Consider the following 576,716-nt stretch of genomic DNA (forward strand, 5'->3'; position numbering starts at 1 on the left):
TTTGGATTGTCCTTTGATAGTTGTTTAATTATTTTAGTCAAAACCGATTCTTGTCCCTTTTCCCTCTAAATGCGCTAGACATTTGGAAAATTTTAGAATGGTAAAATATTATAGCATTTTCAATCGATCCTATACCCGAAGCGTATGGGACATGATGCATAATGTCTTACATAAAGATTTGATACTTTATCAATCTTCTGCCATAATATTTTATGTGCAATGTTCTCAAAATTCGAACTATGAAGAGGAATGCCGTAATCATAATCAAAATTTGAGAACACACTATGTTTCCTTGACTAAATTATTAACATTCCACAACCTAAGCTTTTAGATTTGAAATGAAGCATAATATTCTCTCCCTTCATTATAGCAAAACAACTATTACATCCTTACGACTTTGCAAAGAATGACTCTTGTTTTCTATAATTAATATTGCGAACTTGCAACACTTTCCATAATAATCATGCAATCATAACATTTATGCTCCCACTATCATGATGATTATTATAAACACACACTTATGCTCCCACTAGCTTTGACATGTATTCAGAAACAGCTTAACTTTTAGAAACACAACACCAATTGAATTCCTTAAGTTCATGTTTCTAATACTTAATGCTTTGATAAGCTTTTATCAAGGCTTCTTAAACTTATACACCATTGCCTTAGATAGCTCATATGTGTGTCCAAACAATTAAGACTAATCGCCAAGTCTCACAATTCGAATCATGGAAAGGGGTACCGTAACCATAATCGAATTCTACAATTTTCACAATCACTATCCTTTTAAAATCTCTTCTTAGTGAAAGCATTTCCTCACAGTCATTTTCATCAAGGAGGAAATCTTATGACACTTAGATTTTAATGGTGTATGTGTTCCTATTCATGTGAATTTTTCAAAACCAAAGTTTACGACAAATTCAAACTCATATGGACCGAACTTTCTTAATCTTGATTTCTTGCCTTATGGTAGCACAACTGCCCACCATGTCTTCCAAGTAGTTAACCAGCTCACTTTTTCCTATCAATGTACTTCTCATTGATCAAGGTCCTTGCCTTTTATGCATTCAAATGAGAACTCATAGGACTCACATGCATAATTAACTCAATTGGAACAGCATAGAAACAAAATAATGTCAACATGATAGGTTGTAAACCTCAACTCGTGTGCTAGTGATGATCGATAAGGTTTATTTGATTTGTTCTTGAACCCTTTCAAAACATTAAGACTACCACTGACTCCTTGACATATGAGATTCTCTTGTCAATAAACATTTCTTTACAAACAAATATTCAAGAGTTAGTGTAGTTTTTATCAAAACACTTCATAAATAGGTTCTAGTTGGTCTTTGTCTTATCCAAGACATCACAACTTTCCTCATTTGATGAATCTTATAAACCTTCTTAATACTTTTCACTCAATGTCACAATCTTAACTCTAAGACTTGTTTTGGAACGAAGTATGATAGACTTCTTGATTTAACCATTTCATCAATTCTTGATTCCTCTTCTTAGACATACAATTGTACTAAGACTCACTCAGAGGATCCATTGAGATATGGTTCTTAATCATTAAGACATATCATAAAGCATAAAGGGTACTCTCCCTTCTTCTTAGAATAGAGAAACTTTTATCTTTCTGCCTACTTGATTCTTCTTATTCGTTCTGCTATTGATCTAAACCTTTTCAATCAATTCAGAATTACACATAATCTTATAAGCATAATCATATTTACTAAACCTTTAGCAAATCATGACGAATATCTTTGTTACTCTTATGGTGGACTTAATCAACACGCAACTTTGTGTACTCGATCTCCTAGTCCTTCACTTGACACCTTGTCAATGAATTAGTCTAATTTCCAAATATGAAATTTCTCATTCATCGTGCAACCAAGTTGCATGATTCCAAGTATCTGTCCAATTGAAACTTGGGCGATGAGAAACTCTCCCTATTTGGTAAATTTTCGACTTTTCCATAAATAACATAATTAAGAATCAAATCCATTATTGCTAATAATAGAAACATTCAAACATCAATTTTTCATATATGCCATTGCAAGGATAAATAAATAATATAATATCAAAATTTATTTTATTGCGGAAAAATTTGTCCTTACAATGCAATTCATTGAAAAACTATGCTAATACATCTTTCTTAGCAATCTAATTCTAACTCTAAGTAGCAGCTCGAGAATCTAATCTTCAAGTAATGCGATCGAAATCCATTTCTTCACGGTTAGATTCTGCTCACTTCTTCCCTTAAGCTTCCTTTCTTTTCTTCGATCCTACAAAACATCATTGGTAATCTTATCACATTATGTATTAAGAATCTAGAATAGGAGATTAAAGGAGTTAGTCAATGGATTTTACCTAAAGCAGAGCCATACGTTTTGACTCTCCCATCTCTTAGATCTCTTAGGTAAATAGGGCAGCTTCGTCTCCAATTCCCCTTCTCTTGGCAATAAAAGCAAATTGACTCTTTTGGAACAGGACATGGAACTACTTCAGACATTGCCTTTCCCTTATGGTCAAACTTTTCGATCATAGCATGTCTTTCGTTGCCATTGTCTATATCCATAGAGGTCTTGAATGAAGATTCAGCAATCAACTTTTCTTTTCTATTGCGCCAAACCATTGCTGATTCAGCAGCAATAAGCATATAGGTGAGATCTATAAGGGTCACGTCGCAGTTCATCATATAGTACTCTCTTACGAACTTACTATATGAGTTAGGAAGTGAGTGAAGAACCAAATCAACAACCATCTCCTCACAGACAACGGATCCCAACATTCTTAACCTATCAATGTGTGACTTCATCCCTAGGACGTGTGCACACACCGACTTTCCTTCTTTATGTTTACTTGCCAAAAGGGCTTGAGTGAGCTTGAACTTCTCAAGCCTTCGAACTTGTGGGTTAGGGAGAATAATTGGAGGAGGTGGAGGAAGAGAAGCATGATCACTTGTTCCTCAATCGAATCATGGAATATCATCTTCATGTGGAAATCTTGTTCCACGGGATTTGGGAAGACCATAGTTGTCGTACTTTGACATCTACAAAACGGGAGAAAACGAATTCAAGTTAGTTGATTGATTGAGTCCTTAGTAAATCACCCAAATGAGATACTAAGGCTAGGACCCAACACAATACGCTACAACCTAGAAAAGGGATGTCGTAATCTAGTTGTAGAATATTTAAAGGTAAGTGAATGACGATTCACTAATTTCCACCACGAAAAACGAAAAAGAAATTTAAGTTTTAAATCTATGAAAACTCCTAGATCCTTTGAGAATCATTGAACATTTCAATGGCATGTTAAAATCTCGATATGCCCCTCTAGTTTGTGACTGGGATGCCAAGGATCACAAAGCGGGTGTGAATAACCATGCAAACTTACATGGTGCCTTCACATGTTATAGTCACCTATTCGATGTGCCGGTAAACCACACACGCTGCACCGAACTATGACAAACATTGAGTCACCCTTTGCTACCTTTGCTTAGAACCATTTAGTGTGCCGGTTAACCACACACGCTCCACTAATGTCTTCGCAAATGCACAAAGTGTAATTTCATGGAATTGCATCAATTCACTTTTGCCTAAGTAACTAAGATTGGGAATTTGTAAAACATTTAGTTACTTTTGTACTTCATTATACTTATAATGGAAGGTTTTGTCTTATTCTACCCGTTCGGCTAACGACCCTCCACTAGTCAAGAGTGCGGTGGGTAAGAGTGGATATCCATTCAATCGCCATTTTATAGACAATTTCCTTAAACACGCCTTATAGACCAGCTTCATGAATAAGGCCTACTAACGGTAAGACTGACTTTTACTCATACATATATATAATGTTAGACTTTTAATGTTATATATAGTATAGGGTGTATTTTACACTTTTAAAATACTAGGAGGTTAAATTTAACAATTATACTTTTAATTCAATTAAATTGTAAACCTAAACTTTTATGGATTTATTAAACCTCTTTTAATTATACACCTTAATTAATTAATAAAACCATAAGGGTGTGATATGAACTTTTCAAAACAATACTAGGGTTTTAGAATTTAACCTTCCTAAATTAAACTTTTAATCAACTTTTAAATTCCAAAACTTAAGGGCAAGTTTTGAAACATTTCAAAACATTTAGGTTTAGAATTTAAATATACATCAAAATTAAACTTTTAATCAAAATTTAAATTCCAAAACTTGAGGGCAAGTTTTGAAACCTTTTCAAAACATTAGGGTTTCAACTATTTAACAACAAATAATTTAAATTAACATTTAATCACATAATTATCCATATTTGATTTATTTAATGATTTCTAGCAAAACAATTTACCAATTTAATCAAAATAATTAATCAATTATCACATAAGGAAATAAATATTTTATTAATTGATAAATATCTTCAATTAGATCAAGAATATACTCATATATATCATAAAATCGGATTTATATTGATCTAATATGATAAAGGCAAGTATCTCAAAGATAAACAACAAGAAATCCCGAAAATAGCTCCATCTGACGCTCGAACTCGCCGAGTACCCCCATGGACTCGCCGAGTAGGGGGCAACTCGCCCAGTCCACAGTAGGACTCGCTGAGTCCATCATGCAGAACCACAAAAATCGAAATTTTTCAACATACAAGGCATCAATACAATAGAAACCAATCAAGGCTCTGATACCACTAATGGGTTTTGGTCATAAGAACATCCTATGTGCTCATACAAACCCTAATGCTTGGATCTAGGTTTCTCTATTGTACATGCAAGTTATCCAAGACTATAAACCCTAATTCTAGCATACAATAATCATATTAACATAAGAATGGGTTTAAGATATTACCTTCATTGTTATATAGCAATAACAATCACAATTCTCCTTGTAATGACTTTAGAAAGCTTAGAGTCACAAATGTCACTCCTCTAATAGTTCACAAACACCAAGAGCAAGAGGATGAAGAGGAAAGAGGAAGGAGGCTGCCCAAAACATGTACTAACCCTAGAAGAGAAGTTCCCCCATGTTTTTGAGCCTTAAGGGTTCTATATATAGTGAGGCTATTAGGGTTATCTAACAAGGAAACCCTAATTTGGATGCTTAAGCCCTAAGCAACCCATGGACTCCTTTCCTTAAGGCCTTGGACGATTTCTCATGGGTTTCCCCATAGAATTCGTCCACTCCTTAATATAAGACAATCCATAGCCCAAATTGCAATTATCCTATAATTACAATTCCTGTCCCTTAAGTTTAACTAGTCTCTTTTAGTCACAAAACTAATTACCAATTAATTCTTGACTAATATGATTTCTCTTTATTATATTATTCTCATAATATATTAATAAATCATATTTAATCCTTTCTCTCCATAATTCATCCTATCAAGTTGCTTTTGTGAAGACAACCCAAAAGGACCATGCACCATCGGGTTAAGTACATACCAAAATAGTTATGGACTTAGACACTAATCCAACAAATATAGTCATAATTTTCACATTTATTGCTATATTCTTCTTGAAGTTTTCGGAAATCCTTGATTGTGGCTTCTAGTTGTGCTTTTAATGGTTTTTGTTCTTTCCTAATAGTGTACCTCTCATATTTTTGGTCCTCGGCTTCCCTTTTTAGCATATCGTTATATTCACGAAGAAACTTAATCGTAGTTTCACAAGATGGAGTACATGAAACTTCATTCACCGGGACGCTTGAAGAACTCATTGTTTACCAAAAATTTCCTTTGACTAAAAACTCAAAAGTTAAATTTAAAAAAGTCCAACTTAAAAAGGCAAACTTAAAAGTCAAACCAAAAAGCTAAATTTGAAAATTTTGAAAGTTAAACGAGAAAGTCAAAGTTTAAAGTCAAAAGTCAAACTTGAAAAGTCAAAATTTTAGGTAAAAAATCAATTTAGAAATTTAAAAATTAAAAGCTAAAATTTTGGAAGAAAATAGAATTTAAAATTAAAAGAAAATTGAATTTTGGGCTAAAAATGTCAAAATTGAGAAATTTGGAACAACACAGGGATGCCTTATGAGTTAAATTCGGAAGGATTGGAACAAAGGACTTGCTAGTCCAACTGGTAAGACACGTGTTTGATATATCAGGGGACCCGGGTTCGATCTTTGGCACCCTCAATTTTTGCTTCCCCTTTTTTTAATAAGACGTCATGCGAACTTCAGACCCTATGTGAGGCTGACCATGAATTCGAGGTGAGGACCGCAAACCACCCAGTCGTACACCGAGGACCGTAGACTCCGAGTCGTACACCTTCAACTAGCCGCACACCTTCAACAGATGTGAAGAAAAACTGACGTTTTTGACCCTTTTTGCTCCAAAACTCAATGAAAAACTCGTTTTTACGAAAACGCGAAGAACAACCCCCCCCCCCTAATTTTCAGAGATCTATCCAAAAGCGCAGAAATCTTTCAAAAGTAAAATCAAATAAGCTCTAGATCTAACAAAATTGATTGGTACAATCTAAGCTCTTATACCACTTATAAGTCCCCAATCTGCTTGTGTATCAATCAGATCCGTTTGATGGTGCGGAATCCCAATCAAACGGAGATGTCAGATCTAATGAAGAAGAAGGAGAAGAAGAATAACTTGAATCTATGATGTATTCAAAGATAAGAGTGATGCTCCATACACATTAGATTCTCTCTCACACACACTATTCTTCTCTCTAACTTTCTCTCTCTACGATATGTTCTCCTTGTCTAGCCTTACACTCCTCACATGCACTCCTCAATTTATAGCACCCCCATTAGTACACATGTGTACAGTCGCACACGCGTGTACGGCCATACACAGGGTGTAGGGTTGTACACACGTGTCCGGCCGTACACATCCACACAACAAGCTACAAACACTATTACACTATAGAAAAATATAGTTGTCTAGAAAAGCGAAGTATAAACCATAATTTTAGACCTAACAGTGTGATATGAATGACTTTCGGAGTCAAATTTGACAAACTTCCGGAGAGTAGAATTTAATACCTTTCCGGGTTTGAATTCTAGGACGACCTTATGAAATAAGTTCTGAGGTGAAGATTTACCAATGTAACTATATGGGCTATGGACTTCATATAATAAGATGAGTTGTACAACTTAAAAATAAAGTGGTGGTTAGATGAAAAGACACATAAAATGATCCTATTTATTTCGAGAGGCAATAGTTCCAAGATGGAAAACAATTTTGAATTCGGAACTAATTTTCTTTCTGATGTTTCAATCAGAGAGTACAAGCTTCTTGAAATAACTGAGGATCAGGCATCATCATACCCATTTTGTTCAGAAAATCATTGAACTTGGTTTCGTCTAATGCCTTAGTAAAGACATCAGCAATTTCATCGTCAGATGGAACAAAAATAAGTTCAATGTTACCATTTAGAACATGATCTTTAATAAAATGGTACCATATGTCGATATGCTTCATCATGGAGTATTGAATTGGATTGTGTGAGATAGCAATTGCACTTTGAGAATCACAATAGATTGGAATTTTTTGAAATCGGTAACCATAATCCAAGAGCTGAGATTTCATCCAGAGAACTTGAGAAGTGCAACTCACATCAACAATGTATTCCGCCTCGGCTATTGAACGTGCAATGCAGTTCTGTTTCTTAGATGACCAGCTGACCAATCGACCACCTAAATATTGACAGCCACCAGATGTGCTTTTTCTATACAATTGAAGACCACCAAAGTTTGAATCGGAATAGGCTTGAAGTAGGAAACTCTCATTTGTTGGGTACCAAATTCTGAGATTCTTTGTACCTTTGAGGTATCGGAATATTTGCTTAACAACCAAATGATGAGACATCTTTTGTTTGACTTGAAATCTGGCACATAAACATGCTGAAAACATGATGTCCAGACGACTTGCTGTGAGATAGAGAAACGATCCAATCATTCCTCTATACTTCTTTTCATGAACTGCTACACCTGAAGGGTCCGAAAAGATCTTGTGTCCAAAACCCATTGTTACCTTGGCTGAGGCGCAGGTGTCCTTTGAGTACTTTTTGATGAGTTCTGAAATGTACTTATCTTGGTGATTGAAAATTCTGTTGGATAAGGTGTCTAAGTCCATAACTATTTTGGGTATGTACTTGACCCGACCCAGCATGGTCCATTTGGGTTGCATGGCACCATGCAATTGGATAGACTAATTGAGAGAAATAACACTTGGAGATTATTAATATATTATAAGTTCTAATATATTAATAATATTATCTGATTGGTTTGATCAAAGAATTAATTTGAAATTAATTAAGTGATCAAAGGATGACTAATTAAATATATGGGTTGATTATGTAAATCATTCATATCTTGTATAGTGGGCTAATGGCTCCATGGATTATCAAGTTGGGTTCTACCCATAGGATGCTCCATGGATGCTCCATGGGAGTTACAAACCCACGGGTCATGGAAATGAAGAGTCATGACACATTAGGGTTTACATGGTGTAACCCTAGATGTGTCAACACTATATAAGAGTCTCATTCTCCACCAAAATCGGTTACACATATATACACATAAGAAACTAGAGGGCTTGGCCGATTTGAAGAAGTGTGTATTATCTCAAGAGTCTTTCCAAGAGCATTTGGTGTTGTGTGAAGCATTTGAGGCATCACACTTGGGGTGCTAGTCTCACAAGGTTTCAAGGAACATAAGCAACAACAAGGTAAGTTATTCTATCTTTCATTCAAGTTAAAATTGTTCCCCATGTATGCTAGATAGGAATATAACCTTGGAAATTCAACTTTGCATGATAATTAGACAAACATAGATCCAAGGTTATTAGGGTTGCATGTATACTTAGGAAGTGTTAGAATGCTCAAAACCCATCAGTGGTATCAAAGCCTAGGCTTGTTTGTTTGTTATTTGTGCTTAAAGGTTGAAAAAAGTCGAAAAACTTGTTGTCTGCCTGATGAACTCGCCGAGTTCATGGGGAGACTCGCCGAGTTCACTTGTATCTTCAACCTACTCGCCGAGTAGGTTCATGCACTCGGCGAGTAGGAGCCACAGAGTGCAGATTTTCGACTTTAGTTGCTGGAAATGGACTAGAAACATTACCCTAAACTGTTTTGGTACTTGAAAACTTGTTTTAGATGGTGTAATGTCTTTGCTAATCCATTTACAACAACTAGTTATCAAAATTACAAAGTTTTAAGTGTAGTTTTGATTCATGAAAGTGCTTATGTTCATGTTCTTGATCTTATGATGTTTAGATGATCATAGGAATTATTTGTAACCTATGTGGTAGTTTAATTTTTGATCATAATGTGTTTTAATGGTATCCATAACTTGTCATCAAGTTATGGAAAACCAAAAGTCACTTGAGTTGAAAACCATTAAAAGAACACAAGAGTTAGAAAAATGAAGAGTCTTCATTTTTATTACTCTAATAAACTCATAAGTTACAAGAAATGAAAAGTTTTGAAAGTTTACAAAACTTGCCCTCAAGTTTTGGAACAAGTAAAGTCAAGTTAAAACTTTAGTTCCAACCCTTAGAATTTTAAAAGTTAAAATTCAACCCTTATACTTATATTATTATGATTTAATAATTATATATATATATATATATATATATATATATATATATATATATGTATAAGAACAAAGTCGTCTTACCGCTAGTACGCCTCATTCACGAAACCGGTCTATAAGGTGGGTATAAGGTTGTTGCCTATAAAATGGCAACTTAATGGGTGTCCACTCTCACCCACCGCTTGCTTGATTGGTGGAGGGTCGTTAGCCGAACGGGTAAGACAAGGACTTATAAATTCTCATTAAAAGTATGATGAATATTATAAAGTAACTAAATGTTTTATTAAATTCCCAATCTTAGTTACTTTAGGAAAAATGTGAATAAGGTGCTAATCCATGAAATTACACTTTACACTTTGTTTAAGTTGTTGGTGGAGCGTGTGTGGTTAACCGACACACTAACTTGCACTTAACAAGGTAGGTAAAGGGTGACTTAAGGTTTATTATAGTATCGATGGAGCGTGTGTGGTTTACCGGCACATCGATTGAGTGATAAACTTTAAGGGTACCAAGTGATTTGCATGGTTACTTCACACCTCGTTTTGTGATCCTCGGTATCCCAGTCACAAAACTTGGAGGGCACACTCGAAATTGAAACATGCCTTTGAAAAGTTCATTGAATCTCAAAGAATCTAGGAACTTCTAAGAACCAATCAAAAACCTAATATTTAATATTTCGTTTTTCGTGGTGGAAATTGGTGAATCGTCATTCACCTACCTTTCAAATATGTTATAGCTTGGATTACGGAATACCTCTTGCAAGTTATAATATATTGTGATTGGATCCTAGCCTTAATATTACATTTGGGTGTTTTATTAAGGACTCTCTTAATATCTAAACTAATCTTGTCCTCTTCTTTCAGATGCTTTCAAACAATGCTGCTTCTGGCTCTAACCCTAATAGCTCCTTTACCTTTATGAACTTGTGTGAGGAAGTCACTTTTGATGGGTCCAACTTCAATGAGTGGATCAGAAACATCAGGATGATTACCCGCTACGAGGACAAAGAATATGTCCTAGACAAGGAGCTTAAGGAGATTGATGAGACCACTGCAACTCCCCAGGAGATCGCTGACTTTCAGGCACATGAAAGGGATGCTACGAAATTGGCATGCATCATGATGGCCACGATGACAACGGAACTCCAAAAGTGTTATGAGGATTTCTACCCTTATGAAATGCACCAAGATTTGATGGAAATATACCATCAAAGTGCACGACAAGAGAGGTATGAAATCATCTGCTCCATGATAACAACCATGATGAAGGACGGGGAATCCGTCACGAACCACATGCAGAAAATGCAAAGGTATGTGGATCGTTTGCTGAAGCTTAATGTGAACTTCCCTGAGGAGCTTGCAATAGATATCATTTTGCACTCCTTACCATCGTGCTATGATCAATTCCGCATGACATATCACATGAATAAGGAAGAGGTCACACTCAGCAAACTTCAGGGACTTCTCAAGACCGCAGAAACAGGTCTTAAGGGGAAGTCGGTTGTTAACACTCCTACTCCAAACTCTACTCCGGTTTTGGCAATCGAGAAAAGTCGAGGGAAGAAGAGAAAGAGCTCTTCTAAGGGTACCAAGGCTCAGACCCTTGATGGCTCTTCTTCAAGTGGAACCAAGAAAGGTTTCGTCACTCCTTCTTCTGACCCAAAAGAGGCTGAATGCTCCTATTGCCATGAAAAATCACATTGGAAGCGGAACTGCCCAAAATACCAACAAGATGTGAAGGATGGGAAAGTTAAACCCAACCATGCAGGTATTTACACTATCATTTCTAATAACTCACCCCATTCTAAATCTTGGGTCCTTGATACCGGTTGTGGTATTCATATTTGTTGTGACTTGCAGGGACTAAGAAGAAGTGAGAATGTGGAGCAAGGAAGAATAAACTTAGTCATGGGGAATAGGAAAGCTTTACGTTTTACCAAGATTGGAGTTTATACTTTATCGCTAACTAGTGGGTTTAATTTAGATTTGAATAAATGTTGTTATTCGCCAGGAATGGCAAGAAATATTATTTCCTTTCATGCTTTGTACAAACAAGGGTTTACCTTTTCGTTTAATAATGAAGTTGGTTCGATTGATGTTTTCTTTAATAATGTTCTTTATTTTAAAGCATTACCTTGTGATGGTGTGTATGAAGCTGTATCTGTTATAGATAACTTAGGAAATAATGTTTTGTGTATTGATTCTATTAATAATAATAACTTGGATAAAGCATCATTATGGCATTGTCGTCTTGGACATATAAGCAAGAAATGCATAGGCCAACTCCAAAAGGATGGAGTCTTGGAGTCATTTGACCTAAATTCAGATGATAGTTGCGAATCATGCTTACTTGGAAAAATGACAAAGTCACTCTTCACAGGTTCATGTGAGAGGGGTGAAGGTTTGTTGGACCTTGTACACACGGATGTGTGTGGACCATTCAAACATGCCACAAGGGATGCTAATCGTTATTATTTGACTTTTACCAATGATTATAGTAGATATGGATATGTCTACTTGATCAAGCATAAGTCAGAGACTTTCGAAAGGTTTAAGGAATTTAAACAAGAAGTCGAGAATCAATTGGGCAGGAACATTAAGATGCTTCGATCCGATCGTGGTGGTGAGTATCTTAGTTCAGAGTTCCTTGACTATCTAAGGGAATGTGGGATAGTCTCACAATTGACACCTCCCAAGACACCACAGTTGAATGGTGTGGCTGAGAGGCGTAATCGAACCTTGTTAGATATGGTTCGTTCCATGATGAGTCGAGCTTCGCTACCAATCTCATTCTGGGGGTATGCCTTAGAGACTGCCACCCATATCCTTAATCTAGTCCCTACAAAGAAAGTTGCCAAAGCTCCTCACGAGATGTGGACTGGTAAAATACCCAAACTAGATCACATCAAGATTTGGGGTTGTGAGGCTTTCGTGAGACGCGAGACTCATGATAAGCTCAAACCCCAAAGAGAGAGGTGTATTTTCATCGGCTACCCACAACAATCCTTTGGTTACCTCTTCTACAGACCTAGTGAAAATGTGGTCTTTGTAGCTAGGAGGGCTTTCTTTAGAGAGAGAGAGAGTTCATAAGCCAAGGAAACAGTGGGAGGCAAGTTGATCCTGAAGAAATTCAAGGGTCAAGCGGTGAAGGAACTTCAAACCCTAGCACTCAACTTGAGGAGGAAACTCCTGTTGAGCCAATTGACAAGTTTGTACCTCTAAGGCGTTCCACAAGGGTTAGGAATGCTCATGAGCATTACTATGGATTCCATATTACTGCAGAAGGAGATACACTTATCAGTGATGAGACACTGATAGGTCTGGATGAACCTAACAGTTACGCGGAAGCCATGGCAGGCCCTGAGTCAGCCAAGTGGAAAGAGGCGCTGGACAGTGAAATAGAGTCCATGTATGACAATCAAGTTTGGAACTTGGTTGAGAATGTACCAGGTCGTAAGACAGTAGGGTCCAAATGGGTTTTCAAGAAGAAGACCGACATGGATGGTAATGTACACACATATAAGGCTAGACTGGTTGCAAAGGGTTTCTCTCTAATTCCTGGAGTAGACTATCATGAGACCTTTTCTCCAGTAGCCAAGATTAAGTCTATTCGGGTTCTGTTGGCCATAGCTGCATTTCATGACTATGAAATATGGCAAATGGATGTTAAAACCGCTTTCCTTAATGGAAAGTTGGCTGAAGATGTTTACATGAGTCAGCCAGAGGGTTTTATCAGCAACGAGTAACCTAATAGAGTGTGTAAGCTTGAGAAATCCATTTATGGATTGAAGCAAGCACCTCGCAGATGGAATCTTTGCTTTGATGAAAAGGTCAAGGAATTTGGCTTTTCTAGGAGTGAAGATGAGTCTAGCGTGTATGTCAAGGCTAGTGGGAGTATAGTTAGCTTTTTGGTGTTGTATGTGGATGACATACTACTCATAGGAAATGACATCCCAACTCTGCATGAAGTTAAATCCTGGCTTGGGAAGTGTTTCTCTATGAAGGACCTAGGAGAAGCTACCTATATTCTAGGGATAAGGATCTTGAGAGATCGGAGTAAAAGACTAATTGGACTTAGTCAGAGTACCTACTTGGATAAGGTGCTGAAGAGATTCAGCATGCAGGATTCCAAGAAAGGAGAGTTACCCATCCAGAGTAACACCAGATTGAGTAAGACACAAAGCCCTAGCACTGAGGCTGAGATAGCAGAAATGAGTCGAATACCTTATGCTTCGGCTGTAGGATCGATCATGTATGCTATGACGTGTACTCGACCTGATGTAGTCTTTGCCCTGAGCATGGTTAGCAGGTATCAGGCGAACCCTGGCAAGGCACACTGAGAGTCCTTACCCTCGGTGGGAGTGATGACTTGAGAGTTGTAGGGTATAGTGATGCTAGCTTCCAGACTGATAGCGATAATTTCCGCTCTCAGTCGGGCTGGGTCTTTACCCTAAATGGAGGAGCAATTTCTTGGAAGAGTTCCAAGCAAGAGACAGTGGCTTATTCAACTTGTGAATCAGAGTATATTGCAGCTAACGAAGCGGCAAAGGAGGCGATATGGCTGAAGAACTTCATTGGAGACCTTGGAGTTGTACCAGCTATTAAAGAGCCAATGGAGATTTTCTGTGATAGTGAAAGTGTTGTTGCCTTAGCCAAGGAACCAAGGGATCACGGGAGATCCAGACACATCGACAGAAAATACCATTTTATCAGACATCGAATAGAAGAAGGACTCCTCGTGGCAAAGAGGGTATCATCAGATGAGAATCCAGTAGATCCCCTCACGAAGGGACTGACTCGGGTTAAGCATCTCCAGCATGCTCGGAGCATAGGGCTGAAGGATGATATTAGATTTAGTAGTTAGATAACCCAGAAATTTGTAAAGTGTAATTGACATTAGATGATGAATAAAATGTGTTTTATTTATGAGTAAAGTGTTGCTATCTCTTGTCGATCGTTTACTATATTTCTTTTTCATGTTTTGACTTCCAGAATAATTTTGTTTGGTATAACATATTATTCAAACCTCCACAGTCGGTCATATGTCGGAAGTAGGTATGAATCAAGACTGTCATGATTGGTTGCAGAGGTCTAAGGTGTTGGACAAGGCTACAACAATCATGAGTGCTCATAAGGTCTGAGCATTGGACTCAACCCACGCTCACTCTAATCACTTCATGGAATTCTATCTCGAGTGATCGTGAGACGGTAATATCATATAAGTCTTCAAACCTAGAGATATGATTTGTTACTTACAAGTTGCTTATGCATTGATTGTACGAAAACGCATTGGTAACTCGATGTTAAAAAACGTGCTTTTGTGTGTAATTCAATGAGTGGTAGAACAAACATATGAGTCGAAGTTTATCTGTTCCTTCTTGGATTAGAAGCTGATATTTGGGCCCCTCGATGATTTTGTTTTGACCTATGTACCGGGCCCGGTCAGAACTAAGTTGATGTGTTCAATTAAGTTCTTTGTCAAACAAATCGGAAATCGAGAAACAAACTGCTGGACAATAAGACATTGTTCCATGTATTTGTCCGGCTGATATCTAGAACGGAGGATCATATGATCCCTTATCTTAAATGGCGTACCATCATCTTCTCAGTTCCGAGAGACCTTCAAAGAGCTACGATTGTCGGTCGGTTCCTGAAGTACTGGAGTTATAGTTATTAGACTTATCCAAGTGGGAGACTGTTGGATAAGGTGTCTAAGTCCATAACTATTTCGGGTGTGTACTTGACCCGACCCGGCATGGTCCATTTGGGTTGCATGGCACCATGCAATTGGATAGACTAATTGAGAGAAATAACACTTGGAGATTATTAATATATTATAAGTTCTAATATATTAATAACATTATTTGATTAGTTTGATCAAAGAATTAATTTGGAATTAATTAAGTGATCAAAGGATAACTAATTAAATATATGGGTTGATTATGTAAATCATTCATATCTTGTATAGTGGGCTAAGAGGCTCCATGGATTATCAAGTTGGGTTCTACCCATAGGATGCTCCATGGGAGTTACAAACCCATGGGTCATGGAAATGAAGAGTCATGACACATTAGGGTTTACATGGTGTAACCCTAGATGTGTCAACACTATATAAGAGTCCCATTCTCCACCAAAATCGGTTACACATATATACACATAAGAAACTAGAGGGCTTGGCCGATTTGAAGAAGTGTGTATTATCTCAAGAGTCTTTCCAAGAGCATTTGGTGTTGTGTGAAGCATTTGAGGCATCACACTTGGGGTGCTAGGCTCACAAGGTTTCAAGGAACATAAGCAACAACAAGGTAAGTTATTCTATCTTTCATTCAAGTTAAAATTGTTCCCCATGTATGCTAGATAGGAATATAACCTTGGAAATTCAACTTTGCATGATAATTAGACAAACATAGATCCAAGGTTATTAGGGTTGTATGTACACTTAGGAAGTGTTAGAATGCTCAAAACCCATCAAATTCCTCTATTGCTTCTTTTGAATTGGAGACGAATGGAGAAATTTAATTCACGATTCATACTCATTTGAAATCTATTAACCATTAACTTAGCAAAGTCAGCAACCATTGATGAATCGGTGGATCCGAAAATGATGTCGTCAACATAAATTTGGACAAGCATGAATTGTTTTCCATTTGATCTTCGGAACATACTAGGATCTAGAATTCCTCTTTGAAAGCTTGAACGCTTGAGAAAGTCAGTGAGGGTCTTGTACCATGCGCGAGGAGCTTGCTCGAGGCCATAAATAGCTTTCTGGAGTTTGTAGCAGTAGTTCAAAGATGATAGATTAAAAAAACCGGGAGGCTGTTAAAGATACACTTCAGTATCAACTTCACCATTTAGAAAAGCACTTTTGACATCCATTTGGTAAACTTAAAAGCCATTATGAGCAGCATAAGCAAGAAAGATTTTGATAGCTTCAAGACGGGCAACAGTGGAAAAGGTCTCATCATAGTCAAGCCCTTCAATTTGTGTAAATCCTTTAGCCACTAATCTTGCGTTATTCCAAATAATGACTCCTGTATCGTCTAGTTTGTTTCAAAACACCCATCTAGTACCAATAATGGGGAGATTCTGAGGAGGAGGGACAAGAGCCCAAACTTCATATCAAATTTTGCCAATTCTTCTTGCTTGGCTGTAATCCAATCAACATGTTCAAGTGCTTCTTTGATGGATTTGGGTTTAACCATTGAGATAAATGCCGATAAATGACATTCATTTTGAGCACTTGTGGCGGAACAAGTTTGTACACCAGCGTTTGGGTTTCCAATAACTTCGTTCGAAGGATCATCCTTTGTCCAAACATGTAATCTCGGAAGTTCTTGTACAGCAGATGATCCAATATCAACAATGGGGTTGTGTTGCTCCCCCTAAATAGTTTGAACTTATGAATGATACTACCCCTGAACTTCTGAACCGGATAGGTTGACATCATCATCAGGTGGGAATTCGATGAAATTTGCATCATCATCGATGTTTATAGGATTGGAGTCGAATTCAGCGTCTACATCTTGAAATCCATTCACATCTAATTCAATGGAAGATTGACCATTCTCCCCCTCAACCTAAAAAGGTTGAAACAGTTCAGAATCAAATTGAGGAAGAGAGGGTGCCAGAACGGAAACATGTTGGGAGACCGGAGCTTCGAATGTGGTTTGTCTTGTTCGAGATTCTGAATCAAGAGCCATTTCTGAGGGTCCGAACAGGGTCTCAAAGTCAACATCATAGATTATTTTCTGGTTCGGACATCCTGGTGTTGGAGCATCGGACTCCATGGTGTGAGTTGTAACATGGGTCGGACCAGAATTCCGAACGAAATTTTCATCAAAGGTAATGTCAAAACTTTCTTCCAGAACACGAGTTTGCCAATTGAGAACTCGATAAGCCTTTGATTTAGTATAGTATCAAAGGAAGATAGCTTAACTAGTTTTGGGTTGGAACTTGGTAAGCTGGTCACGATTATTCTTGATGAAGCATCTACATCCAAAAACGTGAAGAAAGGAGATACTTGGCTTCTGATTGTTCATGGCTTCATACAGTGTTTTGTTGAGGCGCCGATTGATGATAGTTCTATTTTGAGTAAAGCATGCGGTAGAAACAGCTTCAGTCGAAAGATGTGCAAAGTTAAGCATGAATCGAGCAGCTTCAACAAGTGTTCTATTACGTCGTTTGACTACACTATTTTGTTGATGAGTGTATGGAGCAAAAGAATTGTGGCTGATACCCTTCTCGGTGAGGAAGTTTTCAATGGTGGAATTTGTGAATTCTGAACCATTGTCACTCCGAACTCTCCTTACTGGGAGTTTGATGAGAACTTTAATCCCTTTGATCAAGTTGATGATTTCGGAGTTTGTTTCTGATTTGAGCCATAAGAAAAAGACCCAGGTGAACCTAGTAAAGTCATCCACAATCCCAAGAATTTATTTTTTGAGATGCAGACTCTCTACTATTGGTGGTCCACACAGATCAATGTGTAGAAGTTCTAGTGGCTCCGATTTTTCAATGATGACGGGATGACTCGTCTTTAAATGCTTTCCACACTCACATGCAACACATAAATAATCATTTTTGAACTTGAGGAGTGGCAATCCTCACACCATTTCAAGCCTTCGGTGTCGTAACCAATTGATGTCATGAAGGACTTTAGAGAGAAGGCAGAGATGAGGTTTGCCAATAATAATGTTGATGCCGAGAGGTACATGTTCTTGTTGTGATTTAACTTGATTACGTATTCTTTTCGGTCTTCAGTCATGATGTAGCTGTGTTTCGTGCATAATTTAACTTGATGATTTGCATCAGTGAGTTGAGCTACACTTATGAAGTTATGCTTCAAGTCAGCTATATATGCCACATTTGAAATGGAGAAGTTTCCATTTGTAAGGATGCCATATCCTTAGATATGAGAGTTGGAGTTGTTTCCATACGTGACGTAGCCAGCATTTGGTGAAAGTTTGAGATCTTGCAGAAAGTTCTTCTACTCGGTCATGTGCATGAAGCAAGCACCATCAATATACCATATTGTTTCTTGCTCTGAAGCATAGAGTGCCTGCAAAATTAGTGAGCTATTTAATCGAGTAATGAAACGAGATCAGAAAATGAAATGAATTAAGAACACACATAGTAAATATATTCTAGTATCAGCTTAATTATGCTTTCAAGATACAAAGAGTATTTAGACAGAAGAGTCACAAAAGTTCTGTGATTGAAATGATTTTGAAAAACCATCATTGGAAAACCTTGTTTGATTAGTAGAATGAAACTTCTTCAATGATTGTGAATTTAAAAACTTCTTTTCATGAGATGTTTGACGATGATTTTGTGATAAAAAACTTTGTTTCTTTATTTTTTGTTTTCGAAAAATCATTTTTTGAAGTTGATTGAGACAAATGTTTTTTGGATAGAGCGGGATTTTTCTTATTAACTGAACTTGAAGTAGACATTGTCTTAACTTTTTTAGACATTGTCTTTTCAGTCTTTTTCTTTTGCAAATCATCTTGTTTCTTTCGAGACTCAAAAATTTGCCAAAAGGAATATTAAAAGATCGAAGTATAGAACGTACCTTTGTGGTCATTGGTGATTTGTGTCCACTTTTTGTCATCGAGCAACGACTAGTTATATTCTATTCATCTTCTTCCTCAAACTTCACATACATTGCACCATGCGTAGGATTACGCATTTCTTCATCGTCTGATCCTGACGACCAGATTTGATATGTTCTATCTTCATTCCCTTCTCCTCTCGCCACGAATAACAGACCTTTCACTTTTGCTCTCACCTCTTCCAGACGTTCGACATAGTAAGCTTCTTCTTTGATCTTATTCTTCTTTTCCTCTTTCATTTGAAGGATACAATCATTTGCCATGTGATTTGCGCCATGACAATAGTGACAGTTGACACCAGAGTCACCTTTTTGAGCTTCTTTTCGACTTTCGAATCTTTAGAATTTGATTCTTTCTTTTTGAACTTCTTATCCTTATTCAATTTTCCAACAAAACTCACTTTTGCCTTACCAGTCCCTACTTTCAAACCAAATGGCTTTTTTATAAAATCTCTTCACTTTATTGTTTGAGTAAAAAGTCATGGCTTCGTTATCTGAGTTAACAATCAAGCCTTCATCATCAGAACTCTCTTTTTCAGTAGCTTCTTTCTCATATACTTTCGAGACTAAAGCAAGTGGTCCTCCTAAGCTTATATTCGATTCTTCAGCCATTTTAATAACTTTTGGCTCATGAGTTTTCAGCAAATTGTAAAGATCATTCAGAGTTGAGGTATTGAAGCTCTATTGATTCTTCACCATTAGACTAACATTTCGCCATTCTTTTCATAGTCCCATAACAAAAGTGAGATTAAACTCCATGGTTGACCTGGTTATTCCATTGTGATTGTATTTGTAGATGAGTTCATTCAAGCGATTGTAATAAAGTTCGATAAATTCACCATCCTTCACAGAATTGATTTTCATCATTTCACTCCGTTGAAACTTTTCTTTGAGAGTATTCCAGATCTCTTTTGCAGATTTACAACTACGAACGTAGTTATAAACAATCGGAGGAAGAGCACCACGAAGCTCTCTCATACACCTCTTCTCATTCTTCTTCTGTCTTGTAGTTTGATCTGAGACACTTTGAGTTGAAGCAGATGAACCACTATTTTGAACATTTGCTGGAGGAAGAACATTTCCAGTAATACAATCCCAAAGCTCTTCATCCAGTTCATTCAGGTAGTCTTCCATGCGATAAGCCCATTGATCACACTACTCTTGAATAAGCATAGGAATCTTTTTTGAAGATCCTAGCAAATGAGAAAAGGAATTCATTGTGTTGATATTGAAATTTGCCATTGATGTACGGATGAATTCTCAGAAAAGCTTCAGAAATTTGAGAATTAAGGGATGAATTGTTCAAAAAAAGAAAACTGAACACTCGATTAAACAAACTTGTTGCAAAATCGAATCATAAGTGAAGATCAAAGATGATTTTCAGTATCAAAAGAGCGGAAACTTTTGAATCCAAAAAGAGACTCAAAATATGTTTGATACAATATGAAAATCAGATCATTACAGTATGATTCCTGCTCTGATACCAATTGATGTTAATTATGAGCAGTGGTTTGGTGTGCGGAATTAAATAACAAACAGTGAACACGGTGATTTTGGTGTTTAAGAGATGCATTCGATTATGAAAGGTGTTTACAAAAAAGGATCTAGATCTAAATCTACATAGTTAACACACACTGACATTGTCAATGTTACATCTCTCAAGCACACCTCTACAAGTGGTATAAACTCACCTTATATAGAGGTGTTTACATCTCTTTCTCTCTCTCTCTCTCTCTCTCTATATATATATATATATATATATATATATATATATATATATATATATATATATATATATATATATATATATATATATATCATGTCACAAGGCCATTTTACCACATGCAAGTGGTTCTACAAAAGTCAAACCATTTACAAAGTCATACATAGATAACTTTGTACCCAACATTGTGGAGCTTTTAAGCTTCGAGATAGGTTTTGGGACAAAGGCACGAGTCTTAGGCTTTGGTTGTGACTTTTGAGCAACAAATGATTTAGGAGATTTGTTACGAGATTCCTTAGGTAACAAACAAAAGGTCATGGTTCTTTCATCTCTCCAATAGCCATATTCAACAATATGAGGATTCAGAACACCTTTCTTTGGACATTTAACTTCCGGGGTAGTGAGAACTACTGTCTCTTCAGGAGTTGGAGCAAATGATGAAAAAGAGAAAAGTAAAGCCTCTTAATTATGTGTCAAAAATTGTATTGAAGAAGAGGAAAAACAATGAAGACCGCACAAATAGAAGGAAATAGCCGTTTGAGCAAATGGTGAAAAAGTGTACTTTTAGTTTACTCTTTTTGTTCTTGATATTAGTAAATAAAGATGACATAAGGATGCCTTCTTGGTCAAATGTAATTACAAAACTACAAGTGTTTATCTTATTTGATGTTTGAATTTTTTTGAAATGTAACATTGTTCTGATTCATTGTATGTAGCCTCTGCTCTATTGTTATGTATTAGAGATTAAATTCACCAGGACAGTTGACCAAATAGACCTCAATGGTGGAGTTCCTTGTGAAAATCATTGGAAAGGTGTTACCTGTTCAGCTTTAGGCACGGATGTTATGAACTTTATCCACCAATCCATTATTTTCATTCGATGATTCGTAAAAAAAAAAAAAAAAAAAAAAAAAAAAAAAAAAAAAAAAACTTTCGAATTTTCATAAAGTTTAATTTCCATAAATTAATAAAAAAAAACCTTTCTAATACCATTCTACAAATCTTTTATTATGTATAATTAAATTCTAATGTATTATAAAAAATAAAAATAAAAATAAAAATAAAAAACTACATTTTAAAGATTTTTTGTGGAAACAAAAATCACCATGTAAACTTATTTATGTAATTTTCTAAATTTAAAGTTATTGTCTTTTTTTCCATTCTAATATTTGTTTTGTCCTCATTTAGATTTATTTTTTTGTGCTGATCTGGTAGTGGTGCTAAAGCAAGAAGGATTGACACGTATTTTCCTCCTGTGTAAAATCTATTTTTTTTACATTATTTTCAGATATGTAATCGGCTATGACAAAGTATGTAACAAGGTTACTTAAATTTTCAGGTTAACTTAAAGTTCTTAAATTATTTAAGTTAACATTAATTGTTTTGGATTATAGGCTTTGAATAACTTCTATGAGAAGATCTAGCATGTGAGTTGACTCAAATTTGAATCACTTTCCCTTTCATTTATACAAATAAACAAGATATAAAAAAATAGCTTTATTTTTTTTCTAGGCATTTGTCAAGCATATGGACTTAAAGGTTGTTCGATGTGTTGTAAATGGAAATACAGGATCCAATAAGGATCAATTTCATCATCATTTAATCTTTGAAGTTGGTTTTGCTTACATCAACTTTATGTATCAATTTAGAGTTAAAAGTTTAGTATCAAATACAAAGTTTTAAGGAAATTGATAAGCATGTAGTCACATGATGGTTTAGATGTCTTAACTAGAATTTCATTCCCATTCTAATTCCAATTCTCAATCTAATTCAACGTCTATTTGTTGCGTTTATTGAATTTTTTCAGTTTTTTAACCTTTTAATGATAAATAAATCGAATAGTAACCATGTCTTATGTGATGACTTCCATCTAGGTTAACAAAATCACCTATTTATGTAGTTTCGTTACCGTTTCTAACATCGCAACGTGGGGTTTCTTCTCTAGTTTATGTTGAAAGTAACATTAACTAAAAAATAAACTACAACAAAACATAAATTAAATCCTAAAACAACAACTAAAATGAAAACAAATAAATAAAATACTTCAAACGGTATCATAAAAGACAACCTAACAAATTAAATCTAACTACAATTACTAATAAACTCTACACTACTCTTTTTTGTTGCATTTATCTAATAATTGAAAAAATTGTCAACGATCGTTAATCGTTGAAAATGACAATCGTCAAGTATAATAGATTTAATATGTAATATTTATCGATTTATGGTAAAAATAAAAGATTTCGTATTAAAATTTGATAAGGAAAATATGTCTAACCGTCTGTATTCTATAAAAATAGGTACACGACGTCCCGTTCCCAAAAATAAAAATTCCATAAAAATGAAACTTTATACGAAGGAGATGATATTTTTAAAACTTAAAAATCAACCGGGGACAAGGAACATTCGATGTAAAACGTTAAAGGAAAATCGGTAGAGTTTACCCAAAACATTGTAAAGGGGAATTAATATACTCTTCGATACAAGACCAATGAGACAAAGAATGCCGAAAACAGAGTCCGCATGAGAAATATATGATTTTTGCAAAAAATATTTAAGATTATAAAAATAAGGGCTGAAAATAAAATCATAATAGCCAATGCAAACTAAATGAAAGTTGTAGTATTCCTGAGAATGGAGTTTGTATGATAAAGTTACGGATTATATACGTTTTTTCGACGGCGTGCATAGTTGGCACGATGCGCACGCCTTCCAGAAGCAGGGATGTGGTACCACAGACTTTAGACACATGACAGGAGAAGGGGAATTCTAGAGCAACATGGCCACAACGCGGCAAGCAACCCACGAATTCGCCTATAAAACCTGCCCATCCCCACCCCTCCAATCATTTCTTATAACTCAAATCATATTATTTAAATCGTTTTCCTTGAGTCGGAGTAATCCTATTAATTCTCTTTTAATTTTTAATATTTGCACTATTTATTGACCAATAATATTGAAGGCTATTATCAGAGACTTTTACATTCAATCACAATAATAAATTCATCATGCAATATTTAAATATGATCTACGAAATCAAAATTCTTATTTCTAAGAAATATTAAATACATGGCTATAAATAATCGTATAAACCTAATAGTTATTTGAGAGCGTATTTTTCATATTTTTTAATAATGAGATTGTTTGAAATGGTAGATGGTGGACTCCACAAAGCTTGGTTTAGACCCAAAGCATGTAGCCCAATAGAGAAAACCAACTAGCCCATTAGATCCATTATGTCAAGGTCAAACCTCCATAAGCATAGAAAACGATGGTCATATTTAATTCTTACTCGTTTTTTATACCTTTGTCTTTGGGTGGTGATTCGTCCGAGGAAGAATTTGATTAAGCCACTGAAATTACAAATTCAATTACGAGTATATCCTTGTTTAGATATATAGAAGGTTTTAATTTTAATTCTGTTTTTAGTTTGCCGTTTCTTCATAAAACAATTATACCAAAAATAAGAAACTGACATTTTATAACCCCATCTTGTTTTTCCTTTAAGGTATTGACATTTTACAGCCCCCATCTTTTGTTTTTCTTTGTTCTTCCTTTATTGTTAACATTTATTTTACAATAAATCCAGCATACATATATATATATATTCCATTGTTATTTTCACTATCATATTTCTTTTTTTTGACAATGAGTCTCATCTTAATATTTATTTTTTTCTTTGGTAATTCTTCTCATAGCTAACTTTTTTCTAAAGATTTTATAAATTGACTTTATACCCCTTCTCTAATTGTTTCTTTTTCTTTGTTGTTTTCGCTACCATTTTTTTTACAATGAATCTCCATCTTAATATTTTTTTTCTTTGGTAATTTCTTTACATAGCAAACTTTTTATAAAGAGTTTATAAAGGATAAAACTATTACACAATCAACCATTCAACATAAAAAAAAAAATAAAAAAAAAATAATAATAAAAAAAAAAAAAGAAAAGAAGAAGAAGAAGAAGAAAAAAAAAACATAACTTCAAACTAAAGTATATCAAATCACAATAAAATATTGTCCAATAAAGAAATTCAAACTAATGCATATCAAATATTCAAACTACTCATGTGTAGAGGTGTACAGAAAGAACCCGTTTTCCTGAAACCGATACGAAAAAACTAAATCGGTTTTGTTAAAAACATTTTATGAAAAAACTGAACCGACGATTAGGAATAAGATATTTTAAAAACCGAAAACCAATTTCTTTACCTATTTTAAGCCGAAACAGGTTAAGTGAGAAAGTTGGATACACTTTTAAATCAAGTGATTGAAAACCTTGAGATTTTGAACATGAGACTTCTCATTAAATCTTGTGTTCTCATCACTTACATCACTAATATTATCAAATACTTCATTGCTTATTTGGAAGACAAAGATAGAAGTTGACGATTTTAATGTTTGTGACGATTCCATAAACTAAAATTTTAAAGGGTATCATGTATTAGAATTCAATCATTTTTTTTCTATTAAGTGGTTGACCTTGTAATAATTTTATCTAATTAATATGTTTATATCATCTTTAAAAAACATGGTGGTGTAAACAACGAATATATATATATATATATATATATATATATATATATATATATATATATATATATATATATATATATATATATATATATATATATATTAAGATGATGGATTTATTGTAAAAAAAGATATTGATGTAAACAATAAAAGGAAGAGCAAGGAAAAAAAAGATGGGGTTGTAAAATGTCGATACCTCAAAGGAAAAAGATGGGATTATAAAATGTCAATTTCTTATTTTTGGTATAATTGTTGTATGAAGAAATGACGAACTAAATGGAATCAAAATCTCCTACATATCTAAACAAGGGTATACTTGTAACTCGACTTTTATTTGAGTGGCTTAATCAATTTCTTCCTTGGAAGAATCAGCGGCCTTTGTCTTTTGATCCTTTAAATTTTTAGAGTTACGATAAGAATTTCAGAAAGATTAAGTTTATGAAACATTTGAAAAGTCATTGAAAAAAATACATTTTTATGGCACGATTTTATGTGAAAGATGATTTGTTTCACACTATCTCGTTTGCTACAAGTTACCATTAAATACAACAAAATATAAAAAGGATTTACGTCTTGTATATTGCATATAGTGATATAAACAACTGAAAGAACATAAAAGTTTCATTTACAAGAAAGTGTAAATAAACATTTAAGGATTCAAATGTCACTGAAGTCTTATAAAGGGTGGAGGTATCCACAATCCGATTCTTTCCAATCTTTTTCATTTTTTTTCTTTTTACTATCTTCCATCTCTTCCATACTATAATATATGTGAATCTATATTTTTCATTTCTTTGATCAATTTATTTTTAATATTTTAATTTATACTATTACTAATTATATAATATATTAATTTACAACACCCTTATGAACAGTAATTCCTTCCTATTGGACCAACATCAATTTTCTTTTTCTTTTTTCTTTTTCAATCGGTGAGTTTTCTTTCCCGATTGATTGCTATTGATACGTGTTGTTCCACCGTTTTCTTGACCAATCTCTTTCATCCACATTTACTACCTCCACTAATCGATATCTTTTCGATTCTTTTGATTTTTCTTCATCTGATTTCTTCTGCTTCATTGTGTCATCCATACCCTTCACCACCTTTCACTTCTCGCTGCATTGCACCACTTTGGAAATACCCCTCATCCATCTTTTATTCATCTTCTACTTCTACCAAAAAGAGGCACCAACCAACCTACTTAGGTTGGTCGTCCTTTATTGTTGGAGCTGATTCCCAGCAAAAGCCCTAAGCTGGAGAGGGGTAGTTGAGACAAACCTCAACCCGCTGCCCTAAATCCAATCATCGACTAAAATCTTTCTTTAAACGACCGTCAGGTTGCCTCACCCTCACCGCCATTGTTTATGCCCTAAATTGATCCTTGTTTTGGTCCCTGTTTTGTTTTCCATTGTTTTTTATTTGGGTTTTCATATTCTCTTTCTTCCACACAGGTTTCGGGTTCTACGATTTTATTTGGGTTTAATTTTGAATTCCATATAAAGTTCCTACCCACATTTGTTTTCTTCTATTCTTTTCACCTATCTGAATTGTTGGTTGGTCGTATTTGATCTAAGAATCGCCATGGAAGGTGAGTTATGTAAAATCTATACTACCATTCTCAATCTCATTTATTTATGGTATTGTTGAGAACGGTATGCCCTTATTGGTCTCATGTATGTCATTAGACTCATGTATGTTATCTGCCCCAACTCCAAAAGTTGTTGACCCTGCTTTGATATTGCAACATCATTCTCTAAGAAAATGTTTCATTTATCCCCCCACTCCACCCAATTAAGGTTGACATTTAAAAGAAAGTTTGATAATGCACTCCAACTGCTCGATGAATGTCATTGATTTGGTTTTGATATATTTTTGGTACATGGCTTTATTAGATAACATCAACCATCATGGTTGATGAAGAATAAAAAGCCTCTTAATTATGTGTCATAAATTGTATTAAAGAAGAGGAAAAGCAATGAAGACCGGGCAAATAGAAGGAAATAGCATTTGGAGAAAATAGTGACTGTAGCAACTCGTTATTTTTCAACTCAATAAAAGTCAAACTCTATAAATAAAATTCGAAGGTCTGTTCATTTTGTTAAATTCATGAGGGTTAGAATATGATTTAAATCATACAAATTATGTTTTTATATAAGTATTTTGAATAAAATACACTTTAAAATCAAAATTTTGCCCTTTGGAACCGAGAACCCTCGAACCGAAAACCCTTTTTCGGCTGAGAACCCTCAGACCACAAACCCATTGGACTGAAAACGCCTTTCCGGCCGAAAACCCACCCGATATATATATATATATATATATATATATATATATATATATATATATATATATATATATATATATATATATATATATATATATATATATATATATATATATATATTCCCCGAAAAATTAGTCATGTTCTCATTTTTTTCAATCGAAAAAACTCTCATTTTGCTCTCAAGTATCATACAAGAACCTTCAAATCTTCAAGAAAAGTCCTTCAAATCTTCATAGTTTTCACCAACACCAAGAACAATCTTCAAATATTCAAGCTGACCAAAAACACCTAGGACCAAGAACTAGTTCTTGACCGAAAACACCTTGCACTGAAAACTTGGTTCTCGGTTGACGTTTTAAGACCGAAATCAAGGATTTCAATGAAGACTAGACCGAAAACACTCATCAACACTCCAAATAATTCCCGGTAATTATTCCTTACATAAAATAAGTGTTGTCTAACATTTTAATTAATTATTTCGCTAATTTAAATATGATTACATGTTTAAATAATATTAGGATACCGTTATTTCCACGTACGCTAGCCTGAGGATCACCTCTACAGTTCCAGTATCCAGACCCGAACACACACCAGAGGTGAGTTCATACTCCTACATTTTCACTATTTTTAATGTTTTCAAGGGGGATACAAGTAAAACACAAGGACTCTTGTGATAATATTCAAAATCTCAAACCATTTCAAACCATAGCAATTGCTTCAAACTGATTACTGCTACATTTTTAACAAAATATATTCATATATATATATATATATATATATATATATATATATATATATATATATATATATATATATATATATATATATATATATATATATATATATATATATATATATATAGATGGTTCAACAGACTTAAAATTGACAATTCCACCCTAGATCTCGTTCCTTGTTTGGTTGTGGGTTTATTATAGAATTACTTATTCGGCTGTCTTTTCACTCTTGATTATATATTTAGAATATATGTGATTATAAAACTTATTATTTACCCTTTTGTGTCATGTTGAGCAAAAGGGGATTTTATACAAAAATTTTATTATTGCCTCATACATATTGATGAATTGCAATGCTTTTCAGTTCATAACAGAGTATAAATTCAAACTATAATAGGTATAATTTGTGAATCAGTACACTATTTTGCCAAGTTCAATCAATGATACAAGAGCATACAGTTAAACTATAATTGGTATAGTTTGAAAATCACTAAACTCTTTTACAAATTCAAGAACACTATACTGGAACATGTATATAAACAATAATTGGTATAGTGCATGTAACACTACTCTATTTCCTAATTCAAAGATACACTACTAAAATGATTATGTAAGTATAATTATTTTACATCACAAAGTACACTACTAAAAGGTAATACATACAAACTCAAGTACAAGAGAACACTACAACACTACATGTAAATTAGTTAATACAGGGTTGTGAGGCACTACTTCATTTTACCCATCAGGGGTATAGGTCCAAGTGCTATAAAATATAACTAGAGTCTCCTAGAGGGAGAGCGTGAATTTGTGTATAGATCTATACAGGACCGACAATCCCACACCTGAGCTACTTGCAACAGCTAGGCTGGCAGGCCTAGGGTGACAAATGTCATAACATTCTGATGCCTGATGAACGTCGTAGAGGCCACTAGTCATATCAAGCATAGTTATATGAAACTCATAATAGTATCAACTAAAGCATTTGTTTACGGGATTAATGCTACTTCAAAGGTTTTTTTTAATAAATGAAACTACAATACACTAATTTACACTACAGCTAGTGAATTCTAGGCATTCATAAAAACACTATTACGACACACTACTTTTCTAATACACAGTACACTAGTACAACATACAATTCATTCATGATATAGTTTTACCTATTAATAAGACTAAAGATTAGTAATTCAGAGTACAGTAACAAACATACATTTTAGTCATATGGCCCAAGACTATATTGTTGGATTAGTGTCTAAGTCCATAACTATTTTGGTATGTACTTGACCCGACGGTGCATGGTCTTTTTGGGTTGCCTTCACCAAAGCAACTTGATAGGATGAATTATGGAGAGAAAGGATTAAATATGATTTATTAATATATTATGGGAATAATATATTAAAGTAGAAATCATATTGTTTAATTAATATTAGTCAATAATTAATTGGTAATTAGTTTTGTGACTAAAAGAGATTAATTAAACTTAAGGGACTGGAATTGTAATTATGAGATAATTGCAATTTGGGCCATGGATTGCCTTTTATTATAAGGTGGATGAATTCTATGGGGGAAGCCCATATGAAATCATCCAAGGCCTTAAGGAAAGGGCTCCATGGGTTGCTTAGGGCTTAAGCATCCAAATTAGGGTTTCCTTGTTAGATAACCCTAATTGCCTCACTATATATAGATCCCTTAAGGACCAAAAACGTGGACAAGCTTCTAGCTAGGGTTTCACACGAGTTTTGGTAGCCTCCATCCTCTCTCCTCTTCATCCTCTTGCTTATGGTGTTTGTGAACCATTAGAGGAGTGACACTTGTGACTCTAAGCCTTCCAAAGTCAATACAAGGAAATTTGGGATTATTATTGCTACATAACAATCAAGGTAGCATTATAAACCTATTCTCATGTTAATATGATTATTTGAATGCTAGAATTAGGGTTTATAGTCTTGGATAACTTGCATGTACAATAGAGAAACCTAGATCCAAGCATTAGGGTTTGTATGAGCACATAGGATGTTCTTAAGACCAAAACCCATAAGTGGTATCAGAGCCTAGACTGGTTTCAATTGTATTGATGCATTACATGTTCAAAAAATTCGATTTTTGATGTTCTGGAGGCCGGACTCGTCGAGTCCATAGCTGAACTCGCCTAGTCCATGCAGACTCGACGAGTCCAAGCTTGACTTGACGAGTCAACTCGTCAGATGGGGATATCTTCGCGATTTCTTGTTGTTTTTGCTTATGGATAGTTACCTTATCATATTAGATCAATATAAATCCGATTTTATGATATATTTGACTATATTCTTGATCTAATTAAAGATATTTATCAATTAATAAGATAATTGTTTCCTTATGTGATAATTAATTAATTATTTTGACTAAATTGATAAATTGTTTTGCAAGAAATCATTAAATAAATCAAATATGGATAATTATGTGATTAATTGTTAATTTAGATTATTTGTTATTTGATCCTTATGTTATGAAATGTTTCATATTTTCCCCTTTAGGTTTTATAGTTTAAATTTGAACCCAAAAGTTTTGTTGTTTTGAAATTTAAATAGTTAAAACCCTAATGTTTTGAAAAAGGTTTCAAAACTTTCCCTCAAGTTTTGGAATTTAAAAGTTGATTAAAAGTTTAATTAGGAATGTTAAATTCTAAAACCCTAGTATTGTTTTGAAAAGGTTCAAATCACACCCTTATGGTTTTATTAATTAATTAAGGTGTATAATTAAAAGAAGTTTAATAAATCCATAAAAGGTTTAGGTTTACAATTTAATTGAATTAAAGGTATAATTGTTAAATTTAACCACATAGTATTTTAAAAGTATTAAAATACACCCTATACTATATATAACATTAATAGTCTAACATTATATATATGTATGAGTAAAAGTCAGTCTTACCGTTAGTAGGCCTCATTCACGAAGCTGGTCTATAAGGGGTGTTTAAGGAAATTGCCTATAAAATGGCGATTGAATGGGTATCCACTCTTACCCACCGCACTCTTGACTAGTGGAGGGTCGTTAGCCGAACGGGTAGGATAGGACGAAACCTTCCATTATAAGTATAATGAAGTATAAAAGTAACTAAATGTTTTCATAAAATTCCCAATCTTAGTTACTTAGGCGAAAGTGAATTGATGCAATTCCATGAAATTACACTTTGTGCCCTTACAAAGACGTTAGTGGAGCGTGTGTGGTTTACCGGCACACTAAATGGTTCTAAGAAAAGGTAGCAAAGGGTGACTCAATGTTTTTCATATTTTGGTGGAGCGTGTGTGGTTTACCGGCACATCGAATAGATGATTGTAACATGTGAGGGCACCATGTAAGTTTGCATGGTTATTCACACCCGCTTTGTGATCCTCGGCATCCCAGTCACAAACTAGAGGGGCATATCGAGATTTAAACATGCCATTGAAAGTTCAATGAATCTCAAAGGATCTAGGAGTTTTCATAGATTTAAAACTTAAATTTCTTTTTCAATTTCATGGTGGAAATTAGTGAATCGTCATTCACTTACCTTCGAATGTTCTGCAATTAGGGTTACGGCATCCCTCTCCCGAGTTGTAGAATATTGTGTTGGGTCCTAGCCTTAGTATCTCATTTGGGTGATTTACTAAGGACTCAATCTATCAACTAAATTGAATTCGTTTTTCTCCCGTTTTGTAGATGTCAAAGTTCGACAACTATGGTCTTCCCAAATCCCGTGGAACAAGCATTCCACATGAAGATGATATTCCACGATTCGATCGAGGAACAAGAGGTCATGCTTCACTTCCTCCTCCTCCTCCAATTATTCTCCCTAACCCACAAGTTCGAAGGCTTGAAAAGTTCAAGCTCACTCAAGCCCTTTTGGCAAGTAAACATAAAGAAGGAAAGTCGGTGTGTGCACACGTCCTAGGGATGAAGTCACACATTGATAGGTTAAGAATGTTGGGATCCGTTGTCTGTGAGGAGATGGCTGTTGATTGGGTTCTTCAGTCACTTCCTAACTCGTATAGTGAGTTCATAAGAGAGTACTATATGATGAACTGCGACGTGACCCTTATAGATCTCACCTATATGCTTAATTGCTGCTGAATCAGCAATGGTTTGGCACAATAGAAAAGCAAAGTTGATCGATGAATCTGCCTTCAAGACCTCTATGGATATAGACAATGGAAACGAAAGACATGCTATGATCGAAAGGTGTGATCATAAGACAAAGGCAATGTCTGAAGTAGTTCCATGTCCTGTTCCAAAAGAGTCAATTTGCTTTTATTGCCAAGAGAAGGGGCATTGGAGACGAAGCTGCCCTATTTACCTAAGAGATCTAAGAGATAGGAGAGTCGAAATGTATGGCTCTAATATAGGTAAAATCCATTAACTAACTCTTTTAAGCTTCTATTCTAGATTCTTAATACATAATGTGATAAGATTGCAATTGATGTTTTGTAGGATCGAAGAAAAGAAAGGAAGCTTAAGGGAAGAAGTGAGCAGAATCTAACCGTGAAAGAATGGATTTCGATCTCATTTCTAGAAGATTAGATTCTTGAGCTACTACTTAGATTTAGAATTAGATTACTATGAAAGATGTATTAGCATAGTTTTTCAATGAATTGCATTGTAAGGACAAATTTTCCGCAATAAAATAAATTTTGATTTTGAATTTTATTTATTTATCCTTGCAATGGCGTGTATGAAAAATTGACGTTAAAATGTTTCTATAATGGATTTGGTTCTTATTATGTTATTTATGGAAAGTCAAGAATTTACCAAATAGGGAGAGTTTCTCATCGCCCAAGTTTCAATTGGACAGAAACTTGGAATCATGCAACATGGTTGCACGATGAATGAGAAATTTCATATTTGGAAATTAGACTAATTCATTGACAAAGTGTCAAGTGAAGGAGATCGAGCACACAAAGTTGCGTGTTGATCAAGTCCACCATAAGAGTAACAATGATATTCGTCATGATTTACTAAAGTTTTAGTAAATATGATTATACTTACAAGATTAAGTGTAATTATGAATTGATTGAAAAAGTTTAAATCAATAGCAAAATGAATAAGAAGAATCAAGTAGGCAGAAATATAAAAGTTTCTCCATTCTAAGAAGAAGGGAGAGTAGCTTTTATGCTTTATGATAGGTCTTAATGATTAAGAACCATATCTCAATTGATCCTCTAAGTGAGTCTTAGTACAATTGTATGTCTAAGAAGAGGAATCGAGGATTGAAGTAATGGTTAAATCAAGAAGTCAATCATACTTCATTCCAATAACAAGTATTAAAGTTAAGATTGTGACAATGAGTGAAAAGTATTAAAGGTTTATAAAATTCATCAAATGTGGAAAGTTGTGATGTCTTGGATAAGACAAAGACCAACTAGGATCAATTTATAAAGTGTTTTGATAAAAGATACAGTAACTCTTGAATATTTGTTTGTCAAGAAATGGTTATTGACAAGAGAATCTTATATGTCAAGGAGTCAGTGGGAGTCTTAATGGTCTTGAAAAGTTTCAAGAATAAATCAAATAAACCTTATCAATCATCACTAGCACACGAGTTGAGGTTTACAACCTATCGTGTTGACATTATTTTGTTTCTATGCTATTCCAATTGAGTTAATTATGCATGTGAGTTCTATGAGTTCTCATTTTGAACGCATAAAAGGCAAAGCACCTTAATCAATGGAAGGTACATTGATAGGAAAGGGTGAGATGCTTAACTACTTGGAAGACATGGTGGGCAGCTGTGCTACCATAAGGCAAGAAATCAAGATTAAGAAAGTTCGGTCCATATGAGTTTGAATTTGTCGTAAACTTTGGTTTTAGCAAATTCACATGGATAGGAACACATACACCGTTTAAATCTAAGTGTCATAAGATTTCCTCCTTCATGAAAATGATTGTGAGGAAATGCTTTCACTAAGAAAGATTTTAAGAAGATAGTGATTGTAAAATTGCATTCTCAAATTCGATTATGGTTACGGTATCCCTTTCCATAATTTGAATTGTGAGGTTTGGCAATTAGTCTTAATTTTTTAGACACACATATGAACTATCGAAGGCAAAGGTGTATAAGTTCAAGAAGCCTTGATAAAAGATTATCAAAGCACTAAGTATTAGAAACATGAACTTAAGAAATTCAATAAGTATTGTTTTTTCTGAAATTTATGATGTTTATGAATACATGTCGAAGCTAGTGGGAGCATAAGTGTTATGTTTTATAGTAATCATCATGATAGTGGGAGCATAAAAGTTATGATTGTATGATTATTATGTGATAAGTTAAAAACTAACTTGAAGATCGATTAGATCTTTAAAACAGGTAAAGTAATAAACAAGTAAACAGCAAGAACACAAGAATGGATCAAAGATGTCGAATGATTAATCAACAATCCTCAGCAGAGCTCGATAAAGAACTTCTACTGTAGAGGATTTAGGGTTTACAGGAACGATGAAGAAAATCTGTAATCTATCGTAATCGCTATCAATCATTAACCTAATATGCATGCAAGCACATTAATTTATAATAAACCCTAACCGCTCACGGTTGGACAGGCCCAAACCGGAGTAACAAAACATGGACTATTAACCGAGCCCAATAGACGCAATACACAAAAATGCTACGCTACCCAACAATCTCCCCCTTTGTGTCAAATTGGAGCGAGATCACTTTGTCTTCTTACTTGGACCTGCAGCAGGAACCTTCTTCTTTACAGTCTCAAACAGACGAGAGATAAGTGCGAGAATCGTCTGTCTGAACCGAATGTACCAATGTATCATGTCATCAAAATACTTGATATCATCCGCTGTATTTTCCTTGCACCTGTGGATGATCCCCAACACATGCTCAAGACAAGCAGTGGTATAAAGATGTTTATCAGCTAAGGCAAAGAGACATTTCTGTCCTTCACTCCTAGTGAACATGACCGAGTTTCGCCTCGGGTCAGTTTTTCCCATCTTCATCTGGTTTAGATCACTGGCTGAGCCAACATGAGATATCTTCGGTTTCTTCTTGAATACATTTGCAATCTCCTGATCCATCAGGGCGACCTCCATGATATAGCACACCAGCATCCTTTTGAGATGGTCAATGATCGGACCATATTCAGCTTCATTGGTCAGAAGGATGTTTTGCAGGACGATCCAATCATGGGGGTTGAGGTTCGGTAGATCTGCTAAAGAGATGGCATGTTCGGTTTTGCAGATCCCCTGAGCACCTTGAAACGAACATTAATAAACCTCCCTTCAGTGTATGGTTTCAGAACCCGAACGTTGATGATCTTCTGAGCGCTCTAGGTTTGGTACTGGCGTTGAGCGGCCTTCAGATAGAACTCAATCAATTCCCGATCAACCTCCGGATGAGGATGAGGGAACTTGGCAACGTTGGCGAAGGCGTGAAAGATGAACGCCTTTCGGGTTAATGGCATGTCGAACTAAGAGTCGACGGAGTTGTAGCAATCAAAAGAGATTACTGGTTCAAGCCATAAGATGCTCGGGGTGTTGATTGCCTCCTTTATCATCCTCTCAAGAGTCCAGGCAGGAAAAAGAGTTTTCCTACTCTCGAGAAGGTCGTGGGCTTCCTTCTGTTTGCGTTCAGCTTCTTTAGCTTCTCTTGCCACACGAACATTATCATCTTCAACATTGCGATGACTTTTGCGTTTCAGCAAGTCGGCAATAGTTTCTTGATCATCTTCCTCTTCTTCCTCAGCAATTTTCTTGCCTTTATCCTTCACACCCGAACCAGAGGCTTGGCCTACAGGAGGAGGTTCGGTTGTGTGAGTTGCCTTTGAGGAATGAGGTGGTTGCGATCCAGACTCCTTTTCTCCCCCTTGTTTCGGATTGGACACAAAATCGGGTAGCCCTTCAATTTTACTTAACAGATCCAGGGCAGGAGCAAGCTTCTCTGCAAGGGTACGCCTCACAGAATGATTTAGGATCGGATCGTGCGCTTCGAGGATGTTAGAGATGGCTGAGTGGACATCCGAAACACACGTCTTGATAACCTCCCGTTCGGACCGAAGAGCGTCAATTTGTTGTTGAGAATTGGAAATTTGAGCACTCTTGACCTTTAGGGCAGTGGTCTTCCTTGCCAGAACATCCATCAACGAGTTCTCAGCAGCCAGATCCTCTTGGAGTTTAGAGAGGCGCTCGTCAATAGAGGCACGGAGGGCAAAGTTGTCGTCTGTCAAAGACTGACGAAGTGTGGCAAAGGACTTCAACTCCGTAGAGACAAACGTGGCCAACTGCTGAACAATTGGTTCCAACGTAGTCTTGGTAGCATCTGCACTCTCCTGTAAAGATTTTAACAGGGTAGAGGCATCAGAGAATAGTTTATCGACTTTTTCGGTCGTAGCCTCACAGGCTTTCGTCGAGGCATCTATGGCGGCGGTGGCAGAAGCGACCGAATCTTGCTGAGCCCTTGAGAAGGCATCAACAATCTTCTGAAGAGCGGCTTCAGAGAGGGATGATTGAGATGTAGAGGAAGAGGCAATGAGCAAGTCGACCTTGTCATGAAGCTCCTTAAGATGCTTCTTTGTGACCGGAGCGTCCTCATCATCATCACTCTGCACGTGAAACAGACTGTAATAGACCGAATCAAATGTCATGTTTTCCCCGCCAAGGAAAGGCTTATCTCCGTCAGAGGCATGACCGGGAGATGGTCGTGGTGGTGAAGCTGGTGGTGTAGTGGTATGAGTAGGTTCAGGTTGAGTGGTTTCGGGTGTAGGGGTAGGTGTAGGTTCGGTTTGTTTTTGAGTACGGGTAGGTTCGGGTGCGTTTTGGGTTTCGCTTGTGTGTATGGGTTCGGTTGCTGGTGCTGGTTCGGTTGCATCGGTATGAACCCCCGTATCAGATACGTTGGTTGTAACCTTTGCAGTGGATGTTGTTGTAGCATCGGTAAAGATGGGTGGTGGCATTGGGAATGAAGTTTTGGGAATATAGGTAAATGGGTTTATGGTGGGAATGGAAGTAGGAATTGTTTGAGTAGGAGAGGGAATTGGAGAAGTATGGATTTTCATGTCAGGGGTAGGTGATATGGGTGGTGTGTTGCCCCTTGGAGGTGTGTTGCCTCTTGGAGAGTCGTCAGAAGCCGAACTCTCACCCTCCGACTCACTGGAAGAGGAAGCGATAATCAGCTTTCGCTTTGGTTGTTTCTTTCGCCTCTTCTGCTGCTGTGACTGAGCAGCTTTGGTAGCTTTCCTCTTTTTAGGAGAAGGGCCTTTAGCCCCTTTCGCCACCTGTTTCCCTTTATCTGCCTTCTTGCCTCTCGGAGCAGGCCTATTGGCATCGTGAATGGATTTCAGCATCTCCGGCGTGAGATCCCTCGGACCAGATTTCTTGAACTCTTTGTAGGTCCGGATGATCCTGCTGTCAGCTGGAACATCAGCGTACATGGTTTCCGGAATGGAACCATTGAATGGGAATTTTGAAGCATCGGAGACGATTATCTTCGTGGTATGGAATGTACCAATCGAAGACATCGGTGCGCCGGTGACAGTGGGAATGTTGTACTTGTCCATGACCCACTTCGTAATCAGGGTCCAAAACCTCGCATACGACACCTCAGAATGCCGTGAAGAAGAAGATAAACTTTGGATGAGTTGTTGCCAGAGAACAAACCCATAGTCGACATTAATGTCGTTGTAGACACCGTACAAGATGGACAGGAACAGTCGATTGGAGCCATCTGAACCAGAGCTTCTTTTTGAGAGACCCTTGAATAGCACAGTGAACATCCCGTTCCACTGTGGCGGCAAACACGATTTCTTGAACTTCGCGACGGAAGTTAGCGCCTCCGTATACCCCATATTATAGAACATGTTGAAGAGGTGCCCCATCGGAATTGTCTCTGGATGAACTCTTGCAGGATCAGCTTCAAACCCTAGCAGAGAGCAAAAGCGTTGCTTGGAGATGGACGCTTTGTGATGAGAAACTTCGAAGAAGATCCTATCGACCACTTTATCATAATGAGCAGTCGCATAGATCTGCGACAGGAACTCCATTGGCACTGATTCCGCCCTTGAAAGTGCAGGTGCAATTGGTGAATACTTCAAGCACTCGATGATTGGGAACATGTAGGAGTCATATGCGTGAGGGGTTAAGTCGATGATGAGACACTTTTGAGGGCGAATGGGAAGGATGTGAGAAGTAGCGTGAACAGAGGATGAATCTGCCAGTATTGAAGAGAGGGAGGAAGATGATGAACAGTTAGGGTTCAGGGAATTCTTGCTCTCTTGGGAATTTTGATTGCAGTAAAGAGGTAAATGGTAGAGGATGTCGCCTTTTATAGTGGGTTTAAGGAGAGAGAAAGATCTGCCCAAATCTTCTATCGAAATACCAAGAGTTTTCCGGAGGTGACTGATGCGTGACAGTTGGGGAACCGATGACCACGCATGAGAGAGAGTGTCAGATTCCGAAGAACACGCCTCCCATCAAGCGCCATTTCTAATAAACCGTTTCAAATTCACACGCGCCCTTTCTGTGTCAGAGAAGAACCGTTTCAAATTCGCACACGCGTCTGCGACGTCAGTTAGAGATTAGACGTTTCAAATTCGCACGCGTTCCCTTTTCCGCCGGTTGAAATCAAATCAATTAAACTCGCGCCTGAGTCAGCAACTCTTCATCTTATCCCTTTAAAGTGTAACGGCAGTTAAATAATACGCCCACGTGGATTAAAATTGACCTCAACTTTTAATCAACCACCAATCCAATGAAATAACCTGTAATTATTAGAACCAGAATTTTGAAAAATCAAAGATTTTCGTGCTAAGGGTGTAAAAGAAAAGAAATAAAGCAATCCTTTTTAGGAAAAGTTGTGATGTCAATAAAGACACGAAACAAATGATCCCGGGCACGAATCTCTTCCTTCAAAGTCAAGAGAGACCTTAAAGTGTTAGTGTGGTTTCCCGTTGAATAACGATCAAACACTTATTAAGAAGTGATGAAAGGCTTCTTTTAATTAGGCTTCTTAGGGTGGCTTTTGCTTTGATTCAACAGTCCTAATCTTGAAATAAGATAGAAAGTGAACAAAGTACTTGTGAGACCGGTGTAGTCTGTTGAACAAGTAGGGTTGAAATAAATTTTAAAGTGGCTGGGAAATATAAAATCTCAATAAAAAATTTAAAACTGGATCCCAAGGGAAGAAATGTTATGGTGTGTAACAATTTCATAGGAATCACACAAACTAAAATTTGAGATTTCATGAAGATACGTCCGTCAATTTATTAGTGAAAACTTGAGCAAATTAATTGTTCACCGTCAATTCAGATTGGGTATTGAATTTTGGGTTTCACTCAGCTCGTAGTGGCACGAAACTAAGATCATAAACGCAGTTTTTGAGTAACCATAAACCTCAGTGGTAATTTCTGAGAGTCTCAAGGGTTACGTTGGTGAAACGAATTTAATGGAGAAATGTAATAGAGATGGTGTAAGAAATCAAAGTACCTCTGCTGTGAAAAGTAGGACTAAGCAGAAAACTCTTATCTCATGTAAGAAGAGAGTTAGGTAGCTCACGATTAGAATAAATGTGATAGCCTAATTGGGAAGACAAGGTTTGTGTATACCAAGTCATTAAGGCTATTATTCAGAATCTGATGAGGCTTTGGGCACATACAGCAGCATGCTTCTAGGGACACTTAACTAATTCAACAATTTCCCCATAAAGAACGAACACACAAATAAAATTAAAGACAAAAAGCAAACAAAGAACAAAATATTTTTGGAGTTTTTGATATATAAAAAAATAAATGATAAAAAAAATAAAAAAATAATAAAAAAAATAAGACTAAGAAAGAAAATAAAAAGATTCAAAAAAAACTTTGGAACCGAACCCGAGCGTTCGGTTGATTTCGGTTGTGAAAAATTTTGAAAAACCGAACCCGAGCGTTCGGTTGGTTTCGGTTTTGAAAATTTTTGGAAAACCGAACCCGAACCTTCAGTTGGTTTCGGTTTTGAAAAATTTTGAAAAACCGAACCCGAGCGTTCGGTAGGTTTCGGTTTTGAAAAACTTTGGAAAACCGAACCCGAACCTTCGGTTGGTTTCGGTTTTGAAAAATTTTGGAAAACCGAACCCGAGCCTTCGGTTGGTTTCGGTTTTGAAATATTTTGAAAAACCGAACCCGAGCGTTCGGTAGGTTTCGGTTTTGTAAAATTTTGGAAAACCGAACCCGAACCTTCGGTTGGTTTCGGCTTTGAAAAATTTTGAAAAACCAAACCCGAGCGTTCGGTAGGTTTCGGTTTTGAAAAATTTTGGAAAACCGAACCCGAACCTTCGGTTGGTTTCGGTTTTGAAAAATTTTGGAAAACCGAACCCGAGCCTTCGGTTGGTTTCGGTTTTGAAAAATTTTGAAAAACCGAACCCGAGCGTTCGGTAGGTTTTGGTTTTGAAAAATTTTGGAAAACCGAACCCGAACCTTCGGTTTATTTCGGTTACCGAAGAAATTAGATTTTCAAAAAGGAAATACTTTTGATAATGAAAGAAATGTAATAAGAGCAATTATACATGAAATTTACAACCAAGAAAACTACCTTTAGTTGATGAGCGAAGTGCAGATTATCTAACCGAACCAGAGCGTTCGGTTCATTTCGGTACATGAGTACAACAACCGAACCCGAACGTTCGGTCTATTTCGCTTCTTACTTGTGAGTTGGAGAGGTAGTTTGAGGTACTGACTCTGATTCCATCATACCTAGCCCTTGTAGAATTTTGTTGAATGTCGCTTCAGGAAGAGCTTTGGTAAAGACATCAGCCAGTTGATCAGTGGTTCTAACAAAGTGAATTTCAACGTTTCCATCTTCCACATGATCTTTGATGAAGTGATACCTCAGTGCTATGTGCTTAGTCTTGGAGTGTTGCACTGGGTTATGACAGATCCTAATTGCACTTTCAGAGTCACAATATAGTGGGATCTTTTTCATATTGAGTCCATAGTCTCGGAGTTGACTCTGGATCCAAATCACTTGAGAGGTACAGGATGCAGCTGCAATGTATTCTGCTTCAGTTGTAGATAAGGACACATAGGTTTGTTTCTTTGATTGCCAGCTAACCAACTTCCCGTCAAGGAATTGGCAGCCACCAGTGGTGCTTTTCCTGTCGAGTCCACAACCTCCAAGGTCTGCATCTGAGTAGGCTTGAACAAAGAAGCCTGAGTTGGAAGGATACCACAGACCTAAAGAGGTAGTTCGCTTGAGATATCGTAGAATGTTCTTCACTGCAAGCATGTGAGGTTTGCGTGGGTTTGCCTGAAATCTAGCACAATAACAAACAGAAAACATTATGTCAGGCCTGCTAGCAGTAAGATACATCAGTGAACCAATCATCTGGCGATAAAGCGTAATATCAACTGCCGGTTTATCCAAGGATGGAGTGAGCTTGGTGCTGAACGCCATTGGAACTTTGACTTTTGAATCTCCCATCATGCCAAATTTTGCAAGGAGAGTCATCGTGTAAGCTTCCTGATTAATAAAGATGTCTTCGGGTCCCTGTCTAATATTTAAACCAAGGAAAAAGTTAATAGGACCCATTGAGCTCATTTCAAATTTAGTCTCCATCAACTTTTTGAATTCAGCTGTTAAGCTGGGATTCGTTGAGCCAAAGATGATATCATCGACGTAAATTTGAACAATCATAAGGTGGTTACCTTCCTTCTTGCGAAAGAAGGTTGGGTCAACCGAACCTTGTTTAAATTTGGACATCTTTAAAAATTTTGTCAGCGTTTCATACCAGGCTCTCAGAGCTTGTTTCAGTCCATACACGGCTTTGTCCAAAATGTAACAGTGATTAGGATACCTTTCATTTATGAATCCGGGAGGTTGCTCCACGTACACTGTTTCTTCGAGTTCACCATTGAGAAATGCACACTTGACGTCCATTTGGTAAACTTCAAAGTTTTTGTGTGCAGCATAGGCGAGAAAGATTCTAACAGATTCCAGCCTAGCAATAGGAGCAAAAGTCTCTTCATAGTCAGTTCCTTCCTCCTGACAGTATCCTCTCACTACCAGACGTGCTTTGTTTCGAATCACGTTCCCTTCCTTGTCCATTTTATTCCTGAAGACCCATTTGAGACCAACAACCGAGGCATCTGGAGGATTTGGAATAAGTCGCCAAACTTTGTTCCTTTCGAATTCATTCAGTTCGTCTTGCATAGCTTGAACCCAATCGGAGTGATCAAGAGCAGTGTTAACTGTCTCTGGCTCAACTTTTGATACGAAGGAGTTAAACATGCAGAATTCCACTTTTGAAAACAAGGAAGTTTGTTTTGCCTTGAGTTGTGATCGGGTCAGAACTTTTTCAGATTCATCCCCAATGACTTGAGAGACAGGATGATCTCTGGTCCATTTGACGAGAGGAGGGTAGTTAGGATCAAAGGTAGGATCCAATTTAGCGTTTATCATCTCTTCTGGTTCGGATTGACTTTCATAGTCATAGGACATGTCGGCATGCTCCCCCTCGACAGATAAGCTTTCAGGAATGTCTTGAGTATCTTGAGCTACAGAGGTTTCTTGTGGTGTTGAGCATTCAGGTGTTGATGCACCTTCGGGTGTTGAGGCACTTTCGGTTGGTGTGGTACTTTCGGTTGGTGAAGTGCGTTCGGGAGCAGCTTGAGAACGGTTCTCCCCCTCAACATGTGAGCTTGGCTGTGATGACGATGGCGAATCCTCCCCCTCGACTGAAGCATTGTGTTGTGGAGGATCGTCAGAACTTGATTCTCCTTCATTCATTCTCCTTGCAGCATCGTCGACCAGTTGCTTCAGATGATCTACCTTGTTGTCTGCTGTGCTGGCTTCTGAGAGAGTGGCCTTCTATGGTTCATCAAACAACTCCATGAACTTCTCAAATAGATTAGCGATTGAGGCTGTGACCTGGCCAGTTTGAGGAAAGATTTCTCCAGTTGTGTCCTCGTTGGCCTTCAGCTTTTTGACATAGCTGTCATCAAAAGTCACATAATAGGTTTCTTCTATTTTCCTCAAACGCTTGTTTAATACCCTATACGCTTTAGAAGTAAGAGAGTAGCCCAGAAATATCCCTTCGTCAGCTTTGACATCAAACTTGTTGCGGTGTTCTTTAGAATTGAAGATGAAACACCGTGAACCAAACACATGGAAGAATTTGACATTCGGCTTCCTGTTGTTGATGATCTCATAAGGAGTGAGAGTGAAACGCTTATTGAGATAAGACCTGTTCTGTGTAAAACAAGCAGCAGAAATAGCATCAGCCCAAAAATAAAGAGGTAAGGAAGCGAAACTTAGCATGGTTCGGGCTGCTTCACATAAAGATCGGTTTCGTCTTTCGACAATTCCGTTTTGTTGAGGTGTGTAGGGAGCTGAGAAGTTGTGACTGATTCCTTTTTCTGCCAAGAATTATTCGAATTCTTTATTTTTGAATTCCAGTCCATTGTCGCTCCTGATGTTGCGAACGACTTTCTTCAGCTGTACTTCAATTTGCTTGATGAACACCTTTAGCTTGTGAGTCGCTTCAGATTTAAGCTTCAGAAAGAACACCCATGCAAAACGCGAAAAATCATCAATAATAACAAGAATGTACTTGCTACCACCGATACTTTTCATAGATGAAGGACCACACAAATCAATATGAAGTAATTCTAGTGGTTCAACAACTTTAGTGTTTATTATATATGGATGATTTTGACGACTCTGCTTCCCCATTTCACATGCAGCACACAAATGGTCTCTATCGTACTTGAGCAATGGAAGATCTCGAACATGACCTCCAGTGACAAGTTTGTTGATGTCTTTAAAGTTGAGATGAGAGAGCCTTCGGTGCCACAACCAGCTCTCATCAAATTTTGCTTTTGATAACAGGCAGATAGCTGGGTTTCCCTTGATGGGTTTGAGGTTCAGGGGAAACATTTCACCTTTACGCTCCGATTTGAGAATAACTCTTTTCGTTTTCTTCTCAATGATTTCAGAGCCCTCATCGTCGAATGAAACTTTGAGACTGGTACCTCCAACAAGTTGAGATACACTGATGAGGTTGTGTTGTAATCCTTCCACGTATGCAACCTTCCGTATCGTGAAATCACCATTTGTAATCATTTCGTAGCCTTTTATGGTGCCGAAGGAGTTGTTCCCGAACTTGACGTTTCCACCATTTGAAAGAGACCTGTATTCCCTTAGCTCTTCCTTCCTTCCTATCATGTGACGCGAGCAGCCACTGTCTATGTACCATTCTTCGTCAAACTGCTCGTCACTGATAACCTGCAAAAATTAAGAAGATTTAGGAACCCAAAGTTTCTTGGGTCCTCGTGAGCCTTTCACAGGAACAGGAATAGTAAGAGAGATGTCAACAAGGTATGTTCTTTTTATTAGTGTTGTTTCATCTTTCTTTTTGATGGTGAAAACCTTAATGTTATTGGGATTCATGGCTTTTGGTTTGGACTCTGGTTTAACTGCTGAGACCTTTGATTTTCCTTTCGGTTCAGTTGATGATTGAGGTTTTTGAGAGTGACAAGAATGGAATTTAGAACGAGGTGCAGAAGAGTTAGAAGAGTTTGAAGAATTAGAAGAGTTAGAATGATAGAACTTAGATGGAGATGACTTCTTGACTGGAGATTCTAGGTGACCCTTTTGCTTTTGATCATTAGTGGGACCGACCCTAGAATTTTGATCTCTTTTGTTCTCCGAACCGAACCTTTGCTTTCGGTTGATGTAGTTCTCTGAACCGAACTTCTGCTTTCAGTTGGAGTCATTCTCTGAACCGAACCTTTGCTTTTGGTTGATGTTTTTCTCTGAACCGAACCTCTGCTTTCGGTTATTATTGCTCTCTTGTGATTCAACAGGACTTTTCTCTGACTTTAAGTTCCTGTCTTGATGTGAGAAATAGGCATTCTGAGATTGCCAAAACTGTTTTCTTTCAGAGAGATTCTTCCTATATCTCTGATTCCTTTGCTGTTTTTGATTTCTCATCTGCTTCGGTTGATGATGGATATTAGCTTTCGATTTCTGTTTTTCCTTAGTTGGTTCACTCTGAACTGATGATGTTTCGCTTGGTGGAGTGACTTCTTTTGCAGGAATTCCTTTTTCTTGAGGAACATCTTTTGTACCACTAGTGCTTGGCACATCGAAGCTGTCAGGTTTATTCAAAGGTTCTGGCACATATCTGCCTTTGCTTTTCCATGAGGTCCTTTCAAACAAACGTACCGTTTCATCAGCATTATCAATGGGAGCTGAACAGAAGAACTCGTCACAGCCATCAGCATTGTCTTCGTTTACAATGGCAGTGAGTTCAACGGTCTGATGTTCGGTTATGCCTGTGACCTTATACACCTGATTTGGAGTGGTTCTGACCTTTTGATATACTACTGCCTTCTCTGCAAGAATCGGGGACTTTTGTTGGGACATACGAGCGAACTCCACTGAATTTTCTGAAATGAGATTCTTGTGGTTTTCAGGTTCGCTCTTGACAAATTCTGAACAGTCAACTGTATCCTTTACAGAAATTTCACTCATATTATCGTCCTCATTAAGCTCAGATGCATTTTCAACATCAATTTTATTTTCTAAGCTCAAGTTGGCGTTCAATGAGTCAAATTTTTGTATGGTTTCGGTCCTCAGTTTCAGTTTATCATTTTCATCCAAAAGGTTTTTAAGCATGTCCTTATGGTCCTTGGACTTTATGAAAGATTCGATTTTGTCTAGTCCATACATATACGTCGGATTAACATCGTCAGATGAAATAACACTTTCACAGTTATAAGCCTCAGCATCAATTTCATCCTCCTTAAACTCAAGGAAGGGTAAGATCATGCGATGAATCTTTTGTCCTATTTCACAATCCAAATGAAGCTGAGTGATATTAGTGTAAAGACGTTTAGCAATCAAACAAAAAAACATTTCGCTGTTTTAAAAGCTTTAAATTGTCTCTTTGCAAATAAATGTTTTCATCTTTTGTTTTGATCAACTCCGACTCCTTCAGTTCGATCCACATCCGCCGTTCCTCACTCTTTGAAGACACCCTGCTTAATTGGTCAGTTAGGTTAGAATTGGTGACTCGAGTTTGAGTTAAACTACTGTCTAGATGAGAGATTCTTGAATTAACACTTTTTAGTTCCTTTTCGTATGAGCATTGTGGGACTTTGAATGAAACAAAAACGGATTGTACCTTCTTGATCAGTTCATCAAGCTCGTTGAACTGCACGCTTAGCGTTTTAGCTGTAAAGCACAAATTCTGTTGCTCCTTCGTGTCTTCATTCCCACCATCTGTGTTGTATCCCCTCATCTGAGATACGTCGGACACCATTAGGCATTTTCCACCACCGCTCTCTTCTTTCGCCACATAAGCCTTTCCATGAGAAGGCTTCCTCACTTCATCATCTTCAGAGTCCGTTAACCAGACCTCCACGCCACCGAACTCATCATCTGCTACCGAACCCTGCACAATTAAAGCATTCATAGAAGGGTTAGCAGTAGATTTCTTCTTCCTGATCTCATCCAGCTTTTTCTGCAACAAAGCTTCTTCATCCTTTTCCTCGTCCTTTTCTGCCATTTTCTTGAGGACGCAATCTTTTGCATAGTGGTTCTTTCCTCCACAGTAATAGCAGCTCACTCCCGAATCTCCTTCAGCCTTCGGTTCCTTCTTTAATTCTTCTGCCTTCGGATCATCTTTGACCTTTTCAGAACTGTAACTCCCCTGCCAATTTCGGTTTTTGTTGGTGGGGAATCTCTTCTTGATGAACCTCTTGGGGTTTGACACCATCATAGCATAGTCCTCAGAAGTGAGGTCATAGTCCTCCAAGTTGAGGTCTTCTTCTTCCATCACCGCTTTGCTTTTTGACAGGAGGGCCAACGAACCTAGGCTTGAAACCACATTTTTCTCATGTAACACTATCTTTTCTTGAGATTTTAGGATGCCCACCAGTTTCGCCAAAGAGTAGGATTTGAATTGCTCATGCGCTTTAACTGTGGACACAACTACTCTCCACTCAAATCTGAGGCCGTTCAAAAACGTAACCTTCTGCTCAATAAGCTTCCTTTCGATGTCATGTTTAATCATCTTGCTAAGAAGATGATTGAAGCGATCGAATGTTTGAGTCACGGTCTCTTCGGCTCCCTGCTTGAATTCACCAAACTCAGACAAGAGTAAGGTTTGAATGGAGTGTTCAAGATCTTCGTCTGTAGAGTATAATTCTCGTAGCCTGTCCCAAATTTCTTTTGCAGTCGTGCATGAACTCACCAGCCTGAAAGTATCGGATTGAAGAGCGAATCTGATTAATCTCAACGCTTTGATATTGCACTGAAATTTATCTTTTTCGTCTTGAGCAATGTCTTTAACGTCTTTCAAAAGATCATTATACTCCTTTTTAGTTTTAATAATCCTTGAAGTTGCTGAATGAGAAAAGGGTCCAGAAACGATTGCTTCCCAGATGAGGTATCCATTGTCCTCAGATCCTATAACATAATCTTCAAAGTGATGCGCCCAGACTTCATAATCATGGGTGTACAGGATGTGAATCTTCGTTGTTGATCCAATGTTGTTCGAAATATTAATAGGATTGGATTGCGACTCGTCCATACTAGATCGAATAACCTGTTAAAAGATCAGACTTGTAATGTAATAAATTAGGGCAAAACAATAAATATCGAGTTACGTCAATTATGGGATGACGGCTCAATAAATATCAGTAAATGCGGAATAACCCTAATCGAAATCTTTTTCACAGAAAAGAAGTGTATGATTTACACAGCCTCCAGCTCTGATACCAATTGATAAGTTAAAAACTAACTTGAAGATCGATTAGATCTTTAAAACAGGTAAAGTAATAAACAAGTAAACAGCAAGAACACAAGAATGGATCAAAGATGTCGAATGATTAATCAACAATCCTCAGCAGAGCTCGATAAAGAACTTCTACTGTAGAGGATTTAGGGTTTACAGGAACGATGAAGAAAATCTATAATCTATCGTAATCGCTATCAATCGTTAACCTAATATGCATGCAAGCAGATTAATTTATAATAAACCCTAACAGCTCACGGTTGGACAGGCCCAAACCGGAGTAACAAAACATGGACTATTAACCGAGCCCAATAGACGCAATACACAAAAATGCTACGCTACCCAACATTATGGAAAGTATTGCAAGTTGGCAACATTAACTATAGAAAAACAAGAGTCATACCTTGCAAAGTAGTAAGGGTTGTAAAGTTGTTTTGCTATAATTAAGGGAGAGAATATTATGCTTCATTTCAAATCTAAAGGCTTAGGTTGTGGAATGTTAATAAATTTAGTCAAAGGTACATAGTGTGTTCTTGAAATTTCGATTATGATTACGACATTCCTCTTCACAATTCGAATTTTGAGAGCATAGCAAATAAAACATTATGTGTCGTGTCCCATAGGCTTTGCGTATAGGATTGATTGCAAATGCTTCAATGTTTGACCATTCTAAAAATTTTCCAAATGTCTAGCGCATTTAGAGGGAAAAGGGGCTAGAATTGGTTTTGACTAAAATAATTAAACAACTATCAAAGGACAATCCAAAGTTCGACGATGATTGGTTGCTTGTGAGTAGTTGGAAGCATGGTATTGAATGGAGCATATCGACACTATTATGAATAGAAAATATTCTATTAAGAATGAGTTGTCATATGGAAAATATGGAAACGTGTCCATATGGGGAATTGAATATTGAAAATCTATGTCTAGATTAGAAACTTCTATGCAAAAGGATGTTCAAAGGAATGTACTTTGAGTGAGAGACATCATATCTAAGGAATTGTCTTGTAACAATTTCCGATAGAGGACTTTGTAATATCATTGGCAATAGTCTTTGTGACTTTGGTGCAGTGAAATTACGAAAGGATAATTGCATAAAATGTTAGAATCTAGCATATTCTATAAGTAGCAAGAATTTGATATTCTTTCACTTATGGAAAAAGGATTTGGAGTTGTGAAATGAGAATGATTGGAAATGTGTTCAATTTGATCTAATTCACAAAGTAAGAACCATAGGTAAACATTGTGTGCATGCTAGGAGCATGGGACAAGTGTTTTAATTCAAGTAAGAAGTTGATTAACCGAAACAACAAATAATGAGTAATCGATATGGTGATAAATAAAAGGTGTTTTATTTATACTCAAAGGTTTGAGGCCATATGGGATTAGTATTATTCTTGTGTTTCACTTTGCATGTTTTGACTTCCAGAATAATTGAGATTATTAAGAATAATCGAATTAGTCGAACAGGTCACAGTCGTTCATATGTTGGAAGTAGGTATGAATGAAGACTGTCGTGAATTGGTGTGTGGATTGTCTAAAGAGCATTAGACATAAGCAAATGTTTGCTGCAACGTTCATGAGTGCTTATGAATATGATTTGAGCATTGGATTAAACCCAAGCTCACTTGGATCACTCCATGAATTGTATTACGAGTGATTAGTGAGACGATAACATCATATATTCTTGAAACCGAGATGTGTGAGTTGTATCTTGCAAATCGGTTGCACATTGATAATATGTAAACGCACTAGTATCTTGGTGTTATAAAACATATTATTGTGTGTGATTCGGTGAGTGAGTGCAAGCGAGCATTGTATTAAAGTTTATCCGTTCCTTTTATCCAAAGTAGGATAAAAGCGATATCTTTGGGCCCCTTGATGATTTAGTGATGACAAACGTAAATGCTCGGCCGGGTTGGGGCTAATTTGATTTGTTCAATTAGTCAGTCGTCATAAATCGGAATCGAGATATAGTACAAAGAGAATGATTTGAAATCATATCTCATATGATATCTAGAATGGAGGAATATATGATCCCTTATCTAAGGACACGCGTATCTGATAGGATCAGAGTTGACAGCGGCTTTGGAAAGCTACGATTGCAGATCAGGATCTGAAGTCATATGCAGAATAGTTATTAGACTTATCCAAGTGGGAGACTGTTGGATTAGTGTCTAAGTCCATAACTATTTTGGTATGTACTTGACCCGATGGTGCATGGTCCTTTTAGGTTGCCTTCACCAAAGCAACTTGATAGGATGAATTATGGAGAGAAAGGATTAAATATGATTTATTAATATATTATGGGAATAATATATTAAAGGAGAAATCATATCGTTTAATTAATATTTGTAACGTCCCAAAATTTAAGACTAAAAATTTCATTTAATAAAGTATCACTTAAAGTAAAATCATCATTTCAAAACATGAACAGAGTATTAGTTTTCAAAACACATGTTCATTATCAGAGTAAAACATTCTCAGGCTGTCTAATCTATGGTGTGTGCCATGCGATCATCCCGAACTCCATCATCCGCTACCAGAAGTACCTAAAACCAAAACTAAAAGTCGTAAGCACGAAGCTTAGTGAGTTCCCCAGATACCTCATACCATACAAAAGAGCTATACATAATCGACTTATCCATAATCAAATAAGGTGCTATGTGGCAAACATAGTCTTGCCATTATGCCACGGGCCGCGCGTGGTCTTCCTGGTCAAGCCTGGGCCGCTCCCTGGGTCTTACAAAAAAGTCAAGGGCCACCCCCTGGTCTTACAGACATGTGCCAAGGGCCACCCCCTGGTCTTTTATGCAAGTATCACAAAGACAACCGTACATACTACTCTACATAGCTAAACAGCATACAGTGTGCCAAAAGCCACCTCCTGGTCTTTCATATATAATAGCATACAATGCGCCAGGAGCCACCTCCTGGTCTTTCATACATATTGCCTAGGGCTAACCCCCGGGTCTTCCTGTCATACATAATAACATACTGTGCGCCAGGAGCCACCCCCTGGTCTTTCATACATATTGCCTAGGGCTAACCCCCGGGTCTTCCTATCATACATAATAACATACAATATGCCAGGAGCCACCCCCTGGTCTTTCATGCATATTCTAAATGGGCCGACATTGGTGCCTTAGACCCATACAAACAGTGAGGAGACTCACCTCGCGCTGCTGAACTCTGCTGATAATCCTCTGGCTGCTGACCGACAACTCTCTGAACTCCTGCTCCACTCGCTCCCCTAGCTACCAATGTTAAAGCAACACTGAGTCTAACTGACCCCGGAAAGACAACCAAGTCAACTCAGGTCAAAGTCAAAGTCCTGGTCAAAGTCAACCTTCCAGGTCAACCCTACTCGCCGAGTCCACTTACTAACTCGCCGAGTTCTTATGCTCAAAGTCCTTCCAATCGCCACTTGACTCGCCGAGTCAGCCCCTGACTCGCCGAGTCTACAGATTCCCGAATCCTGTCCTGACCAACTCACTGAGTCCTTGCTCGACTCGCTGACCCGAGTCTTAACTCGAAGGGTTTGGGACCACGCGACCTGACTCGCCGAGTCTAAGAATAGACTCGCCGAGCACAAGGAAATCTTCAACCAACTCGCCGAGTTGTTCATCCAACTCGCCAAGTCCATGCCCATCTTCATCCGACTCGACGAGCTGATCATCCCACTCGTCGAGTTCCTCCTCATCTTTAAGCTACTCGCCGAGTCCACTCGAAGGACTCGCCGAGTCCACTCGAAGGACTCGCCGAGTCCATTCAGATCTACATACATGCAGAGGACTTTCGAGTCATGCATGGACTCCAAACTGTAGATCTACCCTTCCCAAGCCTATCCCCCACGTAAAGTTGCAAACTTTACGTGTAGAGAGGTAGATCTAGGCAATAAGCACCATAAACTAGGGTTTAAGGCCAAGGGGCTTCAAAATTGACTCAAGGGTTGATACTTTATGCTTCTCCAGTCCATAACACACTTGGATCTGAAGTAGCAACTCCAGATCCGGCTCCTAACTCAAAGAAATATCATTATGGCTAAAGAGCCCCAACAACCACACATAAATCTAGATGCAAAAAGGGTCCAGGAACTAGTTTATACCTCCAAAAGCTCATAAATGTCTTCCCAATCCTGGATCTACAGCCCCCTTCTTGCACTCTCAAGATTCTTCTTCTTTCTCCAAGCTAAATGCACTCTTGAAGGAAATAAATGGCTCAAATAGAGGATATGGCAGCTAGGGTTCGATATCCAGGGCTTAAGAGGCAGTAAGGAACCCTAGGAAGAAGATTAAGATGTTTATATAGGCTCCAAGTCCCGAATTTAGGGTTTTCCACGCACAGACCAGACTCGCCGAGTCACCTTGGCCTACTCGCCGAGTCGGTCACTTACTCCTCGGCCCGGATCCCGCTCGGACTCGCCGAGTCCCTCCTTGCGCTTGAACTGCACCAAGAATTCTTCCCATGTCAATTGCAGTGGCTTATTAGGGCTTAAGGTCTTCCCTAGAGTGTTCCACCAACGAACGGCTCCACCTCGGAATTGTCGCACGGCATAGATAGTTTGCAACTTACCTCTGCAGCCACACGTCATGAAGGCTAGCTCCATTTCGGAGATCAAATCCATAACCCCAATCGGATCCTCCTTTCCATTGAAGGTCGATGGTTTGCAAGTCAAAAAGTCCTTGTACTTGCATCCCATTCCATCATTCCTTCCATCGCAGTTATCTTGCCTAACTATCGGTGGGTTGGCTGGACCAACAGACCCACTGAAGTTTCCACCTTCTGAGTGTCCTTCATTCAGTTCAGGCTCTTCCACACGAATCGACAGTTCTTCACGATTTTGTTGAAGCAACCGTCTAGTTTCATCCATCTGACGATCCAACATCGTCTGAATCATCAATTGCACACCAGACATGGTTATTGGCTCAGGTGCTGCTGCTACGACAGGTATTGGCTCAATCACTGGTGGTTGATTCCTGTTTTCGTCAGCATTTCCAACTCCACTTCTTGTTCTCACCATTTTGATCTACACACCGAATAAGGTGAAATTAGATCCTCAATCATGATGGATATTCAAATCATCCTTATCACTCCGAAACGTTTACATGCTAGTTCTAATATCGTAGACGAACGCTTAGAATCCTACACACATAAGGTTTCTAGATCCGGTCGGCAACAGACCATAGATCCGAACAAATAATATCATATATGGCAACATATAACATTTAGCACATAAAGCATTTTAGGCAACTTTCCTAAAATAAACCAGTGCTTGTGTCTAAAACACAACAGACACACATCTCAAAATTCCACTTAGCATTCTAAGTTTAAGTCTAGAAATCCTACAAATTCCTAGTTCGCTTAAACTAATGCTCTGATACCAACTGTGACATCCCCAAAATCTCGGCCAGAAAAGACCGATTTTCATTTATGCTTTTAAATATTTTCAGAGTAAATCCTTTTGATTTGAAAGAGTTGCGGAATTTGTTCCCAAAAATAAAACATGATAAAACATTGTTTACCGAAGCATTTCATAAAAGAAATGTATTTTCATTATAATCAAAACTCGGGGTGTCATGTTCCGATAAAGACCAATAAGCATAAACGAATACATTACAAGTCATATGACAAATATAAACATATGCAGACTTGTAAACAAAACAACTTGATGGTTCATCCATCTCATGCCCTTCTGCCACTACCTGTAATACAATTTAAAACTGAGTGGGTCAGGCTTGGGAGCCTGGTGAGCATATACGGTTTTCAACCCACAATAAATATCATATTTAATTTTCACCAACCAACAATAACCCAATTACCCATTCCCGTTATTCTCACTTTAATGTCCCTAAAACAACTAACATAAGGGACCTAGTCTAAGAATATTTCATCGGGGCGACAACACATGCTTCGGGGGTACCTCAGCAATATAAGTCAAATAAGGCAACCATGAGGGGGATGGAGTACAGCGAATGAACACCCAAGTTCATTAACACCTATAGGTGGCGAACCTGCTAATGTTTCCACAAGATTGTCTAGAATAGCCAGTGGTCGTCATCTAAACTCCGCTAGATGACTCAATCAAACAACAACGAGGCCTCTCATCTGTTTATTACACACCAACTGTCTACCCATGTTCTACCCAACATATTAGTAGATAAAAATATACATTTGTATACATAGTTTAAAGAAAACCTGTATAGCATGCTTTAATCAACACCTATATCACATAACAGATGAGGCACACACACACATAACACATATCTCATAATGAAATAAGCAGATCTATAAGATAGAAGAGAGTGAATACTCATTCACACATAACACAACCAAATATATACACATAGCACGTATTTTATATATAATACTTCGTATTATTGTATTTGGAAAGAAAATAACTACACACTCACTTGATCAGAAGATGATCCGACAGCACTACGGCTTATAGAAGTAGTATTCCTCAGCAGATCTGGAAGATCTCCTCGAAAATCGAACTTCTCGCGGGCAGAGCTTCGACTCGGGAACCGCACTTCTCGGGATCTTCGGGGTCTCGGGACTTGCCTCGGGGCTAGAGTATGATACCGGGGCTTCGGGGTGGAATCGGCACGCAAAACGATGCAAAAGACTAGAGAGAAGAGAAGAAATGAACAAGAATTATGGCTGCCTTCGGATCCCCTTTTATAGAGGCTGGAGCCTCGGAGTACGCGGGGCGTACTGCGTTACGCGGGGCGTACTGCCCAAAACGTCATTGCTTACGTATCCGAAGTGCTCGAGTGCGAGTGTCGACATCCCTCGGAGTACGCGGGGCGTACTCGAGTACGCGGGGCGTACCTCGGATCAGATCGGTGACTCCTTCGGATAATGCTTCCGAATTTTGATTTAAATTTAAATACAAAATGATTAATAAACTTCGGAAATTCATAACTTCTTCATACGAACTCCGTTTTCGTCGTTCTTTATATCCACGGAAAGGTGAGACCATGCTCTACGACTTTCGTTTAGACTCCGTCGGCTAATTTTGACTTTATTTTTATTAATTATTTTTAATAGGCCGCGACAGAAACTTTCGTTATAAATTCATAACTTCTTCGTTTAACGTCCGTTCTCGCCTAACTTTTTATCGCTTCGATACCAACAATGAGATCTTCGATTCTCATTTAGATTGCTTCGGCTAACAACCGCTCGATCTCAAATCGAGTAAAACAGGCTGTATACCGCTAAGCCGGAACTTCGATAAATCATAACTTCCTCATACGAAGTCAGATTTGGGCGTTCTATATATATTCGGAAACCTCGTTTCAATTACTACAACATTAATCAAATATATTAAGTTTATTTTACACTTAAATTTTGACGCTTATTTTTATTCTTAATTAATCAAACCACATAATTAAGCAATTAAGCACAAAACACAAAATACTCAAATAATACAATCTTATTACTTCAAAATGGGTTACAAAGGTCAACCTAGACTATTACATTGCTACAAATGGCAAGCCCAAAACACAGGCGTTACAATTCTCTCCACCTTAGAATGATTCCGTCCCCGGAATCACACATCAACAAACAAATGCGGATAGCGACTCAACATGTCACTCTCCGTCTCCCAGGTGAGATTCGGCCCATTCGCGTGTTTCCATCGGACAAGCACTAACCCAACCATTTTGCGTCGCAACTTCTTAGTCTTCCGGTCAACAATTGCCTCTGGTTCTTCAATCAACCTTTTGTTCTCATCAATTCTCAATTCAGAAATTGGAATTATATCGGGAACTTCTCCCGTGAACTTCCTCAAATAACACACATGAAAGGTGTTGTGAATTCCATTCAGTTCTTCCGGTAATTCGAGCTTGTAAGCTTGATTCCCAATCCTCTGAAGGACTTTAAACGGTCCAATAAACCTTGGACTCAACTTTCCCCTTTTTCCAAATCTTATAAGTCCCTTCCACGGCGAGACTTTAAGCAAAACCGAATCTCCAACCTCAAAAGTCATCGGTCTTCGCTTCTTGTCAGCATAGCTCTTTTGACGATCTTGAGCTGCTAACATTCTTTCCCTAATTATTTTCAACTTTTCAGCAGTTTGATGAACCATCTCCGGTCCCATAAACTGCTTTTCCCCAGCCTCAAGCCAACAAGACGGCATACGACACTTCTGTCCATACAAAGCTTGAAAAGGTGCCATCTTAATGCTCGAGTGAAAAGTATTATTATAGGAAAATTCTACCAACGGTAAGTGTTCATCCCAATTACCTTGGAATTCCAAGGTACATGCTCTCAGCATATCTTCAAGTGTTTGTATTGTTCTTTCACTCTGACCATCAGTCTGCGGATGGTAAGCTGTGCTTAAACATAACTTGGTACCCATTTCCTCTTGTAGACTTTTCCAAAACCTTGAGGTGAAACGGCTATCACGATCCGATACAATCGTTAACGGAACACCGTGAAGCCTAACAATTTCCTTCACGTAAGAATTCGCAAGCTTTTCCATAGACCATTTCTCCCTGGCCGCTATGAAATGCGCACTCTTAGTGAATCGATCAACGACCACCCAAATCATGTCGTGACCATTCTTTGTTCTGGGCAGTTTAGTGACAAAATCCATAGCAATGTCTTCCCACTTACCCATAGGCACAGGCAATGGTTCTAAACTCCCGTAAGGTTTATGATGTTGTGTCTTGACTCTCGCACAAGTCACACACTCGGCCACATACTTTGCAACATCAAGCTTTATCGTCGGCCGCCAATAGTAGGGTTTCAGGTCCCTATACATTTTAGTGCTACCCGGATGAATTGAGTACATGGTTTTGTGAGCTTCTTCCATCAAAAGATCCCTAATTCCTCCTGACTTAGGTACCCAAATACGATCTTGGAATACCTTCAGTCCATGACCGTTAGTACCAAACACCAACGTTTTACCCAAACGTTCCTCCTTTCGGTCATTTTTCTCAGAAGCTTCCTCTTGAGCTTTCTTTATACTTTCCACAATGGTCGAGACAACTTCAATTCTCAACGCTCTTGGCCTCTTCCTTTCAAGATTGACCTTCCGACTGAGAGCATCAGCAACAACATTAGCTTTACCGGGGTGGTAAAGTATCTCGCAGTCGTAGTCTTTAAGTAATTCTAGCCAGCGTCGTTGCCTCATATTCAATTCTTTCTGATTAAAGAGGTATTGGAGACTCTTATGATCAGTGAAAAGTTTGCACTTCGTGCCATAGAGGTAATGCCTCCATATTTTTAGAGCGAAAACTACCGCTACCAACTCCAAATCATGAGTCGGGTAATTCTTTTCATGCTCTTTCAGCTGTCGAGACGCATATGCTATCACCTTTTCTCTTTGGGTCAAAACACAACCCAATCCTACACCAGACGCATCGCTATAAACAGCGAAGTCTTCAACTCCATCGGGTAGAGAAAGTATCGGTGCCTCGCATAGCTTCTTCTTTAACTTCTCGAATGCTTCTTTATGCTTCTCACTCCAAGCATAAGTAGCTCCTTTGTGGGTCAAAGCTGTCAATGGAGTAGCAATCGAAGAAAAGCCTTGGATAAACCTGCGGTAATATCCGGCTAATCCCAAAAAGCTTCGAATCTCCGTGGGACTTTTCGGTTGTTCCCACTTCGTCACAGCTTCGATCTTCGCTGGATCAACCATTATCCCTTCTTGGTTGACCACGTGACCCAAGAATTGGACCTCACGAATCCAAAAATCACATTTGGAGAACTTTGCATAAAGCTTCTCCTCCTTCAAAACTTCTAACACTTCTCGCAAGTGTCTGCCATGCTCCTCCTGGCTTTTCGAGTAGATCAGAATGTCGTCTATGAACACTATCACAGATTTATCAAGGAAAGGATTACAAACCCTATTCATCAAATCCATGAACGCTGCTGGAGCATTGGTTAGTCCAAACGACATTACCAAGAACTCGTAGTGTCCATATCTAGTTCTGAATGCAGTCTTCTCGATATCTTGCTCTCTTACTTTCAGCTGATGATATCCTGACCTAAGATCGATCTTCGAGAAATAGCTCGAACTTTGCAATTGATCAAACAGGTCATCAATCCTCGGCAACGGATATCTATTCTTTATTGTTGCCTTGTTCAGCTCTCTGTAATCGATGCACATTCTCATACTTCCATCTTTCTTCTTTACAAATAACACCGGAGCTCCCCAGGGCGATGAACTAGGTCTAATGAAACCTTTGTCCAATAACTCCTGAAGTTGCATCATCAGCTCCTTCATCTCCGTCGGTGCTAATCGATAAGGTGCTTTTGCTATTGGCGTGGTTCCTGGTAACAAGTCTATTCTGAACTCCACTTGTCTATCAGGTGGTAATCCAGGAAGATCTTCGGGAAATACTTCCGGATAATCACACACCACTGGAATGCTCTGCATCACCTTCTTTTCTTTCTTAGCATCAATCATAAATGCTAAATATGATGTACATCCCTTGGTCAAACACTTTCTGGCTTTCATTAGAGAAATGATCCCAGAATTCACTCGCCATTTGTCCCCATACACCATAAACGAATCTTTTCCAAGCGGGTTTACTTTAACTATCTTTTTCTTGCATAAAATTTCGGCATCATTGGCGCTAAGCCAATCTATTCCCAAGACGATGTCGAAACCATTAAGTTCGATAGGCAATAACGCCTCGTGAAACTTATTCCCATTAAGGTTGATCAAGACATTTTTCATACGATGGCTAACAGGTACAAACTTGCCACTAGCTACTTCAACTAATAAAGCATTATCTAGTCTATCAATAGGCAAAGCTAGCTTTCTACCAAACTCATGCGAAATAAAGGAGTAGTTGGCTCCAGAATCAAACAATATTTGAGCAGGTAAATCATTTACGAGAAAGGTACCTGAAGCGACATCAGCTTCATCTTTAGCAACCTCAAGTGTCATCTGGAAGGCTCTCGCCTTCGGCTTTGGTGGAATGTTGGGCCTAGCTGCCTCCTTCTTCTTCGGACAGTCTTTCAAAATATGCCCCTCTTCATTACACCCAAAACACATCCTTTTGTTGTTCGGACATTCATTGGCAAAATGTCCAACCTTTCCACACTTGTAGCAGAGGTCACATTCTCGCTACATTTCCCAAAGTGCCTTTTCTTACACTTATCACACCACTTTGCTTCGCCTCCTTTTCCTCCAAACTTTTTCGAATCAGATTTCGAAAATTTTCCTTTCTTACCGTAACCAGATGTTCCCTCAAACTTTCTTTTCTCACCAACATCAGCCTTGTCGGTGGTTCTCCCCTTGATCATGTTCTCCACAGACTTGGCAGCCCAGATAGCTGCCTCTAGGGTAAGTGCCTGACGTACTGGCACCTCGTACTCCCATGGAAGTCCCTTCGCATACCGATCCACCTTTGTCAGCTCGTCTGGAACGATACGCAAGGCAAACTCCATCTTATCGGTGAAGTTATTGGTGTACTCATCAACTGACATGGTACCTTTCGTCAATGTCAAAAACTTATTCTCCAACTCCAACAGATTTTGAGCCGAACAAAACTTGTGCTTGAACTGCACCAAGAATTCTGCCCATGTCAATTGCAGTGGCTCATTAGGGCTTAAGGTCTTCCCTAGAGTGTTCCACCAACGAACGGCTCCACCTCGGAATTGTCGCACGGCATAGATAGTTTGCAACTTACCTCTGCAGCCACACGTCATGAAGGCTAGCTCCATTTCGGAGATCCAATCCATAACCCCAATCGGATCCTCCTTTCCATTGAAGGTCGATGGTTTGCAAGTCAAAAAGTCCTTGTACTTGCATCCCATTCCATCATTCCTTCCATCGCGGTTATCTTGCCAAACTATCGGTGGGTTGGCTGGACCAACAGACCCACTGAAGTTTCCACCTTCTGAGTGCCCTTCATTCAGTTCAGGCTCTTCCACACGAATCGACAGTTCTTCACGATTTTGTTGAAGCAACCGTCTAGTTTCATCCATCTGACGATCCAACATCGTCTGAATCATCAATTGCACACCAGACATGGTTATTGGCTCAGGTGCTGCTGCTACGACAGGTATTGGCTCAATCACTGGTGGTTGATTCCTGTTTTCGTCAGCATTTCCAACTCCACTTCTTGTTCTCACCATTTTGATCTACACACCGAATAAGGTGAAATTAGATCCTCAATCATGATGGATATTCAAATCATCCTTATCACTCCGAAACGTTTACATGCTAGTTCTAATATCGTAGACGAACGCTTAGAATCCTACACACATAAGGTTTCTAGATCCGGTCGGCAACAGACCATAGATCCGAACAAATAATATCATATATGGCAACATATAACATTTAGCACATAAAGCATTTTAGGCAACTTTCCTAAAATAAACCAGTGCTTGTGTCTAAAACACAACAGACACACATCTCAAAATTCCACTTAGCATTCTAAGTTTAAGTCTAGAAATCCTACAAATTCCTAGTTCGCTTAAACTAATGCTCTGATACCAACTGTGACATCCCCAAAATCTCGGCCAGAAAAGACCGATTTTCATTTATGCTTTTAAATATTTTCAGAGTAAATCCTTTTGATTTGAAAGAGTTGCGGAATTTGTTCCCAAAAACAAAACATGATAAAACATTGTTTACCAAAGCATTTCATAAAAGAAATGTATTTTCATTATAATCAAAACTCGGGGTGTCATGTTCCGATACAGACCAATAAGCATAAACGAATACATTACAAGTCATATGACAAATATAAACATATGTAGACTTGTAAACAAAACAACTTGATGGTTCATCCATCTCATGCCCTTCCGCCACTACCTGTAATACAATTTAAAACTGAGTGGGTCAGGCTTGGGAGCCTGGTGAGCATATAGGGTTTTCAACCCACAATAAATATCATATTTAATTTTCACCAACCAACAATAACCCAATTACCCATTCCCGTTATTCTCACTTTAATGTCCCTAAAACAACTAACATAAGGGACCTAGTCTAAGAATATTTCATCGGGGCGACAACACATGCTTCGGGGGTACCTCAGCAATATAAGTCAAATAAGGCAACCATGAGGGGGATGGAGTACAGCGAATGAACACCCAAGTTCATTAACACCTACAGGTGGCGAACCTGCTAATGTTTCCACAAGACTGTCTAGAATAGCCGGTGGTCGTCATCTAAACTCCGCTAGATGACTCAATCAAACAACAACGAGGCCTCTCATCTGTTTATTACACACCAACTGTCTACCCATGTTCTACCCAACATATTAGTAGATAAAAATATATATTTGTATACATAGTTTAAAGAAAACTTGTATAGCATGCTTTAATCAACACATATATCACATAACAGATGAGACACACACACACATAACACATATCTCATAAAGAAATAAGCAGATCTATAAGATAGAAGAGAGTGAATACTCATTCACACATAACACAACCAAATATATACACATAGCACGTATTTTATATATAATACTTCGTATTATTGTATTTGGAAAGAAAATAACTACACACTCACTTGATCAGAAGATGATCCGACAGCACTACGGCTTATAGAAGTAGTATTCCTCAGCAGATCTGGAAGATCTCCTCGAAAATCGAACTTCTCGCGGGCAGAGCTCCGACTCGGGAACCGCACTTCTCGGGATCTTCGGGGTCTCGGGACTTGCCTCGGGGCTAGAGTATGATACCGTGGCTTTGGGGTGGAATCGGCACGCAAAACAATGCAAAAGACTAGAGAGAAGAGAAGAAATGAACAAGAATTATGGCTGCCTTCGGATCCCCTTTTATAGAGGCTGGATCCTCGGAGTACGCGGGGCGTACTGCGTTACGCGGGGCGTACTGATTAATAAACTTCAGAAATTCATAACTTCTTCATACGAACTCCGTTTTCGACGTTCTTTATATCCACGGAAAGGTGAGACCATGCTCTACGACTTTCGTTTAGACTCCGTCAGCTAATTTTGACTTTATTTTTATTAATTATTTTTAATAGCCCGCGACAGAAACTTTCGTTATAAATTCATAACTTCTTCGTTTAACGTCCGTTCTCGCCTAACTTTTTATCGCTTCGATACCAACAATGAGATCTTCGATTCTCATTTAGATTACTTCGGCTAACAACCGCTCGATCTCAAATCGAGTAAAACAGGCTATATACCGCTAAGCCGGAACTTCGATAAATCATAACTTCCTCATACGAAGTCAGATTTGGGCGTTCTATATATATTTGGAAACCTCGTTTCAATTACTACAACATTAATCAAATATATTAAGTTTATTTTAAACTTAAATTTTGACGCTTATTTTTATTCTTAATTAATCAAACCACATAATTAAGCAATTAAGCACAAAACACAAAATACTCAAATAATACAATCTTATTACTTCAAAATGGGTTACAAAGGTCAACCTAGACTATTACATTGCTACAAATGGCAAGCCCGAAACACAGGCGTTACACTCCTCTTCATCCTCTTGCTTATGGTGTTTGTGAATCATTAGAGGAGTGACACTTGTGACTCTAAGCCTTCCAAAGTCAATACAAGGAAATTTGGGATTGTTATTGCTACATAACAATCAAGGTAACATTATAAACCTATTCTCATGTTAATATGATTATTTGAATGCTAGAATTAGGGTTTATAGTCTTGGATAACTTGCATGTACAATAGAGAAACCTAGATCCAAGCATTAGGGTTTGTATGAGCACATAGGATGTTCTTAAGACCAAAACCCATCATATATTTCATTCACTAAAGAAAATATTGGATTTTCTGGAAGAACACTAAAACATTTTCAAAGAATCAAGTCCAGTTTTCCATCTCATAAACATACTTATGAACTCACTTTCAAAATCACTTTTATTCTTAGGGAATCGGTAGACAGGCACACTCACAGTTTTTGAGAAGACGGAGCTTTATAGAGTCACGTCTTTTATACTTTTGCTATATACTGTTGATGTTATACAAACCATGTACTAAAAAGATGTAAATACTATATTTTATAAATGTAATGGTTGTGTTTGCTATTATTACTATTATACAATTGTTGTGATATTGTACACGACGTCCTCTGCCCCCGAACATTTCCACCGTTCTGGTTTGTGGTGTGACAGAATGGTATCATAGCATTGTTTATAGTGAACTAACTATATATAACCTTACAAGATTTAAAACTGCAAACACTATGGGGCTGAAGCGCTCTGAACTAAAAGTATACTTTTTAAATATAAGTATTTTACAAGAAGTATACGAATATGCATACCTACCACAAACGGTATCACAGTAAGAACTATACAAAAGTATTTAGATGTTGGACATTGCAGTTAAACTTAGACAGTTATGTAATCATATCTTGAATAAATATAGCCTGATCAACTATATTTGTCCAAGATATGACCAACATGTGTTTGGGAGTGACCATGGTGTTGCAACAAGTCTAAAACTTACCAACACTATATACAAGGGAAACTCTAGAACCTAACATCAAGTTAAAATACTATAGGAGTTTTTTAGGGCACTATAACACTACACAAATTCATTACAAGTATTACAAATTCTCACAATTGAAATTTGCGAGTGTCTGATTATTTTAGTAAACCTCTATTGTAGATCGTTGATAGAACACTATAAAAGTCAGGTTATGAAACATTTAGGACTAATATATATCTTGTTCAATATTGCCTGACTCATGACCACTATAGAGGATTTATCGTGATTTCCTCTTGAATCCTTTTATAAAACGATGCCTCCAAAGAAGCCCAATAGGAAGAAAAACAACCCTCCAACGAACCCACCGTGCCACCACCTCCTCAATACGATCATGTTGTCTTCCAAACACCAGTAACCGCCACCGTGGCAGCCGCCATGACGCATATTAATGCTAGTGGCACTAGCGGGGCTGGTAGTGGTGCCAACCCTTCTAACCAAGCAGATTGTCATGGACACCAAAAGGAGTGTTCATACAAAGAATTCAAAAACCCTAAACCCAAATCCTTTGATGGCACCGGAGGTGTCATTGCTTTAACCCATTTATTCGAGAAGACCGAATCAGTATTTGAAATTTGTGCATGCCCCGAGTCTAGCAAAGTGAAATTTGCAGCATGCACTTTCACAGATAGAGCCCTCACTTGGTGGAACAGCCAAGTCAAGTCATTAACTCTCCCAATGGCCAATGCTATGAGTTGGGATAATATAAAAGAACTCATGTTAGCGGAATACTTCCCAAGGGGCAAGATGCAAAAGGTAGAGCAGGACCTCTGGAATCTAAAGATGAAGGACTCTGATATTATTGCTTACACTGCTAGGTTCAATGACCTGGCTCTTTTGTGTCCTGGGATGGTTATCCCGGAGAGTAAAAAGGTGGAAAGGTACATCTAGGGATTAACTCCCCTGACTCAAGGAAATGTTTTAGCTGCCAATCCACTTACTTTAGACAGTGCTAAACGTCTGGCATAGACCCTAGTGGATCACGGAAATCGCCAAGACTCTGTGATAGTTATTCCTGAGTAGCCCAAAGAGAGTGGCAGCAAAAAAGAAGTTTTGGAACAATCGAAAGGGCCAATCTTCACAGGATCCCTCAAATAAACAACAAACAGTAGCGGTCCATGCTACTGCCATTTGTATTGTTACTCCTGCTACTCTAACACCTCCCAACCGATATGCTGGTAACCTACCGAAATGCGACAAATGTAACTTCCACCACCAAGGACCATGCCGGGAATTACAAGGCACAAACTGCAACAAAAATGGGCACACCGCCCATTTCTGCAAGACACCGACACAACCTAATACCCAGACCCCCAGAACTGGAATAGGCCAGACCTGCTATGGGTGTGGTGAAGCATGACACTACAAGAGGGATTGCCTGAAGGCAAGGAATACTTGCAACGTAGGAAGAGTGTTAGTAATGGGCTAGGAAGAGGCAGTAGCGAACCCTACAATAGTCACAGGTATGTTCCTTCTCGATAACTCTTATGCATGCATACTACTTAATAGTGGTGCAGAGAGGAGCTTCGTTAGCCATAAATTTAAGCACTTACTCAAACACAAACCACAATCAGTAAGCAAAACATTCACTATTGATATGGCTAATGGGAAGGAAGAGAGCACCAAAGAAATATTCATAGCCTGTACCCTCACTCTAAACGACTATTCTTTCCCAATTGACCTTATGACGGTCTCCATAAAAAGCTTCGACGTCATCATCAGCATGGATTGGTAAGTCCCCACCGTGTTGATATTCTATGCTATGAAAAAGATATTCGCCTCAATCTGCCAAGTGGCGAAAACCTCTTTATCCACAACGACAAACCCAGTACGAACCTTCGCATCATCTCTTGCGTCAAAGCCCAAAAATACCTACGAAAAGAGTGTCACACATTCTTGGCTCATGTTGTCAATGAAAAACAAGAAGTAAAAGACCTCAAGAGCATTCCTGAAGTATGTAATTTTCCTGATGTCTTTCTCGAAGATCTTCCAGGAGTTCCTCCTAAATGCCAAGTCGAGTTCGGAATCGACTTAATTCCTGGAGCTACCCTCGTAGCCAAATCCCCGTATCGCCTAGCACCAACCGAGATGCAGGAATTATCCAGCCAATTAAAAGAACTGCTCAGTAAGGGATTCATCAAACCAAGCTCTTCTCCGTGGGGAGCACCAGTTCTGTTGGTGAAAAAGAAAGATGGACCGTTCCGCATATGCATAGATTACCGTTAACTAAACAAACTTACCGTTAAGAACTAATACCCTCTCCCACGAATAGACGACCTCTTCGATCAACTCCAAGGATCCAATTACTTTTCAAAGATAGACCTAAGATTGAGGTATCCCCAATTACAAGTCCAAGAGTATGATGTTCCCAAAACAACATTCTGAACTAGTTATGGTCACTACGAGTTTGTAGTAATGCCCTTCGGTCTAACAAATGCACCTGCGGTATTCATCGATTTAATGAATCGAGTATTTTGTCCTTTCCTAGACAAATTTATGATAGTATTCATAGATGTTATACTCGTCTACTCGTGGAGTAAGAAAGATCATAGCCAACACCTGAGACAAGTCTTAGAAACTATAAGGACGGAGAAGCTTTATGCGAAATTCTCAAAGGGCGAGTTTTGGATTAGAAAGGTAAATTTCCTTGGTCACGTGGTCAGTGAAGAAGAAATACATGTGGACCCCTACAAAATAAAGGCAATCGAGAATTGGTCAGCACCTAGAATGCTATCAGAGATCCGCCAATTTTTAGGACTTGCTGGCTACTATCGTGTAACACTCTAAAAATTCCAACCAATTTAAACTTTTCAAAAACAACCTAATTTCATAAAGTTATTATAAAAAGGTTTTCAATACATTTATTATCAGAATATTTCCCAGAAACCACATCGTGAACACATAAAACCCGAGGAGCCGTACGATCATGCCTTTGCCTTGCCACAATCTCCTGAAGTACCTGAAACATTTAAACCACAACTGTAAGCTCGAAAGCTTAGTGAGATACCCCCAAAATACCAACGCCATACAAACATAACAATAACGTATAACCGATACAGAACGACCATGCACTTCAGGTCTACTATGTGACTGGTCCGCCGCACCGGCCTACAGTCCACCTGGTCCACCCTTCGAGTCTATCCATATACATCGAGTCTACAGTGTGATTGGTCCGCTCACACCGGGCCTTCAATCCACCTGGTCCACTCTCTAAGTCTACATTATGACTGGTCCGCCCGCACCGGGCCTTCAGTCGGCCTGGTCCACTCTCCGAGCCTCGGCATGTCTGGTCCGCCCTCTTGGGGCCTACAGCCTATCCGGACCGCTCGTTGGGCCTTCGGGGTAACCGGTCCGCCCTGGGTATGTTGGCCTATAGCACAAAGTAGGACCCGCCTCAACCCAACCCCAATCCAACAACCATGTGCACATAAACATATAATCATATAACAATTCACATCTAATCAAACCGATCTAGCAGATCACATAACATAACCTCATCCTAATAAGGATACCGACCTAACCGGTCACTAGCATAGCATCATTCTATATACCAGGATACCGAACTTAACTAGGTCTCTAACATATACCATCCTAACTACCAGGATGCAAACATGGCAAAGCAACAACATAACAACAATACCCGGATCACAATCCGATAAAGGGCCGGCCTTGGTGCCTTACACCCTGTTGATATAGTCAGGATAACTCACCTCGCAACTACTGAAACTCTGAACTGAAGAAGAAGATTCCCGAACCGCAGCCTCACGAAAAATCTCGTACTACCCGAAGCGACAAAACAAACATTAGACCAAGCACAATATCCTTCCAAGGGTAAATTGACCAATTTACCCTTAACTCAATCTGGTCCACGACTAAAGGCCCAAAAATCAAAATATGAATGGCCCATCACTAGATAAGCTCTCAAGCCCACTAATGGCCTAAATACCAAAAGTTCGAAGCAAAGCCCAATATTGGCCCAATTTACTAAATTGGTCCCACCTCACCAAATAGGCCTAGATCCAAGGTCCATAATAATTAACGAGTCCAAATTTCTCCATCCATAATGTCCAGTCACGGCCCAAGCTCTATTAGCCCAATAATAGCCCAATCTATTAAGGCCCAAAAATGAAAATTCAACAGAGGGCGTACGCTGGGCGTACTCCTCTGGTACGCGGGGCATACTTCGTCTCAGGTTGACTGGAAAACAAGCTGTTGACCCTGTACGCCGGGCGTACTGCTTCCTACGTGGGGCGTACGCGAGTTCCACAAAAATCCTCATAAGATCTTAATGGCTTAAGATCTTAAGCCCAAACTTGAGATCCATAGACCAAATATGCCTAGGATTCATAAAGTCTCAAACTTTATTACTTGGTACGTCCATAAAGCTCTTAATCCAAGGTCTTAATCCATTAAGACCTATCTATAACACATATGAGACAACCAAAGCCCTTGGACCTCATTTTTCTTACTCAAGACCTCTCCTAAGGTCTAAAAGGACAGCTAATCTCAGCCAACTCGAAACATGCATCAAGATGAGGTTTTTGGGACAAGAATGATGTCAAAACATCACAACACTTAGATCTACACAATATGATTGTCAAGCCAGAGACTTTTTACCTCAAAAGAGCCTCAAAAGATAATGTCTTTCCAGATCTACAAGCTCCAGCCACTCAACTCCTTCTTTGACAACTTCCTCTTTCTTCTTCTAAACTCTCCTTTGCCAAAAAAAAGCTTTCCAAGGTCAAACACACCCAACAATGGAGGTGGGACGGCTATCTAGGGTTTCTGAGGACAAGAGAGTGCTTTTGGAGGCTAGGGTAAGAACCATTATGTTCCTTATATAGTGGCTGGCCCTAAATTTAGGGTTTCTGGATGATAGACGTACGTTGGGCGTACATCCAGTACGCTGGGCGTACGTCGAGAGACCACTGCGTTCCTTTCCTCCACTATGCTGGGCATACATCCATCTTATGTTGGGCGTACCCAGCCAAACACATGCATGCATGCTTGGCATGCATGGGACCCCTTTGCTAAACTCCCCCCTTAGGGACCATTGCTGCCAATATCTTTAATTTACAACATCTCCTCCATCATAAGTCGTTCCCGCAAAACTCTATATCCACATTAAGGACCGAAACACCCTTACTCTTGCTCTCGGGAACCCTTAAATAGATACTTCAAGAACGGGGCGTTACATATTGCAGGTTCATACAAAACTTCTATAAAATTGTTAAACCCTTACCACCCTAACTCATAAGGGTGTAACTTTTAATTGGGGAGAGAAACAAGACATTGCATTCCAAACACTGAAACAAGCCTTGTGCAGCGTGCCTATTTTGTCTCTTCTAGAAGGGACGAAAGACTTCATAGTATATTGATGTGTGTAAAACGAACTTGTTTTAAACCTACTTTTTAATTATAAAATGAACACACAAAGGTAGTGGACCTATCAATTGTGGTATAGCTAAATAAGTAGGGTATCGAACACAGGGAATGGTAAATTAAAACTAAAGACTAATTTTTATCTAAATTAAATAATAAATAGGGGTTTTCTCTAGTTTTATAAGACTAGAAACTTACTAATATTACTTAGGCTAAAAACTAGAAAAGCAAAGATTTAACTAAATTCAATAATGAGAGTGACTTCTGTTTAGTTCAACTCAATTGATCCTATGGTTTATATTATGGTAATTGTGCAATGGATTAATTCTTCTATTGGCTACTGATTCAAGTGATTAGCATTGCGTTTGCTGCACTAATCCTTAGAGAACAAAATAACTCAAACAGTGATCAGTTGTCTAATTTAATTTAATTCACTAGATTATTTATTCGGGTTAATTTAGACTTGTAATAGCTAACTATTTTGGTCCTTTAGTTAACCTCTTTTTGATGGTCATCAACAAGCTCACACATGGATTTACCTAATTGTCCATTAATTCTAGTTTCATGTTCATTAATCCTAGACATATGATAAAGTGGTCACATAAACATATGAGGTTGACAATTAAAAGATGTTCATCCTACTTAATTATCTTCCTATTAACAGAAAAATAGTTATCAGTCATACACAAGGTTCTTTAACAAGTTAAAATCAACAAAATCACCAATATTGAATTAATCCTACCAATAATCAAACCATAGTCTCAATTTTGTATCCCCAAACAGAAGTTTAAGAGTTTTAGCTCATGATTGAGGTAATTAACAGCAATAAAACGAATTCTAATTGTCTAACCATAATTGAAAAACAATAGATTAGGTAGAATGATGAGAATTTGCCTCAAATATTCTTCGGAATTGAATTCTAGGTTGTATCTTCGTTCTTCAGATCTCTCCTGGCTCTGATTCGCAGCTTGCTTCTCCCCAAGGGTTCTAGAATACTGAATGGCGATCTGGACAGCTGTTTTTATAGATTCGAACCGACTCGCCGAGTCCACCCCTTAATTCCCGTACATGGTATGTCACGGAGTCTTTATCCTCTCGAATCTTCGATGCTACTCGCCGAGTAGTCGACCATACTCGCCAAGTCCCTTGTATTTTTGGTGTTTTTATTCTTTGTTCAACTCCTGAGCTCCCAACTGCTTCTCCTGCTTCCTTTTGCTTCCGAGCTTCGCTTTTGGACCGAAAACACAATTCAAGCATTATATAAGTACCTTTTGTCCATGATATGCAATAAATTAGCTAATAAATGATAAAAATCTATACTTATTATGAGGTTATTTTTTCCTAAGGACCCCCCATACTCCAAATACTCATAATCCTCATAAACATTCGTCCACTTATCGCGAACAATGCTCATTTTATGCATCCCTCCGAATCCATCCGTAGAAAACCTCCTATCCTCAAGGTATTTTTAGTTGAGCAACCCAAGCATACATAGTCTAGAATTAAAATTTATGATTTGGAGCTCTTTGGAATTCTTCACTTCCTTGATAATTTGATCTTTGATTCTTGTGAATTCACCACCTTTTTGTTTGATTTTCGGTATCTTTAATTTTCTTGGAATTTTGATCTTTTGATCTTCACTTTAATTGCTCCAAAATTCTTCAGACTTTTCTTGCAATTCTCTCCTTTTTTTACATGTAACTCACTTTTTATCACTCAAAACCCTACATGCTTAAGCAGGGGCGCTCAAGTTCAACCTTTATTGGCTAACGATAATAATTTTCCTGGATACATTTCTGGTAAACGATGCTAAACATATTGCATCCTTCGGGCTGAGCGAGGTCGTGTTTTTGTCGCATGATTTCATTGGAATAAGGGAGGCTACAAATGCACTAGAATGATGAGAATAGCGATCTGGATAGCTTTTTTTATAGATTCGAACCGACACGCCGAGTCCACCCCTTAATTCCCGTACATGGTAAGTCACGGAGTCTTTATCCTCTCGAATCTTCGACGCTACTCGTGGAGTAGTCGACCCTACTCGCCGAGTCCCTTGTATTTTTGGTGTTTTTCTTCTTTGTTCAAGTCCCGAGCTCCGAACAGCTTCTCCTGCTTCCTTTTTCTTTTGAGCTTCACTTTTGGACTGAAAACACAATTCAAGCATTATTAAGTACCTTTTGTCCATGATATGCAATAAATTAGCTAATAAATGATAAAAATCTATACTTATTATGAGGCTAAATATGCAAATATCATATATTGTAATGCATCCAATCAGGGGCTAGGATGCATGCTTATGCAGCGAGGAAAAGTTATTGCTTATGCCTCGAGACAGCTAAAGACACAAGAGGTCAACTACACCACTCATGATCTTGAGTTGGGAGCAGTAGTGTTTGCTCTGAAGATCTGGAGACACTACCTCTACAGTACCAAGTGCACTATTTTCACCGACTACAAAAGCCTTCAACTCATCTTTGATCAGAAAGAACTTAACATGAGACAGCGACGATGGGTAGACGTACTTAATGATTAAAATGTGAAATTCGCTATCATCTCGGTAAAGCCGATGTAGTAGTAGATGCCCTTAGTCGAAAAGAGTACCCATGTCGTAGGGTGAAGGCACTAACCATGACAATCCATTCACATCTGTCCACACAGATCAAAGAGGCTCAGCTGGAAGTCTTAAAGCCTGAAAATGTGGCGGATGAAGCCTTAAGAGGAATGGAGAAGAACTTAGAAACCAAGGATGATGGGGTTCGTTATTTCATGAACCGGTTCTGGACACCGAAGTTTGGTGGCTACCGAGAAGTTGTCATGAAGGAAGCCCACAACACACGATACTCCGTTCATCCAGGTTCAGATAAGATGTATACGGATCTTAAGAAACTATATTGGTGGCCAAACATGAAAGCCGATATTGCTACCTATGTGGGCAAGTGCCTAACTTGCACCAAACTCAAGGTATAATACCAAAAACCCTCTGGTTTATTGCAGAAACCAGAGATACCTGAGTGGAAGTAGGAGCATATTACAATGAATTTCATAACCAAGTTACCTCGGACCCCAGGTGGTCATAACACCATTTGGGTAATCGTCGATAGATTAACCAAGTCCGCTCACTTCCTACCAATTAAGGAAATAGACAAAATGGAGAAATTAACCAGAACTTACATCAAAGAAATTGTACGACTACACGGTGTGGCAATCTCTATTATATCTGATAGAGAAAGTAGTTTCACCTCAAGATTTTGGCAGTCGCTATAGAAATCTCTGGGAACTAGGTTGGACAAGAGCACAACCTGTCATCCACAAACCGACGGGCTGAGTGAGAGAACTATACAAACCCTAGAAGACATGCTGAGAGCATGTATGATTGACTTCGGTAAAACATGGGATACCCATTTACTACTTGTTGAATTCTCCTAAAATAATAGCTACCACTCTAGCATAAAAGTTGCTCCGTTCAAAGCTCTATATGGTTATAAGTGCGGATCCCCTATGTGTTGGGCTGAATTAGGTGACGCGTAACTAGCTAGAGTTTAAGTTCCTAAAAGAACTCTCACTGGCCCAGAAATCATTCGAGAAACCATAGAAAAGATTATTCAAATTCGAGAATGACTGAAAGCCTCTAGAGCCATACAAAAGAGCTATGTAGACAAGAGACGAAAAACCTTGGAATTCAAGGTGGGCGACCGTGTTCTATTGAAAGTCTCAACTTGTAAGTGTTGGTTTTTGGTATAATACAACATCCTATGGTGCACATACAACCCTAAATACCTTGGATATATGTTTTCACTAATTATACATGCAAATGGTTTCCAAGGAATTAAACCTATAACTAGCATGCATTTGACATAAACCATATAATATACTAGTTAGGGAAACATACCTTTTATGTGGCTTGAAGTATTGATGTATTTGGCCTTAAGAGCTTAGCACCAATAGTATGAAATGCCTCAAATGGAATCACAACACACCTAGGACAAAGGTGGCTCTTGAGAGAGAATTCCATGCACCAAAACACCTCCATATTTCTCTAAGAAAAGAAGTGGTGATTTTGGCAATGGAGTAACCTATTTATATGTAGGATTCCAAGGGTCATGGGTATAACCCATAATCCATACCCATGGGTTTTATGATCCATGGTTCATGTGGCCCAACTCTTTATGTATCCATACATAAACTTGATCTAACATGGGTCATAAGCCCAACACATATAAATACAACTAATTATCATAATTAGTCCCCATAGATTTAATTAGTTTCTTTTGATCACTAAATTAAATCTTGATCGATACTAATTAAAACATATGATTTCATATTAATATATTATAACTTATAATATATTAATAAACCATAAATAACCTTCTCTAAAAAATCCATCCTAACAAATTGTCCTGATGATATGCAACCCAAATGGACCATGCTACTCTCGGGTCAAGTACATACCAATAATAGTTATAGGCTTAGACATCTAATCCAACAGTCTCCCACTTGGATAAGTCTAAAACTATTATTGCAAGTACGACTTCATAACCCGAATAGCAATCGTAGCTCTTAAAGCCGTTGTTGAACTCTGAACAAATCAATGACGCGTCCATTAGATAAGGGATCATATATTCCTCCATTCTAGATATCATATGGACTGAGACATGGATTATAATCATTCTGTCTGTCCATTTGTTGTTTCCCGATTTTCAATTTATGATGACTGACTAATTGAACAAATCAAATCAGTGCTGGCCCGGCCGAGCACTTCCATTTGTCATCATCAAATCATCGAGGGTCCCACAGATATCGCTTTTATCCCGAAGGCAAAAGGAATGGATAAACTTCGACTCATATGGCTTGTTTTACTACTTGTTCAATCATACACAAAGGTACGTTTTATAACATCGAGTTACCAATGCGTTTTCGAGCAATCAATGTATAACCAACTCATAGTAACAACTCATATCTCTAGGTTTGAAGAATATAAGATATTATCGTCTCATGATCACTCGTGATAAAATCCATGAAGTGATTCCAATGAGCGCGGGTTGAATCCAATACTCAGAACTTATGAGCACTCATGAGTGTTGTAGCACCACCTTGTCCAACATGTTAGACCTCTACATACCCAACCCATGACAGTCTTGATTCATATCTACTTCCAACATATGACCGACTGTGGATGGTTTGAATAACTTAGTCAATCAGAACAATGACCTAGTTATTCTAGAATTCAAAACATGCAAAGTGAAACACAATAATAATCAAATCCAATATGGTCTCAGAACTTATGAATATAAATAAAACACCTTTTATTTATCACCATATGATTACACATTATTCATTGTATACTGTTTTAGCAATAAACTTTATTCTTGAATTAAAACAATAGTTGTCCCATGCTCCAAGCATGTACACTATGTTTTTCTAAACACTAGTCATGCCACACACCAAGTATGCATACTATGTTTGTCTATGATCTTTACTTTGTGAAATAGATCAATTGAACATAACTCCAATGATTCTCATTTCACAGTCCCAAATCTTACTGCAAATGCAAAAATTCTAAATTCATGCCATTTACTGAAATCTGTTAGATTCTAAACTTATATGCATTGATCCTCTTGTAATGATTATGCACAAATTGAATACTTTCTAACTTGAAGCATTTCCATATTCCATTTTGACTATCACTTCTGAACAAGAGTTGCCTCCTTACAGATTATGTCAATATGGTCCTTCCAGAATTAATACTATACTTCCAACTGTCCTTGAGCAACCAATCTTTGGTAAACCTTAGATTGTCCTCAACAATTTCTTAATCATTTTAGTCATATCAATTTCTAGACCTTTTTCCCTTCTTCATGCCCCAAGCATTTGGAAAAACATAGAAAGAGTGAATATAGCACATGTAATCGATCCTATATCCAAAGCATATGGGACACGATTCATGATGTCTTACATAAAGACTAAACCAGTCTTTTGCTATAATATTTCCATTTCTATTTGCCAAGTTCTCATAATTCAGATTATGAAAAGGGATGCCGTAATCATAATCGAATTTTAGAACACAAATAATGAACCCATATATAGAATTTCCTTATGTTGAGCCATCCCAACATGAAATTCTTATATATTCTTGACTAAATACGATTAAGACCTCAATCTAAGCTTTTAGATTTGAGATGAAGTATAATTTCCTCTCCCTTAATTATAGCAAAACAACTTTTTCAACCCCTACAACCTCACAAATTGAAACTTTTGTTTTCTATAATTAACATTGCTAACTTGCAATACTTATCATAATTATCATGCTCCCACTAACATGATGATTATTAGCATAACACTTATGCTCCCACTAGCTTTGACATGTACCCAGAAATCAACTGAACTTCTAGAAATCAATACTTTATTGACTTTCTTACCAAAGTTCAGATTTCTGATACTAGATTGCCTTGATAAGACTTTATCAATATCATACACCTCTCTTAGATAGCTCACATGTGTGTCTAAACAATTATGAAGAGGGATGCCGTAATCATAATGTTTAGACCTTTTGTCATTCCCACAATTGCTATCTAATCAAAATCTACTTAGTGAAAGAGTTTCCTTACCATCATTTTCATGAATCGAAGAGAAACCTTATGACACTTAGATTTAATGGTGTATGTGTTCTTATCCATGTGAATTGTCAAAACCATAGTCACAAGACAAGGATAATGACAAATCCAAACTCATATGGATTGAACTTGTGTAATGTTAACTTCTTGCCACCTGGCAGCTCAAGGGCCTGCCATTACTTCCAAGTAGTTATGCAAACAATTGAGAACATGTAGAACTCAAATGTGTAGCCAACTTAATTGGAATGGGCACAAAAATGTCAGCACGATAGGTTATAAACCTCTACTTGTGTGCTAGCGATGAAATACAGGTTTTATTCTTGATTACTTCTTGAAACCTTTTTCAGGATCTTTTAGACTCCCACTGTCTCCTTGACCTATACGACTTTCTTGCCAAATATTCAAGAGATAGTGTGGATTCTAATCAAGACAGACACTGAACACACTTAGCCTTGGTTGGTCTTTGTTTTATCCAAAACATCACAACTTACCAATTTCAAATGTACAAGAGTAGAAAACTTTTACTCTTATATTTGACAAGTGTTTTAAACCTTCTTTATGACATGTCACTCAAGTTACAATCTTAGAGTATAACTCTATGAATTGTTTTGGAATGAAGTATGAATCATCTTCTTGATTTAACCACTTCAACAATTCATAACTCTTCTTCTTAACTATCAGAATGTACTTAGAGGATGAATTGTGATAAGGTCACAAAATCATTAAGATGACCTTAAAACATGATACTAAAGTACTCTCCCATCTTTTCAGATTTGAGAAACTTTTATCCTTCTGCCTAATTTGATTCTTCTTATTCGTTATGTCATACATTGAAAATTTTCCAATGTTTCAGAATTATCCTTAAGCTTGTAAGTATAATCATATTTACTAGACCTTAGTAAATCATGACGAATAGTCTTATCCATATTTTGTGGTGGACTTTGAAAAGTGCACAAGAAAGTGTACTTGATCCCTTAGTCCTTCTCTTGACTCACACATCCATGTGAACAAGTAGTTAGTCTTAATTTTTCCAATTCTCGAAATTTCTCATTCAACATACTATACAACTTGCATGATTCCAAGTTTCGGTCCAATTGAAACTTGGGTGATGAGAATCTTTCCTTATTTGGTAAATTTAGACACTACCACAAACGAACGAATCAAATTCATATTTACAATATTGCTATAAACATACAAACATCAAGTTTTCATGAATGCCATTGTAAGGAGATAAAAATAAAGTAAAACAAACTTTTATTTATTTTAAAATGTGGAAAAAACTTTTTCCTTACAATGTAACTTGAAATGAAAACTATGATATTACTTGGTTCCTAGCAATCTATCATAACTCCTAAGAGTAGCTCAAGAATCCAATCTTCAATCAAGCGATAGAAATCCATCTTCGCGATCAGATTCAACATACTCTTTCTTTAAGTTTCCTTCACTTTTCCTTTGATTCTTAAACATCAACATGTGACCCAGTCACATCTTATAATAAGAATCTCAGAATAGAAACTTAACCGAGTTAGATAGTGGACCTTACCTGAAATAGAGTCAAACTTATTGACTTTACTAGCCTTATGATCTTTCAGGTAAAATTGACAGCTTCGCAACCAATGCCCTTTCCTTTTGGCAATAGGACCATATGGACCCTTAGGTAATAGTACATGGGACTATCTCAGACTTAGCCTTTCTCTTTACCATTTGGTCAACCGAGTTGACTATGGCCGATCCCTTTCCATTGGGAAGAGAATGCTTTTCTGGATTTCCTGTGTCACTATTGTCCCTGTCCATAAAGTTTTGGGAAGTTGATCTCCTAATCAAATTTGCTTTACTAGTACACTAAATCATTTCTGATTAGCAGCACAAAGCAAATAGATAAGATCATTAAGGGTCTTGTCATAGTTTATTTCATAGGAGTCCCAAGGAACTCACTATGTGACTTAGAAATTGATTGAACCACTAACTTTCTTAAGACTTTGACACCCAACTCTCCCGGCTTGTCAGTATGTGACTTCATCTCCAAGATGTGATCACACCTAGACCTTGCCTTGCCAATAGGGCTTAAGTGACCTTGAACTTGTGGGTTAAGGAGAATAATTAGAGGAGGTGGAGGAAGTGAAGTTCCAAGATATTTGGGAAGATCATAGATGTCTGAACTAGACATCTTTTGGGAGATATTCAAGATAGTTGATTTAAAGTCCTTAATATAACACCCAATATGAAATATTAAGTCTAGGACCCAACAAACTATTTTATAACTTGGAAGAGGGATGCCGTAATCCAAGCTATAGAATATTTGAAGCTAGGTGAATGACGATTCACCAATTTCCACCATGAAAAACGAAATAATTTATTAGGTTTTAATTGGATTTGAAACTCCTAGATCTTTTGAGAGTCATTGAACTTTTCAATGGCATGTTTCAATCTCGAGTGTGCCCTTCAGGTTTTGTGATTGGGATGCCGAGGATCACAAAACAAGGTGTGAAGTAACCATGCAAATTACGTGGCACCCTTAAGTGTTTACCCCTCAATCGATGTGCCGGTTAACCACACATGCTCCATCGATACTATGATAAACATTAAGTTACCCTTTGCCTACCTTGCTAAATACGAGTTAGTGTGCCGGTTAACCACACACGCTCTACTAACCGACTTAAACAAAGTGCAAAGTGTAATTTCATGGATTAGTACTTTATTCACATTTTCCTAAGTAACTAAGATTGGGTATTTATAAAAGGTTTAGTTACATAGTATTTATCATTAATACTTTTAATGAAGGGAGAATTATAGTCCATGTCCTACCCGTTCGGCTAACGACCCCCCACCGGTCAAGGAAGCGGTGGGTGAGAGTGGACACCTATTAAACTGCCATTTTATAGGCAGTAACCTTATACCCCCCTTATAGACCAACTTTGTGAATGAGGCCTACTAACGTTAAGACTGACTTCACTCTTATACATATATATAAATATTATTAACCTATAATATTATAAAGTATAAGGGTTGAATTTTAACTTTTAAAATTCTAAGGTCTAGTTTGGAATTAAAGTATACATGGGGGGGTAACTTTACAAATTCTAAAACTTGAGGACATGTTTTGAAACCTTTCAAAACTTTTGGCTTTTTCATAACTTATGAGTTTAATTAAGGTTTAATGAAAAAAAAAACAAATTCAAGTTCCATAACTTGAGGACAAGTTATGGAAGACATTAAATCATTTAACGATGACATTAAAAATAGAGACTCTTCTATTTTCATAACCTATGAGACTTAATGACACTTTAAAAGAAAAACTCTTCACTTTTCATAACTTGAGGACAAGTTATGGAGTTCATAAAAACCATTAAGATCAAATATTCCAATTAACACAATAATCAAATAATTTTTCTATGATCTAGATTAAACTCATAAGTAAAGATAATTCAATTCAGCAATTTTCAAGAAATTATATAATCATATAAACTAATACAAATCTTGAAACTTTGACAATTATCCTTTGAAGACTCTTGGACTGCATAACCTAAAGAGTTAATAAATGAGACATTTCACATCCATAACTTATGGAAGTTTCAAAACTCTTAAGATCATAACTTTAAAAAAAACTTTTGAGTTCCAAAATTTTATGACAAAATTTGTAACTCCTTAAAACCACTTAGATCAAACTTTTAAAACAAATAAAATAATCATATCATTCTATCTTTTAATAAATTGACCTAATTCAACTCTTGTAGTAAAGTGACTCAAATTTTACAAATAATTATTTTTTCATAAAATCAAGTAATTATCATAAAATTATGAAAAACTTCATGTTTTTTTTCTTTTTTTTTCATCAACTTGAAAAAAAAATACATTTGCATCAAATATAGTAGAAAACAACCCATGGCTCTGATACCACTGTTGGGTTTTGGTATAATACAACATCCTATGGTGCACATACAACCCTAAATACCTTGGATCGATGTTTTCACTAATTATACATGCAAATGGTTTCCAAGGCATTAAACCTATAACTAGCATGCATTTGACATAAACCATATAATATACTAGTTAGGGAAAGATACCTTTTATGTGGCTTGAAGTCTTGATGTGTTTGGCCTTAAGAGCTTAGCACCAATAGTATGAAATGCCTCAAATGGAATCACAACACACCTAGGACAAAGGTGGCTCTTGAGAGAGAATTCAATGCACCAAAACACCTCCATATTTCTCTAAGAAAAGAAGTGGTGATTTTGGCTATGGAGTAACCTATTTATATGTAGGATTCCAAGGGTCATGGGTATAACCCATAATCCATACCCATGGGTTTTATGATCCCTGGTTCATGTGGCCCAACTCTTTATGTATCCATACATAAACTTGATCCAACATGGGTCATACGCCCAACACATATAAATATAATTAATTATCATAGTTAGTCCCCATAGATTTAATTAGTCTCTTTTGATCACTAAATTAATTCCAAATTAATTCTTGATCGATACTAATTAAAACATATGATTTCATATTAATATATTATAACTTATAATATATTAATAAACCATAAATAACCTTCTCTCAAAAATCCATCCTAACAAATTGTCCTGATGATATGCAACCCAAATGGACCATGCTACTCTCGGGTCAAGTACATACCAATAATAGTTATATGCTTAGACATCTAATCCAACAGGAAGGGCATGATACGCTTTGGAAAGCGTGGAAAACTAAATCCAAGGTACATTAGGTCATTCGAGATTCTCGCTAGAATCTGCCTAGTAGCTTACAAACTCCGTCTACCATAAGAACTTAACAACGTACACTTTGTCTTCCATGTGTCAAATCTAAAGAAGTGTCTATCCGATGAAACTCTTGTGATTCCGCTCGATGAGATTGGGATAAACGAAAGTCTTAACTCTGTGGAAGAACCAATAGAAATCATGGATAGGGAAGTGAAACAAACGAAACAGAGTCGCATACCAATAGTTAAAGTTCGTTAGAATGCCAAACGGGGACCTGAATTCACTTGGGAGCGAGAAGATCAAATGAAACAAAAGCATATGCATCATTTCCCTATTCCATGATGTACTCACTATAGAAAAAATTTTGGGACGTAATTCGCTCTAGCGGGGGGATAATGTAGTAGATTGTTATTTTTCAAGTCAATAAAGTCAAACTCTATAAATAAAAATCGAAGTTTTGTTCATTTCCTTAAATTCATGAGGGTTAGAATATGATTTAAATTATATAAATAATGTTTTTATATAAGTATTTGGAATAAAATACACTTAAAAATCAAAATTTTCCCCTTTGGAATCGAGAACCCTCGCACCGAAAATCCCTTTTCGGCCGAGGAACCACGGACTACAAATCCTTTGGATCGAAAACGCCTTTCCGGCTGAAAACCCAACGGATATATATATATATATATATATATATATATATATATATATATATATATATATATATATATATATATATATATATATATATATATATATATATATATATATATATATATATATATATATATATATATATAGGGAAGAGTTATATGGAAAATGAATGATTAGGGCAACACATATTTGAACCAATGAAAACATGACAACACATCACTTCCACAATAACTTCCACAATACATTACTTGTGAAGAAAGAAATGGACACGTGTCATTTGATTATTGGTTCCGGTAGATGTTGCCCTAGTTATTTGTTTTACATAGAACTCATTCCTATATATATATATATATATATATATATATATATATATATATATATATATATATATATATATATATATATATATATATATATATATATATATATTCTCCGAAAAATAAGTCATTTTCTCACTTTTTCAATCGAAAACACTCCCATTTTGCTCTCAAGTATCATACAAGAACCTTCAAATCTTCAAGAAAAGTCCTTCAAATTTCATAGTTTTCACCAAGAACGCTAAGAACAATTTTCAAATCTTCAAGCTGACCGAAAACACCTTGGACCGAGAACTAGTTCCTGACCGAAAACACATTAGACCGACAACCTGGTTCTCGGTTGAGGTTTTAAGACCGAAATCAAGGATTTTGGTGAACGCATGACCGAAAACCCTCATCACCACTCCAAATAATTCTCAGTAACTATTCCTTACATAAAATAAGTGTTGTGTAACACTTTAATTAGCTATTTCTTTAATTTAAATACGATTACGTGTTTAAATAATATTAGGATACCGTTATTTCCACGTACGCTAGCCTGAGGATCATCTCTACAGTTCCAGTATCCAGACCCAAACACACACAAGAGGTGAGTTCATACCCCTACGTTTTCACTATTTTCAGTGTTTTTAGAGGGGGGGGATACTAGTAAAACACATGGACTCTTGTGATAATATTCAATAATTTCAAACCATTGCAATTGATTCAAACTGATTACTGCTACATTTTTAACAAAATATATTCATATATATATATATATATATATATATATATATATATATATATATATATATATATATATATATATATAAAGAAGGTTCAACAGACTTAAAATTGACAATTCCGCCCTAGATCCCGTTCCTTGTTTGGTTGTGAGTTTATGATAGAATTACTTATTCGACTGTCTTTTCACTCTTGATTATATATTAAGAATATATGTGAGTATAAAACATATTATTTACCCTTTTGTGACATGCTGAGCAAAAGGGGATTTTATACAAATATTTTATTATTGCCTTATACATATTGATAAATTGCAATGGTTTTCAGTTCATTATAGAGTATACATTAAAACTATAATAGGTATAGTTTGTAAATCGCTACACTATTTTGCTAAGTTTAATAAATGATACAAGATCATACAGTTAAACTATAATTGGTATAGTTTAAGAATCACTACACAATTTTACAAATTCAAGAACACTATACAGGAACAAGTATATAAACTATAATATGTATAGTTTATGGAACACTACTCTATTTCTCTAATTCAAAGATACAATACTAAAATGATTTTGTAAGTATAATTATTTTACATCATAAAGTACACTACTACAAGGTAATACATACAGACTCAAGTACAAGAGAACACTACTACACTACACGTAAACTAGTTAATATAGGGTTGTGAGGCACTACTTCATTTTACCTATCAGGGTACAGGTCCAAGTCTTATAAAATATAACCAAAGTCTCCTAGAGGGAGAGCGTGAATTTGTATATAGATCTATATGGGACTGACAATCCCGCACCCGAGCTGCTTGCAACAGCTTGGCCAACATGCCTGGCATGACACATGTCATAACATTCCAACGCTTGAAGAACGTCATAGAAGCCACTAGTCATATCAAGCATGGTTATATGAAACTCACAATATTATCAACTAAAACGTTTGTTTACGGGATTAACGCTACCTCAAATGTTTTATTTTAATAAATAAAACAACAATACACTATTTTATACTACTACTGGTGAATTCCAGGCATTCATACAAACACTATTACGACACACTACATTTCTAATACATAGTACACTAGTACAACATACAATTTCAAGAACATTCATGATATAGTTTTATTTATTAATAAGACTAAATTTTACTAATTCAGAGTACAGTAACAAACATACATTTTGGTCTTATGTCCCAAGACTACATTTCATTCACTAAATAAAATATTGGATTTTCTGGAAGAACACTAAAACATTTTCAAAGAATCAAGACAAGTTTTCCATCTCATAAACGTACTTATAAACTCACTAACTTAAATGTTGATACACTTTCAAAATCACTTTTATTCACAGAGAATCGGTAGATAGGTACACTCACAGGTTTTGAGAAGACAGAGCTTTATAGAGTCGCGTCTTTTATACTTTTGCTATATACTTTTGATGTTATACAAACCATGTACTAAACATATGTAAATACTATATTTTATCAATGTAATGGTTGTGTTTGCTTTGATTATTATTATATAGTTGTTGTGATATTGTACATGATGTCCTTTGCCCCCGAACATTTCCACCGTTCTGGTTTGGGGGTGTGATAGCTAAAAAGTCTACTTTTAGTTTACTCATTTTTTTTTCTTGATGTTGGTAAATAAAGATGGCACAGGGATTCCTTCTGGTCAAATGTAATTCCAAAACTACAAGTGTTTATCTTATTTGATGTTTGAAATTTTTTGAAATATAACATTGTTTTGTTTCATTGTATGTAGCCTCTAGTCTGAATGTTATGTATTAGAGATTAAATCCGCCGGGATAGTTGACCAAATAGACCTCAATGGGGGCGTTCCTTGTGAAGATCATTGGAAAGGTGTTACATGTTCAGCTTTAGGCACTGATGTTATGAACTTCATCCAGCGATCCATTATTTTCATTCAATGATTTGTAAAAAAAAGAAAAGAGTTTCTAGTTTTCATAAAGTGTAATTTCCATAAACTAAAAAAAAAACATTTGTTAACTTTCATAAAGTTTGTTATATGGTTTTTACTTTTTTTTTTCTAATACCATTCTACAGATCTTTTATTCTGTATAATTAAAATCTAATGTATTATTAAAAAAAAACTACATTTTAAAGATTTATTATGGAAACACAAATCATCATGTAGACTTATTTATGTAATTTTCTAAAATTAAACCTAATGACTTTTTGTTTTCCATTCTAATGGTTTTTTTTTTTCTCCTAATTTAGATTTTTTCTGGTGCTGATCTGATAGTGGTGCCAATGCAAGAAGGATTGACACATATTTTCCTGGTGTGTAAAACCTATTTTATATTTTTTACATCAGTTTCAAATATGTAATCGACAATGACAAAGTATGTAACAAGGTTACTTAAATTTTCAAGGTTAACTCAAAGTTGTTAAATTATTTACGTTAACATTCCTTGTTTTGGATTAAAGGCTTTGAATAACTTCTATGAGAATATATTGCATGTGAGTCGACTCAAATTTGCATCACTTTCACTTTCATTTATACAAATAAACAGTTAATAAAAAAATAGTTTTTTTTTCCGACATTTGTCAAGCATATGAACTTCAAGGTTGTATAACTTTCACTTTCATTTATACAAATAAACAATTAATAAAAAAATAGTTTTTTTTCCGACATTTGTCAAGCATATAAACTTCAAGGTTGTTCAATGTGCTATAAATAGAAATCTAGGATCCAATAAGGATGAATTTCATCACCATTAGTCATTGAAGTTGATCTTTCCTATATCAACTTTATGTATCAATTTCGAGTTAAAAGTTCAGCATCCAATAAAAAGTTTTAAGGAAATTGATATGCATGTAGTCACATGATGGTTTAGATGTCTTAACTAGAATTCCATTCTCATTCTAATTCCAATTCTCATTCTAATTCAACATTTATTTGTTGCGTTTAGTGAATTTTTTCAGTTTTTTAACCTTTTAACAGTAAATAAATCGAATAGAAACCACATCTTATGTGATGACTTCCATCTACGTTAACAAAATCAACTATTTATGTTGTTTCCTTTACCGTTTCTAACCCGCAATGTGGGGTTTCTTCTCTAGTTTAAATTAAAAGTAACATTTAATTAAAAAATACACTACAATAAAATTTAAATTAAATCCTAAAACAACAATTAAAATGAAAACAAATAAATAAAATACTTCAAACGGTATCTTTAAAAGACAACTTAACAAATTAAATCTAACTACAATCACTTATAAAATCTAAACAAATATGAAGATTTTTTACAATATTACTCACCCTCTTGTAACAAAAATATTTCACATTATGGTGTTCGCACTACTCTTTTTTGTTGCATTTATGTAACAAGTGTGAAAATTGTCACCGATCGTTAATCGTTGAAAATGACAACCGTCAAGTATAATAGATTTAAAATGTAATATTTATCGATCTATGATAAAAATGTACAATTTTGTATTATAAAATTTGATAAGGAAAATCTGCCTAAGCGTCTATATTCTATAAAAATAAGTACATGTCGTCCTGATCTCAAAAATAAAAATTCCATAAAAATCAAACTTTATACGAAGGAGATTATATTTTTAAAACTTAAAAATAAACCAGGACAAGGACTATTTGACGTAAAACGTCAAAGGAAAATAGGTAGAGTTTAGCCAAAACATTGTAAAGGGGAATCAATGTACTCATCGATACAAGACCAATGAGACAAAAAATACTGAAAACGGAGTCCGCAAGAGAAATATTTGATTTTTGCAAAAAAAACATTTAAGATTATAAAAATAAGGGTTGAAAATAAAATCATAACGGTCAATGCAACCTAAACGAAAGTTGTAGTACTCGTGAAAATACCCCCCTCCAATCATTTCTTATAACTCAAATCATATTATTTAAATCTTTTTCCTTGTAGTCCTATTAATTCTCCTGTAATTATATATATATGTGCTATTTATTGACGAATACTATTGAAATACTATTGAAGGCTATTATCAGAGCCTTTTATGTTCAATCACAATACAAAATTCATCATGCAATATTTAATTATGATATAAGAAATCAAAATTCTTATTTCTAAAGAAATACTAAATACATGGCTATAAATAATCGTATAAACCTAACAGTTATTTGAGAGCGTATTTTTCATATTTTTTAATAACGATATTGTTTGAAACGGTAGATGGCCAATTCAACAAAGCATGGTTTAGACCCAAAGCCCGTAACCCAATAGAGAAAACCAACTGGCCCATTGGATCCATTATGTCGAGGTCAAATCTCCATAAGCAGAGAAAATGATGCTCATATTTAATTCTAACTCGTTTTTTATACTTTTGAACCTTTTAAATTTTTAGAGTTAAGATAAGAATTCCAGAAAGATTAAGTTTATGGAACATTTGGAAAGTCATTGAAAAAAATACATTTTTATGACACGATTTTATGTGAAAGATGGTTTTTTTTGCAGTATCTGATATGCTACAAGTTACCGTTAAATACAACAAAATATAAAAAAGGATTTACGCCTTGTGTATTGCATATAGTGATATAAACGACTGAAAGAAACATAAAATTTTCATTTACAAGAAAGTGTAAATACACATTTAAGGAGTCAAATGTCACTGAAGTCCTATAAGGGTGGGGGTATCCACCATCCGATGCTTTTCAATTCATTCCAATCTTTTTCATTTTTTTTCGTTTTACAATCTTCCATCACTTCCATACTATAATATATGTGAATCTATATTTTTTATTTCATTTGATCCATTTATTTTAATATTTTAATTTATACTATTACTAATTATAAAATATACTAATTTACAACTCCCTTATGAACAAAAATTCCTTCCTATCGGACCAACATCAATTTTTTTTTCTTTTTCAATCGGTATATTTTCTTTCCCGATCTATTTCTAGTGATGCGTGTTGTTCCACCGTTTTCGTGACCAATCCCTTCCATCCACATTTACTACCTCCACCGATCGATATCTTCTCGATTCTTCTGATTTTTCTTCATCTGTTTTCTTCTGCTTCATTGTGTCATCCATACCCTTCACCGCCTTTCTCTTCTCGCTGCTTTGCACCACTTTTGGAATACACCTCATCCATCTTTTATTCGTCTTCTACATCTACCGAAAAAGGGCGTCGACCAACCTACTTAGGTTGGTCGTCTTTTACTGTTGGAGTTGATTCCCAACAAAAGCCCTAAGCTGGAGAGGGGTAGTTGAGATAAACCTCAACTTGCTACCCTAATGTCACACCCCCAAACCAGATCGGCGGAAACATTCTGGGCGGAGGACGTCATGTTCAGTATCACAACACATGCATATAGAAATCAAAGTACAACAACCATTGCATTAATAATGTATAAGTCTTTACATAACTGTTCTTACAATAGATAATTAATATCAAAAGTAGATATAGTAAAAGATAAAAGACACAACATGGTACTAAGTTGTCTTCTGAAAAGCTCCGGGAGTGTACCTATCTACTGGATTCATGAGAATACAAGTTATGTTGAAAGAGAGGATCAACATTTCAGCTGGTGAGTTCATCAGTATTTAGTTACGGTTGTTTTTAGTTTTAAGAAAGTGATTGAATACACTCCAGAAAGTCCTATACTTTCTAATTTACAATTGAAAAGTAGTTTTATCTCCATAAAACCGTTAAGTTTGTGAAAATAGTTTAATCCCATAAACCATTCCCTTTGTGAAAAATAGTTTAATCCCATAAACCATTCCATTTGTAAAAGTAGTTTAATCTCATAAACCGTTCCATTTGTAAAAGTAGTTTAATCCCATAAAACCGTTCCATTTGTAAAAGTAGTTTAATCCCATAAACCATTCCATTTGTAAAAGTAGTTTAATCCCATAAAACCATTCCATTTGTAAAAATAGGTTGATATAGTAGTATTTCTTAAAAATACATTACTGGTGTAATAACAACCCTATAATCAGGATTGAAAAGGGTTAAAATATGATAAAGTTGTAAATATCTAGATTTACCATTTATAGTTTTATTTATATAAAACTATATGAAGTTGCTTACTTATTCATACACCAACCGCATTATTCAATACCAAATTTGTGAGTTATCAAAACCATGCTTGATGACCTAAGGCTCGCCTGAAACACGACGTTCTTCAGGCATCGAAATTTGGTACGACAACTGTCACCCCAGGCCTGCCGGCCTAACTGTAGCGAACAGTTAAGATGTAGGATTCTCAGTCCCGTATAGATCTACACACAAGTGTCATGCTCTCCCTCAAAGAGACTTTGGTTATAGTATTTAGGACTTTTGTTTTATACTTAAATAAGTACTTGAAGCGTATCTCACAAATGCTATATTGATAGTTATGTGTAGAATAATGGAAAATATCTTTGAAATAGATATTTTGTAAATATCTTATAAATTATATTTAATACTCCATCTGTCCCAAAATGATAGTCCACTTTTGATTTTTGAAGTCTTTTTTTCTTCAATTTCGACTTTAAATATTTTTATTTGTGTTATATATTACTTGATAAAACTTATAAAAATGAAAAAACATTTAAAATACAATCCATCTATATATTTTGCATCAAGTATTATCTATCAAAATCAGAAATATTAAAGGTCAAAGTTGAATAAAAAAGACTTCAAAAGTCAAAAGTGGATTATAAATTTGGGACAGAGGTAGTATAATTCATATGATTGTTTTCATAAGTTATCCTGAATACGAAAAGAAATATGTAAATTCTATCAACTGTTTTGATAAACATGCATGACTCATAAACTATACCTATTATGGTTTATGTGATTTGGGCAGCACTTCGTTTTTTAGAAAAAGGCTTTGTTGTTGAAAACCGGGCTTTGCAAGGGTCCAGTTTCTAAGCCGAAAGACTCATTTATTACTGGCTTCAGGTGTCTCGGGATGTTTTTCGGGTGTTGAATATACTATCGGGACTTTGGGGGTTGTAAGGAAGTTTAAAGAGGTGAAAGAATTGAAAAATGGTGAAAAAGTGGTGAAGAAACCGGAATATATATATATATATATATATATATATATATATATATATATATATATATATATATATATATATATATATATATAAGGCCGAAGCCTCGGATCCGAAGGGGGAGGGGTGGGACAGGTGTCTCGCATGCGAGGAGGGCACGTGTGAGGCGAAGCACGCGTCGGTCTCAGAAGCTTCAGACGATACACGCGTCATACGCCGGTTGGGCCGCGCTTTAGTCGAATCAGCATCGGATACGAGGTGGACACAGGGCAGCTGCGAGTGCGAGGTGACGTGGTCGGATGCTGTCCATGCGATTTTTCCCGGTTTTCCATTATTTTTCTATTTTTGTGCCGAAAACTTCCGAAATTCATAACTTTCGCATAATAGCTCCGTTTTTAACGTTTTTTTTATGCACGCGTAGACGAGAATATGATCTACAACTCTCGTTTAAACTTCGTCAGCTAGTTTTGCTTTTATTTTTAATATTATTATTTTTAACAGACTGAGACAAGAAAATCCGTTAAAAGTTCATAACTTCTTCATCCGAAGTCCGTTTTAGTATGTCTTTTTACCGTTGTACTACTATTGACCATACCTTCGATTCTCGTTTAGGTTGTGTCGGATAAAAACCACTTGATCTTTATTTTGAGTTTTTATTTGTATACTGATATATTGATTTTTAGAAGAATCATAACTTCTTCATAGAAAGTCAAATTTTGACGCTCTTTTTTTGAAAGTTCTCGGTTTAAATTATTCTATAACATTCATTTAGATTGTTAAGGCTAAAACAAATTTTATTGAAAACTCACTTTTTACGCTGAACAGTGTCTTACCGGTTTTGTCGCGGATCCTCGATTGGTCATAACTTCTTCGTTATAACTCGGATTTCAGTGTTATTTATATTTTTGGAATCCTTGTTACAATATCTACTAATTTATTTAACCCAAACAAGAATATTGAACAATTTATTTTTGACGCTATTTTAAGTTGACTTTTGTTGACTTCAAAGGCTAAAAAAGAATGGGTTGTTATATCCCTCCGTTAGAAGGAATTTCGTCCCGAAATTAAGTCTAAGAGATACACATGGACGAATGTGAAAGGTATGGATTCATATTTGATCCTCCCGCTCTTAAGTGAATTTCAGGTCCTCGGTTTACATTTCAGTGGACCACCACTATCAAGATACAATTTTGTTTTGTCCTCTTGGTTTCATTGGCTAGGTTTTCTAAGGGAAATCACAAGGTTGAGGTTCTCGCTTCCCTTGATCTGATTGAGTGGAATAGCAAGAGTCTTGTCGGAGAAACACTCTTTCAAGTTAAAGACATGGTAGATAAAGTGTACATTATGGAATTTTCGAGGTAGTCGGGCTTGTAAACGATTGGACCAATCCTAGTAAGAATCTCGAAAGGTCCTATGTACCTTGGATTTAGTATTTCACACTTTCTGAAACGTATCATGCCTTTCTAGGGTGAGACCTTCACATGACGTGGTCAACAACCTGGAATTCCAAGGGTTTTCTCCTATTGAAGGCATAGCTTTTCTGACTAACTCTGGAACTTTTACGTCGCTCCTAGATTCATACTTTCTTCTTGGTAGTTTCTTGGATGATTTCCGGAACAGCGAAGATGCTATCTGGAATTTGACTTCTAATTAGTTGTGTGTAACTTACTTTAGTATAGTTCATAGAGGATTTTCACTTATTACCATAGAAGGTTTTGAATGGTGCAACTTTAATGCTAGTGTGGTAAAGAACTCGACTAGTTGGCAAATGGATAACCCACGCTTTAACAAAGTTGATCACAAATGCTCTCAAAATGACTTTTAATGGTTGAATCATTCTTTCCTTCTGTCTGTCATTTTATGGATGGTAGGCTATACTCATGTCTAGCCTAGTTCTCAGAGATTTTTGAAGTGAATACCTAAATCTTAAGGTGATTCTACTATCTCAATCAGAGATAACCGATATTGGAACACCTTGCAGTCTAACTAACTCTATGACACATGTTTTAGTTAGCGTCTATGTCTTGCTTGTTTCCTTCAACTTGCAAGAAGTGCGTGGTCTAGGTTAGTTTGTCGTTGATCACCCAAAATGGTATCAAGTCCACCCGTTGCCTTGGGTAAATTGATTATGAAGCCCTATTGAAATCCGCTACCACTTCCACTCAAGTATCTCCGGTTGTTGTAGTAAGCATGCGGGCTCTCGCTCTGAAGTTCATGATAAGACTCATACTTAGCTCATCCACCATTACCTAGTGTATACAAGTCGTATATAATTTAGATTTACAAGACATTCGGATGGGTGGCAGCCCCAAGTGCACAACCAGACAAGGAATAGGAGATAGGGCGGAATCGCACATCTTAAATCTTGTTGGGTCTAAATTATATACTACTCTTGCGTATACACTTAGCAGTAATAGATTAACCTTATGAGTTTTTAGACTCTATTCTAGAACTTGACTTGCAGCACAAGTAATCTCCCTATGAGATCTATTGGGTTACTTCGGGTGGTTACTGACTTCTGAGACTTCTTTAGTGCTTTTCGCTTTAAGTTTCCTATCTACTAAGTAGACTAGAAGGGTGTGGTACCCTTTGTATGGGTACTTCTGAAGTTCTGAAGCGAGAGACGATATAAGGGTTCGTATTAGGTTTGCCGTTATAGATTGAAAGAATTTCATTTAATGGTTGACTAAGGGGAAAGTTCTTTTTCACAACTTAGGAACCTTTTCATGGTGAGGATCACGCCAAACCATAACGGATGGCGATGTCGGAATTTATGGATGTACTAAATATTAAGTCGATTTGGAAGAGATGGTTATCAGGACGATGTGTTATAATATGCACCTCTACTTTCAGTGTTTTGGGTTTTGTCTTTGATATTATTACCACAAACTTTTTGATCTGAAATTAACAAGCACTGACAATACGAGGGTTCTAATAATTTGAAATAATGAACTTTCATGAAATGATCCCTACTGGGTCTCCCAATAACCACTTGGTGTATACAAGTCATGTATAATTAAGATTGGAAAGACAATTGACTGACTGACCTCGCCCTGAATCCACAACCAAACAAGGAACAGGAAATGAGGCAAAATCACTCACTCTAAGTCTACAAATCTTAATTATAAATGACTCTAATGTATACACTAAGCCATCATATCTTACCTGTTAGGGTTTTGAGTTTTATATGAGTGCTGTGATTTGGTTCGAAAGAGAGAGTAATTATAATTATGATTAATTATTGGGGTTTGGAAGCGTACCAAAATATAGCAGGGTTCTTTGACGTCTCCCCATGCTTTGGGGTCAAACTCCTCCTGTTCCCCTGTCATTATTCTCTGTTGGACAGTCGCTCTTGAAATGTCTTATTTCACCACATAGATGGCAAATTGGACTAACTCCGACATTAGTGGTTGAAGTGATGAACTCGACCGGAGTTCTACAGATGCGTGCGGTGTGCCCCTTCATGTTACATCTATTTCAATGCAACACTCGACAAACTCCATAATGATGGTAATTTCACATGCTGCAGTGTGGGAGGTTTCCAAATACGGTATGGTCGGTGTTGAAACAGGAGGGCTGATAGGGGTATAGGCTGCTCTAGTTTGTTGCCCTTCAGTAAGTCCTTGAGTTGAACCACTCCCTTTCTCATTCTTGAACTTTCGCTTCAAGATATTAGGTTTGAGGTCCAGAGTATCTTTACAAGTAGGCACTCCTTGTTGTACTTGGTTATCACCATGATCGGAATTACATATAGTATTAACACTAACATTTGCATTGTAAACATTAAGATGCGCCATGACAGCTGCTACGGCTGCTGTGACTGCAGCTTGAAACGTAGACGAATCTATCTTAAGAATCGGTGTTTTGCCGGTGGGTTGGTTATATTTCTTCGGAAGCATGATTCTGTTACACGATGAGAAAATGAGCTCGTGAGCAACGATGGTTGTCTCTAAATGTATTCTAATCATTTATATATACGTATAAATTTGTCGTTTTGTTATTCGGTTCTATTTGTTTCGACCTACATCCCTATGATGCAGTCCTGGTAAAAAGCAGATGTATGTTTTTAGAATGGTTATAAATCGAGTGTTGTCCAAACTAAGTTATCTTTGACTAGTGGATATCATGTTCCAACTTTCGAAAAGATTTGAAAACAATTCATAACAGAGTCTACAAGGAATAAACTTATGAATTTTTAGAAATAATCACTCTCAATTGAGATATCATGATCCGATTTACTGTTATTAATGTGATGCAATTAGGCACTCAGACACTTCACATGTTCGTGCATGGCTTCCTCTATTCTCTATTCTATTCCTAGTGGTAAAGATTTTTTTCTCTCCTGATATCTAAATGGTGTCCTTCTCTTCTGTAGGTATATTCAATTCCTATGTCGTCTTACTTCCGATTCTGACATTAATCCTCATTACTTCATAATGGAGAGTTTCGAATCCCGGAAGTTCATGTGAACCTCTCATTGGTGTCCTTAATAAGGTAAAGGCACTTGGTGATTTCTATAATTTCTTCACTCCTCGTTGGTTTCCTTCTAAAAATATTCCTAATGAAACTCTTCTGGATCCTCGTTGACTCCTCTGTTGATTGTTGGAGTGGTTACATCTATCTAAGTGGTTTATACGAGAATGGGAATGTCTAAAGAATTTAAGAGATTAATAAAAATTTAAATCTTTACGAAGATGATCCTTTCCGGTCTTTCTATAATTACATAGTGTGTACAGATAATATATAATTCAGATCATATATACCTTCAAATAAGTGATTCTACTCTAAAACCATAACCAAACAAGGAACAGGAAGTAGAGTGAAAATCACCAATTTTAAGTCTATAAAACATCAATTTTATATAACTTTAACGTATACAATTAGTAATTATAGATCTACCAGAAAAGGTCTTTTAAAATTTCCCAAAAGTTATTTATGGTTCCTAAAATACTACTTTAGTATTAATTATATGTTTGGTTGTAGAACTTCTTGATATATGAAGTTGATAAGTTTTCAGTTTTGTTGCTATAGCATTATAAAATACTCCTATAGTATTTTAAACTTTATGTTTTGTTCTAATTTTCTTCTGGTACTTAGGTAAGTTTAGACTTGTTGCAACACCAATATCACTCCCAAGTACATGTTGGTCGTATCTCAAATAAATATAGTTGATCAGGCTATATTTATCCAAGATATGACTACATAACTGCCCAGGTTTGATGGTAATGTCAAACCTCTAAATACTTTTGTTTTGTTCTTCTTGTGATACTCGTTCTAGTATATATATATATATATATATATATATATATATATATATATATATATATATATATATATATATATATAGATTCTAAATGTACTTATACTTTTATAAAATATTGTTATATTTTAAAGTATAAGTCTTGGTCAGAGTGTTTTTATCCCAATGGGTTTATAGTTGCATATCTTTTATGAATTGATATACTGAGTTCACTATAAATAATGCTATGATACCAATCCGTCGCACCCCCAAACCAGAACGGCGGAAACGTTTAGGGGCGGAGGACGTCATGTTTAGTATCACAACACATGCATATAGAAATCAAAGTACAAAAACCATTGCATTAATAATGTGTAAGTCTTTACATAACTGTTCTTACAACAGATAATTGATATCAAAAGTAGATATCGTAAAAGATAAAAGACGCCGCATGGTACTAAGCTGTCTTCTCAAAAGCTCCATGAGTGTACATGTCTACTGGATTCCAAAGAATACAAGTTATTTTGAAAGAGAGGATCCACATTTAAGCTGGTGAGTTCATCAGTATTTAGTTATGGTTGCTTTTAGTTTTAAGAAAGTGATTGAATACGCTCTAGAAAGTCCTATACTTTCTGATTTACAATTGAAAAGTAGTTTTTGTCTCCATAAAACCGTTAAGTTTGTGAAAATAGTTTAATCCCATAGACCGTTCAATTTTTTAAAATAGTTTAATCCCATAAACCATTCCATTTGTACAAGTAGTTGAATCCCATAAATCGTTCCGTTTATAAAAGTAGTTTAATCCCATAAAACCGTTCCATTTGTAAAAGTAATTTAATCCCATAAACCGTTCCATTTTTAAAAATAGTTTGATACGGTAGTATTTCTTAAAAATACACTACTGGTGTAATAGCAACCCTATAATCAGGATTGAAAAGGTTTAAAATATGATAAAGTTGTAAATATCTAGACTTACCATTTATAGTTTTATTTATATAAAACTATATGAAGTTGCTTACTTATTCATACACTAACCGCATTATGTAATACCAAATTTGTGAGTTATCAAAACCATGCTTGATGACCTAAGGCTCGCCTGAAACACGACGTTCTTCAGGCGTTGAAATATGGTATGACAAGTGTACCCCATGCCTGCCAGTCTAACTGTAGCAAACAGTTAAGGTGCCAGATTGTCAGTCTCATATAGATCTATACACAAGTGTCACGCTCTCCCTCAAAGAGACTTTGGTTATAATGTCACACCCCGAAACCGACGGCGGAAACGTTCCAGGGCGGAGGACGTCATGCGTAGTATCATAGCCATTGTACATAGTAAGCATAGTAAACACAAGCATTACATTACAATAAGAATATTTACAATTGTTTAAAAGCATTGAAAACATAGTTATATACATTAGTATAATCAAAAGTAAAGACGAGACTTCTATATGCTCCGTGTTCTCCAAAAGTGATCGAAGTATCTGTCTAACGTTGACTTGAGAATACAAGCGGTGTTAAAAATATCAGCATAAAGCTGGTGAGTTCATAAGCATGTTTTGTAAGGAAAAACTGGTTACTAAATCTTGTGAAAATACTTCAATTCCGTTGATAAAGAATGTAGTAAATATCGAAAACCATTATTACAGAGTTATGAAATACATATGCATGTTTTCCAAGAAAATCCCATATTTTCTAACATGTTTGTCGATTTCCATATGATAAGAAAACCCTGGTTACCACCACCAGTAAGTATAGTAGTTTTACTACCTAAGATAAAACGATAAGTTGTGTCCCTGGAATACCCTCCAGTAAGTAGGTAGTTAGTTTTATTACATAAATAAACTATAGATGAAAGAAAGAAATCCGTGAACAAAGTTAGTTTATATGTATTGTGAGTCGTATAGCAATACTGATTTGACTCGTGACCTCCTTGACGTTCTTCAGGCGTCGTTCGACTTACAAAATTTGTCACCCTAGGCATGCCCGCCTAACTGTAGCTAGCAGTTCAGGTGTGGGATTGTCAGTCCTTAATAGATCTATCCACAAATTTCACGCTCTCCCTCCAGGAGACTCTGGTTATACTACTGGAGAGGATTTATTGGCACCCCGAAGGGCATAACGAAGATAAGTCTCACACGCTAGTATTACCTAATTCACGAAATATTTAGCTATTATCGAGTTTCGAAGTCGTTTGGAACAAAGTAGAGTATAAATAATTAAACACAAGGTAATTATTTAGTATGATACTCTAGATTAATAATGGATAAACTAAATCAGAAATAGTTTATATATTGACTTTGCATGAAATTAGAATCTGAAAACAAGTAATAAAAATCCAAATTATTCCCATAATAATTTGAATGGTTTGATAAGTTCCCACGTTGTTTTGAAAACTATGTAATTATATATTTAGAAAGCGTCCCTTATGCTCTGGATGTTACAAAAGGGATAAAAGTATCTAAAAGTTTGATAAAAAAATCGTTATAATTACATCAGTTTTTAAATTACGAAATCCTTTATGAGTTGCTCGTATTCCCCCCCCCCCCCCCTGAAAACATGAAAAACTCGGAAAAGTGTAGGGGTATGAACTCACCTACTGTGAGTAGAATGGATGGACGTGCCAGGAAGGATGCTAGGTGTCAATTGAGGACTTGAACACACGCGAGGATCCTATGTAACATGAAGTGATACATATTTGTATGTAATTAGTTATTTAATTACTAATTAAGTAAGTAAATACACTCTAATGCGTGAAAACACTTTATTTCAAGTGTTAGGAATGATGCGGGTTGCATCTAAGGAGTGTATGGCCTCATTATGGAGTTTACTCTTCAAGTGGTGGTCCATAGGGTGTTTACGGTTGAGGGACCATATCCCCCATGAGTTTATGGCCGTAAACTCATGGGAATGATGGGTTTGGGTGCTCAAAGGTCTTAAAATACTCAAGGACTTATGCTAGACTCGAATCAAGGGCTATGGAAGTGATTGGGGCTTGAAATGGCCCTTATTTGGAGTTTACGGTTTTTAAATGCTTCCTTGGTGAGTTTACGGTCGAAAACGCATGATGTGACAATCCGAAATTTATTATGTCACTGTAACCCACTTCCATTAATAAAATTTATTTTTATTATTAAAGTTTACCGTTAACTTTTTTAGTTAAGTAAATCAATTAGGGTTATTGTCGTAATTTCATATGTGTCGGAAAACGATAAATCACGCAAAAAATCCCGTTTGTGGTTGATGTTTGGTGGACCCCCACCCTGGTCATAAACTCAACCCTATATAAGGGTTGAGTGGCCTTCATTTCAACCTTTTTCACACCCTAGAACTTTCTCTCTCTACTCTCTCTCTCTACAAAAGTTGGAATTTGATCAAGAAAACACTCATTCAAGCCTCTCATAAGTAAGTAAACCCTCATAGCTTATTGTTTTGATTAGTATACATGCAAATCTATGGTTTAAACTCTCAAAAACCCCAAGAACATGAGTTTACGGTTTGGGAACATCCCAAAACCGTAAATACCCTAAAAGAGGGTTTTGATGCCCAAAAATCTTTCCAGTGCTTGGCTAATGACCTAGAAAATTGCATGAATGATCCTAGAACCCCAAAACATGAAATGATAAGAGTAAACATGAGTTTACGGTTGGGGAAAATCCCAAAACCGTAAACACATTCTAAGGGTGTTAAAATGCCCTTAACACCTTCTATGACTTGTATGAGTGGCTAGAACCTTGTATGCTTACCCTAGAAGCACCAAAACATGCAAGAAAGTGGCAAAAATGAGTTTACGGCCGTAAACGCATGTGTTTACGACCATAAACTCACCAAGGAAGCATTCAAAAACCGTAAACTCCAAATAAGGGCCATTTCAAGCCCCAATCACTTCCATAGCCCTTGATTCGAGTCTACCATAAGTGCTTGAGTAGTTTAAGACCTTTGAGCACCCAAACCCATCATTCCCATGAGTTTACGACCGTAAAATCATGGGGGACATGGTCCCTCAACCGTAAACACCCCTAACGACCACCAGTTGAAGAGTAAACTCCATAATGAGGCCATACACTCCTTAGATCCAACCCGTATCTTTCCTAACACTTGAAATAAAGTGTTTTCATGCATTAGAGTGTATTTACTTACTTAATTAGTGATTAAATAACTAATTAGATACAATTATGTATCACTTCATGTTACATAGGATCCTCGCGTGTGTTAAAGTCCTCAATTGACACCTAGCATCCTACCCGGCACGTCCATCCGTTCCATTCACAGCAGGTGAGTTCATACCCCTACACTTTTCTGAGTTTGTCATGTTTTCAGGATGGGAATACAAGCAAATCATAAAGGATTTCGTAATTTAAAAACTGATGCAATTATAACGATTTTTCTATCAAACTTTTAGATACCTTTATCCCTTTTGTAATTTGCGGAGCATAAGGGACGCTTTCTAATATATAATTACATAGTTTTCAAAACAACGTGGGAACTTATCAAACCATTCAAATTATTATGGCAATAATTTGGGATCTTCATTACTTGTTTTCAGATTCTAATTTCATGCAAAGTCAATATATAAACTATTTTTGATTTAGTTTGTCCATTATTAATCTAGAGTATTATACTAAATAATTACCTTGTGTTTAATTATTTATACTCTACTTTGTTCCAAATGACTTCGAAACTCGATAATAGCTAAATATTCTGTGAATTAGTTAATACTAGCTTGTGAGACTTATCTTCGTTATGCCCTTCGGGGTACCAATAAATCCTCTCCGGTAGTATAACCAGAGTCTCCTGGAGGGAGAGTGTGAAATTTGTGGATACATCTATACGGGACTGACAATCCCACACCTAAACTGCTAGCTACAGTTAGGCGGGCACGCCTGGGGTGACAAATTTTGTAAATCGAACGACGCCTGAAGAACGTCAAGGAGGTCACGGGTCAAATAAGTATGGTTATACGACTCACAATACCTATAAACTAATTTTGTTCATGGATTTCTTTCTTTCATCGATAGTTTATTTATGTAATAAAAATACCTACCTACTTACTGGAGGGTATTCCAGGGACACAACTTATGGTTTTAGCTTAGGTAGTAAAACTACTATACTTACTGGTGGTAACCAGGGTTTACTTATCATAACTCAGTAATAATGGTTTTTGATATTTACTGCATTCTTTATCAATGGAACTTAAGTATTTTCACAAGATTTAGTAACCAGTTTTTCCTCACAAAACATGCTTATGAACTCACCAGCTTTATGCTGATATTTTTAAAACCGCTTGTATTCTCAGGTCAACGTTAGACAGGTATTTCGGTCACTTTTGGAGAAGACGGAGCATATAGAAGTCTCGTCTTTACTTTTGATTATACTGATGTATATAACTATGTTTTAAATGCTTTTAAACAAATGTAAATATTCTTAGTGTAATGTAATGTTTGTGTTTACTATGCTTACTATGCACAATGGTTGTGATACTACGCATGACGTCCTCCGCCCCGGAACGTTTCCGCCGTCGGTTTCGGGGTGTGACAGATTGGTATCAGAGCTTTTGTTTATAATGAACTAAGTATACCGAACCTTACATGGTATACAACTATAAACACTAAGGGGCCAAAGCGCTCTGAACTAAAAGTATAGTTTAAAATACAAGTATTTTAGAAAAAGTATATAAGAATACCTAAATATCAGAAACAGTAACCACGAGTAGAACAAAACAGAAGTAATTTGGGTGTTGCGCACTGCGGTTAAACCTGGGCAGTTATGTATTTGTGTCTAGGGTCAATATAGCCTGATCAAATATATTCATTAGAGACACGGCCAACATGTGCTTGGGAGTGACTGTGGTGTACAGCAGGCCTAAAACTTACCAAAGTCATCCTACCAAAAGTTATCGACAGAACAAAACCTTCAACATAAAATACTATAGGAGTATTTTAGTCAGAGCCGAATACGTTGTAGAAATTCATTCCAAGTGTTGCTACTCATTCTTTCCTTAGCGATAGTTTACTTCCTTTAGTAACTTTTTCTTGTTCTATTGCTTAGTAGAACACTTTATCTATCATGTAGAGATACATCTTGTTTCGTATCTCCTAATTCAATTCAGTGAACTTACCATCCTCTCCTCCCTGATCATTTTAGAACGAGACGCCTCCAAAGAAAAGACCCAGCTCAAAGAACAACAATCCTCCTCCACCACCTTCTCAGTTTGATCCCGCTCTGTTCCAAGCAGCTGTTACTGCTGATGTGGCTGCCGCGATGTCACAGATGAATCCTGGCAGATCTGGTTGACAGGGAGGTGGTATGCATCCCCAAAATCAGGAAGGTGGTCAGGGACACCAGAAGGAGTGTTCCTATAAAGACTTCATGAATGTGAAACCCACATCTTTCAATGGCACTAGAGGTGTTATTGCCCTGACTGGATGGTTCGAAAAGATCGAGTCTATCTTCGAAATCTGTTGCTGTTCGGAAGTGAACAAGGTGAAATTCGTCGCCTGCACATTCACTAATAAAGCATTGACTTGGTGGAATTGCCGAGTCAAATCCTTAACACTGCCAGTAGCAAATGCTATGGGTTGGGAGAGTTTGAAGGAGCTCATGCTTGTCGAATATTACTCGCGGGGCGAAATGCAGAAACTGGAGCACGAACTCTGGAACCTAAAAATGAAGGGTTCCGATATTGCTGCCTACACTTCTAGGTTTGAAGACCTAGCACTCCTTTGCCCGGGGATGGTCACCCCGGAAAGCAAGAAGATAGAAAGGTACATTTGGGGATTGACACCCCCAACTCAAGGAAATGTCTTGGCTGCTAGGCCACACACTTTCGATAGCGCCAAGTGCCTGGCCCAGACCCTTATAGATCACGGGGTCGATCTGGATAAAGTAACAACCACTTTGGAACCAGCAAAGGAGAGTGGGGAGAATAAAAAGAAATTCTGGAACAAACGGAAGGGTCAGAGTTTGCAAGGATCCTCCAAGAAGCAACAAACTGTGGCAGTCCACACTACTACTACTCCTGTCGCCACTCCTATAGCTCAAGCACCTACCAGTGGATATACTGGTACCCTCCCGTGGTGCAACAAGTGTAGTTACCACCATCGTATCCCCGGCGCATGTCATGATATGCTCTGCAACCACTGTGGCAAGAAGGGTCACCTTATGTGAAACTGCAGAACACCAGCCCAACCAACCAATCAAGCATCCGGAGCCGGTGTTAGTCAAGACTGCTATGGTTGTGGTGAGGTCGGGCATTACAAGAGAAACTGCCCAAAAGCAACAATGACCAACAACACCGGGAGAGTTCTAACGATGGGACAAGAGGAGGCAGTCGTCGATCCCATCGTTGTCACGGGTACGTTCCTTCTCGACAACTCTTATGCATGCATCCTTTTTTATTCTGGTGATGAAAGAAGTTTTGTTAGTCATGCATTCTAGCATCTTCTTAAACATAATCCTTAACCGCTAACCAAAACATTTACTGTCTAAATAGCTAACGGTGAGAAAGAGAACGCTAACGATATATTCATAGGTTGCACCCTTACCCTCAACGACCATTCTTTTCCCATCGACCTCATGCCAGTCTCTATAAAAAGCTTCGATGTTTTCATTGGCATGGATTGGTTGAGCCACAATCATGCAGATATCCTTTGTTACGAAAAGCTATCCGTCTCAATCTTCCCTCTGGCCAGAACCTCATGATCTATGGCGATAAACTTATTTCCAATCTTCGCATCATTTCATGCATCAAAGCCAAAAAGCTTCTGTGAAAGGAGTGCCATGCATTCCTAGACCATGTGATAAACGAGAAATAGGAAGCTAAAGACCTTGAGAGCATCCCCAAAGTCTGCAACTTTCCTGATGTATTTCCCGAAGAGCTCCTGGGAATTCCTCCCGAGCGCCAAGTCGAGTTTCGCATCGACCTAATCCCCGGAGCTAATCCTGTAGCCAAGTCCCTTTATCGATTAGCGCCAGCAGAAATGCAGGAGTTATCCAGTCAACTTAATGAGCTACTTAGCAAAGGGTGCATCAGACCGAGTTCCTCACCATGGGGAGCCTCAGTGTTATTTATGTAGAAGAAAGATGGATCCTTTCGGATGTGTATAGATTACCGGGAATTGAACAAGCTGACCGTCGAAAACTGTTATCCTCTTCCTCGAATAGATGACCTTTTTGATCAACTTCAGGGAGCCAGTTACTTCTCGAAAATAGACCTTAGATCAGGGTACCATCAGCTACGAGTTCATGAGAGTGATGTTTCCAAGACAGCATTCAGGACTCGATATGGACACTACGAGTTTGTAGTGATGCCCTTTGGTCTGACTAACGCACCGGCAGTGTTCATGGACCTGATGAACCGGGTGTGCGTTCTTTTCTGGAAAAGTTCGTTATTGTGTTCATTGACGATATACTTGTCTATTCCAAAAGCGAGGAAGATCACAAACAACACTTAAGATTAGTGCTGGAAACACTTAGATTGGAGAAGCTGTACGCAAAATTCTCCAAGTGTGAATTCTGGATTCGGAAGGTAACTTTTCTAGGTCACGTGGTAAGCGAGGAAGGCATACACGTGGACCCTTCCAAAATCAAGGTGATAAAGATATGGTCGGCACCGAAGACACCCATAGAAATCCGTCAATTCTTGGGTCATGCCGGCTATTATCGTAGATTCTTCCAGAATATTTGTAGAATTGCCAAACCCCTAACTACTATGACACAAAAAGGTGTTCCCTTTTGTTGGAGTGAAAAGCAAGACACTGCATTCCAAACATTGAAGCAAGCCTTGTGCAGCGCACCTATCCTGTCCCTGCCCGAAGGGACGGAGGACTTTATTGTCTACTGCAATGCGTCCAATCAAGGCTTAGGCTGTGTGCTCATGCAGCGAGGAAAAGTTATTGCTTATGCCTCAAGACAGCTGAAAGCACATGAAGTCAACTATACAACTCACGACCTGGAGTTAAGATTAGTGGTCTTCGCACTGAAGATTTGGAGACATTACCTCTACGGGACCAAGTGCAAGATCTTCACAGACCATAAAATCCTACAACACATCTTTGATCAGAAGGACTTAAATATGAGACAATGACGATAGGTAGAGCTGCTTAGTGACTATGAGTGTGAAATCCGCTACCATCCCGGCAAGGACAATGTGGTGGCAGATGCCCTTAGCCGAAAGGAAAGCTCAGGAAACAAGGTGAAGACACTGAAAATGACCATCCATTCCCACTTATCCGCACAATCCTAGAGGCTCAGTTGGAAGCCCTAAAACTAGAGAACGTGTTGACTAAAGCCATGAGGGGAATGGATAAGAATCTTGAGATCAAAGGTGACGAAGTCTGTTGTTTCATGGATCGAATCTGGACCCCAAAGTTTGGAGGTTTCAGGGAGGTTGTCATGAACGAAGCTCACAAGACTAGATACTCCGTGCACCCAGGTTCGGATAAGATGTACCTGGATCTCAAGAAACTATACTGGTGGCCAAACATGAAAGTCGAAATCGCTACCTTCGTGGGCAAGTGTCTGACTTGCGCCAAGGTGAAGGTCGAATATCAGAAACCCTCAGGTCTACTCCAGCAGCCCGAAATACCTGCATGGAAATAGGAGATGATTACTATGGATTTCATTAGCAAATTACCCAAATCTCCGAGTGGGTATGATACCATTTGGGTAATTGTCGATCGATTGACAAAATCCGCTCACTTCCTACCGATCAAAGAAACGTTCAAAATGGAAAGACTCATGTGAATCTACATTCAGGAGATAGTCCGACTACACGGTGTGCCTGTGTCCATTATCTCCGATCGAGATAGTAGGTTTACCTCGAGATTTTGGCAGTCCCTACAGAAGGCTCTTGGAACTAAGTTAGATATGAGGACAACTTATCATCCTCAGACAGATGGGCAGAGTGAGAGAATTATCCAGACTTTGGAAGACACGTTGAGAGCATGTGTCATCGATTTCGGAAAATCATGGGACACTCATTTACCCTTGGTCAAGTTCTCATATAACAACAGTTACCACACCAATATCAAGGCTGCCCCATTTGAAGCCCTCTACGGTTGAAAGTGTAGATCCCCTCTGTGCTGGGCCGAGGTAGGGGACATGCAACTAGCCAAGGGTCGAGTCCCCGACAGTGCTTTCACTGGTCCTGAAATCATCCGTGAAACCACCGAAAAGATCATCCAAATCCGAGATTGATTGAAAGCCTCTAGAGACAGACAAAAGAGCTACGCCGATAAACGACGAAAATCTTTGGAATTCCAGGTTGGAGATCGTGGCCTGTCGAAGGTCTCGCCCTGGAAAGGCATGATACGCTTTGGAAAGCGCGGGAAACTGAACCCAAGGTACATAGGACCTTTCGAGATCATCGCTAGGATCGGTATCGTAGCCTATAAACTCCGATTACCCCAAGAACTTAGCAACATCCATCCTGTATTCCACGTCTCTAATCTTAAGAAGCGCCTATCCGATGAAACCCTTGTGATCTCTCTTGATGAGATCGAAATCAATGAAAACCTGAACTTCATGGAAGAATCAATCGAAATCATGGATCAAGAGATCAAACAAACAAAGCAAAGCTGCATCCCGATAGTGAATGTTCGCTGGAACGCCAAATGAGGACCCGAATTCACTTGGGAGCGCGAAGATTCAAGAAAATAGAAATATCTGCATCTCTTTCCAAATCCATGATTTGTATCTTAATTCCAAATTTTGGGACGAAATTTCCTTTAACGGGGGGATGATGTGACAACCCGAAATTTATTCCATCACTGTAACCCACTTCCGTTAATAAAATTTATTTTTATTATTAAAGTTTTCCGTTAACTTTTTAAGTTAAGTAAATCAATTAGGGTTATTGTCGTAATTTCATATGTGTCGGAAAACGATAAATAACGCGAAAAATCCCGTTTGCGGTTGATGTTTGGTGGACCCCCACCCTGACCATAAACTCAACCCTATATAAGGGTTGAGTGGCCTTCATTTCAACCTTTTTCACACCCTAGAACTTTCTCTATCTACTCTCTCTCTACAAAAGTTGGAATTTGATCAAGAAAACACTCCTTCAAGCCTCTCATAAGTAAGTAAACCCTCCTAGCTTATTGTTTTGCTTAGTATACATGCAAATCTATGGTTTAAAGTCTCAAGAACCCCAAGAACATGAGTTTACGGTTTGGGAACATCCCAAAACCGTAAATACCCTAAAAGGGGGTTTTGATGCCCCAAAATCTTTCCAATGCTTGGATAATGACCTAGAAACTTGCATGAATGATCCTAGAACCCCAAAACATGAAATGATAAGAGTAAACATGATTTTACGGTTGGGGAAAATCCCAAAACCGTAAACACCTTCAAGCCCCAAGGAAGCATTCAAAAACAGTAAACTCCAAATAAGGGCCATTTCAAGCCCCAATCACTTCCATAGCCCTTGATTCGAGTCTAGCATAAGTCCTTGAGTTGTTTAAGACCTTTGAGAACCCAAACCCATCATTCCCATGAGTTTACGGCCGTAAACTCATGGGGGATATGGTCCTTCAACCGTAAACACCCCTAAGGACCACCACTTGAAGAGTAAACTCCATAATGAGGCCATACACTCCTTAGATGCAACCCGTATCATTCCTAACACTTGAAATAAAGTGTTTTCACGCATTAGAGTGTATTTACTTACTTAATTAGTGATTAAATAACTAATTAGATACAATTATGTATCACTTCATGTTACATAGGATCCTCGCGTGTGTTAAAGTCCTCAATTGACACCTAGCATCCTACCCGGCACGTCCATCCATTCCACACACAGCAGGTGAGTTCATACCCCTAAACTTTTCTGAGTTTTTCATGTTTTCAGGGGGAGAATACAAGCAAATCATAAAGGATTTCGTAATTTAAAAAATGATGTAATTATAGCGATTTTCTATCAAACTTTTAGATACCTTTATCCCTTTTGTAATATGCGGAGCATAAGGGACGCTTTCTAAATATATAATTACATAGTTTTCAAAACAGCATGGGAATTTATCAAACCATTCAAATTATTATGGGAATAATTTGGGATCTTCATTACTTGTTTTCAGATTCTAATTTCATGCAAACTCAATATATAAACTATTTCTGATTTAGTTTATCCATTATTAATCTAGAGTATCATACTAAATAATTACCTTGTGTTTAATTATTTATACTCTACTTTGTTCCAAACGACTTCGAAACTCAATAACAGCTAAATATTCCGTGAATTAGTTAATACTAGCTTGTGAGACTTATCTTCGTTATGCCCTTCGGGGTACCAATAAATCCTCTCCGGTAGTATAACCAGAGTCTCCTGGAGGGAGAGTGTGAAATTTGTGGATACATCTATACGGGACTGACAATCCCACACCTAAACGGCTAGCTACAGTTAGGCGGGCACGCCTGGGGTGACAAATTTTGTAAATCGAACGACGCCTGAAGAACGTCAAGGAGGTCACGGGTCAAATAAGTATGGTTATACGACTCACAATACCTATAAACTAATTTTGTTCATGGATTTCTTTCTTTCATCGATAGTTTATTTATGTAATAAAACTACCTACCTACTTACTGGAGGGTATTCCAGGGACACAACTTATGGTTTTATCTAAAGTAGTAAAACTACTATACTTACTGGTGGTAACCAGGGTTTACTTATCATATGGAAATCGACAAACATGTTAGAAAATATGGGATTTTCTTGGAAAACACGCATATGTATTTCATAACTCAGTAATAATGGTTTTCGATATTTACTGCATTCTTTATCAATGGAACTTAAGTATTTTCACAAGATTTAGTAACCAGTTTTTCCTTACAAAACATGCTTATGAACTCACCAGCTTTATGCTGATATTTTTAAAACCGCTTGTATTCTCAGGTCAACGTTAGAGAGGTACTTCTATCACTTTTGGAGAAGACGGAGCATATAGAAGTCTCGTCTTTACTTTTGATTATCCTGATGTATATAACTATGTTTTCAACGCTTTTAAACAAATGTAAATATTCTTATTGTAATGTAATGATTGTGTTTACTATGCATACTATGTACAATGGTTGTGATACTACGCATGACGTCCTCCACCCTGGAACGTTTTCGCCGTCGGTTTCGGGGTGTGACATATAATATTCAGCACTTTTGTTTTATACTTAAACAAGTAGTTGAAGTGTATCTCACAAATGCTATATTGATAGTTACGTGTAGAGTAATGGAAAATATCTTTGAAATAGATATTTTGTAAAAATCTCACAAATTACATTTAATATAATTTATATGGTTGTTTTCATAAGTTATCCTATATACGAAAAGAAATATATAAATTCCATCAACTGTTTTGATAAACATGCATGACTCATAAACTATACCTAATATAGTTTATGTGCTTGTTCTTATATGAAACCCTTCAATGGTAAAATATTATGTTTATTCTAGTAAAATGAACAATCCTAAACTAATTGCATAAATTTTATTATTGATACAAGGTTTCCTTGTATCTTACTTGTGTCCCCCCCTAAAACTTTATAAAATAGTGAAAATATAGGGGTATAAACTCAGTTGATAAGTTGTAATTTGGGTAGCACTTCGTTTTTTAGAAAAAGGCTTTGTTGTTGAAAACCGCGCTTTGCGAGGGTCGGGTTTATAAACCGAAAGAATCATTTATTACGGGCTTCAGGTGTCTCGAGATGCTCTTCGGGTGTTGAATATATTACCGGGAGTTCGGGGGGTTGTATGGAAGTTTAAACAGGTGAAAGAAGTGAAAACTGGTGAAAAAGTGGTGAAGAAACCGGAAAATCTCGCATATATATATATATATATATATATATATATATATATATATATAGGTTTAGGTTCTATGGAAAACAAAAAACCCTAAAAATTATAAAAATGCATAAAAAAAATACTTAAAGATAACAAAGTTTTTTTTGAATTTTTTTATCAAAAAGTTGCAACTTTTAGGTCAAAATCGCTAAAAAAAGATTTGAAATTATTTTTTTTACAAAAAAAAAATTATTTTTTATTTTTTTTCAGCGAAATTGTAAAAAATGCTGCGATTTTTTGATAAAAAAATTCAACAAATAGTTTTGTGATGTGTTGGTATTTTTTTAATGCATTTTTATGATTTTTAGGGTTTTTTGATTCTTATGATATATATATATATATATATATATATATATATATATATATATATATATATATATATATATATATATATATATATATATATATATATATAGAAGGCCGACGCCTCAGATCCGAAGGGGGAGGGGTGGGACAGGTGTCTCGCATGCGAGGAGGGCACGCGTCAGAGGAAGAGGTGAAGCACGCGTCGGTCTCAGAAGCTTCAGACGATACACGCGTCATACGCCGGTTGGGCCGCACTTCGGTCGAATCAGCATTGGATACGTGGTAGAAACGGGGCAACTACGAGTGCGAGGTGACATGGTCGGATGCTGTCCATGTGAATTTTCCCGGTTTTCCATTATTTTTCGGTTTTGTGCCAAAAACTTCCGAAATTCATAATTTTCGCTTACGAGCTCCATTTTTTACGTTCGTTATATGCACGCGTAGGCGAGAATATAATCTACAACTCTCGTTTAGACACTGTCGGCTAGTTTTGAATTTATTTTTAACTGACCGGGACACGAAAATTCGTTAAAAATTCCTAACTTCTTCATCCGAAGTCCGTTTCCGTCTGTCTTTTTACCGTTGTACTACTATTGATGAGACCTTTGATTCTCGTTATGGTTGTGTCAGCTAAAAACTACTCTATCTTTATTTCGAGTTTTTAGCTGTATACTACTATACTTATTTTTAGAAAAATCATAACTTCCTCATACGAAATCAGATTTTGACGTTCTTTTTATAAAAGTTCTCTGTTTAACTTATTCTATAACTTTCATATAGATTGATAAGGCTAAAACACATTTTAATGAAACCTCACTTCTTACGTTGAACATTGTCTTACCAATTTTGTCGCGGATCCTCGATTAGTCATAACTTCTTCGTTATAACTCCGATTTCAGTGTTCTTTATGTTTTTGGAAACCTTGTTACAATATCTATTACTTTATTTAACGCAAACAACAGTATTGAACAATTTATTTTTGATGCTATTTTAAGTTGACTTTTGTTCACTTCAAAGGCTAGAAAATAACGGGTTGTTACACCTAAATCCAATCATTGACTAAAATCTTTCTCTAATCGACCATCAGATTGCCTCACCCTCACCGCCACTGTTTATGCCCTAAATGATGTGATAAGAATCAAGGCACATGTTTTCTAGATTTGTGCATCTAAGGTGGTTTGGTTTGGGCCTTCCCCATTCCATTCGCCAGTGCTGAAGAGGTGTTGGGATATCAATAGGTGGTGAAGGACATGATAAAGGTAACGAGCAAAGTCGTCGTCTTCAGCTATCAGATGTACTTTGTTGTTACTTACCCACAAAGAAGCCAAAGAAGGGGGTCTCTACAACTATTGCTGGTCCTGATGTACTCCAATTGTTATGGGAATCCAAAGGATACCCAAAAAGGTTTGATTTTCAGCTTTTAAACTTCAAATTTAACTTTACTTAGAATATTATGAATTATGATTTTTTTTATTTTGATTTTTAGTTCATAACAGTTAGAAACTATATGCTTTTTAATAAGAATCAAAACTTGATCCTTGTTTTGGTCCCTGCTTTGTTTTCCATTGTGTTTGATTTGGATTTTCATATTCTCTTTCTATAATAATTAAAAGAGTAAATTTTTGGGTATCTGTTTCTTGACCTTACAAAGTATAATCTAGATATACATAATGTAAGAAATAAATCTGAATCCTTGAAAAATGATACTTCAAACAACAAGAATTCCCTGTCCATGATGAGCTCAAAAAGTGAGATGTTTCTCTCACTAATCATGAACTCATCAGTGAGAAAGACTCTGCTTTGCAGCTTGCTCAAAAGTGTCAAAGTATTACAAAAATTTATGCTTATTCTCATTTATAAACGACCAAAATCATAAATGATGAAATTCTTAATCAGTGTGAAAATATAATTCGAGGAAATTTTGTAGAAGTCGTTGATATTTTTAAACATATTGAAACTAAAACCATGTTCTCCCACTAAATATGAGCTTCTTCATGAATATAAAACTAAATTTGTTAGTACTGGATTTATTAATCGTCAAGACCTCATTGACAAACATTGTGTATCAAATCCTGAAGGACTTACCTCATGTGTGTAACATCCCAAAAATCACAATAAAATTTTCATTTTCCAGTTATAGTAAAATCATTGTGTCAATGAAAATCCAAGTCATAAAACTAAGTATCACATACAAATATCCCAAAATTAGAGTATCATAAAATCTCCAAATATATCACTGAAGGATATGTATGATGATGCCTTCGTGTTGACCCTATCCTCTGAAGTACCTAAAACCATAACAATCTAACTGTAAGACAGACCTTAGTGAGTTTCCCCAAAGTACCACACACAACCAAAAAGATAATAGTATGCATATATGAGCCTTTAGCTTGATCGGACCGCCTCACAGGGCCTACAACATATCTGGACGGCTCTCCGGGCCTTCGGCCTGATTGGACAGCCTTATAGGCCTTTAGTCTATCCAGACCACCCGGGGTATCTTGGCCTTCAGCAAAAGGCACGACCAACTCAACCCACGAAACCAATAAATTTTGACATATATACAGTAACAATCAATAACTAGTAAATACTGGTATTCATACGGATCTACCAGAAAGTGAACACAATTAATCATACAATTCTACCAGCTTATCATATAACCAACATAACAATATCCAATATACATAATCCAGTGAGTCGGAATTGGTGCCTTCGACCCACAAGTATAGTGAGAAAAACTCATATTACAGTCTGAATGATAGTTGAAATGAATGTTTCTCCAAATACCCACTCTACATGTCACCAATACAACAATTATGGACCTAATCTCAGTCACTATGTCCAACGTAGCGAGGCCCTTCCTGGTTACGGGGCTCCCACCTAGTATATGCAGTGTACCACCATGTACGCCCATTGTACTAGCATTGAAACCAAATTTTAATTCCTTAATGAAGAAAGCCAAGTCATCGAACATTAGATCTAAGAAAAAGGGGATGTCTTATTGGATAAAATCTCTAACTTTATCCATTTATATGCATACAAGTGGGTGTAACTTCAAAACTAGGTCCAAAAGTCATCCAAGGCTCCAAATGTCATGCATGGATTAATGAGAGTGACCAAGCTCTCATTTTTATGACACTATAAGTTGAATACTACATAAAACTACATTTCAAATATCTAGAGTACCTCACACTCCACTAGACCAAGACTATGGGACCAAAGTTGTACAAAAACCCAAGATCTTAGAAATTAAATCATCAAGTTCCAAGCTCTTTACCTTCTGAGGATGCTTGAGGGTGAGATACTTCTAGATCTAAGTTTCTTTGAACTTCAAAGCTTGTCTACCACCTTCTTTCTCCTTTATAAGCTCAAGAATACACACTTTCAAGGTCAAAAACACACACAAAGAGAGAAGGGTTTGCAAGGGGCGTTTTTTAGTAGATGGAGGCTAATGGGAGAAAGGTCTTAAATGAGTTAATGACATTATATAGGGCTTAAACCCTAAAACATTTACGGTTATACACAGCGGTAGTACCCGCAACATACCTTTGGTATGTCCAATGTACTGCCAAAATCCCTCACGCCCGTTTAATTAGTTACACCAAACATAACAATAAGGTCATACCTTATAATCTGATGAGTCAACCACATAACATGTTGATCCATCGGCGTTAGCATCTCCAAGTCGACAACACCAACACCAACTTAACAAATTCAACATCGTCAGCTTATAGTTGTTCTATTGTAATCTTTTGTATATTAGGCAGTTATAGATGAATATAGAATAGACCAAATCTCGTATCTTTATGATAAGATCGGTTCTTAGTATAGATTAGATACAATCCTCTCAATCAAGAGATATACATGTATAGATTAGTATATATATATATATATATATATATATATATATATATATATATATATATGTAAACTACATTAGGGGAAACCCTAATGTAGAGAGGTCGAGTACTTATGCTTGTGGCTTTTTGTCAATTGTCTTTGTGGCAAACCTCGTCTTCTTGGTGAAGATAAAAGCTATTTTCTTGGTGAAAGGAACATTTAGAGAGCTTCTGTGTTATTTACTTTCTATTGACTATTTTGATTAGATTAGTTTACCTTTCTTGTTCATACTTTAAGTATATTTCTGATCATAATACAAACCTTCAATTGGTATCAGAGTACGTTTTTGAAAAACTCAAGTTATCGTGTGGAACTCAAGCAATTCCAAATCCTCCAGTCTCAACAAAATACCTCCCTTCTATGAACACAACTTTGCCATGTGGAAAACCAAGACCATGGTGGTTCTTGAAACCATTGACTATGTGATGAAAAATATTTTTGAAAAGGGTCCCCATGTTCCTATGTACCAACCCATGGCAAACAAGGCTCCTATTGGCCCTCTGAAGCAAAAGCCACCAACAAGTTATGATGACGATGATAAAAGACGGCTCAGTCTTGATGTAAAAGCCTAGGCCGCTATTGGAAATTCTCTTCCATACCATTTGTATCATCTCATAAATAATTGTGAATCAACCCAAGTGATGAAGGACACGCTGACGGTGGCTTCAGAATGCACTGTGGAAGTCTAGACTTTGACCATCAACAACCCTAATCAATGATATGAAAATTTATTTTGCTCAACAAGGTGAGCCTTTTACTCAAACCTTCAATAGGTTTAATTGTTTGGTTAATGATATGCACATGCTGGGACTCGTTAAGCACTCATCACAGTTGGTTCTAAAGTTTCTCGATTCTCCTGGGAAGTGCTGGGAACGTCATGCTGATGTTCTAAACAACGGTGAGAAAACCGACTCCATAGATCTGAATTCGTTGTTTGGTATTTTATGAAATTAGGAAGAGACCAAAACTCTTCGTAAGGAAATCATGAAGGACTCAAACAAGGAAAGCTTTATTGCCCTGATGCCTTGAAAGGAAACAAAAAAGCACATCAACAAATCATAAAATTCATATAAGGGTGAACAAAGTGATGAAGATCTCACTGATGTGCTTGTTGCTAGCGTTGCACTTATTTTCAAGTGTTATGTAGAAAACATAGTAAATGGGGTTAGAAGAGCTCAATTCAAGGGAATAAGCTCATCAAAAAGATCCACCTTAGACAAGAAATGCTCAGGTAACTGCATTATTTATGGAAGCCCTGACCATTTTTTCTAGGTATTGCAAGGAGAGGAAAGCAGCCCAGAGTCCTAAGAACTATGAATTCTTGTGCAAGAAGATCCTGGCTCATATAAAGAAAGAACACATCTATTTGCCAAAGGCTGTCATTGCAAAACAGGAAGTTCATGAAGAACGGGTTGATGAAGAAAAGACATATGAAGATGAGGACATGAACGTTAAGGGTCTCATGGCACATGCAGATGATTCCCCTGATGGCTTATGTGACGCTGATAGTTCTCACACAGACGTTGAATCTAGTCCAAATCTAGGTCAAACTTGGTACCTAGATACTAGAAGCTCTAGACACCTGACCGGTTACAAGTCTCCTCCTAACAAATTTTGCAAAGAAAGATGGTCCAATGGTGACGTTTGGTGAAAATATCGGGAGAGCTATTTTAGGTGTTGGAACTTTTGAGTGTAGGACGTTTAAACTGAAGGCCGTATTTTATGTAGAAGGACTAAAAGGAAACTTCAACTCCATCAGTCAACTTTGTGATGTTGGTTACAAAGTTCTTTTCATCCATCATGAGGGAAAAGTGTTTGATGTTGAAAAGAAAATCATGCTTTCTGCTCTCAGGGAGAACGATATTTATATGGTTTGATTTGTTAAGTTTGAAGCTGATACTTTAATTTTGTTTTATACTTTTCTATATTTAAAATTTTGAACACAAGTTGCAAAACTTTTAATTCATATTTTGGTTTGCTTGTATTTAAAATTTTTTATTCCTTACCAAAGAAGTATACATTGCGAATACACTTTCCTTGTCTACTAACATTTCCAACATGATATTCTCTATCAATAGTGACCTTTTCTGATGGATCTACTTTGAAGGACTCAACGTCATTACTTGAATGCATCACTCCCCTTGTGAAAGCCTGTTGATGCTGACTCTGCAACTTTTCTTTAGCACCAACAGTTCTCACACTATAACTGATGCTCACATTGATAAGAACACATAAGGATAATTCTGCCACCAAGTGGTATTCCTGGAACATATTTCTGACTTGAACAACCTATTTTGTTTCAATAAGATGAGATAAAGGTAGGTGTCCTAGCCCAACTAATTTTTTCAGAGAAGTTGAGACTATAGCCTCATTCCCGCAATGATCCAAAGGCTCCTTCAAGGAGACAACTATCCCACATTCTCTTCCTTCCAAGATCTCAATGAGTGGAAGCTTTGAGTGTTGTCTTTGTGACTCTTATAACTCTAAGGTTACAAAGATTGAATCCTCTTAACTCGTTGGTTACAAAGAGAGATTAATGTTCTTCTTTTCTTCTTGGTGAATATGAAGCTTAGAATCGATCTGCAGAACCTCAACGACTAAATGCATTCTCTCTCTCTCTCTCTCTCTCTCTCTCTCTCTTTCTCTCTCTCTCTCTCTCTATATATATATATATATATATATATATATATATATATATATATATATATATATATATATATTGTTTATGATTTGTGTTAATTGTGTGATATGTTTGATCTTGTTTGTTATCTTTTATAGCTGAAATTTGAATTGATAGATATCTTGGAAAATGGAAGGGCATTAATGACCATTCAATTCCAAAAATTTGATAGATCAAGTCTTTATCACTTTTCTGAAAAAGTTGCATATTTTTCTGTTTAAAATATTTCTTTTTTGACTAATTCTTTTGTTTGTATCATTATATTATTCTCATCCGTTCCCGCTAAACATTTCATCCGAAAAAAACACACATTGTAGATAACAAATCAAAAATAACATTTGCACGCAACCATACTTATCATAAACATATTGTCAATATATAAATAAAAACCGCATAATACACACATGATAAACATTTATGTCCGAGCAACCACATAATTGGAAAAGAAACTCACGTTGTCATTAAGTCTTAACCGAAGTTTACCACGTTACACACACCCTATATTTAACCAACATATTTTCTAATGCCACAATCCTAGAAAAACACTTAACATGACTATTTTGGTTACTTTGTACATGTCTTTCGTTCCACCAAAAATAGTGATTATTATTTAATTATCTTAATTTAGATGTTCATATTAACATTTTGAAAAAATATATTTTGTTATTTTTAGATACATCAACAACTAAATGACAAGGTTTCACCTTTAGTGTTCATAATAATTAAAAATAATTAATTTAAAAATAAATAATATGTTTTCCTCCAATAATAATACCTTTGCAAATATAAGGTAATTTAAATTAACAAAACGTAAGGCACACATGTTTAGGCATCATTTAATCGGTTATCTCTTAAACAAAATGAAAGAAATGAAAGGTTTTATGAAAATGAAGTTTGTGAATTTATAACTCGGATAAATGAACAAGTCATAAAACCATAACGGCCAAGTATGGAAATTTAAGTATAATACATGAGGTAAGCTATAAGACTTTAACAAGCTATGTAGTTGAAGTCTTTACAAATATATGTTTTTTTAAATATAACAATAAAACTGTTAAATTTGATATAATAATTTGTATACTAAATTGATATAAAATATTAATTATTATGAATTTTATGATAGTATATACATCTATTATAACTTCATAATCTCAATCGTTTTAATAACTTCTACCCGCAAGTTACACATGAATAAAATTTAGTATAATATTAGGTTTAATGTTATTTGTAGTTGTTGTTATTATTAATTAATTTTTTAAAATTTATCTACTTAATGTTTTAAACATCAAACACTATTTTTTGATTTTAAAGGTAGCAATCTAATCATTTATATAGAGTTATTTTTAACTATTCTTATTTTAATTTATTTTAAGCTATTTATTTGGAAACTTTTGACGATTATAAAAATATATTTAGGAAATATTTTAGTTAAATTGAAATTACTATTTAGTTTTTGGATTTATCACTTTTAACTATTTACAAAATATTCTTTGGTTTTTTAAGTGGAACATAAATTTATATTTAAGTAGACATTGTGATGCGCAGAAACACCTATATAGTTGAAGTCTTTACAAATGTATATATATATATATATATATATATATATATATATATATATTTTAAAATATAACAATAACTTTGTTGTTACATGTGATATAATAATTTGTATACTAAAATGATATAATATATTAAATATTATGAATGATATGATAATATATACATATATTATAACTTCATAATCTTAATCGTTTGAATGAATTCCACCCGCAAGTTACATATGAATAAAATTAAATATAATATATGGTTTAATGTTATTGTTAATGAAGTTTTTTTTTAATTTATTTTCATAATGTTTTAATTTCTATCATTAAAATTATTTAAAACATCAAACATTACTTTTTGATTTTAAACGTAACAATACAATCATTTATATTGAGTTATTTTTAACTATTTTTACTATAAATCATTTTAAGCTACTTATTTGAAAACTTTTAATGATTATAAAAATATTTTTTATAAATATTTTAGTTAAATTGAGACTACAATTTAGTTTTTGTAATTATCACTACAATTCATCACTTTTAACTATTTAAAGAATATTCTTTGCTTTTTTAGGTGGAACTGAAATTTATATTTATGTTGATATTGTAATGTTATATTTAAGTTAGCAATTTAAGTATTTTGTCCAAACTTTTCAAAAGTTGTAGCTTTAAATTGATAATTGTTTACATATAACAACATATTAAATCCAATAAATTATGTATAATATATTAAAAGTTAAAGACATAACTTTATAAGTAGTAGTAAAGATATTATTTTAAAATTGAAATTTAGTTTATTTATGATTACAATTATGGTTTGATATGTATTTACCCTTATTAACCACTTTATAATCATTATTAGAAAGACACTAAAATCTATCACTTTTAACTATTTACAAAATATTATTTGGGTTGTTTAAGTTACACTAAAACTTATATTTAAGTTGACCATGTAATGTTATATTAAAATCAATAATTTAAGTATTTTATACAAATTATCTTCCAAAATTTTATCTTTAAAATGATAATGGTTTAGATCCAAGAATACATTAAAACTAATAAAAGTATAATATGTTAACAGGTAAAAAAACATAACTTTATAAGTAGAAGTAATGATATTATTTTAATATTGAAATTTAGTTTATCTATGATTACACTTTTGGTTTGATATTTATTTAACCTAATTATCCAAATTATGATTATTATTAGAAAGAAATTGAAAAATCAAGGGAGTTTCAAATGAATGTGGTGAAAGGAAAAATGCATGAGAGTTTCAAATGAATGTGGTGAAAGAAAAAATGTTTCCTTTATAAGTATACTAGGCGAATGCCCGCGCGTTGCGTGGGATATAAAAAAATATTTTATATTAAAAATAACTAAATCATTGTTATTAACAATTAAATAACAACTTCATAAAAAATATAAAAAATGATTTTTAGTATTGTTATTATGTTGAACTATATTATAAGAGCTAAGGTTGAAACTTGAAGTTGTTTTGCACATACAAAGTTATATGATTAAAATAGAAAAAAAATTAATTTTTAAAAATAAATAAATCGTTATTGTTATCTATTAAATAATAATTTCATATTAAATTAAAACGTTTATATTAAATATTATCATTATGTAGAAAATACGATAATAGAGAAATCATTTTATCTATCTTAAATTTTATCATTGTGTACAACATATGATAATAGAGACAACTTTTTATCTTAAATAGTAAAAAAAATGTTTTGTATCATAAATATTACCATAATTATGTAGAACATATGATAATAGTGACGTCTTTTATAAGGTTAAAACTTTAAATTGTATTACATACAGGGTTGTAAAACTTGGCTAACACAACCAAATACTCGACATGTTACTTAAACTTGGCCTCCAATGGTAGTGAGTTTGCCTAACTCAGCCAGAAGACACTCAGATCCTTATTAAACTCGATACAAATCTAAAAGATATGGTCAAAAATCATTTTCAAAATTCTGAAATTTAATTGGTCACTTATCGACAAAGACAATCTCACCAAAGAATAAACTCAATGTCCTACAAAGTTAGATGCAAGGAAGATCTCATGGTTTAGTCCCTTTAAAATATTTCACAATCTTTCCTATTTATAGAGGAGAATACATTCTCTTGTTTACTCTCACGATCAATGTGGAATGATGACATTTTAATTAAACTAATTTCTTTATTTGCCAATAATTTCATTTTGTTAAATAAAATATTAAATAATAAAAATAAAACGTTATCCAGAAAATTTATTGTTCAATAGTTCCATTTTTCAGTTATCTCGTAAGTTGCTATAAAAAATCAAGTTTTTATTGAATAACTTTTTGTTAAATCCTAAAATCAGAAATTCAGTTAGGTACTTAATATAGAAAGTGTGTTTATATGTATTTTCATGATTCAAAATGTCATTATAAAATGAATTCATTTATAAAATATAATCGAGTATATATTTCGTGCTTTTGAATCAAAGTGATTTTTCAAACAATTATAATTTTATGTTTAGGTAGATTTTTTTATATATAACATTATCTAACTTATAATATTATTATAAACAATTTGAATAATCATGGGAGTTTCAAATATATGTGGTGAAAGAAAAATGCTTCATTTATCGGTCCAAATTGATCAAACTCGGACCAATTCAGCTTAATATACCAAACTACATAACATTTTTTCTATTGAAACCTGGATTGTATATATTTTGTGTTTTTGAATCAAATTTATTTTTCAAACAATTATAATTTTATGTTTAGCTAACTTATTTATAATATTATTAGAAACAATTTGAAAAATCATGGGAGTTTCAAATGTATGTGCTGAAAGGAAAATGCTTCCTTTATCGGTCGAAATTGATCAAACTCAGACCGATTCAACTCAATATACCAAACTACATAACAGTTTTTCAACTGAAACTTTGTTTGGACCTAAAAAAATCTTGTTCAAAACCATTTGCGGGATTCTAAAACTTAAATGGACAGTTTGTGACAACTCGATATTTCAACTCTTTGTAAATGACCAAAAAGGGTCAAGTATTGTAACCACTTTTGAGTAATAAAATTTACTTTCATAATAAAATGTACAAATAGTTCTATTTAATTTCCTTCTATGTTTAAATGTCTGTGAACCATGATCGTACGTGAAAAGAACGCCCAAATCCAACTTCATATAGCGAAGTTATGATTTTTCCAAGTTCGGCTTAGCATCAGACAACTAAAAACTCGAATCGGAGATCGAGCGACTTTTGGCCAGAATGACCTAAACGAGAATCGAAGGTCTCGACAATGGTATTCCAGCGGTAAAAAGTCTGGAAAAAACCGACATCAGATAAAGAAGTTATGAATTTTCAAAGAAATTCCTTAAACACGATGAGTTTATAATAAATAATAAAAAAATAATTTTGGAATTTGCCAACGAAGTCTAAACGAAAGTTGTAGAGCGTAGTCTCACCTACGCGTGGATATAAAGACCATCGAAAACGGAGTTCGTATGAAGAAGATATGAATTTTTGAAGTTTATTAAATAAATTAATTATTTATTTAAATCAAAATTCGGACATTATCCGAAGGGGAGTCAGCGTCCTCATCCGAGGTACGCGCTGCGTACCCCTGTACGCCCAGCGTACCCGAGAGACTTGGCCTCTGATCGTCCACGTCGCCCTATCCGACCCGTCCGACCCGTCCGAAGTATCCGACCCGTCCGACCCGCTGTCCCGTCCGACCCGCCGTCCCATCCTACCCGTCTCCCCAGCAACCCGTCCCATCCGACCCGCGTACCCAGCAACCCGTCCCATCCGAAGTCGAGGCAGTCGAGGCTTCGGTCATGCATGACGTACGCGTACGCGCTGCGTACGAGCGTACGCCCCGCGTACCGAGGCAGACCAGCCTTCCTATAAATAGGATGCGAGGGCTTCCGAGAAAAGGGCTCATTTCTCTCCTCTCTCTCATAATCTTGCCTCGTTTTCCGTGCCCGTTCAAACCCGAAGCTCTGGTCTTTTTGCTCAAGTCCCGAGGGTCGATTTTACTCCCGAGATTCCCGAGAATCCCGAGGAAAATCTGTTTCCCGAGACGAAACTCTGCCCGGTTTTCCATCTCGCTATCTTCAAACTTTCAAGTGAGTTTCATACCCCTTAATCAACCTTTTTAAATATTCTAAATGCTTTTATATGCTTTCAAGGGGGGGATTACAAGTAAAACACACGAGTATTATCGTGTGTTACATAAAGAAACCCTTTTATATGCTGTTATATATCCAAATCACATGCGATTTATAAACCTTTAAGAAACTTTTATATATATAGAATATATGTTAAAATAGCATTCTATCTTTTGAAATATAAATTTGTAGTAATGCATGTATAAACTAAACTTTTCTTAGATTATTCTTCTCTATCTTAGACTCTACACCAAAAATCTATGCTTTCATAAACAAGTGATTCTTTTTTTGGTATTTCTACATAAACAAGATACACTTTTAGAAAACTATAATAGGTATAGTTTTACGAACAAATTTCTAACTCTTATTTTCTAGAAACATGAATTTCAAGAAGTTTACTTTCGTATACAAGAACAAACGTAACATTTTAACAAGTAGATCTGTTTTTATACCATGGTTTTGTGAGACACTAACTTCATGTACGTTCGAGTACACATTTCAAGTCCTGTATTATATACCAGAATCCCTTGTAGGGGGAGCATGGTGTTTGTGTATAGATCTATACGGGCTTGACAACCCGCGCCCTGACTGTTAGCTGCAGTCCACCGTTTGGGGTAACAAACGTCATAACATTCCAACGCCTGAAGAACGTTGTGTATAGGCATTCCGAGTCAATAGTATGGTTATAAAACTCACATGGGGTATTAAAAATGCATTGATTTACAAGGTTTTCAAACTCATTGGTTATTTTACATTTACACACATTTTGGAAACAAACATTGGTCTTGAGTGAAGGCTACTTTTATACTAGTAGAAAATATAGGATTTTCTAAACACAAACAAACAAAGATAAAACATTTCATTTCATTCAAACATTGTCACTTAAATACTTATGAAATTCACCAGCTTAAATGCTGATCTACTCTTTCAAAATTACTTGTATGTCCCAGGAAATCAGTAATTTCAGGTATTCATTTCGCTTTTGATGAAGGGATGCTGCGGCGCCAGTTTAATCTCGTATTTTTGACATCATATTGTAATTGAGTTTTGAACATGTAACTTTTGACAAATGTAAACTTTCAATTATATATATATGATGGTTGTATTGCTTTCTTTACTATGTATTCATTTGTTACGTTACCACATGAAGTCATCCGCCCCCGAATGTTTCCGCCGTTCAGGTTTGGGGGTGTGACACAGTTGTCAATAAAGACAATCTCACCAAAGAATACCCTCAACATCCTAAAAATGTAGGCATAAGGAAGTTCTCATGGCTTGGTCCCTTTGAAACATTTCACAACCTTTCCTATTTATAGAAGAGGAAACGTTCTCTTGTTTACTCTCACCATCGATGTGGGATGAAGACATTGTAATAAAACACGCTTTCTTGTTAATAAAACATTATTCAACTTATTTAGTAAAACACCCTTTCTCTTGTTTACCCTTTCTTTATTGTTCAATAGTTCCATTTTTCTATAATCTCGTAAGTTGTTATCCAAAAAAGTAAGTTCGTATTGAATAAATTTTTGTTCAATTCTAAAATCATAAATTCAGTTAGGTACTTAATATAGAAAGCTTATTTATATGTATTTTCAAGATTCAAAAGTTCATTATAAAAAGAATTCATTTATAAAATATAATATGCGTATATATTTCGTGCTTTTGATCAAATTGAATTTTCAAACAATGATAATTTTATTTTTAGGTAGATGTTTTTTTTATATTTATATAACATTATGTTACTTTTTTAAAATATCATTGGAAAAAATTTGAAAAATCATAGGAGTTTCAAATGAATGTAGTGAAAGGAAAATGCTTCTTTTATGGTCCAAATAGACCAAACTCGGACCAATTCAACTAAATATACCAAACTAGATATTTTTTTTATCTAGTGAAACCCAGTTTGTATATATTTCGTGCTTTTGAATCAAAGTGATTTTTCAAACAGTTATTATTTTAGGTTTAGGTAGATGCTTTTTTATATTTATATAAAATTATGTAACTTCTTTATAATATTATTAGAAATAATTTGAAAAATCATGGGAGTTTCAAATGCTTGTTGTGAAAGGAAAATGATTCCTTTATCGGTCCAAATTAATCAACTCCGGTTCAACTCAATATACCCAACTACATAATTTTTTTTCTAACTGAAACACGGTTTAACCCTTAAAAAATTCGGTTCAAAACCAATTTTGGAATTCTAAAAGTTAACTGGACACTTGCCAATATAGACAATCTCACCAAATAATTCCTTCAAAATCCTACAAAGGTAGGCATGAGGAAGTTCTCATGGTTTGGTCCCTTTGAAGTATTTCACAACCTTTCCTATTTATAGAAGATGAAACATTCTCTTGTTTACTCTCACCATCGATGTGGGATGAAGAAATTGTAATAAAACACCCTTTCTTGTTTATAGAACATTATTTAACTTATTTATAATATTATTGTAAAGAAATTTAAAAGTCATGAGAGTTTCAAATGAATGTGGTGAAAGGAAGTTAAAAAATGGGGTTTCAAATGCATGAGATTCAAGAAAAAATGCTAGCTTTATAAGTATGTATGATAATGATAAATGTTATGCTAAATAGATAGTCCAACACCTCATCTTCTCGACCCATAAACTGTTGCTTTTCCACCATTTTCAAGAAAACTGAAGCTTTGATTTAACCCAATATAATGAAAAATAAATATGTGAAATAACTTATAATTATCTCCCAATTGTATAAATATATACCCATAACCAATTTTAAGAAATTCTATCAGTTTAAGGTATATTCAAACCTTTTATCCCAAGAACTTAATACTTCCGATTTTTATCAATTAAATCACTATTGGCCTAAACAGAAACATTATATGTGATAAGTTGTTAAAAAAAACTTGAAGATCGATTAAATCTTTGTAACAGGTATTGCGATGAAGACAAAACAATAAATAAGACAAGAGTGGATCAAAATATGTCGAATGATTAGATCAAACAATCCTCAGCAGAGCTCGACTAAGAACTTCCGCTGTAGAGGATTTAGGGTTACAAGAACGATAATAAACTTGCTGAATAATACGCTGATCGTTCTATTCTATCGTTAACCCCTAAGATGCATGCTAGCAACTATATTTATACTAAACCCTACTAAGAGTCACGGATGGACAGGCCCATACCGGAGATACAAAACGGACTAGCTAACGAGCCCAATAGACACAACATATTATACAAAACACGACCCAACAATCTCCCCCTTTGCGTCAAATTGGAGAGAGACTACTTCTTCTTCTTACTTGGGCCAGCAGCGGGAACTTTCTTTGTAGTATCAAACAGACGAGAGATTAGCGCGAGAATTGTCTGTCTGAATCGAATGTACCATTGTATCATGTCATCAAAGTACTTGACATCATCCGCTGTGTTTTGCTTGCATCTGTGGATGATCCCCAAAACATGCTCTAAGCAGGCAGTGGTGTAGAGGTATTTGTCAGCCAAGGCGAAAAGACATTTCTGTCCTTCGTTCCTAGTAAACATGACCGAATTCCTCCTTGAGTCGATTTTACCCATCTGCATTTGGTTGAGATCACTGGCAGAGCCAACAGGAGAAATTGTAGGTTTCTTCTTAAATACGCTCGCAATCTCCTGATCCATCAGTGCAACTTCCATGATATAGCACACGAGCATCCTCTTGAAGTGGTCGATGATCGGACCGTATTCAGCTTCGTTGGTGAGAAGGATGTTGTGCAAGATAATCCAATCATGGGGATTAAGGTTTGGAAGATCTGCAAGGGAAATAGCATGTTCGGTTTTGGCAGATCCCCGAAGTACCTTGAACTGAATGTTGATGAAGTTCCCTTCACTATACGGCTTCAAGACCCGAACGTTGACAATTTTCTGAGCGCTCCAAGTTTGATATTGGGGTTGAGCAGCTTTCAGATAGAAATTGATTAAGTCCCGATCAACCTGTGGATGAGGATGAGGGATTTCTGCAACGTTGGAGAAGGCATGAAAGATGAGCGCCTTTCGGGTCAGTGGCATGTCGAACTGTGAGTCGACAGTGTTGGAACAATCGAGAGAGATCACAGGTTCCAGCCACAAGATACTTGGTGTGTCAATGGCTTCTTTAATCATCCTCTCGAGAGTCAATGCAGGAAAAAGAGTTTTCCTACTCTCAAGAAGGTCGTGGGCTTCTTTCTGTTTTCGTTCGGCTTCTTCAGCCTCTCTTGCCACACGAGCACTGATATCAGCATCATTGTTTCGACTTTTTCGCTTCAACAAGTCAGCGATTGTCTCTTTATCTTCATCTTCTTCATCCTCAGCAATATTTTTGCCTTTGTCTTTCACACCAGAACCGGAGGCTTGGCCTACTGGAGGCGGTTCGGTAGTGTGAGTTGCCGTTGAGGTAGAAGGTGGTTGAGACATTGTTTCCTTCTCTCCCCCTTTGTTTCGGAATGGACACGAAATCAAGTAGCCCTTCAATTTTGCTGAGTAGGGAAAGGGTGGGAGCAAGCTTCTCTGCAAGGTCACGCCTCACAGTGTAGTTTAGAATGGGATCATGTGCTTCGAGGATGTTGGAGATGGAAGAGTGGACATCCGAAACAGACGACTTGATCACCTCCCTTTCAGACCGAAGAGAGTCAATCTCCTGTTGAGAGTTGGAGAGTTGAATATTCTTGACCTTCAGAGCGGTGGTCTTCATGGCTAGAACATCCATAAGAGAGTTCTCGGCAGCCAAATCTTCTTGTAGCTTCGAGAGACGCTCGTCAATGGTTATGCGAAAGGCTGAGTTGTCGTCTGAAAGCGTTTGACGAAATGAGGCGAAGGACTTCAACTTAGTTGAGACTGACGTTGCCAGCTGGTGAACAATAGGTTCCAGTGTAATTTTGGCAGCAGTGGCACTCTCCTGTATAGAATTCAACAGGGTTGAGGCATCAGAAAATAGTTTATCGACTTTTTCGGTCGCTGCTTGACAGGCTTTTGTAGAGGCATCAATGGCGGTGGTTGCAAAAGCAAGGGAATCTTGCTGAGCTTTAGAGAAAGCGTCAACAATCTTCTGAACTGCATCTTCAGAAAGGGATGACTGAGATGTGGAAGAGGAGGCGATGAGCGAGTCAATCTTGTCATGGAGCTCCTTGAGATGTCTTTTGGTGACAGGAGCGTTGTCATCATCATCGCTCTGAACTTGAAACGGACTATGGTAGACCGAGTCAAACGTCATATTCTCCCCGCCAAGGAGTGGTTCTTCTCCCTCTAAAGCATGACCAGGAGAAGGAGGTGGTGGTGAAGCTGGTGGTGCAGTAGTATGGGTAGGTTCGGGTTGGGTTGTTTCGGGTGTAGGTGTAGGTTCAGGTGCTTTTGTAGTTTCGGGTGCTGGAGTGGTAAGAGAACCTAAATTTTGGAAAATCAAAGATTTTCGTGCTTAGGGTGTAAAAGAAAAGAAATAAAGCAACACTTTTGGGAAAATATGTGATGTCAATAGAGACACGAAAAAAATGATCCCAGGCACGAATCGCTTCCTTCAAAGTCAAGAGAGACCTTAAAGTGTTTGTGTGGTTTCCCGTTGAATAACGATCATACACTTATTAAGAAGTGTCAAAAGGCTTCTTTTAATTAGGCTGATAAGGGTGGCTATTGCTTTGATTCAAAATTCCTAATCTTGATATAAGACATAAATCAAACGAAGTACTTGTGAGACCAGTGTAGTCTACTGAACAAGTAGGTTGGAGATAATTTAATTTGGGTAGGAAATTTAGAAAATCTCAACAAAAAAAAAATTAAAAGTGGATCCCAAGGGAAGAAATATTATTGGTTTTAACAATTTCATAGGAATCACACAAAAGAAAATTTTGAGATTTCATGGAGGTACGGCCGTCAATTCATTAGTGAAAACTAGAGCAAAGTAATTGTTCACCGTCAATTCGTATTGGGTATTGAATTTTGGGTTTCACTTAGCTCGTAGTGGCACGAAACTAAGATCATAAACAAAGAAATTGTGTAACCATAAACCTTAGTGGTAATTTCTGAGAGTCTCAAGGGTTACGTTTGTGAAACGAATGTGATGGAGAAATGCAATGTAGATGTTGTAAAGAAACCAAAGTACCTCTGCTGTGAAAAATAGGACCAAGCAGAAAACTCATATCTCATGTGAGAAGAGAGTTAGGTAGCTCATGATTAGAATAAATAAGAAAGCCTAATTGGGAAGACAAAGTTTGTGTATACCAAGTCAGTAAGGCTTATTACTCAGAATCAGTTGAGGCTTTGGACACATACAGCAGCATGCTTCTAGGGACACTTAGCTAATTAAACAATTTCCCCATAAACGAACACACAAACAAAAAAATAAATTAGAACTAAAAAAAATAAATAACAAAATATTTTTGGAGTTTTTGATAATAAAAAAATTATTTTTGGAATTTTTGAAATTGCTGAAAAATAAATAAAAAAAATAAAAAAAAAATTGAGACAAAATAATTGACACATAAAAAAAATTGGATACAAAAAAATATTTTGGAACCGAACCCGAGCGTTCGGTTTATTTCGGTTGTGAAAAACTTTGGAACCGAACCCGAGCGTTCGGTCTATTTCGGGTGAGAAAAATTTTGGAACCGAACCCGAACGTTCGGTTGATTTCGGTCGCCAAAAAAAATAGATTTGAAAAAGAGAATAACGTTGAAAATAAAAGAAATGAATTTGGAAAATTGATACATAAGATTTACAACCAAGGAAACTACCTTTGAGTGATGAGCGAAAAGCAGATAATGTAACCGAACCTGAGCGTTCGGTTCATTTCGGTATATAAGCACAAGACCCGAACCCGAACGTTCGGTCTATTTCGCTTCTTGCTTTTGAGTTTGAGAGGTAATTTTTGGTACTGACTCCGATTCCATCATACCTAGCCCTTATAGTATTTTGTTAAAAGATGCTTTAGGAAGAGCTTTGGTAAAGATGTCAGCCAGTTGATCAGTGGTTCGAACAAAATGTATTTCGACGTTCCCATCTTCCACATGATCTTTAATGAAGTGATACCTCAGTGCTATGTGCTTAGTCTTGGAGTGTTGCACTGGGTTATGACAGATCCTAATTGCACTTTTAGAGTCGCAATATAGTGGGATCTTTTTCATATTAAGTCCATAGTCCCGGAGTTGGCTTTGGATCCAAATCACTTGAGAAGTACATGAGGCAGCTGCGATGTATTCTGCTTCAGCTGTAGACAAGGATACACAGGTTTGTTTCTTGGATTGCCAACTAACCAACTCCCCGTCAAGGAATTGGCAGCCTCCAGTGGTGCTTTTCCTGTCTAGTCCACAACCTCCAAGGTCTGCATCTGAGTAGGCTTGAACGAAGAAGCCTGAATTGGATGGATACCATAGGCCTAAAGATGTAGTTCGCTTGAGATACCGGAGTATGTTCTTCACTGCAAGCATGTGAGGTTCACGAGGATTTGCCTGAAATCTAGCACAGTAACAAACAGAAAACATTATATCAGGCCTGCTAGCAGTAAGGTACATTAAAGAACCTATCATTTGGCGATATAGCGTAATATCGACTGCTGGCTTATCCAAGGATGGAGTGAGCTTGGTGTCGAACGCCATTGGAACTTTAACCTTTGAGTTTCCCATCATGCCAAAATTTGCAAGGAGAGTCTTCGTGTAAGCTTCCTGGTTAATAAAGATGCCTTCGGGTCCCTGTCTAATATTTAAACCAAGGAAAAAGTTAATTGGACCCATTGAGCTCATTTCAAATTTAGTCTCCATCAGCTTTCTGAATTCAGCCGTTAAGCTAGGATTCGTTGAGCCAAAGATGATATCATCGACATAGATTTGAACAATCATAAGGTGGTTACCTTCCTTCTTAGGAAAGAAGGTTGGTTCAACCGAACCTTGTTTGAATTTGGACATCTTTAAAAACTTGGTTAGCGTTTCATACCAGGCCCTCGGAGCTTCTTTCAGTCCATATACCGCTTTGTCCAAAATGTAACAGTGATTAGGGTAACTTTCATTGACGAATCCAAGAGGTTGCTCCACATACACCGTTTCTTCAAGTTCTCCATTTAGAAATGCGCACTTGACATCCATTTGGTAGACGTCAAAGTTTTTGTGTGCAGCATAGGCAAGAAATATTCTAACGGATTCCAGCCTAGCTATAGGAGCAAAAGTTTCTTCATAGTCGATTCCTTCCTCCTGACAGTATCCTTTCACCACTAGACGGGCTTTATTTCGTATCACGTTGCCTTCCTTGTCCATCTTATTTCTGAAAAGCATTTGAGACCAACAACCGAGGCATCTTGAGGAGTTGGAATGAGGCGCCAAACTTTATTCCTTTCGAATTCATTAAGTTCGTCCTGCATAGCTTGAACCCAATCGGAGTGATCAAGAGCAGTATTAACTGTCTTTGGTTCAACTTTTGAGACGAAGGAGTTAAACATACAGAACTCTACTTTTGAAAATAAGGAAGTTTGCTTTGCCTTTAGTTGTGATCGGGTCAGGACCTTTTTAGAGACATTACCGACAACCTGTGAAACAGGATGATCTCTGGTCCATTTGACAAGAGGAGGGTAATTTGGATCATAAGATGGATCCAATTTAGCGTTTACCAGCTCTTCTAGTTCAGATTGACTCTCATAGTCATAAGACATATCTGCATTCTCCCCCTCGACAGAGAAGCTTTCAGGTGTATCTTGAGTTTCCGGAGCTACAGGAGTTTCGGGCGGTGTTGAGCTTTCGGGTACCAATGGACTTTCGGGTGCAGATTGGCTTTCGGGTACAGCTGGGCGTTCGGGAGTAGCTTGAGAATAGTTCTCCCCCTCAACATGTGAGCCCAGCTGTGAAGAAGAAGATGGATCCTCCCCCTCAACTAAAGCATCGTACTGTGGAGGGTCGTTGTAACTTGATTCTCTTTCATTCATTTGCTTGGCAGCATCTTCGATGAGTTGCTTCAGATGATCTACTTTGTTGTCTGTTGCACTAGCTTCCGAGAGAGTGGCCTTCTCTGGTTCATCGAATAACTCAACAAACTTCTCAAATAGGTTTGTGATCGACGCTATAACTTGGCCTGTTTGAGAGAAAATTTCTCCAACTGTGTCTTCGGTGGCCTTCAGCTTTTTGACATAGCTATCATCAAAAGTCACATAATAAGTTTCTTCTATTTTCCTCGAGTGCTTGTTTAATACCCTGTATGCTTTCGAAGTGAGAGAGTATCCCAGAAAGATCCCTTCATCAGCTTTCACGTCAAACTTGTTCCGATGTTCTTTAGAATTGAAGATGAAACACCGTGAGCCGAATACATGGAAGAATTTGACATTTGGCTTTCTGTTGTTGATGATCTCATAAGGAGTGAGATTAAAGCGTTTATTGAGATATGACCTGTTCTGCGTAAAACACGCTGCAGCAATAGCATCAGCCCTAAAATATAAAGGTAAAGAGGCAAAACTTAGCATGGTTCGGGCCACCTCACACAAAGATCGGTTTCGTCTTTCGACAATTCCGTTTTATTGAGGGGTGTAGGGAGCTGAGAAGTTGTGACTGGTTCCTTTTTCGGCCAAGAATTCTTTGAATTCTTTATTTTTGAACTCCAGCCCATTGTCGCTCCTGATGTTGCGAACGACTTTCTTCAGCTGTACTTCAACCTGCTTGATAAACATCTTTAGCTTGAGAGTTGCTTCAGATTTGTGCTTCAGAAAGAACACCCATGTAAAACATGAAAAGTCATCAAGAATGACAAGAATATACTTGCTACCGCCGATGCTTTCAATAGATGATGGACCACACAAATCAATGTGAATTAACTCTAATGGTTCAACAACTTTAGTGTTTACAATCGATGGGTGACTTTGACGACTCTGCTTCCCCATTTCACATGCAGCACATAAATGTTCTTGATCGAATTTGAGCAATGGAAGACCTCGAACGTGACCACATGTGACAAGTTTGTTGATATCCTTGAAGTTGAGATGAGAGAGCCTTCGGTGCCACAGCCAGCTTTCGTCAGATTGTGCCTTGGATAATAGGCAGATAGCTGGATTTCCTTTGATGGGTTTGAGATTTAGGGGAAACATTTCGCCCTTGCGCTCCGATTTGAGAATTACCCTTTTCATATTCTTTTCAATTATCTCTGAACCCTCTTCGTCGAAAGATACCTTAAGACCGGTACCTCCAACAAGCTGAGATACATTGATGAGGTTGTGCTGCAGTCCTTCAACATATGCAACCTTTCTGATTGTGAAATCTCCATTTGTTATCATTCCATACCCTTTTATCGTGCCGAATGAATTGTTCCTGAACTTGACATTTCCACCGTTTGAGAGAGACCAAAATTCCCTCAGCTCTTCCTTCCTTCCTGTCATGTGATGTGAGCAGCCACTGTCAATGTACCATTCTTTGTCAAACTGCGCGTCACTGATAACCTGCAAAAATTAAGCAGATTTAGGAACCCAAAGTTTCTTGGGTCCACGTGTGCCTTTCACAGGAACAGGAATATTAAGAGAGATGTCAACAAGATATGTTCTTTTTATTAAAGTTGTTTCATCTTTCTTTTTAATGGTAAAAACCTTAATTTTATTGGGATTTGTTACTTTCGGTTTGGATTCAGGTTTAGGCATTTGGACTTTGGGATTATTTTGACCTGTTGTGACTGAGGAAACCTTCGATTTTCCTTTCAAGTCCTTTGAAGATTTTGGATTTTGAGGTCGAACAGAATTGGATTTAGAGAGGGGTTGAGAGGAATTAGAAGAATTAGAAGAAGTAGAACGAGAGAATTTAGACTGAGATGTTGTCTTGACTTGTGATTCTAAGTGACCCTTTTGTTTTTGATCATTAGTGGGACCGAACCTAGAACTTTGGTCCCTTTTGCTCTCGGAACCGAGCCTCTGCTTTCGGTAGATAGAGTTCTCTGAACTGAACCTTTGCCTTCGGTTGTCATATTTTTCAGAACCGAACCTGTCCTCTCGGTTGTTATGCTTCTTAGAACCGAATCTCTCCTTTCAGTTGTTATTACTTTCTTGCGTTCCAACAACATTTTTCTCTGACTTCGAATTTCCGTCATGATACGAGAAGTGGGCGTTATGAGATCGCCAAAACTGTTTTCGTTCTGAGAGATTCATCTTGTATCTCAGATTCCTTTGCTGCTTCTGATTCTTCACTTGCTTTGGCAGTCGATTGATATTCGCTTTTTGCTTTTGCTTTTTGTCAGCCGGTTCACTCTGAACTGATGATGTGTCGCTTGAAGGAGTGACGTCTTTTGCAGGAACTCCTTTTTCTTCAGGAACATCTTTTGTACCATTAGTACTTGGCACGTCGAAGTTATCAGGATTATTTAATGGCTCTGGCATCTGCCTTTGGTTTTCCAGGACGTCCGTTTAGACAGACCAACGGTTTCATCAGCATTGTCAATAGGGGCGGACCAGAAGAACTCATCACAACCATCAGCATTATCTTCATTTAAATGGCTGTGAGTTCGGCTGTCTGATGTTCGGTTACACCTGTGACCTTATACACCTGATTTGGAGTCGTCCTTACCTTTTGGTATACTACAGCCTTTTCTTCAAGAATCAGGGACTTTTGTTGGGACAGACGAGCAAACTCCATAGAATTTTCTGAAATAAGATTCTTGTGGTTTTCGGGTTCACTCTTGACAAACTCAAAACAGTCAACTACATCCTCTACAGAAATTTCACTCATATCATCGTCCTCATTAAGCTCAGATGCATTTTCAACATCAATTTTGTTTTCTGAGCTCAAGTTGGCATTCAATGAATCAAATTTTTGTATGGTTTCGGTCCTTAGTTTCAATTTATCATTTTCATCCAAAGGATTTTTCAGCATGTCCTTATGGTCCTTGGACTTTATGAAAGATTCGATTTTGTCCAGACCATACATATATGTCAGATTTACGTCCTCAGACAAAACTACACTTTCGCAATTATATGCTTCAGCGTCAATTTCATCCTCCTTAAACTCAAGGAAGGGCAAAATCATGCGATAAATTTTCTACCCTATTTCATAGTTTAAATGAAGTTGAGTGATATTAGTGTAAAGACGCTGAGCAATTAAACAAAAGACATTTCTCTGCTTTAAAAGTTTCAAGTTGTCTCTTTGTAAATAAATATTTTCGTCCTTGGATTTGATTAACTCCGACTCCTTCAGCTCGATCCACATCCTCCGTTCCTCACTCTTTGAAGATACCATGCTTATTTGGTCAGTTAGGTTAGAATTGGTGACCCATGTTTGAGTTAAACTGTTGTCTAGATGTGAGATTCTTGAATTTACATTTTTTAATTCTTTTTCATATGAACTTTTTGGGACTTTGAATGAAACAAAAACGGATTGTACCTTCTTGATTAATTCATCAAGCTCATTAAACTGTACACTGAGAGGTTTTGCTGTGAAGCACAAGTCCTCTCGTTCCTTCGTGTCTTCATTCCCACCATCTGTGTTGTATCCCCTCATTTGAGATACATCCGACACCATCAAACACTTTCCACCGCTTCCTTCACCTTTTGCAACATAAGCCTTTCCATGAGATGGCTTCCTGACTTTATCATCTTCAGAGTCGGTTGACCAGACCTCCACGCCACCGAACTCATCATCCACTACCGAACCCTGCACAATTAAAGCATTCATTGAAGGGTTAGTAACAGTTTTCTTTCTCTTGATCTCTTCCAGCTTTTTCATTAACATCGCTTCTTCATCTTTCTCCTCATCCTTTTCTGCCATTTTCTTCAGGACACAGTCTTTGGCATAGAGGTTCTTTCCTCCACAATAGTAGCAGTTCACACCCGAATCTCCTTCAGCTTTCGGTTCTTTCTTTGGTTCTTCTGCCTTCCGTTCTTCCCTGACCTTTTCAGAACAATAACTTCCCTGCCAAATTCGGTTCTTATTGGTAGGAAACCTCTTCTTGATGAACCTCTTAGGGTTTGACACCATCATTGCATAGTCTTCCGAGGTAAGGTCATATTCTTCCAAGTTAAGGTCTTCATCTTCCACTATACCTTTGCTTTTGGACAGAAGGGCCAATGATCCCAAGCTTGAAACCACATTTTTCTCCTGCAAGACAATCTTTTCTTCGGATTTCAAAATCCCTACCAGCTTTGCCAATGAGTAAGATTTGAATTGCTCATGTGCTTTAACAGTGGAAACAACCGCTCTCCACTCAAATCTAAGACCGTTTAAAAACGTAACCTTTTGTTCAATCAACTTCCTTTCAATATCGTGTTTAATCATCTTACTAAGAAGATGATTGAAGCGATCGAACGTCTGGGTCTCAGTTTCTTCAGGATTCTGCTTAAATTCACCAAATTCAGACAAAAGTAAGGTTTGAATGGAATGCTCGAGATCTTCGTCTGTGGAATATAGCTCTCGCAGCCTATCCCATATTTCTTTAGGAGTGTTGCACAAACTTACTAGCCTGAAAGTATCAGATTGAAGAGCGAATCTGATTAGTCTCAATGCTTTAATATTGCACTGAAATTTATCTTTTTTGTCTTGGGCAATATGTTTTATGTCTTTCAACAGATCATTATACTCTTTCTGAGTTTTAATGATTCTTGACGTTGCTGAATGAGCGAATGGTCCAGACACAATTGCTTCCCAGATAAGATATCCATTGTCCTCAGATCCAATGACATAATCTTCAAAGTGATGTGCCCAGACTTCGAAATCCTGGGTGTAAAGGATGGGAATCTTCATCGTTGATCCAATGTTGTTTGAGATGTTAATGGGATTTGATTGTGACTCGTCCATGCTTGATCGAATAACCTGTTTGTAAGATTAGACTTGTAATATATTAAATTAGGGTAAAACAAATAAATGCTGAGTTACGTCAATTATGGGATGACGGCTCAATAAATATTAGTTAATGCGGAACAACCCTAATCGCAACCTTTTTCACAGAAAAGATGTGTATGAATTACACAGCCTCCTGCTCTGATACCAATTGATAAGTTGTTGAAACAAACTTGAAGATCGATTAAATCTTTGTAACAGGTATTGCGATGAAGACAAAACAATAAATAAGACAAGAGTGGATCAAAATATGTCGAATGATTAGATCAAACAATCCTCAACAGAGCTCGATTTAGAACTTCCGCTGTAGAGGATTTAGGGTTACAAGAACGATAATAAACTTGCTGAATAATACGTTGATCATTCTATTCTATCGTTAACCCCTAAGATGCATGCAAGCACCTATATTTATACTAAACCCTACTAAGAGTCACAGATGGACAGGCCCATACCGGAGATACAAAACGGACTAGCTAACGAGCCCAATAGACGCAACATATTATACAAAACACGACCCAACAATATGGAACCAAAACACAAAATGAAATCAAACAAAATTTATAATGCCTAACTATATAATTGATGAAGGCCTCTTGTTTTTTCGATTTTGCTCCCTCATTAAAGTGAAGGATTTTGGACATTAAACCTCATTATTTGCTTCTAATTAACCCATTAATTTAGAACAAAATGATTATATTATAATAATAATATAATATGATTATATACTTTTATATATTTATTTTGACATGAGTTGTCACATTTACAGAATCGTACTAATGGTTACTTTGAAAACCAATGGGGTATTAGTAAGGTAAACTTCTTTTACTTTTCTTGATTCTTTACTGAATCGTACTGACGGTTACTTTGAAAGGCAATGGGGTATAAGTAAGGTAAACTCCTCTTACTTTCCTTGATTCGTTACCGAATTGTTCTAATGGTTTCTGTGACAAACCAAAATTTCTATTTGTACAAACCCTACATTCAAGCACTTCAATAAAAAGTCAAACTCATTTCTGCTAATTTTTAGCTTGGTTTAGAGTCCGTTTGGTTGTTTTAATCTTAATCCATCAAAAGAACAAATGAAAGGATGTACCTTCTAGGGTTGATGGTGCATCAATCAAATATTAAACACTTTTCATGCTGTTTACGACCAAACTTTAGGAGTTTGGGCCGTAAACTCCACTTAGGCCATGAACTCATGCTATAAGCATGAGTTTACTCCTTTCCTCCTTCATTTCTTACCTTTCGAGTTCAAGAATCCTTTATTTCTCTCTCAAGTATCATAAGATCTTCATCCACGTCTTCCAAAAATGTAAGTATTTCTTCTCTTGATTTGTTGTTACAACTCTTCATCTAGTAGTTATATATGATTTCATCCATGAAATCCTTTCATTTTGATAGATCTTCAAGTGTTCTTCATTTCACCAAGAACACCAAGAACAAACACTAGTGTTATTGGACCTTAAACACTCTTACAATCTTCATATAAGTAAGTACACTCCTCTTAACTAGTTATATGCTTAGATTACTTGTTAAACCATTGAAAAACTTCAAGAAAACTATTGGGCATATAGTGTTACGTCATGGGTTCGGTTCTTATTCCAATTTTGTAGCCGGTTTGGGCCTGTCCAACCGTGCATTATTTTACTCTAGGGTTTTAGTATTTAAGGTGAATGCATGCATCCTTAGTCAAAAACGCTTTTATTTTTTTCTCTTATCAAAGTATTTTAAACGCTAGCTCGCCTCTACAATGGAAGTTCTTCATCGAGATCTGCTGAGGCATGACTATATTTGAATCATAAGCTTTACATTGATTACACATTGTGTTCTTATTCGTATTGTGATTGAATTGTTTGTTCTTAATCAATATACCTGTGAAAGATCTAAACGATCAGAGATTGATTCTCATGAATTGGTATCAGAGCAGGAGACTGTGTAATTCATACACATCTCTTCTGTTGAAGAAATTATTAGGGTTTTTCCGCATTGATTGATATTAATTGAGCCGTCATTCCATATTGGCGTATCTCATTAATTATCGATCTTACTATAACGATAAATTACAAGTTTGATCTTAAATAGGTTCTCGATTAAACATCATCACAATATCTTTGGATGATTCACAAACCAATCCAATCAACATCTCCAATAGTATTGGATAAACGACAAGGATTCCAATCTTATACACTCAGGATCATGATGTTTGGACGAACCACTTCGAAGATTATGTGATCAGCTCAGAAGATAACGGGTATTTGATCTGGGAAGCAATCACAGTTGGTCCGTTTGCTTACTCAAGCACTTCAAAGATTATTAGAACTCAAAAGGAGTACAATCAGCTTGTGAATGATGTGAAAGACATTCCTCAAGACGAGAAAGAGAAGTTTCAGTGCAACATCAAAGCCTTAAGAATGATTAGGTTTGCTTTACAGTCGGATACATTTCTATTGGTGAGTTCATGTGCTACAACAAAAGAGATATGGGACAGGTTGAAAGAATTGTATTCCACTAATGAAGATCTGGAACATTCAATTCAAACCTTGCTGCTTTCTGAATTTGGTGATTTCAAACAAAAGCCCGAAGAGAAACTCATTTAGGCCTTTGACCAGTTTAATCATCTTCAAAATAAGATGATAAAACACAACATCGAAAGGAAGGTTATTGAGTAGAAGGTCACCTTCTTGAACGGTCTAAGACCCGAATGGATGGCAGTTGTGTCCACGGTGAAGGCACACAAACAGTTCAATCATACTCTCTGGCGAAACTGGTGGGAATTCTGAAGTCCCATGAAAGTGCGGTGTCAAAGGAAATGAACGTGGTTTCCAGTTTGGGGTCGTTAGCTCTTGTTTTAAAAGGAAAAAGGGCTATTGAAGTAGAAGAAAAATTGGATCTTGCTGACTATGATCTAACTGATGAAGAGTATGCCCTGATGGTTTCCAATCCAAGAAAGTTTATCAAAAGAAAGTTCCCAGCCAACAAGAACCGAAACTCACAGGGAAGTTATAGTTCTGAAAAGGTGAAAGAGGAACCGAAGATGGGTTCAAAGTCAGAAGAATCCAAGAAGGATACGAAGATTGGTGGTGACTCAGGATTTTATTTCCATTATTGTGGAGGCAAGCATCACTTTGCCAAAGACTGCATGCTGAAGAAAAATGCAAAAAAGATTGATGAGGATGATGAGGAAGCGAACCTCCTCAGACGATTAGAGGAGATCAAGAAAAGAAAATCAGCAACTAACAATAACACCATGAATGCTTTGATTGTACAGGATACATGTAACAATGATGAGTTTGGTGGAGTGGAAGTGTGTTCCACGATTCAGAGGACGAAGAAGTGAGAAAGTCGACTCATGGCAAGGCTATGCTAGTGAAAGAAGAATATAATACAGGAAAGTGTTTGATGGTAACAGAAGGTGTATCACAGATGCGAGGATACACAATAGATGGTGGGTTGAAAGATGAGAAGCAGCAAGAGGACATGTGTTTCGCTGCAAAACCTGTCAGTGCATAGATCAACGAATGTGATGAGTTGATCAAGAAGCCACAAAATATTCCTGCTTCTTTGAAAATACCTATTACTAACTATGAAAAAGAATTGAATGGCTTAAAATCTAAAATTTCTAGTATAAGTAGTAGTCTTACCTCATGTCACAAACGCTAACCTAACTGATGAAATTAGCAGGATATCGTCGAAGAGTGAGGAGATGAGGATGTGGATTGAGCAGAAGGAGAAAGAGTTAATTAGGTCTAAGGATGAGTCGATCTATTCACAACGAGACAGTCTTAAGCTTTTTAAACAGTGAAACGTTTTTTGTTTGATTGCGAAAAGACTTTATTTTAATATCACTCAATTGCATCTCGATTGTGAAATAGGAAAGAAGATACATCGCATGATTTTACCCTTCCTTGAGTTAAAGGAGGATGAAGTCTATGCTGAAGCTTACAACTGTGAAAATGTTGTATCCTTTGACGAAATCTCTCCCGCCTACAAAATCGGTCTTGACAAAATAGAGTCCTACATAAAGTCAAAAGACCATAAGGACATGATCAAAAATCTGTTAGATGAAAATGATAAATCAAAATTAAGAACCGAAACTGTACATAAATTTGACTCATTGAATGCCAAATTAAGTTCAGAAAATACAATTGATGTTGAAAATGCATCTGAACTTAATGAGGATGATGACATGAGTGAAATATCTGTAGAGGATGTGGTGGACTGTTCAGAATTTGTCAAAAGTGAACCCAAAACTAACAAAAATATGATCTATGAAAACTCCGTTGAGTTCGCTCGCTCATCTACAAACAAGACCGAAATTCTCAAGGCAAAAGCGGTTGTATATCAAAAGGTTCAAACCACTCTAAATCAAGTCTACATAGTTCAGCGAGTCACTCCTCAAGAAATAACGGAACTGACAACTATTGTAGAAGAAGATAATGCAAATGGATGTGAAGAGTTCTTCTGGTTAGCACCAATAGATAACGCTGATGAAACAAAAGGCCTATCTCAGAAAACCTCATGGAGAGTGAAGGGTAGGTACGTGCCGGAACCACTTAATGAGCCTACAAGATATGATGTGCCAAGCATAAGTGGCACCAAAACATCTTTGGGCAAACCAGTGACAACGTCCAGTGAGACGTCTTCGTCAAAGAGCGAAAGCCATGCTCAAGTTCCAAAGAAAAAGATCAATATTCATAAAAATCCAAAACAGGTGGCAGAACGAAAACACCAACGAAATCTGAGATACAAGAAGAATTTCTCAGAAAGAAAACAGTTTTGGAGATCTCAGAATCCTCATTATGTAAGGTATGAAAAGACTCATAAATCACAAGGAGAACCAAGAAGCAACCGAAAGAAGAGTTTCGGTACACAGCAAGTAAACAACCGAAAGGAACGTTTTGGTCCTCGGCATGAATGCAACCGAAAGGAGGGTTTCGGTCCTCAGTGAGTAAGCAACTGAAAGCAAGGTTTCGGTCCTCAACATAATAGCAGCCGAAATGATGGGTTCAGTCCTAATTTCAATAAGAGGAACCGAAGGGAAGAGTGTTCCCATTCTCAACCAAGGAAGAGTGATAATCGAAGATCTAATGTCGCTTCTAAACCCTATTCTTCTCATTCTCATTCTAATTCTTAACCTTCAAAAGATTCAAAAAGGAAAGGAAAGCTCTTTCTAGAAGATAACAGATGCCCGAAAGAGATCCAAAAGCATGCAGATGTCAAAATTTCAAATCCTACGTCTAATGAAACTAAGCCAAATAAAATCAAAGTTTTTACAATAAAGAGAAAAAATGAAACAACTCTAATAAAAAGAACTTATTTGGTTGATGTTTCACTTAGTATTCCCTGTCCTGTAAAAGGCTCACAAGGACCTAAGAAACTTTGGGTTCCGAAATCTGCTTGATTTTTTGCAGGTTATATGTGACGAGCAGTTTGACGAAGAATGGTAAATTGATAGTGGCCGCTCGCGTCACATGACAGGTCAAAAGGAAGAGCTAAGGGAGTTTCGGTCTCTCAAGGATGGTGGAATTGTGAAGTACCGCAACAATTCGTTTGGAACTATTAAAGGCTATGGAATGATTACGAATGGTGATTTCTCAATCAGAAAGGTCGCATACGTTGAAGGATTGCAGAACAACCTCATAAGTGTATCACAACTAGTAGTTGGGACCGGATTGAAGGTCTCGTTTGATGATGAAGTCTCAGAGATAGTCGAAAAAAAGTCAAATAACATACTACTGAAGTCGAAGCGAAAGGGGGAAATGTACCCTTTAAATCTCAATCCAATTCGAGGGAAACCTGCAGTCTGCTTGCTAACGAAGGCTCACTCAGATGAAAGCTGGTTATGGCATAGAAGGCTCTCTCATCTCAATTTCAAGGATATCAACAAGCTAGTATTGGGAGATCATGTTAGAAGTTTACCAGTTCTTAAATTTGACAAAGAACATGTATGTGCAGCTTGTGAAATGGAAAAGCAAAGTTGACAAAGTCATCCTTCTATTATCAACAAAAAGGTGATAGAACCATTGGAGCTGTTACATATCGATCTATGTAGTCCCTCCTCTATTGAAAGCATTGGTGGGACCAAGTACATTCTTGTCATAGTTGACGACTTCTCTCGATTCACATGGGTATTCTTCTTGAAGCAAAAATCAGAGCCTACTCCTAAGCTCAAGCTCTTCATAAAGCAAGTAGAGGTTCAACTGAGAAAAGTGGTTCGTAACGTAAGAAGTGACAATGGCATGGAATTCAAGAACAAGGATTTCAAATATTTTCTTGCTGAGAAGGGAACGACTCATAATTTCTCGGCTCCATATACTCCACAGCAGAATGGAATTGTCAAAAGGAGAAACCGATCTCTGTGCGAAACGGCTCGAACTATGCTAGGCTTCGCTTCCTTGACTTTGTATTTCTGGCTAATGCTATTGCTACTGCATGTTACACTCAGAACAGATCATATCTAAACAAGCGATTCTCTATTACTCCTTACAAGATCTTGAACAATTGCATGCCAAATGTGAAGTTCTTTCACGTGTTCGATTCAAGATGCTTCGTCTTCAACTCAAAGGAGAATCGAAACAAGTTTGATGCTAAGGCTGATGAAGGAATATTTTTGGGCTACTCCTTGAACTCAAAGGCCTATAGAGTTCTGAACAAGCGCTCCAAGAAGATTAAAGAGACATATTATGTCACTTTTGACGATAGTTATGTCAAGAAGTTGAAGACAACTGAAGGTGCAATGCAGGAAATCTTTCTAAAGACCAGTCAAGTTACAATACCTATCTCAAACCTTTTTGACCAATATATGTTTCTCTTCGATGAACCTGAAAAAGTTATCGATTCTGAATCCAAGGCAGAAGATAATAAAGTCGACAGTTTGAAGCACATCATTAACGATGCTGTATAGAAGATGGCTGCTGATCAACAAAAGGCAACCGAAAGGCCTGACTCAAGAAAATCTTCTGATGACCATCCTTCTGTCCAGGGGGGGATCATCTTTACCAACAGATCAAGGTTATTAATTCCATGGGGAGAATTCAACGTCACAATCATCTAGCTCAACTGAAAGTCCAAACGAAGGGGAACATTCTGATCCAGAAATTGAACTCGTTTCATCATTCAAGGAGGAGAATACAAATGTCAATGATGATGATACACTATCCAAACTGGAAGAAGAAGTCAATGCAGAACTGGATCACTCGTGTGATCCAAATTACCCACTTCTCATTAAATGGACCAAAACCCATCCTCAAAGTCAAATTATTGGGGAATCTTTAGAAAAGGTTTTAACTCGATCACAGATCAAAGCGAAACAAGCTGCACTATTCTCTCAAGTAGAATTCTGCATGTTCAACTCTTTCGTCTCCAAAGTTGAACCGAAGACTGTGAATTCGGCTCTTGACCATTCTGATTGGGTTAAAGCCATGCAAGATGAGCTGAACGAGTTTGAAAGAAACAAAGTATGGCTTTGAATTCCAACTCCAAAGGATGCTTCGGTTGTTGGTCTCAAGTGGGTATTCAAAAATAAGATGGACAAGGAGGGGAATGTGATTCGTAACAAGGCTTGGTTGGTTGTAAAAGGCTATTGCCAAGAGGAAGGTATCGACTATGAAGAGACCTTTTCTCCAGTTGCAATATTAGAGTCGGTTCGAATCTTTCTTGCTTATGTTGCACACAAAAACTTTGAAGTCTATCAAATGGACGTAAAGTGTGCCTTTCTCAATGAAGAGCTTGAAGAAACTGTGTACGTTGAGCAACCACCAGGCTTCGTGAACGAGAAGCATCTAGATCACTGTTACATCCTATACAAAGCAGTATATGGCCTGAAGCAAGCTCCTAGAGCATGGTATGAAACTCTCACTCGATTCTTAAAAATGTCAAAATTTAAACAAGGTTCGGTTGACCCAACCTTCTTTCGTAAGAGAGAGGGTAACCACCTTAAGATAATCCAAATTTACGTTGATGAAATCCTCTTCGGCTCCACAAATCCCAACTTAACAGCTGAATTCAGGAAGTTGATGGAAACTAAATTTAAGATGAGCTCAATGGGTCCAATTAACTTTTTCCTTGGCTTAAATATTAAATAGGTACCCGAAGGCATTTTTATCAATCAGGAGGCATATACAAATACATTGCTTGCTAAGTTTGGCATGATGGGAGACTCCAAAGTGAATGTTCATATGGCTTTTGGGACTAAGCTTACACCGTCTTTGGAGAAGCCAGCCACTGACATGACGCTTTATCGTCAAATGATTGGGTCACTGATGTATCTCATAGCCAGCAGACCCGACATCATGTTCTCAGTATGCTATTGTGCTCGATTCCAAGCTAACCCATGAGAACCTCACATGCTAGCCGTGAAAAACATCTTTCGCTATCTGAAGCGAACCTCCTCTCTCGGTCTATGGTATCCAGTCAACTCAGTTTTCTTTGTCCAAGTGTTCTCAAATGCTGACTTAGGTGGTTGTGGATTGGATCGTAAAAGCACTACTGGAGGTTGCCAATTTCTTGATGGTAAATTCGTTAGCTGGAAATCAAAGACACAAACCTGTGTTTCTCTCTCCACGGCTGAAGCTGAATACATAGCTGCTGCCTCATGCACATCTCAGGTTGTTTGGATAGAAAGTCAGCTTAGAGACTATGGGCTGAACATGAAGAAAATCCCACTATATTGCGACTCTGAAAGTGCAATTAGGATTTGTCATAACCCAGTGCAACACTCGAAGACAAAGCACATAGCACTGCGGTATCACTTCATCAAAGATCATGTGGAAGATGGTAATGTGGAGATTCACTTCGTAAGGACCACTGATCAACTAGCAGATATATTCACTAAGGCTTTACCTGAAGCAAGTTTCAACAAGATCTTATAAGGCCTAGGAATGATGGAAGCATAATCAGTACCAAAATCGCCTTCGCTTCATTAAAGGTAAGAAGCGAAATAGAGCGAACCGAAATGAACCGAACGCTCGGTCTATTTCGGGTTCGGTTCAATCTAGAACCGAAATGAACTGAACGCTCGGTCTATTTCGGGTTCAGTCATTCTTAACTCGTTCGCTTCTTTTTCATAAAAAGGGATCCTGATTGTATTTATTTGTACACTCTTTTAAGTAATCATTTTTATTTTTTCTGTTCATTTTTTTTATTTTCATAAAATCCAAAAATATTTTTCTTTTTGTTTTATTAAATTTTTTCACAAAATACATAAATATCTTTCCTTTTATTTTATTTTTCTAATGCTTTCCTTTGTATACATGCTACTCTATATGGTGAAGCTCAAGCCGGTATAACTTCTTTTCTATGAATTAGTTAAATGTCCCTAGATGCATGCTGCTGCATGTTGACCAAAGCCTCAACAGATTTTGAGTGAAGCCTTACTAATATGATATATACAAATCATGTTTTCCCAAACTAGGCTGTTACATTCACTCTAATCGTGAGCTACCTTACTCTTCTCATATTGAGTTTAGAGTTTTCTGCTTGGTCCCTCTTTTATAGCAGAGGTACATTCGCTTCTTATACCACCTATATCAGTTTTCTTCATTACACTTCATCTCACTAATGTAACCCTTGAGACTCTCAGCACTTACCATTGAGGTTTATGGCTATATAAAAATCTGTGTTAACGATCTTAGTCTCATGTCACTACGTACTAAGTGAAACCCACAATTCAAAACCTTTAATGAATTGACGGTGCACCATTAATATGATAAAGTTCTTGAATGAAATCTCTTTTTATTTTGAGTGATCCTTCTGAAAATGTCTATCACCAAGATTTCTCTTCCATGACTCGGTGAGTCAGTCTAATCGTCCCAAGAAGTGAGTTAACGGTAACTCAGTGAGTGGGAAGAGGGACTTGATGAGTTAGTACTGGGTTAATAGGAGAGGGACCCGGCGAGTCTGTGTCATGACTCGGTGAGTCCAGTCAACTGGAAGTTGACTTTGACCAAGGAGTTGACCTTGGACCAGGGGTAGGTTAGTCATTGGACCTAAGGGTATTTATGAGTGACTAATCTATGTTTATGGATTTATAGCCGAAGGATTATCGGTGCAGCAGTCAGACGTCTAGCAAGCAGACTTTTAGCAGCTACTTTTCGAGGTGAGTTTCCTTCCAGCAGGAACGGGTCTAAGGCAGCAAGGCCAGCCCATATAGACGATGATATATGCTAGTGTGGTAGAATTGTTTATACTCGTTGTCTGTGTGATACTTGTATATTATGATTTAGTAGCTGAGTGTGAGCGAGGCCCGTATCTCTCAGAGAGCGGAGTGTGGGCGAGGCTCATATCTCCTAGATAGCGGAGTGTGGGTGACGCCCGTATCTCCCATCTAGCGGAGTGTGGGCGAGGCCCGTATCTCCATGAGTGTGGGTGAGCCCCGTATCTCCTAGCTGTTCACCATATGATTGTATGGTATGTGGTATTATGGGGGAAATCACTAAGCTTCGTTCATATCTACTTCCAACATATGACTGACTGTGGAGATTTGAATAATATGTAAAACAACATAAATATTCTGGAAGTCAAAACATGCAAAAGAAATAATAGTAAACGATTGAAAAAAGATAGTAACACTTTACCCATAAATAAAGACAACTTTTATTCATCATCAAATGTCAATTACATTTTCCAAATTTCAAAGTTATCTAACCACTAAGACCAATATCTGCCGGGTTCTCATCCGATGATACCCTCTTTGCCACGAGAAGTCCTTCTTTTATACAATGTCTGATGAAATGATATTTTATGTCAATGTGTCTGGATCTCCCATGATCCCTTGGTTCCTTTGCTAAGTCAACTGCACTTTCACTGTCATAGAAAATCTCTATAGGCTTCGATATAGCTGGTACAACTCCAAGGTCTCCAATGAAGTTCTTTAGCCACATAGCCTCTTTTGCCGCTTCGCTTGCCGCTATACACTCTGATTCGCAAGTTGAATCAGCCACTGTCTCCTGCTTGGAACTTTTCCAAGAGATTGCTCCTCCGTTTAAGGTAAAGACCCAGCCCGACTGAGAGCGGAAATTATCCCTATCAGTTTGGAAGCTAGCATCACTATACCCTACAACTCTCAAGTCATCACTCCCACCGAGGGTAAGGACCCAGTCCTTAGGCCTCCGCAGGTACTTGAGAATGTTCGTTACCGCTGTCCAGTGAGCCTTACCAGGATTCCCCTGATACCTGCTAACCATGCTTAAAGCAAAGGCTACATCAGGACGAGTACAAGTCATAGCATACATGATCAAGCCTACTGCCGAAGCGTAAGGTATCCGACTCATTTCTGCTATCTCATCCTCAGTACTCGGGCTCTGAGTCTTACTCAGTCTAGTGTTACTCTGGATGGGTAACTCTCCTTTCTTGGAATCATGCATGCTGAATCTCTTCAACACCTTGTCCAAGTAGGTACTTTGACTAAGTCCAATAATTCTTTTACTCCAGTTTCTCAAAATCCTTATCCCTAGAATATTGGCAGCTTCTCCTAGGTCCTTCATAGCAAAACACTTCCCAAGCCAGGACTTAACTTCCTGCAAAGTTGGGATGACATTTCCTATGAGTAGTATGTCATCCACATACAGTACCAAAAAGCTAACTATACTCCCACTAGCCTTGACATATACACAAGATTCATCTTCACTCCTAAAAAAGCCAAATTCCTTGACTTTCTCATCAATGCAAAGATTCCATCTGCGAGGTGCTTGCTTTAATCCATAGATGGATTTCTCAAGCTTACACACTCTATTAGGGTACTCTGTGCTGACAAAACCCTCTGGCTGATTCATGTAAACATCCTCAGCCAATTTTCTGTTAAGGAAAGCAGTTTTGACATCCATTTTCCATATTTCATAGTCATGAAATGCAGCTACGGCTAGCAATACCCTAATAGACTTAATCTTGGCTACTGGTGAAAAGGTCTCATCATAATCAACTCCAGGAGTTTGAGAGAAGCCCTTTGCTACCAGTCGTGCCTTATAAGTGTGTACATTACCATCCATGTCGGTCTTCTTCTTAAGGATCCATTTGCACCCTACAGTCTTACGACCTGGTACATTCTCAACCAAGTCCCAGACCTGATTGTCATACATGGATTGTATCTCGCTATCCATTGCCTCTTTCAATTTAGAAGACACAGGGTCTGTCATGGCTTCCGCATAGCTGTTAGGTTCATCCAGACCTACTAGTGTCTCATCACTAATAAGTGTATCACCTTCCGCAGTAATATGGAAACCATAGTAATGCTCAGGTACATTCCTAACCCTTGTGGAACGCCTCAGAGGTACAACTGGAGGTATAATTGGATCAATAGGAGGTTCCTCTTCAAGTTGACTGCTAGGGTTTGAGGTTCCTTCACCACTTGACTCTTGAAGTTCTTCAAGGTCAATTAGCCTCCCACTGTATCCATGGCTTATGAACTCTCTCTCTCTCTCTCTCTCTCTCTCTCTCTCAAGAAAAGGTAAAACCTTGTTTATACAAAGCATGAAGGGAAATAACATTTCTTGCCATTTCTGGCGAGTAACAACATTTATTCAAATCTAAAGTAAATCCACTACTAAGCAACAAAGTATAAACTCCAATCTTGGTGACATGTGAAACTTTCCTATTCTCCATGATCAATATTATCTTTCCATGCTCCACATTCTCACTTCTTCTTAGTCCCTACAATTCAGAACAAATATGAATACCGCAACCGGTATCAAGGACCCAAGAGTTAGAATAGAGTGAATTATTAGATGAGATAGTGTACATACCTGCATGGTTGGGTTTAACTTTCCCATCCTTCAAATCTTGCTAGTACTTTTGGCAGTTACGCTTCCAGTGCGCCTTTTCGTGGTAGTAGAAGCATTCAGCCTCTTTGGGATCAGAAGAAGGTGTAATGAAACCTTTCTTGGTTCCGCTGGAAGAGGAGCCATCAAGGGTCTTACCCTTGGTACCCTTCAAAGGGTTCTTTCTCTTCTTCCCTCTACCTTTCCCGATTGCCAGGATAGGTGCTGAGTTTGGAGTAGTAGCAGGAGTGGTCACAACCGAATTACCTTTAAGACCTGATTATGCGGTCTTTAGGAGTCCCTGAAGTTTGCTAAGTGTAACTTCCTCCTTATTCATGTGATATGTTATGCGGAATTGATCATAACACGAAGGTAAGGAGTGCAAAATAATATCTATTGCTAACTCCTCAGGGAAGTTCACATTCAACTTCATCAATCGATCCACATACCTTTGCATTTTCTGCATGTGGCTTGTGATGGATTCGGCATCTTTCATTCGGGTTGTGATCATAGAGGAGATGATTTCATATCGCTCTTGACGAGCACTTTGATGGTAGCGGTCCATCAAATCCTAGTGTATCTCAAAAGGATAGTAGTCCTCATAGGACTTTTGGAGCTCGGCTGTCATGGTGGCCATCATGATACATGCTACTTTGGTAGCATCTCTTTCATGTGCCTCATATTCAGCAAACTCCTCAGGAGTAGCAGTTGGCTCAGGCACCTTGAGCTCCTTGTCAAGAACATATTTCTTGTTCTCGTAACGAGTGACCATCCTGATGTTTCTGATCCAATCAGTAAAGTTAGATCCATCAAAGACGACTCTCCCATAAAGGTTCATGAGAGAGAAGGAGCCTATAGGGTTTGAGCCAGGAGTAGCATTGTTGGAAGAAATCTGAAAAGAAGGAAAAGGTTTAGTTTAGATATTGGGATAGTCCTTAATAAAACAATCACTACAAGAAAAAAGGCCTTTTACGACGCTCATTGGGCGTCGTAAAAGGCTCAGACGACGCGCAAATGCGTGTCAAGGAAGGCCCTATCATAAAGAAAGACGACGCGCTTTTGCGCGTCGTCTATAGACGACGCGCATTTACGACGCTCATTTACGACGCGCATTTACGACGCTCGTTTACGACACGCAATGCGTATCAAGGAAGGCCCTGTCATAAAGGAAGACGATACGCATTCACGTGTCGTAACCTTACGACGCGCGTGTTAATGACACGCAATGCGTATCAAGAAAGCCACTGTCAAGAAAGGCCATGTCATAAATGAAGATGACACTCATTTTTGTGTATCATAATTTTAAATGTTTAAAAAAAATATTATTTATAGATTTTTCTAATTTTCCAATTAAATAATACATTAAAAATCTCATAATACAAAATAAAATACCATAAATAACAAAGATAATTCATTTCACTAATATGTCAAATACAAATAACTATTCCAGTAGTGAGTAAATGTTATAAAAAAATGAACTCATTTAGATACAATTGCATTATCTAGCTTCCTATGTGCCAAGAACTCTCTGTACAAAATGTTATCTTTGGTATGCATGTCTAAATACCTACTAACTCCTCCTATTCAAAAGATAGCCACCAATTTTCTCAGCAAAGTGTTGAAAAGGTACCTGCAATACAAAATCATTAACAAACATAATATATTTTAATTTTTTATTGAAGTATATGAAAATTGGAGTAGTTAGTTTAGTTAGCTACCTCATTTTCCTGTTTGATATCATGTGTAAAGAATTGTTACATATACATCCTATACAGAGTAATAAAGTAGGAGGTTATTTCCTGTAGTTTACCCATAAAAGAAAGGAAAAAAAAACTTACAGGTTCTGTAATATAGACACGTGCCAGGTCCTTCAAAAGGTGAATTGAGAGAAACAAATACGTTTGCAGCATTCATGAGATTAATACTTAACCTCCTTCCCATAATTATTCTTTGCATTTCATTGTACAATCTGTTAATCAAATTTATATGTAAAAGGGTCATCATTTTGAACTCACGTTCCAACACCTTCTTTGAATAGATGACTATAATTTCTAGCCACAATTCAACTTATAAAAAGGAAAGAAAACAACAATCTAGCTTATAAAAGATTAATAAATAGAGGGCCTGAAATTGCTTAAAGCTCAACACCAGTAATCGCTAATCAATAAGATAATACTTTGTTTTTTTAACTTCTCCAACCATTGGTGGTTGTTGAGTTGACCCGACATCTTGTTGGAAAAATCAGGGCTTCCTTCAACTTCTCTCACTTTGTCCATAAGAAGGGATGATGGGCTTACTTCCTTCAAATCAACATTCAGATTCTTAAACAAAACCTGAAAGGCCACAATAACAATAGTGAATATAGTATATTATCGGAATTGATGTTATAAACTTTTTGATTATGATGTGTGTAATATGATGTGTGTGCAGAAGAGTAGGGATCTTGCTGGGTACCATAGTTTTCAGCATAAGTAACCTGAACAGGAAGGGTTTGTCCACTTGCAGCCCCACCGTATGCATGGTACACATCCACCACACCATGTGTGGCTGCAACTGCAACTGGTTGTGCATACGAATCTTGACTGTTCACCATTGTCCTGCAACATATATATATATATATATATATATATATATATATATATATATATATATATATATATATATATATTACAACTGCAACTGGTAACACTGTAACTCCTAGGCACCAAGAAGGGTATTTTTGGAAATTGTAAAAGATCAAAAAGGGTATTTCAGGAAAGTGAAAAACGCAAAAGGGTATGTCTGGAAATTGAGATACCTGAACAAGCTCTTCATTTTCAATAGCACACTTGCAAAAATTTTAAACTTTTAAAACCCATCTTAGAAGGACTAAAGGTTAGAAAGGAGAAGTAATGAAGCTATGAGTTGAGAAAAGAGTAATCACAGCAAGGTCTCTAAAACAGACCTGCTGTTCAAAACGGATTTACTCCAAAATCTAAAACAGAAACATAGCTTTAACTAAATTTTATAGAAAACTATGATTGTTCAGGATTCCAGAACTATAAAGAACTCCTTCTAACTCCAAAGGATGAATTAAATATGAATTTTACAAAAAGGTGTATCACTTCTATCTCCAACAAGACAGTCAAGTGAGGTTGGCCAATTCTACCCAACTTGTGAGTAGAATTCGTCCATACCAAAATTCAGAGAAGTAAAGGACATACAAATGAAAGTCTCAGAGTTGGAATTGAATGAAAAGCATTTCCCAAGCTCCGGATATAAAATTCACATTGTGGACAATCACAACACTAGTAAAAGATGGTGACTGCCCACTGATCTGGAGTCTGGATCAATTCTAACCAATTTATAATTGGAAATAACACCCCATCTACTCCAGATCTTAAATTCATAATATCAGGAACATATAGAAACTTGGAATCACTCTGGATCCTTTTCCAAGCCTTATAAATGATGAAAACAAAATGACATATCAGAACAGACCCGGATCAGACCTAACAGCAAAGATTCCATTCTTGCACATAGATAAAGTCCTTACCAGTGAAGTTGGGCTGCTTAAGAAAGTTAGCCAACTCAATTTGTGAACTTTGGGAACTGGTTTGGGGTCCGTTTGAGTTCTATAGCTCAAGGTATGATTTTTACAATATGACTATAGATCTGATGGAAAACAGAATCATAGCCACCCGTGATTCCTTTTTGGCTTATCCATCCTTCTCCATTGTTAAAAAAAAGTTCTACTAAGAACTGATACAGATACAAGACATGAAATCTAAGTAAACCATTGAGATGAACATGTAGTCAACATTTCATAGATGTAAACATGATATCCCATGCCTCTAACATGGAACATGATATACACATATCAAAACTTTTAATTGAATTTACAAATACATACACTAGCCAAAATCAAGGGATATCAAGTACCTTAGTTGATGACTTGAGTAGTGAACTACAGTCATTTTCTGTGCAATCCATCATGTAGATCATTGGAACTGGGTAAAAGAAGAATAAAAACCAATGAGTGGACAGAAAAAAAAGTAAACAGGTAAAAGGAGCTAAACAGAAAGTTATACCAAATGAAAATACAAATGCCATCTACGCCTTACCATTCCTTGAATGTCTGATATCAATATCATCAGAGAGTAGCTGGAAGCCTAAATCTTTAGCAAGTGAAAGAGGACATTTTGGGACCAAACTAAAAAAAAACTAGCTGCACTCAGGGCCAGAAGTGTAGTTTACTATATCTTCTTTATAAACCATCATCTGGAATTAATTTTCACAAAATAAAAAAAAAACATATAAGGTTTTCTCAAGTATCAACTATAAAAAATAAAAACCAATTTCCACTAATCTCGATTGATGTTACTGCTATTCAGATGAAAGGAGAAGAGGAGAGAAGTAAAACAGAGAAAGGAAAAGAAGGAGCTACTGTGGATCTTATGCAAGTGCTTCTTGCCAGCACTAAAGAAGTTAAGGAACAAAATGATAGGTTTGTTGATGTGGTGAAGAAAACCAAAGGAAATAATGGAAATTTGTTTTCAAAAGAAGCTACAGGGGGGAAAAATAGTTTTCGAGTCAGGGGCATCAAGGGAATTTCTCGAAAAATGAAGGTTCAGGGGTTTTTGCTGGAACGGTTGACCTGTTCTTTCAAGCTCCCCATCATCCCTCTCATGCAAATCATTCTTCTGTAAAACTACATGAACAGGTGTGATTCCAAATAGAAAACAAATTGACCACAAGATTAGGAAAAAACTCATTTAAGAAACGAGTTGGGTGAAATTAAATGGAAAATAGAAAACAACTTCTGGTACATGTACAGATGAGAAATATATAATGTAAAATTTCAAAGAACATTGAGGAAGAGTAAAGATTAGTGAGAAAAACCTACCTCCAACGATGGATTTTCATGTGCATTCATCTTTTAGGTCACCTATTTCAATGCACTCTCATTTTAATTTTTAAAACCTGTAAGCACATACAAATTAGGGTTTTTTCGTATGGAGAAAGAGGAACGGTAGTGGTGGTGCGGTGTGCATTGCTAATGGTGATGGTGTAGTGGCTGGTGTGATGGTGGTCATAAATGAGCATTTTAGAAAGAGAGAGAGAAGGGTGGTTGCAGTGGTTTAAGAGAGGAGCAACAATGACGATTTGGAGTGGTAAGTGGGTCTAATGGTGGCGGTGCGGTCGTCTGACGTGTGAGGACCGACAATGGTGAGGGAGAGAGAGAGAGAGAGAGAGAGAGAGAGAGAAGAACGATTGAAAGAAGGTAGAGGAGAGCATGGCGGGGTTTTTAATTTTTTCAGAATTTCATTTCCCCCTTTCCCCCACTATTAAAGGATGCAACACGCGTTCCATTAAAAAATATAAAGCGACATCCGTAGACGACGCGCATTTTATTATAGGTGCCCTCCGTGTTTTTTTTAGACACTAATTTAAGGGCGCGCAATAATGCGTGTCTTCTATCCTTAAATTTTTTGAAGAGATGACATTTTTTCTAATGTCACTCTCCTTTGCGTAACATAGATCAATGAGCGTCGTATTTTGCGCGTCGTAAAAGGCCTTTTTCTTGTAGTGAATCAAATGTAGAATTAAGGCTAGGATCCAATCACAATATATTATAACCTAGAAGAGGGATGCCGTAATCCAAGTTATAACATATTTGAAAGGTAGGTGAATGACGATTCACCAATTTCCACCATGAAAACAAAATATTAATTATTAGGTTTTATTTGGCTTTTAGAAATTCCTAGATTCTTTGAGATTCATTGAACTTTTCAATGGCATGTTTCAATCTCGAGTGTGCCCTTCATGTTTTGTGACTGGGATACCGAGGATCACAAAACAAGGTGTGAAGTAACCATGCAAATTACTTGGTACCCTTAATGTTTTTCACTTAATCGTAGTGTCGGTAAACCACACACACTCCACCAACAACTTAGACAAGGTGCAAAGTGTAATTTCATGGATTAGCACCTTATTCACATTTTCCTAAAGTAACTAATATTGGGAATTTATAAAACATTTAGTTACTTAATAATAATCATTATACTTTTAATGAGAATTTATAAGTCCTTGTCTTACCCGTTCGGTCAAGCAAGCGGTGGGTGAGAGTGGACACCCATTAAGTTGCCATTTAATAGGCAACAACCTTATACCCACCTTATAGACTAACTTCGTGAATGAGGCGTACTAGCAGTAAGACGACTTTGATCTTATACATATATATATTATTATTAATTTATAATATTATAAGTAGAAGGGTTGAATTTTAACTTTAAAATTCTAAGGGTTGGAACTAAAGTTTTTAATATGACTTTACTTGTTCCAAAACTTGAGGGCAGGTTTTGTAAACTTTCAAAACTTTTCATTTCTTGTAACTTATGAGTTAAATAGAGTAATAAAAATGAAGACTCTTCATTTTTCTAACTCTTGTGTTCTTTTAATGGTTTTAATTCAAGTGTGACTCTTGGTTTTCCATAACTTGAGGACAAGTCATGGACTCCATTAAAACACATTATGATCAAGTATTAAACTACCAAGTAGGTTACAAGTAATTCCTATGATCATCTAAATTCATAAGATCAAGAACATGAATATTCATATCAAAGTTTCAAGATCATATGAACACATATAATCATGAAAATTGATATTAGCCATTGTAAATGGATTAGAACAAACATTACTCCATCTAAAATAAGTTTTATAACACTAAAACAATTTAGGATAATGTTTCTAGTCCATTTTCCAGTAGCGAAGGTCGAAAATCTGCACTCTGTCGCTCCTACTCGTCGAGTGCATGAACCTACTCGGCGAGTCGGTTGAAGATACACGTGAACTCGGCGAGTCCCCCCATGGCCTCGGCGAGTTCATCAGGTAGACAGCAAGTTTTTCGACTTTTTTCAAGTTTTTAGCACAAATAACAAACAAACAAGCCTAGGCTCTAATACCACTGATGGGTTTTGAGCATTCTAACACTTCCTAAGTGTACATGCAACCCTAATAACCTTGGATCTATGTTTGTCTAATTATCATGCAAAGTTGATTTCCAAGGCTATGATCATATCTAGCGTACATGGGGAACAATTTTAACTTAAATAATAGATAGAACTACATACTTTGTTGTTGTAAATGTTCCTTGAAACCTTGTGAGCCTAGCACCCCAAGTGTGTTGCCTCAAATGCTTCACACAACACCAAATGTTATGGAGTAAACTTGGAGAGAAAGTATAACACACTAAAATCGGCCAAGCCCTCTTGTTTCCCTAGTTGTGTAGATTTTAGGAGAACACATGAGCTTTATATAGTGTTGACACATTTAGGGTTACACCATGTAAACCCTAATGTGTCATGACTCTTGATTTCCATGACCCATGGGTTTGTAACTCCCATGGAGCCTCCATGGACCATCCAATGGGTTTAACCCAACTTGATTATCCATGGAGCCTCTTAGCCCACTATATAAGTTATGGATGATTTACATACTCAACCTATATATTTAATTAGTTATCTTTTGATCACTTAATTAACTATAAAATTAATTCTTGATCAAACTAATTAAATAATATTATTAATATATTAGAACATATAATATATTAATAACCACAAGTGTTATTTCTCTCATTTAGTCTATCCAATTGCATGGTGCCATGCAACCCAAATGGACCATGCCGGGTCGGGTCAAGTACATACCATAAATAGTTATGGACTTAGACACCTTATCCAACACTTTTATGGGTGGGAATACAAGTTGAATCACTATATTTATAATATCAATCACATGTGATTGATAACTATCAAACAAATGGATTTACTATACTTTTAATTGTTTTGTCAACAAAACTACGTCAAAATGATTATCAAACTCTTCTACATGTTAAACTCTTTACAAACTTCTTTTAAACATATATATTGTCAAAATCATGTCCAATACGTATATAGTTATATAAGTAAGGCTTGAAGGACTTAGGACTGATAATTCACTTTAAATTCATGTTCCTTGTTTGGTTGTGGACTTAGAGTACCCTGTTGTTTGTCCGAGTGTCGTTTGATCCTTAGTTATATATTATGTATATATGTATAGATATAAAGCTTTTACCTCAGTTCCATCACCTTTGGGTAGCAAAGGTGTATAGACTTACTAAGCCTTTCAAACAACAGTTCCAGTAAACTATAATAGGTATATTTTAGGGACATCCTACTTACTAATTTCTAGTTCAATGATACATACAAAGAGTTAGTTCATACATGAGTCGATACATACTATACACTATACAGAGAGAACATATTATACACTATACAGAGAGAACATACTGTACACTATAAAGAGAGAACATACAATTCATACACACTATATACTATACAAAAGAACATACTATGATGAGAATCAGAGAGGACATTCACTACACTAGTACATACAATACATACACACTATAACATAAATGTGAGGCACTACTTCGGGGCATGGCATCTGTCATGGCTCGTCTTGTAACCATAGTCTTCTAAGGGAGAGCGTGAATTTGTGTATAGATCTATACTGGACTGATCGTCCTACACCTTTCTGCTAGCTACAGTGGGACCTGCAGGTCTTCGGGTGATGAATGTCATACCATTTTGACGTCTTCGTGCGTCGTTTTTTACTAGGTCGATCAAGTATGGTTACAATTATATCACATTACACCTTAATTAACAATTGGTTTAAGGTAGTTAGTGCAACGGTGGTTACTATAACATAATACTACAGTACTTCACTATTTTCTCCATTACATTTACCTTGTAACCTTCACATAAATAATAATATACAAACTATAGTTTATTAATGATAGTCACCTTTGGGAGGAATACTCACTCTCACAATGAACAAACACACAGTACACTTGATGCCTTGGTAGAAGGCTAATTTTAGTAGAAAATATAGGATTTTCTAGAAGATACAAACAATCACTACAAACATTTAGAAATTCATACAAAACAATGACACTAAAATGCTTATGAACTCACCAGCTTTAAAGCTGATAAACTCTTTCCAAATAACTTTTATTCTCAGTTCATCAGTAGACAGGTACCGAGGCCAGCTTTTGAGAAGATGGAGCATATTTCAAGACTCATCTTTTATTTTGATTCATATTTTTGGTGTCTTATAAAATGTACAGAACACGCTTGTATTATAATACATTATTAATGCAATGGATGATGCTGTTTACTTGTTTACTATATTTCTGTGTTGTGATATTGTACATGACGTCCTTCGCTCCAAAACATTTTTGCCGTTCCGGTTTTGGGGTGTGACAGTTTCTTTGAAATCCAATGGGGTATCAGCAAGGTAAACTCATTTTACTTTCCTTGACTCTTTACTGAATCGTGGGGATTTGGATCTTGTTCAGAAACCGTTCGGATTTCCCTTCAATATTTGGATTTTCTAGTTTATACAATGATTTATAACTGAATTTATGACACCACACTCTGCACCGACATCTTAATAGGGCATGCTCGAGCCATTCACCTTTAGGATAACACAAGAGACTGTTCAAATGGTACTAACGTGAATGCCAAAAATCTTTCTCATCAGAGGTAGTTGTAGCTAGCAACTCCTAGGCAGGCGGGCAAACCATATTAGGTCATTAATATAACGCTTATACTTGTTGTTAGTCGTTCTCAGCGGATTAGTTATGACTAGTTCCACTTATACATAGTTAATCATAACCTTGTAGTTTTTCTTACAAACAACTTTATATATGACAATGGATTTTTGTTTTATACACGAATAATATTTTTGGTCATTTTTATATCTTTCCATGCTTCCATGAGATATTTTAACTTATATATATATATATATATATATATATATATATATATACACATATATATATATATATATACATATATATATATATATATATATATAGAGAGAGAGAGAGAGAGAATCATCATTTTTGTGACTTATAATATCAGCTTGTGTTATTATAGCAATCTACTTATAGTCTTCTGATTTTTATTAATAATTAAATTCATATTTCACATAAGGTATAAATATATAATCATTTAACAATCTATTTTAACTTAATAGATTTACTGGTGATTTATCACTTTTTTAGATTGCTATTTCATAAACGTTTGGCAAATAATAAAGTATGATGCTGTTTTGTATATAAAACTTGAAAATCATCAAACTTTAATAGATTCACATATATTCTCCCCCTAAATATTTAAAATCATAAAAGAGGGGCCATAAAACTCACAATGATTCACGAAGACAATGATAACAATATGTAGCTTAAGAATTCGTTCGTTTACCCTACTCGAGTCCTTCATTACATAACAGTATAAGTAAGTTTTGTGTTTAACTCTAATGCTAAAATTATATTAAATTTAGATTTTTATATAAACCTTAACTATTAAATGAAATATTCTGTTTTCACAGCCCTTTTTATGTATAAAAGTTATTAAGTGATAACTTCTCATTTTAGTGACCAAGATTCAAAAATACACTCAAAATAGTTCCAAAAATTACCAAACTTTTTTACATGTTCTAAAATTATTCATGAACTTGCAGATAAAATTTCTTAATTTTTGGATTAGTGTAGTTCTTTTTCCACCATTTAATCCATTAAATACTCATTAAATCATGGAAAAATTGAAAATAGTTATGGAAAAATCATAGAATGTTTTTGTAAATGTTTTATAGTCTCATGAAGTTGGGAAAAATGCTAAAACGTTATTTGGAATAACTTAATCTTATTTTCTAAATTACCTATATCTAAAACTTTACAAATAGATTTAAATATCAGACAGTACCCAAATGAGTTTTTATTTTATGGGGTGTGTTTACTTATAGTATAGTTCATCCTTCCATTTTTCCCGAATTTATTGAGCATTGAAAGTATTTTTTTTTATGAATTATCACTCTATTTACTTGCTACAATTATAATATATCAAGAAAAATGTATTTATATTCCGAAATTTCCAGATCATCATATTTTACTATGAGTAATATCAAAAAAAGTAGCTTTGTTCATTTGATGAAATTTAGATATTATTCTAAATAAAAGAAGAAGTAAAATATAGAAAAATATACCTAGGATTTTAGTTAACAAGTTGAGAACCAAAAGAGGATGGAAATCAAGAACTTTGAAGATCAAAGTACGACAGTATTTCTTGGGTTCCTTTGCACTCAAAAATAGCTTTCTTTTGGGGTTGTTTCATCTCGAAATTTTAGCAAGAAAACAAGGGGAAAATGGGTATTGGGTTGTTTTGTAACCTTGATTGTAGCATCAAAACACAAGAGTTTTTGGGATGTTTAGGGCAATTAAAATGGACACAGAAGAAGGTAGAAAATATGGAAATAAAGCTATAAATAAAGGGAGGCATCAGTCTCTGTTTGTTCTCGGTTTTGTAGGCTTCAAAGAAAGAGGAAGGGTGTGAGGTAGAGAGAGTGATAGAGAGAGAGAGAGAGTTGTAGACATAGAGAGGTTTTGATCTTGAGAGAAATGTTAGAGAAGTGGAGAGAATGAGAGAGTTTAAGAGATATAGGGAGGAAAAAATATGGAATTGAGGAGGAAGGTATGAGTTATGAGAATATATGTAATGATTTGGTTTGTACTCATAAGCTATTGAGTAAGATTTAGATGTAAAAATTTATTTTTGTGCATGGTCTTGTAAGTTGGAGAGAATAAATGAGAGAGAAGTGTAGTGAGATATTTGAGTGATTTTTTTAGATTGCAATGTATAATTATGATATTTCATAAACAAAATCATATTTGTAAAGATATTATAAGATTTGGTTGAAGATTTGTAAGATATGGAGCTGTATTATATTAGATTGTATAAGTAACACATAAATCTCATGCATATGCAACAACTTTTGTGAATGAATTGTGAGAGAGAAACATGTGTAGGGAGATATTTTATGGAATACATGAGAAATGGATGAAAACATGGAATGATCTTATAATAATTGTCGAGTCCTTTCTTAGATATATCCATATATAGATATTTGAGTATTTAATAAAAATACATAACATATACACATAAATGTATAAGTATTTGAGTATTTTGGAAAAAATACATATATTTACTTAGGTATTTATAAAAACACATGACATATATAAACATATTTTTGCATACCTTTTCCTATAATGGCATTATTATCCCGTCGTCTAAATTCACAAATAATAAACTCAATGTCTTAAAATATAACAGTCATGTATGTTGATAATCAGGTCAAACCTGGCGAGTGTAAACGCTCAAGCGAAATTAAATTTACGTTGCATGGAACTTCGTGAAGTCGTGTTTATGGATCCCACGTTTAAATGGTTAAATTTGATAGATTTCATGAAACCGGTGATACTCCAGGATAAAAATATTATTAAAATGAAATCGTATGTTGGACATAATCCTTAGTTTAAAAAACATTCTCAAGTTTTCTTTTAAGACTTGCAACTTAGCTCCACAAGTAATTAAAGATAATATAATTTCAAATGCTTATAAAATAAAGATTAACATATAATATTTCCAATTATAGTAGAGCTTGAGGAGATTGATCGACGAAATTTTTACCTGATTTTTACCAATTGTTAAATTAACCCCCCATTGAAGGGAATGTCGTCCCGAAATTTAATCCACATGTGATCATTCTATAGTCGTTTTAAGTCATGTAGCTCTAGAGTATATAATTGATCCAATAGATGACTTTACCTCATGTCTCAATTAAATAAGGAGTATGGAATAAGATTGAATCAAATATTTTAAAGGCTGTCAAGTCTTGTGTAGAATTTAATTGTGTGCGCTTTCACAAGCATGAAACTTTAGCTTTATTTCTTCATACACATTATTGAAAAGACTCATAAATCACAAGGAGAACCAAGAAGCAACCGAAAGAAGAGTTTCGGTACACAGCAGGTAAACAACCGAAAGGAACGTTTTGGTCCTCGGCATGAATGCAACCGAAAGGAGGGTTTCGGTCCTCAGCGAGTAAGCAACTGAAAGCAAGGTTTCGGTCCTCAACATAATAGCAGCCGAAATGATGGGTTCAGTCCTAATTTCAATAAGAGGAACCGAAGGGAAGAGTGTTCCCGTTCTCAACCAAGGAAGAGTGATAATCGAAGATCTAATGTCGCTTCTAAACCCTATTCTTCTCATTCTCATTCTAATTCTTAACCTTCAAAAGATTCAAAAAGGAAAGGAAAGCTCTTTCTAGAAGATAACAGATGCCCGAAAGAGATCCAAAAGCATGCAGATGTCAAAATTTCAAATCCTACGTCTAATGAAACTAAGCCAAATAAAATCAAAGTTTTTACAATAAAGAGAAAAAATGAAACAACTCTAATAAAAGAACTTATTTGGTTGATGTTTCACTTAGTATTCCCTGTCCTGTAAAAGGCTCACAAGGACCTAAGAAACTTTGGGTTCCGAAATCTGCTTGATTTTTTGCAGGTTATATGTGACGAGCAGTTTGACGAAGAATGGTAAATTGATAGTGGCCGCTCGCGTCACATGACAGGTCAAAAGGAAGAGCTAAGGGAGTTTCGGTCTCTCAAGGATGGTGGAATTGTGAAGTACCGCAACAATTCGTTTGGAACTATTAAAGGCTATGGAATGATTACGAATGGTGATTTCTCAATCAGAAAGGTCGCATACGTTGAAGGATTGCAGAACAACCTCATAAGTGTATCACAACTAGTAGTTGGGACCGGATCGAAGGTCTCGTTTGATGATGAAGGCTCAGAGATAGTCGAAAAAAGTCAAATAACAAACTACTGAAGTCGAAGCGAAAGGGGGAAATGTACTCTTTAAATCTCAATCCAATTTGAGGGAAACCTGCAGTCTGCTTGCTAACGAAGGCTCACTCAGACGACAGTTGGTTATGGCATAGAAGGCTCTCTCATCTCAATTTCAAGGATATCAACAAGCTGGTATTGGGAGATCATGTTAGAAGTTTACCAGTTCTTAAATTTGACAAAGAACATGTATGTGCAGCTTGTGAAATGGAAAAGCAAAGTTGACAAAGTCATCCTTCTATTATCAACAAAAAGGTGATAGAACCATTGGAGCTGTTACATATCGATCTATGTAGTCCCTCCTCTATTGAAAGCATTGGTGGGACCAAGTACATTCTTGTCATAGTTGACGACTTCTCTCGCTTCACATGGGTATTCTTCTTGAAGCAAAAATCAGAGCCTACTCCTAAGCTCAAGCTCTTCATAAAGCAAGTAGAGGTTCAACTGAGAAAAGTGGTTCGTAACGTAAGAAGTGACAATGGCATGGAATTCAAGAACAAGGATTTCAAATATTTTCTTGCTGAGAAGGGAACGACTCATAATTTCTCGGCTCCATATACTCCACAGCAGAATGGAATTGTCAAAAGGAGAAACCGATCTCTGTGCGAAACGGCTCGAACTATGCTAGGCTTCGCTTCCTTGACTTTGTATTTCTGGCTAATGCTATTGCTACTGCATGTTACACTCAGAACAGATCATATCTAAACAAGCGATTCTCTATTACTCCTTACAAGATCTTGAACAATTGCATGCCAAATGTGAAGTTCTTTCACGTGTTCGATTCAAGATGCTTCGTCTTCAACTCAAAGGAGAATCGAAACAAGTTTGATGCTAAGGCTGATGAAGGAATATTTTTGGGCTACTCCTTGAACTCAAAGGCCTATAGAGTTCTGAACAAGCGCTCCAAGAAGATTAAAGAGACATATTATGTCACTTTTGACGATAGTTATGTCAAGAAGTTGAAGACAACTGAAGGTGCAATGCAGGAAATCTTTCCAAAGACCAGTCAAGTTACAGTACCTATCTCAAACCTTTTCGAGCAATATATGTTTCTCTTCGATGAACCTGAAAAAGCTATCGATTCTGAATCCAAGGCAGAAGATAATAAAGTCGACAGTTTGAAGCACATCATTGACGATGTTGTATAGAAGATGGCTGCTTATCAACAAAAGGCAACCGGAAGGCCTGACTCAAGAAAATCTTCTGATGACCATCCTTCTGTCCAGGGGGGGTTCATCTTTACCAACGGATCAATGTTATTAATTCTAGGGGGAGAATTCAACGTCACAATCATCTAGCTCAACTGAAAGTCCAAACGAAGGGGAACATTCTGATCCAGAAATTGAACTCGTTTCATCATTCGAGGAGGAGAATACAAATTTCAATGATGATGATACACTATCCAAACTAGAAGAAGAAGTCAATGCAGAACTGGATCACTCGTGTGATCCAAATTACCCACTTCTCATTAAATGGACCAAAACCCATCCTCAACGTCAAATTATTGGGGAATCTTTAGAAAAGGTTTTAACTCGATCACAGATCAAAGCGAAACAAGTTGCACTATTCTCTCAAGTAGAATTCTGCATGTTCAACTCTTTCGTCTCCAAAGTTGAACCGAAGACTGTGAATTCGGCTCTTGACCATTCTGATTGGGTTCAAGCCATGCAAGCTGAGCTGAACGAGTTTGAAAGAAACAAAGTATGGCTTTGAATTCCAACTCCAAAGGATGCTTCGGTTGTTGGTCTCAAGTGGGTATTCAAAAATAAGATGGACAAGGAGGGGAATGTGATTCGTAACAAGGCTTGGTTGGTTGTAAAAGGCTATTGCCAAGAGGAAGGTATCGACTATGAAGAGACCTTTTCTCCAGTTGCAAGATTAGAGTCGGTTCGAATCTTTCTTGCTTATGTTGCACACAAAAACTTTGAAGTCTATCAAATGGACGTAAAGTGTGCCTTTCTCAATGAAGAGCTTAAAGAAACTGTGTACGTTGAGCAACCACCAGGCTTCGTGAACGAGAAGCATCCAGATCAATGTTACATCCTATACAAAGTAGTATATGGCCTGAAGCAAGCTCCTAGAGCATGGTATGAAACTCTCACTCGATTCTTAAAAATGTCAAAATTTAAACAAGGTTCGGTTGACCCAACCTTCTTTCGTAAGAGAGAGGGTAACCACCTTAAGATAATCCAAATTTACGTTGATGAAATCCTCTTCGGCTCCACAAATCCCAACTTAACAGCTGAATTCAGGAAGTTGATGGAAACTAAATTTGAGATGAGCTCAATGGGTCCAATTAACTTTTTCCTTGGCTTAAATATTAAATAGGTACCCGAAGGCATTTTTATCAATCAGGAGGCATATACAAATACATTGCTTGCTAAGTTTGGCATGATGGGAGACTCCAAAGTGAATGTTCATATGGCTTTTGGGACTAAGCTTACACCGTCTTTGGAGAAGCCAGCCACTGACATGACGCTTTATCGTCAAATGATTGGGTCACTGATGTATCTCATAGCCAGCAGACCCGACATCATGTTCTCAGTATGCTATTGTGCTCGATTCCAAGCTAACCCATGAGAACCTCACATGCTAGCCGTGAAAAACATCTTTCGCTATCTGAAGCGAACCTCCTCTCTCGGTCTATGGTATCCAGTCAACTCAGTTTTCTTTGTCCAAGTGTTCTCAAATGCTGACTTAGGTGGTTGTGGATTGGATCGTAAAAGCACTACTGGAGGTTGCCAATTTCTTGATGGTAAATTCGTTAGCTGGAAATCAAAGACACAAACCTGTGTTTCTCTCTCCACGGCTGAAGCTGAATACATAGCTGCTGCCTCATGCACATCTCAGGTTGTTTGGATAGAAAGTCAGCTTAGAGACTATGGGCTGAACATGAAGAAAATCCCACTATATTGCGACTCTGAAAGTGCAATTAGGATTTGTCATAACCCAGTGCAACACTCGAAGACAAAGCACATAGCACTGCGGTATCACTTCATCAAAGATCATGTGGAAGATGGTAATGTGGAGATTCACTTCGTAAGGACCACTGATCAACTAGCAGATATATTCACTAAGGCTTTACCTGAAGCAAGTTTCAACAAGATCTTATAAGGCCTAGGAATGATGGAAGCATAATCAGTACCAAAATCGCCTTCGCTTCATTAAAGGTAAGAAGCGAAATAGAGCGAACCGAAATGAACCGAACGCTCGGTCTATTTCGGGTTCGGTTCAATCTAGAACCGAAATGAACTGAACGCTCGGTCTATTTCGGGTTCAGTCATTCTTAACTCGTTCGCTTCTTTTTCATAAAAAGGGATCCTGATTGTATTTATTTGTACACTCTTTTAAGTAATCATTTTTATTTTTTCTGTTCATTTTTTTTATTTTCATAAAATCCAAAAATATTTTTCTTTTTGTTTTATTAAATTTTTTCACAAAATACATAAATATCTTTCCTTTTATTTTATTTTTCTAATGCTTTCCTTTGTATACATGCTACTCTATATGGTGAAGCTCAAGCCGGTATAACTTCTTTTCTATGAATTAGTTAAATGTCCCTAGATGCATGCTGCTGCATGTTGACCAAAGCCTCAACAGATTTTGAGTGAAGCCTTACTAATATGATATATACAAATCATGTTTTCCCAAACTAGGCTGTTACATTCACTCTAATCGTGAGCTACCTTACTCTTCTCATATTGAGTTTAGAGTTTTCTGCTTGGTCCCTCTTTTATAGCAGAGGTACATTCGCTTCTTATACCACCTATATTAGTTTTCTTCATTACACTTCATCTCACTAATGTAACCCTTGAGACTCTCAGCACTTACCATTGAGGTTTATGGCTATATAAAAATCTGTGTTAACGATCTTAGTCTCATGTCACTACGTACTAAGTGAAACCCACAATTCAAAACCTTTAATGACTTGACGGTGCACCATTAATATGATAAAGTTCTTGAATGAAATCTCTTTTTATTTTGAGTGATCCTTCTGAAAATGTCTATCACCAAGATTTCTCTTCCATGACTCGGTGAGTCAGTCTAATCGTCCCAAGAAGTGAGTTAACGGTAACTCAGTGAGTGGGAAGAGGGACTTGATGAGTTAGTACTGGGTTAATAGGAGAGGGACCCGGCGAGTCTGTGTCATGACTCGGTGAGTCCAGTCAACTGGAAGTTGACTTTGACCAAGGAGTTGACCTTGGACCAGGGGTAGGTTAGTCATTGGACCTAAGGGTATTTATGAGTGACTAATCTATGTTTATGGATTTATAGCCGCAGGATTATCGGTGCAGCAGTCAGACGTCTAGCAAGCAGACTTTCAGCAGCTACTTTTCGAGGTGAGTTTCCTTCCAGTACGAACGGGTCTAAGGCAGCAAGGCCAGCCCGTATAGACGATATGATAGTATCGGAGTGTGGGCAGAGTCCGTATCTCATAGTTGAGTTTGATGATGATATATGCTAGTGTGGTAGAATTGTTTATACTCGTTGTCTGTGTGATACTTGTATATTATGATTTAGTAGCTGAGTGTGAGCAAGGCCCGTATCTCTCAGAGAGCGGAGTGTGGGCGAGGCTCATATCTCCTAGATAGCGGAGTGTGGGTGACGCCCGTATCTCCCATCTAGCGGAGTGTGGGCGAGGCCCGTATCTCCATGAGTGTGGGCAAGGCCCGTATCTCCTAGCTGTTCACCATATGATTGTATGGTATGTGGTATTATGGGGGAAATCACTAAGCTTCGTTCATATCTACTTCCAACATATGACTGACTGTGGAGATTTGAATAATATGTAAAACAACATAAATATTCTGGAAGTCAAAACATGCAAAAGGAATAATAGTAAACGATTGAAAAAAGATAGTAACACTTCACCCATAAATAAAGACAACTTTTATTCATCATTAAATGTCAATTACATTTTCCAAATTTGAAAGTTATCTAACCACTAAGACCAATATCATCCTTCAGCCTTATGCTCCTAGCATGCTGGAGATGCTTAACCCTACCCAGTCCCTTCGTGAGGGGATCTGCCGGGTTCTCATCCGATGATACCCTCTTTGCCACGAGAAGTCCTTCTTTTATACAATGTCTGATGAAATGATATTTTCTGTCAATGTGTCTGGATCTCCCATGAACCCTTGGTTCCTTTGCTAAGTCAACTGCACTTTCACTGTCATAGAAAATCTCTATAGGCTTCGATATAGCTGGTACAACTCCAAGGTCTCCAATGAAGTTCTTTAGCCACATAGCCTCTTTTGCCGCTTCGCTTGCCGCTATACACTCTGATTCGCAAGTTGAATCAGCCACTGTCTCCTGCTTGGAACTTTTCCAAGAGATTGCTCCTCCGTTTAAGGTAAAGACCCAGCCCGACTGAGAGCGGAAATTATCCCTATCAGTTTGGAAGCTAGCATCACTATACCCTACAACTCTCAAGTCATCACTCCCACCGAGGGTAAGGACCCAGTCCTTAGGCCTCCGCAGGTACTTGAGAATGTTCGTTACCGCTGTCCAGTGAGCCTTACCAGGATTCCCCTGATACCTGCTAACCATGCTTAAAGCAAAGGCTACATCAGGACGAGTACAAGTCATAGCATACATGATCAAGCCTACTGCCGAAGCGTAAGGTATCCGACTCATTTCTGCTATCTCATCCTCAGTACTCGGGCTCTGAGTCTTACTCAGTCTAGTGTTATTCTGGATGGGTAACTCTCCTTTCTTGGAATCATGCATGCTGAATCTCTTCAACACCTTGTCCAAGTAGGTACTTTGACTAAGTCCAATAATTCTTTTACTCCAGTTTCTCAAAATCCTTATCCCTAGAATATTGGCAGCTTCTCCTAGGTCCTTCATAGCAAAACACTTCCCAAGCCAGGACTTAACTTCCTGCAAAGTTGGGATGTCATTTCCTATGAGTAGTATGTCATCCACATACAGTACCAAAAAGCTAACTATACTCCCACTAGCCTTGACATATACACAAGATTCATCTTCACTCCTAGAAAAGCCAAATTCCTTGACATTCTCATCAATGCAAAGATTCCATCTGCGAGGTGCTTGCTTTAATCCATAGATGGATTTCTCAAGCTTACACACTCTATTAGGGTACTCTGTGCTGACAAAACCCTCTGGCTGATTCATGTAAACATCCTCAGCTAATTTTCTGTTAAGGAAAGCAGTTTTGACATCCATTTTCCATATTTCATATTCATGAAATGCAGCTACGGCTAGCAATACCCTAATAGACTTAATCTTGGCTACTGGTGAAAAGGTCTCATCATAATCAACTCCAGGAGTTTGAGAGAAGCCCTTTGCTACCAGTCGTGCCTTAAAAGTGTGTACATTACCATCCATGTCGGTCTTCTTCTTAAGGATCCATTTGCACCCTACAATCTTACGACCTGGTACATTCTCAACCAAGTCCCAGACCTGATTGTCATACATGGATTGTATCTCGCTATCCATTGCCTCTTTCAATTTAGAAGACACAGGGCCTGTCATGGCTTCCGCATAGCTGTTAGGTTCATCCAGACCTACTAGTGTCTCATCACTAATAAGTGTATCACCTTCCGCAGTAATATGGAAACCATAGTAATGTTCAGGTACATTCCTAACCCTTGTGGAACGCCTCAGAGGTACAACTGGAGGTATAATTGGATCAATAGGAGGTTCCTCTTCAAGTTGACTGCTAGGGTTTGAGGTTCCTTCACCACTTGACTCTTGAAGTTCTTCAAGGTCAATTAGCCTCTCACTGTATCCATGGCTTATGAACTCTCTCTCTCTCTCTCTCTCTCTCTCTCAAGACAGCCCTCCTTGCTACAAAGACCACATTCTCACTAGGTCTGTAGAAGAGGTAACCAAAGGATTTTTGTGGGTAGCCAATGAAAATACACTTCTCGCTTCGAGGTTCGAGCTTGTCATGAGTCTCACGTCTCACGAAAGCCTCGCAACCCCAAACTTTGATGTGGGCTAGACTAGGAACTTTTCTAGTCCACATCTCGTGAGGTGTTTTGGCAACCTTCTTTGTAGGGACCAGATTAAGGATATGGGTGGTAGTCTCTAAGGCATACCCCCAAAATGAGATTGGTAGCGTAGCTCGACTCATCATGGAACGAACCATGTCCAACAAGGTTCGATTACGCCTCTCAGCTACATCATTCAACTGTGGTGTCCTGGGAGGTGTCAATTGTGAGACAATCCCACATTCCCTAAGATAGTCGGGGAACTCTGAACTAAGATACTCACCACCTCGATCGGATTGAAGCATCTTAATGTTCCTGCCCAATTGATTCTCGACTTCCTGTTTAAATTCCTTAAACTTTTCGAAAGTCTCTGACGTATGCTTGATTAAGTAGACATATCCATATCTACTATAATCATCCGTAAAATTCACGTAATAACGATTAGCATCCCTTGTGGCATGTTTGAAGGGTCCACACACATCCATGTGTACAAGATCCAACAAACCTTCACCCCTCTCACAAGAACCAATGAAGGGTGACTTTGTCATTTTTCCAAGCAAGCATGATTCACAACTATCATCTGACCTCAGGTCAAATGACTCCAAGACTCCATCGTTTTGGAGTTGGCCTATGCGTTTCTTGCTTATATGCCCAAGACGACAATGCCATAATGATGCTTTATCCAAGTTATTACTATTAGAAGAATCAATACACAATACATTATTTCCTAAGTTATCTACAACAGACACAGCTTCATGCACACCATCACATGGTAATGCTTTAAAATAAAACACATTATTAAAGAAAGCATTTATTCCACCAGTTTCATCATCAAAAGAAAAGGTAAAACCTTGTTTATACAAAGCATGAAGGGAAATAACATTTCTTGCCATTTCTGGCGAGTAACAACATTTATTCAAATCTAAAGTAAATCCACTACTAAGCAACAAAGTATAAACTCCAATCTTGGTGACATGTGAAACTTTCCTATTCTCCATGATCAAGATTATCTTTCCATGCTCCACATTCTCACTTCTTCTTAGTCCCTACAATTCAGAACAAATATGAATACCGCAACCGGTATCAAGGACCCAAGAGTTAGAATAGAGTGAATTATTAGATGAGATAGTGTACATACCTGCATGGTTGGGTTTAACTTTCCCATCCTTCAAATCTTGCTAGTACCTTTGGCAGTTACGCTTCCAGTGCGCCTTTTCGTGGCAGTAGAAGCATTCAGCCTCTTTGGGATCAGAAGAAGGTGTAATGAAACCTTTCTTGGTTCCGCTGGAAGAGGAGCCATCAAAGGTCTTACCCTTGGTACCCTTCGAAGGGTTCTTTCTCTTCTTCCCTCTACCTTTCCCGATTGCCAGGATAGGTGCTGAGTTTGGAGTAGTAGCAGGAGTGGTCACAACCGAATTACCTTTAAGACCTGATTATGCGGTCTTTAGGAGTCCCTGAAGTTTGCTAAGTGTAACTTCCTCCTTATTCATGTGATATGTTATGCGGAATTGATCATAACACGAAGGTAAGGAGTGCAAAATAATATCTATTGCTAACTCCTCAGGGAAGTTCACATTCAACTTCATCAATCGATCCACATACCTTTGCATTTTCTGCATGTGGCTTGTGATGGATTTGGCATCTTTCATTCGGGTTGTGATCATAGAGGATATGATTTCATATCGCTCTTGACGAGCACTTTGATGGTAGCGGTCCATCAAATCCTAGTGTATCTCAAAAGGATAGTAGTCCTCATAGGACTTTTGGAGCTCGGCTGTCATGGTGGCTATCATGATACATGCTACTTTGGTAGCATCTCTTTCATGTGCCTCATATTCAGCAAACTCCTCAGGAGTAGCAGTTGGCTCAAGCACCTTGAGCTCCTTGTCAAGAACATATTCCTTGTTCTCATAACGAGTGACCATCCTGATGTTTCTAATCCAATCAGTAAAGTTAGATCCATCAAAGATGACTCTCCCATAAAGGTTCATGAGAGAGAAGGAGCCTATAGGGTTTGAGCCAGGAGTAGCATTGTTGGAAGAAATCTGAAAAGAAGGAAAAGGTTTAGTTTAGATATTGGGATAGTCCTTAATAAAACAATCAAATGTAGAATTAAGGCTAGGATCCAATCACAATATATTATAACCTAGAAGAGGGATGCCGTAATCCAAGTTATAACATATTTGAAAGGTAGGTGAATGACGATTCACCAATTTCCACCATGAAAACAAAATATTAATTATTAGGTTTTATTTGGCTTTTAGAAATTCCTAGATTCTTTGAGATTCATTGAACTTTTCAATGACATGTTTTAATCTCGAGTGTGCCCTTCATGTTTTGTGACTGGGATACCGAGGATCACAAAACAAGGTGTGAAGTAACCATGCAAATTACTTGGTACCCTTAATGTTTTTCACTTAATCGTAGTGCCGGTAAACCACACACACTCCACCAACGACTTAGACAAGGTGCAAAGTGTAATTTCATGGATTAGCACCTTATTCACATTTTCCTAAAGTAACTAATATTGGGAATTTATAAAACATTTAGTTACTTAATAATAATCATTATACTTTTAATGAGAATTTATAAGTCCTTGTCTTACCCGTTCGGCTAACGACCCTCCACCAGTCAAGCAAGCGGTGGGTGAGAGTGGACACCCATTAAGTTGCCATTTAATAGGCAACAACCTTATACCCACCTTATAGACTAACTTCGTGAATGAGGCGTACTAGCAGTAAGACGACTTTGATCTTATACATATATATATTAATATTAATTTATAATATTATAAGTATAAGGGTTTAATTTTAACTTTAAAATTCTAAGGGTTGGAACTAAAGTTTTTAATATGACTTTACTTGTTCCAAAACTTGAGGGCAGGTTTTGTAAACTTTCAAAACTTTTCATTTCTTGTAACTTATGAGTTAAATAGAGTAATAAAAATGAAGACTCTTCATTTTTCTAACTCTTGTGTTCTTTTAATGGTTTTAATTCAAGTGTGACTCTTGGTTTTCCATAACTTGAGGACAAGTTATGGACTCCATTAAAACACATTATGATCAAGTATTAAACTACCAAGTAGGTTACAAGTAATTCCTATGATCATCTAAATTCATAAGATCAAGAACATGAATATTCATATCAAAGTTTCAAGATCATATGAACACATATAATCATGAAAATTGATATTAGCCATTGTAAATGGATTAGAACAAACATTACTCCATCTAAAATAAGTTTTATAACACTAAAACAATTTAGGATAATGTTTCTAGTCCATTTTCCAGTAGCAAAGGTCGAAAATCTGCACTCTGTCGCTCCTACTCGTCGAGTGCATGAACCTACTCGGCGAGTCGGTTGAAGATACACGTGAACTCGGCGAGTCCCCCCATGGCCTCGGCGAGTTCATCAGGTAGACAACAAGTTTTTCGACTTTTTTCAACTTTTTAGCACAAATAACAAACAAACAAGCCTAGGCTCTAATACCACTGATGGGTTTTGAGCATTCTAACACTTCCTAAGTGTACATGCAACCCTAATAACCTTGGATCTATGTTTGTCTAATTATCATGCAAAGTTGATTTCCAAGGCTATGATCATATCTAGCGTACATGGGGAACAATTTTAACTTAAATAATAGATAGAACTACATACTTTGTTGTTGTAAATGTTCCTTGAAACCTTGTGAGTCCAGCACCCCAAGTGTGTTGCCTCAAATGCTTCACACAACACCAAATGTTATGGAGTAAACTTGGAGAGAAAGTATAACACACTAAAATCGGCCAAGCCCTCTTGTTTCCCTAGTTGTGTAGATTTTAGGAGAACACATGAGCTTTATATAGTGTTGACACATTTAGGGTTACACCATGTAAACCCTAATGTGTCATGACTCTTGATTTCCATGACCCATGGGTTTGTAACTCCCATGGAGCCTCCATGGACCATCCAATGGGTTTAACCCAACTTGATTATCCATGGAGCCTCTTAGCCCACTATATAAGTTATGGATGATTTACATACTCAACCTATATATTTAATTAGTTATCTTTTGATCACTTAATTAATTATAAAATTAATTCTTGATCAAACTAATTAAATAATATTATTAATACATTAGAACATATAATATATTAATAACCACAAGTGTTATTTCTCACATTTAGTATATCCAATTGCATGGTGCCATGCAACCCAAATGGACCATGTCGGGTCGGGTCAAGTACATACCATAAATAGTTATGGACTTAGACACCTTATCCAACACTTTTATGGGTGGGAATACAAGTTAATCACTATAGTTATAATATCAATCACATGTGATTGATAACTATCAAACAAATGGATTTACTATACTTTTAATTGTTTTGTCAACAAAACTACGTCAAAATGATTATCAAACTCTTCTACATGTTAAACTCTTTACAAAACTTCTTTTAAACATATATATTGTCAAAATCATGTCCAATACGTATATAGTTATATAAGTAAGGCTTAAAGGACTTAGGACTGACGTGAATGCCAAAAATCTTTCTCATCAGACGTAGTTCTAGCTAGCAATTCCTAGGCAGGCGGGCAAACCATATAAGGTCATTAATATAACGCTTATACTTGTTGTTAGTCGTTCTCAGCGGATTAGTTATGACTAGTTCCACTTATACATAGTTAATCATAACCTTGTAGTTTTTCTTACAAACAACTTTATATATGACAATGGATTTTTGTTTTATACACGAATAATATTTTTGGTCATTTTTATATCTTTCCATGCTTCCATGAGATATTTTAACTTATATATATATATATATATATATATATATATATATATATATATATATATATATATATAAAGAGAGAGAGAGAGAGAGAGAGAGAGAGAATCATCATTTTTGTGACTTATAATATCAGCTTGTGTTATTATAGCAATCTACTTATAGTCTTCTGATTTTTCTTAATAATTAAATTCATATTTCACATAAGGTATAAATATATAATCATTTAACAATCTATTTTAACTTAATAGATTTACTGGTGATTTATCACTTTTTTAGATTGCTATTTCATAAACGTTTGGCAAATAATAAAGTATGATGCTGTTTTGTATATAAAACTTGAAAATCATCAAACTTTAATAGATTCACATATATTCTCCCCCTAAATATTTAAAATCATAAAAGAGGGGCCATAAAACTCACAATGATGCACGAAGACAATGATAACAATATGTAGCTTAAGAATTCGTTCGTTTACCCTACTCGAGTCCTTCATTACATAACAGTATAAGTAAGTTTTGTGTTTAACTCTAATGCTAAAATTATATTAAATTTAGATTTTTATATAAACCTTAACTATTAAATGAAATATTCTGTTTTCATAGCCCTTTTTATGTATAAAAGTTATTAAGTGATAACTTCTCATTTTAGTGACCAAGATTCAAAAATACACTCAAAATAGTTCCAAAAATTACCAAACTTTTTTACATGTTCTAAAATTATTCATGAACTTGCAGATAAAATTTCTTAATTTTTGGATTAGTGTAGTTCTTTTTCCACCATTTAATCCATTAAATACTCATTAAATCATGGAAAAATTGAAAATAGTTATGGAAAAATCATAGAATGTTTTTGTAAATGTTTTATAGTCTCATGAAGTTGGGAAAAATGCTAAAACGTTATTTGGAATAACTTAATCTTATTTTCTAAATTACCTATATCTAAAACTTTACAAATAGATTTAAATATCAGACAGTACCCAAATGAGTTTTTATTTTATGGGGTGTGTTTACTTATAGTATAGTTCATCCTTCCATTTTTCCCGAATTTATTGAGCATTAAAAGTATTTTTTTTATGAATTATCACTCTATTTACTTGCTACAATTATAATATATCAAGAAAAATGTATTTATATTCCGAAATTTCCAGATCATCATATTTTACTATGAGTAATATCAAAAAAAGTAGCTTTGTTCATTTGATGAAATTTAGATATTATTCTAAATAAAAGAAGAAGTAAAATATAGAACAATATACCTAGGATTTTAGTTAACAAGTTGAGAACCAAAAGAGGATGGAAATCAAGAACTTTGAAGATCAAAGTACGAAAGTATTTCTTGGGTTCCTTTGCACTCAAAAATAGCTTTCTTTTGGGGTTGTTTCATCTCGAAATTTTAGCAAGAAAACAAGGGGAAAATGGGTATTGGGGTTGTTTTGTAACCTTGATTGTAGCATCAAAACACAAGTGTTTTTGGGATGTTTAGGGCAATTAAAATGGACACAGAAGAAGGTAGAAAATATGGAAATAAAGCTATAAATAAAGGGAGGCATCAGTCTCTGTTTGTTCTCGGTTTTGTAGGCTTCAAAGAAGGAGGAAAGGTGTGAGGTAGAGAGAGTGATAGAGAGAGAGAGAGAGAATTGTAGACATAGAGAGGTTTTGATCTTGAGAGAAATGTTAGAGAAGTGGAGAGAATGAGAGAGTTTAAGAGATATAGGGAGGAAAAAATGTGGAATTGAGGAGGAAGGTATGAGTTATGAGAATATATGTAATGATTTGGTTTGTACTCATAAGCTATTGAGTAAGATTTAGATGTAAAAATTTATTTTTGTGCATGGTCTTGTAAGTTGGAGAGAATAAATGAGAGAGAAGTGTAGTGAGATATTTGAGTGATTTTTTTAGATTGCAATGTATAATTATGATATTTCATAAACAAAATCATATTTGTAAAGACATTATAAGATTTGGTTGAAGATTTGTAAGATATGGAGCTGTATTATATTAGATTGTATAAGTAACACATGAATCTCATGCATATGCAACAACTTTTGTGAATGAATTGTGAGAGAGAAACATGTGTAGGGAGATATTTTATGGAATACGTGAGAAATGGATGAAAACATGGAATGATCTTATAATAATTGTCGAGTCCTTTCTTAGATATATCCATATATAGATATTTGAGTATTTAATAAAAATACATAACATATACACATAAATGTATAAGTATTTGGGTATTTTGGAAAAAATACATATATTTAATTAGGTATTTATAAAAACACATGACATATATAAACATATTTTTGCATACCTTTTCCTATAATGGCATTATTATCCCGTCGTCTAAATTCACAAATAATAAACTCAATGTCTTAAAATATAACAGTCATGTATGTTGATAATCAGGTCAAACCTGGCGAGTTTAAACGCTCAAGCGAAATTAAATTTACGTTGCATGGAACTTCGTGAAGTCGTGTTTATGGATCCCACGTTTAAATGGTTAAATTTGATAGATTTCATGAAACCGGTGACACTCCAGGATAAAAATATTATTAAAATGAAATCGTATGTGGACATAATCCTTAGTTTAAAAAACATTCTCAAGTTTTCTTTTAAGACTTGCAACTTAGCTCCACAAGTAATTAAAGATAATATAATTTCAAATGCTTATAAAATAAAGATTAACGTATAATATTTCCAATTATAGTAGAGCTTGAGGAGATTGATCGACGAAATTTTTACCTGATTTTTACCAATTGTTAAATTAACCCCCCGTTGAAGGGAATGTCGTCCCGAAATTTGATCCACATGTGATCATTCTATAGTCGTTTTAAGTCATGTAGCTCTAGAGTATATAATTGATCCAATAGATGACTTTACCTCAAGTCTCAATTAAATAAGGAGTATGGAATAAGATCGAATCAAATATTTTAAAGGTTGTCAAGTCTTGTGTAGAATTTAATTGTGTGCGCTTTCACAAGCATGAAACTTTAGCTTTATTTCTTCATACACATTATTGAAAAATATAACAAGCATGTCATCGGACAGACACTCTTTTAGATTTGGCGAATGAAAAGCGTCATGCAAGCCGTTAATTCTCAAAAAGACTTGATATAGATTTCAGGACCAAATTCTATCTAAGAACTTATATGTTCCTTTGAGCTACAGGTTTAACCTGCCCTCGTTTTCTAAGTCGAATCATTCCTCTAAAAAGACATGGCAATTTAAAGCTACATAGTCTCCAACTTCGAAGTAGAAAGACTTACTTCTTTTGATTCTATAATTCTCATGTCGTTTGTGTACACTATGAAATCTTTCTCCAGTTCACACAATCTTTTATGTGATCTCTTGAGTGATTCTTGGATCAAAATTCAATGTATCACCTGCCCACACTTTGTTCGATTTCATATCTCCAATCATTGTACATCAAGGATTGACACTTTCGTCCATAAATAGTCTCAATCAGTGAGGTCTTTATGTTGTTGTGATTATTAATATTGCGGGAAAATTTTAATTAACAACAACGGGTACCTTATGAAATATTTAAGTCTATCATATAGGTTTAAAGCATATACCACAAGTCGGGACGATTCTTTCATCCTGACCGTTAAGGATAATAAGTTATACCTTTGTCTAAGCACGTACCCATGGATTTTTAATGACTGTCAATATTGTTAGGTGAATTTACTATCTTAGTGAGATATGATAGATATTGACACCTCGTGCAGTTTGGTGATTTCTTTGCCATGTTCTGGTCGGATTTTCTATTTCACATGTTCTTAGGTTAGGAAAAAGTGGGTGAACGTAGTCAACCTGTGGACCACTACCTGAATAGAATCAAAACCATTAGGTTTCTTGGGTAGCTTTAGTATAAGGTCCGTTGATATTGGTTCCCACTTTTACTTGGGTATTTCTTTATCATTACCATGGTCCTGAGTGTTTCTAACATTTTGTATTTGGTATAGGTTTTTTTATTTGTCACTCAATTGGTAATCTCTACTTTAATACATGTTCGCCATTTTTGTTTCTTTAGATATAAGCACATTAGGTCAGAGCCTGGATGGATGGGACACTTTAGTCTGTAAGCTTCATCCAAGACTATGATCTTGTGTTCACTATACATTTTACTTAGGCGTAAAAACTTGTTCATTTAGTATTGCTTCCTATAATCCCTGAGCTTGACCTGATTATGCACTCTTCACAGAGCTTCACTCGCGAATCTTTTCTCTCTCAGGTTCTCGAGTAAATCTTCTCAAATTTAAGCCATAGGTCGTGAATGGATATTCATAGTTAATTTTCATACTCGGCGGGGTTTGGTACATTCTTTTCGGCTCATGACATTTGTTTCCATGTCGATCTCATTACAATGTTAATGAATCTCACACGTCATGATAACAAAAAACTTCTCATTTATGTCATTCAACCGAAAGCATAGGCAAAAATCTTTACTCAATTCATCTATGTCAACCTCAATGCTTTACGTGTGTGTCATCATATACGAACAAGTTTTATGTTCATTCAAAAATGTAGGATTGGTACGTGACACCATAGTTGATCCAACTTCTAAAATACAATCTCTTGCTTATCTTTCTAGTTGGACTTTGTTTCCTTTTGTTGTTAACAAAGTTAATGGTTGGGCTGCCAAGGAGAAGTTCCGAATGGAATAATTCGAAGTAGACAACATATATTCTTTTGTTGTTAAAATTCCAATGTTTATTTCTTAGGAAAAAGTTTTCACTTAAACTTCCACAGTTGATTAAGTCCTTCATATATTATCAAATCATTCACATTTGATTAAATCATGCACATTTTACCAAATCCTTCACATTTGATTAAATCCTTCACGAATTTTCTTAAATCACACTGAGTCGAGAAGTTCAGAACAATGTATCGTTTGATTTTTACAGTAGGAAGGAAACTTTAGGTTTTTCTCTGACTTGTCATCATACATGACCATGGTTTTCTTTTGGGTAGATTTGTTGATACAAATTTCTTGGAGTAGACATCTAGACATAATGGGGAGGTAGTCGATTAATACCTATGATAATGTCGAAGCTTCCACTTAGAATTAATATGAAGTCTATGAGTAAAGATCGAACGTTCATTGTTACTTTTTCATTTAAAGGGGGGTTTTATAATGACTTGATGTGACACAAAAAAATCAGGTCATATAGACAACGATATTGTACTTTCGGTGACATACGCACGAGATTGACACTACAACATGATTTGGCAAGTGATAGGATGACATGTATTTAAATTTAGTAAGTAGATTTCCGACAGTCCACTAGTTGTCTCTACTCTACAGGTTTTCTCCAAAATATTGGGTTCATGACTTAGAATAGTTTTAGGTATAGGGTTTACGAATATTTCGATCCACATCTGTGTTACAAATACTTCAGCATACGAGTGGTTAATAAGTAACGATCTAGTTACTATTGATAGTTCCAAGATTTCATTCCTTGTTTTGATTGAGATTGCACTAACTCGAGCTGTTACATCCTGGTTTTTTAGTCTTGGGCAGCTTCTTTCAAAATGCCCAGTTTTACTAGTTTCATACCAAGCTTTTTCTCCACCAGTGCTTGTTCTAATTTATGTATCTTATATCTTGGCATCATATTTAGTGCTTCTCATGTCGTCTCATAGGTTGAGTCATTTGCCTTTGATTTTTGCATAGTAGTATCACCAGATGAGGTCAGTTTCCTTAAAGGTGGAGGTGGCAAGCCAAAATACAACATTTTTCTATGCAAGAACAAACATGGAATATTGATTTCATCTTTTCAATCCAGAGTGCCAACCCTATACCTCCTTCATTGTCGTAGAAGTATATTGGTTTGTAGTTTAGGAGTTCTTTGTATGTTCTTGTCTTCAGGACATCACTATTATTTCCAAGGTTACTACTTTCAATTCTACTTTGTTCAGAGGTGTTGTTCCTGTTGGATTCGTAGTTGCATCAGGCAATTGTGTTGGTGTTGGATGATGGATGATCACTCGTTAATATCTTGTGAGACATTGCTTTGTCTAATTATAATTGGTTCAACCATAAATAGTCATGTGAAAATGTTGTTGTATACATAAGTGACAATGTTAATATGATGCCAAATGTGTAGAATTGACGTGGGTTTTCCCAAGATTGAATCTACTATGTAGCAAACTTTTACAGTACTACCAAGGGTGAAATTTTACACTTGGAACAAGTTAAAAGAAACTACCAACTATTGGAAAAAATGGTACAAATTCATGAAGAAGGTGTTACAGAGGGACTCGGCATCTAGTCGACGTTTTGATCCTACCTCAAGTTTTGAAGTTCTGATTCATTTGAATCGAGATATTTTGGAAATTAGGCGAGATTCCTAACAGCCTTCAGGTTTCACGTTTTCATTGAGTCTGCTTTATTCTCTTTCAAATATGGTCACAAAGGAGGAAGGGTAGTCGTAGGTTTCATTCTTTGGAACTTGGATGGTTCAATCATAAGTCGAATGATTCACAACAAAACAAAATGGACTAATTGAACACCTAAGTCGAATTGGAAATGATTCGCAAAGGAGCGTATATTTTATTAGGTACTCCTACGAGATCTAATACATGCATTCATAAAATATCATAGTTTAGTAATTAGTATCCCAAGATAAACTTCGAAATTTATTTATGTTTATGATACTTGATATTTTGTTAACATTTGAGGTAAATATTTTCCAAATATTCGTAAGTGTTCACTAAAAATTTTGAGAGTTCTTAAGCATCTCGAACATTGATTTTCTATAAATATTCTGGATTCCAAGCGTTTTAGTCTACCAATAACTTAATCCAAGCTTGACTGTGCATCGGTCTAACCAAAATGCAACATAGGTGATCGTTCTACGTCTAGTTGTGGTTTGGCCCATGTACAACCAACTTAGTTAAGGTGTTTCACCTAAAACCTTGCGTTGTATTAGCATTCGATGGTTCGAAATAATATAACTCTATATTTGTGGGTTAAGGAATATACTTAAACAAAGAGAGTAAGCCCTAGGATATAGTTATGCGTTCCTAAGAAAGTACTAGTTCACTATATCCAATAGCTTTAAAACCAATATGTCACACCCCCAGCCGCCGGCAGAAACGCCGAGGTGTGCGACTTAAACCAGTAATCATAGTTATTGAGAATACATTGAACAATACAAATATAATCTTCTATTATTACCTAACTATAAATTACATTGGCGAGACCATTATTAAATCAAGACACACGCCTAACAATTCGGCGTTTACAAGGGTCTCATAAAGATAACAGAGAGCCTTCGAAGCAAACACTTCCGACCTGCTAAATAACCTGAGAATACATGCATTTAAAACACGTCAAAAAAATTATTGGTGAGTTCTACAAGTTTTAAATACACACACACACACACACACACATATATATATATATATATATATATATATATATATATATATATATATATATATATATATATATATATATATATAATGTAACATCCATAAAATTCTTGAAAAATTTAAACTTTTCAAGTATTCCAAAACGATGCATTGTTTACAAATTGTTTTCAAAATAATCCAATATCAGAGTTTTCCCAGAAATCACAACAAGAAAAACGAGGAGGTGCTTGATCAAGCCTTCGCCTTTCCACGATCATCCGAAGTACTTGAAAAAAAATACATAACTATAAGCCCGAAGCTTAGTGAGTTCCCCCAAAACACCGATACATAACCAATAGTACACATAACAACAACATGTAATGGGTCCACAGCTTTACAGACTGTATTACCCCTGAGCCCACAACATGAGTCTGGCTTGCCTATCGGGCCCATAACTCTTGTCTAGGTTGCTCCCGAGCCCACAACATAAGGCTGGCTTGCCCTGCGGGCCTGTAACTTATGTTTGCCTTGCTCCCTTAGTTCTTGGACAGTAATACAAAAGATTAGCCCACAATACGATTCTGGCAAGCCCTGCCCGACCCTCATCATGTATATGCAATGCTCTTGAGTCCTCGACATGAGTCTGGCTTGTGTTCCTTGGCCATCAACTCATATCTGGCATACTCCACGGTTTGTTGGCTACAACATGGAACAACACAACCTCAACCCAACCCATACAACATGTCGACATGTAACAGATAAATACATATACATATAAACAGTTAGTATCACAGGTAGTCCTACAAATCTACCAGTCTCGCATATCAAACTAGCATGCATATCTAACTCATACTCAGCATATCAACAACAACTAGGATATCAATCAAATGGGTCGGGCTTAGTGCGTTCCAACCCTAGGTATAGTGAGGAAAACTCACCTCACAAGCAGTGTTGAACCGATAATATCAATCCCAAGTCACAGCTCCAACTCAACTGCGTACAATCACCAATGACTACTTCATTAAAATTCCAAAATACCCTTAAAAGTCAAACTTGGTCAACCATGGTCAAATTCAAAGTCAATGGTCAAGGTCAACAGTCCATGTTGACTTAACTCTTCTAGTGCATCTTTTAACTCATCGAGCTCCTTCATGTCTCAAAAAATTGTGAAAAGATTAAGGCAAATTGTCGAGTTACTAGAGCAACTCATCGAGTTCTTCAGCATCTAGAAGGCGGGAAAAGCCAAACCAACTCGTCGAGTTGGCAGAGCAACTCGTCGAGTTTTCCTAGCCTTAATGCATTTAGACACTTCCAAGCGAAACCAAAGCCCTAAACTACAGATCTGCTCCCTTAGGACTGAAATACCATGTAAATTTTCTAGCTTTATGTCCATGCATGGCATCAAGATGGAAAACACTCAAACAAGGCTTATCAAGGGACCTAGGACATGAATGAGGGACAAGACTTGATAAACTTGGCAACTTTAAGCCCATAGAGGCCAGGAGATGTCATGATCTGAAACCATGGCTTCATAACATGCTCAAAACCAAGAATGGTCCCAAAATAAGCTAATAATGGCCATAACTTTCAAAAGAAGAGATCTAGAAAAGGGATGGTTAAGATAACGACTTTATACCTCCAGGTGGCTGCAACAACACTGAAACTCCTGAATCTAAAGCTTCTCCCTTAAACTTTCAAAAAAAGAGATCTAGAAAACGGATGATCAAGATAACGAATTTATACTTCAAGCTCTTTCAAGAAAAGCACCAAAGAATACTCTTTAAGCTCACACACACTCTCAAAATGGGAAAAAAGGAAAAATTATGGTTTTCTCTAGACTGAGGGACGATGAGGGAGGCTAACAATGAGAGTTAAGACCTTTAAATAGGGTGGAAACCCTAAAAATTATGTTTTTCTTGTTCAGCCTTCAACTCGTCAAGTTGGGGCCTTCCAACTCGTCGAGTAGACATTGAAAGATACGAGGGCATTAAATACTCTACAAGACGAGTTGGATCCTTCCAACTCGTCGAGTCGCCATCAAAATATAAATATAAAGCTTTAAGGTCATACCTGAAGACTGGGATGTTACATATATATATATATATATATATATATATATATATATATATGTTTGTAAGGAAAGAGTTGTGTATATAAAAAGACAATCTTCAATTATTTTTCGAAACAACTAAATAACATTTTTTTTCACTTTTTGAACATGATTTAACTATCACATGATTCATATAAGAATTTATAACTAAATAGATTTTTGGATCCCCAAGATATCATATGTTAATTATTACTAAGCGTTTGTACATTAGTTAGTTTGAACTTTACGGGATATCAGTAAGATAAACTCCTCTTACATTCCTTGATTCTTTATAGAATCATAGTAATGGTCACTTTGAAAGCCAATGGGGGTATCAGTAAGGTAAAATCATCTTGCTTCCTTTATTCTTTACCGAAATGTACTAATGGTTACTTTGAAAGCCAATGGGGTATAATTAAGGTAAACTCTTCTTACATTCCTTGTCTCTTTACCGAATCGTATTAATGGTTACTGTCAAAGCCAATGGGGGTATCAGTAAGGTAAACACCTCTTACTTTCCTTGATTCTTTACAAAATTATGGGGTAATTGGATCCTGTAGAGAAACCGTTCTGACCCCGTATAATATTTGGTTTTCCAGGGTTATACAATGATTTAAAGCTGAACTTATGACACTAGACTCATCACCGACACCTTAATATGGCATGCTCAAGCCATTCACCTAGGATAACACAAGGGAATGTTCAAATGGTACTAACATCAACACCATAAATCCATCTTGTAAGATGTAGTTGTAGCTAGCAACTCACAGGCAGACGGTTGAACCATATAAGGTCATTAATATAACACTTATACTTGCTGTTAGTCGCTCTCTGTGGATTAAAATTTATAATCGGGAGGGTTTTTACCAAGGAACTTTGCGGTTTTGGTCTTACCATATAAAATGGTTCATATTGGGATACCCAAATGTGGTAGGTTCTAATGATGAACTTACATATCCTACCTTTGACATTCGTTGTTAGTATTTTACTAAAATGTTATAATCATTTGTTGTTTAGGGAAACAACATTCGGTAATGCCCCACACTTTTGGAATTTACATATTAGTCGTATTTTAATGTCACATTATTAATATGATTCAACATAATAATTTCATAATCCACTTTACTTAAAACTCACAGTTTTAATATCATATAATTTCAGTCAACTAACCTTTTATACTATTATGGATCAAATATACATTTACTCATTTTAGTCATGTATATATGTATATACACACTTTTTATTTTGATTTTTATTCCATAATATTGTTGAAATATGCAAGTCGTTGATATATACACTATATTGTTTATAGAGGAAGCCCCTATCATATTTGTCAAGCATCTAATACATTCTTTCAGTAAACATGCAACCTACTGTACCATCTCTACAACCATATATATATATATATATATATATATATATATATATATATATATATATATATATATTCGATTTTTATGATACTGTTTAGTTATGACTAGTTCCACTTATAACTAGTTAATCATAACCTTGTAGTTTTTCCTTACAAACAACTTTAAATATGACAACGTACTTTCAATTTATACGCGAAAAACATTTTTAGTCATTTTTATACCTTTCCATGCTTCCATGAGATACTTTAACTTATACAGATAAAATCATCATCTTATGACTTATAATATCAACTTGTCTTATTACAGCAATCCACATAGAGCTGAGAAGCAGTTTTTTGATCAACGATATACCTCAACACTTCATCTATTAAGCTCAATAGAATAGCACTATGTGTCTTCGTCAAAATGTCAACCTTCTTATCAGCCACCATGTCCTTTGAAAGTTTTGCCTCTCCTTCCAGTATCAGCGCACATCCTTGTTGAACCAGAAGAGCCCTCATCTTCACCTTCCACAAAGTGAAATCATTTGAAACATTGAACTTCTCTAAATAAAACTTGTGAGTACACATCTTCAATCACAGGAACACAAATGACAGCTCTAATACCACTTGTTAGTAAGTAAAGCAGATAACTAGCAAAACTATAAGCACACAAGACATAGTATTTACGTGGTTCGGTCAAGGTGACCTACGTCCATAGGCAAGAGGGGATTATTCTTTTATTTCAGATCTCTCAAACAGAGGTTACTAGTACAATTACACAGAGATTCGTCTATCACTCTAAAATTCAAGATATAAAATGACCTAGCATGCATCTTATTTATACTTAAGGGATCAGACCTAAAACCCTAATGGGCCAAGCTCATTGGCCCATAGGCTAATTCATGGAAGCAACCAATCATATTCCATCATGAAGCATCATCTTCTGGAACATTCTTGAGCACTATAGAGGACTTCATAGCATACTTGGCTCATCAAGGACCAAGATGGTCCAACTCTCACCATGATGGCACAAAAGTGTATGGATGGCGCAATAGGCTTCAAGTGTGGCACAAGAACATCAATATTGGAGCAAGAACACCACCTTGTTGAAACAGGAACATTCATGGCACAACATGTCCATGCATGGGGAAAAAGCATACTCCATGGCTCAATAGGAGTATCCTATGGCGCAAGAAGGATCCCCATGGCACAAGAGGGAGTGTAATGGTGAAAGAAGGAATTCCCTTGGCACAACAACATCCTTCTTGGCCCATCCCTTCAATATATGGTGCAACAAGGTTCCCTTGTTGCTCCATATCACTCATAATTGTTCCAAACCTCTTCCAGGTGCTCCAAACCCCCTTCTATACGATATGGGCCTTTGGCACTTGATCCGTTCCTTTGTCACATGCTCCATTAACCCCAAGTGCTCCATTGAGTTCAAAATGCTTCAAATGCTTCATGAACATGATCCAAATGCTCAAGTCACATTTAACATATATATATATATATATATATATATATATATATATATATATATATCATTCTTTTGGTAGCTTGATTTCTCTGATGGTTCTCTTTCTTGGTGTCACCATTCAATCCTACTAAGATAGAAGATCATCAGACTATTTCAGAATCTGGTATATTCATCTTGTTAAGTATCTCCAAAATAATGATATTAACTGAACAACCGTCGTTAATTAAGATCATTCGGAAAAAGTGAGTGGCCACATATAATGTTATGACTAAACCATCATGATGTGGGTCTAGTACATATTACGTTTCATCTTCATCGAATGATATCCCCTTTTTGTTGGTTAGTAAAACATTCTTCCTTGGCCTTTAATCTTTGTCACTCTTGGAAATATTTGCCTATCTCTTGGCTACAGAATAGGAAGTGCCAAAGATGTCAGATCCATCAGAGATAAAGTTAATTACCTTGGAATATAAGGGTGGAGATGGTATTCTTTGGGGAAGTGCCTCAAGATCTTGGGATTTTTGGCTAATCTTGTTTTTCGTTCTTCCTAATAGTTCCTTTAAGTGTCCTTTGCTCAATAAGTAGTTAATTTCCTTTCTAAGGAAAAAACAGTCTTTGGTAATATGCCTAAAATCTTCATGGTAGGCACACCATTTGGATTTATCTTTCCACCTAGATGTTTCGTTTTTCTTGGGCTATCTTGCCATGTCCCAAAGATATTGCATTCCATCAAGCAAACCAGATACATTCACAGAGAAACAATAGTAATAAATATTAGGATAATCTTCATCTTCCAATGCATTAACCCAATGATTCTCAGGTCATAAGAAGGGTTTAGCTTTGTAATAATTTTAGGAATAAGATTCATTCTTCATGTTGGGATGATCATAATATGTATTTATCCTTTTCTTTATCTTCTTGTCTTCTTCAGGTCCAATGAATCTTAGGGCTCTATTCCTAACTTCTTTTAATTTCTTGCATGGGATCATGCCAAGATCCTCGTAAAATGGAGAATCTATATTTAGTCTCATCTTGAAGATTTCTACACCTGTTGCAACATCTAGATGTGGGACTTTTAGGGATTCTTTCCTGAACCGGCTAACATAACCCCTTAAGGATTCATCATTGCCTTGGGTTACTCTGTAAAGATCACATGTTAGTTTTTCAAAAGTTCTACTAAAAAATGATTATTAAACAAGTTAATGAGATGTGAGAAAGAAGTAATTAAACAAGTTAACGTTTATGAACCACTTTAGTGCAAATCTTGTAAGGGTTGAACCAAAACGCTTGTATAGATAGGCTTCCTTAGATGTTAGGTAATTAGAACAATCTCCACATATTCCCTATATTGGGCTACATGCTTCGTGATCCATACTCCCATCATACATCTTTATGTTAGGCGTTTGGAACCTCTTTCAAACTTTGGTATCATAGATGCAAGGTGAAAATCTTGAAAGTTTATAACTAGCATGGGACACCGGTAGAATGGGTAAATTACACGTGGGACACTTAACATCATGTCTCTTAACTTCCTGAGTTCTTTTTTCCATTATCGGGCTCATCTCGAAATCTTTTGTATAGAATAGGATGTTAAATATCCCTCCAAGATCTTGGAGGATAGTGTATCCCACGCTAGGAATTGCACAATCTATGAAGATTAGGACCTAAATTAGGATCATGTCCCCTACTTGGCGTTCTTAAGATTCACCGAGTTTGAAGTTCAAGATCTTAGGGTGCAAGAATGAAAACAAAGTTGGTGTAGATTCCATAGGCTTTCTTGATTCTAAACTTAGCTTTTTTATCCTTTCGAATATAATCTTGTTTGGTGATGTGTTGTTCCATCCTGGTCAACAAAGATATCATTTTTTTTTCAAGAACATGACCGTTATTTCTTGGGTTATTCCTCCTAGATGTTGGAATGAAAAAGATGTGGATGTAGTTCTTTGGGGAACTTCATCACTATTTCTCTAAGGGTTAATTGTTGGATGTGGGCGAAGGTGTTGACCAACTGAAATAGATGGAACAATGCTAAAAGTGGATACTGGAAACGTAGGTGTTTTTATGCAAAAAGGTGTAAGTGATGAAAAATCATAGAATAGCTTTTTGAATAATCTGAAGAAAAAGCTAACAACACTTGTACCACGGATGACACCAAATTGTTTTGGTCAAAATTGATAAACTAATTTCGTTACCAAATTAGTAAGTGTCGTGTTATGTTTTGAATAAAATGTCAATTTGTGAAGTGCTTAAGGTCTTGAAATATGTTGGATACTGGAAATGTAGATGTTTTTATGCAAAAAGGTGTAAGCGACTAAAAATCACAGAAAAACATTTTGAATAATCGGAAGAAAAAAGGGAACAACACTTGTACCACGGATGACACCAAATTGTTTTGGTCAAAATTAATAAACTAATTTCGTTACCAAATTAGTAAGTGTTGTGGGATTTTTTGAATAAAATGTCAAGTTGTGAAGTGCTTAAGGTCTTGAAATATGCTGAAGATCTTGGATGTGCCCTAGCATCAGAATAAAAAAAATAGTGTTAAAAGGTTATTAAAATTTTTTTACTAGATGCACGACATACCCACATGTATTTTTAAGAGTTTGGACAAAAATAGTGTTAAATTAGTTGTAAATTTGTTAAATAAAACGATAAATCTTAAGATTGCCCAAAAGGGACCAAGATACCAGATGACAACTTCAGGTTTACAAGACATTATTATTGTGTAAATGTTGTGATCGAAAAATTAAAAATATGTAAATAATGTAAATCCAAGAACATAAAGATATACAATGATAACCCTTAATCCTTTATGATATCCGACATAAAACCTAGGGAGTGACAATGTCACACTGCCTTATAACTTTTATTAAATAAAAATGAGTTACATGTGCTAGCTGATTGTGATGCATGTTTAATTATGCTCATGATTGTTCAGATAGGAAGTGAGAGTAGAAGTCATAATGTGTGTCTGTTAAATATGATATGTTAGTCGTATAAATACAAGGATCTGATAAATAATTGTCCTAATATCTCATGATATTCCTTTTCATGTTTTACCCGGTATTTAAGAAGGAATTCAATTTTTATTTTACTTTGACCGCATGCCCTTTGACTTGGTCCATCCCTTTTCAATTAACTCTTTAATCTTTCATATAACATCACAAGAAATATGATGACAAACCGAAGATATTGATTAATCTAAGATCTTAGGTTACCAAAGATGTTAGTATAAGTTCAAGATATCGATAGTAAGTAAATGTGAAAATTCTACCCATAACGGTGACCTCGATCAAAAAACCATTTTTGAGCATCGCAACCAACTTGCTTGATATACAAGATTCCAGTTGGATCATATGAAATTACACTTAATTATTTGGTTTTCTTTGTGGACGTTTTTGATGATTTTCTTGACAAGGAGATGGAAGATGTGAAGGATTATGACATGGATGGTATGATGCTATAGGGAGAAAAAACACTTGATGTTAAACAAGACGTTGAAGAGCTAGAAAAGCTACTAGAAGCAATTAACTTTGAATAATCACAAATTTGGATCAATTCATGCGACACATAGAGCATAGAAATGGTTTTTAGACATGATCTGAATTTTCCATTCGAGAAAAATCATAACTGATGTGGATGAACTAGGTTTTTTTTATTTTATTTTATTATTATTTTATTTTTGTATTTTGGTATCTTCTTCAAACCAAGTATGTAAAACCAAGGATTTAGCTTTCATGTGAAAGGAAGGGGTGATAGTGTAAATATGGTTGGATGAAGTGGTATAAATGACATTGTAATCCACATCATTGGCGGGAGGAGGGAAGAGGTGAAGGTGGAGGATTTGGCATAGAGAGTGTGGGACCATGTGAGATTGAAAATGCTGATGTGGGTGTGGTAGGGACTAGGTTTAACATTAAGTAAAGATGATAACAGTGGACATGGTCGTAGAGGTGTTGATGGGGAGTGGTTGAGGAGGTATAGGTGTGGAAACAACTAGGATAACGGATGATGAGTGTGAGAGATATAAATGATCTTTTAAAGTTGTCAACTATGAGACTCACCTCAACCACTTAACCACTTGGAAAGTACATATTTCCATCATTTGATACTGTTAGACCAAAGACCCTTTAATTTTCTCTACATATATTAACCCGAGTATTTATATAGATTTACAATGCAAATTATGTTCTTCACTATTTTGATCAGAAAAATTAAAAAAGCATAACTTTAAAGTGTACTAAAAAAGGATTATGACATTAGTAACGAATATGAGAGATAGAAAGAAATTCAAGATAAACCATTTCCCTTTTATGATTCAATCTTTGAGTATAAATCCTACTAACTTATATATATATATATATATATATATATATATATATATATATATATATATATATATATATATATTAACACAAAAACTAAGCTTTTATATTCATGTATTGACATATTTTCAACACTACTTCCAGTTTGAGGATCGAATAACCTTATCACATCTAATTTGTTTAGAAAAAAAAATAACTATTTTATATACAAGTTGATATGAAATTATCTTTTTTCTCTTGTATATGCTATAATTATGTTTTCTGGTAGTAAAATTAAGGGAGAATGACTTAATATGTAATATATTTTTTATTTTGTAGACATATAGTCATTGTTTCTTTTGTTATAAATGACCATTTAACTTGTTTTCTATACACATTCAATCCTTATAATTGGCTACTCCATGTTAATCCAAAAAAAATAATAGGGTAATGTATTTAATCTTTATACTTGAACCACGTATGAATTAGGAAAGTCTCTCAATTTTTTGTTAGAGCCTTCTTTTGTCTTGGACGAGCAAATCCGAGTTGAGAAGAAGCAATCACAAAAATTCTCGTTGGCAGCTATAGAGATAGATGAAACCGAAGGCGAAAACATCTTTTTCTTGGAGAAAACTAGGGCACCCACATTATTTGACCGATTTTTGAGTTAAGTTACCGTTATAAGTGAGGACGGGTCATGTATGACAACACCTTATACATAATTGTCCCATGTAGGATGTCATGAGAAAATCCTAAACAAACCGGTCATAAGAACTAAATGTTTACAAAAACGTTAAGAGGACTAAAGTGTTGTTTGTTTTTCGTAAAAAACATCTTCAAACCACTTAGTGATGTGTGGCGTAGAACACACACAACACTTTTTATCATGCATCACTTTGTTTTTTTCCAGGCTTCAAAGTAAAAAAGTTGTGTGCGTGTTCTGTTTGGGACGATACTTGAGTTCCCTCTTCTATCCTCTTTATACCTAAACCTAAAAAAAATGGATACACCCCCTTGAAGAAAAGCATTGCATTTTTTCTCCCAATTTGTCATCATCATCGATCTCGCATCTGTAATCATCCCTTTGTCGGTGCAGCTTCCTTCCCACCGGTATTCCGTCCTCTCCCACATAAACTTCTCTCGGTCGTACTCTCCTTCCAGTCTTAGTTACCGTTCTTTCATCTCGGAATTTTTTTTTTATTTAGTGCTATTGAAGCACCAATTCTGCCATGGTTAATCTTGAATTTTTTTGTTTTTTTCTTGCCGGAGAAACTTCGACGTTCTTGCTTCATCTTAATTTTTCGAATTTTCTTGTTGAATCAATGTTGATGTCTTTGTTCTTGATGAATCTTGATGGTAATGTTATCATATCTTTGATGATGTTATTTTTTAATCTGTTAAAATGTCATAAATTTATGCTTACATGTCATATTATGCTAAAATGTTGTTGAATCATTGTAGAAATGTTGCTAAAATGTCATTAATGGATGTTGAATGTCATAAGATGTTGTTAAACTGTCATGAATTGTTGCTGAACTTGACATTAATTGTTGCTGAAGTATCATTAAATGCTGTTGAAATGTCATAAAATGTTGCTGAAATGTGAATAATCTTTGTTGAAATTCGTTAGTGCAATCAATAGAAGTAGTTGTTATGCTCAAAGTTGTTGTTATAAGGTTATGTTTGCTAAAGTATGTATTTCATATGTTTTTTTTGTTAATAGCAGTGAGCAGATAAAATTCTTATCGCACACTTGTATTGAAGAAGTACACATATATTGTGGGTAGAAAAGGTTTGATTTTGCACAAAGATTCATGGAAAAATTTTGGAACAACCAATAAGGAAAAGTATGGCATTGATTTTACTCAAAGACAATTGAAAACCGCCTATGACAATCTTAAAGACAAATGTACAGTATGGTTATACTTAAAAAAAGAAAACTAGCTGCCTTTACAATCCTCAAACACTTTTAACATAACTAATGATGAGTGGGAGGACTTTAAAAAGATATATATATATATATATATATATATATATATATATATATATATATATATATATATATATATATATATATATATATATATATATATATATACATTTATATGTATTTTGTTAATATAGTTAGCAAATATTGCTATACAACTTTTGTTACATTGATTGGGTTTAGGGACATCCGAAAGCAGCTTGTTTGAAAACCGTCCCATTGTTGTTTCTTGAGCTTTGTGCATAACTCTTTGATAGAAATAGTTCCTTCGGTAATCTCAGCTATGCCACATCCCAAACATTATTGGGACATGGATCATCTTCTTGTCATGTCGCACCACTACAACTTATGGACACCCTTTCTATTAACATAGATGAGGATAATTACTTTTCCCGTCATACTAGTTATCCTTTTACTTAGCCACCACCTTCTATTGCTTCACTTTCTGCTGGTTCATCTTCTGCTAACATGGACAAAAAGGGCTAAACCCTCAACTCCTAGACCTCGAGCTACTAGTTCCTCACATGCTTCACTTTCTAGTTCCTCACCTAAAGCTTTTGTTATTGTTGTTGATTTAGAAGTGGAAATGCAAAAAGTTGTCGACATTTCACTCAACGGCTTATAATTCCTCAATGTTTAGAGAATTTAGAGTTACTCAAGTTAGGCCTAGTAAACCCTCTACGATTTGCTTCTTATCAGTTTTTTGGAGGGACCATAAACATACGAGAGATGTGGGTAACTTTAATAATCCATAAATATTAAGAGGATGGATCGAGCAGACTGCTACAAGTTTAGGAGTTTAGAGGATGGAAAGATTGTTAGGTTTACATATTTGTGATGTGTAGGTTTTAATTTCATGTGATGGAACTACGTGGTTATGCTTTTTTTTCTGTTTTACTTGAATGTTATTTATGGTACTTGGTGCATGAATTTTATGTTATTTGGTACTTGAGTTTTATGTTATCTTATTTGGTACTTGAATTTTATATTATGCTATTTGGTACTTTAATTTTATGTTATGTTATTTGGTACTTGTGTTGATTAATAAGTTCCTAATGGATCACGACAACAGATACATCTCATAATTCTAATATACTTGTACATCCTCTACTTTTGGAAGAGGGGTGTGAAACGAGTGCTAGACAACGATTCAGAATTGACAAGACATGAATTCAAGTTAGAGTTACTTCATCGTAATCCTATACAATGTGTTAAAGGACAACGCATGTCCCATGAATCATTTGTCCGACTATGTGCTCATTTTAGATTAAATTACGCATTAAAGGATAGCAAACACGTGTCAGTTGAGGAAAAGATGGCTATGTTTTTTTTGATGATCGGTCATAACCAACGTTACATGATTATTAAGCGAAGATTTCAACACTCAAAGCCGATGATTCATAAATTTTTTCATGAAGTGTTGGACAAAATGTTGCTTTTCTCACATGACATGATAGTACCAACTTCTTTTAATATGAATCCAAACATTCTGGGACATATTAGGAGAGTACGACGGTTTTTCAAAGGAGCAGTTGGTGCACTAGATGAAAATTTGATACATGTTATTATCCATGCAAACAAATGAGATTTATATAGAAGTAGGGGAAAAAGCGATTGTAACCAAAATATATTGCAATTTGTGACTTCAACATGATGTTTATGTTTGTTTTGGCCAGTTGGGAATCTAGAATATTATCTGAGAATTAGCGAATCTTCATGCACCATTCTCGTTTCGACCATTAGGTAAGTTTATGGTTATTTAAATAGTTTTATCTTAGTTTGAAAAGGGAACGATTTTATTTATTTATTTATTTATTTTTGCATTTTTACAGATGTATATTATCTTTGTGATGCCGCCTATGCAAACATTCGAGGTTTTATGGTGTCGTATCATAATGTGAGGTGTTGGCTTGGAGATTCGCGTCAAAGACGTGCATTAACCAATAAAAAAATTTAACTATGCACATGCAAAACTTCCGAATGTCATTGAGTGTGTTTTTGATGTCTTGAAAGCATGATTCCCTATATTCAAAAGGATGGCACTATTCTCGTGTTCACACAACGAAACATTACCTTTGCATGTTTCACGCTTCATAATTTTATAAGAAGAGAGAGACTACATAATGAGTATTTTTCACGATATGATACAACAAATGTCTAGGTTCGGAATAACAGTGTAGCCGTTGAGGATGAAGAAAATAAGATTCCAACACATGAAACTCCAGCGGACCGTGAATATATGACCCAGATGAAATTGCCGAGCAGTTGATGTAAAATATGGAATGGGATTTATTATAGTTTGGTTCTATGAATTTTATTTGAAACTGTTATTGTAAGAGTAATTTGGTTGTACGGATTTTATTTCAATGTATTAAGACTATTAAATTTTCGGCATTGAAAAACTATTTTCGGTTTATTAAATCAGTTTATTTTAATATTTTTAATATCTGCAACAGCCTGTAGATGTTAAAAAATAAACACGTTTTTTATTACAGTTTGCAGCTGTTTGGTCCCCTCTTCTCTTGCAGAGGATTGAAGAGGCGGTCTGCAGAGTTTATGAATTTTTATTTAATAAAAAAAAAACTTCACCTAAATAAGTATTAATTGAAACTTATATTATATTTTTTTCGACTTAACCTGGAATAACAGTTATAAAGAGACTGACATATATAAAAAAAAAACAAATTAAATGGTCAAATATAGACAAAAAAATAAATAAAACATAATTAGCATAAATATGGATAGCAAATCTGTTGTGAGACTCCTAAATCTTTACACGCTTCCTTTCTAAACAGCAAGAACTTGAATTTTTCTTCCGTCTGTATACCAGTTTTCTAAATTTCACAAGAATTATGGATCATTCACAAAATCAGTACAAGGAATTTACTCTTTTCTAAGATCAATACTTGAAGAATGCCCCCACAAGGATTCGTATTTTTGACGTGTTACCTACAGAAATTGAAAGGTGAAATGACAGGGAGTAGCCTAGAACCATATAATAAAAAGAAAAAGATATGTACAGGGATTAAAAGAATCATGTTCTACAAAAACCCAATGGTCCATGAATCTACAACATGCTTTTAGTTCATACCAACAGCTATTTCTTCCCACTATTCTGATGGTGATGTTCACTTAACACCTTATTTCCTCTCTAAACTTCACCTTTTAATACTCACCTATCATCATAAAAGCTTTTAGTCCCACCTCTACAATGGTCTACAACTCCCAAAACAAAACAAAAACACAAAGTATTAAAGACAAATTGTGTTTGAACAGAGTAAAAGTTAAAGGTGAAAATAAGAATATATGGGGAATATTTTATAAGAAGCTAAGGAATGGACCATATAGACTTCAAGGTGTTATATGATCCGTCCGTAAAACCAACAAGATTCGAGGAGTAAGATTAAAAGGGATCAAAACGACATGTGTTTTTAACAGTGGAATATATAAAAATAAAGACAGCAAATCGTTTGTTAATTACCATCCGTTTACATCCCAACGTGGCACATGATCTATTATCTTGTATCATAAACTCTCAACAATTTCTTGTATATCAACCACTCCTGATTTTAGTGTCATCTGACAATTTAGTATAATTGGAATATATACTAGCTAGTGACACATAATGAGTTAATTATGACTATGATCTAGTATAGTGAGGTTTTGCCGAATGCACTCTTGTATAAGATTAGCTTGATACCAAACACGAAGAATGACAGGGTCAAAGGGATGGTCCCACTAAATTTGACTAAGGAACAATGTGTCTATATGGAGCATTTTAAGAACCTTGTGATGTATGATCTTTTGGTGCTTGATGAACATTGTTGCCCATCTTCTATAAATGGTGACTTGCCTTCTAAAGATTTTAGAAGGTGAGGCACCTTCTAAATATAATTTTTTGTAACTTATGTAAAAATGTCATTTCGTCCTTTTTATCCATTTCATGGGTACTATAGGTGTATATACTAGAGATATATATAGCACTATATATTGGCTCTCCGAAGAATTTGAACACCCCACGGCCAAATTATACTTTAAGGAAAGTGAAATTGTTCACAACATAAGATATTGAGGAACTAGGATTATCTATTAGCCATTTTTCCTCTCCCCTTATTTCTAACATAAACTAAAAGATCCAAAATAAGTCAATACACAAAAGGGGAATTTCCTTTTGTTCGCTTTTTAGTAAGACATTGATGGATTGTGCCATAGAAACAAACTACAAGACACCATATAACAAAAAGATAGATTTTACAATTCACATCACCTCGAATTAAAGGCGGATTTCCAGCGATCCAGAAATAAAGAATAGAAAAGAATCTTTCTTTTTACCTTTTAAGCCAACCTTTGAAGATTACCTTCTTTTTCTTTGGTTTCACCACAAAAAAATCTTTCCAAGGGTCTTTGCTTATATAACGTCTAGTTCTAAAACACAAAGCCAATTAAGAACACAAAAGATCCCAAAATGGAGAATTTTAAGAGCAACCCCGATCAACATGAACCAAAAGATACCTACAAGATAGCTTATATAATCCATTTCTTACTTGGTGCAGGCAATCTACTTCCATGGAATGCTTTAATCACAGCCATTGATTACTTCGGTCATCTTTACCCAGAAAAACACGTGGAAAAAGTGTTTTCGGTAGCTTATATGAGTTCATCACTTTTAGTTTTAATTATTATGATTAGTAGCAGTAAATTCAGCAGATTGATTACCTTTCAAGTGAGAATGAACATGGGATTTACAATGTTTGTTGTGTCCCTCATGGTAACTCCAACCATAGACTGGGCTTGGAAGCCTCAACCGAATGAGAAGTCAAATGCAACATTTTACACAGTGGTTGCATCAGTTGTGATGTGTGGGTTAGCCGATGGGTTGATTGGAGGGAGTCTTGTGGGGTCCGCTGGAAATTTGCCCAAACGATATATGCAGGCTGTTTTTGCTGGAACGGCTTCATCAGGTAAGAAAAGGGTAATTCTTGAAGAGTTTTACTAGAAAGATATGTAGAAATCAGTAAAGCTTAGTTTAAAACTAGTTTTGAACTATTTTAAGTCTTTTTAGCATATGAAAATAATGCTACAATAACATGACGACCTATTATCAATAGCATGGGCTTGCTCTCAACAAGAGGTGATCTAGGGTGGATTTACTTAGCGCGCTTATCAGTTGGTTTTGGTGCTTAAACTGATCATATAGTATACATCAATAAACAATGTTTTTAGTATTTTAACTATGCTTATTATGTGAAAATAGTCCTATAATAGTATGAAAGACTTTCAATAAAATAATGTTAAAGATATTAAGCGACTTATGTACTATTTAATGTGTTAAAATAATGCTACAAAAAGGAGATGATCATAGTTTCGAGTAATTAATAGTGTGATCTTGTTTGTTATGTATAATAAAATATACTTCAATGACCTAATATAAAAGACAAAAACGGGAAACGATCATATGACTAAAGGACCAACTTTTAAACATTTATCATAAATTTATCACTGAAAAATCCTTAAAAGAAGCAATTTAATAAGTTCTTATTTTGTTATAAATGTTCAAATTTTGATTTGACCATTCCAATTTTAGTCATTTTTGCGCTTAGCCTTAAAAATACTATTGCTTTATTTTAAGTATATGCTTACATGAATGACTTACTATCATCTATGACATTCGCTAACAATTGCAATCATTAATCTCAGGAATTTTAGTCTGCTTTTTGCGAATTATAACGAAGGCATCACTCCCAAATGATCCACAAGGGCTCAAGAAAAGTGCACATTTATATTTCCTAGTCAGCACACTCATTCTACTAGTGTGCATGGTTTTCTGTCATCTACTATACAAGTTACCAGTCATGGAACACCATTATAAATCACTACAACAAACAACTTCCAATTCCACCATTAAATTCTGGGAAGTAGCAAGAACGATTCAATGGCCCGCAATAGGAATATTCATCATATACACCGTAACTCTATCAATTTTTCCAGGATTTTTAGCAGAAAACATTGAGTCAACCCTCCTCAAAGACTGGTACCCGATAATCTTGATCACCATATACAATATTTCAGATTTTTTAGGGAAATCATTCACGGCAATTTTTGTTATCAAGAGCATTGCTAAAGCTACATGGGGGTGTATGGCAAGGTTGTTGTTGTATCCACTTTTTACAGCGTGTTTACATGGACCTAAATGGGCTAAAAATGAAGTGTTTGTGGTGTTATTGACTGTAGTTTTGGGGTTTACCAATGGGTATCTTACAAGTGTCATTATGATTATGGCACCTAAATCAGTGCCACCTTCGGAATCGGAAATGGCAGCGATTGTGATGGCTTTGTTCTTGGGATTAGGGTTGGTTTCTGGTTCTGTGCTTGGGTGGTTTTGGATCATTTGAAGCGGGGAAATGGTAGTCTATGTGTGAATTTGTGATTAATGTTGTATTGACAACTCATTAGATCGACATGTGAAATTAATGGATTTTATATTTTTATATTATTAAAACCCAAATCAAAGAATATGAGATACTTCTACAAATTTGTTGGACAAAACTTAGAAGCGGAGAAATGGTAGTCTATGTGTGAATTTTTGATTAATGTTGTATTGACAACTCATTAGATCGACATGTCAAATTAATGGATTTTATGTTTTTATATTATTAAAACCCGAATCAAAGAATATGAGATACTTCTACAAATTTGTTGGACAAAACTTAGAAGCGGGGAAATGGTAGTCTATGTGTGAATTTTTTATTAATGTTGTATTGACAACTCATTAGATCGACATGTCAAATTAATGGATTTTATATTTTTATATTATTAAAACCCGAATCAAAAAATATGAGATACTTCTACAAATTTGTTGGACAAAACTTTGAAGCGGGGAAATGGTAGTCTATGTGTGAATTTGATTTTAATATTGTATTGACAGCTCATTAGATGGACATGTGAAATTAATGGATTTTATATTTTCATATTATTAAAACCCGAATCAAAGAATATAAGATACTTCTACAAATTTGTTGGACAAAACTATGAAGTTGGAACTACTACAATGATTCTTTTATGTTTAATGTCTCATTCAATTGGAAGCACTAACCAGATATTTTGTTGAAGAACAGAACAAAAAGCAATAAGTAGAACATGATCATCCACTTATTTCTTATCATAATTTATCCAATCAAGTTGTTTGGGCAACCACACTTCACTACAAAAGGTAGTGATCCTACTGATTACATAAGCATAACGAACTTCTTTCTTTATCTTGAAATAAAATTGTGAGTGTTACTTGAATTTCAAGCTCTGTCATTCATATACTTGCTTAAATGTTTTTTTTTTTTGAATAAGGACAGAGAAAATATATTGAACTCTTTAAAGTTTAATGAGTTCCCGTATCATAATTTAACTTTTCATACAACTCTGTTATTTTTTATCTTAAGATGCGTTGAACTCGACAAACTTTAATGAAAATATATTTTTTTTTTAAACTCTACAAAGTTCAATATAAAAAACATAATCATTTGTTATGAAACCTAATTTGTGACATTTATTTATGGGTGAAAAAGTTTTCTTTTTCTATTAAAAACTCTAATAGCCATTGAACTCCTTCATGATGATATCTCATAGTGTTTGTGTTAGATAATATCTCCAATTGTACCTTAGTTGTTCTTGAGTTGTATTTACTTGTACATTTCTTGTAACTTCCTTGTACATCGTTTGTATTTACTATTTATTTGTCTTATCAGATCACTCAAATCATTATGATTTATCATTATTACAAGGTATCAACCGTATCCCTTCCACAATTTTTTCTTCCCCTTCATCTTTTATAACATCCAAATTTTCAAACCATTTTTTCATTTTTAAATTCATATAAAAACATTGTTCATATAAACCATCTCAATAAAATCACAAATGTCAAATACATATCATCCTCAAATATCAGTGTGACCCAAAATAAGCAGAACCATAAACTGCATGTGAATATGCACAATTAAACATTCGTCTTCTCGCGATCCTCAGAAGTACCTGAAACACATTTAATCAAAATTTATGTGCACGAAACTTAGTAAGTTCCCCAAAATATCACATACAACACAACACAAAATAAATAGCTATGGGTTATCAACAACCCAAGACACTACATGAAGTCTCAGTGGACAAACAACACCCCTTGTGGGTTCTCAGCTACCCTAGAGACTACACGAAATCTCAACACACACAGTAACACATATGACAATAATAGCACATAGACCAACTAGTCATCACACACAGGTAAGAATAGTGATGAGACTCACATCGAATAGATGACTGATAGAACTCACACTAGAACTGCCGGAACTAGACTCTGCCTAATAGTTACACCAATTAACTCTAATTAATAATTAATGTAATTTTCCATACTCTAATAATCCCAATACAAGTCTAATCCACATTTAGGACAAAATACCGTTTTGACCCTTCAAAATTCTTCACGGATCCACTTACGACACAATTGGTCAAAATTCAATGAAAGTCAAACTGCGACCGTACGCACAACGAATGCAACTCTATGATGGGCATAGAGTATAAGGCAGGAAGGGTCGAGTTTGCAGCTAGCTATATTGGGTGTAGACAGAGTTACGCACGACATACTTCGGCTAAACCCAAAACTCAACTTTAAAGGTCTTATTCATTAATACACTTTACCCAAACCACAGATCTGACTCTAAAAGGTGTCTTAATCCATAAAGTCTCTTACTTTCTGCCTTTGCATGGCTAAAGAGAGCTTAATCCCAAAACCCTAACATTTCATTTCACCAAAAACTCCAAAACTCATGCATAGAAGAAAAGAAAGGACCAAGTTAATATTTTTTATGACTCTAATCACCATAAAACTTCTGAAATGATAGATCATATGCCCTAGTCATACTCACAATGATCAAGTTTTTGGAACAAAATGAACTTAAATGCAAGTGTAAACAATATCTAACAAAACAAGCTCCAATGTATGAACTTTATACCTTCAAAAGATGAACAAAGAGATGTAGATTATGTATCTAAAAGCTTGAATGCAACACCACCTCTTGAATGATCTTCCTTCACTACCAAAAATACTCAAAAATCACTCTCAAGCTTCAAATCTCACTAACAAGAGCTAGGGTTTCGATTTTAGTGTTTAGAGGAAATAGAGGCTCGTCATAAGAAGGTCTAAGGGGATTAAGATGTTTAAATTGGGGACACACACTTAAAAATTTAGGGTTTAAGGTATGTACGAGTATGTCCGGCATACCTACATGTACGCCCAACATACTCCTTATCTTCCACGACTTCCAAGCTGACTTACGCCTAGTGTACAAGGCTGGTACGCCCAACGTAAGGATGTTATTTGCAAACATTTAAAATATAAAGGATTGAAATGTAAATACTTAACATCAGGCGTTACAATTCTCCACCACTTGAATCAGACTTCTTCCTTAAAGTCAGCCTCTACGAAGAGATCAGTATAATGCTCTCGCATCCCATCCTCGGGCTCCCAAGTCCACTTAGAGCTTTTCCGATGTTGCCATTAAACTTTGAATAAATTCACTACCCTGTTCCTCAATGTGTTCACCTTACTATCCAGAATCGTCACCGCCCTCTTCTTGTAATTCAATCGACCGTTGACCTGAAGGTCCTCCAAATGGACCACAACCGTCTTATCGGCTACAAGTTGTTGGATAAGGTGTCTAAGTCCATAACTATATTTGAGATGTACTTGACTCGACCGGGCTTGGTCCATTTGGGTTGCACTTCACCCGAACAATTTACATGGATAATCTTTTGAGAATAGTATAAGTTATGATTTATTAGTATATTATAAGTTCTAATATATTAATAAGAAATCATATTATTTAATTAGTATTGATCTAGAATTAATTTAGAATTAATTTAGTGATCAAAAGTATTACTAATTAAGTATGGACTCTTTTATTTATATAGTGTGGGCTAATGCTTATTTAGAATGGGCTAGGCTTGCATGGTAAGGCCATGGATAGTCCATAGAGCTTTAACCCACAGATCTCATGGAAATGAAGAGTCATGGGTATTAAGGTTTACATGGATGTGAACCTAATCCACCACACTATATAAAGGAGTCCTTTGCACTTGAAATCACTATAGAGAGAGTTTTTGTGTGTGAAAACTAAGAGGGCCGATTTCAAGAAAAGTGAAACTATTCACTTAAGTTTCCAAGCTTTGTGGTGATTTGTGACTTCCATTTGAGGCATCCACATGATTGGTGCTAGGCTCACAAACTACAAGCAATCAACGTCTACTAAAAGTTATGTAACTCTACTAGATTATTATGTTTTAAAAGTTCCCCATGCCATGCTAGTTAGGTTAAGAACCTTAGAAAAACAAATATGTATCATAGTAAAACATAGATCCAAGGTTTCTAGGGTTGCATGTACACCATAGGAATGTTAGAATGATCAAAATCCTTCAGTGGTATCAAAGCCAGGTCTGTTTGTTTGATACTTGATGCAAAATTATGAAAAAACTCAGTTTTTATGCACTCTATAACATGAACTCGCTGAGTCCATGGGGGGACTCGATGATTCCATGAGAAAATTCATCCTACTCGTTGATTTGGTTCATGCACTTGACAAGTAGGAGCCGTAGAATGTAGTTTTTTGAGTTCTGCTACTGGAAAGGGACTAGAAACATTACTCTAAACTGTTTTGGTGTTATAAAACATTTTTTAGATGGTGTAATGGTTATGCTAATCCATATTCAATAGCTATTATCAAAATTTCAAGTTTTATATGGTTAATTTTATTATTCTTGAAATTGTTGATATGCATGTTCAGGAACTTATGAGTTTAGAAGATCATAGGAATTATTTGTAACTTGCTTGTTAGTTTAATTCTTGATCATTATGTGTTTTAATGGAATCCATAATTTGTCCTCAAGTTATTGATTACCAAAAGTCATTTTTTAAACATCCATTAAAGAAACACATATGTTACATAAAATGAAAAGTCTCTCATTTTATTAAACCATTAACTCATAAGTTATGAAAGATGAAAAGTTTCGAAAGTTACAAAACTTGCCCTCAAGTTTTGGAACATGTAAAGTCACTTTAAAACTTTAGTTCCAACCCTTCGAATTTTAAAAGTTAAAATTTGACCATTTACTTTATAATATTATAAGTTTAATAATAATTAAAAGTATGATGAATATAAAGTAACAAAATGTTTTTTTTTTTTATAAATTCCCAATCTTAGTTACTCTAGGAAAAATGTGAATAAGGTGCTAACCCATGAAATTACACTTTGCACTTTGATTAAGTCGTTAGTGGAGCGTGTGTGGTTAACCGGCACACTAACCTGGACTTAACAAGGTAGGCAAAGGGTGACTTAATGTTTATCATAGTATCGATGGAGCGTGTGTGGTTATCCGGCACATCAATTGAGGGGTAAATATTAAGGGTACTCAGTAATTTGCATGGTTACTTCACACCTTGTTTTGTGATCCTCGGCATCCTAGTCACAAAACTTTAAGGGCACACTCGATATTGAAACATGTCATTGAAAAGTTCAATGAATCTCAAAGAATCTAGGAGTTTCAAAACCAATTAAAACCTAATAATTCATTAAGTTTTTCATGGTGGAAATTGGTGAATCATCATTCACCTATCTTCAAATATTTTATTGCTTGGATTACGACATCCCTCTTCTAAGGTATAAAATATTATGTTGGGTCCTAGCCTTAATATTACATTTGGGTGTTTTATTAAGGACTATCTTTATATCTAATCTATACTTGTCTTTCTTCTTTTCAGATTTCTTCCAATAATGCTGCTTCTGGCTCAAACCCTACCAGCTCCTTCTCGCCCATGAACCTTTGTGGGAGAGTCATCTTTGATGGATCCAAGTTTATGGATTGGATCAGGAACATCAGGATGGTCACTCGGTGTGAGGACATGGAATATGTCCTCGACAAGGAGCATAAGGAACTTGAGTCGTCTGCTACTCCTGAGGAGATCGTTGAATATCAGGCACATGAAAGAGGTGCTACCAAAGTGGCATGCTTCATGTTGGCCACTATGACAGCCGAACTCCCAAAAGTCCTATGAGGACTACCATCCTTCTAAGATGCACCAGGATTTGATGGACCGCTACCATCAGAGTGCTCATCAAGAGCGATATTAAATCATCTCCTCCATGATGACAACCTGAATGAAGGTTGGTGAACCCATCACAGGCCATATGCAGAAAATGCAAAGGTATGTGGACCGTTTGTTGAAACTGAATGTGAACTTCCTGAGGAGTTGGAAATAGACATTATTTTGCACTCCTTACCCTCGTGTTATGACCAATTATGTATGACATACCAGATGAACAAGGAGGAAGTTACACTCAGCAAACTTCAAGGACTCTTGAAGACCGCATAAAGTGTTCTTAAGAGTAAGTCGGTAGTTACCACTCCTACTCCTACCGTGGCTCCTGTCTTGGCAATCGGGCAAGGCAAAGGAAGGAAGAGGAAGAACCCTTCAAAGGGTACCAAGGGAAAGTCTCTTGATGGCTCCTCTTCAAGTGGAATCAAGAAAGGTTCCATCACTCCTTCTACTAACCCTAAAGAGTTTGAATGCTTCTATTGCCATGAAAAGTCGCAGTGGAAGCGAAACTGCCCAAAGTACCAGCAAGATGTTAAGGATGGGAAAGTGAAACCCAACCAAGCAGGTACATACACTATATTTTCTAATAATTCACCCCATTCTAATTCTTGGGTCCTTGATACAGGTTGTGGTATTCACATATGTATTGATTTGCAAGGACTAAGAAGAAGTGAGAATGTGGAGCATGGGAAGATAAACTTGATCAAGGGGAATAAGAAAGCTTCAAATATCACCAAGATTGGAGTTGATTCTTTGTTGCTACGTAGTGGATTAGTATTAGATTTGAATAAGTGTTGTTACTCGTCTGAAATTGTCACACCCCGAAACCAAAGGCGGAAACGTTCCGGGGTGGAGGACGTCATGAATATCGCAACCAATGTATAAAGTAAGCATAGTAAACACAAAACTTTACATTACATAGATTTATTTACATTGTCTGAAAACAAAGGATTACATGCGTTACACATATACATAACATATGAACAAAAGTAAAGACGTGTATTCTACATACTTCGCCTTCGCCAAAAGGATCGCTGGGTACCTGTCTAATATGCACCTGAGAATACAAGCAGTTTGAAAATCAGCATAAAGCTGGTGAGTTCATAAGCGGTTTTGTTTTCTGAAATTGTACAAGTTCCTTTTTGTTTTCTGAAAAAGTTTCACACCAAGAAAATCCCATATTTTCTTAAAAGTAATCTTATCGAATCCAAAATATAATGTAAAAGATGTACTCTAAAAAACATGTTTACCCTCGTGAATTGTAAAGTTTAGTTATCTGAGTTATTACACGGTTCTAATTATGTACAAATGTTATCCCAGGAAAATCCCATATTTTCCTAAATGTGTGTGAATTGTTACCGAATCTCAAAGTAATGTACAAGTATCTACCATACTTAAAGTGTGTGTGTGGAGTCTCCTAAAAGTCTGATTACCTTTAAATGTACATTAGTTTTAAAACATATATAAAAACTAATAAATACGTGCAAAGTGTTCATAATCTTGATTGCGAGTCCTTAACCATACTTCAGACTAGATATGACTTGAACCGAGGTCAGTATCTTTTTATAACTTTTGTCACCCTTGAACCTTGCGGTTCGGCTGTAGCTAGCAGTCAGGTGCGGGATAGTCAGTCCCGTATAGATCTATACACTCAAGTCACGTTCTCCCTTCTGGAGATTCTGGTTACAGGGATAGTCCTCCACTCTCTCGTGCCAAGGGAAGTGTTACAAAGGACGTGTCTCCAATCTTTAAAATTACTCTTTACTCTCGTATCTAGGGGAAGTAGTATCTATGACTGACTAAGTTATAATGATGCATGTCCTTCACACTCGAACCTAAGGTGTTTTATTTAGGACAATACAAATGTTCTATGATTTCAATCAGTAAAAGTGTGAACAATCAATTGTGAAGTATAAAGTATGACACTATATAATAAGAATTGAAATAGGTTTGAAGAACAATTCTATAAGTTAAACCGTTTGTTAATATGTTTTTAATTGTTAAAAGTGTACGTCTTATGAAACCATTTAAATGAAATAATGAATTTAAGTACAAGATATTCTTGTACTTTTTCTTGTATTCCCCCCTGAAAACATTGAAAAACCATTGAAAAAGGGTATGGGTATGAACTCACCAGACGAGAAAACGTGTTGGTTCGGATGCTAAGTGTCGGTTCGGGGCTTGATAACGCGCAAGGTTCCTATGTAATATGAAATGATATACAAATATATCTAATTAGATTTTAAATCACTAATTAGATATTATTATATACTCCAAGACGCGAAAACACTTCAAAATAAGTGTTTGGAGTGACCCGGGTGACATTTAAGGACGTGAGGGACTAGGGAAATGAGTTTACTCTTCAAGAGTAAACTCCTTATGGAGTTTTCAGCCCTAAACACTCTAACCACATGAGTTCACAGCCGTGAACTCATGGTTGAGAGTTTTATGGTGCTAAATGATCAATAACACTCGAGGGATGATGGGGTAAATTTATCTAAGGCATGGAAATGGATTAAATCACCAAGAACAACATTTAAAGGGAGTTTACGGCCCTAAAAAAGGAGTTTACGGCCGTAAGCTCCTATACCCCCCCCCCCCCCCTAAATTGATGATTTAGTGGCCTTAGATTAATCACATGTGATTCAAACAATTTTTACAAGCCTTAGGATGAATTTTGGGCACCATTTGACTTATGATTATGAGTTTATGCCCCTGGAACCTATTTTTGGGGGGTTATGGCTGTAAACTCTCAAATGGAGGGATTTCATCATGTTTAAGGTCCCCAAATTGATTTTGGTTGGTTCTAGGATTTATTCCAAGGCTAAACGTGTGTTTAAATGGCTTTTAAACACTTGATTTTGAGTTTACTCTCCATGAATGATGAGTTTACGTCCCAAGCATGTTCTTGGGCAGTAAACTCATGTTTACTCCTTAAAAATGATGATTAGGGTGTTCTAAGTCCGAATTGGTAAGCCATAAAGTCATATCTAAGTCCTAAGATTGATTTGGAGGGGTTTTAAGGCTTGAAAACCCACTTTTTATGTGCTTACGGCCCATGCATGCTCCAGGGCCGTAAAATCTTGTTTGAGGTCCTAAATCATTGATTAAACTCGGATTTGAAGGTTAATGAGGTTGAACAACGAGTTACGGAAGTTACCTTGAAGATTTGAAGCCTTAAATTGGTGTTTTTGACCTAGTTCTTTGGATTGAGGAGAGAGGTAAGAGAGAGAGTAGTGAGAGAGAGCAAAAGCTTCAAATGGGAGCTTAGATGACTTTAAATAGTGTTCAAGATTTGGACACGGTGGAATTTTACCCGATACCGACGTTAGACGTGGCTTTTGGTCACACCCGACCAAATTGCCGTAATTCGGCGGAAACGATTCTAAAAATTTTCAAATCAATAATTTGGGCCAATTTCATGAGTTCCTAAGGGTTTTTGACACTCATTAGATTATAATAATCATATAAGTTTGAATAATTTAGCCCCAAAACGAAACCGGAACAAATTGCTAAAAACGGGTCTTATGGACGAATTGGGTTTTGGCGATGGATAACTTCGGGTTGTCACAGAAATGGCGAGAAATATTATTTCCTTTCATGGTTTGTACAAACAAGATTTTACCTTTTCATTTGATAATGATAGTGGTGGTATTAATGTTTTCTTTAATAATGTTTTTTTTTATTTTTAAAGCATTACCTTGTGATGGTGTATATGAAACTGTGTCGGTTGTTGATAACCTAGGAAATAATGTATTTTGTATCGATTCTTCCACTAGATTGGATAAAGCGTCTTTATGGCATTTTCATATTGGACATGTAAGCAAGAAACGCATAGGCCAACTCCAAAAGGATGGAGTCTTGGAGTCATTTGACCTAAAGTTAGATGATAGTTGTGAATCTTGTTTGCTTGGGAAAATGACAAAGTCACCCTTCACTGGTACTTGTGCTCGGGGTGAGGGTTTGTTGGACCTCATACATACTGATGTGTGTGGACCCTTCAGAATCGCCACAAGAGACGCTAACCACTTCTATCTGACTTTTACTGATGATTTTAGTAGATATGGATATGTCTACTTAATCAAGCATAAGTCGGAGACCTTTGAAAGATTCAAAGAGTTCAAGTAGGAAGTAGAGAATCAGTTGGGCAGGAACATTAAGACGCTTCGATCCGATCGAGGTGGTGAGTATCTTAGTACAGAGTTCCTTGACTATCTTAAGGAATGTGGGATTATCTCACAATTGACACCTCCCATGACACCACAGCTTAATGGTGTGGCTAAGAGGTCCAATCGAGCCTTATTGGATAAGGTGTGTTCAATGTTGAGTCGAGCTTTGTTACCAATTTCTTTTTGGGGGTATGCCTTATAGACTGCCACCCATATTCTTAATCTAGTCCCTACAAAGAAGGTTTCTAAAACATCTCATGAGATGTGGACCGGAAAAGTTCCCAATCTGGACCACATCAAGATTTGGGGTTGATCCGACAGAAGAGTCTATACCTCTGAGGCGTTCCACTAAAGTTAGGAATCCACATGAGCATTACTAAGGTTTCCATATTACTGCAGAAGGTGATACACTTATCAGTGATAGCACACTGATGAGTCTGGATGAACCTAACAACTACACGGAAACCATGGCAGGCCCTGAGGCTGCTAAATGGAAAGTGGCTATGAACAACGAGATACAATCCATGTGTCACAATTAAGTTTGGAACTTGGTTGACATTGTACCAAGTCGTAAGACAGTTGGCTGCAAATGGATCTTCAAGAAGAAGACCGACATGGATGGCAATGTATACACTTATTAGGCACGACTGGTCACAAAGCGGTTTTCTCAAACTCCGGGAATTGATTATGATGAGACCTTTTCACCAGTAGCGAAGATTAAAAGTGTATTCGGGTTATGTTAGCCATTGTTCCATTTCATGATTATGAAATATGGCAAATGGATGCCAAAACCGCTTTCCTTAATGGAAAATTGGATGATGATGTTTATATGAGTCAGCCAGAGGGTTTTGTTAGTATAGAGTACCCTAATAGAGTGTGTAAGCTTGAGAAATACATCTATGGATTAAAGCAAGCACCTCACAGATGGAATCTTTGCTTCGATGAAAAGGTCAAAGAGTTTGGCTTTTCGAGAAGTGAAGATGAATCTTGTGTATATGCCAAGGCTAGTGGGAGTATTGTCAGCTTTTTGGTGTTATATGTGGATGACATACTACTCATGGGAAATGACATCCCAACTTTGTAGGAGGTTAAGTCCTGTCTTGGGAAGTGTTTCGCAATGAAGGACCTTGGAGAAGCTACCTATATCCTAGGGATAAGAATTTTGAGAGACAAGAGTAAAAGAATAATTGGACTTAGTCAGAGCACCTATGTGGATAAAGTGTTGAAGAGATTCAACATGCAGAATTCCAAGAAAGGTGAGTTACCAATCCAGAGTAATGCCAGAATGAGTAAGACTCAGAGCCCAAGTATAAATGTTGAGATAGCATAGATGAATCGAGTTCCATATGCTTCCGATGTAGGCTCGATCATGTATGTTATGACTTGTACTCATCCTGATGTGGCTTTTGCAGTGAGCATGGTCAGAAAATATTAGGGGAATCCTGGCAAGCATCACTAGACTGCGGTAAAGAACATTCTCAAGTACCTGCAGAGGACAAAGGACTGGTTCCTTACTCTCGGTGGGAGTGATAACTTGAGAGCAGTAGGTTATAGTGATGCTAGCTTCCAGAATGATAGGGATAATTTCCGCTCTCAGTCAGACTGGGTCTTTACCTTAAACGGAGGAGCAATTTCTTGGAAAAGCTCCAAGCAGGAGACAGTGGCTGATTCAACTTGCGAATCAGAGTATATAGCGGCAAACTAGGCAGCGAAGGAGGCTACATGTCTAAAGAACTTCTTCGGAGACCTTGGAGTTGTTCTAGCTATAAAGGAGCCTATAGAGATTTTATGTGACATCAATAGTGCAGTTGCCTTATCCAAGCAACCAAGAGATCATGGAAGATCCATACACATAGAAAGAAAATATCATTTCATCAGACATCGAATAAAAGAAGAACTCATCATGGCAAAGAGGGTATCATCAGATGAGAACCCGGCAGATCCCCTCATGAATGGACTGGGCAGGGTTAAACATCTCCAGCATGCGAGGCGCATCAGACTGAAGGATGATATTAGTTTTAGTAGTTAGATAGCTTTGAAATGTGTAAAGTTTAATTGACATTTGATGATGAATAAAAGTTGTATTTATTTATGAGTAAAGTGTTGCTATCTTTTGTCAATCGTTTACTATCATTTTATATTGCATGTTTTGACTTCCAGAATAATTATGTTATGGTATATCAAATTATTCAAATTCTCCACAGTCGGTCATACGTCGGAAGTAGGTATGAATCAAGACTATCATTAGTTGGTTGTAGATGTCAATTAAGTTCTATGTCAAACAAATCAGAAATCGAGAAACAAATTGTTGGACAATAAGTAACACACTGTGCCATGTATTTGTTCGGCTGATATCTAGAACATAGGATTATATGATCCCTTATCTAAATGGCACTTCATAGTTCAACAATGTTTTAAGAGCTACGATTGTCGGTCGGTTCCTAAAGTCATAATTGCAACTATAGTTGTTAGACTTATCCAAGTGGGAGACTATTGGATAAGGTGTCTAAGTTCATAACTATATTTGAGATGTACTTGACCCTACCCGGCATGGTCCATTTGGGTTGCACTTCACCCGAACAGTTTATATGGATAATCTTTTGAGAAAAGTATAAGTTATGATTTATTAATATATTATAATTTCTAATATATTAATAAGAAATCATATTATTTTATTAGTATTGATCTAGAATTAATTTAGTGATCAAAAGTATTATTAATTATGTATGGACTCTTGTATTTATATAGTGTGGCTAATGTTTATTGGGAATGGGCTAGGCTTGCATGGTAAGGCTAATGTTACAACCACCTAAACAATGTGCGGGTTAACCACACACGCTCCATTGATTTATGATTAGCATCAAGGTACCTTTTGCCACACACTGTCAATCCAGATTAGTGTGTTGGTTAACCACACACGTTCCACTAACGGCTTAACAAGGTGCAAAGTGCAATTTCATTGGGTAGCACCATATTCACATCTTCCTAAAGTAACTAAGATTGGAAATCTAATAAAAGTTTAGTTATTTTAGTATTTTCATTATACTTTTAATGAGGGAGAACTAATATCGTGTCAAACCCGTTCAGCTAACGACCCTCCACCAGTCAAGGAAGTGGTGGGTGAGAGTGCACACCCATTAAACTTCCGTTTTATAGGCAGTAACCTTATACCTCCCTTATAGACCGGCTTCGTGAATGGGGCCTACTAACAGTAAGACTATCTTTACTCTTATACATATTTATAAATATTAACCCTATAATATTATAATACTATAAGGGTTGAATTTTAAACCTTTAAAATTCTAGGGTTTGGAACTAAATGTGTCAAAATAAGACACTACATTTACAAATTCCAAAACTTGAGGGCAAGTTTTAAACTATTCAAAAACTTTTGGAATCCATAACATATGAGTTTAATATAGGCATTTAATGAAAAGACTCTTGAAAATCCATAACTTGAGGACAAGTTATGGAGTTCATAAAAACATTTATGGAAAAAACTCTTCAAGTACATAACCTATGAGTTTAATGAAGTCTTGTAAAAGAAAAAACTTTTCATTTTCCATAACTTGAGGACAAGTTATGGAGTACATTAAAGGCCATAAAGATCATCAACTACACTAGGAAACATTACAAATAGTGTCCATGATCTAGATGAAACTCATATGAACAAGATAATTCATATCAAACAAATTTCATGTAATTAGCCTAAACATACTAATAGAAAACATGAAACTTTGACAATTATCTCATAAGTTGGATTAGCATGATCATTACCACATCAAAAAAAGGTTTATAAGTTCAAAAACAGCTTAGGGTAATGATCCTAGTCCAATTCCAGCTTAAAAACTCGAAAATCTACACTTAAGGGCTCCAACTAATCGAGTGTATGAACTAACTCAGCAAGTTGGTCAGATTTGGCCTTGGACTCAGCGAGTCCATCAGTGGACTCGGCGAGTCCACTGTCCAAAACAGCAGAAAATCGATTTTTAAGCCATTTTCAAGCAAGTAGCATCAAGTATAATTGAAAACAACCCTAGGCTTTGATACCACTTACGGGTTTTGAGCATTCTAACACACCTAAGGTGTACATGCAACCCTAAATACCTTGGATCTATGTTTTCTCTATTATACATGCAAGCTTGAACTTTCCAAGGTATTACCATAACTAGCATACAAAACTTTGATACTTGGGTAATAAAACAAGTTGGAAAACATACTTTTGTTGTAGTTGGAAGCCTTGGACCTTTAAGAACTTTGTGCCCCAAGTGTTGCACCTAGAATGGAATCACACAACACCACCAACAATTGGAATAACTTGATAGAAGATCATATTGCACTCATGAAATTGGCTAGCCCTCTTGTGTTTCCACTTAGTGCAATTTCATGAACTATGAGGCTTCTTATATAGTGTGCACATTAGGGTTACACCATGTAACTCATGACTTTACACATTCCTCATGATCCATGGGTTTTAACCTCCATGGAGTATCCATGGATCACCATATGGGTTTAGCCCAACATGAAGAACAATGGGTCATTAGCCCACTATATAAGAATGAATGATTTACCAAATCAATCCTCATTTATTTAATTAGTCTCTTTTTATCACAAAATTAATTCCAAACTAATTCTTGATCAATACTAATTAAATAATATGATTTCATATTAATATATTAGAACTTATAATATATTAATAAATCATAAATATCTTCTTCTCATAATAGTTATGGGCTTAGACATCTAATTCAACAAATATATTATAGAATATGCAATCAATCATATACCTGAAGCATATGGGATGCAATTAATAATCTCTAACATAAAGGCATGATACATGATCAGTCTTTTTCTATAATGTTTCTATTTTCCATGCTCTCATAATTCGAACTATGAAGAGGGATGCCGTAATCATAATTGAATTTGAGAACGCAATTAACATTTCCATATACAGAATTTCTTTATGTCGAATCTTTTCAACATAACATTCATATATGTCCTTGACTAAATTTGATTAAAAACTCAATCTAAGCTTTCCGAATTGAAAAGAAGTATAAATTTCTCTCCTTTAATTGTAGCAAAACAACTTTTCAAACCATACAACTTTGTAAATTGAAACTTTTGTTTTCTATAATTAACATTGCTAACTTGCAACACTCACCATAATAATTATGCTCCTACTAGCATAATAATTATATCCTTATTAGCATAACACTTATGATCCCACTAGCTTTGACATGTATTCAGAAATCGGCTGGACTTCTAGAAATCAATACTTATTGACTTTCATTACCAAAGTTCAGATTTCTGATACGAGATGCTTCGATAAGACTTTATCTAGGCTTTTCAAACTCATACACATTTCCTTATATAACGCACATGTATGTCATAACAATTTTAGAACTTATAGCAATAAGTCTCAAATGTTTAGACCTTTTTCCATTTCTCATAATTCGAACTATGAAGAGGGATGTCATAATCGTAATCGAATTTGAGAATGCAAATATCACAACTGCTATCTCCTGAAAATCTACCTAGTGAAAGCGTTTCCTCACAATTATTTTCATGAATTGGAGAGAAACCTTATGACACTTTGATTTTATGGTGTATGTGTTCCTATCCATGTGAATTTGTCGTAACCATAATCATAAGACATGGTTAGTGATAAATCCAAACTCATATGGACTGAACTTGTTCAATCTTTATTTCTTGGCACCTGGCAACACAAGGTCCTACCATTGCTTCTAGGTTGTTACGTAAACAATTAAGAACTCATAGAACTCACATGCATAGTCAACTTTAACTAGAATGGAAACAGAAACAAGAATATGTCAACACAATAGGTTACAAACCTCAAGTCGTGTGCTAGTAACAAACAATAGGTTTACTCTTGATTAGTTCTTGAAACTTTTCAAGATCTCTAAGACTCCCACTGACCTCTTTACATATAAGATTTCTTGTCAAGAACCATTCCTTGACAAACATATATTCAAGAGTTAGTGCGGATTCTTATCAAGATAAACACTTCACAAAATTTGTCTTATCCAAGACATCACAACTTACCAATTCCAAATGTACAAGAGTAAGAAACATTTTACTCTACATTTGATGAGTGTTATAAACCTTCTTATGATTATTTCACTCAAGGCACAATCTTGGAGTATGACTCTAAGACTTGATTTTGGAACGAAGTATGACTCATCTACTAGCTTTAACTATTTCAACAATTCATGATTCCTCTTCTTTAGCCATACAAATGCACTAAGATGTACTTTACAGGATCAGTTGTGATATGGTTCCATAATCATTAAGATTATCATAAAACACGATACTCAAGTACTCTCCCATCCTTTTAGATTGGAGAAACTTTTATCTTTCTGGTTAATTTGATTCTTCTTCTTCGTTTTGTCATACATTGGAGTTTTTTAATGATTCAGAATTATACTTAAACTTGTAAGCATAATGATATTTACTAAACTTTAGTAAATCATGATGAATAGTCTTATCATTCTTTGTGGTGGACTTGACTAGCGCACAACCAAGTGTACCCGATCCCCTAGTCCTTCACTTGACTCATATATACATGTTAACAATGAATTAGTCTTAATATTCTAAAGACGAAAATTCTCATTCATGAGACAAAACAAGTTGCATGATTCCATGTTTCTGTCCAATTGAAACTTGAGTGATGAGAATCTTTCCTTATTTGGTAAATTTTGACACTACCATAGATGAAAGAATTAAATCCATTTTTCCAATTGTGCTAGAAACATACAAACATCATTTTTTCACAAATGCCATTATAAGGAGATATAAGATAAGATAAAATCAAAAATTTTATATGTTTATAAATGCGGAAAAACTTTTCCTTACAATGAAATTACATATGGAAACTATGTTACAAAGTATTTCCTAAGCAATCTATCATAACTCCTAAGCAGCAGCTCAAAAATCGGATCCGCGAACAGATTCACCTTGCTCTTCCTTTAAGCTTCCTTTATTTTCTTCGATCCTACAAAACATAAAAATGTAATTACATTACATCATGTATTAAGAATCTCCAAAGAGGAACTTAAAAGAGTTAGATAGTAGACCTACCTGAAGCAACGTCAAACCTTTTTGAATTTACCTTCTCTTAGATCTTTTATGTAGTCAGGGCAGCTTCGCTTCCAATGTCCCTTCAAATTGCAATAGAAACAAGTGGACGCTTTGTCATTTGCACATGGAATTATCTCATAATTGGCTTGTCTCTTATGGTCACATCTTTTTACCATTGCCAATTATCTTCCCATAGGAGAAGGGATCTTTTATGGACTATCTATGGCATTGCCTATGTCCATGGTAGCTTGGGAAGTAGATATTCCAAGCAAATTTGCATGACCATTATACCAAATCATTGTTGATTCAGCAGCAATTAGCAAATATGTAAGATCAATAAGAGTCATGCCATGATCTATCATATAGTAGTCTTTAACAAACTGACTATACAACTCGGGACATGACTGAAGAACCCAGTCAACAGCCAACTTCCTTGGGAAAATGACACCCAACATTCCCAGCTTGTCAATGTGTGACTTCATATCCAAGACATATGCACACACAAACCTTCCATCTTTGTTTTTGCTAGCCAGTAGGGCTTGAGTGACCTTGAACTTTTCAAGTATTCGAACTTGTGGGTTAGGGAGAACTATTGGAGGAGGTGGAGGAAGAGAACGTCCACTACAACATGAAGAAGGGATTAGTCTTTCACCTTGATCATCTTGTGGAATATCGTCTTTATAAGGAAAGTTTTTTCCATAGAATTCGGGAAGACCATAGTTGTCTGAACTAGACATCTACAATGGAGAAATTCAAGTTTAGTTAATTTAAGTCCTTAATATGACACCCAAATGAAATATTAAGGTTAGGACCCAACACAATATTCTACAATTCAAAAGAGGGATGTCGTAATCCAATTTTAAAATATTTAAAGGTAGGTAAATGACAATTTACCAATTTCCACCATGAAAAACGAAATTGATTATTAAGTTTTAAATGGATTGAAATTCCAAGATCCTTTGAGATTCATGGAACTTTTCAATGGCATGTTTAAATCTCGATTGTGCCCTTCAAGTTTGTGACTGGGATGTCAAGGATCAAAAACAAGGTATGAATAACTATGCAAATTAGCTTGGTACACTTAATGTTATAAATCACTTAATCAATGTGTCGGTTAACCACACACGATCCATTGATCTATGATAAACATCAAGCTACAATTTTCCATGCACTGTCAGTCCCAATTAGTGTTTCGGTTAACCACACACGCTCAACTAACGACTTAACAAGGTGCAAAGTGCAATTTCATGGAATAGCACCATTTTCACATTTTTCCTAAAGTAACTAAGATTAGGAATTTAATAAAAGTTTAGTTACTTTATTATTATCATTACACTTTTAATGAATCTTGATGTCCTATCCTACCCGTTCGACAAACAAACGTCCACCAGTCAAGGAAGCGGTGGGTGAGAGTGGACACCCATTAAACTGCCATTTTATATGCACTAACCTTATACCCCCCTTATAGACCGGCTTCGTGAAGGAGGCCTAAGTTGTCTTTTGTATATATATATATATATATATATATATATATATATATATATATATATATATATATATATTAAAACTATAATATTATAAAGTATAAGGGTTAAATTTTATCTTTTAAAACTCTAGGGTTTGAAATTAAAGTATTCAAAAGTTAGACTTTACAAATTCCAAAACTTGAGGGAAAGTTTTGAAACTTGTCAAAACTTTTGGTTTTCATAACTTATGAGTTTGATGTGGTTTATGAAAAGATTCTTGAATTCCCATAACTTGAGGACAAGTTATGGAGTTCATAAAAAAAACATTTATGATAAACTTTTCATTTTCCATAACTTGAGGACAAGTTATGGAAGACTTTAAGACATTCAAGATGACACTTAAAAATGAGACTTTTCATTTTCCATAACCTGCGGACAAGTTGTGGAATTCATTTAAAACATTTTTAATTAACACAATAATCAAATAATACATACATGATCTAGTTAAACTCATAAGAAACAGATAATTCATATCATCAACCTTCAAGAAATTAACCTAAACATATAAACTAATATAAATCTTGAAATTATGACAGTTATCTTTTAATTGGACAAGCATGATCATTACCTTATTAAAACATATTTCATCGTTCCAAAAACAATTTGGAGGTAATGATCTTAATCCAATTTCTGGCCAAAACTCGATATTCTGCACACTGGAGCACCAACTCGGCGAGTACATGAACTGGACTCGTCGAGATGTTCCAATTCTGAGTGGACTCGCCGAGTCACCCAGTGGACTCGGCGAGTTCATCAGTCAGAATGCAAAAAAATATTTTTTCTACTTTGAAAACCAATAAACATCAAGTATAACAGAAAACAATCATATGCTTTGATACTAGTGTTGCGTTTTGGTACACTACAACATCCTATGGTGCACATACAACCCTAAATGCTTTGGATCTATGTTTTCTCTAATTATACATGCAATATTGTTTCCTAAGCATTAAGCCTACAACTAGCATACAATTAACAAAGACAACATAAAATACTAGTTAGGAGTTTACCTTTGTATGTAGCTTGTAGAACTTGTTGAGTTTGGCCTTTAAGAACTTAGTGCCCTAAATGTTGCACCTCAAATGGAATCACAACACACCTAGGACAAAGGATGACTTAACAGAGCATTCATGCACTAGAAATCAACTCTATGAACTCCTAGAACATCTAGGGGCCGATTTTAGGTCATGGGACATCATATATATATATATATATATATATATATATATATATATATATATATATATATATATATATATATATAGTTATAGGATTTTAAAGGTCATGGTAAACCCTAATCTATACCCTTGGGCTTATTATCCATGATCTATGAATCAATTAGGCTAACTCTTTATGGATTCCTCCATAACTTAGTACATCATGTATCATAAGCCCAAACTATATATATAACTAATTTACACAATTAGTCCCCATTAATTTTATTAGTCTCTTTTGATCACTAAATTAATTCCAAATTAATTCTTAATCAATACTAATTAAATCATATGATTTCATATTAATATATTAGAACTTATAATATATTAACAAATCACAAATAACCTCTTCTCAAAAGTCCATCCTATCAAATTGTCCTGGTGATATGCAACCCAAATGGACCATGCTACTCTCGGATCAAGTACATACCAATTATAGTTATGGACTTAGACATTGTTCCATATATGTGTCCGACTGATATCTAGAACAGAGGATTATATGATCACTTATCTTAAATGGCGCATCATCATCTTCTTAGTTCCGAGAGACCTTAAAAGTGCTACGATTGTTTATCGGTTCCTAAAGTCATACTTATAGATATAGTTATTAGACTTATCCAAGTGGGAGACTGTTGGATAAGGTGTCTAAGTCCATAACTATATTTGGTATGTACTTGACCCGACCCGACATCGTCCATTTGGGTTGCATGACATCATACATTTGGATAGGCATACTGAGAGAAATAACACTTATGGTTTATTAATATATTATATTAATAGTATTATTTAATTAGTATTGATCAAGAATTAATTTGGAATTAATTAAGTGATCAAAAGATAACTACTTAAATATATGGGTTAATTATGTAAATCATCCATAACACGTATAGTGGGCTAAAAGACTCCATGGATTATCAAGTTGGGTTAAACCCATAGGATGCTCCATGGATGCTTCATGGGAGTTACAAACCCATTGGTTATGGAAATGAAGAGTCATGTCACATCAGAGTTTACATGGTGTAATCCTAGATGTGACACACTATATAAGGATCATGATACTCACCAAAATCTGTTACACTAAGAACTAGAGAGGGCAAGCCGATTTATACAAGTGTTATACATACTTTAAGGTTATCCCAAAGCATTTGGTGTTGTGTGAAGCATTTGAGGCATCACACTTAGGGTGCTAGGTTCTCAAGGTTTTCAAAGAATCAAATCAACTACAAGGTATGTAATTCTAGCCATATTTTAGAATAAAAATTTCCCATGTATGCTAGATACGATTATGAAGCTTAGAAGTCATATTTTGCATGTATTTTAGACAAACATAGATCCAACGTTTTCTAGGGTTGCATGTACACTTAGGAGTGTTAGAATGCTAAAAAACCAACAGTGGTATCAGAGCCTAGGGTTGTTTGTTAAATACTTGATGCAAAATAGTAGAAAAATCATTTTTTGAGCTGTCTCCACAGGGGGCTCGACGAGTCCATGGGGGGACTCGACGAGTCCAAGTGAAAATGCAACCAACTCGGCGAGTCAGTTCGTGCACTTGACGAGTTGGCCAGGCAGGTTGCAGATTTTTGAATTTTGCTGCTGGAAATGGACTAGAAACATTACCCTAAACTGTTTTAGTGTTGTAAAACTTGTTTTAGATAGTGTACTGGTTGATCAAATCCATTTACAATGGCTAATATCAATTTTTCATGATTTTATGTGTTCGTATGTTTTTTGAAACTTTGATATGAATATCCATGTTCTTATGAGTTTTTGATAGATCATAGGAATTACTTGTTTAAATATTTAATTCATGATCTTTATGTGTTTTAATGGAGTCCATAACTTTTCCTCAAGTTATGGATAACCAAAAGTCACTTTGTGTTAAAACCATTAAAAGAACACATAAGTTATAAAATGAAGAGTCTTCATTTTAATAACTCATAAGTTATGAATTTGAAAGGCTTTGTAATGTTAGAAAGCTTGCCCTCAAGTTTTGGAACATGTAAAGTCACTTAATAAACTTTAGTTCCAACCCCTAGATTATTAAAAGCTAAAAGTAAACCATTGTACTTCATAATATTACAAGTTAATATATATATATATATATATATATATATATATATATATATATATATATATATATATATATATATATAGGAATGAGTTCTATGGAAAACAAATAACTAGGGCAACATCTACCGGAACCAATAATCAAATGACACGTGTCCATTTCTTTCTTCACAAGTAATGTATTGTGGACGTTATTGTGGAAGTGATGTGTTGTCATGTTTTCATTGGTTCAAATATGTGTTGCCCTAATCATTCATTTTCCATATAACTCTTCCCTATATATATATATATATATATATATATATATATATATATATATATATATATATATATATATATATATGTGTGTGTGTGTGTGTGTATGTATGTATAACAGCAAGTAGTGTTACCATTAGTAGGCCTTGTTCACGAAGCCGGTCTATAAGGGGGGTATAAGGTTGCTGCCTATAAAATGACAGCTTAATGGGTGTCCACTCTCACCCACCGCTTCCTTGATCGGTGGAGGGTCACTAGCCGAATGGGTAGGACAAGGACTTATAAATTATCATTAAGAGTATGATGAATATTATAAAGTAACTAAATGTTTTATTAAATTCCCAATCTTAGTTACTTTAGGAAAATGTGAATAAGGTGCTAATCCATGAAATTACACTTTACACTTTGATTAAGTCGTTAGTGGAGCATGTGTGGTGAACCGGCACACTAACCTGGACGTAACAAGGTAGGTAAAGGGTGACTTAAAATTTATTATAGGTCGGTGGAGCGCGTGTTGTTAACCGGCTCATCGATTGAGTGATAAACTTCAAGGGTACCAAGTGATTTGCATGGTTACTTCACACCTCGTTTTGTGATCCTTGGTATCCCAGTCACAAAACTTGGAGGGCACACTCGAGATTGAAACATGCCTTTGAAAAGTTCATTGAATCTCAAAAAGAATCTAGGAATTTCTAAGAACCAATTAAAACCTAATAATTTATATTTCGGTTTTTGGTGGAAATTGGTGAATCGTCATTCACCTACCTTTCAAATATGTTATAACTTAGATTACGACATACCTCTTCTAAGTTATGATATATTGTGATTGGATCCTAGCCTTAATATTACATTTGGGCGTTTTATTAAGGACTACCTTTATATCTAAACTAAACTTGTTCTCTTTTTTTCAGATGTCTTCCAACAACACTGCTTCTGGCTCAAACCCTACTGGCTCCTTTTCCCTCATGAACCTATGTAGGAGGGTCATCTTCGATGGTTCCAACTTTATGGATTAGATCCGAAACATCAGGATGGTGACTCGTTACGAGGACAAGGAATATGTCCTCGATAAGGAGCTAAAGGAGATCGATGAGTCCACTACTACTCCCCAGGAGATCGCAGACTTCCGGACTCATGAAAGAGAAGCCACGATAGTGGCATGCATCATCATGGCTACCATGACAACTGAACTCCAGAAGTCCTATGAGGACTACTACCCTTTTGAGATGCACCGAGATATGATGGAAAGATACCATCAGAGTGCTCGTCAAGAGCGGTATGAAATAATCTCCTCCATGATAACAACTAGGATGAAGGACGAAGAATCTGTCACAAGCCACATGCAGAAAATGCAAAGGTATGTGGATTGTTTGTTGAAGCTTAATGTGAATTTCCCCAAGGAGCTTGCAATAGATATCACTTGCACTCCTTACCCTCGTGTTATGATCAATTCCGCATGACATACCACATGAATAAGGAAGAAGTCACACTCAGCAAACTTCAGGGACTCCTAAAGACTTCAGAAACAGGTCTTAAAGGTAATTCGATTGTTAACACTCCTACTCCTACTCCAAACTCCGCCCATGTCTTGGTAATCAGGAAAGGTAGAGGGAAGAAGAGGAAGAGATCTTCGAAGGGTACCAAGTCTAGGAACCTTGATGGTTCTTCTTCAAGTGGAACCAAGAAAGGTTTCGTCACTCCTTTTTCTAACCCAAAAAAGGCTAAATGCTTCTATTGACATGAAAAGTCGCATTGGAAGCGAAACTGCCCAATGTACCAGCAACATATGAAGGATGGGAAATTTAAACCCAACCATGCAGGTATTTACACTATTGTATCTAATAACTCACCCTATTCTAACTCTTGGGTCCTTGATACCGGTTGTGGTATTCATATTTGTTTTGATTTGAAGGGACTAAGAAGAAGTGAGAATGTAGAGCATGGAAAGATAAACTTGATCATGGGGAATAGGAAAGCTTCACCTGTCACCAAGATTGGAGTTTATTCTTTGTTGCTAAGTAGTGGGTTTACTTTTGATTTGAATAAATGTTGTTATTCGCCATAAATGGCAAGAAATATTATTTTGCTTTCATGCTTTGTACAAACCAGGGTGTACCTTTTCTATTGATAATGAATATGGTGGAATAAATGCTTTCTTTAATAATGTTCTCTATTTTAAAGCATTACCTTGTGATGGTGTGTATGAAGCTTTATATGTTGTAGATAATCTAGGAAATAATGTGTTGTGTATTGATTCTTCGAGTAATAATAACTTGGATAAAGCATCATTATGACATTGTCTTCTTGGACATGTGAGCAAGAAACGCATAGGCCAACTCCAAATGGATGGTGTCTTGGAGTCATTTAACCTAAACGCATAGGCCAACTCCACACGGATGTGTGTGGACCCTTCAAATCTGCCACAAGGGATGCTAATCGTTATTATCTAAATTTTATTGATGATTATAGTAGATATGGATATGGATATTTAATCAAGCATAAGTCAGAGTCTTTTGAAAGGTTTAAAGAGGTTAAAGAGGAAGTCGAGAATCAATTGGGTAGGAACATTAAGATGCTTCGATCCGATCGTGGTGGTGAGTATCTTAGTACAGAGTTCCTCGACTATCTTAAGGAATGTGGGATTATCTCACAATTGACACCTCCCAGGACACCACAGTTGAATGGTTTGGCTGAGAGGCACAATTAAACCTTGTTGGATATGGTTCGTTCCATGATGAGTCGACCTTCACTACCAATCTCATTTATGGAGTACACCTTAGAGACTGCCGCCCATATCCTTAATTTGGTTGCTACAAAGAAAGTTGCCAAAACTCCTCATGAGATGTGGACTGGTAAAGTTCCCAAGCTAGACCACGTCAAGATTTGGGGTTGCGAGGCTTTCGTGAGATGTGAGACTCATGATAAGCTCGAACCTCAAAGTGAGAGGTGTATTTTCATCGGCTTACCCATCGAAATCCTTTGGTTACCTCCTCTACAGACCTAATAACAATGTGGTATTTACAGCAAGGAGGGGTGTCTTTCGAGAAAGTGAGTTCATAAGCCAACGAAACAGTGGGAGGCATAGTGACCTTGAAGAAATTCAAGAGTCAAGTGGTGAAGGAACTTCAAACCCTAGCACTCAACCTGAGGAGGAAACTCCTGTTGAGCCAATTGACAAGTCTGTACCTCTGAGGCGTTCCACAAGGGTTAGAAATGCACTTGAGCACTACTATGGTTTCCATATTACTGCGGAAGGTGAGACACTTATCAGTGATGAGACATTGGTAAGTCTGGATGAACCTAACAGTTACGAGGAAGCCATGGCAGGCCCCGAGTCCACCAAATGGAAAGAGGCAATTGACAGCAAGATACAATCCATGTATGAAAATCAAGTTTGGAACTTGGTTGACAATGCACCAGGTCGTAAGACAGTTGGGTGCAAATGGATCTTCAAGAAGAAGACCTACATGGATGGTAATGTACACACATATAAGTCGCAACTGGTTACAAAGGGCTTTTCTCAAACTCCAAGAGTTGATTATGATGAGACCTTTTCACCAGTTTCAAAGATTAAGTCCATTAGGGTTCTGTTAGCCATCGCTACATTTCATGATTATGAAATATGGCAAATAGATGTCAAAACCGCCTTCCTTAATGGAAGTTTGGCTGAAGATGTTTACATGAGTCAGCCAAAGGGTTTTGTCAGTACAAAATACCCCAGGGAGAGTGTGTAAGCTCAATAAATCCATTTATGGATTTAAACAGGCACCACACAGATGGAATCTTTGCTTTGATGAGAAAGTCAAAGAATTTGGCTTTTCATGATTATGAAATATGGCAAATAGATGTCCATTAGGGTTCTGTTAGCCATCGCTGCATTTCATGATTATGAAATATGGCAAATAGATGTCAAAACCGCCTTCCTTAATGGAAGTTTGGCTGAAGATGTTTACATGAGTCAGCCAAAGGGTTTTGTCAGTACAAAATACCCTAATAGAGTGTGTAAGCTCAATAAATCCATTTATGGATTGAAACAGGCACCTCGCAGATGGAATCTTTGCTTTGATGAGAAAATCAAAGAATTTGGCTTTTCATGATTATGAAATATGGCAAATAGATGTCCATTAGGGTTCTGTTAGTCATCGCTGTATTTCATGATTATGAAATATGGCAAATAGATGTCAAAACCGCCTTCCTTAATGGAAGTTTGGCTGAAGATGTTTACATGAGTCAGCCAAAGGGTTTTGTCAGTACAAAATACCCTACTAGAGTGTGTAAGCTCAATAAATCCATTTATGGATTGAAACAGACACCTCGCAGATGGAATCTTGGCTTTGATGAGAAAGTCAAAGAATTTGGCTTTTCATGATTATGGAATATGGCAAATAGATGTCCATTAGCGTTCTGTTAGCCATCGCTGCATTTCATGATTATGAAATATGGCAAATAGATGTCAAAACCGCCTTCCTTAATGGAAGTTTGGCTGAAGATGTTTACATGAGTCAGCCAAGGGTTTTGTCAGTACAAAATACCCTAATAGAGTGTGTAAGCTCAATAAATCCATTTATGGATTGAAACAGGCACCTCGCAGATGGAATCTTTGCTTTGATGAGAAAATCAAAGAATTTGGCTTTTCATGATTATGAAATATGGCAAATAGATGTCCATTAGGGTTCTGTTAGCCATCGCTGTATTTCATGATTATGAAATATGGCAAATAGATGTCAAAACCGCCTTCCTTAATGGAAGTTTGGCTGAAGATGTTTACATGAGTCAGCCAAAGGGTTTTGTCAGTACAAAACACCCTACTAGAGTGTGTAAGCTCAATAAATCCATTTATGGATTGAAACAGGCACCTCGCAGATGGAATCTTGGCTTTGATGAGAAAGTCAAAGAATTTGGCTTTTCATGATTATGGAATATGGCAAATAGATGTCCATTAGGGTTCTGTTAGCCATCGCTGCATTTCATGATTATGAAATATGGCAAATAGATGTCAAAACCGCCTTCCTTAATAGAAGTTTGGCTGAAGATGTTTACATGAGTCAGCCAAAGGGTTTTGTCAGTACAAAATACCATAATAGAGTGTTTAAGCTCAATAAATCCATTTACGGATTGAAACAGGCACCTCGCAGATGGAATCTTTGCTTTGATGAGAAAATCAAAGAATTTGGCTTTTCATGATTATGAAATATGGAAAATAGATGTCCATTAGGGTTCTGTTAGCCATCGCTGCATTTCATGATTATGAAATATGGCAAATAGATGTCAAAACCGCCTTCCTTAATGGAAGTTTGGCTGAAGATGTTTACATGAGTCAGCCAAAGGGTTTTGTTAGTACAAAATACCCTAATAGAGTGTGTAAGCTCAATAAATCCATTTATGGATTAAAACAGGCACATCGCAGATGGAATCTTTGCTTTGATGAGAAAGTCAAAGAATTTGGCTTTTCATCATTATGAAATATGGCAAATAGATGTCCATTAGGGTTCTGTTAGCCATCGCTGCATTTCATGATTATAAAATATGGCAAATAGATGTCAAAACCGCCTTCCTTAATAGAAGTTTGGTTGAAGATGTTTACATGAGTCAGCCAAAGGGTTTTGTGAGTACAAAATACCCTAATAGAGTGTGTAAGCTCAATAAATCCATTTATGGATTGAAACAGGAACCTCGCAGATGGAATCTTTGCTTTGATGAGAAAATCAAAGAATTTGGCTTTTCATGATTATGAAATATGGAAAATAGATGTCCATTAGGGTTCTGTTAGCCATCACTGCATTTCATGATTATGAAATATGGCAAATAGATGTCAAAACTGCCTTCCTTAATGGAAGTTTGGCTGAAGATGTTTACATGAGTCAGCCAAAGGGTTTTGTCAGTACAAAATACCCAAATAGAGTGTGTAAGCTCAATAAATCCATTTATGGATTGAAACAGGCACCTCGCAGATGGAATCTTTGCTTTGATGAGAAAGTCAAAGAATTTGGCTTTTCGAGGAGTGAAGATGAATCTTGTGTCTATGTCAAGGCTAGTGGGAGTATAGTCAGTTTTTTGGTACTCTATGTGGATGACATACTACTCATAGGAAATGACATCTCAACCCTGCAGGAATTGAAGTCCTGGCTTGGGAAGTGTTTCTCTATGAAAGACCTAGGAGAAGCTGCTTATATTCTAGGGATAAGGATTATGAGATACCGGAGTAAAAGACTAATTGGACTTAGTCAGAGTACTTACTTGGAGAAGGTGTTGAAAAGGTTCTTCATGCAGGACTCAAAGAAAGGAGAGTTACCTATCCAGAGTAACACTAGACTGAGTAAAACTCCGAGCCCAGGTACTAAGGCTGAGATGTTAGAAATGAGTCGAGTACCTTGTGCTTCTCCAGTAGGTTCAATCATGTATGCCATGACCTGCACTCAACCTAATGTAGCTTTTTCTTTGAGCAAGGATAGCAGATACTAGGGGAACCCTGGCAAGGTACACTGGACTGCGGTAAAGAATATCCTCAAGTACCTGCGGAGGACTAATGACTGATTCCTTACCCTAGGTGGGAGTGATGACTTGAGAGTTGTTGGGTATAGTGATGCTAGCTTTCAAACTAATAGGGATAATTTCCGCTCTCAGTCAGGCTGGGTCTTTACCTTAAACGGAGAAGCAATTACTTGGAAGAGTTCCAAGCAAGAGACAGTGGCTGATTCAACTTGCAGTATATGTGGAATCACAGATGGCATAAGGCCACCAACAATTTTCACCCTCCTCCCCCCCCCCCCCCCTCTAACTAAGTTTTTGTGATTTTGACTACGAATTCTTATAATTTGACTGCGATTGCGTATATTTTGACTTCCATTTATGTAAAATGTAAAGTACGAGTTCTATTAACCAAATATTCGATGTTTTAAAGTTAAATTTTAACTAAAAAATATGAGCCCAGTGAGTATTTCATGGTTCTTTGCATTGTTGGGAAGTGGGAGAATGTTGATTATCAACCAAGATATGTTAGGCCGTTCATTAAGAGCTATATTTGGTGAAAAAACTAGGTGGTTAGATAAATCATATATTAGTTTATCTTTCCTGCATCTTGAAATTCAATAATTTTATATACGTAGTTGATGATGGCCATGTTAGTCACTCGGTCATTGTAATTCACGATGTTGAAGAAACCTTATGTATGTCTATTTTGTTGTAGATGATATCAATAACAAAAGCATCAAAGGGAATGCCTCTGGTGAAAACATATGTAGAAGAAAAGACTGTCACATTATAATCTTGATCACCATTTACAAGATTTCAGGGTTTTTATGGAAATCATTCAGGATGATTTTTGTTATAAAGAGTATGACTAGTGCTACATGGGGGTATATAGCAAGATGCTAGTTGTATCTGCTTTTTACATCCTTCTTTCATGGACCTAAATGGGCTAAAAATGAAGTGTTTGTGGTGTTGACTGTCGTTTTGGGGTTTAACAATGTGTATCTAACAAGTGTCATTATGATTATGGCGCATAAATCAATGCCACTTTCGGAATCGAGAACGGCGACCATTGTGATGGCTTTGTTCTTAGGATTAGGGTTGGTTGATGGCTATGTTCTTTAGTGGTTTTGGATCATCTAAAGACATGGGGGATGGTAGTATATGTGTGAGTTTGTGATTAAAGTTATATTGTTAACTCATCAGACATGTGAACTTAATGGATTTTCTATTTTTATACTAGTTAAAATAGCTTTGTATAATTGTAACAACGTGAATTTTCAAAATAAATTTTCATTTTTAAAACATTCATTCAATGCGTGTGTGTACGAATCATGTCAACGCCTTCCCGTGCGCATCACTAGTACCTGAAACACATAACACAACAACTGTAAGCATAAATGCTTAGGGAGTTCTCCAAAATACCACATACAGCACATACGCCACTCAAGGCTATAATATGACCCTCCGGTCAATGTGTCTCAGCGGGACCCTCTAGTCCCGTAGCTCGTTAGACCCTTAGGTCCGGTCATAGCTCGTTGGACCCTCCGGTCTGGTCTATATCATCATACAACATACAAATATCACATAGCACATAATCTCATACATAACACATAAGACCCTCTGGTCATCACATAGTACCACTCTAGGTAACGTATAGTGAGAAGACTCGCCTCGATGTCTCAGAAATATCTGACTCGGAAGAAGTATGATCTAGCCTCCGCCTAATCACACAAAGTAATACTCTCATAAATACAACTATACTCAACCCTAAAATTCAACAAGGTCAACGGTCAAACTTGACCCGACTCGGCGAGTGCACTAGGGCGACTCGGCGAGTCTACACTTGTCCACTGACTCTCTTAGATTCTCTCTTGGCACGTCGAGTACTTCCCTTGACTCGACGAGTTCCACCTGGCATGAATCGCGGGGCCACCCCGACTCAACTCTCCGAGTCTCAAGAACAACTCGGCGAGTTCCAACTTGAACTCATACCCCTGACTCTCCCTGACTCACCGAGTCATTCCCCCAACTCGGCAAGTCCACTCACTGAGTGATTAACGGGCAACCTTCATACTACTCGCCGAGTCTGTTCTTGGGACTCGACAAGTTAATGCCATGCACCAACTCAAAACAACTTCTGAGGTCAGATCTGTTCCATACAATCATAGATCTGGCCTCCCCAAACATGATAATCACGTAAAGTTCGGACCTTGACACACGCATAACATAGAAATGGTCCACAATGGTGATTTAGCCACAAAATGACATTCCAAGCTCATAACTTCCAACATGACTCATAAAGCTCCAAGGTTTAAGGTCTCTGGACCTCTTTGGGTCCAGATCCAGAACACAAACTCGAGGAGGGACCATATACACCACTTAATCAATCTCTAAAAGGGTTAGGAAAACCGTAACACTAAGAATCAACACCAAAATTGTAGAAGGTCCGAGAATAATACCTCAATGCAATCTCTAAGGTCTCAAAACCACCAAAAATCGCACCTCCTTCAGCCTCCTCTTGCCTTAAACACTTCCTTCTTGCAAAAACACCCACCAAAAATCAAGATTGGCTACTTCTTCCTCACAAACGCTCTAGATCTCTTTAGGGTTTCTCTCTGGGGTTGGTGGCCGCAAATGACGGCCATAAGGCCCTTTAAATAGGTCTCAAACCCTGGAAATTAGGGTTTCATTAAATAGCGTGGACTCGTCGAGTCCACTCATGAACTCGTCGAGTCCAGCTGTGAACTCGCGTATAAATCCGCGACCATACTCGACGAGTCTAGACGCCAACTCGCCGAGTTCCCCCCGAAAACCACAAAAATAAAAGAACAAAATATCATACCTGGGAATCCGGGTGTTACTATTCTCCCCCACTAGAATCAGACTTCGCCCTCGAAGTCTCACTCTAAAACAACTATGGATGCTGCTCCCGCATCTCACGCTCCGGTTCTCAAGTCAACTCTGACCCTTTCTGATGCTGCCACTGGACCTGCAGCAGCGACACTTCCTTGTTCCTCAAAACCTTGATCTTCCGATCCCTGATCGCCACCGGTCTCTCGGCATAATTCAGGCTCGCATCCACCTGAATATCTTCTAGTGGCACCACTGCCGAATCGTCGGCTATACACTTCCACAACTGCGACACGTGGAAAGTGTCATGAATCTGACCCAACTCTGTTGGCAACTCCAAACGATAGGCTACCCTGCCTAACGTCGCGATCACCCTGAAAGGTCCAATATATCGGGGCCCCAACTTGCTCCACTTCCTGAATCGGATCACTCCTTTCCAAGGAGAGACCTTCAGGAGCACGAAGTCGCCGACCTGAAACTCGAGCTCGGACCAGCGTCTGTCCGCATAACTCTTCTGACGACTCTGAGCAGTCAACAGTCTCTGCCTGACCTGCTGGATTTACTCTGTCGTCTGAAGCACAATCTCGGTGCTGCCCATCACACGCTGCCCTACTTCTCCCCAGCAAATAGGGGTTCGACACCTCCTCCCATACAACAGCTCAAAGGGCGGCATGCCAATGCTCGAATGATGGTTGTTGTTATAAGAAAACTCCGCCAAGGGAAAATACGTGTCCCAACTCCCGCCGAAATCCAACACACATGCCCGGAGCATGTCCTCAAGCGTCTGAATCATCCGCTCACTCTGCCCGTCAGTCTGCGGGTGGTATGTGGTACTAAAATGCAGTTTCGTACCCAATTCCTCATGAAACTTCTTCCAGAATCTGGAAGTGAAACGCACATCTCGATCTAATACAATCGAGATCGGCACTCCATGTCGCGATACCACCTCTCTCACGTACATCTCTGCCAACTTCTCCGCGGAAGAGCTCTCACTGATGGCCAGGAAGTGGGCACTCTTCGTCAATCTGTCCACAATCACCCAAATTGCATCGACACCCCTTGCGGTTCTTGGAAACTTGGTGATGAAATCCATGGTAATCTGTTTCCATTTCCATTCGGGAATCTCCAATGGCTGCAGCTTACCATGTGGACGTTGGTGCTCGACCTTCACCCTGCGACAGGTCAAGCACCTCTCTAAAAACCATGCGACACCCCTCTTCATACAGGGCCACCAATAATCCTTCTTCAGGTCCAAAAACATCTTAGTGGCCCTGGGATGGATCGAGAATTTCAATCGATGAGCCTCTTCCAACAAAATGTATGCGTTCCGCCCACACATGGTACCCAAATCTAGCCTTGAAATGTCATAAGCCCCTGGCTATCGCTAACAAATTTCGATACCAGCCCGACAACTCGCTCCCTCTTCTGGCTCTCTGGCTTCACAGCCTCAGCCTGGGCCCCACGAATAGCATCCAGCACCGAGGTCATCACTGACAATCTCAAACAATCATCTCGAATTGGGGCGCCCTCCACCTTATGGCTCAATGCATCGGCTACCACATTAGCCTTGCCCGGGTGGTACAGGATCTCACAATCATAATCCTTGACCACGTCCAACCACCTCCTCTGGCGCATATTCAGGTTGGGCTGATCCATCAAATACTTCAAGCTCTTGTGGTCCGTGTATAACGTACACCGAACCCATACAGATAATGTCGTCGTATCTTGAGAGAGAACACTACCGCTCCCAACTCCAAATCATGAGTGGGGTATCTCCACTCATGAGGCTTAAGCTACCTCGATGCATATGCAATCACATGCCCCCTCTGCATAAGCACCGCTCCCAATCCGGATATCGATGCATCACAATATACCACAAAATGTTACATCCCTTCCTGAAGAACTAACACTGGGGCCTCGCAAAATTTTTGGCGAAGTGTCTCGAACGAGGTCTGCTGCTCTGGACCCCAAGAAAACACAACACCCTTCCGGGTCAATTTGGTGAGTGGCACGGAGATCTTGGAGAAATCCTTAATAAATCTCCGATGATAGCCGGCCAAACCCAGAAAACTGCTGATCTCGGGGGGTGACCTCGGCACCTCCCATCTCATGACCGCCTCAATCTTGGCCGGATCGACCAATATCCCATTCTGGTTAACGAGGTGTCCCAGAAACTGAACCTCTCATAACCAGAACTCACATTTGGAGAACTTGACATAAAGCCTCTCCGATCTCAGAACTCCGAGGATCTCCCTCAAATGCTCCTCATGCTGCTCTCTGGATCTCGAATACCCCAAAATGTCGTCGATAAACACAATCACTGAGCGATCCAATATCGGTCTGCACACCCTGTTCATGAGATCCATGAACACCGCCGGTGCGTTAGTGAGTCCAAAAGGCATCACCACGAACTCATAATGCCCATAACGAGTCTGGAATGCTGTCTTCTGGACGTCCTCCTCCCGCACCCTCACCTGATGATACCCCGACCTCAAATCAATCTTGGAGAACCAAGATGCTCCCTGCAACTGATCAAACAAATCATCGATCCCCGGCAATGGGTAACGGTTCTTGAGCGTTAGCTTATTCAATTCACGATAATCAATGAACATCCGGAGCGAGCCATCCTTCTTCTTGACAAAAAGGATAGGCGCCCCCATGGCGAACTGCTCGGCCTGATAAACCCCTTCCCCAACAGCTCCTGAAGCTGCGAGGATAACTCCTGCATATCCGGAGGTGCAAGGCGATACAGCGCCTTAGCGATAGGCGCAGCTCCTGGAACCAACTCAATACCAAACTCTACCTGCCTCTCCGGAGGCACACCTGACAATTCCTCTGGAAACATATCTGAAAACTCGCGTACTATCGGAACCTCATCCACCGACTTCAGTCTCTCTAAAACAACCCTCGCATCCATCACATATGCCACAAGTCCTCTACAGCCCTGGTGTAGACTCTACCTCACTCTGGCGGCCGAACAAAATGCTGACCCCACACGTGTACTCTCGTCGTGCACTGGAAGAACTCCCCCACTAGGGTCTCGAATCGTCACCAACTGACGCTCACAGTCTATCACAGCTCCATATCGGCTCAACCAATCCATACCCACTATAACACACACGTCCCCCATCGCGATCGGAACCAGATCTATCAAGAACTCCACATCGAAGATCTCAAGGATACATCCTCGAATCACATCCGAAGCATACACTGCTCGCTCATCAGCTATGGAAACTCGCAGAGGCCGATCCAACACCTCTCGACAGACACTAATATGCTAACTAAATGCTATGGAAACAAACGACCGACTCGCACCCGAGTCAAATAATACCAACGCAGGCATAGAACTCACAAGAAAAGTACCTACGCATATCATCATATAAGCATAAAAACTCAACTCAAATAAAAGATGAAAAGATAATACATACCAGCCACCACATCGGGCGTCGTGCGGACCTCCTCCGTGGTCAACTGAAATGCCCTCCCACGAGCCTTTAGGGCCTCGACCTTCACCGGCCGAACCTCGGTAATCCTAGCAGCAGGCACAGATCCCTACGCTGATCCCTGAAGAAGTTGTGGGGACTCGGCCTTCCGATGGCCGGTCTGGTTGCAATGAAAGCACACCGAAAATCCCTTGGGGCAATCCCTCACGATATGCCCCTCCTTCCCACACTTGTAGCACACCCCAGCCCGACACGTCCCCTCGTGACTCTTACCGCACTTCCCACAGGTGCGGCCCTTCGCGCCATCAGATCTTGAATCAGCGGGTCTAGCCCGCTTGGCTGCCGGATGAGACTGAGTCGGTCGCCGATCCATCCTCTGAGACTCGGCCTCCTCCCTGGCCTGAGTCTCCAACTCGATCTCCCTCTTCCGGGCATTTGCCTGGAGCTCAGACAATTTCCAGTAAGTCGAGTTCGCCACGAACTCCCGGATATCTCTCCTCAGCACAATCAGATAACGGCTCATACGAGCCTGCTCAGACAACACCTGCTCAGGGCAAAACATCGCCCTCTCATGAAACTTCCTGGTGATGACTGCCACAGAATCAGTACCGTGCTTGAGGGTCAAAAACTCCTGAATCAACCGTTCCCTCTCCACCAGGGGAACATACTCCTCTCTGAACATAACGGTGAACCTCTCCCAGGTCACCTCGGAAATCTCAGCCAAAGTGAAGTTCGCCGTCACGAACTTCCACCAATCCTTCGCTCCCAGGCAGAGCTGGTTCAAGGCGAACCGAACCCTCAAGTGCTCTGGACAAGAGCACGTATAGAAACATCCCTCGATGTCAGAGATCCATCTCATAGCGGAAATCGGGTCCTGCATCCCGTCGAACTCTGGTGGCTTCATGTTGCTGAACTCCCGGAACAACAACGAGTCACCTCCCTAAGGTCTGGCAGCAGCAACAGCAGCAGTAGCTATAGCTGCAGCAGCCTCAGTCAATGATGCGTACCACTCATCAAAAGTCTCAATCAAAGTGGTCTTGATATCCCCAAACATCTCATGAATCTCAGCCCAAATGGCAGCAGCAATCTCCTCATGAATCAATCGACGGATCTCCTCGTCGCTGACACCACTGCTCTCAAGTGTGTGTCGAGTCCCAACCATGATGCTTCTGAAATACAACAAAAATTATCAGAGACTCGATCGAGCATACACATACTCGATGACGCAACCCTAATTGTCCTCCGTTGTCCAAAAGATTCTTACTTGGAATGCCCACTGATCCGGTGTCTCCAATAGTACGGGCCCAATACTACTGATGACACCGCATCAGTATTCACTCCAAGTCCTCCTCCTTGGATCTTGGATTACAAGTACTCTACTCTCAAAGCATCTCAGCAGCAGAAATCTCCTAGGCTAAGGCATCACAAATCAGTCCACTCTAGTCCTAATATGTATACCTAGCCTACTCTAGCATGCATAACATAACATATCGCATAACACATGATGTAAGGGTACTTTTGGGGATTCACTGTTCGGGCGCTGGCTGATCGTACACACGGCTCTACTCTGTTTGTCTCAAAACTCTTTTTACTCTTTTCAAAAGTTTTACTTCATTATCAAAAATTTTCCTCAAATCCTCAGTTTGAGTTCAGATACGCCCGAAGATGCATCTGAATCCCTCAAACCAAGGCTCTGATACCAACTTGTAACAACGTCAATTTTCAAAATAATTTTTCATTTTTAAAACATTCATTCATTCATAAATAATGTCAAACACATTGTATCAAATGTTATTATCACAAAAAATTTCCCTACAATCTCTACAAAAACTCCAATGCGTGTGTGTACGAATCATGTCGGCGCCTTCCCGCGCTCATCACTAGTACCTGAAACACATAACACAACAACTGTAAGCATAAATGCTTAGTGAGTTCCCCAAAAAACCACATACAGTACATACACCACTCAACGCTATGATACGACCCTCCGGTCAATGTGTCTCAGCGGGACCCTTGAGTCCTGTAGCTCGTTGGACCCTTAGGTCCGGTCATAGCTCATTGGACCCTCCGGTCCGGTCTATATCATCATACAACATACAAATATCACATACCACATAATCTCATACATAACACATAAGACCCTCTGGTCATCACATAGTACCACTCTAGGTAACGTATAGTGAGATGACTCACCTTGATGTCTCGGAAATATCTGACTTGGAAGAAGTATGATCTAGCCTCCGCTGTTAGGCGTGTCAGACCCAACAAATAAAGGGGTACAACAGACTCCAATTACACTGCTTTAATGCACTACAAAGTAGTACAAGGCAAGCAGGGTCGAACCATAGAGACATGGGACAAAAGTCTATACCTTTTTGCTCAAGGTACTTTGATCACAGATGGGGGTCTTGTTTGCAAAGTCAAATAATAAAAGAAATAACAATCTACTTTAAAAACATGCACAAAATAAAATAGATTTGTAAACAAATTATAAAAGTGCTTCCAGTTCTAGTTCTCAATGTTGTTCTTCAACTTGATTATGACTTGATGTAATTCATGATTGCTATTCTAAGTTGGTACTGAAAGATATTAACACGCTCTAATACCTCTCGCTTGCCAAATTATCTAACCAAAACACGCTCTTTGACTAGACCTAACTTTACTAATTCAACCTAAATAGGCTCTTAGATTGTATTGAAAAACTGCATTAAGTTTTGTATAAGCTTCCCAACAATGTTCATTTCTTCTCATATGCTTGGAAGTGTGAAAACATGTGATATATGTTTTACAATAAGCAAACTTATTGCTTGTTACCAATTATTAACTTAATAGAACGATTAGGTGCCCTAAAAGTTAATTAACTGCACAAAAATTCAATTCATGAAAGTGGCCAATCAAACACAAATCAAATTCAGGGATTCTAGTTTAAACAAAAACATAATCACTAGAATAGAATCACAAATCAAGCATCAAATCATATGCTTCAAGTCAAGCAACCAACATGTTTTGAACAAGAACTAGAAACTAGGGTTTCTTAGCCACACATGGCTAAGAACAAATCAAACAAGAATAAAGATGGAATTGGAATGTTTAATCCTTACAAAAATGAAATCCAATTGTTTGCAATGATTAAGTCTTCTCAAAAGCTCCAAGAATTCTCCCAAAATTGCCCTAGATCGCCAGAAACTACTCCAAAAACCGTTTTCCCCTTCAAAATGATGTCTCCTGCTCTTTTATTAAAGTTCACGTGACATGCCATGAGGCCATGCGTTTTTAGCATGGCCATGCCTTTTGCCCATGTGTTTTTTTTTGGCATGGCCATTTTTTTCTTGACCATGTGTTTTTTGGCATGGCCCATGCTTTTTGCTAAAATTCCAAAGAGTCTTCACTGTTGGCTCCATCTTCATGTTTTCTGACATGGAATGACCGGTTCATCTTCTCTTCATGTTCCAAAGCTCTACGTTCCAAGCATCCAAGCATCCATGCTTCACGTTCCATGCTCCATGATGCCTGCAAAATAAATCAAAAATAGTGAAGTACCAGGCATTCTTAATGAAATATGTAATTGCCCTAATAATCAACTAAATGCAAGAATTATGAAGTAGAATGCTATAAAAAGACGGAAATAAACATGCAAAATAGGTGCATAAAATGCACCTATCAAACGTCCCCAAGCTTAGACCTTTCTTGTCCTCAAGAAAGAACAAAATTGAGAATCAACCTAGAGAAGACGATAGGCGACTAAAAAGAAACTAAGATGAAAAGAATGGAAGGAACGAAAAGGACTAAATGGAATTAAGAATGTGTGCATGCAATAAAAGAAGAACCAAAGAAAATAACATATGTACAAAAAGATATATTTTTTTCAAACATTAATGCAATGAACAAAACAAACGAACATATTCAATCCAATTAACCTCATTATGTCATACAGTCGAAGGTGTACCTGTCGGGCCTTGAGATAACTTGACATTAACCCCACAAAGATATATAACAAGTAAAACAAGGTTTTTAGCCATTCCCTAACACAACTCAACAAAATCAAAAGCTACAACACTTGTTCACTTTTACAGGTATTGGGTTAGCACATGGAACAAATTATGGTCTTACTCTCGTGAAAACATGTGATGCAAAATATGCTCATTTTCCTTTTTCAAATCATGACAATGACCGACTCCAGCTATTTGTTGACTGACAACAATCTTTTTCTAAATATTTTCTAAAAATTCCCTAATATTTATCCAGATTGGTTACATGTTTCAAACCACTTACACCAGTCAAAGTAGTTTACAGTCAGTCCCAATGTTTACAACCAAACATTTTTCAAACACATTATTCAATTAAACTATAAGCATAGATATATATACCAACTATCTAATTATATTTTTCTACAAATAAAGCTCATGGCTTCCTTTGAAATCCATGTAACGGGATTCCAACCAACACATCCAAATCAGATGACCTTAGTGTGCTAGATTTAAAGAGATCCCTCGGGTTTACTTGCCCGAACCTCAAAGGCCACAGATTAGCTTTATTTGTTATTATTAAGTTCATGACTTTCTATGGAACCCGTGTAGCGAACTTTCAACCCAATCAATCCCAAAAAAAATTTCTTTAGGCAATTAGGTGTAAAAAACCCCTCGGAGTTTACTTGTTCGAATCCCAAAGGTCACAGATTAACTTAATAATATTTTTATTTATTTATTTATTTAATTTTTTTATTGTTTTTTTTTTATTTTATTATATATATATATATATATATATATATATATATATATATTGGGGGGACTGATGTAAACGCGCAAAGACCCGTAAGTATAGTCGGAAACAATGTCCCCAAGCAGGGTATTTAGAAGGGAATAGGTAGAAAAGACTTTTTAGAGTGCTAGAGAATTCGAGTCACTGAAACTTTATATTCATTTTATGACTCTTTGAAATTGGAGTTTGGATATGAATGAGCAATAACTCATAAGACCGATCGTGTGTTCCAAGGGCTAAACTACATTTGTCTTCATGATTCGTTGTTGATAACCTTATCATTTTTTGTTTTGCACGAGTAGCTTTGGGAGACGTGTTCGTGTGAAATTAGGTTGCTTCAAGATTTTTAATGAAAAACAAACAAGTTCTAATCTCAAGCCACGACTAATTTACTACTTCAACCTATTCAAGAGGATTAGGTTTCTTTAGATTGATTTTTTTTTTTTTTTTTTAGATTTTTAATGCTTTTAATTGAATGCATGAAAAGGAAATAAATAAAAAAAAAAGAAAGAAAATAAAAATAAGAAAAGCATTTTTTTTAACACATGCATGTTGAAACTAAAACCTAATGTACAAAGACCCCTCCCCAAGCTTAAGATTTAGCATCGTCCTCGATGCTCGGAGAGGGTAGGGCAATCTACTAGCTGCGAGGGGTCCAACGCTGCATGAACTGCATGGCTTGTTGTACCGTTTGTGTCAATTGTTGAACGTCAGCGCGAATGTCAGCTACAGCTTGATCAAGGTGATCAAAACGCCTCATGTATATGTCGTGGTACTAAGTCGCCCGCCGGGTGTAGAAATAACGTGCAGTCTCTACTGGGGCAACAGAAGTGGACCCCCTCGCAGTGGGAGCAATGGATTGAGCGGGAGGAATAGGGATGTCGTCTTCATGGTCGACGACTGGCCGCTCAGGAGCTCTCGGGATGGACGCGGGGGCGCGTGGGATGGAATTTACAGAAGTGTTCTTTGGTAGACACCACCGAGTCTGAGTGATGTCCTGCTGGAGTTGGAGAGAGCTGAAATCCCCAGCAGGAACTCGGAAGTGTGGCTCACCTTGCACCAACCATGTGATACTACCATCACCTTCTTTACGGAAGAAAGATGAGGCTACAAGGACATTTAAGGTGATGGTATTAGTGCCTTGTGTGATTTTCTCGAGGCCCGGGCGCTTGCTCTCAAAAAGCTCGGCACAAGTAAGGCGGGTGGCAAGATAGGAGATAATCCCGCCACAATGAATAGGGCCTGAATCGCTAGCAGAGACCTTGAGGAGTTTGGAAGCAAGGAAGGCGCCAAAATGAGGTCTCTTCAAACCGGTGACCATGCACCAAAGAATTTCTAACTCCATCTTACCGGCTCTGCTAACGTCTTCTTGGGGAAAGACAAGGTTAGCAATAATTCGGAGAGCCACCCTTAAGACTGGATGGATGATATGAGATGCTTTGGCGGATCGAGCCTTATACACATCAAGTCCTGTGATTTCCTTCCAAAAGGCTTTGGCTTGGGCTTTAAAAAGATTATTCTTCTCTCGCATGTAGCCTAATTTAGGAACATATGTATTGAATTTAGAAATCCCAACAAACCCACTAAGATCGTCTAGACTCAGTTTAAATTGCAAACGCATGAGCCGAAAAGAGAGACATTTGGCATTGTCATTGAATTCCAAAGATTGTAAGAATTCAATGGTTGTGTTTTTATATGATTCCATTGGTGCCAAAGTGAGAAGTCTCTCCCAACCGATGTTGCTAAACAATCTATGGACGCCATCATAAACTCCTAGTTCTTGGAGAGTGGGAATATCTACAAACCGTTGTTGAGAATATTCGCGGTCCTTGAGGTGAAGGAATCGGTCACGTTGCTCAAGAGAGTTGTGAATGATGGTGGTGACACCATATTTGGATTCCCATTGTTCTTTTGGTTGTGGGTTTTTTCGTTTTGGCATGATGACAAACCGGATTTATGACAACGAGTGGTGCCCAAAAATGATAACACAACTAGACAAGCACAAATGAACAATTATATGAAGCACAAGAACGGATTCACAATTATTCCAACCAAACAATTTTAAATTCAAAGCGTAAAACTTGAGATGTGGAAGGAATTTACCGTTTAAACGCTTGGATTTGAGGTGTTGGCTTGTATTATTCACTTCATCTTCAACCTCAAGAAGGCTTGAACTCTTCAATGGTGGAATGTCTAATTGGAGATGAAAGCTTCTAATCTTCCTTCCAAAAGCACCTCCCCAAGCTTGGTCTTGAACCCTATACAAGAATTTTTGAAACCCAATACAAGAATTAATTCAAATTATACAAATCAAGAACTAGGGTTTATAGGGTTTATGAAGGAAAATTCGATCTTTTACCCTCTAAATGAAGAAATCGATCTAGAGAATGAAGATCATGAAGTTAGGAATTGATAGTAACATACCTTGGTGGCTTAATCTTGGATTGATTGAAGAAGAAAATCGAAAAATTGATTACGATTTTGAAGGGTTCTCGATTAACGAGTAAGGTGGGGGAGGAAGAACAAATGCACGATCGTGAGAAGAAAGGAAAAAGGAGAAACGGACGCGAGGTGGAATCGATTAGCCCTATGTTCACCGAGTCGCAGGCCAAAGCTTATCCGTCGAGGCTGTGATATGCGTCCGTGAGTTTTGAGTCGTGCCCTTTTTCAACGAAGGCTTCGAATCTTTCTTGGTAAGTAAGTGCTTTATGGCTGCATGGTCCGAGTATATGATCACTTTAGTTCCAAGGAGGTATTTCCGGAACTTCTCTAGTGCAAAAACAATAGCGAGCAACTCTTTTTCTGTTGTGGTGTAGTTGCATTGTGCACTATCAAGGGTCTTTGATGCATAGTAGATGACATGGTGTGCTCGACCCACCTTTTGACCCAATACTGCCCCTACAGTCGTGTTGCTCGCGTCACACATGATCTCAAACGGGAGATCCCAATTAGGTGGTTGGATGATTGGAGCAGAGGTGAGTAAATCCTTCAAACGATCGAAGGCATCCTTGCATGGCTGAGTGAACTCAAATTCAGCATCTTTTTGGAGTAGTTGACGCATCGGCACTGTAATCTTTGAAAAATCTTTAATGAACCACCGATAGAAACCTGCATGGCCAAGAAACGAACGAACTTCCCGAACATTTGTCGGGTAAGGAAGACTTTTGATAACATCTATCTTGGCTTTGTCAACTTCCAAGCCTTTTCGGGACACAATATGACCTAGAATCAATCCTTTGTCCACCATGAAATGGCATTTTTCATAGTTAAGCACAAGATCTGTGTCAATGCACCTTTGCAAAATTTTTGTTAGATTGCTCAAACATTCATCAAAGGAGTTTCCATAGACTGTGAAGTCATCCATGAAAACTTCAATGATGTTTTCAACATATTCAGAAAAAATGATCATCATGCATCTCTGAAATGTTGCAGGTGCATTGCATAGACCAAAAGGCATACGCCTATAAGCAAATGTGCCAAAGGGACAAGTGAAGGTGGTTTTCTCTTGGTCTTCCGGGGCTACTGGAATTTGATGAAAACCCGAGAAACCATCCAAGCAACAGTAATGAGATTTACCCGCCAATCTCTCTAGCATTTGGTCAATAAATGGCAAAGGAAAATGGTCTTTTCCGGTTGAGGCATTCAACTTTCTATAGTCAATACAAACCCTCCACCCGTTTTGCATACGGGTTGGCACCAAATCTCCCTCAGAATTCTTGACAACTGTGACCCCTGCTTTTTTCGGGACTACCTGAACGGGGCTCACCCATTTACTATCTGAGATAGGGTAAATCATACCTGCATCCAAAAGCTTCATGATTTCTTTCTTTACCACCTCCATCATGGGTGGATTCAGTCTTCTCTGTGCCTCTCGAGTTGGTTTGAAGTCCTCCTCCATGAGGATCTTATGCATGCACAAGGAAGGGCTCAACCCTTTTATGTCAGCAATTGTCCACCCACTAGCTTTCTTATACTTTTTCAGCAAAGTCACCAACTCATCTTCTGCTACAATGGACAGCTTGTTGGAGATAATGACAGGCAAAGTCTTCTCTTCCCCAAGATATGCATACTTCAAATGATCTGGAAGAGTCTTCAATTCTAGCTTAGGTGCCTGTACAACGGAAGGAAGAAGTTTTGTGTCAGAAATGGGCAATTTCACATTGCTATTATCATACCTTATTTTCTTCTTTTCTTCCATGCTCTCCACAATTCCCAGCAACTCTTCATCTAACTTGAAATTTTCTGCAATCTCTTTGACTGACTTGCTATCAAAATTCCTGCTTAAAACTAACTCCAACAAATCATGGTTAGTCAACTCAAAACACTTTTCAGTCAAAGGTTGGATTATATCAACAAAATTTATGCAATGAACATCACTTGGGTACCTCATTGCTTCATAGATATTGAAGTTGATGACCTCCCCATCGAATTCCATGGACAATGTACCATTGTAGACATCAATTTTTGTTCTTGCTGTTTTCAAGAATGGTCTACCTAAAAGTATGGAACTCGAGGATGGATGGTCATCATCTCCCATATCAAGCACATAAAAATCTGCAGGAAAGACAAGCTCATTAACTTGCACCAAAACATCCTCTAATACACCTTTTGGGTGTACTATAGAACGATCTGCAAGTTGGATGATTACCCCTGTTTTTGTTAAAGTGCCTATGCCAATAGATTTATAGACAGAATATGGTAAAACATTAATTGAAGCTCCTAAATCTAGCATAGCACGGGGGACATACAAGTTTCCCAATTTGCAAGGAACGGTAAAAACACCTGGATCCTTGCACTTTGGGGGCATCCTTTTCTGCAAAACTGCAGACACATTTTCACTTACTTTCACTGTCTCATTACCTCGCAGCTTCTTTTTAGATGTGCAAAGTTCCTTAAGAAACTTAGCATACCTAGGTACCTGTTTGATCGCATCTAAGAGAGGGATGTTGACTTCAACTTTCCGGAACATTGCCATGATTTCACTATCTTCTCTCTCTTTTTTGTTGCTGCTCAATCTTGATGGAAAAGGTGGTGGTGTGATCTTTGCTTCTTTCTCTTCCGGCTTCTTTTTCTCCACCATTTCTTCTTTCTTTTCATCCTTCTTTGGTGGTTCTTCTATCACCAACTCCTCTTCTTCTTCTTCGGGTATCTTCGGTCCGTCATATTTCTTTCCACTCCTTAAGCTAATTGCACAAGCATTATGCTTTGGGTTCTTTTCATTTTGAGGAGGTAGCTTTCCTTGATTCTCCATTTTGCTCACCGATTGAGCAAGTTGTGCCATTTGTTGCTCAAGATTCTTGATGCTTGCCTTGGTCTCTTGTTGAAAACTTTGGGTGCTGGTGGCAAGGCTTTTGACTATGTCTTCTAAGGACATACTTGAGGATACAGCTTGTTGAGGAGGAGGTTGTAGTTGCCTCGGTTGGTAATTTTGTTGTGGGAATGGAGGCCTTACTTGGTAATGGGGTGGGGGTCTTTGTTGATAACCCATGTTTTGGTTGTTGTTCCACCCTTGATTGCCTCGGGGCTGATCATAAGTTCTTTGATTATGCCCGGAATAGCCTCCTATAACATTTGCTTCTTCATATTCTTCTTCTTGCAATTGAGGACACATATCAGTCGGGTGTCCCACTTAAGTGCAAATGCCACAGGGACGGGGTGTGGATTGCACACCTTTGTCCTTAGCAAGCATCATTACCACCTTAGTCAATTCGGATAGTTGAGCTTCAATTTGAGGAGTGTGCACCTCTTTTACACCTCGAGGTGCATCTGTGTACCAATCTTCATCTTGACTAGTATGCTTTGAATCCTCCGCCATGTTTTTTATGAGATCCCGAATCTCCGTTGGGGTCTTGTCAGTCAAAGATCCTCCACTTGAAGCATTAAGAAGTCTTCTTTCCCAAGGAGTCATGCCTTCAATGAAGTATTGAAGGATTTGATACTCACTAATACCATGCTTTGGGCAACGGGCACAAAGCTTTTTGAACCTCTCCCAATATGTATGAAAGGCTTCTCTTTTGTGTTGTTTGATCCCAATTATCTCTCTTCTTAGGGCTGAGGCTTTTATTTCTGGGAAGTGTTTGTCTAAGAAGAGGCGTGCCAGATCTACCCATGTGTTGACCGTCCCCGGTGGAAGGTCATAAAGCTAATCTTTTGCTGAGTCTTGCACTACAAAGGGGAATGCCCTAAGCTTGATTTGGTCCTCGGTGACATTGTGTGGTTTCATGCCAACACACACAACATCAAACTCCGTGAGGAACTTGTGGGGATCTTCATTTTCTAAGCCTCTAAAGGTTGGGAGTAAGTGAATGAGACCGTATTTCAATTCAAGGTTTGTGGCTGCCGGATAGGTGATGCAAAGAGGTTGTTGAGTAACCTCTTGCCTCGCCCATTGGCGAAGGGTTTGTTCGGGTGGTGGATTTGGAGGCGGATTCCCTCCATGGTTGTCTCCCGTGGTATAAGTAGTGGTTGAAGTGTTTGTGGGTGTAGTGTTTGGGCTGTGATGAGTAGGTGAAGAGGGTGGGGTGGTATTTCTGGATGAGGATGGTTGAGGTGAAGGTAATGGACTTTCTGTTTCGGATGCGGACACACTTGAGAGCGTAATATCCTCCCAAATGTTAATGACCGGGGGATTGGATGATGAAGAAGTACCGGAAACTGGTTGCCTCTTACGAAGCTTGGCTTGCTTCCTTAACTTCTTTGCAGTCTTCTCTATCTCCAAGTCAATTGGCAGTGGTGTACCTGTACGAAAAGATCTTGGCATAAACAATTAGTAACACCGTGTCCCCGGCAACGGCGCCAATTTGTTAGGCGTGTCAGACCCAACAAATAAAGGGGTATAACAGACTCCAATTACACTGCTTTAATGCACTAAAAAGTAGTACAAGGCAAGCAGGGTCGAACCACAGAGACACGGGACAAAAGTCTATATCTTTTTGCTCAAGGTACTTTGATCACAGATGGGGGTCATGTTTGCAAAGTCAAATAATAAAAGAAATAACAATCTACTTTAAACACATGCACAAAATAAAACAGATTTGTAAACAAATTATAAAAGTGCTTCCAGTTCTAGTTCTCAATGTTGTTGTTCAACTTGATTATGACTTGATGTAATTCATGATTGCTATTCTAAGTTGGTACTGAAAGATATTAACACGCTCTAATACCTCTCGCTTGCCAAATTATCTAACCAAAACACGCTCTTTGACTAGACCTAGCTTTACTAATTCAACCTAAACAGGCTCTTAGATTGTATTGAAAAACTACATTAAGTTTTGTATAAGCTTCCCAACAATGTTCATTTCTTCTCATACGCTCGGAAGTGTGAAAACATGTGATATATGTTTTACAATAAGCAAACTTATTGCTTGTTACCAATTATTAACTTAATAGAATGATTAGGTGCCCTAAAAGTTAATTAACTGCACAAAAATTCAATTCATGAAAGTGGCCAATCAAACACAAATCAAATTCAGGGATTCTAGTTTAAACAAAAACATAATCACTAGAATAGAATCACAAATCAAGCATCAAATCATATGCTTCAAGTCAAGCAACCAACATGTTTTGAACAAGAACTAGAAACTAGGGTTTCTTAGCCACACATGGCTAAGAACAAATCAAACAAGAATAAAGATGGAATTGGAATGTTTAATCCTTACAAAAATGAAATCCAATTGTTTGCAATGATTAAGTCTTCTCAAAAGCTCCAAGAATTCTCCCAAAATTGCCCTAGATCGCCAGAAACTACTCCAAAAACCGTTCTCCCCTTCAAAATGATGTCTCCTGCTCTTTTATTAAAGTTCACGTGACATGCCATGAGGCCATGCGTTTTTAGCATGGCCATGCCTTTTGCCCATGTGTTTTTTTTGGCATGGCCATTTTTTTCTTGACCATGTGTTTTTTGGCATGGCCCATGCTTTTTGCTAAAATTCCAAAGAGTCTTCACTGTTGGCTCCATCTTCATGTTTCCTGCCATGGAATGACCGGTTCATCTTCTCTTCATGTTCCAAAGCTCTACGCTCCAAGCATCCAAGCATCCATGCTCCACGTTCCATGCTCCATAATGCCTGCAAAATAAATCAAAAATAGTGAAGTACCAGGCATTCTTAATGAAATATGTAATTGCCCTAATAATCAACTAAATGCAAGAATTATGAAGTAGAATGCTATAAAAACACGGAAATAAACATGCAAAATAGGTGCATAAAATGCACATATCATCCGCCTAATCACACAAAGTAATACTCTCATAAATACAACTATACTCACCCCTAAAAGTCAACAAGGTCAACGGTCAAACTTGACCCGACTCGGCGAGTGCACAAGGGCGACTCGACGAGTCTACACTTGTCCACTGACTCTCTTAGATTCTCTCTTGGCACGTCGAGTACTTCCCTTGACTCGACGAGTTCCACCTGGCATGAATCGCGGGGCCACCCCAACTCAACTTGCCGAGTCTCAAGAACAACTCGGCGAGTTCCAACTTGAACTCGGACCCCTGACTCTCCCTGACTCATCGAGTCATTCCCCCAACTCGGCAAGTCCACTCACTGAGTGATTAACGGGCAACCTTCATACTACTCGTTGAGTCTGTTCTTGGGACTCGACAAGTTAATGCCATGCACCAACTCAAAACAACTTCTGAGGTCAGATCTGTTCCATACAATCACAGATCTTGCCTCCCCAAGCATGATAATCACGTAAAGTTCGGACCTTGACACACGCATAACATAGAAATGGTCCACAATTGTGATTTAGCCCCAAAATGACATTCCAAGCTCATAACTTCCAACATGACTCATAAAGCTCCAAGGTTTAAGGTCTCTGGACCTCTTTGGGTCCAGATCCAGAACACAAACTCGAGTAGGGACCATATACACCACTTAATCAATCTCTAAAAGGGTTAGGAAAAACCTAACACTAAAAATCAACACCAAAACTGAAGAAGGTCCGAGAATAATACCTCAATGCAATCTCTAAGATCTCAAAACCACCAAAAATCACACCTCCTTCAGCCTCCTCTTGCCTTAAACACTTCCTTCTTGCAAAAACACCCACCAAAAATCAAGATTGGCTACTCCTTCCTCACAAACGCTCTAGATCTCTTTAGGGTTTTTCTCTGGGGTTGGTGGCCGCAAATGACGGCCATAAGGCCCTTTAAGTAGGTCGCAAACCCTGGAAATTAGGGTTTCATTAAACAGCGTGGACTCGCCGAGTCCAGCTGTGAACTCACGTACAAATCGGCGACCATACTCGGCGAGTCTAGATGCCAACTCGACGAGTTCCCCCACAAAACCCAAAAATAAAAGAACAAAATATCATACCTAGGAATCCAGGTGTTACAATAATGATAAAATGAATTAAACCTAATTCAAAGAACATGTGACCCTTCTACAAATTTGTGGGATAGAACTCTGAAGTTGGAACTACTACAATCATTAGTTTAGGAGCAATGTCTTATTCAATTGGAAGCACTAAGTACATACTTTTGTTGAAGAACAAAACAAAAAGCTATAAGTTAAACATGATCATTCACTTATTTCTTATCTAAATTCATCCGATCAAATGATGTGGGTAGCCACACCTCACACTTCACAACCAAAGGCAATGCTCCTACTGATTATATAAGAATAACGACTATTCTCTTTATGTTGAAATAACATTGTGAGTGTTACTTGCATTTCAAGCTCCACCGTTCATATCCTCGGCTAAGATGTTTCTCACCCACAATGCATTAAACTTTGTAGAGTTTAATGGATTGTCGCATCATAATTTAACTTTTCATATAACTCTATTATTATTTTTCTTACGAAGCAACATTGAACTTACGAAACCTAATTTATGACAAAAACATTCATTTTTCCTACTGAAGAATTAGATAGTCATTTCATATCCATGGAATTTGAAGATGGCCTCAAACAATGATTAAGTTTAATACATTAACGAGTAAATTATAGTTTTGGTCTCTATGGTTTAGTTAGATTTGTACTTTCAGTCTAATCTTTGAAAATTTAACAAGACACATCCTTGTGCTTCAAAGAGTTTACACTACACAACTTTAGTCCATTTAAAAAACCAATTTACCTTTTCTTTTATATTTTTTTTCTTTTATATATATATATATATATATATATATATATATATATATATATATATATATATATATATATATATATATATATTACTAAAAAAAGTTTTATTTTTTCGCTTACATTTTATTCTATTTATTTATATGTTTTATTATTTAGATTTTATTTGATATTTTTTCGAATATATTGTTTAATATTTTTTTACATTTTCTCATTTTATATTTTTTGATGTTTTCTTGAATAGTTTTTTTTCTAATTTTTTGACGTGTTGCTTGAATACATTTTAATATATTTTTTGACGTTTTGTTTCTTTATATTTTTTGTAAAAAATGTAAAAATGTTTATTAAATGTGAATATTATTAACGTAGATTAGGTATAAAATTATTTTTTTAATAGGATTAATATATAGGATAACCGAAATTTGAAAATGGGCTTCAAGTTATATATTGGCTAACTGGAAACTATATAACTCAAAAACAAATAAAATTTATAAAAATAAAAAAATTAACATGAAAATATTGACACATGTGTTTGAGTTATAGGAATTCTGATTAACATTTGTCAATCGGAACAAAATATTAAAAAATCTCTAATACTAAAAAAAATTGAACTCGAAGCCATTGACACTCGTTTCAAATTTTAGTTAGTCTATAAAATAACATTAATAAAATAAATAATTTTATACCTAATATGTGTTAATCATATTCACATTTAACAAACTTTTTAATATTTTTTTAAACAAAAAAATATTTATAAAATGATTTGCAAAAATATAAAAAACAAAAGATAAAAAAAAACATTAAAAATTATATTTGGACAAAACATAAAAAAAAATAATAAAAAAAATAAAATAAATAAATAAAAAATAAAAAAGTAGAAAAATTATTCAAAATAATTTAAACTAACAAAATAAAAAAGAACATTAAAGACCTACATAAAACAGCATGAAACAACATCTATAAGAATTGTTTGCTTACTTTATCGAACAGGAACATAAGAAAAAAAATGCGATTGATCCATTAAAAAAACTAATTAAAAAATATGTAAAATAACACAGTTTTTCTATAATCAAATATGAACACACTATACAGTTTTAACGGTTTAAGAAAATAAAGACCTACACATACCAAAACAATATCCATCATGAAATATTAAAGCACTATACATTTTTCCAAATTACCATAGGATAGGAAAAAATGAAAACCAAAAGCTTTAGTTCAAAACTTACAAATTACTTGCTATACGTGTGTGTTGTGATGTTAATTTTCTTTTCAATCATTTGAGTTTCTACTCAATCATTAGAAACTTTGATAAAGTTAAAAAAGATGATGTGTTATAACCCAAACATGTGAAAAAAAAATTAAAAATGAAATCAAAACAAAAATCAAGCTAACCTTTTTTATGTGATTATGTGACAAATACAACCACCTCAAACTATATACAAAGAACAAAAAACATGAAATATTATTTAGTGTGGTTATTATGTAGACAAAGAATGTTAAGCATAGAATAAATCACAACTACTGCTTTTCTATGTAAAAGGGATTAATTCACAAGCATATATAGACGTAAGAGAAATCAAAGTGATTTATTGTGACCTTAATGCTCGAAATATTAACATGTCATCATGTAATTAAACAATTACACGTAACACAAATTAAAAGTTCATCGATTTCTCTTAAACAATTACACGTAAGGATAGGTCTTACAATTATTGTGATTTCATATCCTCTAATTCTTAAATCAACCAAACAATCGAAAGAGATGAAATCACAATAAGTCTAAGACCTATCATCTATCTGTAGACCATTTCTATTTTGTTTGATAAGATAAGATTAAAAGAAAAAAAAACAGATTGAATATGTTAAAAAGGAAAGGAAAAAAAAAAACAGATGGAGATTGAAGAAAAAAGATGAAATTATGTATCTTTTCGAAGTGGAAACCATCTTATAAATGGAATCTATCTATCGTGGTGTTATTCAACTCTAAAGAGGAAAGAGGAAAGACAATGGTGGAGTCGTCGATGTTGAAACGAGGTCGACGGTGTCCGGCGGGAAGGGGGTCTGGATCAACCGGTGATGGAGATTAAGCCTGCATTAGTCGGAAGAATGGCCACTGCTCGAATCGGTTTTAGGGTTTTAATAGGTAAATAGAAAACTGACCCTGCAATAAAGGGATATCAATAATTAATTTTGAATATTAATTAATACATATGTGTTATATTACTAATTTACCTTGTTTAATTTATTAGTTATTTATTTATTTATTTATTTATTTATTTTAATGTTGATTGTGGACATAATAGATAGTTAAAACACATTAATCTATTTCTCTCTCTCTCTATCTCTCTCTCTCTCTCTCTCTCTCTCTCTCTCTCTATATATATATATATATATATATATATATATATATATATAAGGGTAAAATGGTCTTTTTTAAAATAGACAAATGATGTGTAGTCCAATTTCTTTAAACCACAGAAATGCATATTTTCAAATTTTCAAAGGTTCGACTCAAAATATAAATATAGCCAAACCATAGGAACTTGTAAACAGAAACGATAAGATTAGAATAGATTGATTCAAATGTTATGTTGATAAGGCCCAAGATGTTAGGATCTATTGTTTATATTATCATGTAATCTTATTTGTATATAAATATATGTGAAATCCATCAGGGATTTTTACCCCAAATACTTCTGTTTAACTTGGTATCAGAGCGTAGAGATCCCTACCCTCTTTTCTGCGGCTCTCTTGGTTTCCTTCCAGAAGAGTATCCCTAATTCTCTTCTTCAATTTTCTTAAACATGTCTGCCCCTGTCAAATCATCTACCATTGCTACAGCAATTTCGTGCAAACTTACTCGCACTAATTTTCTATTGTGGAAAGCTCAGGTAGTACCAATTCTGAAAGGTGTCCATCTCTTTGGGCATCTTGACGGTACTATTCCTGCCCCGACGGCTACGGTAACAATAGGAACCGGCGATGCTATAAGAGTATCACCAAATCCCGAGTATAATACTTGGGTTATTCAAGATCAAGCCATTATTGGAGGTCTTCTATCTTCAGTTATAGAGGAGGTTCTGCCTCAATTGATTAGATGCACAACTACTGCCAGTGAGCTATGGAAATCCCTTCAAATAATGTTTTCTGCCCAGCACAAGGGGAATGCTATTCAGATTCGCACTCAACTCTCCAATACCCGAAAAGGAGATATGACAGCAGCAGAGTACTATCAAAAGATGACTGGATTTGCTGATACTATGGCCAACATAGGTCAACCAATGACTGATGAAGAAGTTATCGGGTATATCCTAGCCGGATTGGGGCCAGGACATGGTGATCTTTTCACTGCAATTACAATTATAAGTAACAAAGGTACAATTACCCTTCCTGAATTTTACTCCTACCTAATTGCACATGAAGCTCAAGCATCTTCTATGGGTTCTACCCCTGTCGAGTTTGCCTCATCCGCTAATACTGCCACTCGACAACAAACAAACACACCTCGTCGCAATTTCAACAACAATAATAGTGGGTTTAACAACTCAAACAGCAATCAAAGAAACAATTACTGAGGAGGAGGTAATAACCGGGGACAAGGTCGCGGATGAGGAAGGAACAATGGCAACCTGCGATGTCAGGTTTGTGGCATACCTGGTCACACAGCTTTAACCTGCCGAAATAGGTTTAATCACACGTACCAAGCTGAAGAGTATCGCGGAGGCAACAGTGCAACCCCAGGAGGGTACAACCCTGAAACAGCATGGTATCTTGATACTGGGGCAACAGATCATCTTACCAATGACCTTGATCGATTGACAGTTCAAGAAAGATACCATGGAAAGGACCAGGTTCGGGTGGCAAATGGTACAGGTTTGTCAATTTCACATATTGGTCATTCTATTATTCCCGGCTTGACTCGACCTCTTACTCTCAAAAACGTGTTATGTGTTCCAAAAATTAATAGTCATCTCCTTTCTGCCTCTCGGCTTTTATTTGATAATGATGTCTTTATTGAACTTTATCGTGATGTATTTTTTGTTAAGGACTTGGTCACGAAGAAAACGCTCCTCCTAGGTAAACGACAAGGAGGGCTATATCCGGTGCCTGTTGATCGTTCCACCAATACTTCTCATTATGCATCTTCTAGTGTCAAAGTCTCTCCATCCCAGTGGCATCGGCGTCTTGGTCATCCTACCTCAACAATTACCAATTCTATTCTGAAGTCAAATAATTTAGAGTCTTCGTTTAATTGTGAGTCATCTGTTTGTGATGCGTGTCAGTGTGCGAAAAGTCACCAGCTTCCGTACAGTTCAACTCGAGTCACCACAACACCACTTGAGCTTGTTCATACTGATGTTTGGGGACCTGCTCAAATGTCTAGTGGCGGTTTTAAATACTATGTTAGTTTTTTGGATGATTTTAGTCGTTATACTTGGGTTTATCTTATTAAAAATAAATCGGATGTTGAGCAAATTTTCTACAACTTTCAAAACCATGTTGAGCGATTGTTAAATGCTAAAATCCGTGTTGTCCAATCTGACTGGGGTGGTGAGTATCGTCGACTTCACACTTATTTCAAAAGCCACGGTATCACTCACCGGGTTTCATGCCCTCACACTTCATCTCAAAATGGTATAGTGGAACGTAAACACCGTCACATTGTAGAAACTGGTTTGGCTCTACTTGCCCATTCGTCACTTCCTCTCCGTTTTTGGGATGAGGCTTTCCTTACTGCTTGTTATCTTATTAACCGGATGCCCACTCGTCTTTTGAACAATGTGCCCCCTATCACACGCCTATTAAACATATCTCCTGATTATACCTTCTTGCGTACCTTTGGTTGTGCATGTTGGCCTTGCCTACGAAAATATAACAATTGCAAACTTGAATTTCGGTCCAAAATGTGTGTATTTATTGGTTATAGTTCCATGCATAAGGGGTACAAGTGTCTTGACAAAAGTACTGGTCGCATTTATATATCTCGAGATGTTGTGTTTGATGAATCGTGTTTTCCATTTGCTAGTTCATCTTTGCCACCATCCTCAATTGATATTTCACAATTTATCTCTTTTCCTCAGAGTGAACCGGAAATATGCAATGATCATATGTCTAATTATGACCTGTCATTATTATTTAACACTTCTAATGCAGCTGCAGCATCTCCATCTTCAAGTTTTGTTCCAGTTTCGGGCTTACCAAGCATATGTGTACAAGATTCAACTGTTTCTACTCCTCCAGTACCCATCGCTGAACCTGCTTCTCAAGCACAACTGGATTTGCAGCCTCCTGTTAATGCAAATATCAACGAACCAGCAGCCCCATCCATGCATGATACTCAGCCTGCTGCTATTTGTAATGATTCTCCTGGTGTGCTTACTCGTGCTCGGGCTAGGAAGACTTTTCCCCGAAAATTCACCGATGGTACATTTCGCTATGACCCGCAAAAACGGGCTTTCTTTGCTGAGCCAGCTTCTTACCAATTGGCCTTAGCTGATAAAGCATGGCGCACAGCTATGGAGGCTGAATTTGATGCTCTTCAAAAGAACAACATGTGGACACTTGTTCCACGACCTCATAGTGTTAATATTGTTGGTTGCAAATGGGTGTTTAAACTCAAACAACATCCTGATGGCTCAATTAACAAACACAAGGCTCGATTAGTTGCTCGAGGCTTCACTCAACAACATGGCATTGACTACCACGACACATTCAACCCTGTTGTCAAACCAGTAACTGTGCGTCTCATTTTATCACTTGCTATTTCTCGTGGTTGGCCTCTTCGACAGATCGATGTGAATAATGATTTTCTTCATGGGCATCTAACCGAGGATGTTTATATGTCTCAACCTCCGGGATTTGAAGATCCTACTCGATCCACGTTTGTCTGCAAATTAAATAAAGCACTCTATGGTCTAAAGCAGTCTCCTCGTGCCTGGTTCTCCCGACTCAGTGATAAACTATATGAGCTTGGTTTCTCCTCCTCGAAAGCCGATACCTCCCTTTTTATGTTTCATGAAGGTGATACTCATATTTATATGCTTGTTTATGTCGATGATATCGTCATTACCGGCTCCTCACAGGCTGCCATTAATCGCTTAATTTGTGTTCTCTCTACTTCGTTTTCTATTAAAGACCTTGGGCAACTTCGCTATTTTCTGGGACTTGAGGTCCTTTACAATCCAGGGGGAATTTCTCTTGTGCAACATAAATATGTGACTGATCTACTTCAACGGGCAAACATGATGAATTGTAAAAGTGTCTCAACTCCCATGTCAGTCACAAAAAAGATTTATCTCGAGTCGAGAACACTTCTTAATGATGATGATGTTTTTAAGTACAGGAGTTTAGTGGGAGGTTTGCAATATCTTACTTTGACAAGGCCTGATATCTCTTTTGCAGTAAATAAAGTTTGTCAATATTTATCAAAACCTACCAATGTCCATATGGAGGCAGTGAAAAGAATCTTACGATATGTGAAAGGATCAGTCATAACGGGTATTCAATTTCGAAAGTCCAAGTCTACACTTCTAAGTATTTTTACAGATGCAGATTGGGCAGGATGCTTGGATAGTCGGAGGTCAACGGGTGGATTTGCAGTGTTTTTAGGCCCGAATCTTATTTCATGGAGCTCAAGAAAACAACCCACTATATCAAGGTCCAGCACAGAAGCTGAATATAAGGCGTTAGCTAATAGGACAACAGAAACTGTATGGATACAATCACTGCTCAAAGAGTTAGGTGTACATCAATCACGGCCACCGGTGTTATGGTGCGATAACTTGGGAGCCACATACTTAACAACGAACCCGATTTTTCATGCTCGAACAAAACACATAGAGGTTGACTTTCATTTTGTCAGAGAAAAAGTGGCGATAAGTGCACTTGATGTTCGATTTATATCTTCCAATGATTAGGTAGCTGATGGGTTTACAAAACCAGCAACTCGGTATATGCTGGATCGTTTAAAGCACAATCTCAACCTTGTTACGGTTAAGATTGAGGGGGAATGTAAACAGAAACGATAAGATTAGAATAGATTGATTCAAATGTTATGTTGATAAGGCCCAAGATGTTAGGATCTATTGTTTATATTATCATGTAATCTTATTTGTATATAAATATATGTGAAATCCATCAGGGATTTTTACCCCAAATACTTCTGTTTAACTGAACTAAAGGTCCAAAACTGTGATTTACTCTCCATTAATTGTTAACTATGCATTCCATTTCATTTAACTTTTCCATTAAAGTTTGAATTGTGGATTCTCCTACATTATAATTGGAACCAAAATTAGCATTATCATATTAAAAAAATACTTGCAAATATTACGTGACCTAAGGATCTTTGTTTTCTGTTTACCTGTTTGACCCAAAATTAACTTTCCAAATCAATCACCCATAATAGCCATATGCTTTCATTTATACCCCTTTTTAAGGGTGTTTGGATCGGGAAAAAATAGAATCTTCATTGCCTATTGTTTATTCCCACCATAATAAGCTATGTTTAAGAGTTTGGATAGGAATCTTTAAAAATCAGATTATTGTGGTAGGTATAAGCTAAATAAACTGATTTTAATAAGCATCTCCCCCTTGCTTATTCCTTATTGCTAATTCTCACCGCAAATAAACTAATAAACAATAAGCTCATAAACTATCATCTAATTTATCCAACCACCCCCTTAATGCACCAAAGAGAAGTTTCGGTTGTTTCCTTATGAATTATGATTGAGATGTAAATGGGGTAGAATTGTTCAAGAGTTCATCAATGATAATTCACAAAGATGATTAGTTCAAGAGTTCATTCATAGAATCGTTGATCATACTTTTAACTCTTACAAATTACCGATACTTATTTGGTATATTTTCCACAAAAAAAATTTATGTTTAGAGATATTTAAGAAGAAATGAGATTACACCGTTTGTATCCAAATACACACATAAAGCTTTTGTTTTTCACATATACTTCAATAAAAGTCCAATATACTTCAAAAAAAATTCAAAAAAATGATTATTTTATATAAATAAGAAAACAGAAAAAGATAAAAACCCATCAGACATGTGATCTTAATGGTTTTTTCATACAATTTCAAATAGTCTTCTATTATGATAAAATTCATTGATGTTGCGTCAAAAATAAATAAATAAAAAACATGAGATACTTCCACAAATCTGTGGTTCAGAACTCTCAACTACTACTCAATCATAACAATAGGTGCAATGTCCCATTCAATTCACAGCACTAACAAGATATTTTTGTTCAAGAACAAAACAATGATTCTCCTTCCATTTCTTATCATAATTCATCGGTCCAATCAAGTTATTTCATCAACTACACTTCAATACAAAAGGCAATGGTCCTATTGGTTAAGCAAAAAAACATGGCTAATGTATTCAGTCACTACAACATTACCTATTAGTGTTCAAGTTTTCATTATGATTTATGACGTGAATTGATGAATATGATGAAAAATGTTTGTTGGAATATAAAGATAAAGCAGTCTTTTAGTCTCATTCAAACATTATGTCATTATGTGTACAACATTTTATCTAGACATATATTGTCATCAATTTAGCCACTTTATCCATATTTAATAGGGGAAAAAACAAACCCTCATTTCTCAAATATTTTTATAAACATAGCCGTAGTAAAAGTTATATCATTTAGTTATATTTTCGACTTAATAATTACAAAAATCACTGCAATAGTGCGATATAAAAATATCAATGCGCTATAGTAAACCATTAATGATACACCATCGTATGGAAACCGATCATAAGAAGCCATAACATAACTGCATCATCATCATCAATAAAAACCAGATCAAATTGAGTAAAAAACATCCAACTGTGAAGCAAGTTCTATAAAATGTTGTTGTAGTTGTAGTGTTGTCTTACCAGTCATCAGGGGAAGCTTCAACAACTTGATCATATATCTTTGTATGTCTCCCAGCTCAAATCAAATCATCACGCATAGACAAAACATCCACATTACTAGGGTTTGCGAGTATTGATCTGCTGCCTTCGGATAATCACATCTGTCTGACTTATTTGTCATCTGACTTATTTGAAGCAATATAATCTCGATTTATCCTATGGCAACTACAAACAAAATGTCATTTCGTGACATACATTTTTAATGGCATATGTTTGATGTACCACTATATTATGTTTTTAGTGGCATATTTTATGTGCTACTGGAAATATTAACGAATTTAGTGGCACTTAATATTGCTAATATTCATAACTACTTGTGGCATAATGTATTAAAATGCCTTTAAAAGTTATATTTAATTAAAAATATCGGATATTATATGTATTATAGTAATAAAATTAAATTACAACAATATTCCGAATTTTTACCGAAATACCAACTTTCACAAGGATATTGGACTTATTCCACCTCTACGATTGTATTTGAGATATTATATAATAATTTAATTCAATTTAGACTTGAATCCATTTAAGTTAAGTCCAATTAAATTATCGTATGTTATCTAACAATGATGATTTGAGTGTACGATCACCACCGTCCTTTCGTCGCCGCCGCACCATCAAGCCGTCGTCGTCGTCGTCCAGTTCGCCACCTCCCTACGCTACCGTCAGTTTCATTTTTTCTTCGTTTTAGGTGTAGTAATGAGGAAGGCTTGTATCACAGGGTGAATGTAAACGTAATTTCTGACTGTTGAGTGAGCAACTCATAGGAAAACATTAACCGATTACTGATTTGTAAAGAAAAGAGGTCGATATCCCCTGAAATCATCTCCGACAGTCTAAAGGTACATTATAATCGGATTTCCACAATTATTAGGGTTATTGTTTCTATTATATTATACATGATTTGTGCATTATGTAATTAAAATTGTAATCGATGAAATTGATTCAACAACTTGTGGATTATGGATCTGAATACTATTTATTGTAGGAATTGTTCGATTTCATATCATTGAATCTAGCATTGTTCATATCAATGAATCCAAAAACAGATCCTATTGCTCTAAAAGGAAAAACAGGGTTCATTTAAGATGAATTAGATGGAGAATTGTTGAAAAAAATGTTATGTTTGCTGCCATTCTGTACTATCATTCCCGACGATGTAAGATTTTACATCTTCATTTCTTCAATTGATTGAATTTTTGAACTTTTATATGAGAATCATGAACAATCAGACATACATCTGCATCATAGTATATAACTAGTGCTAAGTTCAATATGACCTTATAAATTTTCTTCTTAAATGTCGATTTAGGTTTTGATCAGTGCATATATTGAACTTGATCTGATAATTTTATTTTAGTTATAACTTACCTTCTGAGCATGAAAAGAGCTTAAAAATACTCATTAATGTCACCATTTGTCAGCATCAAGAATCTCCTCTTTAATATTGCCTTTCTCTCTTTTCTGCCATTAAATACCACCTCAACGCCAATAACAAAAGCATAAGATCTTGTTTCTTTGGAACTGAACTGGTATTGTATGCAATGGAAGTGGTTTGGTCTCTTGGATTCATCTCTTTAGTTAAAAACTCCAATAGTGTCATTGTGTGTATCTCGACAATTGCAACTTGCAACTTTTAGGGCCAAAAAATTATGATGTGGATTTGTTTCATTCATATCTCTACAAAAAATTATAGTGTCACTGTTCTCCCTGTATATCTATTTCATTAACATATATACTATAATAGTTATTTAAATCATTATGCATGTTCATCATTTCATCTGCATCTCAATTATATTCTCTGCTCTTACCATAAACAATGGCTGAAACCGTTCGTTCTACTAGTTGTCACTCCTGAAAGCATTGATAATCTAAAACCAAGAATATAATTATGTCAAACTTGTCTCCATTTTAAATGACTATGACGGAGAATTGGTAAGATTGATAGCAATGTACTTTCGTGGGACAAAAATATTTTTTTTTATACTTTTAACCATTTTTTTTCTTTTTATATTTTGTTTAGTTTCCACGAACCTAAGTTTTGTGAAAGGTGTTTTCGACTCCAATAATCTCTGATCGAATGTATAACGTGAAATCCTCCAAGAAAGCCTTGTTGTAAATGCATTTAACATTATTTGTTCTTTAGATTTATTTGGAAATAACTGAATTATTGAATTTAATTTTTCCAAAAAAGGTATGGATAATGAGGAAACGATTGGTCCGAAAGCTGTCTGACTTGATTCTTGCCATATCCATGATATCCATGATTAAGAACCAGGAGGTAATATGTTTTACAAAGTTCATATTTTTGTTTACTTTGTAAATTGTAATATTTTTTATTTTTTATTTAAGGATTATGAAAAATTAAAGGAGAATTTTAGGAAGCATTTGAAATTGGTCTATAAATATGGAAATGTGTATTTTTTTTCTTCTTTTATAAATATAATAACCACCAATCACAGTAACAATTATCGTGTTTTTTGTTACACTTTCAAGGGTTTGATGCCTCCCACATGTAATCTACTTACACAAAGCTATAAAAAGTTATGATTAACCTATATTTTGTGGAATTTGTTCGTGAAAATCCATGATCATATTTTAGGTTGGATATTCTAATGGAGTTATCTTTATCATTCTAATTAACATTTTTATCATGATAGTAGCTTGGTACATATATAGAGACTCATATACACGTCAAGGATGATAATCTTAAAATAAGGTTAGAAATTATGCAATTTATTTTAGAGTAACTTTTCAAATACCAGAATAAATAAATAAAACTATTTTTTTTCACATTTTCTCTTGTTTCATAGATTGCTTCTATAATTTTTTAAGAAAATGGCTAATGTTAATATTAGTATGGAATTAGCATAAATTGATACTGAAGTATGTTAATTTTTTTCCCTTAATGTTAATTTTGTAATATGTAGAAAATAAAAGGACCATTTAGCCACTTTCTATACTTTGTTTATGGTAAACGAGTTGATTGTCAAATATAATTTTCACATTAGGTACAGAGAGGAAGCTTTAAACATTTTTTTTGTCTTAGGTAACCAAAATGGTTTCAGTCCTTTTGGAGGGAAAGCATCCAAAAACTAGATCTAAGCATGCCATGGACAAGGTAGAAGCTTTATACCTCAAATGAATTTGAAATGAAGCCCAACTTCTGGATCTATTCTCCTCCCACACGTTCTTGCTTCTCCTTCAAGTTTCTTCTTCTTCAAACTAACCAAGAATGCCCAAGATTAGCTCACGATCACCAAAAATGGCTTAGGGTTTCGAGATTAAGGTTTTGGACAATGGATGCTAGAAATGAGGCCAACTTATGGGGGTTAAGGTGTTTAAATAGGGTGCAAAACCCCAAAATTAGGGTTTCATTTCACCCAGCCTACTCGTCGAGTTGGAGCCTCCTAACTCGTCGAGTTGGTCCTTTAAAACACATGGTCCAATAGCCTCTACTCAACGAGTTTGGGGTTTCCAACTTGTCGAGTTGCTCTATAAAATGGAATAAGTTATGACTTTAAATACATACCAAGAAACAGGCATTACAATTCTCCCCCACTTGTCTCAGACTTCGTCCTTGAAGTCCGTTTCCCCAAATAATTCTGGATAATGCTCCCTCATCTCCTCATCGGGCTCCCATGTCCACTCTAACCCCTTGCAATGCAGTCATTGCATCTTCACATGCTGCACAACTTTGTTCCTCAGGTTTTTCGCCTTCCGATCTAAGATCACCACGGGTTTCTCAACGTAGTTCAGGAGGTCATCCACCTGAATATCCTCTAATGACTCAACTGCAGAGTCATCCACCAAACACTTCCACAGCTGGGAAACATGAAAGGTATTGTGGATCTAACTAAGCTCGAATGGTAGATCCAGTCGATACGCAGCCTTTCCCACCCAGTCTATAACCCTGAAAGGTCCAATATACCTAGGGCCCAACTTGCCCCGTTTTCTAAAGCGGTTGACACCTTTCCAAGGTGACACCTTCAGAAGAACCATATCCCCGACCTGAAACTCCAAGTCTAATCGGCGTATGTCTTCACAGCTCTTCTGCCGAATTTGAACCATCTGGAGCCTGCTCCGGACCTGCTAGATCAACTCCGTAGTCCTGAGTACCACCTCGGTACTCCTCATGACCCACTGACCGACCTCGCCCCAACAGATCAGGGTCCTGCACTTTATCCCGTAGAGCATCTCAAAATGTGGTCGATCGATACTGGCGTGGTAGCTATTGTTATAAGAAAACTCTGCCAAGGGGAGGTAGTTGTCCCAACTACCACCGAAGTCTAAAATGCACACCCGCAACATATCCCCCAAAGTCTGGATGGTCCACTCACTCTGACCATCCGTCTGCGGGTAAAAAATAAGACTAAAGTGGAGACAAGTGCTCAACTCATTGTGAAACCGTTTCCAAAATTAGGAAGTGAACCGAACATCTCGGTCTGACACTACTAAAACCAGCACCCCATGATGTGCCACCACCTCACGAATGTAGATCTCAACTAACTTTTCAGCTGATATATTCTCCTGGATCTAGATAAAATGCGCACTCTTGGTCAACCGATCCACGATGACCCAAATAGAATCCACTCCACGTGGAGTCCTGGGAAGCTTGGTGATGAAATCCATAGTGATGTCTTCCCATTTCCACACGGGATTCTCCAGTGGCTGCATTTTGCCGTGAGGTCGCTGGTGGTCCGCCTTGACTTTCTTGCAAGTCAAGCACCGCTCTACATACCATGCCACATCCCACTTCATGAAGGGCCACCACAGTCAGGACGAAGATCTCTGTAGATCTCTGTCGCCTCGGGATGGATAGAAAATCTAGATTTGTGTGCCTCCTCCATCAGAACCTAGCGCACATAACCCAAATACAGAACCCACACTCTCCAATGAAGTGTAAACAATCTGCGACTATCGCAATCGAAGGAAGCCACCAACCTCATAATACGCTCACTCTTCTGGTGCTCTTCCTTCATAGCCTCTACATATGCCTCTCGAATCTGATGAAGTGTAATTACTATCATCCTCAGACAGATGTCTCTAATCGGGGCCACGAATGCCTTGCGGCTAAGTGCATCGGCCACAACATTGGCCTTCCCCGGGTGGTAGAGGATCTCGCAGTCGTAATCCTTCACCACATCCAACCAATGTCTCTGCCTCATGTTCAGATTTGGCTGATCCATCAGGTACCTCAGGCTCTTGTGATCTGTGTAAATATTACAGTGGACCCCATAGAGGTAGTGTAACATCCCAAAAATACGGTCGAAAATTTTCATTTTAAATCATTAAGTAAAACCATGGTTGTTAAATCTTTTCATCAAAACATAATCAATATCTCAAAATAGTATAATCAGAGTATCAAAATATCAAAGTAAAACATCCCAAGCTAAAACAATATGGTGTGCTCCATGCAGTCATCCCGAGCTCCTCCCTCCGCTACTGGAAGTACCTGAAACCAAAACTGAAAACCGTAAGCACGAAGCTTAGTGAGTTCCCCACACTACCACATAACATACACATAACCACATACTCGGCCCCCACCCACTGCATCGGGACTAGCCCGACATCGGACTCACTTCGGCATCGGGCCCCGCCTGGCATCGGTCGTCGCTAAGTATACATATTTGTTTCTCTTGGACCCCGCTTGTCTCTGGGCCCTGCCCGCTAAACACATACAATAATATAACATAACACATAACATATAAGCTAAACATACTCTACTGTACTCCTATTCTAAGGCATCGCCTATCTTGGGCCTTACCCCTGTGCTGCTACTGATGAGTTATGGAACCCTGTCCACACTCCAGCTGATAGTGAGATACGAGCCCCCGCTCACACTCACTTCTATCCTATCTCGGGCCCTGCCCCTGCTCCGCTAATAATGAGATATGAAACCCCATCCATACTCGGCTAATGATGAGATATGGGACCTCGCCCACACTCACCTCCTTACCAAGCACATTCAAGTATCACAAAGACAACAAGTATAATCTAACAAGAAACATATAAACCTTCCTCGGGCTTGCCCCGGCATCATACCCTAGTCCGGAAACAGACTATCATATGAACATTCCTCGGGCTTACCCCGTCATCAGACCTTGGTCCGGAACCTATAAACACTGAAACATGCAAGAATCACAAAGACCTATAGCATACTAACATTCCTTGGGCCTCGCCCGACATAGGATTGTAATCCATAACACATATCAAAAAATGCCTAGGGATAACCCCCGGGTCTTCCTACTATACACAAACATAATGGGCCGACATTGTGGCCATAGACCCATGCACAAAGTGATGAGACTCACCTCGCACTACTGAGGACCTGCTTGTACTCTTCTGGCTACCGACTGGCAATTCCCCAAACTGTTGATCCTTCGGCTCTCCGAGCTACCAATACCAAAATATTACTTAGTCCAAATCAATAATCCTCCTTAGAATTAAATGACCATTTTACCACTAGTCCAACTTGGTCCATATCTAAGGCCCAAACCATGATCTAATAAGGTCCAACACTAGGTAGGCTTCCCAACCCCACTAATGGCCCAATTTGCTAAATTAGGCCCAATGCTTCTAATGGGCCATACCCTAAGCCCAAACATATTCTTGGCCCAAATTATCTGACTTCTGATGGCCAACTAAAGTCCAAAGGACCAAAATCCAATGCATGGCCCAATCTGAGGCGCAAAACACGTCAAACCCATTTCTAATGAGTACGCTGGGCGTACTCTTCTATACACTAAGCATACTAGTTGTATGATGAGTATGCTGCGCGTACTTGCACGTACGCCCAACGTACGTCCCTGTTAAGTCACTTTTCAATTAAGCACTTAATACTCTATTCCAATGGCTATAAACACAGATCCAGATCCTCTTCAACGTCTTAATCAATGAAGTCACTGACTTGGTGACTTAACGTTACCCTAATAAGCCTAATCTCCAAAATGGCATTCTATTCTCATCAAAATGATCTTAACTCATGCATGAACCCAATAAGACATCCAAGATTGCAACTTTCTACCTTAGGGACTCATTTAGAACTGTGAGTGGCAACTCCAAGTCCAAGAATCGGATTTTGAGCCATAAAGTTGTATACTTGGGTCCCAAAATAGTCCAAACCCTCACTACACTAGATCTAAGCATACATGAGGAAAGTTTATGGCTTTATACCTCAAGGTGATCTGAAATGGAACCCCAATCTCGGATCTACTGCTTCTTCTTTGATCCACCGCCTTGCTATACTCTTCTTTTTCTTGGAAAATGGCTTCACATACCCAAAATGCTCTCTAGTGGCCTCCTAAGCTCTAAGAACACTCAAGGATAGGGTTTCGTAGTTGTTGTCTAAGGATGAGAGGGAGGTTGATATCTAGGGAATTATGTTCTTTATATAGTGCTTAGACCCCAAAATTTAGGGTTTAGGATCTCTGTGAGTATGTTGGGCGTACTCCTCCCACACCTGCGTTCATTTTTCTTCTCTACGCTGGGCGTACTCTTGCGCCTACCACCTTTCATGCATAGTCCTTTCTTGTCATCTTTCTCCATTAAGGAACAATAATGCCAATAACTTCAAAGTGTTGTAACTCCTTCATTCTAAGTCCGTTTCCGAAGATCTTTAAATCCACGAAAAGGTGGCGGGAAGCCCTATGCTCCTAGCCACACCCCCAAGCCTAAAACGTTATGGATAAAACCCAGGACCCATAAAAAGACCGAATCACCCCTACCCTTGGCCTTCGAGACCATAACTAAGTACTTTCAAAACTGGGTGTTACAACTCTTCCCTACTTAAACTAGACTTCGTCCTCGAAGTCTTCCGCGACTACATATCTTGGATATTGCACATGCGGCACGCCCTTGGCTTCCGCTATCAATCCCGGACTAACTGATGCTTCTCATAGAACATAGTATTTACTCCAAACTAGCCTGAATCCTCGTAGAATCTCTTATACAATGCATAACCTATCTGCTCAGCACGATCCCCGAAAGGACCGCTACACTTGCCATCCTAGGTCCAACCATTACCCTGTGCAGTCGATGACCTTCCTAAGGTAACTGTGCAATAGGGACAAAACCCTCTTTTATCTCCATGAACGATAAATCCTTTGTCATCACTCCCAGTGTTGGTCTTTCGTTATTACCTACTAAACGATCCCACTATGATGTCTAGGTGCTCAACACCCAACTCAACATGTGAATCAGATAATCCTTCGAGTATATATTCGTCTCTGTAATGGTTAGACTCAGACGGGAGCTGAGAAACAGAGTCAAACCCTTTAATTGAGATTATTTAATCCTCATTGTGAGTTACTTAGCACCTCTCAGTCAACTAACATCTCCATACCAGAATTTCCCTTATCGCTACTCCTGTATGAAAATCCTGCTGTCTCGTATCTGCTTTCTGGATGAACCGAGACCACCCTGGTCCCAACTGATCTGCCATTATCTCGGTCACCGGACTCCCATCGATTACTGAACCCAAACTCAATCTCCCAGTCGCTCCTAGCGACTTTTGAAGAAACTTCGGCTATCAATAGCTGCTCTATCTACTTGCTACTTTGGCTCCATAAGTCATGGGATCCTCGATCCCTTATCTTGACCGTAAGGTCTCACCCAACTATATCTCAGAGTGGCTCCTCCCACAGGTCACACCTTTCTAGGGCTTTGTAGGCCCAACTCCATCCTAAAACTCAATGAACTATCCTTTCATGATCTCTATCATGCTAACTAGGAGATACGGGCCTCACCCACACTCCACTAACAAGGAGATACGGGCCCTCGCTCTCACTCCTCTAGCTAGGAGATACGGGCCCTCGCCCACACTCCTCTAACTAGCTGCTAACAAATGCTACAACTATCCCACAGCCTTACTACATTTCACGCTCTGCCTAACTGCTGGGGAATGCTAGTACGATCCCGTAGGCTTACATCCTAACTAAAATTGCGTCCTTCCGAGAAAATCCCATCCTGGTTCCCAACCAGTTATCAACTACGGTGAATACACGAACTTAGTGTTAGGAAGTTTCCCAAACTCCCAACTCGCATGCTCCTCTATCCAAACAACCACTTGGGTTGCTTTCTTTCCCAAAAAAGTTGCAAACTCATCCCAGTTTTGCACATACTTCTGCTCCTGACCACTGGGATAGTTCTCCCCCACTTCAATTCAACTAGATCCTTACAACTCCCAGCTTGGAAAGGATTCCCAATCCTTCTCTCCATCTAATGGCTGATCTGCTGACAACCAACGCTTACCACTGTTAGTGTTCTAAAACTAACCAATAGCAAGACGCTACCACCCTTGAAAGTTAGCGAAATATTTCCTGAGTCCCAAAACACGTTTGCTACAGTGACTTCATCCTGAGAACTTGCTCTAAAGGGAAACATCATCGAACGAATACTCTAACATCCATGGAATGCAGATGGCATATAACTTAATCTTAAGTAGGAAACATAATATTCTGAAATACACTTACTAACATCGATGCAGTACCATAACAATAAATCATAAACAAATGCTGATAGGAAAGCAAAAGATACGCACCTATAATATCGGAAACTGCACGTGCTTCCTCGGTGACTAACTAGAAAACGCTACTCCTCGCCGTAGGCACCTCTGCCCGACCCTGATGGCTATCAGTAATCCCAAACGTTGCAGGCGTAGGTGCTATCACCTATCCCGCAAGAACCAAACTCGGACATTGGGCCTTCTTGTGGCCCTACTGACTGCAGTGGAAATATATCAAGTTTGATCCTTTGGTGGTGGTAGCAGTACAATCCCTGCTAAAATGAGCAGTTCGGCTGCACTTGAAGCAGCCTCAATCAACACCATTGCCACTCCTACACGCACCCTCATGTGTCCTGCCACACCTGCCACAACGGCTGCCGCTATGATAGTCTCTCGATCTATAATTCGTCCCCTTGGGCCTCTTTCCCAAACCTGCGGATACCTGAATCTTCTCCGACTTGCTCTTCCTTTCTGTTTCCAAATCAATATCTCTTTTTCTCTCTCCCTCTCTCTCTCTCTCTAGCACGAGCAATCATATCCTCCAGCGTCTTGCAGCTGCACCCGCTTACAAATTGTCCGATGTTACACCTTAGCATCTCGTAATATCGGGCCTTCTTCATCTCCTCGTCTGCCACATACTACAGAACAAGAAGGGCCCTCTCCCTGAACTTGGCGGTAATCTCCACCACAGTCTCAGTCGTCTGCCGTAAATCCAGAAACTCTCATACTAGCTGTTGCACCTCGATCACCGGTGCAAACTCTGCCCTGAACCTGGTCCAGAAATCAGTCCATGTCACCACGTCCAACGCGACATCATCCCCAATAGCATGTCCAACCACCTCCCACCAATCATGCGCTCTATCCTTCAGAAGACAGGAGGCGAGTCGGACCTTATCCCCCTTGGGACACCGACTAGTACGAAAGGCATTAGCGACATCGGCCAACCAATGGCTGCTAGAAATGGGGTCCCTAGCCCCATGGTAATATGGAGCTCTGCAAGCTCTGAACTCTCGAAATGTTAGGGTATGCGCCCCCATCATGGCCACCATCTCAGCACGGAAGGCTCCCAGCCTCGCATCCAAAATCACCCATATGCCCTCCTTAACCGTACCGAAGATCAAGGGAGTCTGGTCCAGTATACTGCATGTAATCTCAACTGATACAAACTCTCTCATCTGCTCCTCGAGATGACTGTCTCCTAAACCCGAGCCTAATCCCTCACCAGCGTCCAAACCGCCAACTGGTTTACCCCGTAGAGTCACCATAACTACCATCAGAATACTCATAACTATCGAGTGATCACACACACACTAGCACTTCCCTAGTTTCATTTCATCACTTCTTGAATCGAGTACGGATCCTCTGCTTTTAGTTGTACGGGCCCATACTACCTTCTACATCTATATGTACTTTCCTCAAGATTAATGGACTTGAATCCACCAAGTCCCTTCTACTAACACTGCTCCCAACACTAATATCATCCTAGGCTTGCCCTAGGGTATCCTCCAACTCACTATCTGCCATCAGCTGCATAAGAAGTTCTTGCTATCTCCCCTAACTAACTCACGAATACCATTACATATCACTAAGACTAGATAATACTTCGAATGAGAGGTCCCGCCCTACAACGGTTAGACTCAAACGAGAGCTATGAAATAAGGGTAGACCTAACCTTCTAAAGTTATTTAGTCCTTGCAATATGTAACTTAACATATTCGTTTACTAGTTAGTTAGAGATAATTAGAACTCCTAACTTCACAAAGTAAGCAGTGTTCGGGCATTGGGAAAACTAACCGCATAATCCAATCAAGTTGTTCTATCCTCTGATCAGGAATCTGTACTAGCATGCAACTCAGAAAGCTCATACATATAACAGCCACATAAGGCATCCTCTTATATCCTTAGTCCTAATCTAGCATGTAGTTCTAAAGCACATATCATAACATAAACTTGTATAGGTAATTTGGGGGAACTTACTTGAGCTCGGTTGATTGCATGCACCACACCCTTTTCTCTTTTCAAAGCTATTTCCTTTTTGAAATTTCATACAAATTCCTTAGTTTGAGTCCAGACACACCCGAGAGTGTGCCCGAATCCCTCAAACCAAGGCTCTGATACCAACTTGTAACATCCAAAAAATATGGTCCAAAAATTTCATTTTAAATCATTAAGTAACACCATGGTTGTCAAATCTTTTCATCAAAACATAATCAATATCTCAAAGCACTATAATCAAAGTATCAAAATATTAGAGTAAAACACCCAAGGCTAAAACGTTATGGTGTGTGCCATTAAGTCATCTCGAGCTCCTCCCTCCACTAACAGAACTACATGAAACCAAACCCAAAAACCATAAGCACGAAACTTAGTGAGTTCCCCATACTACCACATACCATACACATAACCACATAGTGGGCCCCCGCCCGCTGCATCGGGACTAGCCCGACATCATACTCGCTCCAGCATTGGGCCCCGCCCAACATTAGGACCCGCCTGGCATCGAGCCTTGCTCGGTATACAGATCTGTTTCTCTTAGGCCCCGCTTCTCTCTGGGCCCCGCCCACTAAACACATACAACCATATAAAATAACACATAACATATAACCTAAACATACTCTATTGTACTCCTATTCTAAGGAATCGCCTATCTTGGGCCTCATCCCTTTGTTGCTACTGATGAGTCATGGAACCCCGTCCACACTCCTGCTGATAGTGAGATACAGGCCCCCGCCCACACTCACTTCTCTCCTATCTCGGGCCCTGACCTTGCTCTGCTAATAATGAGATACGAAACGCCATCCATACTTGGCTAATGATGAGATACGGGACCTCGCCCACACTCACCTCCCTACCAGGCACATACAAGTATCACAAAGACAACAAGTATAATCTAACCAGCAACATATAAACCTTCCTCGGGCTTTCCCCGACATTGGACCCTAGTCCGGAAATAGACTATCATATGAACATTCCTAGGGCTTACCCCGGCATCAGACCTTGGCCCAGAACCTATAAACACTGACACATGCAAGAATCACAAAGACCTTTACCATACAAACATTCCTCCGGCCTCGCCCAACATTATATCGTAATCCGGAATACATATCATAAAATGCCTAGGGCTAACCCCCGGGTCTTCCTAATATACACAAACATAATGGGCCGACATTGTGGCGGTAGACCCATGCACACAATGACGAGACTCACCTCGCACTGCTGAAGACCTGTTGATACTCTTCTAGCTGTTAACTGGCAATTCCCTGAACTGTTGATCCTTCGGCTCTCCGAGCTACCAACACCAAAATATCGCTTAGTCCAAATCAACAATCCTCCTTAGGGTAAAATAACCATTTTACCCCTACTCAAACTTGGTCCATATCTAAGCCCCAAACCATGATCTAAAAAGGCCCAACACAAAGTGGGCTTCCCAAGCCCACTAATTTCCCAATTTGCTAAATTGGGCCCAATCCTTCTAATGGACCTTACCCTAAGACTAAACATATTCTTCGCCCAAATTATCTGACTTCTGATGGCCAACTAAAGCCCAAAGGAACAAAATCCAATGCATGGCCCAATCTGAGGCGCAAAACACATCAAACCCATTTCTGATGAGTACGTTGGGCGTACTCTTCTATACACTAAGCGTACTAGATGTATGATCAGTACGTTGCGCGTACCTGCATGTACGCCCAACGTACGTCCCTGTTAAGTCACTTTTCAATTAAGCACTCAATACTCTATTCCAATGGCTATAAACACAAATCCATGTTCTCTTCAACGTCTTAATCAATAAAGTCACTGACTTGGTGACTTAACATTACCCTAATAAGCCTAATCTCCAAAATGGCATTCTATTCTGATCAAAGTGATATTAACTCATGCATGAACCCAATAATACATCCAAGATGGCAACTTTCTACCTTAGGGACTCATTTAGAACTGTGAGTGGCAACTCCAAGTCCAAGAATCAGATTTTGAGCCATAAAGTTGTATACTTGGGACCCAAAATAGTCAAAACCTCACTACACTAGATCTAAGCATACATGAGGAAAGTTTATGGCTTTATACCTCAAGGTGATCTTAAATGGAACCCCAATCTCGGATCTACTGCTTCTTCTTTGATCCACCACCTTGCTATACTCTTCTCTTGCTTGGAAAATGGCTTTACACACCCAAAATGCTCTCTAATGGCCTCCTAAGCTCTAAGAACACTCAAGGAAGGACTAAGGTGTCGTGGTGGTTGTCTAAGGATGAGAGGGAGGCTTATATCTAGGGCATTATGTTCTTTATATAGTGCTTAGTCCCCAAAATATAGGGTTTAGGATCTCTGAGAGTATGATGGGCGTACTTCTTGTACACTGGGCATACTCCTCCCACACCCACGTTCATTTTCCTTCTCTACGTTGGGCGTATTCTTGCACCTACCACCTTCATGCATGGTCCTTTCTTGCCATCTTTCTCCATTAAGGATCAATAATGCCAATAACTTTAAAGTGTTGTAACTCCTTCATTCTAAGTCCGTTTCCGACAATCTTTAAATCCAAGAAAAGGTAGCGGGAAGCCCTATGCTCCTAGCCATACCCCAAGCCTAAAACCTTCTGGATAAAAACGGGACCCATAAAAGACCGAATCTCCCCTACCCTTGGCCTCCGAGACCACAACCGAGTACTTTCAAAACTGCGTGTTACAGGTAGTGTCACAAAATCTTAAAGGCAAAAACAACTGCCCCTAACTCTAGATCATGCGTCGAGTAGTTCGCCTCGTGAGGCTTCAAGTGCCTCGAGGTCTAAGCAATGACGCGACCTCTCTGTATCAACATTGCGCCTAAACCTGAGATGGATGCGTCGCAATATACTACATAATTCTCGACGCCCTTTGGCAGGGTCATTATCAATACCTCACACAATTTTTGTCTCAAAGTCTCGAAAGTTGCCTGCTGCTCAGGCCCCCAAGGAAATGTCACCTACTTCATGGTCAGTCGGTTCAATGGTACAAATATCTTGGAGAAATCCTGGATGAATCCCTGATAATAACCCACCAGACCAAGAAAACTCCGAATATTAGATGGAGACCTCGGAACCTCCCATCTCATCATGGCCTCTACCTTGGCCGGATCACCAGAATACCCTTCTGGTTGACAAGGTGCCCCAGAAACTGCACCTTGCACAACCAGAACTCGGACTTGGAGAAATTTGCTAAAAGTCTCTCCCTCCTCAATGTCTCCAGCACCTCTCGCAAGTTCTCCTCGTGATGCTCCTACATCTTGGAGTAAACCAAGATATCATCAATGAAGACTATCACGGACCGATCCAGCATCGGTCTGCATACGCGGTTCATGAGGCCCATGAACGCGGGAGGAGCATTGGTGAGCCCAAACGACATCACCACGAACTCGTAATGGCCATAACGAGTCCAGAAAGTTGTCTTCTGTACATCCTCGTCCCTGACTCTCATCTGATGGTATCTTGATTGCAAATCAATATTGGAAAAGCAAGATGCTCCTTGAATTTGATAGAAGAGATCATCGATCCTCGGGAGTAAGTAACAGTTCTTCACCGTTACCTAATTCAACACCCCGTAGTCTATACACATCCGACAAGATTCGTCCTTCTTCTTCACAAATAGAATCAGGGCTTCCTAAGGTGAACTGCTCGGTCTAATGAATCCCTTGTCTAACAGCTCTTGCAACTGTGTAGACAACTCCTGCATCTTGGGGGAGCCAACCGATACAATGCCTTGGCAATCGGAGCCACACCCGGAACTAGATCAATCTTGAACTCCACCTTTCTCATCGGAGGTACCCCATGGGAATCCTCTGGGAACACGTCCGGATACTTCCGCAAAACTGGTACATCCCCCATGGTCGCCTTACCCGTCTCCTGGGTATCCATAACGTACGTAACATTACCTGCGCAACCTTGCTGAAGGTAGCACCTAGCCCTCGTTGTTGAGCACATGATCGGTCCATGCTGCGGTCTCTCACCCTGAATCCCTAGCTCTCCCCCACTTGGGGTCCTAACCCGAACCAACTGTTGCTTACTATCGATCACTACCCCCATTAGGGCTCAACCAATCCATTCATATGATGACCTTGTTGTTACGTAAAGGAATGGGAACCAAATCCACGAGATAATGCTCGCCACACATCCTCATAACGCAATCCCTATAAATATCTAAAACTCGTACGGATCGATTCTCCGCAATATCGACCTCCAAAGGACAATCCAACATGCTCCTAGACTCGAAAAACCTCTTGCTAAGTGCAAGATAAACGAAATATCAGGTAGCTCCCGAGTCAGATAATACCAACATTGGGAAACCGTTCACATGGAACGATCCTAAAACAGAATACATGGAACATAAATATCGAAACTTAAATATAATAAAGATAGGGAGAAGAAACATACCAGTCACCACATCTGGTGTGATACGTTCCTCTTTGGCGGTCAGCTGGAAGGCTCGGCTCCTTACAACGAGAGCATCCGACTTCCCCTGTCGGCCATCTGTGATCCGCAAGGTCGTTGGTGATGGCACCGCTACTAGCTCTCTTGATACCAATCTTGGGCAATTAGCCTTTTTATGGACCCTCTTATTGCAATGGAAACAAATCACGTCTAAAGTCAGAATGGTGGGCATTGGGGCAGTAAAATCCCTGCTAAAGTGCCTAGTCTTGTCACACTTATAGCAGCCCGATCCGTCGGCTCTACAAACTCCCTCATGCGCCTTGCTGCATTTCCCACAGCGACTCCGACCTTGCTGGCCCTTCGACTTTGATTCGAATACCTTGGGTTTCTTCGCTGAAACCCGAGTCGTCTTCTCAGTCTTTGTCTTCCTCTTCCTGAGGGGCTCAATATCAATCTCCCTTTCTCATGCCCTGGCTATCATATCATCCAAAGTCGGGCACGTTGAATAGATGACATATTTACAAATGTTAGCTCTCACCATATCATGGTACCGGGTTTTCTTCATCTCCTCATCACCCACATACTAAGACACCAACAAGCCCCTTTCCCTGAACATGGCGGTAATCTCCACCACCGTCTCAGTAGTCTGTCAGATTATCCAAGAACTCCTTGGCCAACTGCTGAACCTCCACAACTGGCGCAAACTCCGCCCGAAACCTGGTCACAAAATTTGGCCAAGTCATGGCCTCCATGGCTAGGGCTCCCAAAGTATCACCGACTACCTCCTACCAGTCTCTAGCTTGCTCCCTCAAACACGCGGAAACAAACCTAACCTTCGACCCCTCAGGGCAGAAGCTCGTCAACTGTGCAGACTCAATATCTGGAATACATCGCCTAGCCACAATGGGGTCCTTCACCCTGCTGAGGTCTGGTGCCCCACATCCCCTAAAATCCTTGAAGCAGAGCGTGTGATTCCATGAATGGCCAGGTGTTATGTCACTTCTGAATGCCCTAAGGCAATCCTCCATTTGGTCAATGATACCTTCTGTGATCGACCCGAAAATCACCGGGGTCAACTCAAGGATGCCTCTCGTAATCTCGGATGCAATAAGCTCCCTCAACTGGTCATCGAGCTGCCCAGATCCAGAGCCCAAGCGTGATCCCTCGCAGGCACCAGATCCACCCACTGGTGTCATACGTAAAGTCACCATGCTGAAAATACACCATAACAATAACATGTATTTGTCTGGCTGATATCTAGAACAGAGGATTATATGATCACTTATCTTAAATGGCGTATCATCATCTTCTCAGTTCCGAGAGACCTTGAAAGAGCTACGATTGCTGATTGGTTACTGAATCCATACTCGCAGATATAGTTATTAGACTTATCCAGGTGGGAGACTATTGGATAAGGTGTCTAAGTCCATAACTATTTCTAGTATGTACTTGACCCGACCCGATATGGTCCATTTGGGTTGCATGGCACCATGCATTAGATAAACTAAATGAGAGAAATAACACTTATGGTTTATTAATATATTATAAGTTCTAATATATTAATAATATTATTTAATTAGTTTGATCAAGAATTAATCTAGAAATAATTAAGTGATCAAAAGATAACTAATTAAATATATGGGTTGATTATGTAAATCATCCATAATTTATATAGTGAGCTAAAAGGCTCCATGGATTATCAAGTTGGGTTGCACCCATAGGATGCTCCATGGAGTTAATCCATGGATCATGGAAATGAAGAGTCATGTTACATTAGGGTTTACCTAATGCAACACACTATATAAAGCTCATGTTTTTCCCAAAATCGGCTACACATGCATTATTGAGGGCTAGACCCGATTTTAGTGTGTTATACATTCTCTCAAGTTTACTCCATAGCATTTGGTGTTGTGTGAAGCATTTGAGGTATCACACTTGGGGTGCTAGGCTCACAAGGTTTCAAGGAATCAAAATCAACAACAAGGTATGTTATTCTATCTTTCATTTAAGTTAAAATGTTCCCCATGTATGCTAGTTAGGATCATGAACCTTGGAAATCAATTTTTCATGAATCTTAGACAAACATAGATCCAAGATTTATTAGGGTTGCATGTACACTTAGGAAGTGTTAGAATGCTCAAAACCCATCACTTGCTTCTTCCTTTAAGCTTCCTTCGATTCTATAAAACATTAAAATGTAACCTTGTCACATCATGTATTAAGAATCTCCAAATAGGAACTAAATAGAGTTAGATAGTCGACTCACCTGAAGTAGAGTCAAATACTTTGACTTTACCCTCTCTTATATCTTTCAGGTAGTCAGGGCAGCTTCGCTTCCAATGTCCCTTCAACTAACAGTAGAAACAAGTGGACTCTTTGGCATTTGCACATGGAACTATCTCAGAACTGGATTTTATCTTGTGGTCAAATCTTTTGACCATAGCCAATTCCCTTCCTATAGGAGAAGGGATCTTTTCTGGACTATCTATGTCATTGCCTATGTCCATGGCAGCTTGGGAAGTAGATCTTCCAATCAAATTTTCTTGACCATTGCGCCAAATCATTGCTGATTCAGCAGCAATAAGCAAATAAGTAAGATCGATAAGGGTCATGTCGTGATCTGTCATATGGTAGTCTTTAACAAACTGACTATACGAATCGGGAAGTGACTCAAGAACCCAGTCAACAACCAACTTCCTCAGGAAAACGACACCCAACATTCCCAGCTTGTCAATGTGTGACTTCATTTCCAAGACGTGTGCACACACAGACTTTCCGTCTTTGTGTTTGCTAGCCAATAAGGCTTGAGTAACCTTGAACTTTTCAAGTCTTCGAACTTGTGGCTCAGGGAGAATAATTGGAGGAGGTGGAGGAAGTGAAGTATGATATTGTGGAATATCATCTTCATGTGGAAACCTTTTTCCAAAAGATTCGGGAAGACCATAGTTGTCTGAACTAGACATCTACAAGGGAGAAATTCAAGTTGGTTGATTTAAGTCCTTAATATAACACTCAAAATGAAATATTAAGGCTAGGACCCAACACAATATTCTACAACTCAGAAGAGGGATGTCGTATTCCAATTGCAGAATATTTGAAAGTAGGTAAATGACGATTTACCAATTTCCACCATGAAAAACGAAAATGAACTTCAGGTTTTAAATGAATAGAAATTCCTAGATTCTTTGAGATTCATTGAACTTTTCAATGGCATGTTTAATCTCGATTATGCTCTTCAAGTTTGTGATTGGGATACCGAGGATCACATACAAGGTGTGAATAACCATGTAAATTAGCTTGATACTCTCGATGTCATTTATCACCTAATCAATATGCCAATTAACCACACACGCTCCATTGATCTATGACAAACATCGAGCTACCCTTTTCCACCCTTGTTAGTCCAAGTTAGTGTGTCGGTTAACCACACAAGATCCACTAACAACTTAGCAAGGTGCAAATTGCAACTTCATGGATTAGCATCATTTTCATATTTTCCTAAAGTAACTAAGATTGGGAATTTAGTAAACATTTAGTTACTTTATAATTATCATTATACTTTTAATGAGAATTAATGTCCTATTCTACCCATTCGGCTAATGTCCCTCCACCAATCAAGGAAGCGGTGAGTGAGAGTGGACACCCATTAAACCACCATTTTATAGGCAGTAACCTTATACCCCCTATAGATTGGCTTCGTGAATGAGGCCTACTAACGATAAGACCGACTTGTCTTATACATACATATATATATATATATATATATATATATATATATATATATATATATATATATATATAATTATTAAACTTTTAATATTATAATAGTATAAGGGTGTATTTTACACATTTAAAATACTAGATGGTTTAATTCCATTAATAAATTAGACTTTTAATTTAACTAATTCAAACCATATGATTATGGATTTATTAATTCTCTTTTAGTTAAGCACTTTAATTAATTTAATAACGTTCATAAGAAGTAATTTGGACTAATCAAATAACATCAAGGTTCAAAATATAAAAATTCAAAATTAAAAACTATTTAATCAGTTTTTTAAGTTATGAACCTAAGAGTTGCACCTTTTAATTACAAGAGTTTTAGAATTCAATGGTCATAATTTGAGACTTTTCAAATACCAAAACTTGAGGGCAAGTTTTGTAACTCTTGAAAAGCTTTTGGGTTCCAAACTTGATGACAAGATTTGTAACTCCATAAAAAACTCTTGACTTCCAAAACTTGATGGCAAGTTTAATAACTCCTAAAAACATTTAGATCAAATTTTAAAACTAATAAAATAATCATAATTTTATCTTTTACAAATTTGACATAATACAACTCTTAAAGTAAGAAAACTTCAAATCAAAAAATTACAAACAATTTGCTTATCATATAAACTAGTAATAATTTCAAGATTTGACAATTTATCTTTTAATTGGATGAGGTTAGTCACTACCATATCAGAAAAATCAGATTTTATGACATAAAACATTTCATGGTAATGATCCTAATCCAACTCTGGCCAAAAAACCTGAAAAATTGCTATCTGAAGATCCAGCTCGTCGAGCCCAACTATGGACTCATTGAGTTCAAGACAAAATGCAACCTACTCGTCGAGTCCAATCATGTACTCGTCGAGTAGGTGCTGGCAGAACAGTTTTTCAGCTTTAAAAAATTATACAACAACAACAATATAATAGAAAACAATCCTAGGCTCTGATACTATTGTTGGGTTTTGAGCACTATAACAACCTTGTGGTGTACATACAACCCTAAATGCATTGGATCTATGTTTTCTCTAATTATACATTCAATATTGTTTCTAAAGCATGAAGCCTACAACTAGCATACAATTGACATAAACAACATAAAAGTAAGTTATAGAATTGCCTCTTGTTGTAGTTTGTTGTGTTTGGCCTTTAAGAACTTAGCACCTGAAGTGTGATGCCTCAAATGGTTCACAAACACCATGAACAAATGGTGGACTTGAGAGAGAGGTTACTAGCACACAAAATCGGTTATGAACTCCAAGAAAATACTAGTGCACAACTTGTGCCAGCAATTTTAGGTTATAGGGTATCATATATATAGTCTAGGAATCCAAGAGTCATGGGTAAACCCTGATCCATACACTTGGGCTTGTAATGTACTAACGTATTATGGATTCTTACATGAGCATAACCCATCACTAATAATCCACCATGGATTATTAGCCCAACCTATATATATATATATATATATATATATATATATATATATATATATATATATATATATCATTGATTTACATAATCAGTCCTTGTATATTTAATTAGTCTCTTTTGATCACCAAATTAATTCTTGATGAATACTAATTAAATCATACGATTTCATATTAATATATTAGAGCTTATAATACATTAATAAATCATAAATAACCTCTTTCTCACATATCCATCCTATCAAATTGTTCTGCTGAAGGCAACCTAAATAAACCATGTTACTCTCGGGTCAAGTACATACCAATTATAGTTATGTGACTTAGACACCTAATTCAACATGCCCAACATGCATCTCATGTAGGGTGTAAAACTCCCACACGAAGGTCCCACCTTCTCGTATTTGTTTTATGTAGACGATGTGCATATTCACGGGTAATCGGGACAAAGGCAGTATAAAAAACCTTTCTCGAATTCTTAAGTGTTTTGAAATAACTTCAGGTCTCAAAGTGAACTTTCACAAATCACGATTGTTTGTCATTCACACCTCCAATTCCCAGCTTCAAGATATGGCACAGGTCCTTAATTGGGTGTCTGAAAAGATCTTTCCCATTCACATACTTGGGTGTGCCAATTAGTGCAAACATGTTTTTGAAAAATACTTGGAAACCTATAGTTGGGAAATTCCAAAAAAAACTCTCAAAATGGAAGGCTAAAACATTTCCGTTTGGGGAAGGTTAACTTTAATCAAATTTGTATCGGGAAACTTGCCTACTGATTACCTGTCATTGTTCAAAGCACCACAGGGAGTATTGGATCTCTTGGAAAGGCTCGTAAGTAGATTCCTATGGGGTGGAACTGACGAAAAATGCAAGATGCACTGGGTAGACCAATCAAAAGTAGCTGCGGAAAAAAAATGGGGGTCTAGAGGTCGGAACACTAAAAGCACAAAACTTGGTGCTATTTACCAGACTGAAAAATGAAAGAGGCAACCTATGGATGGAGGTCATAAACAGCATACATAACCTCAGGAAACAACCGACTACCTATCTTGGAAAACAAAATGGGTCAGGGGTCTGGAGTAACATATACAAAGCAATTAGGAGCATCAAGTTACACAATATTGATCCAGTTGTTTTGTTTAGCCTTCTACCATGTCAAAATATTGATATTCTCTTCTGGAAAGATATACGGTGCGGGAATGATACTCTACAAAACCGATTTCCACTACTGTACAATCTTGAATTGATGAAAAAGTGTACCCTTATGGACCGGCTGGGCAATACTAGATTCTCATGGAACTGGAAATCAAACCCAACTGACATCGGATCCCTTTTGGAACTCCATGAATTTCAAATTCTGTTCAGCACATTAGACATCAGTCAGGTCTCCAAGGTTGGATTTCGTTTTAAGTTTCAAACAGATGGAGTTTACATGGTCAATATTTTGAGGCGCAAGTTGGATGCTAAACTCAATAAATTAATTGGACCCCAAATTTGTTGGTCAAAACTCATCCCTCTATACGTGAAATGCTTCATTTGGAGAGTTGTGTTGGATCGAATACTAGTAACTAATGCATTAATATATAGGGGGTATAAATGTCCAAAATCAAAATTGTCAACTTTGTGGGACTTGCATTGAGACTACAAACCATCTATGGGAAGAATTTGCTTATTCTAAGGATGTTTGGTAGTGGATTCCGAGGTGGTGTAACATAGAAAACTTGCAAGCTTGAAAGGTGAGGGATTTCATTGATTACGCTATAAGATGGGGGACTTGTAGAAAAAAGAATACCCTAAGTATGATATTTTACGCTACCTTATGGAACATTTGGATTACAATAAATAATAAGATTTTCAAGAACATTGTTGGCTGTCCAGCTAGAACCGCAGATTCAATCATATCTCAAACGTTCGAATGAAATAAGTACAAGGGCAACAATTCGGGGAGTTGGGTGGAATGGAGTTGTTCTCCTCTTTAATTTAATCGCTTTGTCTTCCATGTACTCATGTTTTAATTTAATCGCTTTGTCTTCCTTGCTTTAGTTGGGTTATTTTATTTTATATATTATTTTTCCGTTTCAAAAAGAAATTGAAACAATATATCAAACTAATCAATGAGTGTGTATGTATCGAAACAAAGATTGATTTTAAAGATTCATAATTAAGGCTAATCGTGTGTACTTTTTCTAAGTAGTTAGCATAATTGCTTGCATTCCCCGGATTTGCTTCGACCGTGTTTTGGAAACAGAAAAGCCTCGTGATCGCTCTCCTCTACTTCCGACTCTTCTTCAACAGCTATAGAAGAAAGCAAATGATTGGCGTTCGTACATAGTGGACTCCTACCTTTGGAGACAAAAATATTATTAAGGTCCGCTTGGAGTTTCTAGCAGGGCAGTCTAGTGGGCGAAGAGAAAAAAATGGGCCTTAAAATTGAAAATAGACAAATCGTTAGATAAATTGATTTTTTTTCTCTCTATATATATACCATATATTCTAGAAATTTTGTGCCTCCTAGAGACATAGGTCCTGGGCGACCGTCCGAGTTGTCCACCGTCTGGACCGGACCTGGTTTCTAGTAATCTTTTTTGGAGAATCATTCTTGGAACTCAATGAGAGCACATAATTGTTGGTGATCTGGTTAGGAGAAAGAAAAAGGGCTCCATCGTTGACTATTCTATTGGGTTTTCATGTTGAACCCATAAATTAAGTGAGGGATTCGATCAGTAGATAGCATCGTCAAAACGCCAATATCTTATTTTGAAAAACTGTAAAACCCTCAAGGGCTGCCATTTGTTATCATAAACAATCTTTTCTTTTGTATCACGTAGACTTTTTAAACCATTAGAAGATTAAATATAAAAAAGTAGAGTTTATTACTTTATTTAACTTATTAAAGCACTTCTATCTTATTATTAAAACAAATGTATTTTTGTTTTTTTATTATATAAAATTGGTCCAAAGAGAGTTACCGAAGTCGTAGGTCAAACTTATGGTGTGCATAATTAATTCTACGAAACTCAATTTTATGTGATGTTGGAGGCTACCATGTATTTTTTTACCAAGAACTGAATTTTACTCTTCCTAGACTAAAACTTACCACCTTTACGAGTGGGTATAGAAAGTAACAAATCAAAAATATTAACATGTAAAATTAATATTAAATCAACAAAAAATCGTTAGAATGATATCTTTATATCTCTGTAAAAGTAAGAGAGTGAACTATAACAATATAATCTAATAAGAATTAAAAGATGGGTTGAAGGATGAGAAAAAGATCTCGAACAGAACACTACAATCAAATAGAAGTTAAAATAATACGAAGTATCTTAAAAGTAATGTAATAAAGCAATTTATTTGAGAAAATTACAATTTTAACAACTTTTAAAATGATTTTTCAATTTTAGACAAAAAGTAACTAAATATAACAAATAGCCATCAAAATCATCACCTACCTTCTTACCTGCAATTTTGCAATTTCAACAGGTGAGATGCAATATCAGCCTATTTCGGCCCATTGTTTTCAGCCCACTAAAATTTAGATATAAAAAGCCAAAATTCAAAATTTTAAACGTTGAAATCAAGATGGCTTAGTGTGACCAACAATTTCCTCCTCCCTTATCTAAGATTTTGTGATTTTTCCCCAATAAAAGTTTAACATTTTGATTATGATTCATGACATTTTAACTACGAATTCTGACATTTTGACTACGGTAATGTCTATTTTGACTACAATTTATATAAAATGTAACGTGCGAGTTCTATTAACCAAAATTTCAATGTTATTTAGTTAAATTTGAACTAAAAAGTATGAGGTCAATGAATATTCCATTATAGCTTGCACTGCTAGGAAGTGGGAGAACGTTGGTTATCAACCAAGATATGCTATGGTTTTCATTAAGAACTACAATGTAAGATTTTCGTCAAATTTAATTTCATTGAATTTTTATATTCAGTGAAAAAACTAGTTCGCTAGATAAATCATATATTATATTAGTTAGCTTTCCAACGTCTTGAAATGGAATATGTTATATACATAGGTGATGATGGTAACGTTAGTCACTTGATCATTATTCAAGATGTTGGAAGAAACCTTATACATGTGTATTTGGTTGTAGTTGATATCAACAACTCGGTAGGTACTTTTATCTATGTTAGTGTATGTTGGAAAATTTAGTATAAATATTTATATTTTTACTAACTTTGGACATGTATAAATATATACATATGTTGTGTGTGTGTGTGTGTGTATATATATATATAACTCTAAATGGGTTTGTGTTCTCCTCCGTGATATATATATATATATATATATATATATATATATATATATATATATATATATATATATATATATATAACTCTAAATGGGTTTGTGTTCTCCTCCGTGAGAACTTCTAAACGATATATTATATGTCCAAAATGGAGTATATGTGAATGAGATATCGATACTCAAAGATGGGTATTTGAGAATAAATTTAGTAAAAGAGATGAATGTGGGAATAAGTCTCACACTGGTAGAAAGACCAAACTAAACAAGGTTTATAAGCTTGAATGCATCAAAGACTTACAAGATTGTGTCTATTGTTTTACTACAATCCTACCCGCGCACAGGGGGGAGGGGTGCAAATCTTGGATTTCGTAGACCAAAAACACTGAACTTGTCAATTGCGTATTCAACTATAAAAGGAGACATCTAACATCTCATTCAACACACGAATGAAAATACTCTTCTTCTTTCGCATTGTCTGTACACCTGCTTCCGACGACTCTTTCAGGCAAGTGGAAGTATCCAGATGGCGAATCTGTTTAAGGAATCGAGTCCAACTCGAGCCTCAACCACCAAGCTTGATACTAATCTTTTTCTTACAGGAATATTTCAAGAAGAAAACGAAGTCCTTGCACTAACAATGTACACCTCGGTATCATAGTATTGTTCATAGGTTCCTCAACATCTAGTTCTGTAGTTCAACTAAAATGTTGATGATTGTGTAATGGTGGCCAGAAAGCTGGTGACGAGAGTTGTGACCGGGAATGGGGGGTTGGTTGAAATAGGATCAATGGAGGATGGAGGATGGATTGGGTTATATATATATATATATATATATATATATATATATATATATAATAATAATAATAATAATAATAATAATAATAATAATAATAATAATAAAAGAGAAATTAAATATCCTCCTACATTTTATTCCTACATATCATCCTACCAATTAAATTGTGACATGTGTAACATTTAATGCCCATTTAATGAAATTTAAAAATATTTTTGGATACTAATATGACACATGTTATTATTTAAATGGGTAGAAGGATTTGTAGAAACAAAATGTAGGAGGATATTTAATTTCTCATAATAAAATATATAAATCAAGTGCAAAATAGTATCTTTACAAGGTTTAACTAATGTAAATTAACAACTATTAAATAAAGAGGTGACAAACCCTACTTAAATGACAGCATTTTCAATTTTGAAACCATAGAGATTATAACCACATAAATAAGGAAATTTATAGCTTTCTCTATAAAAGATTATTAAATACTAGTTGTGAAACCCGTATATTATACGGGTTGATTAAAACAAAAGGTTAAATAGAAACGATTAAATGAGAAGTTTATTTAAATTCGAAATTTGAAATAAATAAAAATTATGAGAAAAAACATGCAAAAAATAAATAAATTAAAATTATTGTTTACTTATCAGACCCGTATACTTAACAGATTAATTATAACAAAATGTTAAAAACAAAGGTTTAAACTGTAAATTTATTTGAAATTGAAATTGAAATTTAAAATTTAAAATTTGAAATTAATATCACTATGGTAAGTTTAATTTATGGAAACTAATTAATAATATATTAGAAATGGAAAATGAAATAAATGACAAGTGGAAAATAAATATATCTTTAAATTATGACAAAATGATATGTGACAAATTGAATGAGAGAAGAACATGTGACAAAATCATTCTTATTTATTAGGGTAGATATAATCGGAGTAAATTACTAAAGTGGTCCATGTGATCGGGTCAAAGTCGTACATTTGGTCTAACCTTTGCGAAGTTTTAAAAATACAACTTTGATCATTCGCTCATACAAAAAGACTATTATGTTATTGTTATTTTTAATATCTTTTTGATTTTTTTCTTTTACTTATTTATTATCTAAATAGTCCGGAACTATTTTTTAATATAAAAACTAGGTGTAAGCCTCATATATTACATGATTTTATTTAAAAAAAGTAAATATGAAATTTTAACAATTTGAAAATTTTGAGTTTATAAGAAAAAATGAGAAAAAATTTGAATTATTAAAATTAATGAGGCTTAATGTATTGAATACATTATATATAAACCATTTCTAATAAATACCTTACATATATATTACCTTACATATTAATGTGGAATTTTAATTTAATAAAATGAAAAATACAATTAAATGACAAGTTGAAAATAAAAAATTTAAAATTTTTAAAAAATATCTTGTGTTATATATATATATATATATATATATATATATATATATATATATATATATATATATATATATATATATATATATATATATATATATATATATATATATATATATATATATATATATATATATATATATATATATATATATATATATATATATATATGTTACACACCATAACCACTAGTGAATTCCATTTACACGATTGATTTTGGAATGGGTAAATAGTGACATGAACCACTCACTTTCTTCTTTTTTTTTAAATATATATATATATATTTTTTTTTATCGACCCAACGAGACTGAAGAATTTCCTCGTCTGCCCCAGCACACCCAATATTGCACTCTTGGTTATCTAACTTTGGCAACCGTCTATTAGACCTAAAGCAAAGTTTTTCGATTTTTTTTTTCAGGTTTTGTATATTGATCGACAACAATGTCTTTAAAAGAAAGTTTTAATTAAACAAATTCTTTCAAACTCTTCAACCTTCGGAAGTTCTATTATCTCTTTCTTTCTGCATCTGCTATGAAATTATGATTGAGTCGCCCAAAAAGGATATAGAATTTATAGTACAGGACTGAGGATCTCCTATTCTCATCAGAAGAACTTTTCATGGTCTAAGACGCGTTGACATCGACCTTGTCTGATTTTTCTGATGGATCATATGAGAAGACGATAATGGCGTCAACAAACATGTTTTTAATGAAACCACACAATACTTAGGTCTTAGGTTAATGGAGGTTTCTTAAGGCTTGAACATACATGTGTTTGCATGAGTAAAATAACGGTCATTCTTAATTATAAACTAATGAAGATCCCATGCTCCGCATGGGTTAAAACGACTTTTGTCTTTGCTTAATAGACATTTTACATATTTGTTATCATTGTACTCAATCCCATGCTCTATAGCCACACCCACCCTCTGAATCCTTTACCATATTCCCTCCGAGATCAGAAACAGTAAACCTGAAGAAGAGTTCAAAAAAAAGTTTACCAAGCTAGAAACTATTGGAAGCATTTATCAACTTTACAGTAAAACATATACTACATATAAGGGACAAATGCGTAAATTCAATACATAATTACCATGAACAAAATTCACATTGTTGTAATTTTTGTAGAGCATGAAGTAAATGAAACATGATATTGAGGATGCTACTTTTGGCATGTAAAATACATGCATATGATAGTACAGGAGAGTAAAGGGATGAAGTAGCGGAGGTAGAGAAAGAGGGGAAGGGAGAGCTTGCTATTCATTTGTAAATGTCACAATAATCTTGAGTTAATGGAAGGGACAACACCACCAAAAGACTGAAGTTCACCAAAATTGCATCAGAGGCAAAATGGACAAGATGTTGACCAAAAATAAATGCTTTCATATATCAATCCATCAATAGAATGTTATAGGTATCTCTTAAAAACTAACAAAAGAATGATAGAAACAACAACAACAACCACCAAATAACCCAAAAACTAAACAATAGGACACCGAGGGCAAAATGGTCAACACATGAAAGGTTGCAATAAATTTAAACATCAATTGAATTAAATGATATGGACCAGCCATACACACACAATGACACAAACATCATGCTTCTATGGTTATTGCAAAATAGAGATTAACCATTTGACCAAAAAAATAAGAATATTTTTATCTTTAGAAAGTTATTTATAAGCACTGAATGTTCTAGATCTGTAAAATATATAACCTCTTGGAATAAACTCAATCCTTAAATCTAAAAAATATTACGAATAATGGAAAAGATAAATTCAAGTTATAAAAAAGATCTAATTAATTATGGTATGTTATCTAATAAAGTTATGGTCTGTTATCTAACTTAGTTAATAATATCGTTATCATATTAATTATCATTGACTAAAAGATTTTAAGTTCAAGTCCTTTTCACAAAATTCGATTCTAATTTTCATAACTCTTACGTCAATAGATTTGAAAGGGTTAAAAAAAATAGCAATATACTTTGTTCCGTTTGTTGAATGAAGCATCATACTTTTGTTTTTTAACTACGCCGTTATATTAAATTATTTACAAAAATGATTATTTCCCCTTTTTTATGGATGGAAGGCAAGCCACATTAGATGCCTACAAATTAAAATATCCAATTATTTTTCTAGAAAAAAACAGTTCAAATTAAAAAAATATTAGGCATTCTATTATTAAGATGCAAGCAATGATATAAATGAAATAGGAAATCCAAAAATGACAGTGACAATACCTGCTTATAAGAATCCCCAGTCAAAACACCCACATGTGGTTAAAGACGACACCCTTCTTTGTTATGTTCTATCAACTGCAAATATTAATTGAATAATATAATTATACTATACATTAAAATAATGGAGGTATGAATGACCCAAATATTACAGTAATAAAACTGCATCTCTTAACTCATCCTATGAACGACACAGATAATACAACAATGAAATAATGTTTATAGCCATAAAACTCAAACGAAAATATATAAATACATCAGAAAATACCTCATTAAGCAACTTGTGTAGCTCATCTATAGCTTCCACCACACGGTTTAGTTTATTTTCGTTGTACTCTTCACCTTTAAATTCAATTGAAAAAGTGCCACAATAAGGACTTTGGATCAATCCCTAATGAGATAGGAAATCATTGGGTTAATGTCATAAAAACCCTCAAGTTTTTAGGGTTTTGTCGGTTTTGTCTAAAGTGGAAATTTATGTTCGTTTTTACCCAAACATTTTCGAAAAAATGTTCGGTTTTACCCTTTTAATTACCGGTGATAACAGGTTTTCTAGGTTACCATTATATTAAATTCGCAAAAAAACCTTTAAGTTTACCCTTTTTTTTGCGTTTTTACCCTTAAGTTTATAATTTTTTTTTTACACTTTTACCCTAAGTATAATTTTTTTCATAATATACATATTCATACAGAAAAATCGTATTTATATATGAAAAAATATTTAATTAAATATTGTATTTATATTTTTTTAAAGTTATATATATATATATATATATATATATATATATATATATATATATATATATATATATATATTTGTTTGCTTGTTTGATTGTGTGCGTTTCTGTTTTTGCATGGTTATACCATATAAAAAGATAAATAATATTTTTAGAATTATGAATATGTGTTTTATAGATATAGTTTTTAGAAGTATAAATACATATTTTTACATTTTTATATATTAATATGTATCTATAGTTCTAAAAATATATTTATACTTTAAAAAAAACATATATCAAAATACATATTTACACTTCTAAAAATATATGTATATACTTATATAAACATGTTTATGAATGAACAAGTTTTTTTTATTGATACATATATTTTTAAATACATAAAAATACATATTTGTAGTTCTAAAAACATATTAATTTGTTTTTTACATCTTAAATGGTTTATCCAAGAAAAAAAAACTCATACACACACACACACACACATATATATATATATATATATATATATATATATATATATAAAGAATTAACATTAAAAATGTAAATACAATATTTAATTAAATTTTTTTCATTTATAAATATAATTTTTCTGCTTGAATACGTATAATATGAAAAAAAAAATACATAGGGTAAAAGTGTTAAAAAATTGTAAACTTAAGGGTAAAAACGTAAAAAAAAACTGTAAACTTAAGGGTTTTTTTGCGAAGTTAATATAATGGTAACATGTTGTCACCGGTAAAATGGTAAAACCGAACATTTTTTGGAAAATGTTAGGGTAAAAACGGACATAAAATTCAACTTTGGGCAAAACCGACAAAACCTTGAAAACTTAGGGTTTTTATGACATTAGCCCTAAATAATTTTAACAAATAAAATTTCATTTCACAAACATGTTTTGGAATGCTTCCACTTAGTAGCACCCATACTGCTATTACCACTTACTTTTGCAGAAATTACATACAAAATAGAGCTCTTTTTGGTTTAGGCATTCCATCAAATGGGTGGCAGGCAAGCTGGAAGTGGCTTAACCCCTTTAGCTATATGAACTACAGTTTCTTGATATGAAGGAATTATACTATCTACATTTTATTGCTAAGAACAATATGTAAAATCCATGTTTTGGTCAAAGATCTTCTCATTCAGATCAGTTGGCATCTTGTAAAAGCAAACTCCTATCTTGCTGCAAAATAAAAGTAAAAATCATAATGATTTGGAAATCAAAATCAGTACAAAACTTACCAGAAGGTACTTCAGATTGAACAATAGCAACCTTACACAAATAATTCAATTCCTTTTCTCCTGATTTCTCTTCATCCTTCGTTTTCTGTTAATAAAAAGCACATACTTTATAAACCAAATACTAAAATCAAACAGATTCATAACAAACCCTATCCAAACACACCTTAGAAGATTTAAGGGGAATTAGTTATCCTTGTAGATCCGATCGCCTCCCTTTTTATGTCGTCCCATGTTCCTTAAAATATTAGAAATGGAAAAAAAAAGAAGGAAATCAACATGGGAACGTATGAGAAGTCCAATTCTCAACCAGAATTCAACCAGCGACATAGCGACATTGGTACTGGGTAACTGTGACAAATAGAAAGACCACATATGTAACCCACCCAAACCACCAAATGACCACGTATCCGATCAATCAATGATGGAAGTAGCCGAGAACCAATGCAATCTTTGAATATGGTCGTCGTCGGGGTCTCCATCTCCATCTAGAAATCAAAATTTTAGGGAAAAATTATAGTAGTTAATAGCAAATTTATCAAATAGTTTGTGATCCTTAGAAATGAAATTAGTTTTTTTTTTCACTCATTTAAGAATAGATTAACCACCATTTGTTTAGATTTTTTAACAAAGAAACACTAAAACCAGAACCGATAAACCATTCTGAAAATGATAACTAAAAAGAAGATTTTACAAGAAAGGGAAAGAAACCAACAAATCGGTGTGAAGAAAAAATAATAAATTGACTCTCTGTCGATGCAGCATCTTCCCCGATTTAGGTTTGGACCTCTATTGCCCGTATTTGATCTCCACCTGTTGTGACCTCTTCTAAATCGATTGAATCAATCCTAAAAGAAATTGCCAAAGCTCAGTTGAACTTGATTTCTTGGTCATAAGAGAAAAAGAAGGAGAAACAACCGAGGAGGAGTATCGATATCACCAATGTTGTCGACCTCATCATCGGAAACATCGATTCCATCGCCGGTAAAATACTCACTGATGGTTTGTATGGTGTGCTGGTGATTAGGGATGTTATTCGGGTCGGAACTGAACCGAACCAAACCGACCCGAATAAACCAAAAATCGAATAAGGGTAATTGTATGAACCGAAAACCGAACCAAATAAGCAATACGGGTTCGGTTCGGTTCGGGTATTATTCGGTTCAGTTCGGTTCTGACCCGAATAACCCAAATAACATGTACAAGATGATTAAGGAGTCGAATAACCCGAATAACCCGAGTAACCTGAATATTTTGTATTACTTTTGTAGCTTATGATTTCATAACAAATCTTTTAAAGAAACAAATTAAACACTAAAAATTAAACATCCAAAACACCTAAAAATCTATCTATAAGTATATAACTCGAATAACTTCATCAATGAGGAATGAAACAAGTAAAAGAACATATATGGTTGTTTTCATTAAATTTTCTTATTCAAGGTCAAAGGCCCCATTGCTTGGACTTATAGAAAAAAAAAATTAACTGTTAACATAGCACATTCAAATTTCAATTGATAACATACATAATAACACATTTAAAGATTGAGTAGTAGATTAACACATCCAATTTTCAATGAGTAACATACATAATAACACATTGAAAGATTGAGTAGTAGATTAAGATACAAATTCTTACTTGTGTTTCTTGATTTGGAACCCAAATTTCCATGAATTGAATAGAGTAGAAACTAGAAAACAAGATGAGGAGATGATTCACAGAAGTTTGAAGTATGGAAGTCGATCAAAAACTAATGTCGATCAAAGACTAATGTCGCAAGGAGCAATTGTCGATCAAAAAATTGTCGGAAGGAGCAATTAGCAATCAGCAACTGTCGATCAAACAAAATTGTCGCAATCATCAATATGGAAGTAGTCGACTCGATTTGGTGTAATAGGATATTCGATTTGGTGTATTAAGTGGGTAATGATCTTCGATTTGGTTTTTTTGGGATCGATTGTGATGATCACATAACCGAATACGTAAATTGTAACATCCGGATTTCCCAGGTACATTGTTTATTCTTTATTTTGGAGGGACTCGGTGAGTTGATGCTTAGACTCGCCGAGTAGAGTCGCGAATTCCATCCGGGTTAATGATCGGACTCGGCGAGTCCGCGCTGTTTAATGAAGCCCTAATTCTCGGGGATTGAGACCTATTTAAAGCGGCTTATAGCCACTAATTGCGGCTATCAGACCCCTGAGTGAAACCCTAAGCGATCTAGAGCGTTTGTGAGGAAGAAGAGGCCATTTTTGATTCTTGTGTGGGTGTTTTTGCAAGAAGAAGGTAACCAAGGAAAGAGGGAGCTGGAGAGGGTGCTATTCTGTGGATTTCAGAGCCTAAGGACTTCATATTGAGGTATATATTCGATCCTTCTTCAGTATTGGGTGTTAATCCTTGAGAGTTAGGGTTTCTAGCCCATTTAGAGTGTGAATGATGGTGCAATTGGTCCCTTCTTGTGTTAAGGCTTCGGATCTGGATCCAAAGAGGTCCAGAGACCTTAACTCCTTGATCTTTATGGGGTGACATTGGGTAATATGAGCTTAGGGTGACATATTGAGGCCATTTCTTCAAAAAGAGTCGTTGGGTCTTTGCATGGGCATCAAGATCCATACTTTACGTGTTTATGTTGCTTAAGGAGGCCAGATCTATGGGTAGAGGAACGGATCTGACCTCAGGAGGTCATTTGAGCTTGATCATGGCAAGAACTCGCCGAGTCCAAAGAACAGACTCGACGATAGGGCTAGGGTTTTCCCATAGTTCACTCAGTGAGTAGCTTGCCGAGTTGGGGGAATGACTCGATGAGCCAGAGGGAAATAGAGGACTGGAGTTCAAGGCGGAACTCGCCGAGTTCTTAATGGGACTTGGCGAGCTGAGTCGGGGTGGCCCCGCGATTCATGCCAGGTGTAAACCGTCAAGTAGAGGAAAGACTCTACGTGTCATGCGAGACTAGAGGGATAGTGGACACGCGTAGACTCGCCGAGTCGCCCAAGTGCACTCGGCGAGTCGAGTCAAAGTTTGACCGTTGACTTTGAGGGTTTGGTCAACAATGGGGTCTTTGTGTCAAGAGAGGGGTAAAATGGTCTTTTACCCTTCTGAGGGTGCCTAGAGAGGGTTGAGTCTAGTCTCGAGAGTTATATTTATGAGAGTATTTACTTTATGTGATTAGGCGGAGGCTAGACCATATTTCTACCGAGTCAGAGATTTACCGAGACATATGAGGTGAGTCTTCTCACTATACTTTACTTAGAGTGGTAATAGAGCTATGTGACAGAGTTATTGTATGCTATCTATGTGATGTGTGGCACTGTATTATTTCTATGTGATTTATGTTGTGTGTATATCAGAGTTAGGACCGGAAGGTCCACAGATCTAGGACCAGAGGGTCCACAGAGTTAGGCTTAGAGTTATGTGCCAATGTATTTGTATGCTATTTATTTTATGGGATTTATTGTGGTATGTGATATGCATGATTCAGATTTATCAGAGTTAGGACCTTCGGGTCCATCGAGTTAGGGCTAGAGGGTCCGTAGAGAGTTGGGACTTGAGGGTCCTACCGAGACACACTGACTAGAGGGTCAACAGAGTTATAGCCTTGAGTGGCTAATATGTGTTAGAGTGGTATTTTGGGGAACTCACTAAGTTTCGTGCTTACAATGTTTTGTGTTATATGTTTTAGGTTTTCTCAGGATCACGGGACGGCACCAGCTCGATTGTACACACCAGAAGAAGCGTTGATTTTGAGGATCCTGGCCTATTAATTGGTTGAACAAAAGAGTCAGGTTTTGTAATTTAAACAAAAAGGGAGAATTTTATGTAAAGTATTAAAGAGATAAACAATTTTAAACGAAAAATTTGTTTTAAAAATTTCGGTGTTACATAAATTGTGCAAGGGAAAAAACGACTCTTCATATTCGATTCGGTTCTTTGGACCGAATAAGCCCTTATTCGGGTAACCCAGACCGAATAACTCGAAAACCAAATAAGCCTTATATAGATACCCGAAAACTGAATCGAATTGCTTATTCGGGTCTAATTCGGTTCGGTTCGGGTTTTCGGGCCAAATTCTCATCCCTATTGGTGATAATCAAAAATATATGGCGTAAATCGATGGTTCCAGTGGCGTGGTGGTCATAATCGCTGGAGAGAACGAAATCGCTTGTAAGGTGGAACACGTAGAAGAAAAAGAAGTTGTAGGAAGCAGTAAATCTATAGGCAATGGGGGTGGAATCGGCGAAATTACATACCCGAGTCATGATTCGAGTTCTAATTTATGATTGTTATTTTTTCTCTTCCTGGTCTTCAGTGTATCCCTCTAGAAGGCAAGCGAAATACAAACGAAGCTTCCATAAGTCATCAACATAAGAGAAAGTGTAGATAGGGCACATGGAACTACCACAAACGACTTTGTTTAACTTAGGAGGGAGTCTTGAAGAGCGGGTGAAGTGAAGAAGTCGAGAGCAAATGGCTAGAGAATGTTCGACTGCTGTATATTAGCTAAACGGATGAGGATGTGGAGCGGTGACTATGGTAGAGTAAACTAACCCTTATGAACAATAACCCTGGTCAGATACTGTTCATAAGGGAACTCAAAATTAATATGTATATAAATTATTAAAAACTATAAATGAGTAATATAAAAAAAAAATTAAAAATTAAAAATATGTGTAAAGGGCAAGATTGTCTTTTATATGGACCATAGACTAAAATCACAAGATTAATTTGGAAAGATATAATTGTGAGTTTTTCAAAGGTTAAACTAAATATGTGATTATGTGATTCTAAACGAACCAACTCAAATTATTATACCAACAACTTGCGAAATTCAAAAAATGCGATTTAGGCGCACATCATTTGGTGGCCCAAACACAATTTCAAAGAAATAAAATGTAAAAACTTTTCTCAACACAAAACGATTTGAAGCTTGTTCCGTTTCTCTTGGTCGGATTAATCCACACCCCTCGGCCTATTGGATTTCACCTAGTGACGTCTCTCCGCTTAAGTCTTAACTCTCAAGTGAGTTTAACCTAATTTTTTTAAAGACCTAATTGCTTGTTGTCTAATATATGCTAATTACTTAGGGACGCCATTGGACATAGCCCCCACGTTTTTAGCCTTCTATTTACCATCTCCTTGCGATTTTGGGGCTGCCGCAAAACTAGAGAGGTTGGTGTAGAAAATTAAAACGGATACCAAATAACAAATTAAAATATAAAACATTATAGACTCATCTTAATCCAAAACAAACCCATATATATTATTAATTCAAATCTGAAAATTGAATCCCAACAAATCCTGATCACCAATATATCATAACATAAACATTCTTAGACTCTTTCTTAATCATAAATCGTTGTCTATCAAGCTTTTATAAAAGCCGTAAGAAAATAAAATCTCAAAAAGTCAAAAACTAATTAAGATTCCTTACCGCCTGAGAAGTCCGCCGGTCACCGCCACTCCCCGTCGCCTTAGTGGGCACACCTGCCACTACTGAACGGTGTCTCCAGGTTTTGCGTCTCGAGCTATCTACTCTTTATCTGATCGTTTTTTTACTTTCTGAAAACCTCATTTCTCATTCTCTTTGGCCCTGCTCTCTAACTTCTTTATGAAGTAAGGGTGTCCATTAACCATAAGACTGATGTAGTAGATGCTATGCTATGTGCAAAATTTTCATATCATAATGTGCTACTGAATTTCAAGATCGATATTTATGATATAATTGTATTGTGTTTTAATTCGCCCCCAGTGGTGAGAATGCATCCCGCCCCTGATGATGAAGCTGATCTTTATTATTTTGATGGTTTGGATAACATCCTATTAATATTGAATTTTATTATTTGGGAAAACGCAGAATCATTCTACAATGTCAGTTTATCTATGCGGAGAGTTGATTGACAGAATCTTTACAAGATTACCACTAAAATCCATCCTTCGATTTAGATCAGTATCCAAATTCTTATGTTCATATATCGGTAGCCCTGGTTTCATCCGCATGCACGCTTTGCGATCCCCACAAAAACTTCTCATGATCAGACATCGAAAGTATCACACAGATTTTTACGAAATTAATTTCCGTAATCAAATTTCGTAGCATAATAGCTATGAATATTATTTTGTAACATAATAGCTACAAAATTTAGTTTTGTAGTAATTTTCGTAGCAAAATAGCTACGTATATATATTCCGTAGCCAATTCAATAGCAGACTAACTGCGTATTATGATTTCGTAACAATTCCTGTAACTAGATGGGGGTTTGCTACGGAAATTTATTTTGTAGTGAATTTTGTAACAAAAAAGCTACAGAAAGTCATTTCGTAGCATATTTTATAGCAAAATAGCTACAAAATTTTATTCCATAGCACCTTTCCATTGTTATTCAAGAATTTTCTTGTAGTGAACCTAGCTAAGGCCACCCATGCCAGGGCCTAGAGGTACAAACAAAAAAAAGAACATAAAAAATGTCGACTCGTGATCAAATTACATTCCTGAAGAGGGTTATAGCACCGATCCTTGTTGAACAGGGTTTGGTTTCGACCCAATTACTGAATGTTACAAGATTGTGAGTATACCCAATCCCATATGTGGAAGCATCATAGAAGATTCATCATTTGTTTACAACATGAAGACACGTGCATGGTGTACGATTGCTCCTCCTACTCATTTGTATACGAATGTGGCTTCAAAAGCGTGTTTTCTGAATGGAGCATTGCATTGGTTGGTCGAACGTTATAATGCTGAACTAACTGCTGTACACAGTCGTTATATACTGACATTTGATTTAAGCACCCATATTTTTGGTATGATTGCGTTGCCAGAACCCGATATGAAAAAAAGACAACTAACAACTATCCAAGGTTGTCTAGCTGTGATTTCTAACATGCATCATGATGATACATGGATTTGGGTGAGGAGAGATGCTTCTTGGTTTGTGGTTTTTAGATCGGAAAGAAATAAAGTTCAAGGACGATTGAAGAGAGTTTTGCAATCAACAAGCAATGGTGATTTGTTGGCTAAAACTTGCTTGGGTGAGGCCCATGTTTATAATCCTAAGATGGGGGTGCAATCAAGAATAGTGAACTTTAATTCTGCTTCTCTCATATGTGACATGGAAATGTGTGTCGAAAATCTTGAATTGTTAGACTTGGCGACTACTTGCGAGGTCAACCAACTATCTTTTCATGGGGACAAAAAAGAGAAGCAAAAGAAGTAAAATCCGATAATTGATGTATTAGATGATTAGTATTTGGATTTAGATATTTGTTTCACCATTTTCAATTTTTTTAAACATGAAACGTTGAGTGACTTTTATCAGGTGTAAAATTACATGCATAGTACGTGTTACTATTTTACCAAATTTAGAGCCCAACGCAAATTTATCCTATCAGTCGACTCCACTAATTGGATAAATTGGCGGACTCATTTGTTCTTATTCATGAAATGATGTATGGCATTGGAATCTACTGGTTCCAGGAAAACTAACATTCTTGAATCAGGTTCATTCACAGGAAGCTCCCTACCATGATTAATCTTAAGAAACATGACATCGAGTCATCTGTGATCTGTAATTTATTCAAAGGGGCCCAGAAGTTGAGGACAACATCTTTGTCGGTTGCCCAATCAACAAGGATGGGTGCAATAACCCTCTTCAGGAATGTAATTTGATCACGAGTCGACATTTTTTATGTTCTTTTTTTTGTTTGTACCTCTAGGCCCCGGCATGGGCGGCCTTAGGTTCACTACAAGAAAATTCTTGAATAACTACGGAAAGGTGCTATAGAATAAAATTTCGTAGCTATTTTGCTATGAAATATGCTACGAAATGACTTTCCGTAGCTTTTTTGTTACAAAATTCACTACAAAATAAATTTCCGTAGCAAACCCTCATCTAGTTACAGGAATTGTTACGAAATCATAATACACAATTAGTCTGCTATTGAATTGGCTACGGAATATACATACGTAGCTATTTTGCTACGAAAATTACTACAAACTAAAATTTGTAGCTATTATGTTACAAAATAATATTCAGTGGCTATTATGCTACGAAATTTGATTACGGAAATTAATTTCGTAGCTATTTGCTATGAAATTAAATTCTATAGCTATTCCGCTACAAAATTTTGTTACCGAACTTTATTCCGTAACTATATTGCTACCGTGAAAAAGTACATAATTATTTTGTTACGAAAATTACGATGGAACAAAATGTCGTAGCTACTTTGCTACAAAATATTTTGGTTTTTTAGTAAAAAAAAGGTTTAATGAATTTGTTTCTAAAAAAAGAATTAATTTGTTTTATTTTGGTTTGTTAGTAAAAAAAAAAAAGAATGGTTTAATGAATTGCACTTGAGCCATAAGATTTGTTTCAATGATTTATTAAAGGCAAATTAGTAAATCCACATAACCCAAATATACTTCCTCCCCAACCCCAAATTAGAGGTATCCCGTTCAAACACATCGCTGATCGCATCCCTCCTTGTCTCAACCTGTCGCCGACTTTGCTCAACCACCCATCACGTCGGTCGTTGCTGCTCAAACCATTCCGATTTCAAGAGGTATTTTTGCTGATGTGTTCTATCATGGTATTTTTGCATAGATTCTGTAGGAGGTCGTTGTTTGTTTGCTCATTGCTGTTCACGAAGATTCTATTTGAAGATTCTGAATGCCTTGAATGCCTTGAATGCCTTTCTGTGAAATTGGTTTCATTGATTCTATTCCTCTTCCATGAGTCTACTCTGGAATCAGTGATTCTATCGAGGAAAATGCCTCTGCATTGTACGGAATGGTGATATCTTTGGAAATTAGTGATTCAAATTAACTGACTTCAATTCCAACAACATAAAACTTAAAGATCTAATGGTTAAAACATGAACAACGGACCCAAAAAAAAAACCCATTGGCACAAATGGGTTACTTCCTAAAGTCAAATGTGCATTAGCTACATCTGATATCACTAATATTCCCAGCAACTACATATTTGAAAGATGCCAATTCTAATGCAACATGAAGCATAGAATTTGGTGGAACTAGAGTGAAACAATTGGGTAGTGATGTAATTGTAACCCCTTCTTCACCAAAGACATATATGGTTCATAAAAAGACACATTATTTATCAATTTATTTAAAATTATATATATTTATTGAACCTTTCACTGTGGTCGAACAATCAAATCGGCTTTTTGTTCTCTTGTCATGGTCTTAATTGCTTTTGGTAGTGCCGAACATAAATGACCTAGTAAGTATAATATTTTTTTAAAGATATTTGGTTACATGAAAATAAACCAATTACATAATTATTTATTTACCATCTTTCAAGTAAAATTCAACACCCTTTAACTGTTTTTGAAATTTACAGTTATAACTTTATTTCTTAACCAAAAGAGCAACATACTTGCATTATTTTTTACCAATAATAATGTTGCTATTATGGGTTACATATAATTATCGGAGGGACAATATCTTTAAAGTCACTATTATGCAGGGACCATTTATGTAACTTTTATAAGCACATGGGTCATTTCTTTAAATTCTGTAAATGGCATGGACAAATTTTTTTTATGAAACGCATGACACGACTTCCATAATGTGCCCCAAATTATACATGAAGGTTATTGTAGTCATTCAAGTGTTTATCCCAAAGTTATATTGTTGCTTGATTAATATTGTCCAACTATAAAAAGATGAAACAAAAGACGTAAATGCCCTTGTTATCCATAATCTTTTGTCCCAAAATTCATATCTTTTGACCGAGACTTGTGTCAATGGGACAAAGTAGCAATTTTTTGTCCCGGGCAAAAAGGTGGGACAAAAGACCTAAATGCCCTTTTGATTCAATACAACATGAAAGTAGTGTTTGTAGTAACTAAACTATAAATGTTTGCTATCATTAACTAAAAGTAGATATTTACAGGTTTAATCTTCATTTTAGATTGTATATACAATTAATCATAGATTTCAATTTTGATTTCTTGATTAATTATGTTATTTAATTATAACAATTATGATTTCATTTTGATTACATTAGTTACATTGGGTAGTATAACTACAACGCCTATGTGATTGATTTAATACACTGAATGAAACGAAATCACTCTCTTCCTCTCTTATGCTTCTTCTTCTTCTTCCATCTTTTGTCGAAACGAAGGTATAATCTGGGCCAAGTGAGGGTTTGGGCAATCTAGAAGAATTGCTTTCTACTATTGTGTCCTGTGAAACAAACAACCATATAGGGCAAAAATTTTTTGAGGAAACTGTGTGTCAAACACATGCCTCAGTAACAATTTAATGTTAGTTCTTTCGTACTGATCCTAGGGTTATATTTTTCCTAACAGTCTTATAACAAATCCTTTGTGTGAAACAAACTTGAGAAGGAAAAAAATTGTTTCCTGTTTCACCTTACTGTGCTTATAAAAGAAATTTTTTTTCCTACATGTATTTAACTATTTAAGTTTATTGCATCCATAATTTGTTACTATTTTCAGAAATTGTTTTCTAAAACATTTTTTTAGATTCTTACTTTTGTATTCACAACTTTTCAAAACTTGTTTTCTGGAAATAGACAATACTTAACAGTTTAGTTGTTACTGTAATCCAATCATCAACAGTTTTATATTTGATTCCTCTTGTAGCATGACTACTGGTGAAATTTCCCAACCACCAAAGCCTAATGCTACTCCTAATGCTCAAGGAGCTCCAATGATGACCATGACAGTTAATCATGCTAAGAAACTTGAGAAGTTCTTTGGATTTGACTATAAAATGGTGGATGACAAAACTGTTATGTCCCAAGTCCAAGAACTACAAGTCCTCCTACATGACATGTATGCCGAGGGTATGGGGTTTAATGAGCCTTTTTTATGTTGCTTCCATTATTGAGAAGCTACCCCCTAGTTGGGTTGATTTCAAGAATTACTTGGAGCATAAGAGAAAGGAGATGTCCATTGAGGACCTTATTGTTTACCTTCGAATTAAAGAGGACAATAAGATAGCTCAAAATAGTAGTTATACCCTTACTTCTGAGAAAGCTAATGTGGTGGAGCATGGTCAAGTTTCTGGGAAGAACTAATCTGGAAAGGGAAAATCCCAAAAGAAAGGCAAGCGTTCAAACTTGGGAGCCAAAAGTGGAACTTTAATGAAAAAGTTTCAAGGAAACTGCCACAATTGTGACCAACGGGGTCATCGGGCTGCTAATTGAAAGGTTCCAAAGAAGTCAAAGGAGTAAAATGTTGTGGAGAAGATAACCAAAGATGCATCTGACATCGATCTTGCAACGGTTATTTTTGAAGTTGATCTTGTGGAGTCCAATCCAAGGGAGTGATGGATTGATACGGGAGCTACCCGTCATGTTTGCTCGAATAGAGAATGGTTTAGAAACTTCAAGGTTGTGGATAATGGTGCAAGCTATTCATGGGAAACTAGGCCACTTTTGATATCCAAGGTGTTGGAAAGATTGTGTTGAAGACGATGTCGGGAAGATAGCTGATGTTAAATGATGTGTTGTATGTACCCGAAATTCATAAGAATCTTGTGTCGGATTGGTTGTTGAACAAGCATAGTTTTCGCTTGGTGTTTGAGTCGGATAAATTTGTATTAACCAAAAATGGTGTGTATGTGGGTAAAGGGTATGTTGATAGGGGTATGTTCAAACTTTGTGTAATGACTCTTAAGCCAAGTGACAATGATAATGAAATGAACAACTCTTCAACTTACTTGCTTGAGTCTTCAAATATATGGCATGCTAGATTAGGACATGTTAATTATAATACTTTTCGTAGTTTAATTAAACTCTATCACATACCACACTTTCACATTGACTCAAAATACAAATGCTACACTTGTGTGAATTGAAATTAAGACGACAATCTTTCAAGTCCATTCAAAGGACAACCCAACCACTTGGATTAATTCACACCGATGTGTGTAACATCAAATCAATTCCATCTAAGGCTGGAAATAAGCACTTTATGAATTTTATAGATAATTGCACTAAATTATGCTATGTCTATTTACTAAAAAGTAAAGACGGGGCTATAGAGAAGTTTAAAGTATATAAAAGTGAAGTTGAGAATCAACTTAACAAGAAAATAGAAGTACTAAGAGGTGATCGTGGATGTGAATATGTATCACCATTTGAGGAATTTTGTGCAAATCATGGTATAATCCATGAGTTAACTGTAATTATTTCCTTTTGGTTAACAGTTACAAAAACTAATTAAGAGCTATTAATCACAGATTTCGGTTTTGATTTGTTGATTAATTATCTTATTTAATTGTGACAGTTACGATTTCATTTTAATTGCATGAGTTACATTGGGTAATATAATTACAACGCCTATGTGACTGATTCGATACACCGAATGAAACGAAATCTTTCTCTTCCACTCCTACGCTTTTGCTCCTTCTTCCATCTTTTGCCGCAATCAATATATAATCCGGGCCAAGTGAGGGTTCGGACAATCTAGAAGAATTGCTTTAAACTGTTGTATCATAGGAAACAAACACTCATATATGGAGAATTTGTTTTAAGAAAACTGTGTCAAACACAAGCCCCAGTAACAATTTACTGTTAGTTCTTTCGTACAGATCCTAAGGTTATATTTTTCCTAACATAAATTTGTCATTAATGTCATATTGACAACCCATTAGGCATATAATTCTAATGGATTTTAGACCATTTCAAATAGCATTGCATGATGTCAAAAAAAACATGAGATATTTAAACACCTTTGTGGGAGAGAACTCTGATCATAGCTCATAGTAATATGTGCAATGTCTTATGCAACTCAAATCACTAGCAAGATATTTTTTGTCCAAGAACAAAAAGTGGTCCTCCTTCCATATCTTATCATCAATTCAACCAATCAAGTCATTTGAGCAGCTACACTTCACTACAAAGGATATGGCCCTATTGACTATGTAAGCATAATGACTTCTCTCTTAATCTTGAAAAAAATACAGACCATAATAAAAGTTATGTCATCATTTTATCATCTTTGTGACATGATATTTACAAAAATCACTGCAATAGAAACATATTAGCATTAACCATTGATGATACAACATCACATGCAATGTTACCAGAGGTGTAAAACAAATAGAAAACAACAATAAACAACTAACAAAAAAAGGTCAGAAAGTTGCTAAATACAATTATAATATCTCTACTGATATACAAAAGAGTGTTCAACTCTAACATGCTGCAGCAATTGGTGTCAAAATGTTCATATCAACCTCACACTCTTCCTCTTCATCATCATCATCAGCAGCAGCAGCATCCCAAAGAAACCGAGCATAAGAAGCCATAACATAACTGCATCATCATCATCATCATTTAAAAAACATATCAAAATGAGTAAAAAATATCCAAAGGTAAACAAAGTTCTTTAAAATGTAATGCTAGAGTCTATTATTCATACCAGTCATCAGGGGAAGCTTGAACAGCTTGATCAAAATAACTTTGTGCACGACGGGCATCCTTATGTGTCTCCCAGATCAAATCAGCATACATAGAGAAAACATTTCCATCGCTAGGGTTTGCTTGTATTGCTCTGCTGCAGTACTCTTCTGCCTTGGGATAATCACATCTAGCCTATTTGAAAGAATAGATGAAACTAATCAATGATACGTGTATGCACAGAAACAAAGATTGATTTTAAAGATTCATAAGTAAGATTTCTCATGAGTACCTCTTTCAAGTATTTAGCGTAATTACTAAGAAGCATTGCGTTCCCAGGGTTTGCTTCGATCATGTTTTGATAATAAAAATCCGTACTATCATTCTCATTATGATTCCCGTGACCACCACGGCCGGAGATCTTCCCTTCACCACCGCCGCCACCTATAACACCAAATCCATGTCCGTTGTGATACAATCCAGAAGTTGAAAACAGAAGAACACAATCATCGCTTTCCTCTCCTTCCAACTCTTCTGCAACCGCTATAGAAGAAAGCTTACAGAGTGGACTCATACCATTGGTGACAAAACTACCACTCAAATCTGCCTCCGATGAAGCTCTAGCAATCTTCTTGGGAGAATCATTCTTGGGATTTAACGAGTATAGTGAAATTGTTGGTGATCTGGGGTTATGGCGAATGAACAGGTGCTCCAACGATGACGATTCTTTTGGGTTTTCATGTCGAAACCATGAATTAAGAGCGGGATTCGAGGAGCTACGGAGTAGCATCTTCCAAACCGTAAAACCTGAAAAGAATCCACGACCGATTGTATGAATGAAGCGAAAGGGATTTGGAAGATTTTATAAGGGCAAAGGGCGTGGCGCGTAGTAGATCATGACCGTTGCTACACGGCTGCTATTTTTTATAAACCTTTTGTGAAGATGGTTATAACATTAGGGGAAATAAAAACCTTTAATTTTTTTTTAAAAAACATATGGTTTTAATTTGACATTACTTTTTTGTGCATTCAAAACTAGAATTTGCAAAATTTACAAGTTCTTTTTTTCTGCTTTTGCTTTGTTACTTCGGCCAAAAATTCATTTTAAAATATAATTGGATGACCTTAAAACCGATTGATATACTCAAGATCGGGTTTTACAGATTTTGGCACACACAGTTGAGGAACTACCTTTCTGTCTGAGTGGGTCGAAGGCATGAATGTCGGTCCACTAGTAGTTGTTGTAGTAAGAGATGATTGTCTTTGTGATAATTGTCTAGCTTGCCACTATCTGATATTTTTTATGTTCTTATTTGTTACGATATTATGTGGTAATAATAGGGGTGAAATGTTTAGCCTTAGATTTTGGGATTTTACAAGTTGGTATCAAAGCTTTGGTTTGAAGGATCCAGACACACCTTTGGGGGTGTCTGGACTCAAATCGAGGGTTTAAGAGATTTTTTTAAGATAAATAATTTTTCTAAAACTTAAATAAGGGTGAAGAACAAGGTGTGTGATGCATGGAATCGGCCGAGCTCAATTCATTTTTCCCAAGATACCATATATTTTATGTTATGATATGAAGTATGAAAATGTGAAGTGCATGCTAGATTAGGGCTAAGGATCTAGTAAGGATGCCTTGTATGCCTACGGTATGTGCTTGTTAAACTGTATGCTAGATTAGGGCTAAGGATCTAGGAAGGATGCCTTGTATGCCTTATGTGCTTATGGAACTACATGCTAATACTGATTAGTCAGTGATATGATGGCCTGATTCGGATATGCTTGGTTTTGTTTACTCAATGCCTGAATACTACTTTCTTTGTGCTTTTAGGATTTCTAGCTACTTTTAACTAACTAGTAAACGAATATGTTAAGTTACATATTATGAGGGCTAAATAATTTCAGAATGTTAGATTTAGCTCTATTTCGCAGCTCTCGTTTGAGTCTAACTATTGTAAGGAGAGAACTCTCATTCGAAGAATTATCTGGCCTTAGTAATATGTAATGGTATTCACGAGCTAGTTAGGGAGAGATAACAAAGACTTCTTGTGCAGTTGATGGCGGAGAGTGGGTTGGAGATTACCCTAAGGAAAGCCTAGGATGAGATTAGTGACAGGATTTATTTGATTAAGGATTGTATACATGGATAGGAGGCGGCTTTGGTAAACCAAGAAAAACAAATGGAAAGTACGGATAGATGTGGAAGGTAGTATGGGACCGTACTACTGAAAGCAGAGGATTCGTTTGACTCTTGGGGAGCTGCAAGGAACCACGAGTGACAGAGTGTAGGACCTATCGATGTTATGTATGACCCTAATGGTTGTGTGTTTTGTTTCAGAATGGTGGTGACACATCACAGAGCAGGAGGTTCAGGGTTTGGGTCAGGTTCAGGTACAAGTTCCGAGCTGATTGATGATGGATTGCATGCGCTTATTGCATCCGAGATTACGAGAGGCATCCTTGAGGCGACCCCGGTGATTTTCGGGTCGATCAAGGAAGGTATCATTCAGCTGATAGAGGATCGCCTTAGGAGCATTCACGAGTGACATGGCACTTGGCCAGTCTGGGACTCGTATGCTCTCCTACAAGGATTTTAGAGGATGCGGGGCACCAGACATCTACGGGGTGAAGGACCCTATTGTATCCAGGAGATGGATTACGAACATGGAGTATGTATAGATGAAGAGCTTCTATCCTAAGGGGTCGAAGGTCAGGTTTGGTGTTTAGTGTTTGAGGGAGCGGGCTAGACACAGGTGGGAGGCAGTCGGTGATACTTTGGGAGCCACAACCATTGAGGACACGACCTGGTCAGATTTTGTAGCCAGCTTTCGGGCCGAGTTTGCACCAGCTATGGAGGTTTAGCAGCTGGCCAGAGAGTTTTTAGATATGAAGCAGACTACAGAGACAGTGGTGGAGATTACCGCCAAGTTCAGAGAGAGGGCCTTGTTGGTACCTCAGTATGCGGGCGATGAGGAGATGAAGAAAACTGGGTACCATGATATAATGAGAGCTAACATTTGGAAATATATCAGTTATTCAGTGTGCCTGACCATGATATCATAGCCAGGGCATGATAAAGGGAGATTGATATAGAGCACCATCGGAAGAGGAAGGCGGAGACTGGGCAGAAGACTGGGGTTTTGGATAAGAAACCCAAGGGATTCGACTCGAGGTCAAAGGGCTAGCAGGTTCGGGGCCGCTGTGGGAAATGCGGCAAGTCACATAGGGGAGGTTGCAGGGCAGGTGGATCGGGCTGCTATAGGTGCGACAAGACTGGTCACTTCAGCAAGGATTGTACTACCCCTATCCCTACTATTCAGACATCAAACATGCTTTGTTTTCACTGCAATCAGCAAGGCCATAAAAAGGCCAACTGCCCGAGACTGGTATCAGGAGTATCAGGGGCGGAAACAGCTCCAGCGACCTTGCGGATCACCAATGGCCAACAGGGCAAGCCAGATGCTCCTGTGGTGAAGAGTCGAGCCTACCAGCTGATTGTCGAGGAGGCGCGTGTTGCACCAGATGTGGTGACGGGTATGTTTCTTCTCCTATCTTTTATTACATTTCGGTGTTGATATTTATGTTCCATGTATTATGTTTTAGGATTGTTCGATGTGAACAGTATCCCAGTGTTGGTGTTATTTGACTTAAGAGCTACCTGATCTTTTGTTTCTCTTGCACTCAACAATATATTTGCCAAGTCTATGAGCATGTTGGATTATCCTTTAGAGTTCAAGATTATGGAAAACCGATTCGTCCGGGCATCAGAGGTTTATAGAGATTGTATCCTCAGGATGTGTGATGAGCGTTACCTCGTGGATTTGGTTCCCATACCTTTGTGTGGGAACAAGGTAATCATAGGCATGGACTGGTTGAGCCCTAATGGGGTGGTGATCGACTGTGAAAAGCAGTTGGTTCGGGTCAGGACCCCAAGTAAGTGAGAGCTGGTGATTCAAGGTGAGAGACCGCAGCATGGACCGGTCATGTGTTTGCCAGCGAGAGCCCGATGCGTAACATCCTGAGTTCAGGAGTGCAAGTTCAGGGGTTCAAATTGAAAATGTGAATGATCAACTCGGCGAGTCCATGGGTGGACTCGGTGAGTAGGGTCGCGATTCTGGTCGCGTGTTAAGTGACCAACTCGGCGAGTCGGTGGCTGGACTCGACGAGTTGGTGCTGTGTGGAGAAAACCTTAATCCCAGGGATTGAGCCCTATATAAAGAACATAATACCCTCTCCCCAGTCTCTTTGCTCCCCCTTGAAGTCTAGAAACCCTAATTTTCGTGTGTGAGAGAATTAGAGAGCATTTGGGTCTTGAAGGAGTGTTGGTTGAAGAAATCCTTGAAGATTAAGAGTCTTGGAGCAAGGGGCTTTGCAAGGTTTTGGCTTATTCTTCTGTTGGAGTCATCTTTGGAGGTAAGGATTCGTTGCTTGAGCTGTTATTCACCTAGATCTATCATTTGTGGGATTTTTGGGAATTTATCTAGTGCTATCTTGAGTTTGGAGGTTGGATCTGAGGTTGCTACCTCAGATCTAGAGTAGTGATGATCCAAAAGAGCATAAAGCCCCTATTCAAGAGCTGTTGATGAAGCCTTTTAGTCCCAAACCTTAGCCAAGAGTGTATAATGCTTAGATCTCCTTGGATTCACATAAAGTTTGCTAGTTTACGTGATGGATGGCTTGTATAAGAGTAGATTTACGGATTTGAGACCCTGCATGGCTTGGAAAGCCTCTGTATGAGTTAAGAACTAGTGGTACTCGGCGAGTCACATGGGTGTACTCGGCGAGTTGCATGAAGATGGGCAGCAACTCGACGAGTTGGAAGAACAAATCGGCGAATTGGTTGAAGATAGACTTGGACTCGGCGAGTCTGTTCTTGGACTCGACGAGTCTGGTCGTGAGGTCCTAACCTTTTCTGGTTAAGCTGTGAATCAGCGAGTCAAGGGATGTCTCAGTGAGTTGAGTACGGTTAGACTCAGAGTTGTGGGACTCAGCGAGTCTTGGGGCGACTCGGCGAGTTGAGTCGTGTTATGGGAGTTTCAGAGCATGGGGACTCGACGAGTCAGCGGGTTGACTCGGCGAGTAGAGTCAGTCAGGAGGGTTGACTTTGACTGAGGACTTTGACTTTGACCAAGAGTTGACCAATTGACTTCCAGGGGTATTTTGGTATTTATGAGTATTTATTGAGTTCAGTCTTTTGGTATTGATCAGTGGTGGAGTTCGTGTCGGAGGTTGGAGCAGCGTGATCTTATCCTTTTCAGTCAGCAGTTGCGAGGTGAGTTATCCTCACTATATCAGCAGGGTCTAAGGCACCAAGGCCAGCCCTTTATCGGAATGTAATCCGGGTATTGTTGTTATGTTATTGCTTTGCTATGTTGCATCCTGGTAGTTAGGATGGTATATGTTAGAGACCTGGTTAAGGTCGGTATCCTGGTATATAGGATGATGCTATACTAGTGACCGGTTAGGTCGGTATCTTGGTTAGGATGATGTTATGTTATGTGATCTGCTAGATCGGTTTGATTGGATGTGTATTGTTATATGATTGTATATTTATGTGCACATGGTTGTTGGGCTGGAGTTAGGTTGAGGCGGGGCCTGCTTTGTGCTGTAGGCAAACATACCCAGGGTGGACCGGTTATCCCGCAGGCCCAGCGAGCGGTCTGGATAGGTTGTAGGCCCCACGAGGGCGGACCAGACGTGCCGAGGCTCGAAGAGTAGACCAGGCCGACTAAAGGCCCGGTGCGGGCAGACCAGTCATACTGTAGACTCAGAGAGTGGAATAGGTGGATTGAAGGCCCGGTGCAGGCGGACCAATCACACTGTAGACTCGATGTATATGGATAGACTCGGAGGGTGGACTAGGTGGACTGTAGGCCGGTGCGGCGGACCAGTCACACAGTAGACCCGAAGTGCATGGCTGTTCTGTATCGGTTATATGATATGGTTATGTTTGTATAGCGTTTGTATTTTGGGGGTATCTCACTAAGCTTTTGGGCTTACAGTTGTGGTTTAAATGTTTCAGGTACTTCAGGAGACCGTGGCAAGGCAAAGGCATGATCGTACCGCTCCTCGAGTTTTATGTGTTATCGATGTGGTTTCTGGGAAATACTCTGATAATAAATGTATTGAAAACCTTTTTGTAATAACATTATGAAATTGGGTTGTTTTTGAAAAGTTTAAATTGGTTGGAATTTTTAGAGTGTTACAAGTTGGTATCAGAGCCTTGGTTTGAGTGAATTGGAGGAACATTCATATGAATCCAGTCTCAAATCAAGGAGAGTTTTCAAATGAGAACTTAAAAAGGGTTTTCAAAAATAAGCAAAGGAGGACGCGGAGGTACGATCAGCCGGAGCCAGTAAGTAACCCCAAAATACCATAAAAGTTATTTGCTTATGAGATATGATAGAACAGCATGTTGGTACTAGGCTAGGGATCTTCAGGAATTGCATGATAGAGTTGCCTAATTTATGATGCCTGCTAGTTTAGGGTTTCCTTCTGTATGAGATTTCCAGTGTTCCTCTAGGAGTGAGGGTTGAGTGCTTGTTATGCCTGTTCTTCACTAGGGCGTTGTGGTGATACTTGATATAAATATGGGTAGGTGTGGAAGGTAGTATGGGCCCGTACTACCGAAAGCACAGGACCCATACGCGTATCAAGGAAGTCACAACCCCTAGGGTTGGGTCGAGAGTCGGTTCTTGGGTTAGTGAGAAGCGTCTGATGTTTTGCGGTAATTTCAGTATGGTGGTTACGAGGCATGCTGGGAGTGGATCCGGGTCAGGATCGGGATCGGGAGCAGAAGGAGGCGGTCAGGGTGAGTCAGCACCACCCAAGGTTATCGGTCTGATGAGCACAGACGAGTTGGATGCTAGGATTCGTGAGATCCTGCATGATGAGGTTGCTGCTATGTTCCGGGCCGAGTTGTCGGAACTGTTTGGGTCGATCAAGACCGTCATGGTTGAGTATTTTGATGAGTGCTATGCAGCTCTTACAGAGACAGCAGCCACGGCGGCTACAGCTGCAGGGGGAGGAGCCGGTAGAGCTTTTCAGTATCGGGATTTCAATAATACGAAGCCCCCTACCTTCGATGGAGTTCAGGACCCGATTGGTTCTATGAGCTGGTTGTCAGACGTGGAGGGGTGTTTCTTCACGTGTTCATGCCCCGCTGATCAGAGGGTGAGGTGTGCTCCGAACCTTTTGAGGCTCGGGGCGAACGATTGGTGGAGGTTGACCACGGGATCGTATTCTGATGCACAGCGAGCTGCAGTTTCTTGGGATCAGTTCAGGGAGATGTTCAGTACTCGCTATGTTCTGCGAGTTGAGAGGGAGAGATTGGCTCAAGAGTTCCTGGAGCTGAAGTAGGATTTAGAGTCGGTGACGGAGATCACCAGGATGTTCACAGAGAGGGCAATGTTTTTCCCGGAGTTTGATTCGAACAAGGCTCAGATGTCCCGAAATCTGAGTATGCTCAAGAGGGATATCAGGCAGTTTGTGTCTACATAGAGGTGCAAGACCTTGATGGAGTTGCAGGAGGCCACTCGGAAGCGTGAGTTGGAGATTGAGTTACAGTTGAGAGAACAGAGGCAAGCCCCGACAGAGTCGCAGTCGGCGCCGAAACGGTCCAAGACCGTTGATTCAAGGTTGGGAGATCAGAGCAGCCGCACATGTGGGAAATGCTGGAAGGGTCACACTGGAGTTTGTAGGTCCGGTGGTGCATGTCGCAAGTGCGGAAGGGAGGGGCATTATGCGAGGGACTGTCAGCAGACAGCCCCGATTCAGGATTTGAGGATTTGCTATCATTTCCATCAGGTTGGACACTTGAGAGTCAACTGTCCACAACTTGCCGCATGACTAGTGCAGGCTCCAGCACCGGCCACTTTGAGGATTACGGGTTGAGGTCAGGGTGGAGCGGAGCCCCCGAGGGCTCAGGGTCGTGTTTTTCAGCTTACGACAAAGGAGGTCAGGGCAGTGCCGGATGTAGTTGCGGGTATGTTTCCTTCTTGATATTTTGTTATCCTGTGATTATTATGAAGTATTGTATATCTGCTAGTCTTGTTGTGTGATTTTGGTATTGTATTCGTTGTTGCTTGAGGGTTATGGTTCGGTTAAGGGTTTTGGTATTGGGAGTTTCGTTGGTTATCATCCATGGGGATTATTAGTGGGAAATCATGCTTTTGGCCTGAATGTCGGGTAGCATCTACAGTCTGAGGAGTAGTTAGCTGAAGTTCGGGCTTCTTTCGAGTCCGAGATGATTAGTGTTGATATGTGATTTGGTGAAGGTTGCTCATTCTAGTGTGAATCAGTTCGCATGTAAGGGAATATGTTGTGAAGGGTTGTTAAGCAAGGTCGGTTATGGCGACCGGTGGTGGATAGTTAGTGCTCTAAGTGGGGAGAATTGGAAAATTCTCAGGAGGATCAATAAGCGTTAGAGTTCGATTAGTTGTTTGGGATCCAACAGTGTTTCATTCAGCCAAGAGTGTGGGCTGGTATGAGTAAGTGACAGATTGATGGAGCGGAATACAGACCAAGGATTTTGGATAGGGTGATTGGTGGTTGTAAGGCCTAGGATCAGGACGGGATCTGAGTATATGGAATGGAGTTAGAGTCCGGAACCCCTAGAGGGCTAGAACAGTATGTATGGGCGGAATTCCCAGGAGGAATAGTTCGGGATGATGCATGATAGTTTGAGCGGTCCGGGAAGACTGAAGGCTGGAAGGCATACCAGTCAGGCCGAAGGCTCGGAGGACGGTCCAGACAGGCTGAAGGCCCTGGGGGGCGGTCCAGACATGCTGAAGGTTCTAAGAGTGGTCCAGAGTGGCTGAAGGCCTGGTAAGGCGGTCCAGTCATGCTAAAGACTCTGCATGTGTTGATAGATTTGTATGAGGACATGGAATGAGTATGTTGCGATGTGATAGCGTCAGAAGGTCTGGCCCTGGGTATTGGTCATGATTAATGGAAGGTAGTGCATGGACTCGAGAGCCCTTGCGAGCAGATTCAGAGCATGTGTGGTGCTTGGGATAGAGGTTATGCTATAAGGGAATAATGTAGAGAGGAGTGTGTACACCGTGGCACTTATTATAGTGACAAGGCGGCCAAGTAGATTTCCTTGGATAAGGAAAGGGAAAGGTATGTAGCTCTGAGAGGGAGTGTAAGTTCACGAAAGTGAAATCAGTAGCGCGGGGATATGTTTGAGGTGTTCCAATTATTGTTTTGAGCAGAGTGTTTGCGCCGGTGGTATGGAGCACATCCGGGTTGGATGTCTGCTGAGATCAGAAGGAATTCCGAGGGTGCAGAGCCAAAGAGGCTCGGAAGGGGATGCAAGGATGGAGCCTTGGATTCACAATATGGTTGTGATCAGGAGGTTATGTATGTAGTGGTAATTCATCATGGGGATGTCTAGAGGTATTGTCAGTGTGCAAGGTTTTCTAGCCTGAGGATGTTGGATCAGGTTCAGCATGTGGGTGTGATTGCAAAGGAGAACTCAGGAGAGTTGCTCAGGAGCTGAAGGATGGGTCATCCTGTCAGCGCGGAAAGAAAAGAGTTCGACTCGGATTGAAAGCGGGATGAGTACCAGAAGTGAATTCGATAGAAGTTATGCTAATCAAGGAAAGGGATAGCAGAAGTGAATTTAACATAAGTGAAAGCGGGATGAGTACCGGAGGTTTGGGGGATGTCTAGCTATGTAAGGGTCAAACGATCATTGTGACTTGGGGCGAGTGAAGTATCCTGGAATGGTACTCGGTTGATAAGTGTGGTTATCAGAGGATGAGGCGGTGGTCATGACACCGTAGGGGAAAAGTTAGGTTGTGGATTCCTATGGTTGTGTTTTGAGGAACCTGGTCTGGTTAATGCCAGGTGGTGCATTGAGAGAGTAATTTCTGGAGTTGTGCTGCCGCAGGCTTCGAGGACGAAGCCTAATTTAAGTGGGGGAGAATTGTAACATCCCGAGTTCAGGAGTGCAAGTTCAGGGATCAAAGTGAAAATGTGAATGATCAACTCGGCGAGTCCATGGGTGGACTCGGCGAGTAGGGTCGCGATTATGGTCGCGTGTTAAGTGACCAACTCGGCGAGTCGGTGGCTGGACTAGGCGAGTTGGTGCTGTGTGGAGAAAACCCTAATCCCAGGGATTGAGCCCTATATAAAGAATATAATACCCTCTACCCAACCTCTTTGCTCCCCACTTGAAGTCCAGAAACCCTAATTTTCGTGTGTGAGAGAATTAGAGAGCATTTGGGTCTTGAAGGAGTGTTGGTTGAAGAAATCCTTGAAGATTAAGAGTCTTGGAGCAAGGGGCTTTGCAAAGTTTTGGCTTATTCTTCTGTTGGAGTCTTCTTTGGGGGTAAGGATTCGTTGCTTGAGCTATTATTCACCTAGATCTATCATTTGTGGCATTTTTAGGAATTTATCTAGTGCTATCTTGAGTTTGGAGGTTGGATCTGAGGTTGCTACCTCAGATCTAGAGTAGTGATGATCCAAAAGAGCATAAAGTCCGTGTTCAAGAGCTATTGATGAAGCCTTTTAGTCCCAAACCTTAGCCAAGAGTGTATTATGCTTAGATCTCCTTGGATTCACGTAAAGTTTACTACTTTACGTGATGGATGGCTTGTATAAGAGTAGATCTATGGATTTGAGACCCTGCATGGCTTGGAAAGCCTCTGTATGAGTTAAGAACTAGTGGTATTCGGCGAGTCACATGGGTGTACTCGGCGAGTTGCATGAAGATGGGCAGCAACTCGATGAGTTGGAAGAACAACTCGGCGAGTTGGTTGAAGATAGCCTTGGACTCGGCGAGTCTGTTCTTGGACTCAGGGAGTCTGGTCGTTAGGTCCTAACCTTTTCTGGTTAAGCTGTGAATCGGTGAGTCAAAGGATGACTTAGTGAGTTGAGTACGGTTAGACTCAGAGTTGTGGGACTCGGCGAGTCTTGGGGCGACTCGGCGAGTTGAGTCGTGTTATGGGAGTTTCAGAGAATGGGGACTCGACGAGTCCTGCTTTGTGCACATGGTTTGATTGGATGCGTATTGTTATATGATTGTATATTTATGTGCACATGGTTGTTGGGCTGGAGTTGGGTTGAGGCGGGTCCTGCTTTGTGCTGTAGGCCAACATACCCAGGGCGGACCGGTTATCCCGCAGGCCCAGCGAGCGGTCCGGATAGGTTGTAGGCCCCTCAAGGGCGGACCAGACGTGCGGAGGCTCAGAGAGTGGACCAGGCCGACTAAAGGCCCGGTCCGGGCGGACCAGTCATACTGTAGACTCAGAGAGTGGACCAGGTGGATTGAAGGCCCGGTGCGAGCGGACGAATCACACTGTAGACTCAATGTATATGGCTAGACTCGGAGGGTGGACTAGGTGGACTGTAGGCCGGTGCGGCGGACCAGTCACATAGTAGACCCGAAGTGCATGGCTGTGTTGTATCGGTTATATGATATGGTTATGTTTGTATGGCGTTGGTATTTTGGGGGTATCTCACTAAGCTTCCGGGCTTACAGTAGTGGTTTAAATGTTTCAGGTACTTCAGGAGACCGTGGCAAGGCAAAGGCATGATCGTACCGCTCCTCGAGTTTTATGTGTTATCGATGTGGTTTCTGGGAAATACTCTGATAATAAATGTATTGAAAACCTTTTTGTAAGAACTTTATGAAATTCGGTTGTTTTTGAAAAATTTAAATTGGTTAGAATTTTTAGAGTGTTACACGATGCTACCTTCATCAGGGATGTACAGGTTTTGTCGCCTACATTATGGATACTGTGAGAGATGTGCTAGTTGTGCGGGAGTATCGGGAAGTGTTCCCGGAGGATTCGCCTGGGGTACCTCTAGAGAGACATGTAGAGTTTAGGATTGACCTAGTTCCATGTGCGGTTCCGATAGCCAAGGCACCATATCGGTTGGCTCCTCCCGAGATGCAGAAGTTGTCTACACAGCTACATGATTCTTAGACAAAGGATTTATCAGGCAGAGTAGTTCACCTTGGGGAGCGCCGATTCTGTTTGTGAAGAAGAATGACAAGCCTCACTGGATGTGTATAGACTACCGGGAGTTGAATAAGGTAACAGTGAAGAACCGTTACCCACTCCCGGGGATTGACGATATATTCGACTAGCTTCAGGGGGAATCTTGGTTTTCCAAGATCGATTTGCGTTCAGGCTATCATCAGATGAGAGTCAGAGATGAGGATGTATAAAAGCCTATTTTCCGGACTCGGTATTGCCACTATGAGTTCTTGGTGATGCCATTTGGGCTCACCAATGCTCCTGTTGCATTCATGGATCTCATGAACCGCGTATGCAGACCGATGTTGGATCGGTCTGTGATAGTCTTTATTGATGATATATTGGTTTATTCCAAGACGCAGGAGCAGCACGAGGAGCACTCAAGGGAGGTGCTGGAGACACTGAGGAGGGAGAGACTTTCATGAAGTTCTCCAAGTGCGAGTTTTGGTTACGCGAGGTGTAGTTTCTGGGGCACCTCGTCAACCAGAATGGTATATAGGTCGATCCGTCCAAGGTGGAGGCCGTAATGAGATGGGAGGTTACGAGGTCTCCATCCGATATTCGGAGCTTCCTCGGTTTAGCAAGATATTATCGGAGGATCATTCAGTATTTCTCTAAGATATCGGTACTCGTGACCCGACTGACCAAGAATTCGGTGACTTTTTGTTGGGGGCCTGAGCAGCAGGCGGCCATCGAGACTTTGAGGCAAAAGTTGTGAGAAGCACCGATATTGACTCTGCCATAGGGTGTTGAGGATTTTGTAGTATACTGTGATGCGTCCATCTCGGGTTTGGGTGCAGTATTGATGCAAAGAGGGCATGTGATCGCTTACGCCTCGAGGCAGTTGAAACCTCACGAGGCGAACTACCCGACGCACGACCTAGAGTTAGGAGTAGTTGTTTTTTCCCTCAAGATTTGGCGTCACTACCTTTATGGGGTCTGTTGTACAATTTACATGGATCACAAGAGTTTGAGGTACTTGATGGATCACCAAAATCTGAACATGAGATTGCGATGGTGGTTGGACGTGGTGAAGGATTACGATTGTGAGATCCTGTACCACCCGGGGAAGTTGAATGCTATGGCCAATGCACTTAGCCGCAAGGTATTCATGGTCCCGATCCGAGACATCTGCCTGAGGATGACAGTAGTGACTCCGCTTTTGGAGCGGATTCAGGAGGCCCAACAGGAGGCTATGAAGGAGGAGCACCGGAAGAGTGAGCGTATCGTGGGTTAGATTTCCTCCTTCGATTATGATAGCCGCAGTTTATTGACACTCCATCATAGAGTGTGGGTTCCATACTCGGGTGGCATACGCCAAGTCCTGATGGAGGAGGCACACAAATCAAGATTTTCATCCATCCCGAGGCGACGAAGATGTATAGAGATCTTCTTCCTGATTACTGGTGGCCCTGCATGAAGTGGAATGTAGCCTGGTATGTCGAGAGGTGATTGACCTGTAGGAAGGTCAAGGTCGAACACTAGAGGCCTCACGACAAGACGCAGTCGTTGGATATCCCTATGTGGAAATGGGAGGATATTACCATGGACTTCATTAGGAAGTTACCTTTGATGGAGAGCGGAGTTGACGCGATATGGGTCATCATGGATCGATTGACCAAGAACGCCCACTTCATACCGATTCAGGAGAGTATTTTGGTCGAGAAGTTGGCATACATCTACATCTGGGAGGTAGTAGCTCAGCATGGGGTGCCGATTTCTATGATTTCTGGCAGGGATGTGCGGTTCACTTCCAGATTCTGCAAGAAATTTCCTAACGAGTTGGTTACTCATCTGCACTTCAGCACGACATTCCACCCACAGACGGATGGTCAGAGCGAGCGAACCATCCAGACCTTGGAGGATATGCTATGGGCGTACGTTCTAGATTTCGGTGGTAGTTAGGATATGTAACACTCTAAATAGGCATTACCTTGAAAGCCCTAGAAAATTCTAAAAATTACATAATAAGGACCTTAAGTACGATGGGCGTACTCATGGGTACGCTTAGTGTACTTTGCAAAAATGATCGCGAAGGGACAGCACGTATGCTAGGCATACCAATAGTATAGTGGGCGTATGTGACGGATGTACAAACCCTAATTTCCGGAATTAAAACCTGTATAAGCATCCTTATCTCATTTGAGCCTCACCCTAATCAGCCTCTTTCACCTTCAAGCGTCTCTAAAAACCCTAATACCATTAGAGGGTGTGCTTTGAGCTTAAGGGGTGCATTTGTGTCCATTTAAGAAGAAGAAGTTGTCAAGCAAGCTTGGAGTGTCATTGGGCTTCAAGAATCTATATCTAGTTCACCTTGAGAAGATTCTGGAGGTACAAATATTTGATCTTGCCTTCTTATTCTTTAAATCTAGTTAGGGTTTTCTTTATGGTCCCTTTTGCTGGTTTTGGACCTTCTTTTTAGAGTTGAGCAACTCTAGAGGTTGAAATTGTTAGATCTGAGTCTTGTGAGCATGCTAGATGCATAAAGGTGCTAACTTGGAGAGTATCTAGACTCAGGGGCGGAGCTTCAACGTTTGATTCGGGGGGGGGGGGGTGTGGGCGAAAATATAATATATATAAAAATTGGTATACAGGGGGGGCACAACAAAAATTTTATATTTGTGGACCTAAAATGTATAAAATGAAACTATAAGGACTATTTATAAACAAAAAATCAGGGGGGGCACAACCCCCCTTGCCCTTATAAAGCTTCGCCAATGTCTAGACTCCATGCAAGAGTTTGGAGCTTTATATGAAGTCCTAATGTGAAATTTGAATTTTTTAAGTTCCATAGAGCATGCAAGGAAACAAAGTTGCCAACTTTATGCCCTAGGATGTCTTAATGAGCTCAGATATGGTTTTGGATGTTAGAACATCGAGTATTAAGCACTTAATGGAAAGAAGTGCTTAACCTGTTTGTACGTTGGGCATAAGTTAGTGTATGTCGCGCTTACTGCTCAAGGTGGTTAGAGGTGGCAGCCACCACCTCACGGTGGTGGTTGTGTGTTTTTTGGCCGAATAAACACCCAAATACTACTTCACTGAATAAACACACACAACACTCTTTTCCCGGAACAGTAACATGGCCGCCAACTTCGTGGCCTACGACGGCAGCGATGGCGCAAGATAGAAGGAAGCAGCGGCAGTTTGCGATGACAGCCACAACCTCACGGTGGTGGCGAGTTTTCTTGAGTCCTTGCCAAGTAACACATGTCTACACAAACATATACTCTTCGAGAGCTCAACACTGAAGTGCATCCCGATCTCAGCCACTCTCGTGGTGGCGCGAGGCAGTCGGCGAAGGACCCCAACCACAACAGCCGCTTGGAGTGACAACTATGGCGACCGCTAAGCAGAAGAAGAAGATGGGGAAGACCACTACATTTTGACCATTCAGTGGGAGCAGCGACGTTCGTCGGTCTTTGCGGTTTACAGCTGGATTGGCGGATTGGAGCAACAACAGTGAACAGCTTCGCCAGTATCAACGATTTGCGATCTTGAAAACGGAGGGGGTCGCGGACAAGAGATTTAAGTGGCAATTAAAGAAGGAGAAGAAGAAGAAGGATGGGGGAAGTGTGGTGGTTCTTGTCGTCGGTGGCTGATCGGAAACACCATGGTGGTGGCGCTAGTGGGGAGACCTAAGGGTGGAGGTGGCGGCTGAGTCTTATTAGGGTTAAGGTTTATGGCATGGGTTATATACCAAGTTCCCTACAACATTTCCTTCAATAATGCCACCTATGGTCTCTCCTTTCCCTTTTTCTTTCAAAATCAGTCCGTAATTTACCCTTTTAACCCTAACCATCCAAAAACCCTTCAACTTAAGGCCCAATAGTTACCATGCAGCTCCTTCCTCTACAAATTATTTTCAACTGAAGTCCTTATGTTACCAAATGCCCTTGTCTTCTAACAATCTTTACAAAAAAAATCTCGAATTTACACTTTAACCCCCGAGTAATCCAAAGTATAACATTGGGCTCCCGAAAACCAACACCCCACTAAATATTATGAATTTTAGGGCTACTATTCATATTAGATTTATCTATTTTACCTTTTTAATAATCGGGGTGTTACAACTCTCCCCCACTTAAGTCAGATTTCATCCTCAAAATCATTCCTTGCCATCCTTTACACGCCAACCACTCAAGTAACATGGCCACAATCCTGAGCACACCCTAGCCTTCCCAAGGTAACCGTGACCAACCTCTACAAGGCCCTAAAATCCACAGATGAACGAATTCCTTGCAACCATCACAATTAATCAACCTGAAATCTGCATTATTGAGATGGTCTGACTCCCTGACAGACCACCCATACCGAATAATAATCGTTGAATCCAGTCCACTTGTCTCTCAACTGACTACTTTGCTTTTGATAACTCGAGGTTCCCACTAGAAAACAGGGTCACAGATCTATATATTCATGCAGATCACTTATACTTGGCCAAGGCTCAGGTAATCCCGTTGTGAGTGACTTATCACTTCCCGATCAATCAGTTTCTTCGTCCGTACCTACAAACCTGAAACACTAATGTTGCCCGAGACCCCAAAACTGTCTGAAACACTAAAATGCCAGAAGTAGTCTGTTTCCACATGGCTGCTTTCCAAAATCTATCGAGGCCTCCCTGGTCTCAATTCGCTCGCCATCCATCAAAATACCGGGTTCCGGCCAGGTTGAAGAGCCAAAGGAATCCCACGTAGTCGCCTCAGATGACTTCCGAATGAAATCCTTCTATATCGATAGTTGCCACTAATTATCATGCTACTGTAGCTCTAGCGATCTTCTGATCTAACTGATCAGGTCCATACGTCGATTCCTGACTTCACCAAATCCAAGGCTAAAAGTGATTGCTACATAACCAATTATAGCCTTATATCACAAACGACTTTAAGCAGTCCATTGCTTCCTTGATCTCATAACTATAGTGGCGTTCCTACGGTCGTATCACTGGCTCAACCAGATCTACCCATCTGGGTAATTCCGTAACCCAATCTATGGATTTCCATATCCTCATTTATGCACCTGAACTAGAGGGTACTATTGTTCCTTTCGCATTCTAACAACACGCTCATGCTATCTACTAACCTAGTGAATGTTATGGTTATACCCGCAGTCTCATAACACTCTAGCACTATCTGTCAACCTTGTGAATGTTGCGGCTACACCCGCAGACTTACAACACTCTAGCACTATCTGCCAACCTTGTGAATGCTACGGCTACACCCGCAGACTTACAACACTCTAAAACTATCTGCCAACCTTGTGAATGCTACGGCTACATCTGCAGACTTACAACACTCTAGAACTATCTGCCAACCTTGTGAATGCTATGGCTAGACTTACAACACTGTAAAACTATCTGCCAACCTCGTGAATGCTACGGCTCCATCCGCAGACTTACAACACTCTAGCACTATCTTCCAACCTTGTGAATGCTACGGCTACACCCGCAAACTTACAACACTTCCCACGCTTCCTGGCCGCTAGTGAATGTTATGGCTCCCCCGTAGTCTTACAACACTTTCACCCTACTCACCATGAGTGAATGCTATGGTTCCCCCATAGTCTTACAACACTTTCATCCTAACTGACCATTAGTGAATGCTACGGCTCCCCCATAGTTTTACAACACTTTCATCCTAACTGACCATTAGTGAATGCTACGACTCCCCCATAGTCTTACAACACTTCCATCCCAACTGACCATTAGTGAATGCTACGGCTCCCCCGTAGTCTTACAACACTTTCACCCAAACTGAACTCAATTCATGACTCAAGCCCCAACCTGCCTCCCCAAATTCTACTATCAAGCCCCAAGAAGACGCGCTTCACATGCTGGGGAGTTTTACCGAACTCCAAACTCACACGACCCTCAATCCAAATAGCTACTTTGGCCTCCATTTTCCTCGGTGAGGATAAGAAACCCATCCCGGTCTCATACCTGCCCCTGTCTTGAATACCTGCATGATTCTCCCCCACTTAGATTCGACTAAGTCTTCGCAATACATGAGATTTGAAGTATTCCTAATCCTTTTTACTCTTCGAAAACTAAACTGTTGACAATGTGTTACTTACTTGTACTAGTGTTCTATTACTGGCCCAAACCCCAAAAGACAACACAACTCCTAAAGATCGGACGAACACTTCCCGAATCCTATTAAAAATAATAATCTCAAACGCCTTGAAATGATGCCATGCTTATATCTTGAAGTCCAAATAACCGATGTCCAAAACAAAGCCTCAACAATAGACCACTTCCCCTGGCGCTTCCAAAAGCCGACCCAAGCATAATGGATGAGTCACCAATCCTGACCGTAGACGTTCCGCATCACGTCCCTAAACCGATCTCGACCATAGACCAAAATAACATTGAATGCTCCAAACCAGCAAAAAGGGGAAACAACCTGTCATTAACCACCCCGTAACTCATGGTATGCAAATGGCATATGACAATGTTTGAAGGTGTAACCTAAACACAAGCAGGTAAATGAACCCAGAGATACACTCACTAAAACCCTAGAAACGAAAACTACCACGTGTAGTTTCCCGCAAGTACTACACTGAATCCGGCCCTGTTGGCCTCTCAAAAGCTGACCCGAACTCTTGGGTCCCTTTCCGGGATCCTACAATATATGCACCTGATTTGATCCCCTCTTCCCAATATGTTCCAAATCAATCCCCCGTTCTTAGCTCTAGAAATCATAACATTCAGGATCTCGCACCCTGACACACTCACCGACTCAATCGTCAACGGCTGAACTGCAATAACTGGAGCGACTTCTGCCCTATCCGGGCTACAACTACTCCCAAGACATAGTCTCCAATCCCGAAAGCGCAATATAACACACAATCAATCTATGACGTCCGATACAAGATATCCAAGGCAAACTCAATACCCTGGCAGTCCTTCCACTAACTGGCTCACTACCGGAGCTGGGACTAAACCTTAGACCTTCCACATGTATGCTCATCCTCATCTGGAAAAGCAGTTATCCCCACTATCAGAGCATAACCAAGAATTCTGCTTCCCATAAGCTTCTTAGATTCTCCGAGACTTCCACCGATTCGAGTATGGATCATGTGCTTTCAGTAGTACAGGCCCATACTACATTCCACACCTATCCATACTTTCCTCAGCAATCCTCTCAAATCCTCTAAGTCAAGTACTCCACTGATGCACCAAATATCTACTAAACAGCAACACAATACCCACTAAAGCAACTCGTACTCACCCTCTAGGTTCCCAACCTCACCGAACCGCCCCACTAACTCACTGGAGCATATCCTAGGCTTTCCTAGGTTCCCAACCTCGCCGTGCCATCAGCTATTGAAGAACTCTCCATGATGCCAACCATCAACCTCTTGGATATCGTCATATCCACTTAGTAGCTGACTCCCATCACACAAGAGTTCCATAAAGCACAAAGCAAGCAACATCCGTGTAGTAGCACTCTAATCCAGAGAACTATCATAGAATATTCAGCCCACATAGCACAACTCATTCTATCCACATCCATTCATCCTTACTGTCGACTGTCTTATGCATGCAAATTATACATAGAACAAGATCTAATAAACTGTCAACTAATAGAGTATACCCTAGGACCACAACCAAACAAGGAAAAGGAAATAAGGTCAAATCAGTTATTCTAAGGCTATAAGATCCTAACCGTATATATTTTTAAAAGCAAACACTTAACAGTTACTAATACCAATAATCTTTCTCATTCTAGCATGGCATCCAATATTCCCAAGGCTACAAGCATCACATATCACGCCAATCTATCGCTGACTACTCAACACTAGCATGCTAGTCTACTAGCTCGTACAACATATAAAGGCATCTCTCCAAGCCCTAACTAGCATATGATTATCAGATTCATAAACCAAATCATAACAAATAACATATATGGGTATTCTGGGAAACTTACTTGAGCTCGGCCGATTGCATGCACCACACCCTTTCTTGTTTTTAGAAAACTTTTTCCATGAAAACATTTTTCTTTTTGAAAACTTTATAGATCCTCGGTTTGAGTTCAGACACTCCCGAAAGTATGTCCGAATCCCTCAAACCAAGGCTCTGATACCAACTTGTAACAACCCAAAAACCAGAGGTAAAAAATTCATTTTTAATATAACCAAAATGTATATATCATTTATTCCAAACATTCCAAAACATTGCTAATTAAAACATTTATCAGAGTTCATCCAAAAGCATTCATTGCGGAAAACATGGGTGTCTGTGCTGCAATCAAGTCGGGCCCTTTCTTTCGAAACCGATGATGCCTAAAACAATAAAAAAACTGTAAGCACGAAGCTTAGTGATTTCCCCAGAGCATACCCTACATAATCCACATAACCACATAATCCATACTAGCTATAACAGCTACATAAACCATATCAATCACATAAGCCATATCAATCACATAATTCATAGCATATAAACATATAAGGATGTCATGGGCTCTTCCCAGGGTCTTACTCCAGGATGCCATGGGCTCCCCCACATGGTCTTACACCTAAGTGGCATGGGCTCCCCCCATGGTCTTTAAAAGGAAAACCATGGGCTCCCCCACATGGTCTGACATCGAAGTGTAATGGGCTCCCCCATGGTCTTTACCTAAAAAGCCATGGGATCCCCCACATGGTCTTACATCCAAGAGCCATGGGCTCCCCCATTGTCTTTACCTGAAAAGCCATTGGCTCCCCATGGTCTTCCATGCAAGTATCACAAAGACACTAGCATACCACATACCACATAGTCAAATAGCATACCACCTAATCACTAGCATACCACATATACATTCATACTAGACATATCAGTAGTGAGTATACAATAAACACTACAACTAACTGAATGGTCGGCATTGGTGCCTTAGACCCATTGGTATGGTGATGAGACTCACCTTGCACTGCTAAAGTCCCGTGGATAAATCCTTGAGTGTTGGCTGACCAATCCTCATACTATCAATCCTCAAGACAAAACCTAATTAACTATTTGGGTTTCAATACATAACCATAAATCTACACTTAGGGTAAATGGACCCTTTTACCTCATAACCTATCTTTGTTCAAAACCAAAGCCTAAACTTACACTCTGAAAGCCCAAGAGCCCAATAATCAATCAAGGCCCAACATATGGCCCAATTTTCCAAATTGGGCCCAAACCTCTACATTGACTTATTTTGAGGCCCAACCATTTATTCTAGTCCAAACAATTGGCATTCTGATGGTCTAATATCTCATAATCATCAAGGCCCAAATATGGCCCACTTATGGCCTAATTTTCCAAATTAGGCCCAAGCCTTTCCATTAGGCCATATCTTATAGCCCAATAACTTCCATAATCCATAATTATGTTCCCAATTGGCCCACAAAGGCCCACATCAGCTCAGTTAAATTAGGGTGTTTCACATAAATTGACGATTAGGGTTAAGTGTTCTCACTTAACCCATTAAGGACTTAACCCATTAGGTCCATCTCTCTACTAGATATGTAATATGGTATTATCGGGTGTAATTTCTGCTTCAATTCCAATGGCCCAAAATGTGGGTCCCGATAAGTCCAATCAGACAAACCCAAAATTTGGGTTTTCTAAACCCTAATTAGGGGTTCTATCCCAATCACGTTCTACTTAATCAATTTGTTAAGTTTTTGATTAATTAATTATTAATTAAGTTGGGCACCACCCACTACCACCTCGGGTAGTGGTGGTCAATGGTAGCTTGCGGCAGCAGCCACCACCTCATGGTGGTGGTGACGAGTTTTTCTTTATTATTCAAATCACAATACAATATTACAATGAATTAACAAATAAACACACACACAAAATCTCATAAACACACCCAGCCACCCTTATGGCGGCAGACAGTGGTTGGAGGTGGCAGCCACCACCTCACGGTGGTAGTGGTGGCTTTTCCGGCCGAATAAACACCCAAACACTACTTCACATAATAAAGACACACAACACTATTTTCCTAGAATAGTAACATAGCCAAGAAACACACGTCCACATGAACATATACTCGTCGAGAGCTCAAAACTGAAGTACATCCCGATCTCAGCCACTCTCATGATGGCACAAGGCAGTCAGCGAAGGACGCCAGCAGGAACAGCCGCCCGGAGTGACGACTATGGCGACTGCGCAGCGGCAGAAGAAGACAGGGAAGACCACTGCATTTCAACCGGTCAGTGGGAGCAGCAGCACTCGTCGGTCTTTGCGGTTCACAGCTTCATTGGCGGCTTGGAGCAACGATAGTGAACAACTTCACCGGTGTCAACGATTCACAATCTTCACAGCGGAGTGGGTGGCGGACAAGAGCTTTATGTGGCGGTTGAAGAAGAAAAAGAAGGAGAAGAAGAAGAAGAAGAAGAAGAAGAAGAAGAAGAAGAAGAAGAAGAAGAAGAAGAAGAAGAAGAAGAAGAAGAAGAAGAAGAAGAATAGGGGAAGTTCGGTGGTCCTTGTCGTCGATAGCTGATCGGAAACAGCATTGTGGCGGTGCTGGTGGGGAGACCTAAGGGTGGTGGTGGTAGCTGAATCTTATAAGGGTTAGGGTTTATGGCATGGGTTATATACCTGATGCCCTACAAAACTTCCTTCCATAATGCCACCTTTGGTCCCTCCCTTCCCTTTTTCTTTCAATGTCTATCTATAATTTACCCCTTTAACCCTTCAGCTTATGTCCCAATAATCACCATGCAACCCCTCCCTCTACAAATTATTTTTAACTGAAGTCCTTATGTTACCAAATGCCCCCTGTCTTCTAAGAATCTGTACAAAATCTCGAATTTACACTATAACCCCCGAGTAATCCAAATTATAACATTTGGCTCCCAAAAACCAACACCCCACTAAATATTATGGATTTTAGGGCTACTATTCATATTAATTTTTTCTATTTTATTTTTTTAATAACCCGGGTGTTACAAAATGGGACTAAAACTCTCCGACATAACATTTTCGTACAAGTATACTTTAAAATATTAGGATTATTTTTTTAAAAGTATAAGTACATTCATACTTACGAGTTCAGTATCATAACAGTAACAAAACAAAAAGTATTAAGATAAGTTGAACCCTATGAGTAGGCCTCGGGGTATGTAATCAGATCAGGGATGAATATGGCTTGATCAACTATATTTATCCAGGATGTGACTAACGTATGCCAAGGAATGGTCGTGGTGAACGACGACTATAAAACTTACCAACAAACCATACTAAGAACCTTTAACATACAAATTTAAAATACTATAGGAGTATTTTATGATACTATAAAACCATAGACTTAGATTCTTTATGTACCTCTTAACCCTATTTTCGAATAGACTCTATGGCAGGATTCCACCTACCTGGAGATCCCTACTTCCCTAATCAGGAAACCAACGGATGGATAGAGGAGGATCCAAAGGAGGATCCTGAAGACATCTCATAAGAAGAAGAGGACGGAGAAGAAGTCGAGGAAGACATTGATTCAAAACTCGAAGTTTACAACCCACCATAAGTCCTCCAAAACCCCAGACGGAACTTCCAAGGCCAGGCTCCCCGATGGGCAGTAGACTTGAAGAGATGGAGCCAAGAGTAGGGACAGCTCCCACCCTATGGTATCGAACGAGGTTTCTACAACCTCGGCAGAGGGGGTTCAGCAGACAGGGCTCTCCCTGTCATGGTCCGCCACATCGCCTGCCATGGCGAACAAGAAAGGGCATCCGCCAACCAGATCATGGAGATTGGTGCTACCACTGAAGAAACTGCAGTTCGTTTGCGTCATCTGGACGAAGATCATGACTAAACACGAGATCATACCGAGGCCCTTCATAAGGAAGTTAACGCAAATCGAGCTGATATGAGAGAATATCGGGAACGTCAGGCCATAATGGAGTGGCATGTCATTGAGGTTGAGCACCGAGTGAAAGAGATACAGACCTTCATGACTTCATTCCAGGGCTCACAAGACACCATGCATCACGAGTAGTTCCTATAGTACTCATGTTTTGTTATAGATTAGGTGTTTTTCGAGTAAGCGTCAATACTACTCTTTCCTGTATTTTGGTTCGACCCTACGAATAAGTGATTACATTATTCAAGGGAGTCAATATGTTGTCAAAAAGTTTCCTTTACATTGATGTATTGTAGGCCTGCTTAAAAGGCCAAATTTTCCTAGTATTATGTACAAATATATATTAATGAAATTAGCATGCATTTTATTTCATTGCAGTGTCACTATTAAATTCATAAATTGATTGTAATCTTTTAATTAACTATGGTAGATTCCATCATGGATCGCTTACCAAATACACTAAAGTCAGATCATCAAACGCATGGAAATAAAATAATCTAGTCTGTTAGCACCCGAATTGTAACCACTATTGAAAACTCATCATTGTTTCATCTTTAAAATTTATGGCAGAAAAATGCCACCATGCAAATCCAACAGGCATTACAACAACACACCAGCATCACCAACACCACCACCACACCGCCCCCACCCCCACCGATGGACATTTTTGTCGTTCAGGTTGCTGTAACAGCCGTTGTAACCGCTGCCATAACACAGATTAGCTGCAACGGTACCAATGGGGATGGAATTAGTGCTAATACTTCTAACCAAGGCGACAGCCATGGTCAATCAAGAGGAAGCTCCTATAAGGACTTCTTGAACTCCAAACCCAAAGCATTCTATGGTGATGGAGGCGTCATCAACCTGACTAGGTGGTTCGAGAAGACTGTGTCAGTGTTTGAAATATGTGACTGTCCGGAAGAGAGTAAGGTCTAATTTGCGGCCTGCACATTCACCGATGCGGTCCTCTCCTGGTGGAACAGTCAGATCAAATTTTTAACACTCCCCGTAGCCAACGCTTTGAGTTGGGAGGACCTAAAAATCATGATGCCAGCAGAGTATTGCCCAAGGGGAGAAGTACAAAAACTAGAGCAAGAACGCTAGAACCACACGATAGAGGGTTCCGATATAACAGCATATACCACCAAATTCAGTGACTTGGCGGTGCTTTGTTCTGGGATAGTCACCCCGGAAAGAAAAATGGTGGAGCGTTACCTCTGGGTACTATCCCCCTAGATTCAAGGAAACGTGCTATCTACAAAACCCCCACCTTTGATACTTCCAAACGCTTGGCACGAACGCTTGTGGATCATGGAGTCCGCCAAGGCTTTATGACGGCCATGCCCAAACAAGTAAAAGGGAGTGACAACAAAAGAAGACCTTGGAACAATAGGAATGGCAAATCAATGCAAGGGCCCACCAAGAAACAACAAATAGTGGCAGCCCACGCTGTCACTGTCTTGGCCGCCCCAGCACCAGCAAAAAATATGTTGGAACCCTACCCAAATGTAACAAGTGAAACTTCCACCATGTTAGCGCTTGTCGGGAAATTTATTGCACAAATTGCAACAAGAAAGGATACATTGTCCGTTTCTGTAAAGAGCTAGCTCAACAGGCCGTCCCAAACACAAATACTGGAGTAACCCGAACATGCTACGGGTGCGAGGAAACGGGGAATTTCAAGAGGGAATGCCCAAAAACCAATAACAGGAATGTTGGAGGTACAATAAGTGTTCTGACATTAGAGCAAGAGGAAGCCCTAAAGGACCCCACGGTGGTTACCGGTACATTCCTTCTCAATAACTCATATGCATGCATACTCTTCTATAGTGGAGCGGAGAGAAGTTTCGTGAGCCACAAGTTTAAACACACACTCAACCAAAAACCACAATCACTCAATGAAATATTCACAGTAGAAATGGCAAATGGTAAAACTGAAAGCACTAAAGACGTGTACATAGGGTGCACTCTAACTCTAAAAAACCATTCATTTCAAATTGATTTAATGCCAGTTACTATAAGGAGTTTCAATGTTATGATTGGTATGGATTGGTTAAGTCCTCACCACGTCGATATCTTATGTTACGAAAAAGTCGTCTGACTCAACTTACCACATAACGAGACCCTCTTCGTCTACGGTGACAAACCTAACACAAGTCTCAAAATTATCTTATGCATCAAGGCTCAGACCAACCTACGCAAGAAGTACCATGCATTCCTAGCACACGTTGTTGACAAGAAAGAGGAGGTAAAGGATATCAAGGATATTCCGGAAGTGTGTAACATTCCTGATGTATTCCCAAAAGACCTTCTGGGAATACCTCCTATGCAGAAAGTCGAGTTTAGAATTGAATTAATTCTTGGAGCCACCCCCATAGTCAAGTCCCCATACCGATTGGCTCCGACCAAAATGCAGGAATTATCCAGTCAACTAAACAAACTGCTGAACAAAGGATTTATCCGACCAAGCTTCTCACCTTGGGGGCACCAGTTATGTTCGTTAAGAAGAAAGACGGATCTTTTCGAATGTGTATTGACTATCGACAGTTGAAAAAACTCACTATCAAAAACCGATATCCCCTACCCTGAATCGACGACTTGTTCGACCAACTTTAGGGAGCGTGCTACTTCTCAAAAATCGATCTGAGATCAGGTTACCACCAACTGCAGGTCCAGTGGGAAGATGTTTCCAAAACGGCATTTCAGACTCGCTACGATCACTACGAGTTCGTGGTGATGCCCTTCGGATTGATGAATGCACCAACTGTGTTCATGGGCCTAATGAATCGGGTATGCCGACCTTACTTATATAAATTTGTGATAGTGTTCATCAATGACATATTGATCTATTCACAAAGTAAGGAGGAGCACATTCAACATTTATGACAACCCGTAATTTCTATTCTTATAAAAGTCAAACTTGGTCAGCTAATGGCAACTTAATTTTTATTCTATCTTAAATGGGTTAGAGTAATGACTTTTAAGTGTTTAAACCTTGTATTCAAGGTGTTATGTGTTTAAGAAGGGAATTAGTTGGAACCGAGAAACTTTGCACCTCTCTTCGTCTCTCTTCCCTTCGGACTACAAACCCCGACCGCAAACCCTCGCAGGGCCGCAAACGAGCCTTCGGCCGTGAACAACCTTTGGGCTGTGAACCGGCTTCGGACTGTGAACAGGCTTAGAGTTGTGAACCCTCGGTGTATAGCCGTGAACTCCCCTATATATATATATATATATATATATATATATATATATATATATATATATATATATATATATATATATATATATATATGAGAATTAGCAGATTTTACTTCACTTCTTCCCTTTCTAACCGCAAACACAAGGCTTTCTCCTAAGGATCTTCAACCAAGAACACTTTCCTCTAAACTATCATCCATTTCCTTTGAATCTTCTTCAAGAGATTGCTAAGGATCCTCTAGTGTTCTTAATCTCCAAGATCATTGGGCCGTGAACTCAAGAACATCAAGTGTTCGTGGGCCGTGAATCCTTTCATCCTCACCATTTGTCAAGAACATCAAGCCGCGAACCCAAGATCATCATGATCTTTGGGCCGTGAACTCCTTTCATCCTTCCATTTTTTACTCTAGCACCCACTTTTGTATGTTAAGCTTGCAACTCAATCCGTTTCCTTGTTATATTTATGATTATGATCACTAAGTATATACATATACATGTCTTGATATGCTAAATTGGACTCGTTTGTGCTTCGGGACTTCACCCGTGAAACTTATCATCTTATATCGAACATCTAATTGAATAACCCACATAAGGTGAGTTCATACCCCTACCAATTTACAGTTTTAAATGTTTTTGAATGCTTTTAGGCGGAGAATACAAGTAGAACACAATGTAATTGTGTTAAACACTTACATATGAAAACATCAAATGAAAGGATTTCTTATACTCAAACACTTGTTAAAACTATTTTAAAACTATTCTTAGATTTCTGTTTTTATTAAATTCATATTCGTGTATCTATTTGCGTATAAATATGCTTTAACAGACTTAGGACTATTGTTAAATACCATAACTCCTGTTCCTTGTTTGGTTGTGGGCTTAGGGTAGGATCACTAGTCCGACTGTCGGCTAAATCATAGTTATACTCATTGAATACATTCATGAATGTTAAACCCATTTTAAGGAACATACTAACTTGGTTGCTTATGTTGAACAACTGAGTCTTTTCTACAAATCAGTAACAGTTGAACAAACATACTAGTAAACTATTATAGGTATAGTTTAGAGGATTTCTACATACTATTTCTAGATCAGAGAAGCATACATGAGTTATTAGATACATACTACTACTATTCAACTACAACAACAAGAAGGAACATACATACTATAACAAGAAAAAGATAACTAAAATGTGAGATACTATTTCATGGCATAGTAATTTCCTTGCTATGTCACGTTTTATAACCAGAGTCTCATGTAGGGAGAGTGTGAGTTTGTGTATAGATCTATACTATATTGACAATCCTAGACCTTTCTGCTAGCTACAGTAGGACCTGCAATTCTACGGGTGACAAATGTCATAACTTGTTCGACGCCTGAAGAAAGTCGTGTTTCACACTAGTCAATCAAGCATGGTTATAACTTTATCACATTTTAACCTTAAAATCAACCAGTTTGGTTACAAGGTAGTTGATGCATCAGTAGTGTATTTTATACAATACTACTATAAATCTTCATTTTTCCATATACATTCATACAGTGATATTCACACAAGTGAAAAGCATACTATTTTTTGAGTAAAGATAGTTGCCAATATGGAAAAACATACATTTATACTATTTCAAGTACAAACATACATTTTACACTTTATTCAAGAGAACAGAGCATACAAACAGTTGAGTCTTGGTAGAAGACTACTTTTCATTTAAGTAGAAATATAGGATTTTCTGGAAAGATACAAACATTTTTACTTAACATATACAAACATTTTCAAGAAGCAAATGAAAACACTTGACATAAAAATACTTATGCAGTCACTCAAATTTTATGTTGATACTCTCTTTCAAAATAACTTGTATTCTCAGGTCAGTAGTAGACAGGTACATTGGACCAGGTTCTGAGAAGACGGAGCATGTTCGAGACTCGTCTTTTATTTTGATATAATTTTTGGTGGCTTACAACTTTACACAGAACACACTTGTATTAACTATATTATTAATGCAAAGGATTTTGTTGTTGTTGTTTTACTATTGTGCATTGTTATGATACTGTACATGACGTCCTCCGCCCCTGAATGTTTCCACCAAGCAGGTTTGCGGGTGTGACAACATCTGCGACAAGTCGTGGAGACATTGAGGACAGAAAAGCTATATTCCAAGTTTTCTAAATGTCAATTTTGGATCCGAGATGTGGAATTCTTGGGTCATGTGTTCAGCAAAGTGGGAATACATGTGGACCCCTCTAAAATCAAGGCAAATGAGAACTGGAAAGCACCAAGAACACCGACGGAGATCCACCAGTTCTTAGTCCTTGATAGATACTACAGGAGATTCATATAGAATTTATCTAAGATCGCTAAGCCACTCATCACCTTGATCTAGAAGAATGTAACCTTCAACTGGGAGGAGAAACAAGAAGCTGCTTTCCAAACACTAAAGCAAGCCCTATGCAGCGCCCCGATCTTGTCTCTTCCAGAAGGAACCGGTGACTTTGTGGTCTACTGTGATGCATCCAAGCAAGGGTTGGGATGTGTTCTCATGTAACGAGGAAATTTCATTTCCTATGCCTCGAGGCAACTTAAGATTCACGAAGTTAACTACACCACACATGACATCGAATTAGGAGCCGTAGTGTTTGTTTTGAAAATCTGGAGACACTATCTTTATGGTACGAAGTGCACAATCTTCACGGACCATAAAAGTCTCCAGCACATCTTCGATCAAAAGGAACTCAACATGAGGCAACGATGATAGGTGGAGCTACTAAACGATTACGAATGTGAAATTCCTTATCATCCAGGCAAGACCAACGTACTAGCATATGCCCTCAACCGAAAAGAATACCCAGGCCATCGAGTGAAGTTGTCGACCATAACTATCCATTCACACCTATCCGTACAGATCAAAGAGGCCCAGTTGGAAGCCTAGAAACCCAAAAATGTCGCAGGTGAATCCTTAAAAGGAATGGATAAAAATCTAGAAGTCAAGGGTGATGGAGTTCGTTATCTCTTGAATCGGATCTGGACACCGAAGTTCGATGGATTCAGAGATGTTGTCATGAACGAGGCTCACAAGACTCGATTCTCCATTCATCCTGGTTCAAAGAACATGTACCTAGACCTTAAGAAACTTTATTGGTGGCCGAACATGAAAGTCGAAATTGCTACCTATGTAGGCAAGTGCCTGACTTGCGCCAAGGTCAAGGTAGAATACCAGAAGTCGTAGGGTTTGCTGCAACAACCAGAAATACCCGAGTGGAAGTGGGAGCAAATAACCATGGAATTCATCACCGAGTTACCCAAGATGAAAAGTGGACTCGACACCATTTGGGTGATCGTTGATAGATTGACCAAATCCGCGCACTTCGTACCAATAAAAGAAACCGACAAGATGGAGAAACTAACCAGAACCTACATTAAAGAGAGCGTACGATTACATGGCGTACCAATATCCATCATCTCCGAGAGAGATAGTAGATTCACCTCACGGTTCTGACAGTCACGGCAAAAGTCCCTAGGAAATAAACTCAACATGTGTACGACCTACCACCCACATACCGAGGGGCAGAGCGAAAGAACTATCCAAACATTAGAGGATATGATGAGAGCTTGCGTGATAGACTGTGGTAAAGCTTGGGAGACCCATTTACCACTTGTCGAGTTCTCATACAACAATAGCTATCACACTAGCATTGGAGTTGCTCCATTTGAAGCCCTCTATGGCTGCAAGTGCAGATCACCTCTGTGTTGGGCTGAAGTGGGTGACATGTAACTAGCAAAAGGGCAAGTTCCTGACGACACTCTCACCGACCCTGAGATTATAAGAGAGACAACAGAAAAGATTGTCCAAATTCAAGAAAGACTGGAAGCATCTCGAGATCAACAAAAGAGCTATGCAGAAAAGAGACGCAAACCCTTGGAATTCCAGGTAGGTGACCGCATTCTGTTAAAGGTATCACCTTGCAAGGGAATGATACGCTTTGGAAAACGTGGAAAACTAAGTCCAAGGTACATCAGGCCTTTCGAGATCATTGCTATAATCGGTCTACTAGCTTATAAAATTCGACTGCCATAGGAACTTAGTAACATTTACCCCACCTTCCACGTCTCCAATCAAAATAAATGTTTGTCCGACGAAACTCTCGTAATCCCACTCGATAAAATCGAGATAAACGAGATTCTACACTTTGTAGAAGAACCTATGGAAATCATGGATAGAGATATCAAAAGGACGAAGCAAAGCCGCATACCCATAGTGAAGGTCCGATGGAACACCAAGCAAGGACCGGAATTCACTTGGGAACGCAGGGACTAGATAAAACAAAAATACCCACATCTTTTCCTCGACCCTTGATGTCCCACTCAAAATGCTAATTTCGGGACGAAATTCTTTCTAACGGGGGGATGATGTGACAACCGTCAATTTTTGTCAAACAAAGTCAGCAAGTCAGCCCGGTCAACCCAATTAGTACTAGTATGTTAGCGTTTACATTATGTTTTCCTAATGTACAACTTACAATTATAATACAAAGTATCACTCGAGAAGTACAACTAGGCATCCCTTGGGGATAAATAACACTCATAACACGGCATAGTGAAATTTATAATCCTAACACTACGAGGCAAAACCATAACAAAGGCTACAAACACCATCTCTCTAAACTCTCTCTCTCTCTCTCTCACTCTTTCTAAACTCTCTCTCTCTCTCTCTCTCTATCTCTCTCTCTCTCTCTAAACTCTCTATATTTCAAATTTCTTCCAAATCTCCCTTGATAACAAAAATCGCATTTCTAACCTTTCCCATAAACACCGACATCATTCCATCCCTTCCTTTGTTGAAAACAGCTCAAAGTAAAATAAAAAAACCCAAAAGAACAAGCTCATTTCGGAATACACTATTCATTCTCGGAGCCTCTATTCTTCGTCCGGAACCTTCTTGGTCCAGAACTTTTGACTTCGGAGCCTTCTCATCCGGACAATCTTGCACCAGAATATTTACTGACTCTGGAACTTCTGACTTGGGAACCTCCGCATGCTCCGGAAGAATCAACCACTGGACAATATCGCATCTCAGAAGCCTTGTAGTATCGAAAGAATGCACTGCGGAACCAAACCCTCTTGGAAGACCAAGCACTCCGGAAAATCCTGATTGACTCTAGAACCTCCTGACCCACTCCGGACCCTCACGTTTCCGAACCCCACTCCTGATTTTAGGCCATTTCAAACTTTTTCTTCATTTTAAGAGATTTTGATGTCGGGATTTCCATCAAACTCGTATTTTTCATAACTTAGACCCTCTAAACTCCTATTTTATGCCAAATTTGAATCATTAAAACACATTTGCATGAAATAATATCTAAGATTATAAAGATATTATATTATCTAAATGATAAAGAAATCACCCACTTGGTCCACTAGTGTTGCAACTTAATTGGTTAATTACCTTCCCATTATGATATATTACATTTACCAATGTAAACATCACTTCAAGTTATCCTTTCCTTCATATATATATATACATGATTTAAGGACCATGTCCAAACTCATTCACAATAAACAAACTTTAACCACAATTCTCTCATGGATCAAACCTCACTTTCTGTCAAAAGTCAAGTTCAAATATCCTCAGAAGAAGTTTTCTTCGAAGTTGCTCTTAAAGATTTTGGGTAAGTTTCCTCATTATCTAGTGTTTTTATAAACACTCTCATGATAGTTCATATATTCACACATTATAATGTGTTTAAAACCGTTAGGATTACGACTATCTTCAAGATCATCATCGTCACCTCGTTATCAAACCGCAAATTCTTATAAGGTGAGTTCATACCTCTACATTTTTCAAGACTTTTTCTATGTTTTAGGGGGGGGGGGGGAATACAAGTAACACATAAGAAAATTTACATTAAAACGCAAACATTTAAATACATTATTTTACTATTTTTACGAAAAGTATTAAATACGTGAAACGGCTTTACTACCAACCGTGTAGATTTTTATGTACAACGTTTTGATAAAAATGTAAAGATATGAAAAACGGTTACAAAATACACTACATTATTCTTTTATATATATATATATATATATATATATATATATATATATATATATATATATATATATAGGTGGGTTCAATTGAGAAAATAAAAAAGGTTGAGAATGGGGGAATCATTCTCAGCCACTCATTTAATTAGCATATTAACATAAAATACACGGTGACAAATTTGTAAATATGATATATATTAACCTTCAATCACAGATACCATTTCTTTTGGATCGTTTATCTGTTCTTCATCAACATCATCTGTTATTCATTCATCTCGATTATTCCTCTGTGTTCTTCATCAACATCATACGTTTTACGACTTGTTCGCTATCAAAATCACATGTTCTTCACAAAAAAAGACATCGACACTTCATAAAAACATCAATTCTTCATAAAAAATCTTCGTTTATTCATCAAAATGTTGTGATTTGTCATTAAAAACATTTATTTGTACTATTAAGTGTAACTCGTGATTCAATCTTATCCAGTTTTGTTGACATCAAACAAAATCGTTAAAATAATCCATATTTATCGATGTCACATCATTTACTGATCACCAATCATCGAAACTTCATCAAATGAACCTTCGCCAATATCAAACAACAGGTAGCAATCGAAAGTTAATCAACATAACCATATATTTGAAGATTTTTTTAAAAATCGTTTTTCAAGTTTGAAAAACTTCGTTTTTCATACATTTTTTTCACAATTTTTGATATAAACATATTGATTATTAATCGATTTTGATAGGATTTGATTTGTTTTGTAATTATTGGCTTCAATTGTGAATTTTTTACCATAGTTATATAAATTAATTTATTTGCACGCCAACTGTTCGATGAAATGCATAAACTAAATATATCATGTAATATTCACAAGTGAATATGCCTTTATACGAGAATCAATGTATATCTTTTAAAAACATAGAGCAAGTATGTAATTGATATGTGAATAATATAAAAAAAAATATTCACATGCGAATGCATGTAATATTCACAAATGAATACAGGTAATATTCATAAATGCATACAGGTAATACGTCATTTTAAGGTTCTAAGCAAGTTTGTAATTCATATGTGAATAACATATACGAATTATATCTGCATGTAAACAAATGTAATATTCACAAATAAATATATATGTAATAATTAAATGTGAATATGTATTATTCACAAATGAATAAAACTGTCAATAAAACCGAGGACTATAAAATATATAAAATTAAAGATAAAAAAAAATATTTGATAATAATATATATTTATTCACATACAACTAATATTTTTAGGTTAATAAAATAATTATATAAGCGTATATATTTTTATTAATGTAATATTCATTTGTGAATAAATGATAACTTTTTGTTCAGAAAATTATAAAAATAGAAAAACGTCATTTTGAGGCCCTAAACAGTCCCGAATGGCTGAAAAACACCGTACGTCACTTCATTGCGGCAAATTGTTTTGATGATGTCACTAAATTTTCATTCCTACTAGTGATGACATCATCATTATTCATATATGAATAAAGTTTAGAAATCATTACGACATATTTACTGATGATGTTACTAACTTCAATCCCATTAGTGAAAACATCGTTATTGTAATCTGTTATTTTTATTTATGTGAATAAACTATACATGTTGATTTATTTATTTTGTGAATACAACCTTTATATATAAAAATAAATAATACATTATAAGAATTGGTTTGTGCATAGTTTTTTTTGTATAATGTAACAATATTATTTTACATGTAAAATCAACATTATACTAAGACAAACAACATTGTATTGGTTAATGAATATCATTTGCATTTGAATTTAAGACGATCAAAATGAAGAATATATATTAAATTGTATAACATTTACACATGAATATAAAAATATATTGTCTACGTCAATGATATCCTCTCAATTACGTCAACCAATCATCAACCACCGAGATATGAACCAACCATTGATTGAAATGTTATTCTTTTTTGAGTTATAACGATGCCTGAAAAAAACATGTGAATACACATAAAAAATGTTAAAAATGTACTTTTATTTCATAATAATAGCGTTTTATCACATTCTAGTTATCACATGGTATATTCACATATGAATGTATAATCATATGTGAATATTATATGATATATGTTGTTTATATTGTATATTTACATGTGATATTACATGGTATATTCACAAATGAATATTACATAGTATATTCACATATGAATATTATATGGTAGATTCACATGTGAATATTATACGGTATATTTGTTTGTGAATATTACACATTTTAGTCACATCTAAATATTGCATGGTATATATTCATTCATGAATATTACAGACTATATTCACATATTAATAATATATAATATATACACTTGTGAATATGATACAGGATATTCATATTTAAATATTAAATGATGCATTCACTTGTGAATATTACATAGTATTTTCACTTGTAAGTATTAGATGATATATTCACTTATGAATATTAGATGATATATTCATATATAAATATTACACAGTTTATTCACATATGAATATTACACAGGATATTAGCATATGCATATTACAAGATATATTCACAAATATATATAATTTTTATATGTTATTCACATATGAATAACATATAAAATTGTATATTTGTTTTGTGTTTTAATAATCATATACCGATTAAGGTGCGAAAACATATTCATATGTAAATATAATGTGGTAATTTAGTTTATGCATTTCATCAAACAGTTGGACTGCATACATGTAAGCTTTATTAAAAATGGTAAAACATGATACTTTGACTATTTAAAACTTACAAAATAGTAGATTGATAGAGAATTATATGAAATTTTTCAAAAAAAATGATTTGATGTTTTTCTAACCTTAATTTCGAAGTTTTGTTTGATGATCGATGTTGAATGAATGATATGAAGTGAAACTGCTGTTGATTATCAATGATAGTGATCTAATGAAACTGGGAGTAAAATTAATCGTAAATGTTGAAGATATTCTCGTATTCAAGCATAGTTGAAGGTTGGATCGAAAGAATCAAAAACGATTTTTTTTGGTCTACTGTTGAATGATGTTGATGAACGTGTTTTTGACAAAGATGGATGATTGATTAACACTAGATGATGTTGATCGATGATTTAATTGAAGAAATATGGATGATCGTTGAACGTTAGAGAAGAAATTTGGATGATGAACGATCGAGTAGTAATGGATTTGCATTGTTATCAAATTATCCACAGTTAGATATCTGTGATTGAAGGATATCATATCATATTTACAAGTTTGTCACCGTGTATTTTAAGTTAAGATGCTAATTAAATGATTGGCTGAGAATGATTCCCCCATTCTCAACTTTTTTTTTCTCAATTGAACCCTCCTCTCTCTCTCTCTCTCTCTCTCTCTATATATATATATATATATATATATATATATATATATATATATATATATATATATATATATATATATATATATATTGAGTACAAAACGTTCATTTCTTTAAACTATATAAATATAGTTTACGAAACTTTACCACCTTTGTAACCTGTTGAGCAAAGGGTGTAATTATATAAAGTATCTATATAATTGTTTTATGTCATTTCTTAGTTATCCTGTAAAAGGGGGATAATTACATATACAAACGTTTTCATTACAAAAACATGTACTCTCGTTGAATAAATTTGTGAGACATTGTCTTCATCATACGTAACTGAGGTATACACGAAAGTCCTGCTTCATAACCAAAATCTCTGGTAAGAGAGTGTGATACTTGTATATAGATCTATACGGGACTGATGATCCCACACCCCGACTATTAGCTACAGTCAGACCGGCAGGTTATGGGTGACAAACGTCATAAACACTTCGACGCCTGAAGAACGTCGCGACAGGCAATTCGTTTTTAGCACGGTTATGAAAACTCATATGGGGAAACGCTATACATATATTTTACACAAAAATACATTTCTTCAATTGGTTTTATACATGAATAAGACCACATATTACTATTTTAAGTATGGAAAACATTGGTACATTCAGTCTTGGAACATTAAGACTACAATTCATTTCTATAGAAAATATCGGATTTTCTGGAAATAAACACGATATCTTTTCACGGAAAGGCTTACTATTTTTCATAAAAACTCTTATAAACTCACCAACTTAATTGCTGACACTTTTTAAAACAACTTGTATTCTCAAGGAATCAAAAGAACAGGTAACCAATAGCTTTTTCAGGATGGGGCGCTAAGGCGTCAAACAAATATTTTGTCATCATATTGTAATTGAGTTTTGAAACATGTAACACTTATAATGATGTAACATTTTCTATTATATATATGATGATTATATTTTCGTTCTTTACTATTACTCAATTATTATGATTCAATACATGAAATTCATCCACCCCTGGACGTTTCAGCCATCCTAGTTTGGGGGTGTGACAGACATGGGATGATATTATGAATGTTTTGAACTATTACTTTTATAATTACTTAATTTAAAATAAAATTTATGGCCTTAAATTTTGGGATGTTACACTTGAAAAGCAACCATTACTACTCTGCCCAAAATCCAGGCATCCAAAGCCTTGACTTTTTATCCACTGCCGATAAACCCTCCTCCCAACACGAGTCTCTACTAGAAAGCCGCTGCAGAGAACAACACTGACATATTCCAAAAATCCCTCAACCACCTCAAAGTTAAGGCTTCATATAAATAAAATTCAAGGAGCGACTCGGAAGCCCGCAATTTCCGACCACCAACTCTATAACTTGAAAATGCATAACCGCAACCAGAACTGTAAGACCCAACTTCCAGAGAGAACCATTCAAACCAGGAACTCTCAAAGTTTTAACCACGAATCAAAGCCATGAATATACTTCCCAAATCGGGAACCAAACGGTCTAACCTTCAGAAACCATACCCTAAGAATGATGATCATACATATGTCGTACCTACCCTTTGTCCCTAACTAAAAACACTACCAATCCATGCAAAAGAATACTTAAAAGGCACCGATCGTGAATTTTAACCAATCCCAAACCCAGAAGATGTGCCCGGAAACTTTAAATACACACTTGACCTCTTGACAAGTAATTATCAACCCACTATTCCCACGAGCATAATGATGGTCCATCCAAGAAATTCACATTGCATCCAAAACCCTTATCATCCCACGTGTACCTCCACCTGACAGATCACTCGAGACATGTGAAACGGACTTCTTGACTCGATATTTCATAACCAATAGCTAACAATGGTAACCAAGCTTCTAATAAACAACCTACAAGAAAACGGGATCCAACAATGCATACATTCATCAAGCAACTTCCGATGTACAACCAATATATCAACCAAATAACCTTTTTGACCAGATTATCCAAACCAACCAGTCCCTGGGTCTCCCGACTCTCGACAATGAACTAACATCCAAAGAATTACATGTGTAAGTAAACAAACATGATCACTAGGCCCAAATCCTATGTCTGGAATACCCTTACAAGTTCCTCAGCATAAGTTTGGATTGCTTCCAAGCCCATATCATGAATCTAGAATGCCCTCCCGAGCCCTCAGCCAATGACTGGAATGCTCCTAGTATCTTGGCCTTCCAAAAGACTACTGATCCCGAACATGCCAATATGACTAATAATTTTAAGACCTATGTGTCACACCCCCAAACCAAGGATGGCGGAAACGTCCGGGGGTGGAGGACTTCATGTAGAGTATCACAACAACGAGTATAATAGTGCTCAAAGTAAATACAACCATCATAAATATAATTGAAAAAGTTACACCAAAGTATATGTTTACATGATTCAAATCAATTACATTATGATACAAAATGAACTGTTTGACGATTTATCGTCCCATCCTCAAAACGTGGTTGATTTCCTGATTCACTGAATTCCTGAGAATACAAGTAGTTTTGAAAAAGTGTCAACACAAAGGTTGGTGAGTTCATAAGCTTTTGACAGTAAGAGTTTGAAAATCGATCTTTGTAAGAAGATGTATATCACCAAGAAAAATTCAATATTTTCCTTATAAAAGTTATGTAGTCCTAAATACCAGGACCGAAATGAATAAGTATTTTGTCATACTTAAAGCTATAATTGTGGTTTTAAATTGACATAAAACCCCTTTCAGATTTGAGAAAAATCCTGTAATGAATGATGTGTGGTCTTAAATACCAAGATTGAAAATATACCATAATATCTGTAATTATTGATATAAAAAGTGATTTTAAAGTAACATAAAACCTCTTTTGATTTATGCAATCCCTGTAAACTTATGTTGTTAGATACCTATGTGAGCCGCTATAATCATACAAATGACCTGTATACACCTGCTACGACGTTTCTCAGGCGTCGCGAATATGAAAATGACACTTGTCACCCGCAGACCTGCAGGTCCGGATGTAGCTAGCAGCGAGGTGTGGGGTGTCAAAACCAATATAGATCTATACACAACTATCACGTTCTCCCTCCAGGAGACTCTGATTATAACTAGCAGGAATTAGATTCCGTACTCGGACGTACGGACGAGAATGTCTCGCAATTTAGGTTAACAAATTTACGTGTGGTGTGCATAAGTGTAAAGCCTTTTCCTGTGGGAATAAAACCTTCCGAAACGTGTTTCTTGTGTTAATGGAAACATAAACCATACCTATTACAGTTTATCCTAAAACGTTTGTAATGTATAAAAACTCTTTTATGAAGACGCTTTTGAAATGAATTCACACTTAACGTAATAAAAGTTCCCTTTTGTATAAATGTACCCTTCTGAAAATATATTTGTATTATGTATGGTATCATAAACTATACCATTTATAGTTTATCAAAATAAGGGTAGAAATAGTAAAGTACATAAACTATACTTAACATAGTTTAATAATGCATTTGTATGTAATGGTGTACTTTAATTATAACACTTGGTTATTTCTATGTATTATCTAGTGAAAATTCATTTCTTAACTGGTGTATATCTAGATATGAATACAAAAATGTCACATACTACAATAACACATGATCACATAATGATATATACCTTGCTCAACATGTTACAAGGTGAAATGAAATTTATTGTGTTTTTCTATTTATAACAATTTCTGTAACTGTTATTGGAAAATTTGTAGAAAAATCATAAAATGTCCAAATCAAGTTCTGTAACTTCTGAGAGTTTGGAAAATGAGTCTAGTTGATTCATAAATTTTTCCAAAATTTTTAGGGATCTCTAACTTGTGTGACCAAGTCCATAATCACAGACTGGTCCGGATTGGTGTTTGAGATGATAGGAAGTTTTGTAAAAATCACCATAAATTGTAGAAAAATCATATGGAGATGTGCAAGTATTAATTTTAAATCTAAGAACTGGAACTACATACACCTAAAACAGTTTTGTAAACAAAAATGTTTAAGTTGTCCAAAACAGTCCGAGAATGGGGTCCAACTTTTCTGATGAAGGCTGTTAGAAAAGTTTAGTTTTGTTCTTGCTGTTTTACTTGTATTCTCCCCCTAAAAACTTGAGAAAACATGAAAATGTAGGGGTATGAACTCACCTTGAGTGGTTTCAGTAGGTAAGTGTTGAAGAAGAGAAGTGTTCAACCCAAGAACACTTGAAGAATCACTTGAAGGTTCGAAGATCTAACAAGAATGTGATGATGTTTGTGTAAGCAATCTATGATTTTGAGTAGGAGGATGTGTAATAATCATAAGAAAGATGATGATACTTACTAATCGTAGGAGAAAAGTCTTGGAGTATTCCTTGAAGTTCTCGAATTTGAGAGAGAAGGATGAGAGAGTTTGGAGTGTGGTTTTTGGTGAAAAATGAGAGAATGAATGAAGTGTGAGGAGAGAGGGTGGATGTTCCAGCCCTAAGGACGTGGGAATGGTTGAAAATAATGAGAAAGGACTCATGAAGTGACTAGGGATGGGCTGGTGGTGAATAGTGACATGGAGTGGGTATGGGAGTGGTTGCTTGTGTCATAACATAAAGGAAAGTCAACACTCCACCTTTGTACTTCACCCACTCTTTTGGATAAGGTTTTATCCTTAAAAATGTGATAATTTAATAATTATGGGTCCTTATATGTTAAAATAAAGTTTTGGGTGAAAATCCCGTGTTAAAATAATTAAAAACGGGCCTAAAACGCGAAATTAGTCGAAAACCGGGAAGAAAGGCATTCCCAGCGAGACGTCTCGGTCCTAGGCCGAGGTTCGGTCCCTAGGCCGAGCTTCGGTCCTTGCTGGTGCCGAGCCGGAAGCGAAGTGCGAACCAGAAGAAGAGGCGAGGGCGAGGGCTCGGTCAAGGGCTCAGAAGCGAGGGTTCGGTAGGTCATCAGAAGCGAAGGATCGGTAGGTCATCAGAAGAGGAAGTGGTCAGACCCGAAATGTGCCGAACATTCGGGTTCGGGTGAGGCATGCGAGGTTCGGGCCCGAGAGGACCTTTCGGGTTCGGTTCAGCAGCCTTCGGCTCAGAAGGGTTCGGTTCCTAAGAGGGCTTTCGGGTCCTAAGAGGACTTTCGGGTCCTAAGAGGGGTTTCGGGTCCTTAAGTCCGTTTTTCGCGTAGACTTCCGTTTTTGGGCTGTTTTCGCCAAATTCAAGGGTCGGGATGCCCCGAGTGATTATAGAAAGTTGAGAGAGATTTGAGAGAGATTCCACATACTAAAAGAGATTTGGGAGAGATTTGACATACTTGGAGAGATTTCACATACAAAGAGATATTTGGGAGAGATTTCACATTCATAGTGAGATTTGGGAGAGATTTGACATTCTTGGAGGGATTTCTCATACAAAGAGAGATTTGGGAGAGATTTCACATTCTTAGAGAGATTTGGGAGAGATTTGACATACTTGGAGAGATTTCACATACAAAGAGATATTTGGGAGAGATTTCACATTCGTAGAGAGATTTGGGAGAGATTTGACATTCTTGGAGGGATTTCTCATACAAAGAGAGATTTAGGAGAGATTTCACATTCTTAGAGAGATTTGGGAGAGATTTGACATTCTTGGAGAGATTTCTCATACAAAGAGAGATCTGGGAGAGATTTCACATACTTAGAGGGATTTGGGAGAGATTTGACATTCTTGGAGAGATTTCTCATACAAAGAGAGATCTGGGAGAGATTTCACATACTTAGAGGGATTTGGGAGAGATTTCCGATAAGAAGAGATGGAGTGAAAACGATTAAGAGCGGTTTTGTGTGTGACGAATGTGAGTGTCCGGTTTCGCAGTGCAAGGTCCGTAAACCCCGTTAAGCCTTGTTTAAGGACCTTGCATACTCCCGATGAGTATGTAACATTGTTTTATCGGTTTGGCTCTCCACGTACCACCGTTTTAGGTTAAGGAGATCTAGATGTACACAGTTTTCAATTTATGATCTCTCATTAGAATAGAGAGTTGTTTAGAAATTACATAACGTAAACTCTAGTACCTACGGGCAAATTGAGTTGACCGGTTTGACTTGTTGACTTTAGTTGACTTTGACTTGACCAAAAATTGACGGTTGTCACATCATCCCCCCGTTAGAGGGAATTTTGTCCCGGAATTTTGAATTTAGGCAAGGAGTGGGCATGAACAATCGAGCCATGAAGTGGGGATACTTCCTAATCGACTGATTCTTGCGCTCCCATGTGACTCTAGGTCCTTGGTTAGTATTCCTACGAACTTTCACTAATGGGGAGCAGCGTTGCAGCGTTCGCTTAACCTTTCGGTCCATGGTCACTGTGGTTCTTTCACGAAGGTGAGGCTCTTGTGGAACTCGATCTCGTCGAAGGGGGGGGGGGGGGGGTTACAAGAGTCTCATCGGATAGATACTTCTGCAAGTTTGGGACGTGTCGGGTAGAATGTACTTTACTAAGCTCGCAGGAGTAGATTGAAGTTGCGATTACAAGGCTGATTCTTACTAGAATCTCGAAAGGCATAATTATCTGGGGTTTTGGCTTTCCATGCTTTTCGAAGCGTATTAAGCCTGCCCAGAGTGAGGTTTCCAGAGGAATTTGGTCTCTTATCGTGGAGTTCTAAAGGTTTCTTCCTCTTGCTTCTCTTCCTAGTCAAGGGTTGCTCCCTTCATGGTCAAAGTCGTAAGGGGGGGCGGGGGGGTTCTGCAATTTACGAGAAGTTTCAACGGAGCTAAGACGGTAGGTCAGCGAGACCCGGAATTTTGGGGTATTCCTGCTGACGCCTTTGGTGCTGACTGCTTCTCAACGGTTTTGATCAATTGAAAGGGTCCTTAAGGATTTCCACATTAATAAGGATGTGTCTTAGGAATTTGAGTCCTTGATTCTAAAACTTGCATCTAGAGGACTTCGGGTAAAGATTCTCTGATCGTATTGCTTTCGCGGTTTGTTGTAGCTGCTCTCCTTGGTTTCCTTCTTACTGCGAGGGTAGATAAGCAAGTCACTTACAATGACAATGACTAACGGATCCTAGTAAGAATGGCATAACCTATGAATACTGCGAGCGGGTTGGTCCCATCCGAGGGGTATCACTATGGACTTGCAGCGTCCGCATTGAATTTGGAGGGTTGTCCTCGGAAATCCTTTTCCAATACTCGCGAGTGGTGATATTCAGATCTCAGGTCTAATACCTGAAGGATACCTCATTCCTTGTGGTTGGTCGGCCTATTCGTTTATGCGAGGCAGATAGTAAAGGTTTCTACTGAAGATATTGTCGGGGCCTCTGAAGTTAATGGAACTATGAGCAATTTGCCTTTCTATATGAAGAATAAGACCAGAGCTTTCCAAGGTGAGAAGCATGGTTCTTCAATTTCACTGTTGGGTAGTTTGACAGGTTCAGACCTGTTAGTTTTTGTAGCTCGGTAGGAAACATGTGGGTTTGGTTTACGCGAGTAGGCCTTCTCGGATGGTAAGACATTTACTCGTCCCTCTGGGCAATCTTGGCCCGAAGTTCATGGCAGGACTCGTATCACATCCGTCCTAAGCTCCTGTGCTTGAACCTTGTCTGCTACATGCGACATTTCCAAAGGTCTCTTGTAAATACTTGTGATAAGGTTTCGGGAAGTATAACACTCCTCTGATGTGTGTTTTGGGGTTCCACAGCGAGAGATGATCCGGAGGTTCGTGCTGGATGTTTATGAGAGACGAAGGTTTCAATGTTCGGGGGGTTAGGTGAGGGGTCCTTTTGTAGATGTTAAATCGGGAAGATGAGGGCTATATCAATGAAAATTGGATGATGACAACAATATCTTTTTAGATAACAAAAGTTAAGCTGTATTCGCAAGAAGAGATCACTAGAGTGATAGAGTATCTTATGTTTCTTTTCAGGGTGATTCATTTTGTTTGATGTTATCATTATTATAGATGATTCATACCATAGTGTCTAGCACTGGTAGTGGGCGTGTTTCGATAGCCAGTAATGATACTTGATATCATGATCCCTGACAGGTCTCCCTACGATCGAGCAGTATATGAATGTCTTTGGTTTGATTTAAACGAGAGAGTATTTTAACTACTTTTAGGAAGACGGTGATTTTAGCAAGCATACCAAATTCATTACAAACATATGGTACTTAAACGTTTTTGTCGTTGGAACATTACAAAAGACCTAATATGGTTCCCTATTACCTTTGTTGGTTCATTTGTCACACTCCTTCGGCTCCCCCGTCATTCTTCTTAGTTGGGTAGTTTCTCTTGAAGTGTCCTGTTTTGCCACATCGGAAGCACCCTGGAAATACTTTAGTATTGGGGGTTGGAGCGATGTACTGTGTTGAGGCCCTACAGAAACGGACGGTATGTCCTTTCCTGTTGCAGTTATTACATTGTATCACCCGGCAAGCCCCATTGTGATGGAAGCCACATTGGTTACACTTTGGAAGTGATCCATTATATGGTCTGGCCGGCATTTGGGTGGCAGACCCCGTGGCTAGTGTCGAGGCATGTGACGTGTCTGCTGTTGTAATGTTAGGGGTGGCCATAGGTTGTTGTCTTTTAGTGAATCTTTGAGATTGGTGGCGCTCTTTCATGTTCCAAAACTTTCTCTTCTTGTTCGTAGGTTTGTGACCTGAGGTATTTTCGCTGGCAGACCCCCGTTGGTGTTCTTGAATATTACCACAATCTGTATTGTCAGTACTGTTTCCATTTCTGTTGACGTTGTTAGCATTGAACTGTGCCATGACGGCTGCCGTGACTGCAGCCTGAAAAGTAGCAATGTCTATCTGCAGAGTTGGCGTCTTGCGAGCTGGTTGGTTGCTTCTTGGTGTAGTCATAGCTCTGTTTCACGATGAAAAATGACTTCATTAGCGGAAATGGTTATCTTAAGTGCATTCTTACAATTTATATTTTTATATATAAATTTAGGCACATTGATGTACTATTCTTAGTGTTTCCGCTAACGCTCCTGAGATGGATTCTTGGCAGTGGGTAGGAGTAGGTTTCATACAGGCATTAAGCTTTACTCATCTTAGAATCATGTTCGTCTAAACACGCTTGGCTGAGGAGTTTTGATGGGACCCGGTGCATTAGTGCTGGTATGATCGCACCCCATAAGTCTATGAAGAAGGAACTTCCCAACAAAATGTTTGAAGGTGAAATGATAATGAGTTTCTAGAATGGCTATACGTCTCGAGTTTCCAACTAAGTTTTATCTTATATCGATTGGTAACGCAATTCAGTCGTTAAGGGCGTTCTGAAAACAATTCATAACGAGATTCTTTATATGGTAACTCATGTATTTCAGTAGTTCTATATCCAGGTGGAGCCTTATACTTGACCCATACTAGGTCCTTATTATGACCAAGTGAGTATGTTCTCGAAGGTTTGACCTACATCCCTATGATGCAGTCCTATTACAGAGTAGAAGTAGGTTCAGGAAGTGATCTTATGATGTTTGTTGTTCAAAACCGGGTTCCATTGGTTGGTGAATAACATGATCCAACCTTGGAGAGAGGATTGGGAACGATTCCGGAGCTAAATTACTCTAGTCCAACAACTTGACTAGAGTGGTTTCAGATAGGCTCCTATGGCAGCATGATGGAAGTATTTGAACAAGAGGTGACACAGAATTTGGCCGACTGATAATGTCATTGATGTTTAAGATGTAACAAATTAGGGAAAAATTGACCTTGTAGAGGGTCTTATGTCACATCCGGAGCAGGAGAGTTTTGGCCGCCTAAAGGCCTCACTAAAAGTACCTACAGTACAAGATAGTTCCATAGAGAATGCCACATAGGACATAGATAGGAAAAATGATTCCTTTTTAACATGGAATGAAGTAAGGCATCTACTACTCGCGGCGGTCTTCCCTCTGGTGAACCCTCATTTCAGCTAGTTGTCGCTCCATATCAAGCATGTGCCTTTCGTACACCCTCTGGCGTACTCAGAGTTCTATGACTTCGGTTCGTGTTTCAGCTAGTGCTTGCAGCAAGGTTTCATGGTCTTTCTCAGACTTTTCACGAGTGTGCCCAAGGCGATTGGTGTGGATTGTATGTATTCTTGCATTTGCATCAACCTCTACAATACGATGGAGAGTTGTTTTGCCCTGAATCTCGTTTCAGGAACCTCTACGGACCAAGATTGGGAGAATTCTATCTGTTGAGCTTCCTTTGCTTATGTTGTAGAAGCTTCAGTCTCCATTAAACAGCATAGGTTGGCCTTGCTCTTTGCTCCAGGGTTCCAAGCACTCTACCCAATGAGGCGTTGGGCCTTGAAAAACCGGACGAGGGTTGGGATTTGGAACACGGGTCATCGGGGATAGGTTCTCCACTTCAGGGTCGGAGTCAAAACCATCAGCAAAGCCTTCAGCTTGGTGATCATCCACAGAGGTTGGGTGATCATTATGTGGCTCCTCTCCGAGTCATTCAGTATTGTCGTGGTTAGGGTAGTACGGGTCATCGTGGGGAAGGAAATCCAGCCATGATATCCACGCGAGAAATGGGGATATAAGAAATAACTAAGTAGACATACTAATTAGATAATTATAAGGTGATCTTTATCAGGTACTTCAATTCATTGATTAACGCATACCGGTCATATGTATTTGGGACAGGATAGACCTTCGAGTAAGCGACCCTAACTCTAAATCCCCAATCCAACGAGAACAGGAAGTAAAGCAAAGATCCACAAATTCTAAGTCTATGACGTCCTGGATACTTATAGTTTTAATGTGCCCACTAATCAATTATTGACCTATTGATAAAAATCTATTTAGTTCTCAGATAAGCACTTATAATAATACAAAATACTCCCATAGTATTTTAAACCCATGTTTTTGTTCTAATGTTTTCATTGTGGTAGTGTTGGTAAGTTTTTAGACTTGTTGACATATCACAACCATTATAGGGCATGTGCTAATCATTCCTCGGAACAGCATAGTTGATCAGGCTATGCCACTCCCAAGACTGACCATACATCCCCGAGTTTACCTGTGATACCCAACAATCATTACTTTTGTTTTGTTCTAGAATGATGCTGACCTTAGTATGTATGTATGCCTGTATACTTTTAATAAGAAACTACTTATTTCTAAAATTATAGTTGTTTTGAAAACTTTATATCAGAGACTCTAGTCCCAATGCATTTATAGTTTGTATATCTTATGTGGTTCGATATACTGAGTTCACTATAAACAATGCTCTGATACCAATCTGTCACACCCCCAAACCAAGGATGGCGGAAACGTCCGGGGGTGGAGGACTTCATGTAGAGTATCACAACAACGAGTATAATAGTGCTCAAAGTAAATACAACCATCATAAATATAATTGAAAAAGTTACACCAAAGTATATGTTTATATGATTCGAATCAATTACATTATGATACAAAATGAACTGTTTGACGATTTATCGTCCCATCCTCAAAACGTGGTTGATTTCCTGATTCACTGAATTCCTGAGAATACAAGTAGTTTTGAAAAAGTGTCAACACAAAGGTTGGTGAGTTCATAAGCTTTTGACAGTAAGAGTTTGAAAATCGATCTTTGTAAGAAGATGTATATCACCAAGAAAAATCCAATATTTTCCTTATAAAAGTTATGTAGTCCTAAATACCAGGACCGAAATGAATAAGTATTTTGTCATACTTAAAGCTATAATTGTGGTTTTAAATTGACATAAAACCCCTTTCAGATTTGAGAAAAATCCTGTAATGAATGATGTGTGGTCTTAAATACCAAGATTGAAAATATACCATAATATCTGTAATTATTGATATAAAAAGTGATTTTAAAGTAACATAAAACCTCTTTTGATTTATGCAATCCCTGTAAACTTATGTTGTTAGATACCTATGTGAGCCGCTATAATCATACAAATGACCTGTATACACCTGCTACGACGTTTCTCAGGCGTCGCGAATATGAAAATGACACTTGTCACCCGCAGACCTGCAGGTCCGGATGTAGCTAGCAGCGAGGTGTGGGGTGTCAAAACCAATATAAATCTATACACAACTATCACGTTCTCCCTCCAGGAGACTCTGATTATAACTAGCAGGAATTAGATTCCGTACTCGGACGTACGGACGAGAATGTCTCGCAATTTAGGTTAACAAATTTACGTGTGGTGTGCATAAGTGTAAAGCCTTTTCCTGTGGGAATAAAACCTTCCGAAACGTGTTTCTTGTGTTAATGGAAACATAAACCATACCTATTACAGTTTATCCTAAAACGTTTGTAATGTATAAAAACTCTTTTATGAAGACGCTTATGAAATGAATTCACACTTAACGTAATAAAAGTTCCCTTTTGTATAAATGTACCCTTCTGAAAATATATTTGTATTATGTATGGTATCATAAACTATACCATTTATAGTTTATCAAAATAAGGGTAGAAATAGTAAAGTACATAAACTATACTTAACATAGTTTAATAATGCATTTGTATGTAATGGTGTACTTTAATTGTAAAACTTGGTTATTTCTATGTATTATCTAGTGAAAATTCATTTCTTAACTGGTGTATATCTAGATATGAATACAAAAATGTCACATACTACAATAACACATGATCACATAATGATATATACCTTGCTCAACATGTTACAAGGTGAAATGAAATTTATTGTGTTTTTCTATTTATAACAATTTTTGTAACTGTTATTGGAAAATTTGTAGAAAAGTCATAAAATGTCCAAATCAAGTTCTGTAACTTCTGAGAGTTTGGAAAATGAGTCTAGTTGATTCATAAATTTTTCCAAAATTTTTAGGGATCTCTAACTTGTGTGACCAAGTCCATAATCACAGACTGGTCCGGATTGGTGTTTGAGATGATAGGAAGTTTTGTAAAAATCACCATAAATTGTAGAAAAATCATGTGGAGATGTGCAAGTAGTCATTTTAAATCTAAGAACTGGAACTACATACACCTAAAATAGTTTTGTAAACAAAAATGTTTAAGTTGTCCAAAACAGTCCGTGAATGGGGTCCAACTTTTCTGATGAAGGCTGTTAGAAAAGTTTAGTTTTGTTCTTGCTGTTTTACTTGTATTCTCCCCCTAAAAACTTGAGAAAACATGAAAATGTAGGGGTATGAACTCACCTTGAGTGGTTTCAGTAGGTAAGTGTTGAAGAAGAGAAGTGTTCAACCCAAGAACACTTGAAGAATCACTTGAAGGTTCGAAGATCTAACAAGAATGTGATGATGTTTGTGTAAGCAATCTATGATTTTGAGTCGGAGGATGTGTAATAATCATAAGAAAGATGATGATACTTACTAATCGTAGGAGAAAAGTCTTGGAGTATGCCTTGAAGTTCTCGAATTTGAGAGAGAAGGATGAGAGAGTTTGGAGTGTGGTTTTTGGTGAAAAATGAGAGAATGAATGAAGTGTGAGGAGAGAGGGTGGATGTTCCAGCCCTAAGGACGTGGGAATGGCTGAAAATAATGAGAAAGGACTCATGAAGTGACTAGGGATGGGCTGGTGGTGAATAGTGACATGGAGTGGGTATGGGAGTGGTTGCTTGTGTCATAACATAAAGGAAAGTCAACACTCCACCTTTGTACTTCACCCACTCTTTTGGATAAGGTTTTATCCTTAAAAATGTGATAATTTAATAATTATGGGTCCTTATATGTTAAAATAAAGTTTTGGGTGAAAATCCCGTGTTAAAATAATTAAAAACGGGCCTAAAACGCGAAATTAGTCGAAAACCGGGAAGAAAGGCATTCCCAGCGAGACCTCTCGGTCCTAGGCCGAGCTTCGGTCCTTGCTGGTGCCGAGCCGAAAGCGAAGTGCGAACCAGAAGAAGAGGCGAGGGTGAGGGCTCGGTCAAGGGCTCAGAGGCGAGGGTTCGGTAGGTCATTAGAAGCGAAGGCTCGGTAGGTCATCAGAAGAGGAAGTGGTCAGACCCGAAATGTGCCGAACGTTCGGGTTCGGGTGAGGCATGCGAGGTTCGGGCCCGAGAGGACCATTCGGTTTCAGTTCAGCAGCCTTCGGCTCAGAAGGGTTCAGTTCCTAAGAGGGCTTTCGGGTCCTAAGAGGACTTTCGGGTCCTAAGAGGGGTTTCGGGTCCAAAGAGGGGTTTCGTCTCCTTAAGTCCGTTTTTCGTGTAGACTTCCATTTTTGGGCTGTTTTCGCCAAATTCGAGGGTCGGGATGCCCCGGGTGATTATAGAAAGTTGAGAGAGATTTGAGAGAGATTCCACATACTTAGAGAGATTTGGGAGAGATTTGACATAGTTGGAGAGATTTCACATACAAAGAGATATTTAGGAGAGATTTCACATTCGTAGAGAGATTTGGGAGAGATTTGACATTCTTGGAGGGATTTCTCATACAAAGAGAGATTTGGGAGAGATTTCACATTATTAGAGAGATTTGGGAGAGATTTGACATACTTGGAGAGATTTCACATACAAAGAGATATTTGGGAGAGATTTCACATTCGTAGAGAGATTTGGGAGAGATTTGACATTCTTGGAGGGATTTCTCATACAAAGAGAGATTTAGGAGAGATTTCACATTTATAGAGAGATTTGGGAGAGATTTGACATTTTTGGAGAGATTTCTCATACAAAGAGAGATCTGGGAGAGATTTCACATACTTAGAGGGATTTGGGAGAGATTTGACATTCTTGGAGAGATTTCTCATACAAAGAGAGATCTGGAGAGATTTCACATACTTAGAGGGATTTGGGAGAGATTTCCGATAAGAAGAGATGGAGTGAAAACGATTGAGATCGGTTTTGTGTGTGACGAATGTGAGTGTCCGGCTTCGCAGTGCAAGGTCCGTAAACCCCGTTAAGCCTTGTTTAAGGATCTTGCATACTCCCGATGAGTATGTAGCATTGTTTTATCGGTTTGGCTCTCCACGTACCACCGTTTTAGGTTAAGGAGATCTAGATGTACGCACTTTTCGATTTATGATCTCTCATTAGAATAGAGAGTTGTTTAGAAATTACATAACGTAAACTCTAGTACCTACGGGCAAATTGAGTTGACCGGTTTGACTTGTTGACTTTAGTTGACTTTGACTTGAACGAAAATTGACGGTTGTCACACTATGAGTCTCATCCAATTGACTACCGGGTTCTGTCCATATGGAACATATAGCCACTGGTTCACGATACATTGTGACACCTTCTAACCACTAAAACGATAAGCTTATGGTGCCTGACCGATCTTGCCGTCATTCCTTTACTCGCCTGGAAAATTCACAATCAGCACCACGGTCCTAAAGATACTCAACCTCGATCCACCATACTGCAGGAACCCAATCAACATCCTTCTTAATCATTAACCGAAAATGAAGCTACCATACTCTTTTACAATGTTCAGTTCCTTTCACAGTTTAGGCTGCAACCAATGCAAAATCAGACGGAAACATAAGCGCACACGACCTGAGTATAGGATAGATGGTCGCACTCTTGTTCCGATTCAAATGCTATAACCCAAATAAGCACCATGCATATAATTCAAACCAAGCACTCCATTTCTATCTTTTCCATCCCACACACACCCCTAACGACAATATCCAATGCACTTACCACAATACACACCATTAAGGGAACCCACAACCTTACCCAAACTTGAAGTACCAGAAGATCTAACGAGATGACAAACCTCAATCATTAACAGAGAAAATTCTCATGAACTATCAAAACAAGATCCCATACCTCGATTGAGACTGAACAGACACCATTAATATGTAACTATCTCGATAAGACTTTTAAAGTTATCCAGAAATGTTGCTAAAACTCTGGTCAGATCCATCAAAACACCAACTCTGCCAGTATGACTTGCTAAAATTAAATTATACGCACATTTAATGTCTCGTCTAGAAAACTAAACAACATCGCCCCAAATTCTAAACTCCCAATAACCAAGGACATATTCCCAAACTCGAGCCGAACTTTACGATAGGTTGACGTATCCACTTCACTTCAACTAATACATACCAAAGCTTCCTAAGAATGTCCACTATTGATGATGAACAAAATGACCAACGATCAAGGATTCATTGACCACTAATCCAATGAACAAAAACTCACATGGAGCTGAACATACCCATCTCTGAAACTGATTCACCAATCGACAACTGCCTAATCTAGACTATAAATAGCAATCCGTACAATGAGCTGACGAATCCCTCAACAACCGATACTCAACCTGAAGGATCTTAGAGCCTCCTCATCTATTCATTGGCATCCTAAAGGAACCAATGGCTACAATTATCTCATTGACCAACTACTTCCTAATGCGAGACAACTCATGTATTTCCTGAACACATACATCTGATAGCCACTTGCTCCACACCTCTGACTTGACCAAATATTGGACCGAGATCTCGCATACCCGTGTGGTAGATCCTTATGAACCATTCTTCTGACACCACAAACTCGAATAGATCTATGATCTTCCAAACAAACAACCTAGTTCTCCCCCACTCAGGGTTCGAACTACAATTCACTGGTGTTGCAACCAAACCATATTTCAAACCGACTCAACCAGATACAAACCATCCCTGACTTTTGGAATGTATAACACACACAAGATGCTCTTCCAGATAAGGACCAAACAAACGCTAAGAGATTATGAATCTTAGATGAAGACCTCAAGATTTTCCAATCATAACCATCTTTAACATTAAGTATTTCATGAAAATGCATAAGCAAAACACCAACTTACTATCCAAAACATACACTCCTCGCCTGCATTTCTAACTGTCCATCCGGTACCTAACCTAAATATATTACAAGAAGTAGACCATTGGTCACATCGCATGGAATCCATACCACAACAGCCCTCTTGTGCATTTTTAGACTGCCATATTGCCGACATAAACCGCAGATAACTATTCTCTTGTTTGTTTACATCACAACTCTAAAAGTCACATGCCTGCTCGCTCCTTCCTCTGAACTCGGAAAAATGGAAGGATATATCCCTCGCCATATATATTGACATCCCAATCCATCTACCAATCACTCATCCTTCAGCTGAAACCCTCGATCCGATCATGACAACCACTTCCTTCTTGAGTCCCACGACTCAACTGGCACTACTTTGGGCAAGGCCCACAGAACCTCAAAATCAACTAACTCACCTAGGTTTGCACCCTTCAACCCAATCTTATATAGCCACCAAAGCCCATCCAACCACCACGATCATCCTCGGCCTGAAAAACCATAACCAGAAGATCGATAGATACAGAAACCCTGTCATGAGTCATGGTTATCCAACCATACTATCTACCCTCAACCAGCTCCTTAGAATCCCCGCAACTTCCTTGATTCGAGTATAGATCTTGTGCTTCAAGTAGTACCGGCCCAATACTATCTTCTACACCTATCCATACTTTCCTCAAGAATCATCCTGAGACGTCTAAGTCACCTACTCATAATAGTTCTTCCAACACCCGCTAAACAGCGTAGCAACCACACTAAAGCACTTCATAGGCTTAATCATCTAGGATGCATCTTTATCTTGTCCTAACTCTCTCGAGAGTGGCTAATACTTCCTCCACTGGCCTGCTACACCTACATACTCAGTCATGAAACTTCCACCAACCCTATAACCATTCGTGCATGCTAATCATACATAATGTTGGGACCTATAGACAGTCGAATACTTGACACTACCCTAAGCCCTTCATCAGACAAGAACATGAAATAAGGCTAAATCAAACACTCTCAGGCTATAAGATCTTAGTTATGTACAACTATGATGCACACACTAAGAAACTACAGTAATGATGTCAATTTCAAAAATTCTCCTAGGCTATCTTACATCATACATCAGGCAATTCTATCATGCAACTCCTGAAGATCCCAAGCATACTACTAGCATGAAATTCTATCACAATCATCATAAGCAAATAACAATGCGGGTATTTTGGGGTAAAAAATTTTGCTTCAGTTGATCGTAAACCTCTCATCCTCCCTTGGTTACCTTTGAAAATAGTTTAGAAAACAATTTTGAAAACAACTTTAAAACTTTTTTTCTAAAACTTTTACAGATCCTTAGCTTGAGACCGGATTCACATTAATGCTCATCCAGTTAACTCAAACCATGGCTCTAATACCAACTGGTAACATCCGAAAGATCATAAGATTATAAAACTTTCTAAAAACAAACCGTTAACCACCATTTTGTATGAAAGAACAATTGTTTCAAAACGTAAAACCATACTAGAGTGTCCCAAAATTCAATATCATGAAAATAGGAGGATGTGCACGGTCAGGCCTTTGCTTTCCCATAATCCTCTGAAGTACCTAAAACAATAAATTAAACTTTAAGCTAAAGATTAGTGAGTTCCCTAAAGTACCATCACACAACATAACAAACAAACATGAAAATATGAGACATCAGCCTGAAGGCCGGCCTCATAGGACCTATAGCCTATCTGGACTGCTCTATGGGTCTTTGACCTAACTGAACCACCTCGCAGGGCCTACAGCCTATCTGGACTGCCCCAGGTGTCTTGGCCTTCAGCACAAAGCAGGACCGCTTCAACCCAACCACAATATATCGGCATATGTAACAAACAAACATAACATAGAACTAGCAAATACCGATACAGTTCTACTAATCAATCATATAGTAGCATATCACTATCCTATAACTAGGATACATAATCTAGTGGGTCAACATTGGTGCCTTTGACCCACAAGTACAATGAGGAAAACTCACATCTCAGTCTGAACAAATAGTTAAATAGGCCTCTGCTCTGAATCTCAGCTCTACCCATCACAAATTCATCAAATAGGGACCAATCTCAAATACCACTCATAATACTCAAGATGCCCTTAGGTCAAACTTAGTTTAAAGATTCAAAGGGTCAAAGGTCAACAAAAGTCAACACTCAACCTCCCTCATAATGTAATGTCACAACTAGTATTTTTAACTAGGAAATTTTGTCCTCATGTAAACATCAACTATTGTAAGACTTGTGCTAACACATTTAAGTTTACATTAAGGTTCCTAATGAACCATGTAATGTTACAATACAAAGCATTTACATCTCTCTAAATCTCTCCTAAATCTCTTTATGTATCTCAAATCTCTCTGTGTATCTCAAACCTCTCCCAAATTCCCTATGAAGTTTCCTTAGTCGAAACCACCTCAAATCAAAAAAGGAAAACTCGAAGGAGCAAGCCCAGTTCGGAACCACCCTTAAGTGACTTCAAACTCTCTGATCAGTCTCGGAACCCCTCCCTGCTTCGAACCTCCTGATGGATTCCGGAATGTCCTTGAACCGGACAATCGTGCTCCGGAATAATCTCCCATCCGGACAATCTCGTTTGGAGCCTTTGTATTTGCTTTGCAACCTCGCATACTTTGGAAGGTCTCGCCTCGCAGCCACGGAATGAATTGGTTCCGGATCAGTGCTGACTCCAAAAAGTGAGGTTTGACTCTGGAAAGTGAGATTTGACTCCGGAACTTCAGAATTGTCTTCGGAACCCACCTAGTGGCTTCGGAACTCATTATTTGGCTCCGGATTTTAGACCATTTCTAAACTTTCCTTCATTTTAAGGCATTCTGACATCGGGAATCCCACCAAACTCATATTTTTCATAACTTAGACCTCCTAAACCTCTATTTTATGCTAAATTTGAATATTTGAAAACATATTTACATAAAATAATAATTAATATTTATAAAAATATTATATTAAATCATAAAGTGATAAGGGGTTGACTTTATGATGGGATGTAATTCCCTGTTCCGATGCAATTCATAGTAACCCATGCAAGAACCACTAAATAACAATGTTTGAACCAATAGATTTCCATGCACCTACCCCTTCTCCCTTTTTCGTTATCCTCCGTTATAGAAAACATGAACTACTCTTTTATCTATATCCCACTTCCCATATCTTTAATATGTGATCTCCAAAGTGTGCTCTCAAACTTGTTCAAGCTTCAAGTTCCTTTCCTTCAATGAAATTCCCAGATTTTTGGTAATTATCTCCTCTTCTTTGACAAAGTGAATCTCCACAATATTCCTAGAACTCCATTATATTTACATATTCTTAGGACATTCTAAAGTTCAAAGAGTTATCAAACCTTTCAAGTGTTGGAACTTGGAAACTCCTTAACACCTCTTTAAATCACACAGCAAGCTAAACCAAGGTGAGCTTCATACCCCTACTTTTTTGAGATTTTTATTGTTTTTGGGGGAGTATGCAAGTCAAAACCTTGTTTTAAACCTTAGTTTATTTTCTTGTTATACTTGTATGCTAAATTATATGTGCTAAAGTTATGAAAACTCAAAGAACTCGAAATCTTGGGCAAGTCTCAGGTGTGAGAGTCATATTTCACAAAATATACAAAGAAGCAAGATCTAGTATGTTACAAAAGAGAAGTTACAAGTATTTATAACAAAAACGATAAGTATTTACGTCCAAAAATTACTTAAATAAGTATTTTGGAGGAAAGGGACCACTTTCAACAAATCACATAGCTTTGAGCCATCTTTTGACAAAAATGAGTCTTATTTGGAAAGTTATAAAATGAAGGACCATTTTGCCAACATTAAGAATATTGGGCCATCTCAACAAGCCGGATTTACAAAGGAATATCTTCTATAAACGAAACGAAATATCTAGTCAACAAAGTACAGCATTGTTATTTATGTAATAAATAATGGATTACAACGACTTGCTCAAAAATCTGTTAGTATTCTAGTCAGACGATTCTTCACAATACCTATATATATATATATATATATATATATATATATATATATATATATATATATAATAGTGTACACTTAAAGTCCTGTAAGAGTTATAACTAGAGTCTCCTGGAGGGGGAGCGGGAATTTGTGTATAGATCTATACGGGGTTGACACCCCGCACCTTCGTTGTACACTACAGCTAGATCGGCCAGTCTAGGGTGACAAATGTCTTAAACGAAACCGACGCTAAAGAAAGTCAGAACAGGCACTCCTTCATATTATTATGGTTATAATGACTCACTAAGAATATAACAGTATGTTTTAGAAAATTACTCAAGTTACACCTTTCGATTATAGATAACTATTGTTTTGAATACTATAGACGAAGCTTTTGTCACACAGTCTTAGGCTTTTAAGACCACCATCATACACATCAGAAAATATAGGATTTTCTGGGGAAAATAATTTTATACGATTTCAAAAAAACGATAAACTAAAACACAGATGCAACTATACCTGATTAGAATCGAAAACTTACAACCATTTGATAGGAAAATATGGGATTTCTGGTTGTTTTTCAACTATCATAGATTTTTATACAAAATGCTTATGCACTCACCAACATATTTTATGTTGACGCTTTTCAAACGACTTGTACTCTCAGAAAATCAGTAAGCAGGTCAGTGACATAGGGATTCAAGATCATTTTGCCGACATTAGGAAATTTATTCAATGTTGTCCCTTTTGTGTATTTTCAAGAACATGAATAATATGTAAAAACAATGTAAGTTTGTTATTAATGTATGATGTTTGGATTGCTATGTTTCATTTATATCCAATTGTTATGATACTACACAATGACGTCACCCTCCTCCGGACGTTTCCGCCGTTCTGGTCCGTGGTGGTGATATGTCACCACCTATGGCTCACGTTGTGAGCCACTACATGACAAAATAGTCGAGTCCTGCAAGCCTCACGGCGTGACATGCATCCGTTTTGTCGTAAGATCCATCTAAGTGCCATTTTGATCCAAAAACTTCTTCATCCATTAAGCCATTAATCCATCTTTTCCAGGAGGCTTCCTATCAATTCTTGGATCATAAAAATCGATTCTTTAAGGTCTTGTATGTCCAATACAAGACTTGAGCTCAAACTAGGTCATTTATGAATAAAAAGGAGTTAGGTTCTCAAGCATGGACTCAAACATCTTCTAAACTTTAGATCCATAAGATATAAGCACCAAGGGACCCCTTGGACCCACAAAGTTACTAACTTTATGGAGTCCTAACACTCTAACTTTTAAACCATGGCTAAACATGCATAAAACCTTAGATCTAGCAACAACGAAACATAAATTTTGGATCTTGGTTACTCACAATGGTCTAGAAGTGTAGTTAGAGGTTGCAAATGGAACTTCCAAGCGGATACTATGCTTCAGTGGTGAACTCTTCTTCTTCAAGCCACCAAAACTCCACCAAAAGTTCAAGAATCATAATGAAAGGATATGGTTAGGGTTTTACTAATCTTGGGGACAAAGGAGGCTATTTTGGAACTGTAAAATGAAGTTTATGGGGTTTATGTAACACCCCGTTCTTCGAGTGTTCAATTATAAGTCCCTGAGATTTAAGAGGAAGGGTAATTCTGGTCCCTTTCGAGAAATGAGCTTCATCTGAGAAGGTTTCGGACGGGTGTATGTGTTAAAAGTATTGGGCTTCTCGTCACCCTTGTATGAATGTAAAGTTATTTGAGAGTGGGAGTAGATTAGAGGAGTTGACGTGCCTCGAAGTTGATCATTGTTTATAGTTCTTTGTGGAATAAGAAGGAAATGGTCCCATGCATGCATGGCATGCATGCATGCTTTTGTGCTTTGAAAGGTGGCTGGGTACGCCCATCGTAAGCTGGACGTACGGCCAGCATAATGCGATGAATGTTTGCGGGTAGCCGGGTGAGTACGCCCAACGTACCAGGGAGGTATGCCCAGCGTACTCTCAGAAACCCCAAACCCTATTTTTAAGGTCAGCCACTATATAAGGAACATGATGGTTCACCCCTCAGCCTCCATAAGCTTATCTTCAACCCCAGAGAAACCCTAGATCTCGTATTCCCTCCATATTTGAGTGTGTTTGACCTTGGGAAGCTCTTGTTCGCAAAAGAAAGGCTTGAAGGAGAAAAGGGAAGTTGTCAAAGAAGAAGAAGAACGTGTGGAGCTCGTAGATCTGAAGAAATACCACCCTTTGGAGCTAGTTTAAGGTATAAAGTTTCTTGCTTGACCTTCTTATGGCATAGATCTATGTATTTTGAAGCTTTGTCTCCGTTCTTGTCCCAAAAGTCCTCTCCTTGTTGTATAGCTCGATTTGGTCAAGATTATCTGTCCTTTCAGACCTTTGGAGAGGTCATGAGTGATAAAAATGAGGTCCCAAGGGATGTAGTTATTCCATGTATGAGTTATATAGGTCTTAATGGATTAAGACCTTAGATTAAGGGCTTAAGGACGTCCCAAGTGATAAAGTCTGAGACTTTATGAATTCTAATCATATTTGAGCTTTGGATCTGAAGTTTGGGCTTAAGAGCTTAAGCCATTAAGAGGTTAGAAAGGCTTAATGGACCTCGCAGTTACACCCCGCGTAACCTTCGAGTACGCCCCGCGTAGCGGGCCAGTGTCCCGTTTTCTTTTGGCGATCTTTGCAGTACGCCCAGCGTACCAAGGAGAGTACGCCCAGCGTACTCCTCCTGTGGACTTCGTTTTGGGCTTTTGTGTTGGGCCATTTGTGGGTTGTTGGTGTTTGGTCCAAGTCTGGAAAGTATGAATAGAGTATTTTGGGCCCAATTAATATTATGGATATTGGATCTAGGCCCATTTGGTGAGGTGGGCCCAATTTGGTAAATTGGGCCAATGTGGGACTTTGTGTGAGATTGGGACTTTGGTCTTGGCCCGATAAGTGAAAGTATTATTGACCCTATGTTTATTTTGTGATGATGGTTAGTTCAGGATTTGCGGTGAGTTGGTGATTCGAGAGTCTGCTTCTTCGGTTCAGAGTGTTGGCAATCGCGAGGTGAGTTATCCTCACTATATCAACGGTGTTTAAGGCACCAAGGCCGACCCTTTATCGGATGGAAATCCGGGTAGTTGTCTGTTGTTATGATATTGCGTGATATCGGCTGGAAGGCATTATGTTATGGGCCGGAAGGCATTATATGTTGTGGGCCGGAAGGCATTATGATATGGGCCGGAAGGCATTATATATTATGTGGACCGGAAGGTCATGGCCTGGTAAGGCGTATGTGCGTAAGTAGTATTTGGCTGAGACGTAGGGTGATGTTATGTTCGTGATCGGTTAGGTCGGTATCCTGGTTAAGGTGATGATATGTTATGTGATCTGTTTGATCGATTTGTTGACTGTGAACTGTTATATGATTGAATGTTATCTACGCAGGGTTGTTTGGACTGGGGTTTGACCCGATATGCATGGTTGTTCTATGTTCTGTTATGATATGTATGTTGTTTATGTTATGGGCCGGAAGGCAATAATTTATGGGCCGGAAGGCAATATGTTATGGGCCGGAAGGCAATATGTTTTGGACCGGAAGGTCGTGGCCTGGAAGGGCGTATATGTGGTTGGTATTTTGGGGGTATCTCACTAAGCTTTTGGGCTTACAGTTGTGGTTTTATGTTTTCAGGTTCTCAGGAGACTATGGCAAGGCAAAGGCCTGATCGTACCGTTCCTCGCATTGGTGTTTTATGAAATGGACCTGGGAAATACTCTGATAAATAATGTATTGAAAACCTTTTTGTAAAAACGTTATTAAAATGAATTGTTTTGAAAAGTTTAAATTATGTTGAAGTTTTTGGTCGTTACAAGTTGGTATCAGAGCCTTGGTTTGAGTGAATTGGAGGAACACTCGTGTGGCTCCATTCTCAAATCGAGGAGGGTTTTAATAAGAGAAATTAAAATGATTTTCAAATTAAAAGGAGGACGCGGAGGTACGATCAGCCGGAGCCAGTAAGTAACCCCAAGATACCATACATGATATTAGTCTTATTGAACTTGATAGAACAGCATGCTAGTTGTAGGCTAGGGATCTTCAGGATTCCATGATGATGTTGCCTGTTATGTGATGCCTGCTAGCCTAGGGTTTTCCTCTATTGAGATTTCCAGTGTTCCTCTAGAAGTGAGGATCGAGCACTTGCTATGTATATTTGTCGCTAGGGTGTTGTGGTAGTACTTCATACAAATATGGGTAGGTGTGGAAGGTAGTATGGGCCCGTACTACTGAAAGCACAGGACCCATACGCGTATCAGGGAAACCATGACCTCTAGGGTTGGGTTGAGAGTTGGTTCCCGGGATAGTGGGAAGTGCCTGAGGTTTTGTGGTTATTTCAGTATGGTGATTTCGAGGCATGATGGGAGTGGATCCGGGTCAGGATCGGGTGCAGGAGAAGGAGTTACGGACGGGTCAGTACCGCCCGAGGTTATCGGTCAGATGAGTACGCGCGAGTTGGATGCGAGGATTCGTGAGGTCCTGCATGATGAGGTTGCTGCCTTGTTCTGGGCTGAGCTGCCGGAACTTTTTTGGGTCGATCAAGACCGCAATGGTGGAGTATTTTGATGAGCACTATGCGGTTTTCATGGAGACGGCTACCGCGGCGGCTACAACGGCTGTAGCAGCGGCAGGAGGAGGGGCTAGTAGGGGTTTTCAGTATCGGGACTTCGATAATACTAAGCCTCCCACCTTGATGGAGTTCAGGATCCGATCGTTGCTATGAGATGGTTATCAGACGTGGAGGGTTGCTTCTTCACGTGTTCATGCCCTGCTGATCGGAGGGTGAGGTGTGCTCTGAACCTGTTAAGGCTCGGGGCAAAGGATTGGTGGAGATTGACCACGGGGTCATACTCGGATGCGCAGAGGGCTGCAATTTCATGGGATCAGTTCAGAGAGATGTTCAGCACTCGTTATGTTCCGCAGGTTCAGAGGGAGAGGTTGGCTCAGGAGTTCCTTGAGCTGAAGCAGGAAACAGAGTCGGTGACGGAAATCATCAGGATGTTTGCTGAGAGGGCGATGTTTTGCCCTGAGTTCGCTTAGGAGCAGGCTCAGATGTCCCGATATCTGAGTATGCTAAAGAGAGATATCATACAGTTGGTGTTCGCGCAGAGGTGTGAGACCTTGTTGGAGTTGCAGGAGGCCGCCAGGCGACGTGAGTTGGAGATTGAGTTGCAGTTGCGTGAGCTGAGGCAAGCTCTGGTTCAGTCGCAGCCGGCGACGAAACGGTCTAAGACTGTTGATTCCAGGATAGGAGATCAGGGCAGCCACGTTTGTGGAAAGTGTGGGAGGGGTCACGCCGGAGTTTGTCGGTCCGGTGGTGCATGCCGCAAGTGCGGAAAGGAGGGGCACTATGCGAGGAAATTGCCGGCAGTCAGTGCCGGTGCGGGATTTGAGATTATGTTATCATTGTCATCAGATTGGACACTTGAGGGTCAACTGTCCACAGTTTGCTGCAGGACCAGTACAGGCTCCAGCACCGGCCATGTTGAGGATCACGGGTGGAGGTCAGAATGGGGCGGAGCCGCAAGGGCTTAGGGTCGTGCTTTTCAGCTGGCAGCGGAGGAGGTTAGAGCAGTGCCGGATGCAGCTGCGGGTATGTTTCGTTCTTGTTGCCTTGTGGATTTATGATTATTGTAGAGTATCGTTTATTTGCTAGTCTCGTTGGAGGGCTTTCGTTTTGGTATCCGTTGTTCCCTGAAGGTTTGGGATGGTTATAGTTTGGTGTTTTGTGCTATCGTTGGTTATCTTTCGTGAGGGTTATTAGTGGAGATGCGGCATCGGTTTGAAGGTCGAGTAGAATCTGCAGTTTGAGGAGTGGATAATTGAAGATTGTGTCCTTTTCGAGCAGGATGATCAGTGAGGGAATGCGTTTTGTGAAGGTTTCTAGTGCTAGTGGGAATCAATCTGCGTGTAAGCGTTGGGTTTTGTGCAAGGTTATTTTGGGAGGTCGGTGATAATGACCAGTGGTTGATAGGCAGTGCCCTAAGTGGGGGAGAATTGGAAATTCTCCGGATGATCGATAGACTTGAGAGGTTGTTTAGCTGCTCGGGATTTCGGCGGTATTTCTTTCAGCCGAGAGCGGACTGGTATGGGTGAGTAGCAGGCGTACGCGGCGGATTACAGACCTGGGGCATTTGAGTGTGGAGGGCCTGGGATCAGGCCGGGATTGAGTATGTATGTTGGAGATAGAGTTCGGAACCCTTAGAGGGCTAGAACAGTATGCATGGAGAGATAGCCTGGAATAATGAATGCTAGTTGAGCGGTCCGGATAGACTGAAGGCCGGAAGGCGTATCAGTCAGGCTGAAGGCCTTGGAGGGTGGTCCAGTCATGCTGAAGACTCTGCAGGTGTTGTTAGTCCGGTTCGAGGAAATGGATTGAGTACGTCGCGATGTGTTAGTACTAGAAGGTCTGGCCCCGGGTATTGATCTCGATTAGTGGAGAGGGTGCATGGACTCGAGAGTCCTTGCTAGCAGATTCAGAGCATGGGTGTTGCATGGATAGCGGTTATGCCATAAAGGGGTGGTGCAGCGTAGGGTGAGCACCGTGGCACTTGTCGTAGTGACAAGGCAGCCAAGTGGATCTCCTTGGTGAGGAGAGAGAGAGAGAGAGAGAGAGAGAGAGAGAGAGAGGAGTGTAGCTCTGAGAGAAGAGTAAATTCACGGAAGTGAAAATGGCAGTGTAGAGTTATGATCGGAGTGGTCCGACGGTGGTCATTGAGCAGCATGATTGCGATGATGGTATGGAATGACATCATGATGGGATGTCTGCTGAGGACGCGGGAGGGATTCCGCGGGTGTAGAGCCAAGAGTCTCAGGAGGGATACTGGGATGGAGTCTGGGACTTCCAGCTTGATTCTGATCAAGGAGTTGTGTATGTAGTGGTGATTCCTCCTAGGGATGTTAGAGATGTCGTCAATGTGGCGGGTTTTTCCCAACCCGAGAGTGCTAGGGCTGGTTCAGCGTGTGCGTGTGATTGCAAGAAGAGAACTCGTGGGAGTTGCTCTGTGACCGAAGAATGTGTCCTTCTGTCAGCTCAGAGTGGATATAGCTGGATTCGGATCGGGAATCCGGTGGTTCATGGTTATTTATAGCTCTTATGGGTCGAGTGATTATTGTGATCTGGAGCAGTATTGCATCATGGGTAGTACCCGATTGTTGGGTGTCACTATCAGAGGATGAAGTCGGTGACCGACTTGAGACGGTGGTCAGAACACCGCAAGAAAGGAGGAAGTGAGTTTCGGGTTTTGATGGTTGTACCTTGAGGGACCTGGTTTGGTTAGTGCCAGCTAGTGCATAGCAGGGGAAGTTCTGAATTAGAGTTGTTGCAGGCTTCGAGGACGAAGCCTAATTTAAGTGGGGGAGAATTGTAACACCCCGTTCTTCGAGTGTTCAATTAAAAGTCGCTGAGATTTAAGAGGAAGGGTAATTCTGGTCCCTTTCGAGAAATGAGCTTCATCTGAGAAGGTTTTGGACGGGTGTATGTGTTAGAAGTATTGGGCTTCTCGTCACCCTCGTATGAATGTAAAGTTATTTGAGAGTGGGAGTAGATTAGAGGAGTTGCGGTGCCTCGAAGTTGATCATTGTTTATATTTCTTTGTGGAATAAGAAGGAAATGGTCCCATGCATGCATGCATGCTTTTGTGCTTTGAAAGGTAGCTGGGTACGCCCAGCGTAAGCTGGACGTACGCCCAGCGTAATGGGATGAATGTTTGCGGGTAGCCGGGTGAGTACGCCCAACATACCAGGGAGGTACGCCCAGCGTACTCTCAGAAACCCCAAACCCTATTTTTAAGGTCAGGCACTATATAAGGAACATGATGGTTCACCCCTCAGCATCCATAAGCTTATCTTCAACCCCAGAGAAACCCTAGATCTCGTATTCCCTCCATATTTGAGTGTGTTTGACCTTGGGAAGCTCTTGTTGGCAAAAGAAAGGCTTGAAGGAGAAAAGGGAAGTTGTCAAAGAAGAAGAAGAACGTGTGGAGCTCGTAGATCTGAAGAAATACCACCCTTTGGAGCTGGTTTAAGGTATAAAGTTTCTTGCTTGACCTTCTTATGGCATAGATCTATGTATTTCGAAGCTTTGTCTCCATTCTTGTCCCAAAAGTCCTCTCCTTGTTGTATAGCTCGATTTGGTCAAGATTATCTGTCCTTTCAGACCTTTGGAGAGGTCATGAGTGATAAAAATGAGGTCCCAAGGGCTGTAGTTATTCCATGTGTGAGTTATATAAGTCTTAATGGATTAAGACCTTAGATTAAGGGCTTAAGGACGTCCCAAGTGATAAAGTCTGAGACTTTATGAATTCTAATCATATTTGACCTTTGGATCTGAAGTTTGAGCTTAAGAGCTTAAGCCATTAAGAGGTTAGAAAGGCTTAATGGACCTCGCAGTTACACCCCGCGTAACCTTCGAGTACGCCCCGCGTAGCGGGCCAGTGTCCCGTTTTCTTTTGGCGATCTTTGCAGTACGCCCAGCGTACCAAGGAGAGTACGCCCAGCGTACTCCTCCTGTGGACTTCGTTTTGGGCTTTTGTGTTGGGCCATTTGTGGTTGTTGGTGTTTGGGCCAAGTCTGGAAAGTATGAATAGAGTATTTTGGGCCCAATTAATATTATGGATATTGGATCTAGGCCCATTTGGTGAGGTGGGCCCAATTTGGTAAATTGGGCCAATATGGGACTTTGTGTGAGATTGGGACTTTGGTCTTGGCCCAATAAGTGAAAGTATGATTGACCCTATGTTTATTTTGGGATGATGGTTAGTTCGGGATTTGTGGTGAGTTGGTGATTCGAGAGTCTGCTTCTTCGGTTTAGAGTGTCGGCAATCGCGAGGTGAGTTATCCTCACTATATCAACGAGGTTTAAGGCACCAAGGCCGACCCTTTATCGGATGGAAATCCGGGTAGTTGTATGTTGTTATGATATTGCGTGATATGGGCCGGAAGGCATTATGTTATGGGCCGGAAGGCATTATATGTTGTGGGCCAGAAGGCATTATGATATGGGCTGGAAGGCATTATATATTATGTGGACCGGAAGGTCATGGCCTGGTAAGGCGTATGTGCGTAAGTAGTATTTGGCTGAGACGTAGGGTGATGTTATGTTCGTGATCGGTTAGGTCGGTATCCTGGTTAAGGTGATGATATGTTATGTGATCTGTTTGATCGATTTGTTGACTATGAACTGTTATATGATTGAATGTTATCTACGCAGGGTTGTTTGGACTGGGGTTTGACCCGATATGCATGGTTGTTCTATGTTCTGTTATGATATGTATGTTGTTTATGTTATGGGCCGGAAGGCAATAAGTTATGGGCCGGAAGGCAATATGTTATGAGCCGGAAGGCAATATGTTTTGGACCGGAAGGTCGTGGCCTGGAAGGGCGTATATGTGGTTGGTATTTTGGGGGTATCTCACTAAGCTTTCGGGCTTACAGTTGTGGTTTTATGTTTTCAGGTTCTCAGGAGACTGTGGCAAGGCAAAGGCGTGATCGTACCGTTCCTCGCGTTGGTGTTTTATGAAATGGACCTGGGAAATACTCTGATAAATAATGTATTGAAAACCTTTTTGTAAAAACGTTATTAAAATGAATTGTTTTGAAAAGTTTAAATTATGTTGAAGTTTTTGGTCGTTACAGTTTAAATATGAACGAAACCCTAATAGATCATGGGTGTGGCCTACAGTACATCTCACGCCGTGAGCCCTTATTACTCACGTCGTGATCTCAACATAATTCAACATCTTCATTTAATCACTCTTCATGTCATGACCCCCCCCCCCCTCCCCCGCAACCCCCATTATGGCCATGTCGTGAGTCCTGGTTTTACCCAAAAACCATGCATTTGACTGCTTGAAACCCTAAATCAATCCAATCTGGAAACCAGGTGTTACACAAGTTATGAGATATGAAAGAACATATAATAATTTTTGTAGCTCCTATATCTTATATAACACTCAGATAAATATTTCTAGAATTTTTCATAACGTATTTCTATTTTTCCGCAATTTTTGTGTATTTAATGGACTAAACCGAGGAAAAATAGTTAAAATTTCCCATAAATCATGAAAATTTACCATGACCTCTATTATTATATTAGGATACTAAATAAAAATTCTAGTGATTTTCCCTACTATTTACTATTAATTTCGAATTTCTTGGCATTTAAAACATCTAAAATCATAAAAGTGGGTTATACAGTTTACAAAGTTCATTGATCATTTTCCGTAGCTTCAAAATACTATAAAATAAATTAGCCAAAAAGTTTAAGAATTTATTTCAACTGTTTGCAATTTATTTCCATTTTCCTAAGATTAAACACTCATAAATCCAAAAATTGGACTCCACTATCTGAAAACCACATTTGACATTTTTCCACATTATATACATTATATATTAGTTGTAAAAAAGATTGGAAATGTTTCTTAACTATTTGCTATTTTTCTTGATTTTGTGTTGATTCGAGTAGTTATGTAAAGGAAAAATAGTTATGCATATCTAAAAGTCTTAAAATATTTTCTGAAAGTCTTTGACTACATTTGGATCACAAATAAAAAGTTCTGTGATTTTTACCTACATTTACTGTTTAATTATATTTTCTTGATATAAAACAAATTTAAATTATGAAAATCGGGTTTTATTGATCAAAAGTCTCATTTATTATTTTTCCCAGTTTAGGGACACTATGAAACAGTTATCAACAAAATTCCAAGAATTTTTCATGTTCATTTACTATTTTTCTATGATTTTATGATTATTCAAGGAATTAAATGGTGAAAAATACTTTGGGATATCAAAAACTCATGAAAATTTATCTGGAGGTCTTTTATTACAATTAGAACCGAAATATAAAGTTTGAAAATTTTTATAACTGATTTGATTTAGTTTTAAATATTTAATCATTTGAAACACCTTCCAAAATGTTATAAGTACATCACAATTAACATTGTAAAAATGGAATTTTCCATTTAAATTGTTATTTAACAAATTGATTCATGAAATTCTTAATTTTATAGAAAAAAAATATTGTAACCTATTCAAACCTAAACTTTTGACACATTGTTGGCATAATTATACTGTATAAGATAAGTATACTAGTATTAGATTTAGATTAGTGACTCACTAGTGTATACCTTTACTGTAGGACATCGGTAGTGGTACAATTGAAACTTAGTTCAAGGAATCGTTAGCATCATCTCAGAGCATTTTGAGTACTTACGACCCCTATTTCCGGTTTTTAATTGTAACATCCCAAAATTCATGACCAAAAATTTCATTTTTAATTTAATGGTTTATAAAGCAGATTACTAAAAACATCATTAATGTTATCTCATATCATAAAAACCCGTAAGTCATATATCTCAAAACAATATCATAAGGTAATAATGTCAGAGTACAAAATCCTAAGAATCTTGTGGTGCGGAAAATCATGTGTGATGCGTTGCAGTCAAGCCGATCCTTTCCCTTTGAGGAAGAAGTACTTGAAACCAAAACTATAAAGCGTAAGCACGAAGCTTAGTGAGTCCCCCCATCATACCACATACCATACAACTAACATACTATCAGGCATACCGGGGTGCCCAGCCTACCCTTGTCAGGCATATCTGGGTGCCCAACCTACCCTGTTGTTGAGCATACCTGGGTGCTCAACCTACCCATGTCGGCATACCGGGGTGCCCGACCTACCCCTGTCAGACATATCTGGGTGCTTAACCTACCCATGTCGGCATACCAGGGTGCCCGAACCACCCCTGTCAAGCATATCTGGGTGCCCGACCTACCTTCTGGTTTATCTCTCTCGGTCGCATGGACTATTTCACTTCCTACCACTACCACATAATAACATATCATAATCATGCTTGTCAGGCATATCTAGGTACCCAACCTACCCTTCGGTTTATCTCAACCAGCTAGGAGGTCTATCCACCCCTCCTACCACTATCACATAATATTATAGCATACTAACACATAAAGCATAACAGATAGTGGCATACCAAACAATTATCACAAAGACAATCATCTAACCATAAACACCTACTAGTGGGTCGGCCTTGGTACCTTACACCCACTCCTATAGGATGGTAACTCACCTCGATAACTGGAAGTAACTGCAAAAACTCCGGCTCCGAATATCACCTGACTCAAGCCCCTATACATAGAAGATTTCCTTAGTTATCCTTTATACTCATGACCCCTTTAGGGTCAACTCTAGTCAATGTCCAAGTCAAAGTCAACATTCTGGTTGACTCAACTTGCCAAGTTTGTCCATCAACTCGTCGAGTTCCATAAATCAGAAAACCCTACAATCGCGATCCAACTCGTCATGTTCTTTAACAACTCGTCGAGTTTCTCCTATTTAACAGAAATGGGACTTCCCCGGTCAACTTGTCGACTCATCCTTGAACTCGTCGAGTTCTTCAGTCTATTAAGTTATCTTAATAGATTAATCCCTTATCCTTCAGATATAGCCTTCATACTTCATGTGCATATGGAAAATGTCCTTTTAAAGGTAAAGTTTCCACCTTTACCCGTTAATACTCGTGCTTAAGGGATTTAGCTCAAACCCTAACTCTTTAAAACCTAGATCATGGTCTACATGTCACACCCCCGAACCAAGACGACAAAAACGTCCGGGGGCGGATGACGTCATTTTGTAATATCATAGCAGTTGAATATAAATGATACATAGCAACCAAACATCATACATTATCTTACACCAACATTCATTGTATACACATTGTACTTGTTCTTCGATTACACAAAAATGACATAAAGTATGATGTCTCACAAAGGTAGCAAAATATCCATGTCCAAGTCTCGAGTACCTGTTCACTGAGTCCCTGAGAATACAAGTCGTTTTGAAAAGCATCAACATATTATGTTGGTGAGTTCATAAGCATATTTGCAGGAAAAACTTTGTAATATCTTTGTTTATATTAAGTTGTAAAATTCTAGAAAATCCAATATTTTCTATAAAAAGTAGTTGTGAGTCTCATTCCTAATATCGTGTATAATTGCATGCATGTTTCTTATTTTCCTTTGTTTGTATTTGAAAAGAGTGTGTCCCTAGAAAATCCTATATTTTCTTATATATAAACAGTTGTAGTCTTAAAACCCTAAGACCGGAGTGGTGACCTTCTTCAGGCATTGGTTTCTAGTAAAGTGTATATTCTTCGTAAATTCAAAATAATATTGTTATTCTCTATATGAGTCGTTACAACCATGCTAAATATGACTAAAGCACCTGTCTTGACCTTCTTTAGGCATCGGTTTCTATAAGATATTTGTCACCCTAGACTAGCCCGTCTAGCTATAGCAAACAGCTCAGGTGTGGGGGTGTCAACCCCGTATAGATCTATACACAATTACCTCGCTCTCCCTACAGGAGACTCTGCTTATAACTACATGACTTACGGTGTACGGTAGGTAGGTATGGGGAAGGAGTGTCTCACAAGATCCACAACAAAATTTATGTGAATTTATCGAATAATGCATATGACGTTCTTAGTGTAAATTCATGATTGTGGTTTTATGACACGCGTTTTACAGCTTTAAGAGATACAACTTAACACTTGTATTATTAAAAGCTTTATAATGGACAGATTATGACACGCGGATATTCTGTCGTAAAACTCTGTTTTTGCATATCGGATATATTAAATTATTTATAACGATATTTATAAATAAGTACTAATAGCTTGTCAGCTTACAATATGTGTTGTAAAAGTAACAAATACTCTAGGTTTTAAACCTTTGAAATAGTACAACCTTTTACGATTATTTTACTAATAAACATTATATTTTAGTAAAATATTCAAGTGTTATGGTGAGTTTTTAACACACCAAAAATTTGTTTGAGTGTTTTGTAACACCAAAAATACTCTATTTTTGTTGTGACTAGAACTTGTCACAATTTACACAAAATTACATAAAACCTTGAAATTTATTATGTTTCAACAATTTTACAAGTATTAGTGGTAAAAGTTTATATATCCAAAAATTTACCATTTTGAGTGTAAACTCTCATATTTTACCATCTTTCAAACTTTTATAACCAAAAATGTTTTAACATTTTCTTTGACATTGTTGGTGATTTTTAACACACATTAAAAAGAATCCATTTTCATGTAGCAACTTGTTTCATTCTCAACATGATACAAAAAATATGTGAAACTACACAAACATAACTTTGTTCCAACAACTTGAGACTTTGTGAAAATCTCGAGTTTAAGGAGTGTTAGTATGAAGTAACAACATTTCAACACACATAAACATATATACATACAAGTGCATGTAAATATCCAAAGATTTCAACAAGACTAGACTTGTATCCCCCCCCCCCCCCAAAAAAAAAAAAGAATGAAAACTTGAAAATAAGGGGGTATGAAGATCACCTTGGGGATTTTCAAAATGTAAAAGAAGATGAAGAAGAAACTTCGATTCTAGATTGTGTTCTTGGTGAGAAACTCGAAGTGTAGGTGTTATAGGGGCTATGTCCATGAAAATGAAGGTGTAAGAGGAATGATCTTAGTATGAATATGAAATAAAATACTTGAGTTTAACCTAGAACTTACCAAGTTATTGAAATTGTCTGAAGGAATCCAACAAAAGCATGCACTCACTTGAAATTTTTGGAGAGAACGGGAGGAAGTTCTAGTGAATTAAGTGAAGGAAATGAAGTTTATGGAATGTGTGTGTGTATATCGGCCGAGAGGTAGAGAGAGGAGGGGGAAAGGATATAAGTTGACTTCTTCTAATGTGATGTGAAATGCCTTGTTGTATGGGAGTTAAGAAGCTTAGAGGTATGTTGGACAATGATGTGGTGGCAAGCTCATTGTCCATCTTATTTCCTTTTTTTGTTCATGGCCATAACCGATCAAGGGTTTTTGGCCCAAAAGATGGCCCAAAAATATTAGTGGGCTTTGATTTAGCTTGGTCCAATAAAGATTTTTGGCCCATTAATGCTTAATAAAGGGGTTCTCAGTTCAATGAGACCAAAGATAGGAGTTCTTGGACCAAATAAGGACCAAGTATGGGTTTTCGGCCCAAAGAAATTCCATTAAAAGCTTTCGGCCCAATGGGAGGCCCAATAGTGGTTTTAGGCTTAATGGAAGGCCCATTCGTGGTTTTCGGCCCACTTATGCTAAGTAAAAGTTTTTCGGCCCAATTTAAAGTCTAATGGTAGTGTTTGGCCCATTAGGGACCAAAGAGGGGTTTTCAGCCCAACAAGGCCAAATGGAGAAGTTATCGGCCCAATAGGGCCCAATAAAGGAGTCTTGGTCCAATAAAGGATTTGGGCCCAAATTTCTTGGGCTTAGGCCCAAAATTGATTGGACTTGGCTTATCGGATCGTGTTTTTGATTAGTATTAGATTGTTTCGGCTGGAATCACATTGCATAAACGTAGGCACTTAATAGCATTGAAGTTTGAATTTCACTAAATGAAATGTTACAAGGTTACACAAAAGAGATCATCCGGCACAAGGGACAACATCCTAACCCTAATTTGCTAGTTGTGACACCACAAGCCATCAATACTCCAAACTAAGGCATATACACTAAGATCTGGACCCTAGATACTTCATAAATACGTAAAGCTTCTAACTTTCCTTCCATGCATGGCCTTTTGGAGCTTAGAAGGCCAAAATGACATCCTAAAGCTTGCCTGAGGCTTCAATGGCCATAAATTTTGCATCTTTATGCCATGAGAGCCCTTTAAGGTCCTAGATCTGGAAGTATACTCATTTAGGACGTCCAAGTCCCAAGAGCTAACATTTTTGGACCAAAATATGGAGAAAATGCCCTAAAACTAGATCTAAGAAAATTATTGACAAGGTAGGGGCTTTATACCTCTTTTGAACCAGAAATGAAGCTAGACTTCTGGATCTACTCTTCTCTAACACTCCCTTGCTCCTTCTTCAAGTGTTTTCTTCTTCAAAACTACAAAGTATGCACCAAAAATGGCTCAAAGCTCTTAAAAGTGGATTAGGATTTTGTGGCTAGGGTTTGGGACTTGGAGGTTGTAAATGAGGCCAGCCTTTGGAGATTAAGGTGTTTAAATAGGGTGCTAAACCCTAAAAATTAGGGTTTCACTCTGGCAGTCCTACTCGTCGAGTTGAGGCTCTCAACTCGTCGAGTAAACTTCACAACCCGTGTCCTAAATCAATCCCTACTCGACGAGTTTGGGGCCTCCAACTCATCGAGTTTCCATACAAAAAATGAATAAATTAAAACTTTAAATACATACTAGGAGTCAGGCGTTACATCAATATTTTTCGGGTGGATAAGCATGTCAGTTATTCAATTATGTTCGTTGTACTTATTTTAAATTGTATCAAATGTGATTTTCTATCTATGTGTATGCTAATGTTAATTCATGAGGCCTTATCACGGTCAAGTCCCTGGAATCATTTCACACAACTCATTAACTCTTTTGAGCCCATGGTCATTATGGATAGCGCTATTAGGAGGAAGATAACTCCTCACTCGCACGGTTCGCGAAGAGCATTTTACCATATTTCTCACTATGTTAGCGATAGACATAGTATTCAAGAGGGTACCCCTCAGTTATTACGCTTGGGTTATGAACTCATGGCTTGATCATTATGTACATATGAACTTTGTTTCTCATTTTAGCAACGGGATTTGTTTCTCATTTAGCAACAAACTTTGAATCTCATGTTAGCAATGCACTTTCATTTATGGGAACTTATTTACTCATTTTAGCAACTCACTTTCATTTATGGAAACTTTTATCAATATTCTGATTTCCATGATTTAAAACTATGTTATGCTATAAACCTGTGAACTTACTAACTATTTCGGTAGTTGGCTGCTCATTTTACATGCTTTTCCTAGTATGATCTAGTAAGTGGCACCTAGAGACACATCACTTATAAGAGCATTCGCATGTGTTGTTGTTTTTTGTTTTTTTCTAAATATATTGTGATTTCTTTTAAAAGTTGTTCAAACTCATTGAAAATTATAATATTTTTAATACTATGGTTGGTGTTGTCTTTTAACTTTTGCTATGAGGCCTTTGTACTGTCGCGTCCCGTGTTTTCGCTTTAGCGGGGTGTGATAATGAGACAAGCGGAGGTGGTGGTTAGCTGGATCTAACCTGAAAATGTAAAAACACATCAGATCTAGTGAGATCTAATGCAGATGTGGTTCATCAGAGAGAAGAGAGAAACATATGGATACGATCATGAATCTGGCGAAGTGGAGGCTGAGGATGATGAAGGTGATGTCGTCGGAGAAGGTAATACGTCGGAGTTAGTATGGTTGTAGATTAGAGCAAGCCATACAAACATCAACGGAAGGGAGGTGACAATGGTTCTAGATCTAACCTCAAAATGCACAAACACATCAGATATAGTGAGATCTAATGTAGATCTAGTGGTTCACCGGTGAGAAAGGGAGAAAGAGATAAAACACGTGACGTTGATCTTCTAGTGGAGGTTCCCTAACGCCTGTGGTGGTTACGGCGGTGGTGGTGCCACAGACAATAATTAGTGGTGGTGGTGTTGTCGGCTTGGGTTTGTATATTCTTTAAAAATGATGAAAGTGTTTTGAGAGACTTCAAAACTTTAAAAATTATATCTGATTGTAACAATGAAATGTATGTTTGTTTTATAGTACTAACGTTAAATTTACAAACATTTATTTGGCATAGTTGAGCTTAGGGGTGTTCAAAAGTATCAGCATCCGGAAAATCCGATCTGAAAATCCGAAAATCCGATCTTATATTATCCAAAATTTCGGATATCCGAAATTCGGATATCCGGTTTTTCGGATTCGGATACGAATAACAATTTTGTAAAATTTCGGATATTTCGGATATCCTAAATCCGAAAAATATGATTTTATTTTGTGTTTATTCTTTATTTCAAAACACTTATATCTTATAGTATCTTTATTAATAAGTAAAAATATTCATAACATCATTAGTTAAACTACTTTATTAATACATCTGCCTTTGTATTGAAATAACATGTTGGTCACGAGAATTAAAGAACAGAAGCATTCATGTATTTGTTTTATTTTAATTTGGCGTAAGATTAACAAATTAGTACTATCATATACATATAAAATGACTATAAGTTGATGATTATATATGTCAAATAAAAATGAATAAAACTTTTTATAAATTTATGTGGTGTGGATGCTTAAATGCAACGTATTAACATTGATATTAAATGAATTGATATTTAGTAATTACAAAATTTTAGACTTTTCGAATATCCGTTTTGGTATCCGAATCTGTATCCGAAAATTCGGATATCCGGAATTTCGGATACGGATTCGGATATTAAAAATTCACTATCCAGAATTTCGGATACCTAAATTTTCAGATATTCGGTTTTGAATACCCCTAGTTAAGCTTGGGAACTTATACTGGATTATTGGGCCTGTATGTTAATAGTTATAAATAATATATTTGTCCTTCCCGGCCCTAAACACGTAAATGGGTTTTACCGTAAAATAAATTCTCTTAGTTCTTCCATTTCTTGTCTTGAAGATTCGTAATTGTATGATAACTTTAAATGGGCTTAAAGCCTTCACTTAACAGGCTCGACACAGTTCTTTATTTATTCAAAGTCAATGGGTCAAATACTTTGTAGGTTTATAACACCATGGTCCTATGCCTTTCCTTAAAGTCCAAATTTTTAATTTTAAAAATAGGTAAATTGCAAATTATTATATTATCATAAACTTTTAATTTTAACATTGAGGTATTTTTTCTTTTAATTATGTCATTATTTTTACAATTTTGTTGCAATATCAACCGAATGATGGGTGATTTATGGTCTCCTAATAACCATTTTTTCCGAATTGCAATAAAATCATTAAGTTTATCAGAATTTCGATTTTGACATCGAATTTTAAATTAGAAAATAAGTATATCACCAAAAAAATCGATTTTGACACCGACTTTTTTCTCTCAACTATATCATTACATTTACAATTTTGTTGCATTGTAAACTAATTGACTGATTCAGGAGAAGTTATTGTGGTTTAAAATCTTGATTTATACAACAAATAAATGAAGGTTGGTCCATAGGTTCAAACTCACTTACAAGTCGGCAAAAAGGCACAGTCACGAGGGTGATATTGTGGTTTAAAAACTCGATTGTACAACAAGTAAATGAAGACCTCTAAAAGATCTATCTAAAACCCCTACAAAGTCGATTTATACAACAAATAAATGGATACCCCTACCAGTTTGATTTATTTGTACAACAAGTAAATGAAGACCTTATAGATGACGATCCCTACAAACTCACTTCTAAACCAATTGAGCAGTTACCATCAATCTAGCATGAGAACAAATAAATGACATGAAAATATTATAATGTGGAAGCCACACAAAATTTTATGTGGTAGGATTGAGTTTCAAATATAATATTTGAATCGAACCCAATTTCACATATCTTTTTAGGTCAATCCAGTGATTCAAAATCATTTAAAGTCAACAAAAAGGGCATACTCACCCATTTAGATGACATTTTTTATTATAATGTTTAATGTTTAATGTTTAATTCTCGTCAGAGTATTTCTTCACAAATGGAATCTAAATGTCAATCTAGTGGTTCAAATTCACTTAAAAGTCAGTGAAAATGGGTACGCACCCTTTCAGGAGACGATATTGTAATTTTGAAGCTTGATTTGTACAACAAGTAAATGAACGCCCCTACAAGGTTTATCCAGGAGATGCTTAGTGAGTTTGGACCACTAAATCGGCCTTGTAGAGTTCTTCATTTACTTGCCTTTTAATTTACAACAACGATATGATAATAAGACAAGGTATAAAACCCGTGTATTACATGGGTTGATTAAAAAAATAAAATATTAAAATTTAAATAATAAGTATTTTTAAAAATAAAATTTTGAAATAAGGAATGAAGAAACATATTAATTGCAATTTAGTATAATATTTATTACATTCTATACTTATATATATATATATATATATATATATATATATATATATATATATATATATATATATATATATATATATTATGTGACTTTTTTATTTTAAAATTGAAAAAAAACCATAAATTGACATATAGATATTATTTATTTTAAAAATATTACAAAATGACAAGTGTCAAAACTCATTAGATTAAGATGTGGCAAAATTATCTTCTAAAATAGTGTAGTAGATTCGTTATTTTCTTTTCCAAACGAAACTTAGATTAATAGTCCCTGCAATATTGCTCATTTTCCTTACAACACCCGTTTTTTATTTTCTTTTCAAATGTAGTTTCCTGAATTTACAAACTCGACCCATCAAGTCTCCAAGAAACTTTTGAATCATTTTAATTAATTTTCATTCACAATTTGGTTTAACACCCCTCTATTTTATTTAAATGTAAAACATGTTTTTTTTAAAATATTAATTAACCCCTTGTGCTTAATTTAAATATAAATAGGTCTGCTTATAACATATTTAAACTTCAAAACGCCTAACCCGGATTCATGGGTGTTATAGGTTTATACTCTATATGGTTTTCATAGTATTAAAGTATTATTTACGGTCTACAATACCACAAAAATATTTAATAACTTGTTAGTAATAGCTATTGAGAACGATATATTAGAAAATATTGATTACGAATAGTCGGTGAACAACTTTTCTTTCAATAATGTTAGAAGAGTCTCGCTATTCATATAACTATGTAAGATTATTTATTGTATTATTGTTATTTTTTCTTGATTTTTTTTATAATATTAATCAACTTATCGTATTATTAACACATTTTTCTTATAAAAAATATATATTCAGAGGTCCACTTTTATTTTTCACACAGGGCCTTCAAAATCCACGGGACACCCATGTTTACCTTAATGTCACTTGCGCCAACAAAGCTCATATAGTTCATGCGGTTAGCTAGTTTTTTTACTACTTATAATATTGTTCAACAGGGGTATGTTCTTTTTATTTTGAATATCTTCGTGGGACTCAATTTCAGAGTCTATTGTTCCGTTTCATGTATTCTCTAGAGTTGTGTGCCTATAATGATATTATTTGGGATATCGATCCTAATAATTTCAACTCCACCACTGGTTTTCTATATTATCTTTAGAGATTCAATAATCTCATAGAAATGAAAGAAACAAAATGTTGTATCTCTCTCTTCTATAGAAACGGGGTATCGTGTCATGGATGTGGCTATTTGTGAGATTGTTTAGTTACGTTGGCTTCTTGCAGATAAGGTTTTTGTTATTGAAGGGTTTTGAGCCTCATTAGAACAAACAAAATGGCAACGGAAACGACAAACAATTTGATGCAACACTCAAAACAAATGGATCTAAACTCAACTAATTTATGCAACTTATTAGAACTCAATAGAACGAAAAACATAACTTTGACTTCTTCGTATGTTTCTTCTTATGAAGAGCCAGTTGATTGGACTAGAGAACCCAACAGAGAGTTCTATCTTGTAATCGCACCCAAGATGCAAAACTCTAGTAGATTTGAACAAACCTCGAACTCCAACAGCAAACAAATTAAAGAAACTCGAATATGTGTCTCGCCACGTCATGGCAATTTAATGCCCACATCGTGAGAACCCGATTCTATCGATCAAAGGGTTTTCAGTAACGACCCAATTTTTTTAATATAAAAACAAAGTAAAGCCAACCGTTACGCTTTTAAAAATAAAATTAATGTTTTCAAAAAACATTCAACCAATTTTATAGAATAATATTTCTAAAAACATTGCGGAAGCAGAAAATATCCAAGGTTTGAAACATAATATAATAACTTCATAAATCTTCATGAGAATGTCGCTTGCAATTCCACCGGTCTCTTTCATTTATTTAAACCTGACGACCTTGAAAAATGTTAAATAACAACATGTAAGCAAAACGAATAGTGAGCATACACATTACTCTACCATTATATAGATCACTTACTTACACATCGAATAACATTTCACATAAAAAAAAAACATAAAACATTAACATAAACATTCCTAGCACATTCTTAGATGTCATTTCATGCATATTATAGGGTAGTTTTTATTATCATTTTAGCATCATATTTTGTACATTTGCATGTCATTTTTTTAAATAATGTTCAACTCATGTCTTTCGTTAGAATTCCCGTACTGCTCATGTTTTTATGTCAATTTCAGATAATCCAAGTGGAGCAGTGCTTCGGGAGTAGTTGGATCCATGTTTGGAGCATAAAATGGAGCTTGGGACTTATGAACGATTTTGAGGAATGATTGCAAGATGCTTTGGTCAAGAAACATTCAATCGAATTGATCACACGAAGATAGAATCTGTAATCTAAAGTTAAAGGAGGTTGTTGGTAGCTTTGACCCCCTATCAGTATTTTTACCATATCTCATGAACCATAACTGCGATTGATGTGATTCAAAATGATCTGAAAAGTTGACGAAATTTCGGACGTCTTAGGAAAAACATGCGATTGCAACTCTGGTACATGCGATTGCATGGAGCCTTTATGAGATCACATCTTTGGTCGCAACTTGTCTTCGAAGTGTTTTTGGTGCCAAAAAAATCATCCGGGAGTGAAAACTCAAAACATGCGAATGTAGGTTCTCTTTATGAGATTGCAGCTTTGCCAAAAAGTGCCAAAATAGCATCCTACTTCATTAAAAAGGCCCGAGATGAGATTTCTTTAAAACATGCGATCACAGCTTTGAAACATGCGATCGCATGCGCGTCGTTTTTGTTGTTGGACATATAAATAGACCCTCATAACCTTCCAGTAACCTAAGTTGGCGATTCCAGAGGTACGAGACGACAAAAATAAGATTTTGGAGGCGTTTCTTCTTTGATTTCAACAATTTCTGAAGATCTGAACACTATGGATCATCTCCTTCAATTAGTAAGATTAGTTGTTTGATGTCTTTTTTTCATTTGTTTTTATCAGATTTTAGCCATGTCTGGCTAGAGCTTTAGTTTTCAGTTCTGCAGAGACAAGTACTTTTCATGTGATTGATCATTAGATCTGGTTTTTTATTTGTGTTTCTATCTAGACTCTTTAGTTTTTTCTTAATGAATGTTTGGTTTTAAATTCTTGTTAGCCTGATCACCTAGCTAGGGTTACATCATTCTAGTTAATCAGTTAATAGAATTTGTAATTGTTCTTGTTAACTGGTAAAAGTAACAACTATTAGATTGGTTCCATGTTTGGGATTTGACTTTATTATAAAATGAAAAATCATACCTTTATGCTTCCAATCTTGTGACAAGTATTGGATATTGCTGGGAATTTTACAAAGAACTTAATGCAACTTTTCTGATCTTAATTAAGAGCTTATTTGATTAGACAGTAAAAATTTAGGGTTAATTGAAGAGCTTGTTTTGGTTAACTAAATAAGGTAAAATAGATTATACTAGAGCTTGTTAGTTGTTCTTAGTACCAGCTTAGATAGAACGCATCTATAATAACCGGGTCAATGTTGATTGCATGATTAGGAAAGTCGCAGTAGAGCTGAAACCGTTTTTATTATTAATTTTTGTTTAAATTTAATATCATTGCAACTTTTAGTTTATTTAGTTTAATTAAAAAAAACCCCTTTTATACTTTCAGTTTCTTGACTAGATGTGCCTAATGCAAAAAGGCATTGACCATTAAGCTATGTCCTTGTGGATTCGAACCTGCTTCATTGTGCTTTATTTTTTGTGCAACCAGCAGTGATAATTTACTTGTTTAATACGCGTGCGACAGTGTGTTAACAAATTGGCACCGTTGCTAGGGCACAATGCTTTCTAATAGTTTTATGCCAAGAAATTTTCGTTCAGGTACACGTTTAGTTTTTGATCCAGAAATCGAGCGAACTGCAAAGAAACTGAAGAAAGAAACGATCAGGTGATCTCTTTGGATCATCTTCATATGTACCTCCAAAAAACCCCACACCACAAGGCACTCCCTTGTGGAACAAATCAGATCTGTTTATTCTGAAAGTACCCCAATCTTCTCCTTAAAACAACCCTTTTAAAAAAAATATTCCTCACCCTCTTCTGCTAATTGTGAAACCACATGCTCTTCAGAAACCGAATATGAAGAATCAGACATGAGTGGAGACGAAACAAAGAAGATTCTCATAGAGTGGGCCACTCAATAGGTCAATCAGTAGCCCCTCTGTATCACTTTTTCGGAAGCTCAGAACTTCGAACTCAAATATGGGATGATTCACCTTCTTCCCACTTTCAAAGGATTGGAAAACGAAGACCCACATAAATTCCTCAAGGAATTTCATGTAGTTTGTTCAGGAATGAAGCCTCATGCTATCATAGAAGACCAGATAAAGTTAAGGGCATTCCTTTTTCGCTTCAAGATTTTGCAAGGGAATGGTTATATGAACTCCCATCTGGTTCCATCACCACTTGAACCGAGCTCGTGGAACAGTTTTTAGAGAAATATTTTCCGGAAACGCGAGTCTCCAGTCTCAGAAGAGAAATCCTTGGGATCAAACAAGGAAAAAGAGAAGCTTTAGACACTTACTGGGAGAGATTCAATAAGCTTCTGGTTCATTGTCCCCAACATGGGATTAATGATTATGAACTTTATAATAGATTTTGTGAAGGCCTGACACCCATGGAGAGGCGCCTGATAAATGCTTCTAGTGGTGGTTCCTTGGGTGACATGACACCAACTAAAATCAAATAGTTGATCGAAAATCTGGCGATCGAGTCTAAACATTCTGGAAATAAAGATGAATGGTATGCAGGCCAGCCAAGGGGAGTCAAAGAAATAAGTAATGCCCACCTGGGATCTCAGATTTCTAAATTGACTAAGGTTGTCTTCCTGCTGACAAAAGAAAAATGTATCGAATCAAAAGTCAAAGCTTGCAAGATCTGCTGCAAGACTGATCACCCTACTGATATGTGTCCAATATTGCAAGAGGATACAGTTCTGTCGGGGGCTACTAACAGAATTTTCAGAATAATTATCAACAGGAACAACAATTTTAGCCTCCACCAAGATTTCAGCAGCAACGAAATTTTCAGTAGTCAGGTTTTCTACAAAAATTCCAGAATCAACAAAATTCTCATTTTCAGCCCAACTTCTAGAATTCAAATTACCAGAATTAGAACACACATCAGCAGCCTAGTAGCTCCAGTGTGGCCTTAGAAGATATTGTGAAGAGTCTTGTCACGAGCACCCAAGCCTTTCAGACAGAGACCAGAGCGGGTATTAGGAATCTGAACCAACAGGTGTCTTAACTTGCCACTTCTTTGGGTCGTCAGGAGTCTCAAGGAAAGTTACTGGGGCACACAGAAAACAATCCGAAGCATAATGTGAGTGCTATTTCCTTGAGAAGCGGGAAAACATATGAAGGCCCTAGTGCATCTGAACCAGAAAACAAATCTGAGGAAGAATTTGAAGAAGTTCTGGCCGAAGAAGAAGATTTAAAAGAGCCTGAAAAATAAGAGGAGGAATATGAAGAGGTGTTGGTTGAAGAATGATCTGAAAATCTAGAAGAAAAAGAAACTCCAACACTACGCAAGCCAATTCTAAAGGAATATAAGCCACTACCACCCTTCCCATTGCGACCGAGGAGCACGAAATGCGAGCGTGAGGATGAGGACATCATGGAGATTTTTCGCAAAGTTGAGGTAAACATCCCGTTACTTGATGTTATAAAACACATTCCTCGTTATGCTAAATTTCTGAAAAAATTTATGTATTTCAAAGAAAAAAAAAAGTTAATGAGATTGTAAAAGCTGGAAAAAAATATATCCTTTATTTTACAGAAAGGTTTACCTCCACAATGCAAGGATCCAGGGATTTTCTCAGTTCCTTGTAAATTGGAGAACCTTGATTTTCCAAAAGCCATGCTCGATCTAGGAGCTGCAGTCGATGTCCTTCCCTATTCTGTTTTTGAAAAATTAAAAATGAGAACTTTACAAAAGACTGGGACAATTATACAGGTGGCTAACCACTCGACAATACACCCAAAAGGTGTGCTACATGATGTTTTTGTCCAAGTGGATAATCTAATTTTTCCCGCTGATTTTTACATTTTGGAGATGAGAAACTTGGACAGTTCTAATGCGAACTCTATTATTTTCAGAAGGCCTTTTATAAAAACCGCAAAAACGAAAATTGATGTTTTTAATGGCATGATTTCAACGGAGTTTGATGAGGAAGTGGTTAAATTTCAAATTAATAATGATGATTTTCCTTCTTAAAATATTTCTGTCAATTATATGGGTACCAACAGTCCTTTGTCTGAGGGCTACTGTGGGTTTTCTAATGTCTTCATGCAAGAAAATTTTGCAGACATGAATTTATCATACACCTTGGAAGAGCTGACAAGAAATAAGCTTGGGGAAGTGAATGATGAGTATCTGATTCCTCCTGTGGAGAAATTGATTAAACAATTGAAAAGAAACAAACTTTTGGAAGAAGAAGAGTAGAAGTTGGAATATGAGGAGGAATCAGAAGATATGGAAAAAAGAAAAGGTGGAAAAGGTGATTTCAAATCCGAATCTGAAAAGAAGAAAATATTAAGAAAATAAGAAGATCAGAAAATGGAAGAAGTCTGAAAATAATTTGAAAGATATATCTGAAGACAATCTGGAGTTTTTCGAGGCTGTTGAGCAAGTTTTAGATCCGCCTATATTTCCATATTTGAAGAGATCTGGAGTGATAAGAAAAAGAGTTGAGCTTTAGAGAAGTCCCAACCACACCAGTTAATTAATCTGGTTGGGCAAAGTCAAGCTAACGATTTTAAAAATGGGCGTTTTCCGGGTGGTAAATCGATAAGTAGTTTTTTGTTTTTATGCTTTCAATAAAGAGATGGTCATAGTTCGAAGCAAGCTTGGGGAAATCAGAGGATCGACAGAGTTACTGAAATTCAGATTTTTCGCCGCATCTTCGTTAAAATCAGATTTCTGCAATTTTTTCAGGTACATTCTTTCCTAGCTGAACATTTTTGTTTTTATTTGCTTTATTGAGTTGTTCATTCCTCTCTGAGCATTGAGGACAATGCATCATTTTATGCTTGGGGTGGGGTTAGTATAAAAAATTGCATTTTTTGTTAAAATATTTAATTTTTTTAATTTTTCAGTTTTACATTTAAAATAGGGTTTTAGTAATAATAAAAAAATTGAAAACATTTACATGAGATGAGGATATGTTTATCTACATTCGATAGCATTGTTAAAATGAAGTGTGATAGTTACCGAAAATAATGGTCTTATTATAATCAATTATAAGAATTATTTTTTAAGTGCTTTAAATCTTTTCAATATGAACCAACATATGAGCCAAATAATTTTTACAATGGAAATGTTGAAGATATGGTGGGCCTCAAAATATATATATATATATATATATATATATATATATATATATATATATATATATATATATATATGTGTGTGTGTGTGTGTGTGTGTTACAAATGGTATATCAAACAACTTGAAGAAATCTGCAATTCAAAGTCAAATTCAAGTCAAGTTAAAGTCGAAATCAAGAACCTAACAAGTTAAATCTGAAGAGTTGATCAAGACGAAGAAGATATGCGGTATTATAAGATTGATCCATCGATAGTGAAATCATAGGGGTAAGCTTGGATTTTTTTGTCCAAAATGGAGCTCACCGCGTTTACTAGACGAGTTCGAAAAAAAATGAGGGGTTCGTCAAACTAAGTTTTTATAAACGAATTTTCGTGAAGTTGTTTTTAAAAATACAGTGTTTTCACAAATTTAATTCGGCGTAAAAACTATTTGTTCAGACTTGGTTTAACTCATTAAATATAATTATGAATCGTTAATATAAAGTATTGAGACTGTTGTCTAGGTAGTGATTTCATTGGAGCTTCCTCGTTGTGAAATCTAATCATGTGACAAAAAAAGTGAAGTATTTTATTTTCATTTATTTTACTCTAAATTCATTTTATGTCATCTACATCTTTCCATTTGTTTATAATGTTTTATCTTTTTCTTAATTGAGGGCAAGTAAGGTTTAAGCTTGGGGAGATTTGTTAGAAGTCATTTCATGCATATTATAGGATATTTTTATTATCATTTTAGCATCATATTTTGTACATTTGCATGTCATTTATTTAAATAATGTTCACCCAATGTCTTTCGTTAAAATTCTCATACTGCTCATGTTTTTATGTCAATTTCAGATAGTTCAAGTGGAGCAATACTTTAGGAGCAGCTTGGTGCATGTTTGGAGCTTAAAATGGAGCTTGGGACATATGAAGGATTACGAGGAATGCTTGCAAGATGCTTATGTCAAGAAACATTCGATCGAATTGATCACATGAAGATAGAATCTTAAATCTAAAGTTAAAGGATGTTGCTGACATCTTTGACCCCCTGTCAGTATTTTGACAATATCACTCCGATTGACGCGATTCAAAATGATCTGAAAATTAGACGAAATTTCAAACGCCTTAGGCAAAACATGTGATTGCAACTTTGGTCCATGAAATCGCATGAAGCCTTTATGCGATCGCATCTTTGGTCGCAACTTGTCTTCGAGGTTTTTTTGTGCCAAAAATTCATCCGAGAGTGAAAAATCAAAACATGCGATCGCAGGTTTGCCAAAAAGTGCCGAAATAGCATCCTACTTCATTAAAAAGGCACGGGAAGCATTTTCTTCAAAACATGTGATCGCAACTTTGAAACATGCGATCGCATGCGCGCCGCTTTTGTTGCTGGAGGTATAAATAGACCCTCATAACCTTCCAGTAACCTAAGTTGGCGATTCCAGAGGTACGAGACGACATAAATACGATTTTGGATGTGTTTCTTCTCTGATTTCAACAATTTTTGAAGATCTGAAGACTGTCAATCATCTCCTTCAATTATATTAGTAAGATTAGTTGTTTGATGTCTCTTTTCATTTGTTGTTATCAGATTTTAGCCATTTCTAGCTAAAACTTTAGTTTTCAGTTCTGCAAAGGCAATTACTTTTCATGTGATTGATCACTAGATCTGGTTTTTGATTTGTGTTTCTATCTAGAGTCTTTAGTTTTTTTCTTAATAAATGTTTGGTTTTAAATTCTTGTTAGCCTTATCACCTAGCTAGGGTTTTATCATTCCAATTAATCAGTTAATAGAATTTGTAATTGTTCTTGTTAATTGGTAAAAAAGTATCAAGTATCAGATTGGTTCCGTGTTTGGGATTTGACTTTATTATAAACTGAAAAATCGTACCTTTACGCTTCCAATCTTGTGATAAGTATTGGATATTGTTGGTAATTTTACAAAGAACTTAATGTAACTTTTTTTATCTTAATTAAGAGCTTGTTTGATTAGACAGTAAAAAGTCAGGGTTAATTAAAGAGCTTGTTTTGATTAACTAAATAAGGTAAAAATAGTTTTTACTAGAGCTTGCTAGTTTTTATCAGTTCCAACTTAATAAGAACGTGTCTCAAATAACCGGGTTAATGTTGATTGCATGATTAGGAAAGCCGCAGCAGAACTGAAACTGTTTTTATTATTGATTTACGTTTAAATTTAATATCACTGCAACTTTTAGTTTATTTAGTTTAATTCAAAACCCCCCTTTTATACTTTATGTTTCTTGACTAGATGTGCCTGATGCAAAAAGGCATTGACTATTAGGTTGTGTCCCTGAGGATTCGACCTTGCTTATATGTGCTATATTTTTAGAGCAACCAGCAATGATAATTTACTTGTTTAATGCGCGTGCGACAGCATGTTAACACACATATTGTTGGTACCAACTCTACATCAGTAGGTTGATTCCCCCGAAGGGTCTATCTCAGACACTACCTTTCTGGGACTAATCACTTCTCCCGAAGGGTTTGACATGATCATCCATAACTCAACCACTTCCCCCCGAAAGGTCTATCCTGGTCAAGAATATGTCCTTGTCCACTCTAGCAGATTAGGGTATCCGTGGACAACGTACACATGAAACAAGTAATGCCTACATAATATGAGAGATAGTGTAACTCACCTCCTTGTAATTGGAACTTATCTAACGGGAGCTTGATGGATCCTTTCCCTTCCTAGAACCTACACAGAAATTATACAATATTTATCTTGTGCCTTTTTGTATTACCTTTAAGCCCATTATTAAATTGTGATAAAATTATTTTGGTAAAGTTCGATATTTTACCTTTTCATAAATATAAGGATGTATTTCTAGTCATTTTTTTAATTTTATAATGATTTTACAAGTAAGTGACTTTAAGTTGTCCCTTTTAGGACCACTCAACACTCTTGGAATAAACTGTACCAATTCACTAGGAATTTGATCAAGCCCTTAAAGAGAATTTAGAATTTTGGAATTTTGTGTCATAGTGAATTTATTATGATTTATAGAAGACAGTGCATGAAATATGTGACAGCACAAATCGGTCCGATAATATTGACCATTCTACCCCTCAAGGATTTGAAATTTGGAAAAATGATTCAAATTTTGCAGAAACTAGAGATACTTAGATTTTTATAAAGTTAAGTCTCATGATCTTTAGGTGTTCTAATTGCCTTGTATGAATTTTCGAAGTTGAAGGGCAGAATCGGAAACATATGTTATTTTAGTTTTTAAGTCATTTTTGGTGTTCTATTAAGGACTTAATGGTTAGTCTTTACCGTAAACATTTTTAACATAATTAGTGGTTGCTTAATATGCTATTGATATATGTAATTCATCTTAACTCAAAGGTATTAATGCATGGCTTAATGAAAATTCACAGTTATGAACTTTACATAAAACATCACTTTTACACTTATTAGAGTTAAATTACTAACTTAACCCATTAAGCTTATTCAAACTTAAAAAGGGTAGAAATCAGGTCCTTCCTAGCTCCACCACCCGTTGATGGTTTGATGGTGGTCAATGGTGGTCAAATCACCCTAAATGCAAAGCATAATGCTATATAAGGCATGAAAAAAAGGCCAATACTTGATTTATGTTCATACATCTTAGGACAAAACTAATTAAAAGAAGAGGAACCCATAACCACCCGTTCGTGGTGGTATGTGGTGGCAGGAGGCGTCACCCACCAACGGTAGGAGGTTGTCGGTAGTGGTTCTATGGTGGTTTAGGGTGGCATCCCTCATTTTTCACATAATAGAAAGAAAAAAGAAAGCAAGAGGTTGGGGTTCACCTCAGTCGATCCCACACACAAGCAGCCACCTTACGGTGGTGGGTGGTACCATAAATCACGCCGGCAACCTAGGTTGTCGGCCATGGTTGGTGATTCTCGGTAGGGGTGAGCATTTGGACCGGTGGACCGGACCAGACCGGACCGTTTTTTTGGACCCCCGGGCCAGTTCTCGGTTCTAAGATTTCTCTCCGGTCCGGTCCGGTTTTTTTTCCGGTTCAGTCCGGTTTTTACCGCTTTTAATTAGAACCAGTTGGACATGATTAAGATTTTTGTGACGTTTTTTAAACACCTATAACTCATTTGTTTTAAGTCGGATTGACCTGCGGTTTTTTCCAATATGTAGTTTACAGTTTGTAGATGAATTTAGACTATAATTTTGTTTATTTTGGTGTTATATTGACCGCGTTACAATCCTTCAAAGTAGAGCTATCAAAGCTGAAAAAAATTTAGCTTTTCAGCAGCATTTTGTAATCTGTGACGTTTTTTAAACACCCATAACTTATTCGTTTTAAGTCGGATTAACCGGAGATTTTTTCCAACATTTAGTTTACAGTTTGTAGATGAGTTTAGACTATAATTTTGTTTATTTTGCTATTATATTCACTGAGTTACAATCATTCAAAGTAGAGCTATCAAAGTTGAAAAAATTCAGCTTTTCAGCAAGATTTTGTAATCTGTGACGTTTTTTAAACACCCATAACTCATTCGTTTTAAGTCGGATTGATCTCTGGTTTTTTCCAACATTTAGTTTATAGTTTGTAGATGAATTTAGACTATAATTTTTTTAATAGTGGTAGTATATTCACTGAGTTACAATCCTTCAAAATAGAGCTATCAAAGCTGAAATTTTTCAGCTTTTTAGTATTATTTTATACAATAATTCTGAGTCCGAGTTTAGTACATGTGGTAGAGTTGTAAGTGAGTATCAGACTAGTTTATCGATATTGATAGTTGAAGCTTTGTTATGCACCCAAGAATGGGTGATAAAGTCTACAAATCCGATAGTTGACAACGTTGATGACATCTTGAACGATGATGATATAGCTTTGGGTAAAAAAATTACAATCTTTATTCTTTTTTTATACAATTATTATTTTTTATTAAATACTAACAACATTTTCATTTGTGTTATGTAGAGATTGCACAAGATTTAAATTTGTTACATATGGATGACAATGATATGGGGAAGAGACCAATAGAAGATTAGATTATGAGTTTATGAAGTTTATTAGTTTGATTGATTTTAAAGTTTAAACTATGATTTTTGTTGTTACGGTAATACTTTTGTATGTTTGTCTTAAATTTGTTTAACTTTTGTTGGTGAACTTGATTTATATGTTAGTTGCTTTTATTTGGAAAATTAATTTTTGCAAATTGCAAGTTATAATATTATACATCAATGTAGATTAGTTAGGCATGAAACGGAAACGTATTAATTTTACAAGTTATAATATTATATATCAATGTAGATTACTTATTATACTCTATGCAATTAAACTTGTACCGGTCCAAACGGGTCCAAAAACCGGAAAACCCGGACCTGGACCCGGACGTGGACACCGACACGGACACGACTCATCCGGTCCGGTCCATGGTCCACAAAATTCTCCATAATCGGTTCGGTCCAAGAGCCGGTCTGGTCCGAGCCGGTCCAAATGCTCACCCCTAATTCTCGGTAGGAAGAAAAAAAAAAGAAAAAAAAGAAGAAGAAGGAGATAGGGCATCGCTACCTATAGGCCGGAACATGGTCTGGAACACCCCTCCCCTACACTTCGTTCCTTACTAGCAACTCCTCCAACAACAAAAACCTCCAACAACCATTTCTAAAAAAACATGCCTTTACCGAGGGACAACTTCCTCAGAAATTTCTAGGGAACCGGCGTTTCCAAGGAAATACTGAGGAAAATTTGTGGGTAGAAAAAACCCTCCTATGAAACTTTTTGCGTGGGATTTCCGAGGAAATCTTCAAGGCAATTCCAAGGAGATATCTTTTGTCAAAAGTCCCGAGAATTTTCCCACAAATCAATTTTGTTTGGATTTCTGAGGAATTTCCTAGGAAATATGTTTCCGAGGAAATTAATAGGAAATATTTTTTCGAGAAATTTCCTAGGAGATATACTTTTGAGGAATTTCTTACAAAATATGTTTCTAAGGAATTTCCTAGGATATGATTTTTCGAGCAATTTCCTAGGAAATATATTTCCGAGAATTTTCCTTGTAACATACTTTGTTGACAGCTTTTTGTGACACTTTTCGTGACAGAAAGTTCCTAGGTTCCGAGAAACTATGCAACTATAAAAAATGCAAGAAAACCAAAATTTTCTGCCTAAAATGCAGAAAAAATCTAATAAAAGTAACAAAATTATGACCTAGGAAGGTAATAAGGTTTTAAATTTGTAGACATTAGGTCCTTAAGGTTTTTTGTACTTATTACACCAATATGGTTGTTACAAACATTTAAATCTCTACATTTTAAATGTTAAAGGGACGACATTTAAATGGTTATAACAACCATGTTGGTGTAATATGTACATAAAAAAAGTCTTTAAGGACCTAATGTTGACAAATTTGAAACCTTATTACTCTTAAAGATCATGAATCCTTCTATAAGATATTAGAGATACAAGTTATACTTTTGGCTTACCAAGTTATACTTATTTTACACATACGCATATAGATATTGAATAAAAACGAACGTTTTGGGTTATAGGTTATAAGGGTGTAAATGCACGTATGTATGTATATATTGCATTTAACAAAGTATGATAAAAATATTTAATGTATAACAAAGTTATACAAAATATGGAATGAAAAAAACAATGTTTAAATCTTGAAAAACAAAAAACAAATTTTGTTCTTAGGAAATCCCTTGAATATGCCTATGTATTTCCAAGGGATTAGTGACAAATTGTCTTTTGTGTAGGAAAGCTCTAAGTATTTCTTAAGGAATTCCAAGGGATTTCCTAGGAACATAATCCATTTTTCATTTTTTTATGTTCAAACATCATTTTTTTCGTTCTATATTTTGTTCAATTTCATTATACATGAATTACTTTTATATCATCAACTTATACACGATATATACATACATGCATGTACACCATCACAACACATTACTCAAAACGTTTGTTTACCATTATAAATCTATATGTATTTGTATGTGTATAATATGTATAACTTGGTAAGATAAAAGTGTTTAATGTATAACAAAGTTGTACAAAATATGAAATTAAAAAAAAAACAACGTTTGAACCTCGAAAAAAAATGAGTTTTGGTCCTAGGGAATCCCTTGGATGAACCTACACATTTCCAACGGATTTGTGTAGGAAATCTGTCACACCCCGAAAACCGAAGGCGGAAACATTTCCGGGGTTGACTCCACGTTGAGTATCAAATCCAATATACATAGTAAGTAAAGTAAATCAACCATTACATTACATATATGAAAGTTTTACATTCGTTTCAAAAGCATAAGTTATACAAGTGATACATATCATATATAAACAACACGAAATGAGTCTTCTGAGAACTCCGTCTTCGAACAAAAAGATCTTCGGGTACCTGTCTAACGTGGACCTGAGAATACAAGCGGTTTGAAAATCAGCATAAAGCTGGTGAGTTCATAAGCGGTTAGTTTTTCTGAAAATGTACGAGTTCCTTTGTTTTCCTGAAAAAGTGGTTATCCAAGAAAATCCCATATTTTCTTATGTAAAGTTAGTTTCCAAATCCGAAAAGTAATGTAAACGATGTACAATGAAAACATGATTGTTCTTGTGAATTGTAGTTTAGTTATTTAACTTGTTACACTTTTCTAGTTATGTACTACGGTTACTCAGGAAAACCCCATATTCTCCTGACTGTGTGTGTGTGTGAACTATTACCGATTCTGATTATGTTCAGTGTCCTTCCCAGGAAAACCCCATGTTTTCCTGAAAGTGTGTATGTGTGTGTATCTTTACCGATTCTGGTTATGTTCAGTGTTCTCCCAGGATAACCCCATGTTTTCCTGAATGTGTGTATATGTGTGTAGCTTTACCGATTCTGGTTATGTTCAGTGTTCTCCCAGGAAAACCCCATGTTTCCCTGAATGTGTGTATATGTGTGCCTGTCATCCTTGAACGTACATTAGTTTTATTACATACATAAAACTAATAAATACACGTAAAGTGTTAATAATCCTGATTGCGAGTCCTTAACCATACTCAGACTAGATATGACTCGGACTAGGGCCAGTATCCTTTTTATGACTTTCGTCACCCTTGAACCTTTCGGTTCGGCTGTAGCTAGCAACCAGGTGTGGGATTGTCAGTCCCATATAGATCTATACACTCAAGCCACGCTCTCCTACGTTCGGAGATTCTGGTTACAGGGTTAGTCCTCCACTATCTCGTGCCAAGGAAGTGTTACAAGGACGTGTCTCCAATCTTTAAGATTACTCTTTACTTTTCGACTAGGAAAGTAGTATCTACGACTAGCTAAGTTCTAACGTACCTGTCCTTTACACTCGAGCCTAGGTGTTTTATTAAGGACATTACACTCGAGCCTAGGTGTTATCTAATGATGACTGTCCTTTACACTCGATCCTAGGTGTATTATTAAGGACGTTACAAATGATATATGTGTTATCTTATGGTGATTGTCCTTTACACTCGATCCTAGGTGTATTATTAAGGACATTACAATTGATTTGTGTATTATGATGGTATTTATCTATCACACTCGAGCCTAGGTGTATTGTTAAGGACACACAAATGTTTTATGTTCTCTGATGGTGTCTGTCTTTTACACTCGAACCTTAGTGTTTTATTACAGACATTACAATGGTTTATGTGTTCTATCAGTTTAAATGTGATCAATCAAATATAAGGTATACAATACATCAATGTATAATAAGAATTAAAAATTGGGTTAAAACAAATAACTCTGCAAGTTAAAATAGTTTGTTAAAAGGTTTTCAATTCTTAAAAATGTACAATTATGAAACCATTTAACTGAAATCATGTGTTTAAGTACAAGATATTCTTGTACTTTTGCTTGTATTCCCCCCTGAAAACATTGAAAAACCATTGAAAAAGGGTAGGGGTATGAACTCACCGGACGCCGAAGTGTGTCGATTTCGGATGCTAAACGTCGAATCGAGGCCTGATAACATGCGAGGTTCCTATGTAACATGAAATGGCATGCAAGTATATCTAATTAGATTCACAAACTCTACTTAGATATGAAGTTACATTCCAACGAACGAAAACACCTCAAAACGGTGTTTGGAGTGACCCGGGTGACATCTACGAACGGGAATTGAAGCGAGGGACTTGGGATTTGAGTTTACTCCCCAAGAGTAAACTTCCTTATGAGTTTACGGCCTATACACTACCCACACATGAGTTCACGTCCGTGAACTCATGTTGGCAAGGGTTATGGAGCTTAAATGGCCAAAATCACTTGGAAAGAGTTGGAACAATTTTACCTACGGCTTGGAATTAATTTAATTCATCAAATAACATCACTTAAGGGAGTTTACGGCCTTATCATGGAGCTTATGGCCGTAAACTCTCATATTCCCTTGACTATGTGATTTTAATGTCCCAAAGTTAATCACATGTGATTCCTAAAATCCTTACAAGCCTTGAAATGAATTTAGGGCACCAAATGACCTACAATTAGGAGTTTACGGCCTTGGAGCACATGCTATGGCCGTAAACTCTCAAATGAAGAGTTTTGTTATGTTTAAGGTCCTTAAACTATTTTTGGTTGGTTCTATGATTTATTCCAAGGCTTTTGGTGGTGTTGGATGGCTTTCTAACACCTTGGAAATGAGTTTGCACCCATGTTTGAGGAGTTTACGGCCCAAGCACATGCCTTGGCCGTAAACTCATACAAATCCCCCAAAATTCATGTTTGAAGTGTTCTAAGTCCATTACCAAATTTCTAAAAGTCATATCTAGGTCTAGTTTGAGTCATGGAAGGGTTTAAGGGCTTAAAAACCCTTTAAATATGGGTTTACGGACTAAGCACCTTTCTGGGCCGTAAACTCATATACAAGGCTCTAAATCATGAATAAATCTCGAATTTGAAGGTCCAATATGATACACAATGAGTATAGGAAGGTACCTTGAAGATTTGAGACCTTAAACTCTAGATTTGGACCTTTAAATCTAGTTTGAGGAGAGAGGTTGGAGTGATAGTTGTAGAATGGAGAAAAAGCTTCAAAATGAAGACTTGGATAACTTTAAATAGTGTCCAAGTTCGGGACACGGTAAAATTCTACCCGATACCGGCGTTAGACGGGACTTTTGGTCGCACCTGGCCAATTTGCCGTAACCCGATATGGTTGATTCTAGAAATTTTTCGATCATTAATATGAGGCTTTAGAATGAGTTATAAGGGTATTAAGACTCTCATTAAGTCATAAAATAAAATCCACATTAATGACTTAATAAAATGTCGGAATCGGAAACGAAATCGGAAACGGCGATTGGATGATCAGAACGAGTCGCGAGAAGGGTTACATTTAGGGATATGAATTTCGGGTTGTTACAAAATCCCTTGGTATTTCCTATATATTTCCAAACGATTTTGTAGGAAATTCGTTTTTCATTTTTTTTATGCTCAGACGACGTTTTTTTAGTTCTATATTTTGTTCGACTTCATTATACATGAATTACTTTTGTTTGATCAAGTTATACACAATATATACATACATACATGCGTGTACACCATCATAACCCATTACATAAAACATTTGTTTATCATTGTAAATATGTATTTATGTTTATGTATGTATGTATGGTTGTGTATGTGTATAATACATACAAATATGTAAGATAAAAATATTTAATGTATAACAAAGTTGTTCAAAATTATGGAATGAAAAACAACGTTTAAACCCCGAATAAACAAAAAATGAGTTTTGGTCCTAGCAAATACCTACGTATTTCCAATGGATTAGTGAGAAATTTTGTATTGTGTAGGAAATTCCTCGATATTTCCTACGCATTTTCAAGCGATTTCCTATGAACATCATCCATTTTTCAACTTTTTTATGTTCAAACATCGTTTTTTCATTCTATATTTTGTTCAACTTCATTATACAAGAATTACTTTTATTTCACCAAGTTATACACGATATATACATACATACATGTGTATACACCATCATAACCCTTTACTCAAAACATTTGTTTACCATTGTAAGCTATATCTATATATACATATGTATGGTTATGTATGTGTATAATATGTATATCTTTGTAAGATAAAACTATTTAATTTGTAACAAAGTTGTACAAAATATGGAATGAAATAAAAAAAAATGTTTAAACCACGAAGAAAAAAAAACAAGATTTGGTCCTATGAAATCCTTTGAAAATATCTATGAATTTCCAAGGGATTGGTGACAAATTTTATGTTGTGTAGGAAATCCTTCAATATTTCCTACGTATTTTTGGGCGATTTCTTAAAAACACAATCCATTTTTCAGGCGATTTCTTAAAAACACAATCCATTTTTCATTTTTTATGTTCAAACGTGGTTTTTTTTTCATTATATATTATGTTCTATTCTGTAGACGAAAATTGTAATAAAAACTAAAGGATATCATATAATTAAACTATAATAGTAATAATATATATATATATATATATATATATATATATATATATATATATATATATATATATAATATTAATAATAACAATAACAATAAGAGTAATAATAATAATAATAATAATAATAATAATAATAATAATAATAATGTTTATGATAATAACTAATAATAATAATGGTTTTTTTAACAGCTCAAATTCAATTCAATTCCAAAAAACCCCAACACTAGCGAGAATCTAGGGAAACAAAACAACCAAAACAATTGTTACAACTGGTGGTCCTTATCTAAGTTCCTACCATGTTTGCTTCTAATATTGAACCAAAGAAAAAGGTATAAATAACCTTAGAAGCAAGGATTGGAATGAAATTAACCTTACTCTTGAAACATACATTATTCCTGTTACACCAAAGAACCTAGAGAAAAGCACGGATGACCACATCAAATTTATAAGAGTCTAATTTTGACCAACTTGGATCCGCACCACGAATAAGCAGATCATCAATTCCAACACACTGTTGAAGATCAGGTAAATTTGACCACCGTCTTCTTAAGGTATCCACATATTCCTTAGCCGTTGAGCATTGGAGAAACAGATTGGGATCGATTCATGTACAATCTAAGCCACCAAATAAACAGATTAATTTTTGTGAGGAACAAACTTGCTCCATATACTATTCTTGGGGGAACTATCCAAAATATAATCATCAAACACCTTCCTAAGAGAGCAAACCGAGTACTCCCCCTCATCTTCAAGCGACCACCTCCATTGACCTACTGAGTTGTCATACCAAAGCAAGTTATCAATCTATAGCCCCACTTTCTGAAGATCCTTGCTCAGCCCACTAATATCCCCCCCAAACACTAGACTTTCGATAGGCAGGAATGTTTTCCACGAGACCACCATTCAGCCCATAGAGTGACTTAATTACTTCCTTCCAAAGACCATATGGGCCAGCCTTGAAACACCACCACCATTTTTCCCAAGAGAGAAATGTTGAGCGCTTTTAAACTACCAATGTTAAGGCCACCTTTGTCCCTGTCATTCAATGATTTACTCCAAGAGATCCAAGCAATCTTCCTGGTCTCCTCTAATACTTTCCAGCTTCTTAATCACCATATTTGGAACTTTGAAAATTGAGAAAAGATATGAACCAAGAGATACGAGCACTGATTTGCATATGGTTAACAGACCCCCCATTGAGAGGCTTATGGACAAATAATAATAATGCGATAATAAGAATTAAATTTTTCTTTGTTTCCTAGGAAAAGCGCAGAAACTTCCAAGAAACTTCCTAGGAACCACTTAAGCGAAACACTTCCAACGTAAATATGAAGTTCTTTGGCATACTAAAAAAATGATATGATTCGTTTAATATTAAAATGGTAATAAAAAAACTACCGAGGAACTACCTAGAACGTTTAATATATATTTATTTCCTAGGAATAGTGTAGGAACTTATGAGAGACTTCCTTGGAACTTTAAATATATATTTGTTTTCTAGGAAAACTGTAGGAACTTCCGAGGAACTTCGTAGGATAAGTGGTAGATGTTTAACATGTTTTGATGAGAGACCTTGGTTCGAAAATTTCCTAGGAAATCCTTCGAAAGTTCTGAGAAACTTTCTAGGAACTACTTAAACGAAACACTTCTAACGTAAATGTGAAGCTCTTTGGCATACTTGAAAACAATGACATTAATTGTTTATAATAATAAAATGGTAATAAAAAAACTACCGACGAACTACCTAGGAATGTTAAATATATATTTGTTTCATTGCAAAAACGTAGGAACTTCCGACGGACTTCCGATGACGAAGAATTCTTCGGTATTTCCTACTTATTACCGAGGAACTTCGAAGGAAAAGCCAGAAAAATGTTTTCCTCGAAAATTCTTCGGTAATGTGTAGGAACTAGCCAGAAATTTATTGTCTTAGAAAATTTTTCTAGGAAACTCCATCTTTTTCTAGTAGTGAACAAGACATTACACCACAATCAAGTCAACATTGTCCATACTTCCTTAGCTTCCAAAAAAAACAAGAACAAAAGGAATATGGGCATATTAGGGTTAAACTTTGATTCACATATAATGCAATAGACATAATAGGCTGCCCAAAAATCAGTCCAACTTTTCCTCCTGTTCAAATGAGCTGTAAATTTGAATTTTACATTTTTGGCCTCTAACTTTTCAATAATGACACTTTTAACCCTCATAACAAAATTCTTGACAAATAACAGTTTTGAAACTTGATATTTTCTTCCCTAAAACTTCTATTATTATTTTTTTGGGATTTGATTGATTTTATTTTATTTAAGTTATTTTTTAAGTTATTTATGTAAGTCCTTGAAATTTATCGAATGTTTTTTAATTGTTTATTCACCGATATAATTTTTCGAAAACATTTTTTCCTAATTAAATGATTATTATTTATTATGATTATTATTTTTTGAATACTTCGCTTTCCGAATTTCTAACAAAAATAGGATGCTATATTTTGAGAGGGTTCTGAATTTTGGTAGCTGAAATGTATTTTTCTCATGTGTCAAAATCGAATTTGGAGCCCTCTATTTATAGGAAGGTGATTTGAAACCCTAGAGATAATTACCAAATATAATAATAATTATCTATGGTATTCAAATCATTCTGAAATATTCCATATTTCTCTATTTCTATTAATTAATTAACGAAACAAGTCTCTCAAATAAATATCTTTTTAGTTCTACTTTATTTTGTTCTTGTGTATAAACCAAAAGGATACTGTTATTTATAGTAATATTACAGGGCTTGTTATGGTTATGGGCAATACTCTCTGTCAGCTCCCACTTGCACGTAGGTATTAACGATTGACCGGTCCAATATTTACTAGGAGCAACAGTGAGTGGCAGTCCAATGCAACTACTATACTTATCGCAACAAGCCAACAATGCTACAAAAAGTACTAAGACTAGTGACTTAAAATTTATTTAATCTTCATGATATATGTATGAATTCGAGACATGAATAATATTCAATCTCAAAATTCAAGATTATCTTTTCCACACTAATTTGTGACGACTTCTTCTAACTACTAAATTGAACACAATAAGTTCAGTCAATGCTTGACTGAGCACTTTAGATGTCAATACTAAATCATCAGGGGGGCATAGATATCGACTTATCCATTTCTGGAAGAATGATAAAATAAACTTTGACCGCATAGGCTAGTACTATTCCTCATGAAATATCTAATCAAACACTGCCAGTTACGAACAACGTTCGGGAAAAACCAAGATACAACAAATTGTAGGACAAAACCTCATGCATCTCTATTTTAAGAATAAGAAATATAGTTATCTTAATTTAGTCTTGACATGAATTATGAAGTAATCTTTAAGCATGGTTACTCCAATACTTAAAATCTATGGTTACTCCAATACTTAAAATCTACGTTTCAAGTACTTATCGGTATTGGTTGCAAGACTTAGCTATGTTCATCACTACAAACAATCTACCAATAAATCAAATAGAGACCACAACTACATCAATTCCTAAATTAAAAACAAACTAAAGTAAAGCACTCAAGTTAATAAACATGCAAATATAATAACATTATATCTTTATGTGACTATTAACCTTGATTAGAGCTTTAGTTCAAAGAAATGAATCAACAAGATTCTCTTTAGTTGACTGTGATATGCTCACAATCATGAAGGTATCTACTGAGTATTTACCATGTGATCTTATGTAACCTGGGATTTGTACTTGAGGTAGAGTCACATTTTAGTCACAAGAAACTTCAAGAGAACCATCAATGATTGAATACAACACTAGGGTCACTTTTAAATTCCTTTTAGTTACATAGTTTGTCTTTGCAATCTAACTTATTGCAATATACTCTATGTCTTATTATCAAATCCACTTAGGTGTATTACTTAGTACTCTTACGAGCTAATACTTTATTATTCATTAAGAGCACAAACTTCAACTGTTAAACGAAAACATCTCTATTAGTAAGGAACTCACCTTCATTGTAGCTTTCTCATTGATTTCTTCCATACTAACAACTTTATATCTTTCGTCCTTTTAGGATTCCCAAGAATATTTTTGATTCTTTATTCTTTAATTATATCCAAAATCATCTTATATGACTTATCATGCACAAGACATATGAGTCATTAATTTTACAAGCATGAACTCTTTAAGCATTCTTCATCTTGAGTTTCCTTAAGATTCTAAGTACTTTGAATTAAATCAATGAATCACATAGATCTATCTCCATAGCCTTAATTATTCTTTCGTGTTCCTTCCATGTTTTTCATAGATAGACAATTCCAAAGCTATGTAAAGCATTTACATTTAGAAAAGTTAGGACATCGTTTCCTATTTCAATACAAGGGACAACATTGCTCCCACTAGATTATATGGACTATCTTTTGTTTCTCGTAATTCAACTTTTGAATTTCTCATCGAAACAAATGATCCATCCGTGAGATGCTTGTTAGAATCTATCAATTCACTTCTCAATCCCACATATCTTTCATAACCCATCTTAGTTTGAATATATGTGTGTTCTTATCCATGTTTGACATCTTTTGAAGATCTATAAACACTATATGGTTTTAACATAAAGTGTTGGATCAATTCGAATTTCAACCATACATGGATTGAATCTCATTCCTCATAGCTTCATCCAATTTTTGTCTTATTGGGCCTTCTATAGCTTCCGATAGTTGATATACTCTAATCATAATCTATCAGTGACTTGTTTGCCATGCGACATGGTGTCAACAAGGTCAAAGACATCTTCTATTAGATTTATGTGGAAGAGGTATAGGGATATTTTTTTTCCTTAATAGTTTTTAACCTCTAATTAAGTGCTAGTATTTCTTTAGGTTCTTGGTTAATTGATTCTTATGTCTTATCATGATCAATGTGGATCCCACTAGTTCTTTTGGATATCAACTCTCTCTTTCGAGAGACTTCTCTTAGACAAACAAATACTTTGTTCTCAAACGTTTTTCAAAAACATAGTTGGGACATCCAACGAAATAACCTATCTCACTGAGCCTTTGATAAGAACTTTCTTAGGTTGTACAAGACCAAGGACTCTTGTAACATTCATTCATGATACAATCCATGAACTGCTTGTAAGCACAATATGACTCATCGGTTATAAATCAAAAAATGATTTGTTTCTTTATATAACTAGATTGCTTATGGCAATACTTTGGTTTGTGATGAGTTGTGAAACTGCATTACAATTCCATTATATGACCGTTAACCTTTTGATCAAGATTCTCAATATCCTATTGGATCTGAGTTTCTTATCCTTCTGCCCAATTGACTATGAACTTCATTTTGTGATCAATCTGAACGGAAAATTAGCATGAAATAATTCCAACAAATAATATCATCATAAAGTCATGTGTTCATCATTTATCTTGATACTATAAGATATGTATCAATCAGAAGACTTGTGGTCTAATGACTTCCAAAATTATATCTAACTAAATATTTGGTGATGCACTTCTCATTCATATATTCATAGATGATGATCTAAACATTTTTACATATATTTGGATCAACATAAATCGTGGTTAATCTGAAAAATCAATTAGTGTAAACTAATTCCAACATATACTTTGCCACTTGATTGTGTCATTGTTATCATTCTTGACAAATTAGATTCAAAATTTTCATAAAACTTAAGGTCAAATGAATTCCAAAATCCAATCCAACTGGATATTTGGTAATGCAACTCTTATTCAAGAAGATGGTTCCATAATTTCATTTAATCAAATCAATGATTCTATATTGAACTATTGTTACTATACTAGTTTCAAAGATTTCATGACTTACTTTTAAATTCTAAACATGTGAAATGTCCTATATTTAAATAGGTTAAAAATATCTTCTAAAACATTGTATAAACATTTCAATTATAAGACCCATAGACTTAACATTTAAGAGAATGAGTCATCTTATGATAATAAGGACAGTAAAAGAACCTAAATCGATGTCCTTACTCATAATTACTTATGTATGTTACAGTCTATTGCTTCCTTTTTGTCACTATACATTCTTTCAAATGTCAATACTCATCCTTTAGTGAAACACTCAAGGATTTAAATGAACATAGCATTGTCTTATGGATTCATTATTCTAATTATAGGCTAAAAAGTTAGAAGAATGAGTTGACTATTGATCCTTTAAAAAATTATTGTGGGTCATCATTATCGATGATCAATCAACTCTTCTTTAGTTTTTAGTCTGCATCAAATTACTTTGGGCATTAGTGATTTTCTTAGTCCTTTTCTTAGTAATCGATTCAGCCTATCAGAATACATCTCAGAATTGAGCCTTGTAACACCCCGATGATGAGGTTTTTTCAATTTTAACCTTGAGTATGAAAGAACATTGCACTTTTGCCCTTGGGTTTGAAAATATTGGAAGAATGGCCTATAGTGGCATTTTGGTAATTTGGATCTGGAGGTAGTACGCTGAACGTACATTGTGTATGCTAGACATACTGGGGCGGACCCTAGTACGTCGGGCGTACACCGTGTATGCAGGGCATGCGTAGTGGAACTTCAAACCCTAATTTTTAGGGTTTTCTCGTATATAAGCATCATTATCTCTAATTTATCATTCCCTCGCCAGCCTCCATCTGAGAAAAATGACTCCCAAGCTAACCTTAAGTGAGAAGAGTGCATCTTGAGCTTATCTTTGTGTTTTGTGGCTTTCTTGAAGTAGAAGAAGGTTGTGAGAACAACTTGGAGCTTGGCAGCAACTTGGATTTAAGATTATCACCTTGCTAGTAACCTCCAGGAGGTAAAAAGTTTACTACTTCATTACTCCATCTTGTAGATCTAGTAATTTCTTCATTTTGGGCACTTTTGGTCCCAAATATGGTGACTCTTGAGCATGTCATATTCTTAGCCAAATAAGTTGTCCTTTCAGACCTTATGAGGGGTCTAGAGTCATAAAAATGTGGTCTTGATGCTTAGTTTTTCTTCATGCATGCTCTAGAAGGCCTTAAGGCATTAAGAGTTGGGATTTTGTGTATTAAGCACTTAATGGACATGCAAAGTCATAATGTTGGAAACTTTACGACTCTCAGTGGTATTTTAGCCTTGGATCTAAATTTTCAACGAAAGAGATTAATGCATTAACATTTTATTAAGAAAAGAAGATTTTAGGCGTACGCCGCGTGTACGCAGTCAAATTCCAGACTCTGGTTAAGGCAGGAGTACGTCCAGAGTAGGAGATGAGTACGCCCTGCATACTCAGTTGAGTGGACCAAGTGGACTTCATGACCCGTTGACTTTGACTTTGACTTTGACCTGGGTTGACCAAGTTTGACTTAAGGGTATTTTGGGTATTTTGAGCTATAGTTGAGCCTTGGTGTCTATCTGTTGAATAGGTTACCTATAGAACCATTATTTGGAGTAGTATCTTGTTCAACTATTCGTTAGACTGTGAGGTAAGTTTTCCTCACTATACTTGCGAGTCGAAGGCAGCAATCACGACCTATTGGATTGATATCTTGGTTTACCGTATGTTGCTATGTTGCAGTGATCTGCTAGATCTGTATACTCTTATATAGGATGTTGATATGTTGTTGTGATCTGTTAGATCTATGTCCTGGTATATAGGATGTTACTATGCTATAGTAGTCTGTTAGATATATATGACTACCTGTATATGCTAGCTATTGATTGTTATGGTATATGTTGTATATATTGATATGTAATGGTATATTAGGTTGAGGTGGTCTTGCTTTGTGCTGAAGGCCAAGATACCGAGGGCAGTCCTGATAGACTAAAGGCCTACAAGGTAGACTAGTCAAGCCGAAGGCCTGCGAGGTGGACCAGTTAGGCCAAAGGCCCAGAGAGTGGTCCAAATAGACTGAAGGTCTGGTGAGGCAATCCAGTTATGTTGAAGGCTCTTTATGCATGATGTTTTTTTATGGTTATGCGATGGTACTTTGGGGGAACTCATTAAGCGTTGGCTTACAGTTTAGTTTTGTTTCAGGTACTTTGGAGGACGGTGGGAAGGCGAAGGTGTGACCGTACACATCCTTGGTTTTATGCTGTTGATCTTGGGAGACTCTGATTTTAAATAATGTTTTGGAAAAAATGGTTTTGTAAACACTCTTTTTACTAAATTGGTTGTTTTGAAAAGTTTAAATTTGTTGTGATTTTTGAGATGTTACATGCCTACCTATTGTTCTTTGTATTTGATGTTGCGGTTGGATACACCATCTAAGAAAATCCTTTTGACTATACACAATTGCATTTCTTCTTCTTAACACTTCTTTCATGATAGCTAACTATAGGATAATTTGAAACTTTGAGTTCTATGCTTAGGCATATTAGTCCGAATAGGCTCTCAACATGTTATTCAACTCCACGATGGTTGTTTTCAAGTTGTCAATGCTAAGTCAAAATCACCCAACCATAGTCAATTCCAACAGGTGAAATTCCATGTTTATTTAATTTTATCAATGTACTTATTTCTTTGAAGCTTGTAGTCTCTCTTCTTTTTCATGTTAGTTCCAAAGGTGCTCAACATGTAATGCAATTCCACAATGGATCTTTCCATATAACTTATATTAGAATCATCAGATTATATGAACTAGTTGGCTAGTTGATTATGTCACCATAGTCAACTCCCAACACGATGAAATTCCTTATTGCATAAATTTGTATGCTTAACATTTGCTAAGATATATCTTTCCAAGTTTCTCATATCAAATCAGAATCATCTGATTATATGCACATGTTAGCAAGTTGATTATGTTTCCATAGTTAATTCCTATCTTGATGGAATTTCATATAAAATAAATGCTACCGATATACTAATATATATTTGATACTTTCTCTTTTCTATAGCTAAGGTACGATCTTTGTTTCCGTTTAAGAGAGCTATTCTCAACCCACGAACACGATTAACCATTCCTTCTAGCTAATCCTTTTAGAAGAATTTATAGAAGTTAACTTTTAATGGATACTTTTAATACATCATTCAATTAATGATTAGACCTAGTTTATTTTATTTATCCTTAATGAATAATTACCCAATTACCAAATTATTTCAAACAATACTAGGATCCATATTTCACTCCATGATGTTAAGTGGATTAGCAGAAAATCACACCAAGAAGCTATTTAGGTAGGGAAACAATTGCTAGTCTCAATCTTTATGAGATTCCTAGATCTTTCGAGATTTATTGAAACTATGTCAATAGCATGTTAATCTCTTCTTATACTTACTTAGAATTCATGACTCAATTAGCCAAGGATCAAGAATCCAAATGGTGAATTGACCATGTGAAGCTACATGATATTCAACTCATGTAACACTTGAGAATCGCGATTACCATATACCTTACTTTGATAATATTCTTATTTGACGTGTTGGTAAACCATCCACGCATAACGCCAAGAATAATATACGACAAGGCATAGTTTCCTTGGGAAGCATAATATTCACATTATTAATATAAAACGGGATTTTGTTTCATTGTTTTATTAAGTTAATACTTTTAACTTTGCATAATTGTACTATCAAACCCTTTCGGTAACTACACTTTAAAAAGCAATAAGCCGGTGAGGGTGGCGAGCAATGAATGTCACTTAAAAGCCAACCTCATTAGGAATCAAAGAGGCCTACCTTAAACCTCCCTTATAGCACTAAATTGGATGAGCCTAGTTGTGGTAAGAGGCTAACAATTCACATTAAGAAACATACGAGAACAAAATTTTTATTTTAATGGTATACATATAAATACTATTTTACTATATATATATACACATTTGATGATTATATGTCTTTTAATTTTATTGACTAAAAAGTTAATAATAAAATTAAATGAGTTCTAATCTTTTGTATTTTTTATTAATCTTATAATTAAATCAAATGTAACTTTATCTTTTAGTATAAAAGCTTGTTTGTATGTGTTTAAAATTGAAAAGGATAAACAACCAAAATAAAAACAAATTTATAAGAATCTGGAACTTCAAGCTCCACGACATGGTGAAGGAACAACAACGATGTGGAACACAGAAAACAAACGATTTTATCATATTATTATTTTAGTTCTCAACATCTAGCCACGACGTTGTGACAAAGACAGTTGCGATCCATGCAGATACCACGATGTGGTGGAGGACCAGCCACGTCGTGGTGAAGAGGTAGAACAACTAAAACGTTGTTTTTCAAGCATAAACAAAATCTATTTCAATCAAGGAAACTTTCTATACTTTTAAAACAATTTAAAACAGAAACACTACACATACAAACCCTAACATACTCAAAGGACAAAGTCTAATTGAAATAGACTTGAGTTTACCAGGCTCTGATACCACTAAAGAGTTTCAAGCTTTATTAGAAAAAACAAAATGGCAGCAGAAACAACAAACAATTTGATCAAACACTTGAAACATATGGATATACACTCAACTAATCTATGCAATTTATTAGAAATCAAAAGAACGAAAAAAAATACATTTGACTTCTTCGTAGGTCTCTTCTTATGATGAGCTAGTTTATTGGACTAGAGAACCCAACATAGAGTTACTATTTTGTAATCGCACCCAAGACGTAACACTATAGCAGATCTGGACAAACCTCGAACTCCAACATCAAACAAATTCAAGAAACTCAAATATGTGTCTCACCACGTTTGAGGAACTAGGTTCCGTCGAATAAAGAGTTTTGAGAGGGTTCCAGATTTTGGTATAGAATAGATATTTTTATTATATGTCAAAACCGAATTTGGAGTCCTCTATTTATAGGGATGTGACATCCCGGAATTTAGGTCATAAACTGTAAACGGTTATTTATAGTAAATCTCTTGTTAATTTGACTCATTGAGTTTTAGTGCATATAATGTAAAATAAATGGGTTCATTTCAAATATTATAAGATATCAGATGATATCTTACTTCCAAATGTGTAAACTATCAAACGAATCAAACAGCTCAAACTCCAACACTACTTAATGCGTCTGAAAAATTGAAAATTTGTATTAATCAGTTATGAGTGAAGAAAACATTAAAAACTTATAGCACATGTTCACCTATTTCTAAAAATATAAAGAACGTCCAAAACAAAGTTCGTATGCAAAAGATACGACAGTTTTAAGAAAACAAACAATAAAACACTGACTTTTTTTAATCGCGTAAAACCGAATCGGTCCGTTGAGGCACTTGCACACCTTGGATGGAAATTACAAAAGAGTTTTTGGAATCAGCTTATGACCTAATATTTAATTTCATACACAAAATATTTTTAGCAAAAATATTTGCAAAAGTCGAAAAATCGAGCGTTAAGGGTCATTTAGACGCAGAAATTTAAACACGATTTCCCGGAGTTCTGTAACTCGAAAAATTAGTTTGTTCGGGTTTTTGGAATCCTTGAAATTAAGTCTATCAAACGACACATTCGAAAAAAATATTAGATGTCCCGAACACGATACACAAATCGAGGAGCAATATAGGGTGTGTAATGCTAGATTTGGCCACTTTGGTGGGCCCCATTTTATTTGATCCGCCAAGAGGGGGCCCCTACGACCCCCTCCCAAATGTCGTACTCTCTCTCTCTCTCTCTCTCTCTCTCTCTCTCTCTCTCCTCTCTCTATCTCTCACTCTTCCTTCCCATGCCATTTTTCTTGCACACAACCTCCAAAGGACAAACTATGAGCTTGATTGGAGTGTTTGACTCCATTTGAAAGCATGGTGCTCCTCTTGAGGGCAAGACTTGCAATTTACTATAAATAGAAGCTCTTACATCTTCATATTAATAACAAACACTATCCACTTTCCCTCAATATCTCTCTCTATAACTCTCTCTCTCTCTCTCTCTCGCTTTCTCTCTCTCTCTCTCTCTTTCTCTCTTTCTCTCTCTTAAGATCTTACTATCACCGCCATAGAACCATCTTATAACTTCTTCCTCTAATCAAAAACCACCAAATCATCCCTTCCCCCACCCTCCCTTCTCTTCCCCTTATCAATTTCTGCCAGAAGAAGATAAGTAAAACGGAGCAGCAGCCTTGCTGCCACCCTTCTACCGCCATTAGTCCACCCACTGCCACCTGCCACCACCCGGAACTGTTGTTTTGCTGGTACTTTAGAAGACTCATCCACCCTACCCTCACTCCCTCTAATCATTCCACCACCGAAGTAAAGCAGAAAACGACACCATGAGGCTTTCGGAACTCCTCTTTCCACCACCGAGCCTTCACTGCCACCGCTCCCCACTACCGATCACCAACACCTCCGATCTTCATCACCACCACCGTAAGTCCCCTTCCACCCTCCTCTAACTGATTCATCGACAATTGAAGAAAAAACGAGACCTAATATATTCCTTAGGGTGATACATGGTCTTGACAGGTAACAGGAGGTGATGACCTCCTGTTTCAAAGATCCAATTAAAATGCTCACAATCCACCCTCCCTTCGAAAATTTCTACAAATAAGTCCCAAGTGTTCCAAACTTCCATTTAATATCTCCAAAATCCATCCTCTCTTTCAAAATTTACTACAAATCAGATCCCAAGCTTTCCAACTTCAAATGAAAATGTTCACAATCTACCCTCATTTGAAAATTCTGTGAAAATAAGTCCAAAGCAATTAAACTTTTATTTTAGTTAAATAGTATAGGGAAAACTGCAATAAAGTCCCTACATATTGACCTCATAATCGATTTAGTCTCTATATTTATTTTTTATTCAATTAAGTCCCAAATACCGGTAATTGTATTCAATTTAACCCTTTGACCCAGTCAACAGGTCATCCAACTTTCAAAAATTACATTTTTGGCCCAGATTTCAAAATTTATTACAAATTTGGTCCAAATTTTACACTTTTTGCCCAAATTTTAAATTTTGTTACAAATTTGGTCCAAACTTTACCCTTTTTGCCCAAATTTTAGAATTTTATTATGAATTCATCCTAACTTTAATTTTTTTTACAACTTTTTTTCTCAAAAAATTGTTTCTAATATGTTTTTTCTTTATAAAATCATATTTACACAAAAAAAATGTATTTTCACATAAAAATCTTATATTTTCTAGGGATATATACAGTAAAGTCCCAATATTTTCATCGATTTGAGAAGAAAGTCCTAAACTTTATTTTTTTGACAGTAAAGTCCAAATTACCGGCAGTTTTTGACACATTTATCTTTTTTTCCCGGTTAGCCGGTAATTAGGACTTTTTTGTCAACAAAATAAAGTTTAGGACTTTCTTGTCAAATCTTCAATTAGGACTTTACTGTCAAAAAAATAAAGTTTAGGATTTTTTTGTCAAATCGTTGAAAATATTGGGACTTTAGTGTATATATAATTTTTTTGGTTAGAAATTTAATGGTATGATACTCTTTAAGCATAAGAGTTATTGAAACCTTCTCTAATCAGCTAGATCCTATTGAAATCCTTTACGTTTGCTTCTTGATAAATCGTTTTTTTAATCTCAACAAAAAGACATTGACTATCTCAATTTTTTTTTTGGTTTCTTATTTCTCCATTTTTGGAGCTGCAAAAAGTCAACACTACCCTAGTTTTTTATTTCGTTCTTTCTTGACTATCTCAATTTTTTTCAATATCGGTTTGTTGAGATTAAAAAAAAGATTTAAAAAGAAGCAAGCATTAAGGATTTCAATACGATCTAGCAGATTAGTGAAGATTTCAATAACTCTTATGCTTAAAGAGTATTATACCATTAAAATTTTAACCAAAAAAAATTATATATACACTAAAGTCCCAATATTTTCAACGATTTGACAAAAAAGTCCTAAACTTTATTTTTTTGACAGTAAAGTCCTAATTGACGATTTGACAAGAAAGTCCTAAACTTTATTTTTTTGACAAAAAAAATCCTAATTACCGGATAACTGGGAAAAAAGGGTAAAAGTGTCAAAAACTGCCAGTAATTTGGATTTTACTGTCAAAAAAATAAAGTTTAGGACTTTCTTGTCAAATCGATGAAAATATTGGGACTTTACTGTATATATCCCTATTTTCTATATAAAAACTTTTTTGTATATGAAGTATCTAGTTATAAAAATATATATTTATTAAGTATATAAATATATACAAAACCGTTTTTATAAAAAAATGTATACAAAAACGTATTTTACAAAAAAAATATATACAAACACCTATCACCTTTATGTGTGTGTGTATGTATATATATATATATATATATATATATATATATATATATATATATATATATATATATATATATACACACACATACACAAATACGTGTGTATCTATTTTTTTTTACAAAATCGTGCTTGTTTATATTTTTTTTTATGAAAACGTGTTTGACTAATATTTTATATAATACGTGTTTGTATACATTTTATAAAATCGTGTTTGTATACATTTTATAAAAATGTGTTTAAATAATTTTTTATATAATAGGTGTTTGTATATATTTTATAAAATCGTGTTTGTATATATTTTAAAAAATGTTTACAAACAAGTATTATATAAAAAATTATTCAAACTAGTTTTTATAAAAAAAATGTAAACAAACAAGATTTTATAAAAAAAAAATATAGATAAAATAGGTGTTTGTATACGTTTTTTTTTTATAAAATACATTTCTGTATACATTTTAAAAAAAATGGATTTGTATATATTTATATACTTAATAAATATTTATTTTTATAACTAAATATTTCATATAAAAAACTTTTTAAAAAAGGTTTTTATATAGAAAATATAAGATTTTTAAGTGAAAATACGTTTCTTTTATATAAATTTAACTTTATAAAGAAAAAACATATTAGAAACAAATCTTTGAGGAAAAAAAGTTGTAAAAAAAACTAAATTTAGGATGAATTCATAATAAAATTCGAAAACTTGGGCAAAAAGGGTAAAGTTTGGACCAAATTTGTAACAAAATTTAGAATCTGGGCCAAAAGTGTAAATTTTGGACTGAATTTGTAATAAATTTTGAAATCTGGGCCAAAAATGTAATTTTTGAAAGTTGGATGACCTGTTGACCGGGTCAAAGGGTTAAATTGAATACGATTATCAGTATTTGGGACTTAATTGAATAAAAAATGTATAGGGACTTTATTGCAGTTTTCCCAATAGTATAAACCCTATCTTGAGATTTATTTGCAAAATAAGTCCAAGATTTAAATTTAGAATTTAAATGAATCATTCTAGTCCCTTATTTAGAAATTATTAACTAATTTAGTCCCATTCAATTTATTTTAAATTAGGAAATGAACCTAATGCATCAGTTAAATTACCAGATAACCCTACACATATTAATTTATATTAAAACTGTCTAGGAAACTAAATTAATCGTTGAGGTTCGTGTTCAAGGTAACACATCTCGGTTTCTCACATTGAATACTTGAAACGACTCGGCAACCACTCCCATTTTAACGCTCTTACATATTTCGGAGGGGAGGGGGAATACATGTTCTATAATTTATTTGGTTTATGAAACAAACTTACAAATATGTAAGTAGTTCATACTATGTTAGTTTGTTAAATAAAACCACATATGCAAATAAACTAGTTATCAAATGTCATATAAATATATTCTAGTTATTATGATTATATTACAACTAATAAAAATGACATATCTTTATAGTACAAAGTGCTATGACTTTTTATGTATAAAAAGTTTGTCATAAAACATGAGTTGTAATCGGTTATCAACTTTGTAGTTTTCAACATTATATCGTGCTTACATATATATATATATATATATATATATATATATATATATATATATATATATATATATATATATATATATATAACTTGTATCCTAGATTCTTACATGGATTAGTGTACACTCCCACATGATTCGTCACCTATTTAAACTAATATCATGCACTGTTACGCTTCTACTTATCAAACATACTCGACTTGTATCCGTACAATTACATTCGTATGATTTCGTTAATGACCTTTAAGGTCAAGCTTTTTAAAACAACTTTATCCGTTTATCCGTATCAGCGGTTGCTAACTACAACTCTGGCAGATAACTATATCAGTTTATCGGTTTATCCATAAAACTTAAATCGTACTACTTTATCCATATATCCGTATAACATCAATCGTACTACTTTATCCGCATAAATATAATAAACCTTTATTTATCACGTCCAAGGAAGCGTTTTAAGGGTTACATCTCGTCACATAGTTCGATTACAGGATTAACTATAAACATTATTTAGAATCCCTTTCTCTTACTACAAACCCATGGATTTTCTTATGCAAATGTAAATTTTGGTTTTTCAAAGTTTATTAAAAGACTCTTTACAAACACAATTTTAAGTATGGTTACACTTATAGAGAAAACACTTTTTGAACGCTTTTAAAAGTATTATTACTACTAAAAGAAAAAAACCTGTAACTCTCACCAACCTTATGTTGACCTTAAAAAATACATGTATTCTCAAGATATCATCACACAAGCTCTCATACAGAAGGTTAGTCATGGATTTTTAGGCGAAGTAATTATCTAGTTTTTGTTAAGTCTGCCTAACTGTTTAAGGCAATTTATGTACTATGTTATTATCTGCAAGACCCATGTATTCAAACATCAAGTGAAATACAAATGTTGTTTTGTTTATTGTTGTACTTGTACTACATATCCAATTTCCTATGATCCATAAACATAGTCGCATAGCCCGGCGTGTTCTGCCGCCTGTGCAGGAGTGTGACAGATTGGTATCAGAGCTAAATTGGCTATAGAGAACTCGTATCCTCAAAAATGGAAATACAACTATAGCAACAAGCTCCTAATAAAAGTATTATTATTAATTACACTACTTCTTGGCTATGTACGGTACGGAGAAATCTGGTTTGAAGGGCCGCATAGGGTTACTGGATTCAGAACAACTTAATTGCTAAAATGATCCTGTCGTCCGGTGTTTCCTCTCTGGACCTCGTTAGTATTTAATAGTCTTAGAGTACAAAACAAAAATTAATTATACTAAAAACCTTACACACAATAACATATAAGATTTATATATATACCCTGACCCACAATGAGAACACTTAATAAAATTCTAAACATCCCTTCAACTAGAACTACCAACTCAACCCTTTAACTCAAACACCTCAACTAAGGTTAATACCGTACATAACCATACCACAACTAAACTTGAAATGCGCACATATGTTATTTATGGTCGGGCCGATGCACATCCAACCTTGATCCAGGAGTTTGGCAGACTGCAATGGTTGAGAGTTTTAGAAATTGAAGCATGTTCTTAAGATCCGTTGCAGATACCTAGTACCCTAGAAACCTTGTATCAATCCAAAAACAACGTATCCATTTTGTAACACATGTTCCAGGTATTACTTGATTTAACTAATTTTAGGGTTTTTGGTGCGTGACTTGGCGAGTTGGGAGTCCAACTCGTCGAGTAGAGGCATTATTTATGGAAGCGAAATCAGGACCTACTTGACGAGTCAGAAGGCCCCAACTCGGCGAGTAGGATCTGTAAAGAGAAAACCCTAATTTCAGGGGTTTGCACCCTATTTAAAGGACTTTTTGGCTCATTTGTAGCCTCCCTTAGCATTCTTGCAACCTAGAAAGAAATCCTAGCCGTTTATTGAGTTTCCTTGAGTGTGTGTGAGCCATTTTGGGATATTTGTGAAGGATTTCAAGCTTAAAGAGGAAGGAGCAAGGAGAGGAACAGTAGATCCAACATCTACTTCATATTAGCCATCATTTTGAGGTATAAAGCTGCCACCTTGAGCTCTTGCTGATTAGATCCCTTCCCTTTCAAGTAAATGACCATTTTGGGGCAAATGGAGTCCAAACTCGGATCTGGACCTATCACAAGGATATGGTTCTAGATCTAGACCCCTTTAGTCCCCAATGACATAAAGTTTCTCACTTTGTGTAGTCTATGCACTTTCCATGCACAAGAGCCTTGTAAGAAGCCTAGTTTTGGAGATATAGCCTTGGAGGGCCTTGCATACACGTAAAGTTTGCAACTTTACGTGGTATTTGCACTAAGAGAGCTTGGATCTGGAGTTTGGGACCTTAGATCCCACTGAAAAGGGTTGAACTTGAAGAAGACTGAAGGAACTCGTCGAGTCCTTTAGCTGACTCGACGAGTCGAGTAGGATTTACTCGTTTTCGGTTGGCATGATTTTTCGGTTGGCATGAGTTTTCGGTTGTTATGAGTTTTCAGTTTTCATGGGTTTTCAGCCTCATGAGTTTTCGGGGGACTTAGCGAGTTACACAGGTAACTCGACGCGTGGATGGATTGCTTAGAAAACTCGACGAGTCGTTGGTTGTACTCGACGAGTTGAGGTCAACATGGACTGTTGACCTTGACGATTGACCAGGGTTGACTTTAAGGACGTTCATGGGATTGTGACAAGGTAATTCCATGATGATTATAGATGGTTGAGTTGGAGCAGTGCGTGGGGGATTATCTAATCTTAGCTTGTCAATTCTACATTAACGAGAGGTAAGTCTTCTCACCATACCAATGGGTCTAAGGCACCAAGGCCGACTCATTTTACGATATGCGGATTATCGATTGATTATGCATTATGTTAGTATGATATTTATATGAAGACCCCGAGGGGGTTCCCGTGGCATTTGGTATAAGACCTTGGAGGCTTTCCATGGCATCCTAATATGTTTGAATGATTAGTGTGTATGCTATTTGCTTGGTAGGAAGACCATGTGGGGGTTCCCATGGCAGGAAGACCATGTGGGGGTTCCCATCGCAGGTTGTAAGACCACGTGGGGGTTCCAGTGACACTAGGTGTAAGACCCTATAGGGTTTCCATGGCTTGCTTATTTGTTGTATGCATGGCTTACATGGTAGAGATAATTTTTGTTGCTAATATGATATGTGTATTGTGGATTGTGTGTGTGGGGTATGCTCTGGGGGACTCACTAAGCATTAGCTTACAGTTTGTAGATTTGTTTCAGGTACATCTGAGCCCAAGGGAAAAGGAAAGGCTTGATGGGGGCGGCGTGCACTCTCTCACCGACGTTTTATGGGACACTCTGATGATTTTAAATAAAACTGTATTGGGTGTGAATTTGAAAACAATTGTTTTGTGATTTCATGATTTATGGAAATGTGTTTTGACTAATCCAAAAATGAAAATTTTCTTTTGAAAATTGGGATGTTACATATTTCAAATAATAAAAAAAATACTTAAAAATCTAGGATAATGTTCAGAATTTCCTAGTTTTCCTAAAACTGAAGAACCAATAGCTCCGTTACCTTCGTAGCAGAGAAAGCCATAAGTTCCTAATTCATCACTCTCTATAAACCAGAAATATAGGATTTATGTAATCGATCACCCTTCATAATTTGGAAATCTGTAGGATTTCAGGTTCAAGTTGCAATAATACATTATCTTATACATACTTGCTATGACTATATAGTGTTAAAAAACATAACTTATCTATTTAAACATATTAGGACGATGCCTCCACGAAAGGAACAACGATTCTGTCCAAAACCAACTCCCCAAGGCAATTGAAGAAGTCCTCCAGAAGTAACCCAAATGTCGGGAGAACCTCCCAATTCAGGAGCAACTCCAGTTAGAACCACTGGAACATCAGTCATCAATGCCTCGAGCCCATCATTCCAAATGGATCCCACATTGATCCAAAATCTACTTGTACAAGGAATTGCTACAACCATAGCTGCATACGAGGTTGCTCGGAATGGAACCGTCGGGAATAGTAGAAATGGTAGTGGCACTCCAGTGGTTAACCAAAACAACCCCAGACACTGCTTATACAAAGACTTTGTGGGCTGCAAATCCCGATACTTCTACGACATGGAAGGTGTTGTCAGTCTATCCTGCTGGATAGTGAAAATAGAGGTAGTATTTTGCATCAGTTCTTGCCCAGACGGCTACCAAGTCAAGTATGCTACCTTCACACTGATGGATTCCAACCTGACTTGGTGGAATAACCATGCTAAGTCCATGGGAATCAATGAAGCCTGTGTCATGGGTTGGGAACCTCTTAAGTAAATGATGATCAAAGAGTACTGCCTACGAGAGGAAGTCTAGGCACTAGAGCATGAGCTCTGGAACCACACTCTGAAGGGATCAGAGGTGGCTGCCTATAACTCTCCATTTAACGACCTAGAAAACCTTTTCCTAAGAATGGTAACCCCAGAAGATAAAAAGATTGAAAGATATACATGAGGACTAGCTTGACCTATTCAAGGTCTGGTTACTTCATCCAAACCCTCCATTTTCGATAGTGCTAAGTAATTGGCCTATCAGTTGGCTGACCAATGTATTCGTCAGGTTAGATGACCCCACCAGCTGAAAAGAACCATGATGGAAGTTCCATGGAAAATCAAAGGGGGGCTCCAAACGTCACAAACCTGAACAAGAACTTGTGGCTGTCTATGCTGCAATTACCAACACTCCTACCCCATCTAAGTCCTAAACTGGGACTCTACCCCATTGTACCAAATGCAATTTCCACCATGTCGGAAAATGCAAGGAGATAATCTACAACATTTGTAACTTGAGAGGTCATATCTCGTGGTACTGCAGAAAGACCCCTACAACATTAACTACTACAGCAGGAGGCAGTCGTAACTGCTTTGAATGCAATCAACCAGTACATTTAGAGTCTAGAAGGCGGCCGGAATCCCGTTAAGCTGACAGGAGCGAAGATCTGAGGGACTAGAGAGCGGATTTATATCATAGATCATTTGGTTTGTTGTTCTGACCATGATTAGCATTCCATTGTGATTCCATTATGTACTACATTCTGATTTGGGTGTTAAAACATTTTACTTTATGTTTATGATTGAATGAATCTTTGAGTTTATGGATTAATTGCTAATTGGATTGTTTATTCTTATTTAATTTATTTTGTCAAGTTTGATTGAAAGATCCTTCTTTATTGTTTAATTAATAGAGTTAAGATGACCATTTTGACTGTGTTAATTTGAATCATAGTTGTCCATAACCATTGGTGATTAGGACTAGAGTTGGACCAAAACCTAGGATTAGGGAAAAAAACTAGGGTTCATACCAATTTTGATTTTGGGTTAATTTTTCATGCAATTGGTGCTAGTTAATACTTAAATTGACCAATTAAGAACCTTAGAACTAAACCTTGGGACTGCTTTTTGGCTTGGACTTCGACTAGAACATCACAGGCTGCGTAGTGCGAGTGTACGCCCATCATATATAGGACGTACGCCCAGCGTACGACCATCGCCCAATGCAAATTTTTTATGTTTTAATTTGTTTAATGTTGTGTTTTATGTGGTGGTTGTTTTGTGCTTAATTTGTGGAGGTCATGGATAGAGAAAATCAAAGATGAAACCAACCTCCCGAGGAAATAACCGATCACCACTTTTTGCAATTCCCACAATCTTTGAATGAAGGAACTCGTGCTAGATATCAAGAAAAACTCAGTTTACTTCTCACTAAATAAATAGATATTGCGCCATCATTGGCTTGGGGATTGGCATCCCAAACTAGACTTGATGAACTAATCCGGAATTTTTTTTCTCAATACACCCACTTGGACGCGAGTGGTGTGTATTTGTTTGTATGCCGCGGTTGGGACAGAATGTTCAGGATACAAGAACCTATTTACCGAGAATTTTCGCTAGAGTTTTATTCTACAGTTTCCTTTAATCCTAGGAAGACCCCTGATGACAGCACAACCTTTTCCTTTCGACTTGGTGGAGTACGATTGAGCTTGTCGTGCAAGTGGGGATTTATACTTTGGATGAGAGGAGGAGTTTCCACTTCCTGACATTCCTTGCTGATTGTGTTATGGGACGACATGTTGACTACAACCAAAATACATTTTGGGATGAGATTATAGGAGGAGTATATATACCGTCAACCGCAAGAGGAAGCATGATTCGCTCCACCACTTATAGATTATTGCATCGCTTGATCTCCATTTCTCTCATACATCACAAGAATAATGAGAGAGTGTCTTCTTCTGATTTGTTCTTCCTATGGACACTTGTTAGACCAGGGAGGCACCTGAACCTCCCAATTGCTTTAGCTACTTATATGCGGAGGAGGGCCAGGGAGCTTCGAGATGATAGCCCAATTTGTGGTGGGCACTTCATCACACGTTTGGCTAGATCATATCTATTGTTGATGAGAGAGATCACGAGATCGATGGTGTTTATTAACGCGAGGCGGATGAGTTTGTAGTTGTTGGAGTCGATGAGGATACTTGAGCGTGGTGGGGATGGTATTATGAGGATAAGACCAGATGACATGGCTCACGAGGAAGGTGTAGTTGAGCCAGAGCCTAATAGACGAGGGAGGCGTAGACCTGCTCCACTAGGAGCCTGATGGGGACCACAACAGGAGATTGATCTTAGTTACTTATTTCACTATATGGATGTCCTTTCTTTTCATATGCATGATCGGTTTGATTATGTCGATACTAGTCAAAACTGGTTCGAGGGGGCATTGACTGGATTCTTTGCTTCACATGGTTATCATCATCCAGTTCCCTTTCCTCCACCATATGGGCAGCAGGGTGATCTGGGACACAACAACACAATGACGACGATGATGAGTGACCGAGTTATCCTTTTTATTTTATTTTATTTTTAGTTTAATTTTGGTTTATTAGACTTCGTTTTATTTTTATTTTGGTGTGTATTTAGTTTGTTTAATTTAGGACGTTTTATTTTTTTGATGTAATTTTGTTTTCCATGTTGATTCTCTTTGATCTTTTAGATTTTTGCAGAATTTTCGCCCTTAGAAAGGTGGTAGTAAGTTCAGCCGCTAGGACCGATTGTTGTTTTAACACAAGAGAAAAACCATGTGAGAGTTTGAAGTTGACAATCGAGAGCCTCGCATTCCAATAAGTGTGGGGTGCATGTCAATTTCATGAAGGATTATTTTTCGAAGAGTGGCATTTATGATTTCATTGATTTCTATGACATGGAAGAGTTGTGCCCACGTCATGGAGTTTTATTTCAACTCGAATCATAAGTATCATCCTGGATGCCACGACATGGTTGACACTTTCCTATGTCATGGGGGAGTTTTTCATCACGCAAAGAATCTGCCATTCTAGACACCACGACGTGGTCATAGCAAATCCTGTAGCCACTTGGACTAAAAAACAAGTAAGCATAATTCCCCTAGACAATAAAATATGTTTACATGAGGAAGAACATATTTACTAGTTATATCATCTGCAATCGCCTGAATCTCGAGATGTTCTTCAAACCAATCATAGACTTTATTGAGATAGGCCTGGTCCCCCCCTTCGAGAACTGTATATGACCGCGTGGCCATGCTATTATTCGCAATTCAGATTTTTTTCCCCTCATTCGAAGAGATGATGTGGTCAACACTTCCCCAAATCGTGGTCACTGTACATTGCATTAATTTGAAATCCTTTGCACCGCATTTCAGAAGTCGATGTTCTTGTTTTTATTTTCCGACACATTTAGAAGCAGCAATTCCAGTTTCTAGTCTTCCAACAAATTTTTGGAACAACTTTTAGCAGCCTCATTCGATCTCGTCACTTCTATTCTAGGGGAGTCTGTTCCTTTTGCTCCCTCTTTATTTTTTATGTTTATTTTGCATAGCATGAAATGAGGACATTGCATTAATTATGTGTGGGGTAAATGGTTGGCCACATTAGAAAAAAACAAGCATATGATTTTTAAAGAATTGCATTATCATAAAAAAAAATTGCCAGTTTTAACAATATGCATTCACATAAACTTGAAATGATAGTTTAATTTAGAAAATCTAGTGATAATTAATAAACTTAATGTTAGTATTTTATGGGATGATCTGATGAGAGCCCACATGTTTACCTGAGCTAATATATGTTATAGTGTATTTGTGGCTTCCCATTCCTAGTGAAAAGTCATGAGATATGAAAGGTAATCTGGTAGTTTGTACGATAAAAAAAGTTTTACAGCGTGTACCAGAAATATATCCAAGAGCGCTTATGTAGTCATTGCACTTAGACTAATACCTTTAACCAATAAATGTTGAAGTTAAGTTCCTTTGCTTAAGCATGTAGGATATGAGCGAAAAAAAGTGAGATATTAAAAAGAGAGAGAGAGAGAGAGAGAGAGAGAGAGAGAGAGAAAGAGAGAGAGAGAGAGAGAATTGCAAAAGTTGAAAGAATTTCGGAGCTACAAAGTATGAAGATCAAAACAAAAACAAAATTATGAAGAATCAAAGATACAAAATACCAAAAATCAAACAAAAAGGTGTTAGAATACAAAAAAATCGAAAAAGAAAATATCAAATAAGTGATGAATTCAAAGAGCTTCATTGTGGTATCAAAGTCGTAATTTCTTTCTAGATTATATGTATGTTTGGTTAGCTTAACCAAAAATACCTTAAGGTTAAGAAAGATTTCTGGGGATGGATTCAGAGGGTTGCAAAAATGAGTGTCGTATAAACTAAGGGGTGAATGTTCATAAGGATTGTGAATAATTAGGATTGGGAATTTTTTAGGAATTATAAACACAAATACATGCATTGTGGTCTTGGGATAATGGTTGGGTTTAAAATGGAATGTCTTATGCGATATTGGTAAATTAAAAACCAGTTTGCTTGGGGGCAAGCAATAGACTAGTGTGGGGTAGTTTGATAATGTCTATTTTATATATATATATATATATATATATATATATATATATATATAGTTTTCTTATTATTTTAAACTAATTTTTTATGTTATTTAGAACTAAGATGTACTTACAATGTTTAAATATAGATTATACAGGTAAAAATATTTTGCTAGAGCGGAAACGATGCGAAAAAGATGGAAATTGGAATTAGATTACACAAAGTGGAAGAGAGGTTGAAGAGGCCCATTACGCCCAATGTAATGGGTGTACGCCCAACATACGTGAGTTCAACGAGTACGTCCAATGTAACTTTGGAGTACGCCCAATACACTAGGCTTGGTGTCCGGATCCAGATCGCGATTATTTTCTTAGTATCCCCGCGTAAACCGACTTACTCCCAACGTACGTAAGTCGATTCCAAAACTTATAAATTGCGATTTTCAGTCAAACAGATGAGAGAACTCGATTTTCTTTTATCCATGGTCAACAAGTAACCTTCCTTCTACCTTTTTTAGAGTCTAGAAGGCGGTCGGGAGGCTGTTAAGCTGATAGGAGCGAAGATCTAAGGGATTAGAGAGTGGATTCATATCAGAGATCATGTGGTTTGTTGTTCTGAACATGATTAGCATTCCACTGTGATTCCATTATGTGCTATTTTCTTATTTGGGTGTTAAAACCTTTTTCTTTGTATTTATTATTAAATGAATCTTTGAGTTTATGGATTAATTGCTATTTGGATTGTTTATTATTATTTAATTTATTTTGTTAATTTAATTGAAAGATCCATATGTGTTAAACTTGTTACTTTAATCCCTATTGTTGAATTACTTGAGTTGATATGACCATTTTGACTGTGTTAATTTGAATCATAGTTCTCCATGACCATTGGTGATTATGACTAGAGTTTGACCAAAACCTAGGGTTAGGAAATAAAGTGGTGAAATTTAATGTGTATGCATGAGTAGATAACCATTTTATGCATGATTTAACTCCTATGACCATTAGGATTAAATAAGATCAAATCTTGCTTAATACAAACTAAATACTGATTTGCATGATTGCTTGTTCACTTTATCAATGAATTAATAGTTGTGTTGAAATCAAATGATTAGTAGTCATGACCATGATGCTAGTCATATTACGAATCGGTGAATAATGAATAAATATTCGTTATATCAGTAGTAAGCCATTATTTTGAGATATAATTTATCTAAATCGATGTACCTAAAGACATTTGTCTTCGGTTAGTTTATCGAGATTTGCAGTTTACTAGGATATTTGAGATTTAATTTAACAAAACCCTTATTGATTGCTTTTGTGTGATTTGTGTAACCTATAATAAAATTTTTCAAATTAATTCACCATCGTTCCCCTTGTGTTCGACACCTGGTCTTACCAGAACTATACTATTGTATGATTAGGTACACTGTCTAGTGTGTTACTAGTCCGACTGAGATAAAATCAGTTTTATAAATTTGAAACTTGAGTAATATATATATATATATATATATATATATATATATATATATATATATATATATATATATATATATATATATATATATATATATATATAAACACATCAAATGTCTTTCACGTCACCCTAAAAACCATCAAATGTTTTGATGAGATCATCGGGACAGATTGGTTATCTTTCCATTCAACTGAAGTTCTATGTTATGAAAAGGTTGTCCGACTACCTCTACCCAACAACGAAACCCTTGCAATTTACAAAGAAAAATCAAGGAACAATCTAAGAGTCATATCTTGCATGCAGGCAAGAATGTACTTATAGAATATATGTTTCGCTTTCTTGGCCCACGTAGTGGATATGTAAGGCAAGGTTAAGGAAATCAAAGACATTCCATGAGTGTGCGACTACCCGGAAGTATTTGTAGAAGACCTACCTGGAATGCCTCCAGTTAGACAGGTCGAATCCCGAATCAACCTGATCCTGGGTGCAACAACAGTGGCACCCGGGTGCAACAACAGTGGCAATGTCTCCTTATCGTCTGGCTCCATCAGAAATGCAAGAACTCTCCAGTCAACTCCGAGAACTTCTTGACAAAGACTTTATTTGGCCAAGATTCTCTCCATGGGAAGCTCCAGTATTGTTTTTCGAAAAGCAGGATGAATCGTTCAGGACATGCATTGACTATCGATAGTCGAACGAACTCACCATCAAAAACTAATGTCCGCTCCCAAAGATCGATGACCTATTCAACCAACTACAAAGATCTTACTAATGCTCAAATATTGAAGCAATTAGGGAAGCATCACGGCCAACCGAAGTACGTCAATTCCTAGGGCTTGCAAACTATTACCCTAGATTCATCAATGACTTCTCCGAAATAACCAACCCTCTCTCTGATGAGAACCTTGTCATTCCACTCGATGAGATCCAGATCAAGACTAAACTTCACTTCGTAGATGAATCGGTGGAGATCATAGATCGAGAAATCAAAAGCATCAAACAAAGCCATATACCTAAAGTAAAGGTCCGATGGATCTCTCCTATAGGGTTGGGGTTTATTTGGGAACGTGAGGACCAGATGAAATAAAAGTATCTGCAACTATTCAGTAATGCTCCCTCTACTAGTGGAACAAAATAATAGTGGAACGAAATAATATTAGAACAAAGTATCCTAGAACTTAATAAACTCGGGACGAAATTCCCTTAACGGGGAGGTAAGGTGAAAACCCAGAATTTAGGTCATATAATTTAAACGATTATTTAGAGTAAATCTCTTTTTAATTCGACTCATTGATTTTTAGTGCATCTAATGTAAAATAAATGGGTTCATTTCAAATATTATAAGATACCAGATGATATCTTACTACCAAATGTGTAAAACTATCAAACGAATCAAACAACTCAAACTACAACACAAGTTAATGCGTCTGAAAAACTGAAAATTTAATATTACAAAGTTATGAGTAAGCAAACATTAAAACATTATAGTACATGTTCCTCTGTTTCCGAAAATATAAAGAACGTCTAAAACGAAGTTCGTATGCAAAAGATATGACAATTTTAAGAAAACAATCCGTTGACACACCACCTCTGATGGAAATTTCGAGAGCGTTTTTGAACTCAGGCTATGAACTAATATTTAATTTCATATTCAAATATTTTTAGCAAAAATATTTGTAAAACTCAAAAACCGAGTGTTAAGGGCCATTTAGACGCGATTTCATGGATTTCCGTAACCCGCAAAATTAATTTTTATTTGGGTTTTTGGAATCCTTGAAATTAACTCTATCAAAAGACACATTCGGAAAAAAAAAAAAAAAAAAACATATTAGATGTCGGGAACCCGGTACACAAATCAATGAGCATTATAGGGTATGTAATGCTAGATTAGGCCACTTTGGTGGGGCCCACTTTATTTGATCAGCCAAGAGGAGTCCCCTAGGACCCCTTCCCCATCGTCCAACTCTCTTTCTTCCCTTCCATGCCTATTTGCTTGCACACAACCTAAAAAGGACAAAGTATGAGCTTGATTAGAGTACTTGACTCCATTTGAAAGCAGGATGCTCCTCTTGAGTGCAAGGCTTGCAATTTTCTATAAATAGAAGCTCTTACATCTTCATATTCATCACAAACACCAGTCACTTTCCCTCTATAACTCTCTTTATCTCTCTCTATCTTAAGTTCTTACTATCACCACCACAGAACTACCTTATAGCTCATTCCTTTGATCAAAAACCACCGCCTCATCCCTTCCCTCACCCTCCCTCCTCTTCCCATCATTGTGTTCTACCAGAAGAAGCTAATAAAAAAGGGGCAACAGCCTTGATGCCCCCCTTCTACCGCCACTAGCCCACCCACTGCCACCCATGAGCAAACCCGTCACCGGCCGAAACTGTTATTGTGCTGCTACTTTGGAAGACTCCTCCACCCTCCCCTCACTCCCCTAGTCAATCCACCACCGAAGTAAGGCAGCAAACGGCAGCAGTAGGCTGTCGGAACTCCTCATGCCACCACCGAGCACTCATTTCCACCGCTCCCCACTGCCGATCACCACCACCTCCGACCTTCATCACCACCACCTTAAGTCCCCCTCCACCATCCTCTAACTGATTCATCGACAATTGAAGCAAAAACAAGACCTGCTATATTTATTTTAGGTGATGCATGGTCTCGACGGGTAACAGGAGGTGATGACTTCTTGTTTCAAAGATCCAATTAAAATGTTCACAATCCCCCTCCCTTCGAAAATTTCTGCAAACAGGTCCCAAGTGTTCCAAACTTCCATTTAATATCTGCAAAATCCACCCTCTTTCAAAATTTATTATAAATCAGATCCCCAAGCTTTCAAACTTCAAATTAAAATGTTCACAATCAACCCTCATTCGAAAATTCTTTGAAAATAAGTCCAAAGCAATTAAACTTTTATTTTAATTAAATAGATTAAACCCCATCTTGAGATTTATTTGCAAAATAAGTCCAATATTTAAATTTAGAATTTAAATAAATCATTTTGGTCCATTATTTGGAAATCATTAACTAATTTAGTCTCATTTAATTTATTTTAAATTAGTAAATGAACCCTATGTATTGGTTAAATTACCAAATAACCCTCTATATATGAATTTATATTAAAATTGCCTAGTAAACTAAGTTAATCTCGGAGGTTCGTGTTCAAGGCAACACATCTCGGTTTCTTGCATCGAATACTCGAAACAACTCGACAACCACACTTTAAGGTGAGTGTTACGGCCCCATTTTAATGCTCTTACATATTTCAGGTGGAATACATGTTCTATAATTTATTTGGTTTATGAAAAACACTTACAAATTTATAACTAGTTCATACTATGTTGTTTTGCTAAATAAAACATCATATGCAAATAAAGTAGTTATCATATGTCATATAGATATATTATAATGGTTATGATTATATTACAACTAATAAAAATAATATATCTTTCTACTACAAAGTTCTATGACTTTTTATGTATAAAAAGCTTGTCATAAAACATGTGTCGTAATCAATTATAAACTTTGTAGTTTTCAACATTATATCGTGCTAATATATATATATATATATATATATATATATATATATATATATATATATATATATATATATATATATATACACACACAAAAGCTATAAAACTTGTATCCTAGATTCTTACATGTATCAGTGTACACTCCTACAAGATTCTTTACCTATTTAAACAAACATCATGCACTGTTACACTTATATTTGTCAAACATACTTGACTTGTATCCGTACAATTACGTTCATATACTTTAGTTAATGACATTTATAGTCAAACTTTTTAAAACAACTTTATTCGTATATCCGTTTATCCGTATCTGCGGTTGCTGACTACAACCCTAGCAGATAACTATATCCGTTTATCCGTTTATCTGTAAAACTCAAGGTTTTAAAAAGCTCGTCATGGCTCCGCCATGGCTCCAAGGTTTGTGTCTGCCGCCAAGTTTTACTAAAACGCTGCCTTACTCATATATGTGTATAAAATATAATAATAGTTGATACATATAAAAATATTAATTATATACAAAATTGTCGCCTTAAGTCACGCCTTACAAACAACATGGTTCGCCAAGGCTCAGAAAAGCATGAGGCTTGACATTGTCGTCAAGTCACGCCTTACGTTATTTAGAACCTTAGTAAAACTTAAATCGTACTACTTTATCCGTTTATCCATATAACATCAACGATACTACTTTATCTGAATATCTGTATATCCGTTTATCCGTATCTACGGTTGCTGACTACAACCCTGACAGATAACTATGTTCATTTATCCATTTATCCATAAAACTTAAACTGTACTACTTTATCCGTTTATTTGTATAACATCAACGATACTACTTTATCTGTATAAATATATTAAACCTGTATTTATCATGTCCAAGGAAGTATTGTAAGGGTTACATCTCGTCACATAGTTCGATTACATGATTCACTATAAACATGATTTATAATCCCTCTCTTTTACTACAAAACCATGGATTTACTTATGTAAATGTACATTTTGGTTTTTCAAAGTTTATTCAAAGGCTCGTTACAAACATAGTTTTAAGTATGGTTACACCAACTTTGTGTTGACCCTTAAAACTATATGTATTCTCAGGATATCATCAAACAGGTTCTCAGACAGAAGGTTAGTTATGGATTTTTAGGCGACCTAAGTATCTATTTTTTGTTATGTCTGCTTAAATGTTTAAGGTAATTTATGTATTATGCTATTACTTGTAAGAACCATGTATTCAGACATCAAGATGAAATACAAATGTTGTTTTGTTTATTGTTGTACTTGTACTATATATCCAATTGTTCGTGATCCATAAACTTAGTCTCACAACCCGACGTGTTCTGCTATCTCGGCCGGGGGTATGACAAGGGAGATAATTTGAAACCATAGAGATATTTACCAAATGCAATTATAATTATCTATGGTATTTGAATCATTCAGGAATATTTCATATTGTTTTGTTTACTATTATAACTAAACTATTAATTAATTAACAAAACAATTCCCTCAAATAAATATCTTTTCACTGCTGCTTTATTTTGTTCTTACGTGTAACAAAAAAAAAACACTGCTATTTATAATAATAGTATCGGGCTTGTTATAGTCATGTGCACTATTCTCCATAAGATATTTCTTTGCATACCCGATTACACGAGAAAAGCAGTAATGCGATTTAGGTTATGAAGAATTTTGTTTTCCATAAGCAAACAAAACATATATCAAGATATATTGTCATTTCACTCGCATTATCTACAACTTGGAACCATGTCACTACCATGTGTTCCATTAGCCTCGCAGGTTGGTGATATTTTCATGAAGCTCAATCAGCTTTTCGGTTTCACTTATTTTCTAACAAATTTTTAATATTTGTTGTTGTTGCAGTGTGAGTTTGAGGCAAGATGTTAGCATAATGAAGTATTTTCGCTTATTTTATATTCAGCTTTTTATTTTCTTTTTTAGTTATGTTAACCCTAGATAACCTCGAAATTTATACTTGTATTTCTCTTTTTTATAAATAACTTTTCCTTTCAATAATAATCTCTTTTTTTGTACATAACTTTTCCTTTCAATAATAAAATTTAGTTGTATTCCCTTTATTTTATTATCAATGTACAGTATCTACGGGTGGGCATGCATAGTTCGATCATCAATAGCTCAAAGTGATTCATGATTTGCACTCAAATGCGTAGTCATGGATAGAATCTATATAACTATATGTGGAGTTTTTTACCAAATGGATGTGTTTGAAAAAAATATTTATCAAATAGGTGTAGTTTCAAATATATTTACCAAAACAGTATAGTAGTCAAAATATTTATCAAAACAATATTTTTTAACTTTTTTAATATTTTCAGCTATTATTTTAATTTTTAGTGTTTTTTAATATAACTTTTGACATTTTTTTAACCTTTTGCTATTAACTTACATAAAAAAAATTAAAAATATATTATATCCCATTTAATCATTATAACAAATTAATGAAATCTCAAAAAATGTCCTTAATTGTAAATAAGATTAATTGATAAAAACAATAATGTTAGACATCGTAAATTAAAGTCAACATCAAACGTACAATATATTTTTTTGGATACAAATCCAATAACGACTCCTTACAAAAACGGAATGAAAAAATAAATATTTCTATTGATTAAACCGATTATGTCTCTGCATTCACCTTGGCTTAGAGTGACATTTTTTCCGATTATGACCACTTTGCCTACAAATCCCACAAAGGTACCCATTTTTTCCTTCTTTGATGTCCATTCCATTTCGTAGTCTTGTTGAGCGAGGACGACCTTTTTTATTCCGTAAAAGCTCTAAATTTGGAAGCAATTGTCTAGATGAAGATTGTGACCAATATGCTTCATGATGAAGTGGGGAAAACTTGGATGCCCAAGTAGAACAATACTCTACAATGGAGTAACATTTATGAACGTATTGCCAACTATTCAAGGATAGTTTGGCACATACACTCAAAACATGAGAACATGGATATTTAAATATCTCCCACTCACCATCCGTGCAAGTTTTTTTTTGTCCAAATTAACTACTTGCACATTTTTTCCTTTTTGAGTTATCAACTCAAATATACCTTTCTCTCGATTAAAAGATCTCAATGAGTGTGCACTTGCTTTTGACATCAAAGCCACTTGTTTTACAACAACTTGAGGAGTATATGCATTTCCATTAGCTCGGGCACTAGATCCTAAAGGACGCCTCACTTCAAAATAATGTACCAATCTATAGAAAGTAAGTTGGACACAAGCTGTGATTGGTAAAAAACGAGCACCTTTAAGTACACTATTAAAAATCTCTGACAAATTTGTTGTGAGAAGCCCATATCTTCTCCCACCATCATGTGCAAGTGTCCATCTATCAAGTGGATATCTCTCTAGCCACTGTCGAGCTTGTGGATTTAGCTTCCCAATTTCTTCCATGATGGAGTTGAATTTTCGAACTTAATTCTGACTCCCGGCACGATAAGCTAAAGCTTTCAATTCTGTATTGCGAAACTTGTCATTAAAGTTGTTAATAAAATGTCGTAAACAATACCTATAGAGTAAAAAAATAATGTTACTTATAAACAATAGCTATGAAAAAAGTTATACAAAAAATAGTAATAATACATATGAAAACCACGTGGCTCTAACCATGGAGATCCATGCTCATTGAATACCTTTAGGATTCTCAAATGACGATCAGATATTAAACAAATGCCTTCACGCTCTTTCACCACATGACTCTTGATATAAGAAAGAAACCAATTCCAACTTTCATATGATTCATTTTCTACAATAGCAAATGGCAAGTGGCAAAATCTGATTATTACCATCAACTCCCATTGCAATCAACATCTTTCCTGTGTACTTACCATACAAGTGTGTGCCATCAATACTAATTGCAGGTCGACAATGTGCAAACCCCTTAAGTATGTGGACCAATGTACTTTGTAATTTCAAAATTTCCACTTCGTTTTCGTTTACTTGCACGAAGTTGCCATTTACAACCAGATTGTAAATGCAACTTGCATCTTATGCTCCATAGAGTTGGGTGTGTCTCAATGACCTCAAATTGTCTATGTGTCTTAATGCATTGGAGCTTAATAGCTCTCATAAGTTCTTCTTTATCCTTGAAAGAATCTTTTTCCAGCTCCCGTGTAAAATCATTCTTGCTTATTGATTGTGACATAGTCTAATTACCATCACTAATCACATTTGTTTCTTCTATACTGGTAAAAGTTGATGGTACTTGATGGTTGTTGTCAAAAGATGTTTCACCCCTATCTACATGTGGTGGTTCCTGTTCTTGAGTGATGTCAACTCCATCTTCTTCATCATATTCTTTTCCTATGTCATCTTCTTCATCAATTTCATTATCACTAATTATTCCATTACTCACAACAGCAGCTTGAGAAATTGTGTAGAAATCTTCATTATGAATCATATCTGATATGGCATTAACATGGTTTGTATTAGGTAATAGTAACTCATTGTTCCTTTGCTCTTCTAGCACAACTGGTTCATGATTTCTGCTACAAATATTACAAAATAAGTTGACACATTCAAAATAAGTAGAAACTTGTAAATCATGTAAAACCACAAATGTTTATACCTAGATTCCATCTCTATGTGTCGAATTTGATCAATGTCTTCAACCTCTAAATAGAGATCAATGTTACTTACTTCTTGATGGACACGAAGCACATCAAACATAATGCCAACATCATCATTATCTTTGATGGGAAAAGGAATGTATTTTACAACATTTCCAATACCAACCGATGGATATCTACAAATTAAGTTGATGCGGTGGTGTTGTTTATCAAAAGATGTAGCAAGATATATACGGTCAACCAATTCATCAAATTGTATTCTACGGTTAGCATTGATTGCTTTTTTTTTGGAGCTTTGTTATAATTTATACCAACTGGTCCATCACAGGTTGTCCCACCCCAATAACAAAGCATTGTAGCAACCTCCATCTAGAACAAAACATAAATTCAATCATAAAATTGCTCTAAAATATGAATGTTGAAGCAAATAACAATTGTAAATCAAAGGAGTAATCAAATGTGGAATAACAATTGCAAATAAACAAATTACAATTATAAATCAGAGTAGAAATCAATTGTTATTTGCTATTTGCAAATAACAAAATAACAGTGGAATGCAATAGCAATTAATAGTTGGAATCAATCCAAAACTAACAAGCTGAAATCAAAAATCAAAAGAGGATTCGAACTTACAAGGAAATCAAGCTACAACCGAGTTTGTTGTGGCTGGAATCGGATTCACCAACGTTGATTATGGCCAGAATCGAAGAAGAATCAGTCCCCGTCGTCTTCTGCAGTGGAGTACTCGCCGGAATCAAGTCGCCGATGTCCGTTTGTGTCCGGAATCAGAGCCGCCGGCGTCGGCTATGGCAGAAATCGAACGACGATAGAAGTGATCGATTGAAGACGTGACTTTGGGTAATGGGTATCAGAACGTCGACTGGTCTATGTGGTTGCGTCTTACGTTTTTTTTTTCTTTTTTTTTTTGTTATAACCCTAAATGGTAAATATGTTTAGAACTACACTTGTTTGGTAAATAAGTTTTCAAAAAACACCGGTGTGGTAAAAAAACTCCTATATGTGTAACAAGTTTACTATGCTTCCAACTATCTCACACATACAGATCAACAAGTTTGATTTCTCATCTACTTGGTAGGAGTTGGGACAAAAGGCAAATCCCCTTATCTCTCATCATATCTTATTCACATTCGATATGATCTAGACATGTAATATATCGTTGCACATCCATATTAATGAAGACACCATCGTGTAATAATATTAGGGCTGTTCACTATTCGGATAAAACCGAATTATCCAATTGGATAATTTGGATTGGACTATTTGGTTTAGATATTCGGATTTTTGGATTGGTTTTCAACAAAACCGAATTATTATTTTGGATTTCGGATTGGTTTTGGTTTATAAAATCAGAACCGAATAGTCCGAAAAAACCGAATAAACATTTTTAATTTATCTATTTATAATATATATATATATATATATATATATATATATATATATATATATATATATATAGTTATTTATTAATTTTGTAATTTATTTTTTCAAATAGGTTCAAAACGTTTCACTCGATACAAAAAAACATTAATACACATTTTCTCTCAAAAGTTTTCTGTCTATAAAATATTTAACTATAATATATCTTCTTATTAGTTGTTTATAAATTTTAAATCACAACTAAATAATTTGTATTTGCTTCTTATGTAAAGTTGGGTAATATTAGAATTATATGTCGTTTTAAAATGTTTCGGTTTTTGTAAACCGAATTATAAAAACCGATCCAACCGAATTATAATTGGTTCGGATCGGATCAGATTTGAATTCAATTTGGACTATTCGGATCCATGTTTTGAAAACCAAAATCAAATTGGATTCACTTGATTGGATCGGATCAAACCGATCCATCCAAACGATAACCCCTAAATAATATACATATGCACCATGAATGTCTATAGATACACGTCTGAAATCAAGGGAAACCTACTCTTAACAAACAAAAAGTAATAAATAAATTATTATTATTATTATTATTATTATTATTATTATTATACCAATAAAATAAATTCTATATATAGTACTTAAATTATTATTTTGAACGGCTACATATATAATTGAATCATTGGTGTTTTTTATCTATTATAAATATATCAAATATAATTTAGATTGTATTTGAGCGTATAAACTATTATAATTGAATAAACATTTAATTATAATAGTATATCCCTTCAATTATAATAGTATATCAAATTATTTTTAGAACAGCTACACATATAATTGAATGGTTAGTGTTTTTATCTGTTATAAACTAGTTTATAACCCGTGGAATTCACGGTTATAAAATTAATTAAACTTTCATAATAAAAATTTATAATTATTAATCAATTATTTTAAATAAATTATTTATTAAGAGATATATCAAACTTTTAAAGTTATTATAAATTCAAATTTAACATATAATTAGAAAGTTTAAATTTAAATTTTGAAATTAGTTGTCTAATATATCTACATGACACATAGCATGATATTAATGAGAAGTTGCATTAGAGTGACATTTGACAAATGATGATTAAAACTATTTATTTATTAGAATTAGATTAGATATATCAAATAAAATTTAGATTTTATTTGGTTGGTGTTTTTTGTTTTAATCTATTTTGGCGTGTATGAACTACAATATTTTTTTGAATTTATTATAATTTAATGTTTGATGATATTTTTAAAATAGTTTGTAAACTAATTTTTAATAAATTACTAGAGATAACTTATATATTAAAAACTAATATTTCAGCTACCGTATTTGAAGACTAAAAACTTATCACTACACAACTAATCAAATGTTCTTCTTTCGTACTCTTCGTATATAATGACTTACATCGAATTAAACATTATCGTTTTTCTTTTCTCTACATGACTTGAATCACACCTTTAAAGTTATTATTAAACTTTATCGACAATCCTGATACGGATAGATTGAAACTTGAAAACAACCTTCTAAAGTAGGTACAAATATGTGATATGAGATCATGACAACAAACCATGCCCAGATGCAATGTCAAGCTTATGGCAATTTAATATCAATATTAATTGGACTTTGTTCATATGATTTGGTAATCTTGGCCCCCACCAAATGGTCCATGTCCATTGAACCTTCATTGTTTGTTGTACATAATGATAATAAATTGCAATATGAGCAAAAAGACAACATATTATATGATTATAGTTATTAATTATCATCTTTGTGAATGATATGATACGTGAAATATGTCTTACGATATTATAAACATATATTGACAAGACAAAGTAAAACAATTAATTAAATTTAAATCAAAGTTTCAGTAACATTAAGTGATATGTATCGTGACTTTCTAGGTAACACCAATTAGAGATTCTAAGGGGTTGTTGATTGATTCAAATTTAACCGAGTCAATGCCCGATTAACTTACGATTTTTTACCACACTTATCAAAAATATATGAACAAATCAAAGACTTTTAATTGTGATAAACAATTTCAATCTAACCGAATTAGACAAACTTTTACAGGACCTGGTAAAAAAGTATAAAACAACTCTTATTGTTACATAAGCCTTATAATGACTTGTACTTTATACAAGAAAAGTTGTACATTTAGCTTTTTTAGAAATTATTTAGATTTATAATGAGTTGTACTTTATTTAAAAAAAAAATGTACGTTGTAGCCGTTTTAGGAGTGTTATGTCGTATACAAGAGTGATCTTTTAAAACGTAATTCTTGATCATTAATTTTGCAATATTTCCTAATATTGATCATTTTATATTCTTGTGCAAGAATAAAATAAGCAAAATAAAAATAAAAACTTGTCCTAAAATAATGAATGTAACATAATTACTTCTAAAAAAGTGATAAAATTACTTGATCACCTACTTTGTACAAATGCAGAAAAGTAAAGCTTGGAAAACTTGTACGGTACAACCAGAACAGCACGACGATTGTAGAAAACCATAGCTTCCAATACTTGTACGATACAAGTATCGGATGCACAACCGACATGTACAGTACAACTGTTAACAGCACAACCACGGTAAAGCAATAAAATACTTGTACAGTACAACCAGAAACCATACAATTTTAGTAGAACATAAGCTTTATATACTTGTACAGTACAACTACAAACAGCACACAGTAACTTACATTTTCAACCTTCATTTTCATTAAAACTACTAAAAGAGGTACAATTTGAAATATCAAGATGATCAATCTGGGAAAACAGGATCCTAAAATCCCATAAAAAACATGGACTTTGGTTAAAAAAAAAAGCAACCACAAAGTGTTGTTCAATAGCACTAGTGCCATTGACCAAAGCCCAAAAACCAGATGCACCCTCCTTCACCTTCAAACCACACCGGACCATGACTCGAACCATACGACCCGACCCCGACCCCCACCCCACAACCGCTAACCTAACTAGACATGAAAAGAAAGGCTTTGTGTGTCCAACCATGGCCGCAGTTGAAACAGTCTCGCTTTCAAGCGAGACTAAAAGAGTCACGAACAGGTCTGTATCAGTCTGCCTGTTCGTGACCAGAAAACCAACTGACGAGCCAAAGACAACCCCACCACACAAAACTGATCCTTCCATCTTTATTCTTATTTAAAATAGGATATCGCACCTCCAAAGATTCGTGACAAGTGAATCAACCGCACTACTTGTGATCGAATTGCATTGTTGGATGTTCAATCCAACTAGGGTTTGCCCTAATTTTTTCAAGAACGGCGTACACTTGTTTGTAATCTTGGAGCAACCCGATACCGAAAGGATCTGTAAATTAATTTGAACACCTTCCGACAAACACGATACTCCGGAATCCGTGATTCCACACTTTGAAACATCGAGATCGTTCAACAACACACAGTTTTCCGCAATCGCTGCTAGACTGTCATCAGTGATCCTCCGGCCGCCTTCAAGATTCAAGACTTCTAGGGTTCCGCCATGAACCCTAGCAAGATCCACCACGAATTTGTCGGTTAAGTTTACGCAATTGCTTAAATTCACCTTTATGAGCCCGGTATTCCGGTTTTCAAGAAGCGGGAGGAGACCGGAATCGGTGATTCCGCAAAGCCCACTTAACTCGATGTTTTCTAGGTCAGGACATAATCTCCCAATAATTGCCAAGCTTGTGTTCCCAAACCCAATACAGTCTTTGATCGTTAAAGATCGGACTGACCCTAATCCTGATTCCAATTCCGATTCCAACCCCGATTCAGCGGAATCTTTGATTCCCATACATTTTACGACTGATAAAGACTTCAATTTTGAATTGCAAGATAGAACTCCGAAAACTCCATGTTGGCTAATCCGATTACATTCTTCCAACTGTAAACATTCGAGTGATTTAGCGGAATCCACGAATGAAATCAACCCTTTATCAGACACAAAACAACACTTCTTAATAATCATCTGTTTAAGCGAACCACAACCATTTGCAATCGATTCCAAGCTCAAATCAGTAATCCCATAACATGAGGTCACAGTTAACGAGATCAAAGATTGAAGACCTTTTGCGTTCCCCATAGCCCAGAACCCTTTTTGACTTGCAGTTTGAAGGCTAATTAGCGACAGATTAGTGATTGATTTCCCGTAATGCCCGATTACAGCAAGTGAGAAGTCTGTAATGTTTAAAGATTGGAGTCGTACTTTCTTTAAATTCGAAGATGGTGATGATAACAGAGTTGCGACTCCTTGATCGCCGACGAGCGGGCAGTCTTTGATTGAGATCGATTGAAGATTCGGGCAGTGTCGGGCAATGGATTGAAGGGTTTCGTTCCCGATGTTTTTGCAAGATTCGATAGTTAAAGAGGATAAATTTGGGCAGGATTCAGCGATTGCAGAAACACCTTTATTGGAAATCGAGGGGCAATGGGAAAGATCGAGTTTTTCTAATGAATGGCATTCTTTTGCGATCTCGATTAAAGATTCATCCTCGATTGAAGGCAAGTTCCATAACGAAAGAACTTTAAGCGAAGGGCAACCACGTGCGATTGCTGTGAATCCAGATTTTGTTACTTTGTTGGTTGCCCTAATCGAAAGCTTGCCTAATCCACCGCGACCAGAGGTTCCGACGGCAATGGCGGCAAGTCTGCCGTCTGTGGCCTTCTTTCCTTCTATACACCTTGTGAGAAACCCGTCGTTTTCCGGTGAGATCATTTCAACATCGGTGGATGAGCCATTATCGATCTCGGAGATTCTGATGTTGCTTAGAACTGTGAGCCATCGCTTTGATACACAGGCGGAGGCACTCCGGGATTGGCCGCCGGGCAATCGCCGGAGGATCTCGTAAAGACATTCTTCGGGAAGGACTTCGATCGATGGCTTTTGATCCTCTTCGAAGAAGAGAAAGTATGAATCGCTGATTCGTTGGCGTTTGCAAGGCGGACCATAAACGGAAAGCAAACGGGTTGAATCTTTTGAGCAGAGTGATCCACCGGTGTGATAATCATCATCACCTGCAAATTCGAACATCAATCTATCAGAAAACAGTTTTTTCATTCCCCAAAAACAACTTTTAATAGCAATTTCTACGTTTCCGATTTAGCAAAAAGCTGAAGAAACTAAGTACGATTCCTAAAAGGTTAATCTTTCTATAAAAAGAACTCGTATTCATGGCTTCATATGTAAAATCTAGGTCAATGACATCAATCTCTATTTACAAGACACAAAATTCGAAGATTTTCATCTACCAGATACCAAAAGCTTCAAGATTTCCGATATAACCCACAAATCAAATCTACTGACTATCAAGAACTCATACGATTTTTCAAGAAATCAAAACACCCAAATAGGAAATTTTTAACAAGAACGTAACGAAGATAAAGCAAAAACTTACCCCTGTAATTAACCAAAGTAGGCATCTTTGTAACTTCTTGTAATAACCCACCAAAAACACCAAATCTTTCACCAAAAAGCACACAAAGATTATCCAAAAACAGAAGCACTTGATGAAATCTCCTTCAAGATTCGATTGCATTCAGAAGGAAACCCTCTACAACCCAGTAGCAGGGCAAAAAAAGGAAAAAGAGAGAGAGAGAAAGAGGAATGAAGTTTTGGAATGTTTGAAGAACACGCAGTGCTATTGTGGAAATAGAGATTGTGGATTATATATACAAAAGGGGGATGCATGTAAATCATGCTGAGGTGTTAGTCAGTCTTTAGATACATCACAGACACCTCCCCCTAAACACACACACACTGTTGCATACATTCATTGAATCTCCTCAAGAAAACCGGTTGTTCCGGTTGTTAGTCTGGAATTTCCCACTTGTACCAAAACTGATTGCCTTTTATTCTGCGTGCGCGTCATTGACCCGAAACCGGACGGTGCCGGTAATTGTGTTCGAAGTTAAACAAATTTAACCTTTTAGTTTTTGACTTTTTTTTTCCCAAATAATAATGTAACTGTTCACGTTTTTTTCATATTAATGTTTGTAAATCACAAAAACATCATTTTTTTTAAAGAGGTCACAAAAACATCATTTATTGAACAACAAAATGATAAATGATCATATTCCCTTTGCAATAATAACCACCATGTAATTGTGAAATGTTAGAAAATAGAAATGTAGCCTTTCTTGTTTAGATTGTTACTTTGATCAATTTTTTAACAGATAATAACTTGTAGCCTTATCAATTAACCAATTTTTGTTTAAAAGGTCCGTTATGTTTTTTTTTCTAGCTTTCTAAAAACATGAAGTCCATTTTTATATATTAAAATGTCATTATCAGAAAATTGAAGGGTAACCTAGGAACACAATACTTAGATTTTGATATTTAAGTGAGACAAGGGTCGTGTCTCGTAGGACACGAGTACGGCCTGTGTCCCAAGGGCGTTCCACAAAAAACGGGTTTAAATGCCTCAAAAATCAGCCATTTTACTTCATTTCACACGTATTCACTCCAGGAATTTGTTTGAGACGAATTTCAGAGCTCTTTTGCACCAAGTTTGAAATCAAATCCAAGGGAAAATCAAATGAATCAAGAAGCCATCTCTACTAGTTGGATTAAAGGTGAGTTCATCCTTTTACTAACTCAAGTTGATATGTTCATGGTGAATTTGGATACGTGGTATGATGTGCATAAAACATACCTATCAATTAATATAACTACTTCTAATTAAACTAGAAAAACAACTAGAAGGGGGGGGGGGTTATCTGATTTTACATGTTCATATTAACTTAATTAAAGTACTCAACTGATTACTAAAGTAAACAACTAGAAAGACGATTTTAAATCAAAAATAAATGATACTTTCGCTTAGCTTCAAATCTCTTCTGTTTCCTATGGTTGATTTCAAGACAATGAATTAATTCTGTTAGTTATCAAATAAAAGTTAATAGTCATCATGATCAGACTAACTAGCATAAGTCAATTCAATAACTTTAATCCCAATGATCATGTTAGTTAAGGATACTAAGTTGATTTTAAATGTAATTTGGACTCTGAATGATAGAATCTACAGACTACTATTATTTAGTCAAGTCTAGTAATCAAATAAATATTATGATCAAATACTGCTCTCTAACACATTTAAGCAACTAACTTACCACCTATACTAGGATATGACTAATCTCTAGCTCTAACAATTTAATGATCATAAACAGCTAGGTAAAAATTGCAGTTTAACTACACAATCTTGAGACAAGGCAATAAAGATGGAAACTTTAAGAGACTAGGTTTAGATTTATCAAACAATATTTAAAACTAAAACCACCTTCATCAATCCATCAAACAAGAAATCAACACATAGTACTTAAGATTTTATTAAATCTAAAAAAAAGGGTTTTTAACCCATAACTACAACTGAAAAACACATAAACAAAAGGTAAACTAAGCTAAAGATCATGAAAATAAGCAAACCGAATGTGTAGATGCGAATCCTTGCTCTAATATCTTTATCCTTTAATCTCTAGTCGAATTCTGCCCTCCAGGGGTTCTAGGAAGGGTTTTTCCCTGTGAATAATTGCAGCCCTAACGCCTCTCCCTCTTGGAAACGACCTAATATCCAGAATATATATACTTGCCAAATTCTGGCCACCATGATATGGTGAATAGGAACCACATCATGATCTTCTATTAAATGTCGTATTCTCCAAGCCAACCCAATGATCGCTAGGTTTCCATTTACCACGTCATGGTGGTGATTACCATGTCATGGGAGTTGGATTTCACATTTTAGAACAAAAACGAAAGTCGTCCGAAATTTTGTCTACTTTTCAGATCATTTTGAATTATCTTAATCAGAGTTAAGAGTCATGAGATATGGACAAAATAATGACGAGGGGTCAAGCTGTCCAACAACATCATTTTTGTATCTTTTTCAGCTCCTCTTCCTCCAAGTATCCAACTTTTGTCGGTATCAGTCCTTTTCTTCGAGAGTGTCCATTTTTGTCTGCAAAATAGACTTTAAACATTATAAGTACCAACTATCTTTGTAATTAACCAAATCATAGCTAAAAAATTTTAGAAATGTGTATAAATATGGCACTATCATGGCAGAACCTAGCTCATGTATGCTTATTATGAAAGGAAAACTTGATAATAATTGCAGTATGTTTGGTAAAAATGTTTTTAAGATTTATAAGCCAAATTCATGGCTAGTTCTTGAACAGGAGAAAATAAACTCAAACCCTAGTTTTGGTAACTTGTAAAATAAGTGAAATAGAGCTTATATTTTAATGTGTTAAGACATATAATTGACTTATTCATGTAGGATAATGCTCATGGTGAATTTGGAAAGGTCCAGAACCTAGCTCATGTATGCTTATTATGAAAAAAAAACTTGATAATAAATGTAGTGTGTTTAGTAAAGATGTTTTTAAGATTTATAAGCCAAATTCATGGCCAGTTCTTAAACGACGGAAAATGAACTCAAACCCTAGTTTTTGTAACTTGTAAAATAAGGGAAATTAGGCTTCTATTTTTATGTATTAAGACATATAGTTGACTTATTCTGAAACGCACAGATTCACAAGGTAAATTCTTGCAATTATTTCATTTGATTTTGGACCAGAAGAAAGTACGATGGGCGTACTCAAGGTGCACATGGCTTACTCCTTCTGCATGTTTGGATCGGGATAACCCCTACGCACGCTGGGCATACCTATGTGTATGCAGGGTGTACTCAAGCCAGGGGCGAACCCTATGTAACGTCCTAAAAATAAGACCCAAAAATTTCAGTTTTAAATTAATAAAACCACTATCCCAAAATATCATCATAAATCCTAAGTGGAAAAAAATGTATCAATACATCATGGAATATCAGAGTTATCATGAAAATGCGGGACAATATCGTGTGTGAACTACAATCACCCTGAGCTCTTCCCCTTTCACCAAAAGTACTTGAAACATAAACTGAAAAACGTAAGCACGAAGCTTAGTGAGTTTCCCTCAAACACCACATACCAAACATTTCAAACATATAATGGCCCCTACCCGATGAGTGTAACAGGCCTCGGCCAGACTCGCATAATAGGCCCTGCCCACTGAGTATAAAGGGCCTCGTCCTAACTCGCATAACGGGCCCCATACACTGAGTATAAAGGCCCCGCCCAATGTACAAACATACAAGTAAATCAAGTACTAGCATTTCAGAATAGCCATTAGGCGCCACCCACTAAGCATACAAACAAATACACATGTAAGAGTCATGCATACATCTAGCATCCTATCATAATAAACCATGGGTTGGCATTATGTAACATCGGGGTTCCCAGGTATATTATTTTATTCATTTATTTTTGGGTTTGTGGAGGGACTCGGTAAGTTGGTGCTTAGACTCGCCGAGTAGGGTCGCGAATTCTTATCCAGGTTAATGATCGGACTCGGCGAGTTCATGAGTGGACTTGGCGAGTCCGTGCTGTTTAATGAAACCCTAATTTCTTGGTTTTGGGACCTATTTAAAGTCCCTTATGGCTATCAATTGCGGCTACCAAACCCCATAGAGAAACCCTAAGAGAGCTAGAGCTTTTGTGAAGGAGAAGAGGCCATTTTTTATCCTTGTGTTGGTGTTATTGCAAGAAGAAGGTGACCAGGGCAAGAGGGGGCTGAAGAGGGTGCTATTATGTGAAGTTCAGAGCCAGAGACATCATTCTTGAGGTATTGATTCGACCCTTCTTCAGTTTTGGTGCTTATCTTTGGAGTTAGGACTTTCTAGACCCTTTAGAGACTAGATTTGGTGAACATTTGGCCCCTTCTTGTGTTAAGGCTTTGGATCTGGATCCAAAGATGTCTAGAGACCTTAATCCTCTGAGCTTTATGTGTATTAATGGAAGGAACGAGACTAGGATGTCATATTAGGGGTCATTTCTTCGAATAGAGTTCTTGAGCCCTTGCATGAGCACCAAGATTGGAACTTTACGTGATTATCATGCTTGGGAAGGCCAAATTTATAGATTGGAGGAATGGATCTGACCTCAGAAGGTCATTTCAGTTTGAGCATGGCATGAAATCGTCGAGTCCAAGGGCAGACTCGACAAGTAGGGATAGGGTTTTCCCGATAATCACACAGTTGGTGACTCGCTGAGTTGAGGAACGACTCAGTGAGTCGGAAGGGAACTAGAGGACTTGGTCCAAATGTTGCTTGCTTCGTGCTTTGTGGAACTCGCGAGCAAGCAAGCGGAGTCGCAGAGTTCGGTGGTACTTTTGAGAATTGTGGTGCTTATCGAAGGAATAGTTAGTACCCACGAGGGGTAGAGTTGCAGAGTTCGGTGGTACTTTAGAGAATGAGCAGAGCAAGCGGAGTTATCACCCAGAGTGAGTCCTATGTATTCTTTGATGCCCGAATGTTTCTTGCTTCGTGCTTTGTGGAACTCTCGATGATAGGATTCGGCTACCAAGTGAATATGTTGATATTCAGGAGGTAGATGGCTGGCATCATTAGGAGCTCTTCAGCAACTAATGGCAGAGAAGTGGGAGGACCAAGGAAGAGCCTAGGGAGTAACCTTAGTCAAATGAGTACGCTGGCAGAGTAGAGCATTTCGCTGAGGAGCGAGCACGCGTGGTGGAATTAGTGAACGAGAAAGTTGAGCAGCTACTTAGGAGCTCTGGAATGGTCCGTGTGGAAAGTATGGGTAGATATGGCAGGTAGTATGGGCCCATACTACCGAAAGCAGAGGACCCATACTCGATACAGGGAGTAGTCTGAAGTTCTAAGTAGCAGATTGAGGAGTGATGTTATGGTTCGTGTACCATGCATCGGAGCAGATTGAGGAGTGATGTTATGGTTCGTGTACCATGCATCGGAGCAAATTGAGGAGTGATGTTATGGTTCGTGTACCATGCATTGGAGCAAATTGAGGTGTGATGTTATGGTTCGAGTACCATACATCGGAGCAGATTGAGGAATGATGTTACGGTTCGAGTACCATACATCAGAGCAGATTGAGGAGTGATGTTATGGTTCGAATGCCATACATCAGAGCAGATTAAGGAGTGATGTTATGGTTAGAGTACCATGCATCGGAGCAGATTGAAAAGAGATGTCATGGGCTGAGTACCATGGTTCTTAGCAAATGATGCTTGTGATTCTTCGGTTGTCCGGTCAAGATTGATTGTTGGAATTTGGACGCGATGGGCTTTTAGGCATGAGGGCCATGATTGAGTCCGAAGAGGCATCCCTTGAGAGGGAGGTCGAGAGTATTTCAGAGTATTTTGGTAAGATGTCAGATGTAGTCGCAAGACTCATGCATTAGCAGAGAAGGCATTTATGGGGGATTGCGGTTAGAGTGAGCGATCAACCGATAGAGGAGATGTCACCTTCTGCGACCTGATGGGTGCTGTTTATGTTTCCTGTAGGAAGTAGGAGGGGCATGAGATTTCAGTTTTGGGGTTAGGAGTAAACCCTAAGGGTTAACATTGATGACGATTTTTCCACCAGAGTATGAGGCAGCATGTCTGCCGCGAGGAAATGATCTACCATGAGCAGGTATTCAGTGGGGACTGAGATGGTCAAGGACCACATTACACCCTAATTGAGTTTTTTAGGGCGTTTGGTAGCGGTATCTGCGGGTAATCCATTCGAGAATATCAGAGCGGTGGCTCTTCTGTCTATGATGAGTATTGAGTATGGTAGTGGAGTCCTTATTCTTGTGATGATTCATGTGTTGGATCGGGGGTTGCGAAGTCAAGGATGGGGAGTATGATGATTTATTGTTTCAGTCGAAGAGTCAGTGATAGTACTGGATAGTTGAGATGTTCGATATTGGGATGGTATGGGACTTCGAATGGCTAGAGGCAGTCGTAATGAGAAGTTCCTGAGGATTTCATCGGAGATTTAGGGTAAATGAGGTTTCTTGATCTCTACGTCGGGAGATCATTGGGCATTGTGTGACACCTTCCAAGCGTAGGTGCGATGTTTCTGGTGTAAACCGTTTGTGGGGTACATTGTTGATGCGTCAATTCGTGATGGTCCAAACCCTAAGTGGGGGAGAACCGAGTATTCTATTGAGGGAACCAGAGATTTGTGCAAGAGCAGTTAGGGGTTGGATACAGAAACCTGCAGCTCGAATTCATGAGACCAGGGTCATTGGTGATCAAGGAAAGGTGCAGAGCGAGATAATGCATGTGGTATATGTTTGAGAAAGGGATGGGTGTCTCCACGGCAGGTGGCCAATGGTTATAAATCTGGTGGTGGCCAGGGCCGTTTCAAGTGGAAGGCTCGTAATGATGGTATGGGCAGTTGAGAACTTCTGGGTCGAAGTATGGATTGTTTATGCCCCTTTTTGGGGTGGATAGAAGATTATCGAGCAGCCAAATCCCGAGCTGGTATGTGTATTCTTGCTTGGATTTTGAGTAGTAGAGGAAAGGGGTTTCGGAGGATCATCAGTGTGTTCTGAAGCGTTAGCGCTTTCTTGGTATTCTAATTGAGTGTTTGGATACACTGAAGTTGCGCATTAGTTAAAATGAAGAATTATTTATGGAGTTCAGAGGAAATGTATTGTTGTATATGTATGGTGCTGGGAGTAGGAGATCAGTGGTAGAGGTAGGACATTGTGATGTTCTGTAATGGTGTTCCGTGGTACCCGGGTATAACGTCCCGATTTCGGAGTTATTTAGAATCTTGAGTTTGAGATGACTAGTGGTGTATCATGTATCTACGGTTCCAGTGGGATCCCTTCGGGTATTGACATCAAGAGGGATTATTTAAGGAAGTGGATCTCCGCAGAGGTAGGTACTATGTTATAGCGGTTGCCGCCAGAGTCTATGATGCATATTTGGGACAAGTGTGTGTAAGTATCTATGATAGTCTACGGTGCATGAGTTGGTGGGCGTAGTGTGGCGTTGTAAAGAGAATGAGAGTATGGGGTGAAGCTACGGGGAGCCGTAGTATTCACTAGTCAGAGGGTGTTGTGATGCTATGGGGAGCCGTAGTACTCACAAGTCAGAGAGAGAGAGAGAGTTGTGATACTACGGGGAGCCGTAGTATTCACCAGTTAGAAGGCGTTGTGATGCTACGGGGAGCCGTAGTATTCACAAGTCAGAGAGAGGGAGTTGTGGTACTACGGGGAGCCGTAGTACTCACTAGTCAGTTGGTGTTGTGGTGATATGGCGAGCCGTAGTACTCATTAGTCAGAGGCTGCCGTGATGTTGCGGGGAGTCATAGTACTCACTAGACGACAAGAGAGTGTGCTGATGGAGTGTTGTCCGATCAGTGTATGATGCAGAAGATTTTTAGGCTTGAGTAGCCCTTGTATTGAGTTTTTGGAGCCTGGTGGTTGAACCAGGGGCGAGACTGGGGTCTCCGTCTCTGTCGGGAATCATTATATTTTGTTTTGAGTTGTGATTGTTGCAATAGGAGGGAATTGGGATAGTGGTCACGGGGAGGAAGTTAGTGAGATAGTTTGGATCATGTTATGGGTGACCTTTGGAGGTTCAGCTGTGGAGTCAAAAGCTGACCTGGTGCTTAGTATCGAAGAGGGATATGAGAAATGAGCTAGAGCTTATCATGGTGATGTCTGAGGACACTTCAGAGCGAGCGAACGATTCAGACACTCAAGGACATGCTTCGGGCATGTGTATTAGATTTTGGAGGGAGTCGGGGCACATACTTACCCTTGGCTGAGTTTTCCTATAACAACAACCACCATTCGAGCATTGGTATGCCACTCTTTGATCTATTGTATGGGAGGAGGTGTCGGACTCTCATTTGCTGGGGAGAGGTAGGGCAACGTGTGATGGGTAGTACAGAGATTGTGCTTCAGACGACCGATCAGATTCAGCAGGCCATACAGAGGTCGCTGACGGCCCAGAGCCGACAGAAGAGTTATGCGGATAGTCAACGGTCAGAGCTCAAGTTCCAGGTCGGTGACTTCGTACTCCTAAATGTATCTCCTTGGAAACGAGTGATCCGGTTCAGGAAGAGGGGCAAGTTGGGACCCCGATATATTGGCTCGTTCCGAGTGATTGCGAGGGTAGGCAGGGTAGCCTACCGATTGGAGTTACCTGCAGAGTTGGGCCAGATTCATGACACTTTCAACGTATCGTAGCTGAGGAAGTGTATAGCTAACGAGTCGGCAGTTTTAACATTAGATGTGTCGGACTCCCATTTGCTGGGGAGAGGTAGGGCAACGTGTGACGGGTAGTACAGAGATTGTGCTTCAGACGATCGATCAGATTCAGCAGGTCATACAGAGGTCGCTGACGGCCTAGAGCCGACAGAAGAGTTATGCGGATAGTCGACGGTCAGAGCTCGAGTTCCAGGTCGGTGACTTCGTACTCCTGAATGTATCTCCTTGGAAACGAGTGATCCGGTTCATGAAGAGGGGCAAGTTGGGACCCCGATATATTGGCTCGTTCCGAGTGATTGCGAGGGTAGGCAAGGTAGCCTACCGGTTGGAGTTACCTGCAGAGTTGGGCCAGATTCATGATACTTTCCACGTATCGTAGCTGAGGCAGTGTATAGGCGACGAGTCGGCAGTTGTAACATTAGAGGACATTCGGGTGGATGCAAGCATGATCTATGTTGAGAGACCGGTGGAGATTAGGGATCGGAAGATCAAGGTTCTGAGGAACAAGGAAGTGCCCCTGGTGCAGGTCTAGTGGCAGCATCGGAAAGGGTCAGTGTTGACTTAGGAGCCGAAGCGAGAGATGCGCGAGCAGCATCCAGAGTTTTTTGCAAACTAAGACTTCGAGGACGAAGTATGATTCTAGTGGGGGAGAATTGTAACATCTAGGCTCCTAGGTATATTATTTTATTCATTTATTTTGGGTTTTGTGGAGGGACTCAGCGAGTTGGTGCTTAAACTCACCGAGTACGGTCGCGAATTCTTATCCGGGTTAATGACCGAACATGGCAAGTTCATGGGTGGATTCGGCGAGTCCGTGCCGTTTAATGAAACCCTAATTTCTTGGGTTTGGGACCTATTTAATGGCCCTTATGGCTGTCAATTGCGGCTACCAAACCCCATAGAGAAACCCTAAGAGAGCTAGAGCATTTGTGAGGGAGAAGATGCCATTTTTGATCCTTGTGTTGGTGTTATTGCAAGAAGAAGGTGACCAAGGCAAGAGGGGGCTGAAGAGGGTGCTATTATGTGATGTTCAGAGCCAGAGACATCATTCTTGAGGTATTGATTCGACCCTTCTTCAGTTTTGGTGATTATCTTTGGAGTTAGGGTTTTCTAGACCCTTTAGAGACTAGATTTGGTGAACATTTGGCCCCTTCTTGTGTTAAGGCTTTGGATCTAGATCCAAAGAGGTCCAGAGACCTTAATCCTCTGAGATTTATGTGTATTAATGGAAGGAATGAGACTAGGATGTCATATTAGGGGTCATTTCTTCGAATAGAGTTCTTGAGCCCTTGCATGAGCACCAAGATCGGAACTTTACGTGATTATCATGCTTGGGAAGGCCAAATTTATAGATTTAAGGAACGGATCTGACCTCAGGAGGTCATTTCAGTTTGAGCATGACATGAAATCGTTGAGTCCAAGGGCAGACTCGATGAGTAGGGCTAGGGTTTTCCCGATAATCACACAGTTGGTGACTCGCTGAGTTGAGGAACGACTAAGTGAGTCGGAAGGGAACTAGAGGACTTGGTCCACGACTGGACTCGCCGAGTCAAGAGTCGGACTCGATGAGTTGGGACGAGTTGTCCTGCGATTCGCGATCCATGTTTATTTGATGAGTGGAGGGTTGACTCAGTGAGTCAAGTGAGGACCAGGAGTGTGAAGGACACGCATGGACTCACCGAGTCACATTGGTGCACTTGACGGGTCTGGTCAAGCTTGACAGTTGACTTTGTTGACTTTGGGGGTTTAGTCAATGATTGGATATTAGAGTCAAGAGAGGGATAAAATGGTCTTTTACCCTTCTGTGGGGTGCCTAGAGAGGGTTGACTCTAGTCTCTAGAATTATATTTATGAGACTATTTACTTTATGTGATTAGGCGGTGGCTTGATCGTATTTCTACCGAGACATATGAGGTGAGTCTTCTCACTATACTTTACCTAGAGTGGTAATAAAGTTATGTGACAGAGTATTTAGAGTTATGTGACAGAGTATCTTGTATGCTATCTATGTTATGTGTTGCATTGCGTTATTTCTATGTGATTTATGATGTGAATGTTCCAGAGTTAGGACCGGAAGGTCCACAGAGTTATGGACCGGAAGGTCAATAGAGTTATGGGATGGAAATCCCCTAAGACACTTGGATCGGAAGATCGTACAGAGTTATGGCCTAGAAAGGCGTATGTGTTAGAGTGGTATTTTGGGGAACTCACTAAGCTTCGTGCTTATAGTGTTTTGTGTTATATGTTTCAGGTTTTTCTCAGGATCACGAGACGGCACCGGCTCGATTGTACACACCAGAGGAAGTGTTTGTTTTGAGGATCCTGGTTTATTAATTGATTGAACAAAAGAGTCATGTATTGTACTTTAAACAAAATGGGGATTGTTATGAAAAGTGTTAAAGAGATAAACGATTTTAAATGAAAATTTTGTTTTGAAAATTTCGGTGTTACAAGTTGGTATCAGAGCCTTGGTTTGAGGGATTCGGATGCACCTTCGGGTAAATATGGACTCAAACTAAGGAAGTAAGAAAAGTTTTCAAAGAAATGATTTTCTAAAGCGAATAAGAGTTCAAAGAGAAAGCGAGAAAGAGCAGTGTGTACAATCAGCCAGAGCCCGAACGGTGATTTCCCAAAATACCCTTACTTTTGTGTTATGAGATATTTATGATACATTTTATGAGATATTATGCATGCTAGAGACAGGCTAGGTATTTCATATCTTAGGACTAGAGTGGCCCGATTTGTGATGCCTTAGCCTAGGAGTTGTTGGTATATGTGATGTGCTTTTGAGCATGTGATGAGTGAGTGTATTTAGTTGGAATCCTTTTAGGGGATTTGCGTAGAGGAGTAATCTAGGAGTGATTCCTAGATGAGTATTGTGGTGCTTATCGAAGGAATGGTTAGTACCCGCGAGGGGTAGAGTTGCAGAGTTCGGTGGTACTTTTGAGAATGAGCAGAGCAAGCGGATTTATCACCCATAGTGAGTCCTATATATTCTTCGATGCCCGAATGTTGCTTGCTTCGTGCTTTGTGGAACTCTCGATGGTAGGATTCAGCTACCAAGTGAATATGTTGATATTCAGGAGGTAGATGGCTGGCATCATTAGGAGCTCTTCAGCAGCTGATGGCAGAGAAGTGGGAGGACCAAGGAAGAGCCTAGGGAGTTACCTTAGTCAAATGAGTACGATGGCGGAGTAGAGCATTTCGTTGAAGAGCGAGCACGCGTGGTGGAATTAGTGAACGAGAAAGTTGAGCAGCTACTTAGGAGCTCTGGAATGGTCCGTGTGGAAAGTATGGGTAGATATGGCAGGTAGTATGGGCCCATACTACCAAAAGCAGAGGACACATACTCGATACAGGGAGTATTCTGAAGGTTCTAAGTAGCAGATTGAAGAGTGATGTTATGGTTCGTGTACCATGCACCGGAGCAGATTGAGGAGTGATGTTATGTATCGTGTACCATGCATCGGAGCAAATTCAGGAGTGATGTTATGGTTCGTGTACCATGCATCGGAGCAAATTAAGGAGTGATGTTATGGTTCGAGTACCGTACATCGGAGCAGATTGAGGAGTGATGTTACGGTTCGAGTACCATACATCGGAGCAGATTGAGGAGTGATGTTATGGTTCGAGTGCCATACATCAGAGCAGATCAAGGAGTGAAGTTATGGTTAGAGTACCATGCATCGGATCAGATTGAAAAGAGATGTCATGGGCTGAGTACCATGGTTCTTAGCAAATGATGCTTGTGATTCTTCGGTTGTCCGGTCAGGATTGATTGCTGGAATTTGGACGCGATGGGCTTTTAGGCCTGAGGGCCATGATTGAGTCCAAAGAGGCATCCCTTGAGAGGGAGGTCGAGAGTATTTCAGAGTATTTTGGTAAGATGTCAGATGTAGTCGCAAGACTCAGGCATTAGCAGAGAAGGCATTTATGGGGGATTGCGGTCTGAGTGAGCGATCAACCGATGGAGGAGTTGTCACCTTCTGTGACCTGATGGGTGCTGTTTATGTTTCCTGAGGGAAGTAGGAGGGGCATGAGATTTCAGTTTTAGGGTTAGGAGTAAACCCTAGGGGTTGACATTGATGACGATTTTTCCACCAGAGTATCAGGCAACATGTCTGCCGCGAGGAAATGATCTACCATGAGCAGGTATTCAGTGGGGAATGAGATGGTCAAGGACCACATTACACCCTAATTGAGTATTTTAGGGCGTGTGGTAGCGGTATCAGTGGGTAATCCAGTCGAGAATATCAGAGCGGTGGCTCTTCTGTCTATGATGAGTATTGAGTATGGTAGTGGAGTCCTTATTCTTATGATGATTCATGTGTTGGACCGGGGGTTGCGAAGTCAAGGATGGGGAGTATGATGATTTATTGTTTCAGTCGAAGAGTCAGTGATAGTACTAGATAGTTGAGATGTTCGATATTGGGATGGTATGGGACTTCGAATGGCTAGAGGCAGTCGTAATGAGAAGTTCCTGAGGATTTCATCGGAGATTTAAGGTAATTGAGGTTTCTTGATCTCTACGTGGGGAGATCAATGGGCGTTGTGTGACACCTTCCAAGCGTAGGTGCGATGTTTCTGGTGTAAACCGTCTGTAGGGTAGATTGTTGATGCGTCAATTGGTGATGGTCCGAACCCTAAGTGGGGGAGAACCGAGTATTCTATTGAGGGAACCAGAGATTTGTGCAAGAGCAGTTAGGGGTTGGATACAGAAACCTGCAGCTCGAATTCATGAGACCAGGGTCATTGGTGATCAAGGAAAGGTGCAGAGCGAGATAATGCATGTGGTATATGTTTGAGAAAGGGATGGGTGTCTCCACGGCAGGTGGCCAATGGTTATAAATCTGGTGGTGGCCAGGGCCGTTTCAAGTGGAAGGCTCGTAATGATGGTATGGGCAGTTGAGAACTTCTGGGTCGAAGTATGGATTGTTTATGCCCCTTTTTGGGGTGGATAGAAGATTATCGAGCAGCCAAATCCCGAGCTGGTATGTGTATTCTTGCTTGGATTTTGAGTAGTAGAGGAAAGGGGTTTCGGAGGATCATCAGTGTGTTCTGAAGCGTTAGCGCTTTCTTGGTATTCTAATTGAGTGTTTGGATACACTGAAGTTGCGCATTAGTTAAAATGAAGAATTATTTATGGAGTTCAGAGGAAATGTATTGTTGTATATGTATGGTGCTGGGAGTAGGAGATCAGTGGTAGAGGTAGGACATTGTGATGTTCTGTAATGGTGTTCCGTGGTACCCGGGTATAACGTCCCGATTTCGGAGTTATTTAGAATCTTGAGTTTGAGATGACTAGTGGTGTATCATGTATCTACGGTTCCAGTGGGAGCCCTTCGGGTATTGACATCAAGAGGGATTATTTAAGGAAGTGGATCTCCGCAGAGGTAGGTACTATGTTATAGCGGTTGCCGCCAGAGTCTATGATGCATATTTGGGACAAGTGTGTGTAAGTATCTATGATAGTCTACGGTGCATGAGTTGGTGGGCGTAGTGTGGCGTTGTAAAGAGAATGAGAGTATGGGGTGAAGCTACGGGGAGCCGTAGTATTCACTAGTCAGAGGGTGTTGTGATGCTATGGGGAGCCGTAGTACTCACAAGTCAGAGAGAGAGAGAGAGTTGTGATACTACGGGGAGCCGTAGTATTCACCAGTTAGAGGGCGTTGTGATGCTACGGGGAGCCGTAGTATTCACAAGTCAGAGAGAGGGAGTTGTGGTACTACGGGGAGCCGTAGTACTCACTAGTCAGTTGGTGTTGTGGTGCTATGGGGAGCCGTAGTACTCATTAGTCAGAGGCTGCCGTGATGTTGCGGGGAGTCATAGTACTCACTAGACGACAAAAGAGTGTGCTGATGGAGTGTTGTCCGATCAGTGTATGATGCAGAAGATTTTTAGGCTTGAGTAGCCCTTGTATTGAGTTTTTGGAGCCTGGTGGTTGAACCAGGGGCGAGACTGGGGTCTCCGTCTCTGTCGGGAATCATTATATTTTGTTTTGAGTTGTGATTGTTGCAACAGGAGGGAATTCGGATAGTGGTCATGGGGAGGAAGTTAGTGAGATATTTTGGATCATGTTATGGGTGACCTTTTGAGGTTCAGCTGTGGAGTCAAAAGCTGACCTGGTGCTTAGTATCGAAGAGGGATATGAGAAATGAGCTAGAGCTTATCATGGTGATGTCTGAGGACACTTCAGAGCGAGCGAACGATTCCGACACTCAAGGACATGCTTCGGGCATGTGTATTAGATTTTGGAGGGAGTCGGGGCACATACTTACCCTTGGCTGAGTTTTCCTATAACAACAACCACCATTCGAGCATTGGTATGCCACTCTTTGATCTATTGTATGGGAGGAGGTGTCGGACTCCCATTTGCTGGGGAGAGGTAGGGCAACGTGTGATGGGTAGTACAGAGATTGTGCTTCAGACGACCGATCAGATTCAGCAGGTCATACAGAGGTCGCTGACGACCCAGAGCCGACATAAGAGTTATGCGGATAGTCGACGGTCAGAGCTCGAGTTCCAGGTCGGTGACTTCGTACTCCTGAATGTATCTCCTTGGAAACAAGTGATCCGGTTCAGGAAGAGGGGCAAGTTGGGACCCCGATATATTGGCTCGTTACGAGTGATTGCGAGGGTAGGAAGGGTAGCCTACCGATTGGAGTTACCTGCAGAGTTGGGCCAGATTCATGACACTTTCCACGTATCGTAGCTGAGGAAGTGTATAGCCCACGAGTCGGCAGTTGTAACATTAGAGGACATTCGGGTGGATGCAAGCATGATCTATGTTGAGAGACCGGTGGAGATTAGGGATCTGAAGATCAAGGTTCTGAGGAACAAGGAAGTGCCCCTGGTGCAGGTCTAGTGGCAGCATCGGAAAGGGTCAGTGTTGACTTGGGAGCCGGAGCGAGGGATGCGTGAGCAGCATCCAGAGTTTTTTGCGGAGTAGGACTTCGAGGACGAAGTATGATTCTAGTGGGGGGGAATTGTAACATCTAGGTTCCTAGGTATATTATTTTATTCATTTATTTTGGGTTTTGTGGAGGGACTCAACGAGTTGGTGCTTAAACTCACCGAGTAGGGTCGTGAATTCTTACCCGGGTTAATGACCGAACTCGGCAAGTTCATGGGTGGACTCGGCGAGTCCGCGCCGTTTAATGAAACCCTAATACTCTAAGATTTGGTGAACATTTGGCCCCTTCTTGTGTTAAGGCTTTGGATCTGGATCCAAAGAGGTCCAGAGACCTTAATACTCTGAGATTTATGTGTATTAATGGAAGGAATGAGACTAGGATGTCATATTAGGGGTCATTTCTTCGAATAGAGTTCTTGAGCCCTTGAATGAGCACCAAGATCGGAACTTTACGTGATTATCATGCTTGGGAAGGCCAAATTTATAGATTTAAGGAACGGATCTGACCTCAGGAGGTCATTTCAGTTTGCGCATGACATGAAATCGTTGAGTCCAAGGGCATACTCGATGAGTAGGGCTAGGGTTTTCCCGATAATCATATAGTTGGTGACTCTCTGAGTTGAGGAACGACTCTGTGAGTCGGAAGGGAACTAGAGGACTTGGTCCACGACTGGACTCGCCGAGTCAAGAGTCGGACTCGATGAGTTGGGACGAGTTGTCCTGCGATTCGCGATCCATGTTGATTTGATGAGTGGAGGGTTGACTCAGTGAGTCAAGTGAGGACCAGGAGTGTGAAGGACACGCATGGACTCACCGAGTCACATTGGTGCACTTGACGAGTCTGGTCAAGTTTGACAGTTGACTTCGTTGACTTTGGGGGTTTAGTCAATGATTGGACATTAGAGTCAAGAGAGGGATAAAATGGTCTTTTACCCTTCTGTGGGGTGCCTAGAGAGGGTTGACTCTAGTCTCGAGAATTATATTTATGAGACTATTTACTTTATGTGATTAGGCGGTGGCTTGATCGTATTTCTACCGAGACATCTGAGGTGAGTCTTCTCACTATACTTTACCTAGAGTGGTAATAAAGTTCTGTGACAAAGTATTTAGAGTTATGTGACAGAGTATCTTGTATGCTATCTATGTTATGTGTTGCATTGAGTTATTTCTATGTGATTTATGATGTGAATGTTCCAGAGTTAGGACCGGAAGGTCCACAGAGTTATGGACCAGAAGGTCAACAGAATTATGGGATGGAAATCCCCTGAGACACTTGGATCGGAAGATCCTACAGAGTTATGGCCTGGTAAGGCGTATGTGTTAGAGTGGTATTTTGGGGAACTCACTAAGCTTCATGCTTACAGTGTTTTGTGTTATATGTTTCAGGTTTTTCTCAGGATCACGGGACGGCACCGGCTCGATTGTACACACCAGACGAAGTGTTTGTTTTGACGATCCTGGTTTATTAATTGATTGAACAAAAGAGTCATGTATTGTACTTTAAACGAAAAGTGGATTGTTATGAAAAGTGTTAAAGAGATAAACGATTTTAAATGAAAATTTTGTTTTGAAAATTTCGGTGTTACACATTAGTTCCTTCGACCCGCTAAACATGGTAAGGAAGACTCATCTCTAAATCTGAATAGTAGCTGATGAGGCCCCGACTCTGAATCTCGACTCTAACCGACACCAAACCATCAAAAGACCAATTCTCAACATAATCCAAATTACCCCTTTGGGTCAAACTGGGTCAAATGGTCAAAAAGTCAAGAAGAGTCAACTCAGATGACTGCCACGTCGTGGTAGCCCTTTACCACGTCATGGCGTCGAATATGAAAAAATAGTCGCGACCAGCCCAACCACCACATCATGGTAACTGGATTTTCAACAACTTAACGTATTCAGCCATTTTCTCCAACTCATATCTAGTCCACAATAGAGCCTAAATGGATAAAGTTTCCAATTCAATAAAACCCTCCAAAGTGTATAGATCTCAACTTTCAGGCCTAAAACACTACATGGAGTAAGCAATATTCACGCGATCCTTAAGGTTACTTGTCCAAAGGCTCCAGAAGAGTTTCTAACACTAACCACATCATTAAAATCAGTGATTTTCAGACATGCATGACCAATACATGTCTTGAACTCTTATTAGGTCAAATTAGGTCAAAATGGCCAAGATTCCATGCATGGCCTCAAAACTCAAATCTAAATCAGATCCAAAGATCCAAATTCTCCAAATGGCATGTAGATTCATAAAGTTGTAAGCTTTATGAGATTCAACTCTCCAAAACAACAAGGCATAGAGAAAAGTGGGCAAAATCCATAGATCTATCAACTAACTCATCAAGATGAAGACTTTATACCTTCTTGATATGCTTAAGGCAGATAAAATCCTAGACATATGTTGCTTTGGACTCCCAATAAGATCTTCCAGCACCTTCCTCCTTTACAAGCACCAAACACACACACTTTGAGACCAAAAACTCACACAAGGGATCTAGGGTTTGCAAGGGATTATTTGGAGAGATGGAGACTGATGGGATGGAGGCTATGAGAGGTTAAGGAGTTAGAATAAGGGCTCATCCATTAAACTTTAGGATTTTCTCCAACATCCACCACCACACCGTGGAAAAATCACCACGTCATGGTGATTCATTAAACTCATGCCGCCCAAAAACTTATCACCACATCGTGGTGAGGCTTCACCACGTCGTGGCCAAAAAAGAAATCATACATAATCGGAAATAATTTCATACATGGAATCGAGTGTTAAAAATCTCCCACCACTTGAATCAAACTTCGTCCTCGAAGTTCGCTGCTCCAAATAACTCCGGATAGTGCTCCCTCATCTTATCTTTCGGCTTCCACATCCATTCAGAACCCTTACGATGCTGCCACCGGACTTTCACCAACTCAACAACCTTGCTCCTCAAGGGTAAAAGCGATATCTCGGCCGCTCGATGATTTGATTTGACTTATGTGCCGGGACCGGTCAGAACTGAATTGATGTGTTCGATTAGGTTCAATGTCAAATAAATCAGAGATCGAGAAACCTAAATGCTTGACTAATTATTCCATAGAATTGTCAGCATGATATCTAACAGAGGACTGTACGATGCCTTATCTACAGGACAAGATTGATTAGATCAGAGTTTGACAGCGTCTTTGAGAGCTACGATTGCAAATCGAATTGTACTTGTGCATATAGTTACTAGACTTATCCAAGTGGGAGACTATTGGAATAGTGTCTAAGGCTGCAACTATGTTAGGCAAGTATTTGACCCGATTGTGCATGGTCCTTTTGGGTTGCCTTCACCATACCAACTTGATAGGATGATTTATTATGAGAGAATAAATATTATTAATATATTATGAGAATAATATAAGGAATAATAATATTGTTATTTGATTAATATAAGTCATAAATTAATTGGTATTAATTTGGTGACTTAAAGAGACTAATTAAATAAGAGGGTATAAACTGTCAATTGTTTGATAGTTACACTTTAGACTGTAAATCCTTATTGGATAGAGGTTGGACGAATTCTAGAGCTAAGGATAGCTCAAAAATCGTCCAAGGCTATCTATGGCAAGGATATGGATTGCTTTAAGGAAAGATTATCCAACTAGGGTTTAAGGTGAAACCCTTAAGGAGTCTACAAGTATAAATAGACCCCTAGAGCTAAGGGGGTCGGCATCTCTTCTAAGAAGAAGAAACCCTGGCCGAATTTCATCCTTCTCCTCTCTCTCAAATCATCTTCTTTGCTATTTGGTGTTTGTAAGCCATTAGAGGAGTGACAATTGTGACTCTAGAGCTCCAAGACAACAAGATCAAACAAGAGATTCAAAGGTAAACTTCTAGATCTGATTTTGTATTGTTCTTATACCTAATTAGTCATTAGAAGTCTTGGTTTCAAAGCATGTTTAATTAGAAAGCCTAGATCCAAGCATTAGGGTTTTGCATGTGCACACAGGAAAGTTCTTATGGCTAAAACCCATCAGTGGTATCAGAGCCTGATTGGTTTCTATTAAATTGTTGCTTGTTTGTTTGAATCTTATTTGCAAAATTCGATTTTTGTGTTTCTTAGTAATGGACTCGGCGAGTTCCATAGTGGACTCGGCGAGTTGGCCTGACTCGGCGAGTCCCTTAGTGCACTCGGCGAGTCCAAGCGTCAGGAAAGGCCAGATTCGGGATTTTTTCATGATTATCTTATGGAAACTTACCTTAATCATATTAGATCAACCCTAATCCGATTTTTTGATATATATGACTATAATCTTGATCTAATTAAAGATATTTATCTACTAATAAAATATTTAATTTCCTTATATGATAATTAATTAATTATTTTGATTAAATTGGTAATTATCTTACAAGAAATCTTGAATAAATCAAATATAGATAATTAGGGAATTAATTGTTAATTAAAATTATTTGTTATTTGATCCTCCATGTTTTAAATGTTTAAAACTTGTCCTCAAGTTTTGAAATTTATGTTTTGTGATTAAAAGTTTTAATTTAGACAATTTAAATTTCAAACCCTAGATATTTTTAAAGTTTAAAATACAACCCTATACTAATATAGTATTACAAGATTAATATATATATGTATAACTAAAATGCTAGTCTTACCGTTAGTAGGCCTCATTCACGAAGCCGATGTATAAGGTGGGTATAAGGTTGCGGCCTATAAAATGGCGTTTAATGGGTGTACACTCACACCCACCGCTTGCTTGATCGGTGGAGGGTCGTTAGCCGAACGGGTAGGATAGGGCAACCTCATCCTCTCATTAAAAGTATAATATGAAATACAAAGTAACTACACATTTTTAAAATTTCCTAATCTTAGTTAGTTTAGGAAAAGTGAATTGATGCAATCCCATGAAATTGCACTTTGCACCCTTGCTAAGAAGTTAGTGGAGCGTGTGTGGTTTACCGGCACATCGAATAGGTGATCGTTACAATGAAGGCACCATGAGAATTTGCATGGTAATTCACACCCGCTTTGTGATCCTCGGTATCCCAGTCACAAACAAGAGGGGCATATCGAGATTTAAACATGCCATTGAATAGTTTCAATGAATCTCATCCGAACCTAGGAATTCTCAATACATTTAGGACTTAAAGTTATGTTTTTAAGGTGGAGAATTAGTGAATCGTCATTCACTTACTTTCAAATTGTTTGCATGTTAGATTACGACATCCCTTTTTCTAATATGTAAATATTGTTGTTGGATCCTAGCCCTAATTTTTCTTATTGGGTGATAATTAGGGATTCATATTCTAATCTGTCTTTGTCCTTTCTATTTGTAGATGTCGAACGCGAACAACGCTGCTGCTAGTTCTTTCACATTGATGAGCCTTTGTCAAAAGGTCACTTCCGATGGGACGAACTTTAGCGAATGGATAAGATACATTCGCACCATTGCTCGCTATGAGGATAAGGAGTATGTCCTCGATGAGAAGCTTGAGAAAATCAACCCTGAAATCGCTACTCCGGCTGAAATGACCGCTTTGAAACTCATGAGCGCGATGCAACGAAGGTACATTGCATCATGATAGCCACCATGAACTCCGAATTCCAAAAGTCCTATGAGGACATGTACCCGTACGAGATGCATCAAGACCTATTGGAGAGATACTACCAAAACGCGAGACAAGAGTGTTATGAGATTTTCACTAACATGATTTCCGCTAAGATGGGTCATGGAGAGTCTCTTACCGTGCACCTGCAAAAGATGCAAAGGTATGTCGACCGTCTTCGCAAGTTAAATGTTGACTTTGGGGAAGACTTGGCGATCGACATGGTGCTTCACTCTTTGCCTCTGAGCTACAATCAATTTAGGATGACCAACCACATGAACAAGGAGGAGGTCACCCTAAGCAAACTCCAAGGTCTCTTGAGGGTCGCTGAGAGCAACTTCAAGGACAAGTCTGTTGCACCAACTCCTAATCCACCCGCTGCTCCTGTCTTGGCTATTGGACAAGGGAAGGGAAAGAAGAGGAAGGCCTCGTCTAAGAACTATCGTAAGGTTAAAGCCCGAGATGGTGCCTCTTCTAGTGGGACCAAATTTGATCCTGCTAAGCCCTGCCCTAACCCAAAGGAGGCAGAATGCCACCACTGCCACAAGATAGGACATTGGAAGAGAAGCTGCCCAGAGTACCTGCAAGCCATCAAGGAAGGAAAGATCAAGCCATCTTTCGCACGTATATACACAATTAAATCTAATGAATCATCTCATGCTATTTCTTGGGTTCTTGATACCGGTTGTGGTTACCACATTTGTTCTAATGTGCAGGGACTAAGAATAAATAGGGATGTGGAGGGTGGAAGAATAAATCTAATAATGGGGAACAGAAGATCGTCGCCTGTGACCAAGATTGGAGTGTATTCTTTAGTGCTTAGGAATGGTTTAAGTTTAGATTTGAACAGTTGTTGCTATTCGCCAGAAATGGCTAGAAACATCATTTCATTTCATGGTTTGTTTAGACAAGGTTTTAGATTTTCTTTTAATAATGAGAATGGTTCTATTTTAGCTTATCTAAATGGTGTCTTTTATTTTGAAGCTATACCATGTAATGGAATTTATGAAACTGTTATGATTGTTGATAACTTAGGAAATGATGTTTTGAACATAGATTCTTCCATTAGTATGGATAGAGCATCCTTGTGGCATTGTCGTCTTGGACATGTCAACAAGAAGCGCCTAGCCCAACTCCAAAAGGATGGAGTGTTGGAGTCATTCGACCTTAGGGAAGATGACACGTGCGAGTCTTGTTTACTTGGAAAGATGACTAAGTCACCCTTCATGAGTATGTGCGAAAGGGGTGAGGGTCTATTGGACCTAATACATACCGATGTATGTGGACCGTTTAGATCAACCACGAAGGATGGGAACCGCTTCTACGTGACTTTTACCGATGACTATAGTAGATATGGGTATATCTATTTAATCAAGCAAAAGTCAGAAACTTTTGAAAAGTTCAAAGAGTTCAAGAATGAACTGGAGAATTAATTGGGCAGGAAAATCAAGATGCTTCGATCCGATCGAGGAGGAGAGTACCTAAGTCTTGAATTCCACGATTATCTCAAGGAGTGTGGAATAGTTTCACAATTGACGCCTCCTAGGACACCGCAGTTGAATGGTGTGGCAGAAAGGCGTAATCGAACCTTATTGGACATGGTTCGTTCTATGATGAGTCGTGCTTCACTACCTATCTCTTTTTGGGGGTATGCCTTAGAGACTGCCGCCCATATCCTTAACTGAGTCCCTACTAAGAAGGTTGCCAAAACACTTCACGAGATGTGGACAGGGAAAGCTCCCTCGTTGGCACATATCAAGGTTTGGGGTTGCAAGGCTTTCATAAGACGAGATACTCACGACAAGCTCGAACCTCGTAGTGAGCGATGTATTTTCATCGGCTACCCACAAAAATCCTTTGGATATCTCTTCTATAGACCGAAGGACAATGTTGTCTTTGTTACGAGGAGAGGGGTTTTCCGAGAGCGAGAATTCATAGGCCAAGGAGACAGTGGGAGGCAAATCGAGCTTGAAGAGATTCAAGAGTCGATAGATGAAGGAACCTCTACCGCTGTCACTCAACCCGAGGAGGAAACTCCGGTTGAACCGATTGACGAGTCCTTACCTCTTAGACGTTCCGAAAGAGTTAGAGTTCAACCCCAGTTTTATGCTTTTCATGTTACTACCGAAGGGGACACGTATATTAGTGATGGTACACTAATAAATCTTGATGAACCTAATAGCTATAAGGAAGCCATGGCAGGCCCGGAGTCTGCGAAATGGAAAGAGGCAATGGATAGCGAGATCCAATCCATGTATGATAACCAAGTTTGGAATTTGGTTGATAATGTGCCCGGACGTAAGACCGTTGGGTGCAAATGGATCTTCAAGAAGAAGACCGACGTGGATGGAAACGTACACACATATAAAGCGCGATTGGTTGGGAAGGGCTTTACTCAAACTCCCGGAGTTGACTATGACGAGACCTTCTCACCAGTTGCGAAGATAAAATCTATTAGAGTGATGCTAGCGATTGCCGCATTTCATGATTATGAGATTTGGCAAATGGATGTCAAGACCGCTTTCCTTAACGGAAAGTTGGCTGAGGATGTTTACATGTCTCAGCCAGAGGGGTTTGTGGATCCGAAGCATCCGAATAGAGTGTGTAAGCTTGAGAAGTCCATTTATGGACTTAAGCAAGCGTCTCGCAGATGGAATCTTTGCTTCGATGAGAAAGTCAAAGAGTTTGGATTTGTACGAAGCGAAGATGAATCATGTGTATATGTCAAAGCCAGTGGGAGTATAGTTAGCTTCCTCGTTCTATATGTCGATGACATATTACTCATAGGAAACGACATCCCGACTCTGTAGGAGGTTAAGTCCTGGCTCGGGAAGTGCTTCGCTATGAAGGACCTCGGAGAGGCTTCTTATATTTTGGGAATAAGGATAGTGTGAGAAAGAAGTAAGAGACTAATAGGACTTAGTCAGAACACTTACTTAGAGAAGGTACTAAAACGTTTTAGTATGGAAAACTCGAAGAAGGGAGAATTACCGATACAAAGTAATGCCAAGTTGAGTAAGACTCAAAGTCCGAGTACCGAAGCTGAAATAGCAGAAATGAGCCGAGTACCATACGCTTCCGCAGTTGGCTCAATCATGTATGCTATGACTTGTACTCGCCCTGATGTAGCCTTTGCTTTGAGCATGGTTAGCAAATATCAAGGGAATCCTGGCAGAGCCCATTGGATTGCGGTGAAGAATATCCTTAAGTACCTTCGGAGGACGAAGGAATGGTTCTTAGTCCTCGGAGGGAGTGATGACTTGAAGGTGCAAGGGTATAGTGACGCCAGTTTTTAGACCGACAGAGACAACTACCGTTCGCAGTCGGGCTGGGTCTTTACCCTGAATGGAGGAGCAGTGACTTGGAAAAGTTCCAAGCAGGAAACCGTAGCTGATTCAACGTGTGAATCAGAGTACATTGCAGCGAACGAAGCGTCGATGGAGGCAATATGGCTGACGAACTTCATCGGTGATCTTGGAGTCATACCTGCCATAAAGGAGCCCATGGAGATTTTATGTGATAATGAAGGAGCGGTTGCCTTGACCAAGAAACCGAGGGATCATGGTAGATCACGACATATCGACAGAAAATATCATTTTATTAGACATCGTGTAGAAGAAGGACAACTTATAGTGAAGAGGATATCATCAGAAGATAACCCAGCAGATCCGCTTATGAAGGGACTGAGTAGGGTTAAGCACTTGCAGCATGCTAGGAGTATTGGGCAGAAGGATGATATTAGCATAGATTAGATAGTATTAGAAACGTGTAATAGATAAATATAATTAACATTTGATGATTAAATAAAGGAGTTTTATTTATGAGTAATGTTACTATCTTATGTTAATTATTTAACTATTGTTTGACTTTGCATGTTTTGACTTCCAGAATAATTGAGTTTATTAAGAATAATCGAATTATTCAAATTGTCCACAATCGTTCATATGTTGGAAGTAGATATGAATGAAGATTGTCATGAATTGGTGTGTAGATTGTCTAAATGGTATTAGACATAGCAAAGGGTTGCTACAACGTTCATGAGTGCTTATGAACTAGTTTTGAGCATTGGAACAAACCCGCGCTTGCTGGAATCACCTTATGGAATATGATATAAAAGGGTGATCGCAAGACGATAATATCATATAGTCTTAAAACCTAGATATATGGTTTGTTATTTGTTAATTAGTTGTACATTGATAATGCGAAAACGCATCAGTAACTCGGTGTTATAAAACGCATTGTTGTGTATAGTTGATTAATGAATAAGTAAATGCATATAAGTCGAAGTTTATCTGTAACTTTTATCCTAAGAAGGTAAAAGCGATATCTCGGCCGCTCGATGATTTGATTTGACTTATGTGCCGGGCCCGGTCAGAACTGAATTGATGTGTTCGATTAAGTTTTATGTCGAATAAATCAGAGATCGAGAAACCTAAATGCTAGACTAATCATTTCATAGAATTGTCAGCATGATATCTAACAGAGGACTGTACGATCCCTTATCTAAAGGACAAGATTGATTAGATCAGAGTTTGACAGCGTCTTTGAGAGCTACGATTGCAAATCGAATTGTACTTGTGCATATAGTTACTAGACTTATCCAAGTGGGAGACTATTGGAATAGTGTCTAAGGATGCAACTATGTTAGGCAAGTATTTGACCCGATTGTGCATGGTCCTTTTGGGTTTCCTTCACCATACCAACTTGATATGATGATTTATTATGAGAGAATAAATATTATTAATATATTATGAGAATAATATAAGGAATAATAATATTGTTATTTGATTAATATAAGTCATAAATTAATTGGTATTAATTTGGTGACTTAAAGAGATTAATTAAATAAGAGGGTATAAACTGTCAATTGTTTGATAGTTACACTTTAGACTGTAAATCCTTATTGGATAGAGGTTGGACGAATTCTAGAGCTAAGGATAGCTCAAAAATCGTCCAAGGCTATCTATGGTAAGGATATGGATTGCTTTAAGGAAAGATTATCCAACTAGGGTTTAAGGTGAAACCCTTAAGGAGTCTACAAGTATAAATAGACCCCTAGAGCTAAGGGGGTCGGCATCTCTTCTAAGAAGAAGAAACCCTGGCCGAATTTCATCCCTCTCCTCTCTCTCAAATCATCTTCTTTGCTATTTGGTGTTTGTAAGCCATTAGAGGAGTGACAATTGTGACTCTAGAGCTCCAAGACAACAAGATCAAACAAGAGATTCAAAGGTAAACTTCTAGATCTGATTTTGTATTGTTCTTATACCTAATTAGTCATTAGAAGTCTTGGTTTCAAAGCATGTTTAATTAGAAAGCCTAGATCCAAGCATTAAGGTTTTGCATGCGCAGATAGGAAAGTTCTTATGGCTAAAACCCATCAGCGATATGAAACGCGACCCACCTAGGACAAAACCCTGAAAGGATTGATGTACCTGGGGCCCACCTTTCCCCTCTTCCTGAATAGGATGACACCTTTCTAAGGTAACACCTTTAGGAGAGCCATATCCCCACCTGGAACTCTAAATCTGATCTGCGTTTGTCGGCATAGCTCTTCTACCGAATCTGAGCTGTTTGGAGTCTATTCCGAAACTGTTGAATCAACTCAGTGGTTGTGAGTACCACCTTAGTACTCCCCAACATATCAGGCTCCTACATTTCATCCCATAAAGCATCTCAAAAAAATCTTATTAATGTTGGCGTGATAATTGTTATTATACGAAAATTCCGCTAACGGAAGACACATATTCCAACTCCCACTAAAGTCCAAAACACACACCCGCAACGTATCCTCTAGAGTCTAAATGGTTATTATAGGTCGGGATTGGTGTCTTTGACCCATGGATATAGTAAGAAGACTCACCTCAACAGCTGAAATCCTAAACAAATACTCAGGCTGCTAGGATGAATAAAATCTTGTGCTAACTAGACAAATAGGTCCCAATAAGGTCAAAATTCGAACTAAGACTTTCACATAAAAATAATGCCCGAGATGATATGGGTCAAATTAGTCCCAAAGCCCATAAATATCTAAAGTGCAATCCAATAGATCAATTAAGACCCCAGAGGGCCCAACAGCTAGAAAGGCCCTATGGAAAAATACCTAAGGCTCAAACCCATTAACCAAGCCCATCAACTTGGACTAAAACGCAATTACTCTAAATATGGGTTGTATGCTCAGCGTATATAGTTGTACGCACAACGTACCAAGTAATAGCGGGAAAATGCGACCAAGGGATCCAGTACGCATGGTGTACAGGAAGTAGGCATGGTGTATGCATCCCCCATGCAAACCATGCAAAAGTGGCTTAACCACTTAAGTCCTTAAGCCTAAAATTCATATCTAAACCCCTTAAGCCCATTAAGGCCATAAAGTTGCAAACTTTATGACTTAGGACAAATACCAAAACCCCAAACTCAAAATCTGAACTTATCACACCCATAACTACACTCTAGCATATGAAAGGGGACACAACAAGGTGCAAGCTTGCACCTTTATGGGATAAAATGACTAGAAGCTTCTGAAAACACAACTTAGGAGCTTAGGAGTAGCTCATACTCACCAAGATCTAATATTGGACAAAATGAGGAAAACTAGACCCAAAGTGGAACTTAATGGGATGCAAGAAAAGGTTGGAGCTTTATACCTTCTAATTAAGCAAAATAAAGATAAGAAGCTGGATCCAAACTCTTGAGGGTAAGGATTCCTTCTTGAGCAACCTACTTCACCCACTAAAAGCATACTTTAACACTCAAAATCTCCAAAAATTGGCAGATGCACTAGGGTTTTATAAGAGAGTTGTGAGAGAGGATAGAGGCTAAGGTAGGGGACATAGGCCATAATGGGGCTTAGGTTGTGTACAAACCCTAAATCTTAGGGTTTTGGTTTGAGCCTCGTACGCCCAGCGTACTGGAGTACATGCATCATACTCATCCGAGACCAACTACGCTAAGCGTACAAGGATGTACACCCTGCGTACTCGATTAGGGCCAAAACTTCGAGATTTTCACTTCGGGGACCTAATTTGCAAAAAAATTGAACTTTAAGGATTCAAAAGCAAACCTGATAATTTCTAGATGTTACACTCAAAGTCTTCAGCACCTCCCTTAGGTGTCCTCATGCTACTCTTAGGTCTTGGAATAAACCAAGATATCATCAAAAAATACAATCACACACCGATCCAACATCACCCTGCATAGACGGTTCATGAGATCGATGAACACGGCTGGAGCATTGGTGAGCCCGAAGGACATCACCACAAACTCTTAATGACCATAACGAGCCCGGAAGGCTGTCTTCTACACATCCTATTCTCTAACACTCATCTGATGATAACCCGAATGCAAATCTATCTTAGAAAACCAAGATACACCTTGAAACTGGTCGAACAGATCATCAATCCTCAGGAGTGGATAACGGTTCTGTTGGATAAGGTGTCTAAGTCCATAACTATATTTGGTATCAACTTGACCCAACCCGACATGGTCCATTTGGGTTGTACTTCACCTAACAATTTGTATGGATATACTTTTGAGAATAAGAGGTTTATGATATATTAATATATTATTAGCTATAATATATTAATATGATATCATAATTATTTAATTAGTTTGATCAAGAATTAATTTAGAATTAATTTGGTGATCAAAATGTGTTAATTAAATATGGACTCTTATTTATATATATGGATTGGGCTAAGATTTATTTAGGATGGGCTAAGAGTACATGGAGTCCATGGATAGTCCATGGAGCTTTTAACCCATGGATCATAGGTAAATGAAGAGTCATGGGTATTAGGTTTTAACCCTAATCCTCCATACTATATAAAGGAGTCATTGGTTCTAGAATTGGCACTAGTGTGTGTGTGAGCATAGGTGTGGCCGATTTCTAGAAGTGTTATTATTCTATCAAGAGATTCCAACTTGTTTTGGTGATTTGTGACACCACTTGAGGCATCCACACTATTGGTGCTAGGCTCATAAACTCCAAACAATCAACCACAAAACAAGGTATGTCATTCTACTTAAAGTTTTGTATTATAAGTACCCCATAACATGCTAGTTAGGTTGTAAACCTTGGAGATCCAACTTGCATGTATTTTAGAGAAAACATAGATCCAAGGTTTCTAGGCTTGAATTATGCTAAAAAACGAACAGTGGTATCAGAGGCAGGTTTGTTTTCTAAATATTTGATGCAAACTGCTTGAAAAAATCGAAAATATGCTCACTGTTCGACTAGACTCGTTGAGTTCATGGGGGGGGGGGGGGGCTTGACGAGTCCAAGAAAAAATTCATCCTACTCATCGAGTAGGATCATGCACTCGACGAGCAGGTGCGTGCTGGGCCGTTTTCCGAGTTTTGTTGCTGGAAATGGGCTAGAATCATTATCCCAAACTGTTTTGGACTTGTAAAATCTGTTTTTCAAAGTGGTAATGATTTTGTTAACCCATTTTAAATAACTATTATCAATTTTCAAGTTTTATATGTGTTAATATGATTTCTTGAAATTGTTTGATATGAATATTGGTTCTTATGAGTTTTAGAAGATCATAGGAATTGTGTGTAACCTACATGCTTGTTTAATTCATGATCTTAATGCTAATGATGGTGTCCATAACTTGTCCTCAAGTTATGGATAACCAAAAGTAACTTCTTTAAAAGTTGTCATTTAAGAATAGGAGGTTTCATAAAATGAAGAGTCTTCAACTTGATGAACCATTAAAACTCATAAGTTACAAATTGAAGAGTGTTGAAATATTTTCAAAACTTGCCCTCAAGTCTTGGAATTTGTAAAGTCTCACACATTAATACTTTAATTCCAAATAGATCCTTGGAATTTTAAAAGTTTAAAATTCATCCCTTATACTTCTATAATATTAAAAGTTTAATTATATATATATATATATATATATATATATATATATATATATATATATATATATATATATATATATATATATATATATAAGAATGAGTCAGTCTTACCGTTAGTAGGCCTTATTCATGAAGTCGGTCTATAAGGGGGGTATAAGGTTACTGCCTATAAAATGGTGGTTTAATGGGTGTCCACTCTCACCCACCGCTTCCTTGACTGGTGGAGGGTCGTTAGCCGAACGGGTAGGATAGGACCTAAATCTTCATTAAAAGTATAATGATCTTATAAAGTAACTAAACCTTATTAATTCCCAATCTTAGTTACTTTAGGAAAATGTGAAATTGGTGCTAACCCATGAAATTACACTTTGTACCTTGCCAAGTCGTTAGTGGAGCACACTAACAAGGACTAGTAAGAGTGACAAAGGGTGACTTAAGTTTTATCATAGATCGGTGGAGCGCGTGTGGTTAACCGGCACATCGATTAGGTGATAAAATTAAGGGTACCAAGTCAATTTGCATGGTTATTCACACCTTTTTTGTGATCCTTGACATCCCAGTCACAAACTTGAGAGGGCACAATCGAGATTCAAACATGCCACTGAAAGTTCAATGTATCTCAAAGATCTAGGAATTTCATATCCAATTAAAACTTAATAATTCATTTTGTTTTTCATGGTGGAAATTGGTAAATCGTCATTTACCTACCTTTAAATATTTTATAGCTTGGATTACAGCATCCCTCTTCCAAGTTATGAAATAGTTTGTAGGGTCCTAGCCTTAATATTTCATTTGGGTGACTTATTAAGGATTCTTCATCTAATTAAACTTGTCCTTCTTTCTTTTCAGATGTCAAACAGCACTGCTGCTGGCTCAAAATCTACAGGCTCCTTTTCCCTCATAAACTTGTGTGGGAAAGTCACTTTTGATGGGTCTAATTTCAATGAATGGATTAGAAACATCAGGATGATTACCCGCTATGAGGACAAGGAATATGTCCTTGATAAGGAGCTTAAGGTCATCAATGAGTCCACTGCTACTCCTTAGGAGCTTGCGGAGTGCACTACACATGAAAGGGATGCTACCAAAGTGTCGTGCATCATGTTGGCTACCATGACTCCCGAACTCTAGAAATCCTATGAAGATTTCTACCCCTATGAGATGCATTTGGATCTGATGGAAAGGTACCATCAGAGTGCGCGTCAAGAGAGGTATGAAATCATCTCCTCTATGATAACAACAAGGATGAAGGAGGGTCAATCGATCACCGGTCACTTGCAAAAGATGCAAAGGTTTGTGGACCGGTTACTGAAGCTTAATGTGGACTTTCCAGGGGACATGACGATTGATATCATTCTCCATTCCTTACCTCCAAGTTATGATCAGTTTCAGATGACTTATCATATGAACAAGGAGGAAGTTACACTTAGCAAACTCCAAGGACTTTTAAGGACCGCTGAGAGTGGCCTTAAAGGTAAGTTAGTTGTTATCTCTACTCCTACTCCTACAACAGCCCCTGTCCTGGCAATTGGGCAGGGAAAGGGGAAGAAGAGGAAGACCCCTTCAAAGGGTACCAAGGGAAAGTCCCCTGATGGCTCCTCTTCAAGTGGGACCAAGAAAGGTCTCATTCCTCTTTTTTCAAACCCAAAGGAAGCACAGTGCTTCTACTGCCATGAAAAGGGGCACTGGAAGCGAAGCTGCCCTAAATACATGCACGATGTGAAGGATGGGAAAGTTAAACCCACCCATGCAGGTATTTTGTAACATCCAAAATTTCAAAACAATTAAAACTTTTCAAAATCACCCATTTTATTAACGTTGTTACAAAAAGGTTTTCAATACATTATTAAACAGAGTAATTTCCCAGGTTCATATCATAAAACACCAACGCGAGGAACGGTACGATCACGCCTTTGCCTTGCCACAGACTCTTGAGAACCTGAAACATAAAACCACAACTGTAAGCCCGAAAGCTTAGTGAGATACCCCCAGAATACCAACCACATATACGCCTTTCCAGGCCCTGACCTTCCGGTCTATGTGTCTCAGGGGACTTCCGTCCCTGCTGGGTAAACCTTCCGGTCCTACCCACGCCGACCTTCTGGTCCATCACTCAATATAATCGCCTTCCGGCCCATAACATATTGCCTTCCGGCCCATAACATATTGCCTTCCGGCCCATAACATATATTGCCTTCCGGCCCATAAGCATAAAATGCATATACAACATAACGAATAATCATATAGCAGTTCATAGACAACAATCGATCAACAGATTACATATCATAGCATTACTCTAACAAGATACCGGTCTAGCCGGTCACTATCATAACATTACCCTATGAATCAGTCAACATACTAAATGCTTACATACGCCTTTCCAGGCCATGACCTTCCGGTCCACATAGCAAAGCCTTCCGGCCCATAACATGTAATGCCTTCCGGCCTATATCATAACAATGACAACTACCCGGATTTCCATCCGATAAAAAGGGTCGGCCTTGGTGCCATAAACCCTAGCGATATAGTGAGGATAACTCACCTCGAAACTGCCGACTGAACAGATAGCTCAAGCTGCTCCGATCACTGATACGATCTCCACCTCTGGACAGTCACCAATGCACTGAACTCAAACAATAAACAACAATTACCAAAATACCCCTGGAACCACTGGTCAATCCTTGGTCAAAGACAAGGTCAAAGTCAACCCCTGACTGACCCTACTCGCCGAGTCAACCCTATGACTCGCCGAGTCCCCATACTCAGAACTTCACTTAACCTGCGACCTAACTCGCCGAGTCACCCCAAGACTCGCCGAGTTCAACGACTCTGAGTCCACTCGCCCTTGACTCACCGATTCCTTAAGATTCCCTTTCTACACGTCGAGTATCCCCTTTTTACTCGACGAGTTCCTCCTGGAAGAATCGCGGGGCCACCCCGACTCAACTCGCCGAGTCTGAAGAACAACTCGACGAGTCCTAGTTAATCTTCAAGCTACTCGCCGAGTCTGTTCATCGGACTCGGCGAGTCCATGCCATGCAACCGCTCAAACTGCTTTCTAATGGCAGAACTGCTCCGACCATTCATAGGCCTGGCCTTCCTAGACTGGTCCATCACGTAAGGTCCTCATTTTGGTGCTCATGGTACACCCCAAGACTTATAATTTACATATTGACCTAAGGCATAAGGATTCAAATCCAAAACCTTCATCAATTTCCGAAATGCACAGGCATGGGACATTCTGGACCTCCAAAGGTCCTAATACAGGGTTACAATCGTTTGGGGGACTAGGGTAACATTCAATCTAGCCACAAAAGGGTTCCATAAACCCTAAATCCATATACACATCAACATAGCAGAGTATAACTCGAATTCTTACCTGAATAATGTGCTCTCTGTGTCCCCAATCCTCAGAACCTGACTTCCTTTGTTGCTCCCTTAATCAATCCTTCTCTTCCTTGCACAATAACTCTTCTAAAATCAACAATGGCCTTCAACCTTGTTCCAGACGCTCACAATCAATTTAGGGTTTCTCTCAGAAGGCTAGAGTGAACAATGACGGCCATAAAGTCCCTCATATACGTCCCAAACCTGAACGGTTAGGGTTTCGCTAAACAGCGTGGACTCGTTGAGTCCATATCCGGACTCGTCGAGTCCAGTCGCGAACCCGCGACCAGATCTGCGACCCTACTCGGCGAGTCTGAGCTCCAACTCGCCGAGTCCCCTCTTAAAACACCCCAAAATCATAATTATATCAATATCTGGAATTCCGGGCTGTTACATATTTATATAATATTGTTTGGTAACTCATTACATACTAACTCTTGGGTGCTCGAAACTGGTTATGGTATTCACATTTGTACTGATTTGCAGGGCCTAAGAAGTAGTGAAGAAGTGGAGCACGGGAAGATAAACCTAATCATGGGCAATAAGAAAGCATAACCTGTGACCAAGATTGGGGTTTATTCTTTATTGCTTAATAATGGGTTAACTTTAGATATGAATAAATGTTGTTACTTGTCAGAAATGGCGAGAAATATTATTTCCCTTCATAGTTTGTACAAACAAGGTTTCACCTTTTCATTTGATAATAAAATTGGTGCAATTGATGCTTTTTATAATAATGTGTTTTATTTTAAAGCATTACCTTGTGATGGTGTATATGAAAATGTCTCGATTCTAGACAATTTAGGAAATAATGTGTATCATATTGATTATTCGATGAGCTTAGATAAAGCATCCTTGTGGCATTGTCGTCTTGGACATGTTAACAAGAAGCGCATAGGCCAACTCTAGAAGGCTGGAGTTTAGAGTCATTTGACCTAAAGTCAGATGATAGTTGCGAGTCTTGTTTACTTAGAAAAATGATGAAGTCACCCTTCACTGGTTCTTGTGAGAGGGGTGAAGGTTTGTTGGACCTCATCCACACCGATGTGTGTGGACCCTTCAAGACCACCACAAGGGATGCTAATCGGTACTATGTGACTTTCACTAATGATTATAGTAGATATGGATATATCTACTTAATCAAGCGTAAGTCAGAAACCCTTGAAAAGTTCAAAGAGTTTAAGTAGAAAGTCAAGAATCAGTTGGGCAGGAATATCAAGATGCTCCGATCCGATAGGGGAGGAGAGTATCTTAGCATTGAATTCCTTGACTATCTCAAGGAATGTGGGATAGTCTGACAATTGACACATTCTAGGACACCACAGCTGAATGGTGTTGCTGAGAGGCGCAATCAGACCTTGTTGGACATGGTCCATTCCATGATGAGTCGAGCTTCATTACCAATCTCATTTTGGGGGTATGCCTTAAAACTACCGCCCATATCCTTAATCTAGTCCCTACTAAGAAGGTTGCCAAAACACCTCACGAGATGTGGACTGGGAAAGTTCCCAATCTGGACCACATCAAAATTTGGGGTTGCGAGGATTTCATGAGGCGTGAGTCTCATGACAAGCTTGAACCTCGAAGTGAGAGGTGTATTTTCATCAACTATCCACAGAGATCCTTTGGTTACCTCTTCTACAGACCTAGTGATAATGTGGTCTTTGTAGAAAGAAGATGAGTCTTTCGTGAGAGAGAATTTATAAGCCAAGGAGACAGTGGGAGGAAAATTGACCTTAAAGAACTTCAAGAGTCAAGTGGTGAAGGAACCTCAAATTCCATCGAACAACCTGAGGAGGAAACTCCTGTTGAGCCGATAGATGAGTCTGTACCTCCAAGGCGTTGCACAAGGGTTAGGAACACACCTGATTTTTATTATGGTTATCACATCACCACTGAAGGTGATACATTTATTAGTGATAGTACACTAATAGATTTGGATGAACCTAATAGTTACATGGAATCCATGGCAGGCCCTGAGTCTGCTAAATGGAAGGAGGCCATGGACAACGAGATTCAGTCCATGTGTGACAATCAAGTTTAGAACTAGGTTGACAATGTACCAAGTCATAAGACAGTTGGGTGCAAATGGATCTTCAAAAAAAAGACCAACATGGATGGGAAGGTACACACCTACAAAGTAAGACTGGTTTCAAAGGGCCTCAAACTCCGGGAGTTGACTATGATGAGACCTTTTCACCAGTAGCTAAGATTGAGTCTATTGGAGTTTTGCTGGCCATAGCTGCATTTCATGATTATGAAATATGTCAAATGGATGTCAAAACCGCTTTTCTCAATGGGAAGTTGGCTGAGGATGTTTACATGGCTTATCCAGAGGGTTTTGTCGATGCAAAGTACGCTAATAGGGTGTGTAAGCTTGAGAAATCCATTTATGGATTAAAACAAACATCTTGCAGATGGAATCTTTGCTTCGCTGAGAAAATCAAAGAGTTTGGCTTTTCGAGGAGCGAGGATGAGTCCTGTGTGTATGTTAGGGCTAGTGGGAGTCTAGTTAGCTTTCTGGTGTTGTATGTAGATGACATACTACTCAGAGGAAATGACATCCCAACTTTGCAGGAGGTTAATTCCTGGCTTGGGAAGTGTTTCGCTATGAAAGACCTTGGAGAAGCTACCTATATCCTAGGGATAAGGATAATGAGAGACAGGAGTAAGAGACTAATTGGACTTAGTCAGAGTACCTACTTGGAAAAGGTGTTGAAAAGATTCAACATGCAGAATTCCAAGAAGGGGGACTTACCGATCCAACACAATGCCAAACTGACTAAGACTCAGAGTCCGAGTACAGAGGATGAGATAGCTGAAATGAGTTGGTTTCCATTTGCTTCCGCTGTTGGCTCGATCATGTATGCTATGACTTGTACTCGCCCTGATGTGGCTTTTGCTTTGAGCATGGTTAGCAGATTTCAAGGAAATCCTGGCATGACGCACTGGATTGCGGTAAAGAATATTCTCAAGTATCTATGAAGGACTAAGGACTGAGTCCTTACCCTTGGTGGAAGTGATGAATTGAGAGTGATTGGGTATAGTGATGCCAACTATCAGACTGACAAGGATAATTTCCGCTCTTAGTCAGGCTGGGTCTTTACCCTTAATGGAGGAGCAATTACTTGGAAAAGTTCCAAGAAGGAGACAATAGCTGATTCTACTTGTGAGCAGAGTACATAGCAGCGTGTGAAGCGGCGAAGGAGGCAATATGGCTGAAGAACTTCATTGGAGATCTTGGAGTTATGCCAGCTATACAAGAGCCTATGGAGATTTTCTGTGACAGCAATAGTGCGGTTGACTTAGCAAAGGAACCAAGAGATCATGGTAGATCTAGACATATTGACAAAAATACCACTTCATAAGACACAAGATAGAAGAACGAATCCTCGTGGCAAAGATGGTATCGTCAGAAGAGAACCCTACAGATCCCAACACGAAGGGACCAACTAGCATCAGGCATTTGCAGCATGCAAGAAGCATCGGGTCGAGGGACGATATTAGTTTTAATAATTAGATTTCTAAAACTTGTAAAATGTAATTGACATTTTATGATCAAATAAAAGTTGTTGTTTATTTATGAGTAAAGTGTTACTATCCTATGTTGATCGTTTACTGTTGTTTCAATTTGCATGTTTTGACTTCCAGAATAATTATTTTATTCGAACTCTCCACAGTCGGTCATATGTCGGAAGTAGATATGAATCAAGATTGTCATGAATTTGGTTTGTAAGATTTGTCTAAGGTGCATTAGATATAGCAATGGTTTCGACAGCATTCATGAGTGCTCATAAGTTCTGAGTATTGGATTAAACCCATACTCGCTTGTATCACTTCATGGAATTTATCTCGAGTGATCGCGAGATGATAATATCATATATATCTTCAAACCAAGAGATATGAGTTGTTGACTATGAGTTGGTTATCCATTGATTGTATGAAAATGCATCAGTAACTTGATGTCATAAAACGTGCTTTTGAGTATAATCCAACAAGTAGTTAGTACAAGCATATGAGTCAAATTTTATCTGTTCCTTCTAGCAATAGAAGCGATATCTGGGCCCCTCGATGATTTGGTTTGAACTATGTGCCGGGCCCGGTTAGAACCTAATTGATGTGTTCAATTTAGTTCTATGTCAGACAAATCAGAGATCGAGAAACAAATGCTGGACAATAAGTTAGACCATGTTCCATGTGTTTTTCCGGCTGATATCTTGAGAACAGAGGAGTATATGATCACTTATCTAAAATGGCGCTTCATAGTTCACAAAGTTTTAAAGAGCTACGATTGCTGGTTGGTTCCTGAAGTTATATTTGCAATTATAGTTATCACACTTATCCAAGTGGGAGACTGTTGGATAAGGTGTCTAAGTCCATAACTATATTTGGTATCAACTTGACCCGACCCGGCATGGTCCGTTTGCGTTGCACTTCACCTAACAATTTGTATGGATATAATTTTGAGAATAAGAGGTTTATGATATATTAATATATTATTAGTTATAATATATTAATATGATATCATAATTATTTAATTAGTTTGATCAAGAATTAATTTAGAATTAATTTGCTGATCAAAATGTGTTAATTAAATATGGACTCTTGTTTATATATATATATATATATATATATATATATATATATATGTATATATATATATATATATGTATATATATATATGTATATATATATATATATATATATATATATATATATATATATATATATATGGATTGGGCTAAGATTTATTTAGGATGGGATAGGAGTACATTGAGTCCATGGATAGTCCATGGAGCTTTTAACCCATGGATCCTAGGTAAATGAAGAGTCATGGGTATTAGGGTTTAACCCTAATCCTCCATACTATATAAAGGATTCATTGGTTCTAGAATTGGCACTAGTGTGTGTGTAAGAATAAGTGTGGCCGATTTCTAGAAGTATTCTTATTCTCTCAAGGGGTTCCAACTTGTTTTGGTGATTTGTGACACCATTTGAGGCATCCACACTATTGGTGCTAGGCTCATAAACTCCAAGCAATCAACCACAAAACAAGGTATGTTATTCTATTTAACGTTTTGTATTATAAGTACCCCATAACATGCTAGTTAGGTTGTAAACCTTGGAGATCAAAATTGCATGTATTTTAGAGAAAACATAGACCCAAGGTTTCTAGGGTTGCATGTACACCATAGGAGTGTTAGTGTAACTAGAGAGGCCGAAAGGAAACAGAAAGAAGTCCACGACCTTCTTGAGAGCAGGAAAACTCTTTTTCCTTCGTGGACTCTTGAGAGGCTGATTAAGGAAGCCATTGACACACCAAGTATCTTGTGGCTGGAACCTGTGATCTCTTTAGATCGTTCCAATACTGTCGACTCACAGTTCGACATGCCACTGACCCGAAAGGCGTTTGTTTTTCATGCCTTTGACAACATTGCAGAGTTACCTCATCCTCATCAACAGGTTGATCAGGACTTAATCGATTTTTATCTGAAGGCTGCTCAACCCCAATACCAGACTTGGAGCGCTCAGAAAATCGTCAATGTTTGGGTCCTGAAGTTGTATAGGGAAGGTAACTTCACCAATGTTCGCTTCAAGGAACTTCCGGGATCTGCCAAGAACGAACATGCCATCTCACTTGCAGATCTTCCCAACCTTAATCCCCATGATTGGATTATCTTGCACAACATCCTTCTGACAAACAAAGCTGAATATGGTCCGATCATCGACCATTTTAAGAGGATGCTTGTATGCTATATCATGGAAGTTGCTTTGATGGATCAGGAGATTGCGAGCGTGTTTAAGGAAGAAGCCTACCATATCTCCTGTTGGCTCTGCCAGTGATCTCAACATGATGCAGATGGGGAAGATTGACCCGAACAGAAACTCTGTCATGTTTACCAGGAACGAAGGACAGAAATGTCTTTTTGCCTTGGCAGACAAACATCTCTATACCACTACATGTTTGGAACACATTTTAGGGATCATCCATCGATGCAAGCAGAACACAGCAGATGATATCAAGTACTTTGCTGATATGATTCAATGGTACATTCGGTTCAGACAGACTATCCTTGCTCTTATCACACGTCTGTTTGATACTGTAAAGAAGGCTCCCGCTGCTGGCCCAAGCAAGAAGAAGAAGTAGTCTCGCTCCAATTTGACGCAAAGGGGGAGATTGTTGGGTCGCATTTTGTGTTGCGTCTATTGGGCTCGTTAGTTAGTCTAATATGTATCTCCGGTATGGGCCTGTCCATCCGTGAGTTTTGTTTAGGGTTTATTATATATAGATGCTTGCATGCATTCTTAACGTAAGATTGATAGAGATTTGATAGCGTACAAGTTCTTATCTTTTGTAACCCTAGAATCCTCTACAGTGGAAGTTCTTAGTCGAGCTCTGCTGAGGATTGAGTAATCTAATAATTCGACACATCTTGATTCATACTTGGGTTATTTACTGTTTATATATTCATCGCTTACCTGTTACATAGATCTAATCGATCATCAAGTTAATTAATAACTTATCACCTTTATAAACAAATCCAGATACTCCCGCACAATATGCACATCATCCACAATCACCTTACCCTTATCACATGTATCCATAACATATGCGAGAAATCTAGAACAACCCTGTTGAATATAGCATCTGACCCTCGTTGCTGAACACAAAATGGGCCCATGCTGATCTCTCTCTCCATGTACCACTAACTCTTCTCGACTTGGGGTTCGAATCTGAACTAATTGCTGCTCACAATCGATCACTGCTCAATTAGGGCTCAACCAATCCAACCCCATGATGACCTTTTTCCCATGCAAATGAATGGGAACCAATTTGACCAAATACTGCTTGCTGAACAACTAGAGAATACAACCCCGATGAACCCTCGCTACGCAGAAAGATTGATCATCTACAATCTCGACATCTAAAGGAAATTCCAGCTCCCCTAGAGCTCCAGCAAACATCTTGCTAAGCGCAAACGACACAAAGGATCGGGGTAGCCCCCGAATGAAACAATACCAATGCATAAATACCATTCACGGAGAATGATCATGTCACCATGTTAGGAGTGACACGAGCCTCCTTGGCTATCAGCTAAAAATCCTTGCTATTCACCATAGGTGCATCCGCCATACCCTGGCATGCGTCAGTAATTCGTAGAGTTACTGGAGCGGGTGCTGAAACCGGTCCTGCTGCAGTCAGACTCGAACAATGAGCCTTCTTGTGGCCCCTTTGATTGCAGTGAAAGAAAATCAGATCATATATTGGGTGGTGATGGTAGTAGCAGTACAATCTTTGATGATATGACCCATCCGACCTCACTTAAAGAAGCCAGAACTACCCGTCCTGCACGCTCCATCGTGCGTCCTGCCGCACTTTCCACAGTAGCCCTGGGCCTACTGGCCCTTCGATCTCGTATCAGCAACCTTCGGCCTCTTACCAGAACCCTATACACTTCACACGTAATCTGGCTTCCTCTTCTTCTCCATCTCCATATCAATCTTTCTTCTCCTCAGCCCTCACTATCATATCCTCTAGCATCCTACAATTAGACCGGCTCACAAACTGCCAAATATCACTCCTTAGTATTAATAGATTTTTTAGGTTACATCTACAATGCACAAGGCGGAATATTATTCAAACAATTCAAATAGTTAGTGAACATGCAACCTAGTTTGATCTATGTTGTTCAAGTATAGCAACATATAACTAATGGCTAATCTAAAAAACTTTCCTATGAATAAACTAATTCATAAGATAAGAAAACTAACATTGAATGTTGTTATTGCAAACAATCTTGAATCCTTACTAGAAAATCTTTGGTAGCGAGCGCCACAAGTGTCGCGCCTTTAGTGGTTCACACCCAAATTCTAACAACCAAGGGACTTGAAGAGAGAGAGAGAGAGAGAGAGAGAGAGAGAGAGGAGAACAGAAGAAAAATATTAGGAATAAGGTATGTACGAAATTAAACCCAAAGAGGGGTTTATATAGGTGTTAGGAAAGTATTGGATAAGGCAGGTATCTCCAAGATAACCGTAATCCCTTAACTTCCTCACAAAGGCATCCAAGGCACCCTTAGAGCCCAAGGAAACCCTAGAAACATTCTAGATTTCGTTTCCCCTATTTATGGGAAGTTCTATAATTTCTCAATGCTTAACTACTGAACATTGTCACATTTAGTCCTCCTACTTTTAATTAATTTAATTAATCCCAAAATTAATCTAATTAATTTCTGATTAATTCTTAATTAAATGATACTATTTCCAATTTATATTATTCTCATAATATATTAACAAATTATTTATTTTGATTTCAAATTAATTTATTAACCATATAATAAATTACTGAATCAATATTCTCTCTTTAAAAGTCATCCTATTCAATTGTCAGGTTTGAGGGCAACCCAAAAGGACTATGATACTATGAATTCAAGTTTATACCAATTACAGTTAATGGTTAAGACACCTAATCTAACAGTCTCCCACTTGGATAAGTCTAATAACTATAATTGCCAGTATAACTATCAATTTGATTAGCAAATTATAGCTACCAAAAGCCACTGTCAAACTCTGACCCAGTCAATTACATGTCCTAAGATAAATGATCAAATATTCCTCCGTTCTACAAGATATCGTAAGGACATGATACATGGATTATAATCAATCTCATTGTCCAAGTTTTTGTTTCCCAATTTCAAATTTGTGATGGCCGATTTCAGACTACTAATTGAACACATCAATTTAGCCCAAGCTTAGCCAATCACTTGTAAGTCAACACCAAATTACCTAAGGGCCCAAAGATATTGATTTTCCCATTATGGTAAAAGGAATAAATAAAAATTGAGTTATATGCTTGTACTATTTACTCATCAAATCATGCATAACAATACATTTTATAACATCAAGTTACTGATGCGTTTACATATTATCAATGCACCACTGACTTGTAAACAACAACTCATATATCTCCATTTCAAGAATATAAGATATTATCGTCTCAAAATTACTCATGATCAAATCCATAAAGTAATTATCTGAGCGTGGGTTTATCCAATATTCAAAATCCCCATTTTCTAAGTCCTTATGAACAATGCAGCAAAACTATTGCTATGTCTAATCTCCATAAACAATCTAAAATTCAATTCATGATAGTCTTTATTCGATACTTACTTCCAAAATTACGATCGACTATGGAATTCGAATAATCAAATTACTCAAGTAGTAAAACATGCCAAGTGAAACACAATAATAACCTGATTAACTATGGTCTCAAAAATATTGAATATAAATAAAACCCTTATTGTTTAATCACCATATTAATTAGACTTTGTTCATTGTGTAATGTTTCAAGTAATCAACAAACCACTTGAATTGAACATATGGCATGCCATGTTATAAACATGCATACTATGTCTCTATATGATCATGTGTGAACAGATCGATTGGACACTATTCCAACGATGTTTATTTCACAATTTCAAATTCTTTTCACTACTAGAATGAGTTAGAACTCAACCTTACATCCAATGATCTTCTGTAATGTCGAGGATTCAAAGTCATAGAAACTTAGCCAACAATATTACAAAAATGTTCCATTAGAGCTTGGTTACTAGAAATAATTCCATGGAAATGAAGTCTCAAATTCAAGATACACTCCTTCAAAACTTTCCTTGCATTAAAGTTTCCAACTCACATGTAGATTTTAATAAACAACTCCCACTATTGAAACATTTCCATATACCCAGATGACATCAAATTCTGATCAAGAATCCTCCCAATCTAAAAAATGTCACTATGGTCCCTCCAACCAATACTATACTTTCAGCTGTCCATAAGCAACCAATTCTTTTGGTAAACCTCAGAATGTTCTTGACAGTTGCTTAACAACTTTAGTCACACAAAGTTCTAGTCCTTTTCCCTATCAATGACCAGGGCATTTTGGAAAAATTAGAACAAGTGAATATGGGACTCGATTCATTATGTCTTACATAAAGATTTGATATATGTTCTGTCTCTTGCTAGAATATTTTCATATATCGAATTTCCTATGTTGAGTCATTTCAACACGAAGGTCATATATGTCCAAGACTAAGTTCCATTAAATCTTTCAATCTTAACTTTTTTAGATATAAAAGAAGTATAAGTGCCCTCTCCCTTAAGCCTTACTATAAGGAAACAATTTCCAAACTTTGCAACTTGCAAATGTATAGACATTGTTTCCTAGAAATAGTATTGCCAACTTGAAACACTTAGCATAATGATTATGTTCCCACTAGCATACCAAATTATGCTCCCACTAGATTCGACATGTATCTAGAAATCAACTGGACTTCTACAAATCAATGCTATTGACTTTCTTACTAAAGTGTAGATTTTTGATACGTGATGCTTCGAAAAGTCTTCAACTAGACTTCTCAAGCTTATACACCTTCATTAGATGGAATATGTGTGTGTGTTCAAACCCTTTCATAATCGCTTCCCAACGACATGTTCCGGGTTCGTTTAGATAATGAAGATATGATTCTAGGTTATGTTTCAGGAAAGATCCGACGTAGTTTTATACGGATACTTCCAAGAGATAGAGTCAAAATTGAAGTAAGTCGTTATGATTCAACTAGAGGTCGTATAATTTATCGACTCCGAAACAAAGATTCGAAAGATTAGGTGTTTTTTCAACTTCACTATTTATTTCGTAGGAATACGATTCAAAATAGAAAATTTCAAGAAACTTATTTTCTTCCAAAAAGTGGATTCAAAATTAAAGTAAGGAGTGGGAAATATGAAAATAAGAGCTTCTGTTCGTAAAATTTGTGAAAATGTAGACTAATCCGTCGTCGGGGACGAATTAGAGTAATTTGTTCCAACCCAAGACATAAACAAAGACAAGGATAATCAGCCTTGTTAAAGACCCGATATAAAAATAAGAAGGGGATCTGTTTTGACATGAAATGGATATATCCCTAGCCGAGTGTGAACGATTACCCTTTGATTTACCAGAAGCAGAAGAAGAATTAGTAGCAGGTTATCAAACCGAATATTCCGGTATAAAATTTGGTTTATTTTACGTTGCTTCATATTTAAATCTACTAGTTTCTTCATTATTTGTAACAGTTCTTTACTTGGGGGGTTGGAATCGTTCTATTCCGTACATATTTGTTCCCGAGGTTTTTGAAATTACTAAAAGGGGTAGAGTCTTTGGAACAATAATTGGTATCTTTATTACATTAGCTAAAACTTATTTGTTCTTGTTCATTCCTATCGCAACAAGATGGACTGTACCGAGACTGAGAATGGACCAATTATTAAATCTTGGATGGAAATTTCTTTTACCTATTTCTCTAGGTAATCTATTATTAACAACTTGTTCCCTTATATCTATATGTCTTGAAAGTTCAAACAATTCCTTGCCACTTCTCACAATTCGAATTATGAAAAGGGATACCATAATCATATTGCAAATTTGAGAACGCAATTAACATAACTACTAACCATAATGATATTTATTAGATCTTTAAAACTACTAGAGAAAGTGTTTCCTCACAATCATTCTCATGAATTAGAGCCAAATCTTTTTACATCTAGATTTTATGGTATATAAGTTCCCATCCTTGTAAATCCTACAATCATAAGATAAGGTTTAAGACAAAACCAAATTCAAATTTATCTTTCATGGACTGAACTTTGCTTATTCTTAATTTCTTGCTATCTATAAGCACAAGGGCCTACCAGTGCTTCCATGTTGTTAAATAGATCACCCATATTGATCAATATACTTTCAATGACCAACGTGCTCTGCCTTTTGTAGTCAAGTGAGAACCATAGAACTCATAAGCATTGCCAACTCAACTGGAAGATGCACATAAACAAGAATGTGTCAACTTAATACAATAGGTTATCAACCTCAGGTCGTGTGCTAGTGATAACTAAAAGGCTTATTCATGATTGACTCCTGAAACCTTTCAAGATCAATAAGACTCCCGCTGACTTCTTGACAGATAAGTTTCTATCTCAAGGAACATTACTTGAAAAACAAAAATTCAAAAGTTAGTGTGGATTCTTGACAAGAAACACTTCATGGAATTGGCCTTAGTTCGTCCTTTGTTTTAACCAAAAAGTCACAACTTCCAATTACAAATGTGCTAGAGTAAGAAAACATTATTACTCCACATTTCATAAGGACTTATAAACCTACTTAGTATGACATGAGTTTTCAAGATACGATTCGAAGTAACTAGAGCACGAATCTAAAACTTGATTAGAAATGAAGTATGACTCATCTCTTGATTGAACCATTTCAATCTAATTCCTCTTCTTAGTCAAACAATTGCACTAAGATGTTCTCCGATGATCAATTGTGATATAGTTCCACAATCATTAAGATGATGATAAAACATGATACTAAAGTACTCTCCTTTCCTTTTAGATTGGAGAAACCTTTATCTTTCTGCCTAACAGATTCTTCTTATTCGTTTTGCTACTCTTTGAAACCCTTTCAAAGTATTAGAATTATGATTAATCTTATAAATATAACCATATTTACTAAAACATTAGTAAATCATGACGAATAAAGTTTTTCATTATTTGTGGTAGATCTGAATAGTCCATATCAATGAACCAGATCCAATCCTTCACTTTGACTCATATAAACATGTGATCAATGAATTAATCATAATCTTCCAAATATCAAGATTCTCATACATCACACAATTAGAATTGTATGACTCAAGGTTTCTATCTAATTGGAACTTAGGTGATGAGAATTCTTTATCACTTAGTCACTTATGGCATTACCACAAGCGATATAAGAATCAAATCCTAATTAACATTGCTAATAATAGAAGTGTAACCAACACTCTCATAGATGCGATTTCAAGGAAATATAAAGTATGTGACATCCCCATTTTCACGGTCAGAAAAGACCGATTTTGTTTATGTTGTATAAAAATCAGAGTATCTCTTTTAGTAAAAATGTTACGGAATTTGTTCCCAGAAAAACATGATATATACGTTATCAAAGAATTTCCAAAGAAATGTATTATATTCATTTTAAAACATTGGGATGTCACCGCCAATACAGAAACAAAAGCATAAACATAACTTACATTCATTTACACTTGTGATCTACACCTCTTTAATCTCTCAGTGTAATGTGACTTCATATCAACACCTGTGATATAAATAAACTGAGTGGGTCAGGTTGGGAAACCTGGTGAATAAATAGCGTTTTCAACCCACAATAATATAATTATTATGTTTAATCATTAAACAATTAACCCAATTACCCATCCCCATTATCTTCCTTACTCTTAAGACTCTACCCTAAGAGTCATCTATCCTGCATTCGTTCATTCCGAAGTCCCTTGCTTCCAAGGTTATAAGAATGGCACTAAGTCCATAGCTGTCAATGCTCATTCGTAAAGCACTAATTCCATAGCTGCTAAAGTTCATTCATCACGTACTAAATCCATAGCTACCAGTGTTTAGGTACTAAGTCCATAGCTACCAACGTTTATCTATCAGGTACTAAGTCCATACCTACCAACGTTTATCTATCAGGTACTAAGCCATAGCTACCAGCGTTTATTCAATAGACACTAAGTCCATAGCTGCTGGTGTTATTTGTTAGGCTGTAAATCTATAGATGCCAATGTTTACTCACATCATCTTTTATCTCTCATCATTCATCTACCCATGTTATACCCAACATATTTGTAGATATAAAATACGTATACAGTTTAAATTATTTTAAACATATATAAAAACGTTATCCCGCATTGACAGCAAGTATTCAGATAGTATGCACACATAGCACGTAGATTATATAAAATACTTCATATCTATGTGTAAGATGAAAGAGACCATCTACTCACCTGAGAAGGTTGTGACTCGGCACTCGAACAACACTTCATTACTCTTAACACAATTTTTTCCTCGGATAAAACCTAGTATCATTACCACTAGAGTTTAGTCTAATATTCACCGAGACTAATTATTAGTCTAGCTATTATTACTATTGTATAAGCGTTAAACAATACTTATATAACTCATAATAATAGCCCAATTACTTATTATAAGTTCCTAACAGCGCTACTATACTTAAATAAAAGCTATATTAAAAATAGCGTAGGCGTAGGTGGGAATGTAATCTACAACTTTCGTTTAGACTCCTTCGGCTAATTTTGACTTTATTTAAAAAGTTATATTTTTAACAGGCCGGGACAGAGTTGGTCCATTAAAAATCCATAACTTCTTCATTTGACGTCCGTTTTATCTGTCTTTTTATCGTTACACTACTATTAACGAGATCTTCGATTCTCGTCTAGGTTGTGTCTGCTAAATACCGCTCGATCTAATATTCAAATTTCGGGCCGTATATTGCTAAGCCGAAACTTCGAAAAATCATAACTTCCTCATACGAGTCAGATTTGGGCGTTCTTTTCATGGACGCTCTTGGTTTAACATATTCTATGACTTTCGTTTAGATCGCTAAGGCTAAAAATTGCTCTACCGTAAATTCACTATTTACAATTCCCCGTGTCGTGTCGGTTCCATCGCGAAACTTCAACGGGTCATAACTTCTTCGTTATAACTCGGATTTTAGTGTTCTTTATATGTACTGAATCCTTGCAACATATGCTACAACTTTTTTTTAGGACTATTCATTCTAAATAGCCTTCTATCAAAAAGTCATTTTTGATACCTATCGTCTCTAAATTGACTAGCCCGAATCTACGGGCGTTACAATTATCTCGCCCTTAGGATGATTACGTCCTGGAATCATCAACGAAACATGGCTTGTATAATGACTCCGTACGTTATCTCTTCATCCTAGTTAATAACCGTTACTTCTATACTTCCTTGAGCGAGTATCTAATTCTTGGACTCCTTGACTGAAGGTGGTGCTCGATCATGCACCTTCTCCCTATCTTACGTTAGACTCTAAATTATGACCTTCAAGTCACAGTCTCGATCCTTACTAGAGACTCCTTCTTCTTCTTAACAAACTTAAGATTAAATTCTTTGATTTCTATAAAGATTGATGTACCTCGTTCTAATGACCTCTCGTCGTATGTTACAACACTTAGTTAGACTCAGGTCTCTTAGAGTTAAATTCTAGAACAGACTCTACCTTCCTTCATGTTCTAATGTGATGTAGCATTTCTAGCTATCAACTCATTTAACAATGAGCGCGATACTTCTATTGATCTCTTCGATTATCTTTCACTTCAATCTTCCGGCTTAAGTCAGATGTTACATCAAACATAGTTCTTTGAACCACGTAACATACTCATCGTAGTCGGACTCAATTCGAAATGACAACTAGGGTCGGAATAACAATCATCTTCTTAGTCATTACCGAAATGGTGGTAACGACATATTTGAATAAAATGGTATCAATTACTAGCTTCTTGGTAACCTTGTGTCTTTCCTTGATCCTAGCGTGAGTCCTGTGCTTCCGGTAGTATAGGCCTTTACTACCTTTCACACCTACTTATACTCTTCCCAAGTATTGTCTCGCAGTTCACCCAAGTCACCATGCAAGAAAATCACACTATCATTCAACACATTAGATAACATAACAGAGGTTTTATATTATTCCTTGAAACGATTACATAGGTGTTCAAGTTCACTCTTGACTATGCCTCTAATAGGCTACACCATACGATACTACTCTCTTCGCTACTTTGTAACTCATCCTCGATTCCTTGCGTTGTTTTTTGCTTTATCGAGGATCATGTAGAATGCCCTTGGCCTTGGTGGTTTATCTGGCCTTGATGCTTTATTTTTCCTCAAGAAGTCTCTGGACATGTGCCCCTTGTCTCCACATCCGTAGCATACCTTATCATTATGTGTACAGTCCTTGGAATTGTGACCGGACCTCCCAGACTTGTAACAAGTCACTTCTTCGTTGCATCTCCCACTATGCTTCTTCTTGCACTTATCACACCATCTCGCATCACCTTTCTCTCCTTCTCCGAGCTTCGAGAATTTGCTCTCCTTGTTGGACCTTGAGGATCCTTCAAACTTCCTCTTTTCTCCTTCCTTATCTTTTTCCAGACCATTTTCTCTTATCTGGGTCTCTATGTTCTTAGCTGCTCTAACGACTGTTTTCAAAGTAGTTGCCATTTTGACTGTTGGGCCAAAGTCTGTCGGCAGTCCATTAGCAAACCTATCAATATTGGAGAGTTCAGTAGGAACCAAGTAGAGAAATAGCTTCATCCTCTCGGTGAATGCGGTGGCCTACTCATCAACACTCATCTTCCCTTTCTTCAGGTTCTGAAACTCGTTGTTTAGGTCAATCAGATCTATCTCTGAGCAGTACTGCATTTTCAACTATTCCAAGAACTCTTCCCATGACATCCTTAGGGTTTCTCCTCGTGGCATCATATCTGCCAATACCTACCACCAACTCAAGACTCCAGTTTTCAGTTGTCTTACTGCGCAGACAGTCTTCTGTTTCTCGCTACAGTTGCAGCTCTCAAACACCATCTCCATCTCAAAGATCCAATCCATAATCTCAACCGGCTTCGGGATTCCAGAAAGACTTTGTGGCTTGGCACCCAAGAAATTCTTAGACATTCGCCCATGCTGGTCATTTCCCCTCTCCGGGTCATTCCTCCTTGCCCCTTGGGTTTTAACTTGAGTTACAATGCGGCTATAATTTCCCTCCTCCGATTGTTCAACGATCAACTCAGGTTGCACAATGGGCACAGTAGGTTCACCGCTATTTTCGTACAACATCTGCCTCGTCTCTTCTCTCTGCTCAGCCAACATAACCCGAATCATAGCTTGTACTCCAACCATTGTGATTGGCTCAGGAGCAGTTGCTACAACAGGTATTTGCTCAATAACTAGCAGTTGATTTCTATTTCCATTCGTGTTTCAACTTCGGGTTCTTGCCATCTTGATCTCAACCCCAAATCATACGTTTGGTGCGAAATGGCGAGAATGTAAGATAGGAAAGATTTTATTTACGGTCAACGTGTAAATCTCCTTATCACTCCGAAACATTACATGCCAATTCTAATACTGTATTTAAACGTTTAGAAATCTGAACACATAAAGTTTCTAGACCTGGTGGGCAATAGACCATAGATCCGATCAAACGTTAACATCATAAAACATCACAATCATTTAGCACATAAAGCAATTTAGGCATCTTCCCTAAATGAGCTAGTGCTCGTCTCTATTTAGGTGTACTTTCCTAAAATTCATTAGACACACTCCTCACCATCATTGCTTAGCATTATAAGTTTAAGTCTAGAAATAAATCCATATTTGTAGTTCGCTTAAACTAATGCTCTGATACCAACTGTGACATCCCTATTTTCACGGCCAGAAAACACCAATTTTGTTTATGCTTTATAAAAATCAGAGTATCTCTTTTAATAAAAATGTTGCGGAATTTGTTCCCCGAAAAAAAATGATATATATGTTATCAAAGCATTTCCGAAGAAATGTACTATATTCATTTTAAAACATTGGGATGTCATCGTCAATACAAAAACAAAATCATAAACATAAACATAACTTACATTCATTTACACTTGTGATCTACACCTCTTTAATCTCTCAGTGTAATGTGACTTCATATCAACACATGTGATATAAATAAAATGAGTGGGTCAGGTTGGGAAACCTGGTGAGTACATAGGGTTTTTAACCTACAATAATATAATTATTATGCTTAATCATCAAACAATTAACCCAATTACCCATCCCCATTATCTTCCTTACTCTTAAGACTCTACCCTAAGAGTCATCTATCCTGCATTCGTTCATTCCGAAGTCCCTTGCTTCTAAGGTTATAAGAATGGCACTAAGTCCATAGCTGTCAATGCTCGTTCGTAAAGCACTTATTCCATAGCTGCTAAAGTTCATTCATCAGGTACTAAATCCATAGCTACCAGTGTTTAGGTACTAAGTCCATAGCTACCAACGTTTATCTATCAGGTACTAAGTCCATACCTACCAACGTTTATCTATCAGGTACTAAGTCCATTGCTACCAACGTTTATTCAATAGACACTAAGTCCATAGCTGCCGGTGTTATTTATTAGGCATTAAATCTATAGATGCCAATGTTTACTCACATCATCTTTTATCTCTCATAATTCATCTACCCATGTTATACCTAACATTATTGTAAATATAAATTCGTACAGTTTAAATTATTTAAAACTGTATAAAAACGTTCATCCAGCATAGACAAAAGTATTCAGACAGTATGCACACATTGCACGTTGTTTATATAAATTACTTCATATCTATGTGTAAGATGAAAGAGACCATGTACTCACCTGAGAAGGTGGTGATTCGGCACTCGAACAGCACTTCGTTACTCTCAACACAATTTTCCTCAGATAAAACCTAGTATCATTACCATTAGAGTTTAGTCTAATATTCACCAAGACTAATTAATAGTCTAGTTATTATTACTATTATATTAGCATTAAACAATACTTATATAACCCATAATAATAGCCCAAGTACCTATTATAAGTTCCTAATAACGTTACTATAAATAAATAAAAGTTATATTAAAAATTGCATAGGCATAGGTCACTTACCGCAAGTTTTATAGAAAACCGGGCTTCGCTTGGAGCAGCGTTCCCGAGCCAAAAGGCTCTTTTTCTCGGGGCTTCCTTCGGGTGCTAGGGGGGTTCCCTAGGGTTTAGGGGGGGGGGGGGGGGCTTGGAATGGGTTAGGGAGAGAAAGTAGTGAGAGAGAAAACCGATTTGGTGCATGGAACTCGGCAGCCTCACAGCTCTTTTATAGGCGCTGCGTACGCAAACCCCTCCTCGTCCAGCTTCGCCCACGTCGCCCCACCGAAGCCTCCACACCTGGTAGTCTTATCCGAGCTACGCCCCGCATAGCTCGGATAAGACTACCAGGTGTGGAGGCTTCGGTGGGGCGACGTGGGCGAAGCTGGACGAGGAGGGGTTTGCGTACGCAGCGCGTTCCGAGCTCGGACACTGGGTGTATGCAAGGGCTACATGTCGCGATTTGAAGCGAGTTCTTTGATAGCATCGAACGGATAGGACTCGGCCACGTGATCATCATTGCATCAGGCTTTACAAATTCGAGTACCAACTTCAAAACTTCGCATATTTTGCATACGAGCTCCGTTTTTGACGTACTTTATATCCACACGTAGGCGGGAACGTATGCTACAACATTTGTTTAGACTCCTTCGACTAATTTTGACTTTATTTAAAAAGTTATATTTTTAACAGGCCGGGACAGAGTTGGTCCGTTAAAAATCCATAACTTCTTCATTTGACGTCCGTTTTATCTGTCTTTTTATCGTTACACTACTATTAACGAGATCTTCGATTCTCGTCTAGGTTGTGTCTGCTAAATACCGCTCGATCTAATATTCAAATTTCGGGTCGTATATTGCTAAGCCGAAACTTCGAAAAATCATAACTTCCTCATACGAGTCAGATTTGGGCGTTCTTTTCATGGACGCTCTTGGTTTAACATATTCTATGACTTTCGTTTAGATCGCTAAGGCTAAAAATTGCTCTACCGTAAATTCACTATTTACAATTCCCTGTGTCGTGTCGGTTCCATCGCGAAACTTCAACGGGTCATAACTTCTTCGTTATAACTCGGATTTTAGTGTTCTTTATATGTACTGAATCCTTGCAACATATTCTACAACTTTTATTAGGACTATTAATTCTAAATAGCCTTCTATCAAAAAGTCGTTTACGACACCTATCGTCTCTAAATTGACCGGATCTACGGGCGTTACAAAGTAAACCAACTATATAAACCAAAATTTCACTTTTATTGTTAATAAATGAAAGTTTGGAACTTGTCCTTACAATGCATATAATGAAAACTATTTTTCTAGACATTTCCTAGGTAATCTATTAAATTATCATAACTCTTAAGAAGTATCTTCCAAAATCTGGTCATCGAACCATGCGACCGAAATCCATATCTCTTTATCAAATTCAACTCACTCTTCTTAAGCTTCATTCTTTCTCTTAGATCATGCAATATCATCAAAATATGATCATCACATCATGTATTAAGAGTCTATGAATAGGAACTTATTTAAATAATGGAGTTAGATAATGGATGTACCTGAAGTAGTTTCACACGACTTGACTTTACCATCTCTAAGATCTTTCAGGTAGTCTGGGCAGCTTTGCAACCAATGTACCTTCAATTAGCATTAGAAACATATGGAATCTTTAGGATTAGCATGTGGAACTATCTCAGAACTAGCCTTTCTCTTTACCACATGATCAAACGGTTTGACCTTCTCTGATACCTTTCCATTCAGAAGAGAAATCTTTTCTGGACCACCATTGTCAATGTCCATGGAAACTTTGGAATTAGATCCTTTAAAAACTTTCACATCACTTGTGCTCTTAAGCATTTCTGCTTCAGCACTAATCAACATATGTGGCAGATCAAACGGGGTCACGTCATGGTCGCTCATATAAAAGTTCTTAATGAACTTACTATATTACTCAAGAAGAGAAAAGAGAACCAAATCAATGGCTTGCACCATTAGAAAACGACACCCATTCTTTCCAATTTGTCAATGTACGATTTCATTTCCAAAACATGCATATACACAGAATTTCCATGTCGATGCTTGCATGCCAATAGGCATTGAGTATTTTCGTATCTTTCAACTTGTGACATGGGGAGAGTCACTGGAGGAGGAAGAGGATGAAGAGCTGGAGAAGCATGATATATATTCCCACCATTGCTTGAAGAAGGGAACATACTTTTCACTTTGATCAGAATGTCGAACATCATCTTCAGAAGGTAAAGGAAAAGCATTTCCAAAAGAATTAGGAAGACCATTTTTGTCTTGACTCGAAATTTATAAAGGGAGAAAAGAGAATTCAATTTAGTTGATTTTAATCCTTAATTATTAACCCATAAATTTAAAATAAGGCTACGATCCATATTTTCGATTTGAACTTTGAACAGGGATGTCGTAATCAAATCCGAATCTATTTTAGGTAGGTAAGGATTTTACCAATCTCATTCTTATGAAACTCCTAGATCTTTTGAGATTCGTTGAATTTAATTAATGGCATGTTTAATCTCAATTATACTCTCACTTTTGTAATTGGGATGCCGAGGATCACAAATGAGATATGAATAACCATGCAAATTAGCTTGGTACTCTCGATGTCATTTATCATCTCGTTTTAGTGTGTCGGTTAGCCACACGTGCTCCATTAATCAATGATAATTTTACAAGACACCCTTACCACTCTTTATTAGTCCCCCATTAGTGTGTTGGTTAACCACACATGCTCCACTAACGACTTATAATGCGAAATGTGCAATTTCATGGATTAGCATACAAATTCACATTTTCCTAATCTAACTAAGAGTAGGATTTTAGAAAATAGTTTAGTTACTTTATCTCATTATACTTTTAATAAGGTTATTTCCTATCAAATCCGTTCTACTAACGACCATCCACCATACAAGAGAGCAGTGGGTAAGAGTGTATACCCAATGGCGGTCATTTTATAGATCGCTTCCTTAAACTCTCCTTATATTATGTCTTCATGAATGAGGCGTACTAGCATTTCGACCGACTTTTCTTATACATAATATATATATATATATATATATATATATATATATATATATATATATATATATATATATATATATATATTAAAGTTTTAATAATATACATAGTGTAAGGTGTATTTCAAAACATTTTAAAACTACAAGGGTTTAATCTTTTAATAAATTAAACTTTTAATTTAATTAAATTTAAAGCATTTGATGATTTATTAATTATCTTTTAATTAATCAGTTAATTAAATTAATAATAATAACCATAAGGATGTATTTTATACTTTTCAAAACATTAGGGTTTACAATAAATTTCAAATATAAAATAATTTAAATTTAAGATAAATCAAATATTTAATTATTAAGTTCCATTAATATCCAATTAATTATTTAAGAACTTAAATAATCAATTATATTAATCACAAAATAATTAATTATGTCAAATACCAATCTCCTTAATTATAGGCTTTTAATTTATCATGCTAGATATACCAAAATTGGATTTGGGGATAAAAATATGGCAAGGATTTATCACATAAAAGTTGTTAAGGTAGATTAGCACCAAAATTTCGGATCTAGGGGGGCTCACGACGTGAGCTGCGATAAATCAAAAATCAGGTTCCTTTCTTTCTATGATCGATTCACCAATGTGCAAATATATGAAAGACAACTCTAGGCTCTGATACCACTGATGGGCTTTTGTGGTTACATCTACAACGTACCAAGTGGAAATTTATTCAAACAATTCAAATAATTAGGGCACATCCAACCTAGTTTGATCTATGTCTTTTAAGTATAACAATATACAATGAATGGCTAATCTACAAAACTTTCCTATGAAAAAACTAATTCATAAGATAAGAAAATAACATTGAATATGTTATTGTAAACAATCTTGAATCCTTACTTGAAAACCTTTGGTAGCAAGTGCCACAAGTGTCACGCCTCTAATGGTTCACACCCAAAGTCTAGCAACCAAGGGACTTGAAGAGAGAGAGAGAGAGAGAGAGAGAGAGAGCGAAGAATAGAAGCAAAAATTGGAATTTCCTTCTAAGGAATAAGGAATAGAGGAAATTATACCCAAATAGGGGTTTATATAGGTGTTATGAAGGTATTGGATAAGGCAGGTATCTCTAAAATAACCCTAATCTCTTAACTTCCTCCCTAAGGCATCCAATGCACGCTTAGAGCCCAAGCAAACTATAGAAACATTCTAGATTTTGTTCCCCCTGTTTATGGGAAGTTCTAGAATTTCTCAATGCTCAACTATTGAACATTGTCACCTTTAGTCCTCCCACATTTAATTTGTAACATCCCAAAATTCAAGGCCAAACAATGTGTTTTTGATTTAATAAATTATGAAACTGTTTACTGAAAAACAATCATCATTATCATCTCAATTCATAAAACCATAAACACATGTCTCAAAATCATATCATCAAAATAGTAATAATTTAAGAGTACAATCCCATGGATCACAAAATCATAATCGTGTGTGTGCAATGCGCTGCTACTGTGCCGGCTCCTCCCCTTTCAACGAAGAGGTACCTGAAACCAAAACTGAAATCGTAAGCACAAAGCTTAGTGAGTTCCCCCATCATACCACATACCACATACCTATCCTTCGGTATCTTTCAACCGGTATGTGTCTGGCATAACTGGGAGCTGGGCTCCCCTTCGGTATCTTTCAACCGGTAACCAGGAACTAACCTCCCCTTAGGTATCTTTCAACAGGTAACCGAGAGCTAACCTCCGCTTCCGTATCTTTCAACCGGTAATCGGGGACTATTTCAGCCCCTAGCACTATCACATAATAACATATCATAACATATTGACTACATAATAACATGTCATAACATACTAACAGGCATACATGGGTTCTGTCTACCCCTTCGGTATCTTTCAAACCTATAACTGCCTTCAGTATCTTTCAACCGGTAACTGGGGACTATTTCACCCCTACCACTATCGCATAATAACATATCATGATCATATTGCTAGGCATGAATGGGTACTATCTACCCTTTCGGTATCTTTGAACCGGTAACTAGGGACTATATCACCACTATACTAATACATATGTCATAGCATCCTAGCACATAAACCATATCAGATAGTGGCAAACTTAGATGAATATCATAAATACAATCATCTAACATACAACTCCAACTAGTGGGTCGGCATTGTGGCCTTAGACCCACTTCTACTGGAAGGTAACTCACATCAATGTCGTGTAGTGTCTGCACTGTCCTCGGTATGGAAATTAAATCTTCTCGACTCCTCAATTCCTACACAACAACCTTTCTTAATTACCATCCCATACTCTTAACCCTTGCAAGGGTCAGCTCAGTCCAAGTCAAGGTCAAGGTCAAAACCCTGGTCAAAGTCAACCTATGGTTAACTCGACTCGCCGAGTTTGTCAACCAACTCGTTGAGTCCTTACTTCCACAAAATGCTAAAACCCCGACTCTACTCGTCGAGTCTAGCAAGTGCTCGACAATTTTTCCTTCCACCAAAACATCGGGACCTTCTTCAACTAACTCGCCGAGTTCATCCTTAAACTCATCAAGTTGATCTTCATCCGCATGAAGGTGGTTAGTCTATGACTCGTCGAGTTCTCCTTGAACTTGTCGAGTCCATGTTTATGAGGTTGGGACATTGGCTTGAACTTATCAAGTTCATTCTTGAACTCATCGGGTTCGTTAATCTCCAAGTCCTAAATAAACCCAACAGATTGCGTCCCCTTTCAACTCAACATATTTTCCATTCTCAGAAGAGGTTTAGGGGAAACTTCGACCCGACTCGCCGAGTCGCATAAGCGACTCACCGAGTCCCTCTTTGTCCAAAACTATACAGTCGATTTTAGATGGTCTAAATGCATCCAAATGATAGATATGACCTCCTAGAGTCCATATTCTACATAAAGCTTTGAACTTGACGTCAATGCATGGGGTATTTGGCCCAAATGGCCTTAAAATGGGGTTTATATCATGCATGGGACTCCCATGGCCATAGAGTTGGCACCTTTATGCCATGGGAAACCTCAATGGTTCCAGATTTGAAGTTCTCATCCCAAAATCGTGGTTGCATCCAAGAATGGCTCCAAAAATGGCTTCCAAAACCCTAAGTTGCTCCAAAAAGAGTATCTACTGAAAGGAGAAGCAAGGTCTGGACTTTTTACCTCCAATAAACAGGAAAGAAAGAAAAACCTCTGGATCTCCTTGCTCCTTCTGAAATCCCAATCTCCTTCCTCTTCTCTTCAACCTTCTAGCTTGCACAAAATGGCATAAAGAGCTCAAAATCACTCAAAAACGGTTAAGGTTTCGTGGGAATGGTCTGAGGGTGTTGGAGGCTATAAAGGGAACCAATTAAGGTGCTTAAATAGGGTGCAAACCCTTAAAATTAGGGTTTCATCCAAACTGGCCTACTCGTCGAGTCGCGCTCCCGACTCGTCGAGTAGATTACTTAAAACCGGCATCCAATATCCAGTCTACTCGACGAGTCGGGCCTCTAACTCACCGAGTCTCAGTCCAAAACATTAAATTACTTAAATTTAAATACGTACCAGGAACCGAGTGTTACATAATTAATCCAATTAATCCCAAAACTAATCCAATTTAATTCTGATTAATTCTTAATTAAATGATACTATTTCCATATAATATATTATTCTCATAATATATTATCAAAATTTTTATTTTGATTTTTAATAAATTTATTAACCATATAATAAATTAATAAACAAATCTTCTCTATCTAAAAGTCATCCTATTAAAATTTTGATTTTTAATAAATTTATTAACCATATAATAAATTAATAAACCAATCTTCTCTATCTAAGTCATCCTATTCAATTGCCAGGTTTGAGGACAACCCAAAAGGGCTGTGTTACTATCGATTCAAGTTTATACCAATTACAGTTAATAGATTAGACACCAAATCCAACAAGTATCTCATCATACTTAGCCTTCATCTCCTCATCCGCCACATACTACATAACCAATAGTGCCTTATCACGAAACATCATGGTGATCTCAGCCACCGTCTCAGTAGTCTAGCGGAGGTCCTGAAACTCTCATGCCAACTGCTACACCTCGAGCACTAGTGCAAACTCATCCTTGAATCTAGTCATAAAATCATCCCATGTCATCGAATCAACAACATCATCACCAAATGCATGCCCAACCTCCTCCCACCAATATTGGGATTTGTCTTTCAAAAGACAAGAAGCAAGTCTGACCTTTTCCCCCTCGGGACAACTGCTGGTGCGGAAAGCATTAACAACATCTGCTAACCACCTCCTGCTCTCTATCGGGTCATTCGCCCCATGGTAGTCTGGATATCCACATGCCTAGAATTCCCTGAAGGTCAATGAAGGCGCCCTAATCAAGGCCACATTCTCAGAATGGAAAGAGCCTAAATGGTCCTCCAACAGCTCCACAATACCCTCCTTGATCGTATCGAAGATCATGGGAGTCTGCTTGAGAATGCAACACATGATCTCAGATGAAATGAACTCCTTCGTCTGGTTATCTAACTGTCCATCTCTAGAACCTGAGCCTGAGCCCTCACCAGCACTAGAACTACCAACCGGTCTGCCTCGAAGAGTCATCATACTAAAAATAAGACATATAAACCATCAGAATACGCATCAAAATATATCGAGGAATCACAAACTCTACAAGCTTTCTGGTTTCATTGCAACTCTCCTAAAGTTGTGTACGGGTCCTCTGCATCCAGTAGTACGGGCCCATACTATCTTCCACATCTATTTCTATTCTCCTCAAGGATCACATTGAATCATCCAAGTCACTCCTTATTTATACTATCAATCTTCGTTAAGATAAGGCTCCCAACACTAAATCTCTTCCTAGGTTTTCCTAGGGTAGTCACCACGCCAACCTCTGTCATTAGTTGTAGAAAGAATTTTGGCTAACTCCCTAACTACATCACGAATACTATTACATATCATTAACACCATATAATTCTTCGAATGATAGGTCTCATGCTACAACAGTTAGACGCAGACAAGAGTTGCGCAATAAAGTTAAACCGAACTTTCCAAAATTATTTAGTCTCAATAATATGTAACTTAACATATTCGCTACTAGTTAGTTGAAGTTAATGAGAACTCCTAAAAAGCACAAAGCAAGCAACATTCAAGAATTTAGTAATCAAAACCAAGCATAACCTAATCAGACCATCATATCACTAACTGATCAGTAATAGCATGCAAGTCTACCTACTCATACAATAGGCACACAAAGGCATCTCTCCTATCATTCTATCATGCAAATACTAAGCGTATCCTTATCCCTAACTAGCATGCGATTCATAGATTCACAAATCAAATCATATGAAATAACATGTATGGGTATTTTGGGAAAACTTAGTTGAGCTCGGTCGATTGCATGCACCACACGCTTTCTTGTATTAGAAAACCATTTTCTTTAAAAACATTTCCTTTTTGAAATTTTTTGTCAAATCCGCAGTTTGAGTTTAGACACGCCCGAGAGTATGCCCGAATCCCTCAAACTAAGGCTTTGATACCAACTTGTAACGTCCCAAAAATAAGACCTAAAAATTTCATTTTTAAATTAATAAAAACAATATCCTAAAACATCATCATAAATCCCAAGTGGAACAAATGTATCAATACATCATGGAATATCAGAGTTATCAAGAAAATGAGGAACAATATTGTGTGTGCACTGCAATCACCTCCAGCTCTTCCCCGTTGCACCAGAAGTACCTGAAACATAAACTGAAAACTATAAGCATGAAGCTTAGTGAGTTTCCCCCAAATACCACATACCACACAAATCAAACATATAATGGGCTCCGCCCAATGAAGGTAATGGGCCTCGTCCTGACTCGCATAACGGGCCCCGACCACTAAGTATAACAAGCCTCGCTCTAACTCGCATAATGGGCTTTGCCCACTGAGTATAATGGGCCTCGCCCTAACTTGCACAATAGGGCCCGCCCAGCATTCAAACATACTAGTACTACCATTTCAGAATAGCCATTAGGCCTCGCCACTAATCATAGAAATAAATACACATGCAACAGTCACGCAGACATCTAGCATCCTAACATAATAAACCATGGGTCGGCATTAGTGCCTTCGACCCACTAAACATGGTGAGGAAGACTCACCTCTGAATCTGAAAAATAGCTGATGAGGCCCCGACTTCGAATCTCGGGTCTAACCCACACCTAACCATCAAAAGACCAATTCACAACATAATCTGAAATACTCCTAGTGTGAAACTAGGTCAAACGTTCAAAAATTCAAGAAGAGTTAAATCAGTTGACTGCCACATCGTAGTAGTCCTATACCATGTTGTGGTGTAGAATACAAAAAAATAGCCACGACCAACCCCACCACTACGTTGTGGTAACTGGTTTTCTCCAACTTAATGTATTCAACCATTTTATTTGATTCTAAAGGGTCTCCAACTAAAATTTGGTCCATAATATAGTCTAAATGTATAAAGTATCCAAATTTATCCAATAAAACCCTCCAAAGTGTATAGATCTCAACTTTAAGGCCGAAAACGCTACATGGCTTAAGCAATATTCACTCAATCCTTAAGGTTACTTGTCCAAAGGCTCTAGAAGAGCTTCTAACACTAAACACATCATAAAAACCAGTGCTTTTTCAGACATGCACGACCAATGCATGTCTTGAACTCTTATTAGGTGAAATTAGATCGAAAGGGCAAATATTCCATTTATGGCCTCAAATCTCAAATCTAAATCATATCCAAAGAGCCAAATGCTCCAAATAGCATGGAGATTCATAAAGTTGCAAGATTTATGAGATTCAACCTTCCAAATCAACAAGGCATATATAAAAGTGAGAAACATTCCATAGATCTATCAACTAACTCATCAAGATGAAGATTTTATACCTTCTTGAGATGCTTGGGGGAGATAAACTCCTGGACCTACGTTACTTTGGACTCTCAATAGGATCATCCACCACCTTCCTCCTTCACAAGCACCAAACACACACAATTAGGCCAAAAACTCACACAAAGGATGTAGGGTTTGCAAGGGACGATTTGGAAATATGGAGGATGATAGGAGGGAGACTATGAGAGGTTAAGGAGTTGAAATAGGGGCCTAACTGTTAAACTTTAAGGTTTTTTCCAACAGCCGCCACCATGTTGTGGCAAAACCACCACATGTGGCGGTTCATTAAACTCCTGCAGCCCAAAAAGTTATCACCACGTCGTGGTGAGGCTTCACCATGTCATGGACAAAAAAGAAATCATACACAATCATAAATAATTTCATACCTAGAATCGAGTGTTACAACCTAATTTATAGGGTTTGCACCCTATTTTACCTCATTAATTCCTTCAAGTTCATCACCTTTTCAGCTTTCATTGTCTCTTGAGTTATATCTCGAAACCCTGATCTATTTACACAAAAGTTTGAGCTTCTGTATGTGTTTTTGGTGTATTTGGTACTTATGGAAGAAGAAAAAGAGTTGTGAAGGATCATTGGATTAGGAAGAGCTTGTACATCCAAGGTTTTCTCATCATTTTTAGCTTGTTGAAGGTAAAAAGCCTCTACCTTGATGACTTCATGTGTCAGGTTGTAGTTTAGGGCTTATTTCATTATAAAATGGTCCGTGAGGTATTTCTTGAGATTATGAGATACTCTAGAAGGTTATAATGCTATATCCTAGTGTTTCTATTGTCCCTTAAGCATAAGAATTGATTCTAGATGGATTAAGTTTAATCATGCAAGGATTGAACGTGGTTTCATGAGGATAATGTGGTTTAATCCAATATTTGCCCCGTAAATACATGAAAAAGCATAAATTTGGAAACTTTATGGCTTAATGCACTTTAAGAAGCCAAGATCTAAATTTTGGACATTGGGTCTTAACTGATTAGACCATATAAGAGGTTTTGGCCAACTGAAGCGTATGTTGGGCATACCTTGGGGTATTTTGTACATACGCCTCTAAAGTCTCGACGGGTGCGAGGAATGTGAGTACGTCGGGAGGACTAATTGGTATGCTAAGCATACTCACCAGAGTGGGCTTGGGTTTATTCGGGTCATGTGGGACGTATGGATTTTTATGACCTTGTTGGGCCGTATGATTTTCTATGATAGACCTTTAAGGCTTGGGACCATTTTGGACATAGTTTATCATTGGGCTTCATGGCTAGAAGCATTTGGGCATTGATGGGCTAGGCCCAATAAGGCATGGAATAAGTGACATTTTCCCTTTGGTTCAGGATTTAGGGTTTAGATTCTCAGGTTGGATTATTGAGAAAATTTCTAATTAAGGTTTTATACTTGTGATTTAGAGAAAGGATTTTGTGACTCAGCCACATGAGTGTGATTTGATACCTTCATCCTGAGGTGAGTTTCCTTCACTATATCAATAGATCAAAGGCACCAATGCCAGCCTACTAGTTTATGATGTAGTATGATGATTTTCTTCATGACAATTGCCAGTTATGCGTGTATTTGCTTAATGACTCTGTGATTCTTTTGTTGTGATATTTTGTGGTAGTGGTAGGGGTGGAATAGACCCGATACTAGTTGAAATAGATCAAAGCAGATTGCAAGCACCCATATATGCTTGACTGTAATACATCGAAAAGGATTGCAAGCACCCATATATGCTTGGTTGTATCCGGTTGAAATAGACTAAAGGGGATTGCAAGAACGTAAATATGCTTGCCTGTATATTTTTATGGTATGGGGTATTTTAGAGGAACTCAATAAGCTTTGTGCTTATGATTTTAAGTTTATGTTTCAGGTACTTCCGACTTAAAGGGGAAGGGCTCGGCCTGATCGCACTGCACCCAACTATGATTTTCCACATTATGTGACTTTGGGAATTTGTAATGTAATACAATGTTTCTATGATATACACTCAACTATTTTGATATAATTATCATATATTTTGAATGAATTTAAAAACAAAAATTTTATCTGTATTTTTGGGTTGTTACAAGTTGGTATCAAAGCCTTGGATTGAGGGATTTGGGCATACTCTAGAGTGTGTCTGAACTCAAACTAAGGATTTGGTAAATTTCTCATAAAAAGAAACATTTTAATTAAGGGATTTTAATAAAAAATGGTGTGATGCGTGCAATCAGCAGAGCTCCACTAAGTCTTCACAAAATACCCATACATGTTATATGTTTTATGTTATGATATGTGAATTGCATGCTTGATTAGGGGTTAAGGATTTGCTCAGGATTGCATGACAGAATGCTAGGAGAGATGCCTTTTTGTATGAGCTTATAGATTCGCTTGCTAGTATCAGATCAGTTATTTGATAGGATGGCCTGTATAGGTTATGTTCTTATTTGAATTGCTTGATGCTCGAATGTTGCATGCTTTGTGATTTAGGAAATTATATTGGTACCAACTAACTAGTGAGTGAATGCATTGGGTTACATATTATTGATATTGGATAATTTTAGAAGGATAGGTCTAACTCTATTGCACAACTCTTGTTTGAGTCCAAACATTATAGTGTGGTACCTTTCATTCGAAGAATTATCTAGTACCGATAGTATGTAATTTTGTTCATGTGGTAGTTAGATGGAATTAGTAGAAGTTCCTTCTGCAGCTGATAGCAGAAAGGGGTAAGGAAGGCAACCCTAAGTAGTCCCCGGGAGATGTATTGGTGCGTAGGACGCCTTATAGTATGAGGAGTGTGCTAGATGGGAAAGAGTGACTTCGAGGTGTCGGGGTAGTCCTGGAGGAGCGTATAAATAGGTGTGGAAGGTAGTATTGGGACCATACTACTGGAAGCATAGGATTTATTCCCGAGACCAGGAAGACCATGATGAATCTAGGTAGCTTAAGAGTGTGAACTATCTCGTGTGTTTACTAATTGTTTATGTGGTTAAGGTTCAGTATGGTGGTGACATGTCATGGAGCAGGGGGTTTAGGATGTAGATCTAGTTTCAGAATGGGTACCGAACTAATTGATGAGAGGCTATGCGGGTTCATTGCATCAGATGTTACTAGAGGCTTCCTTGATGCGACCCCGGTGATGTTCGGGTCAATCAGGGATGATATCATCAAGTTGATGGAGGATTGCCTTCAGATCCTTAGGGCCGATGTGGCTGCTAGACAGTATGGGGCTCGCAATCTCTCCTTCAAGGATTTTAGGGGATGTGGGGCACTAGATTATTTGAGGTGAAGGACCCGATTACTATTAGGTGTTGGATAGTTGACGTTGAGTGTACCCACATGACAATCTTCTACCCTGAGGGGTCGAAGGTGAGGTTCATTGTAGGATGTCTGAGGGAGCTAGTCTGAGATTGTTGGGAGGAGGTCGACTATACTTTAGGAGCCCCATCCTGAGGCCATGACCTAGCTAGATTTTGTGACCTGGTTTCGAGTAGAGTTTTCACTAGCTGTTGAGGTGTGACAGTTAGCTAGGGAGTTTACGTACATGAAACAGATGACTGAGACTGCGGCAGAGATCACTGCCAAGTTCTGAGAGAGAGATTTGTTGGTGCCCCGGTATGCGGCGGATGAGGAGATGAGGAAGACTCGATACCATGACATTCTGAGATCTGACATTAGGGAGTTTGTTAGTTTTTTTGCATGCCCAAATCTATAGGACATTATATCCAGGGCACGAGAATGAGAGATTGATTTGGAGAACATATGGAAGAGGAAAGCGGAGCATGGACTGACGATTGGGGTTTCGGTGAAGAAACCCAAGGGTTTCGATTCTAGGTCAAAGGGCTAGCAGAGCCGGAGCCGCTGTGGAAAATGCGGCAGGACGCATGATGGGGTCTGCAGAGCAGGTGGTTCAGGATGCTACAAGTGCGGCTAGATAGGTCATTTTAGCAAGGATTATACTGCTAATAACGTTACCATATAGACATCAGATCTGATTTACTTCCATTACAATCGAAGGGACCACAAGAATGGCAACTGCTCAAGCTTAGCATCAGGAGGACTAGTATCAACACATGCTCCAACAACCCTACGGATTACTGATAGCCGCCATGGCAAGGCGGATGCACATGTTGTGAGGAGCAAGGCTTTTCAGCTGACAGCCAAGGAGGCTCGTGCAACACCGGATGTGGTGATGATTATGTCTCTTCTCCTTAACTTTTTATTTATGTTGATTTCTATGCTTATATTTGTGTGTTTTGTTTTAGGATTGTTCCTTGTGAATGGTATCTTTGTCTTGGTATTGTTTGATCCGGGGGCTACCTGATCTGTCATATCTCTTGCACTCAGGAAGAGGTTTGTCGATGCTCCGGGGGAGCTGGATTGACTATTAGAGGTTGAGATTGTTGATTACCGTTCTGTGAGAGTATATAGGGTTCATTGGGGTTGTGTCCTAGAGTTGTTTTTCGAGCAGTAGCCGGTTGACTTGGTTCCTATTCCGTTCCATGGGGACAAGGTTATTATAGGGATGGATTGGCAGAGCCATAATGGGGAAGTGATTGATTGCGAGCATCAGATGGTATGTGTTTGGACTCTAAGTAGGGGAGAGTTAGTGGTCCAAGGAGAGGGAACTCAGCACGAGCCGATTCTTTGTTTAACAGATAGGACTTGGCTTTATTTTCAGCAGGGTTGTTCCGGATTCGTCGACTATATCATGAATACCCGGGAGAAGGGTAAGGCGACTATGGATGGTGTGTTGATTGTTCGGGAATATTCGGATGTGTCCCCTGATGATTTTCCTCGAGTGCATTTGGAGAGGCAAGTGGAGTTTTAGATTAGCCTGATTTCCGGTGTGGCTACAATAGCCAAAACACCTCTTCGGTTAGTACCTCCAGAGATGTAGGAGTTGTATGCGCAACTACAAGAACTGTTAGACAAAAGATTCATTTGGTCGAGAAGTTTACCTTGGGGAGCATCGATCCTATTTTTGAAGAAAAAGGATGGGTCACATAAGATATGTATTGACTGTCGGGAGCTGAATAGGCTAACAGTGAAGAACCGTTATCCACTCTCGAGGATTGATGACTTATTTGACCAGCTTCAGGGTGCATCCTGGTTTTCCAAGTTTGGTCTACATTTGGGTTTCATCAGATAAGGGTCAGAGAAGACGACGTGCAAAAGATAGACTTTTGGACTCGTTATAGTCATTATAAGTTCATAGTGATACCCTTTGGGCTCACCAATGCTCCAGTCACGTTCATGGACCTCTCGAACGACATATGCAAACCGATGCTGGATAGCTCTCTGATCGTGTTTATTGATGATATCTTGGTCTATTCCAAGACCCAAGAGATGCATGAGGAGCATTTGAGGGATGTATTGGAGACTCCGTTGGGCTTTATATACTCTAACATCCCTATGGTGCACATACAACCTCTAATGCGTTGGATCTAAGTTTTCTCTCGTTATACATGCAAAAATTACCAAATCATGAAGCCTACAACTAGCATACAATTTGACATTAGAATCATAAAAACTAGTTAGAAGATTACATCTTGTTGTATTTGGCCTTTAAGAACTTAGCACCTCAAGTGTGATGGCTCTAATAAGTCACAAACGCCACCAAAATTTAGAGGATAATGAGAAAGAGCTTCGAGGCACCAAAATTTGGCTATAGTATCTCAAAGATCACTAGTATGTTCAAGTTTGAGCCAAGGGGTTACATATTTATAGTGTAGGAATCCAAGAGTCATGTGTAACCCTAATTCTTACACTTAGGCTTATGATCCATAATTCATGTGGACTAACTCTTCATAGACTCTTACATGAACTTAGCCAATCATTGATCAATAGCCCAAACCATATGTATCATTGATTCACATAATCAACCCCTGTTTATTTAATTAGTCTCTTTTGATCACTAAATTAATTCCAAATTAATTCTTAATCAATACTAATTTAATAATATGATTTCTAAATTTAATATATTATACTTATAATATTAATAAATTATAAATAACCTCTTTGTCAAATATCCATCATATCAGATTGTTCTGGTGAATGCAACTCAAAAGGACCATGCTTCTCTCGGGTCAAGTACATACTAATTATAGTTATGGGCTTAGACACCTAATCCAACAGACTCTAAGGAGGGAGACGTTGTATGAGAAGTTCTCCAAGTGTGAGTTCTGGTTATGCGAGGTGAAGTTTCTAGGACACCTTTGTTGGATTAGATGTCTAAGCCCATAACTATTATCGGTATGTACTCGACCCGAGAGTAGCATGGTCCATTTGGGTTGCATAACACCAGGACAATTTGTTAGGATGGACTCTTGAGAGAAGGTTGTATATGATTTGTTAATATATTATAAGTTATAATATATTAATATGAAATCATAGGTTTTAATTAGTATTGATTAAGAATTAATTTAGTGTTCAGAAGAGACTAATTAAATATATGGGGACTAATTATGGTAATTAGTTATATTTATATGTGTTGGGCTTATGATCCATGTTGGACCAAGTTTATGTCTAGATACATAAAGAGTTGGGCCACATGAACCACGGATCATAAACCCTTGGGTATGGATTTGGGTTATACCCAAGACCCTTGAAATCCAACATATAAATACATTCTCCATGACCTAAAAATGCCGACATGAAGTTCTTGGAGAAATATGGAGGTTTTTGGGTGCATGTAATTCTCTCTGAAGTTTCACGTTTATCCTAGGTGAGTTGTGATTCCATTTGAGGTACAACACTTGGGGCACTAAGTTCTTAAAGGCCAAAGTCTTTCAAGCAACAACAAATACATCAAGACTTCAAGTCACATAAAAGGTATGTTACTCTAACTAGTATCTTGTATGGTATATGACAATTGCATGATAGTTCTAGGCTTAATACCTTGGAAACACCTTTTCATGTATAATTAGTGAAAACATAGATCCAAGGTATTTAGGGTTGTATGTGCACCATAGGATGTTGTAGTATACAAAACCCTACAACCTTGTCAACCAGAACGGTATTCTAGTCAATTCAACCAAGGTCGAGGTTGTGATGAGATGGGAGGTTCTGAGGTCACCATCTGAGATTTGGAGTTCCCTTTTGTTGACAGATTACTACCGGAGATTTATTCAAGATTTCTCCAAGGTAGCGGCTCCTCAGACTCAATTGACGAAGAAGACTGTCACATTTCGTTGGGGGCCTGAGCAGCACAAAACTTTTGAGACCCTGAGACAGAGACTATGCGAGGCACCAATTCTAACCCTGCCTGAGGGTGTTGAGTATTTTTTTGTTTATTGTGACACATCAATCAGGAGTTTGGGTGCAGTTCTGATGTAGAGGGGTCGTGTTATTGCTTACGCTTCGAGGCAACTGAAGCCTCATGAGACAAACTACCCTACACGTGATTTGGAGCTAGGGGATGTGGTGTCTTCCCTCAAGATTTGGTGAGATTACCTCTATGGGGTCCGTTGTACTATCTACACGGATCAAAAGAGCATGAGGTATTTGATGGATCAGCTGAATCTAAACATGAGGCAGCATAGGTGGTTGGATGTGGTGAAGGATTATGATTGTGAGATCCTTTATCACACAGGGAAGGCCAATGTGGTGGTCAGTGCTCTCAATCGCATGACGGTTGCGACTCTGATCAGGGATATATGTTTGAGGATTACATTGATTACTCCACTCTTGGAGCGGATTCGAGAGGCTCGGGTTGAGGCTATAAATAAAGATCACCAAAAGAGTGAGCACATTGTAGGTCAGGTGGCTTCCTTTGATTATGGTAGCCGAGGGTTATTTACTCTCCATCGGAGGGTATGTGTTCCTTATTGGGGTGGTGCGCAACAACTTTTGATGGAGGAGGCATGCAATTTGAGATTTTTTATTCATCTCTGGGCGACAAAGATGTATATAGATCTCCGTCTTGATTATTGGTGGCCATGTATGAAGAGGGATGTGGCTTGGTATGTAGAGAGATGCTTGATTTTTAGGAAAGTGAAGGCCAAACATCAGCGGCCTCATGGAAAGATGCAGTCATTAGACATTCCTGTATGGAAATGACAAGAGATTACAATGGATTTCATTACAAAGTTGCCTCGGACGAGCATGGAGTAGATTCGATATGGGTCATCGTGGATCGATTGACTAAGAGCGTATACTTCATTCCAATCCAGAAGAGCATTTTGGTAGAAAAGATGGACGATATCTATATCAGGGAGGTCATGACACGACATAGGGATTCGGTTTATGTCGTATCCTATATGGATGTTCGATTCACATCCAAGTTTTGGAAGAGGTTCCACGAGGAGCAAGGTGCTTGTACGTATTTCAACACGACCTTTCACCCGTAGACGGATGGTCAGAGCGAGCGGACCACCCATACATTGAAGGATATGTTGAGGGCATGTGTTCTTGGTTTCAACGGTAGTTAGGATACATATCTTCCAATATCAGAATTTTAGTATAACAACAGTTATCATGCCAGCATCGATCGACCTCCTTTTGAGATGCTCTATGGGAGGGAGTGTAGGAACCCTATATATTGGGGTGAGGTTGGTCAACAGGGTCATGGGGAGTACTGAGGTGGTACTTAAGATAACTGAGATGATTCGGTAGGTTTGGGGTAAACTCCAGACAACACAGAGTCGGCAGAAGAGCTATGCCAACCAGCGCTGATCAGATCTAGAGTTTCAGGTTGGAGATATGGTTATTCTGAAGTTGTCACCTTGGAAAGGTGTCATCTGATTCAGGAAGAGTGGCAAGTTGGGCCCCAGGCACATTGTTCCTTTCAGGGTTTTGGCCTGGGTAGGCCATGTGGCTTATCACTTAGATATTCCGGAGGAGCTTAGTGATATTCATAATACTTTTCACATATCTCAGCCACGAAAATGTTTGGTTGATGATTCTACAATGGTTCCATTGGAGGAAATTCAGGTGGATGATCGTCTGAATTATATCGAGAGGCCGATAGTGATCCTTGACCGGAAGATGAAAACCTTGAGGAAAAAGGTTGTTGAGTTGGTAAAAGTTCAGTGGAAGCAAGGTCTGCACCCTATTTAAGCTCATTAAGTCCACAAGCTAATCACATTTTCAACCTCGATTGTTTTTTGAGTCATATCTCGAAACCCTAATCCATTTTCCCTAAAGTTTGAGCATGTGTGTGTGTGTTTTTGGTGTGTGTCGTGCTTAATGAAGAAGAAGAAGAGTTGTGAAGGAGCATTGGATCAGAAAGAGCTTGTGGATTTAGGGGTTTCTCATCATTTCTAGCTTGTTGAAGGTAAAAAGCTTCTACCCTGATGACTCCATGTGTTAGGTTGTATTTTAGGGCTTATTTCGTTATAAAATGGTCCTTGAGGTATTTCTTGAGAGTATGAGATAATCTACAAGGTTATAATTCTAAATCCTAGTGTTTCTAATGTCCCTTAAGCATAAGAATGGAGTGTAAATAGATTAAGTTCAATCATTCAAAGATTGAAGGTGGTTTCATGAGGATAATGTGGTTTAATCCAAGATTTTCCCCATTAAGACATGCAAAAGAATAAAGTTGGCAACTTCATGGCTTAATGCACTTTAAGAAGCCTAAATCTGAATTTTAGACGTTGGGTCTTAACTGATTAAGACCATAGAAGACGTTTTTGCCAACTAAAGCGTACACCGATCGTACCTTGGGGTACGCTGCTCATATGCCTCTAAAGTCCCGATGGGTGCGAGGAATGTGAGTACGCTGGGCATACTGATTGGTACACTAAGCGTACTCACCAGAGTGGGCTTGGGTTTATTTAGGCTGTGTGGGACTTAGGGATTCTTGGGCCCTTGTTGGGCCATAAGATTTTCTGTGATGGACCTTTAAGGCTTCAGCCCATTTTGAACATAGTTTATCGCTGGGCTTCGTGACTAGCAACATTTAGGCCTTGATGGGCTAGGCCTAATAAGGAATGGAATAAGTGACTTTTTCCTTTAGGGACAAGATTTAGTGTTTAGATTCTCAGGTTGGATTATTGAGTAAATTTCTAATTAGGGTTTTATACTAGTGATTTAGAGAGAGGATTTCGCTTTGATACCTTCAATATGAGGTGAGTTTCCTTCATTGTATCCGTGGGTCAAAGGCACCAATGTCGACCCACTAGTTTATGATGTTGTATGATGATTGTCTTCATGACAATTGTTAGTTATGCTTGTATTTGCTTGATGACATTGTGATTCTTTTGTTATGATATTATGTGGTAGTGGTAGGGGTGTAATAGGCCTGATATTGGTTGAAATAGAACGAAGGGGATTGCAAGCACCGAGACATGCTTGATTGTATCCGGTTAAAATAGACCAAAAAGTATTGCAAGCACCCATATATGCTTGACTATATCTGGTTGAAATAGAGTGAAGGGGATTGCAAGGACCCAGATATGATTGACTGTATGTCTGTATGGTATGGGGTATTTTGGGGGGAACTTACTAAGCTTTATGATTACGGTTTTTAGTTTATGTTTTTGGTACTTCCATTTCGAAGGGGAAGGGATCGGCCTGATCGCACTACATCCACCTATGATTTTCTATATTATGTGATTTTGGGAGTTTGTACTCTGATAAAATGTTGCTATGATGCACTTTCAACTGTTTTGATATGATTATCATATGTTTTGAATGAATTTAAAAACAAAAATTTTATATGTATTTTTCGGTTGTTACATAATCATGAAGTATAATTAGTTTTGATGAAGAAAGTAAGTCATGCATAAATCACTTGTAACTTGAGCTATGACACTCAAGTTGGCAATGATGAATAAGGAGAAACTAAGCTCATATCTTGAGGAATTACGACATGTTTGCAAGTAATTTTTGGGTCATAGTTAGTTTAACCATGTAATTGAACACCATGAACTTGATGAAGGTGTTGAGTCATGTTTATGCACAAGTGAGTTGTATCTTGAGTTTTAATACTTAAGTTAGTGTGTTATTTTGTCATTTTTGAAATGAGAGAAGATACGAGATTTTAAGAGTTGGAATTCCATATTGATAAAACATTACAAGGTTAGTAGCTATATTTTTCTCCTGAATAATTGATATTTAGATATGTGTTTGTTATTGTGATATGTCAAAATTTGATGGTTATTGTTGTTTGATGTTTTATGAGTTAATATGCTGATATATTTGAGATTTTACAACAGAGTAATATTGTATGGTATAAGCTAGTAAAATGGAGATTTATAGCATACTACTATTGTATGGAATAGTAAGTTGGTACAGTTTACCTTTAAAATATAAAGAACAACAAAAACGGAGCTCGTATGCGAAAATTATGAATTTTTGAAGATAATTAGTTTTTGGAGTGATATGTGAGTGACATGTGGCGCGATCAGAGCCACTGCTTCCTCCTCGCGCCTTGCCACCAGATGGTGGCACATGGAATGAGTATCCCCACTTTACCTTGGAGTACGCCCAGTGTGACAACCCGAAAGTTCTATTCTTGTAAAAGTCAATCTTGGTCAACTAAAGTCAAACTTCTCATTTTGATCCATCTTATTTTATTTTAAGTAGATTTAAATTTAAATTTATATAAGCCCTTTAATTAGAAGAGTTTCTAGAAATGGAAGTAAATTATAAGAAACCAAGAACCAAGAACATGTCCGAGGACCGCAAACCTTCGCAGCCATAAACGTCCTTCGGTTTGCAGCCGTGATCCTCCTTCAGGCCGTGAACTCGCTCCGGTTTGCAACCGCGAACCCTCCTTCGTACCGCAAACTATCCCCTATATATATGAGTTTGACTACATTTATCCACACTTCTACTCCTCTGGCCGAAAACTCAAGCCTTTTTCTCTCAAAGTCATCAACCGTAAACCCTGTTTTCTTTCATCTCTCATCCGAGGATCTCCCAATCCACCTTCGGATCTTGTTGTGGATCATCAAGAGTTCATCTTTTCATCAATCAAGCATTCTTCATTTCTGTGCTTACAGCTGTAAACCCTTGAATCTTCAAAGGACGAAAACCTTTTGTGGCCGTGAACATCAAAGGGCTGGCCGTGAACACCCAGCAGCTTCTTGATTTTGGTTCTAACATCTCTTTTGTAAGTGATTCTTACATCCTAGGTTGTTTTCTTAATACCTTAGAGGTTTTAATCACTAATTTCATGCCAATACATTGCTTAAATTGCTATTTAGGACTTGGTTTTGTTCCGGGAGCTATATTTTTTGGCTAAGGTGTCTAAGTCCATAACTATTTCTGGTATGTACTTGACCCGACCCGGCATGGTCCATTTGGGTTGCATGACATCATGCATTTGGATTAAACTAAAATGAGAGAAATAACACTTATAGTTTATTAATATATTATAAGTTCTAATATATTAATAATATTATTTAATTATTATTGATCAAGAATTAATTTAGAATTAATTAAGTGATCAAAAGATGACTAATTAAATATATGGGTTGATTATGTAAATCATCCATAACTTGTATAGTGGGCTAAAGGCTCCATGGATTATCAAGTTGGGTTAAACCCATAGGATGCTCCATGGGAGTTACAAACCCATGGGTCATGGAAATGAAGAGTCGTGTCACATTAGGGTTTACATGGTGTAACCCTATATGTGACGCACCATATAAGGAACATGATACTCACCAAAATCGGCTACACTAAGTATAAGAGAGGGCAAGTCGATTTTTAGAGTGTTATACATTCTCTCAAAGTCATTCCAAAGCATTTGGTGTTGTGTGAAGCATTTGAGGCATCACACTTGGGGTGCTAGGCTCTCAAGGTTTTCAAGGAATCAAATCATCTACAAGGTATGTAATTCTAGCTATCTTTTAGTTTAAAAGTTCCCCATGTTTACTAGATAGGATTATGAACCTTGGAAATCATATTTTGCATGTGTTATTAGACAAACATAGATCCAAGGTTTTCTAGGGTTGCATGTACACTTAGGGGGTGTTAGAATGCTCAAAACCCATCAGTGGTATCAGAGCCTAGGCTTGTTTGTTAATAATTTATGCAAAATAGTGAGAAAAAATCGAATTTTGAGCTATCTACACAGGGGACTCGCCGAGTCCATGGGGGGACTCGACGAGTCGAAGTGAAAATGCTACCAACTCGGCGAGTTAGTTCATGCACTCGACAAGTTGGTCATGCAGATTGCAGTTTTTCGATTCTTGCTGCTGGAAATGGACTAGAAACATTACCCTAAACTGTTTTGGTGCTATAAAACTTGTTTTAGATGGTGTAATGGTTGTTCTAATCCCCTACTTTTCAGATCTAAGCTTCTTATTTCCCATGCATACTAAAAACGTCCTTTTAAGGGTAAAGTTTCCATCTTTACCTATTAATACCTCTACTTCATGGGTTTAGCTCAAACCCTAACCCTTTAGGACCTAGATCTTGGTCCACAAACCATCCATACACCTAACTAACACATACAAACAGAGATCTAGACCCAAAACACTCCATGAACACGTAAAGCTCCTAACTTTCCTCCCATGTATGGCCTTTTGGAGCTTAAAATGCTAAAATGACAACTTATAGCTTGCATGGGGCTTTCATGGCCATGAAGTTTGCACCTTTATGCCATGTGAGCACCTCAAGGTAATAGATCTGAAGGTATACCCACTTAGGACGTCCATGTCCCAAAGATCATGTTTCTTAGACCACCCTCCCATAAAATGAGAACGAGGAGATCTAGCAAGCTACTAAGCAAGTTTGAGAATTGCTTACCAGAAAATGAAGAGGATACAATGTTGTTTCTGGATCTACTAGCTTCCATCTGAATCCCCAAGCTACCCTTCCTTCACAAATTTCAAAACACACAAAGTTTCACTCAAAGAAGGCTCACAAGCTCACAAATGCATTAGGGTTTCTGAATCTAAGGTTTGACACTTGGAGGCTGGAAATGAGGCTAGCAAGTGGGGATTAAGATGCTTAAATAGGGTGCAAAACCCCAAAATTATGGTTTCATTCTGGAAGCCCTACTCGTCGAGTTGGGGCTCTCAAATCGTCGATAGGTTGCTTAAAACTCGCGTCCCTTCTTAATCTCTACTCGACGAGTTTGGGGCATCCAACTTGTCGAGTTACTTTATAAAAATGAATAAATTATTATTTGAATGCGTACCGGGAACCAAGCGTTACAAGTTACATGCTTATAGTGATGTCGTTGGGGGTTGTGATCCTTAATATTGCAAGTCTATGTTGAAACAAAGAATCGAGTATGAAATCAAACAGAGTTTCAAATGATCAAACACATGTTTGCAAGATTAGAACACAGATGTAAATATAATTTCTGATTCAGCTCTATTACGCTTCTCAAGTTTTACAGAGTACAAGTGAATATTCTGTAAAGACTTCGTTACTATGACTCTAGTAAACACTCCTATTTATAAGAGAGGAAAGCGTATAAAAAATATTCTAAGGACTGAACATTAAGTTTCGAATACAATGCCTTAGAAAAATACATTATATAAGGAACGAAGACTAAAACATACGAAGACACAGTACTTCGACTCATTACAACAATATTCACCCTTACAATCTCCCCCTTTGGAATCAAAGTCGAAGTCTTCAATTGGTAAGAATTTGAATTGAGTAAATCATGAATCTTCGTATCTCCGTATACCAGTTAATAATTTTCTTCAGTTCCTTCATATTACCCTCATTATTCTTCTTGCAATGGTTCATACGAACAACTAAGTTCGTATATTGCGAAGTCGAATATCTTTCCACCTCTACAGTTTGAAACAAAAATTTCTTCGATCTTCCCGATTTATCCTTCCCAGAAAAGACTAACCCAAAGGGTTTCAAGCAGATTTCTCCATCAGCATATCTTTTAGGTTCTGCTTGAGTCTGCGTAGGATTCATGGGAGCTTTTACTTCCAAACCCTTTGCAGTTGCTAACTCCACATCAGTCATAGCAAGACATTCATAGTAATTTTCAATGAAATTTTGATGTGAGTTACTCCAAGTTTAAACTCATCTGGCTTAGTATTTTGCAAGTAAGAAAATGACCTATCCTTCAGAATCAATGCAACTTGTATAAGATCATACAAGTACATCAATGGAAAGTCAGCCATAGTGAATTCACACATCTTTCCAACTACCCTCACCACCACATACTTGAGATTTTAGATTGTGTCTTCAAAGATCACATCCTTCTTTATGCTAATCACCTTTTTAATTTTCGTTAATGACCACACTTCCTCAAATGGATTAGCAAGAACAGCGTGGAATCTTATCTTCATATGTGTCCCCTCGTCCTTTTCTTTAAATTTGCTCTCAGCCTTGAATTATGGCATGATGAACATCATTTCATTGATAGGGAAATCTAACTGGCTTGAGTCTGTGTTTGTAACAATGAAGCTTTGCTTGGGCTTTTTCTTAAACGAATACATGTGATTAAAAGCAACTTTGGCTTCAATCGTTTCATAGTTATAGTGATTCGTAGGATCACCATGTTCAAACCAGGAGGGTCACTTGCTCTTTGAGTCATGATACTTTGTATCATTCTCATCTTCTCAACCTCCACTTCTGCCTCAACCTTCTTCTCCTCCTTAGATTTTTCAACAAAAATTCCTTTCCCTTCGACTTCCCACTAGACTCATCAACATTAGTTTTGGAACCACTCCCTCCAACATCAGCAGTTCTACCAATCACAATTCCTTTCGGTCTAGTGATTGGCACAGTCGTCACCACTGTCGAAGTGATTGGACCAGCTGTAGCAATTATTGGTTTTGATGATGGAATTTGCATACAGAAAACTTTCCCAACTACCTTCGAATCACCTTCAATCTTCAACCCTGTCATGATCTTTTCTCCCCCTTGCACCCCTGTGCTAGCAGGTGGGGCATATGTAGTTGGAAGAAGACTTGAGATGCGAGATAAACGAGCCAGTTGTTGTTTAAGCAATTCTTCGAACTTTGAAACTTCTGTATCAAATCTTCCGAAGAGAGTATAGACGAAGCAGGCTTGGAAGATAGACTCTTGAGCTCTTTCATAAGTTCAAATACTTCCATGAAATTTTTGTTATCATTAGTCGAAAGTTGAGTAATCTGAGGGCTCAAACTTTCGTAGAGCCTTGCAAATTTGGTGACAGATTTGCATATAATATCCACCTTCTTGTTGATGGATTCGAACTCATTATGCAATTCTTGAACTTTGAAATTTACGTCTTCTCTCACCTTCTTAACATCCTGAACGAAGAGCACATGTTGTTCTTTGGCCACCAACTTCAAATCTTTTAAGTTTGATTAGAAATCTGACTTGGCTGACTTTATCCTGGACTCATTATTTTGATTAGAAAGATCAATCTTTTCCATTAATCGAAACTCAGAGTCTTTAATCATTTCAGAAACTTTGTTCGTCAACCTTCCTTCAAGTAAGGATAACATTCCATCAACTTCTAGACTTGACACAGCATGACCTCCCCCAATGTCAGCTTGAGATTGAATAATGGTATTAAGCTTGGTATTCAAAATCTTAAATTGTTTCATCGTCATTAGCATGTGGTCTGGAAAATCAGTTTCTTCTTCATCAAACACAAGGTTGTCAAAAGTGCCTCCAAACCCTTCGGATTTAATTTCTGTTTCTATGAAGGAATCTTTCAATGGAGAGGTAGTGGATGGTGGATCAGTAGATTGTGAAGAAAAGAGAGTGGTGAAGGGATGTGAAATAATGTGAGTAAATGTGGGAGAATTTGTGGTAGATGTTGTTGGAACAATAGGAGTAATATATGGAGGTAGCAAAATGAAAAAAATCTGAAACAATAGTTGAAGTGATACCTTGAGCTGCAGTCTTCGAAGTATCCTCACCCATGATGACATTTGTATCCATATCAGATATGTTTACAGTGATGTCTGAAGTTCGAGCCTCAACAGTAACTGTCTTGGCTATCAAAACTTCGGGTGGTTGTGTCACTGAAGTATCAGCTTTAAAAGATTCAAGAATAAGATCTGCTTCGGGAATCTCAAGAATAACTTCTATGTCATCAGCTGTTGAATCAGAAGAAATAACCAACTTTCGCCTCTTCTTCTGAGAAATATGTTTGGCCATGTCAGCAGCCATTCTCTTCTTTGTTGATGGAGAAACAGAAGCATTAACTTCCCGAAAAATCACTCCTTGATGAGAGACTTGTGGTTTACGAACCACATTCGTACTTGATGATCTTCACCTACTCTTCGACTTCATTTTAATGTGTCTGAATACACCAGTCTTCGAAGGAATGACTTCCTTTTCAGTGACCTGGGTATCAGGAATAATTGGCTCCGACTGAATTGGCTCAAGTTCAATCACAGGAATCTGCTTCGTTTTCTTTGAAGGCTTGATTTTGATATCCGAAGACCCAACATCAGTTTTCTTCATCTTCTTTGATTTCTTCTCAGATGTCTATGGTAGAAGAATCCCGGTTTCCACAGAAGTATCGATAGTTGCTAAGTAAGAAACCAAAATTGGATTCGAAGGATCAATTCTCTTTAGCATCGCATCTGGAATACGAGCTGCAAATGGAAACTCATCCAAATCATCCGTTGCATCCTTCGGACAATGATATGTGTGAAAGATAGCTTTCTCCTCATCAGCTGGTACTAAGATCCCTTATTTATCATAGAAATATTGTAAAATCAAGCTCCAGTACCTAGCACACGAAATGACCTGAATAGCGTTCGTGTTCTTGATACTCTTTTGAAATTCCTTCCACAATTGAGTTGAATAGTCCACTTGAAGATCATAATACAGTCTTGCTACCAGGGCGTATACCTCCATTCTTCCCTTATCAAGAACCACCGTTCTGCCAGTCAAGCAACGGAGAAAAATTCCAAAAAGAAAATTCCATACACAGGGAAGACCCAATTTCTTGAAATCACTGATTTTCGTTAACTGTGGTTGATTTCCCATTTCATTGAACATATGGACTATTTGTGGAAATGTGAAAGACACATATGGTGGAGAATTTGGGATATCGAGAATTTTACAGAAAAGCTTTTGGGTCAATCTAAACTTTTTGTCATTGATTAGGTTAAATTTAACCGCATCCAATCCCTTTTAATATGTGGCGGTTGATCATGCTTGTGATAACCAGGAGAGAGGAACAGAAAAAGAGTTAAACATTGCTTTTGACAGGACAGAGTTTTGCAGAGCAACGATCAACATCTTAAGTTCTTCCAGATATAATGACACATTACATTCCACCTGATAATTAGTTCCTTGGATTTTCATGATTGGCAACGAAGTAACATCATCTGTGGTGTGTGAAGGTTCAGCCGTAACATTTTCAACATTCTCCATTTTTAGGGTTTTGAAGAAGATGATGAACAGAGAGAATTTGATTTGCAGAGAGTATTTGAGATGAAGAAAGCGTAAACTGATTAATACCCCTTGTATCCCCTTTTATATGTAACTCTGAAATTTGAAATCAAAGCGGGATGTGCATTGAATGCATGCTGATGTGGCACCGAGAAAAGCGCAGCATGATGATGATAAAGTTACCATGCTTCAAAAAGTAACGGTCACATCACCTTGAAAACCGGAAGGAATACAAAACGTCTCCTCAAACAGCCTGTATTTATTGACCCAATGGAATTGTAACCATCAGAACCCTGCGGATGGAGGTTAGACTCTTTTACTTTTGGGTTTCGAAGTAAAGTCATTTGCCAGAGTTTCGAAATCATCAGCCTGAGTTGGTATTACTCAAAACCTCAAGGATTTCGTGTGTGCATTGTGTCAAAGAATTAAGATCAAAATCAAATTAAAAAAATTTGGATATTTGTGATGTCAAAAATAAATTTGACACGAAGGCAGTTAAACCCCATGCAAAGGTTGCTTCGTTAATTATCAAGAGAGATAATCAACAGCTTGTGTATATTCCCGTGAAATACAATCGAAAACTTGTAGATAAGTTTCGAAGGGCATCTTTTGAAAGGTTACATGGGCGGCTAAAAACAATTTCCTTACATATCAGCCTTAACATCAGGTGAGTAATTGTAACAAAAATTACTTGTTTATCCAGTGTAGCCAGTGACAAGTGTGCTTTGGAAAATATTTTGGAGTGACTTTGGGATACAAAGTAAACTCACACAGAAATCATATCCATGAAAACATTACAGTTGGATCTTGATGGGTAACAAACTTTGTGGGTTTCGAAAATTTGATCAAGACCACTCATACGAAATGAATATGATTTTGAGTTTTGAAGATTGGTATTGAAACAAAAGTTTCGTAAAATCTGGAATATAATTCCCCGTCAATTCCTTAAATTGGAAAGAAATTTGGGTTTCACTTTCATCACGGTCTCATGATGTTTGATCATAAACACAGATTTGTGATATATCTAGATTTCGATTTGTTCTGATCAAAAACCTCTTGGATATATGTCTTTATGTGTGCAAGTGTAAAGATTTTAGGATCAAAAAGATTTGTTCCTTAGAAAGAATGTAACTCTATTATATTGGACCAAACAGAAAACTATTAACTCATGTGAGAATAGTAAGGTAGCTCATTGGATTAATGTGAATGTAAGCCTTATTGGGAAGAAATCTTCGTATGAAAATTTTCATTACGGCTTTCAAACATTGAATCAATTCGAGGCTTTGGTCAACATACAACAACATGCTTCTAGGGAGATCTTAACTAGTTTTTAAACATTTGAAATTCAAAGTTTAGAAATTGATACCTGATCCTAGAATCTTCGAACATTTACCACCTCATTCCTTCAAGAAAAGCTACAACAAAGTACTTAAAAAAATAAAATCTTTTTGTTGTTTTTGATTTTTCGAAAATAAAGAACAAAATAAAATGAAAATCTTTTTGATGTTTTTGTGTTTTCGAAAATAAAGAACAAAAAGAAAACTCACAAAAGTTACTTGTTGCAGATTTTTGAAAAAATATCAAACATACGAATACGAAGCATCCAAAGAATGATATATGAACAGTAACCTTATCTGTTGATGACGTGTCTAAGAACCTTCAAACTTCTTTTTCGTATGAAATTGAATTACCATCAACCATTCCAAGTCCTTCCAGAATCCTCACAAATGATTTTTCATCCAATGCTTTCGTGAAAATATCAACCAATTGATCAGTAGTTTTTACAAAATGAACTTCAATATTCCCATCTTCTACATGATCTTTTATGAAGTGATAACGAAGAGCAATATGTTTGGTCTTCGAATGCTGCATAGGATTATGACAAATTCTTATTGCACTTTGTGAATCACAGTATAAAGGAATCTTTTTCATATTAATTGCATAATCACGTAATTGACTTTGAATCCAAATTATCTGTGATGTGCAAGCAGCAGCAGCAACATATTCAGCTTCGGACGTTGAGATAGAAACACATGTCTGCTTTTCCGATTCCCAACTTACCAATTTACCATCAAGTAATTGACAACCACCACTTGTACTTTTCCTGTCCAAATTACACCCTCCCAAATCGGCATCAGAATATGCTTGTATGAAAAACCCAATATTCGAAGGATACCACAATCCATGCGAAGATGTTCCTTTGAGATAACGAAAGATATTCTTTACAACAGTTAGATGTGGTTCTCGAGGATTTGATTAATACCTGGCACAATTACAAACATAAAACATGATATCAGGTCTACTTGCAGTCAAATAGAGTAAAGATCCAATCATGCTTCTGTATAGAGTAATATCAACGGAAGGTTTATCTAACGAAGGAGTGAGTTTAACGCCAGTTGCCATTGGAATGCGTAATTTCGTACTATTCACTAATCCAAACTTTTCAAGCAGATTTTTCGTGTATTTTTCTTGATTTATGAAAATGCCTTCTCTGTTTTGACGAATGTTTAAACCAAGAAAATTGTTAATTTTTCCCATCATGCTCATTTCGAACTTACTCTTCATCAGATCTTCGAATTCTTTAGACAAAGTAGAGTCAGTTGAGCCAAAAATAATATCATCAACATAAATTTGAACAAGCATTAGATGATTCCCAACTTTCTTACGAAATAATGTGGGGTCAACTGATCCTTGTTTAAATTTAGATTGCTTCAAACACGAAGTAAGAGTTGCATACCAGGCTCGCGGTGCTTGTTTCAAACCATAAACTGTTTTATCTAAAATATAAACATAATCAAGATGATATTCGTTTACAAAACCTGGAGGTTGTTCAACATACACTGTTTCTTCGAGTTCTTCATTCAAAAATGCACACTTCACATCCATTTGATATACATCAAAATTTTTGTGAGCTGCATAAGCCAAGAATATACGAACTGCCTCGAGTCTTGCAACAGGACCAAAAGTTTCTTCGTAATCAATTCCTTCTTGTTGTGAATAACCCTTTACAACAAGTCTAGCTTTGTTTCAAATGATATTTCCATCTTTGTCGGTTTTATTTTTGTAAATCCATTTTAATCCGACAATTGAAACATCTTTAGGTTAAGGAATTAATCGCCAAACCTTATTTCGTTCAAATTCAGACAATTCAGATTGCATTGTAACAACCCAATCTAAGTGTTCCATTGCAATCTTAACTGTTTTTGGTTCAATTTTAAAGATAAAAACGTTGAACATACAAAATTCTTGATGAGTATTTAAAACCTCTTTCTTCGCACGAATTTGAGCTCTCGTTAAAACTCCTTCTTGTGGATTTCCAAGTATTTGCTCCTTCGGATGATCTTTTGTCCATTTTTCCATTGGTGGATAAGTTGGATCAAGGTCCAAAGGTGCATCTTCGTACATTTCTTCGTTTTCAGATCCTGCAATCGAACACACATCATTAATATCATGAAAAGTTTCATCATTTTGATTTAACTCCCCCTCAATATGATCATTTATTTGCTCCCCCTCAACATCATCACATGTTCTTTCATTCTCCCCCTCGAAAGAATGCTCCCCCTTAATTAGAGTGTTCGAATCCGAGTTCTCCCCCTCCACTGGATCATCATGCATACTTTTGCCCACTGCTTGAGGAGATGATGTTGAATCATCAACTAGTTTTGAAACTTATATGACATGATTATCTGGAGCATTACACTAAGCATTCGCAGCATAATCTGAATTTCCAAAAATCAAATCATAATATATATCCAATGATTGTATATTTTCAGATTCAGTTTGATTTTATTGAATTATGGAATGATTTTCAAATTGCTTATCAGATTGTTTAATATAACAATCATCAAAAGTAAGATTAAATGTTTCTTCCACTTTTCGAGTTCGTTTGTTTAGCACACAATAGGCAACTGAATTATGCGAATATCCAAGGAAAATCCCTTCATCAGCTTTTGCTTGAAATTTCGAAAGATTATCCTTTAAATTCATAATAAAGCACCTGCATCCGAAGACGTGGAAAATTTCACATTAGGTTTTCTGTTATTGATGATTTCATAAGGAGTAATATTAAAACGTCGATGAATGAAAGATGGATTCTGAGTAAAACATGCAGTTGAAATTGCTTCTGCCCAAAGATATTGTGGAAGATTCGCATAGGCCATCATTGTTCGTGCAACTTCACATAAAGATCTATTCCTTCGTTCAACGACACCATTTTGTTGTGGTGTATATGGAGATGAAAAATTATGCGAAATGCCTTTATCCACCAAAAATGAATCAAGAATATTGTTCTTAAACTCAGTTCCATGATCACTCTTTATCCTTCGAAACCGTCTTTTTCAGAGTTGTTTCCATTTGTTTGATAAAGTCAATCATGATTTTAGCAACTTCGGATTTAAGCTTGAGAAAATAAACCCACGTAAATCTTGAAAAATCATCAACAATAACTAAGATATACCGTTTATGATTTAGTGTTGAAACAGTCGAAGGACCAAATAAATCAATATGTAAAAGCTCCAGTGGTTCGACAATCTTCGAATTAATAGTGATTGGATGACCTTGTTTATGTTGCTTGCCAACTTCACAAGCTGCACATAAAGAATCATTATCAAATTTAAGTACAGGTAAACCTCTTACCAAATCTTGAATAACAAGTTTATTGATGTTTCGAAAGTTAAGATGTGAAAGTCGTCGACGCCATAACCAATTAAATATGATGTAGCTTTCGAAAGAAGACAAACAGCAGGTTTGCCTACAATCAGATTGATATCCAATGTAAACATATCACCCTTCCTCTTGGATTTAACCGAAACTTCTTTAGTTTCAACATTCGAAATGATACTTCCCTCTTCATTAAAAAGCACTTGATTGCCAGTGCCCACAACAAGTTGAGAGACACTTATCAAGTTATGTTGCAAACCTTCAACACACGCCACTTGATTTACTGTAAATTTACCATTCGTGATTTTTCCATATCCTTTTACTGCACACTTCTGATTGTTTCCAAATTTAACAACTCCTACATTCTTCAAGCTTCGAAAATATCGAAGATTCTCCTTCTTCCTAGTCAAGTGACGAGAGCAACCATTGTCAATGTACAATTTATTATGTTATTGCTCGTCACAAAGTACCTGCAATCATTGAATGAATTTAGGTACCCAAGGCTTTTTGGGTCCTTGGAAATTAAATCTCAACAAAAAAATTAAATGCAGAATGTTTGACCCAGTCACAAAATTTAGTCTTGAGACTGTCAACTATGTCTACATTATCATTCGAAGGAATTAAAACATAAGCTTTTGTTGGTTTCGAATTTCCACTGATTTTACCCTTCACATTCTAAGATTGTGACTGAACTATCTTTGGTTTTGTAACTGGTCGCCAAGATTTGATTGATATATTCAAATCTTTTGATGAAGAACTTCTATTTGAAGAAGTATTGACATATTTTTCATAGGCTTCTTTGATTTGTTCTTCTGAAAATTTGCTAGACTGATAAACTTTGCATCGTCCTTCGAGCCAATGATCTATATTTTTCCTTGAAGTTATGCCTTTTGCATGCGAAGCCTTTAATGTTTGTTTCTTCATATTATTAGGAAAATTTGGTTTTTGAGGAATAAAATCAACTTTTGGTTTAGTTAGAAAAGATTCAGCATAAGAAGTATTCACAGTGGTTTTAAAATGTTGTCTTTGAGAAAAAATCTTTGGAGTATTCGATTTTTCTGAGAATTTATTTGAAACATTAGATTTTGACTCATTCGAAATATTTTGAGAGGTTTTCACTTTGTAAACAAGTTTTGGTGATTAGAATCAGACCCTCTTTGGTTTATTTGATTAAAAATCTTCTTTTTGTCTGAAAAACTTTCTGAACTCATATACTGAACTGGTTTTGATTTCTCATGTTTCAATTTCTGATTTTCAATTGTTTGCCAAAAGAGTTTCTTTCTTGCTTGTCTTTTTGAAATGTTATTTGCTTTTGAAAGTTTGACAAGTTGCTCCTTGACTTCCTTAGAATTATTTTTTGATCCTTGTTTAAATTCCTCAACAAAAGGCTGAATGAGTTCATTTTCAACTTTAGATTGTTCAAAACATTTTCTCTTTGGTTTTTGTCTTTGAAAAACATACGAATTCTTGGTTAAATTGTTTTCAGTTGTGCTCTGATTTGCGAAAAACGCTTCTTCGGCTGATTTTGTGTTGTCTTGTTCCACCATTTGCTTGAATTCTGGTTTAATATTTTCAACATTTCCAGTTGTCACAAAGACTTGGTTTGGAAAAACATCATCAGGACATTTGAAAATTGGGTAAACCACAATATTCATTTCTAGGAAATGAGCCCCTTTCTCAGTTAGCACTTTTTCGAACTGTTGTGTATCTCCATACACTTGATCAACAACTATACGAGGAATTTCTTTTTCTTTTAAAACTTCCTTTTTCTTTGTTTGTTTCTCTTCTTTTTCATCATCGCTATCATCAGTTTGACTGTCTTTGACTTCTACGAAGTTCTCGTCACAAACTTTCGAAGTTAATGGTTGATCAGTGTCAATTTCTACCAACAATTCCTTAACTTTTTCTTTTCCTTTGAATGATGATGCAACATTTATAATAGACAACTGAGAACAATCAACATCCTCAAGATCACTTATTTCACTAATAATATCGAAATTATCCTCAATATCAGCAAAATTAGATTGACAATCAGATGTTGAATTCTCAGTCTTTTTCAAGATGTTAACTTGTTCAGACTTAGTCAAAGTTTCATTTACAATGTTAACCAATTCATTTGAATCAAGATATCATCTACTTTAACTATTCCATATTTATATCTATCATCAGGAACTTTGTTAAAATCAGCAATTTCTTTTTCACAATCATACAAAATATTATCTACTATAGCTCTTTCGTAAGCTAAAAAGGACAGTAATTTTCTATGTTGTTATTTGCTGATTTCGCATGAATGATGTAGTTCAGTTAATTTTCCATACAACCGTTTAGCTGAATTACAATAGATGTTCCTCTAGGCTAACAACAGTTTTGAATCACTAGACAAGTTATCTCTATCAACCATGATATTAGTGATTTGAAGTTCTAAACACTCTATTCTAGCAATTTTCGAATCCAGTCTCTTCTGTGTCTCTAACAACTGATCAGACAACTTCTTAGCCTCATTGCTAGCAGATATCACTATTGAATCGAAATAAGTAACAGTTTCATCAAAGGAGATTAATTCAGAATTATAAGCATGTACTGGAATATTAAAAGATTCGAGAATGTTACGCACCTTTGTAGTCATTGGAGATTTGTCAGCTGCTTTCGATACAAAGCATCTCACATGAACTTCGTATGTTTCCTCATCTGAATCTTCTTCTAGCTTTGCATACATTGCTCCATGTGTCGGATGTCTCATCTCTTGATCATCTAATCCAGATGACCAGATTTGATAAGTTCCATCTTTGTCTTGTTCACCATGAGCAACCAATGAGAGATTCTTTGCCTTCGCACGCAGCTCCTCCAGCTTCTCCACATAGTACGCTTCATCCTTCATCTTATTCTTCTTTTCATCCTTCTTTCGAAGCATACAGTCATTCGCAAGGTGATTAGCACCATTGCAATAATGAAAATCAATCCCAACATCTCCCTTTAATTTCTTCTCTGTTTTTCCCTCAACAGGCTTCGAATCTTTCATCTCTACTTTCTTCTTCTCATCCCCAACATTTTTATTCACATAATGCATTTTTGTCTCAGACAACTTTGCCTTCGAATTGAAAGGCTTTTTGAAGAACTTTTTCACGTGATTGTTTGAATAGAAAGCAATTGCTTCATCATCTGAGTTCATGATGAACCCTTCATCTTCATCCGAAACGTGTTTCTCAGCTTCCTTTTCAGAGATCTTCGAAACCAACGCTAGTGGACCTCCCAAACTTACTTTCGATTCTTCAGCTATTTCGTTCACTTTGCTTTCATGAGTCTTCAGTTGATTGTACAAATCATTCAAGGTTGACGTATCAAAGCTCTGTTGATTCTTTACCAACATGCTCACACTACGCCACTCTTTACGAAGCCTCATAACGAAAATTAGATTGAACTCCATCGCTGATCTGGTGATACCATATCGACTGCATCGATAGATCAATTCATTAAGACGATCGTAATAAAATTCAATCGTTTCACCATCTTTCTGTCTGAAGTCCTTCAGTTCCACCAAGCATTGCTTCACAGAGTTAACTTTTGTCTTCTCACTTCCCTGAAATTTCTCCTTGAGATTGTTCCAGATTTCCTTTGCTGTTGTACAACTTCTTACGTAGTTGTAAACAACAGGAGGCAAAGCTCCTCTCAGCTCTCTCATGCATCTTTTCTCTAATTTTTTAAGATGATCATATTGATTCTCAACCTCAGAATTTCCAGACGATGCACCAATTGGTTGAACATTTGATGGTGAATTGCGATCACCAGAAATACAGTTTCATAGCTCTTCATCCAAACCATTAAGATAATCCTGCATACGATCAACCTATTGATCGTAATATTCAGGAATTAGCATAGGAATTTTAGTGGATGATCCTAGAAGATGAGAGAATGAAGTCATTGAATTCAAATTGAAAGATGCCATTGATGTATGGAAGAAAAACTTTGAGAATTTAACAACAAACTATATGATTCAAGTCGAAATCACTAGTAGAACACTTGATTCTAAGATTTAATAGCAGAATCGAATCACAGACAGAGATCTAATGTAATTTTTCACTTTTCACAAAAGTGCGGAAACTTTTAAACCAAACAACTGATTTAAAAACTTTTAGAAAAGATGAAAATCAGATCAGAGATATGATTCCTTCTCTGATACCAATTGTTGAAACAAAGAATCGAGTATGAAATCAAACAGAGTTTCAAATGATCAAACAGATGTTTGCAAGATTAGAACACATATGTAAATATAATTTCTGATTCAGCTCTATTACGCTTCTCAAGTTTTGTAGAGTACAAGTGAATATTCTGTAAAGACTTCGTTACTATAACTCTAGTAAACACTCCTATTTATAGGAGAGGAAAGCGTACAAAAAATATTCTAAGGACTGAACATTAAATTTCGAATACAATGCCTTAGAAAAATACATTATATAAGGAACGAAGACCAAAACATACGAAGACACAATACTTCGACTCATTACAACAATATTCACCCTTAAAGTCTATTATTGGATTTTGTATATTTTGGGAACTTTTTTTTTTTTTTTTTTTTTTTCATGGAAGAGTAAGAAACAAGATATTGTTTATTGGTCTTCGATTAAAGTTCAATATCATGGAATTGTCGTGATTACACATGTGATTATATGATCATGTTGATGTTTCTTAGCTTGCTCCGTTACATTGTGATGATAAAAATACGATACAAATTCTCACGATTCATTTTTCACAATAAAACCAAGGATAAATTTTTAGCAATTTTATATGGGGTTAATCTTCAATAGGGTTTCCTATTTCCAAATATGGCAGTGGTTTTATCGCAAATTTAACTTTGAAAAAGTATTATTGATACCAGTATAAATAGTATTTATAACCATTTTAGTAAAATGAAGCGTTACATAACAAATAGAGAAAAAATGATCGATTATAGAGGCCACAAACTATCTACTAAACATCTTTTATCTACGAGACTTGGACTCTTAACATTTGGCTGATAAACACATATCTGTCAACTCATGATATCGCTAGTCTAAAGACCATTTAATGATCAACTAGGTAGTTATTATTAGGTAGTTATTATTCAGTACGTGCTTGTTAATTAACTTTAGTATATTTTGTATATGTATATCAAAAAACATTTTATAGTAACTAAGACCAAATATATGCACACAATTTGTTTCATGCTAGTGTTTTCAAAATCAAACGTACTACTAATAACCAATCTGAAATTGACATTCTTTTGATAGGGTTATACTTTAAAAAGCAAAAAGAATATCACAAAGAACAAAAGGAATCGATATACATCCCCGATAAAAGTATTAATGCTATTCATCCATCAAATAATCCCATAATTTAGTTGCATCTAATTTGTAAAATTATATTAGATTAGGAAATTTTGGTTACTTTATTAATGTGAGAAATTAGAATAAGTTATTTTTGTTAAAGTAAATGGGTGGACGTCACTCTTAAGTGTCCTCACCAACCGATTTTATTTATTTATATTATTACTATTATTTTATTTTTGGAATTGCAGGGTTTTAATAAAACAAAAATATAATAGTAAGAAGATAGAAAAAACAAATTATAAAATAACAAAAATAAAAGAAAGCTCGTACAGCCAACAAACTCAGTTCATTTTACATCTATCATACATCTCTCACACACACCCAATAAAAAAAATAAAAAAATAAAAAATAAAAAATAAAAATCTAAACCCTAAACAATTCAATCCAAAACGTAATATCTAAGGGTTGACTGTATAAAAAATTATAAAAAGTTATAAACAACGACAACTGAAACTATATAAAAATAAAGTTTTAATTTTATTTTAAAATTATAATATCAATATAGATGTTTATTTATAAAGAATAAAAATTATGAATTTTTATATATTCAAAATAGTTTTTCAATGAAAATAGCTCTTTAAAATTAATATATATATATATATATATATATATATATATATATATATATATATATATATATGTATATTAAAATAATGATTAACATAATTTAAATAAACATGCATGTTTGTTTGGAAAACACATATGTATATATTTCACTTTTTCGATGATACGATATAGGGTTTTACAGTAAAAGTAAATGACTGGTTGAGAATTATTCTTTAATTCTCAATATATATATATATATATATATATATATATATATATATATATATATATATATATATATATATATATATATATATATAAGTTCAACAATGAACCATTATTTTTTCAAGTTTGAGATATTATTATTTATCAAAAAAAATTCAAAAAATATAGAAATTCATAACTTTTTATCTTCTTTCCATTGATATCAAATTTGATAATTTTTTTATCAGCTCAAATTCACATTTTAAATCTGCACTATAAATCATTAATTTTCTATAAATTCACCATATGAATATGCACAGATTCACTATGTGAATCTGCAATCTGTACAGATTTCACATGGTGAATTTGTATAGATTCATAATGTGAATATGTACAGATTCATAATGTGCATGTATATATATTCGCAGTATGAATCTGAACAGATTAAAACTTTTTTTTTTATTAAATTTGATATCAATGGATAGAAGATAAAAAATTACAAATATCTATAGTTTTAGTTTTTTTTTTATAAAAATTTTTCTCTAAAAATTGAGAAAAAATATTGGTCCCTTGATTATAAGGTTTAAAATGGTAATATCATTGAAAAATTATTAAATAAACCAATAAGATGTCCATGCGGATGGACAATCAATACCTTGTTGGGCTTTATCACTGAGCGGGATTGCTTGAAATCTTTTTTGTTTTTATTTTTTTAATTAATTTGGGAAAGCCTTAATTTCCTTTTAACGTTTGTCTTAAAAAAGAACAGATAAATTATTCGTTTACATGACAACGAGAAAGATAAATTAAAAGAAACGAATCATTTTTCCGTGTCTCACATGATTTATTTTTACTTTAAAGATGGTATATTATTGATTTATAATGTCCTATCAGATTTTTAAGAGTATGGAAACATTTTCTTTTAAGCCATCTCCAATGGCGTGTCATTTTTTTTTTTCTCTTTTGCAATTTAATACTAACATTGTTTTAATTATTAGGGAAAATTTCATATATACCCTAAATAAAGAAGGAAATATCATATTTGCCCTATTTAATTCCTAAATATCGTATATACCCTAAATAAGCATCTATAATATCATATTTGCCCTAAATGTTTTTTAAATATTTTATAATCATTTTAAATTATTATTTTTATACATCGACTATTATACCCCTTTTATAAAACTATATTTAAAATTTCATATATACCCTGGAATTGTCAAAATATCATATTTACCCAAAATTATCATTTTATGACTTAGTATAAACAAAAGTGTTTTAATCGATTAAGATCTTATTTTATATGTTTATTATTAAAAAAAATTTATCGATTATATTTGTCATTAGAAAGATAAATAATAAAGATGAGAAATGATAAGGTAGGATATTATATCATCTCACCATTGGACACAACACTCCAATGTAACAATCTTTTACTCACTCATTAATATGTCCTACTTTATGGTTTATAAGTTTTTGTTTGAAAATTTCTTACTTTCGTTTTTGTAGTGTTAATGCAAATCTATATATGGTATTAGTAAAGGAGCTAACACAGATATTGGAAAGGCTCGACATATTGGTGTATAATCACATAAAACACACTTCATGCATGTATAAGCAAGAACGAGAGATGAAATCACTAGAGATATGAATGACGTATTACCTGGTGTCGAAGCCGCTAATATTAGAATGGCTAATCGGCTATGATCAGTCGAGGTTTTCTAGACTAGATGACGACGGGGCAAGAATGATGAAGGCGACAATTGCATCTTTCATCAACGTAGGGCTTTGGTAATTTGTTTGGAAAGGGGTATTATGGTCAATTTGTTTATTTTTTATAATTAAAATGATTTTAAATAATAATTACTAATTATAAAAGTATTAAAATTTAAAATTAGGGCAAATATGATATTATGGTTGTTTATTTAGGATATATATATGATATTTAGATATTAGTTAGGGTAAATATGATATTTCCTTTTTTATTTAGGGTATATATGAAATTTTCCCTAATTATTACTATTATTATTATTATATTTTTGCAATAAACAAACCATATCTTATTTTTTTTGTGGGTTGAAATTTTCAATTTTTTTCATTTCTCAATTCATAATTTTTAATTTCTAAATTGTAAATCTTTAATTAATATTTAAAATTGTAACTTTAAATTTTTAGTTAATGTAATATTCTAATTTTATTTATTAATATTATTTATAAAAAATATAATAAAATACTAATATGACAATCCGTTGAACTCTTAAGAGTTTAACAAAATATAGAATTTAATAAATAAGATAATATAGTTAATGAAATGCAATTCATGGATATTTCATTTGATCTTGATGAAAAAGGTCAAACTAGAAAGCAAAGAGTTTTTTTTTTCTAATAAAAATAATCTTAATAGTTTAAGTCAATTTATAATTTCTTCCTGTTACAATAGTTAACAAAATAATTTATGACTATTTATAAACTGACTAAAATATTGTGACTTTTCTAAAAAAATATTTATTATTATTATTATTATTATTTGTTATTATTTTAAAAATGGAAATAAATACAATATTTTTTAAAATTGTTATTATTAATACTATTAGCTAAATATATTTACAAATATGTTTTAAATGCATATTTGTAAGTATAAAAATTTATTTACACATAAAAATATGTATAAATATTATATATATATATATATATATATATATATATATATATATATATATATATATATAATTAAATAATAATATGTAACACCTCAATTTTCAAAACAAAATTTTCATTTTTAAATCTCCCAAAACATAGTTTATAAAATCAACCCATGTCAAAATATCAGTGACAAATACATAACATCATAAACAAAGTCAGAGTATCCCAAAATCCTTATAAGTCCTCATCTTCCAGCGAATGTGTACATTCATGCCTTCGCATTCTCGCGGTCCTGAGATATACCTGAAACACTTTTAAATCAACACTGTAAACACAAAGATTAGTGAATTCTCTAAAATATCACATACATAAATAAATAGCTTCTCGTGGCTATATCTCGATAAAGACCCTCCAGTCACGTGTCTCTGTGAGGACCCTCATGTCTCTCGTCTCGGTAAGTACCCTTCGGTCTCAACTCAAATGATATAACATCATAGGTCACAAAGACAGAAATGCAATAACACATATTTCAGTATAAACAAGCAAGACCCTCCGGTCCCACATAAATTACCACACATGTAAGTATAGTGAAAAGATTCGCCTCACACAGAAAAACGAATAAATCTCACACCCGACTGCCGATCTAAACTACGCCTAAAATATGTCACATTTAACTCAAATTAATAAATAATAATGATAACCTCAAAAAGCTAGACCAAGCATCTCTACTAAATCTCAAAAGTGTAAAAATACCATTTTGCCCCTCCTTGGCCAAAAGTCCACAAATTGACCCAAAACCCCAAAAGTTAACGGAAGTCAACCCAGCAAGCAAACGTTTGGCGTTCCTCTTCGTACGATGGGCGTACGCCTTAGACCACACGCGAATCGGGGGCTCTCCTAGCTATGCTGGATGTACCAGAAGTTACGCTCGGCGTAATCGGCCAGACCTCAAAAGCTCTTAAACAAGGACTTAATCTTTAAGACACAAGTTCCAAATACATATCTAACTCAAATAAGGCGTCTTAGCCATAAAGTCACTGACTTTAAGCCTTTGCATGGCAAGACAAGGCTCAAACCCAAAAACTCTATCTTCCTCAACACAAAAGGCTACTCAACCCATGCATGGAGAGAGCTAGACATCCATGCACTCATTTTTATGGATCAAGACACTCCACTACACCAAAAAGGATGGGATAAAAATTCTGGAGTTCACCAAACTCACAAAGTTCCATTCTTGGGACATAAAACACTAAAAAGGACCCAAAACAAGTACTAGAACAAACAATGAGCAAGTTTTGAGCTTGATACCTCTAGAAGATGCACCAACTGAAGTGGAATTCAGATCCAAGAGCTAAAAGCACCAACTATTCTACATCCAAATCTTCTTCTCCACTAAAAGCTTCAGAAGGACACACAAATGAGCCTCAAACACACACACACACACACAAGCTAAAGGAAGGAGATCAGGGTTAAAGAGGGAGTGAGGGTTGGCTAGGGTTCGACCAAGAGGGTTTAAGTTGATTAAATAGGGGTGCAACCCTAAAAAATAGGGTTTAGCTATAAGAAACTTGGTATAAGAATTTTGTATATTATATATTGATGTCTTACTGTACATAGAGGAGCTCTATATATAGAGTCATAATCAATCTAATTATAGTAAACTAGCTGTCTAATAACACTAATTGATAATTATAATCAGTGACATATTTAGCACACTAATTACTGTCTAATATTCCCTTTCAAGCTAAGGCCGGGGTACGACCTGTAGCTTGGATCTAAGAGGTAGAAATCATTGAGAGGAAAGAGGCTTTGTGAACACATCAGCAATTTGATCATCTGTGTTGATAAATTGTACTGAGAGCTTTCTTTGAGTGACTTTTTCTTTGACAAAGTGAAAATCAATTTACACATGTTTTGTGCGAGCATGAAATACCGGATTAGCTTAAAGGTAGCTGGCACCTAAATTATCACACCACAAAATAGGAACTAATGTCAAGGAGACATGAAGTTCCTTTAGAAGCGCCTCAAGCCAAGTTAACTCAGCAACCGTGTCTGTTAAAGCTTTGTATTCGAACTCTGTAGATGACCGAGAGATGGTACGTTTTTTACGAGCACACCACGAAATGAGATTAGATCCAAGGTAGATAGCAAATCCCACTGTGGATCGACGGTCATCGAGAGAGGCTGTGAGAGATCGACTGCAGGCATCAGTGTATGCGTGGATGACAGGGGCTAATTTTTGTTGAATTAGCAAGACGAAATGAGATGTTCCTTGAAGATACCGAAGAATTCGTTTGACCATTGACCAATGATTTTCTGTGGGGGAGTGCATAAACTGACAGACTTTGTTAACTGCAAAGGTAATGTCTGATCTGGAAAGAGTTAGGTATTGTAGCGCCCCAACTGTTTGTCTATATTGAACCAGATTCTCAAGCAAAGGGCTATCAGAGATGTATTTCTTTTGGGAAAGCAGCAAATCACTACCTTTGGGAACTACCTGGATCCCTAGAAAAAATGAAAGTCGACCCATGTCTTGGACTGCAAAAGTAGTGCCTAGTCGCTGAATGATGTGGTCAATGAGTCGGGGATTGTTGTCGGTCAAGATGATTCGACATAAACGAGCATATATAGAAGATTACCATTGTGGGAGTAACTAAACAATGAGGGATCTATTTTAGACCCCTGAAATCCAAGTTGTAACAAGACTCCAGAAAGGCAATTAAACCAGGCCCTTGGAGCCTGTTTGAGTCCGTATAAGGACTTGTGAAGCAGAACCAGATGATTCAGCATATGTGGATCAATAAAAACTTGTGGTTATCGTAGATAAATGGTTTCTTGGAGATCACCATGCAAGAAGGCGTTCTAAACATCTAGTTTACGAACAGACCATTGCCTTGTAACAGTAAGTGATAGAACTACACGAACAGTTGTGGATTTTACCACTGGGCTAAACGTCTCATGATAATCAATTCCCGGCTGTTTGTTGAAACCTTTTGCCACCAAACGCTCTTTGTAACTAGGGGTGCAAACGAGCCAAGCTACTCGTGAGCTACTCGGGATCGGATCGCTAAAAGCTCGACTCAAAACCGATTTTAGACGACCCTGAGCCGAGCTCGAGCATAATATTAAGCTCGTTTATTAAACGAGCTCGAGCTTGAGCCTATGTCACTAAGCTCGATTAGGCTCGCGAGCCTAAACGAGGCTTCATATAATATAATTTCTTATTTTATATATATTAAAATAAAAAAAATATTTGTGGATTAGGAATTTACGGTATTAGTAAACGAGCTTCTTAACGAGCTCGAGCCGAGCTTAAGCTTATTTAGGCAAGTCAGACAAAAAACGATCCGAGCCCGAGCCCGAGTCGAGCTTGTATAATTATTTATGAACTCGAGTCGAGCTCAATACAAGAAGCTCGAATCGAGCCGAGCTCGAGCTCGAGCCTCTTAGAACTTAAACGAGCCCAAGCCGAGCCTGGTCAGTCTCGGGCTCGGCTCGGCTCATTTGCACCCCTATTTTTAACGCTTTTTATTGCCATTTTGATCACATTTCAACCTGTACATCCATTTACAATCAACAACATTAGCATTAGGAACATGTGGTACTAAGGTCCATGCGCCGTTTCTCATCAAGGCAGTGAATTCCTCATTCATGGCAGCACGCCATTGAGGACTTCGATTGGCAATAGAAAAGGTGGAGGGTTCGGTAAGGGAAGAGTCTGTGGAGGTGTGAAAGGCAGATGCATTGTATGGAGTTTTCTGCTTAGGTTTTTGAAGAAGGTTTGGAGGTCGTGTACGCGGTTGGCTTTCGGTTGTGGAGGTATTTGTATGAGGTTGAGTAGTAGTAGTAGTGGGTTGGGTAGTTTTTCAGCGGCTATAGGTATGTTGTAGAGGTGGTTGTGAATGGTTATTAGGAGGCGATGAAGTGTTTGTGGTGGAAATGTCACTGTTATGTGTTGGAAAAGAAGGCGAGGAGGTTGTTTGGTTAGGGTCGGTTGTATTTTGGGTTGTAGATGGGGTAGGAATTTCGGTTGGGGTTGAGTTAAGTGGGCTAGGTGATGGATAGGATGAGAAATATGGATCAGGTGAGGGCATAGGAGGTGTAGGTGATGATGTTTGGAGAAAAGGAAAATATGCTTCATTAAACCATATGTGTCAGGCAACATAAATGCGATCTGTAGTTGGATCTAGGCATTGATACCCATGATGAGATAAGCTATACCCTAAAAAGATACAAGGTAGAGAGCGGAAATCCATCTTGTATGGATTGTATGGACGAATGTGAGGGAAACATTGACACTTGAAGACACGTAAGAAAGACAAATCATGTTTGCGATTAAGAAGATGTTTAAAAGGAGAGATATTTGATGAAGTGCAAGAGGGCATGCAATTTATCAAATATGTAGCGGTCTCAAAGGCAAAGTTTCAAAAATACATTGGAACACCAGATTGAGCCAAGAGGGTGAGACCGGTTTCCACCACATGGCGGTGTCGTCGCTCAACAAATCCATTTTGTTTGCTTGTATGAGGGCAAAAGAGACGGTGTATGATTCCAAGAGTTATGAAAAAGGAGGATAAGTTTTGAAATTCCCCTCCTCGGTCTGTTTGAACCGATTTGAGTTTAGTTTGAAATTGTCTTTCAGCCATTGTATGAAACTGTTTAAATGTGCTGAGAACATCAGATTTTTGTTTTATGGGAAATAGCCACATATATCTAGTATAATGATCAACACAAAGTAAAAAATAACGATGACCATAAAAGGAAGTAACAGGAGCAGGTCCCCAAACATCACAGAATACTAAATCCAAGACATGTGAACTTTATGATTTGATGAAGATAAATGCGTTTTTGAGGATTTTCCCATAGGGCATGAATTACAAAAAGAAATGGCAGAATTTTTTGTAACAACAAGATGGTTTTTCAAAACCATAGAGTGTAAAAGTTGCGGGTGGGGGTGTCCAAGTCTTTGATGCCAAGTTGTTAGAGAAGCTCGAACAGTAAAAAAGGCAACATTGGAAACGGGATGAATCTTTGGTTGAGAGAAAGAGTAAAGACCATCTTTACTGGGACCCATGAGGAGGATAGTTCTGGTAACCGTATCCTTCACACAAAAAAAGGTAGAGTGAAACTTAAAGAACACATTGTTGTCTTGACAAAAACGTTGTACATAAAGAAGGTTTCGTTTGATTTGAGGGACATGTAGAATTTTGTTTATTGAAAATGTTTTGTTTGGTGAGTTAAAATATGTAGAAGCAATATGAAGATTAGGAAAACCTTTTCCATTACCAACATGAAGCGTATCCTCACCATAATAAGGCTCAGAGCTATCAAAACCACTGAGATTAGGCGCCACATGACTGTTTGTACCGGTGTCCGGCAACCATGATGATGATGCGTGTGAGTGATAATCAGTAAAGTTTGCTTGTGGAGCATGTCTTGGTGGACGAATTGTTGCTGGGTCATGATTGGGACACTATGATGGAACGTGTCCAATTTCGCACCTGTTACAAGAAACATAGATTGTATTCTGATTAGAAGCCCAAGAAAATCTATTATTGTTGCCAGCAGTGGAGCCTGAGTTGTAGTTGCTTTGATTGTTGGTGTTGTTCGACCGGTTGTTGTTGTAGTACCCGCTACCACGTCAACTAGATGGGACACGGTTGGCTGGTGCACGAGCAGTATAAAACACCTGATTTGGTTGCTATGTAGGATGATTTGGCTGTTGTGCAGGTTGTACATTAAACCCTAATTGTGTCATCAATTTTTGAAGAGATTGTATTGTTTCAGGAGTAAGCGAGGAAGAAGCAGAATTATAATTGCTTGTAGTGGTAAAAACTTGAGCAGTCAGAATAGTGGAATCAATCTTTTTTATCATATACTCGTGATCAGCAAGTAATCCAGAAAGTTCCAAAAAGGCAACAGGAGGTTGTCTTGCAATCAAGGTGGACTTCAGGGAATTGTATTCTTCTCTAAGACCTAAAATAACCAACATAACAATGTCTTTTTCTTTCATAAGCTCACCAATGTTTGCTAAAGCATGTGAATACTCTTGTGCTCGAGCAAGATAGGTAGCCAATGTTTCTTCAGGTTTTATCTCAATCTTGAGCAGTTGAGTTTTGAGGGTGTATTCTCATGAGGATGTGTGTGGTTCATAAGCACGTTCCAAGGAAAGCCATAATGACATGAGCATCATTGGAGATCCATGTAGAAGAATCAGGATTTGGTTGAGGGGCTGGTGTAGCTGCAATGGTTTTAGATGGACAAGAAATAGATCCGTCGATATAGCCAAAAGACCATTTGTGATGAGGAAGGGTTGGATCATTGTTTTCCAATATCCATAATTGGTATGGCTTAAGGTAAATCCAAACTTGTGAGATCTGTGATTAGTTTTCTCCACTGTGGTGAAGGCTGCAATAGCCATTGTTGACCGGTTGCAGGAACATGGAAAAAAATAAAAAGAAGAAGAGAGGTGGCGGCTGTCTTAGGGTTGGATGATTGGCTCTGATACCATAAGAAACTTGGTATAAGAATTTTGTATATTGTATATTGATGTCTTACTTTACATAGAGGAGCTCTATATATAGTCATAATCAATCTAATTATAGCAAACTAGCTGTCTAATAACACTAATTGATAGTTACAATCAGTGACATATTTAGCACACCAATCACTGTCTAATATGCTATAACGTGGCTACGTTGGGTGTAACCCCCTGTTACGCTTGGCGTAGTGCCGCCTCAGCGTTGTCCCTTTTGCTGAATTACGCCCGACATACATAGCTCGTACACCCTGCATGAGTCGACAATCCTTTCGCCCCAAGCCACAAATAGGCCCAAAAATTAAGCCTACACAAGATGTCCAAACCCAAAAATAGATTAAGCCCATACCTCGAAGAATGGATGTTACAAATCTCCCCCATTTGGATTAGACTTCACCCTCAAAGTTCGATGTTGCAAACAACTCTGGATAGTGCTCCTGCATCTCAGCCTCAGGCTCCCAAGTCCACTCTAAACCCTTACGGTGCTGCCACTGCACCTTCACCAAGTCTATTACCTTGTTCCTCAAGGTCTTCGCTTTCTTATCCAATATCGCCATCGACCTGTCAATATAACCCAAGAGACCATCAACTTGAACGTCCTCTAAAGGAACAACAGCCGTCTCGTCGGCTACACGCTTCCTCAACTGAGAGACATGGAAGGTGTCATGAATCTGACTCGGCTCTTCAGGCAGCTCTAACCGGTAATCTACCTTTCCCACTCGAGCAATCACTCTGAAAGGACCAATGAATCTGGGGCCCAACTTGCCCTGCTTCCTGAATCAGATCACACCCTTCCAAGGTAATACCTTCAAGAGAACAAAATCACCGACCTGAAACTTCAGCTCTGAACGCCGCCGATTTACATAACACTTCTGACGACTCTTGGCCGTCAGCAATATCTGTCTGACCTACTGCATAAGCTCTGTCATCTTCAGAACTATCTCATTGCTCCCTATAACCCTCTGTTCGACCTCTCCCCAACAGATAGGAGTCCGACACCTCCCATACAAGAGCTCAAATGGAGGCATACTAATGCTAGAATGATGGTTGTTGTTGTAAGAAAACTCAGCCAATGGAAGATAAGAGTCCAGCTCCCACAAAAATCAATGGCGCAAGCTCTCAGCATATCCTCGAGTGTCTGAATCGTCCGCTCACTCTGCCCATCGGTATGTGGATGATACGCGGTGCTAAAATGTAGTCGGGTACCTAACTCCTCATGGAATCTCTTCTAGAATCTGGAAGTAAAACGCACGTGCCGATCAGACACGATAGATTTTGGCACCCCATGTCGAGCCACCACCTCACAAACATAGATCTCGGCCAACTTCTCTGCAGAAGAGTTCTAACTTATTGCTAAAAAGTGAGCGCTTTTCATCGGACCAACCGCTACCACCCAGATAGTGTCAACAATCCTTGCAGTCCTCGGCAACTTAGTAATAAAATCCATAGAAATATGTTCCCACTTCCATAGGGTAACCTCCAGAGGCTGCAACTTGCCATGAGGGCACTGGTGCTCCGCCTTTACCTTCGGACAGGTCAAATATCTCTCTACAAACCATGTCATGTATCTCTTCATGCACGACCACCAGTAGTTATGCTTCAGATCAAGATACATCTTTGTAGCACCCTAGTGGATAGAAAACCTCAACTTGAGGGCTTCCTCCATCAAAATCTGTCGGGCTCCACCTTCATATGGAGAGTGAAAAGCTCACTACTGTCTACATTAAATGCCGAAACCTGCCAGATCACCCGATCACTCTTACGGTTTTCCTCTTTTATGGCCTCCACCTGGGCCTCCTTGATGACATCTAATGTTGGAGTCATCGCTGTCATCCTCATACACTACATCTCATATCGGGGCACTTATGGTTCTACGACTCAGGGCATCGGCCACCATATTAGCCTTGCCTGGATGATACAAGATCTCACAATCGTAGTCCTTCACTACGTCTAACCACTTCCTTTGCATCATATTCAGGTTGGGCCAATCCATAAGGTATCTCAGGCTATTATGGTCCGTGTAAATGGTACACCAGAAACCGTAAAGATAATGGCACCAAATCTTGAGGGCGAATACCATCGTCCCCAGCTCCAAATCATGGGTGGGATACCTCATCTCGTGAGGCTTCAGTTGCCTCGACGCATATGCTATCAGATGCTCCTCTGCATCAACACAACACCCAACCCTGCTATGGATGCATCACAATAGACCACGAAGTCCTCCACCCCTTCCGAGAGGGCTAGCACTGGAGCCTGACATAATCTCTGGTGAAGAGTCTCGAATGATGCCTGCTGCTCAAGCCCCCAAATAAAAGCAACATCCTTCCTGGTCAGCTTGGTGAGAGGAATAATAACCATGAAGAAATTTCTAATAAATCTCCGATAATAACCTACCAGACCACGGAAACTTCGAATCTCGGATGGTGATCTCGGCACCTCCCACTGCATCACCGCCTCAATTTTGACTGGGTCAACCAAAATACTGTTCTGGTTGACAAGGTGTCCCAAAAACTGGACCTCTCGTAATCAGAAATGGCACTTGGAGAATTTGGCATAAAGCCTCTCGGTCCTCAACACCCCAAGAATCTCCCAAAGATGCTCCTCATTCTGTTCCCTAGTCTTCGAATAAACTTGAATATCATCAATGGAAACGATCACTGATCGATCCAACATGAGCCTACACACTAAGTTTATGAGGTCCATGAATGCTGCCAGTGTGTTGGTGAGTCGGAAAGGCATCACCACAAACTCATTATGCCCATTACGAGTTCGGAAGGTCGTCTTCTGAATATCCTCCTCACGAACCCTCATCTGAAGATATCCAGATCTCAAATCAATATTGGAAAACCAAGATGCCCCCTGTAATTAATCGAAAAGATCATCAATCCTTGGCAATGGATAGCAGTTCTTCACTATCAACTTGTTCAGCTCCCGGTAATAAATGCACATCAGGTGTGAACCATCCTTTTTCTTGACAAAAAAGGATTAGTGCTCCCCACAACAAACTACTTTATCGAGTTAACCCCTTCCCTAATAGCTCCATAAGCAACGAGGATAACTCCTGCATCTCGGGCGGTTCAAGGCAATACGGTGCCCTAACGATAGGCACCTCCCCCAAAATCAGATCGATCCAGAACTCTACCTGTCTCTCGGAAGGTACACCTGGTAATTCTTGGGTAAAACATAAAGAAAGTTACATACTACCGGCACATTATAAACCGAACCAAACCTTCTCCACAACATGAGTATCTACCACATATGCCCCATACATCCATGCTGCAAACTCTGTATTGCCCCGGTGGTAGAACAAAAGGTTGATCCCGATCTAGTACCCTCACCATAAATAGTAAGCACCCCTCTACATGAGTCTCGACCCATCACTAGTTGTCGCTCGCAATCAATCAAGGCCCCAAATCAACTCAACCAATCCATGCCCACTATAACACATACATCCCCTATCGTTATCTGCACCAGATGAATCAGAAACTCGACACCAAAAATCTCCAAAACACAGCTCCGAGAGATATCCGTAGCAAAAACCGTGTGCTCATCAGCTATGGAAACCCTCAATGGCCGATTCACGGCCTTGCGCCTGATGCTAAAACAACTACTAAAGGATAAAGACACAAAGGATTGACTCACACTTGAGTTAAATAGTACTAAAGCGGGCACAAAATTCACAAGGAATGTACCTAACACAAAACACAATATGAGCATAATAATTAAATTAACAGCATAAACAAAAAAGATACATACCAACAACAACATCAGGCGTTGCGCGGCCCTCCTCTGCAATCAGCTGAAAAGCTTTCCCATGAGCTCTTGGAGCCTCGGACTTCCCCGACCGACCATTAGTAATACGCAAGGTAGCAGGGGCAGAAGACTGAGTGAACTGAGGACACTCATCCTTCCTGTGTCCAATCTAGTTGCAATGAAAGTAAAACAAAAATCCCTTGAGGCAATCCTTTTCCATATGTCCCTCTTTGCTGCATTTGAAGCAAATCTCTGACCGACAAGATCCATCGTGACTCTTACCGCACTTGCTATAACTGCGACCCTTCTGGCCTCCTGCTCTAGAGTCAATGGGCTTGGCCTGCTTGGTCGTCGGCTGCGACTTTACTGGCCTCTTGTCCCTCCCCTGAGACTCGTTCTCCTCCCTTGTCTGGGTCTCCAGCTCAATCTCTCTCCTCCTAGCATTGGTTTGTAGCTTAGCCAATGTCCTATAAGATGAGTTCGCACGAACTCCCGAATATCCTCCTCAAAATGCTCAGGTACTGGCTCACACGTGCTTTCTCCGTAGACACATGCTCAGGGCAGAATAATGACGTTTCGTGAAACATCCTAGTGATCTCGGTCACCGTCTCGGTCTTCTATTTGAGAGACAGAAACTCTTGGGCCAACCGTTCCCTCTCCACCCGGGGAACAAACTCGTCTCGAAATAGCTCAGTAAACCTCTCCCAAGTGACTGCAACATGTTCTACAGGAGAATAAACAGTCGTCACAATCTTCCACCAATCCTTCGCCCCCAAGCGAAGCTAGTTTAGCGTAAATCGAACCTTCAGGTTCTCAGGGGATGAACAAGTATAAAAATAGCCCTCAACACCAGAGACCCATCTCATCACAACAATATGGACCTGGGTCCCATCAAGCTTTGGCGGCTTCGTATTGCTGAATTCTCAACAACAATCCTGCGGATCTCATCATCACTGGTACTCGGACTCTCGGGTTTGCTGGAGCCTGAACCTCGGGTAACCGTCATACTCTCTAAAACAAAAACACGGAAATCATTAGAGTCAAGCTAAGGTGCACACACAACACTTACACATTCCTACAACCACCCTATCACCCTAAGATTTCTTCTTGAGTCACGTACGGATTCGGTGCTTTCAGTAGTACGGGCCCAATACTACTGTCCACACCAATCTGTATTTGTCCCAAGTCGTCCTCTTAAGACCCCAAGTCATAAGTACTCTATCCCTGATGAATACCTTGCTACTCACTCTGCTGACTTCTCAACTAAACATCTAGGCACTCATCCTAAACTACTCCACATTGCCAAAATACCTCACAAGGATCTCCACCATTCTCGCCAACTGCTCCACGCACATAAATCGTACATAATACAGGGCTCGATAGACAGTCGAATAAATGATCTTCCTCAAGTCCACAACCAAACAAGGAACATGAAAAAAAGGCTAAATCATGCATTCTAAGGCTATAAAGTCTTAATCATGTACACCTAAGCAACTAAGCAACATGCACAGAGCAAATAGAAAGTATAGGTTCAATCAAAGAAACAACCTCCTAGGCTAAGGCATCACACATCAGGCAACTCTAGCTCATACTTCCTGAAGATACGTAGCCTATCATCTAACATGCAGTTCGAACAACTCAAGAAGAAATCATCTCATAATATAATCAAATAAGGGTATTTTGGGAAATCACATTGTTAGATGCATTTTATATGCATCTTTTAGCATAATTTCCTACGTAATTCATTATAAAAAGATAACTAATTCCTGATTATTCTTATGTATTTCGTGTTTCATGATTATTTTGTAGAATGCCCGTACTGCTCACGTTTGTTATGACTTTCCAGGGCTATTTGGAGCATAAGGATGATTTCGCAAGTTCGGGATGCGTTTTGTGGATGCTTTGGAGCTCAATTGGAGTCTAGAATAAGGAGGGATGCCGGGAAATGATCAGGAACTGCTTAGAAGGAGGAACGCCGATCAAATGAGCCAAGAGAAGCAATTTGCAATCGCAGTTTCTGTCTTTGCGATCGCAGGTTGCCTTCGAGGTTTTGTTGAGCCAAAAAATTCATCAGCCAAGGATAAAGACAAACCTACGATCACAGGTTGTGCCCTTGCGATTGTAGGTTGGTGAATTTGTGACAAAATAGCAACGTACTTCATTAAAAAACTTTTGTGGCTAGGGTTTGGGTGGTACCTGCGATCGCAGGTTTGGCCATTTAATAGTTGGACGTATAAAAAGAGCCCAATACTCTTCCAGTAACCCTAATTGGCGATTCCTGGCGATTCAGAGGTGATTTTCAGAGGTTTTCAAGTGAAGAACGCAGATCTAAAGGAGAAGATTCGATTCCAAGTCATAGTTTAGTAAGATTTACTGATTAGGGTTTATTTTTCATCGTTTGTAATCCGTCTTTAGCCATGTCAGGTTAAAAACTTAGATTTTAGTTTCACAAGACTAACCTTTTCGTATGATGAATCATTAAGCACTATGTTTGACTATGATTACTGTTTAGTTTGATCAGTTATGTGTTTAAGTGAGTATTTGATTCTGATTTCGATTTTTGTTGGCCGCTTGAATTATTTGTGAATCACTTCAGTCATCTAATTGTTTAGATCCATAATGGTCTAGATAGATTAGTAAAAAGTGACATATATTGGATTAATTCTGAGATTAGGGTTAAGTCTAATATGGATTGGTTAAACAAGTTTTGACGCCTCCGAGCTTATGAGGGGTATTGAACTTTACTGGGAAATTACATTGTATTTATTGAAACTTTTCTTAGTTGATCAAGAGCTTGTTTGATTAATTAAATTAAAAGTTTGGTTTAATTCAAAGAACTTATTTTGATTAAATGATTTTTGGTAATAAAGGTCATTAGAGCTTGTTAATGAACCTTAGTACCAATTTGAATAAGTGCATAGTCAAATATTGTGTTGAAGGTTAATCATATGATTAGGGTAGTCATCGAGAAACTGAAATAGCTTTCTTTTATTTGAAGTTTCATCATTATTAATTTAGTCATTTTTCTATCATTTCCAAATTCTATTGTTAGTTTTCAGAATAAATTCTTTTCTCCCGCCTCTTATGTTATGACATTCATCAAAAATTAGTTCATACCTTACGCAAAGAGGTATAAACGTTAGGACGTGTCCCTGAGGATCCGACCCTGCTTACCAGTACTACTTGCTAGTGCAATAGAGCAGTTCATTTTATATACTATTTGTTTAAATCGTAGACGACAGCGGTCTTAACAAATTGGCGCCCTTGCCGGGGACGCAGTAAAACACTAATAGTTTTATGCCAAGATCTTCATGTACAGGTAATCTGATTTTTGATCCCGAGATTGAGAAGACTGCTAGGACGCTCAAGAAGGAGGTAAAACTTCAAGAGAAACAAATAGGAACCTCAACCTCACCCATACCACAAAGCACTCCCTTGTGGAACGAACCGAAACATACATTTCAACCCTTTCCAAAAGCACCACCTACCTCACCCGTTAACAGCCCGTTCAAAACCTACTCTTCATCATCTTCAGACAAACCCGAACTTACAGATTCTTCTGAAACCGAATCAGAATACATCATGAGCGAAAACGGAGACGAAGCTGAAAAAAATCTCCGTGAGTGGGCGACACAAGAGGTTACCCAACAACCTTTGTGTATCACCTTTCAAGAAGCTCGAAACTTTGAGCTCAAATCCGGTTTAATCCATCTGCTGCCCCCGTTTCGAGGCCTTGAGAATGAAGATCCTCATAAATTTCTCAAGGAATTCCATGTTGTTTGCTCTGGAATGAAACCCCATGGATTTACTGAATACCATATCAAACTAAGGGCGTTTCCCTTCTCCGTTCAAGATGCAGCAAAAGAGTGGTTGTATGATTCCGTCTGGTTTAATAACAAGCTAGAATGAACTTGCCAAACTCTTCTTGGAAAAATATTTTCCCGAAGCGATAGTGTCAAATCTACACAGGGAAATCTTGGGTATTAAGCAAGGTAAGAGTGAAGTTCTCCACACTTATTGGGAGCGATTCAAGAAGCTGTTAGTCTGATGCCCACAACATGGCATTAGTGATTATCAGTTATATCAGTGTTTCTGCGAAGGATTGATACCTATGGAGAGGTGACTAATTAATGCATCTAGTAGAGGATCACTTTCAGACATGACGCCAATGGAGATTAGGGCATTGATAGAAAAGATGGCCAATGAATCTAAACATTCAGCAACTGAGGAAGACTGGTACCCGGACCATCCCACAGGAGTCAAGGAGATAAGCAACGCACACTTGGAATCCCAGATTTCAGAATTGACTAAAGTTGTCCTTTTGTTGACAAAAGAAAAGGGTATCAAACCAAAGGTCAAACCTTGCGGAATCTGCTGCAAAACCGGGCATCCGACTGATATGTGCCCAATACTTCAAGAAGATAACGAGTCTGTACAAGCCATGGGAGAATTTCAGCAAAGGCCATTTGATCAGCACCACAATAACCAAGCTTAGGGAGGGCCTCCAAATAACAACTTCCAGCCAAGACCTCAACAGAACTTTCAGCAAAGAAACCAATATCAAGCTCCACCCGGGTTTCAACCGCCCTTCCAACAAAATCAGCACCCAAGTAATTTTCAGCAACCACCTATTCAGTCACAAGCTAGTAGTTCTAGCATGTCTTTGGAAGATATAGTTAAAAGTCTTGCAACCAGTACCCAAGCTTTCCAGAATAAAACAAAGTACTCCATGAGCAAACTAGAGGCACAAACATAAGGAAAATTCCCATCTCAGACTGAGAAGAACCCAAAGCACAATGCATGTGCTGTCACCCTCAGAAGTGGTAGAAACTACAAAGGACCAGATCAGCGAGAAGATGAGGAAGAAGAGATCGTGGTTGAGCAAGAATTTGAGGCAGTTGAAGAGGTGCAGAAAAAAGACAAACCTGCTAAAGCTGAAGTGAAAATTACCCCACCCCCTTTTCCCTCAAGACTGAAAAACACGAAAAAAGAAAAGGAGGATAAAGAAATTATGGATTTCTTCAGAAAAGTTGAGGTAAATATTCCCCTTCTGGATGCAATTAAACAGTTACCCCGATATGCTAATTTTTTTAAAGAATTATGTACATCAAAAAGGAAACGAAAAGGAAACGAAATAGTTAAAGTAAGCGAGAATGTTTCGGCTGTTTTACAAAAAAAGGCTACCCCCAAAGTGTAAGGATCTAGGCCCCTGACCGCGAGATTATGCAACAGGCCTGGGCCCCTAGCCGCACCCTTATGCAGGAACTCCATATTTATGATGGTGTTCACGCTCTTTTTGCCAATATCGTCTGGGAACGCCTATTATCTGAGAACTTCTCCACTTGTCCCTTACTAACCATGAGAGTTTTTAGCTACCTTGAGCGAGGTGAACCATGAGGGAAATTTTGCTTTTCGACTTTTTAGCACCTCTCACACTCTTCACGTAGACCAATTATGTACCATCTTTCATACCCCCATTACTAGTTTATCCCAGCCCACTCCCACTTTTAACGTCCGCGAGTTCTGGTATTCCATCACTAGGTTAGAGAATTATGATTCCGCTTCATCTGTGTAGACTAGCATCGTGCATCCTGTTCTTAAAATTGCATTAAAAATTATATGCAATATCATTTATGCATAGGCCGAGACTACCAAAGCTGGCAAAGCCGAGCTTTTCATTTTGTGGTGCATGGGCACCGGTTTACACCGCCCATATTGTGGTGATACTATCACCAAACGGTTTCATAGAGTTATCAACCTTCGCACCGGCGGTGCCATTCGCTGTGGTGGTCTGATTAGTGTCACTTCTCACTCCATCACGGAGCAGACCCCTACGGCTCAATCCCCTCCCGGGTACAGTTTCTTTCTAGCTGAGACCTTCCGGTTGACCCTGCAGACCCTTCGGTCTATGCATATGCTGCATACTGCCCCAGGTGGGTATGTTTGGATGCGGGGTCTCTCCACTTACTTTAAGGTCACTGGCCCTGACGTTTGATGTCATCGCCCTATCAAACCCCATTAGCGACACCATGTGGGTTCTCCCGTCAAACATCCCACAACCTTCTCGCCCACGCAGGGCACAACAGGTCAGACAACCACAGTCTGATTGACCATCCTCGTCCACCCAGCACCCAGACTATGCAGACGCCATATCGGTATCCTTTAGCCAGCCTGATCCCATGCAGACTGACTTTCAGGATCAACCTCCACCAACTCCACCATCTCACCCTGACCCCAACTCCCCCTTCACTTACCAACATTATCTCGACCTCCGTCAGGATATTGTCAACAGACTATGTCTGGTCTCCGCTTAAATTATCATCTTTATAGCTCTCAGATCACCGATTATCGTGACGAGGTTTTAGGTATGCATGACGATTTAGACTCCTTCCGCGACGAGTTCTTCCGTCGCTATGCACCCCCTTCCGACTAGTAATCTTTTACTCCTCCCTAAGCATTGAGGACAATGCTTAATTTTAAGCTTGGGGAGGGGATTTATTATCCTTTTACACTTTATTTTGTAAAAAAAGAAATTGTGTTTAAATTGATAAAAAAAATTCCAAAAAGATTTTTCATTTATTTTTATATTTATTTGTTTTTCTTTTACATGTCGTTTTATTTTTTCCTAGTGTTTCTAAAATATTTTCCTTTTACTACATTTTTGCATTTGCATTAAAAAAAAATGTGTACGAGATGATGACATTCTTTACAAACGATAGCTCCATGAAGTGGGAAATTGAGAATTATAAATGAAAAAATCCGAAGCAATCCGAATTTGTTGGAAGTGTAGAATCAGCTGTCATAACCAGGGGATCCAAACACTGTGATTCGAGAACCCGACCTTAGATAATAAAAAAAATGGCGCACTGAAACGTTTTTTTGGAAGTAATAACAACTCTAGGATGATTTGCTTATTAATGTTTAAAAAGAATCTTTGTCGACAACTCTGAACCCACAGAACATGGCCCTATTTGTTGACATGCGTTACCCTAGCGGTAACAGAGAGCTTAAGTATCAGATCCACACAGTCAAAATGAAGAAAGGGTACAACGTTACATCGAATACCTAAATCAAAGAATTTCGAGCATTCAATTGAAGAAACTTCAAGAAATTCTAAAAAAAAGAAGATTGAAGAAATTAAAGTTCAAATCAAAGTTCAATCAAATTAGAATCCGTTTCAAAGTTCTATATGGCGAATAAAGTATTGTGTGATATGATACTTGTGGCTCTCGAAAAAGTGAAAGCATAGAGCACGGGCTCCTACAGGGGTTGGCCCTTGCTACTTCGGCGAAAGCTGATTTGGTCATGCGGGTTCTTAAGGATGCATCGATTCTGATTCTTGGTCATCTAGTCTTAAGGACATGAGATCCAGACTATGTTATTTTCGCTCATAAAGCTAATGAAGGTACAAAGTTTAAATAAAACTCGAGTTGCACTATTGGGTTACACCATTTGTGGTCTTCCTTACTTTGGGAGTCTGTGATATATGGAAGATAGCAGGAGGGTTGTTTTGGTGTTAATGATTGGAGCCCATTATCGATGTAAAGTCTGATCGTAAAAATAAAAATAAAAATACAGCAAAACACAAGTTTTATTTTAATAGTTTGTTCTACATTTGCATACTATTTAGTCATTGTTCATTTTCTTCATCTTTGCATGTATTTGTTTTATGTTTATCCTTGGTAGTTTTTATTATTGTTAAGTTTTCGTTTCTTTTAGTTGATGTGTGTCTAGGTTGACTCGTTGTTGCCTTTAGCCCCAATTCCATTTCTAAGTTACCGTCTCCTTACTTGAGGGCAAGTAAGGTCTAAGCTTGGGGATGTTTGTTAGATGCATTTTATATGCATCTTTTAGCACAATTTCCTACGTAATTCATTATAAAAAGATAACTAATTCCCGATTATTTTTATGTATTTCGTGTTTCATGATTATTTTGTAGAACGCCTGTACTGCTCATGTTTGTTATGACTTTTCAGGATCATTTGGAGCATAAGGATGATTTCGCAAGTTCGGGATGCGTTTTGTGGATGCTTTGGAGCTCAATTGGAGTCTAGAATAAGGAAGGATGCCGGGAAATGATCAGGAACTGCTTAGAAGGAGGAACGCCGATCAAATGAGCCATGCGAAGTAATTTGCGATCGCAACTTCTGTCTTTGCGATCGCAGGTTATCTTTGCGATCGCAAGTTGCCTTCGAGGTTTTGTTGAGCCAAAATATCACCAGCCAGGGAAAAAGAGAAACCTGTGATCGTAGGTTGGTGAATTTGTGACAAAATAGCAACGTACTTCATTAAAAAACTTTCGTGGCTAGGGTTTGGGTGGTACCTGCGATCGCAGATTGTGCCTTTGCGATCGCAGGTTTGGCCATTTAACAGCTAGACGTATAAAAAGAGCCCAATACCCTTCCAGTAACCCTAATTGGCGATTCCTGGTGATTCAGAGGCGATTTTCAGAGGTTTTCAAGTGAAGAACGCAGATCTAAAGGAGACGATTCGATTCCATGTCATAGTTTAGTAAGATTTACTGTTTAGGGTTTATTTTTCATCGTTTGTAATTCGTCTTTAGCCATGTCAGGGTAAAAACTTAGATTTCAGTTTCGCAAGACTAACCTTTTCGTATGATTAATCATTAAGCACTATGTTTGACTATGATTATTTTTTAGTTTGATCAGTTATGTGTTTAATTGAGTATTTGATTCTGATTTCGATTTTTGTTGGCCGCTTGAATTATTTGTGAATCACTTCAGTCATCTAATTGTTTAGATCCGTAATTGTCTAGATATATTAGTAAAAAGTGAAATATATTGGATTAATTCTGAGATTAGGGTTAAGTCTATTATGGATTGGTTATACAAGTTTTGACGCCTCCGAGCTTATGTGGGGTATTGAACTTTACTGGGAAATTACATTGTATTTATTGAAACTTTTCTTAGTTGATCAAGAGCTTGTTTGATTAATTAAATTAAAAGTTAGGTTTAATTCAAAGAACTTATTTTGATTAAATGATTTCTGGTAATAAAGTTCATTAGAGCTTGTTAATGAACCTTAGTACCAATTTGAATAAGTGCATAGTCAAATATTGTGTTGAAGGTTAATCATATGATTAGGGTAGTCACCGCGAAACTTAAATAGCTTTCGTTTATTTAAAGTTTCATCATTTTAAATTTAGTCATTTTTCGGTCATTTCCAAATTCTATTGTTAGTTTTTAGAATAAATTCTTTTCTCCCGCCTCTTATGTTATGACATTCATCAAAAATTAGTTCATACCTTACGCAAAGAGGTATAAACGTTAGGACGTGTCCCTGAGGATCCGACCCTGCTTACCAGTAGTACTTGCTAGTGCAATACAGCAGTTCATTGTATATATTATTTGTTTAAATCGTGTACGACAGCGGTCTTAACACACCTCTTGGGCTCTGGCTGATTGTACAGATTGCTTTGTCCTAATTTTTTCTTAAACGTCCTTTACTCTTTTGAAAAAAAAAACCTTTTAAGAAATCGTTTCTTTTCTCTCTTTTTTTATTGAAATTTATCAACTCCTAGGTTTGAGTCCAGACATACCCGAGGGTATTGTAATGACCCAAAAATAAGTAGTAAAAAATTCACTTTTACTAGAGTAAAAACACAACTATCTTATAAATCCAAGCATTCCAAAACATTGCTTATTTAACACAATTATCAGAGTTACATCCCAAAATCACATAATGCGGAAAACACGGGTGTGTACGTTTCAATCAAGCCAAGCCCTTCCTTTCCAAATCGATGATACCTGAAACCATAAACAAAACTGTAAGAACGAAGCTTAGTGAGTTCCCCAGAGTATACCCCACATAATCCACATAACCATATAATATGTATCAATCACATAATCCATATAAATCACGTAAGCCATATCAATCATGATAATCACATATACCACATTAGCTATAAAAGCTACACAAACCACATAAGCCATGCATACAACATATAGGGATATTGTGGGCTCGTCCCCAAGGTCTTACTCCAGGATGCCATGGGCTCCCCACATGGTCTTACACCTACGTACCATGGGCTCTCCGATGGTCTTTAATAGGAAAGCCATGGTCTCTCCACATGGTCTTACATCCGGGTGTCATGGGCTCTCCCATGGTCTTTAATAGGAAAGCCATGGGCTCTCCACATGGTCTTACATCTGGTGCCATGGGCTCTCCCATGGTCTTTAATAGGAAAGCCATGGGCTCTCCGCATAGTATTACATCCAGGTGCCATGGGCTCTCCCATGGTCTTCTATACAAGCATACTATATATACAACTAGCATGCTTCCTAGCACATAACTAACTATCATGCCACATAATACAACTTCAGATAGTGTACCACATATCATAAAATGGGTCGGCCTTGGTTCCTTCGACCCATTGGTATGGTGAGGAGACTCACCTCACACTATCGAAGTCCTACGGATAAAACTCTAGCTACTGGTTGACAGATTCCCGAACTGTCAATCATCAAAACGACACCCAATTAATAATTGGGTTCCAATACATAAGTCCATGCTTGGGGTAAAAAGACTATTTTACCCTTAACCTAATTTGGTCCAAATCCAAGGTCCAGACACACACTCTGAAGGCCAAAAAAACAATCAATGAACCAACGCCCAACATATGGCCCAATTTTCCAAATTGGCCCAAACCTCTACATGGACTTATCTTATGGCCCAACCATTTGTCCTGGTCCAAAAATTTGGCATTCTGATGGTCTAATATCTCATAATCCTCAAGACCCAATTATGGCCCATCTATGGCCTAATTTTCCAAATTGGGCCCAAGCCTTTCCAATGGGCCTTATCCTAAAGCCCAATAATTTCCTTAGTCCATAAATATGTTCCCAATTAGCCCATGAAGGCCCACAATAGCTTAGTCCAATAAATGGCCCAACAAGAACCCAAACCCAATTAGGGTTTTTCATAGAAAATGACGATTAGGTTTAAGTATTTCTTACTTAACTCATTAAGGACTTAATCCATTAGGACTATCAATCTACTAGGCCTTTCATATGATTTAGTCGGACATAATTAGAAATTCCAATCTAACAGTCCAATTGCGGATCCCGACAATTTCTAAATCACATATTTCCAAAACTAGGGTTTTCCAAACCCTAATTAGGGTTTCCAACCCAATAGCATTCCAATTAATCCATTTGTGAAGTTTTGTGTCAAATTAGGGTTTCACTAGGTCAATTAGGGTTAGCTAAGTCGCGCACCACCCACTACGACCTCGAGTAGTAGTGGTCAACGACGGCGGGCACCACCTCGTGGTGGTGATTATGATTCTAGTCCAAATCATGTCTAAGCATCCAATCATATATAAATGCACACTGCCACCAACACGGGGGCTGGTGGCGGCAGAAGGCGGCAGCCACCACCTCACGGTAGCAGTGGTGGGTTTATTCGTATTTTCCATCAATACAATACATCATACAACATATTATCCAAAATGAAATACACACAAAATAACACACGCATACATGCATTGCCACCCTTGTGGCAGCCGGCGGTGGTAGAGGGTGACAGCCACCACCTCACGGTGGTGGTGGTGGCGGCTTTTCTCGTGAATTTTGGCCAAACAACGCCACACACAACACACACTCATTGCAGAAATACACACATATGTTTTATTGTTTGCAAATTGACCCAGCCACCCACCTGGTGGTGTATGGCGATGATAACATCACGATTGGCAGCGAAAACAACGGCAACAACGGTGATCATGGTGTTTGGCAACAGGCGGCAGCTAAAAGAAAAAAGAGAAGAAGAATAAATGGTGGCAATGGAAGCAACAATGACAATCATAGTCCACCACTCCACATCGATCTTGAGCCATCCTGACGTGGGGGAAGAACGAAGGTCGACGACAGCTCCCTTTGTGGTCTACTCTGGCTTCAACTGGTAAGGTGGCGGCTGGAGGGTTATGAGTGACGGCGAAAGCAGCAGCGGTTACCGGCGGCAGAAACAAAAGGAAGAATAAAGGATGTTGGGAGTCTGGAGATCCTTGTCGTCGTTTGCTGATCGGAAATGGCATGGTGGCGGCGTCGGTGGGGGAGACATAAGGGTGGTAGCAGTGGCTACATCATTTCCCTAGGGTTAGGGTTATCGGATGGGTTATATACCTGGCACCCTTGAAACTACACTCCATAATGACAGAAATGGTCCCTCCCCATAAAAATCTCTTCAAACAAAGTCCATAATTTACTCTTATTACCCCTGCTCCCATAATTCCTTTCATATTTAGTTCAACAGTTACCATTCAGTCCCTTAGCCTCCAAAATCTTTTCAAATTAAGTCCCAATAGTTTACAAGTATTCCCTGCCTTGTTAATTGTTTACAAAACCAATCCGGAACTTACACTTTAACCCCCGAAACCAACACCCTGCTAAATATTATTGCTTTTGGCTACAATAATATATGTAAAGTAATAATAATAATTACATCTCAGAGTTTTGAATTTATTCTTTATTCACTCATTTTAATTAATTTCAAACAGAGTGTTACAACTCTCCCCCACTTAAATTTGATTTCGTCCTCGAAATTATTCCTTACCACTCCTAACACGCTAGACAACTTGATTAGGGATGAGCATATGGACCGGGGAACTGGATGGAACCGGTACCGGAACCAGAACCGGCACCAGAACCGGAACCCGATGGAACCGGTCGGGCCAGGACCGGGACATTATCTTTGTGGATTTTTGGAACCGAGAACCGGTAGGAACCGGAACCGATAGAACCGAAAAAAACCGGTAGAACCGGCAAAAACCGGAACCCTATGATGCTTTTTTTCAAGGACCGGTTCCAACATTTGAAGAGACAACAAGAACCGGTAGGAACCGGGAACCGGTGGAACCGGCGGTCCGGTTCGGTTCCTATTTTTCATTAAGTTCGGTTCCCGGGTCGGTTCTGGTTCGGGCTGGTTCCAGCCGGGTCGGTTCCTTTGCTCATCCCTAAACTTGAGCAACACGGCCGCAACCACAAGCATTCCTTAGCCTTTCCAAGGAAATCGGAACTAACCCTCGCAGGGTTCTAAAACCTGAAGATGAAAGAATTCCTTTCATCATGATCGCTTCTACTCTGTCTAAAATTTGTAGTCTCGAGATGGTCTACCTCCCTGACAGACCGCCCATTTCGAATCATTGCCGAGTTCACTGCACTTATCTTCCAACTGGGTATTCCACTTCTAATATTATTTAGTCCAACTGTAAATAACTTAGTATATCCCCCAAATGACAAGCAACTCCACATACAGACTGATATGGGCATATTTAGTTATAAAATTCATGCATTATCTTAATACTTTATGTTGATTTTATCTCACTTAATGAACCAAAGATGCTTAACTAGTTTTAAATTTTTATTTTCAGCAATAAAGACATACTTGGAAGGAAAAGGAAGTGGAATTGGCGATTAGAAGCTTGGATCTTGGATTTTGAAGAAAGAAGGATGTTGCTGGACAGCTTGACCCCTCGTCAGTGTTCTGTCCATATCTCATGGACCGTAAGTCTGATTGATGAGATTCAAAATGTTATAAAACTAGACACAATTTTGGATGCCTTTTGTGTTTTGAGAAAATGTTGATTCCAAACGGACTCAACGATTTGGGCCTCAACTCGACGAGTTGATTAGAAAGTTCGCGATTCTCGACGCTGACTTGTCGTACACGGGATTTTAATGAACAACTCGACAAGTTGGGTAACAAACTCGTCGAGTTGGCCCTGTTTTCAGAATTTATATATAGAAACACTTCTCATTCGAAACCTAGTTAATTGGGAAAGCTTTGGACAATTTTTGGAGGCCAGAAGGGTTCATAGAAGTTGTGGTTTTCGAGATTTTAACTTAGATATCAATTTGGAAGAAGATAAAAAGGCAATAACACATTACTTTTATCTTAATATTTTGCATGAACCATGTTTCAATCATTAGATTTTGTTTTTATTTTGTTATTTGCTGTAGATATGAGCTAAAAACTCATTACATCTGTTTAGGGTTGACAAACTTATAAATATGGTTTGAATTTTATGGCTTGGATTATTTAATTTGGTGAATTTTGTTTTTTTAAGCTTGTTAAAGATCCTCATGTGTTGAAAATAATTATTTACTGTAAATTATCAAGTCTATTAAGTGGCATAAACATCTCTTAATTGCTTGTCTCATATAATTTATGTGAAAACAATATTATATGCCTAGGAATAGTGAACATGAAACTAGGGGTTAATTAGAAAATAGGTAAGTCAATGTGTCTGCTTGTGTGACGAACAACCATACAAGAAGTTAATTGAATTAGTAATTTAATTAGCTAACTACATGTCTTACTTAACCCGAATCGATAAACTAGGAAACTCATTAGTTTAACCAATTGGCCACTGTTTGAATTGTTTTGTTTTCTAAGGATTAGTAATAGTGAACATGAACCTAATCACACTAATCGGTAGCCAATGACAAATTAATCCATTGCACTTGCCATAAAATCAACCATAGGAATAAGCAAGTCGAACTTGAACATAAGTCTCCTTTACTATTGAATTTAGTTGATTTTTATTTGCTTTAGCTGTTACTTGTTTTGTTTGAGTGTTAGTTAAGTGCTTAAGTTTCTAGTCTTGCAAAACTAGAGAAAAAACCCTTCTTTTTTACTTGTTTTATTTAGATAATATTAGTAATAATCTTATTTGTTTACCATTCCCTATGTTCGATACCCTACTTACCTGAACTAAACTGCTAATCGGTAGGTACACTGCTTTTCGAGTGATTGTCTTTGTGTTTAAGTTAGTAGGATTAAAACTAGTGCATTCAACACACAGCACGGACCCCAAATCACTGAAACCACTCCAACTCATCTTGTTGCCATATAGTTGCCTTCCTTTAGAGAAATCGGGACCTCCTTGGTCCCAAATTGTCTGCCAACTATCCGGAAGACCAGACACCTACCCGATTGCTGAGCCAAAATACACATACATAGCGGTCTCGTATCATATATGTAACGCCCGCAGATTCGGGCCAACCAATTTAAGGACAATGAGCGTTAAAAATGACTTTTTTTATGGAATATTATTTAGAATAAATAATCTTAACTAAGTTGTGGTATATGTTACAAGGCTTTCGTACATATAAAGAACGCTAAAATCCGAGTTACAACGAAGAAGTTATGACCTGTCAAAGTTTCGCGACAAATTCGATACGACGCTGTAGGACGTAAATAGTGAATTTACGATAGAATGATATTTATCCGTAGTGATCTAAAAAAGATTCATAGAATACGTTAAACCGAAAGCGTACATAAAAAGAATGACGAAATCTAACTTCGTATGAGGAAGTTATGATTTTTCTAAGTTTTAGCTTAGCAGTATGCAACCGAAAGTTCGAATATGAGATCGAGTGATTTCTATCTAAAACAATCTAAATGAGTATCGAAGATCTCGTCGATAGTAGTCCAACGGTAAAAAGAAAGACGAAAACGGACATCAGATGAAGAAGTTATGAATTTCTAACGGAGTTTGCCTGTCCCGGTCTACTAAAAATAATATCATAAAAATAAAAATTGGCCGACGGAGTCTAAACGAGAGTTGTAGAGCATAATCTCACCTACACGTGGATATAAAGAACGTCAAAAACAAAGATAGTATGCGAGAGTTATGATTTTCTGAAATTCGAGGCATGTATCCCAAAGGGGGAACGCCTCGCATTGAATTGGGGAACGCCCCACGTTCATTACTTGGCTCCGGATTGGCCACGTCGATGTTGAGTCAACGGATAAGGGATTGGGACAGAACCCTACTCCTACGTGCAACATTCAGGTGGAATGCGCTGCATTCGGGGAACGCATTGCGTTGGAGACCAGATTCACCCTATAAATAGATCACAAGGGCAGCCGAGTTTGGTTGCCAAATTTCTTCTCTCTCACCCATATTACCTCGATTTACGTGCAAGATATACCCCCAAAGCCCCGGTATCATCCCGACACTCGAAGGAAGTCCCGAAGCCTCGAAGATCCAGAGAAAAAGAGTTTTCAAGCCGAAGATCTACCCGCGAGAAGTCCGGTTTCTGAGGAAACATTCCGGTTTCACCGAAGAATTACTACTTGAAGAGCCTTAGTGTTGTCCGATCATCGTCTCATCAAGTGAGTGTATAGTCCCTTTCATAAACACGATTTTAATACAAGTATTGTTTGAATCTATTAAGTATATGTTTTGAATGAGAGTGTAATCACTTTCTTCTAACACATAAATATGAAGTATTTGCTATGAAAAACATGCTATGTGTTTATATATTGTTGTTTATATGAGATGAGTGTGGAATGGATGTTTTATATAGTTTTTAAATGATTTAAATGGTATATGTATTTTATATCTACAAATATGTTGGGTAGAACATGGGTAGATGAGATAATTGGTATGTGATAAAATGATGAGGTAAATGATGAGGTATGAAAGATGATTAAGAATGATATTAGCAGACGCACCAATTAGAGAATGTCATAATACTAGCAGATGCCCTTAAGAATAATATTGGTAGATGAACCAAATAGAGAATGTAATTATACTAGCAGATGCGCTTATAGGATAATCCTTCCAGATGCGCTTATAGGATAATGTCGGCAGATGCGCCTAAAAGAGAATGTTATATACCTGGCAGCCATGCCTCATAGTGTATGACGTAATCCTGGCAGAGGCACTTAAAGGATGATGTTGGTAGATGCGCCTTATGCAACAATGGACTTTGTGCCAATTCCTTAGGTCAATCCTTAGGAACGAATGAAGGAAGGATAGTTAACTCTTAGGGCAAAACCTTAAGAAATAAAGAAGATAATGGGGATGGGTAATCGGGTTGATTGTTTGATGGTTAAATATAATAATTATATTATTATGGGTTGAAAACCCTACATGCTCACCAGGCTCCTAAGCTTGACTCACTCAGTTTTTTTTTGTATCACAGTTAGTGGCACAAGAGCATAAGTTGGTTGAAACGATGAGAGATTCTGGATTATAGATCAATAGTTATAAATAATTGTTGTAAGGTCTATCTTATTCTGTTTATGCTTTTGGTTTGTATCGGAACATGACATCCCGAGATTTTGTTATATAATAAAAATACATTTCTTTATGTAATGCTTTGATAAATTCTTATCAAATCACTACTATAAAAATAGCCTTTTACGACGCTCATTGCGCGTCGTAAAAGGCTCAGACGACGCGTAAATGCGCGTAAAGGAAGGCCTTGTCATAAAGAGAGACGATGCGCATTTACGACGCTCATTTACGACGTGCAATTACGACGCGCGTTTACGACATGCAATGCGTATCAAAGAAGGCCCTGTCATCAAGGAAGACGACACGCATTTGCGTGTCGTAACCTTACGACGCACGTGTTAATGACACGCAATGCGTATCAAGAAAGCCCCTGTCAAGAAAGGACATGTCATAAATAAAGATGACACATATTTTTGCGTATCGTAAATTTAAATGTTTAAAAAAAAATAAATTTATATATTTATTAATTTTTAAATTAAATTTGCATTTAATTTCTCATAATAGAAATAAAATACCATATACAAAAATACAATCCATTGCATAATATAAAATAAAATTTCATACTCAAAAAATAAAATAAATTGCACAAATTATAATGTCATACAAAGAATCATTCAAATGTTCAACAAAAATAATACATTGCTAACATGGGTTATACATTCCTATAAAAATAACAAATAATCATACAACTCTGTTTCTTACTGGAAAGGAATGCCAAACATGATTACAAGTTTGACACCTTTAGGATCAGCATATAGGATTAGCAGGAGCATTATCCTCACATGGTCCTACTTCCTCTAGAGTCAAATCCAAATGATATGTTAAGAATGTATGTAAAACACTTGGTTAGCAAGTCATCAGGGTAGGGTAGCCAACTATGCATGTAAGTGATAAGATATATTAGGAAATAAACTCACCTTCAGAATGTAGTTTCTCCTTGTTATTACCATTATCCTTTTATCCATCACTCTAAACCATTCAAAGAACAAAAACATCCTTTCTCCCTGAAAGGGATCAAATAAAAAAACTTTAAAACGACACAACAAAGTAGATGTCACTAATAATTTATCATATATTGGATTTTTTTCACTGGGTTTTGAGTTTTCCACGTATATTCTAATGTTCAATATCCTTTATTATTTTATCTTTAAGACCATTTTCCTAACGATAACATCTTTAATGGGCTTGTAAAATGACGGCTTACCCTCTGCTATAAGATGCATTGTGGGGTATCCAAATGTACTGACAAGGACCCCAGTCCAAAATCTACAGTGAACCAGGGGAACACATGCATCACACCTATCTTGGACACTCATCCACCATACACATTCAGAAAAAAAAATATGTGAAACCAGAAACATGGAGTCAAGAAACAGAAGCATTAAAAGTGACTAAAGAAAACATATATATTGCTAATAAAGTCACCCTTGTTGTTCCTAATATACCTAATGTACCCAGTGCACAGTATGCATGATCTATCATAACTGAGCCCAGTAAACATGAGTATATCCAAGGAGATTTAAGAAAGGCTTAAACCTTGTCACCACCTCAAGGGCAAAAGCTTCCAGAATTTAAGCAAAAGTTTTCACCCTGCAAAACAGCTGAAAACAGAAACTCCTTTTTTTTTTTTACAATTTTTGTCATATTTAAAAATTTAATTATTTAAGTTTTGAAGGAATAGATCATTTCTCACCCTATTCATTTCAGGAGCATTGCTTCCCCACAAGCCATCATCAGTAAGACCTGTTGCCCAACCATTTACCAGATCATCATCAAGATTATTCTCAGACTCCACAGATACTAGTTTTATTGACTCATATAATAATTCAGAAAATCTTGTAGACACAGCAACATCTCTCATGCAACTTGATGCAGTAATATTATGCCGTTTCCAATCTATCTCAATCAGTTTTGCACTGTTTGTAGATTGTAAACAAACACAATGAATAAGCTTTTGCTGCATTTAATATAAAATTAGAACAATTGATGATACTGATGCAATAATATATTACCTTGTTGGCCCTAGGGGTAGATACTTTGTTCTTGGAACATAACAAGAATTTTCCATTAAATTACTTTCTTACTTGAACAGCCTCATCAATGCATCTGTTGTATTTAACTAGTCTGAACAGCTTCTCAGAACAAGGTAACTCCCTTGTAGTATGCACAACATCCTATAACACAAATGTTTCCATTAAATTACTTACTTACCAAACTTTCCCTTATTTTGTCATTAATACATTTATTTAACCATGAAAGATACCTTGAGGTTGACTATAAAATGTTGAATCCTTTAACAGAAAATTGAGTGTTGGTAGATGCAGAAACTGCTATGGGTGTGATGCTCAAGATGCTGGAGTTTCTATGGCGTTTATTTGGCAAAGTTGTGTTTAAAACAATCTGACCTGTAACACATGGATTTAGATGAGCTAACGAATACAAGTTGAATTAAAAACATGTAAACACAGATAAGAACTGACATAGTATAAAACCATCTCGTTCTAGAAGATTTGCGTTACGCCATTATATGAAGAATACATAGAAGATTTTCATGTCCTCTATGTATGCAAGGATGACACGCATAAATCCATAAATGGTCCAAGAAAAACCATTGATGGGTATGGGATTAATTGAATGTTTTCATACAATATGAACTTACAAACAACCAACAATAACACCACACTGCATTCAATTGTACAACAATCAAAACACATAATATATTATATTATATTGGCTTACTGGAGTTGTACAGTACAACCACAACCCCTTGTCCACCTATCAGAAAATTAAAAATCCACATGCACAAAAATAAAATCTATTAAATTAAATAGAAGCCCATAAGCAAATACCAAATTGGACTCAAAAAAAGTTGGGCATTTTACCATTATGCCAATATATTATAGTAATGGCTTAGCTGCAGTAGTTGAGCTTGCTGAACCGGTGGTAGTGGTACCTCTCACTCTCAGCCTTGCAATCAGTTCATCCTGCACCTCTCAATAGTCAAACTTTGTAGATTTTCAGGTATTTCTAATTTCAATACGTCTGCATGATGTAAAATCACCACTACGTACTAAGTAAGCAAGTATGATCATTTAACCATAAACATATTACTAAAAAAAACAAGATTGAAAAAGTATGATGGCTTTTTTTCCTACATAATTATGGATGGAGAAAATCAGAATTTATCTAAAAATCCAATCAATACCTGGAATATATTCAACACAAGGGGCAGGAGATTTTACAGAGGGTCCTGATGTTGCAAGAAATAAGCTTACTTTGATTTTATCTGCATTCTAAGAAAAGAAACTACCATAAAGATGAAAATCAATAAATACTAAATTGAAAGAACCATATTATTGCAATGCAATATGTGAAAGCAAATAACTATATTTGATATGAAATTACCTCCACTAAAGGAGATTTGTGTTTTCTGTCTTCAAAACAAAAGTGTGAGCACAATAAAGACTTTGTATTAGATTTTTGAGAGGTATCCTCAAGATCATAATCCCTGTTCTGAATAATTACAGGCTGTAATGCTTTGGTCATGGATTCATCGACTGTTTCTAGCATGTATGTAGTTTTAGAGTCTCTAAATTTGGCTGCAACAGCCTCAGCTGCACGCTTTATCATGTTCTCTGCATCTGAATGAAAATATGAGAATATTTCATGTTGCTTTTCTAAAAACAAACATGCATAAGAAAACGGCGTACCTTTTGGATCCTTTACAGAATATTTCATATAGTGTCTTATAATCAACTAAAAACCTAACCTTGGCGGGACCCATTTTGGGTGGTGGATGTTGCCCTCTTAGCAGAAGCCCTACCATCCACAGTTCTTTCTGAGGCCCTAGGGACAAAACAGTAATATTTCATTCCCAAAAATATATCACATGAACGTGAGCAGAAAAAACAAGTATGTTTTAATAAAGTAAAGTTAAATACCTCTTTCTTGAACCCTCGTTTGTGCCTGCACCCATTGTATTCTTTGAAGTTGTTCTAGACGTCTGTTTTTTCTTAAGGAGAAGTGATCTAATTAGTATGTTCACTTGATCAGTCTTTATAAGCTGATTTTCTGACAAAAGAAAAAGCTTTATAAGTTATTTGACATCTTTGTCACGTAATTCACATACAGTAGATATAATTTTGTAGAAGATGACCTGGAGGTGTTGTGTCATGATCAGTTATATAGACTCGCATTCCACCCTGTGTGATTAAGATAAAATGCAAAACAGATGATGAAAACCAGAACTAAATAATCATTTCAAATGCATAAGATGATGGATCTGAATTATGTTATTGACTTTATGACAACATCATTGTTATTATCAGGAACTTCAATAGTAGGAATGTATTTAGTTGGAAAGAACAACTTCTTCCATAATCAATCCAATTATTCTATATCTTTGCTCTTGCCAAAAAAAAGGAAGAAAGAAAGGAGAATAGAAAAGTGTCCTTCAGTCGCGTATTGTTAGATAGGGGTAGTTTGGGAAATCATCAAATAAAGAGAATCAGGGGCACTAGGAGCATTTTAGTCATTTTATATCAGGAAGAATCAGGGGCAGTATAAACCTGAGAAGTGGATGCTACTTTGTTTACTTGTAGTTATCACTATTATAATGTAGAAAGAATAAGGAAGTAAAGTAAGATACTTTGATGATTTCCCAAATGCCCCTGATTCTCTTTACTTGATGATTTCCCAAGTATGATTAAACAGGGGCATTAGGGGCATTTTAGGCATGAGCAAGAGCTTGATGATTTCCCAAATGCCCCTGATTCTCTTTACTTGATGATTTCCCAAATGCCCCTGATTCTCTTTACTGTGAACATATAATTCGATAACTTATAATTCAAAACAAACCAATTAGCATAAAGAGAGAGCTTACCGGTGGAGTAATTACATTCAACATAGAAAAAAGATTTCAAGCAAATAGATTTAAAAAAAGATTCAAATCATATCCCAACATCAGATTTTAGCATGAGATTTTAGCAAATATATTTCAGCAAGTATGTTTGTTTCAACAGTTTCATTAGCAAACATTTCAGCACAAAAAATTAAAGGCAGGAAAAAGAATTCAACTTGTATGTTTATCTCAAGATGAAAATTCCAGCAGAGCATCATAAGATCGACCATCATAAAAACGATTCAAACAGACAAGTATCTGTGGCATCAAGAAAATATAATTATTCAAAATCAACAACCAATCACTTTCTATTGAAGCATATATACACACAATTCGTAAACAAATCAGTCAAACCTACATACATTTAGTCCAAAGATCCAAGTATAGAATCTTTTTATTTGGATTTTTCATGTTGGGGAAAAGGAATACTTGTAAACAACCCATTTCATATCAATACAGATCATTGACCTAGGCTTTCATTGTAGATGGTGAGCACGAAGGAAGATTGATGGGTACGAATTTATCATCATCAAGTAAAAAATACGCAGATAGAATACATGAATTAGCCCATCTCCAAAATGAAGGATTTATGCTAACGGGTTCAGGTTCAGGTCCAAGTCTTCATCTTGTAGCGGTGGATGCAGGGGTGGCTGAGCAGTGGTGGTCCCAGTTGAGTTCGTCAGTTCAAAGAGAGGGGATAATCAACTTCCTGTAATTGATGCGAAGGGAACAAATAAAAAAATCTTTATTTGCCTCTGGACAATAAAAAGGGTTAGATACAATTAGTGGCATAAAGGGAACAAATCAAAAAACATGTAACTTGTAAGACGTGAGCAAGTTACAAGAACTTTCTCCCTATTTCTAAACCCTGGAGTGGTTATAGAGTCTTGTGTGTTTTCCAGCTAGTCTTTCCAACCAATAAGAGTCCTTTTAGTTCTCTCCTGCACCGTTTCATCCTTATTTGCCACCGAAACCTCTACTTTGGTGTGTTTTCGCAGGAGAAAGTTAGCGGGAAAATGAATGAAAGGGGATATGATGAAAGAGATCTTGATGTTTGAGAATTTTGGGTGTGCGAAAGAATTTTGGGTAGGAATGAACCTTAAATATCCAAGGTGGGGTTTTCTACATTTTGGGTTTTCTAATCGAAGTAGGGAGATCGATCGCCTTTTTCAGAGTGAAAACCTGGTGGAGGATAGAGATGAGAGAAAACCTAGTGGAGAATGAGAGACGAGAAGGTTGAGGTGTCGATTAGGGGTTGTTCAACAAGTAGCTTCGATTGACGGTTGATGATTCGTAGTTGTCGATCGGCGCTACAATCGAAAGGAGTTGCAGTCACCGAACCATTTAACGCGAGGATCGGGTTTGAGACTAGAAGAGGCAACGAGGATTGGAGGCAGTGGATGTGGGTGAGGGTGGAGACGAGGGAGAAGAAGGCGGGGGTTTAAAAAATTTGGGGATTTCATTTTCCCTCTAAGGAAATGCGCGTTTCTTAAGAAAAAATATAAAACGACATTCACAGAGGACGTACATTTTAGATAAAGTGCCCTCCGTGTTTTTAGTTTTTTTACATGAGACACTAATTTAAGGGCACACAATAATGCGTGACCTAAATCCGTAAATTTTTTGAAGAAATGACACTTTTTTAATGTCACTCTCTTTTGCGTAACATAAATCAATGAGTATCGTGGTTTGCACGTCGTAAAAGGGTCTTTTTCTTGTAGTGTATGTTGTGTTGGGAACAAATTCCACAACCGTTTTCTTTAAATGATTACTCTGATTTTAAAACAAAGCATAAACAAATCGGTCTTTTCTGGCCGTGAAATTGGGTATGTCACAGTTGGTATCAGAGCATTAGTTTAAGCGAACTAGGAATTTGTAGGATTTCTAGACTTAAACTTAGAATGCTAAGTGAAGATTGTGAGATGTGTGTCTGTTATATTCTAGACACGAGCACTAGTTTATTTTAGGGAAGTTTCCTAAAATGCTTTTATGTGCTAAGTATTATATGTTGCCATATATGATATTATTTGTTCAGATCCATGGTCTGTTGCCGACCGGATCGGGAAACCTTATGTGTTTAGGATTCTAAGTGTACGTCTACGATATTAGAACTAGCATGTAAATGTTTCGGAGTGATAAGGATGATTTAAATATCTATCGTGTATGAAGATCTAAATTCACCTTATTCAGTGTATAAATCAAGAATGGAAAGAACTAGAAGCGGAGTTGGAAACGCAAATGAAAACAGGAATCAACCACATGTGATTGAACAAGTGGTTGTTGCAATAGCAGCACCAGAGCCGATAACGATGGATGGTGTGCGATTGATGATTCAGACGATGTTGGATCGTCAAATGGAGGAGACGAGGTGTTTGCTTCAGCAGAATCGTGAAGAACCTTCTATGCATGTTGAGCAGCCCGAATTAAATGAAGGGCACTCGGAAGGAGGAAACTTCAGTGGAACCGTTGGTCAAGCCAACCTACCGATAATTAGGTGAAACAACCAAGATGGAGGAAATGATGGAATGGGATGCAAGTAAAAGGACTTTCTGACTTGCAAACCATCAACCTTCAATGGAAAGGAGGATCCGATCGGAGTCATGGATTGGATCTCAGAGATGGAATTAGCCTTTATGACGTGTGGTTGCAGAGGCAAGTTGCAGACTACCTTTGCAGTGCGTCAATTCAGAGGTGGAGTTGTTCGTTGGTGGAACACTCTGGGGAAGACCCTAAGCCCCAATAAGCCCCTGCAATTGTCTTGGGCAGAATTCTTGGTGCAATTCAAGCGCAAGTTCTATTTGGCTCAAAACCTGCTAGAGTTGGAGAACAACTTCCTGACATTGACGAAAGACAGCATGTCAGTTGATGAATACACCAATAACTTCACAGACAAGATGGAGTTTGCCCTACGTCTTGTCCCGGATGAGCTGACTAAAATCGACAAGTACGCTAAGGGACTTCCATGGGAGTACGTGGTGCCAGTATGTCAGTCACCAACTCTAGAGGCAGCTATTTGGGCTGCCAAGTCTGTTGAGAATATGATCAAGGGGAGGACCTCTAGCAAGGTTGAAGTTGGCGAGAAGAGAAAGTTGGAAGGAACTTCATGTTCTAATGAGAAAAAAAAATTCTCGAAGTCTGGAGGAGGAGGAGGAAGCGATGAAGCAAGGTGGTGCGATACGTGCAAGAAGAAGCACTCGGGAAAATGTGGCGCGGAGGTGACATGTTTCAAGTGTGGAAAGCATGGGCACTACGCCGATGAATGTATATTCAACAAAAACGTATGTTAGGAATGTAATGAAGAGGGGCACTTCAAGCAAGACTGCCCAAGGAAAAATCAAGTAGCAAGGCTAGAGGCACCACCAAAGCCAAAAGCATTCCACATGATCCTTGACGAAGCAGAAAACAAAGCGAGGAGTCAAGGATGAAGACTTCATTTCAATATATAAATTCTGTATCAAGAAGTGTAGCCTATTAAAGGCATAATATAGGGTGAACTTGAACCATTGTGTAATTGTTTCAAGCAATAATATAAACCCTGGTTTTGTTATCTGATGTGTTGAATAGTTGTATGATTTATGTATGGTGACTTGGTCGACTACGGGACAATACTTGGGGCGAGTATGAGTAGGTGTGAATGGTAGTAGAGATCTATACTACCGGAAGCACATGACTCACACTTGGATCAGGGAAAGTCACAAGGTTACCAAGAAGCTAGTAATTGATTCTGTTTTATTCAGGTATGTCATTACCATTGTTTCGGTAATGAGTGGTAAGATGGTTGTTATTCCGAACCTAGTGGTCATATCAAATTGAGTCTGACTATGATGAGTTTGTTACGTGGTTCCGAGAACTGATGTAGCGTTTAACTGAAGTCAGAAGATTGAAATCAATGTGATCAGTTGTATCGCACTCATTGTTAAAAGAATTTTTGTTGGTAGAAATACTACATGCTAAAATGTGATTATGTCACATTAGAATATGAAGGCAGGTATATTCCATTCTGGAGTTGAACTCTAAAAGACCTAAGTCTAAGTGTTGCATCATACGATGAGAGCTCATTAGAGCACGACCCATCGATCTGTTACAATAGATAAAGGAAAGTATTTCTCCTAAGAAGAAGAAGGAGTCCACAATAAGGACTTATTAGCTAACTCGAAGGTTATGATTGAAATTACAACATGGTACGAAAAGCAGATGCAAGATTGAGCATCGTCTGCAGTCAGGAAGCCTTAGAGTTAGATACTTTTTCGAGGCAACATAGAAGTTATGATTATTACCTAGGATGAATACATAACGTATGGAATCATTATGCAAGCCCTGTTTCGTTGATGATTCCGAGACGTAATCATCCTAAGGGGGAGATAATTGTAATGCCTGTAGATCAGGGCTACTCAATTAAGAGACAATAAGTGTCGAAAATGACTTTTTGATACACGATTATTTAGAATGAATAATCTTAACTAAGTTGTAATGATCGTGACAAGGATTCCGGATATATAAAGAATGCCGAAATCCGAGTTATAACGAAGAAGTTATGACATGTCGAAGTTTCGCGACAGAACCGACACGACACAACGCAAAGTAAATAGTGAATTTACAATAGATCGATATTTGGATTTAGCGATCTAAACGAAAGTCGTAGAATACGTTAAACTGAGAGCATGCATGAAAAGAACGCCCAAATCTGACTTCATATGAGGAAGTTATGATTTTTTGAAGTTCGAATATTAGATCGAGCGGTTTTTAGCCGACACAACCTAAACGAGAATCGAAGATCTCGTTAATAGTAGTGTAACGATAAAAAGACAGACGAAAACGGAATTCAGATGAAGGAGTTATGAATTTCCAACGGAGTTTTCCTGTCCCGGCCTACTAAAAATAATATATTAATAATATATTAAAAATGAAGTCAAAGTTAAACAAGAGTTAAAGAGCATAATCTCACCTACGCGTGGATATAAAGAACATCAAAAACGGAGTTTGTATGCGAAAGTTATGAATTTATGAAGTTCGGGGCGCGAAACCCCAAAACTATCAGAGACCACGACGTGAAAACAGTGTTCACAACGTGAAATGTATTCTGACCCATCCTGGGGTCTGCCAGACCTAACTTGCGATGACGCATGCACAGACGATCAAGCCCATGACGTGAAAATACTATTCACGACGTGAAAATCGAAAAATCAGCCCTATAAATAGAATCGAAGGGCAGTCGGGTTTTGGTTGCCATTTCGTTCAGTCTATCACTCCCGATACCCTCTCTAGCCCTCTTGAAGCACTTCCGAAGCCCCGATATCATCCCAAGACCCGAAGTGAGTCCCGAAGCCCGAAGATCCCGAGAAGAAAAGAGTTTTTGAGCCGAAGCTCTGCCCGCGAGAACTCCGGTGTGTTAAGATATCTCAGTTTCACCGAAGAGTTACTACTTGGAGAGCCATAGTGTTGTCCGATAATCATCTAATCAAGTGAGTATATAGTCCCTTTCATAAACACAATTTTAATACAAGTATTGTTTGAATGTATTAAGTATATGTTTTGGGTGAGTTTGTAGTCACTCTCTTCTAACACATAAATATGAAGTATTTGCTATGAAATACATGCTATGTGTTTATATATTGTTGTTTATATGAGATGAGTGTGGAATGGATGTTTTATATAGTTTTTAAATGATTTAAATGGTATATGTATTTTATATCTACAAATATGTTGGGTAGAACATGGGTAGATGAGAGAATTGGTATGTGATAAAATGATGAGGTAAATGATGAGGTATGAAAGATGATTAAAAATGATATTAGCAGATGCACCAATTAGAGAATGTCATAATACTAGCAGATGCACTTAAGAATAATATTGGTAGATGCACCAAATAGAGAATGTCATTATACTAGCAGATGCGCTTATAGGATAATCCTTCCAGATGCGCTTATAGGATAATGTCGGCAGATGCGCCTAAAAGAGAATGTTATATACCTGGCAGCCATGCCTCATAGTGTACGACGTAATCCTGGCATAGGCGCTTAAAGGATGATGTTGGTAGATGCGCCTTATGCAACAATGGACTTTGTGCCAATTCCTTAGGTCAATCCTTAGGAACGAATGAAGGAAGGATAGTTAACTCTTAGGGCAAAACCTTAAGAAATAAAGAAGATAATGGGGATGGGTAATTAGGTTGATTGTTTGATGGTTAAATATAATAATTATATTATTGTGGGTTGAAAACCCTATATGCTCACTAGGCTCCCAAGCCTGACCCACTAAGATTTCTTTGTATCACGGGTATTGGCACAAGAGCATAAGTTGGTTGACACGACGAGAGATTCTGGATTATAGATCAGTAGTTATAAATAATTGTTGTAAGTTCTATCTTGTTCTGTTTATGCTTTTGGTCTGTATTGGAACACGACATCCCGAGATTTTGTTATATAATAAAAATACATTTCTTTAAGAAATGCTTTGATAAATTCTTATCATATGTTGTTTTGGGAACAAATTCCACAACCGTTTTCTTTAAATGATTACTCTGATATTAAAACAAAGCACAAACAAATCGGTCTTTTATGGCCGTGAAATTGGGGATGTCACAACTATGGATTCCCACTGCTCACTATGCATAATTAAGGTGATGCCAGCCGGTGATTGGGAGTTTCCTGAACTCCCACCAACATAACCTAGGCCTAAGCAGCCACTTGTTTCTCCCCCACTTGTACTCGACGATTCTCTTTCACCTCTTGCGCATTATGGATCTCCGATCCATTTCCATCAATATGCATGACCCGCCCAACTCCTGCGCCAACAACATAAGCGCCTCATAGTTAGCCAAACACAATGGCCACTCAGCTCTAAAATCCTGAATAATACTCTGGCATTCTTAACCAATCGGATGATCCAATCACTTCCCAAGGTGCCCTTTTACCAAATAATCCCAAAGGCAAATACAAATTTACCACTATCTTACCGCATCCTAAGGTCTGGTTAATGCTACGGGCTACCCCGCAGACTTACAACACTCTAGCCTCATCACAACTGTCTAAAATCTTACTGCCAATCCATCAGATCGGACACCTTAAGTCGAGCATCCGCTCGCAATGTCACCTGCTGTGACAACCGTCCAATTCTGGTCAAGTCAAAGTCAAACAAAGTCAACAAGTCAAACCAGTCAACCCAACTAACCCTTGTGTACTAGGGCTTATGTTAGGTAATTACTATATAACTCGCTATTCTAATTAGAGATCATAAATTGAAAAGTTCGTACATCTAGATTTCCTAAACATAAAACTTTAGTAAGTAACGAACCAAACCGATAAAACAATGTCGCATACTCATTGGGAGTGTGTAAGATCCTTAAACATGGCTTAATGGGGCTTACGGACCTTGCGTTGTGGAGCCAATCACTCACAAATGTCACACACGAAACCTCTCTCAATCGTTTTCACTCTATCTCTCTTTACCTAGAAATCTCTCCCAAATCTCTCTTTGTATGAGAAATCTCTCCAAGAATGTGAAATCTTTCCCAAATCTCTCCAAGAATGTGAAATCTTTCACAAATCTCTCCAAGAATGTGAAATCTCTCCCAAATCTCTATTTGTATGAGAAATCTCTCCAAGAATGTGAAATCTCTTCCAAATCTCTCCAAGTATGTGAAATCTCTCCCAAATCTCTCCAAGTATGTGAAATCTCTCCTAAATCTCTCTTTGTATGAGAAATCTCTCCAAGTATGTGAAATCTCTCCGAAATCTCTCTTTGTATGAGAAATCTCTCCAAGAATGTGAAATCTCTCCCAAATCTGTCCAAGTATGTGAAACCTCTCCCAAATCTCTCTCAAAACCACTTTTGAATTTATTTTGATCATTTGGGGCATCCCGACACTTGACTTGGTGAAAAACCACTCGATACGAGAAGAATCTTTGGAAATTAGCCTCTTAGGGCCGAAGCCTCCCTATAGGGGCCAAGCCCCTCTTGGAACCGAGGCCACAAAGATCGAGTCTGAGGTCCTTGACTAGCCGTAGCCAGCAAGCCAAGGCAAGCTAGCCGCAGCCAGCGAGTCGCAGCCACCGACCGCAGCAGCCTCGCCTTCGGTTCCCTGCTAATGAAGCCACCGCGGTAGCTGCTCAGACCGTATCGGATCTCTCCTTCGGACCACAGTCATGCGACCAAGCCACTTCGAATTTAGGCTGCTGATGACCGAACCTTAACACCCGCGGCCCTGAACTTCGGATTTCAGCACTTTCTACCCGATTTTCAACATTTTTTAACATTTTAAGCCCGTTTTTAACTATTTTAACGTGGGATTTTCCCCAAAAATCATATTTTACCATATAAGACTCCATTAATTCATAAATTCAACATATTTATAGGGAAATTCATATTTAAGAATAAAATCTATTAAATGAGATCCTATGGTGGAGTGTTGACCTATCTTTGATTTATGACACAAGCAACCACCACACCCACTCCATTACTAACCCACACACCTCCCCACCATACCTTGTCACTTCCTTATACCTTCCCACTCAATTTACAGCCTCTCCCACGTCCAAAGAGCTGAAAGACTCTCTCCCTCTCTCTTTATTTCACTCACTTCACTCATTTCCACCATAAATCAAACACCACTTTTCTCTCAAATCCTCTCACACAAATTCGAGATTTCCAAGGCATTTTCCAGCTTTTCTCCTTCATTTTGGTAAGTATCATCACCCTCCTTATGATTATTACACTTCCCTTTACTCATATCATAGATTGTTTACACAAATTCCATCACTTTGGTGTTAGATTCTTGAAAATCTTCTAAGCATCTTCAAGTGTTCTTGAGTTGAACACTTCTCATCTCCAACACTCATCTACTAAAATCATATAAGCTGAGTTCATACCCCTATATTTTCATGTTTTCTTAAGTTTTTAGGCGGGGAATACAAGTTAAAACATCAAGAACAACAATAAACTTTTCCAACAGCTTTCATCAGAAAATTTGGACTCCATTCACGGACTGTTTTGGGCAACTTAAACATTTTAGTTTTCAAAAATGTTTTAGGTTCAAGTAGTTCTAGTTCTTAGATTTACAGTGACTGCTTGCACATCTCCACACAATTTTTCTATGATTTATGGTGATTTTTATAAAACTGCCTATCATTTCAAGAACCAATCCGGACCAGTCTGTGATTATGGACTTTTTCACATATGTTGGAGACCACTAAAGATCATGAGAAAACTTGTGAACAAACTAGACACGTTTTCCAAACTCCCAAAATTTACGAATTCTGATTTGGACATGTTATGAATTTTCTATAAATTTTCTAAGAACAGTAAAAGAAAATGTTAACAACAGAAAAATGCTATCAATTTAATTTCACCTTGTAACATGTTGAGCAAGGTGTATATCTTTATGTGAATATATGTTATTGCAAATAAATGACATTTTTCCGTAGTATATAGACATACATCAGAAAACAAATGGATTTTTACCTTCACAAGTATGGTAACTAATTAGTTGTTATATTGCATGTTATTTCACTTTAGTAAAAGGTGTATCTACATATCGGTAAACAAAAGAGTTTTTACCTTCACAATTACAGTAGTTAACCATAGTAAACAAAGTTATAACTATTACATTTAAACGTTTTGATAAACTATAATAGGTATGGTTTATGTTTCCATTAACACAACAAACACATTCGGAAAGTCTTATTCCCACAGAAAAAGGTTCTACACTCACGCACACCACACGTAAACTTGTTAACTCAGGTTGTGAGACATTCTCTCCCCGTACGTCCGAGTACGGGATCCAAATTCCTGTAAGTTATAACCAAAATCTCTTGTAGGGAGAGCGTGATAATTGTGTATAGATCTATATTGGGGTTGACATCCCACACCTCGCTGCTACCTACAGCCGGACCAGCAGGTCTGCGGGTGACAAGAGTCATAGGATCAGGGCGTCTGAAAGACGTTGTGCAGGTTACCTCTAGTCATAGTATGGTTATAGCGACTCACATAAGGAGCTAACAACACATAAAGTTTGTGGGACTTTTTATAAATCAAAAGGGGTTTTATGTCGATTTAAAATCACTTTTTATATCATTAAGTACGGATATTTCTGTACACTTTCGGTCTTGGTATTTAAGACTACACATCATTCATTACGGGACTTTCCTTCAAATCAAAAAGGGTTTTATGCCAATTTAAAACCAATTTTATATCTTTAAGTATGGAAAATACTTGTTATTTCTCGGTCCTGGGATTTAGGACCACATAACTTTTATAAAGAAAATATTGGATTTTCTGGATACATACTCTATCACTTTTACAAGGAAAATGGTTTACTTCTCTAACGAAATCTATTATGAACTCACCAATCTTTATGTTGACACTTTTTCAAACAACTTGTATTCTCAGGAAATCAGTGAAACAGGAAAACCAACAACATTTTTAGGATGGGACGTTGAATCGTCAAACAGTTCATTTTGTCATCATAATGTAATTGATTTGAAACATGTAAAAATATACATTGGTGTAACGTTTTCAATTATATTTATGATGGTTTTATTTACTTTGAGCACTATTATACTCGTTGTTGTGATACTATACATGAAGTCCTCCACCCCCGGACGTTTCCGCCATCCTTGGTTTGGGGGTGTGACAGATTGGTATCAGAGCATTGTTTATAGTGAACTAAGTATATCGAACCACATAAGATATACATGTTGGATAAGGTGTCTAAGTCCATAACTTATTTGGTATATGCTTGACCCGACCCGGCATGGTCCATTTGGGTTGCATCTCATCCAAACTATTTATGGATAATTTTATGAGAGTTATACACATATGTTTATTAATATATTATAAGTTATAATATATTAATATGAAGTCTTGATTAGTCTTAGTCTTAAATTAATTATGAATTAATTTAGAGATTAAAAGGAAGACTAATTAGATTGTGGGCTATTGGTTTTATATAGTGTGGGCTAACACTCATTTGTTAATGGACTAGGCTTATATGGAAGTCCATGGATGATCCATGGAGCTTTTAACCCATGGATCCTTGGAAAGGGAAAGACATGGATTATTAGGGTTTCACCCTAATCATGTACACTATATAAGCATGCTTATGGAGCATGAAATGGCCCTTAAGGGTAACTAGTGAACTAGTGTGTGTGTGCTTGTGTGTGGCCGAAAATACAAGTGTGTATTCTCTCTCAAAGTTTTCCAAGAGTTTGTGGTGGTTTGTGATTCCATTTGAGGCATTCACACTATTGGTGCTTGGCCCTCAAACTCCTCAAGAACCAAAGTCATCTAAAAGGTATGTAATCTCTTCTAACTCTTTTATGTTGAAATGTTCCCCATGCCATGTTAGATAGGTTATAAACCTTGGAAAATTATTATTTTGCATGTATTTAGACAAACATAGATCCAAGGTTTATTAGGGTTGCATGCACACTTAGGAAGTGTTAGATTGCTCAAAACCCAACAGTGGTATCAGAGCCTAGGCTTGCTTGTTTGAATACTTGATGCAAATTGCTGAAAATCGAAGATTTTATGCTGTCTGCACAGCTGACTCGCCGAGTCCATGAAGGGACTCGACGAGTCCAAGGCAAAACTTATCCAACTCGGCGAGTTGGTTCATGCACTCGACGAGTTGGACCCCCAGACAGCATATCTTCGAGTTTTGGTGCTGGATTTGGTCTAGAATCATTACCTTAAACTGTTTTGGACTCATAAAACCTGTTTTTGATGTGGTAATGATGATGGTGGACCAATTTCAAGGTTATAATCAAAATTCCATGATTTTATGTGTTCATATAATTCTTGAAATTTTGATGATCATGTTCATGTTCTTATGAATTTAGAAGATGATAGGAATTATTTGCTGAATTGTTTAGAATTAATTCTTGATCATTTATGTGTTTTAATGGAGTCCATAATTTGTCCTCAAGTTATGGATATCCAAAGGCCACTTTTATTTAACACACACTTAAAACACATAAGTTACATGAAAATGAAGAGTCTTCATTTTTATGAACCTTTAATTCATAAGTTATGAAATGAAAAGTCTTGGATGGTTACAAAAGATGAAGAGTCTTGTCCTTAAGTTATGGAGGTTCAAGAGTCACTTCATTAATAAATATATAAATAAAGTGTAACCTTAATTAATTCTATAAGTTAAAAAAATAAAGAAAAGTAATTTTTTTATTAGTTTAAAGTCTTCCATAACTTGTCCTCAAGTTATGGAACTTGAAGAGTTTTTGGATTAAAACTACTCTAAACACATAAATCATGGAATTAATTAGTTTTGAATAGTTTCAAAAACTTGCCCTCAAGTTTTGGAATTTGGAAAAGTTTCACACACTTTAATAAACTTTAATTCCAACACTTAGAATTTTAAAAGTTAAAATTCAACACGTATGCTATTTATAACATTAATGGTTAACTATTATATATATGTATAAGAACAAGTCGTTTTACCATTAGTAGGCCTCATTCACGAAGCCGGTCTATAAGGTGGGTATAAGGTTGTTGCCTATAAAATGGCGA

At 37.4% G+C, this 576,716-nt stretch overlaps 3 protein-coding genes and 2 long non-coding RNA genes across 5 annotated transcripts; 1 reads left to right on the forward strand and 4 right to left on the reverse strand.

Moving 5' to 3' along the window:
* Positions 1-195,514: 195,514 nt before the first annotated feature.
* LOC111921719 (equilibrative nucleotide transporter 8) lies at positions 195,515-197,853 on the forward strand. The gene is made up of 2 exons (XM_023917301.3): positions 195,515-196,223; positions 196,960-197,853. Exons 1-2 carry the CDS (start codon positions 195,728-195,730, stop codon positions 197,652-197,654), a joined length of 1,191 nt encoding a protein of 396 aa, XP_023773069.1. The 5' UTR covers positions 195,515-195,727; the 3' UTR covers positions 197,655-197,853.
* An 86,771-nt stretch (positions 197,854-284,624) lies between these two features.
* LOC122198082 (uncharacterized) lies at positions 284,625-286,729 on the reverse strand. Its single transcript, XR_006191919.2, has 3 exons — positions 286,367-286,729; positions 286,102-286,176; positions 284,625-284,833 (listed from the first exon to the last, which is right to left on the reverse strand). It is a non-coding gene; the product is annotated as an uncharacterized LOC122198082 (long non-coding RNA).
* Positions 286,730-287,453: 724 nt separating this feature from the next.
* LOC111921725 (uncharacterized) lies at positions 287,454-289,037 on the reverse strand. The gene is made up of 3 exons (XR_002860260.3): positions 288,787-289,037; positions 288,238-288,559; positions 287,454-288,159 (listed from the first exon to the last, which is right to left on the reverse strand). It is a non-coding gene; the product is annotated as an uncharacterized LOC111921725 (long non-coding RNA).
* A 12,055-nt stretch (positions 289,038-301,092) lies between these two features.
* LOC111921718 (uncharacterized) lies at positions 301,093-302,327 on the reverse strand. Its single transcript, XM_023917300.3, has 3 exons — positions 301,759-302,327; positions 301,489-301,661; positions 301,093-301,382 (listed from the first exon to the last, which is right to left on the reverse strand). The coding sequence occupies exons 1-3, from the start codon at positions 302,254-302,256 to the stop codon at positions 301,262-301,264; spliced, it is 792 nt and encodes a 263-aa protein (XP_023773068.1). The 5' UTR covers positions 302,257-302,327; the 3' UTR covers positions 301,093-301,261.
* A 133,269-nt stretch (positions 302,328-435,596) lies between these two features.
* Positions 435,597-438,631, reverse strand: LOC111921717 (EIN3-binding F-box protein 2). The gene is made up of 2 exons (XM_023917299.3): positions 438,355-438,631; positions 435,597-437,974 (listed from the first exon to the last, which is right to left on the reverse strand). The coding sequence occupies exons 1-2, from the start codon at positions 438,377-438,379 to the stop codon at positions 436,122-436,124; spliced, it is 1,878 nt and encodes a 625-aa protein (XP_023773067.1). The 5' UTR covers positions 438,380-438,631; the 3' UTR covers positions 435,597-436,121.
* Positions 438,632-576,716: the final 138,085 nt, after the last annotated feature.

Source organism: Lactuca sativa, chromosome 5 (genome assembly GCF_002870075.4).
Source record: "Lactuca sativa cultivar Salinas chromosome 5, Lsat_Salinas_v11, whole genome shotgun sequence".
Taxonomy (NCBI): domain Eukaryota; kingdom Viridiplantae; phylum Streptophyta; class Magnoliopsida; order Asterales; family Asteraceae; genus Lactuca; species Lactuca sativa.

Coding starts and splice junctions, on each gene's coding strand:
- LOC111921717 (XM_023917299.3), bottom strand. CDS start 438,379: ATGCCTACTTTGGTTAATTACAGGG. Junction 437,975..438,354: donor TACTTTGGTTAATTACAGGG/GTAAGTTTTTGC, acceptor TCGAATTTGCAG/GTGATGATGATTATCACACC.
- LOC111921719 (XM_023917301.3), top strand. CDS start 195,728: ATGGAGAATTTTAAGAGCAACCCCGATCAACATGAACCAAAAGATACC. Junction 196,224..196,959: donor TGCTGGAACGGCTTCATCAG/GTAAGAAAAGGG, acceptor CATTAATCTCAG/GAATTTTAGTCTGCTTTTTG.
- LOC111921718 (XM_023917300.3), bottom strand. CDS start 302,256: ATGCTACTCCGTAGCTCCTCGAATCCCGCTCTTAATTCATGGTTTCGA. Junction 301,662..301,758: donor ACGCTAAATACTTGAAAGAG/GTACTCATGAGA, acceptor TCTTTCAAATAG/GCTAGATGTGATTATCCCAA. Junction 301,383..301,488: donor CAAGCTTCCCCTGATGACTG/GTATGAATAATA, acceptor ATGATGATGCAG/TTATGTTATGGCTTCTTATG.